The 555,065-nt window shown below is 37.6% G+C and overlaps 3 protein-coding genes across 9 annotated transcripts; 1 reads left to right on the forward strand and 2 right to left on the reverse strand.

The window, feature by feature from the left end:
• Positions 1-162,852: 162,852 nt before the first annotated feature.
• On the reverse strand, positions 162,853-477,192 carry SUGCT (succinyl-CoA:glutarate-CoA transferase). Of its 3 annotated transcripts, XM_084283111.1 has the most exons (15): positions 477,060-477,191; positions 476,836-476,907; positions 473,625-473,676; positions 473,463-473,536; positions 468,316-468,401; positions 467,309-467,359; positions 462,373-462,493; positions 439,648-439,739; positions 434,126-434,269; positions 417,906-418,001; positions 365,153-365,224; positions 358,474-358,571; positions 346,481-346,583; positions 213,261-213,324; positions 162,853-163,020 (listed from the first exon to the last, which is right to left on the reverse strand). In XM_084283111.1, the coding sequence occupies exons 1-15, from the start codon at positions 477,169-477,171 to the stop codon at positions 162,857-162,859; spliced, it is 1,401 nt and encodes a 466-aa protein (XP_084139237.1). In that variant the 5' UTR covers positions 477,172-477,191; the 3' UTR covers positions 162,853-162,856. The 3 variants fall into 3 exon arrangements, with proteins under 3 accessions (XP_084139237.1, XP_084139238.1, XP_084139239.1); XM_084283112.1 differs by lacking the exon at positions 476,836-476,907 and having other exon boundaries at positions 477,060-477,192; XM_084283113.1 differs by lacking the exons at positions 162,853-163,020; positions 213,261-213,324 and adding an exon at positions 333,150-333,282.
• A 2,189-nt stretch (positions 477,193-479,381) lies between these two features.
• On the forward strand, positions 479,382-486,796 carry MPLKIP (M-phase specific PLK1 interacting protein). Its single transcript, XM_084306776.1, has 2 exons — positions 479,382-479,833; positions 483,944-486,796. The coding sequence occupies exons 1-2, from the start codon at positions 479,471-479,473 to the stop codon at positions 484,145-484,147; spliced, it is 567 nt and encodes a 188-aa protein (XP_084162902.1). The 5' UTR covers positions 479,382-479,470; the 3' UTR covers positions 484,148-486,796.
• Positions 486,797-502,553: 15,757 nt separating this feature from the next.
• On the reverse strand, positions 502,554-554,360 carry CDK13 (cyclin dependent kinase 13). Of its 5 annotated transcripts, none has more exons than XM_084283195.1 (14): positions 552,853-554,360; positions 541,884-542,489; positions 538,173-538,343; positions 537,768-537,907; positions 532,955-533,125; positions 523,485-523,674; positions 520,684-520,740; positions 517,862-517,963; positions 517,666-517,743; positions 515,476-515,592; positions 514,422-514,553; positions 512,212-512,363; positions 508,708-509,091; positions 502,554-507,570 (listed from the first exon to the last, which is right to left on the reverse strand). In XM_084283195.1, exons 1-14 carry the CDS (start codon positions 554,088-554,090, stop codon positions 506,714-506,716), a joined length of 4,395 nt encoding a protein of 1,464 aa, XP_084139321.1. In that variant the 5' UTR covers positions 554,091-554,360; the 3' UTR covers positions 502,554-506,713. The 5 variants fall into 5 exon arrangements, with proteins under 5 accessions (XP_084139321.1, XP_084139320.1, XP_084139319.1 ...); XM_084283194.1 differs by having other exon boundaries at positions 508,708-509,094; XM_084283193.1 differs by having other exon boundaries at positions 508,708-509,271.
• Between the last annotated feature and the right edge of the window lie 705 nt (positions 554,361-555,065).

Below are 555,065 nucleotides of genomic sequence, written 5' to 3' on the forward strand. Positions count from 1 at the left end.
GCGGGGACAGGACAAGGAGTAATGGTCACAAGATAGAGCACAGGAAGTTCCGCACCAACATGCAAAAGAACTTCATGGTGAGGGTGATGGAGCACTGGAACAGGCTGCCCAGGGAGGTTGTGGAGTCTCCTTCTCTGGAGACATTTAAGGCCCGTCTGGATGCCTACCTGGGCAGCCTGCTCTAAGGACTTGCTTTGGCAGGGGGGTTGGACCTGATGATCTTTTGAGGTCCCTTCCAACCCCTTCAATTATGTGACTCTGTGAAAAATCTCTGCAGTGCCAGTCCTTGTCTGCATCTCACCTGAAACTCCCCAAAGCCTACTTCTTTCAGTTACCCTGTTTTGCTCATTACAGAAAAGACCTTTCATGCTAGAGGAGAGCTTATCCACATACAATGATATTTTGTCTTCTACAGTGAGCAGTCCCACCTGATCCAGAAAGAGATTTTGCAAAACTTTGTCAATAAATCATCACAGGATGAGCTGTCTCATCCTGGAGAAGTTTCCTCATGATCCCATACATTGCAGGCTAACCTCAGACAGCCCAGTCTAAACCTCTAAGCACAAGAAGTGATCTAGTGGTAGAGTGACCACTTTCAAAGCATTTTTTTTAACTTCTTATTGTAAGTCTGAATACTCTTGTAGGACATATAAATGTCTGATGATTTTTGGATTCCCATCTTTAAATTCTACAAAAAGTGGAGTGTTCTGTTCTGAGGCTCAGATACTTTTGTATTCCAAGTCACCATGTCCTCAAGACCCCGTAAGTCTTTTTTTTTTTTTTAAACATAATTTTCATTGCAATATGGACACATTCCAACTGCATTCAAAGGACCAAGCGATGCTACCAGGAGCAGTTCACCTACTTCTACAAAGGTCTTGAAACTGGTTAACCTACTCTGCGAGAAGCCCGTAACCAGCTACTTTCCCTGTTTGTTTCAGATCGAAGAATATAGGAGTAAAAGTCTCCACTGTTGATAAACAGCCAGCTTATCATGGCTAAAGAGTTCCAGTGTGGCTTTTAAGCTAAATCAGGTACTTGAACATTCAGATTCATAGCATCTGCAAAACACTCTTTAACCTTTTTATTTACATTGTATGTAAATAAAAGGTGGAAAAGCTTTTTTTTTTTTTTTTAAAGTCCAAATGGAGTTTGTTTACAAGTTTTTGTTATCCCCCCACCACTCCCCCAATCCACTTTTTTATCTCCTGCTCTTAAATATGTAGCATAGTAGGTATCTTAAGGAGAAAAATACTTCAAAACATCATTCTGCTATTGCCTTGGATGAATTTCAAGTCAAGATCAATGCATATCATTCACCAAGCCTTAGATACCTATAAAATCCATGTTTAGCCATGTTAGTTTTGGCAAAAATCAATTATAATACTTTGCATTTCATGCTAGCAACCTAGAGAACTGGAAACAGCTGTATTCCTCTGTCTTGCAACAGTACACAGAAATCTGCACAGGAGTTATGTGGCTCTTGATTTAGAAAACCACACTGAAGCAATGATATGAGAGAGACTGCCAGACCATGGAGGATCCATGACAGAAACCAAGATACTTCTGCCCAGCAGATGAGCCCATTTCCCAGGGTATGCTCAAAATCCACTGAGAAAATACTCATGGAAGACAACAGTCCACAGTAGAATAAAATCACTAAAAATAAAATATTACAAAAGCAATAGAGATTAGAAAATCCACTGTTAGTTTAGTCATTTCAGGAAAAGCTATGTGTACTATAAACTGCTGTTGGAAACCACATTAAAAGCCGAGGAAAGGAAAGGAAGAGCTCATGAGATAGGACTAAACAAAAGTTTTCAAATGCTGTATGGAAAGACAGTACTGTTAGTCTGACAGACTCTGATCAGTGAGGGAACGGTAAGGGGACAGAAAGAGGGTGACGTGTAGGAAACTACACAAGTAAAATGGCTTTCAGCTACAGCATCACACGTGTTTCTTTACAAGTTCCTAGGCAGTGGCAGGGCCCTTCCAGGCTGCCCTGTGAGGTGCAGCTGGAGATACCCCACACCGGAAAGGGTAAGACACTGCCCAGCAGTAAGGAAAAAAAGAGTGAGAGAAATCATTTTGCCCATGGCAGTAATTTCAGTAAGCGCTCTCCCTGTCTGTATCAAGACCCATGAAAGCTTTTTTCCATCTTATTTTCTCCCACCCATCCTACAGAGTAGGTAAGAGAGAGGCTGGGTGGGTGGCTGGCAGATGGCCAAGGTCAACCCACACCAGTGAGAAGCCATATGCTCTTGTATTGCCTAACATGGTCTTAAAACCATTTTTATGCTTATGCACTGTTACACAAACTACTTGATATCTCTATTTCAAAAGGTGTGCTAAATGATAGAGAATTCAAGCCAAAGTGTTCAGGCAGCATGCACCTTAGGTAGCATTCCTGGAGCAATTTATTTTTTATTGCAATTGTGTGCAAGACAGCACAACCTGGTCTTTCAAGACTCATTAGTCACTAACTACAGATAAGAAATTAATAAGAAATTAATACACAAACAGGAAATCTGTGAGCACACATCCCACAGTCAGAGAGGCATATGAAGATTAGATTGAGGTAGATGCAAGACAGGGGTTTGTTTCACTAGAACTTAAAATACTCCTTTTCACATGCTTTAGAATTAAAATTTAGTCAGTAAATGTAAACAGTTTCCTTCAGCAGGCAATGGATTTAATTTCTGCTGAGGCAGAATATAAAGTGGCACTCCAGCTACCAACTTCATTTTAACTTGTGCCAGTGTTGTTTTTCATTTAATTGAAGAACTTCCATCAGTTTAAATGAGCCAGGTTCAAGCCCTTGAAAACTGTACTTTATGAAGCACTACAAGCAATGAAACTTTTCACAGTACTCAACAATTTATTATGACTTTTTTTTTTTAATCATCTCCACCACAAACAGTGAACTCTGTTAATTGTTTCTCAATCTTTTCATGAGTGAAAACAACAAAAGTTAAAAATGTTTTTTTTTTGTTTGTTTTCATTTTTAAATGGAGGGCAATAATTTAAATTGATCAAACTTTTGAAGACTGATATAAGCAAGCCTTTGCTGAGGGATTGTAAATTAACCTTATTTAAAATTACCACAAGGAAGATGCACAGAATTCAATTTTATTTTATTTTAAAGAGATTTCTAAAAAGAAAAAATAAGTTAATTAAATTATGGTTGTGAATTTTTGACACCTATATATAGCTGCCAGTTAACAGGATTTGCATCCCCTGAATAAATGCCAAGAAAGTGATTCAGTAAACCCACTTATATACAGATTTCCTAAAGTGCCATGCAAAAAGCTTTTATTAAAAAAGATTTAAATTGCTCATATCTTAAAATAACTTTAGCACATGATGTAAAATATACTGTAGTCAGTCTAATTTTTTTTTTGGAATTTCAGAAGGTAATTAAGCCCTCATTCCTGGAACAAGAGCTCTGCTATTATGATTACCAGTGAACTATAAAATTTTCTCATCACAAATTTATACTTTGTCAGAGATCATCCAGGAAATTACCATGAGAGAACAACTGCACATAGGAGAACATTTTTAGTAGGCTGATTAGGCCACCTATATAAAAAGACAATTCTCTACATATGTGCAGGATGATGACTGAATGAGTAACATTAGGGTCTGCTTTGATCTGAACAAAGATGAGGGCTAAGTAAAACTTAAACACAAAACGTAAAATTGCCATGAAATGGAGTTTCAGCACGAAACTTTCACAAATTCAGCTCAGACTAGTCAAAGACCTTTGTTCAGAAATCAATCGATTTTGATTTTTCTAGGTTTTTCTGGTGAATAACTCATTCTCATCCATCACTACCCCACAAAGATATAGATGCTAACATTTTTTAACCCTATAGTTGGTAGCTGGGGGAAAGTGAATTTGGCCAGTCAGCTACAATGAAACACAGGTAGTTGTTCTTTACTGAAGGACACATGAATCCACAGCCAGGGCAGCTATTCAGGTGAACTGATGATTACATGATGGTGATTTCAAACTTTGATATTCATTCTTATGCATACTTACGCATATCTATTATGTACAGAAGTACAAATCAGACAATAACTCATGTGATGTGACTTGCTGTATGAAGCGTCCCAGTCACTATTGTAGAGTCTTTTTTTAATAAGAAATGATTTTGAATAATTTACAGATATTAAAAGTTACAAGACCACAAAAAAAAAAAAAAAAAAAAAAAAAAAGCATAAAGGTGGGAGTTGGGGCTTGCCTGCTGCCCCGCTCCCCCCCATGGAAGTAAGAGTAAGTTTGTAACCCCTCAGAGAAGGGGGAATTGTCCTTGTCCAAGACTGCTATAATCACAAGCAAACGACCCCACAAGCTGTTGCATAAAAAGGAAACTGTGGTGCTTCAGCCTTGTTTTTCACTTTTCTTACTGAGAACCAGAAGAAAGATTTTTCTTTCATTCTACAAACAACATATTTTTTGTTACAGTGACTGAATATCTTTTACTTTCCTGACTCATTTAGACAAATACGTCCCACACATCCAAATTCAAACCTTTGAAATATTTTTTCCAACTATTTTGATGAAGTAGTTTATCACATAAGGTTTAACAATTAACTTATTTGAGAATCTCATTGCTGAATTCTATCATGCCTTAGTATACAATAATAGAGAAATAAATATTAAAAATCTTAATAATGAAATGTGGTTTAGTTCTCCAATTGAGCAAAGCTAAACTACGAAGTTTAAAAACTGTTAATAGTTTCTACTCTTTCTTCTCTCTGTGTATTGCCTTGACCCTTGAGTTTCATCCAACCTCAAATAAAGCTCTGATGGTAGTATTAAGCAAAGTTTTTAAGGGGAAATTCTCAGTTTTTTTTTTTTTTTATTTATTTTATTATTATTTTTTTTTTAAGAAAGTGGCAAAAAGCAGATAAAACTTTTACAGACTCGATGCTCTCCCTGTATTTAATTCAGCTCCCTTAGTCTAAACACACACAAAAAATAACTGCTAACTGACATGTCAGAGCAGAGGGAGGGAAAATTGAAAGCTAAAAATGTTGTAAGCAAGGGCAGTTGTACGTACTAAAACCACTCCAGAGAGCAATGGACTTTGTATGCTACGCTGGAAGGCATGAGATAGATTTTTAACGTTTATATTGGAGCCTGTAGCATTAGGGTCAAGGCAGATGTGCAACCCAACCCTTGGCTAATATTATATTCACTGCACACACTTTAAACAGAAACAAGTGTGCAGCTGCCAGTAAACCTTTAGCTCTGTCTTTTTCTTAGTGATTTTTTTTTTTACCTCAGCTTCAGCACAACTTGTACAATTTTTTGGTACGGTTTGTTCATTATTTATCTTCCTCATGACCATCTAGACAAATGTAGATATTGTTTCCATAGCTACCATCTGTACATTGCTTAAACTTTCCCCTGACCCAGGCATAAATTCCTACAAAAGCTTTTTTCAACAGCTTTGCACTGTCCAGAGTGGCAAATTTTCATTAGACCTCCTAAATTCAGATAACCTAGCTTTCAACATACATTCATGGATTTTTACAGGTCACTGCTTATATAAAATGATGCAATGCTATTAGAGATAGCAAAGCAGGAAAAAAAATATCTTGTGCAATTTAATCAAGCTTTGTCTACAGCAGACCTCAGAATACGAATGGTTACACATCAGAAACTGATATAAAACAGTGCAGCTGAGTCCAGAGAAATACAAATGTCTGACTCAAGAATAAAGGACTGTTGGGTAGTGCATGGAATACTGTATACTTTACTTCTTGAAGGTAAAAAGCAAATCCTATGTTAAATGATGTGGTGTACCAGAAAAATCCTTGTCTGAAACAAACAGGTACAGAAAGGTCACATCTCCAAACATTTCAAGGTGAGAAGCACAGGAAGCCAGTCTTTGTTTGGAAACACGGTAGCATTTATGACACCTAGACTAACTGTTTAATTTCACCTGAGGCAGAAATCCAAATCTACTAAACTATGACCACAAACCACACAGGATTACAACACATCTAAGAGGTTGTGTCATAACAAGATTCTATTTTTGAATAAAGTACAAGAAGTATTGAAAGGAACATAAGGGTCCTTTGTATTTTGTTAATATATGTCCTTCAATAGCTTATTATTTATATCCAGAAACATCATACAAGAATGTAGCAATGCAGGGCACATCATACAGTCAAGACTCAATTTTATTTGTTGCCAGAAACAAACTCCAAACAATAATGTATTCTTTTTAGTAAAATTTTCATTCATGTAATTATTATATCAATCTCCAAATATCATATTCCAAATAAAATAATTTAAGTTCTCCATTTTCAAACTTTTGCCTTAAAAAAAGAAAAAAAAATTATCCAAAACAGACCTCTGTTAATACAAGTTGATTATATAACCCCATTCAGAAAGTCATCAGATTTTACCTCTGAATTGAATTTGGCCCTTTTTTATTTTTTTTTTTTGCAGCCACTGAAGGCAATTCCACCTCATAAAAATAATATTCTTACCATCAGAGGAGCATTTTCCAGCCTAAATTTAGTCAGTTAATATCCTTTTCTTTCTGGGCCAGCAGCACTCCTTAGCTTAAGTACCCCTTCTCTGACCCTAGCATTCGTATCTGCTATGCATTTATATAGATATATTATATATTTCCCTCCAGCCTTCAGTTTATGAGGCTAAACAACAAGCTCTCTAGTTTCTCTCCTAAGGCTGCTTTTTGATCCCAACTTCCATCCTAATCAAAACAATGGAGTTCTTGACTACAACAATCTAATAATATTGTAAATTAAGACCAAGATATTAATAAACAGGAGCTTAAATGTAGGCTCCTAAAGCTCCATTTGGGCAGCCAGGAGATTCAGAACTGAAAAATACATAAATAGATCCCAAATTCAATTAAACTTGCTGGGAGGGTCACACTGAATTTTAAAAGGAAACAGCCTTAATATTGCATCCTCATTTTACACCATCTTTATCATAAAAAATAAAAATTGTAGTTTATCTTTTTTTAATATATATTACCTTTAATATTGAAATCGTCTTTATTTTTCAAGGATGTGGTGTTATCATAATTTACACAGACAGACTTTCTACAAACTAGGAAAAGAGACAGGAAATGAGGGATGTAATTCCTGCAGTTTATGAACTCTTTACTGCCATGTTTCCAGGGTTTGAGTTAAATCATTGTACCAAAGAGAGGAAAATAAACCAAAACAAACACCCACCACAACAGTGGAAAAACCTTCTATTTAAACTCTCTTGCTTTAGCTCTGCATTACACCTCTTCTTCACACCATACTTGAATTCCAACTATTTTCTTGTAACCTTCTTATACATATCGAACCTCACACAGTCAAGAATATCACAGGAACTCTCTGCTAGAGTCACACCTAACCAGCATGAAGAGAGCATTGAAGTCCTGAGTCATAGTGTAGTGCAGTCCAACAGAAAACAGGAGAGTATAAGGGGTTCTCTCTTTGAACCATGGTTAGATTTGGGTTTTCCCAAAGTAGCAGATATGTAGCATAGCACAGAAATATTTACAGAGAGCAGAAATGCGTACCTCCAGCCTCTTCAGCTTATGAAGGGAAAAGATTCAAGACAGCTCTGTGTTGCTTGTCAGGATGTAAACTTGGTATGATGGGAAAGGACAATGGGATATTGTACAGAAGACAAAGACACTAGTAGTATGCTGAATACAATGGAAACAACGCGATTGAGGTGATTTCAAGAAAGATATTACTTGCTCACTAACTTGTTCCTTTGGTTTACCCTGCAAATGACCTTCCAGGAGTCCTTTCTGAGTCACTATATTCTCACTGCAACTCACAGAGTGCTTGAGGTGAAGGAGGAACCTAACACAGAGCTGTATCTGTTATAGCCCTGCTGAATTTTCTGTGGTTGCTTTAATACCTTCATTGATTTTATTTGAGAACTTGCATTTACAAGAAGCAACATGGAAAAAAGTAGAGCTCAAAGACAAAAGAAAGGTGAAAGGGAGAAAAAGAAAGGGCAAGGAAACTTTTTAAAACAGTGAGATTAGAAAAAGAAAAACAACAACGACAAAGAGGTGTTGTCTGCCAGGCATTGAAACTAAAACCAAACAGAAGTAAAGCAGATTTTGAGTGCTCTATTATGTTTTGCTAAAAAAAAAAAAAAAAAAAAAAAAAGTTAAAAAGGTTTTATTATTAGACAAGTTTTATTATGATTGTAGGAAATTTATTATATTTCAGAAAAGCTTAAACTTTTTTTTGAAATGAACTCATCTGTTTTCATTTCACAGTGACATCTTTGTTTAGAAAATTGTCAGTGTTCAATTAAAAAGATTTTAAAGGCTTGAGCAAACAAAATATTTTGCTTCTTTCTCTCCCCCAACTCCCCTCTGTTCTCCCCCTGTTTAGCAAAAAAAACACCCATGTTAATTTGAATAAAAACACTTCTTAAATTCATCCAAAAAAAAAAACAACAAAAAAAAAAGAAAAATCAACATTGATTCAAATACAAGGTATAAACTAAAATAAAGGTCCTCCTAGTAATGAGAAGAGAAGGCTTGTTTTCTTCTTACAGAATTCTGTAAGTGTTTGGGGAAGGGAACAACTGAAACACTGCATTTTCACAATAGCTTAAATTCAAAGCCACCAAGATGTTTTTGTGTCTAGAAGTCTCTAGAAGCAATCACTTTGATGGCCAAATATTTCCATGTAATGCACACACCCTTTCCTCCTTTCTTTGTTAGGGTTAAGAAAAGTAAGAGACTAGGCAAAACAGTTGCATACACATTTATTTTTTCTTGCACCTCTAACATTTTTACCCATGGTAGTTGCTTTGCATGAGTAACTAGTTCCATCTCACACTATCTTCCAACTGCCTGAAAGCTAAAGCGTTACTTGTATTTGTCACCACAAATTATCCCATCAAGTATTACATAATTGATCATGTACTCAAAAATCATGACTGCACTTTTGCCCTTGTCCCACTTGCTTTGTGTCATTCACTGATCATAAATTTCTCAAAGGGTGGGCATAATTTTGTTTTGTAACCCAGAGAATAAGATGGAATGGAAAGCAAATTAAAGTAGTCAACACATTTTATAACATTATATTCTTTTACTACTTTTCTATTTAACGACTAATTTTGTCCATGTACACACCTACATGCTTGAGTTGTGAAATTCAGCAGGAGACTTACATTGCTTGTACTTCTCCATCATCTTTAAGACACACCTGCCAACTGCAAGTTAATAATTTCTTATCATTGTGTCCACCTACTTAATTTATAAAATACAGAGTTATTTAGTACTCACATAAAGCAAGTGTAGGAGACCTTAGCTTAAAAGTCTGACACACATGGAAACATCTTTGCTTCTCTCCTCTCTTTCTAAGCTTGAAGACGAATTCAAAGATGAATTTAGTTGTTACTTCCTGATAGGAACAAAGTTTTCTTCCCCTCTCTCATTTTGTGATAGAAAGTGGTCTTTTTGAGTACTTGATATCAACTGCTTACCTTGTTAAAACCAAAGACATACACCTTAATCACAGAATTTCTAGGTTGGAAGAGACCTCAAGATCATCAAGTCCAACCTCTAACACTAACAGTCCCCACTAAACCATATCCCTAAGCTCTACATCTAAACATCTTTTAAAGACTTCCAGGGATGGTGACTCCACCACTTCCCTGGGCAGCCTGTTCCAATGTCTAACAACCCTTTCGGTAAAGAAGTTCTTCCTAACATCCAACCTAAATCATTGATAACTATCAAACCTAACATCCAACCTAATCATTGATAACTTTGCTATATCGTTATGTGAACCTTTAGGGATTTATCTTTTATGTGTATATATGAATATATATGTATATAGTATAACCCTAGATATTCTGATGATGATGCACCTTATTTTAGCCAAAAGGACATACTGACCTCTTTCTACATCCGATAAAGGTCCCTTTGCATGCCTTGGCTATAGTTAGTAGCAAGGCAAACAAGGAGACAGGATATCCCTTGGGTTACTCTCCATGTTGAAAAGAGAATTTGAGATCCATTCCGATGATGCTCATATTCTCTGGAGCTCTGTTTTATGAGTGATTTTTGCAGCAGTTGTGAAGGATACAGACAGAAGGAATTTGATGGCTTTTTGCTAAATATGGTCAATAGTTCTTGTAACTCTTGCTGCTGTCTGCTGTAGCACGAGAAGCAAACTACTTTGGAAATGTTACAAGCAGGAGTTTCCCCCACCTCCTTGAAACAAGGAGATACCACACATAAAAGCTTGATTTTGGCTAGGTAATACATATTAACCCCTGGTCCTAAGAGCAAGTGATCTCACTACAAAACACAACAATAACTCATCTCAGTGAATTATCTCTTAACATACAGCCAAAACTGCACATGTTCTCACTAAATGTTCTTTGGAACAGGAGGAAAATATATAAATGTGAAATTACTGTGGCCTTTCACTGTTATAAATTAAGGAAAGATATATTTTTGATACACCTAATATTTTTCCCTCTTTCTGAATGATAGTTGAAATGTCTTTCCTTGTCACATTTGAACTAGAAGGTCAGAAATGTGATCCTTTTCCAAGAGGCTCCATGAAAGCAGAAAGCCTTGCCATTGAATTTAGAGTGGCCTGGGTAGCATCCTATATCTAGTCCTGCATGCTATAGTAGCATGCTATATCTAGTCCTATATCTATGCAAATAACTGCTTCTGTTTCACACCTTCTCTTAGCTAGTTACCTTAACACCTCAGTAAAATAAAAAATAAAAGTAGATTAAAAAACAAACTAAATTTCAGTACATAAAATTTTGCTACATAATTCAACCTTTTAAATCACAAACATACCCATTAACTGAAAGTCCACTAATGTAGAAATACATAATTTTATCTATGTTTTGAAGGAGATGACAAAGATGCAAATAATCAGTGTTTATTTTTCATATTGCATTAACACCTAGAGGCATCAGTCTTCATCAGAATCTCTTTGTGCAGGTTCTACATATTCACACTGAAAGAAAAGATTATGGCCCAGAATGGGTTACTAAAAAAAATTAAAAAAAAAAATAATTCAATGAAGATAAATGCATGGAAATAAGACAATGCTATCTCTGTTGTTGAAATGGAGATATCAGGCTCAGAATGATGCACTGACCTGTACAAAGCTACCCACTTATACAGTGGAAGAAGTAAAATAATTTTATTTTTTATTTTTTTATAGAAAACGCATTCAAATCTAGTCAATTCTAAAAGCACTTTCTTAATTCTTCCCTCACTTTAAATCAGCTCACTTGCTTTAAATACTTTAAAAAATATTGATATCAACAAACACACGAGAATACAACAACATCCATTACAACAGTTTTTACAGTTTTTCTTCACTTTTGCTATTACCTTTGTGACTTAGTTTAAAACAACAACATCAAGAAAGTTTGATTTGCTTCTGTCTTTCCTGTAGCTGGTAGATATACATTAAGGGTTAAAGTTTTCTCTTATTTGAGATTATTGAGATTACATGCAAGAATAAGAAACTAGGTATTTATGTATCGTCTGTGCATAAAGGAGATTTACCAGTAAATATGCAGCATAACAATTGATAACTCTCTCTTCCCTTTAAATTCAAAGGGTTTAGACAAACTTGGCAGAAAATTTAAAAAAAACGGTTATACATGTACTGCCCCTACTCACAGCAAGAGGTAGTCACATTAAACTGCACATGATGAGTTCTGCACACCTGGGCAGTTACACATACATGGTAATATAACATATCCTGCAGCGTCTTAATTAAAAAGATCTCTTCCCATGCAAGGTCTCTTCTGCTAGGTTGGACTGCCAAATCAGCCAACAACAATCATCTCGGAAAAAGGTATTCAGAAAGGGTCCATACATGGTGGCATACATACCAGTATTCAAACAGAGTACACAAAGGCATTTTTAGTTTACTGGATATGTTATTTTCTGACACTTCCATTTTTCATTTCAACCGCTATTCCCAACAGGATTTGCTGCCACTAACAGCATAAATCAAACACTTTATTTCTTCTTCAGTCAAATTTCAATATCACCATCTTACAATAATCTTAAATATGTTTCTGCTACTTCATCAAGGAATAGCAGTAAAATAGCAACACACTGCAGGCATCTCCCAACATAGGAGGTTCAGCTAAGTTTGTTATATCAAAATTACTTTTTCAGCAACAGCATTGCTTATTAAGCCCTTACAACAACAAATGATGTTTGTCAAATTCAGCCAGTATTTCTCCATTTTGAAAGAGAAACACTTATAAAATCAAGCATCTGCTTAGAAGCAGTAACAAAAATTCTTAAAAAGAGAGTCATAGGAAATAAGTACACTTAAATAGAAACTATAAATCATTCAGACACATATACAAAGAAAAAAAGTGCAACAAATAAAAAGTGCAACTAATTATTCTTCAAATTCATCAGTTGAAACCCTTTGACCAAATCTTATTTTATTGTCCCTTTGATCAGACCAAGTGCCTGAGAAGTCCAAGCCTGTAGGAGCTAGATCCATGACATATGGCAAAGGCTACACATTTCAAAACCAATTAGCTTCATACCTAACATATCCTCTGCCCCAAACAAGATAGAATTCTTCAAAGGATAATTATTAGACCTCACAACATCTCTATGAGATAAACATTAATATTTTTGATTGTCAAGCAGTAATCAGGCAGACTCTTCATGGTCTTTCTGAATGCCCATTGGCATTCAGAGAATAGGCCCCGCAAACTCTATCTGGAAGACTGTGATTCCACCCCCAGAAACATTTTTAAGTGTCCCAAATTGTTTAGAATTTAGCTAAACGTTTATATGTGACTTAGTATCAGGGTTTTCTTGTCATAATACTCAATTCAGAAGAAAATTGTTTTGAGTTTTATTGTGAAATGCTGCACAAGTCATTTATTCTTTGTGCCTTATTCCCTACTACATCCAAAGAGAGCTAAGATGGGGGGATAATGGTTTTAACTTGAAAACTTTCAGTGATCCATTTGCAGGTTAATCCCACAAACATTTGTTTGTGCAACTGAGCAGGCAGAGTGTTTCCAGGAAGAGGATTAAATAAGCCACAAGACGTAAAAGCTTCTCAAGCACTGGTTGCTCCAACATCTCTATAACCATACAACCATATCTAGACTAACTTTCTGGGTTCAGAATCAACTTTATCCCAGTTGCTTGTCACATATGTACATATGGACACAAGAATGATTCACCTCACGGTATGCTATAGCTAAATTTCCATCCAATACTAGAAAGTTCAGTTTCTGGCAATGCCTTAGCCTCTCTAATAATTTATATTGCATAAACATTTGAATTTGAAGACAGTTTAGATTCTCACTACAATTAGAAACACATTTCCACTTGTCATGATTTTTTTTTTTTGTCTCCATCAGATACAAATTGGTTATCTATTACAGAGGCATCAATAAAAGCTAATGTTACAAAAGAAACACTTACTGAACTAAATGCTAAGATTATTTTAGTTCGCCATGTACTGAAATTCCCATTACTAAAACAACAACAACAACAAACAGCAGGTACCATGAAGCAAATTACCATATCTCTCTAATGGTTTTAAGGTATTGGAGCATTTCAGCAAAGTGGCTGGGAAATTTTGTCATATATTAAAGTTGTGTAGCGCTTCCTGACTGCAATAGTTTATAAAGCGTTCTATACATTAGAATTAATTGCTATTGTTAAAAATGCTATAAACTATTTTTAAAGTATAAAATATATAATCTCAACCTTAGTGGACTGCAACAAGGATGCTCATGCTAAATTTTGTATCTAGGAAAGAAAAAAAACCACAACATTCTCTAGAGAAAGGAAATGGCACTCGAGATAGGACATTTGAAATGTTTGGAGTACTCTAAGAGTAAAGAGCCTAACCCAAATTTTCCAACCCAGACTAAACTGAGAGTCCTAAAATATAAGCACAGAGAAGCACAAACTGTACGAACCCCTCATTAGCAAGTCCAGAATCAAGCCAGTTTAAGTGATACTCCTACATTTCTCTGCAGGTTAAACTTCTCTTTCCCTCCTTTCTCTGAATATAGTAGGAAGAAGAATTGTATGAATTCCTGTAGAGAGGTGCTAAGATACATGACATGGAGACATCCTACGCCCTGTCCAACTTTGTCTCTCCAAAAATGCTCACACAGAAGAGACCAAAAGTAGGTTCTACACAGAGAGACTGGTTTGCACAAGCTTTTCTGAGAGGTCTTTTTGAAGCTTGTGAGATTCTTTACAGGCCCAAGAGCAGATTTATTTATTTTGAATTGCTGTGCATTCCCATGGCTTACAAATTGTAAAGGGAAAGCTTCTGTAAAACTGCTATTGCTACGAACAGGGGGAAAACGTAGAAGAGAAGACATACCAGGCTAAACCAAAGGTTTGACTATCCCAATGTCTTTCCTCCAACTGCCCTTAAATTGATGTGAAAATAATAATATTTTTTCTTCACACTGAACATAACTTTATTTCTACCTACTCTGAATTTAATCTTATATTTTATTCTTCTGTCACTCAGTCTTGTCAGATCCTTCTTCAATTTGGTCTTGTCCCGAATACCTGGAATTACTAAGCACTGCCAGCAAACTGTCACCTCCCTGCTTGCCCCCTTTTCCAGGTCAGTTATTTTTTCCCTGCCAGTCTGTCCATGCAAGGCAACTTTCATGAAAAACAGCAAGAGGTGCAACCTATCCAACTCACCCGCCACTGTTGACCTGTCCTTTCACAGACCTAACCTTTCTGTCAGACACTGATTAGCAAGTAGCAGGGCTGTAGCAATAGCAACAGAGTTTCAAAAGGTTCAAAATAAAACACTCAAACTTTTATCCAGCAGTCTGACAATCAAATTATATTGCTGTGGTACTCAATGAGCCATACTTCCCCACTTAAAAGCAGTATGTTAAAAAAAATGGTTTTCAATATAGAGTATAATGGACGCGAACAAAAACATTTTGGAAATGGATTAGGAAAACCTAAACAATCCAATAGGCAATACTATCTTTTCCCCAGAGCATGCTAGAAACAGCCTCTGTCCTAAAACTTTTGAAATACATGTATCTCCTTGTCCAGCTGCGGTGTTCACTGTTTCACATCCAAGATTTCAACAAAGGGGCAAATTCGTCTGATCACCCCTAACAGCGCATCATCTTTTTCTCAGGTGCAATGCCCTATCATGTATTTATAGAGAGTGTCTTGCTTCTGATGCTCTTCCAGCATAATCCCTTAAACCAGCACTCCACAGTGATGAGTTTTTACCGTGCTGTTTGTCAAACAGTCCCAGGAGTTGCTCTGGAGTACACTCCCCACCAGCACCCACTAGCCAGGCTGCCGATTAGCTTGCTGCCAGTAACAGTGCTGGCCCCTAGTCATTCATACTGGTTGGATTCATTAATTACTCTATCTAATTTCTGCTTTTCTTTCCTACTTACTGTGCTTCTTAGCCCTACTAGTCTACAAGTTTGCAAGCTGCAAGTTTTCACTTCCCCACCTGCAGTGTTGTCAGCACTTTCTGAGAGGCTATAATGACATACAGCTTCTGTACACTGATCCGGCAACAACAGATTTCTTAAACACAACCTTTCTCTTCCGGAAAGATCTCTCAACTATCTTTCTTTGCCAAAGGATCCTCTGTCCCAGGCTGTAGTGAACAGCTTGACTGACCCTCGTCCATTAGGGACAGATGGGTTGCTCACACATTTTCCTAAGAGAGGATAACTATATTTACAACAATTAAAGGTTAACTGACTCAGTAGAAGCACCCTAAAAAAGAGCATGTGTGTAAATGATATTTATTTAGACCTGGTCAGCTCCCTCTGCCTCTCCAGGAGATGCTGGCAGAGAACTCCTACCAGTAGACCTACAGGGTCACGAGGGACCACAGGGGCCCACCAGCCCACAGCATATCATGGTCTCAGGGAGACCTTGGGAAGGTCTCTCCTATTCTTATGTTTCATGCATGTAGTCATAAAAATCTTTTCTGGTATAGAAAAGACACTCATAAATAAAAGTGAATTCCTGAAAAAGCTCCCTTTTCATTTCTTCGTTAGAGAAGTAATGTCAAAAGGTCAAATCCATTTTGGATAACTATGGTTACACACATAGCAATCATATTTATTAGAAATTACACCAAACCATTGTTTGATAAACATGAGGATGCAGTAAATCCATTCAGTTTTGCTTGGTTATAGAAAGCACCAGCCTAGGCCTAAAAAAAGAAATCAGCATAGCTGTCAAGAATGACAAAAGCTAGTTCTACAGACAGTGCTGTTGCCTTCTTCTTAGTCCTTAGTTTTTTTAAATGAAGATAGATGTATCTAGACAGACATTACAAAAAAAAAAAAAAAGTATGCCCTGGCATGGAGGCAGGTCCATGAGTACATATTTATGGAAGCAGAGAAGTAGTCAAGAGCATCAGCTACCACTAAACACAACTTAATACAGCTTTTGTGTGCCAAACCACAGGATGTAAACCTGCAATCCCTTTTGTTCTGCAAGCACATCTTGTCATGGCAGATATCTTTTTCAGTTATGGACCTTGATATAGCAGTTTGTGCTTTCACCAGTCCTAATTTGCCTAACATCCAGCAATCTGAGCATCACTGGGAAGTACACTAAGAAAAAAAATCAGCATTAAAATTCAAGTAAAAAGTAAATGGAGAAGGCATGTCAGTGACAGCTGACCAGACTGATTCACATTCCATTTTTAAGTCAATCTTGCAGTTTTAACACACAGACATAAAAATTAACAGTGTCTTGTACTATCCTAACCCATCTGTTTCCTCTGCTCTGCTATAGCATGTAAGTATGGTGGGGAAGCTATATGTGAATATAGGCAGGCTGGATATTCTCAAAAGAGGGCCCTGACCTGCAGAGTCCACTCCATCTGGGAATCAGACTGACACAGCTTTAAAACATGACAGAAGTTACGTGTTTTTGGGCATGCCCTCTTCATCCAAATAAATGAATGGTTCTTTAGCTAGGTTGTCCCAAAAGCCCAGTGGGGATTTTATCCTTCTTAGGAGAACAGCTGTCAAATGAGAAAGGAAGAAAATATTTATCCTTTTTAATTAAGAAAGATAACTATTTCCATTATGTTATGTGGACCTCCCACATGACACAGTGATGGGTGCACTTTTAATAATCTTGGTTAGATAATAGCCAAAAAACAGCAGCAGTGTATACTAGAAGATCAAAACATAAAGAGTAAACTATCTTCTTTTGCAACATTAGCCTTTGAATATGAGAGAGAACAAATCTTAGCAATTAATGACTCAGTATTTAAAATTAAAAGGAAAGAAAAGGAATCATTGCCCAATTTGTTGGCAAACAGCAAAGACTAAGTGAATACCATTTGCTACTGTTTACCGCAATAGGTGGAGTTAGCGTGTTTAAGTTTTTCGTCTTTTTTTCAACTTAATTCTGTCAAATTTTTATAATGTTACTTTGTGAAAGTAGCATTTCTTGGTTTAATTCTTATTCAAGTTCATCATTTGAACAGAGGTTGGAGATTGTTGTAGTTTGTTGAATGGTTCCAATTAAAAGACATACTATGGAGGTTTCAAAATTACAGGCAAACGTCAGTTGGAAAATTCTTCTTTTTTCCCCCCCTCTGCAATTTAGAATTCAATATTATTTCAAGAGCTGGAAAACCTCTTTTCTGGTTTTCCATTAAAAAAATAACCTAAAAGTCAATTAATGGAATCAGAACTGAGAAGGGTAAAGAAAAAGAGAATTATATTTGCCAGGATCACTAGAAGTCTGTTTTAAAGCTAAGTTGCAACAGGAAGGAAGCTTTGATTTCAAACACTGCTTTAAAGTGAAGGATCCTTTCCAAATGCTATTACCAAGCAGATCCTATTGTGATGGTAATGACATGTTGCGTGGGAAGTAGTGGTTTTACTTGGATGCAAAGGGAAAGAACATTGCCATGATTGATGTACCATATGAGGGTCAAACCACATAATCACTAACTCTCACACTGCCCAATTCAGTGGAATTGGGTTGCTGAAGAATCTGAGATTTCTAGAGTTTATTATTATTTAGTTATAAAAGGTGAAAATATTTCAGAAATTAAATCTATTGTCTCTTAAGACGATGTTACTAATATTTGATTTAGTTTTTATTGATGTGCAACAAGCTCCACTAATTTTTTTTTTTCAGCTACCATATCACAGCCATGCTTTGGGTTAATAAGACCACCCACAAGCTATTTGCTAGTTCAGAATGTTCTCAAAAAGTTGCGCTAAAAGAAAGTGCAAAGCATCTAATGGTGAAATTCAATTTCATCAACCCTTAATACTCATATTTCAATGTTCATATGTTGATGGTTAACCACTGTTTTAAGCTCATGTATAAAAAGTCCAACATCTACTTGGAAAAACACGTTGCAGAAGTAGCAAAAAAAACAAACCAAACCAAAACAAAAAAATGAAACAAAACAGAAACAAAACCTTTTTTTTTTTTTTTTTTTTAAATGAAGGCCATAAATGAACTCATAGCCTTGTCAATATATGTTTTAGAACTAGTTCCTGCACTAGTGAAGTCAGAAGGAGACCTTTCGATTTCAATGAATGAAGGATCAAATCCTTCAGCTCTGCTTCAAGCAATCTGCTTCTACTTGGCAAAACACCCAGTTGCATATATGAAGTCAGTACCAATTGAATACATATTTAAAATGCTTTTCTGAATGGACAGGGCTAGGATTGTGATAAGATAGTTAAACTGTAGAAATGGAAGCCTTGTGTATAACAGTGTGCCCGAGAAGGTAGGCCATATCTCTCTGTTCACTTTCTCCTTAGGTTAAGGAACTTCCAGGACTAACAGCTTTTTATTTAAGACTGCATCAGTTTTCAACAGCATCAAGAGTAATTCAAAATCTATCATGAAACTACACAAAAACCAGGTGCAGCACAAACACTTAAAAAGCTAGAAAATGTTCCACTCTTTTCATTTGATAAGGAGATGTTAAATCTGCATGGATATAATTGTAATTTTGACTTTAATGATGCAAAAGCTTTTTTTTTTTTTTTTTTTTTTTTTTGATCATCCACCATTTTATTTGGATTTGACAGAATAGAAGTGTTCCTACTGGTTTATTTCACTTCTCCCATGTCAATCCCTATTTAAAATGAAACATGCTGTAATAATCAATGGCAGGCTTATTACCATTAACATGTTCAGAGTTGCTTTTTTTCCTAATGCAATTCCATTTACATTTGGTAGAAAATTTCTCCCACAACTAGATCATATGGTGCCTAAAATCCATTCAACTTTTACAGCTGCTAGTGTTTTCCCACAATCAATACATCATACATACACCAGTCTCATGAATAAATCCTCTTTACCCTGAAAGAACTCACATGGAACCTTAAAAGTGAGTAAATCAGATTTGAAAGCCCATATATGAAATTAACTGCCTTTTACATTTCACTTCATGAGACTCCATTGGCAACAACTTCTGTAGTTTGCCAACATCATTGATCGAATGAATCCAGACCAAATTCATGCCAGACTCTTTGCTAGACAGCACAAAAATCATGCCCTAGCCCTCCTCAAATAATAATACCACACAAGGGTATTTTTTCAGTAGGAATAATGGTTTGTTGGTCTCCAATACTTGGTTCTCTGCCATTGTGGAACTGAATTAAATCAGTCCCAGGTCACAAATAATTGAGTTAGACAGTGTCCGCTCTCAAAGGTTGTTAAAGGACAGCAGGCCAAAGAAGAAAACGTTGGCTCTACTCACTCCCAGCAGTCTTCACTCACTTCACTCATGGGAAGCCTAGTTTTGACCAAGCTAGGGCAAGATATTTCAGAGCAACTGGAAATTGGTGCTGTCTTGGAAGAGGTCTGAATTCAGCAAATTCAGCCTCTGTTATTAATCATGATTAACAGAGCTTTCCAGTGAGCATCTGAACAGTTCCTATTCCACAGGGGCTGTTTTTTCATTACCTATCCCAGAAAATCAGTTACAGTTCATTTCATCAGTACTCTATGGCTTTGACTGTATTACAAAAAGTAGTTGCAAACCAGCTGCATGTACAGTATCAAGTTGAAATAATGTTTTCACTCACTTTTTCAAAACACTGGAAGGTCTCCTGCTAATAATACCCCATTCTTTTCTCTGAAAATTAATTCCATGGGTCATTTAATTCAGATCAATGAAAAATTTCTTTCTGAATCAGACAGAATTTCTGTGCATCTTAAACCACTGATCACTAAAGCCAAGAAATCCAGATTTAATGCTGAATTGATTTTACTTAATCATAACCTTCTGTTGTTGATAATATTGTTGAGATTTCCAGTAAAAAGAGACATTACATCCCAGCTCTGCTATGAATGATGAACTTTAAAGAAACAGATGTTAAATTCAGGTAGGCACCCAAATATTTGGATGAGAATAGGAATATCATTCAGTTTTTAAAGATCTTTTGACTCTAAAATTAGTACAAAATAAAGTTTTCTCTGAAACCTCTAGAATAGTATTGTTTGGAACAGAGTTAGCAATCTTTGAACTAGTCTCCACTTTCAGATCTACAAATCTGAATCCTGTCATAGAGAATAGTTACTAGAAAATGAAGAACTGAAGTTAACAGCAGTCCTAGTACATTTCCTTACTATTTTCTGACACAAAAAGCTCATGTATGGAGATACTTACATAGAAAGTACTTATGAAAAAGATTCTTCTCAGATTTCTGCTATTTCTAGCCTTCTGTTAAAGTGCCAGGAAAACAGACCACATAAGATGACTTTCATTACTTCTGGTTTAGAAGATAGTTGGAAAAAAAAAATTAAAATAAAACAGATTTGATTCTAATTTGTAAGCAAGGTTCACAGACAGCCTTATGACAAAAAGTTATATCAGGGTGATTCCAAGAAAGAAAGAGGTGACATTTCTAAATGAACATAAGTTGTCAAGCCAAGAAAACAAGAAAAAAAGTGAGCTAAGCTCCCACCTCTAAGGTACCAGCTGTATTTCATTTGATACTGGGATAGCCAATAGCTGTGTAAGAGGTTATTTACACTGCAACTCTACTGCTCATTTCCTCTTTGCCTTTCTTCTCCTTACTCTCACCCTACACATATGGATCTGCCATACAAACAGTTAATTCACAGGGGCATGGATGTGTTCTAGACAGTGTCTCTGTGTAATCCCATGTCCTTGTGTGACCTTAGAAGCATCAGAAGAGTATAGAGGTTAGTCTCACACTTGAATATACCCTTCATTTCAGGGCAGAGAGGTGGAACAAAATGAAGGAGTCCTAAATCACTTCTTCAAGGCAGACCACATTATCCTGGCAATGGCTAAAATCAGAGCCAGCCCTGAGACTGACAACTCAGAGATCTGCCTGAAAGAGTCCCATGGGATAAGGCCTTAGAGGGAAGAGTGGTTTAAGAGAGTTTATTGATATTCTAGGTTCACCTCCTCCAACCTCAACAACATGCCATCCTGATGAAAAGGAAGTCTATCAAAAATGCCAGGAGGCCTGCATGGATGAACAAATACACAAAAGATATACATGAAAAGTACAAAAATGTGTCCAAGCATGCAGATATGGGATTAGAAAAAGCAAAAGTCCACCTGAAGTTGAATCTGGGATATCAAAGTACATACAATTAGCAAAAGGAAGACCAGGGAAAGTGTGGGCCTACCGCTGAATGGGGAAGGGGCCCTGCTGACACAGGACTTGGAAAATGCTGAGGTGCTGAATGATTTCTTCAACTCAATCTTCAGTAAAGACAGTATTTACAGTCAGAAATGCCAACTCCCAGAGACCAGGGAGAAATTCAGGAGCAAAGAAGACTAAGTGTTAGTGGAAGAGGACCAGGTCAGGGAGTATTCAAGCAAGTTGTGTGTACACAAGTCCATAGACCCTGATGAATTACATACACAAGTGCTGAGGGATCCGTAGATGTCATTCTAAGGACAATCTTGGTTATAGTTGAGCAATCAAGAACACTGAGGCAACTGCTGGTGGAAAGCTAGTGTCATTTCTGCCTTCAAAAAGGGCAAGTAGGACCGAGAGAACTACAAACCAGTTGGCCTCACCTTGATCCCTAGGAAAGCGATGGAACAATTATTGCTGGAAATTAGGTCCAGGCACATGAAGGACATGAAGGTGATGAGGAGTAGTCATCATGGATTCATCAAGGTGAAGTCATGTTTGACCAACATAGGATTCTACAATGAAATGACTGATAGTTGAGGGGAAAGCAGTGGATTGTGTCTACCTTTACTCGATTAAATCTTTTGACACAAGATCCTCCCTTGACATAAGATCCTCATAGGAAAAATGGTGGGCTGAAAATTGGCTGAAAATTAATGCAGAGGGTGGGGATCAGTGGTATGAATACTAGTTACTGTAGTCAGTAACTAGTAGTGTACCCCAGGAGATGACAGAACTAGGCTCCTTTCAGTGGTGGCCAGTGACAGGGGCAATGGACACCATCTGAAACATAGGAGATTCCCTGTGAACTTCAGGGAACTCTTTTCTACAGTGTAGGTGACCAAGCACTAAAACACAGGTTGCCTGGAGAGGTTGTGAAGTCACCTCCCTGGAGACCTTCAAAAGTCCTTCGAAAGCTGCCTGAACATGGTCCTGGGCAACTGTCTCTAAGGTAGCAGTGCTTGAGCAGGGCTGTTGGACCAGATGACCTCCAGAGTTACCTTCCAACCCCAAACATTCTGTGAACAAATTACGTCAAGCATAGGTCTGCTGTGGATAAAGCAGCCCCTGAGAAGCCTTCTGCCCCAGAGGATTGTGTCCAAAAACTGCTGTAATGCTTAGAGGATCAATTTGGATATGATCTGCTTCATTTTATGTATTTCACAGCTAGGTAGCTGCTTAGTATAGAAATGAAAAAAAAAAAAATGTTAAAGGCTAATAGAGACAGGGCTCACCTGAATCTTTTGGGCAGAGAATAGCACAAAGTGTCTCAGAAATGTTAGACTAAAATGAATAATACCTGATGTGAATCTAAATTGCTGTTGGTTATATTACTTCAGGCCCTAAAACACGTGAAAATTGGAAGATGTTAAGGGTAGCATAGGACAAACTTACCTCAAGAAGGCTGAGGAAGTGGGAGTTATCATTAGATCTGTCTATAAACTCTGCTTGTTAAGAAAGGACTACTGCCATAAAGCAGACACGTCGGAAAATACACCAAGCAAGGACAGTATAACCCCACCCCCATACTTTCCTACAACTATCAACTATGATAGGATTCAGACAGGTTTAGAAGAAATGCTTGAGTCAACAAATACTATTTCTTTCAGTATATGTTCCAGAAAAAATAATAATACTAAAAAAAAAAAAAAAAAAAAAAAAAAAAAGGTAACTCATTTCCTAAATCTTTTCTAGCATAATCTTTATTCTCTTGATCAGTAAAAGAGCAAGCAAGTCCAAGAGAATTTTGGAAAGTGGGAGATGTTTGTTTCAGCCTTTGCCATCTGAGAAGTTCATATAAGCACACCTGTTAATGTAACAAAAACATTTCTGGAATCTTCACCAATTTGCTTTCAAATTTAGTGTCTTCATTTCCTAAGGAATAGGGCTTAACATTATCCAAAGACTTGGTTTAACAGAGCTGATATTTACACAGTGCAAAATATGAATTTTGGCTAGCTCACCAGCCATTTCTACACTCCCCAGTACAATTCAAATTATATTCTCCAGTAGCTTTGTCCCAGTATCACAATATCTGCATAAGATATTACTCATTTCTGCAAAGACAGATACAGATGGACAGCCATGATAGTATTGTCTGCCTATCATCTTGCTTTTCCTCATATATACACACTCAGGACTCAAAAAACTATTTGCATTGCCTGCTGTGTTACAAAGACAAACTTTTAAATGGCCTAGCTTTGTGTTTGCGTCTAGAGCATCTGAAACAGTGGCAAACTGATACGTGAATGTCAAAACTGGAACTTGACAGTGACAAAATAAAACATACAACTCCCCTTGCCATCTCTCCCCCATTAAAAAAAAGTCACGCTTTCATAATACTTGCAAATGCTTAACGGCAAGAGTGATAAGAAGGGGATGACATGAATTTGTGGGCTGTATGAGAAAGATTCCTTCTTTCCAAGTTGTGTTGTATAATATGGGTTTCTAGAGAAGAAACAGTTATATGCATGAGAAAAAGCAGTGAGATGTATGCTCATTGTCATAGGCATCCTGATAAGAGTAAAAGCTGAGGAGGAAGAGCATTGAGCTAGGAATAAAAGGAATATGAAATAAGAACAAAGGAAATGTTTTCATTATAGTTTAACAGAAGTTAACATATTTCCTTTTTAGTTCAAAAGAAATCAACAATTTTAAGTCCTGAGGTCATTTACATATGCAAAAGCAAGTAGAGACATATAATACATTGAGTCATTGACCACAGTCTCAGAAAGAAAACAGGAGACTTGATCTGTAAGTCAAATCCTATAGTACAACTTGAGGTACTGTGGAAAGAAGCAAAGTGAGAAAAAGATTCTCTACTCCCTGCATGAAGAAAGCAAGGACTGAACAAGAATTTCTCATGCACTTCACTAGAAAAGTGCTTTCAATTAGAAAGTAGAGAAACAAATATATATAACTATATACTAAATTTGAGAGAACGAACAGAGACAGAAGGGACTGCACCTTAGTTCTGTGCTGTGGCATCAGTCCATCAGCACACAAAGCTCAGGAAAAGAAACTTGCTTTCACTCTCCAGAAGATACCAGGCTGTTCAGCAGAGAGGACAGTGGACTGTGCACAGAGTCCTGTTGCGACAGAGGGGACACTGGGAATAAGCGTGGGGAGAAAGGCCACAAATAAAGAAACATGACTTCAAAAACTGAGCAACACAGAAATAATAGGAGATCCAGAAGTTGGGTAGAGAAAGTCAGATAGGGTAAAGAGATAGGAATGCAAGACGAAGGATTACTGCAGAGCAAGGAGAGTGTTCATGCATCACAGAAAGTTTGGATTAATAGAGTTGCCCTCCAGCTGCGTTGGGGAACTGACTGAATGTGTTCATGCTCTGCCAACTCCCTGCACCTCACTGCCAGAATGAGCTATTTTTCTTTTTCTCTAGAAACGCAGGAATTAAATTATGGCTTCTTCCAATCTGAATAGTTCTATCTTCCAGCTCCACAAAGCTGTCAGATGGGCAAGAGACAACGGGCAGAACAATACAACCGAAGTTCCAGAAGAAAAGAACACAACTGGATAAGGCTGAAAACAAACCCAGAAATATAACTTGCTTGTTTGGAACTGGTTACTGTTAATGCACAGCGAATCCCTCCTACTTGTCAGGATATAGAAGACTACTGAACAGATGAGTTCAGCTGGTGACAGCCTCCCTCAACTTTCTACAATAACCATGAGAGTAAAAGGCAGGGTCTTATCCATGTATTGAATATAGACAGCAGGGTTTTCCCTTCGGCTACTGTCCAGTCTGTACCAGCAGTCTGCGAAAGCAGGGGAAAAGGGACTACCTCCTTACAAAGCAGAAACAGCAATGTATCTTCAATGGGAACAAATTGCCATGAAACATATGTCACCAGTTCTGATGGTGGTTGGTACAGACAACCATGGCTGGGAAACATCAGGGGAACAAAAGTAAGCTCCCTGACTCGGACCACAGTTGAATAGAAGTGAAAGCTGCAAGAAATCAGACAGTTGCACTGAAGTTTCCCTTTCTGTGGGAAACAAATGTGCACGAACATTTCCAAGTCCATACCTATCTGTCCAGTTTCCCTCCAGTAACTGTGGGAAAAGAATGTGAAGATTCCTGACTCTGAAGACCATCTTGGGTGAGCCTCATCCTTTTTAGAAAGGATGTAAACCCCAGAAAAGTAGGAGAATGTCCAGAATGTCTATCTTTGGACAAGCAAGATGAGCAAGAAAGGTGTATATAGGCACTGCATTTTGTTGTTGTTGTTTGTTTGTTTGTTTTTTCCCTGAAACAGGAACCATTTGTCTATTAGCACATGTTCCAAGCCTTCAAAGACCAAAAATATGTTATTTTTGAAGCCACCTCATTAGGAATACTAATAGATGAAGAAAGACACTTTCTCAAGAGAGATCAGGAAGAAGTAAAAGTCTTCTCAGGGCACATATGATACGGAATGTCAATAATCTAAATACTTCTCTGATTTCTAAAAGAACAATAAATTAGTATCCAGAAACCAGAAGATATTTTTGCTTCCAGAATTGCATTATGTTATCCTGCTCTTTAAAGAGCAAGCCCCACAATGAGAAAAAGATGAAGCTGACAGCATTAACTTGCTGAGACATATGAAAAGGCGGCTGAAGGAGCTGGCAGTGCTCTCCTTTTTTCAGGGGCGTGTTGTAAGCCACAACATTTATGGGGGCATACTCCACACTGGGAGGAGTTCACACACAATGCTGATGGAACTAGAGTAAACCACAGTGTCAAACAGGAGCTAGGATGACAACTTGCCAATGACTTAGAGGCAGGGGGATGAGGAGGAAACCGTTCTTAGTTTCCCCCAGGTAAATCCATGCTTGTCTTTATTATATAAAGGTCAAAGAAAACCCAGTCTTCATACTGTCACACATCTATGAAGCTAACCTAAAGGAATGCTGGAAAGGAGGTGAGAGACTATTTTTAACTTTGGTTTCATAGAGAAATGCCTTGAGGCCTTACTCATCAGGACAGTGTCAGTTACAATGCTGTAATTAAAACATAATTCCTTTTTCTGTTTAAAAGAAGGTTCCTCATTCTTTGTTTGAAAGTTAGAGAGTACACAGCACAATTCATCCTGTGATCAAAGATTATCAGTAAAAACAGGAATCTGGTTACTTATGTCAGACTTTTCCTTATCCCCATATCGTTTAACAGCAAAATCGTATAGAAACTTGACACCTTAGAGCGTGAATATCACCAGATGAGAAGCTTAATAGTGGTATCAATGACAAGATCTAGGGCATGAGAAAATTGACATACAGACTCAACTTACTGCTTTCATTGGGTATTAAAAAGACATAGCTTACCTCCTTTTTCAGGAGTAGAAAGGACCCCACAAAATCTTACCTGTCGTAATCAATGTTTTCTCCAGCTACAAAAATAATTTTAAGAATTTAATTTGGACCTCTGTCCAGAAGGTTAGTTTTCTTTGGACTTTTCTGGATTTCTCATAAGTATTCCTTTATCTATGTTACCATGTTATATATATAGAAAGTAAACAAACAAACAAACCCACCCCAACACCTTACTTATCTAATTTTATGGATGCCTTTATCCTTAATATCATTCTAGAGCACCCTTCAAAACAGTGACATAAATAATGAAAAATCTTCTGGGCACTGCAGAACTTCCCAGAGCACTTTTTTCATTTCCCTACAGGCTAATTTCTTGAAGTCTTTTTCATCAGGAGGGGGCTCCCTGGCAACTGCAAGAACTTTTGAGCCCCCACTTGTGACCCATAATTCACAACTTAATATGGCAAACTGAGAACCATCAAGGCTCAATTTTCATCTCTTTTATCCTCACTCCAATCACTAGCACAATTACCTTGAAGAGAATGGATTTGGGGCTATCATAAAAGTTATAAAGAAAAATTAAAAAAAAAAAAAAGAGGACTGAACAAAAATATGAAGTCCAATGTAGAAAAGGGAAGGGCACAGCAGGAATGTAGCCATAATTAGCCTGTGATGAGAGGCAGCACCTGCATAGATACTGCCAGACAGCTCTAAATTGCTCCATGATTATGGACGGGTAAAGCGGAGCTTGGCCACTCCCTGACCTTCACCCTCTGCCACAGATTCTCTCTCTCCCCTCCCCCCCCCACGTGGTAGGAAAAGGGGAAAAGGTGGTAGGAGCCAACATGCTTGTGCCAGCAGGGAGCTTTCCTGTGATGGGATTAGACATTTGCAGCTGCTCTCCAGACCCTCGCTTCTTCCAGGTGCAGAAAGAGACCTGGATGGATGCTGGACCTTTAGCCTCATGAATCTAAGTGATTTCTAAATTACCACAACTACACATTCTTCAGATCAAGAGCAACCTGCTCCTATACTCCTCAGCCTCATCCAAGAGGAATAACCCACCAAGGAGACAACTTTTTTCAGTGTCTCTGCCAGGCTCCAATATCTGGGGTGCGGGGAAGAGAGGAAATCATTTTCTCTCTTTATAGTCTACACTTTTATGCTTACCGCCCTAAGGCATTTTGTCCATTTTACTGACATGTTAATGGTTCAAAAATGTCGATATCCAAAAAAGTTTTTAGCCAATTAATAACCCAAGGTAAAACAATTACAACAGAAAACAAAAACAAATAAACCCAGCTTTGCTTCACTGTGGACTTAACAGGTTGTACAGAATAACCTTCAAAGTCATTTTCACTTATTTTGGGTTAGGAGAAAAATAAATAAGAAGGGATGGGCTCAGCCAGCATCTCTGTTGTCCTACCTGGGCACCTTCTGGGTGTTCCCCAGAGACCTAGTGACTACCCTGAATCAGCCTCCCTGTGGACACCAGGTTACCACTCACATGTCTGATGTTTTTCTCCATGGCCCTGTGAATGATGATTATTCTGCTTTGGCACATAACCAATATGTTGCATAACTGGGAAGAAATCTAGCATGAATCCCCACACCACGATGATCATTTTCAAGCAGTGTGGGCTGCCCTCCAGAACAGCAATGTCAATCAAGAAGGAGAAAGATGCTTCCATAAGGAGAAAAGGGGGGGGGGGGGGGGGGGGGGGGGGGAGAGATAGAAAAAGTAATAAAAAGTTCCTTTATTAAAAGCTTTGATTTTTTTTTTTTTTTTTATGCTGTAGGCTCAAAATCAGAATTTTCACTGATATCTCAAACAACAAAGAATGTGAAGAATGTTACCATTGTGATTGCAAGAATAGGTACAAATGACTTGGCACAAGATCCACTTTGTCCAAAGCCAGGATTAATTATCAGAATTGACCTGGAGAGAAAAAAAAAAAAAGGAGCCTGAACAGCCTTGAACTGAGCTTAATGAAAATGTTGTGACATCCTTCTGACAAACCTGCCCTTCAAAAAAAAAAAAACAAAAAACACAAAATCCTACAAATTTAGATGCCATAAAAAATCTCATCATGGGAAGCCCAGGCCCCAAAATTCTCTAACATACTAACAGCATGGATGGAACCAGTATTTCATCTTAACTGGAATCCAGAGCAGAGCACTTACAGGTATATTTCCTTTACACAGAAAACTGCCCACCAGCCTCTTCTACAGTGCATCTTCAGTTTCTCCATTTCAGAGCATAAGAGAGTTTTTCAGACAGAATTTTCAGGGGTAGATGAGCCAAAGTTTGCACAATGCTCCATTGATCACAACTCAATTCTTCTGTTTTGTAACATTGATTTTTACACTTCCTGGACTCATATGATCAGGTGTCCAAGGCTGCGGTTAGCTTGCTTGAATTGTACTCGACTTCCCTTCATGGAGCAAGTAACTGTGGTTTGCTGACTAAGCCGTTCACTGTTTTTAATCTGCTTTTGTAAAGGAAAGTTCAGTTCCATAGCTCAGCCTTAAATTGTCACGAATATCAATAGCACAGAAGGAAAAGTCCTTTACTAAATATCCTTCTTTGAATGCCAACTGAATGTACAAACTGCAGCCTTGTCAGTAGGAGAAAACACGATAAAAACAGAATTGAATGTAAAGGGCTGCTGCTTCACAAAATTCTCTCATCTAGTTCCTCCCCTCCCCCTTTTCGTTAATTATTGGATTCACTACTTAGCTAACAAAGACAGTAAAGAGACTGGAGGCAGCTGCCCTCTGCACAACCCATGTGCCAAGTGCAGCACAGACATGAGCAATGCTGGCTCACCAAGCTGCTCTGCTGTTGCACATGAGGCCTGGCCAGTAGACACAGCATCTCATGATTGGAAAGCAACCATGACACCTACCCATGACAGGTATAAGCAGTGTCAGAACAACACCCAAAATGTAGGCTGATTATGCTAGTGGATCCTAGAGTGCCTTCTTCTCAGGGTGAGACATTATTCCCTGATAATTGTAAAGCTGCACAGATGTAGTATTTTTATAGTACTTTTCAGCCTAATTTCAGAACTCAGAATTTTAAGTATGGAATATGTACACTTGTTAGCAAAGGAAAATATAGACTTCTAAGTAAATGACCCAACCCTGTGAACAAAGGATGACAATCATACTGAAAACATCGCTTCGTGACAGCAACTTAGGGACTAACCTCAGGGAGTTGAGCCCAGAATTCTTGACCCTGAAACTTGAACAAGATTTTAAGTTCTCAAAAATCACTTGCATTTGTGAAAACATTCAGTAGTGATGATGGACCCCAAACTTAAGTGAGCCCTTGTAGCTTGTCCAATGGTGGTAATGGTCAGCTTAGGGTCCTGATGTAGGGTAAACTTGACATAAATCACCATATAATCAGCAGCTCTTTCTTTCAGGAGTTGGATTTATTGCTCATTTTTCTACTCTCTCTCACTATTGACAATGGAAGATTAGTAGCTGAAGCCACACAGATGCCCACGTAATTCCTTCAGTCATGTTTTAATTCATGAAGCTACAGAAAAAGCCAGTAAAGTGCAACATCTTAACCATATGCTCTGCCCATTTCTCTCGTCCTTTTCTGCCTCTCAAACTCCTGATATTTCTTTCAGCTTTATAGCACCAGAGCTCTGCAGCTGCTTTAAACCTGAAACTTGTTCCTCCTGTATATACATAATAACCTTATGTATATAATACATAACCTTACCTTGCCACTTCTAAAGAAAAGAAAGAAGCGTTCAGCATTAACAATCTGTTAATGTATTTATCTCTTGCCCTCCTTCAGAAGTTGTCTTGAGCTTGCACAACAGAGGACAAATTGTAGCCACAACAAATGGGAAGATATTCTTTCACTAGTCTCAACAGCACGGAACTGATGTCAAAGACCTTTACATGCACCGATTCATGAACCCTCCCAGTATGCCTATGCAATGCTATACTGACTATAACGAAGTTGTTTTATCTAACTATAGTTACAATTCAGTGACTTTTATAAATTGACATTCCTTTTTCTCTACTCCAAATATGCACCCTTCATCACTTTAGACATGGGACACATTAGAGGGGCGCAGCATTTTTACTGTTATTATTAATTTGCATAAAGAAAAATAAGTTTAATCTGCTCTGGAAAACTGACATCCGTTTGCTTATAAGTAGTAACTTAATTTTGGGTATATAACATTACTTTGGGTATATGCCTAGAACAGCTTAACTTTTGCTGGAGGAAATGCTTTCTTTTTCTTTAATACATGAAAAAAAAGAAAAGTTTTCTTTCCTAGTGTTGATGTGGTCCTAGAAAATATTTCAGTAAATAGGTTAGCTTACTGCCAATTAACACCATCTTTTACAACTTTATTTTAAAGATAGACTAGATATTTGTCTGAGATACTCAACTTTTTTTTTTTTTTTTTTTTTTTTAAACCCTTGGACCTCAACTTACTTGGAGCAAAGGAGCACAAGAATTCTTACCATGACATAAATCTAGCTTGTAGAAATGTTAACTGCCTTGAATAAATTGGCACTCAGGTAATTGAAACCTGAATAAAAGAAAAAATAGTCCAGTGTAGACAAACAATAGTCATCCAGACAAGTAAAAAACATAATAATTTGGTATGATTTTGTCTGCTGAGACTTTTCACTGCTACAATTTATATGGCCTTTCACTCATCATGCATTTGGTTTACCTGAATGTAAAAGGCAAGCCCACAGGTAGGTAAGTCCCTTACAAGAATAAAAAATTTGGTTTGGAATCAAAGACATTTAAATGTGAGAAATTTGAATTGTGATTTAATCTCTAAAGGAATGAGAATGACTAGTTAAAGATCATAAGGTAGTGTTTAAGTTGTAAATAGAGATGAATTATGAAAGGAAGAATAAATCTCATTTGAACCTAGGACTTATTATAAAGTCAAGCTGACGAATCCCTCACTTAGCAGTAACATTTTCCTAAAGCAAACATTGGAAAGTCTAACAATATAGACTGACATAGCTGGCAAATCAAGGAATGAGTATAGGTTGTGATGAAACTTGCTAATTCTTAAATACTCAGAACCATCAAAATATACTGGCTAACAAGTGTCAAACACCTGGCAGATAGTTTCTGTTGAGTGTGCTGAAATGCTCCAGCTAGACCTTTAAGCAAACTGCTGAAACAGTGCCAATGATGCCTGTACTAGCAAGAAGCAGGTAGATCATTCAAACCAAGTTGGGACTAGTTTCAGTGATTCATGGGATTAAAATTATGAATGAGAAATTTATACCCCAGCAGAAATAGATGTTCAACCTAAGAAAAATTAAACTCGTGAAATATCAAGATGGCTTTTTAGCAATACTACCTCGATATTTTAACCCAGTTAATCAGGACTCACAGTTCAAAATGCAAATCCTCCCTAAAATGTTAACAATAACCCATTCAGCAATGCTGGAAAAATCTTGTTACTGCGTCAGTGGAGCATTACGTAAGAGTTAGCAATCTGCACTTGGCCAGAAGAATTATTTTTAAAAACCTTAAACTATGAGTTATGATAGAAGGTGAATGGAAACTGAATAATATCTTGCAGAGACCTAAAGCGTGAATGGTGAAACAGTCTAGGAATGAGTGAAAGAGACTGTGCATTGTTTTTTGCAAATCCTGAATTAAGAGCAGCTGAATACAGGGTCTCACTAACTGAAACATCAAAAGTTAGAAAGAAAAGTTATGAACCACAGGAATTGATTTTTTCCTCATCCCTGTCATGAAGAGCTATTTCCTAGGTCTTGATACAGCCCTTCACTAACACAACAATCTTTCATTTATGAGTCTAATGAAAGAACCTGAGCCATTTTTGCCAGTTTTTGTGCTCATGATTAATCAGTTCCATCCCAAAATAGCAGGCAACAACCTGAAACACCTTGGCAGATTTGGGGGTTGGAACTAAATGATCTTTAAACCCTCTTCCAACCCAAGCCATTCTGTGAAATCTGTGCCCTTTTTCCAGGGAGAGCTTCTGGAGTGTCAATTTAAAAGAACAACCTCCAGTTCCAAAAGTAAAAAGACAAAACAAAACAAAACCTTCCACGAACAAAAGAGTTTTTTTTTGTTGTTGTTTTTTTTTTTTTTTTTTTTTTTTTTTTTCTCTCCCCCTCCTTTATATGACTCCCTTATATAAAGCAGTTCACCACAGGTTCAGCATTTGGTTTTCGAACACTGTGCATTCAGTCTCTCAAGTTCAGTGAACTGCAAGGAGGTAATTTGATTTCCAGGTGGTAACACAGTTCATCTGCCACCAGGGCAGATGGAACTCCTGGCTCTTCTTTCCTTCTCTAACCACATATATTCCTTCACTCCTTGATATGAGATGACCACATGAGAACTGGAGATGAGTGAGTTACACTATGATCCCCACCACACAGTGAATCACAGCATGACCCTGCTTTACAAGAAATCTTGTTTAGGGATGGATTTAGGGGTGAAAGGGAATTTCAGCCCTGGCAGAGGCAGGGACTGACCAATGACTTGCTGATATTGTTCTGGCAGCGACTCCCCAAGCACAGTAGGTCTGTGAGGAAAATAATATCAAGCTGATCAGTACTGTAAATTGGTGTCCTGTCAGCTTCATTAGGTTTGCTTGCATCACGTTAGCAGGAGAAGGCCTGCAGATGCTGGCAATTGTGATATTGTATAAGAAGTAAATTGAATATAATTAATGAAGATCTTTAATAGACAGGCAAGCATTTGGATAGCTTCCAGAATTAATGTTGACTATGCATTTTAAACCTAGGCTTTTGTGTTAATGCCTTCAACTAAAGCTCACATTCTGCGGGGTTTTCCCCCTATATTTGACTTCCTATGTTGTATTCCACAATTGACAAGAGTTTTCACAAAGTCTCCAGCAGCTAGCCATCCTTTCCTAAAAGCATTAAACGCAAGTTACTTAACTACACACCTCTGTTTTTATTTGTAAAACTTTAATCATGACCATAAGTAACTAAACACCTGCCAAAAATCCATGGAAAACATGTACGGTCAGGCATTTAGAGTTGCAGATTTTACAAATGGAGTAGAATAAAGAGGGCTTCGGGCTTTATTTGTTTGTTTATTCTTACATTCCTTAATAATTATATTTAATGGCTAGAACTTTGGAATTATATTAATTCTTGTGAAAAGCTGCTCATTAATCATAGATTGTTGCATTTGTACTATATGAAGAAAATATACATTTAATTTTGAAAAAATGTTATCTTGGGATCTATTCCAAATTAAGACATTCAGAAGTCAGACACTCACAAAACATACATTGCACACCTTCATAAGATAGATGAACTTCAAACATGCCTAAGGTATGAGTTACTCAAACTCTGGAAAAATGTAAGGTCTCTATCAAAACCAAGATCCATCCCCCTACTCTCACATTTTAGAGGAGGTAAAAGCAATACCAGTCTAATTTGAGATGGAGTATGTTAGCTGCTGTCGATAAGCTCCAGAGAGACACCACAGTCTCAGGAGACTGTAGGCCTAGAAATATCAAAGGATGACCCATTGCATTTGAATAGTAAACTGATATGTAGCACCACAAAGCCAAACTGCTGATGGTAACGCTGGGTGTGAGGGATCCACCTCAGCTATATACTGCTATACACTATAGCTATATAGCAGCTATATAGAGCTATGTACTGTAGAAACTATGCCCTCAAGTAGATTCTTTAGTAACACAATTTTCAGCTGTGCTGTTTGGGTAGTCATTGTATAACAATATGGTGCTATTTGTATGAACTACCTGTAACAAATAGGCCATCTGTATTGCCTTTCTTCAATAATTTGAACAGGACATGGTTACATTAAACATATATTTTAAGTTTAGGGAACTGAGGAATTTAAGGAACCCCAAGAATTCTGATAACATCATGGCATTTCTTGAGCTTTCACAAAAGATAAATCTTTTTGTACTTCCTAAAAAATCATAAACCATTAGAGTTCATGAAAATTTCAAAAATAAAATAAGAGCACATGATATATACACACAAACATTTTAAACAAGACTTGCTTTGTTTTATATTCTATCCTGCTGAGTTTAGCTTGATTTCTAAGGTGTATATAAAACTTTGACATTACATGCCTGACATTCTTCATATTGTTAAATGTTTTCAGGTTCAGGACTCCAGACAATAGGAATAAATCTAGACTTAAGCTAATTGTTTTAGGTGATTTTTTTTTTTCCCCCCGGATATCTCCCCAGCAAACAATGACTTTGTTTTCTTTACATAGCTTTTTTTTTTTTTTTTTTTTAAATCACTTTTTCTCCCATTGGATTAGAAGTATAAATTAGTTTGTTGTTACAGCCTTTTCTAAAGATGCTGCTGTTCTCAAATCCCAGACTTAAAAACCCATCATTTTCCACTCAAAAAAAAAAAAAAAGTCTATAAAAAAAAAAAAGCATATTGTCTTCCAAAATTGACTTTCCTTTAGAAATTCATCATTACACAGTAAAGCACTGTTGACAGTGAGATTTCACTTAAGTTTACAATAGACTAGACATGGAGAGCATTGCTGAAGCAGACAAAGTTCTGCTCTTGCTTGGCTGAATGGCTGCCAGGGTACATGTGTGTGAGGGGAGGGAAACAGGCAAGTTAAATTAGTTGATGACCCCAATGGAACATGAGGAAGAGGAATACTCATCCATCCTCCTACAGTTTACCATTACTCTCAATGAAGTAACTTAAAACCAAGAATGAAATTAGCACCATATTCAACAGGCCCCCTTCACAGACAAGCTTTGGTCTGCAGATGAGAGGCAAGCCTAAATTTACACTGCTTTTGCCTCCCTGAAGTTCTAAGCAGGGAGGAGAGGATACACTGGATTTGAGCCTTCCTGCCCACAAGTGACTTTTCTTCCAGCTTTGCAATGGCTTGCATTTATGCACCCTCTTGAGTGTGGCTTCTGTGCAAACAAGTCAACCCTGAGAACTCCTGTCCAACCAAGTCAATAGGAAGAAGAAAGAAGCCAGCTTTTTTTTTCTTTTTTCTTTTTTCTTTTTCTTCTTATTTGCTGAATCCATCAGCTCAATGCAAATAAATAAATAAATAAATAAAACAATTCAGCACAATTGTATTTGGGAATCAAGATTATCTGACATAAAATTAACAAGGAACAAATAAATGTGGTATTTTCCAGTGTTATTTTTCCTTCTAGGAAACCTCCCAGACCTGAAGCAAACTTTGTTTTCCTTTAAGGAATCAACTTGCTGACCTGCCATCCCCAAATGGCCCTGCACATTATGCTATAATCCCTGTGAGCAGATCAATTATCAACTGGCAGAGAAGTTTTGCAGGCCTATGCAAAGACACGGGAGCTGGCTCAGTTGCTGGTTGACTCCTTCCTGCTTGAACACAGGGAACATCCCTTCTGATTGAGTGCAGCAGCATCCCTTCTCTTTCTTCATACTTGTAGTATAAACCATTAGTCTTTTTATGCTCATTATTGCTGTTGAGATCAGTCTATCTCAGAAGCTGACTATTTAACATAAAGTTATCACAATCAGAGCCCCTCCTATTATCATTTACTCAGTGCAATCTCTTATATAGGACTATTTTCCTTTGCTTCTGACCTTCAAAAACTGCAAACAATTTAAATATTTACTATGTTCCTTTATGGGCTGAATTATATATTATAGTTCATTTCAATAAGAAGAGGTTGGCTATCTCCAAGATTGCAATTTTTAGAGACAAGTAGAAAAATTGTTTACATCACTTTTGACAAAACAGAAGTTTAATAAGACTTCTTCCTATAGCTCCACTCAAACTGTAGGCCTTTGAAATATAGTTAGCCATGTAACTATCCCCAAGAAGCTACATGATACAAGTTTTGTTTAACTAATTTTCTGGATGCCTAACTTGAATGATGATTTTTGAATTATGTTAAGTGCTGATCACTTATGGCCACACCTATCCTGCATTGCATAGATCAAGCTAATTTGGAAAAAGAAAACTTGGAAAAGAAATCAGGTCCTGGGCATCTCAAGTTTCCTTAAAATGAATGGATACATTTAATTTAATCTCTCTTGCACATCAGTTTCCGGAATGCAATCCTGAGATAACACTTCCTTCGTTTTACTCATATGAACACAAAGTTCTTGAAGCAATTTGAAAATGCAGTGGTAAGAATTAAAAACAAATTAACAAACCAAACCCCACATATCTGAGGAAATTAAAAATTCAGTATTTGAAGTATAGTGTGAATGCAGTAAATGAATCAGGTCCACACTGAACAGCAATAAAAATTGTGATTAACTGGTAAACAGTTACTTTATCCATCCCATTACCTGAATAATGCAATGATTCTGCAGAAAAAAGGAAGCATATGACTGTGTGATTGAATAAAACTTTATCAATACAAATATATAAGGGACTGACCTAAATTCATGCTGAGAGCCTCACATGATGGTACTTCCTACTGTCTGAGTACTCGACCATACAAGGTTATTAACAGTCTTCGGAAGCAAAAGGAAAAGTTTCTGTACATAATTTACATTGCTGAAATTGGAAGACTCCATGCAAATTTGAATCATCATGCTAAGCAGTGTAAATAACCAAAATCTCTATGCTAATATGACTGTGTACTAGTGTCATTACAAGCAAAAAGTGATACTCAGACTACAAACAGATAAAGATTTCTCTGCATTTCACCTCCTGTGATTTTTTTAATGTTAAGTTTTAAAGAAATGATGATTCTCACCACTTTTTGAGAAGGAACAGACATCCAACTTTTTCTAGCATTTAGAGTTAAAAAAGAAATTATTTTTTTCAATAGTGATACACATCATCTCAAAATCTTGATAAAAATAATGCAAGCATTTTTCCCAAGGCCAGGGAAGCGTCCAGTACACATAGACACACGCATCTATATAAAAGTGGACAGTTAGTATTGCTCTGTGTCTGAATGAAAGACCCATCAGCCCATTTTTTACTTCCCTATTGTTACAATCGTGTTGTCCCTAGGCTCATTCATACACCCTATTTCCTGTAGACAAGGCCCCAAAAGTGTTTCTCTATTATGTTTTATATCCATAGCTATCATACAAAAGTTACACCAATACATTAATGGAAATTCCTATGGTCTTCACTACAGTGACTTTTGTCTTCACAATGTTTAGACTGTTACTAAAACATGGAATAGAAAGACTAATATTTTTCTAACTATCTATCTGGGTTGATTCATGGCTTTTACATGCAATAAAACTATCGATTAATGAACTGAGCTCAATTTTAAACACACTTTTTACATACACAGAATCAAAATACTAAGTGCAACTGAAATCCAACTTGCCAGAAACTTAATTCAGACTACGTTTCTTATCATCCTTACTGTCACCAGAACTACCAAATTCAAGAGAAATAGTTCAAGATAACTCCAACTTCTACATGAATGCATTCGGATATTTTGAAGATAGATATATATATATAAAAAAAAAAAAAAAAAAAAAAAAAAGCTCTGTGCACTTCTTAATGTAGAGCAGAAAACATTGTTAATGTGTGGTAAGAAGCAGATAGTGTAGTGAAAAGTACAGGTGACAAAGTCTACTAATGTTTATTCCTCAGAGTAACATTTGTGGAACATAAGTGTCAGATTAAAAGAGAAGAGGGAAAAATAAAATGAACAGATGACAAGACAAATAGAGTAATAGAATTCCCGAGTAAAACCCTACCTGACATTCTTAAACAGATGAGAATAAGAAGGGAAACTGTCAAAATACAATCAGGAATGAAAAGTAGGAGGGAAAGGGGATTTGGAAGTCTGGAACACTTGGTAAAAGTTAGAGATGGACTGTAACCAAAAATCTTGATCCAAATACCTCTAAAGTTTGGAGGACATTTGAGAGCTTGAACAGGATTTAAGTTCTACACAGTTGCCTTCCCTCCCCTACACCTTCCCCCCCCCCCCCCCCCCCCCCCCCCCCAAATACATTTCTAGCCAAACTCTGCTTCCAAGATCTGCAACAGTTTGAGAAAATCTTTGGATTCATGTCCTGAATCTTCCACCCACATCAGCTGAAAAATCTTACATTAATGCAATTGTTGAGAAATAGCGCTGCTAGCCAGGCCTCTATTTTCAGCAGCTCAACCTCTCAGAGCTGTTCTAGGCCACCTTTGTCTAATGGAAATAGTGCATAAGGCTTGACCTGGGCAGCTCAAATGCCTCTGTGCAGTGCACAGAGGGAGGTTTTATTGTAAGCCTCTTTCTACCACTTCAGTCCCTCCTACGCAGCTCAGTAAACAGTTAATTTATATGGTCTGCCAGAAGCACTCCCTCTGGCTTCGTGACACAACATCTAAAATGTTGGAAGTGTACGAAAGAGTAGATACAGCTGTTCCAAAGTCAAGTCCTTAGCATTGCACTGCCTGCTGGCATGAGGACCCTCATTGCCAGCCCTGCATCCCATGGCAGGCTGGGATATCCCTAGCTATGTACTGTGCTGATACCTTCCCTCCACACAGGCACCTTGCTCCACCACAGTGTTTCCACTACATTCCCTGTACAGCATCTCTGCTCCTGCCAGGTGCCTCTGGAAAAAATTTTTACTTTGGAAACTGTTTTTGTGCAAAGAGGCTTACAGAAGAGACTAAGGGACATGAAAGGAGGAGGAAAAAAATAAAGGAAGTGTTGAAACAACTAGTTTATGAACACAGAAAGATTCACTAGCACTATTCCTTGTGCTATATATTCCACATATTTCTTGTGGGGAAAAAAAAAATCAAATAGTTACTTAGAAAAATGTAAATGCCAAATCATTTTTCCCTCCCCCAGTTGTGGTGTTTTTGATGGTCTCTGTGTCCTGTGCTTCTGGTGCGTGCTATGGGAAAACTCATACCACTATCTTTCCCTTTTGAGGATGCTGGCAGGGACCCAGAAACACAGATCCTCTGTCAAATCTGCCAGAATCAAGCAAGTGGATCCAAAAGTTACTTGTGAGAATACAATAGAAAATATCTTCACAGACAATGCAACCAAACTAAAAAAGATGAGAAGCAATCTGCTGACTGCCCACCCTCTTTGCAAAAAGCAAGGGGAATCAAAAGGACCTTTGTGCACCCTCCGGAACTTTCTGATGTCCTCTATATGTAGCACCCCTATAGAAAGGTGATCCACAGGAATTGCCATATAAAGTTGACAACCCAACGTGTTTGCTATCAGGACAGTAGCTTTATATTATCCCTGGCTGTGGGACATTTGCTAAACAGTAATCACTTTGCCTCATTTCAGATACTTATTTGTACTTAATAGGTAAAATAATACCTTATTAGCATAGTGCCTAGTTCCAATAAATGTCTAATATGGCTATAGGTTTGTGCCTCTGCACATAAGAGAAGAAAACAGATTTCTTTCAAATCTGAAGATATCTCTTTCTCCAAGAGAAATAAAAACAAACTTCATTCCAATCTAATGACATGAAAATGTTAAAGAAGTCAATTCTGAGAGGTTTTTTAATATTAATTTGTCCAAAGTTGCCAAATAGATAATTACAGCAGTAATTTTTTATTTTACAATAAATTTTAAATTAGATGCATGTTACATCATGTTGAAAAGGGCAATTCTTTTTCCCCAAAAAATGGCCAAGTTCCTTTTCGGCTTTCCTCAGTTTCAACAAGAGTCCCATCAGAGACTTGCAAATGCTCTTCTGCAATATATTCCTGGTAACACAGGTGAGACTCACTGTCCCTGTGAATCCTTTACTATCCTTACGAGAATAGTGTAGGGTTTCCCAAAAAAGATGACTGAAAGATGAAAACAGACTGTTAGTTTCAGCCCAGGAACACTAATTAAAAACTGATAGTTGAAGCCTATGATATCCACAATAAACATAAAGGACCTGGGAATTTGAACAACTTTAGCTTTCTTGACTTTAAAAATCAGTACAAAAAGAGCAAATGACTTGATTCCACTAGCGTTTTATACCAAGAATTCCATTCATATCCATATATGGATAAAGGAGACAGACAGTATGGGGGGGGGTATTTTTTTTTTAGGGGGTTGGGGGAAGGCATGTCTTTAAGTTGTAAAAGAAAAGGACTTTGGAATCTATGTCAGACGAAAGGTAAACAGATTTCATCTACCCCTGCCCCTCTTCTGTATAATATATTGTTCCTTGCAACAGAATTTAAATTAATGTAATGCAAAAGCAAGTTGCAGCTTTGGGATTTAGTTTCCTTTTGGTTTCTTTTATTATTTTTTTATTATTACCTTCTGAGTAATTCCTTTTTAGAAAAAAATATTTTATGAAAACACTGTGGCAGGAACACCAGAATATTTTTTAGATCACTAATGAGATTTTGTCTCATGATTCACGCTGCACAATCCAATTCCAAATTATTGCTTTTTATGTTCAAATATTTTCTTATGTAAGCAGGAATTCATATACTTGTGGCATGGGAAAAGTGTGGTAAATCCTATTCCAATGCAATTCTTTTCACGTACAACCTGTCATGTTTAGCTTCCAAGGATTTTAAAATAGCCCAAAGAAAAACAAATGAAATGAAAATAAAGTAAATTCTAAAAGTAGAAAGAAAAATACAGTTTACCACATTCCAAATTAATGTTTATTGGGTACATAATACTTAGGTACAGGTTTTCACAGTTTAATTGATAACAATGTCCAGTACTTAATTTTAAAACTCTAAAGGCAATTCACCAATCTTCAAAATCCTTCAAAGTAAATACATATTATTTTAGAAAGATTAAAAAAAAAAAAAAAAAAAAAAAAAAAAGGAAGCTAACAGGACTTTTTCAAGGCTGCACTTTGGTTTCAGACTTGATTCTTGTTGATTCAAAGGCTTCTCAGGTTTACCTCAATGCTAAAGCCATTGGCTTCATTAACTGTGTGGGAAAACAGCTGCATTAACCTTAATCAGTGCACACCTAAGCCTCATTCTCTAAATAAACAGCACATTCAGGGAGAACATGCACCACACAGGTGCATCTCAGCAACTCACTGACCAATATGGCTTTGCAGCAAGGGTGGGACTATTCCTCAGCAAGCACAGAAAGGAATTATAACCCCACCCATTACTCCTGTTTCTGTAGTGGAAATGGTTTTCCACAGGAACTCATCCAGCTACTGAACCTAACCCACCAATCCAGCCTCTCTAAAATTCCCTGAAATTCCCCTAAACATTTAATAAGTTTAGAATATGTTTAGCTCAAAATAACAAGCTATTTAATTTGGATTTCATCCCACTTTAAGGCTTGCTTCTTCCACAAGGCCTACCAGACTCTGACAGCCAGTAACACGCAGCCAAGAAGAGATTAATTGGGTGATAACTAATGGTAAATGAGCTCATCCTCCCACTATCCATTTCTACCAATTTGCTTCATCCACATGTTGTTGCTTGTTATTCATTTAGATTTTAAGCTTTTGGAGGCACAATCACGGTATAGTCTCTGAGTCCAAACTCCAGAATGGGGCTTAAGTGTGGTCCTGCAACATAAACCCTTTGCCCTCCCCATGTTATCATTTGATTATATCATTATGCAACAACTAAAGCTATTAAAACTGTTTAAGAAAACAAACAAACAACAAAAAGAAACATTTCAAGTCCAATGAAGAAATAGTTCTTATCCCAGCTGACTTGACTCAGCAAGGTGTTACTACAAAGAATAACCACAGGGCTGAAGGGGACAACAAGAGCTCCCTCAGTCTCTTGATCTAGTCAACACTACACCAATGAATCTACAACAGCTCAAAAGATATATACTTATGCCTTTCTTGACAGATGTTTGTTCAACATTACCACTGAAAATTCATCCACAGTGCCTACAGACATGAAGGTTTCACCAGTATATAGTAACTAATCAATATCGTTACTGTCAGTATTTTCTACCTTCTCACTTCCATATTTCTCCATGCATTATAAACTCATTTCTCCTTATGCAGACATATTAACAAAAGATTTTTTTGCAGTTTGCCATCTTTCAAAGCACATCCTTCCTTAATCTTCTCTGCTTTAGACTAAGCAAACCCTAAAGGAACATAACAGTCCATTACTGGGAGTGTCTTTAGTCATTTGTTTCCCACTGGATCCTCTCCAGTGGGTCCCATCATTTTGGGAGGGCAAGCTCCAAAACTCCAAAAGTACAGTCCTCCAACTTGTTCCTTGCTATGGCATGCCTAGGGCAGTACAAGACTCTGGTCATATCTCTTCCACAAGACATTTTGCCCAAGTACCTCCCCCCCTCTCCCCCCTCCCACCCCCGTATATTTTTGGCTCATGTTCAATGTTCAGTTTGTAAGCTACAACAGATACAGCAGTCTTATAAAACTGCTGCTGAGCCAGTTCTTGTCCATCATGTTTCTGTAGATGATCAGATATGTTTTCTCTTTGGAGACAGGAGCTAAACTTGCCCTAACTGACTTGTGCCATTTTAAAGAGATATCACCAGTCCATCAAGATAATTTTGAAATCTAATCCAATTCTCCAGCCAAGGATCCCTGTTCTTTCCATCTTACTATCACCTACAAATTTGGTGAGGCGCATTCTCTGTTCTCCCAATCCCTGGGGAAAAACACAAGGTTTGACAGAAATTTAGTAATCTCTTTTGAAATATGGTTTTCCAGTCAGTCCTTCCTGTAGAGTCTAATACAACCAGATAATTCCATCTACTGCCATGCCTCTTCATGCTTAAAGCGTCACTGAATTAGGTTGGCCTGATTTTCACAAACAACATAGGGAAATACTGTTGTTGCTGCTGCTGCTTCTTTGTTGCTGCAGTTATTATGATGCATGACTCACATTCTTCAAAAGCAACTATTGTTTTTCAGCACTCATTTAAGCAAATACAGCTTAATGGAGATGAATGCATAGTCCTTTAACAGAAAAATCTTCTTTGAGATTTATTCTCAGCATATCTTGTTCCCTGTGGTTTACATTTTCTTTAAGGTATGCCTAATCTGGGGAAGCTTTTGTAAGTAAATAACACTTCTTTCCTCACATGCACCTTAAATTGAAGGCCAAAATGAAAAACGGTTGAGATTCATCAAAACTATATTCAAGGTCCTGAAATGCAATCTTCTCTCTAATACCCAAATGCCTTCTGGAAGTGCAGTAGGTAAACCAATAATGATTCAGGGCATAAAGATACATATATATAAATTGCTTTCACTTTTTAGAAATCTAAGTAAAGGGAAGTAAAAAGGGGGATTACATCTAATTAAAAATCCATGACTGATATTCTCAAATTAAAATCTGGTTAAGAAAACCTATCATCTTGGATACGCAGCACAACTTTTTGGGCATTTACTCTCATTTGACTAATATGCTAGCAAAGTTTACTTCTTCAATGATTCTGGTTTGCAATAATCAAAGTTAATTTGAAAAGTTATTATAATCCAGATACAGACATATGTCTAAGTAAGCTCAGCATTCCCGTAGTATTATGGGATCTTAAAATTAGGACTGAAAACAGTAGGCCATCTAATTTTACCCCTTCTCACAAAACTGAGAATGTAAAACTCAATAAATGTCATATATTTAGATAGAGATTTTAAAGTGGAAAAAAAAAACTTGACAGAGAAAAAGAGGTATGGTCATTATTAATCAAATGGGAAACTGACCTCCTCAGTTCAGCATAAGAAAAGCAAATAAATTAGCAGAATACAAGCCCTTTTTAAAATTAGAAATCACTTTTTTTTTTTTTTATATATCCCTATAAAACCTGTAGAATATGAAAGCCTACTCCTAACTCTTCAGAATCAGTTTTCTCTGTGATTATATCCTTTTCCACATATTTTCTGAGAATAAGAAACTGCGAAAAACACAGGTAGTGTATGCTTCTAGAATACAAGAAGACAGAAATTTTCTGTGAACTCCCTGAAAATTACTGTCATCTTTCCTTGGTGAAATACTTTTCCACCCTTAAATCTAACCAGCATAACCTCTATCCAAGTGCCCTGGGGCCCAAGATATGTATTCCAATTTCAGCCCAATTACACCTGGGGAGTAAATGGCAACAAACATTGCTGGCTGTAACGTCACCATGCATATCTGTCATTATTCCATTTATTGCATGAGCAAGTGAAGACAGACAAGAAATAAGTAGATGGCTACCATTCATTTCAATCTTCACAAATGAAATCACATTCTTATGACTATTTCTAGTAAGCTTTCTTTCCTGTCAAATACAAGAGGTGTTACCAAGAAAACATCTTACTCCAGTATCGCATTACTGGTCATTTCTAGACAAGCTTCTGTGGCTTCGCAAACTAACAGTATCAGACAGTAAGTAGTCCTAAGGTCCTTTTCATTCACTTGCTTTCCCTCGTTAGGGGGAAGACGACAAGGATCTTTCATAGAGGTGCTTTCTTCTAAACTTGTCCTCTTGAATTTAGGCAGTTTAAGGAAACAATGACTGCTGACAACTTCCTTATTACCAGCAATTAATGGCCAGTTTGTTAATTAGTGTCCTGAGGCAAAGTTAATGTAGCATTTCCAGCTAAAACAAAAACAAAAACATAGTCCACATCCAAAAATATTCTGACAGCTCTGTATTATTCACTATTTTTCTTAACAAGGACAGATTTCCCTGTCCAAATCAGTGGACTGCAAAGTTCATATTCTGGGAAAAGAGATCAGCTTCATTAAAATGAAAAAATAATCAATTGGTTGTGATCTTTTTCCTGACCCAAAACATAGAAAGTTCCCAGTGAACTCAGGGGAGAGAGGGGAAAAAAACATTGAAAACTTTTCTCTGCATTGTCAATAAAATCTCCAATCAATACTGGGGGCTTTCCTCACAGGCTGTTTCTTTATGTCAATTAATCAAACAAGAATAATCTATCAGCTACTGAAAGTGTCTTAAAGGAGCTAACACCATAAAAAGTAAGAAAAGTAATAGCACAGGACTTGTTTCTAAGAAGTGTTTCTTATTTTGACGCTCCTTACTTACTCATTAGAAAATGATCAACTCACTTAATCTTTAAGAAGGCAAATTAGAAAACCATCGCATACTCTTTTCACCACCTATCTGCCTCTAGAAGAGTGGTAAAATCTCCATATTTTCCTCACTGAACCAGCAGAGAGAGACAAGATACCTTCTCTCTAGATAATGGTGCTCCTGGAGTAAATGTCTATATTGGGCATCAGTATTGTTCTTCAGGATTTCTCAGAGATGTCCCAATAGGGTGTTGCTCTTGGGACCTCCAGAACAGGAACAAAAATAAATCAAGGCAGCCTTAAAAATCACTGCCAGCTGCAAAGGCAACAAAAATCCTCCAGTTACCACATTTGGATTACAAGTCTTTTTAGAAGTGACCTCCATTACCACAATTTCTATATCCTCTATACTGCTCCTAACATGTCACCATAGTGGTTAACTCAGGGGAAAAAAACAAACAAACAACTAACACTAGCCTCTGCACTTCATGACAGACACCTTAAAGACCATAGATTTCTCTTCAGCTTTCCATAAGGAAAATATCCAAAACTGAAAACCTGCCCATGTGGCTCTTCTACAAGCCAGATAATGCCAAGGCAGATGTGCCAGCGACAGTGACACTGAACAGCTCATAGGGAGGCTTCTGCAGCAGAGGCTGAACTTTCATGCTGCAACAGCTCATTTCATGACTCTCCAGGAAGAAGTGGGCTACAGCCTGCAGCTCTAGTCACTGAAGACATTGCTAAGAACTTATTCTCTATCAATGTGTGATAAAGCTTTACACGGAGTATTATAAATATGAAGTTTTATTTCTTAATAAAGCATAACCAGGCTGATTTAGTTTCAGACCTCACATCAGCCAAACACAACTTTCAGCTGTGAAACATTTATAAATGTCTGCATTTAATAAAATGTTAAAACTTCTTAAAATAATTCTCTCAAACATGTTAAACCACATGAAATGCAATCAAAGCTGCACCATGTTTTAGAAATTTTACAAGGCTTTTATTGTATAAACGACATTAAGTTTTAATACCAGCAGTGATGTACCTACAACAAAAACAAAGCAAAGTGCACAGAAAAAGAAAAAGAAAAAGAAAAAAGAAAAAGCTACTTGAGCAGTATCTCCATAAATAGCTGAATCTAGCCATTGGCTAGTGGTTGAGCAGCCACTTCCCCCACAAAAGTATTCAGGAAGTATGCTGTCAGAATACTTCAGAGAGTAATCAAGGTTTCATTTGTTTGGTTAATATATTCATTATTGCTGGAAACTGTACTATATGTAAAAGTAGAATAATCAAGAACCATCTTTTACATGTTTTTCTCCCCATTTTTACCTCCTAATGGATTACAAATCACTCTGAAGATATGAATAATGACTTCATAATAAGTTTAAGATAACTTATTTAAGGGCTACAAGAAATTAAAAAAAATCATCGTTTTAGGACAACTTTGATACTCTGCCTTTGGGGATTGTTACACATTTGGAAGGAAATCATTGTATTCCAATAATATGTCAAGATTTGGCATTGGTGACATTGTTTCAACACAGTAATTCTACAAACCACTAACCGATAACGGATTTATATAAAAGCAAACAGGGATAACTTGACAGGTTATACATAACATTTATTGGCAAGGCTGTAATCTTAAGAAATCTGGGGCTTTAACAGCACCCCATTCATTGTTGAATGAAAAGTTGTATGAACTTCAGACAGTTATGGCTTATACACAGAGTCTGTGTTAACATCTTATATGTAAACTTGCTGCACTTGCATCAGACAGGCTTATTGCTAGCATCTTATACGCAAAATTCAACCTCAACACAAGTCTGAAGCTAGAAAAGTCATCTTAAGACATAATCAAGTCTTAAACCAATGCTGACTGTACATTATAAATACTTAGACCATCTGAAAAAATCCTGTTTTAAGCAAACAAATCCAGAAGCATTCTGCACACCCACTATAACAAGCAGCATCCAAGAAGCATTTAAGTACTGCTTTAATCAGGCATATAGTAAATAGTTTTCATTTTAAATGATGTGCATCTTACTCAAAAGGACCCCAAAAGTCTTCACAAAAACAAATTGGAAAATGAAGACATTTTCTATGTAAGAACTTCTGGGGGAGGTTGGAAGAGAGGACAGTCTAGTTCTGCCAAAACCTGCATGAAAATTTCCTAGAAACACACACTAACAGTAAATGAGCTTCTTCCCCTGCCCTGTCACCACTTGAGGAGTAAATATTAGACTGATCAACCAATCTTTATAGTCCTGACATCTAAAAGGACGTTTGAAGCCAGAGCACAAACCCAAGATTATGATTTTTTTTTAAAAAAAAAAAAAAAAGGCTGAACCGACACCATCTGAAATCTCCTAAAACACAGCTTGAATAGCTACTTAAACAAAAGTTTAATAGACTTTTATCTTAATCAGCATTACAAAAGAGAAACATAGCACAAAGCCACATAAAAACAGAAGAGGCATGAAAACAATGAAAAGGGTTTAAGTATAGAAGAGAATCTGACTAAAACAGCCCACACTGAAGGACTGAGTTTGTTGAAAATAACTTTGCTATAGAACAGCAATTAGAGGAAGAGACAGACATAATGTGAAAAAGTATTAACAACAGGTCAAGACTTTAGTAGTGTTCCATGAGAAGTAAACATGGATTTGCTGTCTGGGTTCCTTCTTGTTCAGAGATGATATGTTTTCTACTTTGACACTTCACACCTCTGAACCACAGTATGTCTTTACTGCTATTTGCTAAAAAACAAAACAAAACATGGTTCTGTTTTGTCCTTTGGAGTGCAGAAAAGAAAATACTTTTTCACTTTCAAATGCTTTTATCTTAATATGCGTGGTGTGAACAATACAGCATAGTCATGCAGGCCTATGCCCAGCTGAGTCATCCATCTGAAAGGTGTACTACTCCATGTGAAACAAACAGTCTGCTTTATTGGGATTATATTTTGAGTCATGTGGTGAATGTCTGGATAACGATTCCACCCCAGGCTGTGTGTGGTAGATCTATTCAGGGATTAGAAGGAAAACTCTAGTCAGCTAAGAGGATACACTGAAAAATATAGCCATATCTACTAACTGAGGACTAACTGACCTCCACCTATCCACCCATGCAGCTACCTGCATCAGGAAAGAAAGTGAGTAATATATGCTCACTTCCATAATTTTTATTTATTTTTTTTAATGTTACTGAATGATTCATAGAAAGAGAAACATGGAACAACAACATATAAGGACAAATGAAAAAAAAAAATCATTTCAAAAGATTTACATTCTTTGGTATGAAATACACCTGGGCTGTCAGCCACATTCTCCTGGTTTCTTTAAATACACCTTTCACTCCCAGAGACCTTGATACAACTTCTGGAGTCTGCCTGAGACCTCCACAGCACCATTTTTAAAATGGCTCTCATTCAGGTGAAGCATAAATTCTCTTCTCCATTCCTGATGGAGAGCTCTCCATAATCACATTACGAACATACCAAAGGAACCTTTTTCCTCCTGTCATGCTCTAATGGAAATGGATCATGTGTAGTTTTGATAAAGCTGAGCCAAGGCAAAGTTTCTTGGCAATGCTGTTCCCCACACACCCCAAGCAGAAAATGTAAGAAAAATAAATAAATGAGTTTCCCCCACACCCCCCCAAAAAAATATTTCAATAAGAAGAAACCAGTGTTAAAGAACACCTTTGCTGCTCTGTGTGGAGGACTGGAGAACAGATGGGAGACAGCATTATTCTCCTAGTCTTTACTAGTCTTTATAAGAGTCAAAAAAGGAAGCTTAAGAAATTCTAAAATAATTTTAATGAGCAACAGGTGAAAGAGGCAGATAACATGACTGAATTTGTGCACATGAGATAACATACCTAAATAAACCATCATGGTGATTGCAATGAAGCCACTTTGCCACTAACACTAAGATGCTGATGTGTTTTCTACCATAGAATTGTTTAGATTGGAAAACACCTCCATTTCTACACGTCTTTTAAATACATTCAGGTATGGTAACTCTACTTCTCTGTGCAGCCTTTTCCAATAACTCACAACCCTCTGAGCAAGTAAGTGTTTTTAATACCCAACCCTTACCTCCCCTGGTATAACTTGAGGACATTTCCTATCTCATGTTGCTTGGGAGAAGAGACAGACTGCCACCTCACTACAACCTCCTTTGAAATAGTTGTAGAGAGTACTAAGATCTCCCCTCAGCCTCATTTTTTCTAAATTAAATAATCCCAGTTCCTTCAACCAATCCTCATAAAACTTGTTCTCTAGACCCTTCACAAGCTTGGTTGCACTTCTTTGGGTGTGCTCCAGCACTTTGACATCTATCTTGTAGTGAGGGGCTCAAAACTGAACACAGTATTTGAGGTGGGGCCTCACCAGAGCTGAGTACAGAGGGACAATCACTTTCCTAGTCCCACTGTCTGGCCACACTGTTTCCAATACAAGCCAGGATACTGTTGGTAACCTTTTCAGCCAACTGACCATGCTGCAGGCACACATTCAGCCAACTACCAATCAATACCCCAGCTCCTTTTCCACCAGGCAGTTTTCCAGCTGCTCTTTCCTCAGCTTGTAGCACTGTGTGAGGTTGTTGAGCCCCAGGTGCAGGACCCAGCACTTAACCTTGTTGAGCAAAGGCCAACTGCATGTGGTTCATCGATCCAGCCTATCCAGATCTGTCTGTTGAGCCTTCCTACACTAAAGCAGATTAACACTCATGCCCAAATTGGTGTTGTCTGCAAACTTACTGGGTACCCTCGATCCTCTTGTCCAGATCATTGTCAAAGATATTAAAGAGAACTGACCCCAGTACCGAGGTCTGTGGGACACCACTTGTGACCAACTGGATTTAACTGCATTCACCACAACTCTTCGGGCCTAGTAACCCATCCAGTTCTTTACCCAGCAAAGTGTGCACCCACCCAAACCATGAGCAGAAGATTTCTCCAGAAAAATGCTGTGGGAAACAGTGTCAAAAGCTTTACTAAAGTCTAAGTAGACAGCCACAGCCTTTCCCTCATCCACTAATCAGGTCACCTTGCTATAGGTCAGGATAGTCAAGCAGGACCTGGTTTTAATAAAGGCATGCTGACTGGCCCTGATCAGCTTGTTGCCCTGTATGTACTGCATGATAGCAATCAAGAGGATCAGCTCCATAGCTTCTCCTAGCTCAAAGGTCAGGCTGATAAGGCCTGTAGTATCCCAGGCCCTTCAGGCCGTTCTTATAGATGGATGTCACATTTGCTAGCCACCAATCAAACTGGGGAATCCCCAGGTAGCCAGAACTGCTGATAAATGATGGAAAGTGGCTGAGCATTTCTGCCAACTCCTTCAGCATCATTGGATGGATCCCATCCGGCCCCATAGGTTTGTGTACACCTAAGTATTGTAGCATGTCACTAACCATTTCCTTTTATTATAGGCATTGGAAGCAGAATGAAGACCCCAGTCTTCTAGCTCAGAGGGCTAGGTACCCAGAGAACAACTGGTCTTAGTACTAAAGCCTGAAGCAAGGAAGGCATTAAGTACGTCAGACTTTTCCTCATCCTTTGCCACTGTTCCCCCCCAAATCCAGTAATGGATGGGGATTCTACTTTGTCTTCCTTACGTTGCTAATATATTTATAGAAGTATTTTTTAATTGTCTTTAGTAGCAGTAGCAAGATTAATTTCCAGATGGACATTGGCCTTTCTAACTTTCTGCCTTCATAGACTCAAAACATTGTTGTCCTCCTGAGTGGCCTGCCCTTCTTCCAAAGGTCATAAACTCTTTTTCTTCCTGAGCTCTAGCCAAAATTCTCTGTTCAGGCAGGCTGGTCTTCTTCCCCACTACCTCATCTTTTGGCACATGGGGATAGCCTGCTCCTAATATATTTTTGTAGATCTGAGTTCAGGATAGCATACCTCCCAGGGAAATGTGCTCATATTACTATTTGCTTATTGGTAGGCATGTACATCCCTGAATTAAAATACTGTTAAAACTGAGATCCTATGTTATATTCTTCACTTCCATAAATGTGCTGAACTTGCCAGAACAAAAGCTATGTAAGTAAATGAAATTTTTAAAACATCTCCTAGTGTTTTGTTCATATCTGTCAGACCAACATCTACTTTCAGGCACTTTAAAATAGGCCTCTTGTAATAAGATAAGAACATGCAGCTTCCACAAACATCCACACTCATCACTGGGTAGCTTAGATTACCTTAAAAAAATGCAAAGATTTAACATCCATAAACTTAGATTCAGAAGCCTAAATTTAAAGTTTGAGAAGCTGCCTCTGAGCTTTAAAAAGAACAGGAATCTGACATCATGTTCTAAATCATTTCCTCTTAAATAATACCATAAATTAATACTGACTCTCCTCAGATATAAAATTAGGTGATCAGCAAAACAGCCTTTTCATCAAAAGGTGCTCTGCACAACTGGAAAATCCAGCTCTTTTAAATAGCCTATAAACATCCTTTTTTACTTTGTTCCTTTTTTCCTTTCAAAAGCAGTGCAATAATTTCAAAGATAGTAAAAAAAAAAAAAAAGATAGTAAAAAGTAAGTTACACAGTTACTCTTATCTTTTATAAGAAAAAAATCCTTCTGTGGGTTATTTTACATATATGAATGCAGAAGTTTCATCAAATAAGCTTGTGGGTATGCTCAGATGTGTTTTATGTCTGGGAAGTTGTAACATCTATTTATAACAAACACCAAAAAAAAAAAAAAAGGCAACTTGTGGAATTCACTTCCTTCAGGAATGTAAAATTACATAGCAGGAAAGTACATTCTTGCATCTCATTCTGTCTCCTGGAACACAGCACATCCACCTATTTCACTTGACCATAGAAAGACCTAAGTAGATGTAGTCATAATTTCTTCAAACTGAACTTTAGCTTAATTGCTCTGTAATTAAAAATAAGGACCAATTTTCATTGGTCCTCACTATCAGCTTGAGCCCACACTGATACAAATCCATAGCATCATAATATTTGAAGAAACCATTTTTTGGTTCAACAGTTTTGGCTTGTAAGACTAATTGTGCTGCTCTGCTCAGTTCTGGTGAGACCTCAAAGGTTAAATTGAGTCGAGCTTTCAGAACTATTCTGTATGAGCCATCAATACACGTTATGAGACCAGAAGAATGACTAGCATGAGAAAAGGATGAAGAAACTGGTCTTATTTATTCTGGAGGAGACTAAGGAGAGGAAAGAGGAGCAGAAGCATGATGACAGGCTTCAAATATGTACAAAACAGTTATACAGAGACAATGGTGATCAATGTTTTCCATATGTACTTAGAGTAGCTGAGGGAGAATTTTGCTAAATTTGCAGGGAAGGTCTCTAAATATCTGTTTATAATGGTTGCAAAGCACTGGAAAGGCTACCTAGAGAGGATGTAGAAAATTATTTATTGTGAATTTTTATGAGCTGTATGACAAATTCCTGAGGAAGTGACCTAGATATGTCAATATTGATTTCAAGTAAGGGATAGAGTGTGGATTTTTATTTTTTTTTTTTATTTTTTTTTAAGTAGTCAGCCTGACACATCATGAGCTGTGGTGTCTACCTCAGACCTGGTTACTGCATTTCCAATTCAAAGGGGGGGAGGAAGGGAGGGGGGGAAAGCAAGAAGTTCTGAAGATGTATTAATTTTTTTTTATTTTATTTTTTTTTTAAATGAATACTCTGTCACCCAAATACTTCTGCTCCAGTGAGCTCCTTTTGAAGAGAGAAAAGTCAGGTAGGATAAGACTAGCAAAAACTATGTCAGGCATATCCACCAGACAAAGTCATTACACAACAAAAGGAGAAGAGAGCTATAGACAAGGTTAGTTTCCCAAGAGCAACATCTCCTAAGGTCTTTGGGGTAGATCACCAGGGAAACACAGAACACTTGTATAGAGGGCCCCCAAATCCTGAGGTCATTGGCCTACATAGAGATTACAATTATATCAACTGATGATTGATCAAATAAAGTGAAATTACAAATATTACCCAAAGGACACTAATGAGCCCCAAACGAACATAAAAGTTTCATATCTTTATCTCAGCAGCACCATGCTCAGGCTGAAGCCTTGCCTTTAAAGCAATTTTAATTCCACCTACTACTATCAGTATCATAATATTCACAAGTATCACAAGATAATGTAGTCACTCTGGACTTGAAAAACAAACTGCAATATATGTAGAAAGTAAGTTTCAATTAAATTCACCACATAAATACTGCCAGATTAATGAGATACAGTTGTAGGAAGAAAAAATACTGCAGTACCAAAGCACTTCTATGTTCCTGTTAGTTGGGTGCCCTCTCTCAGCAATTGGCTTTGTTTAAAAGAAGCTTGCAGTTCTTCAGAGGAAGAAATAAAATTCTGGTAATATACGTAACTATGATGAACTCTCCTGTAAGGAGAGAGTTCTTCCTGACTGCAGTTGGGAGAACAGGGGAAACACTGAGACCGCTTGTTATCACTTTATCTTAGTAGTAATAAACCATGGGCCAACTCCTTCCCTTTCATAAGTTTACTTTACATTTGATCACTATATAGTATCGTTATAGCAAATACTATAATTACCATATATTGAGAGCAGAAGCAAGTAGCTGTAAGTAGCTCTGTAAAGCCAACTTTTAATGAAATTCAATATGTGAAGAAAAGGGTATATGTATAAAGGAATAAACTATCTTTCTGTAGACTTCCAGAAAAACTGTTCCACAGACTGTCCTGTCAGACATCCCCCTCCTCTCCCCAGGAAATCAAGTTTCACTCTTCTTAAATAACTTTACAAAGTAAGTACTATTCACTATAGGAGAATTTACCACCAAAAATGCCAGGACTACATTATTTGGCAAGGAGCCTCATGAAATGTGATAGAGAGTGGCTCAATTTGACCCCAAAATTTCTCACTAACCTGTAGAACTTGTTGCCTAATCATGCTAATTACATGTGCAGTAAAAAAATAAATATTTGAATGAGTTGTTCCTGTGACACTGAGAAATTAAATGTAGGGCGAACCATTTATGTTTCTTCTTTATTTGTTATTCTAATGTCAGTCTGTTACTTGGGGAAACAGTCAAAAAACTGAAGTGGATACCACCCACCATTTGATAAAAGTAGATGTTCCAATTCCCGAGCACAACTGTAATATGGAAAATAAAGCAGAACTGAAGTAACTATTACTTTCATAGCACCTTTTATGAAGCTGTCAAAGCAATTAAAAAGCATTATTGGTTTCACAACAGCCTGATGAGACACTTAAGTTACAATATTATTTTATCGGAAAGACTTCTAAAGCACAGCAACTAGTGAAATATGCAAATTTTTGTATTGCATTAAAATCATATTTTTACAGGTAGCCTACTTTCAGTCTCCTCTTTTTCACTGCCTTTTTCCCCCCCGTTCTTTTTTTTTGAATAAAGAATCAACTACAGAGAACTCATGTACTTCTGTATTGAGTTCTTACAGCTAACCCTAAGCCATACAAATGGCTATGGGTATGAATCAAAGACTACAGAATACATTGAATCAACTACTGCATGAAGTAGTAACCCCTCTAATTCCCCTGGAACACAGCAAGTGATAAATGCCACATTCCAGTGGAATTAGCACGTCTCCCTCCTTCCTGCTCAGACACAGCAAAAAGGCACAGGGGGGTCATCTGAGGTTACAGGAAAGGTATGCAATCAAGAAACCCAGCACCAGCAGAGGATTCCTTTGGTTCTGGAATATAAAGGGAACTTGAGCCATACTCAAATGACCCCTCTAATTCACCTCAATGACATCAGCGTAGGCCTTCTCACGGCTGGTTAAGGTCTTCTCTACACAGCTAGTTAAGGAATTAAACTTGTTCTTAGAATAACCTGAAAAAGCTACAAAGAAGGCTCCCTGTCATGTGTCAGGCAAGTTTCTTCAACTCCTGCATAAGAGGACATATAGCTGTAAGCAAGTCCAAAGCAATGTTACACAGGCCCATCTTATGAACTGCGTATATTTGAAACTTGCCCCTAGAGCCAAACACACTAACTGTAATGAACATAGAATCACAGAACAGTTTAGGTTGGGAGGAACCTTAAAGTTCATCTAGTTCCAACCCCTCTGCCATGGGCAGGGATGCCACCCACTAGACCAGGTGGCCCAAAGCCCTATCAAGCCTGGCCCTGAACACCTCCAGGAGTGGGGCTTCCATAGCTCCTCTCACAACCTCTTCCAGCACCTCACCACCCTCATAATAAGATTTTCTTCCTTCTAATCTAAATCTACCTTTCTTCCCCACACACACACCTTTTTTAATATTAAAGCCATTACCCTTTGTCCTATCACTACATCACTACACTCCCTGATAAACGTATTCATGTTTTCACAGCAACAAAACTTAACACCACAAAAGCAAACAGTAAATCTTATTTGTCCTTAATTTGATCTCAGGTGACATAGTTTCCAAGATTCTGGTGGAGAAAGAAAAATTGTTATTGTTTATATAGTGTTCCTTATGATAAGTCACTACAGGTTGTCCTCATATGTCAGATATTCATTCTACAGATACCATATAGGCAAGTTTTCATCCACAGCTGACATGTCATTTGTAGCAGTACACATATTTAATATGCTGACAGTTCCTAGCCACGTTACTTATATTACAATGGGCTTTTCTGAAGAGTCCTGCAAGAGCTTTAGTTTCCCACTAAAGGTCTAGAGCTAGCAGACAAGTAGGCAAAAACATCACCTCCAAGGTTAGGCCAGAGGTCTTATAGACCCTTTCTGGCACCATCAGTTGTCAGCCTCTTTGTTTCTTCATTGGGAAATAAGAACCCGATACTGACCATGTTGTTCTCACTCATCCATAAGGGCACTACACTTCCTAGATTTGCATGATGTACCACAGCAAAGTCCTTGTAAATCCAGGATTTCCCATGACAGCTCTCATAGGCCTCACAGATCTACAGCTAATTCTTGTCACCAGTTTCCCTAGTGACAGGTCCTGCTGAACAACACATGACAGCCACCATCCACACCAAGTGGGTCTTTATTGCCATATTATCACCATTGGAGAAAGGCCAGAGCAACTCGTATCCTTCTAGCTCCATTTAATTTCTCCAACTTTCCTCTCACCTTAAATATCAGGCAACAGGCATAGCAGCCATGACACTGCTCTATCTATATATACAGTATTAGGAGCTCTCCATTTCAAATGCTGATCTGGATGGATGCCATACACCCCCTGGAAGCATCTGCATTTGAATTTAAAGGGGTGGGTGAGTGACAGCAAAACTAGCTTCTTCTTCTGACAAGGCTTTGGCAGATCATTGGTTGTCATCAAACCTATTGCATTTCTTGGTTTCTGCCAAGAATTCCACCTACATGCCTGATGGCAATTAATCCTTTGTAGGTGCTAATGAATAAAAGCAGCACGCACACTTTACAGACCTAAAAAGAATATCCCAATCCATATATTAATTCCATAAATAAACTCACATGCACACACAGTTCCCCTCCTTCCCCTATCCACATGCCACTGTGCACCCACACCCAAACTCGTGCTTAGAAAAAAAACAAGCAGCAGTAAGATGATCATCCAACTGTGTGCAAGTAGGATTTTTTCATGAATCATTATCTGTTTTTCCATAACTCATCTACTGCAAAAAGCATTGCTTTATGAATGCAGAAGGCAGCCTACATTTGGGATAATGAAGCAGATTCATCTCATGCCTGAACCTTTCAAAGGTTCAGACATTTCACACACTCTCTCTAACCATGACTTTTCTGTGGTATCCAAAATCATCTGGGATATGACAGTATAACATAACCACACTTCATGCAAATACACCAACAATTTCTGTAGAAGGGTAAATGAATGAAATAGGGGCACCATGAGGCTTCAGCACCACAGTACTTCTGAATCAACAAACTGAACATTGCTTTCATGCTTGTGTAATTCTGGGTTTTCTGTTTTCTGTCAATTTTAGAAGACAAGGCATCAAAACAATATGAGGAGACACACTGTGTAAAGCTGGTTGAACAGTCCTTATTAGCACTTCTTATCAGAAAAAATCAGTTTTGTCAAAATATGTTATGGGAGTATATTAACTCAAAACCAAATTTTTACATGCAAACGTTGTTTCTTTTTGTTGTTGTTTGTTTTTACAGTAATGGTACATACACAAACAATTTAGGTTGTAGAGTAAAAAACAAGTAAATTGAATTCTACAAGAACATTTGATTCATCCTGAAAGCAATAATGTATTTTTTCCCCAAACCTCAGACTACAGTTATATAAGAAGTTTTAGCTCTCAATTTGAGCATAAAATGTTTTTGAAATATGGGAATTTCCCAACCACTTTTACACTATTTATGAATCAATCAGAAGTAAAGTGCTCTGTATCTTAACATTTCCAGACCAGGTTTCATAGACTCCAAAAGACTTCAGGAACTTGTTTTTTTAAATCATCACTCTGTAGATAATACTTTTCTTGGTCTCAATTACAATGGGATTCACTTTTTTCTACTAGCTGAACTGCAGGTCAGAACAGTAAAAACAAAACAAAACAAACTGTGTTACATGCAGTAGCATCATGCACTGTACTTACATGGTATTTTTGATAGTGTTCCACTGTACCAGCCACTAGAAAGTCATCTTGTTTGTGAGGTCATTTTGCCTTTTGTACTACTTCTGTAAAGGCAGTAAAGTCAGGGAAGAACTCTCAAGTATTCCCAGTGCAGATGAGTCCAGTATTCACAAGCAGCTGCAGTATAAAGGACCTTTCCACATTGTCTCCATTGTTTCCATCTGTGAACTCTCCATCACTGTAGCACCTGGGAATCTCTTGCTTTATAATGTGGTTTTATCTGTGTAAGCAGCAGAGATGAGGGGGACAACTGTTAGACCTCACCCCTGTGATTCCTTAGCTGTGGCATACTCTCATTTTAGTTTCCAGAAGAGGTCTTTAAGTTTTATGCCAAAACAACACATTTTATAGTTCATCTGACTGAGCTAGGCAGGGAACCTTTTTTCCATTTTAATTTATTTTCTTCTAGCCTGCAACAGGATCACCGTCCCAGCCCATTCTGAACCATAATACATCCACAAATAGAGCAGGGATCAACAGCAGACATGTTTTTTCTTTTCATTTTCCTGTTTACAAATTTCTCCTCCAATTTTCACTAGCCGCTGAGTAATTCAGGTCTGAAATTATGGCCATTCTTGTCTCCTCTATCATATTAATATTCATAGTACTAGCTACTTTACAAAACACAGGTGCACACACTTAACATCATCAGCATAACATTGATGCTAAGCATCTGAATGCTCTGAAATGCCCCAACACTTCACCTTGTGCAGCTCATATTTCACTGGCAGGACTTTGTTACCAGAGGAGGCAGCAGTGTAATTTCAGGAGTATTGTAACTATAGTCACTAAATCATTTTGCAAAGGCCTGTTTCTATCATGGGTATTGAAGTACACTTTATCCAAAGGAGGTTTCACTAGAGAAAAACCCAAACTCAGAGGGATGGTTGTTCCTGCAGGTGGATCCCACCTGTGGGACTTGGGTGCTTTGAGAATAGGCTATGGTTTCAGGTGCTCATGAAGGGCCTGTTCCAGGAAGGGCCTGGCCTAGATGCTGCTTTTTCTCAGCCTGAAAGGGCTAAAACCTATGTCTTTCTCTGCTCCAACCTTCTAATTATAGCATGCTGCCCCTATGAAGGGCTTTTTTCCACAAATATGCTCAAAGTTGGTTGAAAGGTGGACTATGATATGGGCAAGAAGGCAGCACTCTTCTGGCAGAAGGCAGGATGTGGGATCTGTAGGCTGATGGGCAGAACATGCCACTGGGAGGAAGAAAACTGCTTCCTGAAATTAGCCCGGGATAATTTTCTTTCTGTTCAATGACTCTTTAATGTTAAATACATTAAAAGCTTAGGAGCAAAATGTGAAAACATATGGAGTGAAGAAGTTTAGGCAAATTTACAAAAATAGCCCTACCTCCCTGGAAAGTCTTACAATGTCTTAGAAACTCCTTGGATTTAAATATCCCTTTGGCTTTCATTGTCCCCTATTTTGTTCTAGGCAACTTTTGGGAATATCACTACTCAGAGTACTCTGTTTTATAAGGTTTTGAATATCCCCTGAGTTCCACTTATCTTAAGAATTGCCAAATTATCAAGGTCATCAAAGTAATCCTAGTGTTTACAGGAAAACTAAACTTTTAACTGGCATGTCTTACCACTCTGACGGGAGTTCAGTTACTGCTGGTGTTTCATCTGTAGTCTCCATTCAGAATCCCACAACTATATGACTACATTTTTAATCTCCTGATCTTTCTGAGTTGTAAAAGTTTTCTATTTTCTTCTTCACTGAGTGGTTACTAAAGTGGAAAGATAAAAATAAAACAAAGGCAAAGAAAAACACTGAAGTAATATTTCAGGAAAGTGATTTCTTTCAGAGTATTTTTAATTTTTTACATGATTCAAAATAACTTCACATACAGTAACCACTCAAACCAACTGACTCATCTTCATGTCCACATGCTTTCTTTAAAAACTGAAAATTCTCTCTCTTTCTCTTTCTCTTTTCTCTTTTTTTTTTTTTTTAATGTTCAAAACATAACATTTTGCTGGAACAGATGCCTTATTTGAGCAAAGTGTCACATTCTGCAATATTTAAAATGATGTTTTAATTTAACCAAGATGTGACTAATAGTCAATGACTAGGAAAATGCACCATGCCTGGCTTTTTGTCCAGCACCAGTGACACTATCATGAACCATTCTGATAAGCGGTAAGGACTCATGGCTGAACAGTATTTCTTGTTTTCTTAGTTATTGGTTTGGTTATTAGCTTTGCTCAAAGGAACCGACCAATACAAAAAATAATGAGGTGAGGCTTGCATCCTTGGGCTAATATTGACTTTTTAATGATTCATTTTTTGTCTTCCTCTTCCATCTTATTTTTATAATCTCCATCTTATCCCTTCTGCTGTTAAATCTTGTGAAAAGCCACCTACTCTAGTAGCTGGAAGAATCCAGACCCCATTGAAGAACTCACTGCTTCTAAGTCCTTTTTTTTTTTTTTTTTTTTTTTTTTTTTCCCAGCAGCAGCACATCTGTCTCTGAAAGGTTTTAAGTGTCTTTGTAACTAATACAAGAACTTCAAAAAGTTTTATTTGTTTTGGCTCAGCTAAAGGCTTTGGTTTCTAGCTGCTTGTTCAATCCTCCTGGAACAGTAAAAATAGATGGGGAATCTCAGGATGTTTCACTATGTTTTTGTCACCTCCCTGTATCCAGTATGAAATTTCACAAGAGCCTTCTTTATAGTAAACTGACATTTCTGTTAATGGATCTACATCTTAGTCGTAGACTTAGCTGTAGACTTATACTGGCCAACTTAGCTGTAATACTCACAAGACATAGGAGAAGGCAAGGAGGAATAACAGACCATACTTATCCCACTTCTGCCATTTTGGCAGAGAGAATTTGGTTACTGTTTTGAGTCTAATCCAAGTACTCAGGATTTCCATAGAGATGATGACAGTTTTTTTTTGTTGTTGTTTTTGTTTGCCCCCTCCCCCCCCCCTTCTTGAGCTTTATGACCACAATATGGGGTAGGGAATTGGGTCTCTAGTGTCTGCTATCCAGAAGCTCTCTAGAGATGTAAAGGTACAATTTAGAAATGGTGGAGGGATTTTGGTAGCCCTTTTTCCTGCCCAAGTGACAAGACCATAACAGGTTATACAGTGAGAGACCCTTCAGGTCTCACATGTTGAAGAAGCTGTAAGGAAAAGAGTCAGCACAGCAGTGTCATGAGGTTGCACCACTATTTTGTTTTTTCAGCTTCTATATGAGAAACGTGAAAGTATGACATCTGTTTACAAGAATATAATGTGTAAGCAGCAAGACCCTCAATGCTGACTGAGGACATAGCTAGACATGTAGGCAAGGGATATAAATAGCAGGGTCTATGGATTACAAGGACAGAGTGAGCACTGTGGGATGACAACGGTCTTTTGCTGCATCCTAGCACATGCAGTCTGCTCCACTGCCAGCTGATGCCGACTCCTGTCTGTACAGCCTTCCAGAAACCCTGCAATTGCAGAAATGCTCAGTCTGTTACCTCAGAGTGGACACATAAGTGATACTCAATGAATTCTCACTGTTCCCATAATTTTGATAATCTAATAACAACTCAGGTTGTTATGGGATTTGGAAACAGATGATTTCATCTTGAAAAGGCATGTGAAATCCATACAGATGTTTAATATCTCAGAGCTGAGCGTCAAATCCAATAAATCCTTAGTCCTGAGCAATGTAATTCTGTTAGTCCCTAAGAAATGGAGAAAGCAAGAGCTCCTTTACATGCCTCTTTAGTTTCCTAATCCTAATATGTATGCAAATGCTGTACGTCGCTGTACTTATCTTCTGTCAGTATGTTAAAGGAGTCAGTAGCTGATCAAGAGTATCAACAGATTTTCTAAAGGTAGATAGACATTGACCAGTGCTGGAAAAAACTGATGGATTTACCCCAGTTTAGACCAGCTAGGAAACTGATTTTTTTTAAAATAATACATTTAGGAGTGCTGATGTTGATTCTCACCATAAACCTCTAAGTTGTTGTCGTGGTTTAACCCGACCGGCAGCTAAACACCACGCAGCCGTTCGCTCACCCTCCCCCCTCCCTCTCTGGGACGGGGGAGAGAAATGGAAAGTGAAGCCCGTGAGTTGAGATAAAGACAGTTTAATAAGACAGGAAAAGAAAAAAAAAAAATAACAAAAATAATAATAACAATAATAATAATGATGATACAATGGGGATAATACGAAAGTAATAATAGTATGTACAAACAAGTGATGCACAATGCAATTGCTCACCACCCGCTGACCGATGCCCAGCCTAACCCCGAGCAGTCCGGCCCCCTCCCCCCGGCTAGCCACCCCTATATATTGTTTAGCATGACGTCAGATGGTATGGAATACCCCTTTGGCTAGTTTGGGTCACCTGTCCTGGGTCTGTCCCCTCCCAGCTCTTACTGCACCCCCCAGCCTGCCCGTTGGCAGGACAGAGCAAAGGCTGAGATGTCCTTGGCTTAGTATAAGCACTGCTCTGCAACAATTAAAGCATCGGGGTGTTATCAGCACTCTTCTCATTCTAAGCCAAAACACAGCATTCCACCAGCTACTAGGAAGAAAATTAATTCTGTGCTAACTGAAACCAGGACATCTATCCACCCCTTCTTCCATACCATTTATGTCATGCTCAGGTTACACTCTTTTCCATACATTCTAATTAGTCACCTATAGTAATCATGGTAGTGATAACATACAGTATAATATACTATTTAACATGGTGCAATTCAGTTCATGGGCTATTCTCACCCAGTATTAAATCTCCTTGAGGTACACACCGGACCTCTCCGTTCTTTTGCATCACCCACCAAGTATATCCAGGTCCCTGAGCGAAAACAATTCCACGAATAGGTTTGCCTTTTCCTGAGGCAGGAGTAGCCCAGACTGTTTTACCCAGCATATTTTTTACATGCACTACAGGAACTTTATCCCCATCTACAGTACGTAACAGGTTTGATTGGGCAGGTCCAGCTCGGTTGGTAGATCCCCTAGTATTGACTAACCAGGTGGCCTTTGCCAAATGCGTATCCCAGTTTTTGAACGTCCCAGCGCCCATTGCTTTCAAGGTAGTCTTTAACAGGCCATTGTATCGTTCAACTTTCCCGGAGGCTGGTGCATGATAGGGGATGTGATACACCCATTCAATACCATGTTCTTTGGCCCAAGTGTCTATAAGGTTGTTTCGGAAGTGAGTCCCATTGTCTGATTCTATTCTTTCTGGGGTGCCATGTCGCCATAGGACTTGCTTTTCAAGGCCCAGGATGGTGTTCCGGGCGGTAGCATGAGGCACAGGATATGTTTCCAGCCATCCGGTGGTTGCTTCCACCATTGTAAGTACGTGGCGCTTGCCATTGCGAGTTTGAGGGAGTGTGATGTAATCAATCTGCCAGGCCTCTCCATATTTATATTTCAGCCATCGTCCTCCATACCAAAGAGGCTTTGACCGTTTGGCTTGCTTGATTGCAGCACATGTTTCACAGTCATGAATAACCTGTGCTATAGCGTCCATGGTCAAGTCCACCCCTCGATCACGAGCCCATCTGTATGTTGCATCTCTACCTTGATGGCCTGAGGTGTCATGGGCCCATCGGGCTATAAATAATTCACCTTTATGCTGCCAATCCAGGTCCACCTGAGCTACTTCAATCTTAGCAGCCTGATCCACCTGCTGGTTGTTTTGATGTTCTTCAGTAGCCCGATTCTTGGGCACATGAGCATCTACGTGGCGTACTTTCACAGCCAGGTTCTCTACCCGAGCAGCAATATTTTGCCACAATGCAGCAGCCCAGATAGGTTTGCCCCTACGCTGCCAGTTGTTTTGCTTCCATTGCTGTAACCATCCCCACAGGGCATTTGCTACCATCCATGAATCGGTGTAGAGATAGAGAACTGGCCATTTTTCTCGTTCAGCAATGTCTAAAGCCAGCTGAATGGCTTTCACTTCTGCAAACTGACTCGATTCACCTTCTCCCTCAGCAGCTTCTGCAACTCGTCGCGTAGGACTCCATACAGCAGCCTTCCATCTCCGATGCTTCCCCACAATACGACAGGACCCATCAGTGAACAGGGCATATTTCTTTTCATTCTCTGGCAACTGGTTGTACAGTGGGGCTTCTTCAGCACGACCCACCTCCTCCTCTGATGATATCCCAAAGTATTTGCCTTCTGGCCAGTCCATGATCACTTCCAATATTCCTGGGCGACTGGGGTTTCCTATTCGAGCCCGCTGAGTAATCAGTGCAACCCACTTGCTCCATGTAGCATCAGTTGCATGATGCGTAGAGGGGACCCTTCCCTTGAACATCCAGCCTAGTACCGGTAATCGGGGTGCTAGGAGGAGCTGCGCTTCAGTACCGACCACCTCCGAAGCAGATCGAACTCCTTCATATGCTGCCAATATCTCCTTTTCAGTTGGAGTATAGCGGGCCTCAGATCCTCTGTATCCCCGACTCCAAAACCCCAGAGGCCGACCTCGAGTTTCCCCAGGTTCTTTCTGCCAGAGGCTCCAGGTGGGGCCGTTCTCCCCGGCTGCAGTGTAGAGCACATTCTTTACATCTGGTCCTGTTCGAACTGGCCCAAGGGCTACTGCATGGACTATTTCCTGCTTGATTTGTTCAAAGGCTTGTCGTTGTTCAGGGCCCCATTCAAACTCATTCTTCTTGCGAGTTACTTGGTAGAGTGGGTTTACAATCAGACTGTAATTTGGGATGTGCATTCTCCAAAACCCCACAACACCTAGGAAAGTCTGTGTTTCTTTTTTGTTAGTTGGTGGAGACATAGCTGTTATTTTGTTGATCACATCCATTGGGATTTGACGACGTCCATCTTGCCATTTTATTCCTAAAAACTGGATCTCCCGTGCAGGTCCTTTGACTTTATTTTGTTTTATGGCAAAACCGGCTTTCAGAAGGATTTGGACTATTTTCTTCCCTTTCTCGAAAACTTCCTCTGCTGTGTCACCCCACACAATAATGTCATCGATGTACTGCAGGTGTTCAGGAGCTTCCCCCTGCTCTAGTGCAGACTGGATCAGCCCATGGCAAATGGTAGGGCTGTGTTTCCACCCCTGGGGCAGCCTATTCCAAGTATATTGGACTCCCCTCCAAGTGAAGGCAAATTGTGGCCTGCACTCTGCTGCTAGAGGGATGGAGAAAAATGCATTAGCGATATCAATTGTGGCGTACCACTTGGCTGCCTTCGATTCAAGTTCATACTGAAGTTCCAGCATGTCCGGCACTGCAGCACTCAGTGGTGGCGTGACTTCGTTCAGGCCGCGATAGTCCACTGTTAGTCTCCACTCGCCATTAGACTTTCGCACTGGCCATATGGGACTATTGAAAGGTGAATGAGTCTTGCTGATCACTCCTTGGCTCTCCAATTGACGAATTAGCTTATGGATGGGAATCAGGGAGTCTCGGTTGGTGCGATATTGCCGCCGGTGCACAGTTGTGGTAGCAATTGGCACTTGCTGTTCTTCGACCCTCAGCAACCCCACAACAGAGGGGTCCTCTGAGAGACCAGGCAAGGTAGATAATTGTTTAATGCCCTCTGTCTCTAAGGCAGCAATACCAAAAGCCCACCGGAACCCTTTTGGGTCCTTGCAGTATCCTCTTCTAAGATAGTCTATGCCAAGGATACATGGAGCATCCGGACCAGTTACAATGCGGTGCTTTTCCCACTCATTCCCAGTCAGACTCACTTCAGCCTCCAATACAGTCAACTGCTGAGATCCCCCTGTCACTCCACAAATATAGATGGGCTCTGGTCCTTTATAGCTCGATGGCATTATAGTACATTGTGCACCGGTGTCTACTAAAGCCTTATACTTCTGTGCGCGTGATGTGCCAGGCCATCGAATCCACACAGTCCAATAAACTCGATTGTCCCTTTCCTCCCCCTGGCTGGAGGCAGGGCCCCCCTAATCCTGGTCAGAATCTTCCTCGTTTCTGTGTTTGAAGGACTGTCTGCTGGAAGTTGGAGCAGCAAACTTTTCGGAGAATCCCTTTTTCCTGATTGTTTTCTTTTGCAACTCACGTACCCGTGCCTCTAGGGTCGCGGTAGATTTTCCATCCCACTTTCTCATGTCCTCTCCATGGTCTCGTAAGTAAAACCACAGGGTGGCACGGGGTGAGTACCCACCATATCGTCTTCCTTGTGTGGGTGAACGCCTACCCCTGACAGCTGAGACACTGCTTTGTACAGGTGCGAAGGAGAATAATCTCTCTTCAAGTTGGTGAACCTTTTCAGAAAGTTTCTCCCAAGTGTTCTCCTTTGGTCGGTGGGCACTGGTTGGTTCAGGTGGGGAGGACAATAGATTCTCTTCAAGTTGGTGAACCTTTTCAGAAAGTTTCTCCACAGCTGAGACGCAGGCCTGTAAGGAAGAGGAGAGACTTTCTTCGTACTGCCGGAGTTGTTTAGCCGCTTCACCCACTGTGGGTTCCTCATCCTCTTTCCAGGCCATTATTGCCAATGAGCTGGCATATGATGATGGTGCACTCCGTACAAACCTCCGCCACATGGGTCGTGTACACTTGACTTCATCTGGATCTGTGGATGTTTGATTGAGGTCTGGATCCTCATAAATCACTTCCCGTACGGCTAATTCCCTCAGATACTGGATTCCCTTCTCCATAGTGGTCCACTTGCCTGGTAGACATAAAAGTTCTTCCTTGAAGGGATACCTTTCCCTCACAGCTGAGAGGAGACGCCTCCAGAGGCTGTGAGATTGTGCTCCATCTGCAATTGCTTTGTCAATGCCTGCATCTCTAGCAAGGGATCCCAGCCGCTTGGCTTCCCTGCCGTCTAATTCCACACAATTGGCTCCAGTGTCCCAGCACCGGAGCAGCCAGGTGACAAGCTGCTCACCTATACAGCGACCAAAATCTTTTCGCACATCTCGTAGCTCGCGCTCGTTTAGGCTTCGGGTAGTTACTGTTGCTCTTTCGGCATCCTCATCTTCCTCCTCCTGAATCCTTGACGGCCCAGCGTCGTCATCATCTTCGTCATCTCTATACTTAGTTTTGGCAGAAGCCTTACCTGGATTGGCAGAAGACTCTCTGCGTTCTAAACGACTTGAATTTCTGTACCATATTTTCACCTTCTCTACAGGGGCAGCTTGCACTGCTACTGCTCGTTTCTCTGACTTTGTTACAGGGTCTGCCACAGGGGTTGGAATGCCCTCTGCAGGGTCAACTTGCACTGCTACAGCTCGTTTCTCTGACACGGCCACAGGAGCTGGAGCGGCTACAGGAGCTGGAGCAGTTGCAGGAACCGGAGCTGTAGCGGCTACAGGAGCTGGAGCTGGAGCTGGAGCAGTTGCAGGAGCTGGGACTGGAGCAGCAGTAGGAGCTGGAGCTGGAGCGGCTTCAGGAGCTGGAGCTGGAGCGGCTTCAGGAGCTGGAGCTGGAGCGGCTTCAGGAGCTGGGACTGGAGCAGTTGCAGGAACTGGGACTGGAGTAGCGGCCGGAGCTGGAACTGGAGCGACTGCAGGAACTGGGACTGGAGCAGCTGCAGGAGCTGGGACTGGAGCGGCTGCAGGAGCTGGGACTGGAGCGGCTGCAGGAGCTGGGACTGGAGCGGCTGCAGAATCCACCGTAGGGGTCACAGTGGCCGTTGGATCTGTCACAGGGTTTGGAGTGGCCGCAGGGTCTGTCACTAAGTTGACAGCAGTATCAATGGCAGCTCGATAGGCATGAGCCAGGCCCCAGCACGTTACAATGATTTGTGTTACTTTGGAACTGCCAGAATCATTACACCTTTTTTTCAAGCATTCTGCCAGTTTTTGAGGATTTTGCCATTGTTCAGGGGTGAATTTCCAACACACTGGGGGTGCCAACTGCTCTAGATGCCTGCCCATATCCACCCATACTCCCTGCCACCCACAACTATACTGCCTCCGGGCAGATCTCCGGATGAGCTTCATAAGTAGTTGTTTAACTTTAAGCAGAATCTGAAGTGCATTCATGAGGCAGAACAACAAGACTATGGTATTCTGAGTATTCCAGAAATATTCAATATCTTGGAGAGCTATTGTGACAAGCTCAGGGGATAAGAGGGTGGTGAAGGAGGAAGGCAGAGTGACCCAGGAGGATACAGGGGTGGTGAAGGAGAAAGGGAGAGTAAGCAAGTAAGGAAAAATATCCCCCCCTTTCCCCTCCACAGATTGACTCTCTAATGGAGAAAAACAATAGGTATAATTGCTAATAGTTCCCAAGATGCTGTTTCCAAAGTACAGAGTCCACGATGTTACTGAGTATAAATACCAAGTTAGAGTCATGACCAGATATCTTATCGTCTCATAAGCCATTGCTATAACACTTAGTACCATAATGGTCTGAAACCAGGGCCCGGAGAGGAGAAACAATACTACAGAGAGCAAATACGGAAAATAATGTACTATAATACTCAATTTGGAAAACAGGCGCAGCAGAGTTGTGATTAAAGCAATCAGCATCATGACAAGTGACTATTAAGCAGGTCTAATCCTTACACCAATTTTAGTTTAACACACTCTGATCAGATCTGCCGTTATCTCAACCTTTCGGGCCCCACGTTGGGCGCCAAAAAGACTGTCGTGGTTTAACCCGACCGGCAGCTAAACACCACGCAGCCGTTCGCTCACCCTCCCCCCTCCCTCTCTGGGACGGGGGAGAGAAATGGAAAGTGAAGCCCGTGAGTTGAGATAAAGACAGTTTAATAAGACAGGAAAAGAAAAAAAAAAAATAACAAAAATAATAATAACAATAATAATAATGATGATACAATGGGGATAATACGAAAGTAATAATAGTATGTACAAACAAGTGATGCACAATGCAATTGCTCACCACCCGCTGACCGATGCCCAGCCTAACCCCGAGCAGTCCGGCCCCCTCCCCCCGGCTAGCCACCCCTATATATTGTTTAGCATGACGTCAGATGGTATGGAATACCCCTTTGGCTAGTTTGGGTCACCTGTCCTGGGTCTGTCCCCTCCCAGCTCTTACTGCACCCCCCAGCCTGCCCGTTGGCAGGACAGAGCAAAGGCTGAGATGTCCTTGGCTTAGTATAAGCACTGCTCTGCAACAATTAAAGCATCGGGGTGTTATCAGCACTCTTCTCATTCTAAGCCAAAACACAGCATTCCACCAGCTACTAGGAAGAAAATTAATTCTGTGCTAACTGAAACCAGGACAGTTGTACATGTATACTCTGGTTTTACCTGTAGCTAAATCTATCCTATGAATGCTCTTGTCTAGCACTTGTACTGGCCAGTTCCACACTCATGAATATATCTTGTGGTTTTAATGAGATTGAAATTATCCAGGAAGGAGAAGGTGACCTAGATGATCTGGATACGTGGGGTGATGCACTGTGGTGAGGAATATGTGGTGAGGAGAACAACAGAAAAAAAGGAAAGACAAAGAAAAACGATCATGTGATTACCTAAATTTAAAGTTACTAAAATCTACCAGTTTTAGACTAACACTGTTATGTGCCTTCCCGTTTATCTGGTCTGGTCTTCATAAGCTCCAAATGCTTATGCCTCCACTGTGTCTTCTGTTAAACGGGACCATAAGTACTGCCAGCTGTTTTACCTTCACTAGTGTCTGTTTTATTGGAGCTTTAAAAGACATAATTACTTAGGCTTATCTCCATCCTCATTTACATCAGTCTTGGATATAATGGCACAGATACTCTAGGAGGATGTAGGAAAGAACAGAACAGAACAGAACAGAACAGTTCAGCTAGAAGGGACCATCAAAGACCATCTAGTCCAACAGCCCGTCTTCTTCAGGGCTAACCAGTGTTTAAAACACATTATGCTGGGCACTGTCTAAATATCTCTTAAACACTGACAGGCACAGGGCATCAACTACGTCTCTAGGAAGCCTGTTCCAGTGCTTGACCACCCTCAGATAAATAAATTGTTCCCAGTGCCCAGCCTGAATATCCCCAGTGCATTTCTGTGCCACTCCCATGCATCCTGCCATGGGTGACCAGGAGCAGAGACCGGCCCCTCACTCTGTGCTTCCCCTCCCCAGGGCGCTGCAGAGAGCAGTAAGGTTGCCTCTTGGCCTCCTTTTCTCCAGACTGGAGGACCCAAGTATCCTCAGCCTCTCCTCATAGGACAGGCCTTGCAGCCCCTTTGTCAGCTTTGACACCCTCCTCTGGAAGCTTTCAAGAACCTTAAGATCCTTTTTATATTGTGGAAGCCAGAACTGTGCCCAGCATTCAAGGTTAGGCTGCACAAATGCTAAATATATCAGGAGGATCACCTCTTTTAACTGGCTGGCTGTGCTGCCTTCAGTGCAACCCAATATGCAGTTTGCCATCCTGGCTGCCAGAGCACACTGCTCATGTTGAGCCTGCTGTCACAAGCATCCCCAGATCTCTTTCTGCAGGGCCGTTCTCCAGACACTCATCTCCCAGTCTGTATTTGTGTCCAGCATTACTCTGTCCCACATATATAACCCAGCATTTTCCTTTGTTCAGTGTCATCAGTTCAGTGTCACCAGCAAACTTGCTGAGGATGTACTCCACTCCAGCATCCACTTCAGCCTCCAGATCACTGATAAAAACTGTCAATCCATTTCATCACCCAGCACAAACAAAATCAAACAAATAAATCAGGGTTTTGACTACATCTGCTTGTGATAAGAATTTTCTTTTTACCCTTTTCCAAGGAAGATCTGGATTGTTATGTCAAACGTATTCCTCAACCTGCTGAGAGTTTGAAATGGATGCAGAACAGAACTTAAACATGCTGGATCACATCTAGCTCAGTTCAAAATCTTTAATATTGATACAGTCTACAGGTGAAATTAAATCTATCTCCACAGTGTAGGTGACCTCTAATACTAGTATATTATTTCCTAACACTAAATAGCTGGAGACTGTGAAAGAGCTCAGCATACAAATTACATGTATCCAATCGAGTAATTTTCTTACCACATGTTTATTTTTGTCATTAATAGAATTATCAACAGAAAGTATTAAATCACCAGGTGAGTCACCAGCAGGGAGGTGTGTCAGCATAGGAACTGTAAGGTATCTCCTTGTTCAGTCTCGTTACCTAGTCACTTTTCCTAAGAGGAATTGAAGAAAATTCTTCCCAGAGGGCAGGAAAACCCCATAATGTCCCAGGATGATGAAGAAAGGAAAGTACATCTTGTGTCATCAGAGCAAGGCAGTCACTGAAGTGCATTCTGTGAAATGACACAAAAGGGTTTCTCCATAATAAAACACACAGTGCTGGCTACACAGTGATTAACTCTGTCTCATAGACAGGAAGCAAGAATCACACCCCCTTTTAAAGTATGTTGATAATTTTAAGTGTATCAGATCCTCCTTCCTGTTTACCTCCAGAGCCATGAGAGTAGTCACAGAAGACAGATACAACCCTTATTATGCTGCATTTTTCCCTTCCTTCAAGGAGTAAGAAACTTCCTGGAATTTGCTAAAGGCTTTGTATTAGTGTTATAAATGACAGTACATGGAAAGAGAAGTATTTCCATGCTTTTTACCATATTTGGACACCACTTTGAAATCTGTGGGATTTAATTTCAGTTGTGTAATTGCAAAGATTGTTGCTCAGGGAGACACATGTGCCTGTCCTGGCTTTACTGAGGTCAGCATGGTTCCTCTGAACAGACCTCATTTCAGGACTTAAAAGTGTAATTCAAGACCTGTGGTCCAATTTCCATTTGGCACTGGCAAAATGACATGCCAAGACTAGTCTATGGTTTCAGATCTTATTTCCCTTGTTATCCTAAAACTGGGAAAAGGATTTATTCTCAAAGAAGTCTCTTCATAGTTTGTATAACAGCAGACTTCATTTTAGAAATTTTCAATTCTGAAGGGAGCAGGAGGAGGTGTGCAATCCAAAATTTGAAGCTGGAGTTAAACAAATTTAGGCTGGAAATATGTACAAACATTTACCAAGAAAAGCATATGACCACTGAAGCAATGGATCCTTCAGCATTTTCTGTCTTGAACTGTGGTTCAGATATCTTTCTACAAGATGCAATTGTTCCCAAGCCTCCAAACTGACACATTTTACATCAGCATGAAAGTCACTCCGAAGTGAAGAAAACACACACAGGATACATACACATAGTGTGTGTATCCTCAGGAGACAGTGTTACTCCCTGGGTGGGTCAAGGTGATACACACATCTCAAAAAAGTTTTATCAAGGAGCAAATTTAAAATGTAAATTCTAAAATTCCTTGAGAAAGTCCATCAGCAGGGAATTCAGCAGGTCTTACTCAGTACCAAGTCAGAAGTGACTCCCATTGAAGTGGATGTTGAATTTGCTCAATAAGAAATGACTAAGATGTAGAATAAAATGTCAGGTCTCTCTCTGGCTTCCACTACCATTAATGGCAAACTGCATACCATGGAATTCAAATTCCTCTTCTTTCTGTGGTTGATGAGGTGACTCTGGAGTGGAGGCTGAGACTTCACCCCCTGCTACAGAGCCTGGCAGTGAGGCTTCTCCAATCTACTAATCTACCTAAGCTTTCTTTAGACCTTCATAGTTCGACAGGGAATGGGCAATGAGATTGTGCCACCACTTCTATTATCCCCAGTTGACCCCAGAAAAAATAATTTTTGTATTTCTAACTTTCATCTTGACCAGAGATCATGATGGAAAAAGGCTAAAAATTTCATTAACTGTTCTAATTAAAAAAATCTGAACACAGAGTAAGATCTGTGTTTCAGCATCAGGCCTTTACCTTTGCACTGACTGCCATGACCTTGATGTTATCAGGATCAAAAGCCCCTAAATTCTTAAAATATTCTAAAAGTAGATGATAGAAGGTCAGTTTTTCAGAATGGAATAAGCCCTCAGAATACGACTTTTTTTTTTTTTTTTTTTTTTTTTTTAAGGAAAGCATACATTTATTTTTGTTAGTTGTTTATATATTTAACATAAATGTTAACCTGAGTTTACATCAGCAGGATGTTCAGAAAAGTCTCCTATACAAGTATTTGAGCAACATTTCATTCAGTTTTCTCAGGAGACAGTATTCAGAAACAAAGAAAGAAGGACAACCTAAAGTTTTCTTTTCTCTATTTAGGGAGATACAGCTATATGCTAACCTCAAAAAGTGGTAACTAATACTCTGAATTTCCTAGTTTTCATATAATTATATTTACAAATATATTTTAATATGTTTAATTCCCAACATTTCTAATGTCAATAAAAGAATAAATAAAATTTCCGTGTATTTTCTCCAAACAGAAAAGAAACTAACCTTTGGCCTGAGATCAAGCAGAGGAACATTTTGAGCCCCAATGAATATTTTTTTTTGTTCAAATTTCAAAATCGGAAATATAGTGTTATGTAGAGATAATTTTGCTTTCAGAAGAAAAAGTACTGTAACTTTTCTTTCTAATAATACATAGCTGGAAAAAAAAAAAACAAAAAAAAAACAAAACACATGTATTTCTCACTAGCAACTAAGTAATCACCACATTTTTTATTTTTTTTTTTTTTTCACCAAAATGCAGTCTATCTTCATTTTTTTGACAATGATAGACAAAGTGCTGTCATACTGATAAGAGAACCAGATGAAACATCCAGAAACAAGGAGCACAAAGGGATAAATACTGCAATACAGAAAGGTTTTTGTTTGGTTGGTTGTTTTTTTTGTTTTTGTTTTTTTTTTTTTTTTTTGTTTGTTTTTTTGTTTTGTTGTGTGTGTTGTTTTTTTTTTTTTCTTCTTTCTTTTCATAGTTTTGCTGCTGGAAAAAGATCAATCTATATTCACACATTGCCTCAGACATGGACCTTAGCTTCTCTCAAAAAATAGAAAACATTTCCAAAACCTTGGTCTAGGTTCCCAAGGAATGCTAAATAAGAATTGTTCCCACTAAGTGAGCACACTCTGAAAATGTATGTATCAATATGGACCAAATGCACTCATGATCTTTGCTAAGTAGATGCTAGTTGCTAACACAGGAGAAGATCAAACACTCCCATGTAGGGGAATTTTATTCTACAGACTGCAGGAAAAACAGCTGTCCTAACAAAACGGTGTGGTTCTACCAGGGGGCTGGGATGCCTGGAGAGCCACGTGTGGGTGACAGCACACAGCCACCACTGGAAGCCACTGCCACACAGGAAGACCCATCTTGGAGGAGGGCTTGGGGGACACACAGACTTCAGTCCTGGCCTTTTGTTGAAGAAACACTCTCACACGTGTTTGAATACTGCATCGTTTCAGCAGAGAAGGAAAGGCTTCCAAGCTGCACAATTATGCTATTATAGTCACATGGCACAGGCCAAATTAGACAGAGTAGCTCTGTTTTCCCGAATCCGGTTTTTATAAGCTACATTCTAGCAGTGCTCCATTACGCTGCTATGCAGAAGTGTCTGACATTGTTTCCATCACAAACAAATCTTTATGCCCTAAATTCATGTTGGACGGAAACTTGGCTTCCAAGGCTTAAACCTAAGAATTACATTTGTTTGTTTAAACAAATTTGAGGGAAAACATACTTGGCCATCTTTGAGTTATATGATGACAAGATGATTTAGATTTCCCATAAAAGATATAATTCTTTTTCCCTCCTCATGCCAAACAATGATGCTTTCTTATAGCTGGACAGTTGTTGGCTAAAAGAACAAACCTATCAAGAAAAGCCAACTCACAGTTATATTGATTAGGGCAGCAGATGCTGAGCACCTCACAGGATGTGGTTCTTTCTTTGGAAGGGTGAAGACAAAGGTTTATCTCCTACATTTATGAGACTGCACTTTCATTTTTCTGATGCTGCTCTGTGTAAAGCTAAATTGAAATTGATTTATTCTGACTGTATTGTGTAATATTGGAATGATTTTATCTTTCTGTGTAAAGCTAAATTGAAATTGATGTATTGTGTACTACTGGAACAATTTTATCTTCTCAAGACAGCACATATTTACAAATGGCTACTGTAATAAGCCATCCTTGAAAGTAAACATCCCAAGGAAGATACAATTGAAACATACAAGAAATGCAACCAAAACTCAGTTTTCCACTTTCTCACAACAAATTATCCCTTATCCTTAACCATAGTACTACCAAAAGAAAATGATGGTAACATTCTGTACCCAACACACACACACATACACACAAAATCAGATCTTTGTGTTAATTCCTTGAAATTATACATATAGTTTTATTCTTATATCTTTGTAGAATAATTGGAAAAGCACTTCATATATTGCTCCAGAAAGTAATTTATCCTGTGGAGAAAATATCATAGTCTAAATATATTCATCTTTTTCACTCTATATTGCAGAAGTAGCATCATTTTGGGTTGTTAATGTGTTTATGTATATAAAACTAATCCCACTAAACTCTGGCACTGAAGTATCACAAAGGAATAGAAAAGTTTGGCAAAAATAGAAATCATTAGGAAAGCTTTCTCTAAAACAAAAGGTTTAACTATCCCTAGCAAACAGTAAATTATCAATCAACTTTTATTACATATTTTATTTCCTATCATATTTCATTCAGTTATGATCTATACTCTACTAGGCTGTACCAAAAAGGAGAATAAACAGGTACCTCATAGAAAAACTACATGCATATTCTTAGAAAAGCATACTGGATAATGTTGTATAGCTCCCTTTGAAGATATTTTAGACATTGCCTTTTTGATTGTCTAAAACCCATTTGTACCTTTGTCCTAACTGCTGGGTTAGGAGACAGCAAAAGTATACGTGAACGTTTAAAATTTGAAATATGTTTTATAAATTCTATATATGACCAAAGCCAAGCCAAAGCTCTTCTGCTTTATTCAAATCAAACCTACAGTGTACAGGCACAAGACTCCAGACTTCTTGGTAGTCTTGGGTCTTGACTGAGCATTTTCTTGTTTGAGAAGATATTCATAAGACATTCTTTACAACCCCACCAGTCCTACCAGCTAATTGCCTTTTCTAAATTGTCTCTTAAGATTTAATTTCCAGGACTGAATATTTGTTCTTGGCAGCCTCAGAACAACCCAGAAATACACATTAAACAAACCATTACATGCTTAGACACCTGCTACTATATGGTATACAATTAACAGAGAGTCAAGTCTCAACAAAAGATTTCATTTGTTCATTGTTATGTTTAAGCAAGTGCTTGCCATTTAAAATAAAGCAATTCCGAGCAGTTTCCATTATGGAGTTATCTGTTCTTAATGTCATCATTCATTAGAGCAGTAGTCAGAAGAGGATTTTCCATCTTAACTAGATCATAGTTTACTTTGACATAGTAATTATCTATTATTCCCATGTATACTGTTTGTTTATAGGTTCAGTACCACATTCTTCTTTCTAAACAGTGCTTCAGAAGTAGTGGTAGTTGCTCAAGGCAAACAAAGCAACGAGTTAACATGAAGAAATAGACTGGTAGACACTTAAATCCTCATAATTTAAAGACCTACAAGCCAGGCATGAAATTGCTTTTGGACAGAGGAAGGAAATAAAGAAGCTATGTGGTGAGCTAAGAAGCTGACACTAGCCAAGAAAGGACGTCACAAGATGATTGTAAAAGTTTATCCAATTTTTCCAAGGTATCAAACCACTAAGGGTCACTTGGACCTCCAACTAAGATTACAAATATCTCTCACAATTGACCGAGCTTTCCATCCTTCTTCTTGACTTTGGGATTCATGCTCACCCTCTTCCCCTTACAGAAGAGATGCCTTTGCATTTACCATATTACAGTGACAAAGCAACCCTGAACTCAATTTTGATTGCTTCCCAGTGTTACAGCCTTGTAAAGAGCCAGGGAACATGCTCTACTCATCAGCCCAAAACACCGACTCTCATTCTTCCTTGGGACTTTTTCATATTCCACTAATTTATCCGATTGGCTTCCACTATGAAATGACACAACACTTCTCCTCAGAATCAGTCTTCAGTTGTTTTCTCTGATCCTCCACCAATAACAACATCCACTTTCAGAAACTGCTTTTCCCCACTACTGCCCACACTTCTTTTCCCTTTTCTCAAAACATTTTGTACAGTGACTAACTGATCTTTATCATCTTCCCATACTTTTTATCCATCACAATATCTGATTCCTTACTGCATGCACCAGTTATTGCTTCTTCCTAAGATGTGAAGTCAAAACTGCTGACATCTAGATCTCTTAAAAAATCTATTTCCCTTTGTCAGTTGAAGTAAAAATGCACATTACATCTTTCAGCACTAGTTAAAGTAATTCATTACAATTTCCTTCTGAAGGGAAATGAGGAGGGTAATCTCTATGTACAAGCATGACAAAGTAACACTTGGAGATGTGACATAATCAGCCCCTAATATTTGCAAGGAAAGGAGGGGCAGAAAGTAAGGCTGTTCCTAGTCAGAAAAAATGCACACTGAAACAAGTTCAGAAGTAGTTCACATTGGTCCACCCTCATGCTTCTGTCAGTACCACCTTGATCTAGCCGTCATATAAAAGAAAAGGTTTTAAGTTGAAACTGAAACAGTGAAAAGACATCTTAATAAGAAGCATGTGTAAGCACACATGTGCAGAGGCATGCACACACACACACTCACACACACACACAAAGCTTCTTGACAGCAACTGGCACCTGGAGATTCATTTCAGTATTCAGCATCTCAGTTCTCCACAAACATTTATAGGGAAACAGAATGGGAAACATGAAGTCCCAGGCTCCAGTAAAATCCATGGCAAAACTCCCACTGATTTCAGCTATCCTCATTCTTCCACTCAACCTCAAGTCAATGCACCTTTTTGTTTATTTTCTTGTTCAAATACTTTCCTCTAACAATATTAACACAGGAAAAATAACTGCTTGTCAGCAGAGCTCTACAGAAATTGGCAGTTTTTGTTTGAAGGCGTTTATGCAAGCTTTGAATTTAGTTTGATTAGAGTAGATTCTAGCCACAGCATTTGGACACAGATCAAGACAGAAATTTCAAATTCTGCCCACAGAACACTCATGTACAGCATATGAATTGGGCTGAGGTCATTCTGCCTTCATTTTCATGCCTTGAGGTTTATTACTAGCTTTAGAACCAGAAACTTGCAGCAGAATCCAGCTGAAGCCACCTCCTTTCACCTAGTTTCATGACACAATTATCTAACATCAGGAACTACTTGCATGAGTGAGTGTATACCAAAAGTTATCACACAATGGTATGTGGGATGGAGCATTTATTTCCTGTTTTAACCCTAAGGAAATGTTATGATAACAAAGTGTCATTACCCCTGAAAGTGTTGTCTTTTACATGATGACCACAGGGTCCATTTTTGGACCAGTTCGACTGAAATTCATCACATCAACAAAAGACTGGTGGGTTGGGTTCTTTCTTCCTTACTCTGTCTGTCTGGGTCATATTCTAAGAAACTATAGAATCATAAAAATTTAATGCCATGTGAAACTGGGTAACAGAAGCTTTGCATAGTTTGTGAGTGCATCTTAACTCTGCAGCTGCAGACAGAATCAAGAGACAGTAGATTTCACAGCAATGTTCATTAGTAGATCTCTGAAAATCAATGGTCTTTTAATTTCCATCACTTCAGAGGAGTCTGCTGGAAAAGAGTCTGTGTGTCCTTCAAGACAATATTTCAAGCTGCAGCCAGTGAAATTCTGAACCCTACTACGAAAGCACAGAACTCAAGCTGGCATGACCAAAATTGGTCTGTGCTGGATATATTCAAAATATATATACATATTCTGAAGATTGACCTCAAAGTCCTCTCATATGCACCAAAATAACTGCCAATACTGTTTCTGCTGGTTTCTTAATGTTCTTGTTTCCTTGTCAGTCTCAGTATCTACTTATTTCTATTGTCCCTGCTAGCCTGCTAGTGTTTCTCTCTGATCTGCATTCCTCCTTGTGTCGCAGTGCTAATCAAGTACCACACAGTCCTACTAATGATACTATTCATCAATTCATATAACATGAAAATTATACTAAAATGCCGTTATGTTACAATATCATCTTAGATATTTCATATTAGAGCTCATGTAGCAGCACTTCTGCTTTTTTTTTTTTTTTTTTTTTTTTTTTTTTTTTTTTTTTTTTGTGACCATGCAGAGGTCATCCCCATCTATTTGAATGGAAAATATGCAGCATTGGTTCATTTGTGCATTCACGTATTTTTGAAGGACAGAGCAGTCTGGCAACCTGGTGAAGACCATTGCCTGCTTGCGTACACAGTATCTGGCCAGTGAGTGTTCCTGTAGAACCGTGACTCCACACATAACCACATTCTGTTTGACTTCCCCCCCTCCCTGGTTCTATTTTCCAAATCAAATTTTAAAGGGTTGGATCTGACCTTCTCACCCTGAGAAACAGAGAAAGTGCTCAAGCAGGAATACCTGGCCAGTCACACTATTAAAACAAAAACAATTACTGCCTTATTTAACAAAACAAGCCACAATCTCAAAATGGTAGAGGCCGCCTATTTTGTTAAGGTCTTAATAGCATATTTTGTGGTTCCCTGAGGAATAATTCTCCTTATTCAGAGAAACACTTATTAACCTTCATAATTTATTCGTGGCTTCACTGAACACGCGCATACTGTACCGCATGGCCATTAATCCTGGGAATGAACTTATTAGTGATGGGTTAACCTTAAAAGGTTCAGTTTAGCTCAGATAACCACCCAGATTTCTGGATGCCTTTTCAAAATGTATCGTATTTTTAAGACGTACTACTGCACTTTTTCCAAAGTCCTTGTTACACAGCTCAGTGTTTCTAGTCAACCCTCCTAGAAGGTCTTCAGTTCCCTCCCACCACATTAGGTGAAGGGTTACCTCAGACATTTGTTAAGAGACACCACAAATAGCTTATTTGACATTCTGGAATAAAACCTTAGCTGTTAGCTAAAAGGTCCTAGGGTAAAGCAGAGTGTATTTTTTTCCTTATCTTTGCCAACAACTGCATCAAACATACATGGTGCCTCTCCCCTATAACACTTGATTCAATGATCTTCCTCTGACTGAGTGAGAAGAGCAGTGGGACTACAGAAATTACCCCATCTGACTCCTATAAATTTTGTGTATGACCAGTCTATGCTAAAACCTCATCTAGTTTTAGTGACTTCATCTTCTCATTTTCTGTAACCTGCTTATTCATTTATTTTCCCTGTTCCACCTTGCCTTTTCTGATGCCTTGCATTTTGATGTGAAGTCTCATGTTTGTTTCTGCTGTCCCTGTTACAACAGAATTCTGAACCTGCTCAGGACTGTAAACACAGCCACTATTAAAAATAACAATATCAACAATTTTATTTTAAATATCAGAGAAATTAATTCTTAATACTAAACATTTCAAACACCCATGTACTGTGAAGCCAGAGAGTTAATGATGAGAACAACTGCTCCACAGGACCTTATCCACATCACTGTAATGAAACACATCCATTACTGGAACACCTCCTGGGAGGGACTGGGAAAGGAGGAGAAGGATGTCTTGTTGCTGACATCTTTGTCTGGTTGGCCAGATAAAAGCAAAAATGATATTTTTGCTTGATGAGCAAAAAGATATTTCTGACTGCCCTCAGGAAGAGAAGGAAGGTGCTACTTTGGCCAGTTTGGGAACGGAAGGCTACTGGCTTCTCCTGACAACTTGACTTTGATGTGCACTTGGGCATAGGGCTCACCTACACATACAAGACGAAAGACCCAAAAGGGACCAAACAAGAATGTGCTGCTGTTGGAAGTGAAGCACCTGATTCTATCTAAGGGTCTGAAAGACGTTGTGCTTCCTTGTAGGTTACCCCGGTCAGCATCAACTCAGTGTGAAAGAACAAGTCAAGATAAGCACATGCTGTGTAACATTCATATGCCTCGGTTAGCTTTCATGTGCATAGTTAAATACAAGTCCTGTAAAACACTTCAATAGCTCACTCACTGAAACAGTAAGACAGACAATTGCTATCCGTGGTGGGGAAGGCATAACATTCTTCACTTGCTAAAGAATCAGCCCATCTTGCTGAGCAGTTCAAAGTACATTATGGAATGGATTTGGAAAATTAGAGGCTACCTAACTTGTGGAAACTGCAGGAAGATTTCCTGATATGTGTGTGATGAGTCCCCTCTGCCTGAGAGAGTTGCAGGGAACACTACTCTGTGTCCCACTGATCTCCAAAACCAGGTGCCTCCAACTCTTTCAGAAGCTGCTGAGAAAGTTGGCTGGAAGACCTATGGCTTGAAACCAGATTAAAGACCTAAAAAATCCTGTTGCTTGCCAGAGGCACAAGAAAAGAGCTGCAATACAGTTGGCCCAATTGTATCCATTGTCCCTGACAGGGTGTATTAGGACCTTTTGGAACAGCATCAGAGAGCTTACAGTATGCTACTGCTTGTAATAGATTACACCATCCAATGCCTAGAAATAAGCTTTCTATCTGCATTAATTGTATAATAGAGCATCTATAAAATACTCCTGTGTTGCCTAAGTTATGCACCTATAAGGAATACAAGCCTTGTTGTTAGGTAAAAGCTCCAAGAATAAAATAAACAGATGGGCTGGCTTGTTCTTTTTCCTGTATGTTCATTAACATAGACAGCTACAAAAGTGAAAGTAGGAAAACAAACATTTTCCTAGAGAAGTTCATTTTTAACTGAAAATATATTTTTAATTATATATTTTTAGTCATCTCTTCAACCATTTAAAAAACATGTGTTTTTTATGTGCTTGGAGATTGGGGGGCATCATTTTCAATAACAATTCTCATTATTTTCCATTGAAAATATAGACAAAATTTTTCTGACAAGCTGTACTACATAAAATGTGTAAAGCCTGCAAATACTCATTTTATTTATATCATGTTAATCACCACTGCATTTCTGGAACACCTAAATATAAATGGAACCCTATATTATAATTCCACTAGTTCCTGTCTGTTATTATGTATTCTAATTGGAGAAGAGTGTTTTCTGACTGAAAACACTGCGCACCACTGTAATGTAAACATTAAATACAATAAAATAGTAATGGGCTATTGTTGTAGTTTACAGAACTAAAAATACACAAAGTATCTGCAAAGAACATGTAACAAGATAGGGTCAGGAGTTTGTAATGGTTTTTCACGTGCTGACTGCAACTCAAAGTTTTGTTAATAATTGCATTAAGTCTCATTTATCACAACTTGCATCCTATGGTAAATGTGAGGAAAGAAATGGTCTTCCACTGACTCGCCCTGCCAGCTGCTGGTACAACAGGGTCATGAGCAAGGCAGGCTAAGCAAACCAAAACTGATGTTTCTATTTATTTACAAAGGATATCTTCCTTCCTCTGGTCTGCCTCCCTCCCTTTTTCACCCCCGCAGTCTAACCCTGCCCTGTCTGGTACGTGGGCATGGTATTTGTCTTCAAAACATAACAAATAGAAGTTAACATTCACCAACTGTGACTTATCTGACAGCTCAGCACTCTGTTTCAAGTAGTTCACCATTGAAACTTGATTTCCACAAAGCCCTGCGTCATGCAATGGCATGCTGCCAGGTCATAGGCTGCTCAGTCTCTTGAAAATGTAAATTTGTAAAGTTCACTTAGCATTTTCCTCCTTCTCTTACTGTACTTCATATATTAAGTGAAGAACATGCCAAACAGTATTACTGCAGGGAACAGGGATTCACAGATCAGCAAAACTGACCCTCCTTTTTCAGCATGAAATTTTACTGATCTGTTTTGACTAGGGATTCACCAAATTCCTCTTCTATGAAGATTTTGTCTTTCTAATATTCTTCTCTGGAGTAGAACAAAAATTCTCCTATATGGTTCAGGTGTCAATTACTCCAGTCAAGAGGTAACATCCTCTCCCTCTCTCTAACCAGATTTGTTTCAGACATATTAGGGCATTGGTCCAGATTCCTGCTATGATCAACTACTTCCTGACGTCAGCTGCACCATAGGAACTTATTTTAAACATGGTTTTTTGTTTGTTTGTTCGTTTTGTTTTTTGTTTGTTTGTTTGTTTGTTTTGTTTTGTTTTGCTTTCGGTTGTCTTTTGTTTGTTTGTTTTTTAAAGATCCAATATGTTTTGTATGTTTATTATTACTATTATTATTATTGTTTGTTTGTTTGTTTTCTTTCCCCCTTTTAGAATTTGGAATAGATCAAGGACTATTTGAAAGTCAAAATGGAGCAATCCATAACAAGTACAACAACAAAAAATAATGAAGAAACATCTTATGTTCCAAAATATGGATTTTCCATTATGGCAAATTTGTCTGCAAGTGTTTCTTAAGAGAGCTAGTAACAGTTTATTTTGTCAAACGTCCACTCATATTTGTAACTATTTCAGGAAGAATAGAAACTTCTTAATCCCTTGGTATAAGGGCTGAGTCATCACAAGCCAAATCCCATACTCTGGGGGCCTTCAAGATCTGCATGGCAACAGTAACTTCCTTTCTTTGTTATTTTGCTCCACATCCAATCTTCCTGCCCCATTACCTCACACTGAAGCGATGCCGGAACCTGTAACTTGCAGGTGCACCCCCAGATGCCCAAGTCCAAAAGCAAGAGTATCACATTGAATCTGTGAGGTTGGATTAGTGGGCTAGAGCCCTTTCTTGCTTTCATTGTCTCTGCACCACTCCAGAAACTCAGATTAACTTGAAAAACCCTGGATACAAGCATATGATTTGCTCCACTGCCTGTGCTAACTGCTCTAATGGGGGGTATGGATGGCATTTGAAGAGCCCAAACTACAACACATCTCTTCATAGTCTCCAGAGGATATCACAAGACAGAAACATCACCAAAGAACTTGCAGGGTGATACTCTAAGACATGTCTTGTTAGTCTGTTCTTGGGAAACTGAGTTTTACAAGATGGACTTACTTGAGGATCACAGAAAATTCTAATAATGTCCTAGCTCACTACTCTGGTCATCTACAAGTTAAGACCAACCATTTCCTAATTGTATTTTGCTGTTTTCTGCTGTATGGCGCTGTGTTCATTAATTCTTGTTAGCCTAAGTGGTGAATCCTTGTTGGTTACTTCTGTCTTTGTGCCCTACCTACCTACCAGAGGAGATTTCCTCAGCTGAAGTGGAGTATTTCCCAGCCTTTGGTTCACACACCAACTGTGTGTGGTTTGGAGTTCTGTCCCATGAAAAAGCAGTCACAAGTTTGGACTCTCCTCCTGCATAACACAAAAATCTTCCCCCGTTGCTGTTAGTCTTTATCTTTGGTAATGGAAGCAAATGTAGGAATCTGCTTTTATCCAAAATTTAATTTCACTGATACCTTTTTCAAAGTACCACATCCTCTCTAATGGAGTGATCATTACTCAGAAGCGAGCAACAAAGCACCCAGCCCTGACTCACTTTCTTAGCTAAACCTTCTTTAGACAGAGAGGGATTAAATAAAACCTCAGTGAAGAACTACAGACATGGCCTACAGTGATTAATTCTCTCCCACATGTACAAGACACAGAGGGTGGTGCCTGACCATAGGTACCAAACCCTTCCTGTCTCTCTCTAGGGCAGGAAATCCTCACCCACATCCTGAAGGAGCAGGGCACCCCCTGCTGACCCTGTACCCAGAAGACAGGAACCTTTCCATATCCTTAAACCCAATAAAAAATTACTATTATTATTATTATTATTATTAATGATAATAAAGATAATAATAATAATAAAGATAATAATATTATCTTTATTATTATAAAAATTATAATAATTAATAATAATTAATTATAATAATTAATAATAATCATTATAATTAATTAAAATATTATTATCTTTATTATCAATAATAATAATAATAATAATAATAATAATAATAATAATAATAATAATAATAATAATAATAATAATAAACAAACAGGGGAAATCATGTTTTGTTTTGTTTTGTTTTGTAGAGTCCCAATTTCATTCTTTAAAGAGAATATGTTTCATTTCTCTTCACTCTTCAGAGGGAGTTGCTTCTCTCAGCTCAGGAGTTGCCTAAATTGCAAAGAAATAAGATTGTTCTTCTCTATTCTGAGCTTTCCTTCTTACTCATGGCATCTTTGGAGAATTTGTCTGAAGTAACAACAGTTGTGGAGAGGAAAACTGGCTTTTATACAATGTTGTTATGCCTTTCCACTGTTCTTACCATAGCTGAAGAATAGGTCTGATTTCTTGTATCTTTTGCCCCTGTGGGACACTGCTGGAGGGAAGAATTACTATTGTTCAGTTCTGATACAGCCATGTCCTCAGCTCCAACACCTGCACTGGTTTCTCTCATCAACTAAAGGTAGCTTTGGAAAAAGTGTACAGAAAGGCCATTAATACTTTGGTATTTCTACAGGAACCACAAAAGTGTGAGGGCTTGCCTCTGTCTTTTATTTGTCTGGGGACAATTTAGCTTGAGGACAATAAATGTGGTTCCAAAATCTGAAAGGCTTCACAGATGCCAGGTCTCAAATTATTTCAAAGTCTCAAAAACTTTGGAAATCAAGATTCATATTTTAAATCAAACACTTTCAGCTTTCTACCTGACACATTGAAGACACATGAAGAATCCTAAATCCTATCTTCTACCATTCAAACTCCAGATTTCTCCTCTTTAGGAAATGTCTGAGTAGCAAGCAGAATAGGTGAGGGATGATTACACCCCACAGAAAAAATGTGCACATGAAAAAATATCATAAATCTCTAATCCAATCTGGACAATCTTGATTATAACATCACATTCTCTCTTTTAATATAATGCAATGTAATTCATTTAAATTCATCACATATGCCTAAAATTGAAGGAAAACAGATTCTTCTTTTCTTGGGGGAGGATGTAATTCCAAGTCTTCTACCTTTTTGTGTGTTTTCAGCATCTCTCACAAGGCATTTAAAATTGCCGTTTTATTTCACAAGATACTTCACAAGGGGTATTTTCCCCCATGCTACATTGCAAAAAAATACAAATGTATGGAAGCTTTTACTATCAAACCTGTTTTGATAATTCCTTGTTAAGTTCTTTTTTATTATTATTCGAGAGCTGAAGGTTTTAAAGTAGTAGAAACTTCCAGTCTTTTCAATTAAAAATTTCTGTTTAAAAAACTTAAGTAAACTTGGAAAAAAAAATGAAAAAAAAACAAACAATCCTCAGTGCAGAACAAATATAAACTGAAGCACTGTTAGTTGTTAAGGAATAAAACACTGTTTGAACCATGAGTATGACAGATGGAAAAAGAGATGGCCTCTTTCCTGAAGATCAGTCAGACTAAGGGTTTGTCTGATCTTCTCTGCAAGACAATTTCACATTCTCTGATTAAGAAAGTCTTGTATCCGGTTCTCACATACTTTCTTCTGGGCAATGCATTCTGCTTCAGTCAGTAGGAATACTATTGTCATGATGGTTCATACATAAAAATTTGGATTTGATTAGCTGCTGTTGATTCACTAACCACTTTCAGTACTGAAAGTGACATCAGAAGCTCACCAAGCACCCTGAGAAGACTTGAACTGCTATGTTCAAGGTAGCTTACACCACAGAAAAATAAGGTAGCAACATCTACAGACATTTAACACACCACTGAGCAGCTGCATTAACCTGATCCTGAACATGAGCATCATTTTTACACTCAGATGAATCACATTCAGACCAAATGAGTTCCAATAACCAAGAGTGGAAGCAGCAAAGCTGTGTGCTCCTGCTCACAGGTTATCATGGTCTGGGAGGAAAGAGAGGACATTTCCTAGCTAGCTAGCTGTGAAATTTTTAGAAAGCAGTGTTACCTGGCCATTGAAGCCAGGCAGGACCCAGGGGCTTTGCACAACTTTGATAAATGGAGGCCATATGTCTTCAATGAGTGGAAGGTGGAGACAGTCCCTTGGCCCACTCTTCAAAGCATTCCCCCTTTCTGACTAGCGCTGCTTTGGTCTTGCCTGCGTTCAACTTGAGCCAGCTGCTCTTTATCCAAGACTTTATTTCCTGAAGGCATTCCAAAATCCTATGGCCAGTGTGAATATAGTGTCAGATTAGACCATCTAATAGCCCTGTCTGCCCTCAAAAACCTCAGAATTGCTGAAGTATTAGCACCTACAAGGCTCAGCTGAGATTACAGCCTGCTGAGATTATGCACAGGAAGGCAGCCCTTGCCTGGAATAGTTTCCATCTGAAATTAATAAAGCAAAAGCAAAGGCAATGGGGTTATCCAATGGCTGCAGGATTCCCCGTAGGAGTGGTGAAGGCACACCAGGTATGGCCAACTTCTATTCCAGTACTTACCTGCTCCACAAGCTCCCTGCTAGAGCTTTGACAGGAGATGAAGGAAGAGAACTTTGCAAAAGGAGAAAAATATTAACCCCAATTTCCAGTTTCTGAATCCAGAAAGTACCACAGTCTTAGAACTCTTTTTGCCCTGTAGAAGTTTATAGTTTTTCAGACTAGACTATTTTAACAACTTAAAGTATTTGCACAAAAATATGTACTGACGCCTTGTTTTGTCCAAGACAAAATGAAAATAATGAAGTTTTTATGAAAATAATGCATTTTATGAATGCATTATGAATTTTATGACTTTTTTATGAAAATAATGCAAGTATATCTATATAGAATCAACCATAAACGTTCTTTTAATCAGATTTATTGTCTTCTTCTCTAAGAACCTATTTGTTGGAGATTTATTAATTTATTTATTGCAGGTCTGCAATATAGCAGAAGCTACCAGTACAATCAGCTGGTCTGTTTTCCTAACAGACCTTAAAATCATCTTCAGAAATTTCTCTACTAAGCTCAGTATTCCTGCTCAAGTTAGAGCGTTTCCCCCAGATCTTTGGCAAATCAAAATACATTTTTGTGATCTGTATTAAGTCAATAAGCCACTGGAGACAAAACAAATATTATAATAATAATGAAAAAATAGTCCCTATATTTTAGTTCTCATACATTCATTCTACTTGACATAGAATTAAATATCAACCAGTTAGTTAAAACCATAATCATTTAATGTTCACAATGTGCACAGAGTAATATTGATCATTACTGTGTGCAACTTTCTTCTGAATTTTGTTTTAACTCATCAAAACTGAGAATGAGGGAAGTGCTAATGTCAACCTCATGATCATAATCATGAAATCTTTCTAATATATACCTGCTGCTGCAACATCTTTTCATGAGAACTTCTTATTTTGGCCAGTAGAGACCAAGAGTAGCTGTTATACTTCAGTGCAGAGGAAAATCTTCCTGACACAGGAAATACAATAAAGGGTGGTGAATGAGACTTTAAGGTTTTTTGTGCTTGAAAACAGGTCCAGCCATGCTGGCTTTGCCCAATTTGGCATTTTCGTGGCTAAAATCCAAGCTGATTCCTTCAGGACCACAGATGCATTGATCCTTGCTAGCACTACCTTTATTTTCTCAAGCTGTGGAGAGCACAGTGCAGATATATCCAGGTGGCTCTGAAGCTTAGACTGCAGTCCTGCGGCAGGCATGCAGATAGGCAAGATGGGGAAGGTACTGTCCCTCCCCAGTACCACCCTTTTATTCCTGTTTATAAACACAAGTTCCACATTGTGGAAGAAATATATATATATATATATATATATATATATATAGCTACTTTGGGATTTTGTTTATCCTTGAAAATAATGTGGCTGCACACAAAAAGCAGTGAAATTTTTGGCATCTGCACCTGCAGAAAAATATTGCTAACCTCTACCAAAAATTCAATTGGCACTTTTCACCTTTTGCCCCCTTAATGATGAAGTTTTAGGTTTTCAAGCTCTTCTTCCCTTTTACAAGTGATATATATATCATTTTTTCAGATTTTTTTTTTTTTTTTCTAATCCCATGAGTCTAAAAATTAGCACTTCAAAAACTGGAAGAACTGGTAACAGTGCTGATTGGTAACCAAAGAATTAAGTCAACATGGCAACAAATGTACAGCAGGAACATTACACATGCCAACAATTTCCACTAGTATATTTACCACAGTGGGAGAGGTTGGGAGCAGAGTCAGCCTGTCTTTGAGAATAAACAGTTTTCAACAGTTTATAATTAGGTACTGCACAAGATAACACATAATGACTGCATATCTTCTATTCCCTTATATTTGGATGAAAATAAATAATAAATTAATTTGGAAATTGTTTTCTAAACAGATAGATTTCCTGTATTACCCCATCCAGTTTGAGAGCCACTATGACTTTTGTTATGTCTAATAATGGCTTTTGGATGGAATTCTGGCTCTCATTTATTTCCTATATATTTGGCATAGATCATAACTCAATATCTTGAGAAAAGTCATTAACTTTATAGAGCAAAATAAATTCATTATGGTGGGTTGATGGTATTAGCCCTCCCTCAGCTGACATTGCTTCGAAGTCACTGTTATGGTAATAGGTGAGACTTCTTGGCTGAAGCTCAGAATGAGAGAAAAGGATGGAACTTGACAAAGTCACAACTGCCATGACTATAAGATACTGTCTGGGGACTTCATGAGATTTATTATGTAATAAACAATTGAGTAATATACATAATTATTCCAAGAAAGGACACAAATCAGCAACAAAAACACATTGTCAGTGAACCCCCTGAAGCATAATCCTTTGTGAAGGCCATAACCATCAGGAATAAATGTACTTTTCTTTTCTTTTTCTTCTCCTGCTCTGTCACTCCCATCCCCGACAAACATTTTATCACATCTTTTAAGAAGGGTATGAGAATTCTTAATCCCTTATGAACATTAAATTTATATGTAAGACAACAGACTGAACAACAACAACAAAACCTACTTCCAAAGCACCTCAAACTTTGTGAGAAATGTGCACTTAGCTCCTGACTGGTATGACCCGATCCAAATGTTGTAACACAGCAAAGTTCAGAAAGGGACAAAAATGATGGTGATTGGGTAAAGGAAACATTTGGTTATGAACAACAAAAAGGAGATTTCTGTTCCAGGAGTACAACACAAGACTGGTGTCATCTTGTGTAGGGATAAACCAAGGCTACACAGCACAGAAACAGAGTTTATAACAGGAGATTGGCAACAATTACCCATATCTCAAAACATTTTTCCACCAGGTCCCACATAGGAACAGTTATACATGATGCTTTCCCCTCATTTAATAAAATTTTCAACATATGATTTTTTCATATGATTTTTTCTCTTTATCTCTCCTTCCTCCCCCCATCCAAGTGCTATGATCACTGGAAATGATATTAAAAGTTCAAGACCTGAAAAAACTTAAAGCCATGACTAATTTTTACAGTTTAAGGAAATCCAAGATGACATATAATAATTTTATGTATTCATGCAAATGACGCTAAGTATTTTTAGGCCAGCAAAAAAGAATTGTGAGCTTGTATTCTCAAAAGCATGGGGCATTCAGGTCCCAGGTTTTGCTAAAGATCAGGAGGGAGTCTCTGAATCCCAATCCAGTTTAATCTATGATTGCTTCTTTTTGGAATGTATCAGAAATTTCCTTTTTGCTTTGCTATTAATCAATGTGTGAATCCATGTCCTAAATTTCTAGTGCAAAATTTGCTCCACAACTTAGAGCAACTTAGAGAGCTGCTGAAAGGGACGGACTGCTCTCACAGTCAGAGCTAGGCAATACTTTTCAAATAAAGTATTTTTCAAAAAAAAAGGTAGATTTGCCCTCTAAAATATTTCACTCATTAAAATGCTTTAATTGACCTCTTAACAGCATGTTAAGCTCTTGCACACTGAATGTTTGTTTCATTGTTTTCCTGGCATTTTTTTTTAACTGAAAATCAATTGTCTTTTAAGTTATTCAAATGCATATTTTTTGGTATTCCATTTTGTATCTTTTCCTCCCACCCCCCCAACCCCTCCCCACCCCCCACACACAGTTTGTTTCATTTGAAATATCTGAGAGTCAAGGTGTCAAGACTGCTAGTACACTGGAAAATAAGTTATTCAAAGTGGTCTAGCTGTGCCAGTTGAAGATTTTGCAAATATTCTGAAGTAAGGACTTTGAGAATTTTGGAAGAGCACAGAAGTGATTCAGCATGCCTGTTTGAAACACATGCTTAGCAGGAGGATTTTCAGTTTGCAGGATCAGATTGCGTACCGGCAGAGCCCCAGTGAATCAATGGAACAACTTTGGTAACTGCACACCAATGTAAATGAAAGTCTCCTCAGTGTGACTCTACATTTTAAGTTTACTTCTAACCAAAGCTAATTTGGGAAACAATAATTAGCCACTTTTCTCTCAAATGTCAAGCCACAACGTTTGCTCTTGTTGCCACCAAAAAAACAAAACAAAACAAAACAAAACACACACAAAACCCCTCCTAACTATTTGATGCATCTTAAGCAAAAAGCTAGAGATAAAAAAAGAAAAAGCTTCAAAACCACTGTAGGAGGCTGCAGAATGACCTCAAGACCTGGTTTGGTAAATTTATTCCTACCTTTCCTCATGAGAGTCATCCTGTTAACTTCAACAGGACTGTTGGCACAGGCAGACTCATGCTGAAGTGCTCAGAAGATGGAGGGGATGAACTATTATGAAGTAACTGAAATTTGGGATTTAAAACCCTCACAAAAATGGCTAATGCTTCAAAAAATACCTGCTGCAGCCTCTGAGGGCTGTACTGGCATCCTCAATACTCTATTCTCATCAGAGAGTATCTCTCCTAGCAGTAATCACTCCTGGCAGCAGTAGCATTTCCCACCTAGCTCCCCATTACCACCTGTGTGTTTGTGCTCGAACAGGACCCTGGGCATGCAGTAACAAGCACAGTCTTGTAAAGGCAGAGAGAAAGGTTGGCTCTACCTCCCCCACTCACATAGCTGGCAGAAGAGCAGGGGGCCATGACACTTTGCAAATTTTGAACCCCATCCCCTCTCTCCATCCTGGGGGAAGCAGGAGGAGAAATGCAACTCCTGAAGGTGAATCCCATCCCACTTCTCATACAGAACTGAGGTGACAGCAAAGGTTTAGACCTCAAAGCATGGGCAGGCCTGTCTCTAGGCAGCCTCTTGGACAGGATGCTCCATGGTCTGTAACACAGAAGCTTTCTCTTTACAGAGGACCAACCAGCAGCTTTGTTATTATTTGCAGAAGTATACTAAAATGACAGGATTGGAGGTTGATAGATTCTGCTTATTGCTGGCCAGGGACCTCAGAGTATTTGTACCAAGTGCTACCTCCCTTTAAAAAACACATATAACATTTACCATCAGTTTCCTATTTGTTTATCCACAGTACAAGTCACACAGGGGCAGTAATTCATCTCCCATTTAGAGATGTTACATCCAGGCGCTGAGAGCGTACAGGTCATTTATGAGCATACAGCTCATTTGCAGACCATTTATTACGCCCATTCATCTCACAGCCTCTTGCTGGCGTTGCCAATATAAGATAGCTGCTTTTCCAGTTCTACCAAGTTCCTCATTCCCAACATATCTGAGCATCTCCGTGATATTAATGAACATCTCTTCACAACGCTCCCATGAGGCACATGGATATTATCACCATTTACAGAGGACTTGCCTATGGCTATACAATCTGTGGCAGAGCTGGGAACAAGACCAAGAAATCCGGTGCTCCAGCCCAGTGTGTTAACCACAGTGCTCTTCCTCTGCTCCTTTTTATGAGCTGGACACCTGTTCACTGGTGGAGGACCACCAAACAGCTATCAGATGGTAATAAACTTTTACAGTAACTACAGACCTGAGCTGGATTTGAACCAGCATTTTAGAGGTGCAAAAGCTTTATATATAGCCTGTTATTAGTCCCTTGAGCTAGGTATTCCTCTGGTAGATGGTTTGTTACCCACTGTAAATGTGAGCTTAGGATGCCAGCAGTCTCCAAAAGGAGGTATCATCATGCACTCAACATTATTTAGGTTTGACGGAGAATTCATACGGTGAGAATATGTGCGTGCCTGGATGTGTGTGTGTGAGAGTGTTTTTTTCTCCCATGGAAACATTAAAAATCAACCTTAAGGATGTGAGTTTAGTTTAAATGTCAGCTGAAAAACAGCTGCTAAAAAGAGATATAATCTGCAAGCCAAAAAAGCAGGGCTGGGAGGAAGTTGAAATGAGAGATGTTTGGTTCGCTAATGCTCCTGTGTGAGGATAAAAGGGTGAGATGTGGGGAATCTTCTTTGGCACAAGGTCCTGCAAATTGTTCTGGAAGATTCGGGTTAGCAGAATATGATCTCCCCATATGGCAGTTTTGAAAAAGTGGTGAAAGAAGTCCAAGCATATGCAGCAGTGATGTAACAGGGCCAGAGAGGTCAGGCACCTGTGACTTTCTAGCCACATTAAGTTCTTCAGAAGCTGCTTTTTGACTTAGCAGAGCAGAGTTTTCCATCACATATGTGTAAAACATTTCATCCATTACAGGTTTCTTGGCTCTTCAGGATTGATTTTGTTCATGTGTGGGGAAATTTAAGGAAACAAAACAACAACAAAAAAGCTTCTGAAACACATTTATTCTCCTATTTCAAAATTTATCACTCATCCCCTTGAAGCACGAGTCTCCTCTCTTGCATTTGAAATGTCAGCTTTTCAGTATTGTATTTTGTTGTGTTTGCATGCTACTTAGCACAATTAACAAGCAGAGGTGCACGAACTTTCACCTACCAGTAGGTATTTCAGGCAGTGCTACAATACAAGAACAGTAATAAATCACTGCCTACTATCCACTCTAAAACATCACAAAAACAATGTGTGAGCTCTAGCCACAGGCAGAAAAGAGACTGCCTATCCCTCCTCATATAAAAAATGACTTAGAGCAGAGTTTTCTCCAGATAGCCATAATCCTCAAATAATCCTCACTTGCCACAACAAAAAATAACAGAAAAAAAAAACTCACTGTTGCTGCGCAGCCGTCTCCTCTACCTTTCATTGTGTCTGTAAGTGAGGAAAGGATAGAGTATGGGGGTTCCAAGCAGCTATGTGGGGCTCAGAGGTTATCACAGACCTCAGCTCCTATGCAGGTTCAAGCCATCACCATGAAGAGAGCAGGAATGCAGCCTGTGGAGGAGTCCCAGCAGATCCAGGATTATACCTGAGTCCACAAAGGATGATGCTGCAGTCTCTGGAGCAGGTTCCCAGCAAAAGTCCCTAATCTTCCACCAGCTGGGTTTGCTGTTCAGGGCAACAGCTGGGTAGACACAAACAGTAATACTAAAATACCTTTAAAAAAAAAATAATAATAGGATTTCAGCCTTTACATCATGTATACTGTTCCCATGATAGGTGCAGAAAGAAAGAACCTGACTCCAGTTATCCTGAAGCCTAACCTGAAATTCAACCCTTTGTAAAAGCAAAGATAACACTGATTCCTACTTTTCTGCAACTAGGGATGAAATCATCTTGTGCTGCCTAAACATTGAGCTTGCACATGATATTTCAGTCATCCAGAATGAGCTAGGGTCATCATGGTTCTTCAGTGTGTTATCTCTTTCCCTCATTATGTTCGTTACTTTGTAATAATACACTTGGGGCACCATTCAAGACAGAAAATTTTACAAATTAAAGCAACAATTAGTTCATTGTGCAGCACTTCAGAAAGTTGTCAGGCTTTCCACAGCCAAAGCTGTAAAGGCTGGGCTAGCACTTAGCCCATCCTCAAGTTCTCACCCTCCTGCTAGAAGAAGAGCAGGAAAGATGTGCCAGACTTCATTTGTGCTCCTTCTAGCTTTTGAGCCATCCTGAATTCACCAATCCCTTGGTTTCAGGAACACATTAGAAAAAATATAGTTCTATTAAATGCAGCATATTACTGTCTTGTTGAATTCCTCATGCAATTCAATATTTTACCTTGAACTGTATTGCAACATGTTGGAGTAGGTTCCTTAAACCTGTCTAGGCAACATCACTGGTGTTTGGAGAGCTACATTAATCTGCAAGTTTTCACCAACCATAACAACACCCCTTGATGCACTGGCTGCACCCACAGATCAAGGTGTTGGCAGGAAGTTCCCTCCATGGAGGCCAGAGACTGAGCTGCTTACCCTTGTTGTATGCGTATATGTAGATATGGAGGTGGGAGGTGGAGGGGCTGACAGGTTGAAAGATTTTCTGCCATAACCACTCTGGGGAGAATGAGCACCAAACAGGAGCCCTATCTCAGCAGTAGCACCTCACCACTCATGGACCCGTGCAGTCTTCCCCTGCAGCAAACCCAAAAGAAAACCCACATGAGGGTGAGCTGCAACTAACTAGGTGCCTGGCAATGGTATGGGGAGCCACCATGCAGCCAAGAGACGAGAGTGAATCCCCCAGACTCCCCCACCCAGTGCTGAACCCCACCAGCCACCCCAGCTGGGCAGCACCACAAGGTCTGTGGCAGCGGCCAGAATTAGGGCCGTTCTCTGGCATTTGACGTTGTTTGTGACAGCACCCGCGAAGCATCACAAGTGGATACTATCAAGGATTACTATTTGTGTATCAGTGAGTCACAATACGCTAGATTCATAAGAGCCAGATGTCACAGCTGACCCAGACAAGGCACTCAGACAGATCCCACGCGTTTCATGTGTCAGCCTTATATCCATTCATAAAACAGCTCCTTCCCAAAATATAAGTCTTGGGAAAATTTAAGATCATGGTGCAATTCTAAGTCAAGCTTCAATCAAATTCTTAGGTTTATTTTTCCCTTTCTCCTTCTTTTTTTTTTTTTTTTTTTTTTTTTTTTTTTTTTTTTTTTTTTTTCCCTTTCTTGGTCAACAGTGGTTAAAAGAAAGGAGGGGCAGGAAATGATGTCCATCACAGTGGAGGATATAAAAAATGAAAAATATGGGTAGACAGGCTTGGAAAAATAACTTTTTTTTTTTTCTTTCTCAAAATGTTACAGCTATAGAAACAATCTCCTGGACAAAGTCAGACAGATGTTTTTTTCTTCCACTCCCCCCCCTCCTCCTTCCTTTGGATGGAGTGACTTTCTCAAGAGCACAGCTGAAAAACCTTTGGAAAAAAAAACACACGCAGTCTCAGGCGTTGGAGGTGTCTAGGGCTGAGGATTACAGAAGTTCAAATTGGCTCCCCCTGTCAAAATTACAGCTGCACAAAAGATGGTACAGTGTATCAGCCCAGGGCTCAAAAGGACTTTTTCCGGTTCTCAAGAACGATGCAGGTCTTGAGAAAACGCAGCTGTGCGGCGACCAGACAGGCGGTGCTGGCGGAGCCAGTGCTGCCGCCCGCCCTGAAACCAGTTAGTGAGGATGCCAACCTGCTACGGGGTGCAATTAAAGGTTACCTTCCTCCACGCATTTGTCATTTAGGGAAGATTTACTACCAGGGCATACCCTTCATGACTCCTTATAATATGTTATGTTTGTTTTCACACTTCCCTCTTGAGACTTGAAATTTAATATCTATTCCAGCAAGCAGACTTCTTGCTTCCTTGCCCTCTCTGTCTCACTCTCCATCTCCTTCCAGTATATTACCTTTGTCCACTGCCCAGATGAAGTGAGATGATTAAAATTTATGTGCATTGTCACTGAGGTGCTGTTTTAAGCATACAGATGCTTTCTGAGGCTCTTCTGTTCAAATCCACCCCACACTGCTGACCCTGTTAATCTCAAACTGCAGCACTTGTCAGGTGATGATGACTGAGGGGTCCCTGTACAGGCAGTGCTGCACCGTGGTTTCACGGTTGTGTGGGTGTTGGTGTAAGATTCCTGCATGCTACACCTGGCTTCTGCAGCATCCACCAGTTGCTTGCAGGTGGAGCAGTTCAGTGGCCTACACACAGCGTGGATGTTCTCAGTATGATCTGCCAAATATTTTTGCCTATGTGTTCTAAATGCCGCATTTCCCCTTCTCCCTCCTTCCTTCGAAGTGAAGACAAATTGACTGGTTGTGGAAAGCCAGCTACATAACTGGATTTGCAGCTCCTGATCAGATTTTATGCATAATATCACCTGACTCCTGCACACACTGCTGTTCAATGCATGAGAGTAACACAATCTCCTTCTTGCAAAGGCTTAATACTTCAGCTACAAATCATGCTGTGATCCTCAGAAACTCTTAAGCAAAGGCAAATGATGTACTTCTATAGGAAAGACAGCCTATTCATTTGACTTTCCCATTTTGATCACAAGACTAATGAAAACCATAACCTAAGAACACAAAGATCCTGTTAGATCACCCACAATCTGATCAAAACTTTTAGTCTGGTTCACCCCTACAACTGCTATTTTTGTGTAATAAGCTGTAGATAAATTCTAGATAAATCTCTGTGATTTACAGATACAAGAACACCTGTAAATTTTGGGTTCTTCCCTTGAAGACTGCTTAGGTCTAAAAAAACTCGCACTGTGTAAAAATTATCTTGCAAAACTGTCACTATTCTGTGTGTTATATTCTGCCAGCTCTAGAATTGATTAACAACCATTGCCTGCCTTCCTTCCTTCTCACTCAATAGTACCAATTATGCTGCTAAAAAAAATCACCCTCCTCCCCCACTCATCTAATCACATTCTTCTCTTCAAATCCTTCAGTAGGCTTTTCTATACTCGGAGGAAATTTCTCATGCTTCCATGGTAATCTCTGCTTATGCCTATATCCCTGTTCTCCCTTATTTGAGTTCCATGCCCTGTTGCCTAAACTTATTCCCCAGGATCCTTCTGATGTCTTTCACACATTGTTCCTCCCCTTCCAGCTCCTCCTCACAACATAGGGCTACTTCCCATCTCACTGTTCACCAAATGGTTATCACTTTCTCACTCTTTATTCTGGGAGGTATATCAGCCTGAAGACAGCCTGTATAAGTTGTGCATATGCAGAGATGTATCTGTGTATAATATTAGACTGCTCTCAGGCTAGATCATTGTCCAGATAACAGATGCATTATCTGAACATCACTTGCTCTGAAATTTAAAACGTTGCCTTAGATTACCTGTAACTTGTTGAAAATAAATAAATAAATAAATAAAAATCGCTATGTGCTCAAATTTGTCATCTTCTGTCAAAATTTCTCATTCAATGTATGGGTAGTGGCAAAGCATAACCCTACCACTAGAAATACAGTGTAACCTTTGACAAGTCATTTAATTTATCACTCTGGTTTGGTTGCCTCTGTAAAGTAGGCAAAAGTAGTTGTTCTCCAAGGTAGTGGTGATGAAGCTTCTTATCATGACTTTAATTTTGTTCAGTCCATTTATAAATCCCTCTGAGTCTGAACTAGGTCTCGGTATATCAATGTACATTGCCACACACACTGAAACCTCTGATCTTGGTCTATACTAGTGTAACACAAACATATCAACAGAGTCATGAAAATTAGTTAATATTTTTCCAGTGCTCTGAGCATGGAAAACACTGCATAAGTGCCAACAAGGTGTTTTGTTTGCTTTCAGTCAGGGACATTTTGTGGCAGGAGTAACAGTAAAATGTGTTAAACAGATCATTCCACAGGAATTGTTCAGTCAGATCCCAATATTATTATTGGAGTCAAGTACATGCAATTAAATATATTAAAACATTTACAGTCTTTATTTCAAATTATATATTCTGGATTACTCCCATAACATTCTCAAATTCATACCATTGGGTTTTACAGTAGCTATATTGTGTAAAATGTACATTAAGTAGACTCCATTATATGATGACAATATTTTTGATCAGTGATCTTGAGAGCATATTGTATGTGGCATATGTTTTTCTTTTTTTCCCCAAAACGATTATCCTCAATAACAAAACTCTTGGAAACACTTGGAGATGAGAGGGATTTTCTACTGCTGCTAACTCATTTCAAAGCCAACTGGAAATGTAGTTTGAAAATTTTCCATTGCATTTTTCCTTTTTGCTTTCTGAAGTGATAGAAAATTAAATCTGATGCTTATTGAACTTATTGATTAGTAACACCCTTTATACCCAGGGACAATGTTTCCAAATTCCCCTACCTCTTTTCTTTCAGGCTTTGTGTGTAAATTCAGTCCTCATGGAAGGGGGAGGGGAAAAATATCATATCAGTGACCTAAGTCAATATAGTAGAAGCATATGTTGTGCTAGCTCCTACTCAAAGCTTTGCCATTACTTTTGATTCCAGTTTGTTATATCGTCTCCCATACTGAGTCTTACCTCTTTTCTGACTAGATCAGCAATTGTCCCTCAGTAAAAATTAAATAGGAGAGCTATGAAGTTTACCATGTGTCATCTACAAATTAGAAGGATCCCAAACAAAACGTAGTCATGCTTGATCATGCTTGAGATCAAATTTGAAGAGGGCCAAACACTTTGCTCTTCTCCAGAACGTGCTAATGGGGTCTTAAAGCTCAAAAGGCATTTGAGCAGTATTCAAGCGTGGTCAGTCACCTTGCATAGACCTATACCATGAGTACACACAGAGAAGACTTTTCATAAGCCTACAGGACGAAGCTGGGATAGAAGCACAAATGTCAGATTTCCCATCAATATTTCACATCAGAACAAACCATGCTACCAGCATATTACTACTTCAAACACATAGGAAAGTGCTACCAGATCAAAAGGATCACATTATGCTTTGTTGTAAAGTCACAGATGGTGACTCACAAGCTCGGCACCTCTTTCCTTTATTTCAGCCATTCTAGAGGCAGAAATGTTTTTTTGTGCATTGTAACTCAAACTTCTACACTGGCATTACACATACTGAATGGTGCCCTCTTGCACAGCCCTACAAGCTTTACACTGCCTTCTATCTTGTTTTCAATTTCATATAATTTGCCAAACTAAGTGCTTGTGCTGAATAAGGCAGAGATGTAGGAGGAAACAAGCAGCATGAGATCACATAGTTAGAGCCTACATTAATGTGTATATTCACAGTGCACAAGGGGCCAAACTAGGGCAGGAGTGGCTGATTTAATATTCTGTTTTCTACAGTTATCCAGATAGAAATGGCACTGAATCTATGACAGTTGTTTTAATTCTCAGGATTTGTTTAGGGAAAAGACAGCATATGCTCAGTGTCAAATACTGAGGAGACTGGCACTGTACATGCTTTTCCCAGTATTACAATGACAGGGACTATGGACACAAGAACAAATTATCTCAAGTCGGCTTCTCCCTAGTAACCACCCCCGTGAATGCTATCAACACATTATAGATGTGAGATAGCTTATTATTCCTTCACTTAAGAGTAAACAGCCTTGAATCACCTCGCAACGACATAACCAGGGATAGCTATACTTTGTATGCACGGTAGTCTGTTATCCTATGGAAATTTATTTTAATTGAGGATCACAAATAACAGGTTTAAAATCAATTACAGTAAATAAAACTTCATCTTTGATTCAAGAAGAAAGAATTCAGTAACAGTATTTGTGTATGTGTGTGTGTGTAACTAAGTAGCCCCTCTTGTTGGCCATTCCACCCAGATGTATTATCTTCTTAACCACTTCAGTTAGAGTTAAAAGAAAAATGCTACAATCCTTGTTGACTACCTATGGCTTTATATACATTGTTTCTTCCATCTTCTTGTAAAAGATACGTCTCCTGTTAAAAAAGACATGGGGCTTTGTGTTTTAATGCTGTATATCAATTCCAGTGTTCTTAAAAATGTTAAAATCCAAACTGGTTGAAGACTTCAGAATAGATAAAAATTTTCATGGTAACAGAAGTTTTAGATACTCTGCTTGTAGAGCCTTCACAGAACTAACAAGTTCCATAAATCTCATCTTAACCAGAATACCCAACCTATCACAAAGCCTAACTTTTTAAAGAGAGATCACATCAATAAAAAAAACTTTTTATGTTGAACGTGCCTCTGTGTTTTATCTTCCAGCACTACTGCAAAGAGACACTGTTAAAGCATTAAAGATAAGTCAGAAGATAGAATCTTCAGGAATCCACTTATTGAAAGATTAGCAAAGAGGTAAGTTTAATTCTCATCAGCTCCTATTTCTGTAGACTGTTCTAATACAGTTCCTACCCTGCTGCTTACCACGGTTAAGACTGCATCAATATGCCTGTTATAAATGTAATGTTTCCAGTACTTACAGCTCAGCTGTTGGTATTTTCCTTTGGACTAAGCATGGAAATTCAAGCCTATAACCTAAAAAGCATGTATAAATGCTCCATTTATTCACACAAAACCTTTACTGCTTTTCTTTACAGAAAGCTTTAGGAACAACAGCTAAAAATGACAGCCTACAACATCAGCTTTAACCACCTGCTACTGCAGGCAGTATAATCCTAAACATGTCAATATATTAGGCTACAATATAGTCCATAAGAAGTGACTGGATATATTTTTAAACTTTCCAATCTCACTCTTTAACAGTAGTGTTTTAAGATATCTATAATCACTGAAATCACACGATGGCCCGCAACAGTTCCAAGGGAGGGTGGTAAAAAAACAGTCTTTGACTCAAGAGCTCTCAGACTAATTTCTGCTGTGGTTGCACTTGTAGCCACAACAAATTCACAGTGGTCAGAGTTGCCAGGCACACAAAAGAGCAATAAAAAGTGATTTTTTGCACAGTGGTTGCACAGAAAGTCCCTGGTGGCCACATTTGGGAATTGCTGGTTTAGCAAATACAACTCTTAAATGAGACTGGGATCCTCAGTTCCGTTCTTGGTTCAGACCTTTTTGTTTGCTATACTCATTTAACTTGCCAGTTCCTTCTTAGATGTAGCACCTCCCTCTATGCAGGCCTGTGGGGTAAGCACTTTCCAATAACAACTGGATTTGATGGCAAACCTAGACACTACGCAAGCAACTGTAGAAAAAGTGCTGCCACCTTCAGAGTCAAATATTTACTAAACTCTGTACAAGGTTTTCCCTCTTCATTTGAAGTCAGCATTTGTATGAAAAGCAGAGCTCTTAGCTGAGTCCAAAATCTGTTTAACTCCAGAACAAGTATGAGCTTTCTACCAGGACTTCACATACGTGTTTCAGCACTAACCTACACATCCCTCACTGTGGGATGGAAAAATAAAGAAATAAACCACAGCAGTGTGTCAGCTGGCATCATGTTGGCATCCATCTCAAGAATTTTATGAGGCACAGAACTGATGCCTAAGAGGCTTCTCTAATCCATTAAATGCATGTTCTGAAGTGACCTTTTGCTTCAAGAGAAAACTCACCAATTAAAAAAGTGATCCCCGCCTGCACAGTCCTGGACCTTGTCACTGTGACTCTCACTGTAATGCCATTTAATGCCATTTAATACCAAATGTGGTGACAGAGTTTATCATTAAAGTCACTTTTCCAGGACTGAGCCATCAATTCATTTCAGCAGTCGCCTTTTCTCATAGAACAAATTATCGCAAAAAATGCAAAGCATTTGCCTCTTCTAGTAACAGATGGTCCTTAGATAACAGAGAACTGAGTCTTATCAATAACACTCTCAGCTACACAGGGAAAAGAAAGCTTCCTGAGCTGCAGCATAAAGTACCATTTACTGCCGCAAGGGAATGCTTGGTGGGGCCGGAGCTCCTACAGCACGCTGACTTGAAACAGGAGATAGAAGACCCTGAGGGGCCAATTCGTACAGATTTTTCTAACCTGTGGAATATATTTCTGTGGGGAGAGAGGGAGGAAGAAGGAATGCAACAGTAAAAAGTAAAAAGGAGTACTGTAATCTGAAGGGGAGCAAGGGTTTGGCTGATATCAGGAAGGTGAAGGACTGGAGTGTGGTACCCCGGGAGGGACAAGGCTGGAAGAGCAGGGAGCTGAGCCAGGGTATGGGTTGAGTGCAGGATAACAGAAACACTGGAGAAGTAGCAAAGACTCAGGTAAAAGAAGAAACTGCTTTTCCCAGCTGTCCCCTAATGAAGGTGCTTGCAATTTCATTCTAAAAAAGGGGAGAATGGGAGGAGGAGTTGGAGGAGGAGGAGTGTGTGCTCTTTCTCATTAAAATCCTTCCTTGCTGCCAGCTACATACCCACGCTCTGTCTCTTTCTTTGCCATAGCTGGGTGGCTTCAATACATAAAGCAAGAGAACCAGCACAGGAAAGCCAGAACCTTTACTTACATCTTGTTTGCAAGGACCATCAGACCTCTAACCCAACAAATGCCTGCCTATCTACTGACACTTGTAGGGGGCAGTAGTCCCAGAGAACACGAGATAGTTCATGGGAGAAATCCAGAAAGTGATGCAGGACCAAGGTGTCAATTTCATTATACTCTGATCAGGAGCAGCATGTTCCTGAAACCTGCTGATGCCTGGAGTATAAATATCAAGAACACCAAGTTAAAACTCAGGCTATGGACTATGCACTGCTGTTCAGAAATCCTTCCTGACACATCCCCCCCCAGAACTGATTCAATTTTGTTGCTTCTTTTGGCTTTAAAGGATGACATACATGTACTTACTACTCCATACCACTTTGACATAAAAAATGGGAGGTATTAACACCAGTACCAACAGAATAGCTGCTATTAGTGGGGTTTTATCCTTTTTTGTTCATTTGTTTTTGTACTTTGCTCCCCACAGACTCTTCATTTCCCTTTGAAGCTTCCTTCCGTCTTCTCCTGCTTTCACACACACATCTACGATCCTTTCTTTAATCTGTGTACCCAGAAAAAGGAAAAGAAAGGTCACTGAGAGGTGTTGAATTAGACAGAAAATATTTGTTTCTTCTTGTGGGAAAGGTCTAGTGTTTTTCAGCTAGCCTAAATAAAGTCTATCAAATATTCTTGTTATAGATGAACTTTTCAGAAGAACTGTGAAGTTTTGTTTTGCTTTTGAGGAGTTATTCTAAATCTACTCTCCTTTAAAAGAAGATTATTCTAAGTCTACACTCATTTAAAATCAAAGGCACAAGTGGTATCAGAATTATAGTAGGCAGTGCCTTAATACCCCCACACCTGAGAAAAATCTAAAGTTCCTGTTAGTTTCTACCTTGCTCCAGTTTCTTTTTCTCTGACTGGCAGAAAGCAGGCTTGGTGCAAGTTTTGCAACATTTCTTACATTTATGAACTTACATTTCTTTTATGCAGTGTGTTTTAAAATGCACCTGTTCCTAGTAACCTTCTCCATTAAAAATATTTTTTGTTTCTGAGATGGATTCAAAATGGAGGGCAAGTCACCTGTGGAAAATCTCCTCCCATGGCCTTTAAAAAATAAAAAAAGTCACATTCTGGGTCAGCTGCAGGTTTGTCCCCCAGTTATTTGTGCACAGCCTTTGTTGAGCATGGCTGTAACTGATTTTTAGGCACCTGATCCTCTCAACAGAAACTACAGCTCTCATCCAGTGGCCTGAACTTCCCATTTCATGGGTGAAGAGAGGTCTGTCTGGGTAGACTCAACCATATCCCACACAATGAGAGAGAAACCACTGAAATTCTGTGATGGATGTTTATTTTATGTGCCTTTAAAAAGGGGAGCATAAAGACCTGCTTTGTCAGCTACTGAGCCTGCAAGGTGCAGTAGCAGACAATAAAGTCTGAAATACGGGATTCCATAGCACAAAACAGAATGGAAAGTGTCAAGATGTGAAGAGGCGTCTTCTTCCAAGCAGCTAACACTTGCTCAGAAAATCACCAAATTGTCTGGAAACAACGATCAACCCAGTGAGACATGGTGGAGAGGATGAGGTGTATAAACTTTTTAAAATTACTATTCTTTCTGCTATCACTGCTTTGAGCTCTTTCAAAATAAAAAGTTCTTGACTTTTATTCTAAGCAAATTTTGTTCTTTTAAGTCAAGAAGCCCTTTGGTTATTTTGGTAATCTCACTCCTGGGAAGAGTTCTCGGTACACTGACTTTAAACTGTAGCCAGAGAAGGCTACCTGCACATTGATCAATGGGAAATGCTAAAGAGGGGAGCAGATGCTTAACTTCTTTGACTTCAAATGTGTAGCTAATTAGCTCAGAGGACTGAATCCTGTCTTTGACTACTCCATTACTTAAAATGTTATTTCTGATAAAACCATTTTTTGTCCATCAGAAACTGTTAAGAAACTAACCTGAAATATGGGAGACCCAAGCTAATTTGCTTTTCACTTTGACAAGAGGAATGGAAGCTAGATCCACTTAAAATAGGCTATAGTCTGATCTTTACCAGTACCAAACACCAAAGCATCTTCAGGTGTCCTTAAACCCAAAAGAAAGGAGATACGTTCTAATAGACCAGAATTAAAGCCCGTAAGCCTGAAGAGGGAGACATGCTTATCCATATTATTTCCAGTCAGCTAGCTTCCAGATGCATTTGTAGGTGGAAATAAGTGCACACACACTGAACTTACTAGCTCCCCTCATACAGGCATGTATCAGCCCACTTCAGTCACCGTATACATAAATATGTTCCCTTATTTACTGCTGTATCTCTGAGGATAGTTGTTGTGAATTGCACTTTGAAGACCCTGGTTCTTCCCACTCACAGGGCATATAGCCCTGACACTGAACTCCAGGTTGAGGCAAAAATACCAAGATGCCTAAAAAATTAGAGCTCCCTTGGTGGCTTTAACTCATAGCACTCAGAAGTACAGTTAAAACCATGGCAGCTAGGAGGATTTAAGTATCCCTGATGACAAGCTGTAAAAAGGGAGGTTACAAAAATTTCTTAGCAATAGTGGAAGTAAATCCATTATTATCTGGAAGATGCCCAGATACTCCAGAGGAGAAGTAAGGGAAATGTACATATTAAACATGTTATAACTTGTAAAGCTAAGTAGTATATCTCTCTGTATCTGAAAACAAGCAGCTTGGCTCAAGTGTGGGAAACAGGAGACTATTGAGAGCAATTTCTCTTGTTATATGATTTTCCTGTATATTTAATCTAATTTTCCTATTATTATGTTCACATTCCACTTGGTAAGGTACCTCGTAATTGAACACATCAGTAGTATATGTTGCATATAGAGCTTTGATTTTCTATCTGCCACATACCATCACTACACTCATTTATCTTTGACGTCAGTTGAGTCACAAAAGCATGCCAATCTGTAAATCTAGTTTTTTAGCATTTCCGGTTGTGCTATCATTAATAGCAATACACAACCTTGTGTTATCATAACTCCTTCCAAATCAGTGGTCAGACCTGACACATTAAAAGCAATTTCAAAAGAAAATCAAAAAAACCCTAACCAAACAACCAAACAAAACAAAATACGTGGTTCAGCCACTGAATATCTTCGCCATAATGATTAATAGTGTTTAAACCACTTTTAGCAAAGCTTCAGTAATTGATGCACATTCCTGTCCTTAAGAATGTCACATTGCCTTGCAACAGCACTTTTCAGGTTCATTCCCCTGGTGCATGACAGAGAGAGTTCAGAGTGATAAACTGGGCTGCTTCTACTAAAGAGTCACCTGAAAATATAAAATAAAAGGTAATTTAACTGTAACTCTGAGTAACTACCATTGTCAGACATTACCCACACAATACATAGTTCAGTTTGGTCTACCCACTGAAGATGGTTCCCCGAGTCCTCTGCTGAAGGTTTTTTTTTGTTCACCTTTGCAGAACTGATGTTCCTCTGTGCCTTAATAACGTCTCCTAAGACACTAAATATATGACTTATCAGGAGAATAGTGAGAGGGAGGACAATGTACGTAGGAAGCTCACGTTAAGGCACATGAAAAAATTCCTAAAATTCAGGAGGGAAAAAAGGACAGATGGATTTTTTAGTAAATACTATTGCTTCACATCTTCTTGGCTCCATAAGGGAAAACATTTTCTGCTAACAACAGAAGCAGGACTGAAAAGGTACCAATTTATCTAAAGGTATAAAATGAAGTATGAGCTATTGGAAAAGGCAACTCAAACTGTGTTTGCCAGAAAACAGCCAGCATATCATACCAGTAGGTTGGGGGTTAATACAGTGGTAAATACAGGGTATGTGCCTTGGGATAAAGTTTTAAGCAACAGAATACCTAAATGATGAGGTGCAAATCTGGTAACTGCACCTCCAACAACACATTGAGGACAAAGACATTGGTACAGTATTTCCATTTCCAGCTTGGACCTCTGCTTGTTTTTCTGATAAACAAGCCCCATCAAGCTTTTCCACCTTCTTTTTGTTCCCAGACCCATCAAAGCAGCATCTTCTGGCTGGCAGCCTTAAGAAGAACTAAGCAGCTATGCATAAAAATTAGTAAGCATCCATGCAAAAACAAATAGCTATTGTGTCTATACATAGTATAGAAGAACTCTGTGCATTTGTTCCATTCTTGTGACTGTTTTGTTGTCTACTTTTTGTGCGTAACTACACCACCTGTGGCACTGGGACCAGGTTAAGCATGGCATCCTCATTAAGAACGCACTTATATAAGTTTTGATGAACAGGTATTCTGGACCAGAGATGAGCCAAACATTTACTTGTAAGTATGCTATTGGACCCAAATGCTTAATGATAGGAACACCTCTAAATACTTATCTAATTTTAACAGAATAAGTAGATAGAGAGCACTACTGCTTGGGGTATTTTGCATATGCAAAATTTATTATGCAAATGCATAGAGTTCCTGCCAGATATCATGAGCTTCCATGCAGAGCTTTGACTGAGTACCCCTGGAAAAAAGGTTTCTTTCAGGTGAAAATTCAGCCAATGAAATGAATACAGTTCTTATGAGAAGCCCAAAACTCTGCTAGTGTCTGTAGAGAGAGAACCATGTGGTCATCCCAGAGCAAGCAGTAGCTGGAATGGACAGGCATACAGGAGGCTGGCAAGTAAGTGTTATACATATTGCTGCCTGTGGTTGTGAGAGAATTAAAAGCATTTGCTGTGATGACATTTTCATTAACAAGTTTCCACTTTGCTCACAAGGGAATATAAACCAATCGTCTCCACTGGAAGAATCACATCGTGCAATCAGGAAAACATCAGAAAGGAATAGACATAACATGGGTGAATTTAATTTTAGAAAAACTTGCATAAAGACTGTGGGATATTAATGGAAGAGGTTATTCAAATTCTTTCCCCTTGTTGAATGGAAAAATCGTCCTATGATTGTAGGTTTAAGGCTCTGGAGGGGATACATTTATTCCCTGTTCTTCAGCACAATTGATATAACAGGCTCTGATATAATAGACCTGAAACAGTCAGGGAGAAGGCAGTAATGACCTGGCATTGGGCATCTGTGACCTCTGAACACAGGGCGAGGGAAGAGTGACTTACAGCAAAAATGCTGGACTCCAGATCAGAAGCAAAGATGTTGAGAGCTTGATGAGCTACATGGCTTAAGGTGAAGGAATGTTGCTGTTATTGAAATCATTGCTTTAAAAGTAGGCTTTTGATGGCTAAAAGAAGAAATTGCGTGTTAATCGCATTCATTTTTCAACTGCTTTCTCTAAGGACTCTTCATAAAAAAAAGTTTTTCTCATCCCATAACAGGAGAATTCAATTATGTTCATTTTTACAGTCTAGAAGCTGACACTGTAAATAGATGCTGAAACCCCTCCTATTTGCTCCAAGATGATGTGATTTATTAGGGCATTCTGACTAATGCAAAGCTGCAAGGTGCATTCGTGAAATCTGCTTACTCTGGAGGTTGCATTAAAAAAAAAAAAAAAAAAAAAAAGAGAGAGAAGTTTGGGGGCAGAGTTTTTTCCCTTGGGGGTGGTATGACTAAGAAATGACTAGGAGCTCTAAAGAAGAAATTATAGTAAGCAAAAGAGCATCCTAGGGTATCTGCAAACAACTGGAATAAATGTAACACTTAGTAAGGCAGATGACTAACATACACATCACTAAGCACTTTGTGTGGCATGGCTTTTCAGGTCATCTCATGGTGTGTAGGCTCACACTCTGGAAATCTCCATGAGAACTGCAAAGGTAACTGAAGATGCGCAGGCGGAGGAAGCAATAAAAGTTCAGGAGTAGAATGTGAGGGAGTGATAGTGATATAACTCTAATTGAGTTGGATGAGACATTGCTGTCCTAGCGAGCCAAGAATTTTGTAAGCTCTGAAAGGATAGTGATAGCAGCAAACTTAAATAAAAATCAGAACTTTTATAAGATATAATAGAGCTGAGGAAGATAACACACTATAGTCATGCTTCAGCATGTTGTGCATGATTTACGCACCTGAAGGGATGGCTTGCAGTAACCAAATTGTCCTCCTAGTTTATGTGAGTTCAGTGACAAATTATGTATGACTTTAGTTACGGATTTACCACAGCATTTCATCATCCACCTGACCAAAACTGATACTTTCTGATAGGATGTATAGCATTCACAGTTCCTCATACATAATGTCTTCAAACTCCATATTAGAGGGGAATGAAGAATGTATTTTCAAGCATATCTAATGAAGACTGACTGTGAATCAATTAAAAAAAAAAAAAAAAAGACACAAACACCCTTCTATATATATATTTTGTTTTCCTGGCCTACTTTTGTGCAGGAAAATGCTTTAGAAAGGTGATATTATTTTCCTGACATTTTCATCATCATTTTAACTTTTTCTTGTGTTCAGCTGTTTCAATGGGACATTACCTAGGTTTTAAGCTATAAAACACTGCAAAAAAATTGTCTAAATCTGAGCTTGTAAACCAAATTACATAGCAGTTTCAACACCATTTTAAGAACTCCAATAGCTAGTTGAAGAAGGAGGATATGATATATACTCCCAATTTCTTGCAGAGAAAGCAGAAGTACTGTTCAGGTGTAGTGGTTTTATGTGGCATGGTTTTGGTAGTGAGGGAGTCGTAGGGGTAGCTTCTGCGAGAAGAATCCAGAAGCTGCCACATGTTAGGTAAGGGCCCCGCTGCTGACCAGAGCCAAGCCAATAAACAGTGTTGTTTGCACCTCTGTGAGAGCATAGTGTTTGCAGAGTAAAACCACCGCATCAAGAGAAGAGTATGACTGGGGAGTCCTAGAGAAGTGCAGGTTGAGCAGAGAGGGCTCCCTCCTCCAACTTAATCTACTCAGTTGTTATCATCACTGCCCCTCTAAATACTGCAATTATTACTACATCAACTTATTATCTATGCCAGGCATGAAATTGGCACAACTGAGTATGATGTCTCTAACTCACACTTAAGCCACTTCAAATTATTATTATTATTTATTTATTTTTATTATTTTTTTTGAGGAACGGAAGCAATGAGCATCTTTCAAAGAACAGTCTCAGCTAAACCCAGTAAAACAGTGACAGTCACAGAATGATCTAGGTTGGAAAAGACCTTTAAGATCATCAAGTCCAATCATCAGCATGAGCTACTCAGTCCCACCACTAAGACATATTTCTGGCTTTCACACCCACATGTCTATTAAATATCTGAAGGGATGGGGACTCCACCACTTTCCTGGGCAGCCTATTCCGATATTTGAGCACCGTCTCCAAGATGAAATTCTTCTAATTCTTCCTAATGTCCAATCTAAACCTCCTCTGGTGCAACTTGAAGCCATTTCCTCATGTCTTATCACTTCCCACCTGAAAAAAGAGACTGATACCCACCCCACTGCAAACTCCTGTCAGGTACTTGCAGAGAGTGATGAGGTTTCCCCTCAACCTCCTTTTCTCCAGACTAAAAAACTCCAGTTCCCTCAGCCTCTCCTCATAACTTGTATTCTGGTCCTTTGACTAGTTTCATTGCTCTTTGTACATACTTAAGCAACTCAATATCCTTCTTTTAGTGATGGGCCCCAAACCAAACAATATTCAAAATGCAGTCTTACTAGTGCAGAGTACAGAAGCTGTCCTGCTGACTACATTATTTCTAATACATGTGAGGGTGCCATTGGCCTTCTTGGCCCCTTGAGCACTCAGCTGGCTCACGTTCAGCTGGCTGTCAACCAGCACTACCAGGCCTTTTTCGATGGGCATGTTTCCAGCCACTCTTCCCCAACCCTACTCTGCTGAATTAAGTTGTTATGACCCAAGTGCAGCACCCAGTAGTCAACCTTGTCGAATATCACACAATTGGACTCAGCCCATCAATCTAGACTATACAAATCCTTCTGCAAAGCCTTCTTACACTCAAGCAGACCAACAGTCCTGCCTAACTCTGCCTAACTTGTTCTGATATGTGAACTTACTGAGGGTACACTCCACCCCCTCATCCAGATAATTGATAAAAATGTTAAAAAAGAAAAAAAATGGTCCCAGTACTGAGCCCTGCGGAACAACACTGATGACTGATTGCTAAGTAGATTAAGTCCATTTACTATGACTCTTTGAGCCCAGTCATCCAACCAGTTGTCCACCCAACAAACTGTACACCCGTCCAAACCATGAGCAGCCAGTTTCTCCAGGAGAATACTATGGGAGACAATATCAAACACTTTACTAAAATCAAGGTAAACAATATCCATAGCCTTTCCCTCATTTACTATGTGGGTCACCTTTTCATAGGAGATCAGGTTAATCAAGCAGGATGTAACTTTCATAAACCCATGCTGGCTGCTTCTGGTCACTCAGTTGCCCTATATGTGCCATGTGATAGTACTCAAGGTGATCTACTCCATGACCTTTCCTAGTGCTGAGGTCAAACTGACACGTTAGTAATTCCCTGGATCCTCCTTCCTGCCCTTCTTGTGGATTGGAGTAACATTTGCTAAACTCCAGTCAACTGGGACCTCCCCAGTTAGCCAGGATTGCTGGTATATTATTGGAACCAGCTTGGTGAACACTTCCATGAGCTCCTTCAGTACCCTTAGATGAATTCCATCCATACTCATAGACTTGTGAATATTCAAAACATGGAGGAGGTCGCTTACAGTTTCACCTTGGATTATGAGGTTTTATAGAGACCATCAGCCAGGTCTCTAAATAGGCCAACTCTGGATTTCCAGAGGGATTTGGCAATTTGGCAGTTCCACCAACAACCTTCCTTTGAGAAGGAAAAACTCCATCATTTCATGCTCACTGTGCACAAGGCATCCTCCAACCATCACATCACCTGCAAGTCTTAGTTAGGACAGAGAATCTGGTAAAAGATGTCCGCAGCCATGTGCAAGTGGGAAAATAAATGATAATAAACTTGATTGAAAGCCATGGTGGTCTAAAACAGACAGATGACCACACTGCTGAATGGGAGAGCAGTAGCTCTAAGGACCCCGCCACTAAGTAACAATACAACAGCAAGAAAAGCACCCCCTTTCCTTGGACAAAATGATTACTGTTTCCTCATTTTTTTGTTGGTGTAAAGTTTTGTTTGTTTGTTTTAAATATTATTCTGGTTCCAAGGGAAAGACTTATTTTTTTCAACCCTGGGATGATAATAGTTCCATTTGCCCACCCATTGTCTCTCTTGTCCATTTGTATTACAAACTCTTAAGGAACAGGGACTACTCCTTTCTCTCCAAATATGTATGTAACATCTCCTTCATCCTGTGTCTCCCATTTCAAATGACACCTCCACTGTAAAATACAGTCGAGCAAAGGGAAGTTTAAGAATTGCTCTACAGATACAGATGATTACCAAGGCCAGCCAGGGACAGAATGAGAAGCATAAATCAGGATTTTCTGTTTTCCACTCTTGCTTAGTTCATAAATCCATGCACTTTGCAAGAAGGAAACCAAGACTTCTTTCGACAATATGGCTTTGTTAGTATTCTTTAATCTCCAAATGAAAAAAAAAAAAAAATGTATTTTGATCAAGTTAAATAAGCAAAAAACAACAACAACAACAAATTCATTTGTAAATATTTTGATCCTATTAAATGGTTGTAGAAATGACTGTAAGTCTCTCCCTTAACTTCTGTGAGCCCTCAGCAAGAACCCTTATGAACTCAAAGCCAGACAGAGCTGAGTGGGGCTGAGGGATGTTTTTTGTACACACATCCTGCTCTGCTTTAGGGATTTGGTTTCTGCTCACAGAGGAAAGAGGGTCCAAGATAAAATAGAAGGGGAGCTCCCTCCCTTCATCTGATTTCAACAGTCAGAGCAATCTGAGAAACATTCTTGTATGAAATAAATCCTATCCTCACTTACACCCATGCAACTAAAGGCAGCATTTGGCTGCAAGACAAGTGTATTTCTTAACTATTTTGAGTGCCATATGCTATATGAGTGCCATATGTTAGCATTTCTTAACTATATATAGCCATTTCAAATGGTATGCAGAGTTAAAGGAGAGAGCACTGCCCCGGTCTCCCCTTCACCTCCCCTCAGATCTCTCCTCCCCCTTCCCTTCCCTTTCCTTTTCTCTTCCTTCTGCACTCCTCCCCGCCTACACTCCTCTTTCTTCATCACACTTCCTACTATTTTTTATTTAAAAAAACAAACAGTATTTTGCATTTCTAACAAACCTCCTCCTCCCCAACCCTCCCATCTGACATCTGGTTTTATTCCCCCCCTTCCTCCACACAGCATACAGCACGAGTTTCCATTTTCACAAAACTAGGGTGATACGAGGCAGCAGCAGCAAGGGCAGGAGCTCTGTGGCAGGTGCACAAAGTGCTCATGAGCCCTCTACCCCATCCTCTCTACCCCTGCTCCCACCTTCCTTTTTCTCTGAACCTCTTCAGGACCTTTCACTTTCTCCCCTGCTTCAAGCAGTTGGTTGAGAGATGCTGTTTCCCACCAAGGCTAGTCCAGTGGGTATTGTCCTCCAGAATACAATGATTTGTTTTATTTTATTTTATTTCAAACCTCCTTTAATTCCTTTCTTTTTCTTGTGTGGCACCAGATGCTCGCTCATTCCTTTCCAAAATGCAATGCATGGGACAGCCTGACTGCCATAAAAACACCTCAGCTTTGAACCCTACATCCTGCAGGTTAAAACAGCTTCCACCACACATCTCAGATTGTTTGGTCATCTTTAAAAATACAGAGCCCAGCTGTTGTGGTATGGTACTTCTCAAAAGATGAGACAAAACATCATCAGGGGCATTTCCCTGCCCACCCAGACTATGTGAACCATCCTCTAGCGTCTGTGGTGAAAGAAATGGGACTCTTCCACCAGGCTGTCACTTAACAAAACTAACTTTATTATTATTAGGCTGTGATCACTAAAAAAAAATGAGAATTATTTTGACTGTTGCAGTGGCATAAGCACTTGGAAATTTTTGCTCCTTGTAGGCCTCACCTCCACAAATCTGTTCATGGAAGCAGCAAGGTGAAAAACGAAATAACAACACAGGGGAAAAGGCAGGTCCTCGATGTATCAAAAGTCCCTTCACAGTCCTTAATGAGGAAAGCCAAGTACAATAAATATTATAAGGGAGGAACACTAAGGCAGGATAAAATCCACCACTGCACCCATAATCAGTCTGAAACAATGCCAAAAGTTACACTTTCCTTAGCACAGGCCAGGATGAGCAGGATTCAAGGGGTGCATAGACCTTTGCACAACCGGATGCCCCCATTTTTATACAAACAGCCCACAAGCTGCTGGTGCCCTGTGGGATATTGCAGCTCCTGCCTGAAGAACTGAAAACAGAATCCTACCATGACACCGTGTTGCCTCCAGCCCTTTCTTCTGTCAAGCTCCCCTCTTGAGAGGGCTCCATGATGCAAAAAAAAATCCTTTATGAGCAATGGTGCCGGGATGAGGGAAACGCCACAAAAGGCTGGAACGGAAAACAGCATGGGCTCCTCTTAGCTGCCCCCATTGGTTTTTATAATATACCATAGAGCAATAATGCCCATCGGAATGTGACATTCCTTTGAGGTCTAACCTCAGTCTGTACCTTTTGAGAACTGTATGAAGTAACTTACGTACTTCATAAAAATATTGTGATTTATGATTTGCACATTTTATTGCTTATAATTATAATCCAACAGTGCCATCCACTGCTTCTCCAAATAATCTTTGCTTGGAGTTTCTTCCTGAAGTTATCTTTCATAAGTCACGACACTAAAACTGAACAGTTTTGCTCTGTGTGTGTGTGTGTGTGTATATATATATATATATATATATATATATATATGGTGTATATGAATGTGGGGCCAGATGTGGAAAAAAAATTGAAAGAGCAAAATAAAAATTGTAATCTGGTGATTTTCATGAGGGATTACCAGAGCTGTCAAACAAAACCTTTTTGTGCTGTAGATAACACCATGTTTCATAGTTAGAAAAAACACACTCTTGAGTCACACAGAGAGAGCTTGTGTGCATAATTTTATAATACTTATTGAAATCAATCCAACAAAATAATTTCTTTCAACTCAAAGTTTTCCCCAAATATAATCACCTAGCAGATGAGAACAGAGCACCCCATGCTGTGAAATGCCAATTGATGACCCTCTGTGATCACTATTTTGGATGATAGTATCCAGCACTCCAAAGAACCACAATTAACACTTATTTTTTTTGTGTTCTGTGACTGTTGGAACTCCAGATCTGCTTAATAAAGATCCCTTGAAGAAAGCAGGAAGTGTGTTCCTAGGACACCACTAATGGTATTGCCTTCCCAGCAGGAAACCATAAAAATTTAGTCTGGCTTCATTCAAAGCATTGCTATTTTATTTTGTATGTGTCCTCATGTTATATTTTGGTATGTTACATGGGTGTGTATATACATATCACATATACGTATCACATATCACATATAAATGCACGTATATGTAGGTATACATATGCAGATACCCACACAAATGCTGACACAAATAAAAATACAAACTAGTATTTATCTGCACATATTTTTTTAAGTAGCTCTTTAAAATTTTGCTTCTAGCTCTGCATTTTGAAACTTAAGTAAATTTAGACTGCTTTAAAGATGTAATAAGCTTTGACTCAGTTTTGTTAGAGCTACAAATACTCAGCTTCCCAGAAAATTTTGAACAGAAATTTTGAAATTTTTTTGAAATTTTGAAAATTGTGTGTGTGTGTGTGTGTGTGGGGAGGGGGGCAGGGGGAGAGGGGATAAGACCTCAAATCTTTTGAACCTTAGCTTCCTTGTTTCTAAAAAGCAGAGAAAATGCACAAGTCCATGAGACCTAATGAGATGCATACCCAGGTCTTGAGAGAACTAGCAGTTCTCTTTAGAAGTTGCTATACCACTATCCATCACACTTGAGAAGTTGTGGCAGTCCAGAGAAGTTCCCACTGACTCAAAAAGGGGAAACATAACCCCCATTTTTAAAAAGGGAAAAAAGAAAGAGCCAGGGAACTACAGGCCAGTCAGTCACACCTCTGTGCCTGACAAGACCATGGAGGCAGACCCTCCTGGAAACAATGCTAAGGCATATGGAAAATAAGGAGGTGATTGGTGACAGCCAACATGGCTTCACTAAGGGAAAACTGTGCCTGATGACTTTGGTGGCCTTCTAAAACAGGGTTTACAACATTCATGGATAGGGGAAGAGCCTCTACCTGGGCTTGTGCAAAGCATTTGACACTATCTCACACAATATCCTTGTTTCTAAATTGGAGAGACTTGGATTTGATGGATGGACTACTCAATGGGTAAGGAATTGGCTGGATGGTCACACTTAATGAGTTGCTGTCAACAGCTCAATGTCCAAGTGGAGACCAGTGATGAGTGGAGTTCCTCAGGGGTCAGTATTGGGACCAGCACTCTTTTAACAACTTTGTCAGTGATGTGAACAGTGGGATCGAGTGCACCCTCAGCAAGTTTGCTGATGACATCAAGTTGGGTGTTGTGGAAAACACGCTAGAGGGAAGGGATGCCATCCAGAGGGACCTGGACAGGCTTAAGAGGTGGGCCTTTGTGAACCTCATGAGGTTCAACAAGGCCAAGTGCAAAGTCCTGCATCTGGGTTGGGGCAATCCCAAGTGCAAATACAGGCTGGGTGGAGAATGGACTGAGAGCAGCCCTGAAGAGAAGGACCTGGGGGTGAAAAGCTTGATATGAGCTGGTAATGTGTGTTTGCAGCCCAGAAAACCAAGCATATCCTGGACTGCATCAAAAGAAGCATGGCCAGCAGGTTGAGGGAGATGATTCTCCCTCTCTACCCAACTCTCATGAGACATCATCTGGAGCACTGCATTCAGCTTTGGGGTCCCCAATATAAGAAGGACAGAGTCGGTGGTGCGGGTCCAGAGGAGTACCATGAGGATGATCAGAGGGCTAGAACACCTCTCCTGTGAAGACAGGCTGAGAAAACTTGGGGTTGTTCAGTCTGGAGAAGAGAAGACTCTGGGGAGACTTTATAGCAGCCTTCCAGTACCTAAAGGGGACGTACAAGAAAGCTGGAGAGGGACTTTCTACAAGGCAGTGTAATTACAGGGTAGTAACAGCTTTAAATTCAAAGAGGGGAGGTTTAGATTAGATATAAGGAAGAAATTCTTTACTCAGAGGGTGGTGAGGCCCTGGAACAGGTTGCCCAGAGAATGTGTGGATGCCCCATCCCTGGAGGTGTTCAAGGCCAGGCTGGGTGGGGCTTTGGGCAACCTGGTCAGAATGGAAGTGTCCCTGCCTATGGCAGGGAGGAAGTGTCCCTGCCAGGGACAGTGGAAATAGATAGTCTTAAATGTTCTTTCCAACCCAAATCATTCTATGATTCTGTGGCTCTCTGAATTCATAGAAGAAACCTTCCAAATTAGTGAAAAACTGGATTTAAAGAAAGAAGAAAAAAAAAAAAAAAGATTATAATAGATATTTGCACTGCACAAAAGCTCCCAGGCAGGCAACTGCATCTGGAAATGAATCAGCAGCCTTAGCATTAATAGCAGAGAGCTATTGCATACCGATTTATCTAGTCTGCATGGATGCACATGGACATACACAACAGATCAGCTACTTTTAAATATACATCTTATTTACCACCTTCACATGTGAACCCAAAGCAAACATCCTTGAAACGCATTATCTCCATTATACTTCCTGACACTGAGACCTAGGATGTAAATGTACTATTTTTAATTTGGTTTGCCAACCCATTTCCTAAGAGAATCCAACAGAATTATCTACAATTTAAATTGTCCTCTGAAAGCAACTCATGACCAGAAAAGACTTACCAAACCTTGTCCCAGGGAATGAGAAAGAACTTCTGGACATGTGCAACTGGGAGTAAAGTGATTTAGTGGTAGTTTTTATTTTATAACTAAAAGGATCATGTTTATACAAGTATTACTTCTGCCAATACCTCCCACTACAGTAAATTTATCTAACCCTTGAATCATCAATAGCACATGAAAAAACTACAAACATCTATCTGGCCGTTACTGAGCCAAAACGCAGGCATATGGACTGTTGTATATTCTGTCATCAGAAATAAAGCTTTGCAGTACGTTCCTTCTATTTATAGTTCAAAGAAATTAAAAAGAAAATTGCAAAACTTTAAGTGTCAGCAAAGGGCGCTACAAAAGCTGCTGGGGCTTACACTTTTCATGACCACAACTTCACCATATGCAGTTAAAAAATAGTAACTCTGATTGACAATATTTATCAGTTCTGTTTATGTGAAGCTAAAAGGAAGACTTGTAATACACTGTAGAATGTCTGATCTGACACTGTGTTGTATACTTGGAGGGAAAACAGTAACAAAATGTGGGCAAGTTCAGTAGCTAAATGCACTTTATGACCGAGAAAACTGCTTCAGAACAAAAGTTCTTTTTTTTTCTATCATGTGCCAAAGCAACACTTTCAAAAGACAAAACCTAGCATATTTATGAGAATGGAAAATTTTGGAAAATTATTTCCCAAATACACATGCATACATATGCACACAGTGAACAACTAATGAAAAACTTTTTCAATCCCAAAAGCCAGGTAGAAAAAACAATCTTCCTTTCTTCCTTTTTTGAGTTTTGTCAGTCAGACAACACTCATCATCAGTTGCACAGATCGTGACATTATTCAGCTACTTGCAATGAACACAGCAGCAAAATGCTAGGACAGCAGTGGCAGCAGGCACACTAATATAGACAGGAATCCAAGGGTCAGATCCTTAGATGGCCCAAGCTGGAAGGAATCTGTTGATCTGAATAAGAAGAAACTGAAAAACGAGCCTGACAAATTTCTACAGACCTTCAAAGATTCATGGAAAACATGTCTGGCAGTGATCTGAAAGCATTATTCAGTACATATTACTGACCAAAGGGAGGATCGGATTTCTCCAACCAAAAGTCATTAGCTATTAAACACAGTGGTTTGGGAACATTCTTCAGATCATTCCTAAAATTTGCCAGAAGTGAGAGGGATGTAATGGGAATGCTGTACTGTCCTTATCTTCTCATCAACATATCCACAGTTTACCACCACACACCAGGATAGATGAAGCTCTGGATCACCTGCTCTCCTGTTCCTCTCTCCCCACAGCCTTTGAAATAACTGCTTAAGCATGCTCCATCTCCCCCTGGCTCTTGAAGTTATAAACTAATGCAAATCCTTCTATTTTTCATCAATCAGAAGAGCAACAACATCTTGAAGACCACCAACATAGCAAGTTGAGAGCAATGCCAAACAAGTAAAAAGATTAATTTATGTACAAAGAGACTACAACCCATCCATAACAAGACATCCGGTGTGTATCCACAATCAGATCCAGCAAATGAACATTGGTTCTAAATAAAGGCAAGTGAGAAATTACAGCTCAGAGGAAGAGACAGAAATGGTACCAAGGAAATAACACCCCCCCCCCCCCCCCAGTATAATGGTATTTTCCTCTTTTTTTTTTTAATTATTTTTATTTTTACATTTTTTAATATGTGGGAGAATGCAGCGCAAAACTCAAAATTTGTCAGAGGGGTGGTCCTGGGATCCAGCCTTTATCTTGTGTTGGGTCTACTTCACCTGCAGTGGAAGAAGCAGTCTAGTCCATATTAAGAGCTCAGCCTCTATGTAGCATTTATACAAGCTGAGATGGTTTTTGGCAGAGAAGTCTGTACAGAGCATCCCAATATCTGATTTAAAATGCATCTATGTCAGTCCCTCTGTTAAGAATCACAGCCATGTGACTTAATCTTCCCTAGTACCAAGAATACCATCTCCTCTGTACCAGGCACAGGAAGACAACACAAGGAACAACAAAACAGTTGCAACTCTGAAAATAACCCCTATAGGGTAATTTTATTCTTCCAACACCCATGCAAGCAAAAAAACCATTGCAGGGCAAACCACATCACAAACCTTGGTGGCAGAGACTTCTGCTTGGAAACCATTATCCAACCCAAGACCTTTGTGATGGTCTTAGATTGAGGAAGACATAACATCACAAGAGAACCATGCTCATCCCCATATATTGTATGACCTCAATCAGTACACATTGTAATTGAAGGCAAATTAAAAAAGATTGGAAGCTTACAGTCTGCCCCAGTACACAGGAATATAAATTTCACAGAACCATTTTCACTCCCCAGCCCTCTTTGGGAATGTTAATCTCTGTTTAGGTCATAAGTGTGTGGTTGGTGTGGGATTTGCAGTGGGTTATCACTGCTGTCCAGCCCATCTTTGGCAGACCTATACTCATTCTGCAGTCTCCACAAAAGCCAGGCAGTATCACCAAGTGATTACACAGTGGCATGAATTCGTGACAATGCCTTATGTGATAGCACTATAAAGTGATGACTTTATCCTCAATGTTAACCTCTTAGTCCAAAACACATACTTCATCCTCACTGTTGCTGTGGGAAGATTTTTTTTTCTATTGCTATTTCTCCAATATTTGTACGGATTTACATCCTGCCCCAACATATTTTTCAGTCTTATAGATGTCAATGAGGATCGTGTTTAAGCTTCATAACGAAGCTACTGTGCTTGAGCCTGGAAACTACAGGCAACATGTACTTAAGCCCACACCTGTGAAACAGAATGACTCTAAATGTGTTTTCTTTTCTTGGTCATTTTTTGAGTACTGTCCTTTAAACCCTGGTAGATACTGCAATTTGTTATTGCTGTGGGAGGGAAATGGTTTTTTTTTGTTGTTGTTGTTGGGTTTTTCTGTATGTTATAAGTGTGCAGCCCTCAGGAGTTAGAGCAGTGGAAAAGGAAGGGCTGCTCCTCTTTGCTATCTGAGGAACTACAGAATCAGTGTTGCACGCCAAGTTTTATCATTCTGCAGGGTGATGTTGTAACTTTCTCACACTCAACCATCTTCTAAGGCAGCATTTGTACGGAGAACGGAAAATGAATAACATGCTCTCCCTCAACTCGGCAAAGGGCATACACCTGTCCTTAATTTTGATAAGTTTCATGTTTATAAAAACTTCAACAGTAGGAGAATATAATTTCTAAATGAAATACTGTCAGTTAATCATCATGACCAGAAGTAAATTACTGGGGTGGATGTTAGATTTGTTGCTTAGAGTTATAAAGCATACAATAATGGCTGGATCAAACACCAAAGATGGTTTTAATGGTGTGGAGAAAAGGATGATGATATTAAATTGACAAAGGCCTGTTATGCATGAATTTCAAGAAGCTTTCAATGGGAGATAGGGGTAAATCAAGTATTAAAATATGATTTTATGTGAAGAGGACTAGTTTCACATCTAATTTAATGAAAAGAATAAATGCCTTGATATTTTGACCTTTTGCATCTACTGTCATGCAGATCCTGCATTATATGCATAACCACCTTTACTTTTGTGTGCAATCCTACTAAGTTCAGTGGGAATGTTAAGCATGTCTGATTACTGTAGAAGTGGAAGAATCTTCTCCCTCCTTTGAATCTGAACAAAGTTTACATTTAGTGAAAACGAACACCATCGCCTAAGTGATTTGGTTCATTATATGAATCTATAATCAGTTAACGTTCATATGAATTATCAGGTGGTATTTTCCAAATTTCTGAGTCATTTAGAAGCTCAAATTCAATTCTATGAAGGAGATTTAGAAGAAGACATGCACTTCCAAGGTTTTTAGTGGTTTTAAAACCTGTAAACATTCTAGTTCATCTCAGATGCTTGGTGCATTTCCATTAGCAGAAAAGTCATTAAATAATTGAGAGGTTTTCCTTTGTCTCTATTCTATGCTTAAATTGAGAGAAGAATGAAAAGGAGATAATGGGCCTTCCAGTAATAATAATAATTCTCTTAAATATGTTTAGAAATGCATATGGTTAACCAGAAAGAGACACAAAAAATCAGACATGGTATACTGCAAATCTGTTGTTCTAACCACTATTTTCTGCAGTGAAATTTGTAAAAACAAAACAAAACTGACATGTAAAAAAAAAAAAAGAAATTCCATTAAACACCTCTGTGAGTTCCACCAATGTTGCTAGAACTTTTTCTGATTTTATCAAAGTAATGTCATTGACATCATTAAGAAGGGATGGCAGCTACTCTAAGTTCAAGATTGCAACAGAGCCCCCACTGGAATCTCACTTTGGACCCCACAAAAACATTCCACTGAAAAAGGGGGTTTCCCTTCTGCAACCACAAGACAAATGGCAGAAGAAGAAAGGCTTTACACAGGCAGGACCTACCATCATGTTTCCTGTTTGGGTTGAAAAATCTGGCTTTCTTTTTCACTGTAAGAAGTGACCAACTTTTACATCTATGTTCAATGTCTAGCTTGCATTTTGTAGTGGTAAAAAAGAAGTGAATCCGTGGGAAACAAAGCAAATTTGGTCTTTGGTGTCCTTCTTAACCAGGCTCCTCCTGCAAAAATCAATTCCATACTGCTTTCATTTTCTTAAACTTACCCTGCTTAACCAAGTTTCCTTAGAAATGAGGATCTAAGATACCACACTGTCATCCAGTCATTTTCTCCTATCAGTTGATCCCCAATACGTTTTGAATTTCCTGTTCATTTGCAGCCAAGTCTGACACAATGGTAGGTGCAGGCTGAGTGAAAATCAGCACGCGGAGCCAATGTGGGAAAGGTTGCAGAATATACCCTTACCAGACATCAGAGGATATAAGCAGGAGACTTGTAGAAAGGACGGAGGTGAGAGGAAGAATCTTTTAGAGAGAATTCTATAGGAAATGAGGTTCCATGAGCTGTGCTATTCACTTAAAATATGGGAACTGACCTGTCTTTAGTCTCCATATAACTGATGTATATCCTTCTCCTCTGTTCTTTACTATTAGGCATTACTGCTTTGGCTTTTCTTGAATTAACTTAATATTTCTCATGCTATTAAAGACAAGATGCAAGCTACAATGCAGTTGGCTTATTTACATTTAACTAGGAAATCTACCTGGACTCAGTATTTGCAATACCCCTTCTCTCACCTGTTAATACAGATAATTGCAGTAACTTGGCTTGAAAATGCTGTGTCACCCTAACACTGGGAACAAAAGATACTATAATCAACAGTAGTTTTATAAAAGAAGCTAAGATAATAAGATAAAAGGTAAAGCTAAGCTAAAATAACCTTCAGACATGTCTACACTAAACCCAAGGACAGCAGGGCCAGGCAGATTCTGCTTCTTTACATCCTACAGCAAAGCCAAGCCCCACCAGCGTGTCCTGTGTGAACTGGCCCCAAACAGCTCTCTCCTCCCTCACTCCACAGAATGGTTTAAAAATATATATATATATATATATATATTTAGTGTCCTTTTGATCTTTTGGCTCCTTGCCTTGGCATGCATTATGACTTCGGCCGGAACCAGGAAGAAACATCTTCCTAATTAATAGCTCAGGAATTATTTCAGACTGCCACCCACCAGGACTGTTTAGCTGGATGGATTGTATGACCTTTCTACTGCTTTCCTGTAACGTTGTCCCAGGATACTGCTGTGACCTTTTTGTGACTGTGCCACCAAGCTCTTGCCTACCCTAGGCACCTTCCATCCTACAAAAGACCTACCTATCCTAAAAGGCCTATCTATCCTAAAAAAGACTTATCAGAGCCTTCCACTGCTAAGCTCTTCCATTTTATTAGGACATTTTTATACGTTCTTTTCCCATGCTTCAGACAACAGCAATGCTGCAGTGATGCTGCAATGCCCTATTCCCTCTTGACATACTTTGTGTGTGGTTAGTAAACAGATCCACATTTGAGACCTAACTTACGAACTCTCCCTAGACCTCCCTTCACAAACTTTGAAACCACTACAACTGTTTCTTCTTCTAGCAAAGTGCTTCTACCTACAATATAATTTATAAGAAGTGCTGTTAACGTTTATTTATAGAGTCTGTATACTAACATGCAAGGAGGAATCACAGAGATATATAAACCAGAAAACAATACCTTGGTGCATAACTTTATGGCTAACACTTTCAAATGAGAAAAAATCTTGACAACTTCTGGGTTTTCTTGGTGTCTAGCAAGAAACATTTATAAGGATCCTCAAGTTATGGAAAGTTTTTGGAACCCGTATGCTGAAACACAAGCCCTTTTAAGGTATTTTTAATGGATCATCTAAAGAATAAGACATCCAAAACAATTAGTCACCCTCAAAAAATCTTGACCATTTATGTAACCTTATTTTTCTAGTTGTGAATAATTGACTGAGCTTGTGAATTCATACAGTCAACATCATGGCATTTCTTTGTAGGTTCGTCTCTTCGTCTGTCACACAACAGCTTGGGAATTCTGCATTTGCTCAATTAAAGATGTTAGAGACTATTCCAGATTCTCCCAGCCAAAGAAAATGAGAATGACAGTAATGGGGAACACAAAGAGCCTTCGTCATTAGCTGTGTGCTTCCACCACTCCCTCTTAGGTCAAAGGTTTGGCTGACAACATTCATTAACACTTTCTGAAATAACAGTATCACTCCCTCATCACTTTCCATCCCATCTTCCCAATAGAGCTTATTATGCCATCTCCCCTCTCCCAAATAATGGGAGGAAGGAAATGGAAGGTGAGGAAAACAAATGCAGGCCTTTGCAGGAAAATGCATGGTGTGGGACATGGGTAGCAGCATAAATGACCTGAGCACATGCTTTTTATGGGAGCATGATTAGCAATCCTGGTGAAATGGGGGTGAAGAAGGGGAATGAGAAGGGAGAAGGAAGAGGTATGTACAAGGTGTCCATCCTAACAGAAAGGACTAGTGGAGAACGATGACTCTGGGATGGAGGAGTCCACACCTGGAGGTACAAAATGAAATAACACAAATTCATACTGGAAGGAGTTCTGAAAACTTCCTTCAAACTTCACATCAAAATTAACAGTTTAGGACACTTGATACTGAAAGTACTGAAAGCAAGGACTAGAATAAATAATTTCTGGACACAGTATTTCACTTTCATGTTATTGAACAAAGAAGAAGAAAAAAAAAAAAAAAAAGGAGAAGAAGAAACATCACATGAAGGCCTACCAAGTGTTTTAAGTTCATTCCATTCTTTTCACCTATCATTCCAGCTACAATGCACATAGCATTGTGAGATTTTTGACTTTGCAGAGTTCTTTCAACAGGGGAAAAATTTTCATCTTGGCCACAAGTTTACCACCTTCAATAAAGACAAACCAAGTATATTTGCAGTCTATAATGTTTTACACTCTAGCAGGAGACAGCATTCAGCTTGCTATTACAGGTTTAGTCTGGGAGAAAGAATTAGAAAACACGTTGTAGAAAACATGGTCACATACTTGACTTTTACATATTTAACAGATGCATTGAAGGAAATGTACCTGAGGGCTACACTACACAGAAGCCTACAGAAAACAAAACAATATGATGGAGCTGATGATTATATGCCCCCAGTGATTATGTTTTCAAAAACTAGAACAGTGTGTACAAGTGAAAAGTTGATTGACAGTCTTGACATTTTGATCGTGGCAGTAAGGAAAACATACAGATGAACTTTCCATAAATACTGTGCAAGCATCTGTTTTGTCCACACAAATCTGATAAGTGTGTGCACAGACGAAGAAACTGCATGCACAAGCTGAACCATGCAATCAGCAGAGTTTCACAACAAATGGATGGTTTGACCAACATTCTTGGCAGATGAATCAGAGACGTGGGCTTTAAACTTTTGTCTCTCTAGACTAATCCCAGGATGCACTGTGGTTATACAGGTAAGCATAATTGGTAGATTTATAAGTATTTACACATCCGGTACAGTACCCTGAAGAAATATTAATAAGATCTGTCTCTTTAGCACTGCTGGCACTGGAAAGGACAACATGCAACTTTCCTGAACAGACAGCAATAAAGCCAGTAGGTCAGAAAATATGACGTCCACCTTCTAAGTTACTAATTAGAAACAAAATAACGACCAATTAAAATAGTATCATGCTGTTGTTTTAAGATATGCAGAATGTAATTGAAAATCTTCCTAGCTTGAAATGAATACAATGAACTGAGCACCAGATTACACTTACCAAGCGCACTCTTTCTTTCAGCTCTAAGTGGAGCCTAAGCTGCCTCCATAGCACAAAAGTATTGCACTGGCTGTGCAGTGCATTGCAAGGAGAATTGTGCTAGTTTGGGTAAGCCCAACAAGCTTTAACACAATGTCTGTTCAACATGGAGAAAAAAAAAAAAAAAAAAAGGCTACAGAGAACGCTTTCAATAAGTTTGGTCCAGCATTATATTTTTCTGCCACTCCACAGACATAAAAATAGGTACAGGTGTTTGGGAGTGGTAGGTCTGTCCATCAGAGCACAGGTGTACACTGAAGCAGCAGGCTGCTTTATCTTACACACTCTTCTCAGTCACTGTTCTGCAGGACTAACACCTCTGCTGAACAGTCTGTGCCAGATTATTCCCCTGATGTGTTTCTGGCGGTTTTGATTTTGGCTGGCTTCACTGACCCTCCTTTGCAAGCTTCCCATTCCCCATTTCTTTTTTGCAAACTCTAAATGCATTCAGCTGATTTCCTGCACTCAGAGTTGTTTTCAAATGCTTCAGCCTGTGCATTTCATCTCACACAATTTAAATGAAAACTTTATCTGTAATGAACAGAGGCCTCAGACACATCTACTGCTCTTAAATGGAGTACTGTACTACTAATGCAACTCAAAAACGGGGACTGTGATTTCTGAAGACCTCTGATGTCCCTGGTGCCTGCAGCTGGAGCTCTCTTTACTTCAGCACTCTTGGAAACCAGGTCCACAGTGCCCCAGGTGAAGAAACCATAGAACTGATGTCCATAATAATAATAATTATTATTATTATTATAATTAAAAAAAAAAAAAAAAGAAAAAGAAAAAACAGACTTGAGGCCTCTTCATACAAAGCCAAGCACTCCCAGAGCTGAAGACCCAACATGTTACAAGAGGGAATCACTGGTCTCATGGGCAGCTGAGAGCCTGAACCCTCATTTCTGATGGATTTGAGACTCATGTGGGACCGACTCTGGGTTGTGAGAAAGGACAAGCTCAGACAGCAACACCTCATGTATTGGCAGCCTCTGTGTTAGTAGTGGTTATAAGGCAGCCTCTCTTCCTTCCTCCATTAACTGACTACCTATTTGCATATAACTTATGGGACCATAAGCAATTTAGAGATTTCCAAACCCTCTCTTAAACATTTCTGTAATGGTCAAAAGGCTCAGAAATCACAGGGAAAATAGGCAGATGAAAAAAAAATCTGCGGCTGAAAGACCTCAGTTAAAGCTCCAGGCTGGGATTTTGACAGGATATTATGCTTGCATCACATTGAAATGGAAACTGAGCACCTCTTCTGAAGCACATAAAACCATTTACAGAAGATGATGAAATCAAAACAGATAAAAGTTTTGTTTTGTTTTGTTTTGCTTTGTGTTTTTATGAGTTTTGTTTCTTTCCAAAGCAGTGTTAGCAATGATACTACAATGCTGATATGGCTGAAGAATCAAGGAAAGCAATGCTGATTTTAAACTACCATTGTTTTGAATTATTTTTCCTTAATTTTTCCAGTTACACTTGTTTGACACATTGGGAAGTGTTCTACTGAAAAAGTCATTTCTGCCATTTAAGTAGCAGTGATTATAACGATGTATTATCAGCCATTTTCACCCTATTCCTTTCAGGCTAAGGAGCAGCTGTAAAGATGTCATGTTTTACAGTGTGAAACTCTGGAATAGAACCCTTCGGCCTTTTGCCCACAGTTGTGTTTACATACGTGGTCAGGCCTGCATCTTTACGATTTCTTCTGCTGATAGCTTATTCAATCCAACCAAGGGGGAAAGCAGAAAACACGTCAGCTGCTTGCTCCGCAGAGCCCAGCGCGTAACCTACAGCTTCAGATTCACATAATAGCTGTAAACAGCCACCGTAGACAGAAACGATTATATAACAAAGTTCATCTAGAGGATGAGTTCAAAAACAGGGGAAAGGAGGGGAGGTAGCCTAAACTTTCCTTCATAATGGAAAATGAACTCAGAAAAGGTGGAAACTTCACAAGGAGACAAGAAAATATGAAATGAATACCCTTTGGTTTTCTGCCCCTGAACTCATCCTCCCCAGGCTTTGTTCTGCAGAGAGGAAGTAGGAAACAAAAATGAAAATATTTCTGGCATGAACTGAGAGCTAAGAGAAAAGGGGGGTTGGAGGGGGGGGGGGGTTAGTGTGATTGCTAAAATTCCATATTTCCACATCTGCTTTCAATTATACTTATGTCAAGTCATTTTACTATTTGACGAAACCAATCCAAGGAATTAGGTTTTTGTCGGATGCCTTGAAATGTCATTAAGTGCTCAAACACAAACACACACACAAATAAAGTCACGTTTTCCACACGATGCAAACGTGATCACCAGCCTCGAGAGTAGTGGGAGGAGAAAAGTATTACCAGCTTTCAAGCTGCCACTGCCCTGCTCTCTGGCCAGCATTGCTCTCCCAGGCAAGGCCAAGGCCAGGACAAGGTCCCTGGTCCTCTAGAGTGATGGCTGGGAGACCCGTGGTGCATGTGCTGGGTGCAGTGAGAGGAGGAAACACGAGAGAAAGCATTGCTCAGATTAAGCTAGGAAGGGGTGGGGGGCAAGTGTCCGTTTACAAGTTATAATTTTGTCAACAATCCAAATCTGGTTTTAAGTTAAATATTAGCAATAAAGTCAGAGAGAAAAGATTTCCAAAACACATGACAAAGGAAGTGCTTGGAGCATATGTCTTTTCAACAACTCAACAGATGTCTCTTTCCCTCCCAGTTATCCCAGCCCTTCTATTTAGGGTTCTCTATACTTTTAAGAGCTGGAGCCCTCTGACTGCTGTTTGTATACTAGCTTCAGAGGAAATCCCCATAGGCCTTCTGTTCCTTTAACACAACCTGAAGTATGGCTGGGGGGGAGGAGTGCTCAACAACTTCTGAAAAAAATCAGACCCTGTGGATTTGCAACCCAAAGGTGTACAGCTCAAATAGTCAAAGCTCAAATAGTCACTTAATACAAACAAAAAATAAAGAAAAATCAACCTCTTGTCTCTGATCACTTAATTTGTTACATGTTTTAGAAGGCAGCATTGCTTAATACTCAATACAATTATGATCTCTCATGATAACAGCTGAAGAAATAAAATCTGCATGTTTCTTTTGGCATTTTCTCATTTCAGGATCTGCAGGCTTGCTGACGTGTTTTCACTCAGCATGCTGATATTACTGGCTTTTCAGTATCTTATCAATGAGGCAGCTGGAGGAATCCATCACTGACACCTACTTGGGCCATAAAAGATAATCCTGGTCCTGAAGTTTTCCTTCCTCTGCTTTACAGACTCTCTCATTCAAAATTTTGCCTGAAATTTTTTTTGGCAAAATAATGACAGGAATGGTACCTTTTGCATGACAGTCAATGGTTTGCAAAATGAGACCTCTCAGCAGTCAGACAGCTTTCTTTTATACGTTTGAGCTCAGCCTATTTTGTTCACCTTGCAAGTATAGGCTGAAAATTTTCTTCTATCTATATCACTCATACTCCCAGAGCCAGATGTCTCCTCTCTTCCACAACAACAGCTACATGTACTACAATACCAATGTATTCAACAAGGCTTTTATTTTTCCTGCCTTTCCACACTGTGACCACTGGCATTTTCCTTCCAATACTCTAAGCAACACTTCTGAAGATCAAATTTTGACAGACATGGGCTGTGACAGAAAGATTGATGACGACTGCACTGCATGTGGAACAACTGGGTTAACCACAAGCAGTAAAATATGAAGCTTAACACATGATCCTGAAACATATCACAGTGATACTGCCATTGCATCTGCTGTGTAAAGAGTCAGGAATTATTCAAAACCAATTCAGGTTTTAGCAGAAGTCCTAGAAACCTGGTCAATGTCACAAATAAGAGTACAAATCCCCAAGAAACTATCTTATATTGGAAATAAAAAGACCTCATCTTTATTAGTTTTCCTTTATACCTTTTCTAGACTAAGTAGTAAACTTAAAAAACAAAACAAAAACAAACAAACAAAAAAAACAATACATGGTATGAGATGAAAAATAAGGAGGAAGATATTGCAGTAATATACTATCAAATTTCAATTAGGAATGGCAACATTCAAACAGGATCTAAGACACTTAAAAATGGATAGTGTCAGTAGTTGCTCCTTTTCGGTTGTTGTCACAAGGAGGTGAGAAGACCCATCCCAGAATACATCCTGCTTCCAGGTGCCTCAGACACTAGACCAAAACAGTAAAGACTTGAAAGTTACCTATCAGTTCTTGAAAAACCTGGCTCCAGATCTAAGCTTGCAATGTGATCTGACCTGCCAGAAACACTCTAAGGTCTTCCAGACAGACTGGAAATGTTCAGCAAATGTCTTAAAAATGACACCCCAATGGCATGATTCATACTAGCTCAACAAAGCTCAAGGATTTTCACTAATCAGAAAATATCGAACATCAGAAATCGGTTGCCATGCAACACCCCACCCAGTTTTTCTGACTGGAAATGTATGGAACAAATATATTTCTTTCCTTTTTGGAACACAACCTTTCACATATCCCATCTCTAATCCCATCTCTAATTTTAGTATGTACTCTTATTTGTAAATAGTCAGTTAGGCTGCAAAGATTTCAAGACAGAAAAAACATCCACAGTTGACACACACAAAAGCAAACAAACAAACAAACAACAACAACAAAAAAAATCCAGACACTAGTAGAATTGAAATAAGAAATTGTTTTAATAAAAATTGCAAAAGATATCGGAAGTGGGGGACCTGGAATTACTTAGACATGTGGAACAATTGGAAATCATTTACGATACTTGAGATGTTTGTGTGTTGCATAATACTGTCTCTGGTTACAAATACTGTTGTTTTTGACTGGAGGAAGAGAGGAGGAGGTAGCAATTTCTAATACGCTCTCACTGATAGTGCTCATGCCATTTGTCTCTGTTGACTACTGCATAAACAACGATTAAAAGCAAAAGCACAACTTAGGGGTAGATTTGAGACTTCATATCCAAGGTGCCACTAAAAGCTGGGGCTGCAAGTGCCAGCAAAGAGAACAACACTCAGAGAAGCTACATCTAGAAAAAAATGGTAATGAAGCAATACCAGGGGAGGGGGGATTTCATTTATTTATTTATTTATTTATTTAAAGTCAGGGTCAGAGTTCATAAGCTGAAACCTTGGGTGGAATTATGATTCTTAAGTGTCTGTTGGGTAATGTGGCATCAAAGCTTTGTTTGGGACCAAACAAATTGAAGCTTTAAGGAAAAAAAAAAAAATCTGCTTGTGGGTTGCATTCCTGTAATAATAAAGTCATGACTCACTGAATGACTGACAAAGTTATAAATTAGACGGTGATTTAGTGAGTTATCTCACACCTACCTTGGAATGCAGTCAGGAGGAAGAATGTTTTTAAAGGGACAAAAAAATAGCCGTTGCATGACTGGAACTAATGGGGACCTAAGTCACAGTAAACATTTGTTGTAAACTCTTCTAAGCTTTGGTACACAATATCACATTCACTTAAGAGTATGTGCAGGGTAGGATGGTTCTGAATTCCCCTTATCACAGGGAAAAAAAAAAAAAAAAACTGCTCGCAATCTACAGACTAATTTTAACTGCAAGACTAAAATGCAGTTGGATTCAAGGACACACACAAGTTTTACTATGCTGGAGAAGACTCAATCTTTAGCCAAAACAAAGTGGCATGGCTTCTCTATGGTTATTGACAGAAATACTGAACCTTATTCCATAGAATCACAGAATGGTTTGGGTTGGAAGGGATCTTAAAGACTATCCAGTTTCAACCCCTTTGCCATGGGCAGGGACACCTTCCACAAACCAGGCTGCCAAAAGCCCCTTCCAACCTGGCCTTGAACACCTCCAGGGATGGGGCATCCACAGCTCCTCTGGACAGCCTGTGCCAGTGCCTCACCACCCTCTGAGTAAATAATTTCTTCCTTATATCTAATCTAAATATCCCCTCTCTCAGTTTAAAGCCATTACTCCTTGTCCTGTCACTACAATGCCTTGACAAAAGAGTCCCTTGCCAGGTGAGGGCATGGTCCATTCCCCTGCTGGGTCACTCCAGTGTAACCCCAAGGGCAGTCCTCTATGGAGACCCAGGCACTGCAGGTGTGCAGCAGCAGGGCATGTGAGCTAAACAAGGCAAACACATGCAGGAAAGCTTTTTACCCTCCTCTTACTTCAAGCTGCTGTTGCCAAACCTAAAGTGTGGTGATAAGCAGGGAAGAAAAACAAAGTGGGGGAGAGAATATTAAGATGGGGCTTAAAGAGGACAAATATTTGCACAGGACACAGTTATTATTTTAGAGGTGGCTCAACCCAGGCAGACCCCTAACAGATTGTGCAGTTTCAAGAATCCTGTGCTTTCAAAGCTACTCTTCAGCATGTTAAAAATGAGTGAGTTTGGGTACCAATTTCTCTAGCTTCTAGCCCTGTTAACTAAACTGCAAAATGAAAATGGGCCAGCAGGAGAAATGCTGAAGAGCTGAGAAGAAAGTTTGACAGCAAGATGGAAAATAAAAACCTAAAAATGCAGAGAATGGCTTATTTTTGTAAAATAAACATATTCCCTTGTGCCCATAACATATGGAGACATCAAAGAAACCTGGTGGTTCCCAATCATGTTTTGCAACAATTTTGTGGCTTTGATTATTTATACAAGTGACTTGGCTAAATTCGCCTTCCATGTTGCTCTCTTTAAGTCACTTAAGTCCCATAAGGGATGAATCTCTTTTCACTCTCTAAGAGAGCAAGCAATGGACAAAAGGGGGAGCAGAAGCTACCAGTGCTGTTCCACGGTCTATAGCAGTATCTGAAACCATTGATATCATTTACTGCCCTAAAACAACCACCACCATAAGCACTGGCAGCCTGCCTGTTGTTACCTGACCTCAGTAAGCACACAGGGAAATGCTCTTTTTCGTGTTCTTGGCCTCTTTACTTTGGTTAGACCCTGTGTCCAAGGAAAGCTTCATGTGCATTTCTCAGCATGTAGTACTCCAGTATTACTCACATCTCTCTCATGGGCTGAACACCACAGATGCGTTTAACACCTGTGCTCTTTACTTTGGAAATTGGGGGACATTCAGCAACCTGGACCTCCATCATCTCTGCCCAAGGATGGCACACTAACTGCTGAACCTTCCTTCCTCTCTTCAAATTCCATGAAACTTGAGTGTTTATCTCAGAAGGCAGTCCCACAAGACTTGGTTACCAGCCCTACAAGCAAAATATGACTTTTCCAAGTACAGCTATTTTTCCTGAACAGTCAGAATAAAAATGGCATACCGGTGTTCAACAGATACGTTCCTGATTGAACATGTACTCCTGCCTTCTGTCTTAGGCGTCAGGGGTTTCAGAGGTTTTTGATTAACCCTAAAATGTAGAATAATTTGACACAGTATGAGGTAGCTATTATTCCTGCCTGCCCATTTATTAATTTAATCTGTCCCATAGAAACCTTTAATGTCATCTGCACTTTATACTGAATAGTCATGTGTTCTACATTCTTGGTGCAGTAAAAGGAGGCACACCAGCAGTAAGCAAGGATTAACAGGTATGCTATAAATTTAGACACAAACTCATCCAGCAGCAACAGATTGATGTGCTTATATCCCCGAAAAATTGATTTTATATCCTCCTTAGTAAAACTTCAGGTCTGGAATCTAGTTTCTTTATTCTCACAGTGCCCCTTCTGCCAAATGAAGAGCTGAGGTAGCCTCTCCATCACTTGAATAAGGATGCTGGTGCCAGTGAATCCAGGGATAGTCTGAGGCTCTATAGGTAGAGCTGAAAACAGAATCCAATTCATAACTTTGTTTGCTGCATCCTAGGCTGTTGCTATGGAAATTAAGGTAAAATCCTGTAATTATAAATTGCTTGCTTTCAACATGGTATCTACTTTTCACTTGCACATGCATTTATTAGTAAAATTGCAGCCAGGCAAAGCCCAAGCCTTGAAATCACACAGCATGTTTGGTATAGGTAGTTACAGATTTTAACATTCCCTTGCTAGTTCAAGCGATAAATGCATCAGAGCAAGTATCTGGAATCCAGACCCTTCTAGCACTTAAAGCTATGTGTACCTGAGGCCAACTCCATTTCAAAGGAAAAATTCAAAACTTCACTCCAGGAGCGAGACCTGAGCTGGGAATCTCCTCCAACCTGAAAGCCTGCAATGTGCCAAGACAAACAAATGCATCTAGTATGAAAACACTGGGTATCCATCAGGGAAAGGAGGGGGAAGAGACAGTATTTATCCTTCTTTCTCTGCCATCTGCACTGCTATTAAGTGCATACCAAAGTAGTTAATGCTTTGGGTCTGTTTAGATACAAATGGCACCTCCAACCCTAAATACTGCTAATGAGCAGCACCACTCACCTGGAAAACACTGTTAAATCAACTTTCAGATGAAGACTGCCACACAAGTGGAAAATCATACACTCCATAAGTGTTTGTTTGTTTTTTTTTTTTGTTTTGTTTTGTTTTCTGTTTTGTTTTTTTTTTTCCATCTCACCTTCTGCATTGCCTTTCTACACAGAAGCTTCCCTCCAGAACCCATACAATTTTTTGACCCCTCAAAGTTAAAATTCCCTTTTTCTGATTGACATGTCTTGACATCCAAACAAGCAAAATGATGTGAACAAAAGGCAGTCCTATAGTCTGATCTGCTAGAAAAAAAATAAAAATAGCTGAGATAACCTTAAAAGGTTTTCTTATAAACTAGCAACATGGAAGATAGTGTTTTCTGTAACTTTAATGTATAATACTACCACAGTAAAACAATTAGCAGCAGTAAATCTGACAAAAGGGTAGAGATGACTGAAGGTATGTGGGTAAGAGATTTAGCAGTGCCAATTTACTGGATTGTCCCCCCTGCAAGAACATGCAGACGAGCAGCAGCTTTGAATTCAACAGAAATCCTCCTGGTTTTCACCAGAAGCTCACACCCAGAGATCCTCGCGCAGCTCCTCAGCTAGAGCACATCTTCACGAGGACAAGTGGGACCTGGCCTAAGCTGTGCATGCTCGTTTCAACCAGAGACTTAATGACAGGCTTCATACACCAGGTAGTTATTCCTACCACCTGGCTATTCTCAAGTGAGATTCTCTGAATTTCTCCTGTGGGAACCTCTGCGCTTTGTTAATCAAAAAATTCACTGGGTCTCCAGCATCCCAGATGAATGCCTGTCTTTGGAGCTTCTAGAGCAGGAGACCTCTGTCTTGCTGCCATGAAAAAAGAAAAAAAAAAAAAAAAAAAGTTGTTTTCAAAGGCCTTGGTTTCATTCCAGTGAAAAAGAGAAGGCATCTTGTTAATAAAGAAAAAAGGACATACTGAACATTTTAATAAGAATGGCAGGCTGATTTGTCTACTGCAAACCTATCAGCAGCACTTGGGATAAACAGCAAAACTACATTTTTTTTTTGTTTACTTCTTTTACCAATAGCACTCACAAAACACATCACAGACAAAGTAAATAGCATTTTTATTGGGATCTATTGTGAAATAAATACATAATACAAAGAAAGATACTTTTGTGCAGCACGCACTTGTAATAAATCAAAAGTGTATGCAATGTTTTGCTTGGTCCAAGAAAGAAGGCAAATTATGTTTTGATCTAATGGAAACAGCAAAGGAAAACACTGCTTATAATAACCCCCTTGGTGACACAGGTTGCTCTGAATACACCAGGGCTGCCAGTCCCCTCCCTGCAACCAGGCAGCACCCAGCTCAGCATCCACACCCCCGCACCCATTCCCTGGGGCTCTGCAGCAGTGGCTTGAGGAACACTCCCCACAGGACCTCCCATCCCCTGCATCAAGAAGGCTGCAAAGGGGCTTGTGATCCTGGGCTGCAGGGATCCCTCCAGAACCAAAGCAAATAGAGCTTCATAGCAGATGCCACCCTGCCTGGTACATGCAAAAAGACCTAGAGCTGTGCAGCAGCTGCTGTTGGATCTGAAGAATAAGCTGACTTCTTTGTTTTTCCTTAACAGGCTTATACACAGGAACCTGTTCTTGGGTAAATAAAAAAGCCACACAAAAGAGACAGGATGATTTATAAAAAAAATCCACACATGGGTTCCTAAAAATATATGTATATACTCCTGTGTATAAATACAGGAGAAGTACTCAGGCATTTCAGCAGTATGGTCCATGCAAGTACCTGTATGCGTGTAGATAGGCCACAACCCTACATGTATTTTAAATGATGAAATTTAAAATCTGCCGCTACAGAACAGTGGCCTGAAACATTACACAAATGACGTGAGTTAAGGATGGAGTAACAGCCTTTACACTCAATTTCCTGGCTTTCCTTGGTTTGCGTCACACCCTTAATGTTATTTCAACATTGCATTTTGTCCTCTAAATTAAATGTACAGTAGGTGTTTTGTATTTAATTTCCTTACTGTTTTTTTCCCCTCCTAAAGGAAAAAGAATGGAAGAGATTCATGAAAGGTTATAAAACACACATTGTGTACTGGAGAGGCTGGAGTAGCTCTTCTGGAGCCTTTTCATTCTCCTGGGAAAATATGTAATTAGGTAGTTTTTTAACATGTGTATTATGTACTGAATTACATGTATTTATACATTTCTCAAAGGAGTATTGCTTACACAATAGCCTGGAGCAACTCTTTTGGAGCCAGTTGAGTCTATCATGTAATTATGACCCATTTATAGTAAATTTTGTTGTGCCTATGTAGTAGCTTTTTATTTTTATTTAAGATTAATTTCAAGGCTTGTGAATGGTGCTACAATGACAACCCTGGAGACTGCAGGCTTCTGTTTATTTTACAGAAAAGGAAAACACAGGTAATGAAGGTGTGGGCATCCCCAGACTATCCCCTCCAAAGTTTACCTTATTCGTGACTGCAGGAACAACTTCCCAAAGTAGAAGGCAAATGATTCAGCTTTCTTAGCAAATTGTTATGGCAGGCTTTGGGATGAGGACAGCCATCCGCCTGGAACTGGACTAATACCAAAAAAATTATTTCACATAGGCTGCTAAGTATTTGCCATCTGCTAATCTGCAAATTATCTCATTTCATTTTCTTTTCTTATATATGAGGAACAAAAAAAAAAAAAAAAAAAAAAAAAAAAAAGCTTGCAAGCAGATTTCTGTAGGCATTTATGTGCTTTGAAACAGACATAAGCACCAAATATGATTATGAAAAAGAGTATTAGTTATATCTATGTTCTTCTAACATACAGCTTTCTGAGTCTTTAAATTCTTTCTGATGTTTAAAGGTTCTATAGCTTTTTTTCCTGAAAAAATATGCATAAACAAAATGATTTCTCTCTTAAAATTATAAACAAACACCCTCCACCCCCCAAATACAGTACAGTTAAAACATGGCTTAATGTGATACTGCCAAGATAACATGGAGACAGCTGTAATGGAAATGCATGGATGGATATATTCTTAAATTATCTAAAATCCAAGGAAAATGTCTTCCTCTAAATAATAGAAACTGTGGTCATCAAGTAGTAGTAAATGAATAAATTAAAGTCTTCTTTGCCTAATAGAATTGGAGAAGAAAAAAAAGTTTATATTAGATTCCAAATTAGTTTGACACCCCCCAAAAAAAGTTTTTGTTCTTTTTATTTTTAAACAGTCCTTTTTTAACCAAAGTTTCAGAAATGTAAAAGTAATTCTGCTTTTCCCAAGTAAAGTTTTTACATGGGAAAAAAAGTTGAAAGAGACTTTTTAAATTCTCTCTTTTCAATTAAAACATAAGTTGAATTCAGCCCAATATGTGAAAAGCCTTAAAACCTTCCAAAACTCAGTTCTTGGAAAAATTCTTATACATAAAAAAGCCACCATCTCAGCCTCCTCAGGAGTAGTCAAGAACATGATATTTGGCTTCAGCTCCCCTTTTCCTTAACAGGCTGTGGTGGACAGAGTGAGAAGGGAGGCTAATGATGGAGGTCAGTATGAGATTTTATTTTATAATTCTGTCAAAGCAGCGTTTTCAGAGTATAAGTAGAAATGACACACACTTTCTCTCACTATAGTCCATCACTGAGGTTGCTTTTCTGTTTAGAAAACAGTAGCACCCCACAAACAATGGAAAGGCAGGACACATTTCCTATCTTATGCTAGGAGAATATTTCTCAAAAAGTGATCAAAAAGCAGGGAGAATGACTATAATTGATGCACTGCTACACAGCTACCACCGTCATTTTATTTTATTTGAAACAAAAAAAAAAAAGTTGCATTTAGCTATGCATTTTGCCAGTTTAACACTCAGTACAGAAAGTACCTTTGAGCACAGAATACATATTTCAGTGAGTTACAGCTGACTCAAATCAAAGCTACTGAAGTACTACATGTCAATCTGCTTTCCTGAAGGCTATTTCTGTGCCTCCTTCAGCTTTTTCTCCTCAGCTCATTTTGCAATGAAGAGGTCCAAACCAAGTTTGCATGTACGTAGCTGTTAAGATTTAGGAAAGAGACAAGCTCCTAAAATATCACAGATAAATAGAGGAGCAAGCCTGGAAAGTTTCAGCTCAAAAGGTCAAAGATACAAAAAGGAATTAGTAACAGGAAATAGCAGGTGGGAACAGAAACACAGTTAAGTTTCACAGGTGATGTCATTTAGGAAGACAAATGGCTCAATAAGCAGACTACCAGGTTGAAAAACAGAAGACCAGCATCCTGGTATCATTGTGCCAGGCTTCAGGTCCCCAAACCCTCAATGCTTCAGCTCCTTTACCTGACAAACGTGCATCACGGTGCTATTCTAGCTGCAGCATAGAAGGAAGTGTGTAATCATGAGCATCATATTTAAAAGTTGTACGAATTTTTAGCAGCAGCAGGAAACCATTTAAAGTTATGAGAAGTCCCTTATCTCAGTATTGTCATTTTTGAGATATTTCTGATTTCCAATCAGAGGAGCTACTTTTCCCCTTTCAGGTTACATGATTAAAAGTCCAGTTTTGCATCCCTTTCTCACAAAAGGAACCTTATTGTTATGAAAGCCACAGAGATATGGGGCTTTGGCATGAACAGAGAGTTACTTACACAGGCACAAGCAATGCTGGAAATTCCCCCAGACCATTAAAGGACATTATTAACATAGCCATAGTATAACACCAGCATTTTCATTTTCAGCAGAAGGTATTTTTCAGGACAGAAGACCACCACCAGCTTCAGAACATGTCCTTAACCCCATACGAATGCACCTGGTTAGGGATATAGGACCAGAAGGAAACTACACAGCCATGATGCCTGAGTCTGTGGATACAGGCACCACACAGCACAGTCCCTCTCATGGACCACAAAAACTATTTCTTGCCCCTGTTGCTTATGCTGGATGGCAGTTTCAGGACTTCACTATACTGAAGGGTAGAAACCACCCAATTTCCAGTTTAAACCTATTCAGGGCCAAGTTTATGCCCACTTGTTCTTATGCAAATATTGCTCTTGGGCTTAAATAGCTTTTTCCCCTCTCTGGCATTTAGCCCTGGATGTATTTATAGTGTGCTGTCAAATCCTCTCCCAACTTTGTTTTGCTAAACTAAACAAGCCAATCTCTTGTTGTCCCTTCCCATAAGATAGGCTTTCCAGTCTTTTAATAACCTCGCTAAACTTTCCATGCATCTTTTCTATCTTGAATTCTACTTTAACAGAGTTATTAAAAAAAATGTGCAATATTTTAAATAAAGTTTCACAGTATTTTGGGCTGTGGTACCAGTGTCACTGTTGATATATTTTGCTTCTCTGCAGCTTTGCTGTTCTCCATTAGTCACCATGCCACTACCTAGAATAGGGTGGACAGAATTAATCTTGGAGCTTTAGCCCTAGATGTGCAAGTAACATGGAAAGTTGAGCATGAAATTAAGAGGGTCTTTCCAGTCCCCTGCAATGCAGTTTCCTAACAGCTCAGAAATGTGCTCTCTCACTCACGTGTGCAACAGGTCTCATTTTTATGGCCATCACTGACCAAGAGACCAGAAAGTGATAGGTTCCACCAAGGTTGACCTTTTCTCCCACGCATTCCTTCCCCAGCCATAACTGGCCACATCTCTGTGTCCAGGCATCTGCTTTTGTTTTGAAATGAGAGCAATGACAAATTGTCTCCAGGTATCAGGCCTGATTCATCCACAGATTTAGACAGAAACCAGCTTGACTTACTGCCTTCTCCTGCTACTACTGCCCTCTTCATGGGGGAACCACCACCCCTGTACTGGAGGCTGATCAGCCTTTCGCTGCTGCACTGATATTTCAAAAGCTGTGCTTGTGTCGCCTAGCCTTCCAGTATGCTTCTCTTCAGCCCACAGCTGAGCTGCAGTTGCTTTACCCTGCTCTCAGCTGCTGTGTGCCAAAACAAAACAAAAACAACAAAAAAGTCAAATAAAATAAAAATCGCACAGCAGTAGGCAGCATGCTGTTTGTGTCTCCCTAACTGGCTGTGACAGCTTTGCAAAACAAGCAGAACAACAGCAGCAGCATGCAACATGCCAATGCAGGCGCCACGTGCTACAGCAGCAGAACAAACCTGAGAGCTACCAATAATCATGCCCCTCTCTGCCCCCTGCACACCAATGCTTGAGGCCCTGCAATATTTCATTATGCTTGCAATTTTATTTTATCCCACCCCAGATGCTGCCCTGAAGCCACAGCCCAATCCAGCAATCTATCGGTGCCAAAATAAGTGCAGCCACCCACATGCTCTTAAGTATCTGATGAGCATTTAGCATGAACAAGTATTTCTTCAGGCATCCTCAATCACTAACCTTTTCAGAACATGTGTCAAGAATATGAATGCATTAAAAGGACTCTCTAGATGTGGTTTCTTACTGCTGTTTTCCCTCTGGTGCCAACCAAGGATTCTTTGCAAGGAGCTTACTACAATATGCACTGGGTAACAAGATAACATCAGGACAGTTGCCAGCCTGTGATTTTGCAGCCTATGGTTCTGAGGAGACAGATGAGGCAGACAGCTAATGCTGGACAGGGGATAACACGACAAGAAGTGATAGCGAGGTGTGGCAACATAATAATTATCGGTAATACAGTCACTCTAGTCCACAGCCCATTTTTCCTCTTCTGTTTCAGCTCACACACTTCACTTGGACATGCACCCCAGGAGGAGTTTACACAGTACAATTTCTGCAGCATATGTACCCTGGGTTTTCCATAGATGGACACAGAGGCAGCACATCCCCCATTATCCTTGATGTTTCTCCAGGCAAAGTTTTAGGAGAAAGAGATAGAAGTCCTTCAGAAGCACCTTCCCTTTTCTGAAGGAAGTAATCCTCACATTAGACTTAAAACAAATAAATATGAGACCACCAATCTGAGCTGCAATGTGCTTGCAGGCTAAAAATCCTTCCTTGTCTTCCCACTGATTTCTTCCATAAGCACCCCACCCTCCTCACTCATTTATACAGGTCTCTTCCTCAGAATGTAACACCTTTTCCTCCTAAGTATTTAGAAAGCTTTCCCACATTTTAATGGCTCAAAAACAGATTTCCACTAACTTGCTGGTATTCCCAAATTTGCAGCTCCAAAAGCACAGTGAGTGGTCTGCAGAACAGGTCTTGAAAAATATTTTAAGTGTATAAAAGATTAATACACAAAATCAAGGCAGAACCAAAAATATCATTTGTGTCTTGGCTGTGTCCTTCTTACTTTAGCATGGTTGGACTTCTTCAAAGTGTAACTTTAACTTTCAATTACAACATCCCTTTAATGTTTTACCCACGTTTCATCAAGTTGTGTAAACACATAACTCTCATTTTTCTTCTTAGAACACGTGAAACCGTTACACAAGAAATTCAAAGAGCCTGCTGCTCCCGCATCACCAAGTCACCAGCAGTATATGATAAGCAGAGATCATCTTGAAGTCCGAGATTCACTCAGACATTCAAGCAGGACATTAAGTACAGCACTGCATTAGCAGGAACTCTGCATTTCCACAGCACCGCAAAGTTGCCCTAGCCCCACTAATACAGGCAAACACAGCTCCTAAGACAGCAATGATTAATAGAACAGCATCAGCAGCAAGTTATCAATGAAAGTAACACACTGGTGGCTTTCTTAACACACACCACAGCAAGCAAAACTGTTACGGATGCATAGGACAACGAGGGTAGCTGCTCTCCTCCCCATGTTACAAGCACTAAATGAACACTAAAATGCCACTGTGCTTGGCACATTTTATATGCTCTTAGTGATTACATACAACTCTTCAGACATACACTTTTCCAAATGCAATGCTTACAATTAAATTTAATGATAACAGGTTTGAAGTGAATAAAAAAAATCCATTTTAGGTCAAAGTAATAACAATTTGGGTTCTGAGAGTATGTATTCTGTTACTCAGAAAAAGTGGTGGGCTTCACTATTTACAGTTAAAAAAAAAAAAAAAAAAAAAAAGACAGACTTCTATGAAAACAGAGCTCAGACTTCTGAGCTAGAGATGATCTTCACTGAACGAACACCTTCCAGAAACAGTATCACAGAATCACAGAATTTCTAGGTTGGAAGAGACCTCAAGATCATCGAGTCCAACCTCTGACCTAACGCTAGCGGTCCCCACTAAACCATATCCCTAAGCTTTACATCTAAACGTCTCTTAAAGACTTCCAGGGATGGTGACTCCACCACTTCCCTGGGCAGCCTGTTCCAATGCCTCACAACCCTTTCGGTAAAGAAGTTCTTCCTAACATCTAACCTAAAACTCCCCTGGTGCAACTTAAGCCCATTCCCCCTCGTCCTGTCACCAGGCACGTGGGAGAACAGGCCAACCCCCACCTCACTACAGCCTCCTTTGAGGTACCTATAGAGAGCTATAAAGGTCACCCCTGAGCCTCCTCTTCTCCAGGCTGAACAAGCCCAGCTCCCTCAGCTGCTCCAAGTAGGACTTGTTCTCCAGGCCCCTCACCAGCTTCGTCGCCCTTCTCTGCACCCGCTCAAGCACCTCCATGTCCTTCTTGTAGCGAGGGGCCCAAAACTGAACACAGTATTCGAGGTGCGGCCTCACCAGAGCCGAGTACAGGAGGATGATCACCTCCCTAGCCCTGCTGGTCACACTGTTCCTGATACAAGCCAGGATGCCGTTGGCCTTCTTGGCCACCTGAGCACACTGCTGGCTCATATTCAGCCGACTATCAACCATCACTCCCAGGTCCTTCCCTGCCTGGCAGCTCTCCAACCATTCCTCTCCCAGCCTGTAGCTCTGCTTGGGGTTATTGCGCCCCAGGTGCAGGACCCAGCACTTGGCCTTGTTGAACTTCATGCAGTTGACCTCAGCCCATCGGTGCAGCCTATCCAGATCCTCCTGCAGAGCTTTCCTACCCTCAAGCAGATCGACACACGCACCTAGCTTGGTGTCATCTGCGAACTTACTGAGGGTGCACTCGATGCCCTCGTCCAGATCATTGATGAAGATATTAAAGAGGACCGGCCCCAGCACCAAGCCCTGGGGGACGCCACTAGTGACTGGCCTCCAACTGGACTTGACTCCATTTACCACGACTCTTTGGGCCCGGCTATCCAGCCAGTTTCTAACCCAACGAAGCGTGCGCCAGTCCAAGCCAGTAAGCTTAACACACTCAAAGCTGCAGATTCTCCCTTTTGTATAGGGTGTTGTTCGGGTAGGGGAGGTTTTTTAGCCTCTAGTAAATTCATGGAAACATTAGTGAATTCATATGAATGTCTCTCTATATTTTTCCAGTACAACTGAAGTTTATTTGAAGATGCTCTCTAACTTGGTGTAGATACTTGGCAATTATCTACAGGGAGAGTTGAAACATTCTAGAAATGCTTAAGGAATGTATATTTCAAAGACATCTTCAGATCTGAACACTCAGTTCTCTGGCAAAGAACCTTTGAATAAATATTCACAAAAGCTGGGAAACTCAACATTCCAGCATGAAGCATTTCCACAAAATCATGACAACAGATTAAAGTTCTGAGACACAAGAATTTCAAATTCATGCACAGGCATCTTTCTCTTCATTCATCCTTCCTCTTAAACAAATAAATAAAGTCTGAGATTCTCTTCCAGTCTCTATTCCAGAAACTGAAACCTTATGGAAAAGAAACTTGCAGCATGCCTACTCCTATGGCTTGAAGTGTAAATTTCCATCTGGGAGAAAGAGATATTTGCTTTTATATTTTCTTAGGGTCAGTAAAAATGAAAGGTTAGCCATTAATTTAAGGGTTTTGTCTTATGTGTCTGAGTGCATGCCTTATCCTTCATTGATTAGGCCACAAAAGTAAAAGGCCTCCATGGGATTTCATGGCTTCTTCAGTTCTTGCTTCTCATCACGGGGGGAAATAAATAAATCGAGCCCTAATTCTAAATCAACAATTGCTACTGCTACTCAACCAGGTTTTATGAAAATTTTGTTAGAGAAAAATATTCCTGAAGTAATTTAACACGTTTGCTGGAGAGGTTTCAGATACCTAGTTAAGCTAATTCCTGAACTTTGTTCTACTGTATTTAATTCTAGACCACCAAACTTCTTTCCAAATTTCTCACTCTTCTATCAAGTCACACTCTCCTCTTGAAAAGATAAAGGGATAAATCATGGCCTCATGGCATGGATTTATTTATATTTTTTTTCAGCACTAGAGATTTAATTGGTTAACCAGAATTAATGGGAGCCAAACTTCCCAGAAAATTAGAGATGTTTTCAGCCACAGCATCCACCACTCAGCTTATGGGCATCTCCACTGAGATGAGCAGACTGAATTCAAGTCCCAGATATTAGGTACATCATATTATGGCACTTGAAATTATGGCCAACAGTTGGGAAACACCTCTCCTTTGAGACGATCAGATTTTGTATAGAGAGTTTCTAAGTTGTGATTGTTACGATGACGTCTTTTGTTTTTAAAGGACATTCTGATAAAGTAATTGAATGAGCTTAGATGATAAATACAGGCTCAGTAAAAATGGACCATGCCTTTAAAGTAAGTGTACGTGTCTGATAACAGTTCATAAAATAATATTGTTTTTCCTTTTTGTCAATAGAAAGAAATGTTAACAGGGAGCAAGCCAAAGACAGGAAGGGAAGGGAGGTGCCAGGGATTCTTGGGATGTCAGATTTACTGCATTTGGGCTCAGCTCTCCAGTGTGGTTTGTTCCACAGCAGACAAAGGGTAAAAAGGCCAAACAGACTGGTATGGCTGATGGTTTACAAGAAGCGTACTGAAAGAGCAGTCTAAGGCTTCGTACAATGCTCTGAATAACCCTTCATTTTCATGCTTTTCCACACAGATAAAGAGATTGAGCTTGAGCAGCAGTAGTGACAGATAGTTGCCACACCAATAGTTATCATACCAAATCCAATCTGTTTAGCTTCATTTAAACAAGTTAGTTTTCTAAAGGTTTTGTTATCCCTTGAGCTGGAATAAGAATATCTCTTATTTATATTAGTTGTTTAATACTCTCTTGTGTTATGCGCTGTGGGGTGGTATAGTAAGCGCGTTCCATCCTGAAGAGCTCACAACATAAACAAAAGATACAGGAAATACTATTATTCTTGCTTCTAGTAATACAGACCCAAGTCATAGAATGATCAAAAAAGGACTTACAGTCACAAATGATACCTGTAGCATGACTGCAATTTATTTATTTATTTTAAATGAACTCAGACCTGTCATATCCTGCTATAGCTGTCTGCCAGCAGGTTTGGTGTCATCCCTTGAGAGACTAAAGCTGCCATTGCAGGTTCACAGATCCAGTGTTCTTACTGACTTAACAGCTCTCCATCATCTCTATCCACATGCAGCCCCAAGCTTATTCCAAGCATTAACATTATTCAAAGCTCCCAGTTATTCACTAGAAACATTTGTAACATTTTCCACTTAGCTCCTCCACAGCTAAGCATCTCTTACCCTTAAAATCTGGATGCTCATTTCCAGTCATAAAAATTGCTCTAGTATATTAATACAAGCCTTAAGCCATACATCTTAACTAAATCCAAAGCCTAGAGCCCTTGATCTTCCCCTTGTATCTGATTATTTCACAGATCAGCCTTCACAGCGCATAAGCCAGAACTGCACATGGTCAATTCCCAGAGCTATATCTGTCATTGAAGGCCACCTGAGAAGGGAGGTGTTGACTCAGGTCACATAGGAGAAGAGAGCCCATCACGCTTGGTCCAGTGTCTCCTACCAGGCCCCTCCGAACTCCTCTTGCTGCTACGTGGCCAGTGACCTGTCTCAGGGAGCAGCAGCAGGTCTGTGCTACAGGAAGAAGAGGAACAGCTCTAGCACCTGCACAGACAAGCCCTGTGCTCAGCAACTAGTGCTTGGAAAGAACATAGGAGAGACGAATTATATATTTTCCTTTCTTTTAAGGAATATCAGTGTGTATTCCTTCAACCATGAACCCAATGTAGTAACTTGAGATGACACACAGCTAAACTCTCAGCATAAAGTAGTTGCTACATACAGGAGAAGGGGAAAACTATCCATTAGGATGGCTGACATAGCCTCAGCAACACAAACCATTTAAGCAAATTCAGTGCTACTGAGCCTCAGCAGGGGGGTTGAAGAATGCCACAAACACCATATGAACATTAATTAAGCAAAAGGTAAAGCCATAAACATTTTAACAGTAATCACAGCACTCTGGGAGGCCTGGTTACCCACTGTGGCTGGCTCTGACCTAGCAGCTCCTTCAGGACCTCCTTTCCATCACACTGCTGCTTGAAGGCCATGATGACCTGGTTTTCCAGAATATTCTCACCATGTTTCAATGGGCACTGTGGAAATACAGATGCACGTGCCACTTCCACATGCCATTAATTCTGGGACATAAAGTAACTAAGTACGAGCTCCAGCTTTTCAGCACTCTGGTAAATACCAGAGAGTCATTCAGGGAAAGTAGGTGTACATTCAACTGCTTTGGGCCTTCACTGTAGGCATGGGTAATGTCACAGTCATTAAAACTAAGCTCAGTTCCATAAAGTTCTACTGCAGACAGAATTTGATAGAAGAGTAAACCGACTGTATGTTCTATTACAGCACATAAACAATATCTTAAAAAAAAAAAAAAAGAGAGAACTGAACAACTATTATATGTGTACTTCTTACAAAAAGAAAAAAAATGAGCTAGAAAAAAATCACTTTAAAATATATTAAAGGTTCATTACACCACATTCTATTTAAGAGCAGGACTGACATAAGTGCTAGCACAAAACATCAACAAAGCAGTGCATAAATCTTTTGAGTCTGGAAAAGACTCTTTTGGTAGTTTTGATTTATTATTTTTTTTTCCTACAAAGCAACAATGTAATCGTCAAGCAAACAAAGCGAGTGAAGGAATGAATAACTGAGGGCCAGGCTTATTTTTCACTAATGTAAATGTATTCACCTCCTGGAACAATCAGGAAGTTATTCCTTTCATTTTACCTTCTGGAAGGGAAATTATTTGAAATAGTATCTTTGCATACGTATGTGCACTTGTACTCACATGCATGCATGTAAAAAGTGTTTAGACTTGTAGTACCGTTATCCATCCATCTCTGTGAACGAAGTGATGTATGGAGACAGCATTCATTTCTATTTTTGTTGTTGGGTTGGTTTTTAGTAGTATGTAGGGTAATAGTTGCTGACTTTAAGGTATGGCCTAAGGCTATTCTCTGGGATGGTGAGGAGAGGAGGGACAAAGAACAAACCCAAAGGAGAACAAGCTTGTAAAAATCTGAAAGACTTCACCCTGGCAAAAAACACTCCAGTAACACAAGCCTCAATATCAGCATGCACGTATTTGCTGAGGTATGCTCTATTGTTTTAGCAGGTCCTTAAACCCCAAGTAAGCTGCTGTGTTCATATCTCAGGCTCTAGGACTTCTCCTAGTAAGGACCTGGACTGCCTTCCTCTGATTATAGGAGAATATGAAGCATGGGAAATCTCAAAGCAGTGGGCAGAAAAGGCTTCACAGTGAAACAGAGACAGATCTTTATATAGGCCCAAACTGAGCCAGGTATGTAAACATTTGTACAGCTATAAGCTGAAGGAGCACTCCCATTGTAATCAAGAAGATCTCTTAAACACGCTTACCGTGAGGCTTGTGCTTACATACCTGGCATAAACAGAGACAGAACCAGCCACCATGGGGCCTCCCCACGGGGAGGTTTATGGTGCACACGGACAGTAAGCAACAGGGCTGCGTTTCCAAGAGTGGCTGATAATTCTGGATGGCCAATTAAGGTAAAGCTGATATTTAGAGAATCTAAAATAAACATCTAAGAAACTTAAAAAATATATGTATGTGTGTGTATTTAAATATTTACATATAAATACAATCATGCTATAAGCTTCAGGATGGCAACTCACAACTTCTAAGGCTCGTGAAGCTAACAGCATCTGCTGTTACAAACCAGGATGTAAATGTCAAATACCAATGTTTCTTAAGTGCTACTTAATTAAAACGGAAGAAAAACAGCATTCATGTATGAGTTCAGTCATTCAGGAGATTTATATGTATTCATAGCAAGAACCTAACCTGCTCTCCATTGAATCTAGCAGCTTTAGACACTCTAAGTTTTCGCTTAATGGCTCTTTATTTGTAAAAGTACCACATTTCTGCATGCAGACCAAAAACTGTTATTATATCTATAGCCCTGGTAAGTCGGGTCTCTACTGTTTGAAGTATACCCCATACCTTACTGATACCTTCTGTAGCCCAGAGTATCATAGCGTATAAGTGACTTGTCCTACAAGACAGACCTTTGCTCTCAACAACATCCCACCAAGGACACTAATGTCAGAAGAAGAAATCACAAACCAAGTAGGTACTCTGCATACTTCAGTGAAAGAAATATACATAGCAGTTAAATACAGTTTACCATGACACATATTCTAGTCCCAAACCAACAGCTGTGAGTTACAGTTATCTGTGCAACAGGAGCAGGACTTTGACCAGAGTGTTTTACTGATGCTATATAAAAGGAATAGCTGATACATAACATATCGTAAAAAATATTGAATTAAATTAGAAGACATATGGAATCCAGTTGTGTGAGTAAAAACTCAGAGTTAATTGTATTACAATATATTAATAATTAACAGCTTAAATGTCAACCTGCAGTCCAGAATTTTCAGGTCAGAAGGAATTTACTACCAATCTTGAAGAACAAGATTAATTACATGCACTAAACCATTTTATGATATTATTTGACAATAAGGAAAAAAAAGTATCACATAGTCAATGAATCAATAGCAATTTTCTAAAGAAAAACAAGGTGAAAAAGAAGAAAAATACTATGTTTAGGAGGGGGTTGAAAAACAACACTCTTGCTTTCTCCATAAGGAATTAAAATTTGCTTTAAAGAATTTCTTTGCATCATCAGAATCCATACATAGTTTTATTTTCTTCAAGCACTTGTTGCTTTTTTTCTTCATAAAGGAACTGCTCCACATGCATTGTCTTTTTATTAAAAAAATAAAATCAACTCTTTCCTGATCTTTCTTTGCAGCCCCCCTATTTACTTTAGCATGGAGATTTTTTTCTGTCTCCATATACTCTTTCCAAAATCCATTCTTTATCTTAAGCAGATAAAGAACGTGTTTAAGGTACAGCACCTTCTAAACACATCACTCTTCTAAACACATTGTTTTCTGAAGGCTAAGAGATGCATCAGAAAGAATATCAAGAAACTGAACTTTCAGAAAGGTTTTAAAGTTTGATCACTTCATTAAATTGCCATTAGCAACCCTTGCAACCAACCAGAAAAAACTCTGTTGCTTTTTCAAACAAAACTTCTGGCACCTATGCTGAACTCTGTAGAGTCATGGTTAAACTCCATTAGGTTATACGGCTGCATCTCTTTGGATATCTTCTCCGAGAACAATGGTCTCCCATATTCTCACCAGTTACCAGGGATCCATTTTTGAAGCAGAAATGTACACTAATATGAGAGATGTGATAGCTTCAACAAAGTATTACCATTATACCAGCATTGTCCTGCTCACTAGTATGAGTACTTTTCTAATTGTGTCAGCAGAGCAGGCAGGATTGTGTGGGAGACCAGAGTTCATGGTTACACTGCATTTAGGACTAAAAGTGGTTTTAACAAAGATGTCACTGGCTACTTTCCATAAGGAGCTTAAGTCTGTGTTCTTCAAAGATTGCTAGGAAGCTGTACTGGAAGACAGGAAGTTCCTGCCTAATGGTCAGTGCTGCTGTGATGTGTACCCAACACATTGGAAAGCAGAAAACCATTCACTGGAGTGATCAGCTTGAAGAGATATACTTGGCTAAGTTCCGCAGTGTCTCTGCTTTGATTTAGCAAGAGTTAAAGGATTAGAGAAAACAAATGTCCTGTTATTTCAGAAAAGCTAATTCCTGGAACGATTGCTGCCAGGGGGACACAGCAACAAAGCAAACAAAACGGGAGAGATTCAGGGTAATTCTTTCCTATCAAGTTGGCACACACCCCAGAGATTGTTCAGCAATTCTCCAGGATCAGCAAAAGAAAGTCAGCTGTGGGAATGTAGCATTGCCATTGCAAGTATTAGCAACCTTGTAAACACCCAGTAAAAAGACTCCGAAGAGAGCAAAAATATGAAATCAGGCTGCATTCCCAACTGGTGTGAACTGGTGTAATCCCACCTACTCAAAGCCAATCTGCTTGGTTTCTTCTCTCCTGAGATCATGTTCCTAGGTACCACTGGACCTTTCAGGCTACAGTTCAGCACTGAGGAAGTTTTGCAATGTGCCTGTGTACAGAGACTCGGCAAGAATCTCTCTTTCAGACCTGGGGGCAGAAGCGTTCCCTCACTGCAGCAGGCACATGTTTTTCTCTAGAGCTATTTTTGACTTTATTACAGAAGAGGAACTAGCTGAGATAGAGCACCCTCAAACTGCCCCAGTAGCACTGTTCCACCACACTCAAAACACTGGAAGGAGTATATTTGCCCCTTATCAACGATAAAAAGGTTGCAAAGGAAGATTAGTTAACCACACATGATCTCCCTAGGCCCCACTGAGCAAAGCTGAACTCCAAGACAGAAACTGAACAGTTAAACTGCATTCCTCTCTGAGTACCCATTAAAAGAAAAGCCCTAGTCTTTAGCCAACTGAAAATCCACTATTCTGCAAAATTGAATTAAAGTAGCTGGAACAGAGCTTTTCTAAAGCAGTTTACATTAGAGATATTGCAAGAACAATAATCACAAAACATGCTTTCTGTGAACCTTCCACATTATCACATTTCTTTTTTTGACAACAACAGAAAGCATTCAGAAAAATAAGTAAGTAAGTAAATAGCCTGAAATCTAAGGGATAAGTGCAAGGCTGCTTTAAGGGTTAAGAAACTGAAAGAGGAACAAAAGCAAAAGGTTGAAAAAAAAAAAAAAAAAAAGTCTTTTGAGTGTGGCCCAAATTCATAGTGATAAAAGTCAGATACTTTCTTGGTGACAAAATTCAAAAACACAAGAGCCAGCTTTCTCAGAATTTATAGCTAATGAACAAAACACTAGTTATTCATATAACTGTAACATCCAAGCAAAATCAGTACCTCATTATGCTGGTCAAACACATACGAACGGGAGGTCCTTGCCCAAAGAGATTACAAGGTAACTGGATAAAACAGAGAGCAGGAGGGGAAAGAACAGCCACCAGTAACCCTTGATGGAGCACTTCAGCAGTGAGCTCAGGGAATACCCTTCAGGGATATGCCTCAGGGAGCAAACCACCTGCCACAAATTTCTGCTCATTTGTTTCAGGTGAGACACATCACTGCATCCTGGTATTTTCACACATATATTCTACAGCTTGGAATGGTAAGGCATAAGCACAGCCATAGATCTGCAGCACTACTAATTCTCCAGCAGCTTTTCTGTTTTACTCTAACAAGGGCATGCTATCTGTCAAGCTCAGGAGTAAAATAAATCTAAGAGCAGTTAATGCTAGCTGCTCACAGATTTGGCATGATAGAGTGGTTCAAATCATGTGGCTAGCAGCCAGCAGGAGCTGCCCTGCTGCACAGCTTAGCCTACCCCCCTCAGCTTTACCCCATCTCTATATAGCTTTACAAGGCATCTCAGCTGCATTGGACTAAATTTCAGGATGCCTTCACTTTCAAAGAAACAGAAATAAGGACCAAAACACCTTTGGGGTTCCCTGTTATCCCACAAGGACTCCCTCCTTCATCTGGTCCCTCAAATCATCACTCCCCAACCCTTCACACCCTGAGTCCTCCCTGAAAGCCTTCCTTTTTCCTTCACCAGGTGTGAGCTCTGTGGGCCCAACTGCCCCCCAGCTCACCATGCTGAGGGGCACAGGGGTCCATGCCCCCAACAACGCCACTCTCAGCCTTCCTTGCAAGAGAAGGCAGGACACTGCTGCATCTCAGGGGCAGCCCTGATATCCCCTCACCTTTGCCTTTATTCTCTCTTTTGGGGTTGGTCTTAAAGCAGTCGAGCCACTGCTGAGATACCCACGTCTCAGCTGCTCCTCTGCACCAGACACCCATGTGCATCAACAGCATAAGAAATGCAAAAGGAGATTTTTTTTTGTAATAAATCTAAATATAATATCTAAAAAAGTATCTCTTGAGACCAAATGATCTTTCACATACTTTCAGTTTCTTCCCATCTTTAAATGGGAAAAAAAAAAAAAAAAAGTTTTGGTGTGGCAGGTCAAAAGGTGAGTTACTGACATTAATGTTTGAAAAACAGTCCAAGTTCCTGATTTTTTTTCCTTTGGAAACTGATGTATTTCACACTGACTTGCATGGAAACTATACTAGATTATTTAAACTGCATGGCTTGACATGGCCATGTAGGTAATTTTATTTCTCCATTTTTCACTTGAGAGCAGATTGCAAAATTGGATATTATTTGAAATCAAAAAGAATCCTGTTTTTTTAATGGGTGGAGATGACTTCAGAAACTAATGAGCAAGGCACAAATGACGGCCTTAGCCAGGCTTGGGCTGTTTCAGATTTCTTCTATATTTGAGCATGCGAGCTTTCAATCCACTTTTCATTGGTATCTCTACTTCTTGAGTTCAAATATTTCAGTATTTCCTGGAATGCATATGAACATTACAACTATAATCAGACTGAAATTCACTTTCAAAACATTTTGTCGTTACTGATTCAGATCTACTTTTAAGCATAGGCCAGCTTCCACATTCAGCTGTGTCCGGGAAGTTCCACGTGCACACCTTGAAAGCAGAAACAAACCATCTGAAATTAATGAGATAAGTGTGGGTCCCATCTTTATATCTGGAAAAGGTGAAGTGAAAAGTTCAAAACCAAAAACTATTTATAAAAGACTATTAATTAAATGCTGAGCCAGAATGTATCAAAGGCAAAGGAAGTAATTCCATGTGCTCCACTTGGCACTGAATCAGGCCCTTAGTTTGAAATTTTGCAGGGTGAGGAACATAGAAAAAAACACAGTATTACCTTCTGATTTTCAAAAGGCAAAGTCTGTTGTCCACCCCTCTAGCGAAGTTTTCGAAGCAAGTGATCAGAGCACATAACTCCAGATAAGGGCACAGATCACATGGGATTGCCTAGCTCATTTGAGTGTATTTTCCAAGATTTGGATAGCTTTTGTTGTAGCCAGTTCATCCTGGGTTCCTCTGTGCCCAGGTGGCAGAGGTAGCTCTGCTTAATGCTCCACACACATGTCTCTCCTTCTCCATGTGATTTCAACTTTCTGCTTAGTAAACACTATGCATACACCAGTGACTAAATCATGCAATGCCCGAGGCCTTCCAGTATTGCTACTGAAATCAGTCCTTTGGCTAGCCCAGGTTACTGCTGGTGCTGTCAGTCTTTCCATGGCTGTGATCATTCTGTGATCATGGCATTAATTCTATATATCATTCTTACAGATTAAGCTACTGGAAGGATAAACCACAGAAACATATATGACAGGCTTTTCTCAGTATCTGAAGACCTGTCACCCCATGTTTCATTTGTGCGCTCCTCTCCTCTCCTCTCCTCTCCTCTCCTCTCCTCTCCTCTCCTCTCCTCTCCTCTCCTCTCCTCTCCTCTCCTCTCCTCTCCTCTCCTCTCCTCTCCTCTCCTCTCCTCTCCTCTCCTCTCCTCTCCTCTCCTCTCCTCTCCTCTCCTCTCCTCTCCTCTCCTCTCCTCTCCTCTCCTCTCCTCTCCTCTCCTCTCCTCTCCTCTCCTCTCCTCTCTTTCTCTTTTTCCACCTTAGACATAAAAACTTCTTTTTTTTCAATTTCCCCTAATGCTGCCAGTAGTCCTTACTGGGAATATACGTTGCAGCTAATCTCCCTAACCTTAAAGTCACTATTCCAGTCAGAAAATGAGATTAACTTCCTGAACTTTTTTGCAGCCACTGCCAGAAAGGCCAAACTCTTTTTAAAAGTTTGTGATCTGAGTTTTATATGTAAGCAATCACTAGGTACAAAGATACTATCTGTTTATACCAAAATGATCTGTGGAGGTCTTTCACAAGCCCTCTGGGGAGGCTTCACTCTGCTTCAGTAATGGGAGATTGGGAAACTGCGGTTGTTCATATTGGTTTTACGGGAAAAATAGAATGTCCTCACTTTGCAAAACAATTTAACTTCTCTGCTATGCTGCAACACATGCATTCTAAAATCAACACAATGGCTCTGCAAGACAGACAATGCATTCCATCTGTCTAAACAGAGATGGCCTCCACTATCAGGTCAGCTCACAATCTCTAGTTTGTCCTTCTGATTGGAATGTACCATATCACATATGGACAGCTTAAAAGAAGGGAATGGGACTTGCCCAGCATCTAACAAGAAGCCTGTGGCATGCAGATTTTCTGATATCATTTGGTTAGCCCAACAACCACTGGACCTGTCTTATTTAAGGATAAATTCTTAAAAGCTATGTGAGTCCACAGAGCTAAGATAGATCCATAATTTCAAAACCTTCTCCACTATCAATCTTCACTCCATCTTAAGAGTCGGACTTCTGGCTCCTTCTCCAATAAAGATTTTGAAGAACTGCCTTTAATTCTACTGGTAGGAAGAAGTGGGGAATGCACTTGACCAGTCCAATTAAGATAACTTTTAATCACACAATGCTTATTTTCTTTACACTGCAAATTTTCACATCCAACTTATTCAAATGCACGGTGCATAACATGAAAGAGCAACTATTTCAATATATCACACAAAATCAGCTGGATCTCAGCATTCAGTTGCTGACTGAATGCCCAGGTGGTACTATAAACAGCCAGATATTTAAAAAATACCACTAGCAAAATCATCAGCAGTATTCATTTCCAACAGCTTCCTAAAAAAAATTCCCTGAAAAACTGAATTCCCTAAAACTGAGAGAACGGAGCTGGACAAATTCCAGGCATGCAAGGAAGCGAGTAATGACCTGCATTTTGTTCCACAGACACACATATGCATAAGAAATTTCACCAGCTCCATCACCTTTATCACAAATCTTGCTATAGCTTATATTCTTTTTAAAATCTCATTTAGATATATAGTTCTATCATACTATTTTAGAACTCTCTTATTGATTTTTAAGTGGCTTCTGATTGTTTTAGAGTCTGATTCTGGATATTTGAGTAATTAAGGTTGGCAATAGTCCACACTTCACACAATAAGCTACTCGCAAAAATGGTTAGGATTTCTCCTCTCTTCAAAAAACAGTTCGGTAAATGAGTCTTCTATTGATATTACATCCTGGCAATGCTAATAGTATGATCATTAATGTAATTATATATATCATATAAAGCCTCATGGGGCATTTGATTTAAGAAATACGTAAATATTATATATTATAATTTAAAGTGAAAATGAAACGACGAGAGAGAAAGATCAATTTTAACTCTACCAAAGAAACAAAAACAACAAGAAAATAATGATTTAAATTTTCTCAATGGGAGCATAGAAAAGTATGAAAGTCTTTCCCATGGGGATTTAAAGAAATAAGGGTTTGTGTACCTGCAATGTCTCTGATTATTCTAAAGCATCTCCAGAGAGGAAATGTGTTAATAAGTTGTCTATAAGCAAATGACACAATCTGGCATATTCAAAAATATGAAAAATTCATGATATTGACTTAGGTTTAGATTTAAAGCCCACTGAAATCAATGACAGTTCCCTTTCCTTACCTTCAAAGTGCAATGGATTAGGCTTTTAATTATGCAATGTTTATAGCATAAAATAGATCTGTAAAGTTTTATAATAGTTTTCATACTATGGGATAATTGATTGCTTGGTACAGTGTGTTGGAAACCAGCAATGCACTATTAGAAAGCAGATGTGTGCCCCAAAACTCTGCAAATGCAGTTGTAAATGCAAAGGAGATAGGACAGGTATGGAATTCAGAGAGAATCCAAAGAAAGGAAGACCCATAAAATCACACAAAATGGATCAGCAGGTAGGAGAGATTCTTCAAAAGCATTAAAAAGGCAAATTTGTTAATGAACTAACATTTCCTACACAATTAACATTATGGGTTCACCCACTTCACTAAGTCCAAGACAGTTAATTCTGATTTGCAGTCAGGATCTGCTGCCATTCTATTTGGTCATGTAAGCTCTTGCCAGGTGTGCTGCTGTTACAGCTAGCATCTTTCTGCAGAGGTATGGGTAGACTTGGGCTGTACACAAGGGCTTTAGATAATTTATCAGCCTTACCACACCGCGAAATCTGGAGGTCTGTGTCAACACAGATGTAACTGAATATAAGTCTCAACCAACGTTTACTCTTTGGTCATGGCTGTTCTAAAGGTCCCTTCTCTGTCTCAAGCTGTTCCCCATAAAATATGCCCGTTAGAGCACAGAGAATTCATTGAAGTGGATACATTACACTCCACAGGCAGGACCTCATAGGAGTACAGGCAGTTAGATGATGGGTTTTGTTTCTCTATATTTGAATTCAGAAAAATGGTGCCCCAGTGACTCATGTATAGTTTTGTAGTGTGACTGTTTCATGATCCCTTTTTCCTCTGGCTAGGTTGCATTTCCCATTAAATGGCATGGTGTACTCTCATGAAAAACTCATGATACATCACAAGAGTCCAGTGGCCACCTGGCCTGAAGATGAAAGGGAGCATGAGATACTCGAACTGTCACTTGCAGGAAGCTCCACAGTGGCATTGCTGAGTAAGTACTTTCACCTTTCAGCTAAAAGCCTTCACTCTTGGCTTTGGGAAATGGTTTTGATGAAAAGAAAAAAAAAATATATCAGAGAAACGTCACTTTTGTCAAAAGACATCTGGTTTAGTCAGAGTTCCAATCCTCTAGGAGAAGAGAGTGTCAGTGGAAAATGTATATGCTACCCTGCATTGTTATATGAAAACTTTTAATGCGGAATTTTACCTTCTCCTGAAATGGATCTGCAAGAAATGAGAGCTACATATGTATTCTTTTACCAGGTTACACATCTTCAAATTTCTTCCTGTACTTTCAAGCTCTTTTGGACAGCTTGGAGTAGTAATTGCATTGACAAATTGTGAAATAGCTGAAGAACAGAAGCAATTTCAGTGAAGTGGGTTCCTCCTCGGCCTGCTTTCCTATCTTTTAAAAAAGCAGTGTGACGCTGTTCATTAAGTTAGATCATAATGAGGGCCTTTTAAGTAATGTAGTTTAGCATACCCTTTACGTTATGATTTTTAAGAATTTCTTATTAGCTAAGGACTAATTGGTACTTACTAATTCACTTTTATCTGTAACACTGGAGAACAGAAAGAAATAAAAGTTAACAACTTGTCCCCACCTCAACCCTTGCTTGGCCCCCCTTCAATGTTTGATGGAACCCATGCCAAAAAAGAGATCTTGTTGCAAAAGTTGCATGGGTCCTTGGCATAAGTAAACCCAGGCATTTTTCTCATACATTTGATCCAAATTCCAGTCAAAACAGAAACACACAGTAATTGAATTGATTGGTTGTCAACTTTAAAAAGGTGACTATAATTACTGTTTATCGGTGTATTTTTGTCACATTGGCCAGTATCATGCAGCCCTCTGTGTGGGGAGGTTACTTGATCCTGCAGGAACTGCTCTGTGTGTTTTTTTTTTGTTTGTTTGTTTGTTTGTTTTGTTTTGTTTTGTTTTTTGTTTTTGTTTTTGTTTTTCCAGCTAATAGCGTTTAGCATTTCACCAGGCCACATTAAACTCAATGTACAAGCAGTTAAGAAAAGTACTGTATCTGGCACTGTTTAATGTCACTGACATGAAATGTGAGCAGCTGTGCCAGCATTCCTGAACTCTGAAAGTACTTTACCTTTCCTCTGTCTTTTGGCAATTAAACACTTTTTAATACATTTTGGGGAAATAAATACCTTTTACTGCTATAATGTTATGAAAGTTGAAGGATTAACTGTGTCTTGTCATTTAGATATTTGAAGAAATTGTGCCCATTTTAATCATAGAGATGCATAGCTCCCTTTTATCTCCTGGTTCACCAGGCTGAGGAGTTACAGTCCTCCGTGAATGGCAGAGCTGCATGTTGATTTAATGAAAATGCCTTCCCCAGTTATTGAGTACACATGCACTAAAAGAGTTATTCTGACTGCTACTTTAGCCTTAGTACATTGTCATTAGACATCTTCAGATTGAGCTTTAATCTTTCAAGAAGTGAGGCCAAAACTAATTAAGATCAACAGAATCTATTTCATTGAACTTAAAAGAAATTAATCTTTATATTTTGTATATAAGTCAGGAATGGGGATATTTTCCTTTCTTTACTTCTTTATGTGTATATATATAAAAGAAAATAAAAAAATATAATTTTTTTTCTGTTCACTTTTTCTGATTTTATAAATATGAGAAGAAAAGGAGCATTTGCCTGCCTGCGCAATCAGGGGAGCCCTATCAATAGATAAGTCTTCATATGAATATGGCTACACTGGCCTTTGCACATAGGCTGGATAGCTGACAAGGCTTCTGCTAGTAACTTGTTCCTCCTGGCCACTAATCAAAAAAGACTTACTTTTGAACATCACCTGTAGGGTACCCACTGCAAGCAACCATGCAAGGACTTCTCATGCTCTCAGGCAACCATATGGGTACTCCCCAAGTGCATGGGAAGATCCTGGAGAAGAGATACCAAGAACAAGATCTGCTTAGGAGTGAGAAAAATCTGTCACTATCCATTTGCCTGTTGTTTGATTGAATTCTCTTTTGATGCACTAAAATATCCCTGAGGTAGATCCTCAGACTATATCACTACACATAACTGTCCTGACTTCACCATCTTTTCAGTCTTCTGGGTGATTTATACCTGGTGAAGAGCCATACTAGCTTTCATGGGAAAATAAATGAAGAAAATTAACTGAGGTAGCCTAAGTTTTTTGTTTGTTTGTTTTTGTTTTGTTTTGTTTTTAAGGTCAAGTAAAGGTGATATAACGACAATGGGGTCCTCCAGTGCAGAGAATGGAGTAAAAGAGGTCACAGGTCAGAGTCAGAACTGATGCAAAAATGAAAATCTGCCTTTCAAATAGTTGTTAAAGGATCCTGGCATACAGTTGTAGGTGGGTTCAGTTTTGAACTAGACAACAGATCGACAGGTGTCCTTTTTATTTTATTTTATTTTATTTTATTTTATTTTATTTTATTTTATTTTATTTTATTTTATTTTATTTTATTTTCAATACAGCAATGTGTAAATCAGGTCAAATTGAAGCCAATCCTACTCACGCCATGGCAGCAGCAAATTCTTTTCCAATTTAAGTAGAGAGAAAAAAACATTCATTCCAAGGGAGCTGTGCATTCTCAATCCTAACTATATCCCTCCCTTGAAATTGGAGGGATCTCAGCTTATGAGGTCCAAAATCCCAAGTGATGATTTATGTCCAGTTTTGCAGGACAAAAGAAAGCCACTTTGAAATGAAAGATTGTCAAAATGTATCTAACAATTGAACTCTAGGACACATAGTCCTGAAGATTCCTGGGAAAAGTACAATAAAAATTTGTAAATACTTTTTCTGTATTTATTCATTCATTTTTAAAGGAAAATTGTACTATAATAGTAATAATAATATTATTATCAAAATAATTATTTACGGTGTCCACCAATTATCTGAAATTAAAGGGCCAAACCTTGTGAGAGGACAAAATTTCACCATCAGATCTTGGAAGGTTACAGGACTCTTTGGGCTGCCAGATACCCATCATCTTCTAACTTGAAGAATAGTTAGCAACAGTCTCTGTTTTAGTGTATGACTTAATCAAACACAGAAAAGGTAAAAAGGTATCAGGATCACTCCTATTGCAGTAAGTACTGGAAGTTAGACAATATAATGTCTCTGATTATCCCCTTAGGCATTTGATTGTCAACATACCAGAGAGGAAAACACTAAGAAGAAAAGAAAAAAGAGAAACACTTTTTGCATGTGAACTCTGCAAGAAATACATTACAAAGCTAACAGACAAATATTCAGCTGACTTAAACCAGCATTGTTACGTTAAAGTCAAAGAAGCTCTGCCAATATACTGTAGCTAAGGATGTGGTGATTAGCTATTTCCATTGCTTGGAAAAACACAGGCGAAAAAAAAAAAATTGGAAATCCTTAAAAAAACCCTGAGCAATATTTTAATATAGCTTATGTATGCAGCTCTTAGAAATGGGAAGAAAAGAATTTAAAAATTAAAACTATCAAATTTGTTTGTAAATGTTATCTGAAAATACTAAATAGTTTTCATTAATAAACAAAGTTCATTTTAATACCAGATTATCCATTTATGTGAAGCTGAATTGAAAATTCTGCTTTTCTCATTAAAAAAGGGATGTTCCCCTTAGATTAAAGGGAAGGTAAACTATATCAAAACCTCTTCCAATCCAGTTTCAATTCTTCCCTTATGGTCTCACTATTCTCAGTTCAGACTTATTTCTATATTTACTTAAGAAGTCACTCTTCCAGGATCTCATGATGTCTTTAACACACAGACAAAGTATGGAGTTTGGTGCCAAGAATGTAGTACAAGTCAAAAAAATAAAAAATAAAATAAAATAAATCTGAAAATCAAAACAAAACAAACCCCAAACACAAAAACACACAGAACACAAGCAAAGAAATGGACCAAAACACACTGGGCTTCAAAAATGAGCAACCACCACATAGGATTCCACTCCAATTTCATAACATAATAACCTCTTTTCTTCTACCAGAAGGTAATACAGAGTTGTGAAGTTCAGATATAGTGCAGAGGATGTTACTTGTTATATTGAAAACAAAGTGACAAGCTAGTTATAATGCCAGGACTTTCTGATACATTAGGAAAAATACAGACATGATTTGTTGAGCATCAATTTGAGTTAGTTTTATTTAGTTCTAGAAATAGAAAGGCTTTGCCTCTCTCCTGGGGTGCATACAACAAAGGTTAAGCCCTTCCCATACACAGTTTACATTAGCTGTAAATTATATGCTGGGGTAGAGGAGCATGGCATTTCTACTGTGAGTGAAGTACTGCCAAATTGGTTTGTTCAGGGGAAAGCGGTATTTTCCTTACTATTTTTCATGGATCAAATTCTTTCACCTTCTCACAATATGTGGAGCCTTACTCTTAAAAGTGCAACCCTTTTACAGGATATGATGTTACTAACTTCGAGGTAGGTTTGTCAACTCTAACCATGCTTTAATCATGGGGGTGGGACCAAGTCAAAAGCTTTGCAGACACTTGTATTTTAACTATATTTTCTTCAGAGTGAAAGGCATTTTGGATGGGAATTAGAGTAAAAGATAGGGATCAGTACCTACCCACAGAACCAGATTAAAAACTTGGGCAAGTTCTGGTATTTGACATTCAGCATGTGGTTTTGTGTGGATCAATGTTTAATTAATAGCACCCAGGGCATTTTTGAATAAAATTACAAAAGACTATTCAATCATAGTTCATCTCTCAACCGGTCTTGGAATAGGCTCATTTCATAACTGAAGAACTTTGCCAATTCCAGCTTATTTCTACTAACATGCTGGGATTGGGACCATACAATGTAATATAAAGACCTACCAGTAATAGGTAATACCAAAGAACAGAAGTGAGTTTTGCAATGGTTACTCTACCCTTGATTTAAAAGAGAGATGAACAAAGAGTTCATAACCGGTGATTCTGTTCAAAATCATTCAGATCAACCACCAATTTGTACACGGCTGATTTTCTGCTAAAGTAACTGTGCAAGCCAGCTTTCTACAAATGGAGAGTTTAGTACACATATTTCTAAGGTTCTGCTTCTTTTCACTAACATGATGTCTTCCTGGGGACAAACATTTAGGCAATTACTGTAATTATGATAAGAACTCCATTTCCCATACGATGTACTGAAAATGAGTAGCCACAGAGGACCATATAATTACATTTACCCCTACCCTCCAAGAAAATCTTTCAGTCAGACAGTATGAGATTGTTTATTTGATACATCAGTGTTAAAATCATACAAATACACATGGAAGAAAATTAGGAATTAAATTATGTCTTCTCTTTGAGTCCCATTAGGGGAGCTGAAGGGAGCAAAGAGAGGACAAAGCTATGTGAACTCAGTGTGAAGGAATGTATCTAATGTTCCTTATCTGACCTCATGCTGAGCCACAGCACCAGTGTGGAGCAGTTCTTCTATGGCATTATCCTCATACCCCAGCATGCCCTTCAGTATCTCCACTGTATGCTGTCCAACAAGTGGAGGTGGTTTGGGATGTGACACAGCAAATTCACTGTATCTGACACCTGGTCCTGTAAAAAAAAATAAATAAATAAATAAAGGAGGGAAATTATTTACTGTCTATATTAATATTGAAATGTCCATGTTAGTTTAAAGAAAAATATCGCATTTTCACAAGTCTTATCACAGTGTTTATTTATCACAGAAATGTTATATTCTAGAATTATATACTAAACAAATTCCTGCTGACAATAAAGTATTAATAAGCCAGTTTTATGTAGTACAGCCAAATGCAGAATTGCTGCATATTTGCCCAACTTTAAGAAAGTCTTCCCATTGCTTTCAGTGGTATGTATATCAGGTATTCTGAGTCATATTAAATCCCAGATCTACTACTCCCTGCTTGCTGAACAACACATGCCCAACCCACAAAATGGGATGTGCTGCAGAAATCCCCACGCTCTGTATACAACAGGAGGCAGCACAACCATAAGAAGCCAAAGAAGAGTCATATTAAGGCATTGTTACTACTGCCACAGCAGCATAAGATGATGGGCAACACCATTTCTTGTCAGCAACAGCTCAAACACGTCTTCAGTGTTCTCCATTATCCTGCAGTGATGAAGGACTAACATCATTCACAGAAATGACATTCCCTGGCTTGTTTTATGTCTTCGATCAAAAATGTAGGTAGCATAAGAAACTCAACAATGGTTTATTTACTCTGGCAAGAATCATTTCAAAGGTGGAAACTGCTTAGGGAAGCTGGCAACGGCATGAAGAATTATGTCTACTGCAAATAGTCAGGTCTTACTTTTTAGCAATCCTCTGTAGTGAACCCAACAGAGATTTCAGTGTGGTTCATTGCAGACAAGTAGCTATATCATTACTGTCAGTCTCAGAAGAGAGAACAGGCCACAGATTTACTCCAGAATCAAAACTGAGATATACATTCACTGTATGCATAAAAGACTAGCTATTTTATAGAGAAGCAGGGGATAATAATTTCCAGAATTGTCACTTGAAAACTTTCCTTTAATACGATATTCAACAACATCTGATGTTTTGGACAATCGACAAAATGATTCCTTTATTCTTAACTACAGCCTTTATTATGTCATCATAAAGATTTTACAGAAAAAGATATGTAGTTATGTCTTTCTGCATGCCACTACAGCTTTATTTAGAAATGCAAATAAATACATAAGAATAGTGTTTGACTATATTATAGTTCCAAAGGAACTATAGACTATCACATGTTAAGGAAAACAAATCACAACAAGAATTCATCCTATAAGAGCATGAGTAAGGAAGTTGACTACTTGAGTTACTACTTATATGAGCAGAGCTGATAGAAAAGGTCATATCAAAATATTCCATTTTTGCTGTAGTCTTCATTAAAAAGATCACCAGTGATAACATGTTTAACACAGTAAAGGTATTTACCTCAAAATGAGCAAGAATACACTCATGGATACTTAGATTTTTTTCCAAGCTGATTAGGTGTGTTCCTAATGAGTATGCTCCTGGCAGAGGCGAGGTACTGTTCCAGTGCTTAAAAAGGAAATGAGGGGGAATTGGGAAATTACAGACTAAATCATTTAACTTGAAGGAACGTTAAATATTGGAACTAATAATCACACTGTACTCAGGAGATGAGGAACAGCAAGCACGTATCTATTAAGAAAAAATAATGTTCACTCAATCTCATTTCTGTCTATCAGGAGAAGCACTGAAGGTGAGACACATCACATCTAACTTTAGATGCAAATAGTCTAGAGGTAGATTTTTAGTTGCTTTGATATTTAGTTGACTCCCTTTTGAGTGATTACAGACAAGAAGACAAACTTACAATGCAGTTCATCTCTGACACTGGTAAATGCCTAAACCTGATCAGATGACTTGTGATCATTTATGTTTTCCATAAAACAAAGGACACAGAATTATCTTAGAAGCAGACCTTTACCATCCAAACATCCAAAATCACATGAAATGACCCCCTCACCCCCCGAGCCACCAGGATGTCAGATCAATAATTGAGTTTCAGAAAGACTTTCAGCTCTGCTGTCTTCCATAATTTCACTTAAGAAATATGGTCTAGGTAAATCCAAAGCCAGGTGGAGTCCTGAGTGGAAAATCATATTCAGAGAATAGATACCTAGGGTCTTCTAAAAGAGGAGGATATTTCAAGTGAGCTCCACAGGAATCTGTTCAGGATGAAGCATTCATCAGTACTTTTTTAGTGGGTCAGCTGATGAAACTCATATTGTACTCACTCAGGTTTCAGAGGAGTTCAAGCTAAAACCGACTGTGAAAAAGATTTTACAATGACTGGGCTAAACTGGAGAAAATAAACGGATAAAACAGGTGACATTCAATAATGTCAAGGGGAAGGAGCTGCATTTATTAATATAAATACAGGAGAGAGGACAAACAGCAAGGTAGGAAGAGCTAGGGGTTACTCTAGATCACAAAATTAACGTGAGTCAACAACACCATGTTGCAAAAAAGGCAAGCATCATACAGGGATGTACAAACAAGAGAGGAGCCTGCAGGACACATGAAAGAATCTTTTTGTTCTAGTTAGGGCTGGCAGGTCACAGCTGGAGTAGTGGCTGGTGGGGGCCCCCCACCGCACAACCTTGTGGAGTACCTGAAGAGATTCTACAGGACAGCAACCAAAGCGATCAGAGAAAACATGAAAGGCTGAACAAAGTGGTCATGGTGGTCGTGGGCCAGGAAAATAACACTGTCTTCAAAACTGTTTTCAAAAGAGGAAAAGAAAAAAAAAGGGGGGGGAGGGGAATATGTGACCCTTCTGCAAGAAGAAAGCAAATCCTTTCTCATGCCCATGATGGATGACAAATTAATCGACTCAAGTTAAAAAAAAAAAAAAAGAAGAAAAAAAAAAAAAAAGAAAGTAGGCGACTTGAAAATAAACTTAAATCATAGTACAGGTACAGCTAAAACAGGTCATGTGAGGAGGCGGCAGACTTTCTACCAATTAGGACCTTAGGAGCAAGAGTTGTTTTGGTATAGCTGAACCTATGTCTGATCCTTGGGGCTTGCTGATGGATGATCTCACGTAATACCTTCCCCCCACTAATATTCATGAAAACTAAGAAAGGGCTCACATCAGGGGTAATTTTTCTGTTAAATATTCTACTCAGTTTGAATATGCTAAGTTAAATTTTGAGGCAAACTCTCATGTGAGAGATCAGTAAATTTTAAAGGAACAGGTGACATCACTAGACAATATTTGTATTATCTCCTCTTCCTAGCACTGCCTGAGGGCTGTACTGGCCCTAGTGCAAGCCACAGGAATGATGTATCCGTGCCAACTGGAATGCTTATGAAGACAATTTCAGAGTAAAAATGCCCCTTAGAGATTTATTGGTCTAGAATTTCGAAGTAGCCATAAAACCATTAAGCAATTTCTATTAAAAATATAATAAATAGATATAAAGATTCTTATTTCAGGTGTCTGCATCTGAGACCATGTATATGTTCTCTTTATACAGAGAAATCATCAGACTTTAACAGAAACTAATCTAGTAGATATACATGGGTTTCATTTGCTTGTGCAATTTCTTCCTAGTGTAAAAATTGCCTATCTCAAACCTCAGGAGTTGAAATGATATAAAAAGACATTGAATAAAACCTCTAATGAAAAGAAAACAAAATTGACATTAAGTGTACAACAGGCATACAATGCTTCACACTTCCCAAATAAATTAATCTTACAAACTAGAGCATGCTAGAAATTTGCACAACAATTATAAAACCAGTGTCCTTCTTGAGCCTTTATTGTGTGATGCATCATTCATCATGCTACTTTTCACTTTGATAGAGTTATAAAGTTATCTACATTCATTCAAAGGAGCTACTTGCTAATGATCCATCATTAACGATTCTCTGTTCTTTCCTTGTATAACTTCTACTTGGCTTCTGTGTCAATTAAGAGGGTGCAAAGCTTGCCAGTCAGGCTTCAGCAATCCCACGCTCCTACTGAACAACGCTCGCTCCCGGAGAGCAACCAGCAGAATGCTATCCAAATGCTAATTAAACACAACTGCCTTATGAGGAAACCATCTCTTGAGGCAGAGAGAGGTGAACTGCTTTAATTAAGGTCAGCAGCATTTGCATGTGGGTGAGTTACAGGGAACTTTGCAGATGAAAACAGGCCTTTGCTGGGATAGAAGCAGTTACCAGTTGGAAGAGGTCACCTGCACATCCTGACTGTAAGCAGGACACTATATTCAATTCAGCCCTGAAGGACAGATATAGTCACCTGAAGAAAGCCACAAAGGAATGAGTAGCTGAGATTTGACTTTGTCCTGTTAAATTAAAAGGAGCTTTCTTTTTTTTTTTTTTTTTTTTTTATTTTATTTTATTTTCTTATTTTAACTGTTGCCAGTAAAGCAAAAAGTTATTTCTTTTACCACATTTAAATTCTAGGGTGATTGTTTATTATAATCATTTTGACTTTGGCACATTGCTAAAATACATGCTGTGCATAACATACAATGTTCAAGGATTAATAGTGCAACGAGTCAAAATTTGTATCAGTTGCAACTACAATGACAACTCCACCAGGTTACCTTGAATACTTCCCCGGTATTTGAACTCAACACCATCACAATAAATTCCATTTTTTTTGTGCCTATCTGCTACAGCATTGTTAGACATCAAGCAGAGCTATTAAGTAGAGACACATTAAACACACTAAAGCAAAAGATAAAGGTAGATAAAACCACTGAAACAGATCCAGAGGAAGGGCCCAACAATAACAAAATGCCTTTGAACATACACCCTAACCAGGTGAAATACATGGCATGCTTTGGAATGTGTCACTGGATGTTTCTGAGATTCAGGGCTGCAGAAGCAAAGTTAGTTTTGTTCTACTATTCAGTAGTAGAAATTGAAGTTGAATTAGAATATTAAAGGAGCAAAGCACAGTACATAAAAGTGGATAAAGCTAATAAATTTTGCTTTGTCCTGCCAAATAGCAATCCTGCAGCACTGTGCTCGAGTCACCAGATAACACTTCCTCTGTGGCACAGGTTAAATCATATTGAAGTAATCTAATTCTCAAATTATGTAGAAGGAATTAGGCCCAGGGACAGCTAGGCTCAGGAAAAAGACATGAATATTTGTTACAATTCAAGTGGGACAAGGAAAAAGAAAGTGGAAGTTTGAACTAATGTATGTGTATATGCCTTTCTTCCAACATATCACCTACATTTAAAAGAAAAAGCAATGAGAAACCTATCACCCCTTGTTAGCTAGCTCTACCCCAGCTCACAGTGTAGTCTATATACATGAATGAATCACACACAAAAAAAAAAAAAAAAAAAAAAAAAACAAGAACTTGTACCTCTTCCAAATAATATGGTGTTGCTACATAACAGTTTTGCAATTCCAATGAAATATCATTAACAGTCAACAGAGATGGCCCAGAACCAAATCATTTGCACCCAGATCCCATATATACTACAGTTCAAGTGTTTGGGGCATTCAATCAGCTAGTTATGAAACCAGCCAAAGAGGAGAATCAGCAGGAAACAAGAAGTAACTTTTAAGGCACTGAAAAGGAAAACAATACGTAATATGTCTGAGAAATGGCCTTAATGGCTCACATGAAGGACACTTAAGAGTTAGAAGTGATGTGTTCAGGGATATGTTACCAGGAGTAGACCTGGGAGACTTCATTTTGAATGTAAGGTCTCTTCCCTTTTGTCCCAGCCATGACTTCTGTTAATTCATCATTCACTGCTGAGAAGTGGATGAGGTGGCTGGGCATACAGTAAAGCCCAGCCTAGCTACACTGCCTTTACACTGAGCTTCTTCCCCTTGATAAAACACAAAGTAAAAGTACACACAGGCAAAAAAAGCCTCATTAAAAATTGATGTTAGTACAAGTAGTCCACACAGACTTCAGGAAATCTCCAGAACAAATTATTTGCTCCAGCTTAACTGGGGAATTACAATGAGTTTTCTTTCTTGCTATAGACATGACAGTTCGGGAGATTGGAGGGCTTGTTATGAATCTTTTTAATCACTGGAAAAATCCTTTCCTTTTGCATTACATTAGAGCTGGTGATTTACCTTTTAAGAACAACTCATAATAGATTCAGAAAAAATAAATTAAGAGAATAATATTCAAGAACTCACTCCTTCTTTCACTGCAGGTTCCATTTCCTCCCCCACTTAAAGCATAGCCACAGAGAGTGTTCATTTGGCACCAGGCACAGCTGAGAGGGTGGAAGACTTTGGCAGGATGAGTAGGAATGAGTAACTGAGAGAAGAGGGGATGGACAAACCTTTTCAGATGGCAATAAAAAAGGTAAATCTTCTGTTAGGTGCTATACAAACACAGATGTAAATATGTTAGTAAATAGTAAAATCAGTAGTGCAGTGAAAGTAATATCAATACTAAACATATCTATAAGCCATATCTATAAGCTATCTGTTTACCTTTTCTCATCTGGCAAATGTTGACTGCCATGGTAGAGCTATAAGAATTATCACAATCAATGACACAAGAGTCAAGAATGTAAAAGCTGAATCACTGTGAGAGGAAGGAATTGACAGGCAGAGCAGGAAAAAAAAAAAAAAAAAAAAAAAAAGTTTATTTTTAATAATCATAGATGGGTGTCTAAGAATCAATCACTTTTAAACCCGGACTTAGACGTTCAGGACATCCATTACACAACTCTTAAAATCCTTTGTCAAGTACTTACAAAAGTACTTTTTTTTACCCAAAGTTGCACATACAGAAATGCATTTTATGTATTTCCTATCAACCAACATCCTGGATATAATCAGTGTAAAAATAACATTCAGCATTTATATACACTTTACATTTTCAAAGTGTCACCATACTAACCATATCTAATTTATCTTGCATGACTGCTGGGGTAAAAGCAATCATTTATCAGTCACTCTGCTTGCATATTTGATAGTAATCCTGACTAACTGCATCATTCAACACAATTTTGAGAGAGAACTCTTGGCACATAAGAGCTTTAAGAACCTCACAGAAAGGTAGTGTCTACTGCTTCCCATATGTATCACCTCACAACATTGAAAATTTGGCCTTTTTGTGCAGCCTCACACAGTTCCTTTCCTTTATGAAACCCCCAAAGACCTAAAGAGAAGGCTGAAAGAAAGGCAGGAAGGAAGACGACAAGTAAGAATACTCAGAGGTAACAATTTTAAAGAACTGTAAATTCCCTAGGTAATAAACTGTAGCTTCATTTCCTAAGGAAACGTGTTCACATGTCTGTGTTGTCTTTCTAATCATCTGTTTGTCTGCCTTGCCTTACCCATTGGTCCACCCCTAACTTTTGAGCCTGTCAATCTAGACAACAGTGTCAAAATCCTAAGGAAAATTAAGTTCTTACTTAAGAACTTAAGTTCTTACTTAAGGTTTTGCAAAAATTGGTGACTGCTGAAGACAGACACCCAAACTACTGCCTTGATGACATTGTATAAATAAATAAAAGGAAGAACTCAGGCATTATATACCCTGTTTGGTTGCAAAGGGCTTACTAATAAGTACAGACACAACTGTGTAACAGTCAGCTAGCATATACTGTGGAGACACAGCATAAAGGACATGAAAAAAGGTCAGGTCATCATAAGTATACATATGGTTTATAAAGGAGAGAAGTCTGAAGGAAAAGAATATTCAATTCCACTGTACATGGAACAACTTCTTCTAGACATCTTTCCTACAGCACTGTGGGAGGTGCATTCAGGCCGTACAAGCCCAAGGTAAGTACACTAGAGACTTCTGGTTTAACATAAACTGGTCTTGCTGGAAAGAGCTAAATAAGTAGAGGGCAAAAATTGGGAGAAGCCTTACAAAACTTTAATAGGAAGAACCTACAAAGGGAAGCCTAAACTAATGAAAATCCAAAATAAAAATGTAATTTTTCTCCAGTTGTAATCTAGTCAATACAAAACTTGATATATAATCCCACCACAGGATGTGTACCTAATGCAGAAATTGTGGGGTAAGGCTGAATAGCTCCTGCTATTCAGGAGGTCAGACTATATGACCATAACAGTTATTCCTGGGCATAAAATACGTGGAATTCTGAAATGCTCATAAGCACAACTGTTTCCACAGAACAAAACTGGGTTTAAGATGAACCTGAGCTTCCTCTGATACTTGAGTGGTCAAGCAATATATTGTTTCACTAAGACATTAATGCCTTAATCAATTTCTCTTAAAGAGAGCAATCAGTGAGAAGTGTGTTACAAGCATGGAACAAAAAAAAATCAAAATGCCACCTGAAATGAGTCTCTTGAAAGGACAGAGGACTGCTTAGTTGCAACACGCTCACATGATCCTGGAAGCTGAATCATGTCCCCAGCTGTGCAGGCAGGCAAAAAGCTCCTCAGGGACCTCCTACTGAGCCTGGTGAAAACTATTTCCAAGTCCCATGCCTTGTGGTTAGTGTGACCCTGCATGTTGGAATAAGACACGTCAGCCAACCCAGAAAGTGTCTGCATCTCCTCAGTACACCAATCTGTCCTTTCCTGTGTGCTGTCTATAGGTTAGATTCTTTGGCTCTTCAGAGACCCCAAAGGTAATCCTCCTGGCCAGCTGTGCATCATCAGAGTAGGAGGAGATTAACTTTTCCTTGCAGATGAGCTCTTCCTTGCTCTTTAGGCAGCCAGCTGAATCCTGCATACCTGAAGCTGATTCTAGTCTCTTAATTCTGGGATGCAAAACAATCCACACTGAAGAACATACACACTGTGAACCCCAGGCTGGATATAATTTTCTCTCTTATCCCTTACTTGCTAAAGCTGCCCTTTTTTGAGGTAGAAGTCTTTAAGTTTTTCCCCCCAAAATGGTAAAAATAACATAAAATTGAAAACCTTCTCTTAACATAAATTTGAAAGAATTTTCAAAACATTCTCCTAAGAAACGTTTGCCAATGCACTTATCATGCTCAAACATACTGGAAATGCTCACATCACAAGTCTGATCTTTCAGCTCCTAGGCATCATTTTTCTATGTCCTGTCCTCAAAGTCTTTGCCTAGTTGTTTCTGCACCATTTTGAAAGCATGGATGTCAGAATGGGATGCAGTTTATTGCACAGAAAAAAAAAAAAAAAAAAAAAAAAAGATTTTTCTGTATCTCTCTAAAGCTCTTTTAAGTACAGCTTGAAATGAGAGCTGATGTGAAGATGATTATTTGTGATGATACCGATCATCTTTCCTTAAGTCTCTTTTTAAAATATGAGGTCTATCTGGCATTCTGGTCTGACGGTATTAAAACCCACCGTAACAGCTGCTTTGGCAGAGACAGTTGGTAGCCTGGAAAAGAGTGAACTGGGTGGTAAATGGCTTGTGACAGAAGCAGTGTATCACAGAGCTTTGCTTCAGTTCCCTTGCCTCAACACAATCCATCTGTATATTAGTACATGATTTATTCATTAATTTAGGATGATTAATGTCTTAAAGCATCTATCTTAGGCTGTTAAGAAAAATAAATTGAGAAACAAAAACCTTCCACAGTCTACCTGTAGCAGAACTATTTGCAATCACTTCTACACACTTTTACATTGACTAATTTTTCCTTAACAATCAATTCTTTTGGTCAAAGGATTGTCTGAAAAGGGGTGTGCTGTTATAAAAAAAAAAAAAAAAAAAAAAATCAAAGATCAGACATTCAGTTAGATGTCAAATCATGTGTCTGTCATATGTTGCATGCTTATCGCAATGCAGCATTGTATTCTTCATTGTATTCTTTTGTATTCTACACATCTTCGGACTGTTTCTCTGTGGCTACAATACACAGGCATATAAACCTTCACATTTGGAAAATTCAACAGTCTGATGATATTTTCTTGCCTTGTTAGTGACCCACACCAAGTAAGTATCTGCTGAGTGAGTATTAAAATAATGGAAAAAGTCATCAGCTACAGCACAGCCAAGGAAATTCTGGTGGTTGAAATTCTTCAGAGCAAATGACAGCTAGGTAACTCTATGTTTGAGCACCGTGGAAATATTTGGAACTTGATTCTTGAGCAAGGCATCTGTGATTAAGTAGGGCTGAGTACTTTGCACAGCCTGATCACTCTTCCAAAAGCTCTCCCACTCCACCCTCCATTTACTTCTGTTGTCCCCTGTGCTGCAGAATGAGGCCAGTTCCACTGCATAGGGACTTTCCCTGGCAAAGGAAGATGGGAAGGGATTTGATACTTTGTTTTGGATTACTTGAAGAACTGCAAATTACATTTTTAGCTCTTTTTGGGTAAGGTGCCCAGACTCCTTGAGACATAGGCTACTAAAAATGCTGGCAGAGTTTTGAAAAGCACTGTGCAATCTGGGACAACTCTCTTTCTGAGTGTCATACTTGAGACATCTTTACAGGGGCCCAGTTTCCAGAAAAAGCTGAGGACATCTGAAAATCTTTCTCTTTTAGGATGTCTCAATTTGACTGTGCAAAGACATCTGGTATTCAAAATAGACAAGAAGAGCAAATATCCTTTCATTTAGCAGGGGAAAGTAAAACTCTAGATATATAACTATTTCTAGCCCTTCTATTTTCATATTTCCTATTGAAAATTAATTATCAGGTTAATTATAAGTTTTTCAAAGGGAAATTGGGCTTTGGGAGTCAGCTAGAGAGGGAGCATACTGAAGATTAGGCTTTTTTTTTTTTTTTCCACAGATTTGTAAGTGACAATTTGATCAATACTGTCTCTGTGTGAAGAACTGGGAACAGCTTTTTGGCTTTCCATTGTCTGCTGCCAATCCCTGACATGTGATATTCAGCTCATCGACTTGCAAATATCAAAGCAGTATGGGGCACGAGAAACAGCCATTTCAAACCAAGCAGCCTTCAGTCTGGTTTTTGGTTGTGTGGGCATGCCGATGTGAGCATGTGTATGTTAGTTAAGTATAGGCTGGTTCTGTATCTAAGTTCTTGTGGTTTCTAACATTTGCCAGCCTTTACTCTGTCAGAAGGGTTTTCAGTGTTGTGTTCTACCCTACAACAGTCAAAAGAGTCAGAAATCATCTCTCCTCACCCACAAAGACTAGAGTAGGATTAAGAAACAGAAATTTAAGTCGGACACACCCATGAAGAGGAATGAGGCACAAGGTTAGGAAGACATCCAAAGCTCACTTGCCTATCCCCTTACTAAACTAAACTTAAAAGACTCTTTTTTGCTCAAGAAGACAACTAAAAAGCTGGGAAACAAAAATTAAAATCAGATTGAAACCAGCCATGCCTAAGCAATAACCCATTTTAAATGTGCACAGATCAGTTTCATTAAAATATTTCCCCATTCTCTCTTTTTCCACCTCCTAATATTTTTGCTGTTTTCTTCAGCTCCCCTTTAAACTCCAAAGCAAAATGCTTTTACTGACATGCTTTGTAATTTTGGAGTCCTAATCTTAAGCAGCAGGTGCTTAGTTTTAATGGAATTTTTCCATCTCCGAATGTCTGGGAGCATCAGTAGCACCTCCCTCCTACACAGCCCCTCACCTTTGATCCTTTGCCATTTGCACTTGTGGGTTTTCATTTACTGTATTTCTTCTTCTTTCTACAATCTGCTTTTTCACTGCAAAACTTTCAATCTCTCCTCTCCTTTCTTTTACCTCATATGATTGGAAAGTGCTGTCTCCTAAAAATCCTTATAAAATATGAAGGGCCTGGCTGTCCCTTTCTTCATTTTCAGCAACACTGTGTCTATTTTACACTGTACTGGCAATTTAAAATGACCTTAGAATGGTTGTAAATATTTGCATTACAAGAACAATTATATTTTAATTGACAGAGGTCCCAGGGCTTATCCACACAAAAACTGGAAACAAAATAACAGTTGGTTTTACTTCACACAATTACTTATTTTGGAGCAAGTCTGTGTGTGGGCACTTTTGTTCCATACTAACAGTTTTTGTTTCCATTTAATTTTAGCTTTTCGGGTAATCTGATTTTACTTAATTTTCTCTTATAATTTCCCATTTTGAGTAAACATAAATGATTTTGTACAGATTTAATCTCAAGGAAAATCCAAGGAAAAAGCATCTATACTCAGTTTACACTAATATATCTAAAAGTTTGGATTAAAAGTAGCTGTGTAAATTCCTGTTTGCATGCAGAAAAAATGGGATTCACATCCTAATGTTAGAATTAGAGATGCTGTAATGAGTGAGTACCTGCCTTCATGCTGGTAGATTTCTCCTGAACACCATATGACTTAACAAAGTTTAATGGTCTGGTGTTTCTTATCTCCAGAAATCTTATATCCCTAGTTTGTGTTTCAGTTAGTCTTCAAAGCATATTTGTATTTGGCTGTTACAGAATAGCTTCTTACACTCATTTGCCTTTCTTTTGCTTATTGTATGCACATCAGAATAGAATTCTTACTCAAAAAACAATGACTTGTTGCAGAAGTGACCACGTCTTTATTCCCTAATAATTCAACAGAAATTTGACTGAAAATTCTGCCTTTTAAAATATGAACCTGCATTATGCTGCAGTAAATCACAAAGGCTCACACAGTTTTAATAACTAAATTTTAATTGAATTTTCCATTCTTAACAGGATGACCCAATTCCAGAAAGTCATATCAGCCACTTCCTTAATCCACAAAGCTCAGAGGCTATCTTCTGCACTTATAGCATGCAAAAATGTTTAAGACTAACACAAATACCTTTCATAGATTATTCTGATTCTCAGGCTGATTTCTAAGCCAGCTGTTCTCTGCCTGATTCAATGTGCAGATTTCATTTTAAAACACAGAATATTCCCTGGTTACCTGCCATATAACTAGATCTTACAGGTGTAGGGCATGTTTGTAATGCTTGTTCATCCAGTTGCAGAAAAAAAAAATCATAAAATAAAATACTTTGTCTAGCTTTCCTGTATTCTAATGCTTTCCCCCCAACTTTCAGATACTTTATCAACTGAAGAATGCCAGGAATTACTTCATCCTTTATATATGTACCTGTTACAGATTATATTCATTAATTTCAAAGCCAGCTGCTGTTTTTGCTTGAAGAAATCCTTGATGGTACACTTTTTATGACATGAATCTTTTAACAAGTGCTGCTTGCTATGATATAGAAACATTTAAACTTACCCTAAATATAGATCTACTACTTTTCTGTTCTTTTTCACATAAGTAGGATAACTAGCATAATGCTCCTCCTTGGACTAACTCTCTCTATAACAAGTTCGACACACAACACCATATACAAAAGAAAACCATGTACACATTAAAAAAAAAAAAAAACAAAACAACAACAAAAAAAAACTGTCAGAAGAAACAAATAAACATCTAGTAGATTATTTAGAATTTGTAAGATCAACCATAGAACACACTGCAGAAGCTGAGAATCTAAACAGAGGCATTTTGCTCCTTGCTCTGTCACCAAACAACCCTGTGATCACAGGCAAATCAGGTTCCTTTGCCATACCCTTCTATTTCCCCTACAGTTTTGTTAGTCTTGCCTATTTAGATTATAAAATGTGAGGGACTGGAGTTGCCTCTTACTATTTGTTTGTCTAGTGTCTGACACAATGGGCCCCATATTGTATTGGAATGAAATACAAATAATAATTTTCTGATATCCTGACTCCCAAAGCTGCTTCAGCAAAGTATGAACCACTGTCCCAAGTTATATCTGATAAATTGTGCATTACTGTGTTGTGGGAGAGATTTCTTTCTAATCTTAAATCCATCTGTCTTGCTGTGCTCCGAGTGATAGTTTCTGGGCAGAGAGCATACTAATTGCAGGATTAAACTCTTAGCTAACTCTTGGGTGGAAACTGTTTCCCATAATGTGGTATAAAACACATGTTGGTTTCTGTCTGCAGATCCTTGAACATCATAGCCCTGATTCTGACTGGGAAATTTAGGTTCTCTATTGAAGCATGTCTCTGCAGTATAATTTAATTAAAATTAAATAATAACTAGCTATCAAAACATATTATTGAGATTTTGGTGGCTCCAGAACTGCTTAGCCTGGTTTAGTTGCTCTTTGAAAGGCAGACACTATTGTGCTGAATGCAATGAATTGAGCACCTCCTCCAAACAAGTAGGACACAAACTTAGAGATGAAAAATGAACTGTAATTTTGGTTTAATGTCTTAGGATCATTTTAATTTTACAAACACAAAGAAATTTGAAACATTTTAAGCACATCTGAAGTACATCTTTGTGTATGACATTTCATTGTAATATATATCGTTTATGTGGACATGCACACTGAGGTGAATGACTGACGTCACTGTGACACAGACTCTACTAGCAAGCTGCAAGAAACAGCTGGCCTCCAAAATCTTTTCTTCCCATGGGTACACAAGGGGTAACATACCAGATTGCCGTTCACAAACATTTAAATCTTTCAGAAATTATTCTGCTTGCATCTTATCTTCTTAGGGTTCTCCAGTTAAAAGCCATCTTGCTAGCAAAATACTAAACTTTCCATAATATTAAAACATACTGAAAATGTTGAAAACAACCTCACATTTCAAGAAGAGACACATTATTAGGCAAAGCTACTTGTTGTTTTAATCCAATTCTTAAGGTTGTGTTAATGGTTGCACTGCAATCAAGAGACATTACTGGCACTAGCACCCAACCAAGAGCCCTGTACTACATTTTGAAATATTTGAACCAAATCCCCATGCCAGAAAGTATTAGTAAACCTAAGAGCAAAGTTAGGTGGGTGAAGGGATTGAATGGAGCAGGGTGAGATATGCAGAGGGCTGGAGCAATAGGCAATTTTTAAGTTCTGGAGTTCCAAAAAACAGATACGTGTTTGTGAAAACACAGATCTTCTAGAACATAGGATAAAGCTCAGCTGGGATAAGCACTTTCCATCATTAACTTTTGTTCCTACCACTTCCTGATTCTTATCTGCCCTCTTGTTACAGTGGCCTAACCAATCTATTAGCACAGCAAGGCTTAAGCTATATCCATATTTCTCCTATTGGCACTACTCATTTTTCTCCTTTGCCAATAAACCACATCTTGGCAAACATTCACCCTTCCATACAGATTATCGAAGTCAATATAAAGACAGAAAAACACTCATAAAAGTTAAGTACACTAGACCTCCCTCTGGCAAAGGTCAAATGTAGATGTTTTTGGAGGACGGCAAGAATAAGATGAGAGAATCCAATATTTTCTCCTTATACTTTCCTAGCCTCTAACAATTCACCATCTAGCTCCACTATCCCACCCTCCTCTAATGCATACTCCTCTGCTCTTCCCAGTTCTCTCCCTAGTCTCCCATTAACCAACGCCTACTCTAACATCCTGAGGATAATCACCACAAGCAACTTAATACACCATGAGATAATATATCCCATGTAACTCAATTACTCATCAACCTTCAGCGCTCTTTCTTGTTCCCAAAGCCCACAACTCACCACGGCACTTGCCATTGAACCCTAAGCCTTATTTTCCCTCTCTCCTTCTCCCTTTCCTTCTCCAAAACTTTCTACTGACCTTAAGTATTGAATACTGTGAATGCTTCATATTCTTCACTGTTCACATCCTTCCTTCATTAATCCCTCATCTATCCCTCATCTTTCCTTCATTACTCCCTCATCTATTTGTCACAGAAGCTGACTGGTTACACATTGTACATTGAAAGTAATATTTGAGAAACAGAGAAAGATGAAGCAGCACTTCTGACTAAATAGACTCTATTTGCTGAATTCTTCCTCTGGATTTGTTAGATCTCTGCAGCTGGGATTTGTCCTTAACGACAAGCCAAGTAACCCCACTTCGCAGCATGCACTACAACCAACATATTTTAAGCAGGTGTGGGAAAATTCAGCAAAGCACTAATGACTCCTAAAAGTGCTAGCAGAACCTGAATTCATACTGAAAGATGTAATGCCAATTCAACACACAAAGTGATTTTTTGTGATTTCTGTGTCTGGCTTATCCAGTCTTCCTAGAGGCTGACCCAAAAAAAAAAAAAAAAGGAAAAAAAAAAAAAAAAAGGTAGAAAAGTAGAAACTGATTAAGAAACAAATAGTAGAAACAAATAAAGAAATCAAAAAGGGTAGGAAAATGGGTCTGCTTTAATACAGAGAATCTCTGTATTAATATCTCTAATATCTTTTTTTTTTTTAAATTTGCATTATCTAGAACTCTGTGGAAATATGCTGTTTAGGTAGATGCAACATCAATCTTAGGGTACCACAGCCTTCTGTATTAGATATGAGAAACAAGATTTCTCATTAAAGAAATCCAACTTCTGTTTTTCTGGGTGACTCAGGGGAAAGACATAACCTTGGCATCTTTACTCATTCTCCTAGGTGAACCAAGAGAAGAAGACTCTATACATAAAATGTCTAGATACTCAGTTTGTTAAATATAGCACTATGACAAGTTAATCCAGGTCAGTATATGCTTCCCCCCATCTCTTTTTCCAACCAGCTTTGACTCATAATGTGACTAGAGAGAAATAGGAAGATAGTTTTCACAAATGACTGAGTAGGAGCTCAGCCTGACTTTGCTTTTGGATCTCAGATGACTGTTGTAGTCCTAATTTGAAGAAAGTACACTCTCTGAAATTCAGTCTTTAATGCAACTTCAGCTGTGTAATCAAATTAAAAGTAGCCCTAACCATTTATCGTCTTTGAAAAGTTCATCTTAATTAGTATTTTTGTGCTGTAGCTGTCCTCTTTTGTAAAGCCTTCTGAATCCTTTTAAAGATGTTCTAGAATGTCGGCCTTAATTCTATTAAAATAATTATGTCCTGCTTGGTTCATAGACAAAACATAGACAAATAAAACACGTCTGCTTTATATGGTGTGATTTCTGCAACATGTGGAAACTGCTGTTGAAATCACTGGCAAATGGCAGCATGCAAATAATCTTTACATCTGTGTACAAGCAAACCCACAAGTTTCACAGAAGCTGCTCATATTGGATGTTCTTAGAGTAAGAAAGACTGAAAAGAAAATCATGGTTTTTTCCAATTAGTTTTAATCAAAGCATTGGTTGATCTCCTTATTCCCATTCATACTAAGGTATATTTTACAACTTGAAAAGATTTTAATAGGATTCAGATCCTGTTTTTACATTAAGCTCTGACTCTCCCTATCCATCACATTTAATTTACAGGCCATAAATATTGCCACTTTCAAACAAAAGACTTAGGACCAGATTCAACAAACATTTAGTTCTTGTAAGCACAGTGTAAAATCAATGTAAGTTAGGAAAATAAAAAGTATTTAGGAATATAGATATTTATAATAATGTTGATTTTGGAGGGGGCATAAACTGACAGCATGGGCAAAACAAGCCACTGGTCACTTTAAATCCTTTGGTTTGATATTTCTAAATAAAATTCAGAATAAAAATACTCAAGTACTGTGCTATATTCCAAGCTAGCATCAGGTTAACTGTGTCATCTCAGTGAGAAACTGTGGTTATAGAAAAGCTCTTAAGAAATTAGTAAAAAGAAGGGGGAAATAATAGAATGACTGTGAATGTGAGAAAATAAAGGAAGAAAACACTATTAATCTTTTAATAGAACTGCTTATGTTCATCCACATCTACATTCTGATCCAATTACATCAGAATGATAATAGTACTATGATCATGTGGAAAAATTCTTTGACTGCACTATAGCAATATAGCATAGGAATGGGAATACACTGAAATCAACCTTTTTCCAAGATTTTGAAATTATAAATTAATGATAGAAATGGAGGGTATCTGAGGTTTATTAGAAGACTGAACTGTAAGGTGTGATATTTCCCTTAAGTGTAAATCAAATACTCTCTGTAATATGGTTACACATGCTTTAGAATTGTTTAAAAAGGCCGAAATGGAGGGGGAGAGGGGAACAACAACAACAACAAACACACACACACACACACAAAAAAAACAACTACAGGATTGTAACATATTATGCATAAAAAAATAATAATAATAATAATAAAATAAAAATAAAAATAAAATTGTAAAAAACAGTATCTCTAATGTGATGAATACTGTTATCAGCTCTTAGACTTACACTTCCAGGATAATTGTATTTCACACTCATTGGTGGTATAAATTTCAATCACGGCTTGAAGAAGAAATAAGTTTCATACGAGAAAATCAAGATTTCTATTTTAACTGCTTACATTTCAATAAGCATCCCATTTATATATAGATGCACTGGTATTATATAAATGCATATGGACTTGCATTCATACAGTGAGATGTCTACATGACATATGTATTTATATAGCATGCTTATAATTACTTCCATTAATACAGCAGAGGTTTTCAGATTATTATTGCCCTCATGGAGAATATAATTAACAAAAACAGGTACATGCTTTTTGATTTCTTCCTTCCAACAAAAGCCTAATCCTTATGAAATGGTATCCTTCATATTCACAATACAAATCTAAAGGAGAATAACCATTGGACACAGAAACATAAAATTCTAGCACCTTCACTAACTTGCTATACAGCTTCATGTCAAGTAGTTACTATGTGTGGATATGAACCAGCAAACTATTTCAGCATGTGTCTAAATGAGTCAGTCTCCCCAGCTGTAATACACTGATAACAGTATTTGCTGACTTAACTCAGGTTATTTTGAAGACCTAGGTAACATTTGTTAGGTACGCTGAAATCGTAGAGCAGCAGATGCAGTGCTGCAACCCCTAAGGACTATTAAACTTCCCTCAGAACAATGCTGCAAAACTTTTTCTGTGTTGCATGACAGTATGCGTGGCTGCAATAGAACTTTACACTCAGACGATGGGCATATTCCCTCTGTGGCACGTCCCACTCCACAGTCCTTACTGTCTAGGAACATGGTCAGACACAGCATCATGTCTTTTCCACCAATGCATCTGCTTTTCTTTCCAAAAGAAACTAGAAAAGTAAAGGACAACAAAAGTCCAGATGAAAGAGAGCAGATATGTTTATCTACCTGTATCTGTGAGCTGTGAAGGTGCCTGGGTTGCATAGTACAGGCTCATGAAGACCAAACATAAAGCAGGTGAACAGACAATGAGAGAACAGAGCCTGGCATATGCCATTGCTCATCTGCCACGAGGAAAGGATGGGCCAGTGATGAGTAGGTAGTCAAGGACCTGAGCACATGAAATTTGTTTTTCTTCTCTGTTATCCGTGGCCCTAGAGTGACTTAGGGAAAGTGTTCTTTGTCCCTGCGAAAGTAAGTGGTGTAAGAGTTCTTAAGTGGCTCGCAGGATGCTAAGATTCATGAGTTTATTCCCTGTTTAGATACGATAGTAATAGATCCATTAAAGTACCTTAGGCAAACAGGAGTTGTGTTTTTCAGGTAAATTTATACAAACAAACAAACAGAACACTGGTACAAATTAAGTCAAACTTATGTTTTAATTTTAGATGAGTTAAAATAATTACTACCCAAAGTAAAAATGAAATAGACTGTTATGATTATTAAGGGTATCCCATAATACTGGTTATTTAAAAAAAAGAAAAAAGCAAGACTGCCTTTTCAGCTTCTATGACCTGGCCCAGAAGGCATTAACCTTCTCCTATAGATGAACACTTCTACGGGAAAATGTAACTTTATTAGCGATACCCACTGAATGTGTTTAATATTTAGAGAGAAGTAAACCAGCTATCTCTCACAGATGCAATACATGACTATCAGACTACACCAGAGTCCTTGAAGAGATTTTAGACTACTAGCCTAAAAACTGCTTTCAGAGGGATATGACTTATGAAATTTGAAAGGGAAAAAAAAAAAAAAAAGGCTTTTAGCAATTCAGATCTCAATGGCAGTATTTTTCTCTTATATGTCGTGGACTCTGCCTTGAAGTGAAAAACAGATCATCTTTATAAACAGTCTAATCATCACGTTTCAGTTAACACCTTTTTCAGCACAACCTACTGTCCTATTCTCAGTTTCCTCTCAACATACAGATGACAGATCCTGAAAAGGATAAAATATTTTAAGGTCTTCCAAAGGACACCTTGTGCAAAGGATGTGATACTGAAAGTAGAGAAAATGAACCTTTCAGTTGAGAAGAGAATGTGCCTTTAATGTACTAACAACAAATGCTAAAACACCAAAAGGAAACTTTTCCAAACTGGTAATGATTAGCTGTTCTAATTCTGTACACTGCCCTGAGGAATTTGAACACCCATTGAAACCAAGGATCTTCCTTTACACAAGGAGACATAAAACATAATCCCATAGAGTTTAAGGCAAGTAACTTCCAAGGGATTTGCTACAGCAATTTATTTGCAACAGGTTTGCTGCAGTAATAACTTTTCACTGCAAGTACACAATGTCTGTCTTTTGCAAAATACTTCCACTTAATTTTCTATCACAGGGCCACCAATCCTTCGTGCCAGGATTTCATAAAATTAATAAATCTACTTCCATAATCCCTACTGCCTTTACTGACAAATGTAATAAACTACAGGATGCAAAACTCTGGAAGCCTACTGGGATTTATTTCCTCTTTTTTTTTTTTTTTTTCCTTGACAAGCTTTACAGAGTAGCACTTCTGAGACATGCTCATGTGCTGTAAACCTAATCCTGAGCAATTTCCTCTTTTCTCAAATAACCCAAATATTTTATGAATATTGAAGGATTTCCTATATCAGACAACACTTGCTTTTTTTTTTTTTTTTTTTTTCATATGAGTTATTCTCAAGGAAATGCACTTTTTAGAACAATTGGATGTTCTCAAGTTGACATTCATAGGACACACTCCTAACAAAGCATGTAAAACATAACCAAGAAGAAAATTTGCTGTAGTTTAAAGGCACTACACAGAAGGTGGAAGAACTGAGACTAAAACATGGGACTTGAGACCAAAACAACCTTGTTTCTTTTTGTCCTCATCATAGTATGTCTTTTGTACTGCTTTTTATTCCCACCAATCTCTGTAGATTTGCATTTCTACTTCAGCAGGTCGTACATGGATGCATTTTTCAGCATTGATGGGACAGTGAAATCACAGTCTTCTGGTACTTTCTTTTCTCAGTCCTCTTTTCCCTAAAATGTGGGTGACACCATTCCATTTATAACAGGTTTCACCATATTGACAGAACAATTACATTTGCTTGCATGTCTTCTTCAGCTAGGCCAGCACTTCTGCAACTCTTCTCTAGATTGAGCTCATCCTTTGGCTGGTGTAGTTTTAGTGGGCAAGTATATTAATGCACACGCACATCTACACTGATAGGAAGTGACTTTCTGGAAACAATTCCTCAATGCAAAGTTTACTACAGCACCAACCCATCTGCTAAAAATTCTTATTTTTTGCTGTAGAAAGAGCAGTGTTTCTGGAATCCAGCTCCTAATGATGAAACCAGTACACTGGTTCCTATCACCTTCCTGCTCTCCTACGTAATGGCTGCAATCACAACTATACCTCATCCTTCTGCTGCTGAGAGACACCCTTGATTTGCCTAGGAAGTGGGGAATAGGGAATGTAAGCACAACGACTCCATTATTTCTTGTTTACTCTAGAAGAACCAATAAAGGGATAAACACAAATCTTGGCTGAAATAACCGTGAGGAAAAATGGTTGAGATTTTTTTTTTGACATTTAGTTACCAACAGGAAGTCTTAAGATAGTCTAAAACGCACTCCTCAGAAAGAAGAAGAGCTGCTCAGAAATTCCTTAAATTGACAAGCAACATTTAAGAAATTAATCAAATGGAATTAATTTTCATTTTGCTGCACATCCAGCTCCAAATCAAATATTACAGGAGCACAGAAAATCTCAAGAAAATGCCCCATGAGGCAGGGAAAACAATTAGCGGGCAAAAAAGAGAAGTATTCAGCACAACCCTCACCCTAGAAGTCCAAGCCAATTACAGTAGAAATAGTCAGTGATTCAGCACAAAGGTTCCTTGGCAGACTAGTGAGGAAAAGGCAAGACTCCAGCTGGGTCACTCAGAGAAACAAAAATGCAACAGTACATCATAAGGGCAGGATTTGAGTTTGCAGCCCTTAAAAAAGGGGGCATTTAATGTAGTACATGGCATTCTTAAAAGGTCCTCCTTCACTTATATTTCTTCTTGAAATTGTGAACACAAAGTTTCCATTCAAAGTGGTTTGTTATCATAGGGTCACAAAGTTCTCCAACCATCAAGAGTCTCTGCTGTAGTTCAAATGAAAGAACGATGCATTTTGGGGTGGGTGCAGAGCGGGAGGTGAACTCTAATACTTCTGGGAGAAGACAGAGTGCAAACCAAAATTTCACCATCCTGGATTCCTGGATTCTTTATCGAGTTTTACTAAAAGAGAGAAGAGGGACAAAAACTTCCACATAATTGATGTAATTGTTCTGGGTAACATGTCGAAGTAGTCTGTAGCTAAACTGACAGAAGAAATCATCAGAAAGGAAAGCTTTGATTATTGTTTTTACGTTTGTTTTTCTGATGGGAGAGCCAAAACTTTGGTTATTGTCAGAGAAAACCCAGAATGAGATACAGACCTTCGAACTGCCCCAGAATGATCACTCTTGGTTTCTTGAGTATGCATGAGCCATCCTTAAAATGAGTTTTGGGAGAGTTAGAGAGTAAAAAAAAAAATAAAATATGGAGAAGATAAGAATAGAGGAAAAGGCAACCAAAAGCAAGGAAATCAGAGAGCTACAGAGGCAATGAAAGAAGTTGAAGGATGAGAGCAAAAAATAATAGAGAAAGCAGCAGGAGCAGTGGAGAGTTTGATGTTAAAAGTGATGAAAAGATAACTGAGATGCTTATCAGTGAGATTCAGAAGAAATGCTGGTGGAGCAAGAAGATGGCAGATACAAAGCAGAGTCATCATCACTTGCAACTGAGGAAGTCCATATGATCACAGAAATTTTTCATAATGTGCTCAGCCAGCTGCGGTTGGCTCTGTGAATAATGTAGCTGGGAACAGGGGTGAAAAAATGAGCTAAGAGACAATGTGGAAGGAGCCAAGGAGCCAACAGCTGATTTGACAAAAGGCAGCAAAAAGGGAAAAAAAGAAAAAAAAAGAAAAAAGAAAAAAAGAAAAAAAAGAAAAAAAAAAACAGATAATTTGAATGGATTACATCTGAAAAAAAGTCAACTGCACTGGCTTGAGCATCACTGACAAAGAGCATCATAAGGACATGGAAAGCAACTTTGAGATAGATTCTCAATTCCCTCTGCAATCAAAAGGTTTCATCCAAGAACAGCTTTTAGCAATGAATTACTCTTAAAGATAAAACTGCAGACAGTAAAAATCATATCCTTCAGGAGTATTTAAAAAGCATATGTGTGTATAATCTTATTAGCTTAAAAATAAAAAGATGTAGTTTAAATAAAAAGTTGTTTGTTTGTTTGTTTATTTTTTAATGTTCATATCTTCTAACCCTTTTTGCCATAATAGAGCCACAACATATCATGGTATAAAAATTGCTCATGCAAAACTGTTGTCCTTACCAATGGTGCCAGAAGTGTGAGGTTCATAAATTTTACTCAACAGCTGGAGGAGTATGTGCATGTGTTACTGTTCCACAGCACTCATATAAAACATTTAGAAAATAATCATTTTAAGGTGACACTGTCAATTTTTAAATAATACTAGATGGGTTTTTTTTGGCTTTTTTTTTTTTTTTCATTGTATTGTTTCAGATAACACCTGGCAATACCATAATTGAAAGAGAAAAAACGATTTATTTCTCACTGCTCCAACACAGTCTGCCTTCAGACAGCAGGTTTCACAAGAGCTTTTAGAAGAGGTCGTGGAATCTCCATCCCTGGGGCTTTTCAAGCCAAAACCAGTGACCTGGTCTCAATTCAGAGATGAACTCACTCTGACCAGTGTGATTCTTTGAGTCAGATCATCACGTATAGACAATTTCAGTATCTCCTTCCTGCTATTCAATCTCACCAGTAGGGCACTATTCAAATATTGTCTTCACTTAAGATTAATGACTATGTAAAGGTAAATATAGTATTTAAATAACTTCATGTCATCGGTGTGGGAGGGAGAGAGGAGAACTCAATACCAAACACAGGGAAAGGGAGAGTAAAATGTAAACTGACAAAAAACTAGGGAAGGAAGCTTCTACAGTGCTATGTCCTCTTTTGTTACTCAGTATTGCACTTGTCTTTCATGTGAAATGTATTGAACATGGTGCTACATAACTTTTAATAGGTTTCTGTTCTGCCCTCAATGTATGAGATTAGCCAGATAGATTTCAAATTGACTGTTTCAATCAAATCTCTTATAATGCTCTCCCCACTTTCATTAGGGAAAAACACAAAACTTCTCAGGGTTTTCAGATGTCTTACAAAGGCATCACCTTGAATCTCAAAAGGTTTATGGTCTGTGGCCTTTTTCCTTTTGCACTGGGAAAATCAGAGTGGATAAAGCATCTTGTTAACAAAAATTTCTGTGGTTCTCAAGACTGCCTGGATGTCCTTGTCTCATCCCTTGTTGTATGGCTTAGGCCTTTTCAATTGTTTACAATCAGACCAGTAAGCAGTTTCTAAAATCATAACCATTTAAGAAGCATGGCATGCAAAAATCATTTCTAAAAAAGCTCGCATGTTTTAAATATACTAATTACTTTTAAACCTGAAAAAAAAAAAAAAAGAAAAAAAAAGAAAAAGAAAGCTAGAAAAGGAGATAACTTTTCAGAATTTTTGTCTGTCTGTGGATTTACATTGTCCCTGCAATATGCCACAAGCATTAAACTTTCAATTGGAAGCAAATGAGAACAATTCTCAGCCACCTCTTTCATAAAAACCCTTCAATCATTTGTAATGTTTTTTGACCAGTAAATAATAGAGCTGCTTCACTGAGCTATTTAAGTCATATTACTTACAGCTGGAGAAAAATGAGGAACAGTCATTTTCTAGAGAGGCCAAAAAATACGATACACCCATGCAACTAAATTAGATTAGGATTTCTTTGCCATTGGTTTGAGAAGATAAAGGATAACCTTTTCAACTTTTACTTTGCCTGGCATTGTATTTATATTTTCATATGAAAGATCTTGAACATGGAACTTCACAAGTGTTAATAGGTTTCAGTCCTATCACCAATGTGGTGAGACTAAGTACAGATGGAACTACTGAAATATTGTTGTAGTTGAAATGTCCATGCTGAGGCTTCTAGAAAAACAGCATTCAATTTTTCCTTAATTACGTGGTGTCAAACGAAACACGACTGTGCAAAGACTTGTTAAACAGACTCCTGAGAAACCATCTTTACAGATTTCTTTTTCTTTTTTTGGGGGGGATAGGGTGGGGTGGGGTGGGAGGAGATATAGGTATAAAGTTATAGCCTGCGTTTTGACTTGCTGCTTACATGGGATGAAATTTGATCTCTGCACAGCACATCTCAGCAGTGTCCCCAAAGGCAATGGAGACTTGCTAACAAACAAACAGGGCTGCTCTCCAGTAATGGACAATTCCTATGCTGCAATGCTTGCAGAATCACCACCGAGGGGCTTTGGGAAGAAGGAGATGTTAAATTTGGGAAGCACAGTGAATCCATTGTATTCTGAACCTCTCACCATTTTCCATTACTTTCTCATTAAAAAATGGAACATTTGAAGGCATCTTCACAGTACATAGTTGAGTTATTGCTATTGTTTTTAATCTAGACAGAGGCCCAAGCTGAACCAAGAACTGCACAATTAGAAGAAAACAACCCTCAATCTCAAAAGTTTTCGGGCTGAACTTACACTATTGAGCTACATAACAGAAAAAAATCTCAAAAATACAACAACAACAAAAAAAAAGCATTTACTGAAGTGAGAGGTGGAATAAATAGGTAGAAAATGGACAGGTTTTCCGCCTAAACCAAGATGGTCTATGCTAAAGAGCAATCAGGCAGAACCTGTTCGTTGCATCTCACACTGTTCACAGACAGAAAGCTTTATGGGAGAGTTACACAATAGGCTGGCAAGTTACCTTGGGTGTAATAGACAGACATACAGCCTTTCTTTCCTGTGTCTTTTAACTTAACTAAGAGAAGCAACTCAGGAGTCTTTCAGAAACCCATTCTTCTACAAGTAATTAGATTATCCACAATAAATTTGACCAAAGAGCTGAGACCACTTTTTCTATGCTGACTAGTGTTATGTTATGTCAGTGCTTCTTTTTGCTTTGTACAGTTTTCTTTCCTCACGTGTTACACCTAGATTACAAACTCCAGAAAGGATTTCCCTTTTCATTCTATTTCATTTATGGCTGTCGCACAATGTATATGGGAATCTGACCTCCAAACATAAGTTGTGAAAGATCAGTGAAGGACTCCACCACCACAACCAATGTGTCCAGAGTTCAACATTCTAAGTTAACTTCCTCACTGTTTTCATGTCAATAAACCAAACATTTGCCCCATTATACCTTACACCAAAATTTAAGGTGTTTTTCCAAAGTGTAAGAAGCCAAAAGTACAGATAACGGTCCCCTCATTAGAGAGACCATCTTTCTCTCATCAAGTAGCCAAAATGTATACAAGAAACACTTTTGTACATTAAAAACAAACAAAAACAACAACAACAAACAATTACAGTGAGCCTCAGTAATTCTGTTCTCTGCATACGAACAATATATATAACTTAGTTAATAATATACATTGCATATGCAACCTCAATTAATTGTTTGCCTCATAACAATTTGGAGTATCAGGGAAAAATAATATCTCTCAGCTGTGGTGCTGGCTGTGGTTTTAGTTTGTTTTGCTTTTCCATTAGGAATCTGGTATTTGTGGCTGACATTTTTATTGCATTAATGGCAGGAAACAATATGAAAAGAATGCAGACAGAAGTGGAAAGCATTAACAGAAACATTTAGAACCATTGCAGGGACATTCTAATTATGATGGTGAGTAATAGTTATGCAGTGGAAAAGGCCAGGTTCAATGAATGTTCAAGGAACAAGCTTCACACTTTAAAATTTAATTTTAAGTCTAAAAAGCTGAAAATATGGAAAATCTTAGTGAGTGTTCACTCTTCGCAGCTTTGTACTAGATATGGACCCCTTCACTTCTGCAAACTGCCAAATAAAACACCATAAGACAGAAAGAAAATTATCTGTATCTTCACACAGCTTCTTTGAAAAGTCCAATTATTAAAAAAATACCCTTGGTTAAATCTCTAATTCAAGGTGCTACTCTTTGTTTTAAGTTGTCTTTGCAAACACAGCTTGGGTTTCTGACATTTGAAGATAAAGGCTGAGGCATAATGAAAATTTGTGGTCATTGTGTCATGCTCTATTTGTTATTATAGTAAGAAGCACAGTATATTCTGTACTAATTGCATTTACTCATTGCCATATTTACTTTTATTAAAAAGCAACAATAAAAATATCACTGTTTAGTTTTGCTCAAAGATACAAAAGATTTTGCCATTTGGTGAAAAACAGAATACATCCACCCCCCGTTTTCCCCATCCCCCCCCACTCCGTCCCCTAGAAAAAAGATGACTTATCATGGGATTTAGTATAACTGGAGATACATCTAGCTTTGTCTTATTAAATAAGGACCAGATCTAACTGCCAGTGAAGTTAACAGAAGACTTCCCCTTACACTTCAGCAGGCATTGGATTAAAGCATTGTTTTTTGGTGAGTCACAATTTGCTACAGCTGTCATTTTATCAGTGCTACAGACCTTATTTGTGAGTTTCAGTACATGCTTTTCTTTCATTCTGAGCTGGTGTATTTAAAAATCCTTTTTTCAAAGACAACTGAATGTGAACTGTATTGATCTAAATATAATGATCTCCACACCAATAGTTCAGCTGCAAAGGATAACAACTAAGCTCTATACAGTGACTGCACTTGGGCCCTTCAAACTCCTGTACTTGGGAGTAAATGACTAGTTACTATTGACTAGTTCCACAGGTTCAGCGGGACTAATTGCTTCAGTGGTTGCTGATGTACATGGGTGTTAGCAAGAACAAGCACCAGCAGAGAGAAAACATATCCTTGGAGGGAGGTACCAAACAGAAAATATATGAGGGGTGAGGAACAAAGAGCTATTTCAAGATGAGGTACTGCACACAAAATAGATGAGTCATGGAAAAGATGCTATGTGATCCATTAATACCAGAAGCTTAGCCAATAAAGAATGCCCACGTATAAAACTAATGACCATGCTTTTACAGTACTACCAAACTATTTGCTTTTGTAAATTTAACATGAGAATTATTTTCTTCCATTTTGAAAATTTATTATGCAATTAGTTGTCACTTGAATAAACTGTATGCATGGCTGTGATAACGGTTGCTCAAAATACTGAAGACTTTACAGTTTTTGTTTTAAAAAAGAAAAACACTAGGAACTTCAAGTCCTGCCAATTTTTCCTCTCTGCCAAGTCCTATTAGCATAAATGAACGGTTTATTTTAAGAAATGCCTGATAAATTACTCTACACAATCAGTAATGAGGGTACTGTCAGCAAAGGAGAATCATTTCCAAAATTTACTTGGCACAAATGAGTGGTTGACTAGCTCACAATCATGTTACATGGCCTGAGGCCCTGTTTTATTCCATAAATCTGCCTGACCTCTTCAGGGTGAAAGTAAATGGTTTTATAGAAAAGGTAGCTGAGCAAACCTGTTGCTTTTGTTCATTTCCACCTTTTCTATTTGTTATTTTATTTTATTTTATTTTTTTATTTTATTTTATTTTATTTTATTTTATTTTATTTTATTTTATTTATATATATTTTTAAAGAACACATTCCAACTCTCTAGCTGTAGGACTATTCTTCTATCTTAATCTTCAGCAGACTGGAGCTGCATCCTTAAAATAATTGTCATAGGTAGTATAAGATTGCACATATTTTTCCTATTATGAACTACAATAAACAAAAATGTAAAGCCAAGATGAATACAATGTCTTGAGAAAAAATGAGATGCCACGAGTCTCCATCCTGCTTAAGTTAGTCTCTTACCATTAGCATGTTATCTAACAAATCGATTCTCTTTCCTTTTTAGAATATAGTTTCAAAAGTAGAGAGAAATCCCTTGGCAATGATTACTGTGTCAATTAGCAACTGAGGCCAATAATCATTCATCATCTCTTCTAAACATTCCCTGGTATAAGTCCTTAATACTTTACTCATCATTGCTATGGAATTCATTACATTAAAGGAGGGGGAAAACCTTTCAAAGAAATAATTTAAGATTATAAGATTTAAAAAAGGCCTAAAAAATTGCTTATCCTCTCCTCTCCCACTAATACATCTTATTTCCAATTGTCATTCTTTTTTTTTTCAATTCTATTGTTAATTCTTTGTTCACCCTATTTTTACAAGTCCTAACTTATAGTTTTCCAACAGTCCTGCGAAGACCTCTTGACTGGTTAAAAACTTTTTATTAAAATTTTCAGGATATCTCTAATATGGTTGGTTTACTCTAAGTTAGAGTACTAGATCAGAACCTTTCGTGTTCCCCAGTAGGATACAAAAGTGTCCAATGTAATTTACACAGCACTTACCTTGTGTATAATGTGCCAAGTTTTTCATATGTAACCATACATTAAATATACAGTTAAACATCCATGTCCAGTTAGAATGTCTAACACAATATGAGTATTCAGGCAGGCTATATAAAGTACAGATGAACAGAAAAGGTCCCACAAGTCTTGTGAAGTTTCATAGTAAAAGGATATGCACCAACTGCCTCCCAAAAGATATGTTGTGAATCCCACTCTGCTTGTCAATGCACAGCTGTGGTATTGTCAGTTAGATGTCACACTACCTTTTTTTCAACTACAAAGAGAAGGCCCTACAGAGCAGTGCAGATTACCCTGAGCTGCAGGAGAGTGCTGAGCAGACTGAATCCTGGAGCTGAACCAAATACACTGACTGATGGGTCCAGAACACAAGTTTCTGTGCCATATCCAAACGTATCTGTAACAACTATTAAACCTGGGGTGGAAGAAGAGGCCAACTCAAAGTAGAGTAGACTAGCAGTCATGCCATGTTGAGGCTTTTCAAAAATGTTCAATCCTGAGATGACTGTGAGTGATGAAACCACTCACTAGGAAGGTTTGCAAGGATGGTTTCCCTTCTCTGCAGGAGGGATTTTAGCCACAGTAAACTTCTCAGACCAAGAAATGTATGTGAGTTTAAATGTAGCCTGATGTTTCAGAAAAGTTTATCTCTGCACAACTGTAACTGTGAAACAGCAAGAAAAACCCTATTCAGAGACTCTAAAGTCTCTCAAGCTTTCTCACTTTTCCATATTAAGTTGATTTCAGGCAGCTGCCTAATGAAATGCTTGTTTCTCCAGAGTAGGGTTCTGAACATGAAACTTAACCCACATAAGCACATTCTGCATTCTGCTTTTTTTTTTTTTTTTTTTTTTTTTTTCTGTCAGAAAGAGCACTGAGGACCAACAAAGCAAACCTGCCTGGTCAGACAGCTTCCTGGAAGAAGGCTGCATCTGATCTCTTGGGTCCAAGATTTCACATCAGAAGAGGAAAAGGTTTTTCACTTTTGGGTAGTTATTCTGACATTTCAATGGATACAGTGTGAAAGCAAAAACAAATCTGAAGCATCTCTCAGGATGAGTTTTTATTTTCTCTATTTTTCTGTGAGACTTCTTTAAACAGCTTACAGGTACACAGTACAGTAATGGGGGGAAACAGGGAACTTCCACTCCATACAAGTGGTGTGCTCTCCTGCAGGTACAGCTGTGTGCTCACAGATTCTGGCCACAGCACACCTTCAGAACTGCCTGTAGAAACTCAGTCAACCAAGAATGCCTTAGCCACAGAATCACAGAATTTCTAGGTTAGAAGAGACCTCAAGATCATCAAGACCAACCTCTGACCTAACACTAACAGTCCCCACTAAACCATATCCCTAAGCTCTACATCTAAACGTCTCTTAAAGACTTCCAGGGATGGTGACTCCACCACTTCCCTGGGCAGCCTGTTCCAATGTCTAACAACCCTTTCTGTAAAGAAGTTCTTCCTAACATCCAACCTAAAACTCCCCTGGCGCATCTTAAGCCCATTCCCCCTCGTCCTGTCACCAGGCAGGTGGGAGAATAGACCAATCCCCACCTTGCTACAGCCTCCTTTAAGGTACCTGTAGAGAGCAATAATGTCGCCCCTGAGCCTCCTTTTCTCCAGGCTGAACAACCCCAGCTCCCTCAGCCGCTCCTTGTAGGACTTGTTCTCCAGGCCCCTCACCAGCTTCACAGCCCTTCTCTGGACTCGCTCAAGCACCTCCATGTCCTTCTTGTAGCAAGGGGCCCAAAACTGAACACAGTACTCGAGGTGCGGCCTCACCAGAGCCAAGTACAGGGGGAGAATCACTTCCCTAGCCCTGCTGGCCACACCGTTTCTTATGCAAGCCAGGATGCTGTTGGCCTTCTTGGCCACCTGAGCACACTGCTGGCTCATATTCAGCCAACTATCAACCATCACTCCCAGGTCCTTCTCTGCCTGGCAGCTCTCCAACCACTCATCTCCCAGCCTGTAGCTCTGCTTGGGGTTATTGCATCCCAGGTGGAGGACCCGGCACTTGGCCTTGTTAAACTTCATGCAGTTGACCTCAGCTCATCAGTGCAGCCTATCCAGATCCTCCTGCAGAGCCTTCCTACCCTTGAGCAGATCAACACACGCACCTAGCTTGGTGTCATCTGCAAACTTACTGAGGGTGCACTCAATGCCCTCGTCCAGATCATCGATGAAGATATTAAAGAGGATCGGCCCCAGCACCGAGCCCTGGGGAACGCCACTAGTGACTGGCCTCCAACTGGACTTGACTCCATTTACCACGACTCTTTTGGCCCGGCTATCCAGCCAATTTCTAACCCAACGCAGCGTGCACCAGTCCAAGCCAAGAGCAATAGCCGTATGCACTTTCATGTTAACTTTTCCTTCAAGTGAACTATTACATCTTTTGACACAACTACTTCATTATTTTGCTTCTCTTTGTATTGTTCATTCACTTTGCTTTTGATTTTGCAGGGGTACTATCTTCGGATTTCCCTCTGCTAGTAACCTCAGCCTTCAGTTTTTGCTGTTGTTGCCAGCAGATTTTTGGCAGCTGGGACAGATATGATTGACTACTTAATGGTATCAAATCATTGACTTTTTTCACTGATCTTCTCTAATTCATCGTATGGTCTATTGTTTCCATTTTGCAAGCTGTTTGCCAAATTTGCTTTCCTGATGTTCTCTGAGCATTCAGCCTAACATAGCCTATTTTGTGCTAAATTGTTTGAAATCTACTGCCAGGCATGTTTAGTTTTCAGACACTGTCTTGTAGTCCAGACCTTGCAGAGTACACTTTTAGATATACCTCAACTCCTGTCACAGCCTTTGTTTGAAAGCCCTCCAGCAAGCCTTAAAGCAGCTGAAAAAGTAAGCTTTTCTAACCATCAGATCAGGTTGGCTTTTTTTTTTTTTTCTTTGCTTTTTTACCAGGGCTAACCTTTCACAAAGCTGTTCAACCAAGTGTCAGAATGCTCTTTCTGTGCTTCCACCTTCCACCTTGGTGCTCATGGCTAATAAACCAGCTGGCTCATTTCACGCACATTTATCAGCAGCTCTGAAGTATATTTCAGGCTCACTATATCACCCTGTAAACCTTCCAGGATTACTGTTCAGTCCTCTTTAAACAAAATCCTATTTTGCATGTACAGCTCATCCCTAAAAGAGCAAAATGGAGTAAATTCCTGTGGCAATGGCTCCTTCAGACTGCCATAGTTGGTAAAGAAGCTGATTTATTGCCTGCTCATTAGAGGACTGCTTGAAGTCTACCATGGGAGAGGCAGTTTTTGTTCCGTAAAGCCATGTGTATTGTATTCTGGAAGACACATCCTGTTCTGTGCATCTGCCATCGATAGTGATTTTCATGTGAAGCACCTTCTGATAGATTTTGAGCAAACAAGACAGTTGATAACAAGTTATTGGGTGTCAAAAGGTGAACTGAAGGAATGGCATTTCAAAAAGCGCAGCTCTGGTTTTCCTTTTTATTTATGTGTCTGGTTCCTTAAAATATGATCTTAAATTTTCTGAAGATGGTTGAAAAAACACACAGGGGCTATTTTGTCTCCTTTCTCATGTTCAGGAAATAATACTTTTGCACATGAAACATAACTTGATTTTCAGGATTCTTTGCTATAGGCTGCACTTTCTCTTTGACTTCATGTGCCTGCATGTGCATCATGAATACCCGATTCTACTCCTACAGATTAATGTGGACAAAAACCAGCTTGTTAGGATTAGACTGCTGCATGGTTTAACAATCCATCCAGAGTCAACTGATAAAGACCGAATAGTGTAGTTCCAAAAATGAACAGAATGGTTGGTATCCTTCTGTGGTGCAGTGAGTTTCTATGGACCTATGTAAGGCAGCCAGTAGACATCTAGACATATTTCTTTTAAAAATAATATCTGTGTTCTCCATCTCTATTACTGTATGGGGTTTTTATTTGTTTTTCTTCTGAGATAGCTGCAACACACTGGACAGAAAGTGTTGCTATGCTCACTGCCTTATACATGTTTTCCCAGGAGCCAGGCAGTTTTCTTTCTGTCTTCTGAACTGTTTCTCTCAGCGCATACCGTGCATCATGATGCCTGCATTCCTGGTCAGTCTGTCTCTGCCCTGCTTCCCAATTTCCTTCAAATTGACTCTCTGGGCTTGTTCTGCACTAGTGACACTGTTTTGATCCTTTTCCTAGACAATTCAGCCTTTCAGGGAAATTTCTCAAGGCTTAGATCTGTTTCTTTCAACAGCTTCTCCTGTGTGCTGGAATCACTTGCCCCATATACGTTTCTGTCTCTCATTAAGCAACCTTTTATATCTCTAAAAGTACATGTGGATGCCAGAGCATGTGATTGTCAGGCAGGCATCCATTTTCCCTTCTGTTTCTTGGGTTTGGACAAAAACACATTCACATTCTTTCTGGGGTCACAGTATATCAAATACTTCCATCAGCTGGTACAGTGTTTTACGTATTATTATTACCAACGTCTCATTCAATTCTCTTTTTCACCAGAAGTGACAGTAAAACTTTTATCACAATTTCCTCATCTTTACCTTCCTCAGTCAATGCTTTATTCAGTACATATTTGTACTGCAATGCTTGAGTAAGGGTTTTTTGTATGGAAATTCAATATTCTTAGTGATAGTAGTGTCTCACGGCTGCTTATTGCCAGAACTGCTGGTTTTCTCTCTTTAAGGCTCTTGCTTTATTTGTCTTTCAGTCATGCTTTATTCTTGCTGTCATTCTTGTCCAATTGACTTTTGTATCGTTGTTCTTTACAGTATAAAGGATAAAAAGTGAGAGTACCTCCTATTTGTAAAGTCCAATGGTATTGCATTGAGAGAACTACCAACAGAGATTCTTCAACTGCAATTAGCATCTCAGCCACAAGTACACAATCTAGCTTTCTGAGGATTTCTGCAAATCTCTTTTTCTTCTCAAGATCAGCACTTTTCTTGACCAGCTCCATGCCCTGCTCAGAAAGAACAGACTGGAACAAAAAGTCAGAATCTAATGGATTACCCTAGCCCATATATAATACTAGTGAGGCAACAGAAGACTGCATTATGTGGCAGAATGCTCCACAGTGGCTGCTGGGCTGCTGACTGGTCCACAGAGGCTGCCCATTCTCTCAAGTATTCCAACCACTTACTTCAAACTAGTTGCTGAGAAAAAATATTTTCATACTTATACAAAGTACTGAAAGCCAAGCACAAGACAAACTGCAGAAGAACATCACTGTAACAGTGAAGCACAGCCTGTGCTATTTGGGACCTTAAGCACAGCAGCCAGAACCAAGGGGTGAAGCCAAATGCACAATGTTACTAACTGGTGACAGCTCCTAGGACAAGCAGAACAAAAGGAGGGAGGAAAATCCCCAAAAGATGGCTTTCTTTTTCAGCTATTTGTGCATGAGTTATTCTGTACACACTGTAATTTCTGTGACCTTCAAGCCTCCCTAGGATTATGAATACCTATTGTTGACTTAATTGGCAGAATAACAAGAACCATCTGCCAAACAAACCCAGTTTCTTATCCTCTGCTGGTCCTGGACACATTATGACATTAGGGAAAAGAATAATGTGTTTTGTTTCTATGAACCATCACAGAATGGATGCTTTCATGGTTCAAGGAGCCATTTCAAGTGTACATCAGAGAACCAACATCAACAGAGATTTCACAAAGGCCTTCGTAGTATCAGGTACTCATCTGACATGGGCTTTGTAATATGTCCAGAATATTAATGCCAGAATGAAAGGACAGCATTAAAGACTAACAAAAAAAAACTTTGCCCTCGCTAGTAAATCACTCTGGAAGGAGCTGGGTTGACACACAGGTGAACAGAAGATTTAAGGAAGACCTAAACAAAGATGTTGTAGAATTACAGTGCACAATAAAGGAAGCAACTTTCACTAGTGATGTGTATGGACTATATCCCCTTGTGATAAATTAATTTTACCTAATACAAAATGATAGCATATATGGTACTCTGAGCACTTCCTGTTGCACAAGATCTCCTTTAGTATACAGTATATGGAAGGCATATATCTACACTACATTTGCCTGAAACAAACTGAAAAAAATGTGCCTGAGAAACCTGCATGGATGTGGTGACAAAAATCCCCCAATACACAAGTATTATGAAACAAAATGTGAAAAAGAATATAGTAATTTAAACTTAACAGCTTCTTTACACAATCAAAATATTATTCAGCATCATGTAGATAACAACTGCAATACACAACATATATGGCTTACATCTATCTTTTAGGCCTGTGAAGTAGAATTATAGAAGAAGCACTAGTTCAATATACATTACCATATTTGTCAAACTGATGCAACAGAATTGGAAAATACAATTTTATATCATATCCTGTATGGTAAGTTGTCAGATAAAAGTACCCTGTACTACATTTACATGTAGACTGTTGTTATAATTTGACTTTCCTGTTATATTGCTCTCCCACTTCTACAGAGATGTAAATCTATCGAATCATTCTGCTTTTTATTTTAGGCTGAATGTTACCACTGGGAGACCACTGCCAGAAAGTGAACCGTACAGCCATTATATCTTAAAGTTCAGATTAAAATTGTTTGCTCTACCAACATGCCTCAGTCATTACATTTCATAGTTGCAGCATTTAGGAAAGACTGGAAATATGAGGCTTGTGGAAGAAGACAGCATATAATCAAAACTTGTGAGTCTTTCAAAAGCTGTGTGAGTTGTACGCCAATTACATTTGTACCCAGAAATAACTTCTGAATTAAGTATAATTGCATTCCTGCCTAGATTGGTGTCATTGGCCAATAGGTATGCTAGTTAAGTAGCTGAAGGCAGCAGTGAAGTACAAATTAGCTATTATTCCGGTATGACAAGCAAAACAATACACAGTTCTTCCTCCCTAAAGCAATGGCTCAAATACCCTCATCAGTGAGAGTGAGATTTTTATTTATTTATTTATTTATCTATTTATTTATTTTATGGGGTAAGGTGTGGTAATTGCTATACTACTCAAATACAGAAGTAGAATTTGAACTCCTGAAGACTCTTCAGGTAGAGTTACTAAGTACTAGAAGAAAGTGAAATTTCTTAAATTATGATTGAGGTTTTGATCTTAGCTCTCATCTTTTTGAAGAACCTCCAAAAATGGATCCCTTTAATAGTTCTGTATAGTTAGAAGACAATGTAATCTGAATTGGTATGCTTACATTGTCTTGCATGTATTAGGTTCAATATTATATAATACATTTCAGTTGATTACCAATCATGACCTCTAATTAATTACAGTAAATTTAGAAAATCTATATGACAAAGTTTCTGAAAATAGAACCTAAGTCTTCAGAAAGAACAGAGAACTGTTACTGAGGATTTCATACTTTGGTGTAAATAAAATAACATTTAAGTCATTCATCTTGAGTTTGAAAATTATCCACAACTTTCCAAGGCATATATGTTCAACAGTGTAATCTCCACATCATCAGAGCATGCAAATTCCCTGAAGGTACTCAATATTTGAAATCTTACATATAAATTAGTAAGTAATGACTTTTTCTTCTCTTTTATATCACTTTGATATGAATTACCCTTTAATACCACTCAAATATTATCAGATACAAAAATGCAGTATGATACTACCTTGGTTTAGCTTTCTTTTCACATACAATAATTTCCTTTGTACAATACATTATTGTGTAAAAATATATATATAGTTAATGTTTTAAACACAGAAAAATACCTTTCCTTTTTTTTTTTTTTTTTTTTTTTTTTTTTTTTTTAAGGTAAAACTATTAAAATCATCCTTGATAAATTTTATAGATTGATAGTTCCTAATTCTTCTCTCACTACAAATAACTTTCATGGGTTTCAATACTTTCATGTTCTATAATGGCATATAATATACAGTCATATATATTACACAGATGCAATATATAATTATGTTATAGAGGTATAGTGATGAGGGAAAGGCTGTGGATGTGGTCTACCTTGACTTCAGTACGGCTTTTGACGTCATTTACCACAGCATTCTCCTCAAGAAACTTGCTGCTCTTGGCTTGGAATGGTGTACGCTTTGTTGGGTTAAGAACTGGCTGGATAGCTGGGCCCAAAGAGTCATGGTTAATGGAGTTAAATCCAGTTGGAGGCCTGTCACTAGTGGAGTTCTCCAGGGCTCAGTACTAGGGCAGTTCTCTTTAATACCTTTATCGATGATCTGGATGAGGGCATTGAGTGCACCCTCAGTACCTTTGCAGATGACACCAAGCTAGGTGCATATGTCGATCTGCTCAAGGGTGGGAAGGCTCTGCAGGAGGATCTGGATAGGCTAGACTGAAGGGCTGAGGTCAAGTGTATGAACATCAACAAGGCCAAGTGCCAGGTCCTGCACCTGGGGCACAACAACCCCAAGCAGCACCACAGGCTGGGAGATGAATGATTGGAAAGCTGCCAGGCAGAGAACGACCTGGGAGTATTGGTTGACAGTCGGCTGAATATGAGCCAGCAGTGTGCTCAGGTGGCCAAGAAGGCCAACAGCATCCTGGCTTGCATAAGAAACAGTGTGGCCAGGCATTGTCCCCCTGTACTTGGCTCTGGTGAAGCTGCACCTCAAGTACTGTGTTCAGTTTTGGGCCCCTCACTACAAGAAGGACATGGAGGTGCTCGAGCGAGTCCAGAGAGGGGCGACAAAGCTGGTGAGGGGCCTGGAGAACAAGTCTTACAAGGAGCGGCTGAGGGAGCTGGGGTTGTTTAGCCTAGAGAAGAGGAGGCTCAGGGGCAACCTTATCATGCTCTACAGGTGCCTTAAAGGAGGCTGTAGCGAGGTGGGGATTGGTCTATTCTCCTATGTGCCTGGTGACAGGACAAGGGGGAATGGGTTAAAGTTGTGCCAGGGGAGGTTTAGGTTGGATATTAGGAAGAACTTCTTTACCAAAAGGGTTCTTAGGCATTGGAATGGGCTGCCCAGGGAAGCAGTTGAGTCACCATCCCTGGAGGTCTTTAAAAGATGTTTAGATGTAGAGCTTAGTGATAGGGTTTAGTGGAGGACTGGTTAGTGTTAGGTCAGAGGTTGGACTCGGTGATCTTGGAGGTCTCTTCCAACCTAGATGATTCTGTGAGTATATAATTACATTTTGTTGGAGCAGGTGTCCAGTATACTATTGTTTTCCATGAATCAGATATGACTTAGATTTAGAGTTTCCAAATAGTCTCAATGAGGCATTTGGATTAACTTCTGAATGTACTTGGTGAAAGGAACAGCAATCTGAAAATATTTAAAATTAAAAGTATTTGCTATACAACCTCCTGATGTAATAACTAAACCGGTAACTTCCCATAAAAAAAAAAAAAAAAAAAAAAAAAAAAGACATCTGACAGGAAAATCTTGGAAGTAAATGTAAATTCATGGGAATGTTAACAGTTTGCCACATAGAGATTGGTGGTGGATGATATTGTTCTGGGTGATTTACTATCTAGAAATATGAATATAAAAGTCATATTAAAGCAGTAGACATGATATTGCTAGCTTCCTTAAAGTCAACTAGAAGGAAGCTTCTACACTTCTACACTGTATCTCTATACTAGCAAACATTTTGGGAGACTTTAAATAAGTCAGAACAATGACTCTTAGAAAGTGAATGGCTTCATAAGAAGACACCAAGGGTTTTCTATTAAATTTTCATTCACTGATGCCTCTGAACTATTCCTACAATTTCTTCTTCTGTGCCTCCCTCCCCTACCAGTAGCTCTATCTACAGTGTCAGTATTACAGAAGAACTTCAAAAATGATGAAAGATAGGTTAAAATGTTATCTTCAATCTAATGTTGCTATACAGCTATATGTATACCAAATCTGCACTTCAGCCACAAGTTCTTACAACTCTACTTCAGAGCTGGTGAAAGCTAGAGCATGGTACCTGAACCTCTGAGAACACAAGGACATTTCAACATTTTCTGGTGTTTTCTCAGGAAATCCAAACAAAAATGAGAAGTGTAAGCTATTAAAGTACATATACATTTCTGAAATAAAATTAAAAAAAAAAAAAAAAACTATTAAATCATACAGTGGATTTATTGGGGACATTGATTTATGAGTATAATCAAAATCAGGAAGGAAATTTGCCCTTTTAGGAATTACAACTCTAATCCTTATCTAGATATCTATGAAGGTAGCAGAGGTAACTACACTACCAATATGTGCCCCACTTTATCTTTTCTATTTCCCTAAGTATGAATACACATAAAAATGGGAAGGTTGGCCGAAACAGACTTCTTTGTCAAGTAGACTGATCCGTAACATATTCTCCATTAGGAGCTGAAGGCAGCTTAAAACATAGGCCCATTTAAAGGAAACAGCAGAATATTTATTTACATAAACATCTGGCTTGCACATACAAAATAGTAAGCGATACATTCATATGATCAAGTATATCATTCACTTATAGAACTCATTAGAAACTGATCACCTTTGCAAAGAGATTTTTTGTTTTCTTAAGTGACATTTTCTAAGCACATCCACAAAAACTTATGTCCCAAGGGACAAACCACTTATGAAACCATGCTGAAAAGTGTATTGCATAGACTGTAAAGCTAGGAAGAAATGGCTTCTTGGCATCACCAGAACTTGACCTGGCTCCAAAGAAAAACCACTATCTCAACACAAAATTTTATTACCCAAGGTAATAAAAGAAAAGAGAAAGGAAAAACAACTCCAAGATATAACTCAGGAATTTAGGGGACTCCAAGAGTTTTCATCACAGATTTACTCATGCAGAAATCCAAACCAACAGAAATCACTTCAGTGCACCTTAGTTTTTATCATTAATCTTGTCATTTCTTGAGAATACTATTGAGTTGCTAAGAATTGATACAAGCTTGTACAAATCTGTCTATGTTCGTGGGCTGGGAATAACAGATGTATGCATACAGTTGCAATTTCAGTATGTGCAAGTTAGGACTACACAACTGGAAGTGGGTATTTGTACATGCTCAGCTTTGAAATTTTCTTTGCCCCACATGTTTGTTCGTAAATTGTACTGCCTCACTTCACAACTGTGCCTGATTTTATGTTCCCTGTGATGTTTCTAAAAACAGCTTGCAAAGAATATTAAAAAGCTTGTTCTAATCTGTAAGCCTCTGTTTCATTTCATCTCTGCATCCAGTTCAAAACCCATGAAGAACACTCTTATACAAAAATCAATATAAAACTTTTATTGGCCTGCCATAGGCACAATCTCTAAACAACTTTAATTTAAAGCAATAAACTGGCACCAAATTTTAAAATTCATTAAGATATCAATCCCTTTTAATAGAACAATTATCTGCTTTTCATAAGGGTAAACCATTTTTATTACAGCTACATTCAGTCTAGTTTCAGACAGACAAAAACAAAAAAAAAAAAAAAAGTGGATTCTATGTCTTCTCAGGGGACACTATTCCTTACCTTAACAGACTTTGTGTCAGGAAGATTTTTCAAATAAAGTCTTGACCTGATGCCTCAGGATTTCAATAGCCCTTAAAATAATTGAGTTCACATCTGTTCTGTCTTGGTTTAAACCTTTTACATGCAGTGATGGACAAACCTTTATTTTTATTAAAAAAAAAAAAAAAGTTTAGTTTAACAAAACAAGACTTGCAAGTCTACATCACATTAGATGAGTAATTTTATCTAAATAGAAATCTTAAGAAAAAAAAGGATGTTTTCAGAATCTGAATCACAAAGCATTTGTGAAGTCACAAAAAATCAGAAGTCACAAAACATTTGCAGAAAGTCTTGGAAGTTCTTGACTCTTCTGGAACTCCAAAAAAGCTCCAGAATAGTTAGCAAAACAGCAGATGAAGTGGCAACAATGATTTGTTCTTGATAGCCCAAATGATGAAAGCATCATGTGGAATATTTAAGACAGATCCAAATCACCATGCTTGTTTTGAAGCAGTGATTTTATTCTGGGCAGAATATTACAAGAAAGAGCTGTGGAAAGTACAAGGAAGAGGAGTAAAAATAATTACAAGTTCATGTTGATCACTAGAGCTGTTAAATTTGCCATACTTCAGGAGTTACAGATAAAAAAGTTAAATATATTTACTAAGCCACGTCAGGTACGTTATATATTGGTGGTAGGCTGTCCACAACTGAACAGTAAAACTACCATTTTAACCCTTATTTTGCCCCTAACTTCTATTCAGTCTCTTCTTGCACAATCTATAAAGAAAGTGCAGCATCAGATTTCACATATTGCCATCACTATAATTTGAGCAAACCTGAGCCTATTTACCCTGTAATTACTTGTGAGTTCTATTATCTCCATATTTTGGATGAAGAAGTGAGAAATGTAACTTTGAGAGCTACATGAGGTTAGAGGTTTGTGATACAGCACACCTGAATCAAGTTGCTGAGGAACAACTGGGATTCAAAAAACTAAAGAAGAATAAACCAGGGAATACTATTATAGTCCTGCAGTAGTACAAATAAATGTAAGAACAGATCAAGAGGGAAATGAACAGATTAAAGGCTAAAGTTGTTCTTTTTTCCTCTAGAGTACTTCTCTTTTCATCTAAACCTGACAACATAACTCATAAAGACTATAGAGATTGGAACTGTAGGTTAATAAATCAAATTCAGGTATTGATAATGAAATTCAAACCAAAACAAACCAAAAAAAAAAAAAAAAAAAAAAAAAAAGAATGGATTCTGGATCAGATCTGTTCTTTATACCCCTAGGTTAAGCTCACAGGGGCTGAATGCATAGTGCAGGCTGATGCTGCTGCCAAACCTGGTGGTTTCAGGAACCTGGAACACACATAGGATCTATCCATCACAAAGAACAATAAACACAAAAATACCCGTTGACTCCTAAGGAAGCTAACTGATGGGAAATATTTCAACTAGAGTTGGAATTAAATCAAGGCAAGTTATCTTATAAACACACACAAATAAAACAAGTTTTTTTGTCAGTAAACTATATATACATAAAAAGGAAAAAAAATATATATATATAATTATATTCATGCAGATGCACAGGATGCAGGGAAAACATGGTTACTCTACTGTGTATTCCTGGTATTTTCTGCTATTCTGATCAAGTAGACTCCAAAGGTTTTTCATGTATTATGCCTTCCCAAAGTCATCTTCTTCTTGTAGCAAAAAGTATCACTCCATACATCTGTACACCCGCAAATTTTTCCTGTAAATCTGCAGTGTGCAGACTGCAATATAAGAGACAGAGCTGCTGCACTTTGCTTACACAATGTACCTTAAAAGACCTAGAAAAATACCCTACATGGTTTGCCAAAAAGTCATCTAGATGTGACTTCTGTCATGTAAGTACATGACAGTTTCATGGGCAAAAAACAAAAGCAGTTAAATCTGTCACATATGTGAGAAAGACAAGAATAAACCTAATTGCTACACTATAATTCTAAAGTTAGTTTTGGTTTAATATATATATATATATTAAATATATATATATTTATTTATATATATTTATATATAATATAATATATATATATTTATTTATATATATTTATATATATTTATATATTTTCCATTTTTTGAGGATTTCTGGATAAGACACATTGTAGTCAAACACATGAAAAGAGTACATTGGTGAAATTCGGTGGCCATACCTGTAGGAAGAAAAACTATATAATCTAATGGCCACTGCTGGCCATAAAATGTTTTGGTCTAGGTTTTCATGAAGCAGCTTAAGTCTTTCCACTCACAGGAGGCAGGGCTTGGGTCAAAGTGACATGGCGGAAACACAGATGAGGATTAGTATACTCAGTATCCTAGGGATTAAGTAAAATTGTCTAAATGTTTAAAACATATTTTTACATTTAATGAAACCAAACTTTTAGCTGACAGTGGATTCCTTTTCATATCCAATAATTATTAAAGATCATAAAGATATACTGACAATTTATGGGTGTTGAAGTAATTTGGCTGTTTTACAATGCACCCGAGGCATGCAGATATATCTTTAACAATCACACACTGAACTCTGTGAGCACCTGGTTGTGCTTGTTACAAAATGAGGACCTAAGAAAGTACTTTCTAAGTTACTGTTACTTATATAAAAAGAAGTGGAAAATGCATTTAAACAGAAAAAAAAATCTTTAAACAAAGTTGAATTCTAGGACTATGACCTTTGGTGGGGAATTAATGAGTTTATTTGCATATTCAGGTAATGCTTCAACTTTTCTTTTCCCCATGTACCAGCGAGGTGACATTTATTGTTTAGTTTACTCGCCATAAGAAACTGGTATGCTCAGTTTAAAGAAAGTCCTAGTACATCTCAGGACATATGGAGCAAAATATAAAGAAATATTCTCCAGTAGAAATATAATTACCGACCAGCACTCAGCCAAGTTCAACCACAACTGCACTTGACTTAATTACATTATGTACAGAGTAGAGAAATCTCCTCAATTGTCCATTGAAATATTTTTATTTCATATCCCAATACTGCAGAATCGGGTCCTGGAAAGAAACATGTGATGCAAGAAAAACAACTTTGATTGCCACATACACACACAACTTAAAGAAAGACTTGAAAAACACTCAGGTCTGCCAACAGAAGAGTCCAACTGAGACACCCTTAATAGCAACCCCAAAGAGCCTGAGCAGCACAGATCACTACTTGTCCCTGTTGGTGCTGTCATGACAGCAAAGCACATAAGCACTTACTCTGAGCCTGGTGGGAAAGACTTTCATTGTTTCTTAATTTCCCTCAATAACTGAAGCCCTAAAAGTAGGTAAGAGACAGGTGGCTTTTCTTCCTTAAAAATTAACTTTAAAAGTATTGGCTGTGGCATTAAGACTACTCCAGGAGGTATAACAAATTTTAAAATATAGTGTAGAAAAATGCTCTGGACACATACAACAAAGGAGAAAAAATATGAAGAGGGTTGATGTTTATGTTTTACTTTAAAAGAAACCTTACAGTTTTCAAATAGCTGTACCATACATTAAGATACACTAACCTTTTCTACATAATCCTGAAACTTGTAACATAATCCTCTCCATTCCCAACATGTCTTTTTTTTTTCCCTTTTGCAATCTGTATGAATATATTGCCTAGATATTTATTAAGATTTTTTAAAAGTATTTTAAGGATAGCTAAGTTAGCTGTCATACATCATTTCTGCTGTGTTTCTGTAATGGTCCTGAATTCCTCAAAATTGAAATCAGCTCTGTGAATGTAAAAGACATAAACAGTCAGCCCTGATGACTAAAAAAGGCGAATGAGGTAACGGTAATGCCGGTGAAGCTGTTTGTCTCCAATGTACCATAAATAGTGAAGTGAAATTAAAATTTTTCAATCAACATCAGTTATGCATATGTGTGCACATACACACACACACACACATATGAAAAAGCTGCCTGATGAGAAGCAGACAGGATGAGAAGTTCAAGCAGAGGTTCTTGAAAATAAAATAGAATAGAATAGAATAGAATAGAATAGAATAGAATAGAATAGAATAGAATAGAATAGAATAAAATAAAATAAAATAAAATAAAATAAAATAAAATAAAATAAAATAAAACAAAAAAGTTGGGCTTTTTTATGCTGTTATTGTTGTTCCTATATGGTGGGATCTCCTAGCTGCAGGAAATGATGGCTTGTAGTACAGACCTCCTTAATTTCCTGCAATCTCTTCCCAAGCAGAATTTACTTTTCTGTGCCATATATCTAAGTCCTATTTAAGCTTCCTCTACATCAATTACATTAAATGAACAGAAAAAGATAGTATATATCGTTAACAGCCATATCTGCTCCCTGTCTTGAAATGTAATGAGCAAACATATAGAAACCCCACTGTTATTAATGTTAATTAGTATTCCCTCTACATGGAGAAAATAAATATAAATACATACATAATAAATAGTAATACATATTTAAAATAATACATAGCACTGTTACAATAATTTGTTCCCTTAGAATTCAAAGTATTTTTAAGCTATTAAGATCTGAAAAACTGCAAATGATTAATAAGGTGAGATAGAGAGTGATAGATGATTTATCCAAGGTTAAGAAAGAAATCTGTGGCATAATAAGGAAGTCCTATTAGATTAGGACTAGGAAGTCCTCCTAGTCTTATTCCTTAAAACCTTTCTTCTAAGAGATTGATAGCAATTAGTCTCCATAGAACCAGGACATCATTTAATGAATCATAAAACAGGAAAAGACTACCTCCCAAAAAAAAAAAAAAAAAAAAAGTCTTTCCCATTCCAGTAGTATATTTGTAATGTACAGTGACAGAGTGACAGAAGACCGGAAAAAAGGACATTTCTCCTGAGTGGGTTGATTAATTAACATAGATTACCTGAATTCAGTCCAAGAAATCTATGCCAAGTAGGAATCCTGTAGTGCTTTTCCTAACTGAGCCTGGATCAGTCCCCCAGATACATTATCTCAAGAGCACAGAAGGAAGTCATAAAGCCAGGTATGAAACTGCCCTCTCAGAGCAATAAAGACATCCTTGGTGAAGATCATGCGCCAAAGGACAGAAAGAGTGTTTCTCAACTGAGGAAGCTGGGATAAGGAGAACACAGAATATGAACACTATCAAAACTAAGAATAGCTATTTTGTCTGAAATAGGTGCTACAAGATTTCTACAGTTATATTATTTCCTGTTTGATGAGAGATGATTCGAAAGTGTAGGCTTCTATCCAAATCCCCACTTCACTAAGGCTTAGAAGGGATCAGAAATAAGGTTTCTTTCACAGAGTTAATAATGTAATACATTATTAACTCTGTGAAATTTTAGTTAATAATGTAAATAGTTAATAATGTAAATTCTGTGAAGGTTGATTTGTTTGTGACAGCTGAATGCATGTTTTTTTCTCCTTTTTTTTTTTTCTTTGCCATAAGTCAACATTAGCTACTGCATAATGCAAAAGTTGAAAATATTATTATTCGAATTTCCTAAACCATATAAAATATATGATAATGGAGACAGTTTGGGCAAGACTGCATTGCATCCATTAGTGTTTTTTTTTTTGTTTTGTTTTTTTACAAAATCACTGTGGGTTGGTATCCATTACATTCCACATAGCTACTCAGAATAACTTATACAGTGGCTCCCAGAAACCCACATGCTACTGCTCTTTGGAAAAGTCCTTTACTCTTTGGCAAAGGACCTCAAGACTATTCCAGATGCTAAAGCTTCTTGAAATTTTGTCCCTTCACTTAACTGTATTGCATCTGTGCCATTCAGTATCATCTGCAATCTGGCACTCCATAAAACATATATTCCCTATCATTTTTTGACCTCAAAAGAACTTTGTGCTCTACATTTCTCATTTTCTTAAAAATATGTTATTTGTACAAATGAGAAATCTTCCAAATCTTTATGGAAAGGGCTAAGTCAAGAAGAGCTTTGTGAGGAGATACTGTGGTTAATTACAGAATAAGAACATAGACCAAGTTTGAAAGCACCTCAAGAGGTCTCCAGTTTAAGCTCCTGCATGAACCAAGCTCAGGTCTGAGGTCAGAACAACTTGCTCAGGGCTTTATCTAGTCATTTATTGAAAAACTCCTAGGACAACCTGCACAACCTCTCTAGGCAACCTGCTCCATTGTCTGGTTTCTTGGTGAAAAAGAGTTTCCCGATATCCACTCTGTACTTCCATTGTCTCTTCCTCCCACTGTTCACTGTTGTGAAGAGCCCAGCTCTTCCCTTTGTTAAGCTCCTTGTAGTTTGCTGTGCAGGATCAACCTTTTCCCAAGGCTGATACAGACCTCAGCCTCTCCAGCTGAGGTACTCTAGCCCCTGACTGTGCTGGGGTGTATCCCCTGAACTAAAGATGATCAAGATAACTTTAGAGGTGGAGCCAGAAGAATCTCATCAGTACAGTCCTGCAATCGAATGAATCAGTCCTGCAAAGACTAATGAGTGCAGTACAGTGCCAGGTCTTTGGGACTCGAGCAAGGATCTCTCACAGTATTGCACATTCTGTATAGATGATATACGATAATTCAGTATAAGACAAAAATGCATCTGTATGCGACAAGTTAGCTCTTGAATAATTTTACAACATGACTATACTGAATGGAACAAGAAACATTATCCTAATGACATTTTCCAATTAATACTAGAAGAACGAGACATCAAAACACAAGATCTGTATCTCTCCTATCATCAATATGCATTTTTGAAAGCAATTGAACAGAAATATACTATTTATAATGCAACTTCTCCTATTCCAGTTCCATCAGGCACAGGCATCTTAGGATGTGTTTATCAGCAAACAGTATATCAAACTGGGAATTATAAAAAAAGGCAAGGGGGAAAGCATTGACTTGGTGTGGAAAGAACCAAATTCAGTAACTATATAAGGAGTATTCAAAACACATTTAAGCACAGGAGGGGTGTGAATCACCAAGTCTGATGTTACAAATGTACCCTGCATTAAAGTCAATGGCAAAATCCCTCAGGATTTCAAAAAACATGAGATCTACAATTGAGAATTCAAATACAGACTGGAAGCCACTCTCAAAGTGAGGATATGCCTGGAGAAGGACTAGTCCAAATCAGTATGTTAGATGATAGAGGTCAACCATGATATTCAGAGCTAAAATGTGCCAGTATACTCACGCTCAGTAAATGTATGTCACTGCACTTGCAACTTTCCTTGGCAGCTCAAGTCTGACCTCTGTCAAGGGCCTCAAGAGTGATGTCCAACTCAATTAATACATATCAAAATCTTGCTTATATGGTTAAGAAATAACAGTTATTCACTTTACTTTAGGATCAGAGTCTCTCCAGTCTCTTTAAGGAGAGGTATTTTTACTCTGCTCAGCTCCAACAATCATATTAATATCTTTATTAAGCCACCCTGAGCCAGTAACTGAGAGCTTAGTTAAGCCCTTCTCTGCCTACTATTCAAAGACAATCACATCAAAGAAACAGTTTTTACTAATTTAAACAGTCATCAATAGACCGTTTATCTGCTGGAGGCCTTCTCAAAACACTTTCTCCTCTATTCTTCAGATATATCATTGACCAGGACAATTCCAGGATACTTCCATTACCTACCATCAACTGTAGCCAAACTCCTTATGCACTCCAGTTTTGAGACAGAATAATGCGGTGTCTTTCCATTGATATCAATAGGTTCATTCTGCTCACACTGAATGATTGTTCTTCACCCTTCCCTCCCTTGTCTCTCCCTCTCCCCTCCCTGTCCTTTCATGCCAGGAAAGGAAGGAATTCTCTTTTTCCTGCTCAAATATCCAGTAATCATTACAGCCATCTGCTTCAATACAACAAACTCTTCATAGAAGCCCATCTAAATGACAAATCATTAGAGATTAAGATGATTTATTTTAGTTTTGTACAGTGTCACTGGTTTGAGTTTTAATAAAATAAAAAATAACTAAGGATTTGGGAAGTACTATGGCTTACCTATGTGAAAACTCCCTCTCTTGCCAATACTCTCTATCGCTGCTGACAGACATTAGAACATTCCTTTCATCTCCTTCCTCCTCTTGCAGTTCAACCTATCCCCTTAAGGAGTATTTTATTTCTCTAAGATAGATTATACATTGTATGCAACATGAAAACCTTACACACTTTTTGTACCATTTGCAATGCCTTTCTGCCCACTTCTTAAAAAATAATTAAATCAACCCCCATATTACTCTTTCCATTTTGTATAAATAAAACAAGATTACTTTTCTGTTAGAAACTAAAACAAAAGGATTGGTATTTCCAGATATGTGCATCTAAATTAAAGAAGCATTTTTGAATACAGTCAAACAAATTTCCAAGCCTAGGGGGACCAAATGTGGAATGCAAACTGTGATAAAGAGCAAATATGAAGCATACACATACACACACAAAACACCCCCTTCTATTCATGCAGAAAACATGATCTAATATGGGATCAATTTCTTTCAAATAATTCTTTCTGCATCCCAGTATGATTCCAGGATGTGCAAATTAAGATAAATTTTATGGGTCAAATTCTTCTTACCACTATATGTGCTCAAGTCAACTGAAATTGATGACAACTGGGTGCTGTGTCAGAGGGTGGAATTTGGCACAGAAAGTTACAATGTAAGGAGATGATGTTATAAAAATAAAAATGACATGGTGCTCTGAATGAGGGAGGAAACAATTCTCACTGTGGCTTGGGAGAGAGAAAAGCATAGAGAAGCAGGAACAGTTGACCAAATAGCTAGTAGATTGTCAGATAAATCTCAGTCATCAAAACAGAGTCAACTGCAATGATCTAAATGTAGATTTACATAACAGCCCTTATTGAACTTAACCCCATTCCAGAGCTAACTCCAATGGAAGTAAAGCTACAGCAACTCGAAGTCCTGATCCACTCAGAGCTTAAAAGATTCATTCATTTCTTCTGTATTATTTGGAAATCCATAACAGATATTTAAGATTTCATCATTGCATAGCTTTGTGTCTGGTTTCATTAAACAAAATGCTGTGATGAAACCTTCAGTATGAAGGTTTCCTCTTCTTTCTTTCTTCTATTTTTTAAAACAGAAATGTCCCTAAAAGAAGTCTGTGCAACTTGCAAAATAGAACTAAATCAAAAACAGATTCACATATTCATGCAGATGATTTAGCAGTAATATTTCTAGCAGTGGGAGTTTGCAAATATTATCAAATCCGTGTTCATATTTTATGACAACTGACCGATGAAAACCAGAAGCTATTCTGACACATATTTTAACCCATTTTTCTGCTACCAGGATGAATATGAGCATAAATGTCTTCCTGGTTAAAATTTTGCTCATTTGAATGAAATGTGAAGATGTGTCATGTCCTCAGCTGAGTTCCAGAACTATTCAGGATGTCATGTAGCATTTAATTTCAAGCTCCATTTAGAAAAAAAATTAAACATCTAACCTGGAACAACTATCCTCCCAGCTGTTGGATGACTCATTTCCATCAAAAGTCCATTGTGCAGCACCTGTTAAAAAGAAATATATATATATATATATATGTATATGTGATCAAAATACTATAACTTAACTAGTTCCTAAACTCAAGAGGAAAAAATAAAAAGTACATGTATTATCTTGTTATTTCAAAGAACATCTAAAAATAAAGAGAGCTACAATTCACATAATTTGCTTAATATGTAAAATGGAAGCCCTGATGTTTGACACTACTATCTCTATATGAATCTCAATAAATGCTTTGTAGGACTTTACATGTCTAACATATCTTTAGGCTCCTGTATGCAATATCAAGCACAAGCAACTGTGCTGCAAGCGTGTCATACTTTCCACCACTGACAGACAAGCTAGCAATGTGGAATGAGAATGAAAACCATCACCCACTTTCCCTTTTACTCTGCAATATATATTAAAGGCATACAAGCATCTTACATTCTCTAGTTTTCTGTTACTCAGCAGGTTTTGAGCTCTTAATTGATCATGCTATGCAACGTTGACCTAGTAGGACAGTATTTTGATATCTTTAAGGAAAGACATCAAAAGTTCACTGTTTCTTCTGTTCTTTAGGGAGTGTATGCCATAACTCAATCCTGTGTTTCTCTGTGTGTGATGACTGTTCACCACAATTTCCTTGCTATTAACCTCAACCAGAAAAAAAAAAAAAAGTATGATACCAAAACCCAAAACTCTCAAATAACAGAGAAAAAGAAATTCATAATAGCAAATTCACTGTTCAATGGAAGTCTACATCCAAAGTCAATGAGTACACCTTTTAGTTTCCTCACCTATTACTCTGACATCCTTTTAACACTGTTAGTTTAGTCATATAATCAGAAATATTAATATTCTCTGTAATTGAAGTATCCTGTACAGATAAGCCTCCCACTAACCAATTGTTTTTATATCCAATGTGACAACAAATCTGATATAAAATAAGAGTGCCTTGCCAAAGATAATGGTTGTAGAAATGAAGGACAGGAAAAGTGATCACCTATCTACCTTTTCACCTTCTATTGTGAATAACATCAGCAACCTTGACTACTAATGATATGTATTGGTCTAATTGAAAATTTCCAGTAAAGAAGATGACAAATTTCTTAATATAGCCTGTACCAGATTCTACTATTCTTGGCATTAGATTTTTTTTTCTCCTAATACAAAATCTAAATATCTTTGTTTTGTATTAAACATCTTCATTCTTATCTTGTCCCCAACTGGATACAGAAAAACAATTACTAGCATCTTTATAACATTCTTTAACATACTGGAAGATTGTAATCACATCCTTCCTCTGTCTGCTCTTTCCTAGACTAAACAAAACTAATCCTTTTAACCATTCTTTCCAGGTCAGATTTTGTGAACTTTTTATCTGGGTAGAATAGCATCCTTAAGAAATTCCCATTCTTGAACAGGTGGAGTCAAAAGGTCAGGTCAGCTTTCTTTTAGCTTGTGGGGTTCATCTATTTAGATGACATTTAGAAAGGTATTTCTGATAAAAGATGCTGGTAGAAGAAAGTCTGTTCACTGGTCTAATTGTTTGGCGCTGTACCAAATCATTGGTTCTATTTCTCTTTCGGAAGGTTAACACTGATTTTGGTAGGCATTCAAGCGAGACATTCAGATTTATTCTTTTTTCCAAATGACAGAACTGTAATTGCTTGTTTTAGTTCATATTTAGAATCTTTCCAGTTATGCCCTTAATCAAACAGTGTTGAAAGTTTAGTCTTCTTTCTCCATAACTTACATGTATAGGCTTTCTTAATGCATTTTTTGAATTATTTATGAACTGAATGCAAGAAAACTAACTCAATTGAACTTGAAATCAACAGGACATTCAGGTGCACACCCACTTTAGACTGCAAATTAAAAATTACATTATTTGGTTAAAGAACACATTCTCTAGAAACTAACTCAGGGTTCAACAAAATTCATGCCTTTCTGTTCCAGGTCCCTACAATCACATTCTGATTTTGCAGACTTAAAATACTTTTAAAAGATTTCTTTATATTAGTTTCAAATTCTACCTCCTTTTTCTTTACAGAATGAACTAAGGCAAGACTTTTTTATCTTTGAGGATCACTTCTATTCCCCTTTAAAATGGATTAAAGATACGTTCTAAAACTTCCTTTCCACTTTCACGATAAGTTGATTTTCCCTTTCAGATACATTTGATCTAAAACACAGAAATTCTGTAATTCTTGTTACTCTTCTGTTTATTTTCTACAGTTATTACTGATACAGATCAATATACTCAGATCTATCTTTGTTGAAGGACTCAATACTTATAACTTAACCTCCACGCAAGGAGTCTGATGCAATGGGTCTGATGCAAAGACTGATTTTTACCCTCCTCATACCATTTCAAAGAATTGTGTATTTCTCATTTCAGCTGTTCCACTACTAGAATTCTCAAAAAGAAAGAAGAAAGAAAAAGAAAAAACACACTTTAGTGACTCCTCCTCATGTTCTCATGTGCATTCTAAAAAATTCATAGAAGCATACAAGACTAGAATGCAACGTTCACATCCTTTACCATTAAAGACAAGGGAAGTCTGAGAACAAATTAAGAGACAGAACTTGAAGGTCTTCTCCATTGTCTTGTACCCCTCCTATGGTTATGATCCTTCTTATGTGGTAGAGTCCTCTATCCATTTCATATCCATACACCTTAACTCAGCATAAGGAATTGATTAATTAAGATGATCATATAAAAGGTTATAGCCATAAGTAGAATTGTTGTTGTTGTTGTTGTTATTATTATTTATTTTATTACTTTTTTCAATATGGCTTACTTTCCAGGCTAAAAATATTCTATTTCTATATTACCTGTTACCATTTGAGTCTGTGTGAATCAAATTAATGTTTGAGTGGCATTTTAGTCTAAAATCACAGAATCTCTGATCTGTGGTTCTGTGATTTTAGACTGACTATAAAGGATCATTGTAAGCAGTAGATCACTGGAATCAGAAGCATGGTCTGTCCTTCATTAATAACCATTTCATGCCATTTCATTTTATTCTAAATACAGTCATCTAGTAAATTAAAACAGGAACCTCTCTTGTCTGTCTGCTGGTTAATGAACAGAAAATTGATGTCACCATTTTTTAATCTTAGCTCAATGAAAACACTAGCAGTGTTCCACTGTTATCTGTGACACGTCCATGTAGAACTAATTTTTTCTGTTAATACATATTTATGTCTTTCAGCCTGACGCTTGTAACTGCAAAGGCAAAGTCTCTCATATTTGTATGAATATATTATTTTAACATAAAATAATAAGAGAATACTCAGCATCCTACTGATATGAATTGAATATAGGGTTGCTTTGAATTGTGCCATCCTGGTATGTTAGTACGATTCCTACATTAACTTTTGCTAACTAACATTTTTTTTTTTTTTCTGAAATTGTGTTTTCTTGCAGACTGAATTTGTAAAATGATATACCTATTATATATATGATGATGCAGAATATATGTAAATTCCTATCATTAGTTGCTGCAATTCTATTTGGGAATTATTTACTGTATATGCAGACAGTATTATATTTGCTCATGTTATAACAGGAAAATATTGTTTAGTGATGGATAATAATAACAGAAGTCATGTTTTAATTTTGTTTAGCTGGCACATGTTATTGCATGACTTTATTCAAACTACAGCAAATAGAACATTTAATATGATTGTCTCCTAACCTCAGAAAATAAAAGAATTTAATTTAAAATTATTTCAATATTATTTTTCTAATATTATACGCAAGGAAGTCCACATAGAATCTTTTAAGCACAGATATTAATATTTTACTTGTGTAAAGTAAACCAAAGGTAATTTAATATATTTCATCATGTATATTCTCAGTTATTTCATCATTTCCTCTAAGCTTGTCATGAGAACAAGTATAGAGAATACTTATATCAGCTGTTATGAAGCTCAGATTAATTCAGACATAATAACATTAATGATTAATTTTGCTCTTTTCCCTAATGCTGTTATTAACTGTAAGTTCAGAAGTGGTAAAACATTTTATAACAGAGAAATTCCCTTAGCCATCTGCTTTCACAAGGATTAAATATTAACTCTACTTATTTCTCTATTCACACCTTCTTCAGAACTAATCATTCAACTGACACTACTTTTCTGCATTAATATTTATATTACCATTGGACATGTTCAGTTCAGTAATTTTATTTTGATTGCAGTATTTGAGTCTCTTTTGATTCTCATGCTAGTTAACTGACATGAAAAGCAGAAAATTAGAATAAAAGAAACTTTAAATATATATAATTATGATATAAAAATAAAATATGTCTGAAAAAAATAAATTTCATGCAAGACTTGTAAGGTTGAAAATCTAGATTCAAATAGGGGCTTTATCTTTGACCACTTGAGAGTTAAACTCATTCTCCACAAGTTCACATATCACAAAAAGTGGTACAGGATTCTTTTTCAACTTTCACAGATCCTTCAAGCAAAAAAAAAATGAAACCCTCATTTTTCTAGGACTTCTTTCTTCTTTAAAATAGTAAGACATACAGACACTAACACAGTGGTTTTCTTTGGGACTTATTTGTGAGTATTGATTTATCTAAAGGACAGCCATGTAAATTATCACCATGCAGGATATGTCTTCAGGAGAATTTAAAGAAATCTGGTACTTCTTGAACACTCCACAACTTATGGATGTTGCATCACCAACAGCTTGACGTTAATCAGCTTAATCAACAGCAGTTAATCAACAGCTTAACTGCTAAACAAGCTAACTGTACATACATAAAGCTTTGGGTGGCTTTTATTTCAACAGAAAGATTCTATTAGTGAAGTAACAAAAGCTGTGAAACAAATTAATAATGAATGTATTATTAACAAGCATTCATGTTCCTCTCACCCCTCAAAAACAAATGGCTCTGTTACATGCAAGTAAAATATTTTATTATATTACTCACGTTGCAGCACAAAGGCAGGTAGGAGAGAAACAGAAATAGTTTGTCTTTTCTCACATGGATAATGGGGTGTTTGACCACCTACTTAATATTTGGCAAATTCTTCAATTATTTCAAGGTTCACTTCATATCATATGAGTTCATTTCAGCTGTAATGTAACTGATTATGCATGTAACCAGTCACCTATGAGAATTTCTGAACTACCAGCAAGGTTTCAAACTCATTCTAGTTACTACCTAAGAAACAATTAACTTCCATATTCAAAAAAAAAAAAAAAAAAAAGGATTTAAAAAGTTCTAGTTAATGTACACGTAGGGCCATGAGTTCTTGCATTCTGCATATGCATTTGCACAGATACTACTTTTTCAGTTTTTACAGTTTAATCTAGAGTTCAGTGGAAAGGATTTCCAGGGACACAAAGGAAATGATGTAAACTTTTTATATATATATATATATACATATTTGAAGCCACAAGATAGCTGGCTGTTGGTAAATGTAATTACAACTCATGCCTCCAAACCACACAAAAATAATAAGACTGTTTTTCCTGTACATGCTGAACATAGTGCCACAGCCATAATCACCCCCTAAAGAAGTAAGAGCACATGTTGTGAACAGAATCTTATATTGGAATTGTATCCTGCATCTTAAAAACATCTCCTCCCAAATAATAAAGATTTTAACTCATATGAAATTTGAAAAGGGAATTAAATATGTCTGTATCTGATGTCTAGCTTAACTTCGTGGTGTATTATTTGAATGATGTTAAGAAGTAGAATGTTTTGCATATCACCATATCATGTTCTCCGCAACCCCTTTTTTTTTCAGTGCAATAGTTCCAGTATTTTCAAGACCTGTTGCAACTGAAAATTATATTTCTAATAATTTTATTCTTCTGTTCTGAAACACAGCTTCTACCTTCTAATATATAGTTTACATGTTCTATTGTATTAGCAAAACACTTCTCTCTACCTGCATCTACCTCACATGTTTGAAGCATCCCACCATTTTATAAAGGAACAGTACCTAAGTTATACAAAACTAAAATTATTAATAATTTTTTTGAATGAGAGAGATCTGGTTGTTTGTTTGTTAATTTCTGGTTTCTTTTTAATTTATCTCTTTACTCCTGATCCTCTTATTCTGACACACTAAATTCTGTTAATATATCATAGTCCCTTATGTCACTAGCACCATATCTGTGATACTAAATGAATACAACCAAAAACCATACTTCACTGGAATGCCCTTCCTATCTATATTTGCTTTCTGCTAGGCCACTGTCTTATTTATTACTTGCTCTGGGGATTTTTTTTCCTTTTTTCGTGGGTATGAGGTGATGTTTTTGACAGAGTCTTTCTTATGCTGCAGCTTCGCAACTTTTTATGCACATGCTGTGGGCAAGAGTCCATTTTATTGACATCCCTAGAGATTGGTTGCTGATTCCTAAAGCATATATCTTTGGTTCAAAGAAATCCTGACCCACATAACCACATATTTAAACACTTCTCTAATACCTTCATTGCTGTGTCTCTTTCTTGGTCTATTACAAAATAGTACAACTGGATTCTGTATCAATTCTCAGGATTTAATTTCCTTACTTCTTATTTATTTTCTTTTGGTTGGTTGGTTTTCTCCAGTTTAATGGTGTTTCTATAAACTTATTTCTACAGAAACTTCAATACTGAACTTCAGTTTTACAATGAGCATGACAAAAAAAAAAAAAAAAAAAAAAAAGCCTGCTAAGTCCTGAATTTCTTACCTGCCTTCCTGTGTGTCACTTAAGTCAAGAATTGCCACTCAGTTTGCATGCTCTAGAACTAAATGTTCCAAAATGGCTATCATTCACAGTGATGAGAAATTACTTCCTTTATGCTTTATCCCACTGTGACATTTGACCAGCTGAAGGTAGTTGAAGTCACCCATTATTACTACATCATTAGGCTTAGCTGATTCTTTGATCTCCTTTTGGACTCAATATCCGTTTCCTGATCAGAAGGCTCAACCATATACTGCTCCCCCAGCTCTATGACCTAATCTGTCCTTCCTGTTCAGTTTATAGTCAGGTATTACACTCTCCTATTGATTTTTGTCATTCCAACATTCTTCTGTAATGGCTACTATGTAAAGATCCTCTTTCTTTGCCAAGAATTTCATGTCACCTATTTTTTTCCTTTGCACATATCACATTGGTATACAGATATGTATAGGTTTTGCATGCATTTGGGAAGCAGGGAGTTGGCCACATAATTTTTTATTTAACTCTAAGGTTTGACACTATATTAGCTTTCCAGAATTTCTCAGTTGTTCCTCCTTCACTTTTATTGTACATTTCATTCTTGTTCCGTATACTTTTTGTGTGACTGACATCATTAACAGATGTCTTTAAAAAGTCTGAACCCTCATTTGTCAGCTTTTCCTCAACTCCTGTATGAGGAACTACACTCATTAATTTCCTAAACCAGCAATCTATTTTTACTACAGTTCAAGGCAACCTGTTCCACAGAGGTTATTCCTCTCTCTTCTGTGTAAACATCCCGATGGAAATCCTACTTCTCATCCTTCAGCTGCAATGCTGAAAATCTTCTTAAACTATGGAACCTACACATTAGCCTAAAAGCATTTCAGAAATGAAAAAAAAAAAAAAAAAAAAAAAAAAAAAAAGACTTTTTACCAAGTTTCCAGGCACTATTTTAGTAGTTTCTTTTTCTGGCACTGAATACGTCCACTACAGTGAATTCCTCTCAGGCATCTTATGAAAGTCTGTTCATCAAGTTCTGGCCTCACCATCTTCCTATCTGAGACTCTACTCAGCAAATTGTTTTAGTTGCCAATCTGAACCAGACAATTAATGTTTTTAGCAATTAGTTTCCCACATCATCTTTCAAATTCAGTACCTGAATTCAGTACATATGACTGATATTTAGATGACGTTAGTGTTTTACTTCCATTGAAACTTATTGCTGCAAAATTAAAATAAAAACAATAATAAAAAAAAAATCCTTGCTGCTAAATCAGCCATAACATAATATAAAAAAGAGACATTAAACAATCCAAAAAATATTGAACAATGAAAACTATTTGTGACAAAGCAGAAATGTCTTTGCCATTGTCTAATCATCAAGCACATACTCATTCTTGAGAAAAAGTACTAAATTCAATTTATACCTTACAGTCTAGGTAAATGTAAGACAGCTGCTAAATACGTCTATATAAATCTCAAATGTTTTCATCAGACATACTGGAAAATAATGAGAGTAAAAGAAGATACTTTACTGACCTATTCAAGCAAAGAATAAGGTTTTTAACTATTGTGGAGAAGCAAGTATTTCAGGGGGGTTTATTAGCATATGAGATAATTAATGCTTATAATGAATAGCTGAGAGACTAATAGAACAAGGTTTTGTAACTTAGGATGAAATATACAAAAATGCAAGAACACGGGTCTGTAAGTAACTGCATAAATTTTCTGTTTTACATGTTTACAGACAAAATCCTGATTTCATGGGGTTTCCTGGGTGCTCAAAAATCTGTACCTTTCTCTGGTACAGCTCCCTGACAACCTCTTGCGCCATCAGTCTGGAAGTGTGGCAGAGGAGAAAATCTGCCCTTCCTGGTTAAAAAAAAAACTATATATATATATATATATAAAGAAACAGTACATATACTCTTCAGATTCATTTTTTTTCCCCTGAGAAATGAAATATGATTGTAAAACCACACTTCTGGTGGGTTTGAATGTGTAAATCCTAAATTCACAGAAAAGCTTAAGCAAAGCTGGTTGGCTGTACTGCTATTTGGATATGAGACCTGGCTCATCCTGAGAGCAAGATGTGCTGTGGTTGTATTCAAAGCACTGGCTCTGGGATCAAAGAGCCTGTCTCCAGCTGTGGCATACTTTTAATGTGTAACACTGATAACTCCAGACTGATCACCTGGAAAGTGCTATAAAAACAGATTGATTTTACTTCTGCCACAGACTGAATACTGTTTGTGCTTCTTTCAGTCAGAATTACCAGTAAGTCAATGCTGGCATTAGTGTTACAAATCATTGTTTTTCCAATTTTTTTCTGACATTAGGTTATTTCAAATATTATACTCAACTTTTAAATATTATGTTTACAGTTTCTCTGCTCAAAAAGCATGTTAAAACCTAATTACAAATTGTTTAAATGCGAGTGAATGAAAAAACAATGAAGAAAAGTATCTCGAATCATTCATGAATATATTATATTTTTATATATTTATAAATTATTATATTTTGGTGTCAAGAATGTCATGCAAAAAGCTTTCATTTTATTTCATTATGATTCAGCTTCCATATTAAACAACAACAGATGTTTTCCTTTGTGGAAACTGACTTGTAAATGCAAATGACTGCAAGTGTATTCCTAAAGTAGTAATAAGCAATGAATGCCGGGCCTTCAAGCCCTACATACATGTACCAAGTGGGAGACTGGTGTGGAAGAAATACTAAGAGCCTTTCCACTGCCACTGTTTTCATACTAATCCTGTAAATATTTTGTATGTTCATTACACGGGGGATCATATCTAGACTTGCCTACTGAGCTGGTAATGATGAAAAGAAAATTCTGATGGTTTCTGTGGGTCTTTGTAAAAGTGAAGTTTTACAGAAGTACCTTTTTGCTGTGTGGTATAGGAAAAAGTTGCAACTTTGGAATTAAAAATGTACTGAGGTGTTTCTCCAACATATAGGGGAACTTTTATTTAACAATAGTGAAAGAACACTTCTCATAGTTCCGTTATAGAAATCATATCAGTTTTCTCATATACATATGCATATTATGGCAAGAATACATTTACAGAAAGAAAAAACATCTCAGCAGCCAGGAAGCCTCAAATACTCACAAATTTATTGCTGGGGTAATAATAAGCAAAGGAGCCATTAACAACTGTGCTGTACGATCATGCTAATATATCACTTGGTTTCTGACTGTCCTTAGGGACCTCACCTGTTTCTCCCAGTACAAAGTACATAATCAGTATAGGTTTTCCAATCTTGCACGCCACACTGAGTTCCCAAGAGCCTCCTTTTAAGTACTCCATCCATCTTTCACCTGCCATGTAAGTGTTGCAGTTTATTTATACATCATTCACTGTTTTGTTAGAGCTGGTCTGTCAGCTCAGAGTACATAACCCTTCCCAGGACCACAAAACTTGCTCATCCACAGAGGAATGCCACTTAACATTGGCACCTGCTTAGTGTTGTAAAGTACATCCAGATGGGAGCATCTCCCTGCAGACACTCAGCATGCTGCAGTCAGATATGCATTACACTTCTCATAAGCAGTTTATTCCTGCATACCCTTGCATTGACCTCTGTAGCCCTTCAGAAAGTGAATAGTAATCATGGTTCAAACTATAGCATAGCATATAAGTGTTTTGTATTTTCTCAGTGCTTTATGTCCTCAGCAGTCAGAGAAACATTCATCAACAGGAACTCTGGTGCATAGAGATCTTTTGCGATTTACACTCTGCCCTGTTAACATTGGTCTTCATAACAAAAGCCTTGAAGATGGAGAACTCCTTAACCATGCATACACCGAGGAGTTGGCATTCAAGAACGCTACTTGCAGGACACATAGAAAAGTATACTTAAGTGGAAAATAGCTTCCCCTTTTTCACAGAATCACATAATCAGAGAATTTCTAGGTTAGAAGAGACCTCAAGATCATCGAGTCCAACCTCTGACCTAACGCTAACAGTCCCCACTAAACCATATCCCTAAGCTCTACACCTAAACATCTTTTGAAGACTTCCAGTGATAGTGACTCCACCACTGCCCTGGGCAGCCTGTTCCAATGCCTAACAACCCTTTCGGTAAAGAAGTTCTTCCTAAGATCCAACCTAAAACTCCCCTGGCGCAACTTAAGCCTATTCCCCCTCATTCTGTCACCAGGCACGTGGGAGAATAGACCAACCCCACCTCGCTACAGCCTCCTTTGAGGTACCTGTAGAGAGCGATAAGGTCGCCCCTGAGCCTCCTTTTCTCCAGGCTGAACAACCCCAGCTCCCTCAGCCGCTCCTTGTAGGACTTGTTCTCCAGGCCCCTCACCAGCTTCACAGCCCTTCTCTGGACCCGCTCAAGCACCTCCATGTCCTTCTTGTAGCAAGGGGCCCAAAACTGAACACAGTACTCAAGGTGCGGCCTCACCAGAGCTGAGTACAGGGGGACGATCACCTCCCTAGCCCTGCTGGTCACGCTGTTTCTTATGCAAGCCAGGATGCCGTTGGCCTTCTTGGCCACCTGAGCACACTGCTGGCTCATATTCAGCCAACTATCAACCATCACTCCCAGGTCCTTCTCTGCCTGGCAGCTCTCCAACCACTCATCTCCCAGCCTGTAGCTCTGCTTGGGGTTATTGCATCCCAGGTGGAGGACCCGGCACTTGGCCTTGTTAAACTTCATGCAGTTGACTTCAGCCCATCGGTGCAGCCTATCCAGATCCTCCTGCGTTTTGTATCAGTCTCTTCCATTCTTTTCTAGAAATGCAGTACTCATGTATTTTTGTCTATGTTTCCATTATTAACATTTAATTTCATTAATTTTATTATGCAACCATAAAATTTCTCTACAATCTGAAGTAGGGCAATAATATTTGAAATCAGGTATTTCAGAGCCATGACTGTACAAATGAAAGAGGTGATTTCTTTCAGAAAGAGAACAGAAAGGAATGGAATGGGGAAGGGGAAAGGGAAGAAAGAAAAAAAAAAAAAAAAAAAAAAAAGGAAGAAGCAGAAAAGAGGGGAAAAAAAAGAGTTTTGAAAACACTACATTTCACAGTTATTTGGTCAATAACGTTCATCAGATGATCTGCAAGAATTTAATTGTAAAAAGTGATTAGTATTTGGATGCTATTGATGTAACTGTGGGAGAGGAAAAAAAATGTTTTAAAAGAGACTTTTTATGAATGTGCAGTGCTTCCAGACTTCCCTTGCTTTGAAGTTAATGATCCTACACCATTAACCTTAAAAATGAAAATACTGGTCCTAAGTTTACAAAATATAACAGAAATATCAGTTGTAAGTGCTAATGTATTGAGTAACCAAATAGCCTACAGTAATGTCACCAGCTATTATGCTATACATTTTATTTATGTTCCCTTAACACAGTTCAGATGGAAAATACACATCAGCTACTTAATAGAAATTTTAGGAAAGCACTGTTCATTTCCTTAAGTCACCGAAATGTTAGAAAATCCAAAAGTTCTAGATATACCAGTTCTAGATACATTTTACTAGGTTAAAGGTTGGACCAGATGATCTTAGAAGTCTTTTCCAACTTAAATGATTCTATGATTCCATACCCCTAACAACACAGAGAATCTGATAAAGCATTAAATGTTGTTTCTGTTCTGATCTTCCACATTATGTTCCCACCTGTGGTCAGACTTGTCATGTAAGAAGTAGCCTGAACTTTGTTTTGCCCTGTAAGATTCCCAGCAAGGACACCTCAGAACAAAGGTACTAGGGATTCTCAATAAACTTAAGAATCAGCAACTCCATGTGGAATTACCATGAAACTAGTAAGTTTTCCTGAAAACTTATCTGCAGCAAACAGGCTGAATATAAGCCATATCAGTCCCTTGTGACATGCTTTCTTCATCTCTGTTCCCAGCACAATCATTATCAGAAATCTGGAGAGTTCAGTGTCTATACAGAGAGAAAATTTCACATGCCCTCCAGAAAAACAGCATCACACCTTTTACAGATCAGCTGTTTTGAAAAAAAAGTGCTGCTGAAACAAGCTGTTCAAGAAGCTATAAGGAATGAGGAAATATATAATTAGGAAAGAAAAAAAAAAAAAAAAAAAAAAGACTGCTTTTTCCAATTGAAGTCTTAAACCAGCTGATATGAATAAAGGTATGAAATAGTTCACCTGGATAAATTCACAGGTTCAAATGTTCTGATTTATTTGTGAATTTACACTCATCTTTAACTCCACACTCTTGTGATGAGGACTGTCTTCTACCTCAACAGCAGTACCTGTTGTGTATTATTACATAATTCAATATTGTAATTTGATATCATAAAAAGCATAATTGATGATAATCTCTCATGGCAGAGAAGTCTTTTTATTTTTTTTCCTTTCATTTAAATATAAGCATATGTCCAATGTAATTGGAACTGTGATTTCTACTTGTCTACATACTGAAGCATTTCAGAACCTTCATAACACCATCAATTAGCAACATTCACTGTATCTGTATTCACTGTTCCTTTGAAGCAGCGATTAACTTTTGCCAGAAGAAATCTCTCGTGTCAAGCGATAAGCATTATTCTAAATGTTCTGTTTGTGTAAGACCTTTGACTCTTAAGTAGTACCATTTAATTAGAATTAAGGAGAATCAAACCATACAAAATGTACAGAGGTGACATGTAATCTCGTAATAAAATATACATTTAAAAAATGTATTTCTGATTAAATGTCTGATTAAAATGCCACTAGCTAATTACACAGTATATAAAAAAGAACAAATATATTTAATAATCTCCAATTCTGCAAAAGGATTCTTCTTCTGGATCCACTTTTGGACCTATAAATCTGTTTGACTCCTTAGAATTTCCTAACGGGAAATCTATTCCCATAAAACTGCTAGCCTAATTTCCACATGAACTGCATAAATTGGTTTCAATTAGACAAGCTTTTTTATTATCAGAACAGGATCTGTGAACCTGGCATGTTTTCTCACTTATCTAATGCCACTAAAAAAAAAGATTCCAACATTTTCCAACCTTTTGCTTCTAACTTATATCTGAAAAAATATTCTTCTGGAAGGACTAAAAAGTTCTAAAAAGTTCTGTCTTCATGTTGATGCCTTCCTTAGCCTCCTGAATATACTGCAGCTGAGGATGTCAGTATTTGACCAAAAGCTATTTTTTGAAAGATGATTGCTGTTCACCAGATTCAGCCCACCTTCCACCTTCCTCCAAGCACAGTAAAACAGAAATGATCAAAACATAGTCACCACATAAAAATAATTTACAGTGGCTACTGACATGGACTGTACTCAAATATGTGACTTGGTGATTTAGTGAAGAAAGTCTAAGGAAAGGATTTCTCATTGAAAAAAAAAAACTCACATAGCAGGATCTTTTGCTCTGCTCTGTACGTCTGGAAATTAACCTTTTGATCCACACTCACCTCAACTAATATCAGATGCTTCACTGAGAATCCTAAAGTGGTAACCGAATTTCCATAGTTATAGGCAACAGAGAGAGAGAGACACAGAAAGTGATTATGACTATGAGGTTTGACTATGATTTCCATTACTCTGATCATGATATTTCTCCACTAACCACAGAATAGTCTCAGAACAAGTGTTTAACTACCTCAGAAATGTCACTTAAAAACTTACAGTTAACATAGATGTATTCAGGGCTGGGTATATCAGCCCCTCATCTGTAAATTATGGAAAATAATATTTTCCTTTTTTTTTTTTTTTCTTTTTTCTTTTTATTTTAAAGAATAAAAGGCACATGGGACACTGAATGATACAGAACGGACATGGTATTGGGGCAATTTCAGACAAAAAGGCCTAAGTCATTTGCCTTCTCATTTACAGCAGCAGAGGTGAGACAAGCTGCCAGAATTAACTTGCACTACATAATAAAATCCTCAGTATTGCTGAACTTTACTGTCACTGCTCCCATATATCCATTGGCACAGATGTTCCTTATCAGTTCTTTCCTTTCTACTCACAACAAAATATTCAAAGGATTAGAGCCCATATGCAGTGGGTTGAAGGAAAAGACAGTAATGCATTCAGAAAACATGATCTGAATGAGTGGTAGGTGAATAAGGTATAAAAGGACAGCTTAGATAATCCAGTTTTCCCTTTCAGCACTGACAAACGTTCTTTCTTCAGTCAGGCCTCTGTGTGTACAGGCAGTTGACAGTTAGGGCATGCCTGCATTCTCCCTTAATCCATCAACATACACTTGAAGAGGAAAGAGATACTCACACCATCTCCAGAAGAAATCTGGAGTTTTTTCAAGTTGGGATCATGGAGATAGCTTACTTATTTGTCCTGCATAAACACATCACTCCAGAAGACAACATCAAAGACAGCAGAACTGTTGTAAGTGTGATGCTTAGTTTTTTGTCATTGTAATTGCTCAGCTATTCAAGGCAATGAAGTATTTGCTAAACTTCATGAAGGTAAACCATGCAAAGCTGGGATGATTTTCAACTTTAAGAAATGTGGAACTAAGAAGAAAAATATAAAATAATTCCATTAAATAAGTTCCATATGTAACAGATACCCACATGAAGCTACAAGATATTAATGCTTATATTTACCTTGACTTTGATTAGTAAATTGTAGATGCCTAATTTTGATTGCAGTTTATTATTGGCAAAAAGCAAATGAGGTATGAATCTAATCTGGTCTCTCTGAGATGGCTCCACAATGTGAACCAAAGCATAGTAAATAGAGATTTTCATCAGAACCTCTAAAATACTTAAGTAAATGCACCTACGGTTGCTTAAATGTTCACTGCAAATTAAGTAGGAATAATTTCACAAAGAGGAGAAGTATGCAACTGGGGACCTGTACAAAGAGCTGCATAATGTAATCTAGGGTTGCATGTTGATTAGCTCAGAAGACAACAGATCCTGCTTGCACTGACGTAAACAGGAATCAGAACAAAACCCGAAACATGCTGGGTTTCTGCTGTTCAGTCAGGTTTTGAATTTTAGCCTGCTAGTGATGAATACCAGATGGACATTCACAGTTGTCTCTTGAAAAAACTGGAGTAGTAAATACATTTTGTGAATTATCATTTATTTATTTAGATAAAAATTCTAAGTGTCAGACTACATACAGCCTTCAGGCATGCAGAATATTTTTCTTTCTACTGCTAGGTAAGTGACGTTAGACTAATGTGATTCTGTTAGTGAAGTTAGCTGCCTGAATATTTCTCCTGAAATACTTACACTTTTCTGTTTGCACAAGCTGTCAGAGCTTGAAACTGGTATTAATGGATCTTTCAAATTCCAATTAAAATAACATGTACGTTTGGAGCTTTAAAGCCAGCTATTTCTGCTTAGAAAATATGTGCAACCACATAGTCATTTGAGACTAAAAACATAGGACACAGAAACCCCTCAAGAACTTCATCTTATGCCAGTTGTCATTCTCATAGCAAATTTCAGAAAAGAAACAAGCTAATGAAAAAGAAAGATAAAAAAAAAAAAAGGTTCTTTTCTGTTTACAACAGTAGAAATAGTGAAGTTGTATTTTTCAGATTTAAGAGTATTTTTGATCCAGAAAACTGTTATTGCTCTATTTTGAAATTATATGTTTATATAGTAAAGCAAAGAAAGAAAGAAATCCAGTTCATCAACCTCTTATTACTGTGCAGTACTGAGATGTCTTTAGAAGTGTTATTTTCCTTCTTTTGATAATGGCAAGATTTGTAAATGAATTTGAGAAGAACATGAAAACCATATGTTATAATTTGACAGTGGTGATCAAATGACAACAGAGATCTGTTAGCTCTTCCTTTAACTTTGTAAATATGTGTTAAAATGTTTCCCCAAATCATCACAAGTATTAACAAACTACTCTAACACATGTAAAGACAGAAGTCAAGAGGTTAGCTATCAGAATGGCATTAACAGAGTTATCAAGGAAGAAAAAGAATACAAATAAAGAATTGAAGCTACAACTCAAAAATTCAATAGCATCATGCATGTTTCTTAAAGAAAATGAGTTCCAATAAAGAAAAAAAAAATCTCTATTAGCTTTATTCCCTGTTAGCTTTGACTTCCATTTACTGTGACATTAAATGGACATTTCAGAATCTGATCTATTTTCAATGTTTCTCTTCATCTTTGAATACCACTAGAGAAACCCAAATGCTTCACCATCCTATCTTCTGCTTCTCTGCGCTGGCATCTCAAAGTAAGAATTCTTTTTAGTTTTACTTGATCATGATGCAAGAATCTTTCTCTTAACTATCCCTACAGATCTGACAGCAGATACAGTGTTAGGGGCATGCTTTCATGCCAGGAAGTCCATAGTTAAACTTTTCAATGGAGCCACATTTCAGTTTAAACTCCTGCTATATTGAGAAGACAAACACAAGAGTTGTTTTCTCATCAGGATGTGGTGGCAATCTAAGCAAAAGAGTTCAGTTCCATCTTGTTTGAATATACGAGTTGTTTAATGGATTTTCTGGGGAATGGCAGACATTGAACTGTTTCTGAATGCTCTATTTTTTTTTAATTTTATTTCTTAAGACTCTTATATTTATAGTTGTATGTAGTGTTTCAGATACACAGTTTTATGTACTGTGCATTTTAATGCTGCATTTATGCGTTGAAAAAGGATTAGTAGAGCCATCATTCTAAGAAAAATAGTAGCTGTTCCCTAGGTAATCTGAGGAGTAAATAAAATGTCTGTGTCATTCTGCAGCACTGAAATTAAGAGGTCAGCTGCCAATGGTGGCACTCTCTGAGGGACAGAGCAAGGGTGGAGAGGAAGGGCAGATATCCCCATGACTACTGCTTGCTGGTAGTTAGTTTTATGTGCTAGCATGCTAAGGTCATGAAGGAAATGTATGGTTGTTCCAGAAACATTTTCCTCTCAGAGATGTCTCCAATGACATAAATTAGAAAAAGACAAAAAAAATATCTGAAATTATTTGGACAATATGCAATGAATACATTATTCTAAAAATGGTGGCACTAAAGTGTTCTATAAGTAAAAGCCCAAAATCAAGGCTTCTCTTCTTGCCCTAGCACAATTTAACTAAAATGAGCACTTAGCAAATCCCAACACTTTGCATATTTGCTCCACTACTTAAACTAATTTCACTATGAAGAAAGAAAATCCTAATGCAATTTTTGAAGCTCCATGAACAGAGAATGTATACTCATGCTTTTTAACACTTTCCATTGCCATACACCCATGTCAATTTGCCCATAATTCAGCTTGTTTAGGAAGGACGGTACTTGGGCTAATGTGGATTAACTAATAGCTGACAATTCTACTATTTTAATTCTATGAATTCTTGTGTCTTCAAAGCTCTGAGGAGAAATTTGAATGGGGGACTAGGAAGGGAGTAACAAATGAAACAGACACATGGTTTTCATTTGGGGGGAGGGAATCTGTTATTAAATTTACTTGACTGCTGCAGGCAATATTGGAGGATTAAATGGAAACTGGCTGAACCTTAGGTTCAAGTTTATAAAGAGCATTCACTCTATAAAGTTTCCTTATAGCACCTTTTTACATAATGAGCTTTAACTAAATTCTGTCAGCACAGAAAGTGCTTCATATGTTTTAAGATGTGTCTTACTTCAGGAATTCAGAAGCTTTTCCTTTCAAAGGCAGAGAAGCAGCTTTAAAGGAGAGCTTGAGTCTCTAAGCAGTGGAAGATATTGTACCTTTCCCATGTCTCATGCTTTCAGCTAAAGACTTGAACAAATCTGTTGCAGGATGTTGATCTTGTCAGCTGCAAGCATCCTTTATCTGATTATTCATATACTGTACTATAACCCTCAGTCTCCAGAAAACATGGTCTCTCCTGGTAGTACTGTAACAGGTAAGAAAAGTAGGAAGGACTTGATATATCCCGGTTTCATTTGTATTTAATTTTAACTTTCAATATGTTTTCTTTATTGTGGTTTTGGGTTCAGACAGCTCAGAAGGCTTACCCTTTCTGATATCTATTTGAATCATCTAGGTGCCTCCCTTTCTTTCCTCTTTGTAGCCCTTCAGGAACTTCCAGCAGGTTCAATCTTGTGTAAGTACCACTGGATGGTATAAGAAGAGGAATAAATGAACATCCAGCATCAAGATTTGTAGTCATCTACCTATTTTTTTTCCACCTTGAGCTCAATTCAGCTCTTAATTATTACAAATAATAATGATGAATGATATTTTGTGTAGTTGTGCTTAGAGAAATATCAGCGTGTGTTGTTTCAGGCACTGTATATCCACAAAACCTCTGTTGCCATTTTAAGTAGACACAAAAGCTAAGAGACCTAATACTTCAAATGCTTCTAAGAAGGTAAGTATCTTTAGCAGTGCACAATGTTCCTGGGAACTCATAGTTACACTGCTCATTTGTGCAGCTGTAACTGAGCTTCCATTTGCGGAACAGAAATTTTAAAAGTCAGTTGAGAAACTTTTTTTTTTTTTCCTAACAAGGAACTGTGGAGATTTTGGAGTCTTCTAGACATAAAGATGTGTTTAAGAAATGTAATCTTTCTGCAAGTATTTGATTTTTCAACCCATTGTTCAAGACAAAAGGATTAAAGGAATAAAATCTGGGGTCAAACGAGGTGTTCATTTAAATTAGAAACTAAATACTGATACTTGTATTTTGATAAAGTATAAATGAACTTGGTCTCAAAATGTTACTTTGAGATGAAGGATCAAAGTTCTAAAATTTTACATACTAAGTGCCTGCAAAGATACATTATGCTTATTTTTTCTTAAGATGAATCTATTTAAAGATTTACCAAATAATTTCAGTTGAAAAACACCATTACCTCACAAATTAGCTATTGATTTGAACTTTTCAAATGGCTGTCCTTGTAAGTACTATTCAAACGAAAACACTGGAATTTCTTATAAAGATTAGGTATGCAGCGTAATTTAATTAACAAATTCATGACCATCTTTACAAAAGTAAGGAATAGCTATAATGAGGTAAAAGACAGAAAAATATATAATGCTAATTTTGCTTCATATTCAGTACAGGAGCTAGAATCCAGCAGAAAATAATACTAACAGGTGATAATGAAAACAGAATCATCCAGAGTGTTAGAATGACATGTGTATTCTTCTTTTTTTTGTTTGTTTGTAACTTGGCAGCCAGAATTATTTCCTTGAACTCCATAAGACAATTAAAGTTTCTGGCATACTAACTCAGCAAAGGGGGAAAGAATCAATTTTACAAGTGTAAAATAAAATGTGATATTTATACTCTTTTCCGGTAGTAATCAGCACTGTCTGATGTGCAAGTAATCTGTTGAATGCCAAAGACACTTATGTCTGGCTAACAGTTGTTGGCTGATTTTGCTGAAAGCTGTGTGTCAGACCAGGAATCTGTTTGCGGTAAAACGGTTCGTGCAGGAAGGTAGGCAGCCTGTTTCCACTTTTTGAACTAATGATATCTCTTCCCAGCAACCACATTTTCCATTTTGGACCCCTGCTCTAAGAAGTCCCTAAATTTCCTCTGAGGGAATGCCGGGGGAAGAGGGTATATCCCCTCCTCAAAGACTCAGTTCCAAAATTCATAAATTAACCAAAATGAAAACAAGATGGAAATGACTCTTTTAGATAAATTAATATTTTCTTATTTTAAGCCAAATAATAATTGTATTTTGTCTTTGCTGCCCACAGATCTCAATATTCTTTACATTAGATAAATAGGCCTCATATAATTAAAGTATTAGCTTTTGCAAGCATTTTTATTGGGTTATAAGAGACAGTGAAATGAAGCGATATGATAGAGAAGAATGAGCTGCCATGTATGCTGCTTTTCAGAAACACTGAGAAAGTGCTGTGACAGTAGCTGAATCACAGCCAACCTCTTCCCAGCTCAACTCCACCACCCGATCTTGAGAGAGAGGTACCAATTGCAAACCCTCTAATTCCTTCTCTTCCCCTTTCCCCTGATGTCCAACCTGGAACAGGAGTGAAGGGAGCAGTAATATAATTATGCTGGTAGAGGAGCTGCTTTATACCCTACAAGAATGCCCTGGAGCACATTGTAATCCAGCCATGACTGCATGCCAGAGGCCACACAGGAGCTGTGTGGCACAAACTGGGAAAGACCCCAGGTTCCCGGTACAAAGATCTAACTCTCGATCATAAGACTACCCTTTCTTCTTCCTTAATCCTTTATTTTATTTTCAGTAACATGATAGATTCTATTCTGCCTCATAACCCCATTAGTGCTGCATGCCAGTCCCTGGCCGATCTGCAATCATCCTGAAACCACTTCAGATGGCACTTTTTCAAGCCACGCTAATCAAAATGAAGTATCTCTCAATTAATTATCCCTCTACAACCTGCATTCCAATCCCTCTCCATAATTGACAATTACTTGCCCATTCTTCCTCACAAAGGCCAGAGTAAATTGGATAATTTTAGCATTCGTTTTATTTTGACTGTTCCTAAATTTAACGTGGGAAACTCTTTGCACCTTCTCCTCTTTCTGTTTTGGTAAAACAAGTTAGTTAGAACCTATGTCTTCACAATTAAATTTTCAACAACACATTGGTAAGGTCACTGCCTCAGCTGTTTATTGATCTCATTATTACTAAAAGCATGTGGTTATAGCTATGTCTGGCCTTTTGTCACATTATTTTAAAACATGTATTCAAACCAATGTATTCAAAATATCAGTTTTAATATAAACATTATATATTAAGGCCTCCTCTCCAATTTCTTCCAGACCAACATGTTGCAAAGTATTTCCCAGTTCATATTAAACACACATGAGAAGATTTGCACTCATGATTAGGAATCAGCTCTTGACCTTCTAAACTTGTATTGTTCCTCGATGAATACTCTGGTTCTAATTCCCCAGAAGGCCATGACCTGCTGAGTACCCAAGGTCAATTAAAATGAAGTCCTTAAAGCTTTCTTATATGAATTCTAACATGCTTTCTAAGAATTATTGGCTCAAATTTAACACTCTCTATTTTAAAAGATTTTTTCTAATATGAGTTTCTGGTTATTCTGAGCAGCTGAGTATGCTGCATATTCCGTGGTTCATTCCCTGCACAAAACAGCCCTTCTGGCTTATCACCTTCCCCTTCATCACTCTCTCCTAGAATCACAAGAATTAGAAGCGTTAGAAATCTGCTCAGCCATCAAGGCCATTGGCTTGCTTGGACAGCCTATTTCTTACAGAGCTATTCATGCTAATGTTTTCCCAATCTCATTTCAATCTCATATGGTTTTGTTCACAGGGTAATGGCTTATATTCAACAGTTTTTCTCTTGGTATTTAGTCTAGATTTTCCCTTTCAAAACTTACTGTCATCAACTATGCCTTGACCATCTCTGATCTCGCTTATGCTGCTTCTGCCCAATGATTGTGTTGCTACTGTGCAACATCCATATTCATGCAACCTAAGATGACAGGTAATGCAAAAGACAGTGAAACAAAAGACAAGGCACTGGAAAAAAACTCTGGTTGGGTGACTTCAGATGATATCAAGGGAGTGGAAAAAAAGCATGACCAGAATTCAGAATTCAGACCAGAATCAGGAAGCACAGCCAAGAAGGGACTGCCAGGACTGATGTAAATGGCCCGGCTGGGAAATGCACAGGTGATTAGAAAGGAAACTAGTCAGAAGATTGTGGGAATGAGCTGTGAGGCCTGAAGAAAGGCAGCTGGAGCTGAGAGCTGCAGAAAGAGGGTACATAAGGTAGAGCTAGTGGAGAGATATAGAGGCAATTCCTGTCAAATAGCAGGGTTGTGACATGGTCAAAAAATCTCTTCTGTGCACACAGATGAAACAGCCAGGCAAAGCACAACTGGATATGCTATCAACCACATGTGACAAACTGGGAGACTGGGACAAAAGACATCTCTGGTATCCTAGTGAGATTCAAAGGCAGAAACACTGCCTCCAATTACAATGTGCTCTTAGAATAACAGTAGAGAACATGGAACAGTAATTATTACATGCAACAGGATTTGGGAAGAGAGGCAATATCTTTTATTAGCTCAACTGGTATAGGCAGAAAAAAAGAAAAAAAAAAAGAAAAAAAAACACAAAACAAAAAAGAAACAAAGAAACAAAAGACAATCTTGCAAGCACACAAGGCCTTTACTTTACGAAGTAAAATCAAAAGAATAAAGCAGATAAGGAGGAATACTATATATTTCTTAGCTTATACATTTCTTAGCTTATACAATACTGTATTTCAATTGTAGTGCACTTAAAAAACGGGGATTTAATAAACTAGTACTTAATAAAGTAGCATTTAAGGTAATGAGGTTTATGAGCTTTTTTAAAATCTGTTAACCAATAACATGGGAGTAAGCAGAATCTTACAGTGCTATCATGCTGCAAGTTTGTTACAAGTTTGTTACAGGACTTTCAATAACACTCCTGATATTCAGAAATGTCTGTACATACTCAGCTGGCATGTAGGTGTTTAGCTAATAAAACAGAAATAGAAATTTGACAGTTAGGCAGAAAGCTACCAGATGTTCCTAAGGAATAATCAGGAGGAGAAAGGAGAAAGATGCACTGATATATCTTAAACATAAACCACAGCTACTGCCTTTGCTTGCCTGGTATCTTGAAAGTTATCATGGTAAGAAGAATTTCTCTTTATGTTTAGAAAACAGACATAGCACTGCATTTGCAGAGTACTGTATAAAATGTTAGGGAAAGGAACCTAGAAGGCTCTTACAAAACATATAGAAATAGCTGTAGAACTGCATCTCTATAAGGCAAGTAATTTTAAAGACAGGCAACTGAAATGGAGGGATGTTAATTGATCAGTTGGAAATGTGCTTAGTAATGAAGACTTCAGTTTCCTTAGATATTCAGACATGCTAACTACAAGGTCATTACTGAATAATTCAAGTTTTCTTCATAAATCAGGAATAAAGTTTAATAAAACCCAGGGTTGAAATCTGATGCCATTTACACTTGCACAGCACTAGAAGAATAATCCACCTGAACTAATCTCCAAACTTGTCTTATACTAGCAAAAACCTCCAGCTCCGCATCCCTAAGTGCCAAATCTGCTCCAAGTACAATTTTCAAAAGCATATTTTTTTATGCTGTAGCTTCATCAAGAAAATCTGTATAGTTTATAACTGTGGTCCCCATGCACTTCTGTTGTTTCAATAACACCGTCTTTATCAGTCTCATCAAAGCTGCTGTCCAGCATGAGGTTGCTGGTAACTATAATGAAGTGATGATGCTGTAGATTTCCTTATAGCTAAAGACTTTCCACTGCTAGGCAGGTGACTGCAATTTCCATCACAGCACAATTACTTTTAAGAACGGAAGGAACCTTCGCCGTCTCTCCTTTCCTCTACCCCTCCCAGCTTAGGTTGCACATCATGATCCACAAACTTTCAGATAATATTTTGCTTGTGATTCTCAGCATAACCAGTACTACAGGAAATTGAACTGCAAGACAGAAAAGTATTTTTTAAAGGAAACTCTATTTGAAAACCTAAGCCTGGGAAACAGATCATGGAAAATACTGAAATAAGCTCTTGATTTTACCTTTTGAACAAGGAGATGATACTATGGGTCTCTGCAGAATAGGTTTTCAGAAATAGCCATTAAAGCATGTAAGAATAAAAAATTGAAATAATAAAAATAAAAGAGAAGTTTTGAATACAAGAAAAAGTTGAAAAACTTATTTTAATTTGTACACACTACAAAACTCCAGAACACCTCCATGTTTTCATTCTTATGGCAAGCTGAAAACATACAGGATTCTCTTTTAAGTTATGACCTCCCTAAGCAAAAAGTTGAAAATCTAAAATACCAAATCCTTAACTGAAATCATTTCCCTCACAAAGTAGAAAACTAAATCCAACTGTGAAGGCATAGGAACCCAAACTCTCTGAGAACAGTCAGAACAAACAAGGCATCATTAATCTGCTGTGTTTTCATATCCTGTTCTAAAGATTATGAATTGCAACTGTTTACCTTAGTGTGGTAAGAGACACGTACATGGCTATGCAGCACTGCAAAAATAGGAACATCACTGCATCTTAATACTACAGAAGCATTTACAGCTTCAGTTAACTGCTATCATGGCCTGACTCTGCATCATTTATTTATACTATATTTTTGCAACAGGCCAAATGCAGAGCACAGGAACCTGGCAAAATAACAACATATATCTTTAGAATCAAGTTTCACTGTTTTTTGGTTTGGTTTGGTTTGGTCTGTTTGTTTTGTTTTCCTAGGGGTGAACAGTAGCACAATTAGCTGACATTTCATTATCAGAATTCACTCCATGTGCTTACGGAAGCATATACCTCCACGTATCCACTTGAGTAAATTACTTGCATTGGGTACTTACACAAAATAAACAGGTGTTCTCCCACTTAACTGAGCAGCACACAGGAGCTTCTAAATTTAGGCTAGAATGTGGCTGTAATGCAAGGCAAAGGTGAATGAACAGAAAGTGTCTATCTGGTATTTGGCAAAAGTGATGGTCTCTGATTAATTACCAGTGGGCATCACTGAACTTTAGGAAAATAGGCCATACTAAGAAAATGCTATATAAGTTATCACAGCAGAGATGCTAGGTTCCTGAATAACTATCCTATCCTTGCAAGGGGCATCATTCCCATTTGGAATCAAGTCCCATTGAAAATGTTTGTCTCATCTGACTGCCAAATCACATTTATGTATGTAAATTTGTATTTATGTAAATGTGTATTTATTATGTATGTAAACAGCACACTTTTTATAAGCACTTTATCTTAAGCTCTGAGTTACTTACTCTGAAAAAGGGTTAAATACATGTAGCTTGCAGGGAAATATTAACTGTCCCATTCTCTCTTGCTTTTTAATATAGAACAGGATGGCACAGTTAAAATTAAAAATTGATCAGGCAGCCAGGAATATTACTGGAAATTAGCAGAAAATATATATTTTTTTCAGGTTAACAGCAAGGTTTGAGTGATTCTTTGCAAACTGATTTATCTCAGTGTTTCAGTAAAAGTAACTGGAGAACATGTATACAACTTTCATTTTCAAATCTGAGGTAGAGAGTCGAGATGTCCAAAATGGCATGCCAGAGAGGGGCCTAATTTCTGGAGATCTGTACCTCAGCATTTTCTTAGTCTTTTTAATTAGAGTAGCCTAAAACTGAGATATTCAGCATCCCTATCATAATTCCATCTCTTTCTTTCAAGCATTTTTGTTTACTAAGAACGCTAATCCTTTTTCCTCAATGACACAACTGAGCAGGATGAAATTATAGAGAAATACCTATACACACTACATATCACATATGGATTTGAAGTAACAAAGTTAAGTCATTTTAGAAAAGAAAAACTCTCAAAGTATATCAAAATCATATAAAATGACAATCTTCAATGGTATTTTCAGGACAAGACTTCTTTTATTTATTTTTTTTCTAGATTTATCAAAAATACTCAAGAGAAACTTAGTGTATCTTCCTACCAACCATTGAGTCAATCCTGCTCGTATTCAAACCTGCCACCTCACAAAGTCGGAGTTTTAAAATTGTAAAATTCTGGATCCTTGAAGTCAACAGCAAGATCTCCATCAGCATAAATAAAGTCAGGTTTTCACCTTCATGTTTACTTAATACTATTACATACTGCATTTCTACTGGGCTATACTTGAGATGTATCTACTGAGACCTGCTTTTCAAATGTACTTCATCTATTAATGTAATAATTTGAAGAACACACGATTACTACATTTTGGACTGAAATTCTTGTTCCTCTTTTATGCCTAGTTTTTCGCAAGCGTAGTTAGAAAACGCTTGAGCTATTACTGCTAAACAGAGCATATCAGCTCTTCTGACATTAGAAAGGAATAAAATGTTTCTCCTTTATGTGGCGACTCTGGTTAATCCATTATGAATCTACTTTAAAAATGTCTTGAATCCTGTTTTCCTGGAACATGATCAATCAGACCGTGGCAGATTTTAAAACCACTGCTTACCTACAAGCTGAAATGAAAGCAAAAGACAGAATAGCCTCCCCTGTACCAAAAGAACACTGAAAAGTTTTTTTGTTTGTTTGTTTGTTTGTTTTATCAGGGTGGTAATGTTTGAACAATGATTAGAAGACATTAGTAGCATCTTTTTTTTACAATGGAATTTCCACAACTGTGACAATCTTGTGAAGTATATATAAGCAGGGGTGATACAGTAATAAACATTAGAGCCGAAGCCAGTAAAAATATAAAACCTCAAAACTGGGATTCTTTTGACAGATGGGTACATATGAAGCTGAATTTTGGTAAATCAGAAATTCACATTCCAACAGTAATCCATTCCTTGAAGCATGCATGTGAGAAAGCAAAACAGAAGGACTCCTAGCAGCATATATTTGAACAAGCAGTTTAGAAGATCCAAACTCTTTTCCTCAGAAAGCAATAAGAAATTTGTTATTGTGTTGAGGTGGATAATGTTTACTGAGCCGTGTTTCCAGATTTAAGTCCTTATTCAAACAAATCTCCATGGAAATCAATTAGAAAGCAGATGTGAGAAAATAACTCAGGTGCTGAGCTCAGATCTAACGTTTTGGAAAAATGAGTCAGGATCCCACCCTCAGTATAATGACAAAACATTACTTGAATGAGATCAGAATCCTATTCTTCATCCTTTCAGTTTTTAAATAAGATAGCATTAAACAAAGAATGTTAATCTTTGAAGATTCTTTTTTTTCATACTGTGACAATAATATTTTATAATGCTGGGGAAAAAATATGGCTTTTGTATTTTCCTTAAGTGGGTTACTCAACAGCATAATAATAGTAGTGCAATAATATCACAATTTTGTTATCATGACTAATGATGTTAATTAAAAACACCTGTGGCCATAAAAATAGAGGACAGATGCAAATTCCCTTGCCTTAAGATGTCACCTCTTCACCTTGCCAAATCTCTTCACTCTAGCACACAGGGTTGGTATAGTTGTGACAGTAGTTAACAAAGTTTAAAGTAGTTTAACAAAGTTAAAGCTTTAGTTAATACTTTGTATCAAATAAACAACAATTGTCATACGTTTAGCAGACATAAAGCACCACTAGTATAAAAAACTATAAAAATCAACTTTTATCAGATCAATTTGATTTGGAATATACAAGATGTGAGAGCAAGCTTGCAGTACCAATCCCTTCAGTACAGCTTTTCATGATCACTAAATCCCAGTTGTTAAATGCTCTACTAATTAGAGGAAGATCCTACTGAAAACCTATTGTATTGTTCAATTAATTACTCACTGCTTGTCAAGGTTAAGCAACACTCAAACTTCAAGCTAAACTTCCATACTTGTTGCTGTTAATATGCATATAAATCAAGCACAAAGCACAAGACACAAACAGCTTCCTAAACACTAATGCAAATGTGCAGGCAATGTTATCAGGAATATAGGCTGAAGCAGAAATAAGGCTTTCCCATACCTGGCAGCTAAAACAAAAATTAAAAAAATAAAAATAATAATAATTAAAAAAAAATCAGAACCTGTACTTCAGATGCAAATACTATCAAATACTATCACTTTTTAAACTAAACTAAAGATTCTGTTGTAAGAAGCAAATAAGTGCAAACAAGAGATCTCATTGATACTGAATGAGAGATAACTGCAGAAGTACCAGCCTTCATGAACTTAAAAGTCATCATATATGAATATTACAAGGTCAGCAGAGTGCAGAAATGGCTTGCATAGTTCTTTAACACATGTTTCTTTATAGTAAAGTTATAAGTAGAAATTCATATAAGCAGACAACTAGGTAAGTCAGCTGAAATACTGAAGCTGAAGATGTAGTTATCCATAGGCTGGAAAGTACAAAGAGATTGTGTAGGCATAGTATTGAACCTCCGTAAGAAACCTTTGGTTGCCATAAATGAATTGAGTGCTAGCAGAAGATGCCTAACTCCTAATCCTGGAGACACACATACTCTGTTTATTCACAGAAAGGAAACCCACCCTGGATACACTGGTTCTAGCCAACTACCGCCCAGAATAAAATTTCCCACGAGCAAGTCCACAGAGAAGCTAGTCAAAGGCCAAGGACATTCTCATGTAATTGAGATTAACCTTTTAGACGCAGCATAATCTGGAATCGATCCAGGACACAGAATTCACACCACCTACAAGACTGATGAATATTCTCCACCCATCAGTGGGCAAAGGACAGACATCCGTTCTCATCATCTTGGACCTCTGCAGTCAGAGTAGTGCTCTAAAATTATTTGAGTCCTTCCTGGAGAGGTACGCCCAGTGAGCAGTGACAGGAAACTGTACCTCTACCACTGGAATCCTCAAACTGTGTGGGCAATTGCAGAAGCCAAGAACTGTGGAAATGACATTTACCCCAAATATCACATTGTTCACACAGCTTTTGTGTGACACCTCTACCCCACCCTACCCCGGCTTTATTTGGACTGTGAGCTCCTTAGCTACTGATGATTGACACCTCTTTGTTTATCCAGAACCCAGCACAATCAAGGACTTTGTTGGCAGTCCTTTGTATAATTTAACAAATACTCTCAGTATTTGTAGAGTTTCAAAAGTATCGATTCTCCTTCAGATTATTTTCAACAGCTATATGGAAAAACTAGCTGAAACAGGACTGAATCTAGTCCCAACAATATGCAGAAAAATAACCACTACAACAGATCAGTTCCTGAATAAGCAACAGCCAACTATATTGGAAGATAAACAGAGAAAAAACATTCAGGAGTTAACTTTCCTATACATGTTAATGGCCATTCAGTGAGTGCTGGAAGAGTATACTTTGGTTAAACTGATCTCTCTCTCTCTTTTGACCGGAATCACTAGCAATGTTTTTTCAACCTGAACCAAGTAGAAGACTACCCCAAATATACTGACAATATTGGGGCATTTTGACACCTCAGCTAGACACTATATCTGGACATGAATATATCAGACCCTTGAAATCCCTCACTAACATAGACCATGGGGCATCTCCTAAGAATCACAGCTGTTACACTGAATTTTCAGACAATCTCAAATCAAATTCAGATCTCATAAATATATATATATATATATATATACACATATATATGTATATATACATATATACAAGGGATTTAATGGCCTGGGTCACTTCAATACTTTATGCATACACACACACACATATATAGGCGCATATACATACACAAATAAAGTTCTATTCTATTCTGAATATATACCACTATGCTATTCTGTTTGGATACCATAGGTACTTATTTGTTAGTGCAAGGAATCCATGAAGGGGAAGAACACAGCACACAAAAGAAAAATACTCAAGAGAGAATACAGACAGTGACAAGATTTTTCTCCATAATTCTCTATTAATGCATTGTAAAGTTTCATTTCAGTTTCAATGCACTACTAATTTACATGCATTTCTTTAATATGTATTTCATTCCTATCTTAGATCACACAGGTGTTTCCAAGTAAGATGATACCATGCGTTTTTCAGGTTACTTTTGATTACACCTTTGAATTTTTATAAATCTTTCTACAAGAGTTAATTATGTCTAGACTTGCAACAGACCCTCCTTCATCAGTTATTTGTAGGAAATGTCTCCATTTATAAGCTTGTTTCTAAACTATTTCTCTGTGCTCTTCATGACTGTGTGACCGTGACCATGAAAATATAAGGATCAGAGGGAGAAGTACTGTTTACTTTTCAATATAAACCACAAAAACTAAGGAATATGGGCAATACATTTGTAAGTTCTGAGCTACTCTATGTAAACTTCAACTGAGCCATTTGGAACAGTTGTTGGTGAGAGCTAGAACAATGGAAAGTTTTTGGAGTATTAATATGATACTTAGAAATGCAGCAAAAATAGTATTCAAAGCAAATGGAGATAAAACAAAAGAAATCACTAACATTTCAGGGTCTATGTAGAGACTTTCCATTGCCTGAACACTGAAAAGTTAAGCAGATCACTTTGGCTTTGCTTGTAATGTGTTTATTTTCAGAAGATACTGAAAGATAAATGAACAAATATTGTATATTAGGACTTGTGGTTGAATTTTTTAAACATTATTTACATGTGTCTGTTGTGAGAGCATGACAGTACTCCAAAACACTTCAGGTCAACTTAGCAAAGCTTCCCCACTACCCCACCCCCCCAACCCCTGAAGTGAATGTTTAATTTATTTATTTATACAGGTGACTTCTACACATAAAGCATACATATTGGAATTTTATAACATCTGGAGACACCTCCTGAGAACAATACCTAACAGGAGAAGCTGCAATGCAAAGTGGGCTGGATGAACCTGTATGGGAATGTGGGAATTACTAGAGAACATATCTTACATATTATACGTATAATTATACTGACATCTTGAATATAGCAGAGCTGTGTGTGTTCCTAAGGGATTTGGGCAGGTAGAAAGGTAATCTTCCATTTGACATTATTGGTTTGTAGTTCTCTGGAATTGCAAAGGAAGGAAGAGAAGGGAAGGGCTTTAAATGGACATATTCTCATTATCAGCAATCTATAGATCTCAGCTACAGTTGCTAGGAATAAAGGTAAATACTCCAGACTTTCAGGGAAGAGAAAAAAAAAAAAAAAAAAAAAGACAAGAATCCTGCAGTTGTCTCTTAAAAAGACTCTCTTACAGCCATTTTAAACATCCACAGTGGTGTGTGCAATGATTCCATCAATCAGCGTCTGTGCATAAATTCATAGAATCATCTAGAAGCATAGAATCATAGAATATCCTGAGTTGAAAGGGACCCATAAGGAACATCAAGTCCAACTCCTAAATTGGAGTCCTATTTAGACCTTCAAGATTATCAAGTCCAACCATCAAATTCATAGCTTTTTTTGTCTTAGGCTCCCTAGAGCTTGCAAGCAAAGTAGTAAGTGGTATAAAGTAATATTTTCTTTTATTAGGGTTCTGTATAGGGACAGGCAAGGGGGGAACTTTTGATGTAGCTGTGACTAGAAAGAAAAAACAGAATTTTCAATAGGAAGCTAAAGAATAAAAAATACAACAGATAACTAACTTGTCCGCATCTCGAGTATACATGTGAAGAGGTTTTATGTGAGCCCTACACAGTGAGTGCACAGTCTTTTTCTTTGCCAGACACAACAAGCCAACAAATACACATACATACCAGTGTCACTAGTACAGAAGCAGACAAGGCAAAATTGCATTCCTCTCACTGGCATACTCTATCTTGATCATTTCTGAAACTGTTTCTCTCATTCTGTGCAGATGTGAAGGCAGGTAAATAAAGAAAATACTATCAAGAATCAATAATGGTTGATTACCACATACATTTCAGACAATAAACTGGTTTGGTGGAAAAACTGAAGGGACATGGGAATTGAAAAAGCAAACTGTCAACCAGTCTCTCCAAACATTAAAAAAAAGAAAAAAAAAAAAAAAAAAAAAAAAAAAGTGGTCATGAAAACAAACAAACAATCAGTCAAACAACAACAACAAAATATATCAATAAGCAATAGAGAAATTAGGGAAATTTGGTTTTGATAGCTCTCTAAAACTTGGAATGATCTCAGAAGCTATCCTGGTCCAAGGAAGCCAAAAGACCACATGAGTAACTGTCCCTTGTGAACTCTTCCCCAGGTGAACATCCTCAGGATGAAATACAATTGTTTATTGTGTGTCTTGGTAACAGAAAATTCAATCCATCATTGGCCTCTGACTACCCATCTCATTTCCAGTCTTCGCAATATCTGGTAAGTTATTGAGAAAATTTTCTCCCCACTAAAGAAAATCATCCTTTAAAATTTCAGTGTGATTAATAAGACATTAATAGACCCATGTCAGCACCTTGTCTGCTCAATTGTCACCTTTTGTGGTGTTTGGCAGTTCTCTTTTCCTGAAGTGCATAGAAGGCGACAGTCTTGATCAGACAAGAGGTGCACTTGTTGGCATGTAAACACAGACACTAAGAATTTTAAATTATACAAGTTAACAAAAAGAAACTGGTTTTATCCTCTCTCGAAAAATTTGTAACTCAGACCTATTACTGCTTGTGATGTTGCATTTGGCTGAACACCATTAATTTGAGTTCTTGTACTTGTTGCATGTTGGATGATTTAACATATTTGTGTCAAAACAAATGTCTTGCTATACATGCTGTATGAAGAGGCTTCTTTCTTCCTGCTGAAACCTGATCTTTATTAACCTTTCATATCAGAAGGAGGACTATATATATAAATGTCTGGACAAAGTTTGTGTTATTTTTGACAGCCTGCATAGAGTGAGCCATCAGAGTACCTATGTCTCAACTCTTATATTTGTTATTTAGGAAAATAGGAACTAGCAGTCGTTTCTAGATTAGAAGAGTATGTACACATACAACTCAAAAAAATAATTATTTTAAGGTTTTAGTTCAGAAGTCAGGTTATTTATATCAATAAAACTATAAAACTACAGTTTGTATGGTTTACTGGTATCATTATTTTAATATGCATGATTTTAATTTTAATATGCAAGTCTAGCACCACCAAAGATGAAGACCAAGAATAGTCCAAAATGTTGTTTATATTCTAGTGTGGTATACAGGTCAAAATGAAATGGATCCATTGACCTTTGAGCTTTATCCATATTAATCTGTAATGAGTGGTAAAAATGCATTAAAAGGATAAGTGACAACAGGGAAGCTGATAGCTTAATTTCACAGCAAATTTTGAGGTTTCATTAAATGCTTTCATTCCATACTGGAACAAACAACATGTTTTATGCATTTTTGTCAAAATTATCTTGTGCTCCCTTTCTGATTGAAACTGGAGCTTTATATAGAAAAAAAAAAAAAAAAAAAAAAAAAAAAAGTATGCTTCTCTCTGTGTGGCCTCAGAGAGGGAACTGTTTTATGGAATAATGTTTTATGTTGATAATGAAGTTGTATGGCCAAAAGAATCCAGATTCTTTTGCGGGAGATCCCTCCCTCCTTGCCTTATTCAAAACATAACTTTCAATCCCCAAAACATAAATCAAGGTTAAAAAGTTAGACTGAGTGCCAATACTGAGAATCAAAGGGCCCAGCTTCAGTGCTCCAATTAAAATGAGGCCTATAATGTAGAACAGACCAAAAAGATTGTGTCTGATTATAGTTGGAACTACTCTAAAAGATTTTAAATTATTTTGCTAATAAGTGGCCCATTTTACATCCATAATGGGATTTCTGAGGAAACTGTAGAAGTTAGAAAAAAATAGCCATGTTTGCTCATTGCCTTTCACAAAGCTGCCTCATTTATAACTTTATATGGTTGGAACCACATCTTCTGTGAAGGATGACCATATGTCCTCTGTATACATTACAGTTATGACACTGATCGTCACCTACTGAATAAATGAAAAGAAGCTTAAATTTAAACATAGAAAACCTATATGCAAGAGATATTTTTGGCAAACCAGTGAAGGTTTCCTCTCAACAGCAATAGCGCATGTTTGTAGACTGTTGCGTTAAAATTATTTATAATGCATATTAAATGAGTGCTACACCAATTAAAATAAATAGGTAAATGAAGACAATGAAGAAGGAGGAGAGATACACTATCAAGTATACTTTTATCCTTCTGTTTGAAAAATCCATATTAAACTGTGGGACCAAAGATAAAGGTGCAAATGGGTCAAATTCATGCCAAATGGAATTTTTCAATTTCTCCATTGTAACTTTGTATATGTGCAAGAGGCCAGACTGGAAAAAGAATATGTTATAATACAATACTCAGAGAGATGGCCAAAAGGGAATTATTGCTCTGAATTAAACAGATGGATTTCCATGCCAAGCTATGTTGCTTTTGCCTTTCCTTCACTCAACAGTAAGGGATCAAATGTAACATTTCCTTTTCTTTCTTTTTTTTTTTTTTTCCTACAGCTTTCCTAAGTGAACAGAAGTATAAAGATATTCATGATACAATTTAAACAGAAAAATTAAATATTGAAACTGCAGTATAGTATGGTGACCATATGCATTAATCCTCAAAAACACAAACCAAAAAAATATTAATTCCCTTATCCTGCTGGAAAAAAATTGATTGCTGACATAAGCACCTATTACTACTAAGTGGTAATTTACAGTGACTATTTTTTAAATGCAGAAAGCTATGGATACAATAAATAACAGATGGAAGAAGATAACTGACATAATCTGGAGATTTACCCCTAATATTGTAAAGGTTTGCTTCTTTGGGGGAGGGTTAGTTTTTATTTTGGTTTTATTTCTTACAGTTCCACAGGCATGTCATAAGAGATTTCAGTGAAGGAGGCTAAATCCTTGTTAGAGAATTTATAGAACAGAAACAAATAATTTCTCATCTCAGTCCAGAGTGTTGGTAATTACTGCCTTGGACAACTGCAATTCTTTGCTAGGCCATGTACTTTTTCTGACACGGGGGAATAGAGTGTTTTTTCATGTGAGGATTTCATCTTCATTATAGGCCAAAAGGTTATGCCAGTAGGAATATTTTTTTTAAGCTAGCTTTTCTGTTGAGATCCTTAAGCAGTATTTTTTTCCTCTCTTTCCTACTTTTCCTCCTCTGCTGACACTTTACATAGAAGCCAATCTTTTATTTCGCAAGAGAGCAGAGTTCTTGGAAAGAGTATATAACTGTTTCACTAGGAAATCTGTATTTCCAAGCTGACTAGAGACATAAAACAGATATAAGGAATTAAGTATTCATCCAACTACCCCAGCCCTTTTCTCCCTTCAGACAGCCTTAGGTTTCCTGGGTACACCACTTGCCATTCAGTGCACATCTAAGGATTCAGATCCAACAATGAAGCCTATGCTAGCTGTAGCTGGATTTTCAATCATTCAGTATGCTGAAGTGAATAAAAACAAAACAAAAAAATGCAGCACAGAGTGATGGAATATGTATTAAGGTAGTTCATGGCGTCCACCAAATACCCCATTTCAATGAGTTTTAAAGAAATCTAGAATTTTGTTCTCAGTGCCATGGAATAAAAATAGCTATATTTTCCACTTCTTGTTGCCAAATGTGAATAAAACAAATCCTACATAAAAATCATATTCCAACACTACTGTTCTTCAGACCAATCCTTTCATGGAGTTTTTTTTGTTTTGTTTTATTTTTCTAAAGAATTTTTGTCACGTATATCATATCATACATGCTCAGACTGTTCAATAACACTGCTCTAAAATTCTGACCTTGGGGTTTTGGTGGTCTTTTTCTTCCTTATCTATGTATAACACCTATCACATATGTATCACTACCAAAATCCCCTAAATTTGGGATTTAATTCAGTTAAAGAATTCAATACTTCCATTATATGAAAAACAAATCATATTTCATTTTATGAAATGAGCTATTTGCAAAACTAAAAAATGCCAGTGGAGGACTGGATGAATCTGTTTAAAAAAAATTGTTTTCTTCAGTGCTAAAAATCATGTTTCTGTTGCCAAGTAAAGGCAGAAAATATTGTTTACATGATGACCATAATGAGAACTTTTTTTCATAATAAAATTATAATTTAAGGATCATAGGAAGAAAACAAAGATTCTTTCTTCTTTTGATAAATTCAATGCCAAGTCACTAACCATTTTTTACTTGATTTAGCTGTCAAGAGGAGAAAGACTATAAATTCAAAGCTTGTCAATATCTGTGTTGGACTGCTTTAAGGACAGACTATCCTTTTAAGGGTTTTCCTTTTTTATTTCTGGATAGCTGAAAAGAGTTTTCCACTGGGTGAGCATAGTTCCCCCAAAAACATAGTTAAAAAAAAAAAATCTAACCCAGATTCAAAGAAAAAAAGATGTTTTCCTTTTAGAATAAGCTCTGATCTGGTGTTGCACTGTATTGACTAATATTTTGTGTTCACATCCACAAGTCTAATTAATATGTAAAACCTTTTCTCTCTCATATTCATATACATATATACACAAATACACATGTAGATACACACAGATGAATACAAACACACACACACATTAGAACACATACAAAATGCTCAGAATATCTGGCCTCTTACCAAAACCCTCCTCTAAGAAGCTTTATACCTTAGACATTATAGAAAGTACTTGCTAATGTAATGACTTAAAAAAAAAATAGATTTGCATAAATTAATTATAGGAAATTTTATTTTGGGGAGTAGTGTATGATTTACAAACCACATATTATTTCAGGCAGAATATCTTGTTTCCCTCTGTGTTGACAAGATTGGTCATAAAGAGATATCATCTGACACTGTAAATCTGTGTTTTAAATACAAATTGGTCTGTTCACACTGGCCATTTTTTCTAACTACTGGAAAATGCCAACAGCCTCCGCAGAGGCAAGAACTACATTTCTGTGTTTTCAACTTTATTGGATTTGAAAGACAGATTATATTTATGTTAGGGTTTTTTTGCAGTTTAATACACAGAAGACTTAAAATTATTGCTACTGTGAGACCCTTAACTATGAAAAAAACATTGGAATATGACCAAAATCTTTGTTAGCAGCCAGCAATAGCCAATAGTGCAGAAAACTAGTGTTCTCAATATGGCTTATGACAATCTATGCCAATACCAATGTTGTTTATTGTGCCTGCTTCCACCAGTAAAAAGTTCCTACAGTGATCTGTCATTACTGCTAGTCATTTCTGCTAGTTATCATCTTTTAGTCACCCAGAATTTTCTTCTACTAAACACGCTGTTTTACGTATTCTATAAAAGAGTATCATGACATAACTGCTGATGACTAAGTATACTAATGAATATCCCATGAACAAACCACCAACAGGTTTCCTCCCTCCATGGAAAGTATATGTGAAATCAGCTCAAAACATAACCTCTGTGCAGTCCACAGTGTGCAATGCATATAATATGTCATTGAGTCTGTAACATCACCTTCTCTTGAGTGTAAAGTTAGCATTAAAATTTCCCTTGCCAAATCCCCCTCCTGACTTAGGTGGGCAATTTTCTCCAGTTATCATTTGGCATTTGCAGTTTTACACATCTAAACTACAAAATACTTGACTGTACTTCAGACCTTTAGAGTGAGACCATACATCTATTCTGTGCTTGTACAGAGCCCTGACTGTGCTTAAGAGCTATAATAAAATTATAGTGATGTTGTTAAGAGACAGCTGCTTTGTCAGAATTACCAAACCAAACTAAAACTCAGTCTTGCAATTAACTTCTCTGCCCCAGAAAGAGCCTACATTTACTGCTGCTGCTGACCAGCAAAGTCTTAGATAGCTTACTGTAATGAAATGAAAAATGAAAAACCACTCCCTACATACAGACGAAGACTGGAAAAAAAAAAAAAAAAGAAAGAAAAAAAAAAAAAAGATGAAAGGGAAGGGTCATCTTCCTCAAATTTAACAATACTTTAAAAAATTTACATTTATTATTTTATGATGACTGTGTCCTTTTCAGCAACAGCAGACTCCTTTCGATCAGTATAACTTTTTATACCAATTCCCATCGAAATCCAGATCTCCTTCCGATCAATAACAGTTTTCAAAGAAACTGCATCACTAACATGAGATCCAAACCTGAAGGGCAGTCATAACCAAATAACAACTTATTCCAAGGATGTGATATCACCCTTTATCCAAAATTTGCTCTTGCATTTCCTTTGAACAAGAGGGTGTTGCTGAACCTTTTATCTGATATCTTTCATTCCTAGGACATGGATAACAGCTGCATATTCCCTGCTATCTCCATATTGAACGAGTGTTACAGAGAACACAGAATAGCAAGATGAACCAAACAGCTGAACAACTAACATGAGCAGACAGAAGTATCCTCTTTTTCCTCTTTTACTTCAGTTGAAAAATCCACTGTAAACTTAGTTTTAAAAGGTGGGGATATTCTTTTTTTTTTCTCACTACCTGAATAGTGCTGGACAACAATATTACAAAATGTTAACATCACTCTTCTGCAAAGTCAGGTTTGCTGGACATAAATAAGTTTATTTGAAACACATCCATCGCACACATCTTGTTTTATTAACTGAAGTGATGCAGATTTATTTCAATACTTGAGGTAAAATTTAATTTTTTAATGCTGCTAACTAACCAGAAAGTGTGTGAATGAAAATTTATTATTGTCTACTGGTTAGTTTTACCAGATGGCTGTATCAAACAAAATATAATTTTTATGTTCAGATAAAAGCCTGCATTTTTGGTCACTTATTTCATGAGGGTACAAGTGGCAAAATAGGCTCTATATTACTCATTCTCAAACTTAAACTGAAGGCAAATCCTATGATTTGATAGAATCTCCTACTGCACATGTACATGGATGTGTGTGTGCACTGAGCGTGCATGTGCGTACATGAACGACACAACCACCATCCAGTTTTACTCTGTTTCATAACATTGCAATCCACAGGAGTAAAGTGGCACAGCAAAGGTGTTCAATGACAGAGGTGTGTGGAGAACTTGGGAAAGACAAAAATTAGTTTGTACAATAGCAATGTCAGAGGTGAATTAATACTAGGTTCTCCTTCCTCAAATTATGGAAATTAGGCCCAACATAACTTTTATGCTAGTCTGTAAATCCACTTAGTCCTGTATCTGTTGCAAATACTCTCCTGTACCTCCTTCAAGAAGGTAATAGAGTATTGGCAATAAACACTGGTTCTCAGGTGGCTCCACTTCACCTGTGGCTGACAAAGTAATCTTGGTGAAGAAATGTGAAATAGAAAAATCTGACTTCTCTTCCGACCTTGTACTGTTTTCCCATGGCCTGCTCAAAGCTCATAGAGTCACTTTGTGCCCCAGTTTCTCAAATTGTATTTTAATTATGAAATCTGCAACATACACCAAGGGTAGTAAGTGAATTAAAACAATATTAGATTAGGAAGTATAACTGTAGTGTAGAACAGTTGAAAATAAAAATAGCCTCCTATAGCTAGAAAATGTATTAAAACACGAAATAAAATGTCCCATAATGTTTTAACCATTATTAGATTAAGACCTGTAACTTAAACTGAATACCCCCTGGTTTCTGGGTACATAAACCAGTACACAGATCACAATTTTGGACTCTTAAAATCATTTTATGAATAGCTGACAACTTGTTTCTCTGCAACTCCTGTACCAAAACCTATTAATTTCTTCTGTTAGCATATGCCTTTTAAAGATATCTGCGAATGTTTAAAGCCTTTGAGAGAGTTTGTGCATGCATGTGCACACACGTGAACTTTCAGTATTTTCTGTAACATTTGGCCTGCACATGGAGAAACCTGTGATTTAAAACTAGCTAAAGATTACCAGACAGGCCCCTAAGCAATACACACAGATGAATGTGCCAGGGGACAGTTATTAGAAAAGGAGAAGGAGATTTCTACAACTCTGTAAGAGGGATGCAGTTTATCACTAAAATAAGCATACATTCAATTTAAGTGCCTCATTTGTGTGTGTGTGACTTGAAGCAAACAATTTGTTTAGTTCTATTTTGCAAACAGTTTGTGTACTTCTATTTTCTCAATGATCAAGACAAATACATTAAGACTGCATTTTTCATAAGTAACCGGTTACTTTGAATGCTTCCATTTTAAAGTGCCTAATCTAGGGATATCTAAGAATACGTGCCTAGCACTTCAAACAATTAAAAGAGGCAGAAAACTGCAAAAAGTTATTTTCATTCACGGTACTTCATATTCAGACTGTGATATAGTGCAAGCTGGCACTCTTTTCTTGACTATGAACAAACTGAACTCCCAAATGACACAGGTATTTGGCATGCAATAGCAAAACTCCAGGTTGGATCCAATGCCACTTGGATGAAATTATATCTACAGGATTTAAAAGCAATTATGTTTTGCACACAGCTTTTTCTTCTGTAAGAGTCCCAAATACATTTCATGATTTATACAGCTAGATAGCACTTCCAGTGAATGATGTGTGATTTTTGAGCCCAGGTGAAAATGATTTATAAGTTCAGGTTGAAATCAGCAGTAGTTTTGCAGAAAAAAAAAAAAAAAGAAAAAAAAAAAAGCTACTAACCTAAGACAAATTACTTAAAAACCTAATTAATTCTTTCTAAATTATGTTTCTATTTCAAAATTCACTTTTAAATAAAATGAAAAAGAAAAAAAATATTTTAAAACTCAACAAAATATTTTGATTTGTGATGACAGGGTTATACCTTTTTGTGTTGTGTTTTTTGTTGTTTTTTTTTGTTTGTTTGTTTGTTTGTTCACTGAAAATAACACAAGAATAAAAAATAAAAATTAAAAATTAAAATTCAGGACCACAAAACAATCCTCTCACTCTGGGAAGCAGTCCTCATTCACTTTCACTGGGATCTTGTTCATCCCCAAATCCAGTTGCCTCTCTCCTTTTCTGAAATGGTAAAAGGATCAGCTCCACTCTACATTTCTAACCACATTTTTTTTCATCCACTCACAATTCTTCTTCCTCCTTGGCTTCCTTCTCCAACCATTTGTCTGCAGCTGGATGTCATTCTTGTGCTGGGGTTTCTCTATCGATCTCAAGGCTCCTGTATACCTGAGTCACATCCTCTCCCTAAATCTCTCCTTCCTTCTTCTCTTTGGCTTATCTGTTTCACGGCTTTTTCACACAAAGAGGACACTACATAAAATTCACATAATTCTGCAGCCATTTATTTCGAGATAAGGCACCATATTTAAACCCAGGCAATGAATTCACAAACATCATCTGCAATTCTCTTATTCTTATAAGGCACTGTTCTATGAGGGTGGTACTAGCTTGCCAATTAAAATCACTGACTGCAGTTGGCAAAAATGCATGCATTTCAGAAAGACTTTAGCTTATATCCACAAACTCACTGCTGGCATTGTTTTTCCTCATAGTATGAGAGCTGAAAAAAAAAAATAAAAATGGAGCAATAAATACAGAAGGGTGCTTCAAAGTTGAAAAATGAGCTCTCAAAACACATGTATTTTTATAAACAAAGATTAAACCAGATTAAGCAGGACCTACATTTAAAAGCCTTCCTGTAGGTGTATGGGTGTATGTCTTTTCTTTTTTTTTTTGAGGAGCAAGTTTGTAATTATCTGTCAAAGAACAAAATAGCAAGTGTGTCTGGAAATAATGCATTATTTAGAGAGAGTGACTACTTAAGAAAGAGGCTTTCATCACAGGATGCCTTCTGCTGAGACATACAGTTTACCTTGTACCATGAGCTATTTTACTGTAACTTAACTCCTGTCTTGACACTCAGTTTTCAATGAAAACAACCAATGGCTACTTACTAAGCCAGCCTACACTAAGAAACAACCCCTACCCCAAAACCTCCTCGCACCCCAAAAAAAAAAAAAAAACACCTCCAAATCTCTAAAAAGAAATACTGAAAAAATGGAAATACTGAATCTAGTAAAAAAAAAATATTAAAACTACTTTTTTATTCTTTTTTTTTTTTTTTTAATTTGTCGTGAGACTGAACTCAATTTCAGTGCAGTTGCTGAAGTATATTAGGTCATTCTAATTCTAAGGCATTTTAGTTCCTGCAATGAGAAGCAAGAAATATTTCAAGGCCAAATCTGTTGCTTTTGTGAATGCTACCAGGCCAGACGCTCTCCTATGAAATTTTACATGGAAAAGGCAAGCTAGGAAACACTGTTAGGAAGCCATTTATAGCTCCCTAATTCTGTAAGCCCCTGGTTGAGACAGCAGAACACAGCTGCAGTATGCCCTGACACACATATACACACACCCTTCTTGCCCCCATACAATCAAGGGCTGGTGGGACAACTGGGTACAGTGACAAGGGGCTTCATGCACCACGGGAGTTCTTCAGTGGGCAGGTGGGAGCATGTTCCAAGTCCTTTCATTTGCACGCACACTGCAAAGGTGGCTATCGTGGCCTTTATGAATTCAGGTTATCTGACTAGGTGGAAAAGGGATCAAATGCAATAGGAATATAAGGCCTCTTAAGGAGACTTTTTTTTGATGTTGCTGTTACAAATACTGCATGTGAAGTAATTAATCCTCGTACATTTCCATGGTACTGTTGCAAACATGAAGCTTCCATCCTGAGGACTATATGTGGAATACCATTTTCCCCTTGCATTTGAAAATCAGGTATTTACACCATGTTAATAGCCATCTGTCTTATACATTTTTTTTTCTCTGCACTGTATACCACAATGTACCTTTTTCCTAATGCCATAAACACACCTTCATATCGCTTTTTTTTTTTTTTTTTAAAAAAAAGAGAGAGACACACACCAAAAACAAACAAACAAAAACTTCCTCAAAAGAATACAACAAAACAACTCCACAGCAGGTGGACTCAGAAAAAAAAAAAAAAAAAAAAAAAAAAAAAGAAAAGTGAAAAGTGATTTCAGGCTTTTTATTCACTCTGCAATATTCCCCCAACACAAACATCAAATTGCAGGTGCATGCAAAATACTTCTGTTATGACAAGAGCTGCATATCTTCATAACCAGCAGTTCTTATAACGACGTGTGAACTAAATGCTAACTGGAATAAAATGGACAAAGGCCAGCAAAGTCCCAAGTGGCGGTCATGTACAGAAGAGGGACTAAACCACATGAGAACAAATGCTCACGTGGCTGATGGTCCAAAGGGAATCACCATTTCCTTGTGTTTCTTAAAATTCTAGGGTTACAGGAATAGTGACTGCACTGTAATGTGATTTGAGCTCACAACACTGAGGGATGCTGAGTGGCATCATAAACATCACAGTGAATCATCACATAAAGTAAGGGACAACAGACAGGGTTAAAGGTTGAAACAGAGAAATTGGCTGATTCTTAAAGACTGTAGCTGGCGAAGTTTACACCTTTGTTACTTCCATTTAATAAAAACTGCATGCCACAAGCTATCAAAAAAGCACATATTTGGACCAAGAATTTAGAAGACTGAGACTTCTTGGAAAAAGCAAACACTATATTCACTTCCACCTGTCCAGTTCTGGGCCTTTGTACTTCAAAACCATAATCTTCTCTGTAAACTCCTTCTTAAACCTATCAAACTCCATCGCAGTTTCAACGTTTGCTTCCATTATTGCAATGGGAATGTTGTACCTTATTCTGTCAGCTTAATTCTAGTTATGAATGGACTCTCTATGCCTTTACTTGAACAAGTGTGTCTTTCCTTTTGAAATTTTTACCTTTAATTTATTTACAGGGAGCAAAAATAATCTCTATAACTACTTTTTTGGTAATTTAAGCAAGTCATGCTCTTTATAAAGAGCACATAAATAGCTAGGAAAATGTTAGACTGACTGCTGCTCAAGCTGGAAAATCTTATGGAATTAGCTAACAGAAAGAAAAGCAGATGACTGCATACAGGTACAAGCTTACTCGGGACCTTAAGACAGGTTGTCTGGTTTCTAACACGCTGAAGAGAGTGCTACTGTTCTTTCTTCGCTTGGTACTTGCTTTAGAGAGAGTAAAGCAGGCAAGGCTATACCTTTCTATCTGATGGTCACACAGCTCTTGCAAAGAGGATGTGAAAAAGGTTTAGGATATAGGCTCACAGTGTATTTCCTTGGATACTAATATTTCGCCTGTGACAACACAGAACTAAGAATAAGATTTGGAAGGGACTGTGGAAAAATTTCAGATAGGCCACTAACAGTGTTTTAAGTGTACAGTAGCCTGTGGAGAAGTGCCCAGGGTACCGTGAGGACAAGAACTCAAAATATCCTAATCACAATGTCTATAAGCAGAAATCACCTGTATATTCTACATCGGTAACCTTTTAAAAACATACTTTAACATGACATTTTTCATGAAGAATAAATTCTCACCTCTTTTCCCCACTTGTCTAGCAAGAAGTCAATACAAATCCTCTAGTGTAACCTTCTGCCTGTAGCTAGATTTCTTATCTTAAGATTGGCCGTACATTTACAGTGCATTGACGAAAGAGGCAACTTCACTGAGTAATGGTTTCCAGTACTTTTCTTCATTTCTTTCTTATATAGACCATAAGGAAATTTCTATCCTGTTGACTTCAAGGACCTAAGGATGCAAGTCTTACTTTAAATTCATTAGATTGTGAAGCTTTTTCCTCTAGGTCAACTAGTAAAGGTGAAATTCATCCCCTCTAAATTCAGACAGATGAAAAGTAAGCACCTCGACTCACCTAGACAGGCGGGATGAACTGCCATCTAGAGGTGCCCCTGCTCCATTTCTCTTCACTGAAAACTGACTATAAAACCTGTTTAGACTATATTAGTAACTTGAAAGCTAAAACGAGGCAAAATGAACACCTCCCCTCCACCTCCAGCTATTTAAAAAGACCCCAGTGCTTTGGGATTTTTCTGTAAAGATTCTGCAGCTAATTTTAGATTTTTAAATCTGTATCTTTATTCACTTTCTCAAGGTAAAGCATCTTATTAACTGGATGCTACAACAGACTGAGATGAACTTTGATGAACAATGTTAAAGTGCCCTGGTTACGGACCAATGCTACACAGGAATGACCTTACCCATTGCCACCTCGGTTCCTTCATCTGCCACCTTCAAGCACAAACCAAAAAGTTCATTAACTTGCTAGCTGTGCAGGAATTACATTTGATTTACAAATCAAACTTTGGACACATATCAGTACTTACAAGTGGGGGTACAGTCTTTCATTCTTGAGAAACTGCTTTATGACCTTTTTAACAAAACCTAATGTCAAGACTGTTATATCAAGTTTATGCTAAGAACTATGTCATCTCTTCTGCAAGAATCATTTAGAAACGCGTTTCCACTGAATAAACCCAGTATTTCATTCATCGTCCTCATGAAAACAGCTCTATATATTAGTGTTGCACCATGTCACTGACTTGACTTTCTTGTTAATTTGAGACATAACTCAAACCTATACAGACACAACTCGTTAGCTCTGTTTTGCAAGACTTTCCACACATTTCTCTAGAAATTAAAGTTTCTTGTTATGCTGGGGTTAAGGTGCAGTGGGAAGGGTGTGGGCAAACAGGGAAGGGAGATGACATTTAAAAATGCTTTATAAAACACCAGATGTTGGAGAACCAACGGAGTGGAACAATGTATTTGCAATTATCAAAAGAAGAGAGTTGTTTGTCCGCATTTTTAAAAACTCATGGGATACTTTTAAGTCACTTAGTTGTGGTCTTTGTGTGTGTGCAGAACATAGCAAACGCCCTTATAGATTTGATATTTAAATGACACGCACGACAAGGGAACTGCTTGATGTGGTTCAGCATTTGCTCTTGTTACACTCTGTACTATGCTGTAAACATTCCAGCTGTGTGAATAATATAAAAACTATGTAAAAGTATTTTGCCCTTCTTCGTGTATCTTCTTAGTGCATATTTCAGTTCTACAGTGTTGTCATGGGCATATTGCAACATGATCCTGGAAACACCCTACTGTATAGTTCCAATAAGCTAACAAGAAGATTGTACTTCCTAAATTATGCTTACAGCTTCAGTTTCAGGAAAAAAGAAAAGAAAAAAAAAAAAAAAAAGAGCAGAGTCATTTATATATATATATATATATGTACACATATATTGTCAGTAGGAGAAGAGAACATTTTAACACTCAAGCATCTCTTCCTTCTAAAAATTACAGAAAAGGACACATTCACTTAAAATCAATCCATTCTCACACATTTAAAGAGCTGTTGCTGATATTTTACACAACCTGACAGATATTTTTGTTTGGAAACAATTCTGCTTGCATATTACATCATTTCTATATTGCTCTAGAAATGTTCTGCAGAGGCTAGGAGACAGAAATCTTGAGCTCTGTGTTCACTCTGCCATTAACTGACTGTGCTCTTTTAGACCATTTAATCTCCCTGTGCCTTGGTTTTCCCATCTGTAAAAAGCAACAGTTATAAATATTCAGCTCTCTGACAGAGGTGTTGTCAATGCCAAAATATAGTACAACTCTGAAAAGTGACCATGCAAAAAGGCATCTTCTGACTCAAAGAGACTCTCCTTGGTGAAATCCACACATGAATTCACATGGCCTATACACCACATAAGCCCCATTTTGTGTGCTTAAGGAGAACATTGCTATACAGTGGGTTGTGTAGAGTGATGGATTTCATTCCCCAGAGGATATTCAGGCACATGTGCTGACTTTGGTGGCAAAAAAAAAATAAAATTATTTTTATTGATTTTACTCCTGATGGTCATGCAGAACATAGCTGAGATTGATGCAGCTGCAGATTCCATTCCATCCTGTTCCCCTTCAATACAATCATTTACTGTTCTTTCACATAGAGCAGCAACAGTGAGGCAACACTATTGAAAGTGTTGGAATTGCCTACAAATCTCCAAGGGAAAGAATCTGAAGGCAGAGTGATAAAATGAGCCTTGAAGCAAATTGGACTGCACAGGTGTAAATAACTTGGTCAGCAGAATCTTTATAACCAGTGATGATGAATACATTGGGACGAATCCAATCAGCTTTCAGAGCAACAGCTCTGAAATAAGGATAAGGAAAAGCTTATTTTTAGTGGCAAGCAGCAATGACTTGATCATGAGTTTCTGAGGACAACTAATATTGAAGGTTTCAACACCATTTCTGCATCAGCTTTTCAAAAAAATCTTTAATGTATTAATACTTGAGAAGAACTGTAAAATCCTGAGATGAAAGGCAATGCAGAGCATATTCAAATGCCTCTCCTTTGGGTTTTTGTTCATTTACAGGAAAACAAATCTTTGCTTCTTAAGAATTCATCTGTTCATTATATTCCCATTGTTTGTGTTTATGATAATCATTTCCACAGCAACTAATTAGGAGAAATCAAGAATTATGGTCTGAGATGAGGCCTGTAAGGAGCAAATGAAGTCATACAAAACACATAGGAGGTATTTTAGTGGTCCTCTGTTCAGCTAAAGCAATGAAGTAGGGAAGCCACAATTTACTATGCAAAAGTTAATTTCTTAAAGTTGAAGAAATTCAGGCAAAGCTGTGTCTTTTATTCACTGGCCCATTTTCTTCTTGCACATATAGTACACATTCAAAAATAGGAATGACTGTACCAAGTCAGATCAAAAGTCCAGGCAGTTCAATGACTAGGGAAAGAATATAAGCAAATATGTGGAGATACTTTTCCAGAATACTGTCACAGTAAATTTCAGCCCAAGACTTCCATATTGATGTTATTCAATGTCAGAGAATCAATCCTCCTTCACATAATGCCCCTATACAAAACCACATTAGAGTCTTCCTCTGCAAATGGCTGACTCTCTTACTGTCTTGGGACAAAGTGTGAGGAAAGGGTTAATTAATCCCTCATGTTCTTTGGCATGTTGTATTGCTCTTCAGCTATTGTTATAGAAAACTGCTAAATATCAAAATCATGAGCATCTGAGCAAGGCTTGGGTCAAAGCTATTGATTCTATGGTTGGGTAGAATATGGCCAAGGGCGGGCTTGTGGAAGTGAAAGTGGATGGAGCATTCAGGCAGCTGCAGCGCACATCAGTTCACTTATATCTAAGGATGTTTGTCATAGCGATTTTGGCCATCCAATGGCCAGCCTACCTATTTAGCAAAAGACCAAAGAGGGATAATGACTTATATCACTAAGGTGGAATTCGGACTAATACACTTTGCCACATTCCCTCAAAACCATTTTAGCTTACCTAAAGTACTTTCCTCCAGAGGTGCTAAGTAGCTCCCCTTATCAGAGCCTCTGAGTCTTAGAGAAGTCACTTTGTTTGCTACACTGCTTTACATCATCGAGAAGCTTCAAGATGCTCAGAGATATCAAAGAAGATTTCTTCTTTCTCAAAGAGACAACTTGAATAACCAGCAAAGAGAAGGCAGTATAGAAGATTAAGCAGGGAACAAACCACCTTCTAGGGACAATCAGTTCGTAATATACTAGTCTATTCTTCTTCCTCCTGTCACCAAAACCCTCCTTTGAGGGGGACATTGGGAAGTGAAACAAAGAGGTCAGCAATGCCAACTGGCCTCCATGTTATGGGAATTCAAGGAATGATCTTTATTTTCCTCATTAGATGTGAACACACACAGCACAAGGAAAAGGCATAACAAAATGGAAATAGGCTCCTTGCCATTTATTATGTAGTGTTTGGCCCTTAGACTGAGAAGGGTGAACATAATTGTGAGAGACAAAACTTTATTGTACAGTCTCCACTTCTGAGGTTAAAAGGAGTTTTTATTAAAGTGAATTAAAAGTTTTGCTTATTCACTATAAACATTTCAAGGATACACTGTGTCAAACAGCTCCTTATGTTAAATACAATATATGACACTGATGTTTTCCATAGTTTATCATCGATAGAACTGGAAGCGTAACAGCAATGGTTTTTAACTTTATGGGCAGACAAAGCGGTGGCCACCAGAGACAGGATGAAGCCTAAACATTCTTGATCTTTGGGGTGAGTGGGAAATCAGATGAATGTGGAGGGACCACACATGGTCTCTTGGGAGAAGGCTGCTGGCAGCCTTGTGTAACAGTCCTTTTTTTGGCTCACGCACAAAGGAATGGGAGAATCAGCTCTAAGAAAGTCACACTTCTGGACAGATGCAAGTCATTCCAACTGCATGTACCATATGCGAGGAATGGTAAGAAAAGGACTGAATATAAAAAAGCAAGAGAGGGAAAGTGACAGAGCCTTGGAAACTGGGTTCCTCCTGAAGTAGCAAGGGACTTAAAAAACACTTCCCATGCCAAGTAAGCCCAGAGAACTTTTCCTGCTGCCAGCTGAGCTCTCAGGCAGATTAAACAAAGAAAAGAAAATGAACAAAATGGCATTAACAATAAAAAGACAGGAGTCAGCGTAAGATCCAGTGAAATGAAGCCATTTGTACGTCCGCCTGCTCTTGTTAACCTAACTTGAACTCCCCACGTGACTACTTTGGGTCAAGAAATGGAGTGATTACAAGCAAAGAGCTACTGCTCTTTGTCCACACGAGGTAAGTAGTTTTAATCCTTGCAGCAATGCTCCATGCAAATGGGAACATGGTTTTCAAAATGCACCAAAGAGTTTCACATTAATGTGCAGATCTACCACTGTGAAAGTTGCCTGCTTTCAGGCAGGTAGAGTGGTTTATTCTGCTACCAAAACAAACAGGGAAACAGACAAGAAATTGCTGTTAAAATGTGCCATAACTTCAGATGTAACCAAAAGGCTGAAATACTCCAATTTGTCTAGAGACTGCCTTTGCCAGCCTACATCTATGCTCTATCAGAAAGGATAAGGAAGAACAAAAAGCTCACCTCTGACTTAGCCTTACTAGCAAAAGTACATGCAGTTAAGCTGTGAAATAAAATTCTGCCTTTTTTTTTTTTTTTTTTTTTTTTTTTTTTAGGGAAAAACAGTATGACTTAGAGCAACAAAACCCATAAACTATGTTTCTCTAGGAGACCTTGCCAGTACAGTTTAGCCAGGAAATACATTTTAGTGTTAATAAACTTAAGAAATGCCATAAGATATTGCACAAACAATGTTAACAGAAATTGGAAAACAGGGAGTTGAATCCTCCTTATTGGTTGAAGTTTTGTCACCAACTTCATTTGGGGTAGATTTTCATCCATAAATCCACAATCAATTGCTTTTATGATCTAGGTAGTTAGACTCAGGTATCCAGAACTATCAACACACAATTGCACCTGAAAAAAATTAATTGGTAGTCTCCATTCTACATATACACAGACCTAGTATTTGTACAATGCTTAACATACAATTCAAGCTACATACTTTGATGCTGTGGTGACTTGTTTCATAAGGCCCCCCAGAGACTTTGATTTTCAATCATATAACCAATGTTGTTAAATAAAAAGTTCCTGGATGTGAGTTTCGTGACTGTGCAAGAGCTGTTATGAACTAAGGTTTCCGTTTCTTTCCTCTGTGATATACTGGCAAGATGCAATCCTTCTCCCAGTGAAATCAATATCATCTTTGTTACTGATTGCCAAAAGGGACATATTCTTAGGTTTGTGTACTGTCATTAATGGGCTAGTGACTCCATCTTACATCCCAGATTACCTCAAACTCACCAGGTCCTTACAAAAAAAGACCTGAAACATACTGAAATAATAAAAATATCAGCTTGGTGAGGACTGTTAACAATCGAATAAAAGGTTAACAATGGTTTAAAAACAGCTGAAGTTTTCAAAATTTTCAACAGAGTGTCCTAGAAAACCAAAATATCATTAAACTTGACTTAGAAAAGAAGCCTTTAACATCAAACAGTACTAGGTATTTATCTTCAGAGCAGTACATTACAGGTGACCTCTATAGATTGGAAATAGGATTACATCAACAAACCTTTCACTTTAAAGTGGTGGATGGTGTGAGATGAAAGGGTGCTCTCCCTAACATTTTACAGTGCTAGTGGCTCAGGTTTAAAGGAAGTATGCAACCAGGTATTCCCTGTCACATTCTAATCTGCAATACTGACATGGACGTGAAAAGCAAAAGCCTTTGAAAATGATACTTTCAGACGACGAAAAAAAACTGGAGAACTGTGCACAAATGGGTGTGAGAAACGTGAGGAGGAATACAGATAAGGAGATAAAGAGGAACCTTTACAGTGAACATAGCCACATATGCCATCAGCAATAACTTATGTCTGTAGCAGTGTGGATTAGCTTCAGATGAAATGATATTAGAGTTTGAGGTTTAAGCCTAATACCCACATTTGGTGTCTCCTTGTTTCTGTAAAGGTGTCAAATATGTAGCCTGTTTTTCACAGCAGGCAAGCCATAAAGTTACTTTCCTGAACGGTATTTTACAAACAAAATAGCTACTTTTATTCAAAGATTTAGCAAACAAACAACCAAACAAAAAATGTAAAGCAACTTCAGTCCTTCTATTCCCTTTCATGATTTGCCTGGTGTCCTAGGCACACTGAGCTGGTTTGAACCACCCTTGTTTAGTGCAATAAGAAATTCCTATTTACTTCTTATTTGATGGTGGTTTTTTTTCCATCACACACACAAATTATATTTGCCCAATTATACTATATCTTGATGACTCCATTATAACAATTCACATCATATCCAAAGGACTCCATGTGAAACTGATGAGAGAATTCAACTTCCCAGAACTACTCGTTTTAGGGATCAGTGCTTTTTCTGATGAACTGTTCTGATTCAATAGACCTGAGCCGGGTCTACAGAGCCTACAGCGGACTTTGTATGTCATACATCATATTAAACTTAAAATAATCATTATCTGGAAAATAAATAGAAATTATGAGAGGAGAATCTTGAGTCTCAAGTCTTCAGGGACTGATTTAGCACTGTAAAGTTTAAGCAGGCGTATACAAAGAAAGCCTGAACACTAAATGATTCATTGAAGCATCTGAATAAAGAAATACAATCCAAGTAATTATTTAACTCACTGCAGCAAAACTACAGTTTGAAAAAGTGGCTTACATTATCTCATCAATCTCATTGTTCAAAAGAGCGACTGTAACAAAGTAATCATAGAATATCCTGAGTTGGAAGGGACCTATAAGGATCATCGAGTCCTACTCCTGGTACCACACAGGTCTCCCCAAAAATTCAGACCACATGACTAAGTGCACAGTCCAAACACCTCTTAAACTCAGACAGGCTTGGTGCCATGACTCCTTCCCTGGGGAGCCTATTCCAGTGCACTACCACCCTGTCAGTGAAGAACCCCTTCCTGATATCCAGCCTGAACCTCCCCTGTTGCAGCTTGACTCCATTCCTGTGGGTCCTATCACTGGTCACTAAAAGGAACAGATAAACGCCTTCCCCTCCACTCCCCCTCATGAGGAAGCTGTAGACTGCAATAAGGTCTCCCCTCAGCCTCCTCTTTTCCAGGCTGAACAGGACAAGTGACCTCAGCCGCTCTTCATAAGTCTTCCCCTCTAGGCCCTTCACCATCTTTGTAGCCCTCCTCCGGACACTCTCCAACAGTTTCATGTCCTTTTTGTACTGTGGTGCACAAAACTGCACACAGTACTACTCAAGGTGAGGCCACATCAGCGCAGAGTAGAGCGGGACAATCACTTCCATCAACCGACTAGCAATGCCGTACTTGATGCACCCCAAGATATGGTTGGCCCTCCTGTCTGCCAGGGCACACTGCTGGCTCATATTCAGCTTGCTCCAGCAATGCTTCATCCAGAATTTGTCTCTAACTCTATATCCTACTGGTACAAAGTGAGTTAAATACATACTCATAAAATCTGTATATGTTCCTCACTATTACTTAGTGACATGAAAACTATTTCTTAACAGTATTCTACAATAGTGTCCAACATTTTTAAAAGCTTTACAACGCCCCCTGAGCTCCATGTTTGGTGGTACACTGACTGCAAGCCAGTTGCTAGTTCTGTATAAAGAAGAATATAGCCCTCTGTTGCCAGACACTTCCTTTATTCTTCATAGTTTGAATTTTGCTGGAAGAGATTTCAAATCTGACCACAACAGTTAAGGAAAAAAGAATGCATTCTAATATAAAATATACAAATCAGAAAATATATACAACTAACAAAAACAGACTCAGTACTACTTGATGAGAGGTATTTGTTTTCCCCTCCAACATTCCAGTAATGTAAAACCAGTGTATAAGGTAGAAAATCATTTTTCAATTTCAGGAAACATCATTACTAGCTGCCAAAAGTCTATCCATATAATAAGAACTATTTGCTAAAGCTGAACACCTGCAGTTTTATAGAAGGCCTCCGAGGACAGCTGTAAGTATTCCAGTCTACTGATACAGCAGCCAATCAAAACCTGAAGGTTTTGTCTCTGAAAACAACACGTTTTGCTAGCCAGGGCTACATTTGCATGTACAAACATTCTATTTAGACAGATAGATAGACAGACAGACAGATAAATACACCGATCTCCTGAACATGATATAATGCCTCATATGCAAAAGCCAAGGCTAATGAAGGAGGTCCTAGCTGCATCCTAAAAGTACAGTTTCCTGCTTCCAAAACACTCTTGGAAGCACTCCAGAGTGCTGGAAGTTTGCATTGTAGCAAACTGTCATACAAATATGTGTGTGTTAGTTGCCTTCCCAAATACAAGTCAATAGTTTTGAATAGTTCATAGAAAATGATCAGTACAAATGAAACATCTTTCTCATAATATATATAAACAATCCATGCACTCCACTAACTCTGCTGGCTTCAGTCCTACCACCATTTTAGGTATTAATAAGATATACTTTTTATTATTTGGTCAATGACCTCATTAACAAAGTTCTGCTATTCTTATTTAATAACAGCCATACACTGTTACTAAAAGGTTATGCTTCTTTACAGAAATTTTACCTACAAAAAAATCAGTCCTTATATTTAAAAGTCCGTGCATATTTATGAACTACCAAAGCGCTCTTATTAAATTCACATGGACAAGGTGAATATGACAGAAAATAGCCAGACTTTAAATGTGGAGAAATAGCACAGCAAGAAAGAGGACTCTCCCTTCTCACTGCACTGCGATAAAAAGGATTTCCCACTACTCTATTGCCATCCTCCTTGGCTGGTGCAGATTCTGTCTCAGATCTCCAGCTGCATTAACCATCTCATACCACAGGTTTTGTGCACACATGGTATATTTGACTCCAGTAATTAACCCACAAATGACCAGTATGTCCAGAAATGTTACAGTAAACAGGTATCCAGATAGAGGACACTTCTTTACCCTTAACTTTTTGTTAATAAAAGCACAACAGAACACAGGACACAGAATACAGTCTGCATTACATAAAAATATTTTTTTCATAAAATCATTAAATGCTTTATGTTGTAAGGGATCTTTAAAAGGTCATCTAGTCCAAACCCCCTGCCATGGGCAGAAACATCTTTCAGGTTGCCCAAAGCCTCATCCAGCCTGTTCTTGAACACTTCAAGGGATGGGGCATCCACTGCTTCTCTGGACAACCTGTGCCAGTGCCTTGCCACCCTCATAATGAAGAATTTCTTACTTATATATAATCTAAATCTACCTTCTTATAGTTGAAAATCATTACCTCCTGTCCTAACACTACAGGCCCTATTAAAAAGTCTCTCCCCCCCTTTTTATTTTTTTATTTTTTTAAGTAACGAAAGGCTGCAATAAGGCCTCCCTGGAGCCTTCTCTTCTCTAGGCTAAATAACCTCAGTTCTCTCACCTTTTCTTCATAGGACAAGTGCTTCAGACCTCTGATCATTTTTGTGGCCTTTCTCTGGACGTGCTGTAACAGGTCCATGTCTTTCTTTTGCTGGGGGCCCCAGAGCTGAACACATACTCCAGGTGTGTGTGTGCGTGCTTTGTTTTTTCACTTGTATGCTTCCAGTATGGTGCATTTTCTACACGAAAATTCTTGTTCCCTCTTCATTATGTTGTAATTTTATGCATATCTCTTATCAAAGTAAATATATTTTCTTTGGATTAAGAGAAATATCCCACTGTCCAGGTAAGCACTACACAAACACAAAAATGACATCCAAAGAAACTGAAATGGTCATCACTAGACATCTTTTCTGAGAAAAATTAATTTCTGAGAAATTTTTTATTTCTAACAAGGAAATCTAAAAATTATATCCTTAGCATACAATCTTATACATTGTTTAAAATATATGTTAGTAAACCTACTGAAAGGATAGTTTTCCACAACAACCTATAGCTCCTTTTATCTTGTAACTGTGTAATTGTAAATATATATATATGGCTCATAGACATTCATTAATTTTGTTATTGCTGACCATCAACTTTCTACAGCAGAAGTAATAACTTAATTCTTGGTTCAAGTTCAGTAAGAGCTCAGAATGATGTTTTAGTTAGAAAGAAAATCCCTTAGACTCTACACAGGCAAAAGCTGGCTATTGCAGAGGTACCTGTGTTTAAAGGGTTACATTTAACAAATTATTCATAATTACTTTTTTTTTTTAATTAAAAACTGATCATTAGTGAAATATTTAATTCCCTAATTTGATCTCAGCAAAAGCAGGAAATTCACAGTTGACATTCCTACAGAAACTTTAACTCCGTCCCGCTGTGTATATTCATTTCAACTGAGCCTTTTTTTTATGACCTCATAACACATGTGAAATTAAGGAAGGTGCTAGGAAAAAATCCTAAAATTCATGTAAATCAGACATATGTCATTAAGTTCCACTATCACAGCAGTAGCATTTGAGCATGGAGATTGTATTCTTAATAAAAATTATACATGTTGACTATTCCATGTATTTATTGAATATTATTGCCTGTGAATGCACATGTTCTACCAATATATCTGGTTGCTCACCTTTCACATTAGAATGGTTACTTTATCCACACCTGGATGCAAGAAACCTGGCACTTGAAAGAGTCTGTTAGGTATCAGTCTCCAGGTAAGTGCTACTAAACTGAATCCAAATTTGGCTCCTGGAGGTCTACAGTCATTTGCGTTCCAACTAAAATCTAATAACCTACCAATCCCAATCTGTCTCCATACATAGAAAACTCAAATGCTCTTGGCAGTGTTTTCCCAGAACCAGAGCACTAGAATAGTGAGGGCATCAACTCTCCTGTGCTCCTACATGGAATTGGGACAGGCTCATCTAAGATTATGAGCTCTGGGTCTGCTGTATACAGACTTATTTCATTCCACTTTGCTCTAAATTTCACATTAGAATGGATGCAGAGTGGCACAGAAACATGAACCTATCACAAACCTGGTATGTACATCCTAATAAGACCATTTGCTGTAGTGAAGGTAAATGTGATGCAGTTCCTTCCCTTGTGGGTTTTCAGGAATTGGCCCAAGCCCAACAAATTCAACACTGTGTTGCACCTCACAAATGAAAAAGATTTGTTGCTGCTCCCCTCAGGATGTTCATCATCTTGGGTTTACCAGCAGACCGAAACAGGTTCCATGTATTTGTGGCCCAAATTGGCCTGCACTGGGTGACACTGTGAAGTCTCTGTACTCTACAGGATCTGGATAGGCTGCACCGATGGGCTGAGGTCAACTGCATGAAGTTCAACAAGGCCAAGTACCGGGTCCTGCACCTGGGATGCAATAACCCCAAGCAGAGCTACAGGCTGGGAGATGAGTGGTTGGAGAGCTGCCAGGCAGAGAAGGACCTGGGAGTATTGGTTCATAGTTGGCTGAATATGAGCCAGCAGTGTGCTCAGGTGGCCAAGAAGGCCAACAGCATCCTGGCTTGCATAAGAAACAGTGTGACCAGTAGGGCTAGGGAGGTGATTGTCCCCCTGTACTCAGCTCTGGTGAGGCCGCACCTTGAGTACTGTGTTCAGTTTTGGGCCCCTCGCTACAAGAAGGACATGGAGGTGCTTGAGCGGGTCCAGAGAAGGGCAACGAAGCTGGCGAGGGGCCTGGAGAACAAGTCCTACGAGGAGCGGCTGAGGGAGCTGGGGTTGTTCAGCCTGGAGAAAAGGAGGCTCAGGGGTGAACTTATTGCTCTTTACAGATACCTTAAAGGAGGCTGTAGTGAGGTGGGGGTTGGTCTGTTCTCCCACGTGCCTGGTGACAGGACGAGGGGGAATGGGCTTAAGTTGCGCCAGGGGAGTTTTAGGTTGGATGTTAGGAAGAACTTCTTTACAGAAAGGGTTGTTAGACATTGGAACAGGCTGCCCAGGGAAGTGGTGGGGTCACCATCCCTGGAAGTCTTCAAAAGACGTTTAGATGTAGAGCTTAGGGATATGGTTTAATGGGGACTGTTAGCGTTAGGTCAGAGGTTGGACTCGATGATCTTGAGGTCTCTTCCAACCTAGAAATTCTGTGATTCTGTGATTATTTACAAAATGAGTACAGCTGAACAATGACCTCCAACTGTCCCTGAGGAAAACAAATGGACAAAAAAAAACAAGTGTTAAATCAGTTTCTTTGAATTCTGTAAAAACTACTGCGATGGGGTATGTAAAAGTTTAGGAAACTGACGAACTTCTCAGATGTCTGCAGGATAAGAAGCAGCCAGATAGAATTACTGGGGCTCATGTCATTCGAAACGACACAAATACATTTGTTTTTCTCTTTCCATTCCAATGGAAATGTTTGTAGTTGGTTTCCAAAATGCTGAGTAACAGCCAATAGAATACTAACAGTTCACATAAGAGCATTTTGATAAGACCTCATTGGGCACCTTCATTACCCATTCCTCTATGTTGAAATGATTTTTGCTACTGTCCTGTAAAAAGTAGTGCAAAAAAACCTTGAAATAACATTTTGATAAAGATCTTATTTATTTATTTATTTTAATAAAAAGCCAGTTAGATAATTCCTCTTAGGAAACAGTATGTACAAAAGCAGTACCAACAGATTGCATTGGTAGATAAATAAAGGGATTTAGGCTCTGAAAACTTGCTCAAAGTTACACCAGATAATATGACTGTAATAGCTTTTTTTTTTGGCAAAAGCATAGAAGTTATGGCATTTAATAATAATGTATTATTAATGTATTAATAATAATGTATTAAAATGGTCATTCTTTAATATCTACTCACACTTTAAATCATCTCATAACTTTCTTATTACAATGCAGAATAATATACCAACTCCCTGGTTCATCCTTGCTTTGAAATTCTGTGGTGGCACTTGGTAACCACTTCAGTCCTGACTAACAGCTTCAGTGGTCATTGGATTGGATTTTAATATTGCAGGAAATTCAAGCAAACCCAGAGAAAATTCTACCAGTTAGGATTGCAGATGATATGTGGGTTAAGCAGTAGGTTAAAGGCTAATAAGCTGAAAGATGTGAGTGTATGGCTGTAAACCATCATGGACTGCTTTGGATAGGCCACTTCCACAAGAATTTACAAACTCTCCAGGAAACCAGTGTCTTCAGAAGCAATCATGTGCCCAACCAGCACTGTGGAACTGGGTTTATTTTTTTTCTGTGACTTCCACCTTAAAATAAGGAAAACAGATTTTTCTCAGATTTTTAGGAGGATAAGTTCACTAAGGGCTTAGAGACAATGCAAGAGAGAGAACACCGGGAGTCAAAGAACTTTTTGATTCCCAGTCCCCATATTAAAGTCAATTTAATAGTCTTCTGATGAAGAATTAGCTTATTCAAATATATTTACTAACAGAATATAACATTGACAATTTTATTTTATTGAGTGCTTTTCAGTAGTCAAAAATGAACAGTTGAATGAATTTGAATACTTCTATAAAAGAGAGAGAGAAAATTACAGATATATTGCTTTTCCTTCAAGTATAAAAGAAAAATATCCAAGATTGTAATTCAATAAGAAAAGCCAAAATAAGTGACTATTTTTGAGTATTTTACTGCAAAATCCTTTCCAGAATAATCATTTCAGCTACAAAATTTTCTACCTTATTAGTTTTCTGTATTTTTGGATATCCACAACAAAATGGTAGAAGTTCAAACTACAACTTTTTTTTTTTTTCCCCACTACATAATTCAGAAAGAACAAGAGGAAAACAGTTGTTTCCCCCATTATCAGGTAGTAAGCAAAGGTATGCCAATAGGAAATTAGCTTACGCAATTAACTTTGTGCAGCATCAGTGTCAGAAAGTGAGGATTTGCAGCTGAATGTTATAATACCATTTACAGTAGATGTATTTGAGCAATGCTTCAATATCCTTAGTATACCTACAGTATCATACTCAGCTATGAACAAGTGCAAAAAGAATACAAATCCCTGTTCTAATAGAGTCAAAGCCTAAAGGCAGAAAAAAGGGGATAATGTGCACAACTTTTCCAGCCTTCTACTAGGAAAGCCCATATCCTAGAAATACCCACTTACGGTGGCAACAAAAAGTTAGAATCTATGAACTACACAACACCCCATTAACACAAGAAGTCTGTCTTATTGACAAGCGTTAGGAATTCCTTAACAACTAGAAATGTTCAGAAAAATCCAGGACCTTTTACCTTTAAAAAGTAGAAGGGCTTCTTCAGTCCAGTAATGAACCTTAGCACATGAAAAAGCATTAATACAGAACTGAATCAAATTAAAGGGTTTAAATACTTAAGTAATTTTAGTATCAGTTTCTAGTGTCATCTTGTTGTCATCTTGTTGTCCTAGCAATGACCCAAGTCAGACTTGTACAGCAGCATAAAGGAAAAGCAAAATTTTACACAGATGAAGAACACTTACTGTGCTTGGTCTGGCATTGAGTCTTCTTACAGGAAAAAGAAATAACACCTTGTCCTGTCACTTTTGGACTACGTTGCACAAGTTTGCAACAACTGTTCTAGAAGAGTGTGTACCTGGGCTCTATAGAATTTATTACAATCCTGTGTTACAAAAAAGGAGATCTCAAGACTGTCTTACTCTCAAACTATGATTTTTTGATAGTTATTTGAAGCACTGTGATAAGTTACAACATGCATACCTTCTGTTTTGCCCAGAGATGGGAATGAAATAAAAAATAAAAATAAAAATAATAATAATAAATAAATAAATAAATAAACCGTGCCTTTTAAAGAAAGTAAGAACTAAACAAGAATGCAGGTGCTGCAGCATCAAATAATTTTTGAGGACATAATTTAAAAATAAATAAATATTACAGATATAGGAATAAAATGCAATGTTAACAGAAGAGAAAAATATTTTTAAAAAGCAGCAGCAAATGAATTCAGCAAATGAGAACTTCAGACAAAAAGAAGGCTAACCACAATAGGAAATCATGTTTACATACATGTTAACAAATTTAAGTGACTATTTGGAACTTAATTATATGTTAGGCTTGGAAAATGTATGAGCAAAAGTAAGTAGGACTATGCATATGTAAGTGTATATGCCATCCATATATGCTCGTCAGACATTACAGTTTACTGTCTGAAATTTCTTATTATTACTGTAATATGAAAGTGAAAAAAAAAAAGTTGAACTCATTTGTTTAGTCAATTTTCAAAATATTCATTCACAATGTTTCAGTCAGCTATGGCTACAATAAAATTGAGAAAGACTAGGTATATGCTCTTGAAATGCAAAGAAATCACTTGAAACATAGAAAAAAAAGTAATATTTTATTTATTTTCTAAGCTTTTTGTCAAATGATACCTATGGTACCTATCTTCATCAACTCAGAATGTGGCTGGTTGCATCTTCTGCTTGTCAAATACTCATGGGGAATGTGCTATCTGTGTATCTGAGCATCAGAAAGCACAGACACCCTTGTTATTCTCTGGAGGCAACACAAGAGTAATTAAAGAGGGTGCAAAATAAGATTTTTAAAAAAAAACAAACAAACATCACAGAAAGAGTAGGATGGAACTGAGTGCGGGCTTCCACATCAGCCAGGTAGAGCCATCAGAAGCAACAGGAAAAGCTACAGCTGGGTAGGATTTTTGAAAAGCGAGACCACCTGTATTTGGAAAGAACACCAATGTCTACAAGAAAGATTTACATGTGTGTAGGTGTGAGATAAAACAGATCCTATTAAAGGAAGCTATGCAAACTAACTGAGTCTATATGTATTTATAGGGGAGAGAAGGAACAAAAATCAATGGCAACAGACACAGGATATGAATTTGGAAGGTAATTCTACTACAACTTCTTCCTACATCTGCCCAAATAGGATCTGGGGCAGATTCTGACCTCTGTGAGCAGTAGAACAGGGATGACAAAGAACTAACCATTGCACTCCTACCAGGGCTGCTCAGAATTTGCTACAAGGAAGTGATGCAAAGCAGAGCAGACAATTCCAAACTGAGGGAACTTACAGGGGAAAACCTGAAGTAAATAACAGAGCACATGGTTCAAGGTAACACAGTACCATTCTTAGTCAAAATTATTTAAAAGCTAGACAAAATAAATAGGAATATGTCTGCCCTAGTAAATGGGTCTGGTTGTAACATAAATAAATAAATAAAACACTACAGGAATAAAAAGGGAATTTAGTTAGAACTCCAATACAATATATCACTCAAAGTACTGAGCACATGGAGAGAGTTGCCAAGTGAAATCATCAAAGTAAATGATATAGATGAGCTTAAAAGATACTTAGACATTTTTATGGCGAGAGAGAAAGAGAAAAAGGGATTGAAGGATACAGTAGATACAAACCAGGCAGTAAGGATTGCAATAAACTTAAAGGAGAACCTTCTTGGTTCAAAAGTACTTTTCCGGTCCAGAAATTCCTTTTGCCCATACTGGTGATTAAATGAAACTAACTCCTTATATGTTAAGTATCTGCTAAGCACCATAATCATTACTCCAGAAGTTATGATAGACAGCTGCATGCAGAAAATCCTCATGATTTTGCTTTCCTTCTGGCCACAAAAAGCTACTGTGTTCACTGACCAACTCTGTAACATATATCACTAAGAACAGAACTCATAAAATTCAGATCCTTCCATTTGGCTTGTGAAGAAATGCTCAGGCAAGTTGGGAGTATTTTTCAGCATTGATCAATCTAACCTCACATATTCCAGCCCAGTAACATGACAGAAGTGCACAGACAGACCAGCAAATATAGTATGACAAAGACCTTGATTTAATCTTTTTTTGTAGCAGTTTTAACTAAGAAAAAATGACAGAATGGATACAAAATTGGGAAAAGATAAAAAGTCAAATTTAGGTGCTTTAACCAGTACAAATTAACATCTATTGCACAGACGCTCTATTATCATGATCACATAGAAATAAGAAAAGCTGCTGAGAGTGCTGTTACATAGATAATAGATAATCAAATACTGTTTTGTTGTATTTTTTGTTTGTTTGTTTGTTTTTCTTTTTTTTTTTGTTTGGTTTGGTTTGTGTTGTTTTTCTTTTAAGGACACATACACACTAAAATTTGGCTTATCTTTTCATTCTCACACCTCCTGCATTTAACTCTCTTGCTCCATCTTTCCTAAATGACTTCACAGATCTCACAGTATTCCTAATCACACCATCCTAAGGTTCAGTAGTGTTTTTTGCACTCTAACAGCAGGCCTGACATGTAGGATTCTCCATGTCTTTTAAGTATTTTGAAACTAAAAGCAAAGTAAGTCCTTTTCATGCTAATGGGCTAGATGGAAGAGCAACACTTGCATCTCTTCCACCTCTTTGCCACAACACACTACACTTCTTACCATTTCTGCTTTAACAATGGTTGACAGCTCAGAAAATGATGAAATACAAAGACTCCCCTATTTTGTGATCCATTCTGACAATTCAGTCATTTACTGTCTGCATACACAACAAATTTTCTTCTTGTTTCTGTTGGAAATATATTAAGGAGAGCAAAAGACTAAGTACAAAATGAGATATGCATCTTTCCTGTTGCTAATAGAATTTCTATTACTAGCAGATAACTTTAATTTTTCTTTTATATTTAAATATTGACACAAGAGGCCAAAGTGAATTCAGAATTTTGTTTTAGTTAAGCAAGGAAATAGTCACATGTAGATATATTTTTGTTATATCAAAAACTATATGGTCCTATTTTCCTGAACACAGGACATATCAGATAAAAGTCATCCTCTCTGTATTGATAAACCAATAAGTTTGTCATCTTATCATCTGACTGCAAGCCATTTCTTCTCAGACTGACTAATTCTCTGGTCTGCAACTGAGGATTTCATTTTTAGCTCCTCTTGTATCTTTCTCAATCTTTTTTCTCTTCATCTATTTCCTACCAGCCTCATACTACCCAGAAAAGCCCAAGTCCAACAGTTCTTAATTCCTAAGGGTATACATGTACACTTCTTTTTCAGGACAGTGACATGTTTCTGAGTTTTAGCTCATGGCCCCCCAAATGTTCTTCTTTTTTCACTCAGTGGCAGTATTTCCAATTGACAGAATTGCAAAAACCATCCTGATTCGGAGTGAACTGTTTTCCAGACGTTCCACAGCTGTAACAATCTGTCCTTGCCTCATGTGTCCACAGGAATTAAGTTGCTCAAAAATAAAAATACCAGGAAAAAAAAATACTGCTAGGTTGGCAAAATGAAGCATATGACTAAGACTGATTTTATTCTCCGTCCCCTTTGTTTCAAGGTGGTTCTCATTATGCAGATGTCTAGTTGGAGATGACCAGCAATGGTCACTAAGTCAATACTCAAAACGTACGTAGCTTTCATAAAATGGCCTGCTTTTCAGAAACTAGAACCAAGCTTGCCTTCACCAGGGTTCCAAGACTACGCTGCTACTCCTGCAGTGACAATTGCCAGTAAGAGATTTTATTTATTTATTTATCTATCTACAAGGAACGTTTTTTTAAACTTGCACTGCTACCTTCCCACATAAAAAGTCTTGAAGAATAACCATGCCTCCAGGAGATTGTATTACTATTTCATTACAGGAGATGTCATGATGTAACAGGGTTTGGATCATTCTCTATATGTCTGCTATTTTTATTTCCTGTCTCAATGATCTCCCACTCATGAAAACAGAATATTCACTTAGATAAGTCTTTAGTCTAATCTAGTTTTGTCTCATGTTCTCAATCAGATTTTGTGTGCCACCCTGAAACACAGAGTTAAAAAATGTCCAACGACTTATCAGTATAACTCGTAAAATAACTAAAAAGATAATCTATAGGGTAACTATATAACAACACACAAAAGAGGCCTTTAAAAGGGCTGTTCAAGCAATACCTAGAGCAAATCATTGGAATTCATGAAGATTTTGTTACCCTCCTGCCTTCTTGTAAAAGCAAGGTGATGCTTTTTCTCTCTGTTCTCTGAAGTATACTGATAGGCATAAAACCTCAGGACATTCAAGTGAAAACCAAATTATACATTGAGTGCAAAAATTTTATCTTCAACTAGGCAGCTTTTTACTAGCTGCTACATAACACTTCTGCCATCACCATTTCTCAAACAAATGTGTTCACATTTGGCAAAGCACATACAGGATTTCAACCTGCAAGCTGTGATGGATATGATTAACTTCACTAATATGGAGACCTACTGACTTCAGTGACCCACCCATGTGAGTATCCAATCGATGCTCACTCCCTTGTACCAATGCTTCAGTAATCACACCAGTCCCAAGGAGGCTCTCAAAAACAGCAACAAGAGGAAGACCTCTGAATGGAGAAATGACACAACTGCACAGTGAATATTTATCTTATCTTGCATCTGAATTCTCAGACTACTTTTAGCTTTCCAAACATTTAATTTCAGACATGATTACTTTTTCACTATCTATTCCTCTTCACCACTATCACCCCACCTCACTATCCAAAGAGACTCTCTTCCAGCCACATGTGGAAGCTCTCACTGGACATCTTCAAGGAGGTGAGCTAAAAAGCAGCTTCCCTCTTCCCATATTGTGGTGCAAAGTCTGCTCACAAAAACTTGTCCTCAGAAATGCAAGACCTTTCTGGTTCACAACCCCAGGAATTTGAAGAAAGAGAAAGGAGACCTAGATCCTCCCCACCCTCTGCATTACCATGTAGAACATGGAAAATAATTTGGAAATATACTGTACATGTACTTCCCTCACCCACTTGTACCTACAGCATCATTGAAAGGCTTGATCCCTGTTTTCACCAGTTTATTCTCTAAATGTTTATTATTAGAATAAACATTCCTGCCAGCCAAGTCATTTTGTTGAATCTCCTACGAACATAAGCATTACAGGGCCAAAAGAATTTGGTGTTTTTCATTTAGGAGATTCATTCCTCCTATCTTTCTCTTCACCTGAAAGAGTTGAATGAAACAAGTGAAATACCTGAGTGATTTCATTGCCAGCAGTAGAAGTAGGTGCCAAAAAAAAAAAAAAAAAAAAAAAAAAAAGAGGAAGGCAAAGGAGAGTAGACGGAAGAATGCAAAAATCTCAATTTTAAACCTGTTCCAGATCATGTAAAACTGGCAGTGCATTTGGTTAATCCCTCTAGTGCTTCAGTGGAAAAATCACAGCAGGCAGCTGGATACAACAGTCAAGGCTGCCCTTTCTTGTGTTTTTCCCATTTCTGGCAGCATACTGTCACACATGCAGCATCTGTACATTTCCACAGACTGTGGCTGTACATTCCATTGACCTAAAACAGTTAAAGGAAAAAGCAAAAGCATAGGTTCAGAGGGCAATGAATAGCTGGGGCTCATGGAATTCTGCAGGTGTGGGATTCCAGATCTCAGCTAGTTACCCCAGCAGCACAAATCACTACAATCACTTGCAGTTTTCATGTCTGCCTTCTTCCACCCAACCAGCATCCAAATTTCAAAAGCTTGATAATGCTGCCTTCAAAAATTAATAACAACAAAACCAAAAATTATAATAATTAAAAATAATAATAATTTATAACCTGGTCTCTGACCTTGAATTTTTAACGTGGAAGGACAAGAGGGGCAACCGTAATTCAGGAAAAAGCATCCAGAAGTAAAAGTATCAGTAATGTAGATGCATAATGCAGTCTTTAGGATGCCTTTGTACAGATAAAGCACAATTTTCCTTCTTCAACAGCTGCTACATGTAATATTTATTATTATTATGTTTTTGAGAAACAAGCGTCAACTCAGTCAGAAGCTTTTTTTTTCACATGATAGATTTCTGATGCACTTATAGATGTAACTCAGTCTCTTTTAAAGACATTGTATAGAAGGATGCTGCACAAATGCATAAAATCTTACCCACTACTACGTGGACTCTACATTTATGCTCTTTTTTTATTTAACTTATATCTGGTGACTTCTACCAAAAGTGTACTTGAGCTTGGCACAGTTAAAATACTTACAAACACAAAATTAAGCACTGATCCAAAGAGCTCTCAATCTCAATAAATAAAATGGACAAAAAGTACAAAAGGAAGTTGGATTATTCAGTTTTACATAGTTAGAATTAAAACCATAGCTCTACAGTCTTTAATACTAGGTTACCAAAACAAATAAACAGAAATAAGATCAGGATTAGGCACAAGAAAAAAAAAATAAATAAAATCATTTATTCTCAAGCTAACCCCAGATGTGATACAGATATAGCACTGGCTGTAGAACGACCACTTAAGTCTGATTTAACAAATATTTGCCCGAACACAGCTTAAGAAGGATGGGTGCCTTCCAGGTCCTGTTTCAGACATGGTGCCACACAGCCACAAGATCTAGCTAATGGCTAATGCTTGTGCACTTTTTGTTATTTCTTAGTGCTGCTACAAATAAAAGTATTCGGATGATGTTGAAGTAACCATTCATTCTATCTTAACAAAACAAAACAAAAAGGTAATTTTTACTATTGTAATTGTAGCACTGAAAAAGTGGGAAAAAAATAAAGCAAGTGTTGTGGGGAAAAAATAAAGCAAGTGTTGTGTGAACATGGACAGCATAAAGATTAGCACTGTGTTTCATTGTTAGTAGGTGTTAGGATGTCTTTTACACTATAAACACATCTCTGGAGTTACTCTAATAGATAAGTATAACTGACAGGAAAATAAAAACAATTAAAAAACATACTACAAGTTTTAAAGTGCTGACTGTAAACATTCATAAGATTGGTGGATGTGTTTACATAAAAGAGTAAATTAGCTTAGATTAAAAGATAAAAGTGTTTTAACATACTCTTGGTCAGCTGCAATATTGACAACCAACAGATATATAAACCAAAGAGTCAGAAAAGGAAAAACATCTTGCTTTTTCTATACAAAGCTATTGAGTGAAGGTGATTCTACAAATACAAAACCTTAATCATTATTGTAAATTAGAAGAAAAACAATACTTTTATTAAATGTTTATCTGCCAATGGCATTTGAGGAGTTTCCTACAAAATAACACACAGATTAGAGACAAAAATAGTGACAAAAAATAGCACGTGATTAAAAACAGAAAGCCCGTTAAAAAGGTTCAATCATCATGTAATGCTGAAGGACTCAAAACAGTTTCTGAGGTCAGAAAGTGCATGAGTTGAGTGAAATTGTTTGTGATTAAGAAGCAATAGAGAAGAACATAGCTTGCCATTAGATCCTATTTCTTACCAACAAGTTTCTCAAAAAAAAAAATACTCCTTTTACTTGTAAACATATGTCATAATACAAATAAATGTAATGGAATTTAATAAATTTATGTAATTTCTTTAATTTTCAAGTAAGAGCCACAGTACTGATACCGTTCAAAGCAAAATCTAGGACCAGTCAGCAACTAGATAAATGAACAAATACCTTTTTACATAGAAATGTTTTGCTTATAGTGTATAAGAAATTAGAGTCCCCTACTGAATTAAACACTCCTTCAAAACAAGTGAAAATTTTCAATCATACTTCAACACCATATCCAATTTGCACACAACATTCAGTATATTTTATTAAAAGCTGCCCTGATCACCATTCTTTAAAGCTTCCCTGTGTTTCCTTCAACATGGAATATTTACATTTCTGAATCAGCATCTGAAACCTCAAGGCTTGTTCATATATTATATATATATATGTAATGTGTGACTCACTCCACACTTCAAGAGCAATAACAATCCATGGATTAGTTGATATATCAGTTTAGGTAAAAAATCATCAAATTTTACTCAGAAATAACCCTGGATACTTCCTTGACTAACCTAAGGCCTGCAAAGTGCTATCTTTCCTATGCTTGCAAAGCAACATAATTTGTTTTAACTGTTCAAAGTAAAACAAATCTCACCCTTCAGTCCAAGCAAAACATGCGACACTTTCATAAACCGGGAAATTCTTTCTGGTGTTTGGTGTATTTTTGCTTGCCTTCATGGTGTTTTCAGTCTAGAAATATTAAAGTATTAATATTTCTAGTGGAGTAGACAGAATTTTTAAAATTAATTTGAAAATATTTTTTCTGGTTAGAAAAAGAAAACTAATTTAAATCACACCAAAGTTTGAAAATGAAATAACTCTTTCTGTATGTGCTGACTTCCACCAAGATCTCTATGGAGTCAAGAAAATGTGTTCTAAATATCTATAAAACAGGGAAAAACAAATAAAGAAAGGAAGAACAAGATGTAAGTGAAGCATATTAATTTACTGGATAGCAGATGTATATTAGCCAAAACTGGGAATGAACCAGCTATTCTTGTCTACTGCTATTGTGTACTGGAAATGTGTTGATTTAAAAGGTTCTGGACCAAAAAAGGAGCAGATCCTGGGCACCCTTCAAAAATCCAGAAAAAATCCTCACTCCAAACACCTTCACCAGGTTGCTGTAATAGGCCTACACTTGTTAACTTCCCCAGCAGAGCCAGGGCATCTCACCTCTTCCTGATCATCCCTTTGACAGAAGCCCAATACAGAAACTGGTATTTCACTTCTCAGCAGAGGGACAGACAGGTTAAAGTCATAAATAACAAAGTTGAAACATATACCTTTCCTGCTCTTACTGTCTCCTGTATACACTTCACAAGAACCGTTTCTGTATGTAAAACCAGGATAGTTCATCCACTAGGCATCCATGACTTCATCTGTAGCCCATTTGTTTCAGGACTGAACAAGACTTCATTATAAGTAGGGAAAAAATTCTGTTAATTTTATAGAACTATCAGCTGCATATATGCCATTAAGAATGTGTCCCTTTTTTCATTGCTAAAGCCTTCAAAAAGTAATAAACCAACTCACATGTATGCTCTTTTTTGATAAATAGTTTTGAAATAAACATGCCTATCACATGTGATAAATTACGTGCACATATACATACTCTGTTTAGAGGATATTCCATTGTATAAAAGTTTAGTAGCCCAAAGCAGAATTGAAGGGAAGGGAAAAAGAAAGGATTTCAGTCCTAGGGTACAATCCACATTTCATTCAAGCAAATTGAAATTTTTACATTGATTTGAAGTTGCATTCTACCCATCACGAGTTATAGATCCTGATTCTTAAGCACAGCAATTCAGAAATTTTTCAGGAAAGTCTATCATGTAAGTTACAGTTGGCCACTTTTGAGTCCATCTTATATTCCATGACATGTTTCAGTTGCACATGAGCACTACTAGTTTATTGCAAATATATTATATAAACCTAAGGGAATAATTTTTATTTAAATTTTGACTGGGTTACTTTCTACATACGTTCAGCCTGGAGAAAGGGAGGCTCAGGGGTGAACTTATCGCTCTTTATAAGTACATTAAAGGAGGCTGTAGCGAGGTGGGGATTGGTCTATTCTCCCACATGCCTGTTGACAGGATGAGGGGGAATGGGCTAAAGTTGCACCAGGAGTGTTTTAGGTTGGATATTAGGAAGAACTTCTTTACCGAGAGTGTTGTGAGGCATTGGAATGGGCTGCCTGGGGAAGTGGTGGAGTCACCATCCCTGGAGGTCTTTAAAAGACGTTTAGATGTTGAACTTAGCAATATGGTTTAGTGGAAGACTTGTTAGTGTTAGGTCACACATTGGATTCAATGATCTTGAGGTCTCTTCCAACCTAGACAATTCTGTGATTCTGTGATTTTACAATGAACAGTGTAAACAGCACCTGATGCATACATACACGCATTTCCTTCACTAGAAACAGCATTAGGTATTTGCAATTACTGGAGTATTGCACTGTATACTTCTACATTTTAACCATTATTCTTAGTGCTGCAGTTGGAGGAACCTATCAGCTTTATAATCAGTGGGTAAATTTGGAAATGCACATGTTTGGGAATGTGCCTCTATAAAACTGTATATGCATAGGTTCCATATTTTGAAAATCAGACCCATAAATCATGTTCCAAGTGCTAAACCAATGACACCCATCAAATGATCAGCAATAATTACAGATGTTTCACTGTTTCTACCCTACCCCTGCAATCTACAATAGTAAACATAGCACAAATTACTCTGAAAAGTTCTGGCACACTGAACTGCAAGACATGATACTCAGTAAAACAGATTGGTGCAGTAAGAAACAATGGATACTGGTGAAACATAACTCACTCTGCTTTCGTTCACACTGGCATACATGAACTTAGAGCAGCATAACAACTATTGCAAAACATATATCAGGACATTTCTTCATAAGTAAGTGAAAATAGTTCATCTATTCACTGGAGGAAGAAATACTATAAGCCAAGGAGTGGACAGAAATCAGGATGCCCCAAAGCCTTCCTGGAGTCATACCAAGGAAACTTTGGTGTTGGGAAATTGGCCTTCCACAAACCAACCTTTTCCAGTCCCTCTGGATTTGAAAAAGCAACCTTAAACAAAATCTTAAAGTGCTTTGTTTTTTAAAAGAGGGTGTTGGACTGAAATTCTTAACCATAAAGACCAGCTCCTCTTTCTTTTAAATCAGCAGTCATGCCCACTTAAGAGGCACCAGAGGAGCACTGTGGTTTTCATTTAAAAATTAAAAAAGAGAAGCAGAGAAAGAAATATATCCCTTTATTTCCTTAAAATTGCTAGTACTTGCTAGGAGCTTCTAGAGCACTAGGCTTTTTTATTAAATTGCCTCTTGGTAGTATTCTAGCATTGCCAAAAAGGACTTCTCACTGCCATGATTAAAAAGTTATGCTTTTTCTTAGGAAAGCTTTGAATTGTTTAGTCTGTCCCTCCCAACAGTAGCAAGTGGGCAAAGGGTATGTTTTTAAAAAATAAATTAAGACAAATAAAATGCTTAGCACAATGGAATTGGATCACTGTCTTCCCCCAGTAAATATATCTAATATCACATGCCTATTCAGAGTGGGAATATGGGATTTCCCCTCAGTAACTTCTGTGAGGGAAGCAGAGAAGAGAATGCAATTGTTCCCCATCTCGTTGTATTTGTTACTAAGCCCTGATGCCAGACACATGCTGATTATCTCTTGTGTTACATGAAGCGCTCTCCTGCAGTGCCAATTGCCTGCCCTGTTGTCTGTATCCTGTTACATAAAGCGTTATCCTGTACCGCTGTGCATGGTGCCAAAACACTGTTTTTTGCCACTATGCTCCCCATCTTCTGAGCTCAAATGCCCTTTGTTTCCATGCCCAATTCTGCCCACATCTTAAAAGCCACTTAATAATTAAAACAAAACAAGAATAATACTCAATAAACAGCAATTTTTCAGTTACACTGTAAAATGAGAAAGAACACAAAATTGCTCAGGGATACTAGGGGAATATGAGACGATCGTAGGAAAAGATCCTAGGAAAGACAGAATCACTGCATGGTCTTCTGCAACTTGGATGTTGCACCTACACATTTTTATCATTTAAGGGTCATTCTCAAGATAGTATTTCATCCACCTCAATATTTCACTAAGGCAGTCAGCTGCAGTGAAAATAATCGGCTGCAATGCTGAAGATGAAAGCATCCTTGGAGTAAAATCCACTCAGAGTAGCTGTCTCTCATGATGCATTGCAATAACAAACGGTCAAAGGGCTCCGTTGCCCCAGTGATGTGTAAACAGGCTGCATAATCAAAATGCTGCAGGAACAATGATGTGTTACTGGAAGGATGGCAGCAGTATAGGAAGAGCACATCTAGAAGCAGAGTTCACCTGACTGTAGGCTGACAGACAATTCACACAGTACAGTATAACAGAAAATGAGCTTTTGGGTGGCCTACAGGGAACAAAACTGCTAAATCAGCGCTCTGGCACTACTGCTTCCAGCAACTGAAAATGGCAAGTCTTACATACACAATGATAAAGGTTAGGCAAATGGTTTCCCAATTGAGAAGAAAGAGAAATTGAATTATCAAATTTCTGTGAGGCCACACAAAGCAGAATCATCTCCTGCAGCTTGTGGCCTTTTCTGCAATGCTTTGTAGAGAAGGATGACAGCCAGCAGTATTATATATTTTCCCTTGAATCACTGTACAACTGTACAAAGCCAAGAGGGATTTTAGAATAAATCTTTCATTTTGTTATTTTCTGGTTTTTGTTTGTTTTTAACATTTTTCAGATTTCAAATAACCCTATTTTGTGTCTGATAACATATTAATTAAATATCAATACAATCCATCCTCAAGAGCAAAGAGCCCTCTCCCTTCCCCCCGCAGCAAGAGAAAAATAGCTGTGCTTGGTCAGCCTCACTTATCAGAGGGCCAAGATTAACTTGAGGGATGTTTCAATTTTGCTGCATCAAACAGCTTCACTCCCATTCACATGATGAAGGCTAGGGAAGGAAGAAGCATAGCCTCTTCATTTAAATTAATGCCTCTAGTTATGAACATGCAGGGCAAAGTCCTGATACCAGACGTAAAATATGCAAATATATGTGTAAGTAACAGTTTCCCTCCAGTTCTCCACTGGAGCCCATACAACAGGAGGCAAATATTAAAAAAGACACAGAGTAGGGTTAGAAAATGTTAGTAGATTCAGTTTTTGTGAAAACATGAAGAGTCTTATAAAAACTTATTTCTGCTGTCATTCAAAGCTCACGGTGGAGATTTTCCATTTGTTACTACTATCTTTGAATTGGGATTAAATTGCTCAATTTTGGGGGCTACAATGACCCTCTCCTAGAATCACGAAAGAAAATTCAGTGTCTTTGAAGATAACTTAGCAGAAGAAGCAATTGATAACAGATAGTAGTCTTATGGTGCATAAAGTCTGTGGAAGTGATGTTTTTTAATTTAATTTTATTTTTTAAACTGAATTAATGCAATCAGTGTGTCTTTCCCAGATAACCTTTCTGGTGTACCATTAATTTCTTGCACTACACATTGTGTCATACTGCACCGTATATTCTTTCCCCCCCCCACTATATCCCTAGGGTCAAAGGTAGAAGACAGAAAAATTCCTGGAATAATATCCCCAATAAATTACTGTTAACTATTATAATTCAACATGGGCATATAAACGGCACTTTAAAGAAAATTGAATTTGTTGAAAATTAAAGCAAACCTGGTGTTACTTTGAACAAGAGGCTCACTGATTGTTTTCAGATTTCCATTATAAAATAGGCTTTTTTGTTTTATGTGTTATATACCCTCTGAGGAAAGGAATTGTACCTCAAAACATATGGGTGTTAAGAATTTTTATTTTTAAACACAATGCTCCATGCCCATAAAACTTTGCTTGGAAGCCAAGGAATTTATAACAAGGTGCATAACAGCAAATCTGAAATAAGGCTAAAGATGAAGAAAAACATAGCTTGTACTCGCTAATTAAAATAAATAAGAAAAGAACATAGAAGCAAAGGCAAACTTAATTTGGGGACAAATATCTGTGGTTTAATTTAGTGCTGTCATCTCGTTACCTGTGGTTGTACAGACACTGGAATATGCAAGAAGACAGACCAGTAAACAGTCATGTATTTTGTGGAACAGGCATATTGTTTTCAGTCTACAACATGGTGCTTTCATTTTACTGCTGTCCTACGTTACACTAAGAGCATGAAGAGGGGACTCTTGCTATCTAGATTTTAAGGATTTTTTTCATGCACAGCTTTCATTTTAAAACATGTTCTGTTAGTTTAAAATAAGATGTGTAAGCTTGTTGTTCTAAGTGCTATATAAACAGGAATGCTGTTAAATATTCTCTTATAGTATAAGCCATGACTGAGTGTGCCTTGCTAGGATTCAATGTGTCTTGGGTGTGTTTCAGCCTTGTGCATTCAACCACCTGTGAAGAGTGCTTATAACCCACTAATGCACACCCAGGAGAAGCTTTTTACTATTAGGAGAATGGCTCATTAATTTTACATTACGAAAAAATGTAAACACTCATTTTTGGTTGGGTTTATGCAACATATCTTTTTATTATAGAAAGTCATTTCCAGTGAGAGATAAGAGCATGGGAAGGGGAAGGTTGTCATTGTTTTTTATCTAGGTTGTCCAAAACCTTGCTTTTTCTGTTACCTAATGGACTTACTTTCCCTTTCTCTGCCCTTAGCTACATAAGCTTTACTATTCACGTATGGCTGTGTTCTGCATTCTTCCTTTCACTAAAAGCTGAGACCAATATGCCAATAGGGCCACAAAGTTGTAGCTAGAAAAGAAAACTTGACAAGAAACAACAATTAAAAATATAGTGCCTAACAACGGATACTTTCTGCCTCCAATCCTTGCTCTACACTTATTCCATTCTCATACTTTAATGAATTGTTTCAACCCACCAGGCACAAATTTGGTTTGATAGTGATATGAAACCACCACCTGCATGACCGAGGTGAAAGCACTCATGTAATTTTTCTTAAAAGATTCACCCAGCCAATCAGAGTGTAGTTTTGAGTAGTCAAAATCTACATCCAGAATCTGATAGTTTATTCACTTTCAGATGCTATCTGATATTTCCAATTCATCATTTCCCTCCTGATGATCCCTCTGAGCCTGGTCACTGTCATTTTCTCACAGGTGGAGAAAAGGAACCGAAATTTGCTTCAAGGATATTCAACGATACAAAGAGATCAGCAACCAGTAATCTGCAGGCACGCACAGCTAGTTTGTCTACGCAATTGAAGTTGCACAGTTAAATTGTACGCACAACAGTTTTATGAACAATACTGGACTTCACAAGTTTGGGAAATCAGGCTCTGCAACTATAAAATTATACACTTGACGTATATTAGTAGTACAGTAAATAGAGTATAATTAGAACAGAATACAATGTACTATTTTTCACTGCTTTTTATTTTTACTTCCCTAGAGCTACAAAATGAGCTTCTAATGAGCTTTGGGTAGTCACATAAATAGAAAACCTAACCTTGTAATGCCTGATAGTGATCTAAACTGCTTAGATATGTTTTGTATTATACCACAAAACAGTGGTTTGTTCATGGAATGGAACAAAATTTCATGTGTTACTCATACTTTGGCCCTAGGCATGCATGTGTTGAAACCATAATCCCCAGCGTATTTCAGAATATGTTTGGACAACCTAAGTTGCTCTGTGAAAATGACCCAGAAGGAAACCCCCCTATCCATTAAAAACACAAATTACCAAGACCTCAATGGTTAAGTGTAGCCTACAGCATATAAAGAAAAATTTCCAATACACTGCTTATTTTCTCAGTTAAAAAGAAGGAAGAAAGAAGATGACAAGGATTCATTCAGGAACCATACAGGAAAACTGTAAACTAGCTTTATATGGATACACTACATAAATATTATAACATTCTGTCCAAAAGAAACAAAATATTCTATGCCAGGACAGGAAATTTCCCTATTAAAATGTCTTTGAATGTGACTGCACAGATCTGTCCAGATTTCATATAGATGGGTTCTCCCCTAAGATTTCCAACAGTCATTTGTTCTTTCTCTTGCAGGGTAAATAACATGAGAAGCAATGAACTTTCCTGACTATATCAGAAATTGTTTTTTCCCCACTCTAAGAGTTCCTTGCAGCTATTAGGCAGACTCTTGTATGGGAAGTATAATTGTCATTATTCTCACAACTCCTCTGTGATGCAGACAGATACAAACAGGTAAACAGACAGGCTGACAGGTCAACAGGTAGGTATACAGAGGTAGGTATATAGGTATACAGAGACTAAGAATTACCAAGAGCCAAACAAGGAATTTGCTGCACTTGAGAAATGGATCCAAATCCCCAAATTTCTTTCTGGTGTTTTAAATATAAGGTGACCTGCATACAGTAATACCAGTAATACTTCTTTTTACCAGGTAGAAGATAATACCTTTAGACTACTTCTAGGTGTTTATTGTTTAATTAGCAGAAGCTGAAGCTTCATAAGTTGGTTTCTTTAGCCTCATAAGTGTCCATTTTATGCAGACGGACCAGAGCTGGAGCTTAAAACCAAAGAGCAAACAGATTTGAGAAGCTTTAGACATAAAAGCCCACTTCTACATTCTATATATGCAAACTATAGTTTAGAATAGGGAGATAAAGTATGTTTCTATGCATTATCTTCCTGTTCCAACCCATGGACCCAAGCAAGACAGATTCCAATTGACATTATATATTTGTCTTAATACTTTTTGCTTTTACTTCTTCAGAGTAATTCAAGGAATAAGCTGTGTTTAAATGAGCTAGGAAAAAAAAAAAAAAAGGTAATAAGTGCTAAATTTTGATTTGAATCTCTTGGGGATAAAAAAGATCAACTGTTCATTATAAAAGATTTACTGTAAGATGATATAATATACACTAAAAGTAAGCAAAAATTTACGTTGATTAATTACATTATATTTTTACAACAGGAAAACAAAAAAATGTGAAAATATTGCCATGAAATTAAAATATCCCTTTTGTGAAGGGCTGCATTTTGGTTTACATGCAGCACCGTTTTACACAACTTTGGCTATGAAAAGGGATTTTCACTGGGCCTTTAGTGGAATTTATGCTAGCTGTAAGGGTAGTTGAATAGCCAGAGGATTGTAAGGAGCCTTCATGTAAATGAAAATCTGTTCTTTAATGTGCACACTCCTCAAAGTAATAAAGATTTTATTATTTTGAAAGTTATGTACACCCACTGCGGAATATCAAATATGCATGTTGTAAACACAGTGAACCAACTTCAGACATGATGTAAGCATGTGTAACTTGACTGACTTCAAAGGGACCACTTGTGAAACAGAACTCTACTTCACATGGCTATGGTCTGCAGGATCCACGCTAAGTAGTCATGTTATTTTAAATAGAATTTTTTGAGTAGCATAGTGTTACACAACATCAGAAAGTATAGCAGAACTGGGCTGTCAGTGATCTATAGGGTCGGGTATCAAAAGAATTAATTCTGGCTTAGTGCAAGGCACAACAAACACTTCAAGCACACTGAAAAGAATAGATATTAAGAATGCTGAGATGTCATTTCAGAGCAAGAACGGCCACCACTGCTTTAAACAAGATAAGGCTAGTAGTTTCTGTACCCTGGTGCTGTATTTGAGAAAACCAATGACTGTGTAGGCAATGTACAGAGAAAATAAAAAGGACAAGGACTGGGAAGAAAGGACCATTAGCAACAAAACGACAAGAAAGATTGGCCAGGACTCTGGCACATGTATTATAATGCAGACAGCAGTAGACTAGGAAGGAGGTGGCACAGATCTCAAGTAACTTGCTATAGAACTATGTTCTTCCTTAAACTTTTCAATTCCCATCATTGCACTTATTAGCTGTTTTCTTACCAAAGTGCTTTTGGAAAATAGAAAATGAAGTTGTACTTTGTAAGATGACAGACACTTTCTCTTTTTCTATTTTTAAGAAAAACTAGGGCATTGGATGATTCACGACACTGAAGATGTTTCATCATGGATCATCAGTTTTAGACTATGAGCTTGAAATCAAATGGAAAGGAAACTCAGAGAAACCACAAAAAAAAAAAAAAAAAATCTTCAAGAATAAAGACAGTCAAAAAGAAAAGGCATTTCTGAAACAAATGCATGCAACAGAGCTTCTGACTTTCTGTGCAGATAAGCCCCAGTCCCAGGTGTTGTCTCCCTAACAGTATGAACCAGTGAAGACTTCAACTAGCAAAGCTACTCCAATATTTGGGAAGTTGTTCTGACTTAGACTTTTTCTTGTGAAAGTTAAACTATTTACTGCATCCTTTCAAAATCCTCCCAAAGTCACTGTTTTGCTCAGAAAAACTCTAGAGGCATTTTATTTTGTAAATCTAAAAGTTGCAAAAGCCGTAAGATCTCATGAAACAAAAGAAGAATTTATTAATTTCAGCAGCAAGAGAAACGCTGGAAGTGTTCTTTTCTCCCAATATAAGTAAGTGGCTGACTTACTGTTCCTCTTCTGTCAAAAGATATAGTGACAGGAATAATCTGAGATCTGGGTAAGAATGTGGAGAGAAAAAAATAAATAAATAAAAAAGCATTTGCAGCCGTTTTGCAACTCAGTTTGAAAATATCATCTAAAATGGCTTCCTAATTTAATATCAGACATGAATCTCAAAGTAATGTGAAAAAGAACTGCTAATAAATACCCACATGAATATGAAAGCTATTTTTCAAATACCAAGTGTATTCATACATGAGAATAGCCCTAAACAGTCACACTGCATTGGAATATACTCAGAGAGAGGACAAGTCCCCAAAGCATCAAATACCAATTCATTTTTAAGTAACATTTATTGGTCTCAAGAGAAATACAGTTGATGTAGTATTTGAATTTTGCCCAGGGTACAACTCTTCTTGTTTCAACATTCATTTGGTTTTCCCCATGCTTTGATGATATCCTGAAGTTTGTACAACTTGCTTACTTAACTGATATTTTTGCCCAGTCAAGGACTGATAGAGCATACAGTGTACAAGAGAGTAATGAAGCACTGCTTTTAAATGCTGATTCTAGGGACTCAGCAAATAAATGAAGATAGTTTTGACATGTTTCATGCTTTGGCAGCATGCCAGAGAGCACCTTCCATTCAAAATGAATATATGTATTATTCATGAAAATTTGACACTGCTCAAATATCCCCCATATGAATAGTTCCCCAAAGACTAACGTAGCGATGAGTGTATTAGTAAGTCTTTCACAGCAGTAAGTAGCAATATTAAAAGTTTGTCTTGAAAAACATTAGCCACCTCTTGGAAACACTAAAGACTTTATCCAATAACTGACCTCAGGAAAAAGGTCTGTAACTACACGTAAATACTTGCCCCTTACAAAACCAACACGGAAATGAACGTTTAATGTTTTTTATATCTGCATACCCACATGACAACAGGTTTTCAGTGTTTTCCTGTTATAGACAATATAAAAGGCCAACCTGGAAGCTGCCACACCCTTATGGCTTCAGACACCTCCAGTATGACAGCACATGCATCAGTATATTTAATACATCGTAGCCTGAAAGGTGAGCACAGTTTCAAAATTATTCTGCATAAGCAGCTTTGGGGTCACCCTACAGAAAATAAATAAATAAATAAAAATGTGAACACAAATCTGTTGATAATTACAAAGCTGAAAGAGACCAACAAAGTTTTGAAAATGTGGAGAATTTTCAGCTCAGACCAGTATTACAATACAAAGAAAAACACAGCTGTAATTTGAACCCTTGATAATACAATACAATACCTACCAGTAAACATTAATATTAAAAACTCTAAATGTCTTTGAATGACAAATTCTTCCCTCTGTGTAATCTTTCACCTATTTGCCATTATACAATCATTTTTACTGTATTCTCATGCCAGTACGAATGACTGCTTGTGTATTTAAATGTCTTTGAAATATCATATTTTTGAACCCTACAAGCTATTAAAAAAAAAAAAAAAAAAAAAAAAGAAGCCTGTAAAAAGAGAGATTTTTTTTTTCTAAATTTTGTTACAAATTCACAACATCGGATGTTTACCTTGATCCTTTATTTTTTCTGTGATCTTGCTTGAAATAAAGGTGGCAAAGCTGTTCCTAGCTATTGAATAGGGCACCACTGCTTGTGGTTTTACTTAGTAACAAGAAACAAAAGAAAACCTAGCTTATGCTGGAGGGGAAAATTCCCTGGGACTTTAAAGATTGACTTGAAGAATAATTCAGATGAGATGTTGTTTTCACCCTGACCACTCTACAAAGGAGATGGAGGAGGAAGGTGGATAATTCGTGTTCCTGGACTATCTGCAGCAGCCTTGGAGACCCCAACCCCGGAGGCAGAGCTGTGGCAGTGCAAAGCAAGGGGCAGGTGTGGTCAGGACTGCCTGCCCAGGGCTGCCTAGAAGGCCAGAAGGAGGAAGAAGAGGAGAAGGAAGAGGGTCCTCAGGAATCCAGTCACCCACTGTGAGACATAAGCACAAACATAGCACATCCAAAGAAGGTTGGATGATGTAACATGCATAGAGTCCACTACAGCATGTAAAAGCAATAAATATTGCATTAGATAAGTATGTTATATAAAGCAAAATAGTTTTCTCAGCATGTCACTACCTTACAAAAAATGGATGTTCAATGAAACTCAGGAAAGGGGCTTCTACACACTTAAATCCAATTTCTGCTATGATAAGCAACCACAGTATGTTATCCTTTTTGTAATAGATTAAATGGAGACTGTAGATTGACTGATATTTCTTGCATAAAGGGGAATAGGGGAACATGGTAAATACTTCCCTCTGAAGGAGTATGCATGAGCTGCAAGGTCTAAATTTACAGCTGGATCCCATTGACAGTGCTAAAAAGAAACAAAATTCTCTCTACCAGCCCTCCCTTCATTTTCTTCCTGCTGTAAATGCCAGTCACAGCCTGGCCTGTAATACATGCACACATAGGAGAGGAAAGAAAAAAAAAAAAAAAAAAAAAAAAGAAAAGAAAAAAAAGATGTTAACTCTTCTAAATACAAATCAACAGATTTGCAGCTGAAATGAGAAATAAATCAGGTCTGCATGTTCTACTTTGCATGAGGAAATGGTTTTCCTGCAAGTAAAAGCTGGATGTTCTTAAAAACACATCATAACAAAATGACAGGAGAATAATGAGAAATGAGGTAAACTGTTGCCAGATTGGTATCTCAAAATCTGCTCAGTGATGGCTCATTCCCTAACCTGTATGTGAATTAAAACAGAGCAAATGTTTGGCTGTAATGGACCTCAAGAGAAAGTTGTAAGATGAATCCTGATCCTTCTGGGAGACAAAAGAAAGATCATGACTCTATGATAATATCACCTCATGATAAGGTTTAGGAAAAAATCTGAGATATTCTATCCTTATGCTAATACTGACAAAAAAAAAAAAAAAAAGAAAAAAATCAGCATGACTTGACTGTTACTCCACAGAATCACAAAGCATTTCAGAAGTTTTGGGTGGTTTTTGTCCTGCTTTCAGCTGGGTAGATACATTTGGTTTGTATCATGGGTACATCTTATCTCTTACTTCACAAACAGTACTACTAGATCATTGATAAGAATTCAGTGTGTATGTATGAATTCATCCCAGTTTAAGATCTGTTTGTGTTGATAGGCTGGACTGTGGAACAAGACAAATAATTTATTTTCCACCTTTGGTTCTGATTCAGTAACAAAACAGAGTTGTACTTTGTTCCTGGTACTGAAGGGTAATATTTATTTTAGGCAGGTGCTTTACTTAACAGTATTTTAAAATGATGCAAACTTCAAGTGGCTAAAAATAAGTTCTATTGAGTAAAAAGTCAATAGAAATTCTGCCTCTCCCATCAACAGGGTTAGAAGCTAATCCCTGATGTCTGTCCCTGAAATTGGTTGCTTCAAAAAAACAATTTAAGATTACATAGAATCATAGAATTGTTTGTATTCAAAAGGACATTTAAAGAGCATCTAGTCTAACCCCTTCACTACGGCAAGGATCTTTAATTACACCTAATTCAAATTGTCTTAAGTGAAGAGAAAGGCTCTACATTGTCTTAATTTCTCCATAATCTGAAATTGTCAGGCATGATAATGAGTCTTCAAGTGTTCAGGTCTCCAGTAATTGTTGAGTTAAAGTGCCCAAACACTTAACGAGGTGAAAACCTCTAAAATTTGTGTTTTCAAAATCTCTGCCCAAGCTAACAGCCTACTTTAAGGTCTGCCACCTGCCAAAAGGGTGAAAACCTATTAAAGAGTCTATTTTAATACCGTATTATAACCACAGAGTAGAAATCCCAAATCCTCTCAATTGGAGAAACCTGCATTTTGAATTGCAGGAGTAGAGCTCTTTCAAAGGAGGTGCTGGGTTCCTGTCACTACTGGAAATTTATCATCAATTTCTTGAGGAGACCACATAATTTTAGTAGCAATGCTCAAACAGATTTGTTTATTTTCCCCAAATACTCTGAAGTATACTGTACTATGCAGTTCTTTCAGGAGACTCACTGTGGAGTGATCTTTTAAAATTATCTTAAGTAAAATGTTTAACTCTCCCATGATTCAAAAGAGAGAGGGGGGAAAATAAGTGTGGATCATATTAACTTGTCAGAGAAATGATGTAAAACCTCCGGGGATTACACAGATGCATGAAGGTTCTCTCATATAGTCCCAAAACAGATTTGTGCTAACAAGACTGAATTTCATACCTTGGGATTTTTAAGAGTTGATTTTGTATGCCTTTATTGATATAACTGGTCTCCTTGACTTCAGTGGGTTGAACTGTAAGAGCAACGATGACCAGTGAGCTTGATTATGTAAAAGTGTATTTGTAGGGCAAAATAAAATATACCCAACTCTAACATATATTTAACAAGAGCCCTTGAGGAAATTTAGACGAGGAAAAATAATACAGCAACTAAACAGCTATAGGAATGAACCACAAAGTACAAAAAATTGCAAGTAGAAATGTAGAAGACAAAAAGATGGCTCATGTCTGAAAGAGGCAACATAAATATGAAAATAATGACATGCAAAGGGAGGGCTGACTGCTATTTGATAAGCCTAAATTATTTCCATTCTGCATGCAGGACATTTTGGAAATAAAAAAACCACGCATTTAACAAATAATTATAATCCTGGGTTTAACACCTCAGCATGAATGCTGACCATATCATCCTTCGAAAAGTACCTAAAAATGTCTTAAATGGTGATTTGATTTGGAAACAAACAAACCAACAACAAAAGCAACCAAAAAACTCCCTTAGTGAAGTCTTTCACAGCACTTCTCTTTTTCATTAAAATGTTTTTTGTTTTTTTTTTTGTTTCGTTTTTGTTTGTTTTGCTTTACCATAACACAGGTAAGCCTCTCTCAGTTTTCAGTGTGCAAAATAAAATTGTTTTAAAATGTATGCATATATAGCAGGAAGCAGATAAAGTCATCTAATGCACTAGCATTAACAATATAGAAAAAGCAGCTGCATTTACTTCAGTGGCTAGCCCTATTTGCAGCCTAAATTCTGACTGAATAATTCCAAACTACTTCTACCCATCTGAATGGAGTTAAGACTAGATATGCACCTCTATAACCACAGAAAGAATCTAATCTGGAATTACTAAGATATTTTAAAGTCATTAGAATGCATACATATTATCATTAATGAATAACATTTTAATGAAAATACATTGCATCTAACTCCCAGTGCAAGCCTGAATTGTACAGCATCATTTTTGGGGAGTTCAGATGTTCTGGGAAAGCCTTGATAGCAAAGATGCCAAAAAAGATACTGCCCAAAATACTGCCCAAAAGAATGAGTTTGCGTTGTACTACTCCCTTGCACAGGCTGCACATGCATTATGCATTTAGGCCTGTCAAATGCTGAAAACAAAACTAGCAATAAGAACTTGAACATTTTTATCTAATCTGGGATTTATTTAATTTCTGTCACCTCATGGTATATTTGTTCAAAGAGAATTAAGGTACTACTGAGGATGAGTTGCCATCAACTACTCTTTCTAAAGCAGAGACTGAGCATTAGACGAGATGGGAAAAACGATGGGTATAAACAATGAGGGCATTGGCAAGAAACGTACATTTCTCCAAAATTGGCTAAACTACTGCATGCTTAGCAATGATGGAATGCTGCCTTCTCTGAAGCTGGCATAGATGATTTCAGTTATTATGAAGGCCAGATGGTCTTCAGTACTTTTCATCATCTATGTGGTAGGCCAGGACTTCCTCAAGGCTTCAAATGCTTTCTCTGTGGCTGGCCCAAACCATGTCAACAGAGATAGGCGTTGGATGCTTATTTTCAGGGTTTAGTTCTTGCATCCTTGGTCACAGCAAGATATTCAAAGGGTCTGCTGATCTGATCAGAAATTCCAATTCTGAAGGCAGCTGGAGGTGTTCCAAGAAAGTCTGCTTTTTGTAAGGAACACTTTCAGATATTGTGATCTGGTGGTTATAATTATGGCTGAATATGTCGGGTTCAGTGCAAGTTTCTGAATAAAGCGTTTGCAGTTATTTCAGGACTGGTTACATGCAGGTTCACAAGTCATAGGAACAAACAAATTAACTGAAATCCAGCCTGTAAGCACAATTTCAAGACCTTCAGACAAACACTGCCCACTCAGTAGACTTCCATTTAATAGCACCCCAGTGACAAGCTTTGAAGCAAATGTTCAAGTGATCTCCTTTCTTCCTCATTATAGAATGAAACTTTTTGAATTTTATTCAGCTTTCCATTCAATGAAGTCTCTAGGCTATTTCAAGATGAAGAACAGAAAAAAAAAAGGAGTTGTATTTGAAGTAATCCTAATAGATTTTCTACTAAATACCATGACCATTGCTAAATAGATTGATGAGTCATGCCTGGTAGTAATCACTTGTTTTCTATCCGCTGATGAAAACTTTCAGCTATAGCAGATTTTTGAAGATGATCTTTTTTTGTATATTTGCATACAGAACAGCATACACATTTGTTTGTATTATAACAAGACATTCAAGCCAGAAACAGTTTTAGCTTTCTTATGCCAGTATAGAAGTGTAGTGAATTGGTAAGAATTATTTTAACACGAGAAATAAAACTGTGACAGAGTATTCCAGTTAGATCCTTCTCATGATGAAACAGAAAGGTGTACAGAGAAATACATGCCAATATAATGATCTTATAAATTCATAATAATTGGTATATATCCCTTGATATCATCCAAATCAACTTAAGTAATTAAATATATATATATAAGCAACTCTTACACAGACCAGTATAAGTACTGCTAGTTACTTCTGAAACTCCTGCCTAGCCAATCTGAATTGAACTTGTTTATGCTGAAAGGATTTTGCCAGATTAAACACATGAGTCAATGCAAAAATCTTAGTTACTGAAGAAAAAGATTCAGTACATTTATTATTTATATGGATTCCTTTGACTGCTCTCTCAGGGGCATATACCTAAATCAGACTGTGAAGGATGGCAAACTATCTCAAATTAAAGCATCAGACTTTAGATGTTTCTGATTATTTTCTAAAGTCCAAGGAACTGGCTTCCCTTCATAGATGAAGCTCTTTATGTTATTAGCTAAATTTCACTCACGCCTAAAGACTTGCCTCTTTGGCACTGGATTTTCATATCCTGTTTAGTTTTTTTTTTTTTTTTTTCCCCTCAAAGTACTACAAGATGTTTGTAGAAAGGGCACAGTAAAAGTGAATGTATTGAAAGGATGTACTGCATACGGACTACACGCACACACTTTTTGTAGAATGCACCCCATATGCTAATTCACATCTACATACTCATATACACATATTTAAGTAACATCAATCCAGACAAACATTACTGCTAGGAAAAGTTACCAATCAAACTATAAATAACTATTCCAATGCCTAGCTGTTTCTCAGCTGTAAAATCCTTAATCCTCCCAGATGGATAGAGGGGTTGAGGGGGAAAAGGGGGAGGGGAAGAGGAAATGATAGGGAAATGGAGTCCCTCTAAAGAAACCAGCTCCACAAAGTCATAAACAGAGAAGATAAAAGTGTTTAATTCAACACAGACAACTTTTTCAAGTGGAAAGAAAAAAAAAAAAAAAAAAAAAGTCTCGGCAAGAAGCAAGTCCCTAGTGCTTAAATTTCTCCCTAGAGAATAACCATCAGATCCTGAGCTACTTCTTATGAGCACAATTTCCTCATTGTTAGCAGCTGTTCATTGGTTAGCATTGCACAACTGGCCAGGTGCATTATGAAGGAATGAAGGAGAAGAGGGGATTCTCTTCCTCTAAAGCATCAGATGGACTAATAGTATTCTGCAATACAGCAGTAACTGGCCCACATCCTAGGATACATCTGAGTTTTACTGAATGTAAATAAATAGCAGAGGGAAAAGGACACCCACAGTCCTAGACAAAGCTGAAGTCATCTTCAGGTATGTGGGCTTTTTTTCTCCCCCCACTGGAAGCTGGGAACTGCAAGAAGATGACGGTTTTTGTTTTGTTTTGTTTTTCTGCTAGCCTCCCGAGAATTCCTGGGAAGACCTCAGGGATTGGACCAGTCCTTCACCAGCTGCTTTGGGCCCAGCATCTGGCTGGTTCTTGGTCGGACCTGTCATGTTTGCATTGTATTTACTATGGCTGTTGATATTAAAACAGACAAATACAAGTTATTTTGAAAGCTCTCAACTGATTGCTGTCAATTTATATTTCTATCTTTTCCATGTATTACTGAGCAGAATTTTTGACATGAGTACTTATTTTCAGCAGTTCTCCCATATCAACTCAAAACCTAATTACTTCTGTGCTGCTACAGTTGCATACTATTAAGAGAAAGATCCTGCCATAACCTTGTGCAGAAAGGATTAATGGATGCAGGTTCAGACACATCTATAACAATTACAGCTACTGAAATGCTTCAACTTAAAACATTTATCAATATTCTTGATATACTGTCTGAAATGCATCAAAAATATGACTTACACCCAAGAGAAGACCAATATCAAGGATTGAGATACTAATGGTATATGTACACATGAACATGTTAAATCTAAAAGCTTTTCTATAATAATTGACATTTTAAAACAGGTCTCAAAGTAGTCTTTTTCTTTTATTAATATTATGATATGGGAAGGATATAAAAAAAAGACTGAAGCAGAGAACATCTTCAGAAAAAGGTGTTTAAAACAAATTATTTTTCCAAAGTTCTTGGATCTAACATGTAAACCATAACACTGATGAAACCAGAACACGAAAAACCCATTTAAACTCTCTCTCTCTTTTTTTTTTTTTTTTTTAATTGTATCCTGGAGGATCATTTGTGCAAGCAGGGATACAAATGTATAGCAAAAATCATTGAATTGTTTTCTGGATGGCATACAACCTGCCCAGACACCCTACTTCATACCAAGCTCTAAGGAAGGCAGTGAGGGAAAGAATACATGGAGTACCACTTGCCATACATGCTGTGCCATGAATGTATTGTTGATATCTAACTATAGATTCAGATAATAAATTCATGATATGTTGAGATTATACATACACAGCATTAGATTGGCTTTATTGCTTTTATCACTATGGAAAATAGAGAAGCATAAATACCTACAAACCATTATATAGCAATATCAAGCAAAAGTTTGAGAACATCTCTATAAAAAGCTACCGTCTTTTTCTTCTCCCAAATCAAGTACAAAAATACCTAAAAAGACTATCTAAACAAACTTCTCCCAAAGAAAAAGAAATTGGAAAGAATAGATTTTTTCACCTGGCTTTGTGATTGCACATGATTTTTGTTTATGACTCCAAAGATTTTCTCTTGCTCAGTTTTCATCCATTGTGTTCTGATTGTTTCCCTTTATTATTATGGACATATTTAAACTATATTCTTCCACTGCTTTAACTGAATGATGAACGTTGGCTCCACAATTTCAGAAATCCCAAATAAAGTTGCACTTGTAATGGTAACCAATAAACATCTGTTAAAAAAGAATTATTTTTAAGTAGCTAAATGTCTGACAGCTACTCCCTTGAGAGGTACAAAAAGAGTTACCCATTGTAGAGCTTGACTCAGACTGGGCCAGATTTGTCACCAAGTACAAGAGAATCACAATAAATAGTTTGGCCTATTTTCTTTAATATCTTTAATATAGTGGACTGGGATTTTCATACTTGATTATTTAAATGAGTACTTTAAATATCTCAGTTCATGTTTATGCCTAATTGGCTCTTCTAGAAAAAGCAGACAAATCACAACACTGATGTTAGCGGGTGCTAAAATGTAAAATGACACAAGCTTATGAAGTCCATTAATAAAAATTATTCAGCTTAATGTTAGATCTTTGGCCTCAAAAATCTTGTACCTCAAGGCGTAATGAATCTGATTTTGATTTAACATTACCTTACTAAAACAAACCTTAACATGGTTGATTTCACCTAGCTGTAATTTAAATAAGATCCATCAAATCTTTTCTGTCAGATCATTTAATGAGTAGAGAGATTTATCACAGCCTGACTTATTTCTCCTAGTGGCCAAAGTGACTATATCCAGCTTCTTGGGCTGGATGGTGACTAAACACTTCCCTTAATCTCTAGATTTCTCTAGAGAACTTTCACTTGACAGGGTTTTCCCTTCCAGTAGGATGCTGTCATCCAGCTGCTCTGGATCTTGATATTATTGCTTCTTTTGAGTTCATAAAGATTTCTGTCAAGTTCCACTTCAGGCTCTCAGATGGCTAGGAGAAAATATGGCAAGCAATCAAAGACTACCAGCTTAGCAACAGAGTGTGCATTAACCATTGACATGTCTTGGCAAAGGTATTCAGAGCCACAGATGACTTAAAGAAATAAAAGGTCCTGATCTTGCCTCTACCCCCATTCAGAAATTTTTTCACTGGACTTCATCAAAGAAGGATCAAGAAGTCCAGTGAAGGACCACTAAGAAGATTAAAGGACTGGAGCATCTATCACATAAGGAGGGGCTGAGAGACCTGGGACTCTTCAGCCCCAGCAGAAGGGAAGATACAGGAAGCAATCTCATCAAATGTATATTGGAATATTTGAAGGGATGGTGCAAAGAGTTCTCTCTCTTTTTCAGTCATGTTCAACAACAGGACAAGAGGGAACATCAGAAAACATTTTTCTTACTGTAAGGGTGGCCAGGAGATGGAACAGGTTGCCCGGAGAGGTGGTAGAGTACCACCCTTAGATGGAGGCATTCAGAAGCCTGAACATTATCCTGGGCAACCTACCCTAGGTGACCCTGTGTGAGCAGGGGGGGTTAGACTAGATGACTATCAGAGATCCCTTTCAACTTCCATCATTCAGTGATTCTGTAACAAAATACAAGGTAACACTCTCAAATGGAGGTTACAGCACAAAGCAAAATAAAGTGAAATTAAAAAAAAAAAAAAAAAAAAAAAACTGCTGATACAGGCACATACTTGGCTCTGGCACAGATTTCTTTATGCTATTGTTGCTATACAGTCCCTTTTTTGCTTCCTCAAGAAATCTGATTTGTTAGTTACATATCTTTGACAACAAGAAGCTCAGGCATGAAAAAGTAAACCCTTAATTTTTTTTAAGAAGAGGAGCAAATGAATTGAAGATTTTTAATACTTCTCTTATAACCAGATAAAATCTAGTTTACATCTAAAATATTTTGAAAGCCATATATTGATGGCTGTTCTGTTACCTGCTATGAATCTGGCTTTAACAATTATATGTAAACAGATGATCTATCCTTCATAGGAAACAGTTACATGACTTTTTAATAAAATTGTGATTTTTCCCACAATTTATATAAAATACTATCTTCATCCTGTGCTTTCCACAGTGTTTCCAATGAAAACAACTTGTGACACCACAATATTACATTACTCTTTATCTAAATGGAATATAAATGTGAGCAAGGCCAAAGCTGAATACGAGAAAGGAAATGCTAAATAGTTATTACCTTGATCCTGAATATATGCAAGAAATAATGATAAATGGAACATCCTTGAAATATCCTTTTAAAGTCTGAACAGGTTCAAAAACATTTAATCTGCACTAGTGGAATCTTTAAAACAGGATGTTATACTTAAGGTATAATGTAATGTGTTTGTCTTTCATGAAGCAATTAATCACTGGATGGAGGAGTTAAGACCCAATCAAAACGGAAAGGTGTTTATTGCTGCAGCTGGTCATTAAATTATTTCCATAAAGCTTAAACACTGGATTTTATTGTTTTTATTACAGATCCGCTCCTATAAAAAATACATTTAAACTTCCCTTTTTAGATTTTGTGGTTTAGTTTCTTGTGCTTCTGTTAACCAAACATTTCTAGTGAAACACAAATATGTTTCCCCACCCAAAGAAATGGCATGCTATTATGTTATCAGTGGAATTATCACTAAAGTACAAATCAGAACAAAAGAAAAAGATCCCACTATGCATTCCGAGGCATGAGCCTTGCATCTATGGAAGAAGCTTTATAGAATCATAGAATCATAGAATATCCTGAGTTGGAAGGGACCCTTAAGGATCATCAAGTCCAACTCTTGACACCGCACAGGTCTACCCAAAAGTTCAGACCATGTGCCTAAGTTCACAGTCCAATCTCTTCTTAAATTCAGACAGGCTCGGTGCAGTGACCACTTCCCTGGGGAGCCTGTTCCAGTGTGCAACCACCCTCTCTGTGAAGAACCCCCTCCTGACGTCCAGCCTAAATTTCCCCTGCGTCAGCTTAACCCCGTTCCCGCGGGTCCTGTCACTGGTGTTAATGGAGAAAAGGTCTCCTGCCTCTCGACACCCCCTTACGAGGAAGCTGTAGACTGTGATGAGGTCTCCCCTCAGCCTCCTCTTCTCCAGGCTGAACAGGCCCAGTGACCTCAGTCGTTCCTCGTACGTCTTCCCCTCCAGGCCTTTCACCATCTTCGTAGCCCTCCTCTGGACACTTTCCAACAGTTTCATGTCCTTTTTATACTGTGGTGCCCAGAACTGCACACAGTACTCGAGGTGAGGCCGCACCAGCGCAGAGTAGAGCGGGACAATCACCTCCCTTGACCTACTAGCAATGCCGTGCTTGATGCAGCCCAGGACACGATTGGCCCTCCTGGCTGCCAGGGCACATTGCTGGCTCATATTCAACTTGCTGTCTACCACGACCCCCAGATCCCTCTCTTCTAGGCTGCTCTCCAGCGTCTCATCGCCCAGTCTGTACATGCAGCCAGGGTTTCCCCGTCCCAGGTGCAGGACCCGGCACTTGCTCTTATTGAACTTTATGCGGTTGGTGATCGCCCAGCTCTCCAACCTGTCCAGATCCCTCTGTAAGGCCTTTACGCCCTCATTTGAGTCCACAACTCCTCCAAGTTTGGTGTCATCAGCAAACTTGCTCAAAATACCCTCTATTCCTACATCCAGATCGTTTATAAAAATATTGAAAAGTACCGGCCCTAAAATGGAGCCTTGAGGGACCCCACTGGTGACCGCCCGCCAGCCTGACGCAGCCCCATTTACCATAACCCTTTGGGCCCTGCCCGTTAGCCAATTGCTCACCCATCATATGATGTTTTTATTTAGCTGTATGGTGGACATTTTGTCCAGTAGGATCCTATGGGAAACCGTGTCAAAAGCCTTGCTGAAATCCAAAAAAATCACATCAGCTGGTTTCCCTTGGTCCACCATACGGGTGATCTTATCATAAAAGGAAATCAGGTTAGTTAGGCAGGACCTACCCTTCACAAACCCATGCTGGCTGGGACCAATGACTGCTTTGTCCCCCAGGTGCGCCTCAATAAGTCCGAGAACCAACTTCTCCATGATTTTACCAGGCACTGACGTGAGACTGACAGGCCTGTAATTGCTAGGGTCTTCTTTCTGACCCTTCTTGAAAATTGGCACAACATTTGCCAGCTTCCAGTCTACCGGGACCTCTCCAAATTCCCAGGATCGTTGAAAAATAATTGAAAGAGGTTCCGCGATGACATCCGCCAGCTCTTTCAGCACCCGGGGATGAATCCCATCCGGACCCATGGACTTGTAGGGATCCAGGTGGAGTAGCAAATCCCGCACACGTTTAGGGTCAGTTGGGAGTTTGTCATCCCCACCGTCCCGGCCCTCCAGCTCAGGGCACCCTGGGTCCCGAAGCCCATCATCGGCATTGAAGACAGAGGCAAAGAAGGCGTTAAGCGTCTCTGCTTTGTCTACGTCATCGTCTGTGAGGAGACCTTCCCTATCAAGGAGCGGCCCTATGTATTCTTTAGTTCTCCTTTTTCCATTTACATATCTAAAAAAACCCTTTTTATTTTCTCTCACAGACACAGCCAGCTTCAACTCTAGCTGTGCTTTGGCCACTCGAACTTTCTCCCTACAAACACGAACAGCATCCCTGTATTCTTTCCATGACGCCTGGCCCTCCTTCCAGTAGCGAAACACTCTCTGTTTCCGCCTAATCTCCATTAGAACATTCCTGGTCAGCCACGCCGGCCTCCTTCCCCACCTGCCTGACTTGCGATATTTTGGAATTGCCTGATCTTGTGCTTCTAGGAGGCATCGCTTAAAGAGTGACCAGCACTGGTGGACATCGAGGCCTTCAAGAGCAGTTTCCCAGGGGACCTTGCTGACTAGTTCCCTGAGCAGCCTGAAGTCCGCTTTCCCCATATCTAGGGATGAGGTTTTGGTGGCACTTTTCCTTCTGTCACCATAAATATTGAACTCAACCACTTCATGGTCGCTATGGCCGAGGCGGCCACCAATCACCACATCTCCCACCAGACCCTCTCTGTTTTCTAGCAACAGGTCTAGGAGGGCTCCTTTCCTAGTTGGCTCCGTTAGCACCTGCACCAAGAAGTTATCATCTAGGTGCTTCATGAACCTCCTGGACTTGCTCGTGTCAGCCGTGTGGCACTCCCAGTTAACGTCCGGCAAGTTGAAGTCCCCCATAAGGACAAGGGGAGTTAATCTCGAGGCCTCTCTTAGTTCTGTAAAGAATAATTTATCGGCGCTATCGTCCTGGCCAGGCGGTCTGTAATAGACTCCCACAACGACATCCCCTTTATTCGTTCGTCCCTTGATCCTTACCCAGAGGCTCTCAACTTTGCCATCGCCGACCTGAAGTTCCACACAGTCCAGCCCCTGCTTCACATACATCGCCACCCCACCACCTCGTCTACCCTGCCTGTCCCTCCTGAAGAGCCTGTAACCATCTATCGCAACACCCCAGTCACAGGACTCATCCCACCAGGTTTCGCTTATGCCGATGATGTCGTAGTTGCGGGACTGGGCCAGGACTTCTAGCTCATCCATTTTATTCCTCATACTGCGTGCGTTCGTGTAAAAGCACTTCAGGTGCGTCTCCTTACACTCAGCACCTTGTGGATCTGACCAAAGGACCTCACTGGCACACAGCCCCTCTGATTCTAGCGTACCATCCCTTAGGTCTTCACCGGCGCGCCTGGTTTTAGCCCCTTCCCCCTTCGACTCTAGTTTAAAGCCCTATCTATCAGCCCTGACAACTCCTGACCAAAGATCCTTACCCCTCTCCGAGAGAGGCGCATCCCATCTGGTGCCATCAGGCCCGGTGTAGCGTAAACCTTCCCATGATCAAAGAAACCGAAATTCTGCCGGTCACACCAGTCTCGAAGCCACGAGTTTATGTGAACAGTACGTCTTTCAGCTTCGATCCCCCCTATCGGAAGGACAGAGGCAAACACCACCTGCGCCCCTGATCCTCTAAGTAGTCGCCCCAAATCCCTAAAGTCTCTTTTGATCGCCTTCGGACTTCTCGTTGCTACTTCATCGCTACCAGCCTGAAAGACCAGTAGCGGGTAGTAGTCAGTGGGCCGTACCAGGCGCTTGACTTTCTTGGCAAAGTCTCTCACCCGAGCCCCAGGGAGGCAACAGACTTCTCTGCGGGTTGGGTCTGGTCGGCATATCGGTCCCTCTGTCCCTTTCAGGAGGGAGCCCCCCATAACAATAGCCCTTCTTTCTTTTTTGAAGGATGATGTGGCAATGCGACGTGTAGGTCGCATTGTCTTAGGCGCCCCCTCCAACTGGGACGGGTGTTTGTCTACTTTGTCATTTAGATTGTCTTGCTCTAGTCCTTCATATCGATTATTTAAGGGTAGATGAGAAGGTGAGGTGGGCAGAGAGAGGGCTCGCCTACCACCCCGAATAGGCACCTGCCTCCATTCCCCCCCTTGATCTAGGTCTCCTCCCGCTGCCTGGCCGGAGGAGGGAACCTCCGTCTTCTGCGTAACAGGAGACGCCTGTGCCGTGGCAGTCTCGTGAGCCTGCCTCAGAGAGGGTAGAGCGCACCTCCACCAGTCAATTTCCCTCTCTGATTCCCTGATGCTCCTGAGCCTGTTCACCTCCTCCCGGAGCTCCGCTACCTGGCTGAGCAGTTCTTCAACCTGGGCACACCTCCCACAGGCATACCCACCACTGCTGTCGGAGACCGACAGAAGGCTGGGACACACTCTGCAGCCCAGGACCTGGACGGCTGCGTGTTTCCCCGAGCCCTCCGTCTGAGTAGCCACACTGGCGACCGTGGCTGGAGATGCCGCACGAGATGCGGAGGCCACGGTTTTCTGCCTGGTCGATACCATGGTCAGGTTCTACGCAAGCAGGTTACAAGCACCGAAGGGAGAGGCAGCTGCAAAAGAGCGACAATGGGCCCCCCGCTCGCCCTGCCCGCGCGAACTGCCACGCAAACTGCCATGCCCTTCGACGTGCCACGCCCTGTTTGCCCGTCCTGTTCGCCGCGCTCCTGGTCGCTCGCGCTCCCTAGGGGCAACTTTTAAACAGCCTGGGAGGGGGCGCTGCTGGCTCCGCCCTCGCCTCGTCAGCCTCCCTCGCGAAGACAGCCGGGTCCCGGCGGCTCCCCCGAGTGGCCTCGATGCCGGACAAAAAGCCCTGCCCGCCTCGGTCCCCTGCTCCGCTGCAGAACACGTCTGCCCCGGAGCCGATCGCCTCAGCAAATGGCAAATTTAAATGATAGCTGAATCATAAAATAATCATGATGTGAGATTATTTTTGCTTGAGTAGGTAGTTAATTAAGAAGTAACAATAATAACTAATATACGGATATACTTAAGATTTTCATTAATCTGAAGATACTGACTTTTGCAGCCAATCAATCTAACAAAGCATTTATCGTTTTGGATTGACTCCTTGACTGGTAGAGAAGGAATGAAAGGAACTTATTTGCTATGTTTAACACTTTGCATGACAATACTAAAGGAAATATGACTGTGGAAAGGGATATCCACCTTCCTTACCTCACATCAAAAGACTTGTTGCCTTGTTTGCTTCAGTAAAGTATTATTACAGGTACAGATGCCTTGTTGAATAACATGTTCATACTGAGACAACAGGTGGAAGTTCATGTCTTTGGTCTGTAGCAAAACCTATAGACTGCCCTGACTTCTCCTAAGAGGAAATTTGAATTGCAAATGGTGTTACCTTTGGATCAATTGCAACAATGAATGCTACAGCATTGACACACTATGGCAAATAAAACCACAGCATGAGTTTGGGTGACATTTCAGAGAAGCCAACCTGAAACCAGAATAATTTCTGCAGAAAATGAATGTCTTACAAAGGGCATTTTGAACTAATATTAAAAAGAGATAAAATACCAAGCTCATACAAATTTTATTGAAAAAAACTTACTTAAATAGCAGAACTGACACTTTCTGGCAATAAGACACAGACAAAATTATGTTTTGCGGAATGAGTCAGAAATACTGAGGCAAAAGCTGGCATCCTTCTCCTGGAGCAAAGCACAGAACTCCCATGATATATGTACAAGGATTTTGCTAGCCAAAAATCTTACAGTTTAACTATGTGGCTGTAAACAGATCGAGATCAGAACATGTACACACTCTCTAAGATGAAGCAGAAAATGCTACAAAGATTTATAAAAAATCCTTTTAATGTCCTACATGCTTCCACTTAATACATCAATCAAGAGGAATGAATTCCTGATAAATTCATTTGTAATTAGTTCAATACCTTTATTATGGTATTAAATACTTGATTCCATTCTTTGGAATGTAAATGCAATTTGTTCATATCATCACAGCTAGAATTTAGAAAAATGATCTTTTAATATAAACTCTGTATCTTTTTTTAAGGGTAGGGAACACACACAATACAAAAATCAGTATAGTTCATAATAGGAATTTTTGAGGGAAAAGTACTTATTGTCAAGTAATCAAATTTGCAGGGTGGAAATGGCTAGTAATCTAGCATCAGGAAAAGAGAAATCAGTAAAATCTCTTCTGTGTTGCAAAAAGCATGACTTAAACTTTTTGGAAACATTCTTTGCAGTATGAGGGGAAAGTTATATATTGGCCATCACATTGCTTATGGGAAAAATAGACTGGATTAAGCCACACCTGGCTGGCTGAAGATGGAAAAACTGTATTTGAAATGTCTGCAGACCTCATTAGTACCTTGATACCAAATGATTCAAAGCTACCTTTGGCTTTAACTCAAGCTGTTGTCCTAAGCATGGCAACACAATGACAATTCAAAAAGCTCCACAGATGTATACTAGAAAATAATAGTATTTCTTCAATTACCGAAGTAAAAGTTTGCTAAATGAGCTCTTAGATATCAGAGCATTTTGGAAAATGAAAAATAAGGAGACTGCTAAAAACAGATGGAAAATTGACTATATAGGCCATTACCTTTATATTTACAACTGATAATAAGTATTACTAGAATAGTTTGTTAATTTCTATATAAACATCCATGTTTGTATTACTGCAATCAGTTTTACTCAAAGTTCATTGTACTACCTGGACCATTAAGCTGATTAAAAAAAGATAAATCATAAAACTTAAAATCGATAAGGTGTCCCAAGCAGAGTGAAATTGAGAATAACCTAGGCCAACTTTGGTTAGAATTGTAGTAAGATAACAATGAATATTTGAAGCATATGAGGAACATGTAACTCCACACAGCTAATTGAACATCTGTTCATTGTAAAATATAATGATAAAAGCTTTACAATAAGCTTTACAGTAGCAATGCTTCTTCATTTTATACTCGTAAGAATCACATTCAAAGTTTGAACATTTTTTGGCCCATAGTGCAACTCAGAGTAACGTAAAATGTCTGTTCACATGCTGTGCTCAACACAAAGATGTCCACTACATAAAGAATGCAGAAGAAAATACACAACTGGCACAGACCTGGAAACAGAAAATTTTACAACCCAATAATTTCCCACTGAAAAAAGGAGGGATCTTTAGCCTCTTGGTGTAGCTATGGGAACAATAACAGCCATAAGAATTATAAGAATTATGCCCTGAGTTTTTTATGTTGATTTACTCTCTGATAACTACTCCATTACATTTGTTACCTTGAAAAACCCTGACTACTTTAAAATCTTTAAAATCACTTTTTCTAGTTTCTTTCTTCACACTGAGCATGCCTCTATTTTTAGCAGAGGGAATTTAAAAACAGAAAAATTCTGATTTGACTAAAGGGTCTTTTTACCTCTAGAATCGTATTTGGAGATTGAAAATCTCTGTTAATTTTCCTTTGTACTGTTATTTTTTAATTCAAAATATTTATATATTTTCATTAATTTATTCCTATATTTTTGAAAGAAGAATACACTTTGAACCTAAGCCCTCTCTCCTGCATCTCCAAGGTCTTCCAGATTCAGTTTTCACTCATTTGGCTGCCGAGAATCACACACTTCCTCTAGAAAAGATTTTTCTACAGACAGAAAATACTGCCATGAACCTCAATAAACCTATATCAAATATCTGATAGTACCTGAAAAGATATTGCCCAACCTATATTTAGCACCAGCTGTTGAGACCAGAAGGTGTATGTGGGATATTTGTTCCAAGTAATCTGAGACACCACTTGTTCTTCTTGATACATCTATATTCTTAAAACACTGTCATGAATTTATCACACAGCTTTTTCTGTATACATCCGTGCTCCAATTTAGGGTGTGATAGGGCATAACAGAGAAAATACATCCTCCCATTTCCCCTAAAAACGGGTTCTAAAATTGACGACTTTATCCGTAGATTTTCTTCTTTGTGGAAAAAAAAAAATGGTTTCATGGGAAAATACAATAATATATATATATTCTTCGTCCAATATATGCAATTGCACAATTTTTGTGTTTTCCCTATGAAAAAAAATGAATTTAATGATACTAAGACATTTCATCCAGATTTACTCCTGGGAAGCCACATATTTAACAAAGATAGTAAGTTGGCCGAGCTACAGTCTTGTGTAATGTTAAACAGACTTAATTAACCAATTTCTGCCAAAACTAATTTTGAATGCTTTCTTCTACACCTCATTGTGGTTTATCCTTGTAGACTCTGGTCATTCCCATTAATTTAGCCAGAACTACTGTACTGGCCCAAATATAAGGTGACTTCAAATATAAGACCACCATCATTTTTCAAAGGATGGAGAGAAAAATAGAAAATATATATTTAAAACATAGTCTAAACTCCCTGACATTCCTCAGCCCATCTCCTCCAGCCCCAGTCTCCAAAGCCCTTTCTCCTCAGGGTCGACTTGCCAGGCCTGCTGCTGTCTGTCAGCACAGCTGTTAACTCCATGGCTATTTAACTACAGGGCCTGGACCAATCACAGCAGTTGTACATGTCCCACTGTTGGATCTGGACTTCAGCAGAACAAACAGGGGTTGGGGGACAAGGACATGAAACTACTTTCCTGTAAACCCTCTAAGCCCTGTGGCAGACTATCAACTATATCCCTTTCTTCAAAACCCTATAATGGGCCTGGGCTGCTTCCTGCCCTACACTCGCACCTGCTTCCTGTGTCAGGCCAGCATGTTCAGAAAGCTCACATCTTAAATGAAGTTTTAAAGGAGGCAAACACAGCTAATCTGTGCCTTAAAAATACAGGAATAAGTTGTTTTGGGTGCTTTTTACCTTTTGTGGCCTTTCAACCACACTTCACTGAAATGTGAATTGAAAGTAGAGGCCTACTGTAGTATGTATACATTTTACAATGCAGTATGGATGACAATTACCCTTTTTTTGTCCCCCCACACCTCCACTCCAGCAACCTATCTAAGCACATATGGCTTCATGCCAATTTATATCACTATATGAATCTTTATCTTATGGATTCATACAAAGATGGTGAAGGGTCTGGAGGGGAAGTCTTGTGAGGAGCAGCTGAGGTCCCTTGGTTTGCTCAGCCCAAAACAGAGCAGGCTGAGAGGAGGCCTCATGGTGGCCTGCAGCTTCCTCACGAGGGGAGCGAAGGGGCAGGCACTGAGCTCTGCTCTCTGGGGACAGCGATAGGACCCGAGGGCATGGCATGGAGCTGGGACAGGGAAGGGTCAGGCTGGGAGTTAGGGAAAGGTTCTTCACTGGGAGGGTGGTCATGCACTGGGACAGGCTCCCCAGGGCAGCTGTCATGGCACCGAGCCTGTTGGAGTTCAAGAAGCGTTTGGACAATGCTCTCAGACAGATGGTCTGGTTTTGGGGTGGTCTTGTGTGGGGCCAGGAGTTGGAGTCAGTGATCCTTGTGGGTCCCTTCCAACTCAAGATATGCTATGCTATGATTCAAGTCTGAGATACTTCTTTTAGCTACCAACTTGTTGTTTCCCTCATTTCCCTTCAACGGTATAAGTTTTCCTTAAAGTTTCATAAGGCTGTGATCCTATCCTAGCTGAGGGAGTAAGGGAAAAATTCTGCACTTGCTATCCAAATGTAATTGCTACCAAGATTAATAGACCTGCACAGAATAAGTACCTGTGAGATTAAATTTTGTAGATAACAAAAAGATAGCATGTAAATAAAGAAGCAGCATGTACTTACGAACACACATCAAGACCTCCTTATACTGAAATATCTACCTTGTTATTTGTTATTATAATTATTATTTCACTATTGCAGGTGCCAAGTAAATTCAAGGGTTTGGAAATGATCCTCCACATGTTGAAAATTTCCAGCCTGGCTGCCAGGTATCTTTCAGGCTATTGCCCCTGCTTCACGACTGGTTATTTTACTATTTCATACTAATCATCATGTTTCCTAGAGTAAATCCAGTACTCCTTCTTTAAATCAAAATTTGCTGGGATACCCTCAATCAGAAGCAATACAAGTTTGCCTTTGGGATATAAAGATCGGCTACTCTGAGTGACATCTGTGATTCAGAGGATGCAATTTAAATGTTAGTTAATGCTATTTACAGATAAAGAGGAAACTCCTTTTGGCAAAAAGAGAGGGCATCAGAGGTCCAACACTATTTGTTCATGACCTTATATAAAGGTTCTGGTCATGCCAAAGTTGTTTCCCTTTACAGACAGGTGGGCTAATATATGGCAAACAGCACAGTGGGAAAAATATTATGGTCATAGGGTATGAATAGTGTCAATAAATTCTCAGATACTATCTCAGAAATTTAATGATTACGGTATGACCTGGAAATGAGCACTAATTAATAGTGTTGAATCAGTTCATCTTTAAACGCAGCAAGAACAAAGTTTATTTGTTATCCACAGCAGCTTAAAATCAGAAAACCACAAATGGATTTACCATTCAAAATGCAGGGAAAAGGCTAAGAAAACTTGCAGCCAAATGCCGAAAGAGTTAGTTTAGGTCTTTAAGTGTCAGAATCCTGCTGGATTCAGAGGTTTCTGATTCAAGTAGATGGCAGAAAAGCCAACATGCTTTTATCAGACGTTAGTGTTTATAGAAGCAATACAAAACAGGATTTTTTTAAATGTATATATTACGCCAGATCAAAATATAAATTGAAACATCTGTGCCCAAGTTAATCTCAGATGCAGCAAGGAGATTATTTGAATTGTGTGTTTCCTTTTGTGACCCTTTTAGATGTGGCTTTGTTTGAAAGGGGGAAGGGATAATTTTCTTAAGTTTTTATTCCTAAGCAACAATGCCAATAGTCCAATATAACAGCAATATCTTTTAAAATCACCCAACTGAATAGCAAGAACAACCAAAAAAAAAAAAAAAACTTTAGTAATTTCCCAGTATTGTCATACAGGGAGCTCTAAAAAATAAACCATAGTCATATAAATAGAGCCATGTAGTTTTAAGCATGCTACAAGCCATTCATGACATAAGCATTCAATTAAAGCTACTTTTATGAGCAATAATCACATTCTGAAAAGGCAAACATGGACAGTTTGCGGATATAGCCATAATGCCTACAAAATTAAATTAAAAACAAACAAACAAACAAACAGGTAAACATAGTTCTGTCTCTATACTACTTAAATAAAGGATCTTGTTCCTGCCTCCAGGCCACAAGGGATAGGAAGAATCAAGGATTAATATTTTTTTTTTTTCATTAAAAACTATGGTAATTAGTTGTATTTATGCAGTCATATTACGATAAACCAATCTTAGTTTAATTGAAACAATGATTTCAATACTGAAATTTGAGTTTAGGAAGTAATAGAATGAAACAGCTGATGTTTCTAATAGTATAAATTAGACTAACTGGCAACAGCATAGCAGTTTAAATCAGAAAAACTTAGCTTTATAGGCCACTCATGGTCACCTCTTTTCTAGAAGCATATACCCACCCTTAAACCCCTAGAAGCCACTGTTATTGCACTGAGACAATATTTACAAAAGAGATAATTAAGTTTGCAGGGAATACCTCTTCCCATTCCCCTGACTCTCCCTTTCAGTCTCTTTAGTCTCCTCCTTCTGAATGTTCCTTCCTCCTCAGCTCCTAACCCACTGCCTGTCATGCACGTTACATCCACTACCTGGTCAGAGCAGAGTCAGGGCTGAGAAGCCTTTGTTTTCATATAAAACAAAGCAGAAGATCACTGTTTTATGGGATGGATGAGGGTGTTGATATTTGGTACTACAGAGAAGAACTTTTCTGGACCACAATATAAATACATACAGTATGTATACAGTATACAGTGTAAAATAGAAACAAGGCCTTTGAAATTCAGCTGCTCAAGAAGGGCACGAAGGATCATCTCCTCACCTGTTCAAAGCACTTTCTAGTTTTTCCACACTGTAGACTGTGGCATCACACCCACCAGCAGAACTACATGTGTATTACTGCTCTATTAAATAAAGTTATTTTAAGCCCACCAACTGTTCACACTCCATACCATACTGCATAGCTTTGAACAAGATGGTAACAAAATTTTATTTTATCCCTAACATTAATTGGTAAATTCTTTCCCTTTTAGAGAACTACTGATACAGAAATCTAGTCTAAGGCACATGATAGCATAAACAGATCAATGAGAACTTCAATGTTGACTTGGACAAAGTGGGATAGAAATATATTGCATTTCCTTTCACTGATCTACTGTTAACTGATGTAGGAGTGATAATATGCAGCCTATCAGGGCTCTTTCAAGAGATGCTTCACTTCTTGCACATTTTGCTGAGGGAACAGCACACTGGAACATATATTCTCTGACATACAACTCTTTAGATTTTCATGTATTGGGGGCAAATTTTTATAATTTCCAAATGCTCAGAAAATTTACTTGGAAAAAATGATGGTTCAAAACCTTCTGGTTGTTTCTCATATTGATGATGTATCTCATTAGAACAACTAAAAATTGATCAAACAATCATAGGGTTTTCACTGATTGTACTGATTTCAGTCAAAACCTAAAAGCAGGCTCTAAGACCAGCCAATGTCCTCAGGTCAATGGTCCCAACCACCAGGTGAAAAGAGTTTCCAGAGGTTTCTTTCAACAGGACTCTGCTAAAGTTATGTCTGAAATAGAAGGCAAGTGTGAAATCTAGGTATAGAACTCAAAATACCACTTCAGAAGAAAGTCAAAACACTCAGTATAACGAACAAGAAGAAAAAAAGGAAAGAGAACTGTGAGGTAATAGTGGCCTCTGAATTAGATCCAATTTTACCCTTTCAAAATGACAGTCTGAAGTGTAGCTGCCTGTTTCTCTAACTCATAGCCAGTTATAAAGTCGATGAGTGCCTTGGCATGACTAAAGTCAAATGAATCTGCAAGTCTACAAATACTGGGAAAATCTCTTGGAGAAGAAGTTGTACTTAGCTTTACCTTTTTTTTTTTTTTTTTTTTTTTTTTTTGAAGAAGAAGAAAGTATTATCTTCATGTCACAGCAATGCAGAAAAAGAGTGTGATCAACCTAATATACAAATCGATAATTGAAAAAAAAAAAAATCCGTTAAGAATTCTGTACTAGTTTGGAACCGAAGAGATTCTGGCAAGAGTGGAAAGAACAGCAGGGCAATAACAACTCAGGAGAAAAATAGCTCTGTGATCCACTCCCTAGTTGTGAAGAGGCCTCTCACATGGTGGTTAGTTATTCTAAACTAACTAACAGGAAGGCTGGAAGGGTGAGGAGAGAAGGGTAATTCTACAATCCCTTTCTCCTGTCCTAGTTAAGGCAGTAGAGATGTTTGCAGCATAACATACCAGGCACAAAAATGTTCCCAGAAGTTTCTATATGATGTTAGCAGAAGTGTTACAGACCCACTGTGACCACTTAAAAAGCAGATTGGACACATTGTCACATATTATGTGCAGGCTGCTGTATAAAACTGTACTGGCATTTAGAGAAGTAGAACCAGCTCCAGACAACCAGCTGTTGAACCAGCTCCACAATTCATACAAATTTCAGTCGATCTGAGGAGGTATCTAAATAAGAATTTGAAGAGTTTGAAGTATATTTATGCCACTTTTCCTCATCTTGCATTTGGAATAGAAAAGGTGCAGGTTTCCATTGCTCTTGATTGTTCCTAGATCTTATTACCTGCACAGATTTCTTGTGAAAGGTAGCATATGGAGCTTGGAATTAATGGGTACACAAGACATGGAGAATAGGACTTAAGACTAAGGTTTGCAAGAGTGTAAAATTGTGGAAGCTAAATAGTTTGCAGGAACTAAACGCCCCAGCCATTTTCACATCCATTGGAAAGTGGTGAAATGAAATTTCTCTGACCTTACCTAAGATAAACCTAAAGTAACATAAATATGTCCAAAAGCAAAAACATGAAATCATGCATTATTAAGGTACCAATCTCCTCAACAAAGCATAAGATAAAGAACAAACATATGGGAGATGCTAGTCACATTGCTTAATGTTCTATGGGATGGTCCTTGGATTTACAAAAAAATAAATAAATAAGTAAATAAAGTAGAAGATTCTGAATACAGTAGAAGAAAAAATAAAAACCTGCCAGTATAGCATAGAGCCCAGCAGCCAACCAAGTAAGTGTTGATAACAGCATTCTCCAAAGCCACCTGTAAAGAAAATATTCTCTCACATTTTAACAAATATATTTCTGTTTGTGTGACTGATGCACTTTTCCTCCAAATTCAAGAAAAAATAAAATGGCTAACGGACTGCTAAAATGCCTCAGTTCCAAGTCTGTATTCAGAAGACCATATATTACAACTAATTTATCAGGATTTGCAGTTTTTCCTAGAAGCATTGAGGCTTTAACAAAAGCTTATTATTTATGTGCACAGAGTTCAGACAGTTGAGCTGGGGCTTTTCTGAGGCATGGGATCTCTTTCAAACTTTTTTTCTCATTTTCTGTTCAACAGTGATAGTCTATATCTGTGAATCCATCTTTCCTATGCAATTTTAAACCACAAAACAAAAAATGGTTTCTTGATTTATCACTGAGTCCTTCCACACACAGAGGAGAATCTTGGAGAATACAAAATTGCTGAAAACCATTAGAAAAAAAAGAAAAGAAAAAAAAACCTTTTCTTTCCTTTTTTTTTTCCAAGCAAGCAAGAACAAGTCCCCTGATTTGCCTTTTGACCAAAAATAAAGAAAACATCAATTCTCCTGGGAACACATGAACACATCAGATATTTCACTGTTATCTGTCCTGTTGTTTCCTTACCCTGAACCTCATCTTTAGTATTACAGCTTGCAAGAATAGTACAAAGTCTTGTGAAGTGTGGATGACCAGATGTCCTCCACTGAAATAACTGGAGTCTTCACCCAATTCTCAGTCACCACTGGACAATAGAGCTACCAAAGCTCAAGTCAAGAAAATAATGGAAAAAACTTCTCTAGTCAGATCTACAGTATGATAAAGAAATATGAAGTGAAAATCTGTCCTGTACCCAAGACGAGCATGATAATGCTACTGAAGATTTTGGGCTTGAGAAAAAATGTCAGTAACTAGCCAAAAAGCTATTGCTGAATAGTAGCTCCCTCTGCAGACATGCTTACTTCAAGCAGCGCATCTTTATATTGTTTCACTTAGCCCCTTTGAAAGGGAAACCACAAAATGGCTGCCTTTGAAAATAAAAGCACCCACATGGCATGTTAGAATTAAACACTCATGAAGCTTTACTGTCACTTCTTTTGCCAACAGCTTTTTTGTCAGGAGATTTTTTTTTTTTTTCCTCAGTCAAAGCAGTTTTATTTTTGAACAGGATTTGTAGCTGTATAATAAAATTAACCTCAAGAGGCTCAGAACACAACGGGGCCCCAGAGTGGCTGAAGGCAGAAAAGATGGTACAACGAAGCTATAAACAGCTTCTAGCAGAACACAGCCATTGAAATCACAGGCAGTGCTGGCTGAAGAAGAAACTAAGCAAAACATCAAGAACACTAGGTTAGTTCTTTAGGTAGTATCTACTGGAAGATAGAAAAGGTGGAAATTGTGAAGTATATAGTTGCTTGCACAATGCATTAGGGAATGCAAGAGCACGTATTCAACCTATCCTCTATTGTAGTTTAGTTTGCTTTTCCCTGTTGCAGACAGTTGATGTGTTCCATAATGTGCTCCAACTCCAAGCTGTGTTTCAAATAAGCTAAAGTACTAAAAGGAAAGTCAGAAAAAGAAAAGTAAAATTTCTCAGTCAAACATTGACTTGCGCTGCTTCTGGAATTTCAGAAAATGCATTTTCCCCCCTCCTTCAAAATTAATGTGCATTTCCTGCTTTAAATAAGACAAGAAAGAGACTTCCCAGAATACTGTGAGAACGGTTGTTGCAGTGTAATCAGAAGAAGAAAAGGTCATAAACTTTACAAGAAAGTCTGTTTTGAAATTTCCAGTGTGATTTTGCAAACTTCAAATATTTGGAAAATGAAACAAACTTTTAATAATAATAATAAAGCAATAAATACTTAACATTTACCCTTTGGTGTCGAATAAGTACACTAGATAATACTAGGAAACATTAAAGAAGAAGGAACCTGATGATTCCCACTTTTGATCTTGAGTATGAGTCAGATAACATGAAGTTTAAATATTTCTTAGGTTGTATCTCTGAGTTTCTTTATGCAGATCTATAGACAGTTTAGAAATTACTTGGCTGAATACAGATTATTTTCCACATACCCAATTTTGTGATCTGGTTTTACCTGAAGACTACTTTGTGTGTATTGCTTTGCAGACTTATTCTATCCCCTTAGTATTTTTCAATCTTTTGACATCCATGTAGCCAACAGAGTCCAAGAAACAACCAACCTGAAACCCTCCAGTCTTTCATGCAAACTCTTAATTTCCAAATCCTGTATAGTGATCTAAATGATCTTTCTCTTAGCTCTGGTTGTATATTATGCAAGAAATTCCACTGAAACTCCACTGGAAGTGAGTCTGTGAGCCTACTACCTTTACTACGTGCAGTCAAAAACCACATACTCTCCTTTGCTGCCTTCAAACCTCTGTATGAGAGTGGAAAACACAGCCACCATAGAAATACCATGTGTTTCCACTCTATAGTAACTTTTTGCCTTGTTGGGTTGCTTTGACAAAGAGACAAATCCAGTGGCTTACTATGGTTTGCACAGTTTGATGGAGCCATACAATATGAAGATCAAGCATTGAGCAGGCAGAGGCACAAAACCAGGTTGTCATAGTGGAAGCAGAGAGGAGGATAACATGGTTTTTAGAGGGGTTGAGTGGTAGGGAAAAGAAATCATGTTTCATTGGAAGTAAGTAATTCATATTAGCCAAACTACCTTTTTAAACTCAACCAATTCCTTGTTGGATATTGTCTCATAAAATAAAGAACTCATCCTTTATATTTCTCCATTTATGATACAAATGATAGCTGGAGCTTTGGAGGAAAGAAGAAAAGAAAAAAAAAAAAAAAAAAAGGAAAATCTTAACCAAAATCTGACCTTAGCAGATGTAATCCAATCTGATTTCCACTACATTAGCCTACGGATGCTTATGCAACTGCATAGCACAGCAACTGAGAGACAAAACAATGGAAGTTTTAAGGCTTTATTTATTGCTCGTTCTCAAAACATTCAATGGCCATCATGCTTCAACTGCCAAATCTAAATTAGAGAGGTTAAAAAAAAAAAAAAAAAGTACTCTTCAGGGGAACATTAGAGCTCTATAGAGAGGTGTGAGCTCCAGGAGATGGAGCACCTGGCTAGAGACCAACTTGCCTGTAAGTCCAGACCAAGTGGACCCATATGGATAGCTTTTAGAAAATCATAAGTGGTAACAAGAAGAAAAATTTCCTCCCTTCCATGTTCAGTATGATTTTTTGACATTAGTAATTAAAACATACTTACTGCCATTAGCAGATTACAGAAACTTCCATCAGAATCTAAAATAATTTCATGTAACCTAATCAATTCCTTGTTTATTCTTGTTTACCCACAATTTTATTCCTCTTTTCTATAGATTGCTGTGGAATATTACAAAGCATAACAAAACCTATTTTACTACTAATTAAGTGCACCAGAGCAGTATATTCATCTCTTCTTTTGAGAGCGCAAGGAATATGCATCAAATCTCAGCCTGCAGGTTTAAAAAGATTACCACTTAAGTTTTCATATGTCCTATGCCTAGAGACTGCTGGAAGCATTTCATCATTACACTTTTGCTAACATACAAATGCTACACAATATTCAGCAGCTGCATTATGAATCTATGCTAGTGATCAATGATACGGTTAACCTCATCTCTCACATAAATTTGACGCAGGGCACATATTTATAACTTGCACAGCTTTATTTCTTGTACTTTTGTATTCAACCAATATGCTTTCTTCCTTTGGTATTACCCAGCTAGTGAACACATACAGGACATTACTGAACTTTTACTACTAATTTCTCACGTAATACTCTTGAAAAGACAAAAAATAATCAATATTTCTATTATAGGGGAAATCAGTCTTTTACTTTATAATTTTTCCTCTTTTTTCATCAAAACTTATCAGCAGAAAAAACAGGAATCAAAATTCATTACCTGCTCTCTGATCTAACCTGCTTTTACTTAAAATTACTAATTCTTATATTTCTTTAAAATGCACATACATCACGAAAATGAAAACAAAAGTAATGAGAACAAGATAGACAGCTATTCCCTCAAAGAAAACCAAAAAAAAAAAAACTCTTCTGTGAACTTAAGAGAACTTCACACCAAGAAATTTGGACCTTTTTTCTTCTCTGCCAGAAATTTTATATTTAAAGTCATAATATGCATTATGCATACATAAGTGAACATGTAAGCATCCATTTTAAAAATAACCAAGTTACAAAGTAATGCCCCTATTTTACAAGGGGAAAACTGTATTTTACAGAAGTTGCCCATATCTTCATACAGAATAATATTATGTTCTGGCTGCTCATGAATGGTAGTTAATACATGGAAAACTTAGAGTGAAAACTAAGAAGCTTTTGCCAATGCTACCACTTTACCAATATGAGCTAACTCTAGAATCCTGCCTAGCATTTAACTTAGCTTTCCTCCAACTTCAGTACATAATTATTATCTACCACATCTTCAATTAACATCTCATCCTAAAATTAACTGTAAGTTCCTATGTTCAGTAAAACTCTTCCCCCTTTGGGGGTACACTATTGAGTGACTTTTCCTAATTGCAGACAGCACATCACCATCAGAACCTGCAATTATTCCCAGACAGATTTATGCTTAATCCATCAGATACTACAGTCCCCTAAATAGCATGGACTAATAATCCGCCCATATTCCTAAACTAGAAAACAAATACAGCAATAAAACCCCTGAAGAAAGGCGGAGGTAGGGAAAAAGTTAGTCTAAAGATGAAAAGAGAGTGGGATGGAAACCCAGTGGACAGTAAATTATGATTCAGAATGGGGTACCTTCTCTTCTTGACCCCCTAAAAGAGTGTTATAAGTAAAAACACTGCACAGGCAGACATGTATGTTAGGATAAAGCCCTAGCTATCAATTATGCACTTAAAACTATCTAACTGTGAAGGCAAAAGGGAGGAAACAAAAATAATACAAACAGGCCAACCCCCATGACACATTCTGATCTCGATGGATGAACAACGAACTGAATATTTCCATCTGGACAGAAGCGTCATCTCAGCACTATGTGATGTATTAGCCAAAAGCCAAGCACAGGTTTCTAGTTTCAGCCCAGCATTAGACAGTCGGGTCCTCTTAGGGACACTGATTTTCACAGGAAAGTAGGTTTGAAAATCTCAATTCAAATACAGTAGAAGAATAAAATAAAAAATAAAAACATTCGCTGCCTGACAGTTTTCGTAACATGCCCTCTCTCCTCATTCCCTTCATGTTGTGAACTGAGAACACAGAATTCTCTACTGAATGGCTACATCCTTGAACATTTTGATTCACTTCCAGCCAGCAGAAAGGTATACTGTAAAGTTGAGTGTGGATTGGGTATTTTTATTCCACAATCTCTCTTTCTGCCATTTTTTTCATACTCACTTAGTTTTACTTCAAGCTTCAGACACAAGAACATTTGCAAATAAATGGTAAAACACAAACTGAAATTGACAGGATTTACTAAGTGAACAAATATAAGCGATACTTTGCAAACTTTTACCTTACAGTAGTTTGACACCTTGCTGATTTCAAGATTGACTGGTTCACATACACAAAAAACAAACAAACAAAAAAAAAAGAGTCTGAAAAACCCTGTCCCTTCCCAGAATCCTAAAAGCATTAAAAACTTGTAAGGAATATTCTCCTATAATACAGCAGATCCCATTTCTTTTGCTGACTGCCACAAGGCATATATATACTGTATAGCCGGTCCACTATCCTAGTGTTTCTATTTCCTGGTAAGTTACCTTGGGATCCTGACACTTACCTTTTCAGCAGGGCTTTGAGATGTACAGATCTAAAGTGTTATAGATATGACAAAAACTGTTATAGAGAAGATTGTTACATTTAAAAGATGCTTAAATCAAACAGTTTCAAAACAGTGAAGTGGGAAATCATGAACAAATATTTGATAATAGAGAAAAAAAGTGTTATTATTTACTTCCATTTTTTTCTTAGAAATTTTGTATCCTCTACCTACCTATATTTTTGGTTACTTTGCAGTACCTTTTGGCTTCTTGATATGGTTTCATATTAGAACTTTTGGAAAAATGTTTATTTTTTGAGTTCACAACCATGACCAAGAAAAACATTCTAAAGTTATCAAAAGTGTTTTGCATCACACCTTTAATAGGGACAACTGCATTATGACATCATTTGTGTTCCTTTTGTGACTTTCTTTATATATATTGTTCTAAATAGAAAGTAACAGATACAAATTCACAGATTTCATGACTCTTTCTTGAAAATAAAAGATGGCTTCCCTCAATTCTTTTTTTTTTTTTTTTTTTTTGGGGGGGGGGGGGGGGGAGCAGTGGGGGAGGGAGGCTATGTGAATTGCCATAGCCAGGACTTGAAAAAAAAAGACTACATACTGACATACTGAAAACTTTTCAACTGATGATGAGTTAATGCACATCAGATGCTCACTCCTCAGTAAGTCTCCCACATGCTCAGGACCACAGTAAGCATGATGCAAACTTACAACTTTTGTGTCAGTGGGAAAGGTACATTACCTCACCTTTTCCATGATTCATAAATAAATAAATAATCTGTCAAAACCTTCAGAGTGGAAAGTATACTGCTGGGCACAGCCCACCCATTCTGCTGTGTCCACCAACTGGAACTGCCATACTGCTCATGCAGTGAATATTATTCAATTGCATTAAACAGTATCAAAGATTTCTCTCCTATTTTGAAAGAGTTTAATAAGTGTAATCTCATTACCAACTAGACAAAGTAAATTGGGAGAAATACTGGTTATTTTCCACAAAGCAAAAGCAATTATAAAAATACAGAGGGAATTGCACCTTTTCAGACTTCTATGTAAAAGTATCCTGCTACAATAATACACTTTACTATAACAATTTACCTCATTTTTCATTTCTTCTTATCAAGAACAAGGATTTTAATGGCAACAAGTTTCTTAGGCTGAGAAGCATTTACCCTAAAACACCTTTTTTTTTCCTTAAATTCTCTCTCTCTTTTAATCTGTAACAATCTGGCCTGATTTTGAGAAACAGAACACTGACAGCTTCTGTCGATTTCAGCAAAGACTGAGGATGTGTTTTGCTTACAGTTTCCTCAAATTCACTTTATTAGTTGGTCTAAAAAACTATCACCTTCCCATGTCTCTAAGAATCTGGTGCTCAACCCTCTTGCAGATGCCATTGAACTAATTTAACTCAACATGGATATTTTGCTGAAGTCTATAAAATACCTGGCTCTTCCACAGACTAACTACAGCCTGAATCTCCTAAACTTTAGGAACGAATCTATTCCAAGAGATACTTCTATAGTTCATTGAAGACTGATAATAGCTCATGTTTTCTCCTGCCTTCTTTAACTAGTTGTTCCCCAGTTTGCCCAGAGAGAGAATCAGATACACTCAAGTGTAATGCTAGAGGAAACATACAGCCATGGAAAAGAACACATGTGGCTTTCACGCTACTCTTTCAGAAAAGCTAAGGCAAGATATTCTATATTTTTTAATAGAAATAATATATAAAATACAAAGTGGTAAATGTTGTTCCCAGGAAGAACGCAAGAGGAAAAAAGAAAAAGAAAGGAAATAAAAATAAAAATATAAATTAAAATTAAAAGACATACCCAGCTTCCCCACAAAGATGCCTTTTCACGGCTTTCACATTATCTATATCCATACCAAAGTAGATTCTGCAATGGGTCCTGCAACTGACACATCAAAAATTATGGCTCTGATTCAGGAAAGATTTAGACCATCACCATTCAGCTAAGCACTTAAGTATTTTAAGTAGATGCTGAAAATCCTGTTAAAGTTATGGACAAGCAAAAGCAATTTTATTGAACAGTGAATTGTTGACTTGAGTGAAACTTATAAGGATACATTTATTTTTTTTTAGAATTAACATCCTCCCTCATCTGAAAACAAGACCATGAATAACGTACAAGACTGGGAATCAATGATGACAATACATGAAGTGTCAGAGGAAAAAGGAGCGATTTATCTTGATAATCTGCAGGAAAACCTGAATAACTAACCACTGCCAAAAGTACCAGATGCACAACTTTGCATAAATGCAATAGAAATTGGAGAACCATAAGATAATGATGATTTCAGCTTCAGAAATGTGATACAGGGAATGCACATCCACAGAAAAGCCTGCACTGTAGCTGCAGGACAACTAAATATACCCCGTCTTTGCACTAGGGTAGGCAAAAATGGTATCTGGCCAGCATGTGTGGTGGCTGAGTGATTTTTTAGATTACAGTTGGGAACTAATATACATTGCAATTGCTCCCTGAAGTTGAAACACAAACAGTAAAGGGTGCATACATATTCAGTCCCCAGCTGTGGGACTATATTATATAGGTCACCTATGGTATTATATAGGACATCTATGTAACAGTGCATCATTAGAGCAGCAGCCTTCACATCTAAATCACACTACATTGCAGCAGTGAAGTTTCATGAAGATCAAGTTCAGCTTTGTGAAATGTTTGAGTTACCCTTCAGGAGGAATACAGGACTTACAAGGGAAAAGGCCACAGCAAAACCAGGACCATTACCTGGTTATGAATCTGTGCCTCTAAACTCCATCTAATTGGAAAGAAAACTCTCAACATAAGTTTTCACCCCTGAAGGTTTTTGATATTGCAGCCTTGGACCTGCCCATTCCAGAAATGCCAGATTTAGCAAGCCATTAAATCTGAAGAAGAAAGATCACAAGAGAGGAGAGGAAGACACTCTTCACCTAACCAAATTCACCCTGATACCTGGAAAATTTATTCCATGTTGGAAAACATTATTTAATTTTAATTAATGTACATTTCTAAGAAAAACAGAGGAAGTTAAATTTTAAACTATTTGATATGATGCGTACACACAAAGTTTTGAAAAACACAGGTCTAGTTCTTATCTATTTTTTCCAATCACAGCAAAAAAAATCATACAAAAATAATAAAACTGTAAGTAACTCCGTCTCATGAATTTACTTATAGTGAAAACTGAAGCAACTTGAGTATTTGTAAAAGAAACTAAGTTTTCTTTCTTCAATGACTTCCAAAATTCTGTGAATGAAATATTAGCATTCAACAATGTGGATTCTTCTCTTGCAAATATACTGCTCAGGAAGTACCTTGTTAGCAATTAGTGAGATCATATGTAATGATCTACACGTTAAAAAATAAAATAAATGCCCAAGACAGATTACAGATGTAACAATACAGACATTATCAAGCCAAGAAAACAATGAAGGAGCCCTGTGTTCTTTCACAGGCATTTTGTATTTCAATTTACATCCTTATCCATAGGTTAGATTCCGCTCACGGCAGCATCAGAACAGGAATGTCTCCAAATGGTTAGGTTTGAACAGGCTACCTCAGAAGGAAATCCAGTTGAAAAACTTAAGCAAGAACACTTTTCTAGAAAAGCTGTAATTTACATTCTGTTTCATACCTGGGCTATGTAAAATGGGGTCAACGCACAAACAAGCGCTGCTTTCTCCATTGGTTTTCATCTCATGAATGCTGCAGCACCAAGTATGACTAATTTAGCTGAAAACAGAGAAAGTGGTAATAACACCCAGGCCCCTGCTCTAATGCACAACTGGAACCCAGCAGCAAGGAACACAGAATATGGGTGGTACTTCCCTGCTTTGCTGCTGTGCCACCAGAAAGCTCTGTGTACAGCAGCAGGAAGGCTGCCAGAAGGCTAAGGGAGAAAGCAGGCTGAATTTCTGCCAGCTAATGAATCTATCCTTTTATGCTAATTGTCCTAATAGAGAAGCAAGTGAGGTGCCAACAGATGAACCCTTGGTGCCTTCCCGATTCAGTGGGACAAAACATCTCCTACAAAGTGGTTCTGGAGACTACCAATGGGCACCACCTCCCTCTGCTTCTATTCTCCAAATCCTTGTTCCATGTTACTAGTCCAGCCAAGGCTGGTCCCTGATGCTGTACACTGGTACAGCACATGGCAATGGGTGGAGGCTTCATTTCTTGCCATTAATGTAGCGCTTAGAGTTCATAAAATCCCAACACCTCTGCAAGAAATTTTACTGTGGCTCTTCTATACCAATTACATGCTGCAAATGTTAAGCTTTGAACTTTGCTGTCAGGGGAAAAAATAAATAAATAAATAAATAAAAACTATTTTAAAACCAGCTGCATTTTCCAATTCCTCTACCAACCAACATGTTCTGTAAGCCTGGCCATGTTACAGCAGTCATCATGTTACACTCACTGGGAATATGCCTAAGCATACATATGTACATGCATGTTTAAATGCATACACACACACCAAAGCTATAATACATGTGTAAATTTCATTCTTGTATTTACTCATTTGCTGTAAGCACCATTCCTAATGGAAAATAGACCATGTCTCCTTTTCAAGGGAATGATTAGGACCACATGTTTCACTGACTGTTATGTTGAGGACTTCGAAGATGTTTTCGAAACCAAATTACTAACAGCATACTAAACTTATTTCCCTGGTGAAAACCACTGGCTACTAACTTAGCGAATATGAATGTTTGTCCCTAAACATACAGGTAATCATCATATAAAGCCAGAGGCCTAAAATGAGTATGTATGGGGCAGAAGAGACCAAGGTTCATATGCAATAGTAACATATTCTATAACCAAATGACTTTGTTTATCTGAGAAACCCAGTATTACATCAGTTTTCCTAAAGAGAATATAAACAGCACATTTTTGAAGAAACGGTTACTTAATGTGCAACTTGTCACCACTATCAGCTTTAACATAATAAAATACATGTGGAAAATCCCTTGAAGCAAACCTTCTGCAAAGCAGATTCTTCTCCAGTCTGGGTCAGAGGGTGTGTATGTCTATGAAGGAAATGCTATCTCTCTGTCTTTCACACACCCACTCACTGTAGGTCATGCAGCAGAGCTCACTGTTGTGATGTGTCTGCTGTATGCGTGGCATCAACTCCTTGAGGTAAAGAAATTGCTGTTGTTTCTTGGAGAGCATCTGTGCCTTGTAAAGAAAACCAGCAAAACACACTTCAGCATATTAAATAGCAGCACTCATTGAAATTTCAACCCAGGATCTCAGAAGTACTTTGCAGACAATGACTAAAGCATGTTTTAGCAAAGTAAATATTACTATCCGTATTTTGTAAATATGGAAACCACAGCACAACCTAGCTGAATAATTTAACCAAAGTCACTCCAAAGGCCTATAAGAAGTGACAAGTGTTATAATCAAGCCCTAGACCCTCTAATTTTGGGACCATCAGACTTCTACAATTAAGTCTGGATAAATGTTTGCACAACCTGGTCTTGCAAGGTTCCAAATGTCCCCTGGCCAGAGATAAAGCTTCTCATCTCTCTTGGACTCTATGATCAGTACTGCTCATATGCCAAGAGCAGGCAAGTAGGACAGTTTACTCCAAATTCTATTTTAAGAAGTTAAAGGAAATTTTACAGTAAGTACCTTTGCATTTGCAGTAGACTAGATAATTCCTGTGCAGCACCCTGCAGAACCACTCTTTTTTTTTTTTTTTTTTTTAAAGAAAAAAAAAAAAAAGTAAGCAAACCTTAGTCCAGCCTGATAAACACTCTGGCATAGTTGTCAAGAAGATTTTGACAATGCAACTTTTATACTATAGCTTTGTCCTATAAGAAAAGGTTGATAAACTACAAATTCTGAGATGCAGAAGTCATAAATATTAATTAGAAGGCAACCGTGAAACCTGATTTCTTTTAATTTCATACCTTTAATGCTAAATCAAAAAATCCATCTGTAAGCCATTCTAGTATATTCTCTCACAGTATCATAAATTTTGAAACTTCAAATTATTGTGCCCATATAACTGTTCTCAAGGTTTATGTCAGAACTAATATAAACTTATATAAACTTTGATTAAACTTTCTTTAATCAAAAAGTGATATAGCTGAAAATATTAAGTGACAAAGAAAATAGATGAGGAGCTATACAGATACACAAATTTTCCATTTACACATGGCAAATAAGTTATTTAATGTCATTAAAGAATTATTTTTGCAGTCTGAGTTGATAATTCTTTTCATTATGCAACAGTCTATCTCAAAACTGCTGACAAAAGAGTTATTGGTGAGCAGCAGTAATGGGTTAAAAAAAAGATGGTATGCTATTAGATAAACCTTTTACAGGTTTGCATCTGAAAGTCATAACATAACATTTTATTTCATGTGTCACTGTGACAGAAGGTTTTCAAGGCAGAGTTCTTGAAACTGCAAGATGTTAAACAGATGTACTGTACAGCCTTCCAGATTTAAATCATGAGAACTGCATTTGCAGCCTGTGTGTTGTATCCCCATTTTTTTCCCCTTATCAGCTTTGGATACTTTAAATAAAACCGTCTGTTTTATGCACTTTTTTATTTTATGTAATGGACCCTAAAAAAAAACTTTCCCCCCACCCCCCTTCTCCACTCTTTTCTTTTTAATTCAGACTAGAAAAAGTTATTCAAAATACATCCTTTAGGCAGGGAAATCTCTCCCTTTTTCCTTATTCTGCAGGTGCTGGCAACCCAAACCAATTTGTTAATGTAAAAAAGTCATCCACTGTAGGAATAGGCACAAAAGACAGCTGAAAGAAGGAATAAATAAAAACAGACCTGCTGAAAATACAGATTGAACATGCCTCTAAACTACTTAAATATTGATAGTCCCCTACCTTTTCGGTTTCAACTGTTACTTGCACTCTGGCAAAACTCTGCTTAGAAATGTTTGCATAGTCATGCATTTAGCTTTCCTGCCTAGTCAAGTGCCAGCATTTGTGTCCTTTGGCACAATTAACACAACCATACTTTAAATACATTGTTAGAGTCATTTTGTTGAGCAGGTATCTTGAAGTCTTTCAGTCCAAATTCTTTGCGTAAGCAGGGCCAACTTTAAAGTCAGGTAAAGCTTCAAGTTCATTCACTTATTGACCATCTCCTGAGGATGGAGATTTCACAACTTCTCTAACCCAAAACCTCATCATCCCTACTGTGATTTTTTTCTTCCTTGTTTGTAATCAGAATTTCCCTTGCTGCAATTTGTTCATCATCTCTCCTCCTGTCAACATGCACTCTTGATGCTGCAACTGTACTATTTCAATGCAGCATGGAATTAGAATTTCTCACAATGACACACTGTTTTCTCATGTTCAGTTTTTAGTCCACAAGGATCAAGTCTTCATCTGCAAAGCTCATTTCTACCTTGTCAATCTCTAACCTGTTTCGTAGAATGTAGTTTTTCTATCTCACCTCAGGTAGTGGGCTTCATATCTGTTTGTTTGTTTTTGTTTGCTAGGTTTTTTTTTGGTTGGTTGATTTTTTTTTTATTATTATTACTTTTTTTTGAACTTCATGAGGTTTCTGTTAGCCCATTCATCCAACCTTTGAAGGTTCCTCTGAATGGCAGTCCCACCCTCCAACTACTCTCCCCAGACTGGTGTCATGTGCAAACTCACTGAGGTTCACTCTGTCACATTCTTCAGGTCATTAATGAAGTGGTTAAACAGTATTGGCCCCATCACGGTCTTAAGGAAAACAAGACTACTGTATATTCCATAGGGTATATAAAGGCTGAATACACAAACTGTACTGCATATTCCATGAAGCACTGAATGAAATAAATGAAGTTTTCAATTAGTAAAGAAAATAATTCACTAAATTGCACAAATAATTTTATGGTAGTCAGCACAGTACAACAGCTAGAACTCACACTACACCATAGTAGCATTTATGTTTTTTTTTCGCATCGATGTGTATCTTTTTATTGACGTTGCTCATATTGCCCTGGGGTATTCAGAGAATATGCTTACAAAGAAATGTAGCACATAAAAGAACAGACGAAACACATTCCTTGATCTAACGAATTTAAAATATATCTGAAGAAAACATGTTAAACTAAGATTGTGTATCAGCCATCACACCAGAGAATTGAGAGAATGCATCAAGATATTGAAACCGAAATTATTTCCCGATCTGACAAAAGTGAAAGACCAATATAATTTTCACAGTGAGAAGCAGGAATAGGAACTGACATTTCCAGCAGAGGACAAAAAAGATTAGGTATAAATGGATGAACATCATAGCATCCAGTTCTGAAAGAATACAGAACAGCATCACCATCAAAAAATTAAACCAATCAGAATTAGTGGTCAGAGGGAAAAAAAAAAAAAAAAATTGTCCTCAATATGAACAGGAAGAACAGATCTTGTTTAGAATTCATGACATGTTTGAACTGAACCAAAGACAAGCATTCATAGATCCCTTCTGTGAACTACTTCTAGACTTATTCCATAGATACTCTCCTTGCTCTGCTTTTCCAGAGTAGCCAGTGGTGGGTATCGTGCAGTTTTCAGCTTTTCAGTGTGCAGTTCATTAGATCAAAAAAAAAAGAATGACTGAAATTAATTCAACCTCAGCACTGATATCATTCCTCTTTTGGGGGACCATATTGATTTTTATGCTATTAAAAAATTCTATCTTAAAAGTATCATAGGCTTAATAGCATACCATAATTATTACACTGATCATGTTTTTGAGTGAACGGAAGCATTTCTTCATATCTCTCTTCTGATCTGGGATACAGCATATCTAATAGAAAATACTTAACGGTCTCTTTAATTGAGCTTAGCAATATAGTTAAGTGGAGGGCTTGGTTAGGTCAGAGGTTGGACTCAGTGATCTTGAGGTCTCTTCCAACCTAGACAATTCTGTGATTCTCTGATTAATATTTTGTTCACATTTAAGCTTTTGACAATATTTTAATCTAGTTAGTGAATTCAATACAAATAACAAATCATTTAATTTGTACTAGAACCACTCTTCTTATGAAGAATTCACCAGAGAAGCCCAATTTTATATAGTATAATTGTCTTATTGAAAATAATAAGGCCTAAGAGAATACAAAAAAAAAAAATCTCCACTACTTTTAAGCCATATTTTCCCTGTCAGAAGAAAGTCAGTCAAGACCATACATTAATTTGTTCAAGCAAGCAGTAAATAAATGTTTATCTGTTGAATACTTCTTTGCTAGGAAGGATTTGTGACAGTATGAAGCTATACACATGAGCAAAAATGTTTTGCTTTAGTTAACAGAAAACATTGTTAGATGAGCAAATGTACTTAGTATTTTGCTTTCCTGAGAGGTGCTGCAGTGACTTGAAGACAGAGTAGTAAGTGGGACAGGGAAGAATGTTGTCATTTGGATGAAACAACTGAAACATGCAGCCACTAAACAGAGAAAACAATGGGTATTACCAATTATAGTGATCTCCCTGTTCTCATTTTTATCACTCTGTAACTTTTTAAGGGATTTTGAATAAATGCTAAAGTTAGAGGCAAAACAGCAAGAACATAAAAACTTCATTTAAAATAAAGAAGAACAAGATAGTTTTCTAAGCAAAAACAAGTTTCATATTTTCTTTCATCCCCGTCGTGATTTCAAATACAGCTAAATCAAGCTGCAGTCTATTTTATATGCAATTTTAGCCTCTTCCAGAATGTCAGGCAAACATGATGGTTGTTTACTAATTAACCACACACATCAAGCAGGCAAGACTTCTCTGCAGCAAGACTGCAGTCTATAATTGGTGAAGTAATTCCTAGTTCTGCTTTCTACACATAAATTTCAAACATGTAATTGCTACGTGTAGATTTTACAATTTTACAACTTTATTCATTCCCACATATAATGTGCACAAAACGCAGTAAAAATGTTCCAGACAAAAGGTAAGACAAAAACAACAAAATAAAAAACACAGCCATTTATTTTTCAAAACATAAAATAGATTTTTGAGTTCTCAGTTATCTGTTTTCACCTACTGAGTAGTCAAGGCTGAGTAATTAGCACTAAGCTTACCACACCCTCTCCAAAAAAATAGTGACCTCTATAAATGAATTGGTGATCTAGTGTAAAATACTCATGTCAAAGGATATGTCTACCCACCCAAAGGCTGTCCTACATACTGGTTACTACATCATTACTACATTCGCTCTCTATGGGTACCTCAAGGGAGGCTGTAGCGAGGTGGGGGTTGGCCTGTTCTCCCACGTGCCTGGTGACAGGACGAGGGGGAATGGGCTTAAGTTGAGCCAGGGGAGTTTTAGGTTAGATGTTAGGAAGAACTTCTTCACTGAAAGGGTTGTGAGGCACTGGAACAGGCTGCCCAGGGAAGTGGTGGAGTCACCATCCCTGGAAGTCTTCAAAAGACGTTTAGATGTAGAGCTTAGGGAAATGGTTTAGTGGGGACTGTTAGCGTTAGGTCAGAGGTTGGACTCGATGATCTTGAGGTCTCTTCCAACCTAGAAAATTCTGTGATCAGAGAAAAAAAGGCAAAAATGCTGTGAATTAACAAACCAACTCCATAGCCATCAGTAGAGCAGTTACACTGCTTTGTCTGTAATATACTTTTTCTTTTTAACATTTGCATCACAATATTTTGTGTTAATTTGTAATCAAGGGCATAGCTGAAGACAAACTCTATTCATACATAAACAAGTACTGAGTTGCAATCACACCCATCAATTTACTGACCTCTGAGATTATTTAGATGGTCAGCTAGAGACAGCTAGAATAGCAGCACTGGGTTCTTGATTTGACACAGGTTAAACTAATGCAAGTGCAATAATCTCAAAGAAAGTACACCTACAATATGACAAGTGCATCTGTCTTTCCTTTTGAAGCAGCTGAAAGCTTATAGCCACACAATTTAGTATGTTCAAAACAAAAAATTTCTTAAATGAATTCGAGCCAAGAAGCTTGAAAAAGTGCTTTGTATTGTAAAATGACTAACACTTCTTTCTGCACCCTTTCCTTGATGACTTGTAAAGATATAAACCATCTCCACATGCTTTCGTTTCATGTTTATTTTCCATCAGTCATATAAAAAGAGAAGTAAAATGTATATAGTGAGAATGAACATGTTTGCATTTTACTCTAAAATAAGAAAAATGACTGGATAGAGGAGTGTTCTGTAATAGCAAATATTTCACAAGGAACCTATAATTTGCTGTTATTTTTATAAGTCTGCTAGTTATATGGTATAGAGATAGATACTTACTTGATTAACAATTGCAGTGGTTTTTCTGTGCCTTTAATTTCAATTAGAATAGCAGTTTGACTAATATTTTATCTTTTTAGATTTTGAGGACATGCTCACAGGAAAAAGACATAAAGGTATGCTATTTAAATTTCCAAACATTTTGAAATTTTACCACAGAGATAATGAATGTCTTTAAAAAAAAAAAAAAAAAAATTAATTGCTGCTAGTTATAGCAGCATATTTACTGGAGTTGACAGCATAGGACAGAAAAAAGGCAATTTAAAAAAATCATTCTGTATTAAGGATATATCTTCTGTGTTTCAAAACACATGACTTACTAAACCCTCAAGTACATATTCCTATTAAAGGCATGTTCTTACATCCTCAGGCCAGGAAGTTAACACTGAAAAATGCAGCAAGTCCTTACTATCAATAGGAATTGCCCTGCAAATTCTCTCTCCTTTCAAATATGTTGGTTTAGGGTAGAGAATAATGTGTAACAGAATACTGCATCAAACTTAAGTTTCCACTGGTAAATACTGTGAAACAGGATAACTTATGCATAAATACTACATACAGAAAATTCACATTGTATGTATTTAATGTTAGATTCACAAGGAAAATGTTAAAAATAAAGAATTATCAGCATGAAAAACATATAAAGATGAAAAACAATGTCATAGTAGCATTAAAGTATCTGCCTACTGCATGCTTCAGCTTCCCTTTCTTCTGCTAGTACTTTTCAGTAGTAAGAGACATAATAAAAATATATATATAAACATATATATATATAATTTGCTACTGCAGTTCTTAACTAGAACAAATAACATAGCCCAAAACAGATGAAGAAAGTCATCAACAGATAGCTGATTCCTATGAGAAAACATACATTAAAGGTGGCAAACCTATATGATAAACTGTGCAATGTAACAGATTCCTTTATCAAAACCATGTGTTTGATGAATCTGGTACAAACAAGAAGTCCGGTTTACCTGCTGACAGCATCGAGAAAATTGAGTAGAATAATATCATGATAACTTCAGAAACTGGAAGATGCTGTCTCCCTTCAGAAAATGCTTCTTCCCAGTTCCCTGTACAAAGTAGCCCCTAATTGCAAGGGAGCATCATAACATAAATTCAGGAGTTTTTTTATTTTTTTTGGGGGGGGCACACTCCTGTTCTCAGCAAGTACTATTGTCTTCTGATTTCATGAATTCTCATGGGTAAATGGAAACAGGAGAAGGTTTGTGTTTGGATTTTTTGTTGTTGCTTTTTCCACAAAATCCATTATTACAGAATTTAAACATAAAAGTTTCTCTAAAATTCAAAGTCTGTATCTTGATGATTGGAAGAGAGAATTCAGCTGTTTTAGATAAATGCATAGCCTTCACCATAACAAGGGAAGAGAAAACCTACCTCTTCCTTCCCCTCATTTGTGACCCTGTGGAAATACAGTAGTAGAAATAAAAATAAGATATGCAGATGCTAAATGGTGTTTCTGATCCTGTCCACTTTGGATTTGAATTAAGGGAAAGGCACTTCAGTTGCTTGCACCATGTCAGGGGAGCATCTGACTACATTTGGCAAAATCTTCTCTCCAAAGTTGAGCTTGGGGGAACACCAACCTTCAAACCTGTGGAGGTTGGTAGGAGACACAGCCTGCTTTTTGAAACTCCCACATATATTTGACAGCCTCAATTTCCAATGCCTAGTGTTCACCATGGATTAACTGCAGGAAGCAATATACCTCACAACTCTATGACCAAGGGCATGGACAGCTTTAGAGGAATTTTAAAACATTTTTCAAAACCAACATGTGCAGTTCTTGATTACAAAGCTGAAAATAGAATTCAAGAAGGAGAAAAGTACAAAAAAATCTGAAGTTTGAGAGCATAATCTAAAGCATATTGAGTGACACAGTATGTGCATACAAATACACCTCTTGAATACTTGTTCTCAAATATAATATTGCAAATAAATTATTTCAAGCACTTCATCAGCATTTGGCAACGACTTTATAGTCTTTTTGCTTGGTTGGTGGGTTTGTATTGTTGTTTTCATTGTCTTTTTTTTTTTTTTTTTAAAGAAGCACCCTTTCTCTAATCAAAATAACCATCCTTCTGGTCAATTTGTTTTCAGAAATTACCATTTTTCCTGAATCGTATGTTAAGAAAGTATGCCCACTACCCTATAGAGATGCTAAAAAAGAGTAATAGTTTAGATGATACACTTGAATTTTAAAGCTCATTGTCCAAACTATCTTTCTGACCAAAGAGTTGGTTAGCTTTAGAAGATTGGAGAAGTCTTCCATAGTTCTAAGTTTTCTTAAAATCTTTTTGGAGTAGTTCACATTCAGACCGTCAAGGAAGTAAAGTCATCTTTTACAGTTGAGTTCTCGTGTGCCCTTTTGTCTTGAGAAACCCTATGCAGAGGTTTAATTTCAGCATCAGGTTAATCTCACTGTATTATGGGGGTTCAGCTGAACATTGTCTGGAACCTAGAAGAAATACTCTCACACCTAGGACTTATAAGGTGTCTTATGGAACTGCCTTCCTTCTGCCACCTTGCTAACTTGTCACCATGCTAAGAAGTTTCTAAGAGGCTGCAAAGGATCATCTTGGAAATACCCAATTCTTCAGGCTAGTCAGAAAAGGAAAAGTAGCCTTTAAATTGTAATGTGGGATTTAACATCAATGTTTATATCATGGATATTGAAATAATAGAGACAAACTTCCAGTTCTTATATTTTTGTTTGTTTTGATTTCTAAAGAGTCTCTCTTTTTACCACTTGTTCTTAGAAATTAAACTGGAATGCACAGTGTAAATATTGTCTGCTTGGCATCTCCATTTATCCTCGTGACTTTCTCATGCCATTCGTAAACTTGGCTCAAAACTCCCAAAGTATCGTTCTCTCTGTCCACCTCATGTGTGACTCAAGATCTCCACATTTAGTACTATCATTAATCATCTTCAAGCACTATTTTCACATTGAGGTGACTCTTTCTTTAGAGGAATGTTTATTTTAATAGGCCATTACACACATGCACAAGAATATAAATACATTTTCCTCTCATGTGAGCTATGATGTATTTCAGGTGTCATTCTAGACAACTAAAATTCAATTGAGTTATCCCAAAGGCCTTTTTGTAAACCTGATCAAGACTTGGAACTTTTTTTTTTTTTTTTTTTTTAAAGGTAACAATATACCTAGATTATTTTTCAGAACTAAAAGTTCTGAGGAGCACCCAAGATCACCAAAAATATTAGTCAAGATTTATATGTGATTCAAAAGAAGATTTACCCCTAAAACATATATTCCAAAATCATACAACTTACACAACAAATATCTAAACTGTTATAATTAAATACTACAGTTGCTAAGTAGCCAATTGAAATTGTGTGGAGAAAGTTTCAACATGTGGCTGGATGCTCAGAGTGTTGACATCCAAATGCTGTAGCCAGTTTTAAGCTTAGGATGAGTTCTTAAAAACAATGGTAATAATGCTCCTGGCCTCAGCAACCATGCACAGTGAAGAAATATTGCCTGCTTCTTTATGAACTGTCTACTTGAATCATCATAGAAACCTACACAAAACCAGTCAGGGATGAGAAGGAAAACAGCAATGACAGAGAAAGCTTCCCTGACTAATTAGTGTCTTTTTGTGGTGGTTAGAAATCTAAGTCTTAGAATATCCACTCCTACTCAGCCTACATACTTGCCTTTTCATGGCTCAAATATTCCTCCTTGTCAGCAAGAAACATAAAACTAAAACAGTATTTTTATTTTTTTAATATTACTGTGCAAGTACAATGCAAAGTGAACATGTCAGTATCTTATCTGCAGGGTGGAGGGAAAAAGAAAATTAAAAAAAAAAAAAAAAAACACTTTCTGAAATGAGTGGGTCTCCAAGACAAACTTAGGCTGATGAGAAGAGGAAATCTCATAATTATCTCATAATTTCGGGATGACAGGAAAAGCTTAGCTCAAGCCATAAGGGTTTTGAATTGAATTGAGCACTCTAAGAAAGCAGTTGAAGATCAAATGATAACTAAAGCCTGATCTTCACAGTTTAGTCTCTGCAATTCCTTTTTATTTTCTTCCTTGCTGGAATACAAATATCATCATCAGAATCTCTCAAAGCAGCTACAGAAGCACAAGGTACCAAATAATTATTATCCAGATATCACTGATATTTTTATGCCTACAAAACATAATTTGCACTACAAGGATGTGTCATGCTAGTTATATTGATTACAAACCAATCTATTTGAAAGTGAACAAGACCAATCACAAAACCTTCACGGTCTCTCAGAAAGAAAGAAAAATCCAGGTTATCTTCATATGAAGTCCAAAGAGACATGGTAGCAATTAGTTTTCAATATGTAAAAATACAATAAGAAGCTTAAAAAGTAACCCTTTGCTGGAAGCAGTTATATACTTGAAGCACATCTAAAATTCAGTCTGAAATACCAGTGTTTATTATTGACCCTACTATATGTTTTCCAAAGTAAGCAGACATGTACTTAGAAAAAAATAAAATGTTTTGAAGTAAAAAATAAATAAATAAATAAATAAAATCTCTTGCTTGACTATCTATGGTCTTGTTATTCAGTAAACCGACAGAATATATAGATACAATTTACAGACTACAGGGAAAGTAAAGAAGATCCATACTTAACAGGCCACTATTTTCCAACAATGGTTCAGCAACCGCTCAGATGAAGAAAGCTTCTACACAGTTTACTGAGTCATTTGGCCTTCAGCAGACAAACTCTCTGTTCAGGCTGCACGACTTGAAGGAATAGACAAATAGAGATATTTCCTCCCAGCCCCAAACACATAACAGACTTGATAGTCATCAAACTTTGGATAAATGCAATAACTTGCTTAATTAAAAACTCTTTTGACCTTCAATTCACACAGCTTATATGAATGAAAGTTCATGCTCTGTAAGGGATTTCTAAGTTACACATTACCTAGCTCAGTACACTAAACTACATACATCTAAGGATGGATGGCGCTATCCTGACCATACTCCAGTAGAGCAAAGTTCCAAGTACAGATTCTTTGAAACCAACTGACATCAATGACCAGCAAGATCAGGAAACCAGCACATAACTCCTGCAGGGGCAGAAACTACCCAAGGAGTTTTGGTGGCAAGGCTGTAACACATATTATGGATTCCTAACCATGAGACCTAACAAAGACTTTAAGGCTTAAAAAAAAATATTGTTCTGCTCTTTCATCAAAAAGCCATGTTCAAGTTTTGCAATCTCCTTCTAGAAGGGTGTTCCCAAAAAGGCTAGGTAACCCTTCCTACCTTTAAATGGCATTGACTGAAATGTTTTTAAGCACAGCCTTTTTTTTTTTTTTTTTTTTTTTTAAAAAAAATGAGAATGGACCACTAATAAGATGCTTTTGAGATTTTTTTTTCCACTATTGAGAAATATTTGTACAACTCTTACCTTGATGGAAGTTAATACTATTTGCACATGCATAAGACATACAATTCACATATATACACACATTTTAAAAGAAATTAGAAGAGAACATTCAAAATGCTTCTATTGAGCATCATCTGCTTGCTAGCGCAGAAAAATAAAATACAAGACAAGCTTGAAGCTCATACTCAGATGACATGTTAGGCTCTTTCCTCCTTCAGTGAAGCAAATGGTATTTAAAAGAATTTCTACTTCTCATAAGTAAGGTGTAGTTGCACGCCTTACTGCAATATTTCTCACACAAATCACACACAAATAATTTCGCACAGGGTTATTTCTCTGGTGCTCTCATCTTAGAAGCTAACTACTAAGAAGCTAACTACTTAGAAGCTTAGAAGCTAACTACTTCATCTTTAAAATACTGCTTTTAGATGAGTCCCAGTTTCATGGCTAAGGGAGAATAGTATAGGGAAACCTAAGGGTAGAACTGCTGCATTAGGATTTTTAGATTTTTCAACAATATTATGTTTTAAAGTGACAAAAACATATTTTCAACAGTTTCATTCAGATCCATGAGAACAATTAATACTGTATATGTAGCATACAGTGTCACAAGGAACATGCTCAAAATAATAAGAAGCAGCAGCACATAATTAGTGAGCAATTTTTAACACTTTGATTTAAAGGACTTTCTCAAAATCATATGTGAACTGTATGGCAGATGCAGGAAGAGATTCTTGTCTGACATTCAACTTCTATAAAAATGAAGCCTAAAACTTTTATCTACTGTACTTAAACAATTTCTCATTTGGGTCTTAAGCAAATCTGACAGCTTTCAGCTCACAAAATACACAAAGGACCAGAATACGTGGTAACAGGTGAAAGCTCATCTTTTGCATGCACTGTCCAGGGACTCCATTGCTCATTATTCATAGCCAGCATCTCTTCCACAGCCTTAAAAAAAAAAAAAAAAAAAAAAAAAGGGGGGGGGGGGGTAAGGGGGCAGCAAAAAAAGCTCATTCATGATACTGCAGTCACCTTTCTGTCCAAACCACTTTGTGGAAGAACTACTTAACTTGTTCTCTAAGAAGGGGAAGAAGAGCTCTAAGCAAAAATAAATAAATAAATAAAATAAAGTTTACAGATTTCTGTAAACTTGTTCTCAAAATATTTTATCTAAAATATTTCCAAATACAGTTCATGAGTAGGCAGACAACTATCACTGGAAATTTTAGATCAAATTATTAAATTCTGCAAAGTTATAAGCAACTGAAAATAAAATCTTAGAGTAGAAAATGCTGAGCTTCCTTCTTTATCTTTCTTACCTAAACAATAGATGTGTATTACATGTATATACAAACCAAAGCCTACCATTAATATAAAGATAACCATATATTTTTCTTTAGAAACCCAACATATTTCAAGATGTCTCCATCATAAGCATTCTACTATTTGTTGTAAAACAAGCAGGCCAGACAAAGATATGGCATAGCGATGGACCACATTTCACCACAGGCAAAATTTAAACACTTCTATTACAATATTCCTCACACGAGAATACAAGTGATGTCTCATTCTGAGCCCTTTTTTTGTAACATCTGGATATCAATCTCATAATTTATAAAAAGCCTGCATGATTGTGCATATGTGGGAATCACAAACTACAAAGTGTTAGAACTAGATTTTCCATTTCAGTTCTTCAAACTGTATTCCATTCCTTAATGCTTTCCACTTCAGAACAGCATCAACTTCCCTGAACTTCACACAGACCAAAAAGCCTAAAAACATTTGTAATTTGATACAAAAGAACTACTTTTGACAAAATTAAAGGTCAGGTTATGGTTTGGTGGTTGTTTTGTGCTTTTTTTTTTTTCATTGCATAAAATTTAAAAATTGAAGTTAAAAAGTTGGCTTGAAACACCAAGACAAAGCCAGGCAGTACACACTTTCAACTTAGCAAAAACAAGCAGGAATAGAGCTCAAATTATGTTTCAGGACAGAATTTAATTGTAGACACCTTCATGGGGATGTTTCACTTTCAATGAATTGGCATTTTTAAATGGAAAAACATTCCATTAGAATTTTTCCAACCAGTTTTAGTACTTAATAGACACATGTAAAATTTAAATCCTCTCTTTCTCTTGTCTGTTAGGAATTACTTCCAGACACATTGTAGTACATCAGACCTGCATCAACTGCTTTCAGTTGCAGAAAACTCTGTATGTAAAATGAAAAAAAGAAAAAAATCCCTGCAGTATTATGGAAATTAATATAATTGCATTTGACTTGGGACAGCCATCAGTGGGCCACAAAAGTCTCTTTCAACAAAGAATAACAATTAAAGACATGGTCCATAAAATCTGTCACTATATTTGGGAGGGAATGAAGGGGAACAAAAAGCAGCAATCACAAAACCATCAACAGACATGCAGAGGATTCTTACAAAAAAACAAAACAAAACAAAAAAAAAAACACTATATGTTTTGCTGTTCTATGTGTTCACAACATTGATTGTAGAAACTTTAACAGATGCTATGAAATTTTTGCCAGAATGTGTTCAAGCCATTCTGGAATTACTTCGAAAATAAGAGATGATCCGGAGGTTAATAAAAACCTACCTGTTTTCTAAGTTTCCACAAATAATAAATGTCAGATAAATTCCAGCTATCAAATATTTCAGTACTTCAGTTATCTGGTAGTTTGTCAGGTTTTTTTTTGTTTTGTTTTGTTTTTTCTTCCTGAGGCATATTCAGAGAAATGGCTAAAGGCACTGTAATGGTCTTCTGGGACAGGAAAACTAAGGTTTCTGTAAAAAATGTTAAATTAATTTTTATAGTGATGCAAAGTCAGGGAAGAGTTGTTAAGGGATGGCCTCTTGCCACAGGGTGGAGTTTTGTTTTGGTATCCTTTTAGAGTCTGCAGGTGTTTGGCAGGAGCTGAAATCAGGGCCAGCTGTGATATTTCAGCTCCGATATTTCCCTCCCCATATTTCTCAGAAGTGATGCATCAGGGTGATGTCTTACACCTGATGTACTCAACTTGTGTGGTATGACTGTAACTGCTTTGAAAAGAGGAAAAAAGTACCACTGCATGGCTCATTTTTATTTTCGGCAAAGCAGCATTGATATAGTAATATTCATCAACACACACTGATTTAGTCTGGTAAAACATTAGCTAACAAACTACTTATAATATTCTTGGGTTGCTCTGTTACTTCTTATACATGTCAGTCACTTGAAGTAATGACATTGTATAAGGACTGAAAAAAAAAAATACATTGCAAGAAAAAGGGAGGATAACGCTTTAAAGGAAACAAAACAACAACAACAGAAAAGCATTTATTTGCCTTGCTTAACCAGCAAAGATCTTTGTTCTTTCATAGTTAGCTGCAGTACAGCACGTACCTGTTTTTGTTTTGTTTTATCTTTTGGGAGAATTTGAATAGTTTCTATTAAAAATTGTATTCTCTTTTAAGTTTGTTTTGTTTGGAAAACCTCAAACCACACTGTATTTCATACACATGTTCCCCAGGGTATGCTAAATAGGACCATACTGAGGTCACTAGTAAGTTTTTAAAACGTTTTAAGAATTCCTTTAATGTTTTGTACTATCTTGGCCTGGTTAAAAGAACATATTTTTAAAAAATAGCTTGAAGAAGTATGACTATAAAAAGTTTCATGAAAATAGTCTATACTGTACTATTTAGAGTTCATAAGAACTTTTACAAACATTATTTCCTCTCTCTTGTTTTTAAAAAAGAGGTCTCCTCTACTACAAAATCTGCTTATCTTTCTCTCAGCCCTTTTAACTATCCATGCACAAGCACACATCTAAGCTTGTACTCCTATCCACAGACTGATTTACTTTGCAGCACTTAGCCTGTGGTATCCATTTTAGCTTCACAAATGAATAAAAGATTATAATCGGTGGGAAAAGTGGACATTTTACTCCATTCATGGAAAAAACAGTATCAGCTGGCACTCCAGCTTAGTGAAAAATAAAAAAATCCATGGTTTTTGGCAGTTCACTTGGAGTATGATTGAAACTGCTAATGATATTAACAATGTGTGCTGGGACCAAAAAATGTGTTGTTTTATCTCAGTTTATAGAAGCAGTTATACAAACCCCTCTTGGCCTTCAGGGTTCTGAAGTCCTTTTAGTTAAAATAAAATTTGAAAACATGACCCACCTGTAGGTGATTAAGTTCCGTTAGACCATTTTAGTCACCTCTTTTAGCTGGTCTTTCCTATCTCCTCAGACTTGCATGTACTTCTGTTACTCCTTTGTATTATTCCAACAGTTCCAAGGACTTCTGTCTTTGGCTGCTAACAGCTTATTTCATCCTTTGAAGCACTGCTAACGCTGAGCTGGCATGTGCTTTGAAGACTGTTGACATGCGCATAGCACACCTTGGTAACCAATGGTGCAAGACTGCGTTTATAATGAAAGACATCTACCTTACGGGTATTCAGATCTATAGATTAGGAAGATAATGGCAATAAAATAAAAAATGGCGTTGTGTTCAGATCCAGTTCTGCTGATAACACTTAAAATGGAAGAAATCAACAAAATCTAAGCACCATCTGTTAGCAGTAGATTGAAGTTTGCCTATACTGATGTATCACCAGGTTTAGTGTAAGTATTTATACTTGTTGCTATATAGTATTATTAAGTAAAGCTATTACTCACAAGCTAAGTGGCAACTTTCTTAGAAATACATTTTCTGATCTAAATAGAGCCTGGTAAAAACAAACAAGAAGAAACCCCACATTATAACGGGAGTGTTGTAGAGAATTATTACATCCCCATATTTAATGACTGAGCTTTACACTTAAGATTTTTCTTGTTGTGATTACAGCATGTTCTTTTTGGTGTGTGCTGTTTCTTCCTTTACATAACTGGGACTTCAGAGTGAGAAGATTCTTGGATTCCAGATCCTCCGGTGTTGAGATAGATTTCTCCTTAGTCTGTACATTGTCCCAGGGCACTCTCATGCTTTCTGAGGCTTCAGAAACCAAAATTACAGACTAGGTTATGAAAGAGCAAAGCTATGCACAAGTATGTGTGTTTATCCCAGATGCGTGCTGTCTACACAGCAGCAAAAGGATGAGCAAGTGAAGGCAGACTGGACAAGATACAATAGAAAAAGCTGTAGTTCAGAACAAATGTGAAGTTGAAAATCTTTGCTTGAACTGGCCCTAAGTATCTGAATCCAAAGTACAGGTCAATGAGTCCTGTGAAGGTCTGAAGTGGTCACTACCAAAATAAAAATTCAAGAAGATAGCAAACTGCGCTGAAGAAACTGAGTATGCTATTCCAAATTGCTCATCTCCTGGATAGCCTCTTAGATATGTAAAGATGGAGTGGGGGGCTTAACTTTATGTGAAGTGATGTAAATATAAGAGCAATACTTTAGAGTGTCAACAAGGCTTCATATTTTGAGAAAGAAGAGGAAAGGACTGGATAGACTCTCTCCCACACACACACAATTGAACAGAAAAAGAATTGTGAGAGAATGCTTTAGGAGGTAGGCAGCATCAGAAATTAAACCTAAGTATAACATCGGACATTACCAGAAATACTGACATTTCATTTCCAACACTAATAAAAACATGGTCACTGAGTGCCATTTATTTCAAAGAAGAGCGTAGAAGAGACTTTTTAAAGTAGTTTCATAAGGAGAAAAGAAAAACATACAAACAAAAATCAGTATGACTCTTAATGGGGAAAAAAAATTGAAAAACCTGCCACTATTGGAAAGCACTGTGATACCTTTCATGGACAGGTTAACTCTGACAGGTTATTTAATATTTAGATGAACTCTAAGAACAAGGTAACCACATTAATCTTTTTTTCAATTTGGAAGGTAGCAGACATGCCACAACATATGACCTTTTAAAAGCAGTCTTACAGGGCAATTGACTTTTTAATACTTGATGCAGCATCAAAAAAAAAAAAAAAAAAAAAAGACTTTTTTTTTTAACGTTGTCCCAAGCACAGCCAAGTCAACTAAGTTCAGAATAAAATAAAGACTCTTGCTGTACATTCTTCAAAGCTCAACCATAATCCCTGTGAAAATCATGAAGTGAAAAATTTGGCCCACGCATACTCTACAGCATGGTACTACATCATTTTAAGGAAAAAGAGCACATTTATCTGTGAAAGAAATTTCTGTCCTTGTGGTAGCCTTACAAATGTTCTCTTACAGTTCTAAAAGTACAGTAAACATATTTATAACAACCATTTATAGTAAACTTATTCCCTTATGATGAAGATTGATTTGCATGTTTTTGTGTTGTTCCCCCCCCCCCCCCCCCAGGACAACATTTGTATTTGCACTCCTGACAAACACTTCTTTTTTGGATGAGGACACACAAAAGACTGGTTCCTTCCACCCACTTCTCATGCCAATTAGTTCTCTTGTTATTTCCATTAGTAGAAATTTAATTTTAAGATTCACTGCAATATAGAAGAACTGTAAAGACTATTACACCATTCAGGACAGTATAGTTGAGTTTGTGTTAGGCCCTTTAAACTAATAATAATCCACAGTGTGAAGAGAAGGGAAGGGATCAGTGAATATGAAGATATACATATTTTTTTTTTTTTTTCCCCTCCAAAACTCTAAATTCTGGTCATCTGTACTCCGTACAGAAAACTGGTTGCTTGTGGACAGCAAGAAAGTTACTTGCATGTATATATGATAGACTAATATTATGAATCTATTAGAGTTTATTTCCTTCCTTTACCAGCCATTTTTGAAAGATAGACTGCATACAAGACATAGAACACCTACAGTTTAAGGCATCATGGCGAAGTCTATGTTCCCAAGCACATAACTCATTTAGGGATCTATATTTACTTCTACTTATACGGTATTATGGGCCTTAAACTCAACCCCCCATATAATTCTCAAGTCCCATTTTAAAGAAGCTGAAATCTGGTTAGAGTGGCAGGAAAAGTGATCATTATTCAGCAGTTGTAAAACACTAGTAAAAGTATAGAAAATACTGGGCAAGAACCAACCTGTGGATCCGAGAATACCTGTTGCATATTGTTGATTGGACCATATGGAACTCCACTACCTTCAAAGAGCCGCAACCACTTGCTTGTTGTTTTTTCTGAAAACCTAAGAATATAAGAAGCATGTGGTTTCAACTCAGTGCTTCAGATTCTGAAAAAAAAAGTATAGCAACTCTCCTACCTCTCTCAGTGCTTCCATACCCTTCCCCATTGATTTCTTCCCAGGCAGTCAATAACATAACGAAAATGTACTACACGTGTTCCTCAGAAACACAAAAAGCAAAGCCACAGGGGAAAGAACTTAGCTAAGCTGACTTCTATTTCTATCTGATCATCTGAAGAAATCCAGCAATGATGTAAAGCTAAATTTATCAGCAGTTTCAAAAAAGGATCAATGATTTTCCTCCAGTCCTTAATTACACTAATGTGCTTGACATTTGTTTTCTTTTATGTGCATATTTAAAAACAGGAAATATATATATATATATATAAAATGTGGGTATGAGTCTAACATGCAATGCTGCTCACTAAAAGATGATTTTATAGTACCACAGTGTTTTTCTTCCATTACACCTAAAGCGTGTCAGGATTAACAGACACATTTTTTGGTCAGATAATAATATTAACTACATATTTATTTGTTGTTTGATTGTATAATCTATATAAGGACATCCAGTTCAGCAGATATAAACTGTGCCTATGCTGGTGAATGCAGAGCTTCTTGTCCTTTACAGAAGGCTGTGCTGAATTTTTGCTGTTATCTGAAGCACTTCCTTCCTGAAAGGCTCCTTAATTCATGGACCACTCAGTCCCCTCGCTTCCACAAATAAATAAAAAGGTGTTTTTCAGCTACTACTTTTTCTGACCCCCCCAACCTCCACAGCTTTCTAACTTCTAACAAAAGATAATGTATTTATAAGAGAACTCTAAAATAATCATGGCGTTGAAGACAACACTAAGAAATGAACATAATTCTCACATTTGTATTATCCACAATCATTCCCTAGAATGATTGGTAACACAAATCCTGACATATTTTGTGCTTTGTACTTTTTTTTTTTTAAAGTTCATAAAATTCCCATTTAAAAAAAAATATTTTGGAATTTAAATATTTTGAAAATTAAGTCTTTTCAGCTATATTGTCAGTTATCTATATTTACATAATCATTATGCAATTTCATGGTGTCATAGTAAATTTTAATAATATTCTGTATATACATCCTTTCTTATTATGAGTGACTGAATGTACAGTGAAGTGCCTGTTTTGCAAGAGCTCTATGTGGTACATAAGCTTCTGAAATTTTAGCTTCTGCTTAGATTTTTCCTTACTATTTAATAGACAAAAAAAAAAAAAAAAGTCTTAGTCTTACTTATTAATTTATTTAATTTGTGGTTGGAGAGAATTCCTAAAATCTTTAAATTCATTCAAAGTTGTGAAATCCCACATTCACCATCCCAAAGAAAGCACACATCGTTTTCTCTTGAAATTAAAACTCTTGACTCAAATCTCATGTAGAATAGATACCTTTATTTGTAGTAAAAAGGGGTGGTTGAGAGCATATTGTTAAAACAAACTGTTTAAAAAGAAAACAGAACATCACCACTGTCAGTAAGGGCCCATTACTGAGATTTTGAGAGCAACAGTTTGTAACTATTTTGTTCATTCACTTGTAGTTTATATATTGAAATATCTGTTATACAGTTCTAAGAGAAGAAACGCTGCTTCAAAATCTAATACAAGACACAGATAAAAAAAATGCCCAAGTTCATACCTTTCTGATAACAGCTACACAAACTTAAATTTTTATTTATTTTACTAACCTTCATTTATCACTCATCTAACTATAATTTTAATAACATTTATACAAATAAATACTATAAGCTTTCCTCCTAGCAAAGTGCTGATGTTTAGTTTACTAGATGTCCATTGATATCATGCTCAGTACTCCAAAATATCAAGTATAGGAAACTGATGACAACTAATATCAAGTATAGGAAATTGATAACAACTTAAACTTCCAAGAGAAGTAGAAGATTGAAATTCTCTCCTGAAAATGAAAATCTCTATCAGCAGGAAATTATGAGGCCTAGATAATCTTTATCCTGTTTTAAAACATTCTGTTTTTAAAATATTTTAAAACATTCTGTGCTTTGATATTGCATTTTATATTTCCCTACTTGGTACACAATTTCCTTTTCTAAACTAAAAGATTTACAACGTCATCTGCTGCCTTTCAGTGGGAAAATATATTTTCTTATATACATGTATAAAAGCCCTGACAGAAACATGCACTAGGCTAACAAACTGTCCATCTTCCTAACTTAAGCTAGGGCTATAACATCCAAGATTGTACAGTATCTGAGTTCTGAGGCATGATAGTTGCATGTGAATCTTTATCTGTCCACAGAGCCTCAATGATATTGAGTGGCTGCAAGAGAGCTCAACCATGGGATTCACACTGCAGAACTAAAGCTTCTTGTATTTCCAGATGAATCCCTTTTACATCTATAACAGATGGAGCATTTTAGATATCAAATAAATGCCATTTAAACTGTGATTTGTCTTTGCAATCATTTTTAGTCTGTAGTTTAGCTGTCTACAATTATTACTAGTATTTTAGAAGTTCAAAAGAATTTATTTTTTATTCTGTTAGTCTGTAGTATGATACTTGAATGCATGCTCATTCTAAAAAGACCTGAAAAAAGGGAACGTACTCTGAGAATACACCTAGGACCTTTACTGTAAAGCATATACTAAACTGTGCCTCACTAAAAGAGGTAGCAGCCCCCATGATGCCTTATTTGTATTTTAGGCAGTACTCTAAACCTCCTCTCCACTAAATTCCACAGCGCTTGGGAAGCTAACAAAGTTATGAACCTGAAATAAGGCATTAGATTCTGCAACATTTAACTGTAAGGATATTCTAGGCCTTAAAAATGCTATAAGAACAGAAAATGTATCATGGGTTGAAAATTGAAATGCTACTTCCTGAGAAGAAATACAACTAAATTTTATTTTCCTAAAAATTCTAATTCCTAATTTAGCAGGCAATATTAAACAAAGAACTCTAGATTTAAATTACCCACTCAGTAAAATAATCCAGAAAACATGACACCACCACCTAAGAATTAGCCTTTAAAAGACCAAGATGTATCCATAAAACAGAAAGGACTCGCATCTTTTTTCCTTACACTAACCGAAAGTGTAGTTTTGTTTCTGGGAAAACAAGACCTAAAGCCTCTTCAGCTTACTAATAATATATTTGCTATTATAGCATATTTGCTAGTGAAACTCATAAATCATTTTTGCTGCAAACTCAGAAAAAAAAAAAAAAAAAAAAAAAAAAGAAACAATGTGATCTTCACATAATTTGCAATAGTGACTTTGAAGAACATAAAACTTCTGGATGCTAACACAACCCTTCCAAACAAGTAAGATTTATCACCATTCAAATAAGCAAGTTTTCAGCTTGAGGTTCCTGGAAGCAATCTAATTTTGAATATCATCATGAAGTCACTTCCAATTTCTATCAGAAAACTTGTTTCTACTGCAACCAAACTTTGATTTCATTTTAATTTGCATTGGTAGCATTCCTTTAAATATAAAATAATAACGTGTGAACACTATAAGATTTATGTATACAATATCTTCTTTTATTTTAAATTGTAATTTCTAAAACTGCATTTCCTTAGCTCTAAGAATGAGAGAATGGAACATTAAAAAAAAAAAAAAAAGTGCTTGACACACACAACTTGGATAAAATAACATAGTCAATTTCTTGTTAATTATTTGTGTAAACTTTGTTTATTTTAAAGAATAAGGAATCTTTTTTAGTTGATCAATCCAGGCAGGCAGAGAAACACATGACATTTCCGAACACAAGGACAAGAGATAAGGTACATAATGGGAAGGCTGTACCTGCACAACACATGGTAAACTCGAAGGTTGAGAAGAAATAAGTGGAGTACACGGAGTACAGAACAAAGCTAATCACAGAGAACACTATGAAAATAATTACATTGTTAGTCTTAGCGTGCTCCACAAACCTGCTATGCAAAGGTGGTTATCTTCCCATCTCACAGATGGAAGACTTATCTGCAATGTATCAGTTCTTGTCAAACATGTACTGGCTATGAGCTGTCACAATAGATCTTACATACAATATCAAAAAAATGTCATTCTGTTTCTGAGGCCTTTTCTGGTTACGGATTACAGTGTTCAACAAAATAAAGATCTATAAAGCAAGCATTAATCCACTGTGCGCATTCTTCAGATATGCCCCATTTTCCATGCTTTCTAGGAAACATACAGTCAGTGCACTGGGGAAGTGCATCCTCTCACACTTCTCTAATGGATGAAGCCATCTAATTCCACACAAAGTATGTTTAGAAGAACTATTGAAGCAAAATGTTGCTCTTTTCTGTATGAAGCATATGGCTATTAATTTATAGTAGTAATTTGAACCAAATGGAGACACTGGAGCAATCGAACTAGGATTCCGCTTGTTTGTTTGTTTTTTGTTTTTGTTTGTTTGTTTGACTATATGTTTAAAAACCACCACCAATCACATAAACCCTCTCTGCACTCAAAGTTCACAAGCATTCTTGTGTTCTGTAACATGACTGGAGTTCGCATTATTATTTTTGTGTTATCCTTTGTTCTATCAACAGTCTATTAACTTTCAAATATCTACACCATTTTCTCTCTTCACTATTAATCATCCCTCTAGAGGTCATTGATTCAGTAAAATAGTTTGTGCAGTTTCTAACAGTAGCATCTGCAGAGGACACTGTACAAAACATAAATCATATGAAAAAATACTTTGAAAATTCAAAAAACAGGTCATTATTCCCTAGTATACCATAAATATACCATTACAGCTTTTGAAATGAATATTATAGTATTTAATCAATAATTAGTAAGCATCTCTGTGTTAGGGTCTAATTAGTCTCTTCTCAGTTACAAATTAATCACTCAGCAAACCATTACAGACAGTTAAAATATCTGGGGATCAACATGATTGTACTGACATGTTTTGCTGATGAGTATGTTAGCTACTTTAGATGTCACATACAGTAGATTGTAAGTGATAGCCACAAAGTATTGTCAATATACACGTAGGTACCACAAATCCACCTTGGAAATTGTATTAAATTTCTGCCTACCTGAAACAATGTTACCCGTTTATAATACAAATATTAATAAAACCTTACTTTTATGTGGAGGATTTGTGCTATAGAATGTACAGTCTGTACATATATAAATGAATGCACATTTGTGTTCCATTTTGATGCTTTGCAACCTGTTTTAAAGCCATCCATGATTTTTAAAGAATGGATTCCAGAGAGAGGAAAATATATCCGTATTATATGTTTCTCCCAATTCCTGAGTAGCAAAATCCAGAATGTTCCAGAACTATTTGTTTTGGATTCAGATGTTAAACTATGCATGTTAGAAATTAACTCCTTTCCCCAAGCCTTCCTCTCCTTTCCTCAAGGGGAGAAAGAACTGCAACATTGGTAGTTAAGACAAAGGAAGTGGAAATCAACTGGAAAACATACATCAGTGAAAACACAGAGAGAAAAAAAAAATGGAAAATTAAATAGATTTTGTTGTTGTACTTTTAACTGTTCAGAGGAAGTAAAGATATGTGTCACATAAAAAGTTTCATTGAAAAACCATTGAAAAGATTTCCCTTGATTTCAGCATCCTTGTAGCTAGTAATGTGTGGCATAAAAACAAATAAAATGAAAAAAAAAAAAAAAAGTCAGCAAATTCTTTTAGAGAAAGGATCTCAAGTTTCACAGTTATGTAAGAAAATACTTAGAGGCTTATTAAATAGTGAGAAAAATAAGAACAAGAAAATACACATTAGCTTACCTGCTCCAAAAACAAGAGGTTTAAGATATTTTTGATCTCTCTTGTTTCAACACATAAAAGTCAATGTGAAAATAATACTGATTTACAAAGCATTTTAAAACAAACCATGTCAGCTGGTGCTCATGCAGCTCAACCATCTTTGTGCCGATGGTGAGGTATATGATTAGGGAAATGAAACGTCATCAGCTGTGCTAAACTGAATTCAATCATCTTTCAGACAGCTGACACCTGTCTTGCTGAAGGAGTAGGCAATCAGATGCCCATTCCTGTAATGTTATCAGCAATGGCTGCAGTCTCCAGTCTCTTGCACTCTTGGTTTTATAAAAGAAAGGGTGGTAGTAGGGAAGGGGGTTTACAAAGACTAGTTTATAGACACTCAATAAATGTAAGTTTAACAGTGCTCCTCATCAGGCAAATTAAACATTTTGCAATAGATTTCCCTCCTCTTCTGTTACTAGGTGGAAACAATTTAGCAAGGTCTCATTAACTGGGGATCAGGTTCCTCTGTGTTTCCTTTCTGCTCATTCCTTTTCCCCTCACACTCATATGCACAACATGCAGCTGTGGTGCACAGTCAAGAATAAGGTTTTTTAAATATAAGTGCTAGGAATAGGACTCTGAACTGTTTCCAGCCTTAATACTTCTAAATCTACAATAATTTAGCTCTCTAGACAGTGTGGATTCATTTAGCTGTAGCTGCAGGAGTACTAATCATGATGAATTTGTGTTCTTCATTATGTTAGCTGCTTCACTTTAAAGTCTGAGGGAATGCCTACTATTCCCCTTCCCCCTTGCACTCATACAACCCCACAGACCCTGCTCTACTTATAGGTTAATTTCCCTAAGTACTCTGGGCTACACATTTAGGTGCACTGTTTTAAAATGTGTCTACATTACTGAGGTGCAGGGTAGGATTAATGTTCAAATTCTGGAGTAATTGGAAGAAGGTCAACAGATTAAGCTCCCTTCCTCAAAACAGCTTCTCTTAAAACTGGCATTATAACAGCTTTTGCACAGATGCATTTCAAATTATAGCACATGCTACATACGTATGTCTTAGCATATGTATCTATCTCTATATACACAAAATAATCCATATTGTGCCTAGCACTATTCTTTTCCAGAGGAAACAGAGGTAAAAGTGGAAGGGAGCAACAATTAAAATTTGGTTCTCTTGGATGGATGTACATCTAACTCACAAACCAGAGGTCTCCATTGGAAACATAAAAAAACAAATGCTCTGTAGTCTGTCAGCTCTCACATGAGCAAGGAGTCTCAGGGGCCTCTGTAGTAGCCATTGAACCTGACCTCCACCCAGGTAGGGTCATTTCAAATTTGATTCTTGGAGCACATCCAAGGGCAATTCACTTTTGTCAGAGTTCTGCTTTCCTGTCACTTGGGGAAAATGTCACCTAAACAAAGAGGAAGATACAGAAGGCACTGAAACATTTTTTTTTTCGTTTGTTTGTTTGTAAACCAGATGCAGTAGATGTGCAAACATGGGCAGTAGAGGAAGAAATAAGTAGTGGGAAGTGGAGAAGGAAGATGGGGACAGGAAAACAAAAGGCACAGCAGGAAGAGGAACAGAGATGGGAAAAGAATAACAGCACCAGTAGCAAAGCAAATACAAAATACCCCATAGGCCTATATTCTTCTTCCCTGTAAATATCTTTATTACCCAGAGTTCCTTGCAGCATTGCACTTCCTTCCCCACATAAGATGGGAACTGAAAACACTCCCCCTCTCAAAATGTCTGGGATTGGTTTCTGTAATTCCTTCTCCTTATCTCAATGTGAGCTGGATATTTCAGAATATGCTTACCATGCTAGAGTGGTCAGCCTTCCAATTCCTTTTATTGAGATCTGATTGTCTTTGTGGATATGTGAATTTATTCCCCCTACCTGCTCTCGCTTTCTTTCTTTTATGTGTTCTCTATGGAGGGAGTTGAGATGATGGAAGCAGGCAGCAAGGTGAGGCTGCGATGAAGAGCTGAGGACAGATGTGCTTCCCTCTTCAGATCTCTTGGGAGTGAAGGATGAGAAAATTCCTTCTGAAATGAATGGAGCAATTCACACCTCTCAGAGCTGTTGTTTCAAGCTACATTTATGTCTCAAATAATATTCATCTCCATCTTGTATTCTCACTCAACTCAGGACATCCGACTGTGATGAATAGGTCATTTCACACCTTTCTGAAAAGTCTTCTATTTAAAGGTCAATTTCTTCTAAGTGCTATATAATCCCCATGCTTATCTAACTGCCTTGAAATCTGGCACAGTTACTGCAGGTGGTGAGTAGAATTACTGATCTAAATCAGAGGCCATTTGAGCCAAGAATTCCCAAGACACAGCCTTCTTTTAAAAAATAGCATTCCTTAACATTGACTGATTGTACCAATGTTTCCTTTGTGCACACTTCCAGAATCAAACTGTGGCTAAAGAATTTCTCTTGCTTAACATTTACCTTAGCAAATGAAAGGCATCAACTGTCTCCTTGGTATTCAGTGTTCAGATGTTTTTAAAATTTTTGAGCTCTACACATGCAGCAAATTAAATGCTCAGGACTTCTGGGACTTTCTGACCCTTTGAGTAGGGCTAAACATCTCCCTCTATTCCTAAATAAAACCTGGGGGATCTTTTTTTCCTTTAGATGAGGAGGACAAGAATTCTCCTTGCTACACTTACTAAGTGCTCAGGAGTTAGACATGAATTGCAGTTAGTCCTTTTTGAAAATTAAGAAATAAAGGAAACAAAAAGGTAACTCATACCTCTGGAAGCAGTTTAAAAGAGAGAGGAGGAAGGAGACAGGTTATATAGGTCAGTGGAAGCCAAGTGTAAGCTCTGGTGAGATCGCGGCTCAACGAGACTGTAAGAACATGAGCTTGTAAAGAAAGTAAGCATATGCTCACTGTGCAATAGCAGTGATATATGCAAGCAACAGCAAAGAGTACCACATATCTGCCGTACAGATCACCAGATTCCTATATATACATGCAAATTTTACCTCCTTTTTACTTCTCAGCCTGGCACAGCAAACAGGATTGCTCATTTTTCCATTGCAATGTCACTGGAAAAAGCTGCTTTGCCTCAAGTCAGAGGCAACCTGCCTGTCACAGCACCAAAATTATATGTGAATGAATAACATACTTAAATCCTTAAAAGACTTTTATGTTCCTTTTCTCTTTCCAGAACACAAAGGAGGTGCTCGTTTCAACAAAAGTGGTTGTAATAGAACTCACTGCTATGGCAATCACAACTCTTTTAAGCTGTTCCAGTTATTGTCACCATAAATTCATCATGAGGTGGATAGTAGTGTAGATATAGTCAGTGAATGCGAGGTGAATGCAGGTGTTTCTTCCCAACTATGTACCTTAGGTTTACATATTCCATGTTTTGGAAGCTGCAATACTATCAAGCAATTGGTGATTTAATTAAGATATTTTTCAGTGAAATTACGCCATTACTATTTTGTCATTTCCTTTCGTTTCTCAAGGGGTGACATTTTTCAGCACTGACAAACTGTTCATTTAATTCTCTAAGTAACATCCAAAATGAACTATATGTAATTTTACAAACAACTGTGAGTTAGTGAATAAAAGGAAAGTTACCATGGAATGTGTATAGAAACATATTCAACCTCCATTTGAATGCCAAAGGTGTTTGCTAACGTCGGTGCTTCAAAACTGAATGCCAGATGAATTAACAGTAATATGACATAACATAATACTATTGGAAGTATCTACTCCAAAAATGTGTATACAGCCACATCTGTACTTGCATATAAATTACACAGAAACACAGCCTAAACGATGCTAATAAAACAGAACATAAACTGACAAAAAAAAAAGATATAAAGCAGTAATTGACAGAGCAATGATGTAATCTGATGAACTAATAGCTACAGATATAAAAACAAATCTGGCAATTTAGTCACAGAACAACTGTTCCATGAACTTTAGCTTCTTATTCAAATATTCTCAATAAAATAAAATAAAATAAAATAAAATAAAATAAAATAAAATAAAATAAAATAACATAAAATAACATAAAATAACATAAAATAACATAAAATAAAATAACATAAAATAAAATAAAATAAAATAAAATAAAATAAAATAAAATAAAATAAAATAAAATAAAATAAAATAAAATAACATAAAATAACATAAAATAAAATAAAATCCCTACATTCAGAATCAACCACATCATTAGGTAATTGATCTGTGGATGGCAAAACAGCACTTTGATAAGGTTCCAGAGTACATCAGATAAATACCATATTAAGTGAAATGAACTCCAAGTAATGAGTCTACACAAATCAACTTTCAACTAATCAACTAAGAGTAAGCGTCAAGAAAGTAAGAGCTGAAAAGTAGATGGAAAGATACCTATTCCCTTTCAAGGGCTTAAAAAATATAGGAAGAGTGGATTCATCTGTTATCACGCTGCATTTCTAATAGGAAGGCAAGTAAACGACAAGTTGTAAAAGTTCATTATGTACAGTTGTACAACAATTATTTAAAAATGCAAAGTCACCTGGTACTTCAGTTTTTCAACGGGGCAAGATACCTGAAAATTGACTGGTAACAGAGAGATAAAAGTGCAACTAAACAAGAAGAGGAAAAATTACTCTCTTTGCAGTCTTAAATGCAAGATTATTCTGGTTCTCAATATCCAAAAAATGTGTAAGGTTGGCTTGAGGGGAAAAGGTGTGCTATTGAAATTTTTCTCAAATAAAATGAAAAGGGAAGGCATCTGGCTTAATGCTTCTTAAAAAAATAAAAGTGTGTGAATGAAAATTGTTACACATTTGTTAATAAAGACTCATACAGGCCAAGTGTCAAAATGATAGTGTGACTTTTCTTGAATTATTGACAATGGCAGATATACTGATTCTAATGCTCTTAACCCAAAATGTGAAGTGTTGCTGAAACTACCTTCTAGTAGCTTTACAGATTACAGAATCACAGAATCACAGAATTTCTAGGTTGGAAGAGACATCAAGATCATCGAGTCCAACCTCTGACCTAACGCTAACAGTCCCCACTAAACCATATCCTTGAGCTCTACATCTAAACGTCTTTTAAAGACTTCCAGGGATGGTGACTCCACCACTTCCCTGGGCAGCCTGTTCCAATGTCTAACAACCCTTTCGGTAAAGAAGTTCTTCCTAAGATCCAACCTAAAACTCCCCTGGCTCAACTTAAGCCCATTCCCCCTCGTCCTGTCACCAGGCATGTGGGAGAACAGACCAACCCCCACCTCGCTACAGCCTCCTTTAAGGTATCTGTAAAGAGCAATAAGGTCACCCCTGAGTCTCCTTTTCTCCAGGCTGAACAAGTCTGAAGAAAGATTAGTTTTTTTTCTTATATTGTAGAAATTTATCTTCCTCTTTATCAAAGAACTCCACAGAACTAAGGCCTTCTCAAACATAGTACAGAACACAATTAAGCTATTTTAATTTCTCAGTTAAAAGATTCCTGAGCTTTATCTTATGAGTTTACATGAATCAACTTTGAAACTAAGAGTAAGCATATTATTTTAATTAAGCATAATATTGTTTTAAGTAAGCGTAATATTTTAATTAAGTACTTAATAGGATGATTCTCCTGTAGAACAGTAAGTACACATCCTTTTTATTTTAAAAGAATTCAACCAGGGAGAATTTGGGGCACACAGTACTGCACTACAGAACCAACAGCGAGGGTAGAGTCAAGTGGAACTCTCTTGGGTACACCAATTCTTAGTGAAAACTTTAAAATCCCTTTCACAGCAAAAGTAATGTCCAAGAATTTCATTACCAGCAGTGATATTTGTCCAGAAAAACAAAAAGCACTAGTTGTTTCACTAAAATTCAAGTTAATGAATTAAGTTAAAATGTTTAAAAATAAGTTTAAATTATTTCTGAAAACTTAGAACTATGGTTTGGCTTCTTGGTAGCCCACATTACAGTATGTGTGCAAAAGACACAGTTAATATCAGGAAGTGCGCTCAATTCTTTTTTTAAATAAATCTCTCAAAAGATTAACATAAAATTTTTACATGATGAGTGTTCCTTATACATAACTGTTTGCATTAACAGATTAAATATCATTTCTTTGTTTTTAATGAACTTACCGAGTTGACAATATGTCAATAAGTTCTTTTCTGTTCTGGACTCTGAGTGTATTAGTTTTGTATCTGGAATCCTTACTAACTTCAGGCAGATTCAGGATCTAAGTAAAAATAAAGCTGAGTAAGACATGTGCTTGGCATGAGACATTTATAAGGTAAAGGAAATTCATTAAGGATTTAAGATAGCTTTCCAAAAGTCACTACTTCTCCTTAATCTTATATAGATTAGGAAATTATGAAGAGACAATGCCTCCTATTCAGTTACACAAGTACAAAAAACAAAAAACAAAAAAAAAAAAAAAAAAAAAAAAAAAAGAGAAATTAAACAAGATCTTAGTCCACAGCTTTGACTTTTAACTAGGAGAAACTCTTGTTATTATACTGTAGAACATTAAAAATTTTTTTTAAGTTATTACTTTGAGGTTTGAGAGATCTGTGGGCTTCTCCTTCACTGAGTTATAAATCACGGAAAAAGAAATGTGACTGTACTTCATATGCTAGACTGAGAAAATATATGTTTAAGAATGTTTCTTTTGATTTCAGTAATCTTTTCAAAAAGGATTAAATAAAAAAAAAAATGTATTTTCTGTTGAAAGTCACAGTTTTTCTTTATGATTTCTTCAAAAAAATCTTATAAAGAAAATTGGTGGTTTAACCTCCAAGAAAGTAGAAGCATATCTTCTACATGTAACTCCTACCTGGCATATTAAAAGTGTGACCCTCCTGCAAAGACAATGTAAATTATATTATAAAGAGAATTAAATGTGCAGAACAAGTGTTCGAATTTTGTAGAGGCATATATGAAACAGCGTAGTTGTGTGGACAATCAATATTTACTATATAACTTATCTGTTCATGCTATAATGTACTTACATAGAACATAAATAAACAGAATGGGTTGTTCTTTTAAAATTTAATAAAAAATATCCCAGGAACATCTGCTACTGAGGAAGGCAGAAAAGAAGTTTACAAAGAAAGAGACTGTCATGTATTTAGTGGTCCTCAATAGATTTTTGTTTTATTAACATGTCCAGTCATTCCTTGAATTCATGTCTATGTACTACCACATATAAGTGACACATAGATTGGTGTCAATCACTTTGAAACTTGCTTCAAACTTAAAATTCTACTAGTACCTCTGAGACTGGTTCAGACCAAGGACACTATACTTTAATGACTTTGCTGGAGTGAATAAGGATATGGCTTCACTCTCAAGTGAACAGCTATTGAAGAGTTAAAACCATGATCAAAACATATTCTTTCAACAGATACTTAGAGATATTCAAATCAGATAGTCACCCCTGACCTTTTTGTCACCCAGAGTGACAAAACTGAGCATGGAAACCAAAGTACCGATGAAGTTATTTTGGAACAATTATCATATTACATAAATTTTTTGCAGACTTTTATCTGTGAGGTAAAACAGCATTCTAACATCTTCCATTAACACTTAATTCACTGCATATTTTCTTTTACGTCTATGTTCACACAATCTAGTTTATGAAAATTGTAATATATGATAATCTGGCTTTAGAAAATTTTCTTCTTTTCCTGCCTGAAAGTTTAATAATAATATTGGCACTCCATTAAAATTTTTTCCTCCTTTTGATACTGTTATTTTTGGCATTAAAAAATTACTGCTTTAGGGAAAAGAAGAAAAAAACACATGCAAGGTTATTCAAAGTAAATGATAGTGAATACTTATTATGAGAGCATAAACAACCAAGAAATTCATAAGAAAACTATGGTTTCGTTTGAAAAATTATATGAAAAATGATCATATTGAGTTGCTTAGGACACTGCTTTAACATTAATGACTTCATCTTTAACTTAATATATAGACAGTTTTCTAACAGATGTATATGTTCCTCTCAATTTTTTGTGTTTAACAAATACACATTTGAGAAGTTATTCATTAACGTGCCATTCATCTTTCTGTAGCATGCTGCCAATGTTATTTTTTTTTATTTCATTCTGACCAACTGGAATTAAACTGCTCTTTACCATTTCTCTTCAAGCTTACCTGATATGCAGTTGGTCTCTACAGTACAGAAACACAGAGTTTACAGTCTGAGTTCTTTCCCCCAGTTCTAGCAAAATTGTTTGCACACAAAAGCAGTCTTCTGAAGACTCTTGCTCAGTATTCCTATATAGACTGAAGCAACCACACATTGGGATGTGCTTTAGTAACTCTTGATAACTATGAAATGCACCTCAACCAGCAGTGTTATGAAGTTTTTCAGCAATTATCAAAGTCCCCAAACAAGCTACAGTTCGTTTCCACTGATTCTGAAATTATTCCACTTTTTTTCTTCTTGCTTGCTAATTGCTTCTCTAAGAAGACACAGTTGAAGCAGAATGTTTGCAATTGTTTACAGCCTAAGCCAGCTGTTACACCCCTTGAGTGCGTGTCTGCAGGGCAACGGCTTCCATACATTCTGTATTTTTAGCACCAGCTCATCTCAGAAAGGTTTTCTAATAGCAATCCCAATGTTTGAATTAGCATCCTCTGTATTTACTAAAGGTTCACTAGGGTGTTAAGGGCCTTCCTGTAATAAAGTCCTTTTCCTTTATTGGCTCTCCCCCTTCAGTGTCTTTTAAGCTCCAAAACGCCTTCGCCTTAACATAGAACATACCTCTAACGGTTTCCACAGCATTCCACTGAATTCCACATTCCTCAGTCTCTGGGCACATTAACAGTCTAAATCAATATCTACAATATTTTGATAAGGGCAAAAAAAAGAATTCATACTATTTCTTATACAAGCCAGGATTCTGTTGGCCTTCTTGGCCACCTGAGCACACTGCTGGCTAATATTCAACCAGCTATCCACCAATATCCCCAAGATCCCTTTCCAGCCACTCTTCCCCCAGACTGCAGTACTGCATGGGGTTGTTGTGCCCTGACACTTAAGCACTTAGTCTTGTTGAATCTCATGCAGTTGGCCTCAGCCCATCAGTCCAGCCTATCCAGATTTCTCTGGAGAATCCTCCTACCCTCAAGTAGATCAATACTCACACCTTAATTGGTGTTACCTGCAAACTTACTAAGGGTGCAGATCCCCTCATCCAGATCACTGATAAAGATGTTGAAGAGAACTGGCCCCAGTACTGAGGCCTGGCAGACACCACTTGTGACTAACCTCCAATGACTCTTTGCACATGGCCACCCAGCCAGTTTTTAACCCAACAAAGCATACACCTGTCCAAGCCATGAGCAGACAGTTTCTCCAGGAAACTGCTGTGAGAAACAGTGTCAAAAGCCTTACTAAAGTCTAGGTGGACCACATCCACAGCCTTTCCCTCATTCACTGAGCACATCATCTTGTAATAGAAAGAGAGCAGGTTCGTCAAGCAGGACCTGCCTTTCATAAGGGCATTCTGACTGGGCCTGATCACCTGATTGTCCTGTAGGTGCCATATGATGGCAATCAAGATAATCTGTTCCATAAGCTTCTGAGGCGCTGAAGTCAAAATGAAAAGCCTGTAGTTCCCCAGGTCCTCCTTCCAATCTTTCTTGTAGATGGGTGTCATATTTGCCAGCCTCCTGCAACTGGGACCTTCCTGGATAGCCAGGACTGCTGATAAATGACGGAAAGTAGCTTGGTGAGCACTTCCACCAAGTCAAAAAAACTGGTCTTGCTGGTAAAGCAAGAAACAAAGAAGGCATTAAGTACCTCAGCCTTTTCCTCATCCTTTGTCACTATGTTTCCCCCCACATCCAGTGAAGGATGAAGATTTTCCTTAGTCTTCCTTCTCTTGTTTATGTATTTATAAAAACATTTTTTAATTGTATTTAATAGCAGTAGCCAGATTGAGCTCCAGTTGGGCCTTGGCCCTTCTAGTTTTCTCCCTGCACAGCTGCGCAACATCTTTATAGTCCTCCAGAGTGGCCCAGCCCTTCTTCCAAAGGTCATAAACCCTCTTTTTCTTCATGAGGTCTAGCCACAGCTCTCTGGTCAGGCAGGCCAGTCTTCTGTCATGCTAGCTCATCTTTCGGCACATGGGGATGGCCTGCTGCTGTGCCTTTAAGATTTTTGTCTCGAAGAGTGCCCATCTTTTCTGCACTCCTTTGCCCTTCAGGACTGCCTCCCAAGGCACTCTGCCAACCAGTCTCCTAAACAGGCCAGTCTGCCCTCCGGAAGTCCAGGATGGCAGTTCTGCTAACCCCTCTCTGTGCTTTTCCAAGAATCAAAAACTCTATTAATTCATCACTATGCCCAAGATGGCCTCCAGCGTTCGCATCACCCACAAGTCCTTCTCTGTTTGCAAGCAAAAGGTTCAGTGTGGTGCTGTCCCTAGTTGGCTCACTCACCAGCTGTGTCAGGAAATTATCTTCCAGACACTCTGCGAACCTCCTAGACTGTTTCCTCTCTGCTATCTTGTATTTCCAGCATAAACCTGGTAAATTGAAGCCCCCCACCAGAACAAGGGCTAGCAATTGTGAAACTTCTCCCAGCTGCTTTTAGAACATTTTGTCTGCCTCTTCATCCTGGTTGGACAGTCCATAACAGACTCCCACCATGACATCTGTCTCATTGGCCTTCCCTGATTGTTACACATAACCATTCAACACTGCCACCACCACTGTTCAGCTCTAAACAGTCAAAATGCTCTCTAACATATAGGGCCACCCCCACCCCCACCTCTCAAATAAGATAACTGGTTTATAGAAAAATCTGGCCCTTACCCAAAACTTGAACTAAGTTTTCAGGTCTTTTACTCTCTTTGACAAGCAAGCAATCACAATTTTTTCATGCTTTGTACCTCCAACTTTCAATTCTAGAAATACCAAAACATCTTTACAAGGATGAAACAAAGAACAAGCAGCCTGTAGACTAAGGCCAATATTCATCTCACTTAACTTCAGGCTCTTCAGATTCTGTAGTAACACAAATCATTGATATGTTGCCCCATCTTATGGGTTACCACTTGCTCATTACTGAACACAAAGGGATTACATAGCAGCAAGTCCCACCATAAGTCTCACAGCAGCACCCTAAAGTGAGGTGAAAGCATGGTCTGAATTTTCAGTGCCTTCTAGCTCACAATATAGTGCCAGAACCTACTGAGCCAGACTTTCAGTTGTGCCTTACTCGAGGATGGCAGAATGACCAGCACTTCCAGTGATAAAACACAAAGAAGACATTCACAGCGATGTCCTGGGACCTTGTGGGAAGATTACCTTTATGGGACAATGACTCCTTGAAAAAACAGAGGTGTGGCAGCTACATACTTATTCAGTCATTAGTCCATCAGTCTTCCTTCATGTTCACCCAACAAAGATGGGTTCCTTCATGTTAACCCAACAATAATGACCACGCTTTAATGGTTCAACATCTGTAGGATGAAAACCCACTGAGAAAAGTCTGAAGTTGACTTGCTTCTTATTGTGAGAGCCAATCTGAGCAAATGGAAGCAGACTCCTCAAGAGATCTAGGTGGGCATATGTAGCCCAAAACACACTAGGAGAGAAGAGAGCTTCAGACAATCATAACTGCACTATCTTCTTACTACTTATTCCAGTTATTAGTCATGAACAACCATGGAGATGTGAAATGGCTGATGTGAACAAATGGAAGAAAATAATGCTCAATTTCCAGAGGCTGACAGCTCTACAAAGTATGACTAGTATAGACTAAATATCCCAAGTCCAAGAGGAAAAAAACTAACAAAAACAAACAAAAACAAGCAAAAGAAAAAAAAAAAAAAAACACCACCACCAACAAAAACAATCGCAGATAAAAGGTAGAACTAATTTTATAAAAAACAGCCCAATACTATCTGAAAAAACTTCTCTTGTGCCATCCAACATATTAATGGGATCTTTTGTTTGGAATGTTGATACCCTTTATTTAAGAACATTTTTTTTTCACCTTCAATCAATACTTCTTTTTTTTAAAATGTATTCACTGTCCGGGGAGAAGCGATTCCAGGTATTGAAACCACAGGAAAAGAGTATGTGAAAAATCCAAAACTGCTTTAAAACTTTTCAAGCTACCCTTTGTAAAAACAGAATTGCCAGAGAATCATGTTTCTTCAATCCAAAATAAGGAAGATTGCATATTTTTGTTGAAGCTTTCTTCTCCAAAGTCACATCTGCACCACTGCCATGTCAGCCCACAGTCCTGTAATACTTCTTTTCCAAGAAATCCCAAAGTTTCTCTGTGATCATAGACCAGTACATAATAGTTTGAAAAGGGACTGCATGCTCAGCTATTGATTAAGGTGATACAAGAACCATCCATCTCCTAACTTGGCTATGTTAATAACTGTGTCTACACTTTGTGTTTTATGGAGAAATAGTGTTACATTTCTTCCTGAAAAAGACACTGCAGTGATTTTCATCACATTCATCATTTTATAACTAGGAGGTTGTTAGCTGGTTCGTGTTTTGGCAAATTAGCTATGCAAGTGCTTTAAAGGGGATTGAGCACACACAAATTTTGGAGTTAGGGTGTTCTTAATACACAGGCTAATTACAAAATTGCATCAGTGCCCTAAACTACTAGCTAGAAGCACAGGCTTAGAATTTATAGTTGCTACTTACTTTCATTTAAAAAAAAAAAAAAAAGGGGGGGGGGGGACAAGACTAAGAAGCAATCTCTATTTCATCTCTATTTCCCTACACAGCACAGAAATTGTCACACGTTTCTGTATTGTCAGCCTAACACACCATTACCTTGCACACAGTGACAAACTGCTGATCATTTCCAGCTCCCACTACGATGTAGCCATCCTTGGTCTTAAAAGCCTAAAAGAACAAAGAGAGGTGATAAGCTGTGACAAAAGTGTAAAATATTAGTACAACTATTAGGTGAAAACTTTGTAAATAATTTTCAAATGCTTTCCTTAAATGAACATTTCCATTCAAACTCTCTCTCTAGTTCTACAAAAGTGGATCACAGTCATCCACAAGGAGGAAAATTCAATTTAAAAGGGGAAGTAGCCCTTTTGAATTTTTTTAATTTTTAATATTTCTTTTTTTTTGGATTTGAGAAATAATCTTAGTTCATACTTTTTTGCTGAAAGTATAGCTTGAGGCAACTAGAAACTTTGCAAATGTGACCTGCACTCATAGGGACTGAGGATGATTTCCCAGGATGACACTTACTTGATATAAGTTATTTATTCAGCTTCCCTCTCAGCCTGACTGAGAGCACAGCTGCACTGAGTCTCACAGATACTCATTGAATGTGCCAGCCACAAGGCTACAGGGTAATCTGAGCTATGCTAGGAAAAAAAAAAAAAAAAAAAAAAGAAGCCAAATAGCAAATGACGAGTTAGGTACTTGCATGGGAATGAAAGGGATGGGCTGCATCTTTCAAGCTCTTCAGCTGGAAGTTAAGCTATCTCCTTAGTTAGTGGTCTCAAGACCAAGGTCCTAGAGAAAATGGAACTTTTTTTCCCCGCTTTGAGGAGTATTTTTTTGTTTTGACTTCATTACAGTACCCTTACTGGTACATTTCACGTTGAAATCGTCTCGACTTAGATTTTCACAGGAATGAAGAAAATCTGTAATTGGCATCATCCCTGATTTTTACCACTGCATCAGGGCATCTTCCAAAAATGGATAATGCAAATAGATTCCCCTTTCTTCCACATCTCTCCTTTATTACTACCACAATTGTTATAAGCATTGGAAAATACTCTTTCGCTTTTAATTTGACTTCAGTGCACAGGTTCATGCACAAATGGCAACAAGGCCTTGTGCTAGTTTCTCACAGAGAACATAACGCATCTTACATTATCAGAAATCAATTTTCTCATCAGTTATAATTGCCTGATCTAAAGCTGTGAATTCTTAGTATATTTTTTTGTAAAATAACACAAACAAAAGCTCTGGTGTGGGAACATTTAATAATAAAGTCTTCTCACACCAGTGTGGCTTATTCTCCATCACAAATATGCTATTCTAGCTTGAAAACTTTTATAACAGTAACCACCTGGCACATTCAGAGCTTTAAAACTGTATGTGGAAAATTATGTCTATTGAAGTGCAAGGAAGTGTATATCACATTTACAGTATCGTTTGTTTGCTCCCTCTATACTTCATTTCTCACAAATAGTATTAGTCTGATAAAATTTATGAATTTATTTTTCAGACATTTAATTAAGCACTTGAGTCTAAGAATCTTAGCAAGCAAAGATGAAATTCAGCAAACATTTAGTCTCAAACATGCAAAAAGTAAAAAGTCTCATTTGGCCCCAATACAATAAATGTCTAGAAGCATGCATAATATATAGGTACTGCATACTCACACTGATGAAAGCAATGAGCACAGAAACAGTTGGGAAAAAGAATACACAAAAGTACGTAGATGTATAAACATTTTTAGATAGATCTGTTCATGCAGATTTTTGTCTAAAACAGTCGTGAACGTTGTGAAAATTGTTATAAATATACATGTTATAAAGTCTAGCAATATTTAAGAAACTTTTTTTTTCTTTTTTTTTTTTTTCAGAACAAATGGCTTTTAGTAGGAATAGTTATGAACTAAAGCTGTCAGTATAATCTTATTACCTTTACTTACAGGCAAGATCTGTTTCCTGAACCTCCCTGCCCAAATCCTGATGTCTTTGCTGATGCTCTGAATTCTAAAAGCAGCCACAAACATTTCACACAAAGTACGGGGAAAATAGATACACACACAGATATGTGTAGTAAAAAATATAGTTTTTTATTGGTACAACCACGTACTACTTCCAGTAAACACAAAATACAAATTCTTTTACACAGTATTTTAAACTTGTAGTCTGGATGCCTGTTACAGACTGCAAACACCACAATGTATGTCATGTGCACTTATATACAGATGCCCTTCCTCCACACTTCAAAATCTATCTAAACTGGAGATATAGTCAAATCTTAAACAGTTCGCTATTTATCAGCAACTTCTTTTGAGACTTGCATCTCTGTAAGCAGAGTACAGTCGCACAATAGCTGCATACCACTCTGAGACATACATCTGCACCCGTGGGCTGCCCATGCAGCAGCGGAAATCACTCAAAATTTAAGGGCCTGTTTATTAGCATTTGGGCTTCAGTGGCTTTGTGGAATGTGTGGGAAAACTGATTATTCTTAATTGCATTGTATGTCTAAAAAGCTAAAACAACAATCATGTCATCCTTACACAACAAAAACGGTATCATCATAAATGCAGCAGTGTCTTTTTCCACGAAGCTTAACTCAAATGTCTTCGGCTGCTATTTTAAGCTTCTCATTACAAAACAGCTGATTATTTGCCAATCATTGCTGCTGATAAAGCAAAAACTTCCAAATGTTATTAGCACAATACTGATGCCAAAATTTAAGGGCAATAACAATGGTTTTATTCATCACCCATAAATGTACGCACACTACAGGTTACCACAGGTTACTGGCTGGTCACAGACAGTTTCACGATCTTATTATACAAAGGAGAGTTAGGGCAAAGTGCAGACAGACTTTAATGAGATTTTGTTATGATAAACTGCCGTCCATCACATCGAATCACTTCACATTAGTGCAATAAAAGGCACTACACACACAAGGCAAAAGTCTTTTTTCCCTTTCCCTTTTTCTGAAGCATGAAGTCTTCTGATAAGTTCCTTGAGAACATGATCACGATTTAAAATGTGGTGCCCAGGTGGTACCCTGAGCACTAGGGCATACACTCGGGTACAGGCAGGAACCAAAAACTAAACCGAAGAATTAGTTCACATCTTACATGTGGAAAAGGCAAAGGAAGACTGTGTAACCTCCAAAGGAGTAGCTTTTCAGTGTGGGCTGAGAAGCCTTGAACACCTCCAGGGATGGAGCGTTTGCAACTTTGCTGGGCAACCCATTCCGGTACCTCACCACCCTCTGAGTGAAGAATTTCTTCCTAAATCTACTAATCTGCTCTCTTTTAGTTCAAAGCCATTACCCCTTAGCCTATCACTATCCTCTCAAAATTTCCCAGTTTTGATGGTTTCAATGAAAGACTGTCAATCTCTTGTGTTTATTGTCCACGTTATGATTTTTAAGCCTATAAATGCTATGGCAATCATGAATCACATAAATATCTTTGCATATATTTCAGTTTGCACATTGATTCCACAAACAAAACTTTAAAATGTAAGGGATCAAGATTAGCATCTTATAACATAGCACTGTCTTTTGATTTAAAAAGCTGAACAGCAGCATGTAAAAGCTTCTAAGATCAGACTACCTGAGGGTTTGCAGAGAGTCATTATGCAATGGTGAGTTCTGGAGCAGGGTAGTAACTTTCAAATGCCTTCTAACAGATGTTGGTTTTACAGAGGAGGTGGTTAATTGTTTCAGCTGGCATCATAAAGCAGCTTGCTTAAGATTTTGGAAAGATGGCATCCTTTTATAAAGACTAGATAGAGTATTTCTATAAGGTACACGTCTGTCAGTACATCAGGGAGCTCTCATATATGGCATTGTGAACAATCCTCTGAGCTTCTTCCCAAGGCGGGCATCAGAGAAAGCAGCTTTGGCTGAAGGCTGAATGGTTCTTTGGGACTGGCTGGTGACACTGCAGAACAAATACACCTACTCAGAAGTCTATGAACATAAAACCAGAAAAAGTGAAAACAATATTTTCAAAAAAAGCTTTGAGGCTTGTTACCAACACTTTAAAAGAGATTTTCATATTCCACTCTTTCTTCTCCCCTCCACTTTCCTGTTTGCAGAAGTCTCTGTATGTGTACAGAATCATTGCATAGATATTCAGTAAAATATTTTGGGACCATGCAAATGCAAAGGACTGCACATATGTGCTGTAGGTCCCTGCTATTAATGAGTGTGCTCACTGACAAAAGCTGGTCTCTTGCAGGCTTGGAACCACAGAAAACTTACAATGTTACTTTCAATTTATTGCATAATTTTTCTTCAATTGCACTTTGAAGTTTCCACTCTGATACTCAATTCAACACAGAGGTCATTTAAGGACCAGTATTCTCTAGTCTTAAAGCAGATTAAAGGCCATAATTAAGAAGGTGATGTATTCAGGATTTGACTGACCTTTACACAGGCTTTTTCTCCTGCCAATCAAACATATCTAAAGTATATATTGATTTTTTTGTCTCTCTCCAACCCTATCAACCTTTGGTTCCCTAATACATTACAGAGCAAGAGATCCTCAGCTTTGCTTTGGATCCCGAATGGTTACATTCCTTCCAGATGGGATAAACTTGGCACATCATTTCTCTACCTTTTCACACCAGCTTGAAAAAAAAAAAAAAAAAAATCTGTGCCACAGTATCATAGTATCTGTATGTTTTTTTCTTTCAAGGGAAGGTCACAGTTCTTTTATAAAAAATTAATATTTAATTACACTCTAACAAATGGGAACAAGACCAAGAAGTTTGGTCAGTGGTAGTTCTGAGCAAGATATATAAATCATAAAGACCACACACTTTGAAACTATTTGCCTACTTTGCACTCTCTTCTAGTGAAAGCAAACACTAAAAATAAAAAATGTAAATTTCATGAACTGGAGTAATGTATGCTGAATGCTCTCACTGAGCAAATTGAAGAAGGGTATTCCACACAAATATTTCACTTCTTTGCTCTGGTTTTCTCGACCTGTAGTACTTGTCTCTCTTCACTGTCATGTCACAGGATGTACTAACCTGCAACTTCATAGCTGTCTACTGGACAGATCACTATCAATTACATCTGCAACAATCCACTTGCAGAAAGTGATGTTTGACTGGATGCCATGAAGTGGGGAAGGTGTTTATGGTAAGACTGGGAATGATTACATGGGTTTCCACAATGAGGCAGAACACCGACACAGATTTTAAAGAAAGTCCCCTACACACTACCATCCGGGGATATCATTCACCTCCATTGGACACCTTTTCTGGTCAACCTTCAAGCTCCATGTATGTCTGAGTGTGGGAAAAATGAAGTGGAAAGCCAAGCACCTCACTTTGCCCAGCTGATCCAGGAGCAAAGCAGATAGCCATTGAATGCAGTATGCATGCTTCTTGCTGAAAGGGGCACTAAAGTTAACACAAAATCACAGCATCGAGCAGGGATATCTACATTTGGCATTACAATGCCAATTCTCAACACTCAGGAAGTAGGACAGCCTAGTTCTGCTTTCCAGACTATGTCATGCTTTTATCCAGTTTTTGCCTATGTGAGAAATATAAACCACTGGGAACAGAGACTGCAACCAAGAACTCTCCAATCCTTTGCTCAGTGTCCTAACTGCTATATTAGAGACAGGACTCCCCTCTCACTTGCTTTTCTTCTGGTCATAAGACATCTGCATTGTTGGCATTGATATGAAATAGACGTAATGCATAAATTCATGATCTAAAAGTATCAGTTGGGCACACTACTTACCCAAAATACTTTTATAGCTGTTACTTTATATTCAATAGAACAATGAATGTTAACTTTGGATTGGTTTCTTGGTTTTAGAGATAAAAGACTTTTATATAAAAAAAAAAAAAAAAAAAAAAAAAGACAATGTGGCAACCCACCAAGCCTACTACAGTACAAGGAAGAAAATAATATACTCCACAAGGAAATACACCAATTTTCTTTGCTTTCTAATTTAAATGCAATATATATCTCGTCTCACCACCCAAAAAGCCATTTAAAAGCTCCTGGTAGAGCAGTACACAGCTTTAAAGTGGGCAACTTGTCACTTTCACAAATTTTGAAAATATGAAATACCAAAGCTATACCTCAATTAAAAATAACTTCTCTAGTATTGTAAACTGGCATTAAAACTGTTCCTTGCTGTTGAAAAACAAAATATCACACACAGAATCACATTCTCCATTGCCACATTAGTTTTCCATTAGTTTTTCAACAATGAAATCACACACATACACACACACACAAAATAAATAAACTTTAATCACAGTATCACACTGGAGCCAGTGTAATTAATGTTGTGTCAGCATTTCCATTTAAGCCACTATTTTCAAGAGGTTTATAGCACAGCCATAAAAATTCAGTTAGGTTGAAATTAAGCAAACAAGGTCTTATAGAGCAAGCAACATTTAAGTATATATACAGACAGCAACCAGTTACTACTTATATGGGAATTAAAATAGACGCTTACTGATTTTAAAGGGCACTGCAGAGCTGTTTTTTATATAATATTTTTCTCAACATTTACAATAATCTCTCAAAAGTCTGAATCCAAATGTTTCCTTACCCTTTCCCTTCTCTCACAATACTTCACACAATTTTGTTCAATTTTAGGATTGCAAGCATTTTTGTTTGTTTGTTTGCTTTCACTCAAAGTAAAGAATGCAATGAAAACACTTATTTTGGTGAAAAAAAAATAATAATAAAAATAAAAAAGAGCACATATAACCAAAGTCTGATCCTGATATGGGCCTCTGGGCATTACTGAACTAGAAATGATAAATAGTTCTTATACCTTCCAAAAATCATAAGATATAGCTGTGTGGAAAATCTGAGTGCCTAAATATGAGTTTTTAAGAGTGCTATTTAGAATCTAATTCTAAACAAGATCCTAATTCTGCTTTCAGTAGAAACCATCAGAGCAGGATTTGTCTCATTATTTTTGTCCCTTTTCCCTCCCTGCTCTTTGGCTTTAAGTGATATTGTGATACTTTTTCCAAAGGTCAGCTTTGTAATACTGACTACCTTTGTGGTAACTCACATTGAGTCCATCAGCCTGGCATTTCAAGCAGCAAACAGATGACGCAGTGCAAGCAAACTAAAACTCACAGGCTGGGCAGCCAGCACTATTAACTTAAAGGTCCTAATAACTTCCTGTCCTGCTGCAAAGAAGGCTCTTTAAAAAGCTGAGCTGAATATTTTGTTAGGTCCTCTGTCAACAGGCCAGAAGAGAGGAGCAAGGGATCAAATTATCACTGATGCTGATGAGAATCAGCAGAGACACCAGCAAGGGCATAACAATTACAGTGGTGCAAAATTGGCTAGGCTTCACAATTTGGCAATTGCACAACTTAAAATAAAGTGAACTCATAAGTGAAATCTGCCATTTAGTTGCAGAACAGGATGAACAAAGGCAGGAGAAACTCTACTCCATTTCAGCAACCTGCCTTTGCCCTGTTTTGGATATTATTATTTTTTTCATTTAAACTCTCAAACAATATATTACCTTACAAACTACTCAGTAGACACAGTACGGTGAACTAGAAATGGATTTCGCATACTTCAGCCTTGACTCTTCAGTTTCCTTGGTTTGTGGTTTTAAATCAGACTCCTTAAGGTTTATTACACATAGTTTATTTTGGTTTAAAATGCTACTCAATCTCTAATCAAGGATTTAGAAATTGCAATGGTCAAACATCTAGGATGCTCACTATCTGAAATCCTCAGTTCATGCCAGAAAAACATTACCAGACCATACGAGTAATAGTAGTGAGATGAACTTTGAAAAGAAGAAACATAATAATGATGAGTGGAACATTTATATGTTTAAAAGAGTTAGAAGCTCCTTTCCTCTTCATCTCCCTATGCATTTTTGACAGCCTTCCTTCAAAATAAAATGCAGACTTTTGTTTTTTCTCTATTATTCTTTTTTTATTGTTCCCGAGGAGTCTGAAAAATATTGAACTCTGAAATCACAGTACTACAATTCCAATCTTTACCTCAAATTTAGCATTATTTCAATTGTTAAATTTTGAAAATCACTATAATTAGAAATTAAGATATTACACTTTTGCCAACTTAAAACTGTGCTTGCAATATTTAACAGGTTTATATCTAAATATTTGTAACTAAATATTTGTAAATGTGTAACTAGCATTTTTTTTACTTATTTATTCTAGCAACTAATCCGTCAAATTTTCTGCTGATAGATAGCTATGGGAATCTGTAGGGTAGTAACTACTTTTTTTTTTTTTTTTTTTTTTTAACAAGGATCTTTATGTCTCATAGAGTGCTTTAGCATAATGAACATAACTATCCGTTACAAAAAAATTGTTCTGGAGTGTCAACATGGTGTAACTGCTTTTTGTCATCACAGTCTAAAATCTACATAAGGTTTTTATTGACATTGTCCAATCTCCTTGCAACTCCCACCCCAAAGTCTGACTGATACAACAATGCCTGTAAAACTGTGGAAAAGGTAAAGGAGATAGAGAGAGGAGATGGAGAAAATCCCAGCTTTCAAAAAATATTTTCCTTTTTCCCCTTGCAAGCTCAAAAGAAAAAAGAAAAATATATATATATTAGTTTTCAATCACAGGTACCTCATGCAGTTCTTTAACAAATAAGCTTGATTCTCATTAATTGCTAGGTTTATTTCAAAGCTTTCCTCTTGCCTTACGCTATCATAAATTCTGTGGGCCTCCAGATGGCCTCTACTTCTCTGAGATGTCATAACACCAAGACAGTGTGAGCACCCATATGACAATTCTGATCTCATCGTATTAAAAAGGGTTGGATTTGTCTAGAATCCTGAATCTGAAGATCACCCAGTGCCATAGACTTTGTATTCCAGCCAATTCACATCCCCTGCCAACCTAAATGCTTGCCTTTGACTTTTGTAAAGAAATGCCCAACCACAGTTGCAACTAAAAAGGTTAAGAAGCATGACTATAATTGTCTCTGCCAAACACCATGATATCAGGGAGAGCAATTATGTAAAATTACTGCATTTTTACCACAGATAATTGCCATAAATTGTTACCCAACACTGGTCCAGCATTATTATACTGCCGTCATGAATGCGTACTGCTCCCACTACAGACAGTCTTTGGTAAAAAAACATGTATTGTTTTACATACTTTTCATAATAAATAATTTCCAGAAGCTAAAACAAAGCAAGGACACACAGAGGGGTAATTAAATTAAATGTCAGTCACACGTAGTCAAATAAGTTTAATGCAACCTAGCTGTTGCTATACATATACCATAGTGCAGCCATGGTATATGCAGTCTACTTGCTAACCAAAAAGATTTTCAGTAACAGCAAGCATCTTGTAAAGAGTGAATGAACCTTGTCAGAGCAGTGATCCTAGCTATGGTGGGCTCTGGCCTGGCTATGGCAGAGGGATGATGCCAGCAAGTGTGGAGGAACAGCCTGGCACTTGGCCCTCCTCAGGCTTTCTTCCCTCTTTATTCAGCTGGGGAAGTCAGAGGACTGGTCTCCTAACAATCTGGATAGCCTTCTGATGACACTAGGGTTGGCATCAAATGTGCAGCAGCAGCAAGACCCACACACAAACTCACCATCGTGCTGGGATGGACCAAAACGGACTGCTGGCAGCAATGTGGCCTCTTCTTGCACCCCAATGACAGCCTGAAGTGCTCCCTGCCCTTTCTTCCTTGGAGTTTGTTATGAAAGGACCTTTCACAGAAACATGGAGCTTGTTGCTTGGTTATTCAGAGCCAATTATCTGAATTCTCACTCAGGGAACAGAAGAAGGAGCAAACGGGAAGAATAGGTGCATAGATCCTCTCTCTCTCCCCTCTACCAGGGTGCTAATGGAACTGTTAGGATCTTTTGCAGCACCTTTTATAACACCACCAGAAAGTAATACATGGAGAGGAGTAACAACATTCATTGCAATGGACATATTAAGACAACCAGAGATGATTTTCAGTAACAGTGGGATATTGGTACATTTAATTTCTTTCCAATATACATTTACTTTCATATGTACAAAGTTTGGACACTTCAGTAGACATTGACAAAGCTGTGCTTAGAAATGGGAAAGATCGCTAGAGAAAATTATGCAGGTATGCATACCAATTTTCACATCAAGTTAGGTACTGAAGCATAAGACTTTTTAGACAAATACTATTATTTTTCCAGATTTGATTTGTGTTTTTTCTTCTTTTTAAAATACACACAAGTTAATACAGAATGCTTCAAGTAACAAAGCAAAGCAACTTTAAAGGTGCTATAAAATATGACCTCGGATTCACCACAGGTACAATTCAACAATGGATGCCATAGAGAATGTAAAGTCAACTGAAATGAGTAAGCCACATAGTTACTCACTAGACTAGAGATTCCAAATGAAAATCAAGTTCCCACAGAATGAGATTTGTGTTCTGTTCACATACAAAGAAAACCTGCTATGAAACAGGAGGATAGCTTTTCCCTCCCCACTCAAAAAGCCCACTCAAAATCTTTTTGATCTTAAAACCTAATGGAACAGGAAGACTTACAGGAAGACTGTGGTTGCATATAATTGCCTACCCCAGGTTGGGCAGTCCAAGATTTAAACTAGAGAATTTGTTTACCTCTGTAAGAGAAGTACAGACATTGGCTCAGGCTAACTGCCTTTGCATTCACCCAGTTTTTGAATGGACTGCAGAGCATGAACTGAGCCCCATCTTCCTAAATTGCCACAAGTGCAGTGATACTAGTAAAATGCAATACATGTTGAATACACTGCTAATAGTACCCTTGCTGGTATCTAAGGCTATTTCAATAATATCTGCTTGGACAGCAGGATACCTCCATTTGTAGAGCAGCAGTCATCCTGTACGAGGATACTTTTGAAAACATGCTGCCAGTCTGCTGCTTGCATCAGGAATCACAAACTCAGACAGCCAGGAGAAAGAAGTTGAGAAAATTAAGACTTCAACTGCTCATTGTTGTATGTAAATTGTTAAAGTGTCACCTAGATATAGAGTTTGCAAAAAGGCCGACAGCTTCAGGAGACACTGGCATATTTTCCTTCTCTCTTCTCATATAAGTTAGCAGAACATAAACTTAAAGATCAGAAAGCCCTTATGATGCAAACATGTTAAAACAAGGCTCATGTATGACGTGGGAAAGGCACAGACATGAGCAGAAGATAAAGCAAAATAATTTATTTTTATGTACCTGGGATGATGTTTGCTCCCATTCAGACAACAACAGAGATAGTGAATAGTTAAAGCAAGGAGACTTAAACATTTTTCTGGACAATTATTCTATCCAAAATGCCTCTTCACATAAGAAAGGGAAGGTAGAAAAGCACAGGAGTTTTGTGAACCCTAACAACTGAAGCTGCCATTCATCCTACTAGCTGCTTCACGGCTTCACATCCTAAACAAGTATCCAGATATTGATATCTGAGATGGGGGGTTGGCAGAGGAAAACCTTGTGGAAGTTATTCAACCTCATTAAATCCACAGACATGACCAAGTACCTGATTCAAAAAGTTTGTACTCAGTCTAAACCTAACAGATGATTTAACAGTTAGACCAGCATACTTAAAATGCAAAGTAGAGACTTCAGCTGGTGGGGAAAAAATAAAATAAAATAAAATTTGGTGGTTTAGGAGAAACTAACTAGGACAACCTAGTATAAAGAACTGTTTTACATCCTGAAGAACCATAATGAGACTGGTTTTGAAAACTACTATTGTGTTTTAAAGTATCCAACAACCTTCCTCCCTCTAAGGCCAGTAGCAGTAGCTGAATTAGCAGGAATAATGATTTGAGGGAGTCATTATTTTAACTATTAGCATTTAGGGAAACATTTTAACCCACCAAATGGGCTTGACTTAAAGAAAAATTAGTCACTGAGTGGAGTACATCAGTAGCTATCTCAAAATAAAAGACCACCCTCATTCCATGTTAAGTGATCAACACGAAAACATTTAACTATAATTCTTACTACAATATATCAATCCTAATACTACACAATTCTTGATTTTTCCCAAGCAAAAATACAGTGTCTTGCTCTCTGCAGAGAAATGATCTTCCCACAGATGAATACAGAGTCTAGCAAAATGAGCTAGGGAACTAAAGCTCTTAAAATGCAGTATAAGGTGCAAATTGAAGAGTTGAAGAACAAAGATTGTCCTTGTTGGAAAGAATTTGAATGTAAGTGCCTTATTGTCTCTAGTAACACAGGGGTGGCAAGCGCCAAACAGGAACACAGGAAAAAGTATATCACCGCTGCAGAGTTAAACCTGGCTCTAATCACATATAAACTTGGATAAAAGGCTTTGATGAGTGTTTAGGAGATTGGTTTGCTTTCTTGGCCCAGCTGGCGTTTAGGCTGAAATAAACACAAACTCTAACACTTCTTATTTCTTATTATGATCATAGCCATGAACAGCTTGTAGCCAGATCACAGACACCAATCTACTCCTACTGAAATTCCTTTCTCCTCCCCCTCGGATATGTCAAAGTTCACACAAGTTTCTAAAGCAAGCAGAAATATAGAGACTTTACTATCCAAAAACTTTGCTGGCCACATCATTTTGCCTCAGTTGGCCAAATCATATCATGGATACATAATTATATGCTACTTAGAACACAAAGAAATTTTCTGATGCTAGGTTTTCTCACATTTTACTAATTTTTCAGGCAGGGTGGCTGAGAATGGGCTAAGTCCATTAAACTCTGTGGATCCAGTAAACTGCTGTTTAAATTAATAATAATAATAATAATAATAATAATAATAATAATAATAATAATAATAATAATAGATCTCCAGATTATCTCTACGTGACACATTCTTCACCTATATCCCCATTCATGTACCTTTTCCAAGCCAAGTTCTTTAGATAACAAAGTTAAAAATGTTTTTCTAAAGTGGTCTGAGGATGAAAAGTTTTCCCACAATACACTGTAGAAAAATCATACAGTGGTGTAATTCAGTGGAGTACCTCTAGAGCTGTCTGTGCTTAATCTAATGCTGGAGTAGACAGTGCTTCAGTCTGACTTGCATATGGATTTACGAGATGAGTTCTCATACTTGTCTTTTCTAAAGATTCCTTAGCATAGGTGCTCTGCAGTGAAAACAGTTTATACAGAAAACTTTGTACCTGCCCTCTCCCTCTCCTCCCCCAAAAGGAACAAATAGAGCAGCTGAAAAAAAGATGCTGTCACAAGTAGATCTGTCACAACAGCACAGAAGAGAATGCTCTAATATGAATGGAAGAAATTGCATCAGAAAATCAGAGGGAAATCCCTAGTCTTGGAACTTGCAGTCTCATGGTCAGACAGAGCAAATGAAAGGTCACATATGGCTGTGAGGGAGTATTTGAGGAATCCAAGGATGGGCGCTGAGATGAGAAAGGCAGTGGTTTCCTTTTCTACAAAACAATCCCAATCAATACTTCACTACAGAGATTACAGAAAAACTATAATAGAGGAGGAGCTGCCAAATCCCCAGCCATGCAACTCCTACATTCAGAAATTCTCTAGAGCAATATCATGTTTGAACTTTATTGTGGGTCTACCACAGCATTACCATTCTATATCTCTCTTCTTCATGCCAATCGACATAGTACTATCACTCATATTCATAAAACAGTTTTATTTCTCTCTGTGGCTCCAGACTTTTCTTTTTTCATGTGTAAAACTTCTTCAATGATATTCTCACTTATACTGAAAAGCAAAAGATTTATCTCTGAACACTTCAGTTCTCTCTTGTCTCATGGGCTGTAATTTTTCAGGCTGGGGGTCAAGGACCTTTCCGTTTCACTGCAACACCCAAGAGACTAGTTTATCTGGAATGTACATTTCTCATACCTTCAGTAATTTCTACTTAGAGAAAATTTAAACTACCATTCAGAACTGGCTAGAGCTCCATGTGTTGAAAATAAATAAATCAATAAAAAAGCTACATGATTTTAAACTCGTCTCCTTGCCTCCCAGTTCTTGTCCACTGCATGCCTCCAAATCTCAAATAATGACAAAGGGTGTAACTGACTTTGACACACTGTTGAGGTTTCTCCCTGTCACTGAAAGAACCAAAATACCTTTGAGCAAATTACAGCTATCATTCTGTCAAGTCAGCCTCACTTTATCAGATACCAGATTTTACTGTTTGACTGTTTGGCAGGTCACCTCTGGCTTCTGAAGTGCTAAGGATCTTTCCCTGACTTGCGTGGAGATTGCTAAAGAATTGCTGATCTTTCCCTACGGAATCCTTGAAGCAGTGTCCTTAGGCCAAAATTTCGAGATAAGATTTGAGGTCACTGACATTTCTCAGCATTTTGCCTCAGTAGTCTGGCATCTTACAAAGGACACTGTTTCTGCCACCCTTATTCCAGTTTCCAAGAACAAGGAGAAACTGAAGTCTGAACTGAACAAAATTGAATTGAATAAAAATTCATTTATATATGGATACATAAAAAACTGTAATACTTGCATTATTCTGTATTAATAGTACTAACTACTACTTCTTAAGGAGTTGTTTCTGAGCTTTTTTTATCATTATTATTTTAATCAAGTATCTACAGAATTATAGCCATTATAACATACCCAGAATTTTTATAAATCCCTGAAATCAAAGTATGACACTGTATTCTCTTTATAATTTCATGTTTCCTTTTTAACAAAATTCGAATAGCAGAGTTTTAAGGACAACTTAAAAAAATATTATTTATTAGGGATTTATTTTATTTTAATTGGCAAGAAAACATAAAGAAAACAATTATAATTGTTCGAAAAAGTCTATTCACCAAACAAAGGCAAGCATTGAAATAAATTTATTTTTCTGGTTTCAGCTGCTAAGAGCAATGTAACTCATCAGTCAGGATCAAACCACCAATGTCTACTCACAACAGGGTACAGTTATGTAAAATTAAGGCTGGGACTGCAGAAACTTGAGGTTTGGATCCTTAGCTCTGAATTTCCTTCCTTTTATGACCTTAAGCCAGAGAACAATAGATGTATTTTAATCTTGCCTTTTGTGAATTTTCTTGGTCTTTTCTTTCAAGTGTTTACATACAATGACACAGCCCTGAGTGATGCCACAATGTAACAAATCATCCAAATCTAGCCATTTGCCACATACGATATGTTATCATTCAAGGCTGAATTAATCTTTTTATTTTTTTCTCCATGCAATGATAATAGACAAAGAGGTTGATTTTCTTGTCATTCACCCATGTCTGCATCAAATGGCATGGTATAAAACTGTTTATGACCAGGAGCTGCAATATTACGATTCCTCAAACTTATTCTAAATTATTTTTAAATGGAAAGAGAAAATGATATCTGGAAAGGACCTTCCACCTTGGCATTTCCAAGTCCCTTTGTTCTTCTCATTTTATAAAGACTACATAACTGGAATTCTGCCCCAGATTCTCTTCAGCCATTGCAAACTGTTTTTGTTTTACTAAAGTCACCAATAAAAAGGCACACTTTTATAAAATAAAACCAAAACTAAGTACCTCTTCAATCTTACATATTTTTTGTTATTATTATTATTACAATACTGGCCACTTAAAATATAAATGCATGAAAAAATATGAAGAAGATTAATAAAGATTAATAAATAAACTAATCAATTACTAGTGAGAAATTTTACAACATGGGTTTTAAAATTCTGCAATTTGCAGAGGAACCCAAACAAAACTCTTAAATTAAGTATGAGTCAGAAGGTACATTCTGAGATTTGTAGGACTCAGGCAGCAGACCCCAGAAAACTTAATGCAGCTTTGCGTGCACCTGCCAAAAACAACACATTAGCTACAAGGCAGCAAAGTATACTCAATGAATCTGGGAATTCACAATAAGATGTACAATGAAGAAGCAGATTTTAGGATAAAGCAGTTTGGTTGTTTCTTTAAATGGGTTTGGACTTTCCCTAATTTAAACTTTAATCTTTATTTATCTTGTTTGTTGGTTTTTTTTTTTTTTTTTTTTTTTTCTGTTGTTATTTTGGTTGTTTGGGTTTTTTTTGTTTGTTTGTTTGTTTTGTTGTTTTTTTTTGGCTCACTTGTCTCTTATTAGATTTCATTAATGTTTTCTGACAAGCTGTAGAGTGTCCATACAGATGCCACAGTCTTGCATATTCCTTATATTGGAACAATCAGATATAAAGTTCATAAAAACTGTTAAAAAACAAAGATGGGAAAAGTAAATATCTAAATAAGTAAAAGAATGTAATGACCTGACAGATATTTTGATTTTTAGATTTTTTTTCTATATATCAGTATTTTTTATTTATTGTTCTCAATTCAAAATGTTTAAAATGAAAGCGCTAACATTCAGTAGAAGAAAAAGTGAAAGACTACAAAAGTGCTGCACAGAGCATATGTATTTTGTTTAAATATCTAAGTCCCATAAATTAACACTGCTGGAATAAGCTGCTGTGTAAAACAATCTACATAACCCCATTCTATTGTATTTGCATTCTTCATGGAAAAACAGACTTTCTAATCAAAACAAATTTGGCACTCTCATTTCAAAATTACATATCTTACCCTCAGCTTTCTTTTTAATATACAAAAGAACACATTCATTCTGGTTTGCTTTCAATAATGCATAATATTATTGTGCAATGTGAAAACATTCTAATGTCTTTTTCAGTGTCTATTTCTGGAGGAAGCTAAATCCAGCATCAAAATCAAAGTGTGCTTCCTGTCTGTAGAGGAGACTTCAGAGAAAAAAAGCTTTCTCTCCCAGATTTGCCACAGGGAACCCAGCTCTGGAGATAATATACTACCAGAATGGAGGTATAAATTGGTTGTCCTTGGCCATTCTAACATCAAGATATCAATGGTCATAAAGATTTATGTAATCTTACTATTTAGGAACCTTTCTGAAGAAAATAAAAATAAATTAAAAAAAAATAAATTGTTTTTAACCTGGATAACTGTATGGTAACGACTGGCAACTTGTATGGTAACTTGTATGGTAACTTGGATGGCAACTACTGATTTAAGGATAAATATTCTAGCCCTTTTCTGGTGTTGTCTTATTTATATGAACATTTGTGTAATATGTTAAAACTTTATTCTAACAACTAAATATTTTTGTTATCCAATTGTTCATCTCTATTACCCTATCAAGATATGTTAAACAAAATATGTTTAAACAAATGGCTGATCAGCAGCTAACCAAAAGATTTCTAATTTAACAGAGCTTCTTTCATCTGCTTCAGGATAAACTTTTTGTACTTTTTCTTAAACAAGCACACCAACAGCTTATGTGGTAATCCCAACTGGCCGGAAAACCTAGAACTATTTATTTTTATTACGATAAATGGGACCACTTGGTGGCCAAGATGACTAGAAAAATCTAGAGGAAAATTCACTTCAAAGTTCTTCTAAAATATGTTTCTCTTAATACTTTCAGATTTTGTCCAGGAATATGTGTCTTAGTTAAAGGGAGGCTTTCACTGAAAAATTGAAGAAATTAACTGCATCCTGAAATGACTAAAGGTATCATTAGACTTAACATTTCTTTTTTTAAAAAACATCTTGCTCCTGTTTAGACTATGAATCCCTGTTCCTTTAGGGGCAGATACTGCCTGTTATCTAGATGAGAGAGTACACCCAATCCATCTCATGTTTTACTTTTCTTAGAAGCCAAGCAAGCTCTTATAACCCAACATTTTACTTCTACTAACAGTTCAAGAAGCAAATCCAAGACCTTTCTTACAGTGGAGCCACGGTAGAGCTATGCATGCAATTTTCCTGGTGGGAGAACAGCCCACGCTGTCAGAAAAGTTATTTTGTAAGTATAACCTATATAAGCTCCTGAAATATCGCATGCCAGCAAAGTAACCCTACTTCCAGTACAACTGCTTACAGTAGAGCTCCTGACAATATAGCCATGTCAGTTGTACTGAGATTTTTTCCCACACATCTAACCAATATAACCATGCCAGTGACGCTTTCAAGTATAGCCAAGCTTAGTTTGTGATGCAATTGCAAAAATGATATTTTTCCATGTGATATGAGTTTTATGTGAGATGAAAAGTTTATTAAAAATCTGCCAGCCCAAATGACCTGTTGTCAACTGGAAGAAAACACCACAAAAGATACACAGAACAAGAGTTAAAGTAATATGTCACTGCATTGTTATCATATGAAGGACAATTAAGGGGTGTGTAGTAATTTATTATTTTTTTTTAAATTAACAGTGTCTTGGTTGCATTAATTACAAGAAACATCTGAGTCAACTATTCCTGGCATGGATTAATTTCATGATTCAAATTATCCTGAATTTACAACACATTTGTGTGTGTTTCATATTGGGACAGTTTTCCTCTTCGTAAATTAAGCGCTACAATCTGTTTCATTTGATTGTATTCCATTACACTTTGTTCTCATATAATAACTACCCTTCAGACTTCAAAAGGCTTATCAAGTTGAGCTGCAGTTAAAAATAAGAAAGACTGACTTCAATAGGGAGTGTGACAGAGTTGGATTTTCTGATCCTCTTTTTCCATGAAGAAAGTATTTTGTGGCCACTGATTTACACATCTACACCAAATGTATTTGTTTTTCCTTTTTGGCATATATCAGATATGGAAGTTGTGTGAATTGCTTGATGTGAAAATAAAACAGTTCTATGCAGCTGTATCTTGCAATAAATACAAAAAGGTCACAAGCTAGCAAAATTTACTAGCAAACTGTATTGGTGCACATGGACCTTTTCTGTGCCTATTTCCATTTCTCTGAAAAACAAATCAGTTCATTCACTATGGGTCAGATGGTCAATAAACTCTCACAAACAGAACATAATATAATTCCAAAACAAGATCCAGAACTGCCACAGAACCCAAACCATTTAAGTTCCTTTCTTTTAGATTTGCAGATGATCATCCAATCTTGATGTTAAATATTTCTAAAACAGTGACTTTTGTACAGATGTCAAAACTTCTGTGAAGACTCAAATGCGTTTTGGAACACAATTAGCCACTGGATCAAATGATGACACTTACATACCATCTTAAAAGTTTACCTGCCACATCTAAAATGCATCTGCCTTGGTACTTAAAATGCATGAATCACAAAAATAACTACATCATGTTATGAATTCCTTCCTGAATCACAAAACACTATTTATGACTGCAACTACAGCCTGGACTGGAAACCTATATGCATACTTTTCCCATGAGTCTGAAAATAGCATCATGAACAATTTCACCATTGTATATTTCTCTCCCGGTAGAACGTAAAGCTGGCTCTAAGATTAAAAGGTCAGAGCAACTGCCTGTCTAGATCGATTCAGTCAGCACTGAAACAATGACATTTCAACTTTAGATGAAATCATTTGTTTATGAGTTATACTTATAGGTGTACCTGGATACTGAGAGTATAAATATATAATGAGGCATGGTTTAAGAAAAGTATACGCCCTTACATAAGGGACCAAAACTCCACAGCAGTAGTCACTCCAATGCATTACTGAAACTGTAACCTTTACTGGTTTGTACTATCATTTTGGAGAAGGACTTACCAATGTTTTTAGCGCACAAAACTATGCTACGCTATTATGTGGAGATGGTTCCAAGGACCTGTATGACCCCTCTGAAGTCTATGGGATTTTACTATACAGTGATATAATGTTCTCCAAAAAAAATATTACTCTCTGAAGAGCCTGATAAATGTTTATCTTTGGCTTTTTCTCCTTCCTGTTTAAAACACTATATTTTCCTTGCTCTTCAATAAATACTTGTTTAAATTTAGTATTTTCATACTCAAGCTTCTAACATTCCTATGCTTTTGAAATTCATTCCTTTGTCTGCTATGCCTACAGAGATGTCACTAGAAAACAGTTGTTGCTTCCTTGATTAAAAATTTAGCTGCTCCTAAAACACTTAAGTCACACAAGTCCATCAGATAAAATCAAATTCCTGTTCATGCTTTATTTCATCTTGCAATATGGTATCTTTTATAAATTGCACCAGACTGCATACTCCGGATGAAGTCTACATGCAGGGTTTTTTTTCAAACTGACAGGTTCTATTTTATTTATTAGAGTACAAAACTTGCATGGGACTCTTTAATTTTAGACATAGGGAGTTTAGTGATGTTTGGCTCATTGACTTCTTTGCATTTTCCACCAGGTCAGCAGCTGAAGGCCTTGCACTTTTGTACAAAACCTAGTAAAATTATGGAAAATGACAACTGAGAGAAAATTAATGTATTTTAAAAGTATTTTAAAGCACAATACAGTCCAAAGGGGACAAAAGAAAATAGGAAAATGTATGCAAGAAAACAGGGAGGCTATGAGGAATAAAAAAAAAAAAAACATACAGGAAAAACATACCTGCCTGGTGACAGGACGAGGGGGAATGGGCTTAAGTTGAGCCAGGGGAGTTTTAGGTTAGATGTTTAGGAAGAACTTCTTCACTGAAAGGGTTGTGAGGCACTGGAACAGGCTGCCCAGGGAAGTGGTGGAGTCACCATCCCTGGAAGTCTTCAAAAGACGTTTAGATGTAGAGCTTAGGGAAATGGTTTAGTGGGGACTGTTAGCGTTAGGTCAGAGGTTGGACTCGATGATCTTGAGGTCTCTTCCAACCTAGAAAATTCTGTGATTCCGTGAAATAAGTATATGGGGGGATGGGGAGGAGGAATCAAATAAGCTAGACAGATACAAAAAAAAATAAATGCTTTGAGAGCAATTATTAGGCTGCAGCTTTATACAGTCACCTCTAACTGACTGGAAAGCTGATGTCCTGATGTCTGCAGTAGAAAGCCTATGGTATTCTCACCTCAGTCCACAGAATACAGTAGGCCTCAGCATTAAAACCACAGCCAGTTCAGAAAATTGGCAATTCTTGCTCAGTGGAGACAAGGACTTAGGTTGTTTGTGAACTGAACTTCCTCTCACCCCAAAGTGGATGCAACCTATTGTGCCAAGGTGAATCACATGGATAACTTCTATAGGCTGGCAGTTTTTGTTTTTGTTTTAATATATTTATGCTTTTAAGCTCTACCTTCTTTCTCTTCCACAAACATTTACCATAACTAATCATAAGCTGGATCTAGGCTGCTAGAGTTCTATATTTTTTCTATTTGAAATATAATAAGCTAAATTAAAAATCCAGTTTCACTTGTAAAATGGTATTTGAAGAGAAAAACAAAAACATTTGAACAAATGAAATATTACGGGGAAAAATTTAGCCACTGCACCACTGCAGCAAAATGCTAACCAGGTGCAACTTTTTTTCCCCCCCAACATCATTATCAGGAGCTATGTTAATACAGATGAGCTTTTTTTTTTTTTTTTTTTTCCCCAAATAATCCAAGTTTATTCCTTTTTTTTTTTTTTCTTTTGCATGTGCACCAAGGGGTATGGAAGCTATCACCTGATACATACATTTAAAAGTAGAACAGTAGAACTGGCAGGAACTTCTAGAACTGAATTTTTTCCTACAGAAAACATTTATTCATCAGCACCAATACCTGTTATAATACACTGCCAAAGAACTAGACAAGTTTCAAAATTAAAATTGAAATTAGAAAGTTGCAGCCATTTTGAAACATAGTTACTTTGACTTTTTCAGTTAACTGTCTTTATTTTGAAACAGGCTTCCATTTTAATTTCCTTCATATTTTACAGCAAAATGAGTTATGTAATGGAAAAACTAAAATCAAAGTGAAACATCTCACTAACTTTAGCTTGTGGAAAACAGCTTTTTATTTGAGGGTAGGGGGTCATGGAAGCAAGAAATGGGGCTTATTTCTACTGAGACAAAAGAAATTCTGAAATTGCAAGATTCTCACCACTTGAAAGGATTCATTTTCTGTACAACTGCCCACATGAGGTGATAAACTGCTATAGATAAAACACTGAAACAATCAACCCTGGCACTTAACCAACATAACTCGGCACTGTAGCAAAGCACATTAGAGAACCTAAGGGAGTATCACTGTCCCACAAAGCTGAGTGTTGAACGCTGAGCAAGCCTGCAGCTTCCAAACAACCTGCATGCTACAGGGATAGCGCTGCTTGCAGTTCCCTTCTCCATGCTCCACCACGCATCCTTACCCGCAGTTTAAAGCTATCAAAAACAAGAGCTCTGGCAGATACAAACTGGAGCATTACATCGTGCAGCCTTTCCACATTGAAAAGTGGAAGCACAACAGGTCCACAACATCCACCTCTGCCATATTAATGGTTTTCACACCACTGTATGCCAAGCCAAGATGCACAATTAAATCACAATGATGCTGGAGCAGGGGTCTGGCTCACACCTTGAGTAACTCCTGATCTTTATTGCACTTTTTTTTTCCAAAGGGCTGGAGTCACATTCTTATTTCCCATTTGTTCCCTATAAAGTCTCCATTCAAAACTATATTACTGAAGCATTGTCATGGAAACAGCAAAGGCTAATACTTTATTTTAAAAACAATCTTGAAGAGGTTTAGGCAGTTCTTCTCAGACCAAAGCTGCTATATGTTTTCAGGCACAGCCATAACAGACGTCACCCGTGATTAAAGAGAATCTCTCCAAACGTTTTTTTATACAAGATGTATGGTGACTCTCTTTATACTACAGAAGGGTGGGGAGCCTCTTTTGTCTTCCTGTCTCCTTTTCCCCATTTGTCCAATTATTCCTGCCTACTCTTCTCTCCAAACAACTCCTTTTATGGTGCACATCATTTTGCTGCCTTTGCCACTCAATACCAATTTTTAAAATGTCACTACAATCAGCCACTGCCACTTGCAGAGCCTTCCATACAGAATAATGCAATCAGAGTAATCACAGAACTTGCTCTGCACTTATTATTCCCTGCTCCTGTTGTTCCATCCAACAACAGAATTGAGGCAAGCAAGACATTTTATTTATATGCAGCTCTGACTGCAGGATCATAGGATGTCAGGTTGGAAAGGACCACGGAATGTCTCTAGTCATCTTCCTTCTCAAAGCAGGGTCACTGATGAGCTCAAAATGGGTTACCTGAGGTTTTACTGAATCACTTTTCGAAAACCTTCAAGGATGGGTACGGCACAAACTGTCTGGGAAACATGTTTCACAGACCACCCCCAAGGTGAAAACAAATGCTTTGAATACATGTATATTCTTCCTGGAGCATACCCTTACACTAAGCAATCACCCTAATAAGGATAAGAGATATAAACCTATTCTATAAATATCATACAGCTGATGATATCAAAATAAAGCAGTGATGCCTACTGGAGAAAAGCATGAAGTAGACTGGTGTCACTTTGGACCATTTTAACAGGACTTAACATGTGTAAATCTCATAAATGTACAAGTTACATGTGTGCACATATATGTAGCTTATATACACTTATATATGTATATACACATACAGACACAAACACATAAACAATAAAACTTGTTTTATGTCTGTGTGTATAGAGATCTACTAAATTAACTTTTATCTATAAACTGAGAGGGTCCTAGGAAGACAGTTGCTCATCAATAAGATACAAATCAAAATCCTGCGTATTCTATATTCTCTGGGGGGGGGGGGGAGGATCATTAGAGTTCTTTGCTTCATTATCCTTTAGTTTCCAATGCCACTGGAAACACAGAAGTTTGACCCAAACTTCACAAGACTCCTCCACCCTTACAAAGGTATGTGCTGAACAGATCTTTTACACCCACCCCAGGCAAGACTGTTCTTTACAGCCTGCTATTGTGAAATATCAAACTTAGCCTTCAGAAGAAAGAACATAGAGATTTCAAGGGAAGCTCTTATTCTGTAAGGGGTTAAACAGAGGGTAAGCTGAAGAAAACAGCTGCTTTGCAGCCTGTACAGAAAACGTTTGCTTTCACGCTAATAAGGTTGCAGTAGGAAGCCAAATGAAGCAGCCAGATTATTAAAAGATGTAACAGTGCAGATGAAACCTAATTCAACCAGCAATGTAGAATCATAGCACAAGATATTATAAAGACTGCATTAAGTACTGCTCCGTCACTTAAACAGCATTGCTTTATAAGGTTACCACTGAAAGTGAGCTTGTACATTCTGGCTCCAAGATCTACTCAAGTACATGGTACAGTTTTCTTGCCAATTTTGCTACACAGAACTTATTATAGAACAAAAATACCCTATCCATAATCAACAAATACTAGACATACTGTACCATACTAATAATGTATGTTCATGCCGGATTTTCCTTAAAAGAGTGTACACTGCTTTCAAGCACATGTTGTATTTGCCTATAGCTTGTAGAGTGATCACATTGTTAACTGTTAGTTTACGAACAAAATTGGATGCCACGTATCTGCACTTTCTATCAACATTTTCCTCAGGATGGACAAACAATATTTTCTGGTGCCTAACAGGAATGACAGGAAAAATATAGACAGCACAGATAATTTATCCATCAGTGTAGACTTTGCTCATATATACATACATTTATGCATGCAAATGCTTATTGACAAAAATTCATTTTATTTTTTTTTTTTTAAATTTAAAAAATTATTTTGCATATGCATGCAAATGCTTATTGACAAAAATTCAGTTCCTTAAAGGCTATTGCTTCATCGCTACAGGGACAGTGATTTCCTCATTGCCCATACTATCTTTTCTCAGTACTGAAGGAAAGGAAGAAAACACTGTCCACTGACTTTCTTTTCCACTCTCCCAAGCCTGTATGCTTCCCAATCTGATGCACTCACACAAAAAGGCAAGTGGTCACAGGAGGGAAGACTGCTGAAAACAGATTGCAGCACACTTCCAGATCTTCCCCCAGCATTGCTCAAGCACAGAGGGTCTGCAGTAACATTGACTCACCTTGGGGAAGGTGTGGGACAACAGTATCTTTGATAGGAAAGCACAGAGTACAAAGTGTGGAGAGGAGATAAGAATTAGTGTCATAGGTTTCATGATAGTGGGGTGAATGCGAGATTTAAAAGCTTGGTATTCAGTTCTGAGTGTTTATAACATGACACTATCATTCAGGTAGCAAAGCACACAACACTAATGTATACAGAACAAGATACACTAGATGAACACCTGGACTGAGCCAGTAGATAAAGTGTCAGACAAACTGTCCTTTATGAGACAATCATAATACAAACAGGGAATGGAGCCTGACATTTCCAAAATGAAGGTGGACTACTAATTAAAATATTTTTATTGTCATGGCCTTTTAACATCCGGGCTGTTCCCAGTGTCAATGGGAGTGGCAGGTACTCAGACCCTGGGAAATTCAAGACATTTTCATTGAGGTGTTTAAATATGGCACTCCTATTTGAAAAGGTTGACATGAATTTTCATAGGAATTGATGAGTTTGTCTAAGTAAATGGATTTTGGACAAGTGAGAACATTTTGACGAATGCTTCCCTAAAAAGAATATGAGGACAAAGAGGCAATTTAAGAGAAGTTAGGAGAGAAACTCAGAAAGAAGTAGAAGGGGGAGAGGAAGGACACCAAGCCCTGGCTGAGCCCTAGCTGCTGCTTTTAACATGTGCCTGGAACTGTATATATGCGAGTATAAGAGGGAAATGAGCCAGAACAAATAAAATTGCAAAGCAAACGCTAAACATGTTTTTCTTCCCCACCTCATGGGAGAATAAATATTTTATCCTGCTACAGTTCTATTATTTATCTTCTTCATACCACGTCCAATTGGGAAGTGAAACTGTTAAGACTTAATGTCAAGGTTTAAGGGAACTGTTTCATTTTGAGTTCAAATGCTTCAGTTTGGCAGCAAAACATCTGCTTCAAATGTTTCAAAGGCTCTTGACATTTACTGTATTGTGCCCAAAAAATTCAAGTAACTTAGAGTATCACTATGTACATTGTAAAACTGAGCATTCTTTGCAGCATGTCCTTTGTACACTGCACATCATCCCAGGGCAGAAAATGGTGTGCCACTCTGTACTAAGAATTATTTCATCAATGTAGTAATAACACACATTTTATTAGAGTGATAAAAATATCATTTATTTCTTGATATAAAGATGACAGGTTTTACAAAAGAAGGAAAATTACTAGGAAAAAAAAAGCAGAACAGTTTACCACAGTTTGCTCTTCAAAATCACCCTACGGCATGTTTCTGTGTGTCCCTATTTGATTGTAGTTCAGAGCTGCAGCTATTTTTCAGTGAACATCAATTAAAAATAAAGGGATTGGAAGACATCTTCTCATACATCTTATGGGTATTTCTTAGATTAAGAAACAAATTAAAAGAATTTTCTCACATTTTTTTTTTTCATTTTTGTTTGCTCGCAAATGACCTTAGAACTCATACATTTAAAAACTGTATAAATATAATTTAACTGAATTTTTTATTTAGTAAAAAGCAGCCAAAACATCTTAGCATGAAAATAAGATAATATCTACTTTAAGGCCAAATTTACTGACCATGCTTACACTAAGTAATGAAAAACATAATGGGAAAATTCTTTGTCTTTTTAAAGGACGACAAATACAAATCATAAGTCTAATGATAACTGAAACCAATCCCTTCATTACTGTGACAGAAGAATCATTTAAAAGAACAAAATACTCAAATTTACATGTTTCACATTGGATGGGTCAATATCCCACATATGATTTATTTCATGTTGTGTTTACACAGGTTAAGGGTGAACAGCACCTGTGAGTGTGAGCTGCTCAGAGTTTACAAAAAATGCCTCAAATACATTCAACAGGGACTACTGAAAATAAAGTGCGAGTCCTACTTAATTGCTACTTATCAATCAATCCCATGTGAAAGCTCTCAATCAAATCAATAACCCATACCAAGCAATATATTAAATAAATAAGTAAATAAATCTGAGTTATCCATCACTTTTAGACATTTCTTCCTTTAAATCACAGTGAGAAAGATACGCATACATTAATATGGTCTTTAGACTTAATTATCCACAGTGTGTCCTTTGTGGATTGTAAAACCAACCAGCGGAAGACAAAGCACTGGAAAAAACTTAAAAGGCATTTCTTTCCTGACAGGATGGCAGCAGGTCAGCTTTTTAATGTAGTAAGAAAGATGCATAACCATCAGAGAAAAATGATCCCACTGCCTTGACAACTACTACCCATGTTTAATTACAACAGCATTTATATATGATCACTAGAGTAAGAAAGCTGCTAGAAAAAAAAAAAAAAAAAAAAAATTGCAAATGTCGCATACCTGGCTTAGGCTTTAACCTTCAGGAAGAAAAACAAGCCAAAATGGCATATGCATAGAAAGCTGAAATCAGTGCTAAATTTGGACACACATTATGCAACCAAAAAATGGGATATTTTTCATATGCTCAGGCAAATGTCATAGTAGGGAAAAGAGATACTGACCAGGACGTGAATGGTGCCAAGTCTTCCTTCCACAGAACTCTCCAAAAACAACTTCATAAGAAGGATTCCAGTTTTCAAACACATTTGTTACCAAAAGAGGCTAAAGGAAATGAGTTAAAGTTGTTGATCTAAAGGCAGTTCTGTAGTTCACATATCCTGTCAGTGTACTTGAAATATTACAGTGTGACAGATGCATCTTCTGGTATTCATATACAAGGGTGATTCTGATTCTGCTGCCCATACACCAGTTGTGTTAGATGCTTACATGATTTATCCCTGGTGTGGGATGGGGGTCATCAGCTACTGACATTGGAGAGAATGTGCATGACAGAGGCTGGCTGTACTGTTCAACAACTGTTTGCCACCGTGGCCCTAGAAAGTACCATGCTGTCCCCGGTTTCAAACACCAAAGACACCTTGCTCTCCATTTCACATAAATTAGAATATGAGGTGTACAAGGACAGATTCTAATTCATTATTAGACATTAAAGAAAAATAAAGGATACTTATGTCTATTTACATCTCTACAGCATAGAATGAAACAGAGAAAAGGCATTTGTATTCAGCTTCAGAGTCAATGTTGAACTTTTAATGTAATCTGCACCCAAAAAAAAGTGCAACCTAAAACAACCTTATTTGTTCTAATAAATAAATAAATAAATAACAGCTTTAGAAAATATCAAATTTAAGCAAAATTCATAGTAACCTTTTTCACTCATGACTCAGGTTGCCAGTTGTCAGTTTGGGTCCATACCATATTGCCAATCCCCATGTTCTGCATCTAAATAAGATGTGACTTTTATCATATAATTTAGCAAATGACACTGGAAGAAAGAGATGTTGACCAGGTTGTGAATGAAGCTGACTCATTCTTCCAGAGAACTCTTCAAATATCACTTTGCAAGTCTAACTACTTCAATAACTCCAATATAAGTTATGTTCTCTTTGAAATTATAAACTCAACAACATATCATTGGGTCAGATCAACTTTCTATCAGAAATGGATATGTATTTGCTAAGAATAAAAATACAGAAGTAAAATAAGAGCAGCTTGCCACAAGGGTTTCTGGGAGCAAAGTTGTGTTACCACAACAGAAAAGTGAATCTCCATTCATTTATATCTAAATTTATTTTGTCTTTTTTCAAGGTAGCTAAAGACTCTGCTATAAGTGGGAGAAAAATATCCTACAATTAGAGAATAAATTGCAGATTAACTACAGATAATCTGGGCTACTTTTCAGCACAAGTACTTACTGTAGTCCAGCTGCAACTATGTAAACATTCCCTAGTACTACAGCAATACCAACAATTAGTCTTAAAATCTGAAAATACTTGAGGAAACACTGATATTCTACGGGCTGAAAGCAAAAGCTCTTTAGCTAATAAAGGTTATTTCTTCCCTGACGATTTCTATTTAACTTTATAAAGATATTTCTTTTATATTTTTGTTTATTGATATTGGAACACTTTCAGATTAATCCATATGAAATGTTTCTAGAGCTTTGCTTTTTTTATTATTATTAATTTGGCTGGACACTAGAACAGGTTTATATTTTAAATATTCACATCATATTTGGAAAAACTTGTGCCTGTTTGCTTCCAAGAATCTCTTCAAAAATACTTCTTTTAAGTTTTACTGAATTCTGATGCATTTTATTTGTTTTAACAAAATAGCAGTATGAATCTCAATCCCACTGCCTGAGGTTAAAAAAGCACAAACCTATTCTTATACCTCTTTCTGTTCTGTGCAATACTTAAACCAAGTCTCATTGTCTTCAGTAAGAATTTATATGATTCAAATTAAGCACATCCTTAAGTTATTCTGAATAAGAATGTTTTTCTACATCATGGCTGTAGTGCTACCCTTCTCAAACACTAATTGTTTGCAAGAACATCTTAATTTATATCTTAATGCCATCAGATTCTCTAATGTTTCTATGTGCTGAGTGCATGGAATACTTAACTACGGTCCTAGTGTCTTACATGCAAAGTGGCTTAGGAAGATGGTCAACAGTACTTTTCTTTATCCATACACCTTAATAAACTACACTTTTTCTTAAAAGCCATAACCTAATGCATGGAAACCCTCTGGACTGACAACACTAGACATTCAGAAAACTGAAAAAAGACTTTCAGGAGAGTTTGTACTATGTTGAATCAAGTCAGCCTGGCTTAAACACAAAACAATATCTAAACAATCCAGCAACAAAACACTTTTATTTAGCACTGTTAATAGACCCAAAAATATATTTGAAAATTGATTTTAAGTAATGTTATAAATCATGGATCTATAAATCATAAATGTCAATTCCATACAAATCTTTTTGTTGTTGTTGTTAACCATACACATAAACAGATACCATATCTTACCAAAAACTCTGCGAGTGCTGCCTTGAAGGATTTCAATAACCTTAACACAAACCTCATTTTTCAGAAGTCTGTAATTCTGCCATAAAAAAAAAATACACTTTAGGCTGAAACCCCACATTCAGAAGTTCTAGCCCAAAAGCATTATTTCAGTTTAATTTGGTTTAAATTAGAGTCTTTTCAAGTTATAAAATTGTCAGACAAAAGTTCTATGGCTTTACTGCTTAGAAATATGTTCTTGCTACTCAAAAATAGATTTGAATTCCTCTACTCCATTTAATTTTTAAGTGAGTGGATATTAACTAAGTTTAATGCGATATTTTATGTTAATTTACCCCTCAAGCTCTCTCAGAAAAAAATAAACTATGCTATACGAGTCAATAAAATCTCATCTAAAAATTTATACAGATTAAAAAATTAACTGTTGAACATATATACTTGCTATTCTTCTGTAAAGATGTCTAATATTGTTCAGTATGCATAAATATATTATTCCAGTAATGTCTGTGGTTTTTTTCTAGCTACACACTTTTATTTTCTCTACCTCAGCAGCCTCCCCCATTTTCTGGCCCAACTTCAATGGATAGTTGTGTATTTGTTCCACGTACTCCTTACCCATATGGTATACTATCAATCAAGTCCACTATGGAAATTCATGCTGTCTGAAATCCTTATGTTACCTCGGTCTAAAGATCTAATGAGTTGTTTATGACTTGGAGCCACATCTCCACATAGACAGACTATTTTCTACAGCTTACATATAATATGTAATCCAAAAATCACACCTGAAGTTAGAAAAGTCAGTATTCCGCACTTTAACTCCAAGTAACCTAGGATTACAGAATGCAGTGCTCTTACTAGTACGTGCGAGAATGCTTTAAAGCACTAGCCAAAGAGCCACCTCCTCTTATCAGTTAAATTAGTATGTACTCTACATCACAAAGAAACAACACTTTCCTTCAAAAAAGGTCTCACAGTTGGGGATCAATCAATATGGATTAACTGTAAATGCTCTTTTTATTTACATATATATATATACACATATATATACACACACTTACTAAAACTTGAATAAGTACCTGTTTTCAAAGGTACATGGCTAATATACTATCTTTTGATTCCTGACATTAAAAGAAAAGCTTCTGAGTATGTGTGGTACCTTCGCACTCCCTGAAGAATTTCATCTCTTTTTCTCCTAGGATAAACATCATAATTCAAAATCAATTAAATTACTACCTAGAAGAAAATTTCAATTTAAAAAAAAAAAAAAATCACAAAGCAAAATAATAAATGATTCAAGAGACCCTTCATGTATTAAAAGATTTCTTAGTCTGTATACAAAGGATTTGGTCCTATGATATATCTTGTCATTCCGATTTGCCTGTTTTTTCTTTATCCTGCTTATTTTCTCTTCCTTGCATTCTCTGTGCATCCAAAAAACGACAATATGTAATACAATCTACTCATAACCAAAGAAATCATTTATTCCCCTACATCTTCCAGAAGAGATCTCTGACTACTACTAAGTCTTTCCCCAGTGAGTAAGAATAGCTTAGACCTTATTTTTATATGTGTGTGTGTATACACACACACACACACACACACATATATATATATATATAAAATTTTGTGTGTATTTCATTATCTCCTTCCATTTAGGCCTGCCCCAGTTCAGCTCAGCATTTGAGTATGAGGAAGAACCCCATTTCCATCAACTTTTGCATTACTGTAACTTGTGAAGAAATGAGCCTGACTTAGTGTTGTTGCTAGGTACCATACAAAGCAACTTTCCAGTAGCTTTTCATCTACATGGAATTCTGGTTTACATCACTACAGTCAACAATATGGATTTACCAGTATCCTTAAAAACAAAACTTGCAAGCCTGTTTTCGCAGTTCATTCCTTTAACAAAGCAGTGTCAGTCTTGCAAGTTATCCCTCAGTATCTTAAATGAGCAGTATAACAGTCTATAATACAAAAGTATCATCCTACAAAATTTTCCTCAAGAGAACTTCAGAGAGATGGCAACTGTTCATCTGAAATGGACCAGGTAGGAAAAAGGAAAAAATAAACATATCAAATATATCAAACTCTCACTAACCATCTCTTAAACATATCATAGTACGTCAATGGATATTAAAATAATTTCCAATCAATCAGTCACTTCAATTTCTCTGACTTATGAAGCACTGAGGCTTCTGAGAAACTATTTCTGCTACATCTCAATAAATGTTGTAACAAATAATACCCCATTTAGATTGGCTTTGTTCCTTTTCATTTTCACAAAAAGACACACCTACCTAATTATACATCTATTCTGCACCCCCATAGTTTTCTGTCCTGTTATTCTTTGGCAGTGAAAAAGGCAGTAGGATCTCAAATGAAAGAACCAACATAGTAAGAGTTATCTTACATAATTCATCTAGATCAGATATGTAAACCTCATCCCTTTTCTATTCGTTTGTTCCTTCCTGTACACCTGGGTCACGTTGCCTTTATTGACTGAGGAAGCCTAACTATACGTTCCCATTATCCAATCAACAGAAATGAAAGTGCTAAATTTTTCAGTTTGATGACCTCACTAGAGGTCAGCTGATAAACTGGATATAATCACTTCCACTTACAGATATGCCTTGCTTTCCAGTTTTAACAGCTGCATTTTTAGCATAACAAAAAATCCCTTTCACATTGCCAGTCTTCATTATTGGTTCCTAGGCCTCTTTTATATAGCTTTTAGTTGATGCTACCATGACAGGTTCCAAGGTTCTCAAAAGCACTGGCCTGAATCCCAAGTTCTCTGTTTTCCTGCTGTTTTGTTGCTGTTTTTTGTTTGTTGCTGTTAATATATAAATAGACAAAAATTTGCAGGATGAAATAGAAACCTGACAAATACAGCAATAACAATTAGCTGTTTTAAGACTTATCCATGATCAAACAAATTACACACTTAGTCAAGTGCCTTAAAATGTATTTTTGTCTGAAGACAGAAGGAAAAGTAAATATTAGAAGTTCAGATACTGGAATCCCATAGCAAAAAAAGTACTACTAGCCTGCCATACATCTCCTTGAGTATTAAGCCAACAATTATAATTTAAATTATTATTTCTGGTACACTCAGTAACCCGGACACTTGATTGTAATTTTATTATTAAATAAAATAATTCAAATTTGAATTTAAAAAATGGCCTAACTTTTCAAAGCTACAAAAATGCCTCTATTTTTTTTTACTAGCCATAGGAGTACTTACTTTTGTGTAGGATAAAAGGTGCTTCTGCTTAAACAGTGTAGTATCAATGACTATGATATCAGTTTTAGTTGTATTCTTTTATTTTGATATAATCTAAGTTGACAAAATTTAATCTAACTGAGCTAACACACACTCTTTCTGCACATCAGATCAAAAGCCTAGGTTTCCAAGCTACATAAATGGTCTCACCATAAACCTTTGCCTAAAATTACATTCTACTTTTACATACTAAGTAATCTCAGCTGGCAAATCTTCGCTACTGCCTGCTACACATCCCTGTGTTATTTTCAGGTCAACACTTACTCTTCAAAATATTATCACACTGCATCTCCAAAACAAATCTGAATCACTCTGATTGTTAAGCCTTAACGTAAAAAGTTCGAAGGAGAGACTAATGCAGCCGGATTATCTAACGCAACACATCCTTCAAACATAAACATACATAGCTAAAAAAAAAACTCTTTAGACTATAAATGTAAGATTTGTATGTTCCTTGAATCCAAACTTGTCATGGTATGTACCATGCCTGTAAATCAAATTATCAAATTTAACAAACAACAGTTGGAAGGAAATGTACAGTACTCCTGCCTCTGGGCTGTCCTGCAACATAAAACAATGATTTATTAAATACATTTAACCTACATGAAAGCAGTCATAACATACCTCCACAGGTTTCACCCACCTTTGTAAGGCACTGTTTACTCTGAGTATAGAAAATAGGTACTATCCATACAAGATGAGTACAAAACTATACATTTACTAAGCCTCGGTATTTTATCAAGTGACAGAAATTAGAAGAGAAAGTACAGCAACTGAAAGCTATTATTTAAAAAACACAGCAATTGAAAAAATCTACACTGCAGGTTAAACTTACGACACACAATTCTATTAAAATAGCCACTGTTATCTTGATGCACCAAGTTACTTAAGCATATGTCTAACTTTAAGAATGTGAATAATCCCCTGAAGTCAAATGACTACTCACTCAATTAAAGCTAGACATATGCTTAAGTACCTTAATGAATTGAAGCCTGTAATTGCCTGCAGTTGTTTCTGCCAATTTTGCTCTAAGTAAAAAAAAAAAAAAAAAAAAAAAAACAGTTTTTTTTGCCAGTGAAAATGTGATACCATAATGCTTTTATCACTGCAGAAATTATTTCACCTGTTTGTTTTTGTTGTTGTTGTTGGTTTTTTTTAATGTTTGTTTTTCCACCCATAGTTCTAGACAAAGAGTTTACCAACACGGATAAAGGGAAGAAAATTACATCTTAAATGTAAAATAAATGTGAAGGTTTGGTTATTTTTCTCTTCCACTTGCCAATGAAAAATCTTTGGTGAAGTATGAAGTGTGAGACTTGAAAAAGGCATACATAGAAGACCTACTAGTTCAAGTAGCTGATACTAAATTTATGGGGTACAGTCATAAATTCAGAGTATGATGGTGGAGTGAATGAATACAAAAAGAAGTTTCACTTCAGAGGAGTCTTCCATGATAGGAAGCTCTGCAGTGCTTGCAAGAATTAGGCTTACTGCAGCACCTTGTGAAGTCCACAGGAAGATTTAGGTCAAATCTTGAGAGGTAGATTGAACCACTACTTCACAAAGGCTTCAGCTTCCCCTTGTCTAGAAGGAACTACATACTTGGCTACCTACTTAAATTTATTTTTTTAATAGCTCCTAAATTTAGGATAAGAAATAAAAGGCAAAGCAAAGGAATATAAAGAAGAAATGTCTCTATTAATAAACAGAATGAAATCCCTGTAAAATATGTTCCTTAGATCTGTTAAGACCTTTATAAACACACTATTAAAAACATAGCCATTCTAAACAATTTATAAGGTCACAGTTCAGTCTTACTGCCTGAGTTAAGGTTAGAACAGAAAACGGCTGCTGTTCTATGGCTGCAGTTTAAGTAATTTGCACACGGAAGACACAATTATCAATGGCCAAAAGGCAAAAATCAAACATGATCTTTTATCCCATCTAAGAAGTCAGCATTCACAAATTTGCCAAGAACAGACTTTTCTGGTAGAACAATATTGTTGGTGACAAAGAACCCGCATAGATACATTGTTAAAAATGCTGACAAACAGTAAATAAAACAGCATAAATTCTGAAGAGTTTGAGGAATTCCAGTCCCCTATTTTCTGGATAACGTCTGAAGATAACATCTATACTAGACCCACACCTGTAAAATCCAAACACACATAGCAATGCTAGCCTGCAAGTCTCTTCCATCAGCTGAAATTTTTGATTAAAAGAATTGTAAAGGCTTTTCAAGTCTTTGTAACATATTGTTTGGACACGTTATTTGCTTTTCTCCCTGCAAATCCTAATGTTTCCTTTTATAAAGACAAAATGGGTGTAGCCCAAATTTGCCCACAAGGCTTAAAAACATGTGAAATATAAAGAAGGTAACTAATGGTAAAAAAAAAAAAAAAAAAAAAAAAAAGGTAACTAATTCTACTTTTGGAATTATATCCAAGAGTTCTGAATAAAAAAATCATGTTTGTGTATTAACTTAAAAAAATGAATTGCTACAATTTCTCTCAGATCTGTAGGTATCTCAAGAATTCATGATCTGAATTCAAGCACCATGCCTGAATCACATGGGACAAAGGGGAACACACAATGGAAGTTTCAGGGTTATATACTTATAACATGAATACAACAGGAAAAAAAATAGTGAAGGGAGACTGTTCCATACTAGCTTAACCTGCTTACCCCCACAAGATTACCTAGCAGAGGTAAATATGTTATTAATCTAAAACAAGCATGACTTCACCAGGCATAAATTTCAAACTGTATTCCATGCTCCTGAGAATAACCTTCCTCTACAAGTCTTCCTGCATATAGCTATGTGACACTCACGAGGTAGTTCTCACTGCAACATACAGGCACTTCATAATTAACATTTGGGGTTAACATGTTTAAAGTACCTTTTAAAGTGATTGCTAAATAAATCTGTTCCAATTTGATTGAAATCAACAAAGAAATACCTATCATTTCATTGTTACTATATTAACTCACAGTTCTCCCTTGAGAAAAGAGGAAACTAACCTGATTTTCCACTTTAAACTATGTCCTCTGAACAACTTCAGTGTTAAAAGTTCTGCTAAGACAATCATTGCTTCCAATTTTCCCCTGAAGCTACAACCATTTGTGGCCAGAGTTCGTCAGACTGATGCACTGAACTTTAAACTTTTAAGAAAATGCCACAAACAAATCCAAAGAAAGTATGCACCTGCTCCCATAATTAATTCTTCTCTGTATTCAGCAAGGTCATAGAGTTCTCTTGTTAACTAATAGTCTGAATCACATCCTGGTTTAAAAAAAAAAAAAAAAAAATCCACAAATAGTTCCTTAAAAATCCCTAGGTTTTTATTTCAAAAGTTTTATAACTAAACAGGGTTCAACTCCTACAATAACTCTACAGATTGTTTCCACCCACACAAAACAAATCCCATCCTACTTACTATACACTTTATATGTAAAATGTGTAACACTATTTTCCAACTGAAAACAAAATCAACAATGAGAAGAAGTGTAGAGTTCATGCTAACTCTAGAGAAAAAGAAGTCCAATATATCTTGTTCAAACAGTAAGTGAAATCAGAAAAGCTCACAAGGAGCGGGAGGGGAAGTTCAACCTTAAATTGAACTATTACAAATGGCAAAAGTAAATTTAGGGCCTTAAGGGGGTGAGAGAAGAGAAGGATGTGAGGGTTGAAATCCTGCAGCATTTTTTCAATAGCTTTACACAATTCATTCATTTCCAGATGACGAAGAGCAAATTTACAGATGAGATAAGAACACCTGAAGAGCAATATAAAGACACCCTCACTACAAATTTGTCTTCTTTTCATCTTTTCATGCTCCCATTACTGAACTTCAGAGAAACAGTAACATGTAAAGGAAAAAAATAAATAAATAAAGGCAAGCATTTAAGAAAACCCTCATACTACTTTGCCCACAAACAGAAAGAAATTCACCTTATTTGGAACCTTTTTTCCTTTATTCTAAAATATTTTCATTAACACGTTGAATTCCAGAACCTCCACTATTTTTCCACACCCCCACACACAAACAGAGCCCCAAGCAAATAATTACTTTTCCTGTTTACGTAAAATAATTATGCAGGATTTCCTGAGAACATGATTTTCAAATTAGGGACAAACCAAACTGAAGAGTCTCTGTTTCCTTTACCACAGGAAATGTAGTGGATTTGGTTTTAAACTCAATTTATATATCAATTAAAAAGCTGGAAGTTCTTATCTGTGACTGAGTTGTGGCAACTTTTGAAGGTTGGGGAAAACAATGCTCTAGCAAGTATTTAGCTGTTGAAAATATCTTTTAGAAATGTTAAATTTAATAGCTCTCTAGTGCATGTCTGGGATTTCTTTGTAATCTTCTTGAGCAATGTGTAATATTTTGGCAAAGTCCCAAACCCGCTCAGTTAGTAGTAGTAGAGAAAAGGAACGGCTATAAAGTGAATTTGTTGTCTCTTTTTTTTATTAGTTTTAGAAACTTTAAACATTAAAGAAATCTTGCTTTACATTAACTTCACCCTGTTGCTGCATTCCAGAAATTTAGTGCAGATTTGCATGTGCTCCATATGTATCTTTCCGTTATCTGCCCTACCTGGCCTAAACAAGCATTGTGCATGTGCTGACCAGCTGTGAAGAATGACGGAGGGGGAAGGGTTGAGGGGAAACAACAGAGCTTTGGACTTGGAAAGCAGAGTGCTGAATTTCCTGGCTTACTCTGTGGCCCACTTAATGTCTTCAGTCAGGTGACCAAAAGAGGCAAGTAAATTACACAGGAGCAGGCACTGGATGTCAAGCTATACATTACAGCCATGCAATACACTAATTTCCTTTTCTAGTCATGATAGCCGCAATGTAGGTGAGCTTTATTCTAGCTAGACAAAGTTTTGCTTCTCCACATGTTGCATTTCCATGAGAGTGGAGTATGATGCTGCAAGCCCATATATTCCTTCTCATTGGAGAAAGCTGGTATTCTTAATTTTATTGTCAATGTAATCTAAAAGGGCAATGCTGGCTTTAGAATAAGGTTTCCTTTATTACTTAAATGTGATGTAAATATGATACAGCTTAATGCAGTCTGATGAGTATTGAAAAAAAAAAAAAAAAAAGTTATGTGTAGTTCAATCAGAAACAATAAAGATTGATTTCTTCCAAGGATTATTTTCTACATATTGAAAAGAGGATTTTACGATGAATCCGTTACTTTTTAATTTGCATTAAGGTATGCTATATGAATGAATATCAAATATGGGCCTCATGGGTGTTACAGGATAAAACAAAAAATGTAGAGTTTGCATTTACTCTTAATTATTGGTACACACATCGGGAAAAACACAGACCTAGAATGATGAAAAAACAATTCTTAACTTCTAGCACTTAAATTATCAGTTCTGGCAATCCTTTTATGTTTAATATGTTTTTCCTTTTTTTTTTTTTTTTTTTGTGGTTCATATTCATAATGGATGCACACAGAACCGCATTGAAAAGGAACTGCTGCAATACAAATTGCTGCTGAGCACGAAAGCCAGGTCCAAATGGTAGGCAGACTTTCTTGCCTACTACTCTTTTTCTGGTTACTTGTCAGAAGGGCACAGTTCTTACCTGGTGTTTTAAAAGTATGTCACATTCATTGGCAGTATTATAATTTCAGATTTGATGCTTCCCAGCTATAGCAGATTTTTAACTCATCAGCTCAAAAAAGCAGCTGTATGCAATATGGGTTCATCTATTCTCCTAGTCTTTCCTACTTCAAATATTCTTAAAAAAAAAAAAAAAAAAAAAAAAAAAGTGCTAATCCCTCAACAGTAAAAAGCAGTACTATATTAATTCACATGTGGCAAACACAGCATCTTCCCTGCCTGAACTGGAACTGCCATCATACCATTACTCAATCACCAACTGCTGCCAGTTCCACTGCAGCCACTTTCATAATGGTTCCGGAGACACTCAGTCTGCGGTATTTCTAATTCTCATTACAACTATTTTACATATATTCTTTAAGACATTCTTGGAGGATGGCATCAGAGCGACAATTACAATGGATTTTAAATATAGTAGATATGACATTTGTCTCTAAGGGCTCTTTGGACATGCTAAAAAGCCTTTTTATCCACTAAGAAGCATGAGTACAGAGCTCAGAAGCAGGGTTATCAGAAATGTTTTTGGGGTAGGGATGTCAAGGGAAACGTCTCTTGCTGGAATTACAGCAGATGGTACAGTGAATGATCATAGTATGCCAAGCCACATACTAAATATGACTCAGATCTACCAAAAAATCATAAGGTTGGCTTAAAAACCGAGATGTTCTAAAACAAAAACCATCAGTATTTTTCTCTTTCTGGGTTTTTAGAGCTTCAGGGAGAAGCTGCTTTCCCTTCCTGATGAGTCGATACATTACTGATGAGTCTGGTGAGTCTGATATAAATTACTGAAAAATACTATTTACATCTGGACAGTAATGTCTCACTAAATCAAGAACAGCATCTTGATTCCCTCAAGGAGCTGAAATCAAAGATGCAAAATCCAAACAACTGAGTAGGTTTTTATTAAAATGGTGGGCAGAAAAACACAAACCCCAGCCTGCTGCCAAATCAACTTGGGTGATTGTGAAGGAGTCAGCAGTTTTCCTTCTTTTTCCACCAAAACAATTTTTGGACCTCATATGGAAAAAAATAATAATAATAAAATAAATAAAGCAGAAGAACAGACAATATATATGAATTTTTGATAAACATTATTATTCTGCCACTCTCGTGATTTTCAGGATGTGGTGCACTAATTTAATGCTAAGCAACAAGATGATCTGTACATCTGTTAATACTTAGATACTGGAACCTCATTTCCACAATGTTACATTTCATAGAAGACATGCTGTATATACAGTGTCCGCTTTGTAAAATTCTTCATATTATTGAACATTATTTTTCCTAAATCTTGGGATTTGCACTTTTTTTAGATGACAGTGTTTTAATTTATCTTTCCAGGTGAAATTCATGAATCCTAGCACAGAATTTTATCAACAGGTCTCACGTGTCCTTGAAGTAACACAACTTCTACCTTAAAGGGTAAAGTTGGACTTGAGTGATGAATTAAGCTTTGTGAAGATGCTAGGCTCAGCAATCAGTATCAACTGAAAGTAACTCACAACCCTCTTGATTCCTGTGAACATTCACAACCTCCAAGCAGAGATGCTCTTTACTAACAGGCCCTACCAAGTGTTTATAATAAGTACTATGTTACTATCTCTGTTTATTATTTTGCATTAAAACAATGCCTACTGACATTACATGCACTGTACAAATGTATACTCGGTGAATTCATTAGGCAAAGGCAGAGAAGCACAGTATTATGGCAATATACTTGGGCTAGAGTATGAAAAAAATACTTTTGAACATACTTCTGCCCTTTAACCCAAAGTTTTCAAATGTCAAGGCCTGTTGAGATTTATTTTAGAATTATTGCAGAAGAGTCTGAGGAAACTGCACACTAGCAATTTCTTTTGTGAGCATGTGGACCTTGGGGACTAGAAGTGAGAAACCAGAGCTAAGAAATTGCAAACACCAAGTGGATTAAAATATATATATATATCAAGCAAATTACACACGACCTGGAAACATGCTGGAAAAAACACACACATATACTCTAAAACAACCAGAGGATGGGTGGAAGCCACTATGGACTTGTAAAGTACAAAGACATTGGTGAGCATGCAAAGACATCTAGGTCTAACTACAGTGCTGAACAATATCAATTTAAGTAAGGCCATACAGGTTTATCAGCTGAATATCATCAAAAGGACTTACAAATTATATGCCAATATGTAAGAATACCGTCAACTACTTAAGGGTCATTTCAATATTCTCTTTGATAGCCCAGATACTGAGAAGAAAGTAGCTTTATCAGATCTGAAGATGACACAAAACTAGAAAGAATTGCAAGTACTGGACAGGATAGAACAGAAAATAATTGGGAAATGAAGCCTGAAAACAAGATGGCAAAATTCAACAAGGGAAAACAACTGGGAAGTTCTAGAATTAGACATGAAAGATTCACTCCACCGATACAGGAGAAAAAGATCAAGAAGTCACATTTCAGAAACTGCAAATGAATTAACAACAGTCTCCTTTGCAACAGCAGGATAACATTAAATTGGCACTTCAGAACATCAACAGAACCCACAAGATTCATGAAATAATCTGTTGTACTTCAAGATGACAAAGCTGGAGTTGGAGTAATGTGCCACATTTGGTTCTGGTTGCCACAAAAGTGATGTGTTCCAAAAGGAAAGCACAGAGAAAAGCCATAAGTTCTGGAAAGCATGATCTCAGGGGAAAGACTTAGGAAGTTTAGAAAAGCTAGCACATAATGACATGAAAGACTACTGAAAAGAGGAAGGAATCTGGCTTCTGCATTAGAAACCTTATCTTAATGTCTGATCTGCCTCTTCCTTGCTGTGATTTTCTTGCCTAGTATGCCAAGGAGATTAAATGGACAGTGAAACACTAGAATTAAGTGCCTGGGAGGTTATGGGGTCCCAGAATAAGTCAGGAAAATATCTGCGGAGAGCAACATTGTTCAAGATGATCTTACATGGAGAAGATGTAGCACCATCCAAGACTGTTTTTCTAGAATTTTTCCCTGCTTGCAGCATTGAAGCTAGATCACATACTTTTACATGACACTGCTCAATGATGCGGTCAGACCCTGAAAGACAGCAATAATTATTTATTATTTAAGAATCTCTGAGGGGTTTGAAAAGGTAACAGTGAAAAGATAACATAATTATGCATAAGTGCTAAGAGGTATTACTAATAACACTCTCTCAAATGAAGTACCTGATCAGATTCTTAATACATAGAACTCTTCCTGCCCAGGGGCCTCCTCATGATCTGTGGAATAAATTAAACTTCAGCAAACACTATATGTATTAAACAAAACTCAGATTCTTTCACAATTCTGATTGTACGACAGTATTTTTACTTCTCATTTAACCTTCAACTTCAACAAACTGGTAAATATAAACCTGGTATGTAAAAATGGATAAACTAAGACAAATCAAGTAATATCTAGAATTAACCTCAATACATTCACTCCTATATATAAAACTCTCAAGCCAAATAAAATGCTGTAAACATTTATGCAAGGAGGAAGAAATTATTATTTGTGGTTTTGTTGAAGCAATAAAATTAGAATTGGGGTCCATTGTTCTATACCCCATGCTAAATTAAAATGCCCTCTCTGCCCCATTGAGCTAAGTTAATAGCTAAAAAAGGCTTTGTTGCATTGTTACAACTATTATTCATGGTCAAAAGTCTCTCGCCATTATCTCAAGCCCACATTCCAAGTATAAATTTGACAAGGTCAAAAAATTGTCTCTGTTTAGAACAGACATTATCATACAGACTGACATTGATATTTATGTTTTATATTCTTTGTCTTTATATTAGGTTTTTAAAAAAAATATGTAGACTCATCTAATGCTTCTCTACTTGAAATCACATCAACTTACTATTTATTTATATTATGGCCATTCCACGTGACAATCAATTGTTTTGATACAGAATCACAACTAGTATTAACTTTCTGTATACCAGTTGGAAAACAAATTAAAAATTAACTCCGTGTCTGTTTATTATTATTATTATTATCTAGCGAAGAATAGCCTTTCTACTAAGATAACTTAACTTCTACTTTTTACCTTGGTAGCCATCTAAAACATAAAATAATACAAGTTGTGTCTTCCATATCCTTGCTGGACAACTTTATTTAGAATCTCAGAGCTCATTTATCCAGGAAAGAAAAGATGACTACTGATGTTAAACCAATGGGTATTTTGAAAAGATCATTAAAGCCACACATGAACATACTCTTTCAAATTCAAGTACCCTAAACTTGCTGTAGATGACAAAACAAGACAACAGTCAGACAACTGTCAGACAACAGTTTTGTCTGCTGCTAACTCAGATTCAGAGATCACTTTAGTATTGAGTGACCTTACCTCTGCAGGTTTCACCAAACTGGAAATGATCAATAAAATTATTCTGTAAATTATCCACACACACACAAAAAACAAAAAACAAAAACAAACAAACAAACAAAACAAAACAAAACAAAACAAAAAAACACAAAGGCACATAGGAACCCCAAGAACCTTTTAATAGTAAATCAAACTGAAGTAGCAGCTGGTAACTAATTAACAAAGTTTCGGCATAGAGCTATGTGCTCTTCTCCTATCCTGCAGCCGAAAACCCAAGAAGGATGAGATACAGCAATATGTTGTTGTTAACTAAGAAAGCAAACTATTCCCAGCTGTCTTTCAGAAGTGAAAGCTTTTTGTGTTACTCAGAAACACAAAGAACTCACCTGAAGCACTCTGTCAAGATCTGGAAAGCACAGCTGAAGAGGTGAACAAAGTAGAAAAAATGCCAGAGAGAAAAACAAAAATTACAAGAGGTGGAAAAAATACAGGGAGGGAAATGTGAATACGGGTTGGGGAAAACGTGAAGAGTTGGCCTCACATAAACCAGCAAACAGTACCTTATAGAGGAGCACAAATTACCTATATAAAAATGTTTCCTATAGACAACAAGACAATCAACTTCTGCAGTACACCACTAACAACAGAATAAAAATACTTTTCCTAATTTAGGACATCTTCTAAGCTGACAATGAAATTATTTCTTTTCTTCCTCATAGTGAGCTCAGAGGACCCACTTATGGGTTTAACAAGACCATAAAACATATTCCAGAATTTCCAATGTAGAGAAATTGGGACAGACATCTATCAAAAGTAGCTTAGAGCTAATAGAACAAAAGTGGAGGTGACAGCAAGATAACCAGTTGAAATCTCCTTGGGGCCACAGGTATAGGATTGCTTTCTCTAGATTAATTTACATGACCAGGGTAAACTTCAGTCAGCAAATACTCTGTTTTTAAGTGATTGTCAGGAAGTACAGTTTTGTCAAAGCAGATAATTACTAAAAAAAAAAAAAAAAAGTGTCTCTTACCTTCACCCTTACCACTTTCGATATAAGTGAATTGAAGTTCTGTAGCTAAAATCCCACTTCTCTTAAAAAGCAAATGTATCAAAACTATTCTGCTATTAATAAGGGTTTAATAATAGACAAAGCCCCAGGTTACATTTTCTCACTTCTTAGCATCAAGGTTTATTAGTGATTGTATTGATTAAAAAATAATATCTGTTTTAGCATCATGCAGCATTATGTTTGAATGTAGCATAGGACACAAGAAACAACATTAAAAAGCCCTGTAATTTAAAGCTCATTTTCATAAGTAGATTTAGCACTTAAAACTTCTGTGCTTTTTTGCAAGACAGCAGGACTTTGGCTTCTCAAGCGTATATACTGCTTTGGAAAACAGAACAGAAGCTACAAAGTCATTCAGCTCTTTCAAAAAAATGCTGCCCTTCCAATTAAACTGCCTGCACACTAGAGGATCACAGCCACTACTGCACTGGAGCTAGGCTTATCATAGCAGTACTGCAATATTTTTAGAGGAAAAAAACAGCACACACCAAATTGATTAGTATATATCAGTTCTAGGGAATTAACTTACTGACCAAATTTGCATGACGTGTCAAGCTCATTGTGAAATGAAAGGGCCGTCCTACAAAGTAGCAATAAAGTTCTACACTAAATCTTTACTCAGTAGTACTTAATACCAAAACTAAAAATGCCAAACGAGCTTCTTAAACACCAGTGACTCACAGACTGCCCCACTCTGTGAACATACTCACAGGATATCTGTTGTAAGATCTCCCATCTAAAAACATGAGAATAAATATGATTTATACAGCAACTTCACCAGTTAAACCAGCATGTTTCATGGTCATGTTTCAGTTTCACGGTGACAAAACACAGACCTCTTACAGGTGCATTAAATGTGAGCAGAAATGTAATTCTCATGATGAGAAAAGGAAGAATGTAGCAATGAGATGTGGGGAACAGGAATTTTTTTAGGGAAGTTGATGCTATGTGAGTGTAAGCGTTTTACATTCTTGAGGACAATATGCAAAGGAGTGAAACAGTTCCTAACACAGTTACATTTCTGATGGCAGATGGTTCTCTTGGCTGGATAGTGGTAAAGGTTCTTAATCAGGTCTAGTACTACGGCAAACCTTCACATTGCTGAAAGAGAAGCATCACTCCATTAAAAGCAAGTTCATAATCAAGTGTTAATCCCCACGCAATGTAGCATTTATCATTTTTCATGCAAGTGTTCATTCCAAGAGGATTATCACTTCCCCATCCTGCCCTCTGGCTGACTACACAGGGCAGAGAAATTCTTTATTCCATACAGGAGGGGAGAGGGAGGTTGGAGGAAGCTGTGATGTCAGGCTTCCAGTTTTGCTGTAGCTACCCCAACGTGAAAGTGGGAAGGAGCACAGGCCAATCTTGCAGCAGTTGCTCTTCAATGAGAGTATAAATAATAGATTCCCAAAAGCTGTCAAGCAATTAGTGACACATGCCATACTAGAAAGACGGAGAGGAGAGGGCTCAAGCACATCTTGCTAATGATTTCACACCTGTATAGATCCCACCAGCTTGCCTGCAGGAATGATCAGATGCACCTCTGATTTTTCCACTCAACACAGTACTTCATGTAAGCTTGCTTGAAGTGATTCTATTTTAAAAGTCTTAGATATTAATAAAGTGACACTAATCAATAGCTGTAGTTGTAGTTACAGTTTCATAGCTAAGATCCCTAAGTATATAAATCCATTTATGCAAGTTTATGAAATTCCGGATGATTTTCCTAATTATATATGCATACTTCTAATGAACTGCCCTTTGAGGTGTAAATAGCTTCGAAAAGAATAAATTTCAAGTTGAATTATATTACTAACAAGGTAACTTTTGTTTCCTTAGGGACATAACATCTTTACTTATATGATCATATGGCTCCTTACAGAACAGTCATAGATTATATACAGCTCATCTGGGTGCTCTTATATAAGAGATTAGTTCATGCAACAATGTAATGATATGTAAAAACACAAAGTCCTAGACTAATAGGTATGTTAAACCCATCACAGAGACAAGCAGATGATTTGTACCATGCCATACTTACACATAAAATCAGTAGCACTGCCTATACAGAAGCAGCTAATAATGCTGATAATTTGCATCTACCATCCTAAATAGATCCCTAGAAATAAATGCTGCAACAAAAACTAGATTACATGAATGACATCTAGTGGACATACCCTTTCATAACAATCAATATTTTCCAACCAAAACTGTCATGTTTCACATAATAAAAGCACACACCTGAGCATCAATTAAATAATGGTAAGAATTTTTTTTATTTGCTCACTATTCTGTCCCTATAAAGTTTATATCATCACGTAGACATGCCTCAATCTCTCCTGTGTCTTAAGACTGAGTATTATTCACAATAAATTACCAGTTCCTTGAATTCTTAAGGAAATACAATCTCAAAAAGTTTCTAAGATTGTGGACACCTTACCCAAGTCCTCACTTCTGTCACAAAAAGTAACTCCTTCATGCTTCATTCACGAACACAGGTCAGAAAGAGCTAATTTGTCCTGCTTGTACAATACTTTGTACAACATATCATGACGTGTTTTTTTGTTGTTGTTTCTTGTTTTTAAGAGCTCCTGTCTATGATAGCAACACAAATAGCCATTTATGTATTCAGGATGATTATGTCAGGAGTCACTGCACATGACGCTGCACATGGGTTTCTGAGATCTCTTTCAGACTGTTTAAACATGTTTATACAAACGTCTGCAGTGCATTGTTATACAATGATTGTGAAAAGCACTTTCATGAGAACAAAAGTGAAGTTTATTCTTCTGCTCTGGATCTAACAAGCAGATTAAAGGAAAACAGTGATGCAACCGATATCTCCCCTACAAGCCCACTGATCATATTTTATCCCTTTCCAGCCAGCAATAATGTGAAAAGAGATCTTCTGATCAGGGCTCTGCTATGCTTCCCTTTCTAAAGATTACAATTTGACATGGATATACCTACCCACAATGTTCAGTAATCCTGCAATACCTCTGTAGACTAACCATGCTGCTGTAATACAAACTAGATCCCTCACATAGCAATGGAGAAAACAAGGAACCAAAGAGGAGACAAATATGTATACTAAATGACTCTGAATGCCAGTACACCCATGTTTTGATCCTAGATGACTTCTCATGAAACACGGGCAAGTGACGGACTAAAGATCTTAATGTACACCCAGTTTAAATGACTAAATATGAGTTCAAGGTACAGAAATGTTCTGTGACAAATGTTCTGACAAAAAAATAGCCTTGCAAAACAGTCCTGTGACATTTCCCTGGAGGAGATGAAAAATGAGACAGTATTAATTATCAGCTATTATTCCTAAACAATAACGATGATTATCCAAAGCTATTTTGCAAATTCAAAGTATTGCATACTCATTAAAAATACCTTGCAGGCATTCCTTAAACCAGAAAGATACAGGATGATTTTCTTCAGGGAAGAAAAAAAAAAGTTTCAGGTTTTAAATTAAAAATGTATTTCATTTCCATCTGAAAAGTACCTGTATATAGGTAAGAAACTGTCTATAATAATTAGATACAAGCTTTGTTAAAGTGCTATGTCTGTGACAGGATGGGATATATATGAATGAAGTTATAACACCACTTCACATCTCACATCATACACCAAGCACATGTCTAAAACTGCCCAAGGCAAACCTACTGATTTCCTTTCCAGACAGCAGCTCTGCTCAAGAGAGAGGCTTGACAACTCATTGAAGGACTATCACCAGGAAGGTTACAGTATAATGTCATCAGTTTTGAATAACTGGAATTCATTCCCCATAAATGGGAACTTTTCTACACTGCATCCCACAGATGATTATTATACCTTTGCATTGACTAAAATAACAAGGAAACAGAATTCCTATTGCAGTGCTTCCCACCAAGCAAAGGGCCAACTGTAGTCCCCTATCATCACAATAAAACTAAAACATTTGTGTAGTAAGTAGTTTAAAAGAAAAAAAAATGCCAAATACACTTTTTGTTCTCTTGTTTTACAGGACCCAGGATGACACAGGCCTTTCTGGCTTTCTCTGTATCTTGTAAGATAAAGATAGAAGGGAAATGGCTGTTAAAAAAAAATATTAAAAAAATGTAGGTATGTAGTTCAAGGATATACAGTAGGTCACCAAAGTATCCAGGAGACTGGGTATTCATCATATAGAATCATTCACTTAGGAAAAAGACCTCTAAGATCATCTAGTCCAATGTTTAACCTAGCATTGACAAGTTAACCCCCTAAACCATGCTAAGTTCTACCAACTTTTACCATTATGACCTGAAAGCAAACAGCCCTGTACCTTTAGCTAAAAGTTTGTATCTGAAACTACTGCCTAGTTGTCTGAGTTGCTGATGGAAAGGTGATAAGCTGCCACAGGAAACAACCTGTAAACACGCAGGTTATGAAATACTCAGGAGAATTTGTCTGTTCCCAGTGGTCCCACTATAAGATAAAAAGTGAGTGTCTAGATCTCAGGCATGGTACAGGTAAGATAGCTACATTGGTGAAACCATGAGAATGAGGAAAGACCTTGTCACCCCAAATGAAAGACAGTAACATGACTTTACTTCTCTGCACAACTATGTAAACCGGATGCTTTTAAGCTCTTGATTTCCTCGGGATAATCATGGAACAGCTACAGCTAAACAACCTGTCTCATTATAGGAACTTGTTTAAAAAAATGTACTAATTACATTTAAGATACAGACCAGAACTCAAGGTTTGCGTTTTAACATCTGAAACTAAGCAAATTGGGATCTGGTTACACGCAAGATATTGTTCCTGTATGATCACAGGAGTGGCCTATTCCAACTACACCTTTCTGACTGAAAAGAGATATGCTTTTAGATAGTAGATAGTTTTAGAAGTAGATAGTTTCTCATGAAGGGTTCAGCACTCTAAAATTTACTTCTGACTTCTGTTGATAAGAATCCTTCTTTCTTCACCTTTGTGGCACATTATAAAGTTCACCTCCATTGCAAAACTTGGCAAACTATTATATACTGACTGCTTTACCAGTGCAATGAAAGAAATTATGCACTGAAAAGAAGTTGAAATTCTTCCTTGTCAGAGACGGTGATGAGCAAACAGAACTGAAAACTCAGACATTTCATATGGTTATGCCACAAAGGGAGCACACTATCAGAAAATGAGAAAAAACTTGTAAGAGTATGAAAGTCCTTGTGCAGCAAACTTTACGTCACTTTTCTTAAGGGTTTGTTACTTGGACTAGAAATAGGTTTTCAAAGGGGCTACATATCTTGGTAGTTTGGGGAAAGAAAATCTAGCTGAAAACAGCCATTTGAAGCCATTTGCAAACAAGATATTCTGGCCAAAAGTATGAAATTGAAGCTTAATGAAAAAAATTACAATAGTTTTCAGTATATAATGCTGACTGCATTAAACAGAGCACTAGAACACTTACCACAATTAAAAGCAAAATAAAGTACTAATTATGTATATATTTAAGATGTTTTCAACTTGTAGTCTTTATTAATTTTTGATCAGTCTCTGATCAGACTTCCTTCACAAAAAAGATCACAGAATCATAGAACGATTTGGATTGGAAGGGACCTTAAAGACCACCCAGTTCCAACCCCCCTGCCATGAGCAGGGACACCTCCTACTAGACCAAGTTGCTGAAAGCCCCATGCAGCCTGGCCTTAAACACTTCCAGGGATGGGGCATCCACAGCTACTCTTTGCAACCTGTTCCAGTGCCTCACCACCCTCACAGTGAAGAATTTCTTGCTAATATCTAATCTAAATCTCCTCTCTTTTAGTTCTAAACCATTACCCTTTTTCCTGTCACTTCACTACACCCCCTGAAAAGGAGTCCCTTCCCATTTTCCTGTAGGCCTTCCTTAGGTGATTGAAGGCTGTTCTAAGGCCTCTCAGGGGCCTTCTCTTCTCCAAGCTGAACAATCCCAACTTCCTCGGCCTGTTTTCACAGGAGAGGTGCTCCAGCTCTCTGAACATCCTTGTAGCCCTCCTCTTGACTTGTTCCAACAGGTCCTTGACCTTCTTATTTTGGGGGCCCCAGAGCTGAGCACAGTGCAGCAGGGGGCTCTCACAAGAGCAGAGCAGAGGGGAAGAAATCACCTCCTTTGACCTAGTGGTCATGCTTCTTTTGATGTAAGACATCATAAATCATATATATTTCGTCATTTTAATATCTATAAAAGGATCTCCCGCGATTACTCTCTATCACTTCAAAGTTCCACCAAGGTGGAAGCTCAAAATACAGCAAGGGGCCGTAAGAAGAAAAGAACAGTTTGCTACCACATGCTTGTTCTAAGTTATACGTAAGTTCAATTTTAGGAAATATGATTTTTATTATTTCAACAAATTATATTTTATTTGCACAAAATACCTTAAAACAAACATTGTTCATAACAAAAAATAGCATTATGATAGTCACATATTACTTTTTTAAGTGGAAGTATATATTTAGTAACTGTAATGGGATGAAACTCAGGTTTCTGAGTTTTATTCTAAACTATATTGCACATGAACTATGGAAACAGCTATAAAAGCAATACAATTACAATGATGCAAGCTAATTCAAGTTTCTAAAGAGCTTTGCACTCTAATTATAGCTTATGCTAGTAAAGTGAGAAAAACTCTAGAAAACAAATACACTTTACAGTTGCTGTCAAAATCATAACCATGTTAGCTGACGGAAAGTTTGCAGATGAGCCACAAAAATACACACAAAGCTCCACCCACTATAAACCCATCCTAATCACTGGTTTATGAACTAGAAAATTAAGACTGTTTGTAATATTGAAGTAATATTTATAATACCTACTGCAGAAACAGCCTACAGAAACACAGAAACCATGGTTTAGATAGGATTATTACCAAAAAAAAAAAAAAAAAAAAGTTATTTACATATTGATTAACGTTGATTAAACCAGAACAAAAAAAAAAAACAACTAATTTTGTATATCTGGAGAGCTGTCAATGAAAAAAAGAAACAATGGATACCACTGTGTATGCTTTTCTTTTCATTTTGACTGTGGAAAAACAAAAGCAAAAAGGTGCTAAAAGAATGCAAGTTTCATTTATTCATCCAAATGCAGTAGGGTGAAGATAAAATGTTAGTAGGGTGAAGATAAAATGTTTTGTTTAGTCAGGTTTTTGGTTTTGCTTATAGAAAGACACTTAGATCTGTTTTGTACTTTCAACATACCAAAGTTCAAAAAGTGTTGCACCAAAAGGTCACATTACAGAAACACACCCAAATACAACTACTTGTGTAGCAGATGCCTGGTTAGGCTGGGTCACGTTGCACTACAGAGCTCTACACACTGTTGGTCCTACAAAATATGGCCATCTCACGCCGCAGACTAGAGCAGCTCTGGCTGTGCTGCTCTACACCTGAGATGAGAATACTACAGGACCAAACATTCTTGCAGAAACAGCTGCAATATCTCCCCATCAGTCTCAGAGATAATTTGCAATCTATTCTAGCTAGTCCAGAAAGTGATGGTTGACTATGCAGAAGCACATACTTAAAACAAATAAAATAAAAGTCAACACACACACACAAAAAAAAAAAGTCTCCTAGCTCAAATATACAAAGCTTTTACAAAAACAATTGATGTTTGTTGTAGACCTGAGGAGATCTGCTATAATTTTAGCTAGGGATAATATTCTGTATAATATATATTTATGTATATTATAATATACATATATATGTATGCAATATAGATATATATATGTACGTAATATACGTATATATATATATATATATAGCTTACACTTAGAAGATTTTTGCTTCAGAATTTCTACAGCCACAAGTAGAAAATCCTTTAATAAAAGAATGATCACCACCACCTCCAGCACTGGGAAGTAAATACACATTGAGTTCCTCTCATTCTCTAACAATAAGGGAGACAGTAAAGCAAATGAGTGGTGTTTAGATGCTAGTTGTCCCAGACAAATGCTGGGAACTGTCCCTATCAGGATTGAAAGGACTCCATCCAGAAATTAAAAAATCCAGACTCTTCCTAGCTAGATGCAAACATAAGTACTTGATGAGAAGTGCCAAAAATGAAACAAATAGATTAAATATATGTCCAAATCTCATTAAGTTAATATGACCTCCATCAAGATAACAAAATGATCAGCTAGAAAAGAACAAAATTGGCTTTGTTTACTTGAAGAGTTTCCCATACACTAGCCAGAAGATAAAGCCTGCAGTGATTTTTTTTTTTCTGTGCTTGCTTATATGATGAAGGTCATGTTATTTTAAGGAATTTCAACCCTTTCCTTAGATGTAGGAGGCTATGAATTCCATTGGAGAGGTCTGAGGTCTGGTTAATTCCTTTTCTAACCTGTTGCCTCACTGAGCACCAGTGATTTGCAGCAAACTCAATGGACAATGGCAAATAAATAAGAACTCCCAGACTTTCACGGACACTTAGGTTGTTCTTGTAGACTCACAAGGTAAAAACAGTAAGATTCAGAGGCAAAAGATTTCAATTTGTGGCTAGTATGGAAGTCAGGTAACCCTTAAGTGAAAGGAAAAAAAAAAAAAAAAAAAGCTTTTCTCTGTAGAGTAAAAAATGATATAGTCGTTGTGCTAGCTTTAAAGTCATCCAATTTCAGTGAACACCTTTGATCTATGTTCTATTACTAATCTACTGCTGATGAAGAAATATGCAAAATGCAAAAACTACTATGAACAACAGAACCTTGTCCTACCTAGACACAGATACATTACAGAATACAGCAGGTCATGGGAAAAGTCAGTCAGTTCTCAATCTTATAATACAAAAAATCATGAATTCTAAAAGTAGAATAAACCAATGTTTTTGACTTACCTGGTATGGAACAATACTCCCATGTGCAGTACCCCAGCGTTTTCCTTCAATTTTGCAATTAAGATAATTAGCTGCTATATGAGTAAGACATGCAACCTATAAATGGAAAAAAGTAAAGTATTCAGGAAAGCTCAAACTTCACTGACAACATCTTTGTGAATTCTGTATATTTGTATGTGGTTTATATGCATAAGGTAAAATATTTTATGCCACAAAAATATTTTTTTATATATTCTATATTATGTATAGCCTGAAATTTTCATATTAAACAAATATATGTATCATGGAAATGGCTGGGTAAGTACAATTCAAATAGTAAAACAAGGAGTGTCCTATAACACTAGTAATGCTGGACAAATCTAGCATTAAACTACCTTAAGAGATAAGGCAGTATTACCCTAAGCATTTTACAGAATGGTCAACAAAGGCAATGAAAATATCAGAGTCTTGTCCAGATTCTGAAAGGAAAGGAAGCACAATGGATTTGTGAGCTAGAACTCACATTTCCCATTCACGGTCACAAGACTTTCTCAGTCAGAAGACTAAGTTTCTGTTCTCTCCTATTCTCATTCTATACGTCCAAGCTACAGAAAGTATTTCAGAAATCTTCAGCACATGGGAAAACGTTCTGCAGTATTAAGAGGTAGGCCTCAATAAATCATCTGCCACCAGAAGATAAGGAGAGATTCATCAAATTTTTAATGTAACAGGAAAAAAAAAAAAAAAAAGATTAATTTTCTAAAAAATATGGCATGCTAAATTTAGTAACCATAATTTCAGGGGTAATTATATATTTTATAAGCACAAATGCATCTTAGGAAAAAAGTGAAAATTTATGATGCAGTAATGCATGAAAAACAGTGGTCCCATTATAATCAGTGGCAGATTTTTCATTATTTCTTTGGGAGAACAGTGGGTGACTATGTATCTAAAGCCAAGTAACACATTCAAGCATTACAATTAGTTATTCGAAAGTTCTCATTAATTCAACAGACAATGCATTTGTTTCACACCGTTAACTAGTTGTGACAGTAAGTGCAACTGTTCGCTTAAATAGTAGGCCATGTGACAATATTTTTTCCAAAAACATGATTTTCTTCAAATTACTCCCTTAGACAGAAGAAGTTCCTTACAATGATCAAAGTGTTTACAATGTTCTAATTTGACTATAAACAAGGTACACAACTCAAAATTCAAAAGGAACTGAAAGCCTTTTTCCTTCGTGACTTCGCTAATCTACATCTAAATACATAGTAATTAATTCAGAATTCACCAGTAATACGTGAATTATATAAGATTTTTTAGAAGAAAAAAAAAACTCTCTTCCTTTATTCATATACCCTGAAAAGGCAACATGGGTGCATCACTTTCACATTCAAAGCAAGTATTTAGCAGAAAACCTAAGAATATACAGCAAATGAGAATTTAACTGTTGCTGAAAAACTACATCCACATGCTAACTACAAATACAATACCATATTCCTGAGAACTGCTGGAAAACGTTTTGGAGTTGGGTTTTAGTTGCAGCTTATTATATCTCAGTGTCACTTCATTCAGATAAAATGTTAAAAAACAATGTCTAGTGTGTCCCTCAATAGGAGATCCACTGGAAAATCTCAGCAATTAAGGAAATGGATCTGCAAAATATATAGAAAGGACTTTTCCTTCTGTTTTGCAACTTTCCTCAGTAGCACAGAATGAAACACACTATTATTACAGAGTTTGATGAGTCACAAAAGTGTATTATTTACTAATTACAGATATCCTAGTCTTATTATTCCTGTCATTTTTCAGTTTGGGTTCACACCACCTAGTGAGGTTTTTCTAAAATAGTACACTATGCAATGATGATGAAATTGCTAGATATTGTTCTGTATTGTTTGTGCACTGTACTGTAGCTGCTGTATTACAAGTTTCACTGATGGGTGAGAAGCATCCACTACAATGGGCTTGGACTTTTAAAGACATAAGAACATCCTATGCAGGATGTATTTGTATTTAGCTTTTCACACTTCGGCAAGGAAATGCTAGGCTAATCTTAACTCTAAGAAGTTCTTTAATTCACTGTGAAGTGAATTAAAACCCAGCAAAACAGAAATCCTACCATATTGATGTTGAATACAATCAAGCCAAGATATCATTCCATTTATTTATCTGTAGTCTATGCTATGAAAATAGATTTTTCACAAGAAAACTGGTATCTTTAAGTATAAAAATATTTTTAATAGTATTGCATATTGCTTGAGATGAATATAATTCTTTTAATGGCTTTTTTTTCCTTTCTTTTAAAGGCAAAACTACTTGTACATATTTCTCCAAAGCACCTGTACCCTGTACAATGGAAAAAAAAAAGATTTGGAAAAAGGATTTAAAACATAGCACTCACTAAATACTGGAATTGCACCACTAAAGCTTGTTCAAAGGCTTGTTTCAGTAGCAATAGGGAGCAATATACTGATCTTTTGCTTCCATGCCTGTGTATCCTGCTGAAGTTATTTTACTTATAATTTTTTTTTCAGTAAGTCACAAAGGAAAAAGGCTTTCAGTTCCTTTTGAATTTTGAGTTGTGTATCTTGTTTATAGTTAAATCAGCCAACCAAAAGGAAGTATTATTTTTATTATCATCATTATTATACAAATAAACTTCTATTGACCACATCAAAGCATGTATTTTAGCATTTTGTGTTTTATGCATAAATATACTCAGCTGAGTAAACTTTGTGGCATTTGCTTCTTAGTAGTAACTGTCTAATGAATTCAGCAGACTTAGAAGACTTGCTTCTATTTCTGCTGTCCCATGAAATTGCTATAGGCAGTCCCAGGACTTTTCCCTCTCCCTTGCTTTTGCCTTTCTCAGTTCATTCTCCTTGGTCTCCCCAGAGCTTTACCTCTCACTGAAAAGGCACCACAAAATCTTTACAGTATGTCCTTAAAAAAGAAAATAGAGTTTATTTACCTATACCCTAAGGCTGTTAATCAAACTGCTGAATTATAAGTATTAAACACATCCCTAATGAACATTTCTACAGATAGAACATTCAGATTAGAACATCCCTAATGAACATTTCTACCCTTGGAAAAAAGTGTTATTAACAAAATAAGTATTTATTCAAATTCCTCTGTACTACAAGACTCAGTGAAGACTTCGTTGCTAGAGATACTTCCTGCACTAAGAGTATCTTCAGTACAACCAATCTCTCAAAATGAAGACTGAGTACATTTGTATTACATTCTCAGTTAAGTATTTTTAAACCTTTATTTAAAATTGCTTTCATGAAACATCTATAAACCTGTTTATTTTCTCTTTTAACTAATAAGAGATTCATAAAAGTAACCTTTGGATTTGTAACATTAAAGCAGATGTAATAAAACAATACAGACACCTCTGTATTCATTTGTTTTCAGAGACAGATTATGTACTGTAAATATGCATTATCAAGTATCTACAAATAAGCATTTCTCTATTTCACAAAGGGAACACACACCTTAACATTCCTTTCTGACATTACTGTTGGCAGCCAAATCACGGATTTGTTACATACTTACCTAAACCAGAACAAAAAGAGACCTACATTAAAGTCTGAAAAGTTATGCTCAGTTTATGACAGAAACAGACAGATGGGAAACAAGATATTAAAAGCCACAAGGTAAGTAGACAAAGAAAGAGACAGAATTTCAAAAGATTTTTTTCAACACAGCACATCAAACAACTTATTACAATGACTTCACTGAGTCAATCCATCATTTATTTATGTGCAAGCTCAACAAGAGTACGTGAACAACAAAAGATGACAGGTAACTGAAAAAAAAAAAAAAAAAAAAAAAAAAAAGCATTTTAATTAGATTCTTTACTTTCTTCCTTCTCCAATTTTGTGTCCATTTTACTGCTATGTATCTTAACAAGGCCTTAACTCTTACCAAGTTGATTTATATTTTTCTTCATTCTCTATTTATTTTTCCTTAGAAAAGGCATGTAGGCCTTTAGGAACTTCAACAGACAGGTGTTTTAGAGCAGCACAGACAACTTATTTTACAATACTCTAGGGAACTAGTAGCCCAAATATTAATTTATAGGTGTGTAGGAAAAAAATCATCCTAAAAAAAATTCCAGTGCAAAGACCAACAAGCTTCCACAGGGGCTCAGGGCCACAACATTCCCAAGAGCTGTCAATGAACATTGCCTTTTATCCAGGGACTCCCTTCTAGCCTGGAGTTTAGAGCTCAGCAGAAGCTTAAAAACAGCACAAGAGTGCCATACACTCATAAGCCAGGCAGACATCCCCACTCGCAAGTACACAAAATCACTGCCCAAAAAAGAGCAAGATTTTACAAATTCATCAGTGATATCCCTACATCCATGTAAGGCAGCAGGTCTGACCTTCTTCTGAATAATTAATTCATAACTGTTGTCCCATAATCCTCCTTCCCTTCAAGAGCCCATAGCACTATGGCTGCTTTCAACCTGTGTTCTGCAGAGCAGCAAATTCCATGAATGACTTTGAAGAGATCTTCAAAAGCAACCTCAAAAATCAAGACCATGAGCACATAGGCCAAGGCTTACTGTTAAAGAGTCTCCACCCTTTTCAGAAAAACTCTGTGGCTATGTTAGGAGCACCGTGCTCTGGCTGAGAAGGGTTTAGTTTGCAGTGACACTGGTTTCTTTTAATGCGAACCTCCATGATGTGATCAGGAGTTCTCCCTTCACAAATTAAAACTCCTGGCATTGAAGCACCAGCACATGGCATAATCCCAGACACAAATACAATTGTCTAAAGTAGATATCAAATTCTTATTGACAAATAGCTACAAATTTAGAACAAACCTCATAGTAGGTCCTGTTTTAGAGCCTTCCAACCAGACACTTAAGCAGGTATCCATGTCTGTACCAGTAATTACATGCAGCTTTTAAGACTCACTGATTAAAGATATCCACTTGACAGGATAGTCTTTCTTCAGGTGACAGCACACAGCAAATCACAGTCACAGAAAATGCATGTTAGGACATGCTTAATAAGCTACTAACAATAAAAATAACAATAAAAAATACATGCAAGGAGATAAACAAAGGCAAAGGATTTAAAAACCCTATGTAAGGCATGAATTCTCAGAGGGGAAGAAAACTAAAGAAAGCAAAACAGACTTAAGTTTTAGTCTACAATGGTGTAAATACTGTAGTGCAAAAATGATGCCTGAAAACTACACTTGTTTAGTAAAAATAAAAATTTAGGCTATGTAGAGACACTAAAGCATCTTCACAAAAAAGAGGTATTTCCATTGCAGAGAACTGCTAACTGAGTTCAGTAAAATTCAACATCAACAAATCTAATCTATGAAATATTTTTTAATTAGCTATTTAGAGCTTAAAGAGGACCGGGATGAGAGTTCTGTTCTTCTGACAGCTTTAGCAACTAGTGGAGATATCATCTCTTCATTAAGATTCAATTAATACTGACAACAGTAAACACTTGATGCAACTAACAGATGTAGGACTTGAAATTTCAAAAACAAGTATTGTTCAGCACAGAATTTCAAGAGAAAGCAAATGCCAAATGGACTCCTGTCTCCTTACTCGCCACTTCAAGAAAAATGACTTACAAGAAGAATTTTTAGATGAAGTATCAGAAATAAAAATCTTGACCATAAAATCTATTAGACAATACTGGCATGAAAAAATAATAAAAATTATTGTACATGAGTTGAAGAAACCAACATATTTTTGAAGGAAGAATTAATTGCATTTTCTTAATGGAAACAACATATTAATAAAGTTTTTTCTGAAAGGATAAATAAACATACTACTTCAATCACTTAAAAATGAAGTTAAAAACAAACAACAACAACAAAACACACAAAAATTCCAAAGTTCAGAAATAGTTACTCTATATACTCTGTGCAAGACAGAGTGTATATGCAAGACATATTACTACCTGCAAGGAAGTTGTGCGGAGCTGGGGGTTTGCCTCTTCTCACGGATAACTAGTGATATGACTAGAGGGAATGGCCTCAAGTTGTGCCAGGGGAGGTTCAGGTTGGAAACGAGGAGACACTTCTTCTCAGAAAGAGTGGTCAAGCATTGGAACAGGTTGCTAAGGGAGGTGGTGGAGTCACCATCTCTTGGGTTGTTTAAGAAAAGGTTGGACCTGGTGCTTAGGGACATGGTTTAGTGGGTGACATCAGTGATAGGGTGGTGGTTGGACTAGATGATCTTGAAGGTCTTTTCCAACCTTAATGATTCTATGATTCTATGATATACAACCCTCAATCACTTGGTCATATACTACCTTCTCTATTAAACTTACAGCTCATTTAATTATTAGGTATTTATTTACTTTTAACTTCTCAGGGAATACACAGTCCAAATGCTCCACTGAATCTCCTAGAGAGTTTCTATTGGCCTTTATGAATACCATATGTCGTGCACATTGCACCTTCTGCCATCCTGGTTTCCTTTCAAAAGACTTCCTTGAAACTAGGGTGAATCATCTGCCAAATTTCAAGTTTCCACTCCAAAGAAAGAAGGCACTGAGTTTCTCAGGAGAATGAAAAAAAAAAAAAAAAAGTAAAAAAAAAAAGAAAAAGTGCCATCAACGTATTTTCCCATAACTTGTTCCTGGAAGCAGATGAATCACTTTAAGAGTAACTTTGAAAACAAATCAGCTTTTGGCAATTCCATGACATGAAAAATTCAGCCAAAACAGTTAAAACTTCAGTGAAGTTATAAGCAACTAAAACCAGACTCTGATAACAGACATATCAGACTACCTTAACAATGACACTTCTACAATCATTTCCTCAACTGTCTATCTTCTGTGAAGAAAGAATATATATTGCATATTTTACCCTCTACATTTTTACACAGCTTTACCAAGCCCATCAAAAATGTAACTTCTTAAAAGTTTCTTCTGCTACATTTCATACAGATTTTTAAATATTCTGATGTATTTTCTTGTAATATTCCTTAATTGTAGCCTTAACCACCAGGAACTTATGCCTTTATTAAAGGCATAAATAAAAGGTGAATTACAACTTAAAATATTTAGGTTTTCATTCTGTGGGTGCTTGAATGTATTTAATTGATTGTTTAGAAAATAGCACAGATCAAATTCTTAAAGTGGCTTCTATTCATGCAAAAAAAACTGCAAGCATAATTGCAAAACACAGAATAACATGCACTTAAAAGAAGTACCTAAATTTGATAATTGAGAATAAAAAGCAAAGCATGCAAATAAAACCCAGACAAACAGACTTCGTTCATATAAAAGTTAATTACCTATGAGAACAGGCATCAAAATAACAACAGTAGTTTTTCGTACTATTTTTTACAGGGTAATATCTAGAGGCTCCAGTTTGGATGCCACATACACTTTTGTGAAGGATCTGTTGTTTTATTGAATCAGTAAGAAGGATGCTTTTCCATGTAAAGCTGCCAACACTCAAAATAAATTGTACTAAGGCATTTCTCACTTTTGATCTTAGATTAGAAACAGTGCCATTTACAATGAAAGTATGCGTAGACCTAACCATTTACGGCACTCATCTTTTTGTGTCCGTATTTATCAGCATTAACACTTATACACATACACAAAATAAATAAATAAAATAAAATAAAATAAATAAAACGTGAGTTTGCCTGTCCCTGAGAAATCTATTATCTGCTTTGTCGGTTATTGTCTCTCCACAAAAACAATGGTAATTTTAACAGCTTGAGATGTTGAAGCCAGTCCATAATTTATTCTCCCTTAATATGAAAGAGCCATTTTTTTGTAGGAAAACAGATTATATAGACTATGGAGAAAACAAACACGAGAATTTCTACAGAGAAGGCAGTTATGTCCAGAAGACTGCTTGCTTTGAATGAAGTACATCGTTTTCTTTGTATAGATATGGAAGATTATCAAAAAAGCAAAAAGCAAAACATTGCTTAATTTTAACAGAAGTTTTTCAGGAAAACCCAACTAAATAATTTTTGGGGGGAAAAAGCTTTGCTTTCAACTGCTCTTGCATAGGCTGCAACAACAATATCCTCCTGCATACTAAGCACACAGAAAATAGAGGGAGATGGGTAGCAGAAAAAGTCATGTATTACCTCAGGAGAACAACACCAGCATTAGCTGTAACACTAAAAGATTGTTGGATGCTGCCCATTAAGTACTTCCGTGCTAATGCACTACATTAATGCATGACACAAGAAACAGATACATACAATTGAATGAAATATTAGAAATAGCACATATTTCAGTTCATGAGATTGATGTTGCAGAGGCACAGAAATATAATGAATGCCCTCCATTGATTTGTCCACCTTGCTTTTTTAAGCACTGTAATGCTGTCTGGACCACAAAAAGGGTTCATCTATGGAGCTGTTAAGCCACATACAACTCAAAAAGAAACATGGTCCAAAGTCCTATTAGAGTTGAGAAACAAATGAGGTTAGTATTACCGATGTGTCTGGACTCAAAATATGGCATTTCTGCATGACATTTTGAATAGTGATAACAAGTTTGTACATGCTTCTCTGAAAAAGGACATTTTTCCTTAGCAGGTTTAGAAAATTATTTCATTAGTACCAAACAGAAAGAAAGAAAGAAAAATAAATAAAAAGAGAGAGAGAGAGAGAGAGATTACAGAGTAAGCTTGAATGAAGTTACAAAATAATTTCACATAATTTTCATCACAGAAATCTAGTACTACAAATATTCATTCCAAAGAAGACAAAATATTTTTACCAATAGCTGAACTCAGCCTTTTAGGTACAATTTAATAGACTTGAAGTAGATTTTTCAATTTTTTTTATTTTTTTTTTTAAGTCCTAAACCAGTGTCTAGGCACTTTTTTATATAGCTTTCACTGTAACATAATATGAAAATAATGAATCATAACCTCTGGCCTAAGCACGTCACTACACTGAAGTGTTTGCAAATTAACTGAAGAGCTGGAAACAATACCGTACAGAATAATACAAAGAGAAATACAGTCACAGCAGCCAAACTCTATTAGACCAAAAAAGTCATTAGTCCAAATTTGTTCCAGCGTCATCCTTTACTTCATCTTTAAAATAAAAATGTCAGTCAGAGCTATCTGAGATGGTCACATTAAGCACTGCTCAAACCTTAGTTACCATTCCTTCAACATAACCAGAAGTCGTAGAATCATAGAATGGTTTGAGTTGGAAGGGACCTTAAATCTCATTTAATTCCATCTCCCCAGCCATGTGCAGGGACACCTCCCACTAGACCATGTTGCCCAAAGCCTCATCCAACCTGGCCTTGAACACTTATTCTGCTACTGGTTGCTTATATCAATGCCATTTCTTTTGAACTACTCAGGTTATTCATTTTCTCCTAACACTTACCATGATCCCAAAATATGATCTGCTGGTAATAAACTACAATAAACATCTAGATTCCATTTCCAAAATTGCACTCATATTCAAAGGTCATCTAAATAATAGATTCATTAAAAGAAATATCTTCCTTTGTCTTCAAACTCTCCCCCTTTCCCACTCCAGATAGCTGTTTTTTTTTTCTGTGTATTAAGTGGGCATATTTTTTCCTATCTCCTTTTTAGTCTTTCTCTAATTGATGACAGAGGTAGCTCCAGAGAGGAAAATGAAGCTGCAACACATTCAAGCTTAGTTTCATTAGCACAAGAAACAATAGTAGCAAAGACAAAAAGACACAGACTTCACTGTCAAGTAGCAGATGAAGAAGAAATTTCCCTTGCAATCTGGCTAAGAACTCTGTTTACAGCAAAAAGAAAGCCACTAAATGCAAGATGCAATTGGAGTATGATCTACCAACTACTAACTAATCATTAGAAATCACAACACACATTCCACAGAGGCCAATATTAAATTGAGTTACTGTCATGTTAGTGTGGTCTTCTGGTCTACTTCAATAAAATTCTGGCCACTTAAAACCCTGAAGGATAACTTCTGTTCTCAGTTATACTGAGGTCCTCAACTGAAATTTTGAAGAATAGAGTCTGAGGCACTGTATATATGTAAAGAAACACTCAATTTAGATTTTATTATCTTTTCATATCAGAGCTGTGTAATGAAAAAGACAACACGTCTCCATACAGTGCAAACACACTTTTATACCATGACAGAATATATTTTGCAAAGAGGATATTTTATAAGCTTGCAAAAAAAACTCTTTATTCAAACCATAGACAAAATAAGACAACTGTGCAAGAGTCCTGCTAGCTGGCTTCTGAAATCACCAGGAACACTGGCCTCTGGAAAAGCACATTTACATTCCGTATTCAGTAAACTCATAATTTATCAAGCAGAGAAGCAACAAGCAACCACCAGAATAACCTGAATAGCACCTGAGTCCCAAGATGTGTATTTCTCACACAACTTACCGCTGAGGGATCACATTATGCCATATATGCTCTATGGGCAGCATGCAATCACTACTAGTTTCACTTATATTTAATAATTTGTAAAAGACATATCATGAAAGCTCTGAATAGAGAGCATTCAAAGTACCTTAAACAGATGTGCCTTCAACACATACTTTCTGGGAAAAAGGGGTTCAAATACAAAAAATAATAGTTTCTAAACCTCACCATTTTCTCAAAAAACTAAATGCCACACTAAAGCATAGAGATAGGATCTAAAAAAAATAATTTAGGCCAAATTGCTAGGCTTTTATAGGGTCACTTTAAAATTTGGAGAAGATAAAGAGTTTCCTATGACAAATACAAATTAAAGCATAATAATAAGAAGCAGATAAATGTCTGATGAGCAATCATTTAATATAAACAATATTAATTGCATTATCCTGTCTGTGGAATCTGGAAAAAAAAATACACTCCAAAATTGTAGAAATGTTAAATGTAAAATACTTCTTGCAGATTTTCAATCCAAGAGAAACCAACTTATTACAGTATTTGTTGGAGCCTGGTTGTAATTAAATACAGGAAGGATATTAAAACTTCCAAGAGATTTTTTTTTTAAGCCACAACAGAAGAAAAGGCACAATTGCATAATTGGAACCAAATCCAAAACCCACTTCCTTCTTATTTACTAGCATCATCTAAAGGACACTATTTAGATGCTGACGCTGAAAGGTCTGGAGCTGAGAACAGTAAATCATCTGATTTCAACAATTTCAAAGGAATTGTATGACATGGGTTAAAAGTTTATAGATGATAGATATAGAAAGTCTGTGCTCATTGCAAGACCACATTCTAGTGGTCACTGTATCTCTCTTGTCGGTAAAATCCTAGAATTCTGTTTTGCTGCGGGGAAAGAAATCTTCGACAGTAATAAACAGCTGTATTGGGCAAAAACGCTTGATACAAAGACTTTGAAAGCAAGATGTGTTTTAAGATATTATATAAATAACGTTTTTTAGAGAACATGATTTCACTTATCAGATACTTGTTCTACATATACCAGTCAAATAATAAACAAACTTGCCAGTCGGGAAGATTTCTTTAAAAAGCTTCATTGATGGATGAATTCAGTTCTATGCTCTCTGTCATTAGCATATTTGTGCAAGTAATAACATCAAAAGCATCTCCCTATACAAAAAAGGAAGACTCTTGCATTTCTATAATGCATGCAGAAAAGTAATACCACAGATACAGATGGGCATATACATGCTAGGTTTCTTGCTATAAAATAAACCAATTGTTTTTCAGGAATTTCCTAGCATTTATGTGATTTAACGCCTGGGTTTTCTTTCTGTTGTTGTTTTGTTTGTTTTCATAGAATTGTAGAATGGTTTGTGTTGTAAGGGACCTTAAAAAATCATCTAATTCCAAATCCCTCTGCCATGGGCAGGGACACCTTCCACTAGACCAGGTTGCCCAAATCCAGCCTGGCCTTGAACTATTCCAGGGATTGGGCATCCACATCTTCTCTGGACAGTCTCTTCCAGTGCCTCACCACCCTCATAGTGAAGAATTTGTTCCTTATATCTAATCTAAACCTACCCTCTTTTAGTTTAAAGTCCTTTGTCCTATCACAACATTCCTTGATACATATCCTTCCACATCCTTCCTCTAAGATCCCCTTAAGCACTGGAAGGCCACAATACTGCTCACTGAAGATACTAGAGAAAGAAAGAGAGAGAGAGAGAGAGGGATTATATAAAAGATACTATTTACCTTTATATTTATGGTCTTGTTTCAGAATTCCCAATTCAGGTGAAGGGATGTACAAAAGGTATAAGCATATCAGATCAGTGTATGAAATACTGTCAGAAGCCAAAAGTTTCTTATAGGTCCCTGCTGACATAGCACTTAATAAGAAGACATTTCAGCAGCACTTGTGTTTAACACACAGAAAAAAAAAAAAAAAAAAAAAAAGGATTTTTTTTCCTCATTAAAAAATAACTGCACTCCATTGAAACCCATGCTGAAGTAAAAGTTATCATAATGCATTTATTTAACATCTAGATCCAGAATCAACAACAACCAGAATTTAAAGTCCACAGCTTCAGGTTCCTTATCGTTTTGACAGCACCCATAAGAGATTTCAAAGACACGTTCTTTTTAAACATTAATCACAGAAAAACCTAGCTTTTTGACCTAGGTTAGACCTAGATTATTGTTAAACATAATCACTCTAAAAGCATGGATCTTTCAAGAACCTGATTGTACCACAGTAATTGTCTAACTTCCCTGTAAAACATTACCACAAGAAGTACTTTTTTTTCAACACTATTTAAATTTTGTTCTTTCTCATTTTTAATGACATTGACCTTTAAAGACTTACAAGTAAAGAATGGAATGGAAAGGAAAGGAAAACCAGGACAACAAGACATTCTCAGAGAGACTCAACTGTCAGTTGTATTTTTTCTTCATTTATTTTAACATGTTTTTTAATGGGATTGATCACACTGTGGTGTTGGGTTTTTTTACCCCATCATCTCATCCAAAAATATTTTTTCTGATTACATAAATGTTCTTGTTACAGTCTTGGGCCAACACCTCAGAGCCAATTTGTACTAAGGTAGTAGGGTTGTTTAAAAGAAAATAACTGTTTTCTGAATAACAGCTCAGAATAACATGTTTCAGAATAACATGTATTCTACCTCAAAATATCAACTTACTTAATTTTAATTTACCCAAGTTTGGGGTTAATAAAAGCATTTATTTTGGAATTTGAGCGCCCATGCATGGAATTACTCTTTAATCACTTTTATATAAATCATTTAATAACAGGTATAAAATGAGATAATATCTATAAAAGCAAAAATACAAAAAAAAAAAAAAAAAAGTCCCCTTCACCATTTTGCTTTTTCAGCTGTGCACATAAGAAGTCAAACACCACAGATAATGCTTTGTTCACCAACATGCATCCAAATGCTCATTACCTTTCTTGGGTATGTCAATGAATGGCTCTAAATGATAAAGATGTGAACAGAGATGTAAATTTTGCAAAGAGAGAATACTCTTTTGCATGGCTAAAGTTGTCTTTACCAAGGGAGAAGATTCTAAAAACAACTGTGCTGACAAAGGAAGGTGAAATGAGAGTTACACCAACACCTAGCTTTAACTCTTACTACTTTCAGCATTTGATAAAATATCGAATAATAATCACAGAATCACAGAATACTAGGGATTGGAAAAGACCTTGAAAGATCATCTAGTCCAATCCCCCTGCCAGAGCAGGAACACCTAAATCATGTCACACAGGAATGCATCCAGGTAGGTTTTGAAAGTCTTCAGAGAAGGAAGCTCTACAACCCTGCTGGGCAGCCTGTTCCAGAGTTCTGTCACCCTCACCATAAAAGTTTTGTCTCATATTTAAGTGGAACTTCCCACATTCCAGCTTACACTCATTGCCCCTTGTCCTGTCACTGGGTGTCACCAAGAAGGGCCTGGCTCCGTCCTCCTGACATTTGTTCTTTACATATTTATAAATGTTAATAAGGTCACTCCTCATTCTCCCCTTCTCCAAGCTAAAGAGACCCAGCTCCCTCAGCCTTTCCTCGTAAGGGAGATGCTCCATCCCCTTAATCATCCTTGTGGCTCTGCACTGGACTCTGTCAAGCAGTTCCCTGTCCTTCTTGAACTGAAGGGCCCAGAACTGGATGCAATATTCTAGATGTGGTCTCACCAGGGGGAGACCCTAAAGGGGGAGGAGAATCTCTCTCAATGTACTAACCAGACTCCTTTTCTAATACACCCCAGGATGCTACTGGCTTTCTTGGCCACAAGGGCACAGTGCTGGCTCATGGTCATCTGGCTGTCCACCAGGAACCCCAGGTCCATCTCTCCTTCACTGCTTTCCAGCAGGGCAGTCCCCAACTTACACTGATGTCTGGGGTTGTTCTTGCCCAGATGCAGAACTCTATACTTGTCCTCATTCTATTTCATTATGTTTCTCCCTAACCACTTGGACTTGTCGAGGTCCCGCTGGATGGCAGCACAGCCTTCCAGCATGTCAGCCACTCCTCCCAGTTTAGTGTCATCAGCAAACTTGCTGATGGTGCACTCCATACCCTCGTCCAAGTCATCAATGAATATATTAAACAATACTGGTCCCAGTACCAACCCTTGAGGGACACCACTATAGGACATTCAGAAGAATCCATTAAAAAAAGACAAAAAGCAGTGGAACAAGGAATCAAGAAATAACAGAATGACTCAGAAAACTACTGGAAGTCCTTTAATAAAATTAGAAGTGAAAATATTAAGCAAAAATTGCTGTATTATAAAATACTATAAAATATTTTAAACAAATTTAAAAATACTAAATATATATATAAAATAATTACTAAGAGTTAAATATATATTTAAAATATTTTTCTAAATTGCTTACTACATTTTCCAAATCTAGGCACAACATTTACAGATACAGATCAGTTTGATAAAGGGTTCAGTACTTACAAAATTTTCTGAAACAAATTAAAAATTCTATGTTAATTTAAGTGAGCATTTCCCCCATTCCAGATCTAATTTCAGTAGATATTAAAATGAGTGAAACCTTCCAAGTCTCATTCATTATCATTTAACGATATAAATTGAAAAGGACCTCTGGATGTCATCTGGTCCAACCTCCTGGTCATAGCCAGGCCAACTTAGAGCAGGTTGTGCAATAGGCACTGTACCATCTCTCAACTGTACTTACAGGTATTATGATTTAAAGAAACTAAGAGCATTGCAAACAAACGTACAATTGAATAAAGAAAAAAATAATGGAGCATTGTTATAGCTTTGATAAGTAGCACATACAGTCTTGACCTATATTTTAAAATGTACACCAAAATTCCTACATAATCATGTTCCCTGCTTCTACCAGAAGGTAGACATTAGCAAGTCAACATATAATTTCATCATGTATGCCTTGTAGCAATATCATTTTATTTTTATGAAGTATAAATCATTATACCAATGGTGCTTAAATGTTCAAACGCAACTTAAAAGTTCTCATTATTACTTGCATACTGTATAGTTGTCATGATAAAAACATCTTTGTCTTTACAAATTTGATGAGATTTCTCTTAAATGCACCCGTAGAAAATGCTGCATTCACACTTACTTTATTCTTGAAATCCCAGAAATAGAAGGCAGATTTCCCAGATTAAATTATTTAACCTGCACATGGATCAGGGCAATCCCAAGCACAGATACAGGCTGGGCAGAGAACAGATGGGCAGTTGTGGATGCCCCCACTGAAGCGTTCAAGGCCAGGTGGGATGGGGCTTTGAGCAACCTGGTCTAGTGGAATGTGTTCTTGCCCATGGCAGGGGGGTTTGGAACTAGGTCATCTTTAAGGTCCTTTAAATGCAAACCATTCATTCTATGATACTTTGGTGGTGCTTGATTATTTCACAACTTTGGGAAATTTTGTTCAAGACATTCAATCGCTCCAGTAGTTATATTGCCAAGTGCCGAGGCTCCCCTCCCAACACTTGGTTTCGCCATTTATTCTTGTCTATCTCCAACTTGCTACTACAACTGCTACTTACTATCTCTTGGAGATCATAAGCCTTGATAAACCTATGTTTTCAAATAACATGGAGGTCCTTTTTACAAAATGAAAACCAAACATTGCTGTAGTAATTATAAGCATATCATATAAAACGGTCACTGTCAAAGCAGTAGAATACAGAAACTGTCAATGAAACCATTATTATTGTTGTCATAAATTGTACCTACTCATTTACTTTAATTCATGGTAAAATGGTGGGTTTTAGGTTCAAACATCTACACAACCAAAAGCTTCTTTTTTTAAAAAAAAAAAAAACTCCTACCTGAGATGACATGAGATTACAGTCAATGTGCAGTCCTTTCCCCGTCTTATACCTCTGAAGCAAACCAGCCATAATTGCTCCGCATGCATACAACCCAGTAGCAAGATCTGTCATGGCTACTCCTACTCTAACAGGCTCACCCTCCTAAAGAAAAAAAGAAAACACCTCAATTGAAACCAAAAGAAACAAACAAAAACAATTAAGAAAAGGCAACACATTACTTTCTTTATAGCACATTCTAAATAAGACTTGTCTTAAAAATTGTTTACATGGATCTGCATTGCAAGCAGCAAGAGATTAAGAGTATCTTTGAATGAACTGAAACAAAAATTACCCCTGAAAAAGATACTCTTGCAGTATCCACACAATTCCATACCTGAAGATGCTGTAAAGCCTGCAAATTACAAATGATTTTTATGCTACTTTTTTCCCTATTATCATCAATGCTTCCACTCATGAATACAAAAAGGAGAGATACTGTAAAGAAACAACAGAGTGAAAGCCAAAGATCAAAAGATTTCCACAGTACATTGGCCCAGGTACATAACTCCTTGCATGGCAGAACCATAGCTCTTTGCTCTTCTGTCTTTTTAGTTTGAAAAGATTTTGAAATATGAAAATAAATCAGTTTGAAAAATTTTTTGTGATAGTATGCATGCTCTTACTACTGTGAAATAGGTTAATTTAGTTGTGGGTTTTTTTTTTTTTAATCTCTGTCCTGTTGAACAAGGGATATTAAGATGCTTTAGATGAAGGACGAAGCTCCATACATACAGATAAGTCTTCCTTTGTTGGAAAAACTTCTCATCAAAGGTGGAGTTTCTGACAGCACACCACAGTACTTCTGTAGCTAACACTGTACTAGTTCCCCAAGCACAGTAAGGGCCTATACAATATCTTTACTTCAAACAAATGATTTTAAAGCAAAGCTCTTTCTCCCTACCCTAAAGTGACATTACTGTTCTAGTAGAAGAACAAAGTATATCCTCTGGTCAGTGAGAAAGTGGTTTAGGCCATGGCACTCATAGGCTATGTTGAACTCCAGTTAGGGGCAGCCCCAGGATGTGTCCTTTGCTCATTTGAACACAAGATCCATTCCAATAAAGCAGACCCTTTCTTCTGACACTGTGCTTTGCTATTGTTCAGTCTTACCACCAGTTCACTCTTTTATTCTCAACTTTTGCTGTTTGCTAAATTCCTTATGATTTGTCAACACAATCTGTCCCCATGATAGCAACAACACATGGCTTTTTTGTTGTTGTTGTTACTTGACATAAGACAATTTCTCTTCCCAAATTTACATCAGAAATACAAAAATCCTCCTTTAGAAATTGAAATTGTTTTGAAATGACATGCTTAATAAAAGTATTCTATGTCCAGTAGTCTTTACAGATGGGAAATAACTGCTGAAGTTATGAACCAGCAATGGCTACATATTTTCAACAGATCTGAGCTGTATACCATGAGTACTCTTTTGTTGCAGTTTGTTTGTTTTTAAGTTGAAGAATGGCCCCTCTGGTACTGTAGATCCCAATCATGCTTTGCTGTTCTGTGCTCAGTAAAACAAAAATGCTTCTTCAGCAATAAAGAATGCTTACTACATAGGCTGCACCACCATAAAGATATCTAACATTCTGTGTAATGATCCACTTAGAGATCTAAAAGGAACTTGCATCCAAATTGTTTTTCATTTAATTATGTACAAGTTATTGCCCTAATGAGTTACTGAAATTTTCAAAAGAATATTCATCTGAGACTAATATATCTGAATATGTTAAAGTACAAACTTTCTGTTCATCAAACACAAAACTTGAATGTGGTGTTTGGCCAATAAAGTATCTATAAATTATGTCTTCCAGAACAATAAAAGTGTCATTAGTGTAAACTCAATCCTTTTAGCATATTTTAATTTATGTTAAAAAAATAAAAAAAAAAAAAATCTGGCCTGCAGCATCAACTTTCAATTCAAAATGCATTTGTGGTACAGATTTACACAAAACAGATTCCACTCTGTTGCTTGTGAGTTTTTATACATACTAGAATTTTGGATTTTACAGGTGTCATAACACTTCTAATACAGAGGTAGTCAAATATATTAGCTTAAACAAGCTACAACAGCTTGAATTCCATGCAAGTCCCCCTGTCTACACATGAAAATACAGTTTAAAGATAGCAATTCTACTCTACGCTGAATGTGCTTGGTTTAGTATGATCAGCAAAAACACTAGCACAAACTAGTATGATCAGCTACATCACTAGTGCAGAGTTTGTGCCTTTAATTGTTATATTGCAAAAGACAGTTTGATTTCAAGATTCAGAAGTTTGCTTGGAAATCTTTCAAAAATAGTCAGCACTATTTCAGTAACAGCTATTTCTTAGCAAAGTAAAAAGAAGTAAGACACAAAATTTCTTTATGATGGAATCTTCTCTCAGATCTTGAAAAATCATGTACAAAAGCACATGATCTTGTATTCTATAGTTTTATACTGTGTGCCAAATGTGATACTGTTGTGTATTTTTGGTACATTCCACTTTCGTATTATATTTTTTCTTCCTTCGCTATATCCTTAACAAAAAGGTAACTGAAAAAATACTCATTTTAGTCAAAAAATTTCTTCTTAGTTTCTTCCACTGTGATCTCTTTATTGCCTCAGAAAATAGTATTATATAAAATATTGCAGGGAAAAAGAATGTTACAAACCATCAATTTTGTCACAGAAGAAGTTTTACTCGAACCCCTGTGATGGTAATATATAGATTTCATGGAATACTATTTAGAATTTACTAACTGGAGGCATGGCTGCTCAGTACCCAAGAAAGTTAAGTGATCTGAAACAGTAAACTTCTTTCTTAGACATTATATCAGCAGCCAGATGGCTGGAATAAAGTCAAACTCACGATATGGAATGTCTCTAAAATAAAATTCATGTAGCTATAAATTCTATCCAATTTTAAAATGTCAGTTATAGAACATAACTTTTAGTATCCCATTATTAAAATGCTTCATGAGGAGCTCTAAATATGTATTAATACATGGTAAAACTAAGCCCCTTGGTGATGTATGCAGATGTTTTGTTTCTGCTGCTCAACCTCAGAGTATGTCTACTACAGCTAAGACCTCTAAGACTGTCCTGTAAGCAAACTGAACAGCTTGTTTACGAAAAGAAAGTTTCCACAGAGCACCGTTATACTGATGTTATTGTGCTGATTATGAATAGCTACACCACAAGGCAATACAAAAACATTATCTGTTGTTTTTTTTTCACCAGTTCACAAGACTAACATTTTTAATTTACTGTAAGGAACAAAATAAAACAATCTAGTTTACTGTGGTGTGCTTCAGATCATTGTGTTATTTTCAGTATACAAATTCACATTATCTAGTCAACAAACAACATTTTAATAAAGTACAAATCACAGAAGTGAGCAAAATTCTTTTTTCTTCTTTTGCCATTTCTCTACGTGCTGACTGAAATAAACTTTTTCTTCACTTTTCAGAGCTGGCAGTGTTTAAATTTCAACAAAATCAGACACGTGTAAATATAGAACATAGGAATTTTACTTTAAAATAACACTTTAAAAAGTAAAATTTTAAGGAAGCATACAGTGTGATTTTAAAAACATTTTGGTCATTTTTCACCACAACAAAAGACACACTTGAATCTTTGGAGCTGTTGACTATTTAAGTATTTAAGTATTTGAAACAAAATTGTCCATCTATACATCAGAAAATGCTTTTTAGAAACTGGTAAAATACACGACCAATTTCAAATGAAGAAAAATAAGAAGCAATTTTTAGCATGTTTATTTTAATCATGCAAGAGAATGACTGAGTTTGAATGAATTGTTAAAAGTTCCCAGTGAATAGATGAAACTGTTACCAACAATGATTAAATGACTCTTGATTACATTGCCTCAAGTCCTGGTGAGGTGATGCAAACATCTGGATTCCCAGTGTAGGTCTTAACACAACCTTTTAATTAAAAACATCTTCATAAATACCATGGAGGAATACTGCTCTCATAAAACTTATATTTTCTGTCATTTACATATTTAAAAACCTTACAAGAGTCTTGTGTTTTGGTTTTTTGTTTTGTTTTGCTTTTCTCCCCTCAACATTTTTAACACACTCTCCATGCCCTTTTATTTAGCTGGTACTAATAACATTTGCCCTTTTCTAACAATTTATACTTCTACCTAACCTTGTTCAGTCCATTTTGAAGTGGGCATGAAGTTTCTGGCATTGTATTAGAAAGCAGTGAACTCTAGAATTACTGTGCTCAGTCATTGGTTAATATATATGCACTTTACACATCTGAAGGGAAGTATCTGTGAGGAGTACGTTCAACAATATTTTCTTGTGTTTTGAGATGGAACACTCTATGAGTATCTAGCATTAACATAGCAGCAATGGGTGGTCTTAGGACACTAGGCATGAGATATTTCAGCTTCCTCAGTCAAATAATGCTCCACCTCAGAAAGATGACTGGTAACAATAGTAGTCTGGAGCACAGCATTCTGCTGTTTTGCCATTGTTCTCATGAGAAAACAAATCTACTAGCAGAATATCAGTCCTATAGTAATGTCTAGATCATCTGTGGTCAGCTTTCAACAACCCACTCAATAAATATGAATATCTGACACTAAGTACAGAAACTTGATGAGCTTCTTGTTTATTTAGGGCATGCAAGTGTCATACTGCAAAGATCCGCACTGCTGGTTCCAGACTATCAGGAACATAGAGAACTATCTAGTATTTATGACACAGAGAACAGACGTGTAGTACTACCTCACTTAAGAAATAACATTTGGAGACGACATTGCCTGCATCTTTAGGTGATTCAAAATGGCTTAAGTAAATGCCTATTTCACTAGCATTTTTCTCTGAGGTAAAGACACACATTCAATGTATTCCTGGAATCCAGATACCAAGTTAAGCTACCTCTGTAATGCTTCCTGCACTGCTGGAGCTAACAAAGATCTTGGATATCAGTGGGAATAGCAGCACATAAAGCTTTTCCAGAGCCACTAGTGACATGTCTCTGGGTATTTTCAGGCAGGATGACTGAAAAGATACTTTGCCAGAGTTATCTGTGTGGCTTCACAATTCCCTCTTTTAAGGGGCTAGTGTATTCACTATATAAAAGCACAGGTAAGGCTTCCTATACAAGTATGGTTCCACTATCCAGGAGTCAACAAAGTGTCTATTATAGCTCTTGAAGTGTCTGCAAGCTGCTTAACAAGTTACCATAAGTTATTGATAACTCATTCACCAAAAATTTAGGACACTGTTTTTCTTCCATTTTCTTCTTCTCAGGCCTTGGCATTGGGTTTGTGAGCGTGGCGTGAGATACCTCAAGGGCATAAGTACTATCATTTTATTAGATTCACAGAAATAAGGCCTCTTGTTGGATTGTGGAGTGCATACGTAACATATGTTAGCATAGACTAGCTTACTCCATACACTAGTCACTATAGGGTATGCCAAAGATTCTATTAAATTTAAAAGTTGATCACTGTACCTCATGCCCTGTGATATGCATGAGACCAGAAACAGCAGCTGCAATTGAGTCATATCCACCTCTCTGAACCATTGGACCAGTCTGACCATAACCTAAAACAGAAAGAGAGCAAATAGTAATTCAATCAAGGACAAGTACAACACTTATTATTTTAGAATGAAAAGAAATGGAACCAATTAATATTTCTCATCAGCTTCTGTTCACAAGTTGTCCAGACTGTACAACCAACAAATGTTACTGTATTCTACTTATTCCTGCACATTTTTACGAGTAAGTGGCTGTTTTAATCATGTGTTTGATGAGGAGGAGTTTGATCCTAATTCTAGATAGATTTCCTATCTCCTCTTTACTTCATTATGATCTTTCAACAACTATTGAAAAACCTTCATTGAGGAGATCTTCCTACATCAGGAAGATCCAGCTGAAGAAGTTACCAAATCCAGGTATCAGCTCTGTCTTCCTTCCAGGAATTACCACCTCTCAGTCTAATAAATTTAGATTGAAATTGGAGACTGTAAATGCACTGTGCCTGTACAATGCAATGACACGGTAGTCAAAGCACCATGGCTGGTTTCTTTTTGCTCTTCCTTTTATGGAAGTAGTGAACATCAGCACAGAGGGCAGAAGTCAACAGGGAATCAAAAAATGTTTGATTCCTACTATTTAAACTAATAGAAATTCTCAGAGCCTTTAGAAGTCAAAGATTTAAGTTTCTCCTCCTTAAAGAGGTAACAAATTCAAAAGCTGCTCTCATGCTTTCTTTTATCTTTTCAGAAAGGGTAATTAGAGTATTTCTAGAGTATATCTGCTAGAGAAATACCCTAATTACAGGAGCAAACTGTTAGGAACTATATGTTACAGACAAGAATTCTAGTTTGGCTGGCACTTTTAATGCGATGTTTCTATATCACTCTCAGCTGTGAGAACAGTATTAAAATAAAAATATATCATCATGTACTGGCAAGATAAAAATTTCTCATTCTCCCAGAATGATCTTCTAGGAGCCTGTTTAGTAGATGTGACAGTCAAGATTGACTTTATTGATTACAGCACAAAATGAAAAGTCACAGTGTATTGGGATAATCTTCTTCAAGTCCTCCATTTGGACCAATGTTATGTACAAAATTCACACGACTCCTAATGTACAGTGCAAGAGAATAATAATCACTTCTGAACTGCAGTTAAAGTATTTTACTACCCCGGTATTTAGTAAATAATACAAAGAAAAACAATATCCATCAAACACACCAATTCTCCCCATTGTACTACAGAATATCCTAATTTCGTGCTAGGACATTTTTTCTGGGAGACATCGGATCTCAGTTGTTCAAGGCTGTGAAGGAACTCAGCTTCTGCACTCAGTATTACAAGGGATATCAGGATACTACAGCCAACACAGACTTCATCAATGTAGCCTTAAAACAAATATTTCAGAAGAAAGGATTCACACTTCTCTTATGGTCAAATCTATATATTATTGACTTCACTAATCAAAAGAGGGAAGAAAAAATTGCCAGTTTACTCACTCTTATTAAAAATTGTTTCTCTGGCACTGGCTAATGGGAAGATCCTAAAGAGCAGCTAGTGACCTTTCCTTTTATACCTACACACTCAAGTTTACAAAAAGTAACAGTGTGCTGATTTGCAAGCATAACAGGATTTGCAAATAAAATATTGAACCCACCCCAAAATGCTCTGAATAGCTCCAAGCATATACCATTATCTCATTGAGATGAACTGTAGCATTAAAATCATTTAAATATGTGTGGGCCCACTTCAAAAACAAAATCTTGCTCAATAAAAAATATACTCAAAACAACTTTAATTGAATAGTGAAAAGCATATTGAAGTAAGTGAGAAATTATGCACTGACCTCAATTATTAACAAAGAAAAGACATCTCAACACATCTGCTCACAAAAACGTTTTCATAAACAGAAAACATCTGATAATTAAACATTTAGTATGTAGACAGAAAAACTATAAAGTTTTTGCAATGCTCTTCTGGCAATGACAGACACCCATCCCTTAAACACTAAATTCAGGAAAGGTGACAGGCATTTCACACATTTTTCTAGTGGTATTTTAGAAATGTAGATTTTAAGTTCTTTTCCACACATGACAACAGCCTGGTTTCAAGACACAAGAGATTATTTGATGTCTTTCTGATTAAAATCACAGGTTGTAAAGGTGTGTCTGATTGGTTTTCAAAGGTCATAATAAAGTTAAAAGGGAAAAAATACATTATTCTGGTTTTAATTTAAAGTCTAAGTTGACAATGATACTGTTGGAGCAAAAATCTATTGTCATCGTAGATAGGTTGGCCCAGAAATGCCTGGAATAAAAGGAAGCCATCTAACTGAAAAAGGTTTATTTGTGAAAACGAATTATCTCATTATCAAAAAAAATGAGGCACTCTTTATTGGGAAAAAAAAACTTAGCTGCTCCCTCAGAGTTGGAGCAACATTCCTGCTCTGATGAAACGGGGCCAATTAGTGTGAAACAGAAGTCACCTCTGACACCACAAAGGTAATCATTTCTGTGACTAGTGTACAAGTGCCATGTGATGGCTCTCAAGCTTTGAAACATACCACAGGAAAAAGTGATAATATTTACAGGCATCATATGAGGTTATTTTTTTCCCAAACTTTCCAATGTCATAACAAACGACTGCTAGTTTATCCACTTAAATACAATCAAAATTGTTAGAATATATTCATCACATGAGACACACTCTGCTTTGGAATCCACCCTAAATAGTTCTGTTCTGGGACAGAAATAAATATTATGAAGTGAGAAAGGTCAGGATGAAGATTAGGAAAAATGCAATAACGGTAAAAGCTGTTAGACTGCACAAAAGTATTATTAGTAAAGCTGCCAAATGCCAGATGCTCAAAAATGTCACATTAAATTTAAAAATGCTAGCAAAAACTGTGTCCAAAAGGAACTCTGTTAGAAAAACAGACTAATGTATCTTCCCAGGTTTAGCTTTATAATACCATGTCAGCTACAACATAGCTTTAATTCATTTTTGCCAGATGACAGTGGGATTTTTAGCTACATTTATGGCAGGCATTCTTCATAAATTTTAAGAAAGCAGGCAAACCAAATAAACAACTATGTCCCAGACGCACTTCCATGTGTCTGTAGATCTCATGCTATTCCAAGTCGTGTTCTGAACATGCATTTGGACACTCCGTTTGCTTACTTAGGAGTTACTGATGATATGATGACAGAATTCCTAACATGTGTATAAAAACAGTTCAACTAGGAGCCGCATGCAAGCATCTGGGATAAACAGACTCCAATGTGTTACAGTATCATCACTTAAATGACAATCACCTTAAATACATATATATATATATATATATATATATTATATATTATATATATTTTATGTGGGTAACCTTTGATTCGTTTGGGATTTTTACAAGGGTTAACAAAAATACTTCTTCATTTCTAATGTTGTTGTACAATTGATACATATTTGATTATTTTTTAACACTTTTCCCAGGGTACTGGTCACTTAAACAGTGTGCACCTTCCAAAAAGCAACAGAGAAAGAAGTTTAAAAAAAATAATAATGCATAACTAAAAGCACAAAAACTGGAAGGGAAAAAAAGCACTAGTGCAACACACTCATTTCTTTAATACCATTTGCTTTCAAGCTAATGATGGCCTAGCAATTAACTGCTATGGGAAAGTCCAAATATGCTACTCCGTTTCATAAAAAGAATTGTCAGCATTTCTCATGATGACCTTTGTCCAAAATATTTGAATCATACGCTAGAGAAAACCAAAAGCCATTAATTCTGCACTTCTTCATGATTAGATGGCATGATAAAACTTTATAAGACAAAATATAAAACACATTGTACTAAAAGGAGAGAAAAAACAACACGGAGACATGCTGTCAACACAGACCAATTCCCTGTAGCTCAATTCCCACATGACAAATGACATTATAAAGTCAGCCTGTATAGGATATTCTGAGCAAAACATAGAAAAATATGTTCAACATCGGCATTTCTACAAATGGGGACTAAACATTGTCACAAATTCAATCCAGATAGATGGCTATCCCTGCTGAATAACAGATTAATGAGAAACACCTTTTGACTTGTTCTATTGCCAAAAGAAAACATTCAATTAAAGACAGCTTACATCTTTACTTAATAAAGATTAATGAAACAAGCAGAAGAACACAAGCAATTCCCTATAATGAGAAAAGCCAAAATCTAACAGACGCATTATATGAAACTTTGCAATGTCAGAGCTGCCAAAGACGTTTGCAGAACAAGTAACAACTTGGAAAATGCTTGCCATGTGTTGGTCAGAAGGAAAGGAAGTACAACTTCCTGGGCAGGCAAGCTTACAGGAGATCAGAACTGATATGAAAAAGGTGAAGTCAGAGCAAACTGTCAGGAGAGATGAAAGGAGTAAAAAAATAAACTCAAGTCAGCAAGTATAAAATCTGAACAAAATCTGATAAATACGTTTCATTTCCCCGTTGATGACTGTGAATGTGTACAGTATACCAATTACTTTATTGCTTTTACACATGCAGATTTAAACGTTCTAGTCCTGTATTAAACAATGTCACGTGTTATAAGTTGGAAGGCACAGATAAAATGATTAAATCGAATTCAGAACTTTCTGCTAGGATTTAGCTACTGAAAGATGAGAAGGGGACAAACATTAGCCTCTGCCAGTTGTCCAACTCCATTCAGTTTTCATGTGATCCAGGTACCCAGCCTCACTCAACTCCTCTGAAAACACCAACCACGTTTCTGGGACACAGCCACAGACAGTTTCAAACAATGCAAGTCTGGTTTTCAACAGGCTTGTAATCAGGTCTGCAAATTCCTGGGATGTGTTTTCTAGTCCTTCAACATGCCAAACAAGCCAAGAGAAAGCAGTTGTTGCCTCCCATAACCTAAACTGTAATCACCTAGAGGATGCTCTTATTGCTTTTATTTTTGTAACCACGTCAGCTGAAATTTGACATACTCTGAATTTCAAGGCAGAAGAGGCTTCCCAATCTATGTAGAAGCACTCTTCTACATGACCTTGAGAATCAAGTGAAACTCAGTGCCTATTTTCTGAAACCAAAATTTCAATTAATCTTAAACTCTTAAAAAACACTTGGATTAAGTATTCAAACTCCCCCTCACAAGGAGACTCAGACAAACCTAAATTCCCCACCATTGTTTTGGGTTAATAGAAATATTCCTAGCTACATGCTCATAAAGGTAACAACTCACTCCTTGCATCCTGCTTGATACAGATACAGTTGATCTTATGACTCCAAATACTTACATTGTAAAAGCTAATTTTAAAATAGTAAAGTCTACTCTGAGCTCTGAGTGTCATAACACTTCCACAGAAACAAGCTAAATCCTGATGTGAACTAAATCTATGAACCTCTGTGTTGTCCCACCTGCTTTGCTTTTAGTCCTCCTCACCCCACCCACCCGTCTCTACCTTGTTATTATCTACCAAGGTATGGGAAGGAACATTTGGGACAAACCCCTGGCTAATGTTGGGAATAAACCAAGAGAAAGAATTTTTCCAACAGAAAGATGTCATATTTCAGCTCAACAGATACAAACAGTCTTGCTGTTTCTGTAGTGAAAAAATGTATAAAACTAAAGAGTAGCTGTGGAGTACATTTTCCATGAACATTTATAATGCCGTGGGCAAGCAGTACAGTGTCAGAGAGCTATCAACACTGAAGCAACAGACACACAGTAATTGATAAGTACATGACTATCCCATGACTCTGAAAGAATTTTAAAGTAACTACTTAATTACACTATTATTTCTCACCTGAATCAGCCAACATTCTTTCTAAAGTAGTTGTGGTCTCAAGAGACCTTCACTTGGTGTGATTGCTTATACTTTTGTGCAGCCACATCCATTGGAAGAAACAAACCTTGACTGAGTACTTCACTGCACCCGTCTCTGGACATACATGCGAGTTTGTGTGCTATAACTATGAACTCACCCTCTAAGTTCAAATACAGTTATACAGTTCCTCACAGGACATTAATTATTACAAGTTGAAGCTAGAAAAGCAAGTCAAACTCAAAATCAGTATGAGTTTGTTTTTTTTTTTTTTTTTTCAAACACTTCTTCAAAACTTCCCAAAGCAAACCTCTAAAAATTAGTTTCTAAAGATTTAATTTCTGAAGAGGATTAGGTTATATGTAATACACTATGTTCTTAAAATTCCAGGCTTTTCTTCCAACAGAATAACTTCACTGTTTTTTGTTTGAGTCAGATTATAGCTTTACATTAGGTTTACGTACATTTTACTTGTATAAAAATAAGCTTAATCCTTTCTTAGTTCAAAGAAGGAGCATCTCCCTCTCTGATTTCTGACATCACAAATATAAAATATAAAAAATAAATATAATTTGAAGTCTTCATACTTTTTTTTTTTTTAAACGTGGTGAAAGTGTAAACCCCAGCTTAAAGTTTAAACGAACTGCTCTGGAAGATCAGATGGAGGCAAAAGGATCCAGTAACATATATGTACACTAGAGCCTACATGAACAAAATTTGAAAGAGCATATGTATTTCTTGGAAATACATATGAAAGTAAGCTGTACTATTTTTAATGATAGCAGATTCCTTGATTAAACTACTTCTCATTACATACAATAGTTACTGATCATTTACAGGAATTTAACACGCAAACAAAAAGTAAATGCACATGGTTACTTAAAACAGCTAAACTGATTAATTCAACAACTCATTATTTATTGCCTAACTTGAATATTTTTCTAACAATAGATTTTTCCAGTTGCCGCCCAAGGAAGAGTCATACGTGAAAAGAATCTTTGCCTTCACAGAGTAAGTATCTGCAGGGGAAGACTGCGCAACCTAGTGTTGTTGTTTTTTTTTCCCTATAAAGATTTTCTTAACACAGGTAACATCTAATCAAGTTCTCTGGCCCATATCTCATTGATGAGAAACGCCTTCAAAACAAATGATATACAACATACAACAGGATACCAGAAAAAGATTGTCCCAACAGCTGAACAAACCTTTAGTTAGACAACACTAACCATCTTGAGATATCACCTTATGAAGTCTTTCAAAAACTGCAATGAAGTTAATTCAAGAGAAATAAAAAAAAATCTGACTATCATACATCATATTATCTGAGCAGGTACATAATAGCAGTATTTAAAGGGGGCCTACAAGAAAGCTGGGGAGAGACCCTTCCTCAGGGAGTGTTGTGACAGAACAAAGTGTAATAATTTTAAACTAAAAAAGGATAGGTTTAGATTAGATGTAAGGAATAAATTCTTCACTATGAAGGTGGTGAGGCCCTGGAACAGGTTGCCCAGAGAAGCTGTGGATACCCCATCCCTGAAAGTGTTCAAGGCCATGTTGGATGGGGCTTTGGGCAACTTGGTCTGGTGGGTGGCATCCTTATTCATGGCAGGAGGGTTATAACTGGATGATCTTAAGGTCCCTTCCAACCCAAACCATTCCATGATTCTATACCTGATAGCCTGTCTTGCCATACAAAGAATATAGCTTTATGTAAGCAAGCATCTGGTAATTGTAGCTCCACTGAATTCTTATGAAAGATGTACTGTCTTAGAAGTTAAAATTTTTTTTCTTCCCGACCCCAGCCATTCTCCATTTGAAAAGATGGTCATGGTTCACTGCAAGACACAACCACAATGTACCTGCATTCTGACTTTGCAGTATCCATAACGACTCTACTCCAGTGCAAGAAAGCCTTCTATCTACGAGGGTGCTTTTCTTAACTTTAATATGAGTCTTTTTTATTTACATTTAAACAATCACTTCTTGTCCTATGCGTCACAAGCAGATTATTCTCCCATAAGTAAAAGTCTTGTAAAGAGGACTGTTTTGCACAGTCCTGTTCTCATTACCCTTACATTGCAGTAAAATCTACAACTTCTAATGACAAAGTTTTCTGTACAAGACAACTTGCAGATCAGTGGGTTTCGGCCAACTCTGACATAAACACAGGGATACAGAATGCTTTTAATGTTCAAGCACATGGAAAAGTGCCAGATACTGCCACCATTTCAGTTTCTGTAAATGACAAAATACAGGCTATTTTTCAACAGTTTGTGTCTTTTACACCCAAAACTGTTTTCTTTTTCTTTTTTAGCTACTGGCAAAGGGATTTATTTTATCACAGTATTTTAAAAACAGAAGTAATGAAGACCATATGCATACTAGGAAACATTTTTGGGTCAACATCAGCTACTGACAGTCTTCCTACCAATCTAATAATACCCGCAGAAAATACAGTAAAGTCCAACAACAAAAACATGGGAACTTTGTATCATCTTCGTAAGTCATACCGATCCATTATTTTGCTGAAATCTCAAAGCCTCAACATTTTAAACAGTAAAAGAAACAAAAATGCTGCAACTCTCATATAGAAAGTCTATCATGAAAAAAAAAAAAAAAAAAAAGGCAGAAAAGAGGGCTACAAGACATGACTATCTCCTAAAACGAACTTCTTTGGAAACCAGATGAGAGATCTTTTTAGTAATAACAAAAAATGCTTGGTGATCTTTGCTTGGGTCTTCTCTCTAGAATATTAGAACTCAAGAACAATAAGCACAGCTTTACAAAAGCCTACTGCATGGCTTCTGAAGCTGCCTAAAATCTTCCAGCTTCATTTCTGTTAATTTAGCTAGGCATCAGCCCAAGTATAATAGCTACTGAAAAATAAACATTAAACCATCAGTAAGTGTCTCCACAATTGTACTGCGTTGCTATGTTGTTCATACCCAGGATTTCAGTGCCTAATCTGGTTTCATTCACTGTAAACTAACCCAGTGTCAAACCTTACAATTCACAGGCTGTCTTCTCTGGTATTCTTCATTAGGACAGAGTCCAAAATCCTGAAGTTTCAGATTTTATACAAAATACTGCTAATTTTAGGGTGCTTACATTTAGATGAAAGAACAAGCAATGAGCATGAAGTCATAAGAAAACCACTACTTCCATGCATAGCTGAAAGTCAATACTAAGCTTTAAAGCATGGAAGAATTATGACTTGTTCAGTAAACTTTGTATATATTTCTCATACTGAACAAGGAACAGGAACGCAAGAGCATTTCAGAACTGCACTCAGTTTCAACAATTTCTCTAAACTCACAATATTTTGGACATTCAGGCTACGTGTGATTGGAGAAACAGTAGCAGAAAAAAAACAGCACGGCTTTTCAGCTAAGATGCTTAATGCAAGCACAAAAGGTTAGCTCAATCACTTACAGCAAAAATACATGCACCCTAGCTGCTGCTGGTGTGCTGGTGACAGAAGCACGCAAACTCAAAGACTTAGAGGCACTCAGCTAAGCCTACCTTCACATCAGATCTGAACCACACAAGGACACCAAGATGCACATCAGATCTTAATCACACAAGGATACCAATCCCACCAACAGAGAGGGGGGCCTGTAAGCTCCCATCAGTTTCTCAGAAACCTTTGTTTCAATGTCTCCTGTCAGCTTCCAACCTTTTCTTATTAGTTTGTATTACTGATATATTTTGGAAGTTTGATCTGTGTCTATGCTAGAGCCCTTCATTACTCTAATGATAACATTACACCATATACTGGCAAAGCACTGCTTATGCAAATACAGCTTTCCAGGACAAATTATGTTTTATACTACAATGTAAAACCACTTACAGAAATGCAATTCTGAGCAGATCAATTTTACCAGTAAAAGAAAAACTTTTGCCAATATAATAGCATTGTTGCTAATGGCTTCTGCCAAAACAGCTAAACCAGTCAATGTTCACACCTCTTCACATTCTAACCAGCACAGCTGTGCTGACAGAAGTCTGTTGTATAGAAAACAGCCTCACACTCAGTTCCAAGAAGTTTGTCAACCAGCTGAATGTTACAGAAGCCTCCCCACTTTGAATGTGTCTGTTAGCTCTTTGCAAAATTATTACATTGGGAATTCAGGAATAAAAAAAAAATAAAATAAAACAAATTAAAAAAGTAGATAAATCCAACAATAATTTAAGTAGGAAAATTAGCCTTTGGTCCTATATCCTAACAACTAATGTGGTTAAAATTAGTCCTGCACAAGGTGACATCATTAAAGTTTGCTTTTATTCTGAAATACTCTTAAAATGCACCTTTGGGATATTCATATTTTAATCACCCCTGACTGGAGTGGACAGTTTTTCTGTATAACAGGTCAAAAAGCATTGTTGCCATCACCACTACAAATAGACTCCAGAAGTCAAGCCCATTTTGCTTTTCCTCCAATTAAGAGGTAACCAGCTAAATTGCTCTGCAATGTCTGTCAGGCCCGGTTGGTTCACATTTTACTCTGCAGTCTTTTGGAAGCTCATGTTCCCCAAATTGTTTTTAAAAGTGCTGCTAGGGGGACTTTTTAGTCCTGCAATTGGTATTTTGAGCAACAATATTGGTTCCATCAATAATGCTCCAGAGGGACAGGAACAGAACGAGCACAGAGAATCTGTCCTCATGCTGTCTGAGCTATGTTGATGGGTATGAAAGTTTAGCTGTTGTCCAAAAAGCATGGGATAGCACAGGAATATAAGAACAAATGTACTAGATCAGACTCAAGACCCAGCTATCTACATGTTCTGTCTCAGAAGGGGAGAAAAACAGATGCCGATATGAAGAGGATAAGCCTATCTAATATTTTTCCTGAGTACTCTCCCAGCTTCCAACAGTTTGCAGCTGACAGACTTCCTGAATAAGCAGATATAGTTTTAAATTTTTTATACGGTTCATCTTCAGAGCATGATACAACTGAGTGGTAAAGTTATATGACAATTCCCAAATCAACTGTTTAGGGGTAACGCATACAGAAAGCCTTTACAAGTTTAAGGTGCTTAGATTAAACAGACACTTCCAACTTAATTACAACATGAACAAGACCAAAAAAAAAAATTGTGAGGATTTTGAACAACTTTACAATATTATAACCAGCAGTCCCAAGAATTCAAATCCTATTAATCAAGCTTCTAAAACAAACGAACCTTAAAAGAGAAAAAATATTATTTATTTATTTAAAATAACAAAGCAATTCAAAGCAATCCCATTGTTTGTCATCCATTTGTAAACCCTTGATTACCAGTGGGGTCACTGTTTCCCAGTCTTCCTCAGAGTGATCAGGATTACTACTTTTTTTCATTAAAAAAACTCCATATCAAGAAAAAGCACCAAATATAACACTAAATCCAACATGGAAAAAATTATTGTGCCTAACACACAGAACTTTTTTATTTGCATCCAAAAAAGTAGTTTGTGAATATATCACCTGGGATATAAAACAGACAATAGGGAAGATTTAGGTGGTCTTAAGGAACAGAAATCAAATCAAGTATATAGCACCAGTAAGAATGACCCACTCACATAGCTGTATATCAGTAGGATAATAATTAACACTAATGGCTGGGAAAAGAAATTAAAAGCTCCCATTGGCCCCCATAACTCATTTCTGAATAAAGCAGTCAACTGCTAGAAGGTCTTCTGTTTTCATTCCTACTAAATAACAATATTTGCTTTATTTTATTAATAAATAAATTTACACAAACTAAGTTTCATGTGGTTAGGACTGCAGCTTATTACATATATTAAGTGTTTTACTTTGGGAAGAAATTATGGCCACACAGAGTGCCAGCCCTGAGGCAGCAGAATTCTGGAACAGAGTTTGTGACAAGCAAAAGAAGATTTGGGAACATCACAGGTGGCTTTCTGCAAGAGGCAGAAAAGCAGAGGCACGATGTTATCTTAACATTTAAAAATATCAAAATGACGTAAAACCTTAGAACATGATAGTCCCTGAATTGCCCCTGAAACTTAGGGGCAGTTTTCAGAAACCTCAGCTATAGTACCACCTTCCTTTAATCAAGTCATCTCTTAACAGACTTTTTCCTGAAGTTTTGCATTTACACAAATCTTCTTTTAGCTCTAAACAAGTAATAAAAGTCCATTAACAGCACATACTGCTACACCATGACAAATGACTGAGGCAGGCAGCTCACAAAAGTAACGCAGCTATATCAACACATTCCAGATAGCTCTTATTTTTTCAACACAACACTGTTGGGTTATGTAAATACATTGTGACTGGCATCAAAAATTCACTTTTTTAAAAAGAAAAATCTGCAGAACTATGTACTATGTAATACTAACACTGATTTGTCATTGTATCACCATTGTGATTGATTGCTTTGTTCTTAGGAACAACAAGAATTATTTCTCCATTCACAGAAACAAGAACAATTGTTTTGGGGTTGGGTTTGTTTTGGTTTTGCCCCACACACACTTTTTTTTTTTTTGCATTATCAAAGCTGAATTTGGACACCTGAATTTCTGCCAATTAATTTCCTTGAATAAGAAAATTCTCTACCTTTTAATGTTAAAATTAAAATTGTCACATCAGAGGTTTTGGCTACTTTATTCATTTGGTGAATACAAGGAGTAAGGAATGATAGCTTCAAAAACTGTTCTACTCCCTAGAAGAACAGGTAGAACTAGTCTCAACTTACAAACATACATACAAGCATAACTTTTTGTTTAACTTCTTTATGAGTTGTTTTTGTGTATGTGTGTGTGTGTGAGAGAGAGAGATTATGGCTCTACAATATTTAACTGTTGTGCCTTATAAATTAAAGCTCTATCCTCAAATCTTGCAGAAACTCATATTTAGAACTAATATAGCCTTCATAAGTAAATTTGACTATATAGATGGCCACCTCAGATATCAGAATAACTATGTGTGAGAAGCGTAGTACCCTCTTAATAGTTTCTGCTGCATGCCATGAAGCTGCAAAAGGAGCTGGTTGTTAACTTTTGTGAACACGTAGTTTACACTAATAATTACAACTGAGCACATCAGCACAGGGCAGAAAAGCACCAAAGTATTTAATTCTCACCATATCTAAAATCTGCAAGGAAATACTGTAATCTACCTTCCTCAAAACAAGATCATCATTAAATTTGATGATTAAGTTTCTTTCGTGTATCAATCCTGAACTGTACAACAAACAACTGACACCACGTAGTCTGGAATTCAAAGAGGTCAGTAGTTTCCTGGCTTGTTCCAAACATCCTGATGTGAATATCTATTCATAACTGTGCCTGTTCTCATTATCTGCATATTTGCCTACTCAATTTTTATTTCTACAGCCATCTTGCTCTCAAGGACATACGACAGCAAACTCTGCAGAGCACTAAAAGACAAATTTCTCTGCAATGCACTACCATTTTTAAATATCCAGGCTTCACATGCCACCTGCTTGAGAAACACATCTTTAATAGTAGATAATAGTGGATATGCATCATTTATTATCATAGGGTGTTCTCCTATTCCAAATCACCTGTCAAAATCAGACTACCCAATTCTCCAATGGTCACATCCAAATTATTATTTTAACTACTAACTACCAATTTTTTTTGTTGTTGTTGTTCTTAACACTCTCACGTTGAAAACCAAGCAACATATTGACTGCTCCTATACATCAAGCAAGGACTTTTTGTTGGTGCCTTCACATACCATCAGGATCTTCATTTAAGAACTACTACATGCAAATTTACAGGACATTTTAGGAAGAAAGGGTTAAATGGCCACAATAGCTCTTTCTGATCATAGCAGCTTTTAGTTAAGAAAAAATGAGGTTTGAGCTACCTTCCCTATACAGTGATTCTTATCCATAGTTCTCTGAACTCTCTTCAGTTGTTCACATCACTTTTTAAATATGTCACCAAGAAGCAGCCTTAGCCTTCCAAGTGAGAACACACCAATGTGGAGTAGGGCAGGAGCAGTCTTTTAGGTCATATTTGTCTTAATATAATCCAGTATAATGCAATCTTTCATCTATGACAATAGGACATCATGGACTTAGGTTCAATTTCAATCATGCCCCACTATTATTACATCCAAATCTTCTGAGCACCCTTCTCTCACCCACAGTATCTTAAAAAGGACTTCATTATTTCTGATTAAGAATGGTACATTGGACTTGCTCCAACATTTAATTCTACCCTTGCTCTATTATTTGTATAGACAAATTGGTCAAGGTCATTTCTAATTCTAATCATGCTGTATAATACACTTGTACTCCCTTTCTGCTTTGTGGACCTTTTGAGCTGTATGCAGATCTCAGGCAATTAAATTGCTGCTTTTACACCAGGAATACATCACGCAACTGCCCGTTGGGCTCTGCTGACACAGGGACTGTTGGGAATGTTTTAAGTCCCTGGTTGTGGGAGGAAAAACTGAGCAGAGCTGTTGAGGCCAGCCCTACATGACTTATCTGTGAGCTAGCCATACTCCCAGAAACAATTTTAAAGAAGATTTATAATGCTATAAAGAGAAAATTATGGTTTATATCTGTAAAACAGCTCTAGACTCCTCCCACCCCTTAACTCCAAAGCCCACAATAAACACCCTGTTGTTCTTAATCACATGAGGATTTGGGGGTCATCCTTATTCTATCACCATACTTATCAAAACAAAATATCCAGCAATGTCAGTTCTGAGGTACTGCCTTCCACATCACATATGAGACACTAATAGTTTTCACTTGTATAGTACAAGATCTAAGCTAGTTGCTGGTCACTCCAGAAACAATTTTATTATTTGTTTTACATTGCATTTCCCTAGCTTATTTATGAAACTGTGAGTGTCAAGAACTTTACTGTAGTTGAAATATATGCCACAAAGTTTATTGCCCTATTATACCTGTTAATTATATAATCCCAGTAATGATTTGTCTCTGTAAAGCCTCAAAAATTATTATCATAGACTATTTTATCTCTAAACCCTGCTTAATAATTTAACAACTCACTCCGATAACTTCAAGCTATGAAAAAAATTGACATATCAAGTCCTTAATCCATCTTTCAACTGCATAATGCAAAAGCTAACACATTTGACACACTTGATTTTCTTTTTAAGTGCTCTATTTTTATCAGATCAGGCTCAGGTAGATGTTGCATATTTTTTCACCTTCAAATGCTTTGTCAATTGCTGTCAGTAAGTTCATACCTCACAAATTGCAAATCTGATTTTTCTGTTTATTTAAGAGAGGTATAATGTTCATAGTTTTCCAGACCTGCCTTTTTATTCTTAAACCACATCAAGAACTACTAGAAGCAAGACGCCCAGTTTGTTCTGAAAATGCCTCTTTTCACATGGCAGTCTGACAGTACAGTATCTTCTATTTTTAGAAAACAATAGATCTGTTGAAAATTTCTCTGAACATTCTTTTACTGAAGACTGATACTATGACACTGATCCGCTTTTTCTGTAGTTCCCAGCTTCTTTAATTATCTCATCCTCTCAAATCATTCGTGCTTTTAGAGCATCAAAAGACTGCTGCAATTCTTTAAATTCTCAGCTAATTCTCCAAATTTCCATTTCACTCTTCATGCTTGCATTGGCTTGCCTTTTTTTTTTTTCTGTCTCACTTTCAGTGCTTTTTTTTTTCCAAGTTGTTTTGCCTACTTTTAGAATCATTTGATGAAATTATTTTGCTTTTTTAATTACAAAAAAAAAATCCATCTTTAGTAAATTTGGGAGAGTGAAATGTTAATAACTTTTGACCAAAACCATTTCTACAGTTGCTGTTGTTTAGTTACAACTAAAACATTGCTTGAGCCAGCTTCTGAGCAGAACTTCATTTCCTACCTGTATGCTATTTCCATAAGCAATAATTTACAACATTAAGAAGTTACTTTGCCAATTTATATCATGTTATGAAACATACTCTATTTTCTTTAATGTAGGATCTATCATTGTGTTGGCAGGTAGTCTACCAATTTATTCCAAGTAATTATATCCAGACCTATAACCATCTAGAAGTGACAAAAACATCATGCGTGCATCAGGGGAAGGAGTGAGCACCAAGAATTAGACTGTCCAAGTTATCTATGATTTTATAGGCCAGAATCATTTGGTAAGAGGGAGTCTACAAACTATACCTAGTTCAAGGCAATTCCACATCTCACCACTGAAAGTGTACAAATTAGAGGACTAAGAACACTTTGGCTAGCCTTTGACCATCAAAACATGCTGAGGTTGTTGTTTTTTTCCCTGTCATGAAAATCCTGGAGACAAAGTAGGATGAGCATCGAAATTATAACACTACATCTTCTCATGAGGAGCAGCTACAAATCATCAGTACATTATTTTGAGTTACTATCTGTTAGGCAGATAGACAGAGTGAAGAACTACTTTGCTTCTCAGATTCATCAGAATCATGCAAGAGATGCATAAGACATTTTTGAAGGAATATGTTCATTTATGGATTTTAAGGACTTTATGTACATTCATTACAAGGTAAAATTACAGATTTAGAACCGTATGAAACTCAGAAGACACACAAAACGTGAAAAAAATATTTTGCCATTCTTTCTACTTTTTTTTTTTTTTTTCTTTTTACACTACTTTTTGCTAACAAGCACAATTAACACTTCCATGTAGCCTAATCATTTTTAAAATCAGAGTTAAGACTCTTTGGGGTTAGAGACCAAAAATCCTGGATAAATATAGTCTGTTACAGTAATACAAAGTTAATAAAATCACCAATTCCAAACATCTTATTTGTAGTTCAACAAAAAAAAAAAAAAAAAAGATATTTCTGCATAACAGATCATCATTGTGTCTTCAACCTCTTTCAAGCATAAATACACCAGACTGTTTTTCTCCTGTTTACAGGAGAAAACAAACAAATCTTAAAACAGGCATAAAACTAAGTACCATACAGCCATATTTTAAGAAATGGCATGACAGAAAAAGGAAACATTAAAAAGAAGAAATTGGGTAATGCCACAAATGACACACAAAAGCAACCTGCATATGATACAAGGTATTATGTAGCTTGCTTCCTAGAAAAGAAGGTAAGGAGCCAAAAAGTAAGGAACACCAGCTTCAGCAAAACCTGTAAGAGAGAAGTAAAGCAAGCACAGTTCAATCAAAAAGTAATAAACGAACAGAGCAGGGAGGCAGGGGTTGAGAAGCTAAGAGCAATATAGCTTTCGTCATTCAAAAAACCTACAAAATTCAAAGTCTTTCCAAACGTATTACCTTCAGAGGTATTAAGAAAAAAAAAGTGCTTTGATTTGAAAATAAAGTTGTCCTTTTAAACAGTGCCCCCTCCTGTTCAGAAATGAACGGATTTTCTTCGTTGAACTATACAGACCATACCGATAGCAACAAATGGTCACTTTCCTGTGACCTGTACATTATTTACCTTACACAGCCAATTAAAAAAAATAATAAAATATTAAACCAATCTCAACCACAGAACTGTCAAAATATAATATATTTAGACTAATTTTAAGATTACTCTCACCAGCAAAGCCAACTTGTGAGTGAGAACAGACAATCTGGAGCTTGAGAGCACTTACAAAGCAGCAGAAACATTGAGAAATACTGCTGCCACAGGGCTGGAAACATTCAATCAGCGCTGTTTGGATAAGAAACTTGGTTTGCTAATCAGGACTTCCAAAATGTCAAAAAGACAACAGCAGCTGGCTTACCTATGTCTAAACTCTTCACCCACGTATGACCTTGGACTGTCTGAAAAATTACACTACCTTTCATTTTACTATCACTAGGAATTTGCAGCAGTCCAAAATTTAAAAGGAGGCGATTCCATACCAACAGCATTCCCGTATGTAAGAGAAATTGCTGAAGTCTGTGTAGATTATAAAGTAGCATAGCTTTTGACTTCCAGGAAGCCTGTCTCCAGATTTTTTTCTGCTACAATGTGTGCCTGTTCCACTGAACCACTCACCTCCATACCTTTCATTGAAAAAAGTATTTTATGCAGTAGAGTCAAATCTTGATCTTTACACTATAATGAGAACAAAACTTCTGAATGTTTTCTCACAGAATGTCACAGAATGGTTCTGCTATTCCTAAGCACAAAACTGAGGAGGAAGCTGGTTTGTTTTGCTATATTAGAAAACAACTTTACAGCTCTTTGCTTAAAACCCTGAGAATTTCTATTCTTTACAGTGAAGACTTGAAAAAAAATGGTAGACTTTTGTCATGGTTATGGCTTTAATATCGTTGTGTCTTTTGAAGGTTCTGTTTTGTTTTTTATTTCCACCAAAATATCTGAATTCAGTTTTAAGGTATGATGAGAGCTGGAAAATACACACTATCCAAGGAAACATTTGCTAGTGCTTCAAGGCTAAAATCTCCAATTCAGTCAATGATGCACATGCTACACCATACCACATGTCCCAGCAGTTGGTCCTGACAAATATATCTATGTTGTCCTCACAGACCAATGGAGAATGCTCAAGCCCACTTTTTATTTATATTTACTGCTCACAACCATTATGCAGCAAAAAAACAGGTTAGAATGAAGGTTCTGAAGGATATTACCTGGAAAATTATTTTGGTAGGAAAGCGTGGGTTGCCAAAAGAGGTAGGAGAAATTGATGTTTGGTGAGGAACTGAGCTAGTGGAGGAAGAATCTGAACTTGCTAAGTTGGGCAATTGTATCTAGAAAAAGGCAAGGTAAAAGGTAATAGACAGAGATAATCTTATATTTAAAACAATAATAATAATAACAACACTAAAACAATTACAACTTGAGCACACACTCTCTGGAATAATAGAAAGGAAAGATACAATGCGGTCTAGAGTCAGAAAGTTACTTTCCATATTTTTGGATGGCCCCTAAAATTAAAAGTTTTAATATCCAACTCGACTTACTTATACTTGCATGTAACAACTGAATGAGACAAAAAAAATCTGAAAGACATCTTGATCACAGCTGCTACACAAGTTATGCTGTAGGGTGAAACTGATTCCTTCAAATTACTTGTTTATTGATTGCATTCCATACCTATGATGTTTAAACATGAAAGGTAATATTGTTCCAAAAATAAGAAACCAAGACATTCCAGATGATATCCAGTCTCATTAATGAGTTAACTAAATGGATAGGGGAAGTAGCGTCCAGTAATTATTTGTAATTTATTAAAAGAATCTGCCATAATGTCTTCAGCATGTAGAATGAATAACAAGAAGAAAAAAATAAGAAGTTGGGAAAACACCCTGATTTTGACACACTGGACATGTTTATTTCTTGGTTATTTATGCATTATCAAGTGTTATGCCAAAATGTCTGTCTCTGTATTCTCATATCTAAAATGTAATAGAGTTCATGATAGTCATTAACAATGACCAACATCATTTTGTCTGTTAATAATAGTCATGATACATAAAATACACCCTTTAAAAAGCATATTTGAAACTGAGTGAAACAGCATAAACCACTCCAATCCTCTGTTCAAAGACAGTATAACATAATTCATGTTATACTGTGTATCCATTATCCTTCACAGGACCTGCAAAACAGAAAGAGCTTGAGAACTAACATATTCCTATTATCTCTTGCACAGCCTGTAAGTGAGGTGCAAAATGATGGATGAAGTCCCACTGTTTAGATGTAAAAGGGGTTTCTGTAACCAAGATAATTTGTCTCAACAATTTTCAACATTTGGGAAGACAACTAGTCCATTTAATCCTATGTTCTAGGCCAGCACATCTCTTACATCTGACAAACAATACTTCTCTTTGGATCTTCCTTAACTCATATTTTCCATATCTCCAGCTAGGCATTTTATATACACATAGGTTTTTTTTTTATGGCATTACCAAATAATCTTAGACTGCATTCTCAGTCTCTTTCTATCTGAAATATTGCATCTAAGCCCTCAGGAACCTACAAGAATTCAGTTTGTCCAAGGGTCATTCCACTTCACTTTAATTCCAATCTTTATCCTTGCACATTGTCACATGCATAGCTCCTGTCTACAGTCAGGGAACTGAGTACTTTTTGAGGGCCTTTCAGAACACAGCATTAACCTGTTTCCTGCACCAATTTTTCACAAAACCAGGCATCCAAATCAGATGCCTCAATTAACTCATATAAACCTGTTTTTAGATCACATACTATCATAACTAACATCACAACATCTAAGACATTGTTTATAGACAGATTTCTGTGCCCAAATCCCCTTATTTTTAATAGACTTCCACATTTAAGAAACAAGAAGAAAGAGGAAAAGCATTTGAATGCTATGAACAGCAAGCAGAGGAATGAGAAGTACCTTATAAAGTGAAGGATTACTGATAAGGTTCCCCCATCTGCTTCAGAGAAGTGAAATGATTCATATGTTTACATGAACAGCTCAGTGTGGTCAGTTAACTTTTTGTATGTTTTCCTTGGCAAAGTTATGATGCATATTAATAACACAGGCTCCAACAAAACTTCACCTTGCTCCAATATACTGATACAGATGATTTGTAAGTATTCATTTTACTAATTTGTTCTGAAGCCTTTTGTATTTAATAATTTAATATTCAAATTAACAATTTCTCAAATTGACCCCTTGCAGAAAATGGCTTAAGTACAGAAATTCCCCTAGCATTCTCCATAATAATTAGCAGTACACATAGAATCATAATTACTACTGAAATGTTTCATTGCATTTAACAACCTCCTTTGCTATTTGTCTAACCTTATTTGTTTACAATGGAAAAAAATATTTTGGTCTCTTTCCATAGGCATTCACATTTTAATCTGAGCTTATACAGTAAGCAATTTTTGTCAGCAAATATTTTAGTTTTGACCTTTTTACCATTTTTTTTTAAAAAAAAAAAAAAAAAAAAAAAAAAAAAAAAGCTAAATATTCCTACATAAGCATTCATTCCACAGCTCCAAAAAAGCAAATGATATTTGAATGCAGTACAGTAAACTAAATAGTTTTGAGCTGTAGTGTCTTGAATCAGGTCACAGAGTTTAGAAATAAACCAGTTTGTTCTCAACTTGCAGTAGTGCAAGCAAAGGGTTAGGAAAGCCAAGGCTAACCTGAAGCTGAATATGACAGAGGACGATCAATGGGCTGGAGCACTTTTCCTATAAAGACAGGCTGAGAAAATTCAGGCTTGCTCAGCCTGGAGAACAGAAGCCTCTGGAGAGACATTATAGCAGCCTTCCAATACCTAAAAGTGGCCTATGGGAAAGCTGGAGAGGGACTCCTTCCTGGTCAGGGAGTGATAGGACAGGGACTAATGGCTTTAAACTAAAAGAGGGGAGATTTAGGTTAGATATAAGGAAGAACTTACTCACTGTGAGGGCGGTGAGGCACTGGAACAGGTTGCCCAGAGTAGCTGTGGATGCCCCATCCCTGGAAGTGTTTAAGGCCAGGCTGCATGGGGCTTTCAGCAACCTGGTCTGGTGGGAGGTGTCCCTGCTCATGGCAGAGGGGTTGGAACTGGATGGTCTTTAAGGTCGCTTCCAACCTTAATCATCTTCATGGAATCACAGAATGGTTAAGAGACTGCAGTATCTGACACATGAGGAAAGGATAAGAGCTAAGACTTTAGCCTAGAAAAAGAGAAAACTCAGGGGATTCTTACCAATGAATATAAATACCTGGTGGGAGGGAGTGAGCAAGGGGGAGCCAGACCCTTTTCAGTAGCATCCATTGGATGATAAGAGGCAATGGGCAAAAATTAAAAACCCATGGCATTGCACCTGAACACAAAATATTTTTCATCATGACAAAATGTTAAACAGTGGAACAGATTGTCCAGAGACTGTGGAGTTTCTATCTGTGGAAATACTCTAAACCCATCTGGACACAGTCCTGAGGAACCCACTTCAGGTGACCTGGCTTGAGCAGGGGAGTTGGACTAGATGAACTCAAGTGGTCCTTTTCCACCTAAGCTGTGAAATGAAGTAGTTTCTTACTTCAGTCAAAGTTTTCATCTAATATCACAACCATAAAAAAGCACTCAGAAGCTGACATGTGCAGCATGAGGAAAAGTAGATTTACCAAATCAAAGGCCAAGCCATCACAAATAAATTGCAAGAGGGGTATCATTTTATTCTTTCATCAACTGTACAGCAACTAAAAACACAAAAACATTCAATTTACTAATGATAAATTACATGCACATGCAAATGTGAAAACCACTGCGGTAACTAACCGCAGACCAACCAAAACATACATAAAGACAGACTTAACAGGTTTCACAGCCAGTCTTGAACATAATCGCCTTTCTGCCCTTGTCTTCTTAAGGGCTCAAAAAAGCATAAAAGTATGAAAAACACATCACAGACTAAAAAACTCACTTGCTTCCCATTAAATGGGAAACACACAGTCATCAAAAAGCTAAAGATGTTAACTTCTAAAAACAAGATGTGAATTGCTAAAAACAAACTTCTTTGTTTTAATTTAATTCTAACACACATGCAGGTCCTGATATTCGTGTCTACTTCCTTTCCATGAACATTCAACTAGATAACTCTGAAGAGAGAAGGATGCTTCAGGGCAGTAAACATCGAAATGACTAGATTGGAAACTTGCAATGAAAACTGGTTCGGTAAAACCGATGGAGGAAAATGAGTTATCAATCTGTTTAAAGCAAAATGCAAGGAACCCCACCAATGCTGTCTCCTTTGTGACAAATAGGAGCACAGCAGTCTACTATTGCCACTGTTGATCACCTTACAAGGTGCTGATATCATTTCTGCCTCCCAATTTTTCTGTATCTGTTTTTGAATTAAACTTGTTTTCTATCTTCCAGTTTAACTTAACTGACAGCAAAATAACATACCTTGATATTACTACATGACTTATAACAAGATGAGTGGAATAAAGGAACAATAACACAAGCTACTGAAATTACAATACCTGTTATTGAACAGTACACTATGTGAGGAGCAATCTTTTTAATGTCTTCATAACCCAGACCAATTTCAGCCAGTTTCCCAGGGACGTAGTTTTCCACAAAAACATCAGACACAGCTGCAAGCTTTAGAAAAGAAGAGTAAGATTTGTTAATGAGCTTCCAAAAGTTCAATAAATTCTTCATATAACTTGACATCTCACTAATCAAGATGGTTCTTGTCTTTCTGACAGAACAGAATTCAAACTTAAAGAGATTTTTTTGGTCTGTTAGACTGTGCATGTCTGCAAACTACACATTAGGGATGCTGTGTGTCTAGAAAAAAAAACTACCAAAATCCTAAAGCTTTTAGATAAAACTACAACATAATTATATTAGCAAAATCACATTAATTTCCAAATACTTGACCAAAATTTACAGAACAGTCACCAACTTCATACCTGCAGTTAGCTTGAGGAAAGAAGGGGAAAAGGATGCATGTTTATTTTTCATGTTTTCTCTACCTTATAGTTTTGTAAAACGTTGGGGGGGGACAACGACGCACACCTTTATTTTGTTGTTTATTTTTTATTTTTACATTTTAAAATGATTCGTTACACTTACTGGAACAGAGGCTATATATCCCACTTTCTGTATGTGGAAACAAAATATATAGCCCAAAAATGTTATGGGGTTAACATGAACATCTTAAAATCACCTCAATTAGAACAGTGATATCAAGTTCTGCAGCGTGATTTTCTGCATCACATTTAAATGAATGATCTAGTGCAAAATCTAGTGAAGTTACAGATTAACATATGGCCTTGATAGGCTTTAAATTGCATCTTTTCATTCTTATAGAAATTATGAACAGAAATGTGTATACAAGTTTCAATATAATATTGCAAACTTCTGAAGCTTAAGAACTACACATGAACAGAAATATGTAGTGCTTGGCAGAGTTGTATAGTTTTGGAGTTTTTCCCCTGTTTGGTTATGGGTTGTTTTCTTTTGTTTCTTTTTACAGGAATTTAAAAGTTATTCCCTGAAAGGAACATATCTGTGCACACATCTTTAAGCATGATCTAAAACATTTCATTTCTTAATGTTATTTCAAGACCAGAGTCACATTCTCTGGAACTACCATGCAGCTGTCTGATCAATATATACAGCACATTGGGCCAGCTTCTATAAATTAGTGTCATCATATCAGCAATCATAAGCATTTTTGTTCTAGTGTGTACACTGTTTAGCTGAATCTCAGGCCAAAGAAACAGCTAAGCCAATAAATATTTAACAGGAAAGACAAATTGATTCTTATTCAGTCAAGAAGGCATGCAAATTATGAATGGTTTAACTGGAAGCACGGATAAAACATTAGTAAAATTTACAGAAATTAAGTTCAGCATAAGGTAAAAGTGGATTTTAAAATGCATGTTGTAAGCTATTTCAAGGGGCTGTGTCAAGAACTGCTAGGACCACTAGTTTTAAACCATTACAATATGAGTCTCCATATTCTAAATAAGTATTGCTGGATTTCTATGTGGACAAATGGCTCTTTTTTAAATAAAAAAAATAAAAAAATAACACTATTCAATAGAAGTGGACTCCATAGAAGGGCATAAGTTCACGACAGTTAATAAAAAAGCAGGCATTTGTCACAGGACAGTTCTCAAGCAGATAAGGTTTCCACAGAGCTCACAGAGCTAAAGCATTGCCTAGTGAAAACAGAAGCAGCTCAGACAGATCTATGACTGTCCCAATCCTCTGTGCAGGACAGCAGATCCAACCACAGAAGTAAATTAAGGGCAATGCAGTGGGGGAAGCTGTTAGTTGTTTAATGTCATGCCTTTATGAAAAAGAGAGCCAAGGGGGGTTTATTTTCTCTCTAAATCTTTCACAGTCCATACATTAAATACTTTTCCAATTGGCAAAACTACAACCTTAGCTAAATTAATCCAAGAAAAGCAATCAGTTACAACTTGTGTACTGTTTTCACTATACTTTGTAATCTATCAAATGTACAGTGATGGTATAGGCTAGTTTGAGATCCATTGCCCATCTCATACTGAAGAACTATCTCCTACAATTCACTGAGGGGAAAAAAAGATGGCTAAAAAAAAAAAAAAATAATAAGTGCAATACCTCTGGATATGGCAACATATATGGTTGATTACAGTGTGAAGTGAAGATACAATGATTTAGGACCAGTCTAGCAGTGTGTATATATATTCTTACAGAGATGAACATAATGTTATAGATATCTTACAAATATTGTGCCAGCTCTGCCACTAATATTCTCATTACTCTTGGAATGAGTCTTTAATGTACAAGTCAGTGTGTGCATAGTATGCATCTCTTTTGATGCTCAGTGAACTCTAAGAGGTACCCAGTGTTCTGCTATTGGCAAGAACTGAACTCAGACTCTGATCCTAACCAATTGCATGTTCTTAAAATCAATGGGTTTTAAGTCCATTGTCAACTGAAATTTCATACTGTGTTCTACAGGCCCTCCACAGCTGATCGCTTGTACTTCTGATTCTACTAACAGCAATAGAACACAGACCTGAGTTGAAATACTATATCCTTCAGATCAGACACTGATATGTTCAACCTCAGGACAGAAAAACGGTATCATGCATGCTAACTAGTCGTTAAATTAAATATAAACAACACGATGATACTGATTTGACAGAGCAGGCTATTCATTGCCTTTAAAAAGATTTTTTGAAACAAGTACTCCACACAGAGAAATGTGTGTATATGCACACAATCAGATGACCATATTCATGACACATGCTGACCTATCAGCTAAATTGAACAGGAGGAAGGAAGAAGTGCCATCAGCTCCCCATCCAACTTCTAAGTCCTTCATGACTAAACACAGAATTTAATTACTTAAGGTTAAATACTCAGGAGAAAGGTATCCAAGTTTCTTAAAACAAGATGCTGAAAATTGCTGAATAATGCTCTAAAAAGATCATATTATGTGTCAGAGGATGGTATTAGTGCACATACTGTCACTGTAGAGAAAATAATTTCCATTCAGTGAGACATTCAAGTATTTGGAAGGCAGTTAACAGCAAGTTAAAAGCATTAGGAAGGAAAACAGTGCTACAAGTGCCACAGAATAAAGAAACAAAACAGAGCACCAAAGTAGTAGGAGGAACTTCAGTGTAAAATAATCACATAATTATGCAAGAACAGACCTTTGGGCAAGAGTGGTTTGTTTTGTGGGGTTTTTTTTGGTTAATTTTTAAGTACTGTGACAAATCCTGGACAGTTGATTAACGGGTTTCTTCTGCATACTTGATAATATTGATGCAATTATCAAGGTTGTGCTTTTTTCATATACCTCAAGACTCTATTCCTTTGTTAATATGATTCTGGATTCTGATATTGACCTTCTTCCACACATATAGAATTTACGGGAAAGGAGAAAATGACTTATTTTAGCCATGCTATCTTTCTTAATAAAGGAAAATGATTATAACCTCATCACTTTTCTTTGTAGGTCTTCAGCCCAGGACACAATTTGTATTTACTTGTGAGTAACCAATGCCCCAAATGCAAAGTTTCTTTTGCCATTAGATACCTTGCAGACACAAACATTACTTTACACTATAGGAAACACACTGCTGAACAACACTCAATTCTTTACACATCTTTCCTGATGTTACCAAAAGACAGCTGACAACAAATGATAGCCTCTTATATATAATACTCTTATTCTTCAGAAAATCCAAATTTAACCAGAAAATATACTCTGGTTCCATTTGAGATGCAGTATTAAAATGTCAAAACCTCTGCACCAAATTCTTCCACAGCTGTCACTGAGTGAAGTAGAACAGTGATAGGAAAGTTGCTACTTTGATACAAAAATCATGTGGGGTTTGAACTCAGCCTCAAGCTGAAAATTTGTAATACTGTAAATTCTTAATTCACCAGCCATTCAGTGGCACAAACCATGTAGAGGTTCTCTATTGTGCAGGCAGAAAGAAGTTGCACATTTAACAACAAAATCAAGCAGCCCTCTTCCTGCACAAATGTCAAGATGAGAAAAAAGGAATTTCGTAACCATAAATAGTAGCATTCACACATAAGAAGCTAATGCTGCATCCATCCTTCTTCCAGTTCATCCTGACTCATAGTCCCAGATATCTTCAACTTTGTCAAACCGGTTCATTTTTTTTTTTGCTTACAGTAATTTTTCTTCCCTTCACCATTTCTCTTCCCAAATGTCAAAGAGAACTAGGGTGGTGTGTGTGTGTGTGGTTTTTTTTTTTTAATGGTTTTCTGGGAGGAACTTTCTCATTAAACCCTTATTTAGAATGTGACTATTTTATCCAAAAAATACATCTGTGTTATTCCTAATGGCCTGTCTGTTTCCAAAACCTTTAGAAGATAAACATACAGCTTCATAACAATCAGTAATGAATGGTTCTCTTCTGCAAAGAGCACGGAGAGAGGGAACCAGAAAATCCTTGGCTTATATAGAAATCTTTGGAGTTTAAGTGAAGTTGTGAATAAACTGTAACACTCTGAAACATGCAAGGAGTGTAACCCAATTCTCCTTCTGTGAGCTCATTGCTGACTTCATTGGAAGGAGTTTCAGGATAGGTTGATGAAGTTGTACAGTAAGATCTAACACAGCACCAGCTAAGCGCTAGATTGTTAGACCTTCTTCTTGCAATATTTCATTTCAAGCTTTTGATGAAGTTTAAGTAAATTTTATCTAAAATCATTATAAATTACACTGTGCACCAGACTTTTCTGCATGCAAAACTGCAGTATAGAGGCAATAAACTGTAATTTAAGAAGTATTTAAGAAGTGAACTGCACATATACATATTTTTAATTATCAGATATCTTATACTTGAGAGTTTATGCAGAGTTTATTCTTTCTTACACAGGACCAAACCAATATAAAATAGGCATGATTTACATTCCATTAAAACCTACCTCCCTGATTATTTTTGCTCCTCTTGAATTCTTCATATTGATAGCTATGCTCTGGAGACAAAAAAAAAAAGTCATTAGGCAAAAAGCCCTTAATGATTATCAACTTCTTCTAAACACAACCAACAGTTAAGTTTCACACTTAAGCTAAATAAACAAATTTTAACCCCACTCCACCCCTAAAAATAATTTTCTGTTGGTAAAGCAGGCTTAATGGTCTCAGAATCAGACAAGCAACAGAACAAGCCTGATGGATGTGCAACTGGGAGCTGCACTGTGGTCTGCTCACTGTATGTTTGTACAGCACTTACTACTGCAAGTACACATGGGGACACCAGAAACATTTGCTGCAATGGCAACAAGCCACTAAACAGCTCAGACACTTTGTGAAGCTTCATATTAATCCTCAAGTTCCAAACTACACTCAGTCAACCTAACTACAGTATGCCGCCTGCTCTCCCACATCTCCAGCTGCCAGGTAGGGCAGGTCAGCTCAGGTGATCCATCCCAAAAAAAATGATCTTAAAAGAAGTAATAACCCTGAATTTCATCAGGGTTAATTTTCAGTTGATTTGCACCAGCAACTGAAGACTGGCAGGACGACTCTTGTATTTCGAAATTGCCTCAGCTGACCCCAGAAGCATACCAGAGATTAACAGCCTTTTTTGTTTGAAATACTTCATTTTTGTCCTGGAATGTATTCAACTTGACAACATAATTAATGCCAATGTAATTTATTACTCCATTATATATGTTAACAATCAAATGAAGTCAAATTATATTCTTATAAAGTACATCTAAGAAAATTAAACTAGTGAAGTTCTGTTAATCATCTTCGCTTACAGTTTTACTGTTCACTTTCACTTAGTTTTAAGTCAATGATAATGTGATAATGTACTATAAAGAGTTCAGCCTTTATACCAGACCAAATGTAAACAATTTGAAGGAGAAGAACTACATCTTTAATTGCAATTACAACAGATTAATCTTCAATGTAGCACTTCATTTACCTTTTTATTTCTATTGACACTGAGAAAATAAACACTTTCTTTGCCAATAAAAGGTGGGCCCCAAGCTCTTGTGTCATCACCAGCTCCTGAAAGAAATAACCATCAATTTTTTTTTTTACCTTTTTTTTTTTTTTTTTTTTTTTAATAACTGTTCTGTATTACACTCGCAAAACACAAAAGGAACAAGAAGGGTTGTTTTCTTGTTCCCCCCCCCCCCCCCTCCACGTAATATTTACACCTTCTAAATTTCAATTAGTAGGCAGGGAAAAAAAAAAAAAAAAAAGAGATTAACATACATATTCTAGGACATTTCTTTCAGAAAGCACCTAAGAATGAATGTGATTATGCAAAGCAAATTTTGTTTTTGGTTGTGCTGTGATGATTTTGAAACAGCTTGCCTTGTTCCTGCTATGATTATTTTCATTTTAAAATGCAAATAAATGCACTGGGGAGCGGCTGTATTTTTAGTTCCTTTTTAACTTAAAGCAGAGCTGCAATGCCATTCTTTCATGAAATCTGGAAGAATTTAGCAGACGTTCTTGTTCACACAGTCAACAAGCCATTCATGAAACACTCCAGACACAAAGTCATGATATCACTAGTCAACAACAAGTTGTTGAGCTGCACGCTGCAGAACAGCACCAAAAAGAAACGCTTCCTACAGTGCTCCACCATTCAGAAATTCTCTTGCCTTACAGAAAGAGAAAATGGAATTCAAGCTTCTGCGGCTACTGATGTCACTGATTCATCTGTGCTTAATTTCCAATTTTAAACTTTTTTGAATGTCATAAAGACTGGCAATCTATTTTAATTGCCAGTTTTAGTTTCAATCTAATTAGAATTAAAACTAAATTTAAGTTCTGATATAATCATGATCCCAAGTGCTAGTAAGCATGCACGATATCTCTTCATCTATTTCAGTATCTAGACCTTAACTGCTTGTTAACTTTAAGGGAGTGAAAACTTCCCTTAGCGAGGCAATACAGAAGACAAATACTAGCAACTGACCCGAAGAACTTTTGGTCCAACACAATATAACCACTGCCTTATCATGCTACACACTGGAAGAACACCTAAAGGTTACAGCCATCTAAACTCAAATGTGGCAGAAGTTATACAGAAGTAAATTATACTCACCAACATTTGTATTGGTTATTATCTCAAAGAACTATCTTGGTTCAAGCAGGAAGCTCGGGGGGGAAAAAAAAAAAAAAAAAAAGTAGTATTGCTTTTATATGCTCCTATCTTGAGCCAATTAAACAAAATTTCAGTAATACTTTCCATGTAGGATGCTAGTGTGACTACTATCCTCTACAAATAAACACTCCTGTGATTATAGACAACTCACAGAAAAATGAAATTATCCATGACTGACATTCAAACTGAATGTCAAATGATTGACATTCAGACTTCTCAGGCTGCTTTTCTCCTTCAACCACCAAACAAACTCTTCAAGAGCAGGAATGCCAATCTCCAAACTAATTACTTCATACTAATCATCAGCACTGCTCCATTCTTACTATAGAATTACAGTGGTATTTGAAATACCACTGTCCATCTCATCAAATTAATGCATCTGCTGCCCTGTTGCTAATGTGAAAACATTTCAAACAGCAAATGACTAAGGAGGATCCATAGGTTGCTGTGACAAGACTTCTGATACATGTTCAATGTTTTGTTAGATGACCAAAAGCTTTGTATTCCCTATTGAAAATAAAATACAAGACACGTCATATGTCTTAGTATCTCAACTGTATGATTTATTAGTTTTGAAAAGAACTGGTAAAGACAATACCAAAGAAAAGTAAAGAAAATTTAAACATGGAAACTTGATGTGATGCGCAGCTCCTGTGGCATAGTTACATGCCTCAAATGTGTGATGAAGCTTAAACTAAAAGTCAAATGAAGGGTGTAATTCTAGAACTGAACTGAATGCCATGTGGCTTGTTATTCCTGTATGGTTTTTAGAACTAAAAAATGTAGAAGAGGTGGGGCTTTTTTTTTTTTTTTTTTTGCTTTACCATTACTCAATCCTCAGCAGATCTCAGAAACAGCTCTTTTTATATCAAGTGCAAGTGTTGAGTGGAAAAACTGTTATGTTAAGTAAAACACACACAAATATTCTTCCATTTCTGAAATAAGTTCTATCTACGAAGCTAACTACTCAGAGTCCAGCCAGACTCTAAATTAGTGACAGAAATCTACTTCTGCATCTGAAAACACACAGTGAAAGCTTGTTAATCTCAGTCACATTGAGCACTAGAATTAAGATTGGAATGAGTCCAGAGAAGGGCCACAAGGATGACCAGAGGGTTGGAGCACCTCTCCTGTGAAGACAAGCTGAGAAATGTTGAAGTTCTTTAGCCTGGAGAAAACTCCATGGAGACTTTATAGCCACCTTCCAATACCCAAAGGGGGCCTACAGGAAGGCTGGCAACAGACTCACTCACTAAGAAACTTCCTCAATGTGAGGGTGGTGAGGCACTGGAACAGGTTGCCCAGAGTAGCTGTGGATGTTCTGTCCGTGGAGGTGTTCAAGACCAGGCTGGATGGGGCTTTGGGCAACCTGGTCTGGTGGGAGGTGTCCCTGCCCGTGGCAGGGAGTTGGAACTGGTTGGTCTTTAAGGTCCCCTCCAATCAAAGCCATTCTGTGGTTCAGTGATCACAGAAGAGCAAAGACTCAAAACCCTAGCAGCAGCACAGTGTTTGGCTTTAAACCCAGAGACGGTATTGGCCCATGATAAAGAAAATAAAGAAAATTTCTCATTAGGGAGTTGTAATTAACCTCCAATTCAAGAAATCTGTGTGAGTGTAACTGATTCCTGAAAAAAGGCATCAATTTTATTAGGTGTTGGTTACTAGGGGGGACAGTGATGAAGAAGGGCAGGGTGTTGTTTGTGTGGTTTAATTTGTTTCTTTTTGTAAAATCTAATGGCTTGCATGCAAAAAGAGCTTTAACTAACACACACACAAAAAAATAATCTAAGTCATTGCAGTTTATATGCAAATGGTGTAGAGTTCAGGAAACTCTAAGGATGACATAGAAATGAAGAGCTACAGTCATACCTCCTTATAATTACATATTAGAACTGAGATAGTAATTGCCAATACATGAATCTAATTACAAAAAGATTCTATTATACTGAATGCTAACCGTAAAGCCTACTTTCATGCTGTCTATGTGAAATCAAAGTGCATCAAAGTTTACTTTTATACCTTTATAGGAACTAGATGATCATTAAGGTCCCCTCCAACCCAAACCATTCTATGATTTATAAAAAAAACTTCACTTGTGCACACATACACAGCAGGCCCGTCTTGTGGCTATTCATTCTCATAGCATGAACGGACAAGTCAAAACTTAGATTATCATCTTCACAGATACAGGTTCATACCAGCACAACCTCCTATGCATTAGCTACACATCAAATTCCAACACTTCCTAGATGAAAAAAAATCTAGGAGTGAAGTTTAAATGTGCCACAGGTGTTCAATTATTATGGCAAACGCATAGGATACACTAAAAAGAACTGTAAAGGCAGATTAGTTATTTTGTCTCTCAAAAAAGAGTATGTTTCTTCTATCACACTTGCACCACTCTGCTACAGTAACAAGAGTTAAGGCCACCAAAAAAAAAAAAAAATCAAGCAAAGGTCTTCATGATGATAATACTGAGCCCTAACTTGAGGGCCCCAAAGGATTCAAAAAGAAGGCACCATAAAAGTCTAAAGTGCTAAGTATCAGTAGTAATACTGTTCCTAGTAACGTTTTAATAGTTAGAAAATAATTGTGAATTTAATAATTCACATAATGAACAATTGTGACCATGCAATAAGGTTATTCAGACTTAGCATCCAATTCTTATGATTCCTGTACTTGTTTGGGCTTTTTTTGTTTGTTTTAAGTTTAAACTGCTATATCATTCTTGTTTCACTGTTCTCTATATAATTTCTTGTTGTTAGAAAAAAAAAAATCAAAAACTTTGATAGCTTATATATGTAGCTGCAGTGCCCAGGGAAAGGAGGTAGTAGAGTGAAAAGGGGGGGGGAAGTGTTTTCAGTTTGTTTTGTGTTTCTCACTGCTCTAGCTTGTTAGTAATAGGTAATCAATTATCATCACAAGCAAAGCAGACTTGGCATAGTGAGATTAATTTTTGAGTGATTTCCCTGTCCTTATCTCAAGCTTTGAGCCCTTTCCATCATATTTTTCCCCCTTTCCCTTTGAGGAGGGGGAGTGATAGTGTGGTTGTGGCAGAATTTAGCTTCCCAGCTGAGTAAAGCCACCACAGTAGCTCCTAATATAATGAATTTACCAACGTATGAAAAAAAATTACCTTGAGGGAAGAAAAAAATCAAAGTATATTATAAACCTATTGAGCCTCAAATCTGTGCATCCTGACTGGGAACTCATAATTCCTATATAAATCCTTGCTGGAAGTTTCTGTTCGCATGTCAAATTTCGGATGTCACTCTACAGTTACAACTCTGTTTTAAACCCACATTACAAGAAATTCTAAATACCTAAGCATGCCCATGCCCAAACTGAAACCTCGAAGTCCAAACAACTCAACACATCAGTTTAATTTTGAGTGATGGAATAAGCCATTTTAGGAAGTGATGATTTGGTATTGTTTGTACCTTAATATCTGGAAAAAAGGGAACTGATCTTACAACTTCAACCTTCTCACACTCTTCCCTAGATGTATTGGGTTTTGAATAAAACACACATACACTGAGTACATTGTTAAACCAAACAGAACATATATGTGCAAGCAAACTTACTAGTAACTAGTTCCCTATCACCCCAGAAATAGAGCAATGATGTCAGAGTATTCCAGAAATGTGAGAGCTATAGCTTTAAAAAATATAGAGAAACAGCTACAAAATAAAGTTTTTCTTAGCCAATACCATACACACACTGTAAACAAAAACAGTCACCAATGCAACATAGCATTGTCTTTTTAAATATTTTCAGAGAGTCCAGACTTACATTCTCAGTCCATAGTAAACATCCCACAACATTACCACAAAACAAATTGTTGTTAATAATCTGAGGTACACTGGAAGACAACAATTCCAAATACACAAACAATCATTTGCTAAACTGGCACACATTCTTACCATAGCTAAAACAAAGACAAACCTTACCTGGCCTTTCCACTTTGATGACTTCGGCCCCTAGATCTCCTAAATTCATTGTAGCAAAGGGCCCTGCAAGCACCCTGTAATATTGTAAGAAGATTCTTAGTTTTTCCTACTACAATACCCGCATCTAGACAGAGCTTTCCAAATGATAGACAAAACACAAACCTTGTTAAGTCAAGAATTTTCACGCCATCCAGTGGCTTTACATTACTAGCACCTGACAAGAAACAGAAAACAGTAACTCACTCCTGATTTTTTTTTTCCCCCAAGATGTTTCTGATTGGAAGTTTGAAACCCTTCTTTTAACTCTCTCATCATCCTCCCTCCCCAAATACGAGATAATAAAGCTTTCTTTACAGGTATGTTATTAGGATTATATTACATTATTATTAAAGCCTTTCAACGTTGAAAAATCTTATAGCTGATATAGAAGAATCTATTGTAGATACCCAGGTATTCTACAGTAAAAACTACCTCCAATATTTTTATATATTCCAACCACAAACACACGTCTTTTAAAGACTAACCTGAAGAAAGATCCAAGATAAGCATGGAAAACATTTGAATGACAAACTAAAATTAATGGATAACAGATCAATGTGAATCACAGTATCCACAGCAGCAAAGTGGTTTGACCTGGAGACCCATGCACTTGCAACACAAAGTCTCTGCATTTCAAAAGAGAAGTTACAAAACTGAAGGCAGAGTGTACGAACCAAGGAAACACTAATTCTCTTTCAATTCTCAATGGCAATTATACAGGCAGGACTACTAGCAAACCACAGTTCTATCCTCCTTTCCCTCCTCACCACTTCCAGCCTGACTAGCTTTGAGAAACAGCAGCAGTGGCATGGCAGGGCAAACAGTCACATCATCTAGACAACAGGTTTGCAAATATCTCCACATAGCCTTGAATAAGGAAATTTTTCTTCTGCTAACAATGTTTTGACCTGCAGACTGGGAATGCAAACACTTCACTGCCCCATGCAAGTGGGGATTTCATTACTTTTTGTAAGGTGGGCTTCTACCACAAAAAAAAATAGTAGCAGCACCTGGCCAAACACATTACAAAATTACACAGCACTAACTTGCATTAGTTCTATGCATTTGTCAGGTAAAAGAAGATGTAAAACATGGAGAAAACAGTTCACTCGAGCACAGACTTACAGAACAGGAGGAAGGAACTACAATCCCTTCAAAGTGCAGGGCATCTTCAGAGCCACATAGAGGTGTGCAACCATGACTGCCTGCACCACACACACCCCGTCAGATCAGAGTCACCTATCACAACACCCCCCCAATGCTCTTTTTTATTTTTAATTTCAATGAATTTTAATCTTAATATGTTTATATATAAAAAAATAATCTACAGAGCTATGAAGAAGCATTGAGAATTCAAGGCTTCTGCTACTTTTTCAGTCACTGTACTGCTCTCTCTAAAAACATTCACATCCCATTCTTCATCTTTAAGACATTTCCCCTCAATTACTACAAATCACTCCAGAGAGATTTGAGTTTAATGGGTTTTATTTTTTAATGCAATATGCAGACCAAGCAGCATGTTGAAAACAGGCTAACAAGCTTGTCTAAGAACAACCACGTATTTTGAACATTTCAAACCCTTTAGGAAAACCCAGACTGCCACTTCTCTTCAACACTTGCACACCTCAGTGAAAAATCCCAGTGCTGGAAAAGACTTGCACTACTGCCAGGTAAGCATCACAGATCCTCCAGTGTAACCTCAAGATTCGCAAGTTGGCTCTAGCTAGGCAAACAGTTAAGCATACACTTATCTTTTAAATAACTAAGTCAATCTGCTTCACAATAATATTGCTGTCATTAATTAAAATTTAAAAATAAAAATATTTCATTTGTTAGTTAGCCAGAAGGGCCCACCTTCCTCTCTTCTTTGCATTCCATTTGAAAATACATTCTTATTCAGTTGCTCACTAGCACTAGAAACCTTAGTGTCCTCCCTGAGCCAGCATTCAGTGTTACTTCCATTTCTCACAGACACACAACAGCCTTTCACAGCCAACAGGTTCCCTACCCACAGCCAACACTTTCAGGAAGCCATAAAGATTTTTCCCCAAAAAGCCTGTAAAAAGGCTGTTAAATTTCAAGTTTGGACAATTTGCGCCCTGAGACTGGGGAACCCTTACTAATTATCGCTTACACTACGGTACAGTTAATGCTCCATTCAGGGATTAGGACTCTGTTATAGCTGAAACAGAACGTGACAGTACAAGCGTTGTTCCAGAGATGCAGGCCCTTGGGAATCTTCCATAAATGCTCGTAGATAAGGATGATGTCTACAAAAATGCTAGAAAGGGGAGAGATCAGAAGCTTGCTTGTGAATGACTAAGAAGGAGACAGACCTGCTAGTCACTTCAAACTAGAACAAGCACAGGCAGACACAGAAGAAAACTCCTAGAATCTGAGTTCACATTCCAGCAGGACACCAGCTTGCAGAAACAATTACAACACAAAGCCTTTTGGTGATCAGAGAAACAGCAGTTCTGATGCACTGATCCCAAGTACTGGAATGCTGTCAACCCACCCACCACTGCAGGAACAAAAAATAAAATAAAAAAAATATATATACCATCAGAAAAGAACAAGTACTGACCAAAAGCCTCTCCTGTCCTCATTTTTTCTATGTGCCTGGTATTATACAAGCCCAAGTCAAACTTTTTTCCCTTGACTGTTTTTTTGTTGTCGTTCTGCCTCAGTATAGCCTAAGTTTCCATGAATCTTGAATTTACTGTAAACAAGATAGCTACACATATCTATTTCAACACATATTTGATGAAAAATAAATAGATCCATTCAATCTTGAGACAGTTTAAATGCTTAGTTCAATTCACCAGGCTGTCCCTATCATGAAAGTAGAAATAAAAGGTAGTGATATATACAAAGGTAGTGATAAATTGGCTTATTGTAACAACCGGAGCACACAGCCAAGGAGATCATCCTATATGGCAGAACAGACTGAAACCCATTTACTGTCACAGTCCCTGAAAGCTTTTCCTTAGTTGTTTTTCCCTTAGCTAAGCTTTTCATTAGCTGATTAGGACTTTCAACGCTTACACAACAGTGTAAGTTAAACATAAATACACCAATCCCGTTCTGACTGCTTCCAGCTCCGGGGGGGGGGGGGAGCCCCATGCCCCTACCCTGCCCGCACGCACTGCTACGTGCTCGAGGCCACCACAAGCGGGGTGCTCTCCGCTGCCACCCCCAGCCAGGGCTGCCCCTGCTGTGCCCATCGCACACCGGGCTGAGCTTCCCCCGGCTGCCGGGCGAGTGTTTGCGTTGGGTATGTGGTAACAGGGTTACTCTGTAACACAGCGCAGCGCAGCCGGCGGAAACTGACTTGGTCGCGGCCCGGGGCTGCCGTCCTGCGGGAAGGGCAGGGAGCTGCTGCGGGCAGCCAGGCTCCTGGCACCTGCGGGGAAGGGAACAGGAGAGCATCAGAGCCCGGCTGCGGCGCTGGGCGACACCGCGACCCCCAGGCGGGGCAGGGCTGAGAGCTGCCGCCTCCTCCTCCTCCTCCTCTTCCTCCCCCACCCCCCCGAGGGCGCGGCATGCCCCCGCTACCTGCCGCGGGGGGTGCCGCCGAGGAGGCTCTGCCAGGGCGGCGCAGGCTCCTCCACAGCCCCCCCACACCGCCGCCGCCTCCGCTCCTTCCTCCCAGCGCGGCGCTCAGCATCCCCGCGGCTTAGCCTTAGCGACGGCCCCCCCGCCCCGGAGAGCAGCGCAAAAAGGGTCGCGCTCCGCCGCAACGCGCAGGCGCCTCAGCACGGCACCCCTCTACCCCCCGCCTCGGAGACGGGGAGCGTTAAATAGCTCCCCGCTGGGGGCAGTGCGCAGGTGCGGGGCTGCTCCGCCCCGCGGTGGTTGAGGGCGTTGGGGGCGTTGATGTGCGCGGGGCTCCGTGAGGGGGCAGCGCCTCGGCCCCGGCTCGGTGGCATCTGGGGAGGTTTCAGTGAGACCTCTCGGTGCTCACGGCCAGCCCGTGGGCTGCCCTGCACTGCCCTGCGGTGTTAAATAGGACAGATCGGGCAGGTTCTTAGCCTCCAATCCCGATAACAGGTAGTGTCCGGTGTGCCAGCCCTGTTATCCCCATGTAAAAGGCGGAAAAAAGTGGTAATTAACCATGTCTTTTCTTAGCATGTGGGACGCAGGTGGTCGGACTTTATAAATGGTGAAATTTCTTTCAGGTGCTAGAACAGCGGTTCCAAATGCTTAATTGGAATGCAAACCTCAGGACTTACCCAAAATCGACTTTTTTGTGTTTGTGATGTCTAGCTCCAAGCTGAACCAACTTATAGCTAGAAACCTGTTTCTTGTTTGCTCTACTGTATTGCCAGGGTGAAATAAAAAAGTATCCCCATGACAATTTTCCATACTTAACAAGTCAGGCGATTATACAGCATGCCATTAAGTCCTCTTGCTTAGCACATGGTAGATCCTTGAGCTCACTTGCTCTTCATTAGAGGTGCAACGTTAATTATGCTGGAAGCCCTCTCTTCACCTGTACATAACTCTTTAAGGGTTCAGAAGACTGGGTCTTTAAGCGAGTCTTGCCTGAGCAAACTACTTAAAGACTCATTTTAGTTTCTGGTAGGACAGAGTGAAAGGCTTTTAACATCCCCGCCAAAAAAAAAAAAAAAGTCTTAATAGGATAAAAAACCCTGCACAGAGGTTTGGCATTTATTCATGGGAAATACACTGGGAGGATGACAGCTGCATCTTGATAGATACAACTCTATCTACATAAGACTTCTGACTGCTTGAAAATGAGCGTGACAAACAACACACTCTTAAAAGTTTTGCTTGACAGAGCACCTGGACGCTGAGGAGGAACAAAGGGAAAAGTTCCATCACAGGTTTGTTGGCTGGATATACAATAGGTAATGGAAAGTGTGACTTGTATGCTTAGAATCCTAAAAGCAATTAGGATTTGTCAATGAGAAGAAATTAATTAGCAAAATTACCCCGAAGTAACTTAACATCTGTATAATGATGTTTATTTCTCATTAGCTTGGTGTGAAAAAGGTTTAAATTAAAAGAAACCATCAATTTCTGCAATAAGACTGGTCAGACTGAGAAACTGATAGCACGTTGATAAATTGCTTTGCATAGACGTGGTATTTCTTGAATGTATAATAGTAGGTAGAAAATTGGTCTTTTGGAGAAAAAGAAACAGGAAATCTTTTGCTAACCCTTTACTAAGTGAATGGGTTTAATCTCTGTGTCTGCATTGCAGCTTTTCAAGGATAACAGAGCTGGCTGGGAACAGAAAGTGAGTTATCTCCCTTGGCAGAGCAAACAAACCAACAAGCCGGTGTTTAAAGGAAAGCAAGACCAGCAGGTGCAAGAACGCACCCCCCTTGTGTTTTCGGCTGATGCCTGTTCACTGCTGTTCTGAAGGCACCAGTCACACGCTGTGATGAAGTAGGGCAGCGTTGCAGGGATGGCAATCTGAAAATTTAATTCCCTGTTTTTCATTGATTCTTTCAGGACTTACGCTCGTATGGCTCAGAGGAGGAACGCTGTAAGTAACGCTGTTATGCTGCTGAACAGGGGGTTCTCCTCCAAGGGACATTTTTACGAATTTCTGAGTTCCACAGCTCTCGTTGCCCGAGCACTCTACCCGTTCTACGGAAGAACTGCCAGCCGTTCCAAACGCAATGCACAGCCTAAAAAAAAAAAAAAAAAAAAGACAAAATTAAAACGTTAAAAGCCCCCCCCCCAAAAAAAAAAAAGCCTTTTGCCACCTCGTCTCCAGCAGCTGCGAGCGCGTCATCACCCCCTGTGCTCCTCGCTTCGCCTTCCCCGGCCCGGAACCCTGCGCGCCCGGAACCTACGGGCTGGGAGCGCTGCGAGCGCGGAGCCCCGCGAGCGCGGACCCCCGCCAGGCCGGGCCGGTGGCGGCGGGGCCCGAGGAAGCAGCGGCAGCGGCGCCAGGAGCGGCAGCAGCGGCGCGGCCCCGGAGGCCCCCGGCCATGTACCGGCAGAGCTTCCGCCCCCCCACGCCGCCGTACCCGGGCGGCGGCGGGCTGAGGAGCCCCCCGCCCGGCGGCGGCGGCCCCACGGCGCCCTCCCCGCGGGGCTACGGCAGCCCCCAGCACACGCCGCCCTACGGCCCCTGGGCCGGGCCCTACGGCGGCGGCCGCTCGCCCCGCGGCTTCGGCTTCCACGGCGGAGGCCGCTTCGGGAGCCCGTCGCCGGGGGGGCAGACCCCGCGCAGGCCGCAGAGCGCCAGCCCCCGCTACCCGGCTCCCTACGGCGGCAAGTCCCCGGCCGGAGCTCCCCCGCAGCCGCAGCAGCACAAGCGCTCGCCCGGGGGCTTCCAGAGGCGCTACCAGGTATGGGGCAGGGCGGGGAGGGTGCGAGGGAGGGAGGCCGCCGGGACGGGGGCGCGCAGCGAGCCGCCGCTCCGCCGTAGGGAAGGCGCAAGGACTCGCAAGGGAGTCGCAGTTTGCCTTTTAATATCCCGGCGTGCCGAGGTGCAGGGAGAACTAGACACCGCCCCAAACTGCAACCGACAGCGTTCCCCCTTCTGTTTACTGCCCTCTGATCAGTTTTCCATAAAACAACGGGGAAGTGCTGGGTGTTTTCCTTTACCTGTGGTGTCTGACAGCAAAGAAGCAGCCCTGCACACACACAGAGCTTTCCCAGACATCGATAAAAGTAGTGATCTGCCAAAGACAACGAAGCTGAGCTTCATTTAAACAGAAATGAGAACATCTGTTGGGATGGTAGAGTGTCTGCTTAAAGTCCCAGCACTACACTGAAAGCTTAACTTTTTATAAAGTAATTTTTGTAGGAGCACCTCGTCATCAACAGGCTGAGCGAGTTAACGCTTTTTTCACGATGGTTTAATTGGGGTGCATGACAAGTGCTACAGATAGGGATGACACCAACCTAATTGCATGAAGGAGCTGCATACATATTAGAGAAACCTTAAAGCCTAAGATATGACACGTGCAATACAGACAATGATAAATTTTTCAGATCCTCTTACCAACGCTTTGTTTCTATTCAGAAATAGTCTGATTACTTTTTTATTATGCGGATAGCTGTCTTACAGCAATCTCACAGTCGGTGAAAGAGGATCATTACAAACATCATACGTTTTCTTTCTCATCTAAGGCCCTCTCAGGGCAGAAGCCTACGGATCCTAAAAAAGCAGAGGCTGTGGGGTTTCTACTGCAGTAGTAGGATCTAATTTTTGCATTAAAATGGCTCTGACATTGTGAAAAGAGAGGGTTTTAGTCATTGATGTCTGATTTCCCTCTGTAAGGTCACCATTTGGATATCCACCTAAGTGTTTTTTAAAAGCCTGCCTTAAATTAACTGAGTAGAAGAATATGCAGAAGTCTTTTGTCTCTATAGTTTTAGCCAAACCGGGCTCATACCAGGAACTGTGAGCAGGAACAGCCCTATAGGCTTCATCCTTGGTGTTAGGAATGAAACCTGACATGAAGAACAGACAGGTTTGAACCTGGTCACAGACTGTCTACGTTTTCTCCTCTTCCCTTTTTTTCTGCAGACCTTGTGAGTAGTTTGAGAGCAGTGACCTGATAGCGATGCCTTTCTAGACTAGAAAGCCATTTGCATGGCTGTAGCTTTGCCTAGGAGTAAGGTGATGTGTGTGCAGGTACTTGTACACGTATACACATGGACTGCTTTGCCTGGAAGGGCAATCATGGATGGAGGAAATCTCATAAACCGTGAGTCCTCATTTTCTTTGACATGGACAGCAAAAATCTCAGTTCATGAGGCCATCAGTAGATTTTGGTAGAGGGATTTTATTCCACATTTTCAATATCAGGTTTCTTCAGAGGTTGGTCCCTTGTCTTCTGCAGATACTATTGGCAAGAGAAGTACAGTGCTTTTGAAATTCATGAAATACAAGATTTCTATCTCAAAGGTGACAGTAACCCTTTAAAATCGCATTAGGAAATCCAGAAGATAGTTTATATTTTTTTGCTTGTAAAGTTTTATTTTTGAAATGAATAGAAAAGTTAAAGAATAACCTTTGTTTGGCCAGTACGTAACTGAGCTTTCAATTTTTCCACAGGGATGCATCTGCTTTTAGATTTTATGAAAACAAGTTTGTTGAATCTCTTGAATATCACCTCTTAGAATTCACTTAGAGGCAGCATTTCCCTTTTTATACTAAACAGCAGTTAGTGAAGCCATAGCTAGTAGTGGTAATGGGGTGAAAGTTTTACAGAAAGTTTTTTAAAAGCAAAAACAAGTTGAATGGTTCAAGCAGGGTTTCTGTGCATCTGCCAGCATCTAAAATTCAGGTGGAGAAAGTTGATTAAGGAAATGATTGTCCCTATTTTCAAGGCACTGTTATCACCTTCAGCAAGTTAGTGAATAGTGCCAAAAGATGCTTTTTGTTACTTTTTTATGTGTCATTGGCATCAGTTTCACTTGCACAGGTAGGTCTAGATGTTTTCCTTTTCCACAAGCCTGTAATGTGAATAATCACCTCTTGATTTTTTTCACAAAGAAAATACAAAGAAAAAAAAAAGACATAATAATTAGTATTCTAAATCAAAAAAAATAATACTAATGTTCAGATTTAACACTTATTGAAAGACATCAATCTTGTATAACATAATACATAATAAATACATAATAATGTAGTGATAGTAGATGTCAGGCATACAAAAATGTCAGTGTTATGGATGGCCTGCGTTATCTTGCAGTACAATTTAGTATTTCAAAATAAATCCATCCAAAAGGGTCTTGCCACTGATTTAATTTGTTCTGTCACTGGGTACTGCAGAGAGTTAGGTCAGTTAGTTCAGCTTTCTTCTGAGTGCTGCAGATTACACATAACATTAAATATGCTCCACATTTAAACTGTTCTACAATGTAGGAGTTGCACAGTCTCTATTAGACATGGTGTCTTAAAGCTTTTTTTTTTTTTTTTAAAGATAGAAAACACTATGTACTAGTGCTTTACCCTTAACATGAGTGCTTAAATAACAATAACGTAATTGTTGACTCAATTCCTTATCCCTTAGAAAGTTTTTTAGACCTTATATTGAGGTCCTTCTCTGACCTTGCCCTCATGGTTTTGATGTTATACTTCATGAAGTAATTCTCTACCTTTTAGTAGTTTTCTGCTTTTGAGATGATCATCGTAGCTGCAGAACCTAATTTTCTGTGGTGAATCATTAGAAACAAACGCCCTGTAAATTAGACAAGGATGTTCCCATGTATGGTCTTGTATCCATTATAATCAAGCTTTAGGAATTGTAGAACAATAATGATTGGGACCACCTGTCAGTACATTTTCAGAAATACTTGCAAGACTGAGCGGTTTCAGTGGCTTACAGCTAAGCAAAGGGTTCTTCACTATACATTTCTCAGTTTTATCCAGAAGTGGTTTCATGTGATCCACTTAGATTTAGTTGCGTTTATTCGTAAAACTCATCACTGTTGGTCAAAAAAAAAAAAGCCTTTAATCAGTGTTTTTACAGTCCTTTACAAAGTCAGAGGCAGCATCAGCCTCAAGGAATCCTGTTCTTAATTAAACAGGATGCATCAGGCACATTTGTAGACTAACTCCTGTGTATCTGTAGCATAGGTTGTTTAGCCTTGGTTAAAACAAACCATTTTGAGTGGATGTAGCTTTAGACAAAACCTCCCTTTTTAGTGAAGTGAAGCTGAGGAAAAGAACAATGGATGATGAACAATGGCTGAAAAAATATTTATTTAAATATTAAAAATATATTAGAAATATATATGTATTTTAAATTGCTAAATTTGCTTTGTTGTAGCCCTCTTTAGGTTGCAGATCTTCGCAGGTTTGTAGAAGTAATTGCGTTGATCCCTGATCTTTGGAGAGAAAAAAAATATCAAAAGCTTCCAGGCAAAAGATTTTTTTTTTTTTTCATGTAATACCTGTTTAGTCATTGATACCTGTTCAGATTTGCATGTCAAAAGAAAATCACTTTTTCTCAAATTTCACAAAACACTAGTTTGGTTGAAGCAAAAATTGTTTTTCACAATAAGTTCCTCGTGTCATTTGTAGCTGTTTGCTTTATACATTGGTGCTCAATCTATAAGTACTGAATATTTGACAACTGCTCCTGTAAACATTTCTGACTCTTCCTCAGCCTCTACATACTGTTTTTTGTTGTTCAGCTTTTGAATTAGACATGTTGTTGACTTAGGCAGCGTATGAAAAATAGCAGAGGAACTTCTCTCTAGTTATGTGGCTGTATGGCAAAAAGGTGGTTTGGAGAAGACTGGTGGTTATCCTGGTAAATCACAACTTGTAATTAAAGTATAATAAAGCCAATTTATTCTGAGGAAGAGCAGGTGAGGAATAGTAAATATTCTTTGAAGATTATTCATAAGCTTCAAAGCTCTGCTACATTAGAAGGAAACTTATTTTAGCTTGAATTAGTCTATTAAATGTTTCTTTACTTGATGGTTTTCTTCCAAAGGGATCACCCAGGACATCTACTCCATTTGGTACAGCGCTTGGCAGAGAGAAAAGAGTGTCTAATGATGTGGAAAACTATTACAGACCTTCAATGCTTGAGGACCCATGGGCTGGCCTAGAGCCAGTTTCTGTTACAGACATAAACCAACAATACAGCAGTGAGCAAACAACATATACTGGTAAAAAAGGGAGGTATTTCAGTTAACACTTTTAAAGGCCAAATAACTCCATCTTGTCAGGAAAACTCTGGGACAAAATATTTACACTAACACAAGATGAACAGTAATAAAGACCTTAGTTAATGTTTTTATTTTATCACCTTTTATCCAATTTTTTTTTTATTGCATTGGAAATTTTTATGTGCGGGGAGGGAAAAGGAGTGGTAGGACAACTTACATTTCTGGCTGCGTGGAAGTGCCTACCAGCTTTGGAGAACAAAGTGTTCTTTAATCACCAGCGACTGATCTGTGACTGTTAAAACAGGTTTCCATATATTTACCTCTTCCATGCCAGATTGATAGCCTTTTATTGTAAACTCCTTTAAGAAATGGTATTTTTTTATGTTTCAACATTTTTAGAAAGAAGCAACTTGGAAATAAAATAAAGTTTTGTAAATCCTTGTTTTGTAATGTATAAAGATTATTTTAGGACTTTTGTTAAGGTGTACTCACTAATAGAACTAGTACTAGTTAAATTAGGTGACTTCTGTAAATGTGCTTGTATGCTGTAGTTAACATCTGATTTTGTGCATAGCATTTTTTTGTTAATTGTAGTGTAACATGAAACTGAAATATGACATTTAGCCACCTCAGGAAACAAATGTATTGTCTTTGGAAAGTTTAATTTGTTGAACCAGATCTTGAGTCATAAACATAATTCTGTAATCATTTACTTTTGTATTTTAAAAAAAATCATATTTGGAACAAGATTAGACGTTCTGGATTATAGTAAACAAGTCTGTTCACTGGCAATTTTAGTCTTAAGCAACACACATCAGAATTAAATAAATGCAAATGTGCTTTCTGGATCTACGTTTTAGAATAGCATAGAATGCTTGAAACTTTGTTGTACGGTTGACATAAGTATATGAATAGCCTCCTTTTTGATCTGCTCTGGATTTTTCAATTTTGTCTTTTAATTTTTACCTACAGCTGGCATCTTTGCTTAGAGAAGTCTTGTTTTCTGTGTGTGCATGCTATATTTTTATACTAAAGAGGAATTTTTTAATTTTTTTTTTTCCTTAGGACTAGTCTAGTTGCAGAAGATCTATTCTTAAGTCTGCTAATGAATACTGTAATTTAGAACGAATTAGAAATAGTTCCAGCTGTAGGCATGCTCTTTACATGACATGTTAAGCCTGCAGTGGATATTTAAAGTGTTGTTGTTGAACGTACTGTCATTTGTTTGTTGATCTTTGCTTTTTAGCAGGAGGTAGAGGGCAAAAACTTTTTTGTTAATAAAAAGCACTAGTTCAGTTTTCAAAACCTACATATTTGCTTTTAAGCTCATTGTATACTTCACAGGAAACACTTCTGTAGTCCTGAAGCACGGCTATGTAGAAGAGCACAAGAAATCACATCATGCTGTTCTTAGTAACTTGTCTTTTGCTGAGGTATGATAGCCCTAGAGTACCACTTGGACTGTTCCATCATAAAATGTCTTGGCTGAATACCACCTTCAGGAACAACATAAACTGGAAAGGGGGTAACTCATGGATATGTGCTAGCTGAGTCTCTTAAACTTTTATGACTATAACCCAAATTTTGTTGCTCTCTTGTCTTCCTTCAATTGATCTTGTTTTGTTCTAGTACTATATCCCAAAAAGTTGCTCAGAGAACTCAAACCATAATGCCTGCTTGATATCAAGAATTCTTAAATCTTCATCCCAGAATCAAAACTGTCCCTGAAATGGCAGCTATCAGTATTGTTATCTGTAATGCACACCAGCAAAACTGAAATAACTTGACGAGTTGCAGATAGTCTTTAGAAATTAAATATCAAATAATTGTGTCACTTTGAATAGTATTTTTCCTTTGTTTTTAAACATTGAGAGGTAAAGTTCACAAAGTTATAGGGTGCTTAACTGAATCACCTGTTTTTTTATTTTTTCCTTTGTAACTCAATGCAGTTTACTTTTTGCAATATGTTTGGTGATCTTGAGGAAATAGATCTGATAGTACCTGATGTTTTTTAAGAGACTAAAGCTCTGCCACGTTCCCAGTTAGATGCAAGAAGAAACTGGGTTTGGAAAGGAGAAAGGAAAGGAAAAGGATTCACGACAGAAGAGAGACTCTTAGAGGTGGGACTGCTTTTACAGTAGCCACTATGAGCTGCCCTTGCACATTTCAAAGATGCATTTTTCCACTTTGGCTTTCCGAGGGATTACTCTGGTAATAACTGCTAACTCCTGGAACCGGGTGTCAGACATCAACGAAGGTAAATGTTCCAGAAAGAGATTTGAGGAAATAATCTCAGAGCATTGTATTAATCAATACAGGCCTTCCACAATTCCATCTGTTAAGCTGCTGCTCCTATGCACTTCAGGATATGACCCAGCAATTATAAGTACATCATACTACTAAAGACTCCAATAATTTGGTCAAGAATCTGCAAGGAATTGAAATGTAGATCTAATGAGCTTACTAAACTCATCACACCGTACCAAAAGCTTAAAAACAACTTACCTTTCTGGCTTCTAAGAGAAATTCTGCAATTACAGTAAAATTTCAAAATGTCATTGTTGAATAGCTGTAAAATGCATGAACACATGTTCAGAACTATAAATATAATGTACTTAAAGACAATTTAAACTTTGCCTTTTTTTACAATGATATCCAGGAAGCTTGAGCACTTACTTCCTCGCTGATTGTAGTCCCTTTTCCCATATGGCAAACATTCTTTTTCCCATATGTTTCTAATGGAGATAGGATATATCACTTCCTCATTTGTTTATGAAGCCTCTTCATAGGAACAGGATGGCTCTGGAAATAGCATTTGATGATAAAAAGCACATCAGCAATGCATCCTTTCTTCATGAGCCCATGAAACAAAATAATGTCTGTGCTTTGCTAATGAAGGGATTCTTCTGTAATGAATACACTAAGAATATGGGCGTTGTTCTTTCCTCAACAGACGACTTAGACTTTAAGGTAAGTCACTCTCTTCAGAAGTTCGGACTGATGCACGTTCTATCCATTCTGTTTTATTTGCATTCTGCCTTTGTCCATCAAGACTTACTTTCCATTCAGTTTTGTAAAAGAAATTGCATAACTCATTACTAACTCTCTTCTAGCAAATACTTGTTTTCATTTTTTGTTATTTGCTAGCTACTGTGTTTAACAATGAGCTCCGTATCACAGTAAGAAAACTTAAATCACCGGCATTCAATTCTGTGTCACATGGTAACACACCAGGTGGGGAAAAATCCCAGATTGTATAATACCTCAAAGATAGTTTAAGTTAGAGTTTTCACGGTGATTTTGTAATATAGAATAGTCATTCTTCTCTGGCACTGTGGACACACTGTTTACATTGAAATTGGAAAACATGGAAGTTAGAGTGTTGAAACTTCAATTAAAGCAGTATTTAAAACATACATATCAAGCTACTTTTTAAAACTAGCAATAAGACATTTTGCAGAGAAAATGCTTCTGGTCAACAAAACGAGAAAGTTCTTCTGCACTCAGGCTGTTTTTCTTTTCTTGTTAGGGATATCTTTATCCTAACTTTATGCAAATGTGTTCATTAGACAACTAGGAGAAGAAACATGCATTTTATGTAAAGCCTGCAAGTATCTATTCTTCAACTCCCCCTTAAGAGTTTTTATAGACTGAGTTTTGAGTTACACTTGCAAGGAGTCTTGTTGACATCAGAGGATTTACTTGTACACCTAAGATACTTATGTATCTAACAAAATCTGAAAATTATATCACCCATTGGTTTTTCAGTGCTCTTTACCAACTCTGCAATAAACTGCAATGTCTAGTAATTGCTCTGAATTCCAAGTTGTTCATGTGCTTTTCGTACACGAGCCAACCCTGTCTTGCAAGGAATTAAATCTTTTTTACCACTGAATTCTTGAGAATGGAGACTTTGTTTTCCCTTCCCCAAGTTCTCCTTCCTTCCAGCTTGTTTGTATTAGGAAGGAAAATGGAAAATTGCACCCACTGGTTGCTGAGGAATCATATATTGATTTCATGTTGCAGTCTCTCAGAAGCTTGTGAGCTAATTGAGAGGTAGCTATGTATACTTCTCCATTATTCGGGATGGCTCAAAAAACTACTCACACCACAAAAAACAGGAAGGAAATCACCAACGTGTTAGCATTTAACAGTAGTGTAGTTGTAGCATTCAGTCAGTTCACAATCTTTTTTTTTTTTATTTTTGCTTACTGCAACTTTTGTTTTCAACTGGATGTATCACTACGCACGAAGAATTAAATCATTTTCGTTTTCTTCTGTTTTCTTTAAAATACATGCTTTGTGGGTTTAGAGTTTAAGAACACTTCCACAATGAGGATTTCTGAAATTACCTTTACAAAATGTAACAAAACTAACAAAATTTATCCTTATCAGCTTAAGGGCAAGTTTAGGCCTGCCCTTAAAAGCAGCTTAGATCTCATTAAAATAACTTTATCCCATCCTCAGTACTTCTTTGGGAACACAGTTACTGTGCGAGAAACGGAGGGGCAGAAGCTCGGTGCCAGAACAAGGTCAAACTACCCTTCCTCTCCTAGAGGTTACCACTAGTTCCCTGCTATTTCCATGTGCTCACATCCAGGAGATGTTTTCAGCCAGTCATCCATTCCGTTTGCAGCACTTTATATCAGAGAGTTGCTTAGTACACGTCTTACATTTAAAATTTTAACAGCACTATAACTTTTAATTTGTAGTTTAGCCCCTAAAACTCTTGCCTGTTCTCTTCTTCGGAAGTAAAATCACAGGTGAATGTCACTGCCTTTGGTTTCCCTGGTCTATGACTGTTACACATTCTTTTTTCAACCACAGTTGTAAACATTCTCTGACAAAAATGAAAAATCTGGTTTACATAGAATATTGAACATAATTTCACAGAACTGTAGGCTGTAATATTCACTGGCTGTGGAAAGCTTTTGACACTAGATTAGCATACATTCGTTGCAATTTGAGAGTAAAAAGTATTCCCACATTAAGATTTTACATGCCAGCATTTTTGGTAGTAAAAGTTAAACCTCCAAGTGCTAGCAAGGAAGCAGTTTTCAAATATTAGCATTATATTTATTTTCTATTTTTTTTTAAGAAAAGATAACATCTTAGGAGACAAAGAATTTGACAGCATGTTAGACTGAAATTTTTAACTCAATTATTTCAGAACAGGTTGCACTTATCAGAAATCTTCCTGTGTTACCCTACTGCCAGCAGTGATCACGCTGCTCAATGTCATATTAAAATACATGTAAACCTTCTGGTATCCATATGTGTTTTTGCACAATCTAATTGCTCTGTAGTCAACATAGTTGAAAACTGTTAGTGTAGAATAAGTAAGTGTTTGCTTTGGGTTTAAAATCCTTGTAGCTTGCATGAGGAAATTCCCAAGAGTTCCTACTGCTGAACATGATGTTGATATATCACTGTAAATGCTTATAAATAGAAGAACAAAACCATTTTCACACTGATGCAAACATTCCCTTTTTGAGAATCCCATTGAGCTGATGCTGAAACGGGAAGAGGAATTAAGCTAATTGACAACTTCTGTAGATGACTGCACAACATAAACCACAAATAACAGAGCAAACATGAGCTTCAAAAAACACTGATTGCCAACTGGGGAGTAGTATCAGCAGTAATTGGATTATAAGTAGCAGTTGCACAGCACTTTTTTAAAATCAAACCACTACCTCCTGTGGCTTAACAAGGATTTTTAGATTAATGTAAAATAAGGCTTTTGAGCTGTATTCCCTTAACAGCTGTTAGGAATTAACAAGTTGCTATTCACACAGTTGAGTTTCCAGAAGAGAAGAAGCATCTTCACCACCTCCATGAAGTCTAGTGTCTTTGCATAAGTATCATCAATTCGTTCAACCTAAGTTAAACTTTGCATTTGAAGGCCTCAGGAGTCTCCTGAAAAGGTGAAAGGGAAACACCTGCACCTGAGTTAAGGGTACACCTTGGGTCGGTAACTACAGGAAGGCATCATGGGTCCAACTATTGATTACTTGCCATTCCACTTTCCTAAAGCTATTTCCCTTGTCTGTAAATTTTTAGTAGTCATCTGGTTGCTATGGCAATTAAATTACACCAAGCAAAATGATTTGGTTGTTCATTTCCAGATGTTAAGAAAGCAGTATGTGCACCACGGGCAAAAGGTTGAGAAACTGCTCTGACTGTGTGCAGATGAATGAACTGCCAAATTGCATCTCTGTTGAAAGTGAAGACAGCTTACACTACAACCAGTGTTCCTGTTCTTAGAATAGCTTCTTAAATAAAGTTCCAAACATGTAGAAAGCCTGCACGAAGAACCTTTAAATCCCTGCTTTCAGGATTTCTGTTACATCTGGTTATGTTTTCTGACATTTGATTTCCTCTCAGGATAATCACTGGATACATTAACTCCTGTAGCCTATCCTCCTTGCTGCTGTGAGGTGACGGAGAAATAACATTTTCTGTACATTTTAAACACACAATTGGTAACATCAACCCAGAGAGCAAGTGACAGAATTCTCCTTCCATTATCACATCTGTCCTGTTAGAGCTTTGTTTCACACACACACTCCTTAACTTCACCCAGAGAAAATACCTCAATCAGATAGCCTAACCATAACTTTTCCTCTGGTGAGTCTTGTATTGTCTCTTTTTCCCCATTTTTTTCTTCTTTGCAGAACAGTCTGTGCACAAACCATATTTTAAGGCTTTTCTGCAAAGGTTTTCTGTGAAAATAAGCCCGCCTTTCTCGCCCCTTCTGTTGGAACAGGCTCGATCTGCCCTCCACGGTCCCGCTAGCAGTAGCTCTGTACCGGCATGTTTGGTGGAATCAGGACCACTCAGCCACCCACCTGAACATCCTGTTGGTTTGCATTGCTGGAGGGGATGGAATGATGCCAACATGTAAAGTCTACAAAAATCATTTGGGCTTATCTAAATGAGCACCGGGTGGGTGGCTGATGGGCTTCATTGTTGGACCTTTAGAGGGAACTCTACAAAGCAGACATGCCTCTACCATAGCTACCACCCTTTTCTTTCTAGTTTAAAGAAAAGTTGTCTTCTAAACACACAGACAAATGGTATTCAAATCTGTCATAAGTACAGTCACTCTGTGGGAAGACAACAGAAGAAGTATGCAAGAAAAGAGTGTGGGCAAACAGGGACACCTTGATCCCATTTCTTCCTATTAGCTTCCCAACTCACCTGACTCTTAAATACTCTATTTTCATATACCCAGCATATACCCATCCTCAACATGAATACACTCAAATACTCCATAAATTCCTGTTAGTGGGAGACCAAGTTGGAGGGAAGAAAGGAAAACTGCTTCATGAAAGTGTCAAATCAGGTACTATCCCTTCAGCAGCCCGAGAACATATTATTGTTTTTTAATCCACGAGTAACAAGAAAGCAGATGTACATTTCAGAGAGAGGTGAGTTTTATGAGCAGCAAAAATAAGACGTCTGCATGTGTAGGCACTTTTTCCATTCACTGTATTTAATCATTTACTGTAAATTAAAAAAGTTCAGCTTCAGTCCAGCTACAGTTCCCTTAGTACTAAGTTCTATTTCAGAAGCTTTTAAACTGCCAGAAGATCTGCTACAGAGCATTTTTTTTCCTCAGTCTTGTAAACTTTCCAGTGTGCAGAAGGAAAAAGCAAGTTTCTGGTTTCATTCTAGCTGTATTGATGTATGATAGAGAAAAGCAGCAGAAGCACATCCAATGAAAGTACACACCTTTACTAGTGCTTAGGCTGTTGCTATGTAAGAATCCAAAAACAAATGCTCCAATTTCTGGTGTTATTTACGAGCCTGGGGAAGATCATCAGCACGGCAGACTTCTCCCTCCAGCACCTCTTGGCAAGGAGACTCCCCAGTGAGAGGCTGACACCTTCAAAAGCACACCGCTCCCCTTGAATTTCCACAGCAGCCATTCTCCGTTGTTTGCTGCACCATAAAGCAGAAGTACAGAATGCGTCCCACATCTCCCTGTGACATTAAAGAGTAGAAAGCTCCAGGTGTTAAGACCTGCGTTCATTTCTTTACTCTGTTTCTTCAGAGGCTCCACAACGTGCTTTGTGGCCGGGTCTTGACTTTTGTCTAGACTCCCTTTCCACTGACCATTTCCATATTCTTTCTTTGACTAACACTCTGAACCAGATACTTCCCTCTTTTCTTCCAGTCTTATGACACTTAGGCTCTTTTGTGACTTAAGCCATCCCAAATCTATCTTCTTCAGAGCTATCTGCGTAACACAGATTTTTCCATCCTGGACTGATTACCACTGTTCCCATCATTCTGCTGACAAAGCAACTCTTGCAAGTGTGGTAAAATCAAGAAAGCTTGAGCTTGAATAGCTTAAAATGTGTTTCAGACTGAACTTGCTGATGTCTGAGACAAGAAAGATGACCGAAGTGACCTTTTCCAACAATGAATCTAATGACAGAAGCTATCAGTAACCTCACTAGTAGCAATACTACTTTTGCCAACTTCAATTGCAAAGTGGTCTGCAAAGGCACCTCTACCTGCAACCTGTCTGCATCGTCCTTTTGTCTTCCTGTGCATTCTTTTCAGAATCCTGCTTCACTACCTTTGTCCGGAGGCCTTGTTAGGTCTATTTTTGTTGTTTTCCTTTACTTGTTTTGTTCCCCCCCCCCCCCCCCCCCCCCCAACTATTTCCATTTTTTAAGCATCTTTGAAAGAGATAAATAGCTTTATAAGAGCTTTATAAGCTTGAAGCAAAATGTATATATACTGAGTACGAGAGAGTGGGTGACATGAATAGCTCCAATGATAGCTCATTAAGAGGTATGAGATGCAGACCTTTTCCCTAAAGCATGGATTCCACAAACTAAAACAGAATGTGAGTTTTTATTTTCCTAATAAGTGAGGATAGATTCTGTAGACACAGATTTCATCAAATCACTGTCCATCAGTCAACCCCAGAAGTATTTATCCCAATATCCTGCGCAACGTTAGGTCTAAACCTCACCTAACAACTTCCAAATCAAACCAACAGCCTCATTTAAGCCAGACCATACAATACTATCATGGAATCATCTAAGTTAGAAAAGACCTTCAAGACCACCGAGTCCAACCATCAACCTGACCTACCACATCCCACTAAGTCATGTCCTTTAGTGCCACATCCACACAGCTCTTAAATACCTCCAGGGGTGGGGATCTGTCAGTTGAAGTTGATCCCAAGACCAACCTACCACTTAAAAATCTGCTTTCTGTTTAGGTTTGCTTTGTCAAACATTAGCTTCTCTTAGTGGATTATAGTTTTAATTTTTATATAGTATTAAAGGGTCACATATCAAGTTTCTATTAAAGGTAGATTATCAAATAACAGCTGAATATTCTCTGCAGCAATTAAATACAGCCATTAAAGTCACATAAGGACATTTTTTTCTAGGACTGGAATTGCTTCTGTATCTGTTTTCTGAAGCTTTTCTAATATGTTTTAAAGTAATGATCTCATTAAAATCATATGCTAAAGTTCTACTGATTAATAGCCTCAACTTGTGTATCATTAACCCTTAGTTTCAGTGTCACACTGGAGGGTAACAGTCAGTCCTTTTCACTGTCACTTCATTCCAGTTTTCCTTGTCTTGCTTTGTAAATGTGACCAGCTTCACTGATAGTTTATGTGCGATCTTAACATTGCACCACATTAAAATACTGAGGTAAGTGCTCATTGTCCCTCACCTCTTTGTGCAATGGTTAGAATGGCATCTAAAATAAAAACTGTCAATACCCCCAACACAAACATCATAACAGTCCATGTAATAACCCTGAATTTCAAGCATTAGCTACCCCATCTTTGGTGTCATTTAGGCCTTGAAAGGCAGCGTTTGCCTTTATTCTCCAACAGGCATAAAGAGTTAAAACAATTAACAGCTCTTTCATAACATTTTCCTGTCCCCTCCATTCAGGAACAAGACGGAGCACAGGCCAGGACTGTCCTAGAGCTCCCTGCAGGTTAGACAAACACTAACATCTGCCAGCTGTCACTTTGTTCTTCCTGCTTTTAAATTCATAAGAATAAAAAGCCACTCTATGGTGGCAGAGCCAGATGCTGTCAATGAAGCACATGTGCTCCCAGACACTTTCTGCTGTTCCTTCTTGCTCCCAAGCATTCTGGCAACTGTGAGTCTGTATAATCCTTTGAATGATACCTAATGATACAACACTCTCTTTTAGAATATAGTACCAAATCCAATGTGCTTCTCTTACAAAAAAAAAAAAAAAAAAAAAAAAAAAAAAAAAAGAACAAAATCGTCCAATTGTCCAAGTTTTGTATACCCAAAGTGAGCTAAGGGAAATTGTGAAGCATAATAAACATCTAAGGTGTGAAGATCAGTCAGCTATGGACACTACATGAAAACAGTGATTTCAAGACAAAAAGCATCAGACTTTCAGTGAAAGTCTGCATGTTTCCATTACTTGCTTTTCTGTCTGACAACACAAACAATCCCTTTTCTATCTGATTTAGAAATCAGCAAAACAGCACTCATTTCTTAATTATTTTGCTTATGTGTTGCTCCAGACAGGCCTGTGTGAAAGATCTGTGCAAGGAGAGAAATAATCCACAGTTCTAGAAATAAATTTAATCCCCATATTCCTCTAAATACCAATTTACCTTATAGATGTTACTTCTAATGTGAAGTTAACCAAGACATTAATTACATTTAATTAAGCATTATGTCAGACTCTAGAGAGGATAATACTATTACTCCATCATTTTACAAATGGGGAAATCCAATTATAGCAAGAGGAGGTGTCTCTGTTATGCCTTATCACTACTTAATGACAGAAGATGACCAGGTGTTGTTTGCATCCCCTGCTCCATTACCTAAAGCTGATTAATCCATAAAACTTCCAAAGCAAGTTGCAAATGTGTTTCCTTCCTTGGAGAAGGGGTGTCAGCAGAGGGAGAGCCATGCTTTCCAACTTGTACTAATGGTGAAGGGTAGCTGCCTAATGCTGCAAGCATCTCTTTCTGTGCTATAACTATTCATTAAAATGTTCTAGATTCTGATTTAAGTCTGTAAATCTTTCATTTTCCCAAGCACCTTTTGACTTTGCTGTAAAGAATTCAGCTAGACTCAGAAACATTACTTTTAATAAAATAAATCCCCTTCTTAGGTTGTTAGTGTGCAAGGACTTGGAACAACTGAAAATCTCCAGTGATTTCTTAGATAATCCATGCATTTGTATTGTTCACTGGATCAAGGAGAGATGAAATTCCTTGGCCAAAATAACTATGTCAAATTATACATTTTTTTTTTCTAATAAAAGGCAGTTTTACAAAATATAAAATAAAAAAAATAAAAAATAAAAAATAAAAAAGCAAGATTCCATTCATAAGGGAAATTCACAGAAGAACAGAACTGAATTCCCTGCTGAAGTTAACAGGTGTTTGGATTTCATCTTTTGTCTGATATAAACTCTGCAATGACAGCAGGAACAATTGCAAACTAATATAACAGTCTCTGTTTTCATGCACAACTATAGATGTGGAGGTCACAGCCTCCTAAGAAATAGAGGAGGATAATTATATTGTTGAATTGTACTGCATATGGGAAAGATTTATGCCATAATCAGAAGTGTAGCTCTTTCCAGTGGGAGAATCTAAAACAATTAGCATGGAATAAATCAGTTTTTAAATTTATTAGTCATTAATTTAATGAGTCAGAAGTTTTATTTGTTAGTTGGTTTTTTGTTTGTTTGTTTGTTTGTTTTATGACTAATATCTTAATAACTGATAGGTGCATAATCTGGCCAAGCATCTGCTGACTTTTCTCCTGGAAACAAATGTACTTCTGCTTTTCTGATTAATGAATCAGAAAGCAAAATATGACTTAGTTAGTATTCTAAAATGCACTTTCATATTGCAAAACAGAAAAATAATCCAGAGATTGAGGTTTCAGGTCTTCAAGCTTTTTGGTATTGTTTTGTTTGGATGGTGGGTTTTTTGAATGCTTTTTTGACAGGAGTTTAAAAGTGCTATAATCTCTTCCTAGAGCATAAAACTATCAACATAATAATTACAAGCCTTTTCATGCATTTTACTTTTTAAAAGCTACAGAAAATCAAATATAAAATGTTAATGTATCGGTAGTAGTGCTTAAGCTCTTGAATCATTGAATTTAAAATTCTTACAAAATAATATATTGCACGATGTAGATGTTTCAGAAAACACTAGGTGCGTAACACAACTATTACAAACCCAATTTCTTGCTTTTTCTGACTTACTGCAGAACATTTAATGTCAGCCTGAGCAGCTTTCTTACTTCCCACTTATGAACAGTTTTAGAACTGCTCTGAAGCACAGCAGCAATTGCCAGCTTTTACAGTACACTGAAGCACACGCTTTACAAAATCCTAGAAATTAGAAAGCTAATCCAATTTGTTGGGTCTGTTTATGTGCTTATAATAATGTTGGTGTCCAGGGGAATAGCTGCTGTTGATGTGTTTTCTCTCCTGTACCATGAAATCCTCCAACAGAGTCACACAGCTTGTCAAAGTGTCATGCAACCAAATGATAACTCTGTTGGAAGAGAACTCAAGCAGTAGGGGTCCAGTTAAACCATCAATGAGCGGTACGGCACATGCTTCTATGTTCCTCATGCTGATTTTGTCCTGTTAAATTGTTTGTCCTGATAAATTATTGTTAAATGTGTAGAAAGATTTATCCCCTTTTCTGATATTTGGAAATACATTTGGTTTTGAATATTGATCTCCCTTAAAATACACTTAGAAATACTTTCCCTCAGATTGGATTAGGGTCAATGAAGCACCTCAATTTGATGTTCATATGAAACCTGCCTATGAAACCTGGATCTTCTCATGTCATCTGCAACCTCTTTTGTTGTTGGGAGGAGGCATCAGATTTTTATTTTTTTTTAGTTTGTCAATATAAGTTAGCCCTCTCTTTCTCACTGCATCTTCCCAATTCTACAGAAACACTTAATTTTTAAAGTACCAATTTATTTGTTTTGGACTTCGTAGTAACTGTGTAATTCTGTTGGATGATGGTTTCTCCCCTTCTCCCTACAACTTCAAGAGGAGCAGATTTTTTAGGTAGTCATGCCAGTTTCACCAAAAGATTTTGGTTAAAATTAAAGTTTCTTTACAGTGTTGACATTTTCTCAAACATTGTTTTCATTCAGATTGTTCCAGAAAAAAAAAAAAAAAAAAAAAAAAGACCTTTTAAACGAATGTTGCTTTCAAAAGTAACTGAAAAGAACCATTTATTTACTTAGCAGCCTACTAAATACATATGTGACATGTGGCTTGCTTATTTTTAGCCTTTTTCACCTAGATTCTGCACTTAAGAATCTATATCCACATTAATTGTATGCAATTTCTATAAAAATGTAACGTCATGTGTGCATATATTCTGAGCACACTAAAATAAGATAGTTAAGATTATTTTCTTGATTCAGAGTTGATACTGGCTTATCCGTTCTGCATTTCACATTTTGCCTTTTTTGCAAAGCCAACAGCACCATAGTTTCATCAGGCTGTATCTGCCATAAATCTATGTTTTAAATAAACCCAGAATGCACTAGATTTCAGGTCCAACATAATGCTTTGATTCGCCCATAATAAAGCATATAAAGTAATAGTTTTTGTAGTACAAAAAGCTCTGTGATCCTGAAACCTTAATACAGGAATTAAAAAATGAAAAAGAAGAGTCAATAGGCTGCAAGGGAGGAGTATTTGTTATCTACAACAAATGACAGGTGTTTCAATAAAGCATGCAAAACTTTTCCCTGGAGGTCAATAAGGAATTTGCATCCTTATGGTTACGACTTAAATGCTGTTTTAAAAAAAGGAGTCTCCCATGAGACCAACTGAAAGAGAAAGAGAGAAAGCCATCTCTGGTTTATCTTATGATATAAGCTAAAATAGGTTTGTATTTATGATAGAACAGGCCTGTTGAATTCTATGTGTTTTTTTTTTGTTTGTTTTTTGGTTTTGTTTTTTTTTTTTTTTGGTCATTGTTCCCAAAAGGCAATATTGTAACTGCAAGTACAGTTTGCAAATAAAAATTATTACTACTACCTGCATGTCTTCTTTCACTATCTTGCATAATTGTATGTGCTTGCTTGGAAGTCTCAGAGCAGGATCTGCAATCCATAACATGAAGCAATCTGGGGAGAAAAACATACGTAGTTTCTAACAAAATCTGCCAGATTTAGAGTAATATCTTCCTGATGTGGAATCACCAGAACATCTGCAGATAAGTTTTTAATTATTACTTACTACTCCACTTCTCTTCTACATAATTGATAGATTTCTTTTCATTTCCCATGTCTTCTGTAGTTCTTAGTCTATTTCCCCCTCTCCCCCCCCCCCCCCCGAACAATTTTCACAAAAAACTACGCATGTAAATGCGTACAATTACTGTTTGCTCCACAGTAGCAGTGTAGAAAGCAGGAAGGTGCCCACATGGTCAGACAGTCCACTGCCAGGTTACCCGATGGGGTGGTCATGTTGACAGCAAGTGCTCCAGCATGGAAATGACACAAGTTTTAAAGAGGGAAAATAATCTCTGTTGCATTTTCACCATCTCTGGTCCCAGTTTCTGTCAACCAAAAGAACATTTTTCATCACAAACCCTAAAGAAAGAGCCAGAAAAGTCCAGACATCAGTTACCATACAGATTTCCCTTTTCTGCTCAGAGAAGCAAGCTAGACAAAAACGAGCTTTTTCTGGATCACTGGGGCCATTACCAGAACTGCTCACAGCATCAGCATCAGCTTAACAAGAGCGCAGGGACAACAGTTTATGTGCCAACAACCAAACCTCAACACAGCTCAACATGGGCAAGAAACCCGAGGAGATTCTTTGTGTCTGGCTAAGTAGGGCATCATTACATCTTTTGGCTGTCCCAAAGCAGAAGGGGTAGTTTTGCAGGGTGGGGAGCGTTACAGGACCACACAGTAACAAATTCAGCTGCTGATTTTGTGCGTTGCACACAACATCCTTTGTTTCTCAAGGCAGTGATGGGTTTTCATTTTAAGCAACTCTACACGTGAAGAAAGGGGGAAGGCCTGTTCTGAGAAACAGAAGATAAAAACATCAACATCAGTAACACTGGTTTTTAAGTTGCTACACAGCAATGTTTGTGTTTTTGCACTACAATCTAAACATCAACGCATGGGAATAGCAACATTACTAGAAAAGCATCTCCTTCAAAAAAATCAGGGCTCCTCAGAGCCTGAGAAAGAGGACCTCCATTTTATCTTGTCTAGCAGCTTACAGTAGAGACAAATATCAGTGCTGCAGTGCAAAAACTGGAACACCTGCATGCTCATCTCCACACTCAGTGTTGTAACCAAGGCAGAACAACCCATATTCAGCTCTTCACTTCACTGTAGACATCCTACGTGACTTCAGACAAGCCCCTTTATTCCAGATGACAGCAGCAGCCACCTTCTAGCCTCCATCACCCCCAAGGCCAGGTGAGAAGGGTCATGCTGTGCTCACAAGCTATGCTGACAAGAGGCAGGTATTCCCTTCTTGCAGAGGCAGTGAAGAATGGTCCACCCCAGTGGATCCCACAAGGTTATGTGCTCCAGAGGACTAGCAGCACCAAAAATGGCGTGGTCATTGAACCAGTGATGGCATTTTGGCTGTTCTGATGTGCTTCCAACCATGAATTAATTGACTCATGCCTGGGGCTTGTATCCGAACTCTAGATGCTAGGACTCCGTGAAGGAAACTCGGATCAAAACCACTCCCTTTGCTATTTAACTGGGTGCCACAGTCCCACTGCTTCCCTGAGGGCTCGGAGACTTCCGCCACCGCAGGGACATCACCCACCCTCAGGCAGGCCTGCCACACCGGGCACCTGATCACGAAGGGGGAGCTAAACAAAATGGTGGTCTCTGGTTGGGTTTCATCATTTAGTAGTTGGGTCTCCCCTGCCTCCCAGATGCCAAGGCACCTCAGAGCTCTTTCATGCAGGGGAAACCCCGCTTCCAGTTTGTTTTCAGTTCTCATCTACCGATTTTCCTCACATTGAAACACAAGATCCACCTCTCTGCTCCCTGTGAGGAGGGATTTTTAAAGCCTGCAAGGGCTCAGTCTGACAAAAAAAAAAAAAAAAAAAAAGGGGGAGAAAAATGAGGGACATTCTTGTTGGATGAAGGGCCAGACATGGTACTTTGTCTTATAGACAAAGTAAAGTGCTTGCCTTGTGGCTCTATGACCCATTGCATACACTTTCCTCTTTATATGCTAGTACATCGAAAAAAATATGAAACAATAGCACGGAAAAAAAATGCCTGTTGTTATTGGTGGGTTATAAACACAGCTACTCACTCATCTGGGTGAAACGGAAGGGAACTAGACTTAGAAGAGCAGATCGGTGCAGCAGGAAACCTTACCACAGAGCTGGGACAGTCTGGTAGTTCAAATTCTAGTGATTTATTGAAACAGAAAGCACTTTTTGGCTGAGGCATTCTTTTTAATCTAGAGAAGCAGCCCAGGAAATAGGTGCATGGATCTTCCCTCCTTAAACAACAAAACTGTACCCACATATGCAGTATTTTCCTGCTATGACTCTTCACAGAGGAGAAAACTAACATCCCTCAGAAATTCTAGCACAAGCGATCAATCAGCTTTGAAAGACGAGGTGAGGGGAAATGTCCCATCCCAGCTACAGAAGCCCACATCCTACCCACACCAGTCAGATGAGACAGAGGGGACAGTGATGAGAGCAGGTCTGGCAGGAGCAACACATGGCAGCTGAGCAAAGGAGGTCTTGCAGCAGGTATGAGGAGAGAGGGAGAGCAGAGGCAGACATCAGCACAGGCTGAGCACTAACCACAGAAGCCAGCTAATCCCCTTTAGTTACTTTACAGGCAGCACGTGGCTGCCAGGCCTGCTACGCGAGTACTAGCAGCTCCAAGGGTGGGTTTTGTAACCAAAATATTCCATGTTCTACCCAGCTCTGTCTTTTTCACACCACATTTTCAAGTGTTGAAAAAAAACTTTACACAGCCTCTTTGGAAGAAGCCGTATTAGAGACGCATTCATCACATTCTGCGGATTTGCCCTAGCAATCGTACATCCCAAGTACCCTCGGAGGAATTATTTAAGCAGAACCGAAGCCGGGCTGTGAAAAGCGATCCGAGTATTGCCTATTAGTAAGTGCTGCTATACCTGAGGAAAAATTACATCAAACTCAATTTTCTCCCTGAGTTAAATCATGCTGACTGCAAGCTCTCTCCACAGGCAATAAAAAAAGCACAAAATAAGCAGCCATAATGAGCAAGTGGCTTTCAAGGGAGAACCCACAAGCTTCGTGGAAGTAAACACAGTTGACTAGGAAAAAGCAGCAGTTCTCCTCATTTGTCAAATGAAAATTTCTCTCCACTTATTTGCTGTAGCTGCCAAGCGCTCTGACTTGTCTTACAGGTGATGGGGGAGTTTGGTGAATGCTACCGCCTTCTGCTCCATGGTCTTTCAGGGCTTACCAAGACGCCTTACAAATAGAAGCAACCTAATCCTGTTAGAAGCAACCTAATCCCGAGTCGACATCCTGGGTAGTACAGCTTGAATTGTTCATCTGAAGAAAAACCCAGGCTTCCATTATACCTGCTGCCGAAGTATTTTCTCCAAAATGAGATCCTTTTGGCTTTTTGTCAGCCTGACGTCAGCGTGACCAGCACTGACCTGCCTAACTTCCCACCGCACCCTCACTGCGCCTCTTCCACCTCTGCTAACGTGCTCCTGGTGCGAGGAGAGCAGCTGTCTGCCCAACACGCTTTAAAAGCATGGAAGATATGGGAAGTGGCCTAGTTTTGGATGGAAACAACATTTGTTGAAAGAGGTGCTCTTTTTTCATTAGATTAGGTGATAAGGCAGAAAAAAAGCAGAGAGGCCTCAGGCATTCAACGCGCGGTTGCTGAAGTCGTGCTGGATTTACACCGCCTCACCAGCACTGAGTGCGTACCAGCAGGTACTGAAAATACCTGGGTCTGTCTGCGATTTCCCACTGCTTTGAACACATCGCTCCGGCTGCAGCAGCGCTTGAAGCAGCAGCACCTTCGCAGCCCCGGAAGGGCCGGTTCTTCTCAGCCTCCTGCTTTTGCTGCAGCTTCCTCACTAAGGTGGTCAGTGCCGTGCTGCGCCTTGCACCTGCAGCGAGCCAAGCTGCATCCCCCCTCCAGAACAAGCACTCGCACCGCCCTGTGCTTGCCTTCTGAAAAGGAGCAGAGCGGGATATACTTTCTTGAATAACCTTTGATATTTGAACATGCTGAAAATCACACTCACTTGCATACTGAAAAAACAATTCAGAGTTCAACCCAGAGCTCTTTATAAACGCCAGTTGATAACCAGAGAGGGAAAACGATGAAAAACTTCAAGTTTTCATGTATTTTATTTACAGGCCACACAATACATTTTATATACAGATGGCTTAAAATAACAAAGAGTAAGCAAGCTGAAGAATAACAGTTTGATTATATTAAATTAGGCTGTCTTGAAATAACTCCTGCAATAAAGTATTCTTCACCCTGATAAGCAAAAGTTAGTTCAACTTTAACCAAGGTCATTTCATCTTTTAAATACAGAACTCAAATCACTTTTCTGTGATTCTTTAATTTCTTAACACACGCCCATGTATGAAGAACATCCCACAACTGTCAAGACGGGAAATAGCCAGTTTCCTCATATTAAAAAAAGAAAAAAAAAAAAAAAAAAAAACAACGGTGCAACAGAATAGCCCGGAAAAACGTGCTATGTAAAATGCTTGCGTGTCTTATTAGCTACAAGAACGCAAGAAATACATCCGAGATTTTCTCTCTTGGAAACGGAATTCATGGTCTGAGATCTAATTTGCCTGCAGACAAGAGGTATCCTACGTAAGTCACCTTCAGTGCTTCGGTTTTTACCACGCAGTTACCAATTAAACTGATCCAAACCACACCAAAACCTCCTGGTGCAACAAGCACCAAGTGAAAGAGCAGCACTCCGACCTTTTGAAGTTAACATTACAGCACTTGTCGCCTCTGCTGGCAGGAAGCGCTTTACACTGCTGTGGCAAGATTTAACAGACCAAGTTTTACAGAACTGTAAGAAAATATAAAAGTTTGCCGTTTTATGTTTCTTTTCCAAGAAATTATATTAACATTTAAAGATATATGTATTTTCACACCCCTCCCCAAACACCGTTCCTTCTGTTCCAGGTAAGAAGACCTAGCAATCCGGGATAAAAGCTGTTTTCCTCTTCCTTTGGCTGATTTTAATTGTTCTATGAGTCTAAGCGTCCTAAGTCATAGTCATAGCAGTCCAGTTGTGCTCACATCCTTCCTCTTGGTATGGCTACAGTCCACTTAATATAAATAATGAAATACTCACTACTCGAGTCCATTATTACAGTATTTTGCTATGTTTATTTAGAAATACAAACACACAACACTTACTTTTTGATGTAGTGTCCAGGTCTCTGTAGCACACTTTGGAATTGCAGCACAGAAAACGTAAACCCAAGAGAATGGGGGGAAAAGTAACAAAAGCCACAGCTCCACAGAAAAGTAATGCGGTTTTCAGAATGCCTACCACTGCATCAAAAATGCAACAGCCACGCGATGTAAGATGTCACGCTAGGACAGACTCACTCTGCTGAGTGAAAATTGCTCAAAAAGGTCAAATTCTGAACTGATGTAAGCACCTTGTGACTTTATATTAAGGACATTTTGATAAATAACACACAGGCCCGGTACAAATGAACGTGGATGGGCAGTCCATAGACCTGGCCCGTTCCCTGGCTGCTCACCTGCTGAGATGCAACTCCTGGGCTGGGGCAGTGTGGCCGCAGGGAGAAACCCTCCTGCCATGGGCTGCCCCCAGGCCAAGGATGGGCAGAGCACACCTGCCTGCAGCCCCTGCTCAGCTGCTGCCTGCCCAGGAGGAACGAGTTGGTGAAAGAGCCAAGATCCCCTGGGTTGCAGAGAAGGGAAAACCTCTTTGTAGTTATCACATATGGAAACACGTCAACCTGGTCTCCACATTATTGCCAACACCGCTGCCCCAGGAATAGAGTTTTCACTCAGAGGCTAGTGATCCTTAAACTGAATTTGGGAAAAAGTCATCGCGCTATACCATCTGCAACAGTGTGCAAGTTTTGGTTTTGATATGTCTGGAAGTCAACTGTCTACTCCATCTCCTTCGTATTCATCATAGACATGAATACTCACGCTGGCATTCTTGTATCTGAAGACTAAAATCCATTTCAGTGGAATGATGCAACATCAGACTACTGCCAGTCAGTAATCAAACCACAGTCACTTACTCATTCAGAAGAGACTGACTTGAACATTTATCTCCAGGAGGAAAGCAGGAGAAAATTTCCTTATATTTTTGTATTGAAATTTAAATCGTTTAGTCCTCTTGGAGGCCTGCCTTCCATTTGAACTTACCTGCTTTTTTAGCAAACATTTACATTTGAACTGCAGTAAAGTAACACCGGGCTGCAATTTTTAGTGAAAACAACTAAGAGCTTTGAAAATCTATCCTGATTTTGAAAAAAAAATGTGTGCATCTGAACACTGAGAGAATATTTTTTATCAATTAGTAAACAAAAGCCTCAGCTGACACTGTCTGTACCTAAATGACACTCACGATTTCTGCCTTTAAGATTTTGCTAGCAGAAAAACACTGCAGGGATGTCCTTGTGCAAGGAAACCTACCCAGCACACAGTCACTCACACATGAAATTCTGGTATTATGCACAGGCTATTTGAGTCACAAGTATTTGTCCAGGTTGATTTTATTTTCAGATGGTAGGATTCCCCTGTGCCTAGTAAAGGCAACTGCAAGACTTACAGGGACATCTCCATTTTTCATCTGCCAGATTCTCAAATGCTATGTATTTAGCAAAGTGACTTTTTCCATGCTCTACAAGGTGGTACTTAGCCATAAATGACAACCAGGATTTTGAACTAAACAAAATAAAACACCAACAACTTTGGCTTCTATTCTGAAAGTCCAAAAAGTCACCGATGAGACTACATTTGTAATAGTGTAAGTAGAAATTTTACTTTTTAAAAAGTAATAATTAAACACTCAGTTACACAAGGTACCGATTTGTCAACTGGATAATCAGTTGGAAAATTGTTTCCAATATGGGCTTTAAAACATTCTTTTACGTACATGCAAAATATAATCATACTTCCTCTCTGCAGGAGAGGGACCACTTGATGGATGTCGAAGGGAAAGAAAACATGCTGGACATTGTAATTAATGAGGAGTGGCTCTTGGTTAAGAGTTATAACTACAGTCATTTTATCAGTTGTTGAAGGAGACAATTCCAATACTGAAATGCTCAGTGGAACAGCAGATATAAAGACGATTAGTTGGCACAATCACAAGCTTACATAGCGTTATAGCTAGTGTAAAATGTTTTGCTGTTGCTTTTAATACTGGTCATTTTGCCCTTGGTTACTTCCCATAATGCAGTATTTGTGGTAAAAAGAAGACAGTGTCAGCTTTTCACACAAAGTAAAGTAATTACTGCTGTTGACATTTAAGAGGAAAAACTATTTCACCACTTGGTAAGGACATATAAAGCATAGTTTATTTGGCAGAAGAAGTCACACAATTTCTACAACTCCAAGGGGGAGCTGAGGAAAAACTACTCTTCATTTTTCTCCTCACTTTCATAGTTTCTTATGAAGTTCAGTTTGGAGATTATGACTTCATCAAGATAAGATTAGGTCTCTAAGTAACTGGCCCACATGAAGTAAACAGCACAAGGTTATGACCTATTTGAGTTTCCTATTATTATTATTTGAATTTTCATCTCAACTACGTAGGTTTAAGTATTATTTTCGCATCGATTCATAAAGTACTTCCAAATTTTTGCACACCTTAAGCTTACATGTTAAGGCACTTACCATTCAAGTAAAACAGTTTTTATATAAACAAGCCTGGGAGATGGAGAGAACATTTTACCAGAACATCCATTCCTTTTTTTTTTGAAAGAAAAAAAAAATAACATTGACCAAATATTTATAAAATTTTGCATCAAGAGAAAGGTTGTGTTTTATTATCTGAAATGAGCACAAAGTACACCTTCCACAATAACACTGAAAGCAGTGCAAAGACTGACAGTGACCTTTGACTAAAGGTAGTTCTGTAAAAAGAAAAATACCAAATAAATCAGTGCCCTGCTTTGATTGTTGTAAAATCTTTTTTTTTTTTACATAAAAGTTGGTCCAAACTTACAAAAAAAGCACAAATGTGCATAGTTCAGAAGATCTGAAAGAGTGCCATAAAAAGCTGATGTCCCTAAATTTAGCATCCACTTAAAACTGCCAAAATACAAAATAAAATTCAGAACTAGAGTTTGTGAACATGTACAATCAATTCATCTAGTTTTCAGACAGCATGAGTTTTAAGCATTTTTAATTTTTCCTACTGTATGCAAGACCCTTTTCCACATAAAAATAAAGCTGTTGAATTAACATTATTCAAGTCTGTTGAACTGCTGCTTTAAACTGCAGCTAGAAAAAAAAAAAAAGTTTTTCCAGATAAAAATGATGTGCCTGAGGAAAAACAGATACTCAATATGGTAATCCTCTGCCTCGCCCTCTCACTGCAGACGTGCTAATGTGTCCCCTGTATCCTTGGGAATAGCCAGGTCCTTGGGCAGGGGAAGTCCAAGTCTGTCCATGCATGTGGCCGAGGCCACCGGGGTTTTCCTGTAAGTTACTTCCGTAGCTGTAGTTGTGCATCTTGGCGGGCAGAGGATGAGTGCTCTCCGGCCCTGCGGAAGCATCGCTGCTGCTCCCCAGGACTGAGATTGGGCCGTGGCTGTATTCAAACCTATGGTCTTTATCTCCACTGAATAGCATGGGGCCAGTGTTGAGGTAAATGTCTCCGTAACCAGTTACTGAGCTGGGAAAGGATTCTGAAAAGGCAGATGGAGGAGGGGCACCACCAGAGTGAGATGAAGCAGTACTGTAGTTATCCAAAGGTTGAATATCCGAGTTTCCGAGGAAGTTCCTCCTTTCTAATGCTCCTGATGACCCGCTTCCTATGCCATCGCTACTGCCATAGTGGGCAGAGGAGAAGGTAGACGATCCAAAGTTATCCTTGTAGTCTGGGCCTGTTACATAGGAGTCTCTAGCCTGGTAATCCACGCTCGTTTGTACTGGCTCCTCCGTCGTTGCCTGAGCTTGATGCTGAGCAAGCAGCTGTAGAAGAGCTGCTTTCACTCCTGCGTGGGGATCTGTTCCTGAAGAGTTACTTATAGGCAAATGCTGGTTCTCTGTCCGATAATCAAGGTCTTCATCAGTGAGAGGCGGAGGCTCCGGTGGCTCTGGGGGTCGCTGGTCTGGAGGCAAGATCCGAGGGCGTTCTTGTTCGGGTGTTCGGTTCAGAAGCCTCATCTCAGACTGCCTAACCAAATCCTCTGGACCTAAGCAGATAAAAAAGAAAAGCTTTGGAATAAAAATCTCCAGTAACAATACCAGAAAGGAAATGACTCTTTCCCAGAACACGACAGAGGTCTGTAACTAGTAAGTTAATCAGAACTGAGGTAACGTTTACTAGTAGTTGGACGGGTTATTTTGGAGAAGGCAACAGCTTGGTTGCCTCAGGAAAGCGATGCAGGGTTCTCCTCCAAGTAAGATTTCCAAGCAAAGTTAAACAGCACAAGCTCCTCTGAAAAACAATCACTAAAGCAACAGATAAACACTAGTAAGTTCAAATAGCAAACAGAAAAGATTTTCAAATCACACACATTAAAAAAGATCTCAAGGGACAAAGGGATGTCCTTCCAGGGAGCAAAACTTAGGGCTAAGAACAAAACAACTTCAAAAACCCTCGAAAAGCACTCCCAAACCACTTCAGAATATTTCTTTCCACAGCAGCACACACCACAGAGCAATGCATAAACCACAGTAAAATAGAGCTGAAATAGCAGCCCAAGACGACCAAAAACAGAGCTCTAGACTTCAAGAAAACTAAGGAAGTCACTACTATAACCCAACTGAGACCTTCAGCCATGTGTGTTAGCAATCATTACAGGCAACCACTTACAGAATCTGACACTAGGAAATTGCTTTGGTCTGCATTAAAACCAAAAACATTAATAGCCCCTCCCCAAAACAGGCTTTACCTAAACACCCAGTCAAAACCAGTAAGCCTGAGCTACGAATTTGCAAGAGAAGCTGGTCTTCTCCAACACTAGGACCACTGAGAAAACTCCAAACACCCATAAAAAACAATCAATTAAACTGCTTCATCAGAAAAAGCACGGGCATCTCGTTGAATGAGGACTACCTTTTACTCTGCCTGCATGCCTCCTGTGACAGTAAGACATGAAGTCCCGCCAGGCATTTACATTCCCTCCAAAGGAACAAAACAAACAGAGCGGCTAGCACTTGAAGCCATGACTATGAAAAAATGATGCAGCCATCAGTGACAAAATCATGTCATCACCTCTCCTGTACTCACACAGACTCAGTATTGTTAACCCGTTAACTCTTTCCCCAAACTATCGCGTCTCCACTGCTCAAGGTACCTGCTGGTTAGCCCCACAGACCGCCAGTACCTGCAGCAGCCGTGTACAGTGACTTGATCAGGTGCGGGTAACCGGGTGCTGGCGATTCCACGTCGTCCCGGCTGACAGACGCAGGAGTGGTGGGCTCTGGAGGCTGCCTGAGTTGTAATGACATTTCATTTCCTGATCCGTTTTCCTTCTCCTCCAACACCAGATCTTTCTGTTTTGTTTGCTGAGCCTTTATTAACTGAGACAACAGAACAGCAAATGCACTCTGTACGGCTGCCTGGGCAGCGTCAGTCTCGACTTTGGGCTGACTCAGCTGAGCAGGGGGCACAGGAGGCTGCGTGACGGTCGGCTGTTTTAGAGGCTCCTGTTCCGGCGGTGGTGGCGGAGGCGGCGGCGGCTGCTGCTGCTGTTCTGACTGTTTTTCACCTGCTGACAAAATTCCAGCAGGAAGATTTATTTTATTTAGTTGCTGCTGAGTCTCTGGGTTTACCTTAATATTCAACACTTGGGCAAATTGTGCCAAACTAACACTTGTTTTAGACTGTAGCAGGTTTAGCAGGATTGCCACTTCATTCTGGTTTAACTGCTGTCCAGTGCTTGTTTTTGCTAAAGACAAAAAAGGTGTTTTTAAGTATTATTTAGAACTTTCATACTTCAGAAACTCAAAATTAAGACTAATCTAGCATGGCTGACACAACTGGCAAAGCATGGTTTTGGACAACATAGAAATGGAATGCTTTTACAGATTAACTGCCTTGGGGGGAGTCTCTATAGGAAATGGAATAGTAAGATCCAATATAAAGAAAGTGACTTCCAAGGGGTGCACACGTGCACTTGGACAGATGAAAAACATCAAGCTGGAGCTCAATTTTCCACAGTACAACTAAGCTGGGGCTTAAGGCCACCTGCTTTAGGCAGCTGTAAAATTTCCAATCCCCACAAAATTTCCTATCTTTGACATATCACATCCCTCTGTTAAAAAGTGGCCATCTGCAAAACGCATTTCCAGTCACATTCTGGCCCATTCTAATTCAGCATCTGGATTCTAACACCTGCTCAAGTGACCAGGCTGTAGGTGACCCAGAAGCTAGCAGTATAAATTCAAAAAAGCACATGCAGAGTTTTAAGGACAAGCAGTCAATCACTGAGTAGCAGGAAAATGCAGGTTTGTGATGATATCCTTCTTTTTTCTTTTTTTCAGAACTGAATTTATTTGCTACACTCAAGAAGAAATTATGATGATGCAGGGGAAAATAGATAAATAAGGAAGTCAGAATTTAGAAATATTTTCTTAATTTCAAACAGCCATTGTGTTAGTTTATTTTGAAAGGAGAAGCGAAGCGCCATGGATTTCAGCATACCCCAAGAGCAGATAACTTTGGGAAAAGTAAGAAATTAAAAAATGGGTGTGTATTTCTCTGAATTTCTGTAACCCAAGTCAACACAAACACCTTCTGTTCTCTTCTATCCTTGTCTGTCTGCTGATACCCTAATATATTCATTCATGGCAGATTCAAAGCCACACCTGAAGAAATGGTCACATACATGTAAAACCTTAAGTACTTGCCTCGCAAAAGTAAGAAGAGCACAGCCGGAAAGTGCTGCAAAACCCACAACCCATTACCCTACTTGTGGATATGCACCAGGATGCAAGCACTTGGAACTTACTCTGGCAGGTTCCAAGGATTTCAAAGATCTTATATATTTATATAAATGTAAAAATAAAACCATATTTTATTTGGCAAGAGGAAAAAAATATAATTTCTGATGCCTTTTACTGTTGGATCTCACCCAGATGTCATGCTTAACAGTTGATTTTGTGACATCTGAGGGTGGTAATAGAAATAACATCCAAACATCTCTCAGCTTGTCAATGTGAAAATGTCAAAGAAGGGTAACTAACCTACCTATTTTTATATTCTTGGCTACTTTCAAGTCCAAGAGCTAACTGTTTTCTGGGAAACCTAGCAGTTTCTACCAGAACAAAATTAATGAGCTTCACGTATCTCCTCTTAAATTCTAAGATGCAATAGGCAGGGATCCCATTCACGAAGCAGAACATTAGCAATTCATCCACAACATTTTAAACCTCTTTCTGGCACTCAGAAAAAAATGCAGCAGCTTTAAGCACGCATACAGCATGTACACTGAGTCCTGTAGTGTGCCTTTTGGATGATTTTAACTAAGGTGCATAAGGGTTTCAGGAATTGCTTAGTTTAATACATCTCTATGCTGAACTGTCTAAGCTCCCCTGAAAATTAAAATTCTGTCTTCCGTACCTAGATATATTTTTTATGTAATTATGGGCAAATATATTTTAGATCTGAAAGATTCCTTCCCTAGTTGTTTAGTTTATTTTGCATTGTTAGCGTTCATGACTAATAAGCGCATTAGACCACCAACAAGCTACATGTTATAAAAGCAGAAAGAAAATAACTATTATCCTCTGGACTTATTAAACTCTTACACATTATTCATTTGTGGGGAAAAAATTGTAAGGGCTACGGAAAGTCATCTTTGAAAATGCTGCCAAAGCTTTAGCTTAAGCTTAATTAGTGGCAGAAGCTCACAGCCAGCTTAGAGTAAGAAACAGGATGAACAGGAGCAAGAAGCAATAAACTGCGATAAAATATGAAAAAAAAAAAAATACTTTTTCTATCTTTTCACAGCATATTTGGAACTCTGTGCTGTTAAATGAAGAGTTAACTCAATGTGGTTAGTATTAAAGAATTTTCATGCTCAGTGAATCCATTTCTTGTTTTTCTTCAGATGAACTCCTGTATCACTGTCAGGATTTAAGGTCACTTTGCACAACTACAAATGATCTAAATTAAACTTATCAGGTATCCACTTTATATTATCTCAAGTGGTGTCAATGCAAGGAGACCATGACTTTATTTTTTATATTATATTCACAATATTGGTCTCCTAGCAAAATACTTCAGAAATGTTTCAGAATCAGTGTCTGTGCAAGCTACAGAGGTGGTTACTTCTTGTTATAAGAGTTATTTGGGTTTTTATTTATTTATTTTTAAGAGTTGGTTCAGCCCAAACAACTTGGAAAGCTGAAGACTAACATAACATGCTGAGGCAATCTGTTTTATTTGAAGTGATGATTCTTTTAAAATCTGCCTTTGGGTCAGTTTATCAATACCAATAAAACTCCTTCCATCTCTGTAGAGTGTGAGGAACTTAGAGCAGCAGCTGACTAGTGGGATTACTGAAGATCTACAGATGAGCAAGAGATCAAATCCTCTCAAAACAAAGAACAAAGTAGTTGTACTGGCCAAATCAAAAATTTAAATAAAAATTAAAAGAAATGCCCAGTTTCCAAAAATGAAGGCAAATCTTTTGTAACAAAAGATTTAACTTACAATGCCGTTCCTCCCTCAAGAATCCAGGAGATGTCAGTACTCTGAAAATAACATCTAAAATTTCTAGAGGTGCAATCCAAGTAGAAGGTAATTATAAGAACTGAAAATATTTACTGACCAAGTGCTACACTAGAGTTGCCCTGAGTTTTGAGTTGGGAAGAAGTTTGCATGCCTTGTGGGGTGTTGGTTCTGCTCTCATCCATGCCTAGAGACAGGTCCTTCCGAGGGACTTTAGTTGCTGTTGCGTCATCAGTCATGCCCATCTGCTTCTGTCTTCTGCGTTTCTTACTCCACAGCTCATGACAATCCTGCCACAAAGGAAGGCTGCAAAAAAAAAATAAGAGATCATCAGTTTTATCCTGGATTTTTTAAAAGTGTTTTTTAACCACAGTGGTAAAATAAATGCTCAAATTACACATAATGTAACTGTTGTAAAGAAGAACCTGCTGAAATTTAGAAATACATCAGAAAACACCCAGAGCCAGCAAAATCTCGAGAACTCTTTCTTGGATGAAAGCTCTTTTTCAGCTGCCTATTTCACAAGCGCAGGTCCCTCTGGCAGAAAAAGTATCTTTCAATGACAATCAACATTACTTTCTTGCTTGTAGAAGTACCACATCTGCCAAGATGTATTTGTCCACAGAAAGAGACACAGCTCTCCATTATTTGTAGTCATACAGCACAGGCAAACAAGGGGAAAAAAACAGTTGCAGGAATAGATAGTACTTAACACTAGCAAATTTAGGATGCTAGGAAGAACAAGGGATATCCCAGTCCTTTAAAACAGAAAAAAACAAAGGCAAAAATCTTCTGTGCAACTCATCTGCTATGGGTTCTGTCCTTCCATTACTATTCCCTGCAGGCATCTCAATTCTGACCTCCTGAGGAACACAGAGCCCCATCCTATAGCTTATGGAAATACTGACAGAGGCATTAAAATAGTGCCTTTTGCTTTCCCATTACAAATTGATAACTGTCTGAGCAGTTCTCTCACCCAGGAACATGGAAAAAATGAGGTGTCAGATGACAAGAGCCATTGGAAAGGAAATTATGACAACTGTTTCCTATATTCTCTCCCTTCACATCGCAGGTCAAAGACCTGCCGGGTATTTAGTCCGCAACAATTTGGAACAATATAGGAACTTGTCACAACTTGCAATCAACAATTTCTTAAATGAGCAGCTACTCCTTCCCAAAAAGGAACTTTATTCTTTCTTGAGAACAGTCAACACTTTCCCCTGAAGACTATGTTAAATGTGGGTGTGCTTCTTAATTCTTAAAAGGACGCCAATTAATCATTTGTTCCAAATTTTCCTGTATCAGCTTCTACAATAGATGGATTACCAAACCCCTGGAAAAAAAATGTAATAATTTCTTTCCATTCACTTACTTCAAAATGCATATAAGCAACATGCCACAAAGTGTTTCCAAGATTTTAATGAATAGCCTAGTATTTAACATTGCTCATTACTAATATTCAGCCACTGATAATATGTAATCATATTCAGATTATGAAAGAAACGCTTTATCTCATGCATCAGGACCATTAGTAAAAACCTGTAACAGGTAAGTCTTGAAAGATTTTGAATAAAATTCTTAGATTAAAATTAAGCATTTTTCCTATTTGGTAACTAATTAGAAAGAAATCAGCAAAAGCTGCCTTGAAGGTACAATTTATTCAAACTATTAAATGCTCTATCATTAGCCAGCTATCTTGAGTGAAGAGTTAAACTTGCAGATTATGTCAGTTTTCCATTGTTTTCCTTGGGGCTGGTTCAAACATTATTTGTATCAAATGAAGTGACAATCAGGTCACTACAAAAACCCTACTAGACCTTGCAATCTATTCCCACTCAAAACATACAGAGAAGGGAAAAAAACAAAAAAACGCACAAAATTTTTCACTTCTGTTTGTGAAGCCAAGAATCTCATTTGTCACAGGAAATCATGTACAGTATTTCACTTTAACTCTCAGATACTTTTGCAGAACTCTATGCCCAGTGTCATTCTACCATCAAAGATGACAATTCAGATTCATGAAGGACCCCAGATACCTTGGAAAAAACAGACACTGATAAACAGAAATTAAAGGAAAATGATGTTTTTTCAGAGACATTTGCGTAAGAGGATTGTTTTTTTAAATGGTACTAATTCAGTCACTAATTCTAGGAATAGCGAATCAGACTGGTGTCAGATCCTCATAGCCACTGATATCATGATCTGCATAATTATTTTCATGCAGAATCACTATTAGCCAATGGTATGTATTGATTTTCTTCTGCCACAAGCCTCTTGAATTGAAACACAATGAGCTTCAATGAAATCAGTGCATGTTCCCGTTGTGTTAAGGTAAGGAACAACTCAACTCAAGCAATGACTTACTCTGGGGGAGGCATCTTAGATGGTTCCACATCTCGCAGAAACTCACACTGAAGGGCTTGTTCAGCTGTGCAGCGTTTGCTGGGATCCAGAGCAAGCATATAATCAAACAAATCTAATGCAGCCGGTGGGATGCTACAAAAGAACAAAATGGAGAAAAGCATCACAACTGTATTTTGAATCACACACTTCAATGCAAAATTTCAATTAACACAACCCCTCCAAAATAACTGATCATTAATGTTACGTCCTTGCTTGGTAGTAAGAGGTAGATAAAAAAGTTCACCTTGGATTACCCTTAGCTATTTGTGTTTCTTTATCTTTGTATGATTTAATTGCTTGAAACATTCTTCTTACTAAAACAAAACCAAACCAAGAAAACCAACTAAACTAAGACTATATTGTTACTTTACATCTTGGAATTTAGCACAACAGGAGTTGCAGTTTCCATTGGTCCAAACAAAATAACTCTACTGCTTTAGAAATGTCGATCTCATTAGTACAAACAGGATGATGCATTTTTCCCAAACCCCAAAGTAGATGAAGGGGAACAATCCCTTTAAAATAAACATACAGCTGTTTACCATAACTTTCATGTGTGATCTTTGCACAAAAACAGCCCAGTGGTAGTGTTTTAAAATACATTGTTCAGAAAACTCTTCTGTGCTGAATGAATTTATGACCCAAAAAACTGTAATGTTAACCAGACTGCATATTTAGCTGTAAGCAGTTGTCCTAATAAAAAACAATTAAGTACTCCAAGCTGTTTGTGGACAGGGGCAGCAAGCAGGTGTACCAATCATGGAAAACAAATGCTTCCTTAGGTGAAAGCTGACAGGTGGCTGAAATTTTAGGGCCTTCTTCCCCCTTCTTGAAGCTTTATTTAATAAGGGTTAATAAGAACTCTGCAGGTATCTTCGGAAGGATAAGAACCTAAAGCCAGTTTTCTTCACGCTTAATCTATGTTCAGCCAATCTCTAGAAAATAGTGAAGTTCATAAAGATTCCAGCAAAACTTAATGCTACTATAATTGACTAAACCAATTCTTCATCCTTACAAAGCAAACTCTTCTCTTAGTTTTCGACGATACTGCTTCTTTGGTTTCATCGTGTTGAAATAAGCTAATTTTATAACATCAGGCCACACTGCTGGACAAGGACTCCCACAAATTCGGCTGCACCAAAAAAAAAAAAAAAAAAAAAGGAGAAAACAAGGGTATGAGATCCAAAAACCACAAGTAAACAAAGCTGATATTTTATTCTTAAAAATACAGTGGATAGAAAAATGATTTTGATGTTCAGTTTCATTTAGCTAAAATTTCTCTACATTCCAAGGCCTAATGCCATTACATACTAGTGAATTATCCAGGACCAGCAACCACCCTTCACAGGATAAAATGGCTTTAGAAAGTCCACTGCTTCTGAACCCTCTCCCATCCCCAGGGCATCCTCCAGGCTCGGGAGCATTGGATACCCCAGGTTTAGAGTGCCGAGCCTTTAGTTCCCAATGTCAGTGAAGAAAGACACACCAAATGCCTGAAAGAGCAGGCCTCACAAATTTAAAACTGAAGAGAATTCAGTTGACTCAGAAGATGTAGAGGCAAAAAAATAAACACAGTAAGGGCAAAAGTATGACTGGACAGCTAAAAACCTTGCTTTTTTTTTTTTTTTTTTTTTTACTTCAGTTTTGAGCCTTATATGTCAGCCCTAATCTGTTTTCACAAATGGAGTTGCCCAGACCCATTCCTCGCACTCTGTCCCTGTCTGGTTTTGTTCAGCCAAGGACAGTTAGCACAGCCTGACCAACACCACACTTCCAAGCAGATCAGAAGAGGCAGTTTACCGTACCAGGCAAGGCTTAAGACCTCTGCCAAATGCAGTCATAAAATAATACCTTGCAAATATATTTCCTTAATTCACCCTCTTCCATTTATTTCAGTTAAACAGCTAGTGCAAGAGACCTAATGATAGACTAATTATGCCCCTACTGCTATGCAAACCAAACTGACTTCATGCTTGCTGGGGTATGAAACTTGCAGGACGAAAAAAATAAGAATCTTATCTTTTTCCTATCAGGATTTTTCTGCTCTATCTTTGAAAAGTAATTTAGGATAACGGAAAGGATAAATGTAGAATTGTTGACTGTAACATGATGATGATTGAGCTGTTGATAAAATAAAACTGATATATTACACTTTAACAGCCCTAAAATGCAGAGTATCAACACATTAAATACAATGAAGAAAAATTAGCTACAAGCAAGCTAGCTGCCAGCCTCCTTCCAGCAGAAGGAAGTCTTAAAATTTCATTTCTGACAACTTCATTCTTATGGGCTTCAGTGCCATCTAGCGGGCAAAAGCAAAAATTCAACTCAAAGAGTTCAGTTCTCACATTGAGAATGATTACTGATGTCTTGCACCTCATAAAAACTTCATTTTTCCATGGCGACCTAGTAAAATATTACACAGAAACACAGCATTGTTTAATCTACTTTGGAAAACATCTCTATATGTAACTTTTTTTTTTTTTTTTTTTTTAATAACTCGTCCATTTACTCTTCAGGTTCTGTAAGTTCTGTAGGACTCACGCTCTTTTCCCCTTCTTTCTAGGAAGAGGATGTCTCCTCACTTATGAGGTCAATTATGATATCAGAATCAAGAGCAATTTTTGCTTGCTGAATAAAAGGAAAGAAAGCATGCTCTGGTCCATGGAATTAATATACATAATATCCGAAGATTTACTGAGATAATAAAGGAAACAAAATTTTTACCTCCATGAAGTGTAGTTTGCATGGGAGGAGAATATTCTGATGAAAATAATAAAGCCCAGGTGTGTATGTGGAAGTCCTAAAGCAAGAGCTCGAGGCAAGTAGCATGCAAAGTACCTACTGCTCCCAAACTCCACTTGTCATCTACATTTTCCTTTTGATTTGCCACAAGGAAGTTCTAACAGTCTTAAAAAAAAAAAATCAGCATTTTGACCACTCCTTTACAACTTCAGTAATAGGCAACTGTAGCTGCACTACCAAGAAAACTCTGATCAATTGTACATTGTTAGGGCAACAGCATACTCACAAAAATCACTTATCCGCATCTAAGCATAAGCCACTGACTTTACATGCCCCTGAAATCCACTAATACCTCACTCACGGTGATTATCAAGTCTTTGTAAGTGTTAGCAGCGTGTTATCTCCATTTTAACATGAACAAATTGACAGCTTACGAGGCACCTGTTATGTGCCTATTTACCTTATAAGTTCCAGTTGAGCAAGTTCTTGATTTGCTTGAAATATTGGCTTTTTTGTAAAAAGTTCACCCAGGATGCAGCTGTAAAACAGTTTTACACAATTCCGTCATTACCGCTTTCAATCCAACTCCACAGAAAAATCTAATGTTTACTTCCAGCTTGTTGTTCTGCTTGCTACACTCTGTACCAAACTCTTACCCACAGCTCCACACATCGATAGCTGGCGTGTATCTTTCTTCTCCAAGCAGAAGTTCAGGAGGCCGATACCATAATGTAATAACTTTGTTGGTATATGGTCGGCTGTTGGGGGGAGCAAAAAAAGAGAACTATCATTTTAATACAATCTCATTTCTGGAAAAGTGAGGGTTTTAATTCTGTGGTGCAGCTACAAGAAAGTGCAATCTTCCATTTTTATTTTTTTATTCTGCAAAGTTGCAACTGCATAAAAGTAAATGCAACCATCCGACCAAAGCTAGCAAATGACAACCTGAAACATCACCTCAAAGATATAATAAACATATATAAGCACCTAGCCATCTTGATGCTACGTGAATCCTGTATCTCAATTATTAAACAGCAATACTGTTTACCTATTATACTGCTAGTACTTTCTAGAGAAGGACCTGCTTGGATAAAATCAGCAACTTCTTGACAATTGTTGATTATTAGAATACTGAACATAGGATCTCTACAAGCATTTTGAAAAAGAGAAAGAAGTCACTCTCCCCTCTGCAAATAAAACCAAAAAAGATGAAGTCTTTATCTACGTCCTTCAAAAACTTTGAATTCTAAGACTGGAACTCTTCCAATATCTTTCTATATTTCAACATTTTTAATTCTCTACAGCTCCAACCAGTTTTGGTCACTGTGAACAATCCTTTCCATCCTCACACTAAGGCAAGGATTCCACTGTCTTAGACATGCATTTTTGGTGGATAGGCCAAGATACAGCATCGAGAACAGTTCAGAATGGAAGTCATGCAACAGATACTGTGTGTGTGTGGTGGTGGGGTTGTTTGGTCTTTAATATTTTTTTTTAACAGGGTGCCTTAGAAATGATTCAGAAATACTTGTTTTAGTTTTAATAATTCATGTTTAGCAATACAAAGTAATTCCAAAATAGAAAACAGTAACATTACGTGCAGTGTTTGAACAAGCTCTTACAACACACTCAGTGGTTCAGGTATTATTTCTGCAAAATCACCCATCTCTTTTTCATAAAGAATGTCTTTTTTTTTTTTTTTTAAATATAGCACGGTTTTAGAAACGATCCCATCACTCATCATATTTGTCTCTGAAACAAACATTCATCTACAAAATGCTTACACACTATGAACTTTCTCTACAGATAGGCCACTCACATATATGTTAGTATACAGTGCTTTTTTGTTTGAACAGCTGTTTTCTTATACAATCTGTCACATTTCCGACTCTAAACACATTAAGTCCTCTAAAATAACATTTAAAGTAGCAACTACAACAATTGGTGGGAATTTACTTAAAATTTTATTACCTCTCCATCATGCTCCCACTAAACTCTGTAACCTTTTGAACAGTATATCGTTCTAACAGTAAAACAAAGTACATTAATGTAATCAGCAATTATTATATGCTCGTTGGTATTCATCAATTACTTCTGTTACAGCAACTCAGAAGCTATTCAGAAGGAAAATGAATGACAAAAGAATTGTCAAAAAACTACTAATGAGATTCTAATTATCCTCCCAAGTTCAACCAGCAATCTGATTAACTAACATAACTACATTTTAATCTTGGTTTCATTTATATATAATGAACTAATAACATTGCTGTTTTCATGTACACTAAGATCTGTTATTTGCACTATAAATACATTCAATTTCACTCTTTCAATTCTTAGTGAACAGTTGGTTTTAAAACCAAAATTTAAATAAATAGAAAAAAGAAATTAAAAACCATCAACAGTAAAACAACAACAAAAAAATAGGTCGATTTGGTGCAGACTAAAATAGTAAGGTAGGATGGCATCACTCTCTTTTATTAACAGTACATCCAAAACAAAACTGAATTGTGCACCAGCTGCTTAAGATTATCTTAACCTGCTACTGTACTCAACAGTTTCCGTAACTGTTACTTAAGCATATGTTCCTAAAAGAACAGTTCAGAAGACAGTGAAACTAACACTATCATTTTCAAGAACCTCAGAGCTCTGTGAGAAAACAGCTCATAAAACGATCGCTACAGACATTATTTCCCAAAATAGGCATGCAGAACTCAAAATGAGCTGAAAGAGCTAATACTTTCTGTATCCAGTAATCCAACATACACATTACTGGTGCAATAAACATTCAGTCTGAATTTTGAAAATCCCATTTCAAACAACAAATACATGACATTACAATATAAATATTAAAGTTCTTATTCATAAAAACTGTGCACCTGTTTCCTGGAGTACAAGTATAATGAAGCCAAGAACAACAGAAGCACAAGTCACAAGAAGTTTCAGAATAGTTTTTATTTAAACTTGTATTTCTGTTTCCAGAAGATTCAACAGGACTGTCTGCCTAAAGAATACAATGAACCTTTTCAAATGTAAGCTTAAATCTTACACAAAAGTTAGGCTTTTTAAAAAGAAACTGTATGAATTTGTGTCAACATAAAAAATTCTCTTTTCCTAATTAAACACTTCCCAGGTATACCAAAGAAATAATAAGCTTTTGGTTTACAGGACCGTATACTAATATTAATTAAAACACTACATATTGATGCAACCTACTTAGAACTGCAGCTCTTCATTTCCAATCAATATATGGCTGCTTTCTACAGAATCCAGAATACTCAGAAAGGCAATACACATACACAAAGAGAGCTTTGTGTTTGTATGCAGTGTATGCCTGCTCTTCCTTTCCATCTCTTCAGCAACTACTTATGTTACAGTACAATATCTCCTCTAAACAAACAAAAATTCTGGCCCTCATAATACTCAGTTATGCAAGAAATCAAACTTCTCCATGCTTTTTCACAGTATAATTATATCTTACCTTTCTTCTGAGTTGTACAGCCGAGCAAGCCCAAAATCTGCAAGCTTTATCTGCCCTCTGGTGGAAAACAGAAAGAATTGTTTAGTGTTTAATCCTGTTAAATTTCCTCCCCCAAAAATAGGTGAAGTTTCAAATTTTTAAACAGCTGCAGGTGATCTTCACCAAAGCACAATAATGAGGAGACACTCCTTAAAAATCTATATATCTCTTCAATCAAGAAATACACTAATCCACTTGAGATCAGAGAAAAGCAAGCAAAATTAGACATGGACATCAAATGGCATTTACATCAGCGGATGCTTCTCAAAATTCAGGGTGCATACTGTTAAGCATTCAAATCAAGTCTGCAACATAAAACTGAGGAGGAAACTGCTGTTTTGTTATGCCTGACAGTTAAAGTACTGCTAGCAGAAGCATTTGTACAGCAAACAACTACAAGCAGTCCTACTTCCTTCTAGGAAGCAGTCACAGCACTGCTTTGCTCTTGTGAAGTATAAATACAGACTTCAAATCAGGGTGACTGAACAGATAAGGGCTTCTATTTTTGCCAGCAGACAACTTGCTGAATGACACAAACCCTAACCCCTTCTTGAGTTTACCCATACACAGGGTGAAGAGTAGAAGATACAGAGCTTTGCCCTTTTTTTTTCTTGCCACGATCAAAGGGCATTGCATAGACGCATGAACACATACAAGGCTTGATGCTGACAGGCCTGCACCATCTATAAAGCTGAAATGATTTAAACAAAGCTATCTGCAAGCTTTTCAATACATGGAACAAATTTGGCAATGTTACAGGTTTTGTTTCTGTCCCTCCTGTAGTTATGAGCTCTTAAAACTTGTGACTTTCAAATAAATTATAGTTTTGGCTATTTTACCAAATCAGGACAAGACTTGCTGATGTGCGCAAGAATGACCATTTTGTGATTACAAGATGTATGGATTGCAGTTTCCATTGCACTTTTCTCCTCTTATGTACGTTTGGAACTGCTGTAACACTTAATGGAAATCCCCCAAAAGCAAATAAATATTTCCCTCAAATCTGTGCTTTTATTCCTCAGATATCATATTTGTGGAATATCAAAGAAATTTTGAGCAAAGACAAAAAAAGACAAAAAGTGCACCACTAAAAGATATAAAATCCATGTGTTTGGCTTCAGGTTGTAATGGTAATGGGACTTTAGGAGCACTGGCTTAAAATTATTCAGACCAACTACAAACATTTTTCTTCCAGCAGAAACCTCTAAGAATGCTCAGAAAGACATTCTGGGGGAAAATACTGTTCATCTTGAAGCTGAGAGAGCACAGCACACTCTACTGTACTTCTCCAATGTCAGGTTATACCTCAGCTTCTGAGCTCCTAAAGCTGCACCGTGACAGCAACATCACTGGAAAAACAGCCAAGCAAGGCTAGGTGAATGGGCAAGGTGAGTGATGTGGAGGCATGTGTAAGGGTAAGGACCTTTATCAGAAATCTGGCAAGGCTGTGGTGGGATCCACAGCAAAGAAAAGTCTAGCATTAATTTAAGCAAGAAAAGGAGGAAAAAAAGAAAAATTCAACTTGGAGAAATCTGGGATAAAACTAGGACCCTGCCAAATGAGATCCCTGATGTTTTTTGCCCAGTAGTCCATCTCCACCAGTGGCATGAACAGATTTTTAGACAAATTTTTAAACAGCCATTTTGAGGCTCACCTTCCCTCAGCCACCAGCAATAATCACTGAGTTAGACATTCCTGTCTATTCCCCTCAGCAGGTTTTAATGATCCTGTCCATGAATTTGTCTCATCCCTTTCAGAGTCTCCTAACACTACCCTGAAAACCTGGGTAAACATTCCAGAAGCTGACTACCTGCTCTGTAAAGATACTCTTTTATCTGCCGTAAGCCTCTCTCTTGCTACTTTCTACAGTTACTCCCTGGTTTTAGTACATTGGATGTGATGAACAGGAGTTCTGCATTAATGTTATCTGCTAGCTTCGTATTTTTTCACACTCCAACCATACATCCCCTTTAAAATGAAAAGTGACAGTCTTTATAATCCGTCTCCTTCCACTCTCTTACCAATGTTAGCTGTCCTTCTCTATGTATTCTGTACTTCTACTTTATCTGCTTTGAGATACAGGTGTAAGAATTCAAGATAGAGAAGCAAAAGGTTTACAAAATAACAAAGCACTGTATCTTGCTCAAGAGCCTTCCTAACAGTGAACTGCAGTTCTTCTGTTTTATATTGAATGAAAGCATATTTATTAACATGGCTTATAATCACAGGTGGTTAAAAAAAAGGAACAAATTCTTCTCTCCATTTGATTACAGCAATGACTGCAAGCCAAAACATGTTTGAGAATGCCTGATCGAATATCCTTTTAAAGCATTATGCTAATTAACAAGGACCTCCTGCCACAAAGAACCAGTCTTATCCACACTTCATTTTGAAATGAGATGGTAAAAGGAATACACCGACACTTATTTCCTAAAATTCTATTTTAATGTATTTTTATTTCCTAAAATTCTGTTTTATAGTATTTGAACTTAGATAATTTCCCCCCATACTCTCACCTAGCAGATTCAAGTTTTAATCCTGCTATTTTGACACAGGTAAGTTTGAAAAACAACTGCAGGATCTAGTGTTAAGCAGTAACATTACCAGATAAGTATTTTACAATTGATTTTAAAGAAGCTAGGCAATCTATATAATAAAAAATTGGCTAACAGCTTAAAACAGGTGAACCGTAAAGATTACAAAAAAGATTTAAACATGATCTTGACATACAAGTTTTTACATACTCGAAGCAATATCCATACCTATTATTTAGTAGAATATTTGAACATTTGATATCTCTGTGCAAAAAGTTCTTCTTATGGCAATAGGCCAAACCCTCCATCAGCTGTCTCATAAAGGACTTTATATGATTTTCATTAAAATGAACCAAACCAGATTCCAGCAGTCCCATCAAGTCATGGTCCATATATTCAAACACCAGGTAAAATGCACCTAGGAAAAAAAAGGCAAGGGGTAAATGAAACAGAAAAACAGATTTATCAGCAAAAACATTCTTGCTCCCTGCTTTTGAAAGTCGGGAGTATTTTTCACACAACTCTTTACATTTTTTGAAATATTTTTAGCTGCACCTCATTTTCCATCCTAACAATGAAATACAGTGCAGTAAAATGTTTTCATAACATTGCTTTTTCATGTAAGCAGTTATTCTAATCACCAAATGTTTGTGAAAGCAAATGTAATTCTACAGCATAATGCTCCGACTTAAATGGACATTCACTCTCCCTATAGCTCTCCATCAAAACCACCATTTTGTAAAGTTTAACTGGCTTAGTATTCCCTATAACTTTTGTGGAGAAATCCAGAAACACAAAATATATACAGCATAAATTCATCTGTCATGATTCTTGGACTTGGATTCTTTAAGCTTACTTCTGACCCAATTCCACACTGAAAACACGTCTTTCTTAGACTAGAAGTACCTATAAGACAAAACAAAACGAGAAAGCAGAACTAAGAGCAGCTCTACAAAGATGAAGTTCGTATCCCAAGTTGCCACATATGTACATTAAGCATTACAGAATCTGGCCTTATCTCACATTAGTCTGTGTTATTCCATAACAAACCTATTAAAACCAAGAGCCTTTGATGTATGTTGGTATTCTTAAAGAAGAAGAGTGCTAAGCACTTCTGAGGCAGCAATAAGCAATCCTCAGCACAATGCGCTTGGTTTAATACCAAATTCTTCCCCTTCTCCTTAACTCTGGGGCAGAGACAATGCAGATGAGCAGAGCACTGATTGCAATGCAGAAACCACATTTAAGGGTTTCTTAACTTTCATTTAACTTTCACTTAACTTCCATTTTCAGAAACCTCCCCAAAAGATTTCAAAGCCACCACTCTGAAGAGCAAAAAGTTTCTGCCCAACAAGAGCGCATTACAGGCGCTAGTTTCAGAGCAAGAAGTTTCAGTTCAGAAGCTAGTAGAAGTCTGGAAGCAACAATGAGAAATCAGCTTGCTAAAAACTTCTCCATGCACACAGTCAAATTCTAGCAAACTGATGTAGTTTCTTGTATAGTAGCTGAAAAGAGAAGAAAAAGTGCTACCAACTTTATACTGCATCTGATACTCAGTACTTAAACAGGAAAAACACAGTGAATGTTTAACTTGAGACAGATATCAGTGAAGAGCAGCTAAACTACAGACCACTGCTTAAGACACTCAGGGCTCAGTTTTTAATCCACCAGCTGTACATTGTATGGAGGAAGCAAAACACTGGTCATAAAACACCCATCCATATGCTCAGAGCAGCTAGAGCAGAAGGTAAACCACCCAGGGACAACCCAATCCCAGCACTTCAAGAAAAGGAATGAAAGATGTGTTAAGCCATACAGAACCAGAAGTCTGCAGAATTTCAGTATCTGCATAAACGAGCTCACCAGTGCAGTTCACCAGTTCAGCACAGCCTAAGCACAGAGGCTCCAAGTCTTGGTCTTTGAAAGCAAGACAGCTAGCAACCTGGCGTTAGGTCAACCTCACTGACAGCTGCTGAAGGATGAAGCAGGAAAGATTTTAAAATCCCTTGAAACAAAGCACCTGATACTAATGCAGCAGTGCCAGAATAATCTAGGCATGCCCTTCAGAAGATGTCAGCTCAACAAAACTGAATGCCAATGATGCTGGTATCTCCTCATTCTGGAATACAAATGAAAGTTAACCCTGTCACGGCAGCAGGCTACATGACAAGGACAAAGACTGGGAAGGGTCAGAGGGGCTTCAGACCTGTTCAGTCAGCTGAACCCAGTCTCCTCTTTTATATGCAAAGCAGGCTCCATGCCTTGAGCAATTTCCTGCTCTGTCTACTACCTCCCAGGGTTTTTCACCGCTATTTGTGCGTGGCAAACAACATTGGTACCCTCATGAAAGGAGGAAAGCTTACAATGGAGACAATTCATAAAAAGAACAGAGTAGTACCTGGAAGATGACATCCAGGTATTTGTATTCTCTGCAGCTCTCATTAATAACCTTACACTAGAACGGTATGAGGGGAAAAATATAAAAGAAGTTCCTCCCTTAACAGAGCATGGGCAAATGCACAGATCCATTATTCCCATTACTATCTACATATTAAACAATGTTAGGACTTGAAAACTGCCAAAGCTTAACCTTCTTTATTGGTTATGAGAAACTACTGAAATTAGTGTACTAGCCTTGGCAGTCTAGCTATCACAAATCTGATTCTCCGTATTATTCAAACTGATTTTTTTGGAAGAGATCATAGTTGCAAGGTTACTAAGCAAGCTGAAATAAAATTCCTGCTATTTTATTTCTAGACAAATGTGGTGTCATTTTCTGAGAAGAGGTCAGTAGTCACCAAAACCAATTGCTTTATTCTGCTTGATCATTTCAAATCTCCATGTGTTTTCAGGTGGTCTAATCCTTTGTAATAGGAAAAGAAACTATTGATATTCAGGAAGAAGGAGTGAACTGTGCACAGGCTAAACTCTGCTTATTACAGCATACTTAATTTGAGTTTACAGCACCCTTTAGTTTAACTGCAACAAGCAACATATAAATGCCACAAGGACTTATTCCTCAAAAAGGAAAACAGCAGACAGAAGAATCATTCATCCCTTTATGAGGCCATGATGTTCGATAGCTTGGAGATTATGTCTTAATATGACTCTCTTTTGTTTCATGCTAATTTTGCCCAATATCCACACTTCTGGAAGCAATGTCATAAAAGCACCTAAAGCTGCGTTTCAATAGAATGTATGCAATTCAAATGATCCCACAGTTACTTATCTGGCTTTAATGTTACTCTTTTTATTGCTGTATGTTAAAGACCTGCACTCCCTGACAAGCAGAGTACCTGTGTGGCAGCAGGCAGCCTACAGCCCATTTCCACGTGCTGCAAGAGAGCACTGAAAGGGATGTTGTGTCTTTGCCCACTTTCCTTTGCTAATACATGCAGCTGATCTCCATTCCTTCATCTACCAAGATAATAGGAATCCTTATTGTTGACAGAGCAGCAGCTGGAGCAGCTGAAGAGTAGGAATATTGCCTACTTCTGAATATGGGATAACAGATAGCAGCTGAATTTATTAGGGAAGTACAGAATAAATAAAGGAGGCTCCTGAATGGAAACAACTCTAGCCTTACTCCTTTTGTCTGTACTTAGAAAAACTCATCCTTTAGACCACTTTGTTAGTTAGTTAGTTTGTTAGATAAGGGTCAGAAAGTGAGATACTGGTTTAGAATAACTGAAGGATTAACACCTCTCCTTTTCCTGTTCATACATTTCTAGTCATGAATCTCTAAAAGTAATAAAGTTTTCTCAATCAAAACACTAAATGAGCTGGAGAGCTATGCATACAGCATGATAAGTCTACAAAATATGACAAAATCTATTATATATGAAGCATTTTCTGATGGGCCAAACAACCTCAAAAAACATACTCTGCATTCGTAAGTCTGTTTTCAGACTGCCATCAACTCAAACAAATCTGAGAAAGCAGAAGATGAAGGGGGATAATACAAAAACCTGAAAAGATAACAGCTTGTAAGCTAATATTTTCCAAATATAATTTAATGGGGAAAGTGTTTGGGGTTCTTCAAAATGTCTGATTAAAAACAGATCAGAGGAACTGAGAGACCAGAGATGCCTTATTATGGGATATTCTTAATTCAATCCTTGTATATGTGCATTACAGGAGTACCCTGAAAAATAAGAATGCTTTGAAAAGGGAGCCCTGCCTCATTCCATGAGTGGTGCATACAGTGCTGAGTTGTTGGACAGATTTTCATTTCACTAATAAGCCTCCTCAGCTTCTTCTCTGCTATACATAGATATTTTTGCTTGATTGATTAGAGATAATTGGATTGTATTTACTCTTCCATTTCCTTAACATTCCTCCTCCAGGACTCATGATATACTGCATTCCAAGATGGTTAGAAACACACAATTGTATAAAGTAAAGCTTGAAAATTTAAGAAAAAAACATCCAACAATTCCTTGAAGTTACAGTGCTTTTAGAAAAACAAGTATGCATCTTTTCTTTCTACTTAGGTCATAAAAACGTATTTACTAATACTAACTTGAGAAATACCAAAGACGTTTGTGAATTAATCACCTTAAGACTAAAGAAAGCAGCACTGCCGTATTTGTTTTTCCATGTAGGTATCACAAGACAGAACAAGTCTTTCTGCTTCAGACAAACAGTCTAATAAAACCAGAACTTTTCTGCTGAAGAGTAGCTCATTCCAAACCAGAGTTCAATACAGCACACAGAAATGGAAAGGATCACCCAGGCAGTCACACTACTGATAAGTTAGCTGCAGTGTGAAGACTTTGGGTAAAAAGTTTCTATCAGCTATTTCAGGAGCAGCAAGGCAAGCTATAGATCATTAGAGGTTTCTGAATTTGAATTTTGTTTGTTTTTGTAAGCATTGTGTGTAACAGCCTAAGCTCCAACAAGCTGCTTTGCAGGCAAGAGGATCAGAGGAGGCAGCAGGGATAACTGGAATTTGAGACTGCTTGAGCTGGAAAAGAAACAAGCATGGGAACGGAGGGATTTTTACACCTAAAGACCCTTTTACACCAATAAACACGCAGAAATACAGTGACAACTCCTCAAAATGGAGAGGATACAAACTCTTGGAAATTTGCAAACTCCACCTTGCAAGCTGATCATGACCCCTCAGCAACTAAAGAAAAAACAGCCCTTGGTGTCTTGCCCAACATCAAATGCCTACAGGAAGAACCAGTCTTTCTTCCACAGATGTCTCTCTTTTTGCTTTGTAATACTAAAAGAAAGTTCCCCCAGCTGGGTCAGCATTCATCTAATTTGACTCACCAATAAGAAAACAACACATCTACTTAGATCTGCACTTCAGCAGCATCTCTTCAGTCATTCACTCCAACCATAAGTGCAACACAAAACCAAAATGCAGTGTTTTTGTTTTTAAACCCTTCTGAATGGCTCCAGGCAGGATGCATTCACTGAGTTTTCCATTTCCTAGAAGACTTCCCAGGAAGCTCAGTTAAAACTAGCTACAATAGGAGTAGAGAAAACCCTGTAGTCAAGCACTCTGACTGCGTGATTGCTGTCACGGACTCTTTCCAAACAGCAAGCTTTCAGACAAAGTACTCCTTGATGGCTATGAGAAAGTAACTAGCTAGTCATATAACAAAGTACCACAGACTTGGAGTCCTTTTGATAAGTGCAGTACAGTACTGTTGGGATAGATACTGCCTTCATGCCTAAAAGGCATGAAGTTTGAAGTCTGGTTTTTGTACTGCAAATATAAAATTGAACCTTGCTAAAACAGCTTAGCCACACACAGTCCAAATGCTCAAAACAAAACCAACCAAACAAAAAAGCTCCAATGTTAAACAGACATTTTTTGATCACAGTCTCACATGCCAAGTTTCACGTTTTCCCTCAGGTTAGCAACAGAAAACTGTCTCTTCCAGTTAAAAGGACGAAGACAAGCCGGTCTGTATGTGTCAATGTGGTTTTATGTTCAGAACAACAGCAGGCAGGTAGGGCAGGTATTGTGTGTTTAGCAAAAAGAGATGCTGGCAGTTCCAAAACTAGACTGTTGATCAAATGCAAACAGCTCACAGCTGATAAACAGGCAACTGAGCAGTAGAGGACCACCTCAGGTGCACAAAGAAAACAGAGACAGAGACCTAAGAAATTCCAGTCATATGAATGACAGGCTAATCGAGAGAACACAAACCAGAGCTGACAAGTCCAGGGTGAAAAAAAGCCTTCTCCTCTTGCTAACTTCAACAAAATGGTTCAACTAATTTTTCATAGGACTATGAATAAATATACTTGACAAATAGTTGTTTTAAACAAATATTGCTTTCTTCAGTCACTACTGCATGGGTAACAGAACACAAACTCTCAGACAAAAAAAAAAAATATTAAAAGAGGATGAAGAGCTTCTGCAAATTACAATCCTGCTCCAAACCCAGCTACAAAAAGACATGAACTGAAGGTCATGGATAGGAACCCCAGTTAATTTGAACTACCATCAATCAAAGAAACAGGAAAAGCGAAGGAAGAGTACAGTTGGCAGCAGACTTGGTCACAAGTACCAACAGTATCAGGTTGCTTCTACTACCATGAAAGACTGACACCCACAGCTGCTCCTGTACTGGCTCACTGGGAGAACATTTTCAATAAGAATAAGCAGAGTTCTGTGATTCAGAAAAATATTGAGTGGCATCAAGTCGGTCATTGGTGTTATCAAGCCAAATAAGGCTTTATGTCCTCAGAGAAGCAGAGGGAATTTTAACAGTATGTTCAGCGGATTTTTATTTATGTAGTTAACTGGTACATAGATAAACATACAGGACAGAATGCAAACTGAGTCATGTGTCCCATCCCTGAGCTTATGTGTAAGCTCTGAATGACAGGAAGGGGAAGAAAAGCCTATATTCAGATGAACCACTAGAGAAACATACAGAACAGATACAAGTTCCTACCAAACCCTAGACACCTGTTCTACCCAACAGGATTGTGCCTCAGAATCAAGATGCTGCACTAATCAGTAACAGCACTCTCCAACTTTACCATCAAGCACGTCTCATACTCACTGAAGACTATAAAGGTAAAAAAAAATTCAGATCTTCAGTACAACAGATCCATATATGTACTACTAAGCTGTGTATGTTTCCAGTTTATAAACACTACGATGGAAATGCTGTGCTGCATTTCCATTGATGAAAATACTCTTAACACCTACAACTCACTGCTCCAATGTGTTACATTTCCTTTTCTCATGGTTGGCCCAGAGAGAATAAAACAAATCCTTTCTATTCAAGCTACTGCTATTGTTGACTTTACATCCCAAGCTGGTCAGGGTAAAACAGGAGATATATTTTTCTTCCACTTTCTTTAGAAGTATAATACTGTTGAAAGTATCAAAGACAGATACTCAAAAGTTAGGAAGACACATGCTTTTAAGTGACAAATCGTGTAACACAGCTCTAAGTATCAGGACAAAGTGGTACAAGCCATTGTTGGTTTGCAGACCAATGTTACCATCTTAAAAAGCATCCTTAAAAGTACGCACCGTATAAAGAGTGCCTGATATTTAGTACTACATATGCTGCATTTTGAATTACCAAAATCCCAATTAAAAAAAAAGAACAAAAAACAAACTTAAGTGAACAAGTAGATGAGTAACAGGTCAGGAGATGACAGGCAACCTTAGACCAAAGTTAACTTTACTAACTAGAGGAACGTGTGTTGGTAGAAAACGGTCTCATTCCCTACTTCCACAAATAAGATTTCAGCAGGGTTTTGTAAGATCTATGTTCCAAAGCTAAGATAATCACAACACACATTAAGCGTAAGCATGTTCATGAGAGGGCAAAACACTTATTCTACTGTAATTTCTACTTCAATAAGACATGTCACTACCACTTGCGTGTTCACAGTGGTTTACCATGAAAATGACTGAACTTCCCATTTGCTTTCACTCCCTGCGTAGGCTACAGCTTGCCCACAACTACTCAGCTATAAATCTCCATTTCACAACGAACTACTCATTAGAGAAATACAGACTGCAGGAGCCCAAAAAAAATAAACAGCTTCCATCTTTTCAGAGACAAATCATAATAGTAGTCTTATTGTCATGCTAATGCTTTCAAGAGTCTACCAAAAGCTAATTTTATTCTTGTATCTCCAGAGAAGCCCCTTCTCGTGCAATTTTCTGAAAATGTAATTGTTTTAATAAACTGTTAAACAAGAATGTGAAATTAAATTGAAAGCAGTATCAAAAGCACAAATACAGACTTAAACAAAAAATACATTTGAAATTAATGAGAAACAGTTTGAAATGCACCAAAAAAAATTTACAACTCAGAAATGGAGAAAATTAATTAATGAGACTTTAATACTTAAGTCACGGCTCAGTGTGGTCTCATTCACCAAGTAGGTTAGACCTAATTAAAACTCAGTCCAAGACCACATGGAAAGCCTACGCTGGCTGTTGCAGAATCAGAGTTCAAAGAGGGTGCTGACCACTGAACCCACACATATCTAGAGAAAATGTTTTGCTAGACGCTTTCTACTTTGAAATGATAAAAAATGTCAACGCTGTATTTCCTTCAAAGTATGCTACTTTCTAAAGAGACTAGGAAAAGAACTTAATTCCTGTCTAACTCTGACAGCCATCTTCTGACTCATCACAACATCACCTTGTGTTTCTGCTGCCTATGCAGTACATTTATTGTTTTCTACCCACACTGGTGCTAAACATGCTGTATGGAACTCAGGGTGGGAGAACAGGGAAGCAGCACAGGTTACACACTCCTAACATCCCCTTCAGCCAGCCCATGCACGGAGGTGCCTGCAGGGCACAAAAATACCCCTGAATGATAGGTTTATAAGACTTGTAGCTAGAAGGATACAACCTCCAAAGACAAAACAACCACTTTTTCAAACAACCGCTTGGTATCAAGAGTTCCGTGCAGCAACAGTGCACAATTTCCATCGTTTGCTTGATTCTCCAGGCTAAGAAGGTTGCAGTAACTCAGGCAAGCCCAACTTAGCACTGAAGGAACCAAAATAAAAAATGAATGTTAATAGCAGAATGGTTATATTATTTACTTTCTTGCAGGATGTAGTAGAAAACATGCTAATTTCAGGAATAATACTTTAAATAACTAAATCAGAACAAATGTTCAAGTAGCTATTGTTCCTAGTTAGTCATCTCTTCAAAAGAATGCAAGCCTTCAATTGGGAAAAAAAAAACACTTTTATCCTTCTATCCTTCAACACACATGCCTAATTTTGAAAAAAATGGAATGAAACAAAATCTAAACAAGACTGACACCTAGAGTGAAACATCTCTTCAATGTTGAGCCTACAATATTCCACATATGAGAAAATGCTGTGAAGAATGTAAAAGGCTAAAAAAACCTCACATATAAGAGCTTCCCATTGTTGCTGGTCTCCTAATCCATGTGTCACAGTCAAACATCTGTTTCTCAAAATTGGAATCAAGATTTTTTTTTTTGTTGTTTTGTTTTGTTTTTTACTGCACAAGGCATTCAAAAATATTTTTTATCAGCAAAAGGCATAGGTGAGTTACATGAAGGACTATTTATCAATAATTAAGTCACAATCATAACCTCTTGTCGAGTGTCACAATTTCCAACTTTTTTTTTTTTAATGAAACTTCAGTTCCAGCATAGCAGCCTACTGCTTTAAGAACAGGGTCAGAAAGAGCTACCCCGTTCTACTATACATACCTTTATCTTTCTTGAAGTCCAAAGCATCTTCCTTATCTGTCACTATTTCCTTCATGTTGATAATGCTTTGGTGATTAAGCTGTCGAAGAATCTTAATCTCCCGAATAGCTGTAATTGGAAACCCTTCTTTTTCATTATCCAAACGCACTTTCTTTAGTGCCACCATTTCTCCTAAAAGGAAATGTAAATAAAAAAATATAAACATTAGCAGTCAATCTATAGGATTTAAAAACCCTTCACAACTGTTACTATTTCTGAATTGAGATAGTAAAACTAAACAGTTCACATTTTGGTGCCTGTATCAGTTCCACGCTGACCAGAAACAAAATTAACCACTGCTGAGAAATAATCACACAGAGAGGCAAAATTATAAATACTAGTTTTCAACTAACCATTCTAATACTCATTTTCCTCCTGCGTACATCTCTCACCTGTGTCCTGATCTTCCACACCAGGTCTACCAATTAACCCCTACGTAAGAGTGATTCTTAGCAGGAGCTTTAGCAACATAAGCCTATACCTACTATGGATTTATGAGTACTGCATCACCGCAGCTCAGAATGCAGAAGAAAGTTCTTGTCTTTCAGTGAGAAAGATGTTTTACAAAGACCTGAAGAGCTACCACGGAATAGTTGTGCTTGGAAGGGACCTCTGAAGATCATCCAATCCACCCCTCCTGCTCCAGCAGGGTCAGCTGGAGCAGGCTGCGCGGGGTTTTACTACCAACTGTTCTTCTTAGGTACAAGCTGCCTATAAATATATTTACACCCACAGCTTCCCAGTGCAAGCACTGAAAGTTAAAAGAATTCAAACGTTTATATTATTTTAATGCAGTATTGGTTGAGTAACCCTTTAGAACTGCTCTCTCAAGAGCTTGATCAGCAAGGACGAACCTTGGGAATAGGGGTGTTCTACAAGGAGGCCACCAATTTGCAGTGTGCAGTCACAACCTCCTCCTTTGCTGTCTTGTACCTAACTTAAGTAGGAATTAGGCTCCGAAACAGTCCCTTATGTTTTAACCAATCCACCAAGTGAGGTAAAAAGCTTTCCTGAATATTTTGGTTTTTGTCGACAAAAGGAGTGTGCCTCGCCTGTTGAAGAACAAATACAAAATACAAGAGCAAAGTTTCAGAAATGAGTTGCTAAGTCAAAAAAAAAAGTGCAAACTGATTCCTCGCCTCAGCAGGTTTCTGACAACAAAGCGGTCCCCTAAAATAAGGGAACCCCTGCTATTACACTTACTGAAAAAGTGACTGCCTCTGGAAAACCTCATCAGAAACAAAGGAGGAAAGAGTTAGCCATCAGTTCTAATCACCCATCCAGGTGATGTGAACTGGTGAAGATCCCAATGAGGAATGATTGTTGAGAGAGGAAAAGACTTGCCAAGCTATTCAGCTATTCTGTTCTGAGATGGCAGAGTATCAAACATTCCTCATTCGTTAGCAAGTTCAGGGAGAAGATGGCTACCAACACGAAGCGAACAAAGGTCTCTTAGTCCTCTTTAACTATAGTTTCAAGGGAGAGGAGCAGATAATCAAGCAACGTACCTCACCTATGTAAAGCTCAAGGTTGTCTGAGAAGAAAGGAAGACATTTGGGACTAAAAGGCACAGCCTATGCCAGCACCCAAAAACCCTCCAAAGGCAAAGGCAAAAAGATTACCGCTCGCATGCTGGGATGTGCTGTATAGATTAGCATGGGCACAAGAGGCATAGAAGACATGCCGTGACTGGAAGGGTGGGCATGGAGGTGCCTCTGAGGTGCTTCTTCACCTAGCAGGAGGCACATCAACGAGGAACTCTGGCCACAGAGCACAGTACCTTTATCAAAAATTTCTCTTGCCAACAGAACGACCACGGTACCAGGAGCAGCAGAAGAACTTGGGAGGAGATAATTTGGAGAAGGAAACGAATGTTATGAAAAACACCTACCAGGGTGCTTTCCTTTAAGTGCAATGCCTTGATGCCACAAACTCTGATGGTACGTTTTCCCTAAAAGTAAAGATCTTATCATGTAGACTGATTCTTGGTGGGCATACGATGCGGAACTGCAATTGAGGAATTTTGTAACTCCACAGCAGTCAGGAGAATATACACACCAGCACTGATAAAGTAAGAATCTTATAACCCAGGCTCCTGATCACATCTTTACCAATACACCGGCAAAATTGTTTAGTCCTGAGGCAGTAAATTTGATAACTAACAATTTTGTCAGAATTCTCATGCATGAATCTGGAGAGAAATACTACAATTTAAGATACGAGGCAGACAACTAAAGAGTTCCTACTAGTTATCAGTACACTTTCTACAAACAGAAGTGTCACTGCTATGTTTACAGTAAGAAGAAAGTTCCCTCATTTATTTTATTGCAGGCTGGCCTGGATGAAGCTAAATTCTGCAAAATAGCAGAAGTATGATCTAGCCATGATTGAGGATATCTAAAAAAATGTATGCCAGCTCAACCATTTGGGGTTTTTGGGGAAGCTTACTGACAACGCAGCTATGTTAGCTCTAAAAGGACTTACTCTGCACCACTGTGTATAGCACACATGCAATATGTAATGTTCCAGTATGACTCCAGATAAATTCAGCTGGAAATTAACACAGAAGCAACAGAACAGGATTCATCAGGGCTAATAATTCGTGACATCTCTAGAGGAAGCTAAGGTAGACACATGGACAATGAGATGTGAACATTCAGGTTCACACTGTGGTGGTCCCAAAAAACAATTAATGGAGATGGTTCACAGATTATAAGCATGTATAGTCAAGTTCTTCCCTTATGCAAGTTATGGAATATAGATGTTACTGTTGGAACTCAAGAGGCTCAGATGTTATTTACAAATTCCTAGTAGACTTATGAGCTTTTACAGCAATCCATCAGATAGAAAAATTACAGCAAGTTGCCCCATAAACCAGATGCTCACATCTGAAGAACTAGGGCTGTGATAAAGAAGGGAGGAAGGAAGTAGATCCCAATGTTGTAGGTTATGTCTCTAAGCATCTTACTAATGCAGCAAGACCTGTTCTTAAACCTCATAAGGTATTGACTCTCAGATCATACCAAGCAGATGAGATGGCGTAGCAAACAGTAAGGGAAGCAGTAATAACACAGGATCTAATGGAATCTTTGTATCTTTTGAATTTCTATAAAAGAATCACTGTGCAATTTTCTAGGCACCATTAAGCTCTGTTCCAGAAAAGACAACAATACAGGTACTGGAGATCACTATAACGTCAGAAGCTGAAAAATTAGAGTAAACAGACTCTAACCTTTATGCATTTTGAACAAAGTAGTTGTGCAAGGAGCAAGTGCTGCAAGCACAGAACACATTCAAATGCTTTGATAAAATTTATCATTAGCTGTTACAGCCTAAGGGGCAGGACAGATGCCATTGTAGAGAAGCGCAAATTCTCCTCTGCTAGCACTGGAAATATCCAGACCATGGATCTAAACACACTCCATTCTCAAAAGCCATGTGAGAATGGCTTTTTTTTTTTTTTTTTTTTTTTTAAAGGTGTGGCATCATTTTGGAGACTGGCTTTGGACCAGTCTCCAAAAGAACAGCTTGGTCCTCTCTCTTCAACATACTTGGTTTGAAAGCCCACTGCAGAGCCTGTTAAAGGGTAGCTGAAAGGCCATGATTGTCACTCCTTACACAGGATTTAAATTCAAGGCTGAATGGAAAAGTGGAAGTTTTGCTGGAACTGTACAGAAAAGCAACAAATTCTACTAGAGGTTAAGAAATGACTGCCACACACAAACAACCTGAAGCTTGCCAAAGAGGCCAATATGGTTATGATGGGATTAGAAATTTAGCTGTGCAAAGAACAGGACAGCAAAAAGAAGCCCCTAACAATGATTTGCAATGGCTCCAAAGGAAGGAAGTAAAAAAGTAAGATCTGTGACAGTTCAGCTTAAAAACAAAAGTCTGCAAACTCAGACAAGCACAGGTGAAGAATGGAAAAGAGTGTAATTACATTGCTCATTCTTCTGGAGACCAGAAGGAAGGAACTGAGGCTGATATATGATCCTATGTGCTTCAGTTACTGAAGTAGAAAATTATACCCTATTCAAGGCATGTACAATTAAGCCAGAAGGGCAAGCAGTCAGAGAGAACTACTAATTGAACACAAAACTAGCAAGGTATAGCACACGTGAGTAAATAAATTTCACTGCATTATCTATTTAGAAGCAGTGACAACACTCCTGCATACCATAATGGCGAGTGCTTATTTGATTATTAGTTTCACATGATATTTGTAAGTTACATTCCTGCAAGAAAAACACCTGATATGCAACACTTCAAGCCTGCATGGCACAGAGATATCTTCTCTTCCTACTGCCAGCTAGTGATGATCAGCGTACAAAGAAGGAAAACAGCTAAATCTCCTGCACAGCTCCTTTCACCCTTGCAGCCTTTTTACAAACTTTATTATTCTGTATCATCCTGTCCAGGGTGCCATTTTGTTTCCCCAGGGTATTTACGCTCTTGTCTTTACTTCCTCAATCGTGTACAGAGCATCAAAGCTCTAGAAATAACACATGGAAATTAACACTACTCAGTTTATGCTTTCAACCACAACTTTACAGATGAATGATTTTCCAAGGCAGAAAAAGATTGTGTTTTTATTGAGTTTTTAATTCAGACAAAAGCTAGATCGAAAACAAAACATGTAACGCAACTAAAAACTTTCAAACCATTAGGGGACACAATACCAGATTTTATTTAATTATTAAAAAAAAAAAAAAAAAAAAAAAAAACAAACCACTGACTTTGAAACGCAAGATTACATTTACTTTTTTGAACCTACCTGTGTCTTTATCTCTGGCTTTGTAAACTTGCCCATAAGTGCCTTCACCAATAATACCAATGATATCAAATTTATCCACACAGCGCTTTCCCCAGTCTATTTCTTTTTCTTTTGTTTCACCATGTCGTGGTCCACATATTCTAGAAAACAGTAACAATCTCTAAGAATACAGCTGATATATTTAACTATGGAAAAAAAAAATGATAGTAAATATTCCTGTTATATTACTAGACAACCCTTACTACCACTAAATGGCAATAAACCATGCAGTTTGATTCAAAACCTCGGTAGTATTAAGGAAGTCATTACAAAGTAGAAATTGTTTTAATAGAATACATTTTTAAGAAACTATTATCACTTCTGTTTCCATTATAGACTTTAACATAAAAACTGTAATAAACATACTTTGGTCTTCTCTTGCTGTGTAACTGAACTGCTGGTTTCTTTTCTTCAGGACTTTTGGCTAACTCTGCTCCTCCAGGCAACTCAGGTGGAAGTGGCAAATCTGCAAGCAGATGGCGAAGTTTCTTCTCTGCTTCTTTAACTGTCTTCACTGAAAGATTCTCTCGCAGATTACTAAAAAAAAAAAAAAAAAAAAAAAAAAAGGCACAGTTTTGCTACTATGTTGAACACAGTACAATTGTATTAAAATAAAGAAAACCTACCAGATTTCTTAAAGTATGTTCTAGGCTGTTAACACATCAACATTTAAAATCTGTGCTTTTAGAATTTGCTAGAATTCGATTTGTACTTTACAGATGGCTTGCAAACAGCTGGCTGGTGCACAGCTGACTACCAAAATGCTAAAGAAAATGAAATCAGATGTTCAGACTTCACATTCCTGACGAAAGCTGAAGTTGGATGACACGGCAAGCCTTACCAGCAAGAACAACAAGCCCATCTGGGTTCCAGGCCAGACTTCTGCCATGTGATCTTTTCTTTCTTCCTTTTCCCCAAGCCTCTTAGGGCTCAGATTAATAAGAATATTTAGAGCTCAGGTGCTGCCAAGTATCAACAGTGGTAAAATCTGTACTCTGACTTCTCATATAAAAGAGCAGATTATCCTAATCCAATTCACTACAACATTACTCTCCAGAGATGACTAGTTTCACGGTTACAATTACTGCAGGGCATTATGAGGTATCCATACCATGCCTTTTACAGATTCTAATCTCATACATTTGCTGAAATGCTCCATATTCAACATGTTCTTACTGATCTGCATGCAAATGAAGTGGGAAAAAAAATCAAGCGGAAAACTGACTAAATGTTTTTCTGGTTTACTGATGTCTTTAAAAAAATAAATAAATACTCTGGGAACAGATCCTAACAGTTAATCTCTGTCCTGAGGAGAATCCCCCAAACACACTGCAAGGTAATCCTACATCATGTACTATAAACGAGAATTCTAGAAACACTCTTCCTGTTCTAATGGGGAATTTCTGAGCACTCCATACAACCTGCAGGATTATTATTTTTTTTTTAAAGGTGTGGCTGTTTCATCAAAACTTCTTCCTTTAGTTTAGCTACATTTCGCTGTTATAGTATATCCCATAACTTTGCATCCATGACCATCTCTGTATGCTTTGTAATTACATTAACTGTTTTCGGAGGTAGCATTCTCTCTTTAAATTTCAAACTTTGCCACTGTGTTAATAAAACTTTGTTATGCTCTGAGGGTGTATTTTTCAAGGCAGCTGCATTTGCCAAATCACAGTATTCTACTGTCAGCATCCCTCTCTGGGAACCTGTCCTGGAGGAGAGGTTTTCCTACAACTTCATATCTACCTCGTCTCGTAGGTAAAGTAGAAACTTCCGTAGAAAGATCTTGCTACCCCCCATCATGGGGAATGCACATGCTCTTTCTTACATTAATTGCAATTAATTGCAAATAGCATTCCAGCATTTTGCCTGTCACTAGGCTTTGCCACGAAAACAAAACCCTTGAGTGTCTCGTACCAGTGCCTGAGTTAAAAGAGGCACCTGAAGGAAGCCCATGCTGTCCTCATCACAAACATAATGGTCAGCATGCTATAAAGCCACCTTGAGCAGAGAAAGTAATTGCCAGGGTCAAGAATAATTCTTATTTTTGAAGTTGAAATATTTGCATTTGTCTCACAAATTCTGCCCTCTAAGTTTCAGTATTAGTGGGAGTACAACATGTGAGAGGTTCTGAAACAATTTCAAAAGACGTACACAAAAACAGGGGCAGCCAAGAGCAGCCTTCTTTTCAGGTCTGTTAAACTACACACTGTTGACCACTGGAACAGTTTTCCCTTTCAGCTATCCTCAACAGCGGTTTCACAACACTGCTGTTCCTTTAGGTAGCTTGTTTGCGGTTTTATCAGATTCCTACTGAACTTCACAACTGACACTACATTAAGTTCTGCAGAGTATCAAGCTTGCTTTGTTGGCACAATTTCCCCATAGTAACCAGGTCCAAGGCAAACACCTTGGTCCTCCTTCCTCCCAGAAGTTGTAGATCATTTTCCTTGACGACATAAGGTTTGTCATGACTTGTGTTCATAACCATTCTGACCTGAAGTTCATAACCTCCTAAAAGCAAAACAAAGCAGAGCATAAATGACATCCTATTATTTGTCATTAATCTTTCTAATGAAGTTTGTTTGCAAGCATTAAGTTTTGTCTTTTTTTTTTTTTAAAAAAAGGAGAATGAGCCCAGTGCTGATAGAACTGTTTAACTGTAGTTCAACTATTCTACGCAGTTGAACTATAAGAAAAGCATTGCATTTAAAAGATGCTAATAATGAGAAGCCCTGTGCCAGCTTCAGGTGGAATCTCATTTCATGGTACCACAGTTAATGCTGCAAAGCCAGTTAAAATAGTAAATCTTCCTCTCAAACAACACGGACAGAAAGCCTGTTTACCTACAGAGGATGGTTTTGTTCTAAATGTAAATGCAAGCGTCCAGTCACCACACAGATGTAACTCTGAACAACCGGAATGACATTTGCTGGAGTACTGAAGGGCAAGAAACAATTTCTCTTCTAAGAAAATCTAATACCTTCTGAAGTTATATTTACTCACCAAGCCCTCTGCATCCTAATGTTTACCAGTGCATTAAATTGCTGGCAAAGACAGAGAAGCATTTACACCACTAGTTATAACAACTTTTACTAAATACTACGATTTACGAAGAGCAAGAGAAAACAGACTACTTTCACAGATACAGAATATGAAATAAAGTATTTCAGTATGTCTTGAATTTCTTTCACAGTCTTGTTTACACATATATCGAACTTAAATCACTTATTACTTCAGTGCACGGAAACTGCTTTGCTTGCTGTGGGAAGTTGCTCTCTCCTATACACGTCAGAGACCAGTAATACAATAAGTAATACCAAAAGCAACTTTTTTCAATTTCATCACCAAAACCAAGGAAAAATGGTCGATTACAGCCCAATAGCATTGTTTTCCAACACAAACCACAGCAAGTACTCTCTGTAAGGACAACGAAGAGACTCAGTGTAGCTTTAAACTCAGGCGACATTTGGAATACAGACCTGAGTTTCTTCACTACAGTCCAATTTTTATGCTTCAAAGTCAACGCAGATTACAAACCACGAGCCTCACTTCACTTATACATAAAGAATACTGATCTCTGAAATAAATTACATGAAAATAACACACATCTATGATATTAGGAAAATAATTGCCATACAAATGGAAGAGAATCTTTAACACAAACACCTTTTTTTTTTTTTTTTTTCTTAAAGACTTTCAGATATCGGTACTGAATTCATCTTTTCCCCAGAATGATACCCACATTTCTGCTGAACTTGAAATCCTGAATTTTGCACACATGTTATTCCCAAAGCTATTATGTACCAGCAATTTTAAATCATGTCTAGTGTATTTTTCATTGAAAGACTCCTCGTAGGCTAAACCTTTCTTTTCAAAAAACAGTTGATTAAATAATTTTAAACATCTCATTCCTCCAGTTCACCAGTAACTGCCACCTTAACTGAAGAGCAAGAACAAATTACTTCAGCACCCTCACCCAGCAAACAGAATTACATGTACCTTTCGCAAAGGAAAAATAAATAAATAAAGCCAACAGACAACCCCCCAAAGCAAAGCTATGACACAACTCACCTATCAGTGTCTTTATCTTCAGGCAGCGTGGGAGGCAAAGGCAAGGGTGGCAGTGTGGAGGTTGGTAGTGCAACAGTGCGATCCTTCTCCTTGGTTACTACACTCGGTGTACTCGGTTTGGTCTTCTCTTTTACAGTGACCGGCTGCTGTTTTACAACGGTTGTTTTATTCTCTTTTACTGCCGCCGTTTTCTGTTTAGTATTTTTGTCTGCAATTAAATTATTTTCTCCTTTAGTTTCCAGAAGTGGGGCCTTTGCTTTTGCCTTGTCATTCTTCAAATTTGCACTGCTTGTAGGAGAAGGTGTATGCTCAACTTTTATTTTCTTCAGGTCCTTTACATTGTTCACTTGAGGTGCGCTTGCAGCAGTGTCAGTGTTTCCCTTGGTAGGTGTTGAAGTGTTGGAAGCTTTAGCACTGGCTTTAGCTGCCTCAGCAGCTCTTGCTTTTTTGTTTTTGTTCAGCTCAGCAGCCAGGCTACTCTTCAGAGTCAATGTACTAGGAGAGATACTTGAATGGCGACTTCTGGATCTGGACAACCTGTGTCTGCTACGAGACCTTGAATGCCTTGATGAGTATGGACTTCTGCTTCGAGATTTTGCTGATCTCCTGTTTCAGAAAAGTAAAATTTAATCACTTGAAAATTAGTCCAACTTTTATCTCGATGTATCTGCAGTTCTGATAAAGTACTCTTTTTAAACCAACCACTAGCACCGTGCTTACAGAATAAACAAAACTACAAAATAGGAAAGACAGAACCTAAAAAAAAAAAAAAGGTTTAAAAATAACATAAATCCAGATTCTATATCAAAACAGGTTGCTAGATAACATTAAAGATCTCTTAGATACAGTTTCTCCCAATAAAGAACTGCAAAATACTACACTATAGGGCTAATAACATAGTATAAGACAAATAAGTTTCCTTTTCCTCAGTACTTAGCAGAAACATTGTTTTCCTTTAAAGATCTGATGTTATACTACTTGTGCTGCCAACTTCAGTATATGCAAGATTTTAGAAAAATACAGCTGCCTACACAACCAAAACTCAACAAAATGAAATTAATGTTACAACATAACAAGAAGCAGCTAAACACAACACTGAAGGAAGCAATTGTAGAATCTCCTTAAGTTTCACTTTTGCAACTGTAATTAAAATGTTACCTAAGAAATAATCTTAATACTAAAGGCTGCAATGTAACCTGCTAAAAGACAGAAATAAACCTTAGTTTTTGTGTTTTGTTTTTTCAAAATTTAAATGAAGACTTCCCTGCTCTCCCTGAGAAGAAAGCACCCAGTATTTTTTTGTTCTATCTACTGAGAAGCAAACATAATCCATGAGTAGCTCTATGCTACACCTGCAACAGAATAAAAAGCCTAACAGAACAGGGAGAAGATTTTATCTAAGCTGTCTACAAAATCATAGCAGGAAAACAACCTCAAATGGCAGCAGGGGAGGAATGGAAGTATCCTAACAACTGTAAAAACAAACTGTGCAAAAAATACCAGTTGATAGAAAATATTTTTCATTCAGATCTTCAAAGGGACATATTAATTTTACCACTAGTTAATAGTCCACAGAAAAGCAAAAAGGAAGAAACTAATTGAGATGAGGGGCATGCGAACAAGTAGCCAAGACTGGTGCTTCGATACAAAGATACGACATGTTTTTTAAATTCATTATACCATACTAAAAATAGCAAAGGCATTCATTATATTTACAAGTATTATCTTGATTCAGGTCTGCTGGAAATCTGTTTTTCTTGGGTATCTCACTTGCAGGGAAGAATAAAATTAAATCAGGATAAATGAAATTGTTTCCATTAGCTAGACAAAAAAAAAAAAGTATCAAACAGTAGTAAAACTAAGACTTTCTGGAGCTCTAGGAACTTCAGAGATCAAAAGACAGCATCACGGTGTTTAACTTTCCAAAAGTTTAAACCAAACAAGAATAAATCTAACTACAATCATTATGGTCACATCTAATCACCACTATGTCAAATCCATATTTTGGTAACAAATGAATGCAGTTTTAATTATTAACATATGAAATCACATTCCATTGCTTCAACTGAACAAATATTTAAGATCGTATAAAACATTTCTACTTTATGAGCAGTATCTGCTACTTTCCAAGCTTTTCCAGCATTAAAAAAATGCCTCTTCAAACTTTTTCCCTGAACAACAGAAAAAAATCATTAAGACAATTGAGATTACGTAGGAGTGATTAAAAAAAAAAGTCTAGGTGCACACTGTGTACTCTATCAAAAACTTCAAAATTTTATAGATGAAACTGATATTGATCCAAACAGCTACAGAGACCTTTAAAAAATTCAAAGCTCATATGAGGGCAATTCTTGAAAACTAACACAGCTCAATCCTACATCAGGGACAGGTTTACAGAATTTTCTGGCACTACACAATAACAAAGTAATTGAAATAAATTACAGATAAAATAAATATTATGCATTTTTAGGGGGAGAATTTTTAACTGAGGTTTGGGGATCAACTAAAGAAAGAAAATAAAAGAACACTTGGTATAGGTTTTAGTGAAAGAATGGACAAAGTAGTGTTTGGCTTCTGGATAACTGGATGCTTTGATCCCTTCTATTCCACTTTCTGACACTAAATATTCAGTCATTTACTTAGGCCTTGTCATTTAAATGACAATCACAGCCCAATAAAAAACAGCTCAGAAAGCCCATCTCCATTAAAAGCCAGTAAAAAAAATCACAATATTGGTCAGAAAAATTCTCCTGAAAACTAATTTCTGCTCCATTATGAAAGAAGCCACTGAAGTTCTTTTTCTCGTTGTTACTTGGGAAGTTTATGTACCATATTTTAGGCTCAAAAAGTTTTCAGAGGCTTGGCAAAAGTGAAACAATTTTTTTTTTTTTCTTTTTAAAGTTAAAATGTTCCATACTATGAAGTTGTGATGAGGCAGCAGGAAACAAAAGGAGGGCTGAAGATATGCAAATAATAAACACACTTCAAGTGCTAGGTCAGAGCTCTCTTCATCCTGCTATCTCATCTTCTGAGAGGAATTATTACCCCTAGCTGATGTATGGTGCTTGCCAATCTATACTGGCTGTAGAATCAGGATAATTCAATTTCTCCAGCATCAAGTGCAAGCTAATAGGCCCTATGAATCCTGAGCTGCCTTGTATAAATGATGCGTCATTTCAAAGAACGTCACTGCCCCATCTTGGAAAACACTTGCACATCTTGTTCCCGGATTAGCTCCTTTGAACTGAAACTTGCTCCCTGTACCTACAGAACACACTCCTCCGCCTTCAGAGACCTCGCTGCAACTCGCCTCATCTGTGTTCGAGTTTTAACGCAAAGCATGCCCTGGGGGGGGTTAAATAAGTCTGTTCCTTTCACAAGTATGATTTGTGGTTTTTGTTGTTTTCTTACATTTATTTATTTTTAGAAAAGTGCCTAAAATAAAGCAAGTAATCTATGTCAGCAATTAAAAAATACAGGCGTAATTCCACATTCACTTGAAAAGAGAAGCAGCAGATTAAAACATTGCAGTTCTTGAGACACCTTGTCTCATCATAAGGCTGTTTCTATTCCACTTCAGTCCCAAATAAAACACATTCATTTAAATCACAACTAAGGATGAAATGGGAAAATCTGTTCAAAACACAGTAACTACAAATGCTCACCTGGTCAGCTCCCAACGTTTTGGTGAGGAAGAGACGGTTTTGAAAAGCTAAGGAACAAGTATCTTAAATCTTTATACCAGCTTCAAAAAGAAACGCGCAATCAAGTCAAGCACTGACAGTGGCTCCACATACATATTTTACCAATATCAGCCAAGATAGCCTGGGACACGAACATAGATTTATTTACACAAGCTCTGCACAAAAACACCCAACTATTCCCCTCCCCAGGTTTCCTGCCGCAACAGACAACGGCGTAACGTTCTCATATCAGCACTGCATCCAGAAGGAAAGACCAAAGTCTCCTGCACTCAATTATATAAGTTTCAATTCCACTGCATACTACAGCCCTTAACATCAGATCAGAACGAGGTTTTGAAATACGCTGAGCACAGCCTCTGCAATGGTTTGATTTTTTCCAAAAATTTTTTGATGATTTATGTCAGCAGTTTGTTTTTTTTTTTTTTTAACGTTGCATTACGTAATGCATGTCTGGGCTAATAATAAACCAGCTCCTCCATCGGCATCCTAAGGACCTTTGCAACAATGTCTTGCTGTACCTTGTCTTCTAGACTCAATGCAGGAGTGGCAGGAAACACAAACACTTGCAACTGAACAGACAAATGCTGAAACTTAAGTAAAAGTCAGCTTTTTCGAAGCTCTGGTTATTCCAGTCACATTGATAAAACTTCATGACTTCCTACATTTAATGATCTTTTCAGATATTTGACTATCACTGCCATAAGCATTCATTCAAAGGTCTCAAGAGAATCTCCCAGGCTAGACAAAACTTGTGTACAAGTTTCCATCTATAAAAATGGCACAAAAGCAAAACAGCAGACATTTACAAGCTTTCCCTCAGAAGTGCACACAGGGCTCAGAGTGGAGAAATACTGCCCTGTATGTAAAGCCAGCTAACTCGTGCTCTTCAGAGCTAGCGCTCATTAGAAATAAAAGATGAAGTGACAGCAGCACAGCAATGGGCTGACACAATAGCCAGTGCCTGCCATTTTAACGAGACACTAACATTTTACTGGGACCCTGAGAAAACACCAGCAGAGACATCTGAAATACTCTCTAAATCTTCCACCAGACTTCTAGGAAATGCGCATGCATGCATACGCACACACATAAAATGCCTTACCTGACATTTATTTGCTACCAATTATTTAGTCCTTAGTTAGGATAGTTTGTTTTCAACACAGTAACCAAGAACACCAGGACAGAGGCTCCAAACATGCAGAACTGTGTTGCGAACGGCAAACAAATCCAGCAAAACAATGCAGGCATCTTCACCCATCTTCTCTGGAGAGATCAGACACGTCCTAATTGCCAGGACTGCAGCCAAACCTCCCAAGCCAAGAGCACCAGCATCTGCTGGCAATGTATGCGGGAGGAAACAAGTAGGGAGCCACTTTTCCAGGTAACATTTCTTCCAGTTTGCACTCAGCAGTCCCACCTTGTTTACAAGTGCCTCTGCCACCACGTTTGGCTATCAACAGCCTTCCACGAGTGCCTTGGATTCACCTTGCACAGGCCTCCATACCCGCAAAGAGGGTAACTGCCAAACTTCACCATTCTCATAAAGCCACTTCTGACCCATATTCCCATTCCAGCATGTTTTACATACAGAGGAAAATAAATAAATAAGAAAACCTGGAAGTATCAGCAGGACTAGTCAGCAGCAGAACGAAGAAGTTCCTTACACAGAGCTGCTTTTTTCCTTCCCTGGAGACAGCAACAAAGGAGACTAGGAGAACAACTACATTAGCTGCAAAGGGAAATTGACGTAATTACACAATATTATGTCTAGCTAAAAACATGAAACCAGAAAAAAAAAATCAAGATGTTATCTAGAAAGCGTGTAGGAGAAGAAGCAGGTTTAAAGAAACAAAGGAGGGCAGCACTAGTAAGGGATTCATCCCCAACCCAAAACTCAGCCTCACTTTTCCTCCATTTTTTACAGCAATAAAAAGTAGGCAGAGATTTGTTTTCCTCTAGGAAATAAAGAAAAAATTGTTGTTGCTTAATACAATGCACTTATTCACTGTATAAGAACATATTTCAGATATCAAAGTATTATCAGTTACAAGTTTCCAACCTGTCACAATGCTCCTCCTTCCTGCAATAAAACATACTATTGCATTTCATTAGTTAACTTATCAGTTATCAAACAGATTCCTTGGTGAACTTTAACAAGAAATGTCTGTTAATGTAACATCACATTTTCAGGCAGACCATGAAGCTATTCCAACCAGCAACTGAAATCTTAAAGGCCTACATTTTACTATCTTGATATCTGAAAGAGAAAGGAAAATGAATGGAAAAAAATAGTGGACATTTATGAAAACATTTTTCATAAGTGTTATGAAAATTAACAAATAATTAACACCTCAGGTTTCCAAGAACATGAGTCTCACTTAGCTTAAACATTTCTTGTCGCGCTACTTTCCTACGTGCTCCTCTCTTCCCCATTCCACCCCCACACATCTATTAAAAACAAACCGACCCCTAAATTTGATTAGCAAATCAGAACAGATGTGTTATCTTCTGTTTGTAAACTTGAGACCCTCTTCTTAACTGCTTCAGGAGCATGCCAATAGTCAGCTACATGCATTACCTACACACAAACAATATTACACTTGAAAGGTATCAGGGTCTGCAGAGCCGAACAATGAAACTGATTTTTGTCCTATGTTTGCTTACTTTTAGACAAAACCTAACACAAAGGGATTCATCAGAATAAGAGGGGAATAACAAGCAAGCAAACAGAACCAAAGGAGGTTAAAACATGCTGTAGCCCAGGTCTATCACCAACAGACAGCGAACGTAGCGCTACCGAGCACGCACTGCCAGCTTCCAGTTCATGGTAAGGTCAGAGTGCGTTTTAAAGGGGAGACCTAAATTTAATCAATTGGCTTCACCACAGATCTTCCAAGACGTTTATAATCACGCAGTAACATAAACCACCTTGACAAAAACATTGCAGCTCACAGTACAGCTTTGCCATGTTGCAGTAGCAGGCCAATGCACGATTCACTTCTTTAAACCAAAACATCATTAGCACTCTCCCTTCATATCTTTTTAATTCATTTTGTTTATTTTCTTGAGCCCTTGGTGCAGGGTTATATTCCAAGTAGCTCCTCAATCAACCAACCACCTATTCTGCTTCGCACATGAAGACCACGTAACTTGCTTTACAGAGTCAAACTGTAAATCTCTGCTCTCCAACACATGCAGCATGGGAATACCGAAAATGAATACGATTTTGGTTTTTAAATCTGCTTTATAGCCCAGTGTCCTAAGACAAGAGCTCTGCACACAAAGAAATCAACTTGCAAAAAATCAACTCAAATTCTAGTACACATTGTAATTTTTGCTTTTTTTTTTTTTTTTTTCAAATGATGTTGCTTCCCACGATAAGGGAAAAAAAAAGAAGCAAGAAGGAAGATGAAAGGCACATCATCACAGTTAGCACAAGGTAAAGTCCACTGCCAAGTAAGAAGAGGTCTTAATTTCAAAATATGTACTAAAGCAAGGGCCTCAAATGCACTGCAAGTAATCGCTATTCCAACAGGGAAAATATGGAGTTCCACATTAAAATTTTGCAAAATACAGTTTTACTAAACAAGATTAAAGGGTTTTATACAGAAAATCTCTTTTCACCGCACAAGAGGAAAAAAACATCCAAAAACCTCTCGTACTGCTTTAAATCTCAAAGTATCAAAATCACTGGCTGCAAAGCTATTTTTGTACAGCGTACGAAACCATGGTTTCTCCACAAAGTGGAGATTTACCAGTTTAATGTCTATTTTACCACTTTCCCTACACTCGTCTCGGTTTATCGCAAAAATGATGCATATTTCAGAGCCTCGCTGCTACAGACTAGTGACAGCTGTAGAAAGAGATGGCTCTGTAGTACCAGTAGGAGAAGCAAACTTGTATTTTTCCTCCAAGCAACATCCATGCGCACCATAGTACTACGCTAGTGGTGCCCCACCTACTTACTTTTATCCCAGGCAGATGGGTAGGTGTATCCACATTTGGAAAAACGCAATTACTCATCTATACAACTAGCTGAATTAAATGTGTGATCACATAGCATATGACCTGACTGAAGTTACAAAAAAAAAAAAAAATAAATAGCTCTCCCCCTACAATCTCATCCTAAGCCAGTTTCAAAAAAAGAGACTGTTTGTTTTGTTGATCTTGGTGTTTTCTTGTTTAAAAAAAAAAATCCCTAAGTTTAATAAAAATCAAGTCCACTTCTCAGTAGGGAAATAACCTCCTCATGGTTTTCATATAATGGAAGAATTCCCATTCTGGAGATGTGCACACACTGCTTCAGAACAACTCTGCTACAGTCCACAAGAAAACATAATACAAATCCACCAGCAGCAAGTAAAAAAAGTTTTGTCCGGCAAGTGGAAAGAGCTCAAGCAATCAGTTTGCCCAAAACATAGATGTTTATTGCGATTGTAATGGCGAAGGCAATTAGTCTCCCATTCAAAGATAATTTTCCAAGCACAAAACACTTATTTAGTGTCTTTGCTTCTGTTCAGAAGCAATCTCCAGGCAACACCGCTGAAAGATACCAGCCCATCACTACTGCAATCAGAACTGGTAACTCGCATTAATTTCATTGTTACTGCTGCTCCAGAAAACCAGGAATTGAAACGAGTGGCACTGACTTCACTTGTTTCTCTTCTACTGTTTACTGGAACTTTCTCCCTACACAGCTCAGAGATGAAAAAATCAGGGCTCCAGACACTCGAGTTCTTCAGGCTTGCTACAACCACTTCATTCTCATTTTCTGCATCCCAGAATAACTCGATAATTAATATAACATTATTGGAGATTCATATATGAAAGAGATTGAAAAGAGCAAGGCTGCAATACTTAGTAACATACAAAGTTCTTACTGTCTTGACACCATTACAGCTGGACACAAGCCCAGAATTACATCCTTAAATCATCCAGATCAAGCAGACAGGTGCTGTACGAAGCTCTTGCCTTCATGAAATCATATTCTACCAGGTCTAAGGCTGCTATACCATTATCTAAGCAACAGAGCAACAATTTTCAGCATTTTAGGTGCAGTACCAGAAAGTTAAGCAATAAAAACAACAATGACAGTTTTGAAGGGCTAAACCGATCAGTTCATTATCTTCCATCTTTATTTCCCGAGCACCACCACAATGCACGTAATGCGCAGGAGCTGCATGACAGCAAAGAAACAGTAACTTGCGTTTCTCCACAAGAGGCAAACATTATGAACAACAAAGCTTATCCTCGTGCTTTTGTTTTCCTTCTTTTTCTGTGGAAATGACATTTTAAAAATGAATGCCACGTTAGGACAGGCTGACCTCACCTTCTACATGAAACAACTTCTTTCTCTCAGCCATTCCGATCCCTCTCCAATAAACCTGACAATCTGAATTAGTTAACAAAACGATTTCTCTGTACCCAGATAAAGGCGGGATGCAAATTCCAGTTTAACTGTAGGAAGGAAGGAGTGAAGTCACAAAGCTAACTCCTGAAAGCAGACCTGTAACTCGAGGAAGATTTACACGCTTATGACAAAGACAATACAAAAATGAGGAAACAAACTCACACTTCAAACCATGGGTCCCCTACCCGCAGGAAAAAAGTAAACAAAGAACACCTACAAAACTCTGCCCTGTAACAGCACCCTACAAGACCTTCTGTACCTGCTGCTACAGCAGCATCAGCCAGCACATCAGATGGGACCCCAAATTAATGGGACCGTCAGTCTGGCTAACATGGCTACTCGGAAGCACAAACCTTGTGCATGCAGCTCTGACATTATTTGGCTTTCCTACTCCAAGACAAAAACATCTACAGAAAATATTCTGTGGAGTGGTTAAATCCAAATATTCCAGTAACATTCCTGCTATTCTATTATTCAAATCATCCTGCAAAAGTATCCTTAACAACTTGGAACAGGCTCCGTGGAGCAACAACAGAGTGCTCTTTTTCGGAGCACTCAGTGCTCTCTGCTTGAAACACCCTATTGTTAACAACATTTTTCCATACAACCCTACCTTAAAACGACCACTTTTTCTTTCTTTCCTCCAAAGGCACCTTTGTTTTGCACCTCTGAACAAAACAGGGCACAGTTTTGTTACTTCATTCTATGAACAGCACAGGATGCACACCCCAGACAGCAGACATTACCAACAGCCAGCAAAACACAGGAACAACTTGGGCATCATCACAGGATACCCCAAATGGTAACTGATGCATTAGAAACACCAGAGAACAGTTCTCAGACAACCTACCGGGTAACACATTGCAAACAAATTTCTTGCCAACATATCACCCAATACATTTGAAATCTAAGCCCAGATGTGAATTTAAGCAAACTCATAAACAACGGGGCAGCAGTAAGGTTTCAATGTGGGAAATTAGAATTTTCAATGCTAAAAACATACTAACCAAATACTTTACATTCCCAGTGGTTTTGCTGTAAGCGAAAATATTTTCAAGTGCTTTAATTCTGATTATAGAGATACAGTCCCTGTTTCTGCTCTATGTGAAACTCAGAAAATCACAGAAACACCAAACTTCACATTCTTTGTCCCCACTAAGAATAAGAAAATAATTTTCAAGCACACACCAAATAACAAGTACTGTGAAACAAGCTCAGGTGAATTTTCATAAGCTGCGTAAAACACAGAGGCAATTTAGCAAAACTTGACACTGGCTCATTTTCCTATTGAAATCAAGTCTGAATCTTTCTACAGGCCTCTAAAACGAACAAGAAACACTAGTAACGTGAATTGCCCATCAGCTTGGTTCCTCTTTAGACTAGTGGGAAGCAAATTGACAAAAATATGTTTAAAATGCACCCTCTTCTTTAGTGGTATAGGAGGTAGAATAAGGATGTACCTGAGAATACCCATACGTCATAAGATTTGAAACCAAAATCGGACCTCTGGAAAATTTGTCCTCCAAGAAGTGTTTTCATTGGGTCATTCTCACTTGAAAGTGCCCTCTTGGGCTCCAGCCCTGGCAGGCTCATCTGCCAGCTATGCGGGGTCTCTGACAAGGAGGAACCAGCGGCAGGAGTGTCACCAGCACCCTCGCCTCCCTCTCCCCATGGCAGGGCAGGGCAGGACAGGCCAATCTTTGTATGAGGCCCAGTTCCCTTTCCACACAGCTCTCTGGCAGCAAGAGGGAGGCCTTTTACTGCCAGCTGCAAGCCTCTCCAGCCTGCCCTCGGGCCCAGCCCTGGCCTCTGCTCCCCTCCTCTACCCGCAGAGCCTCCCTCACCCTGCACTCACCGGATAACAGGGCTGTAGGGGCTCCGTGACCTCCGCCAGCTGCTGTAGGGACTGGGCGACACATCCCCGCCGCGCTCGTAGGAGCTGTGCCGGCTGTAGCTGGGGGAGCGGCGGCGGCTGTAGGGGCTGAGGGGTGAGCGGCCGCCCACGGGGCTGAGGGACTTGCGGCTCCGCTGGCTCTGCGACGAGCGGTGCAGCGGGGGGCTGTCATCCCTCCCAGGGCTAGGGGACGAGCGCTGCCGCCGGTAGGCTTTGGGCTCGGGCTTGTCATCCCGGTAGGCTTTCGGTGGGTCCTTGTAAGCCGACGGCGGCTCCTTGGCCGCTTTAGTCCGGCTGCGGTGGGCTTTGCTCTCCCGCTCCTTCCTGCTGCTGCTGGGCGAGGCAAGGGACCCCTTCCTGCGGTCGCTGCTGCTGCTGCTCTTGAGTCCCTCCCGGTCCTGGCCGCCGGTGTGGTTGTGGCGGCTGCGGGACTTGGAGGAGGACGACGACGAGGTGGCCTCGCCACCCCCGCGGCCGGAGGCGGCCGCCCCCTCCTGCGGCTTGTCGTCGCCCCGCCGCCGGTGCTCCCGGTGCCGCTCCTTGGAGCGGCCGCTGCTGCTGCGGTGCTCCCGGCGGGACCGGCTGCTCCTCTCCGCCTCGCCCCGCTGCCTGCCGCCGGGGGAGGAGGCCGGGCTCCCCGCCCCGCTGCCTCCTCCTCCTCCTCCGCCGCCGCCGCCGGCTCCGGCCGCGCCGCCGCCCACCAGCCCCTCGGACTGGGAGCTCACGTCGTCGTACTCCTCCAGCAGGGTGCCGAGCCCCGCGCCGCCCCGCCGCTTCTCCGCCTCCTGCGCCCCGCCGCCGCCGCCGCCCCCGCCGCGGCCCCGCCGCCGCTTGTGCCGGGAGCCCGAGCGCCGCTTGCCCCGCGGCCGCTTCCGCTCCCCGCCGTCCCCGCAGCACGACGAGGCGCCGGTGGCCGCCAGGAAGAGCAGCGACTGCGGCGGCAGCGGCGGCTGCAGGAGCGGCGGCTGCAGGAGGGGCGGCTGCAGGAGCGGGAACAGCAGCGGGTGCGGGGCGGGCGGCGGCGGCGGCGGCGGGGGGGGCGGCTGCGGCTGGGCCGCGAAGCGCTTCCGCCGCCGGTGGTGCAGCCGCTTCTTGTCGCCGCCCGCCTCCGCCCCGCCGCCGCCGCCGGCCCAGCCCCGGCTCCCCCCGCTGCCGCCGCCGCCGCCGCCGCCCGCCGCCGCCTCCGAGGTGCTCGGCATGGGGCCCGCTCACGGCCCGCGGCGGGGACGCGGCCTCGGCGCTGCCACTCGGCCGCCGCCGGGCTCAGGGCGCCATGGCGACGCGGCGCCGCGTTCCCGCCGCAGCGGCAGGCGGGCGCCGGGCAGCGGGCCCCCTCCTCGGCCTCCTGCTCCTGCTCCTCGGCCGCCTCCCGCCGCCGCCAGCCGCCGGCCGGCTGCCCGCCCGCTTACCGTGCCCGCGGCCGGCCGGGCCCGCAGCTCCGCGCCGCGCACCGCCCCGCCACACGCACCGGGGACACGGCCCGGCGGCGCGCCGCGCATGCGCGGGGCCGGCGCCGGGGGGGGAGCCGCGCGCCGCCAATCGCGCGCCGCGGCCGCCGCTCTCGCCCGCATGCCCGGAGCCCGGCGCGCCGCCCCGCTCTCGCGAGATTTCGCCCCGTCCCCTTCGCGGCTCCCCTCCTCCCCTCCCTCCCCTCCTTCCTCGTCCTCGCTGCCCCGCTCCGAGCGGCTCTCGCGAGGCGCGGCCCCGCCCACCGCCGCGCTCTCGCGAGAGGATCGCCCCTGTTAATGGCGCGGCGCGGAGCGGGGAGGCAGATGGCGCTTCCGGCGGCGCAGGGGTTGGATGCGGCCCGGCTCGCTCCCAGCGCTACGGGCGCTCGGCATCCCTCTGCCTGCGCTGTGCGGGGCATAGGCACGATAAAACAGCAGCACCTTCGTCTTGCCTCGTCGCACGAAGCGTGCTGATGTGTTTCTCGGCGGCTCTCAGTTGGAAATGGCATGTCTGAGCCGCAGCATGATTTGAATCACCTTGCCAGGGTCAGGGAAATGCGCACTGCTTTCCCCCAGCTGGGAGTCTGCTCTTGGATAAAGTCAGTTTTATTAGCAATGAAGGTTCCTTCCAGCTATGAGCATATAGAAAGATGTGCTCTACGACTAATAAGAAGTAGCTCTGATCTCTCCACCAGCTAGCTAAATCACTGGACCCAGCTAGTAATT

Source organism: Netta rufina (assembly GCF_964035555.1).
Source record: "Netta rufina genome assembly, chromosome: 2".
Taxonomy (NCBI): Eukaryota; Metazoa; Chordata; class Aves; order Anseriformes; family Anatidae; genus Netta; species Netta rufina.

Excerpts from the sequence above, each read along its gene's own strand:
- SUGCT (XM_084283111.1), bottom strand. The coding sequence starts at position 477,171 with ATGCTGAGCGCCGCGCTGGGAGGAAGGAGCGGAGGCGGCGGCGGTGTG. Across the intron at positions 476,908-477,059 it reads GGCGGCACCCCCCGCGGCAG|GTGCCAGGAGCCTGGCTGCC; the intron begins GTAGCGGGGGCA and ends CCTTCCCCGCAG. Across the intron at positions 468,402-473,462 it reads CATCAAAGTGGAAAGGCCAG|GAGCTGGTGATGACACAAGA; the intron begins GTAAGGTTTGTC and ends TATTTCTTTCAG.
- MPLKIP (XM_084306776.1), top strand. The coding sequence starts at position 479,471 with ATGTACCGGCAGAGCTTCCGCCCCCCCACGCCGCCGTACCCGGGCGGC. Across the intron at positions 479,834-483,943 it reads GCTTCCAGAGGCGCTACCAG|GGATCACCCAGGACATCTAC; the intron begins GTATGGGGCAGG and ends TTTCTTCCAAAG.
- CDK13 (XM_084283192.1), bottom strand. The coding sequence starts at position 554,090 with ATGCCGAGCACCTCGGAGGCGGCGGCGGGCGGCGGCGGCGGCGGCGGC. Across the intron at positions 537,908-538,172 it reads CACAGCAAGAGAAGACCAAA|AATATGTGGACCACGACATG; the intron begins GTATGTTTATTA and ends ACTGTTTTCTAG. Across the intron at positions 512,364-514,421 it reads TCTAAGATGCCTCCCCCAGA|CCTTCCTTTGTGGCAGGATT; the intron begins GTAAGTCATTGC and ends TTTTTTTTGCAG.